Source organism: Pristiophorus japonicus, chromosome 4, assembly GCF_044704955.1.
Source record: "Pristiophorus japonicus isolate sPriJap1 chromosome 4, sPriJap1.hap1, whole genome shotgun sequence".
In the NCBI taxonomy this organism is placed as follows: Eukaryota; Metazoa; Chordata; class Chondrichthyes; family Pristiophoridae; genus Pristiophorus; species Pristiophorus japonicus.
Genome location: NC_091980.1, coordinates 34,898,673 through 35,475,388, shown reverse-complemented (window position 1 = coordinate 35,475,388; position 576,716 = coordinate 34,898,673).

Sequence of the window (576,716 nt, the reverse complement as noted above, 5' to 3'; positions counted from 1 at the left end):
AAGGCATACGGAATTCTTGCCTTTATTGGTCAAGGCATAGAAAAAAGAGCAGGGAGGTTATGCTTAAAGTGTATAATACTTTGGTTAGGCCACAGCTGGAGTACTGCGTGCAGTTCTGGTCGGCATATTTTCGAAAGGACATGATTGCACTAGAGAGGGTGCAGAGGAGATTTATAGGATGCTGCCTGGAATGGAGAATCTTAGTTATGAGGACAGATTGGATAGACTGGGTTTGTTCTCATTGGAACAGAGGAGGTTGAGAGGCAACCTCATTGAGGTGTACAAAATATTTAGGCGCCTGGACATAGTGAATAGTAAAGGTCTATTTCCATTGGTGGAGGGGGTTATTATGAGGAGGCATAGTTTTAAGGTGGTTTGTGGAAGGTTTAGAGTGGATTTGAGGGGGGGCTTCTTTATGCAGAGGGTTGTGGGGATCTGGAACTCGCTGCCTAGAAGAGTGGTAGATGCAGAAACCCTCACCATTTTTAAGAGATTGTTGGATGGTACGGACCTAGAGCTGGTAATTGGGATTAGACTAGATGACCTTTTGTTGGTCGGCGAAGATATAATGGTAAGTACTGCAGGGAATAGAATACGGCCAGGGTGATCTCCTGGACTAGTTTCGATTGCCTGGATGGGTTGGAGAGGAATTTTCCCAGATTTTTTCTCCCTAAATTGTCCTGGGTTTTTATCTGGTTTTTACCTCTCCCAGGAGATCACATGGCTCCGGTTGGGGTGGAGTGTAGATGTTTTTTTAGTATAAGGGGTGTTGCAGTGGTGTGGGGTGGACTGGTTGGGCTGGATGCTCTTTGCCTTTCCGTCATTGTTCATAGGTTTATATGTAACCTTTAGGACTGCTGACGAAGGGCCGTGCGGCTCTTTGTCAGCCGGTGCAGACAAGATGGACAGAAATGGTTTCCTTCTGCGCTGTAAATTTCTATGTTTCTATGTTTCTATGGTGGGCGATTTCAGTGGTGGGTCTCAACCTCACTGCTGGCTCCATCCTGGCCTCTGAAATGAATTTCCTTGACAGGGCTTGTAAAGCCCGCTGGCCCACCCAGTGCATTTGCCAGCCAATTAGAGGAAGGAGGTCTGGTGGCGTCATTTGATGACGCGTCATCAGCCGGTTTCCTTAGTGGGACCATGGCCAACTTTATTTTGACATTTGTGCTGTCAATGTTCTACAGCACTGAGGTGCTGAAAACACTGACAATAACTGCACAGATGTGCAGGTCTGCACCCAGGCTCTCCCATGACTCCCTCCATATGAGAGGTCCTCTTCCTTTCCCATGGGCGGAAAAGACCTCCCCAGGAGATCAACACAGCTTGGTTGCACATTGCAGGGGAGGGCACAAGCGGGGACGTGGTTAGGAGGACCTGGGTGCAGTGCCGCAAACCTTTCAATGATCTCAGTAGATCACGAAGTGTTAGTACAGAGCCACACTCAACCTCATCCTGCTGTGGCTCTCATCACATCCCCATCACTGTCTTCCCTACCCTACTCCCACACATCCTTCACACACCAACTTACCTTGCACCTCCAACCATCCCTCTCTATCTACGTTATCACATTCACATCTCACTAGCTACTCCTCACACTCATCATCATCCTAGTGCAATCTTACCAACTAACAACACACAAAGGTAGGCATTTGGGTGTTTTATGCAATGTCTTATGTAAAGTTTCTGTTAATGTGTTGTCAACCATTGAAATCTTTTTATTTCAACCCTTTGCGGTTTTGGACAGATTTGTGTGCACCCTTAGAAGTTTGTGAATGGAGAGGCACAATGGTACACCTGCAATTGTGATAAGTATGAAAGGAATGGCTTGGGCAATTTACGGGTGTTTTATGGTGTTGGTGTGGGGTGGTGCCAACCTGGCACATCATGTGGCAGCCAGGGTGTGCAGCATCAAGTGAAGTAAATCTGGCCCTGGTGAGACAATCCCTGGCCTCCCGGGCAGCAATGCGGTCGGGTGCTGACGCCCTCTGTCCTGTGCAGTATCAGGTGATTGCGGAGAAGGTTGGTGTCGTTGTTGGTGCTGCTGTTGTGCCTGGTGCTGCTGGTGTTGGGGTTGAGCGTGGTGGGATTTTGAGGACCAAGGTGAGAGAGTATAAAGGGCACCCATACTGAGGGAATAGATCACAGGTGAAGTAGAGATGACAGAAGCGATCTCTCAATGGTGAGAGAGGTAATGATGTCAGGCTGGATGGAGACTTGTGTAAACACTTGCAGGATGGTGAATCTGTCATGAAAATGCAGTTGAGGAAGAGTTTGTGGCTGAGAGAAGATATCTCTAAGGTGGGAGTTTTACTGTATATTTAAAGCTGTCAGCTCAACAGCTAATTCAAAAGCCACTGAACTCCCACCACAGCTTGACAGATATGGTCCATGACCAGTGTAGACCCTGTGGGTGAGCTGTCAAATGCAGGAGGTGAGTTGAAAATCATTCTTAAGTGGCTCTGAACAAGCCACTAATTTCCTGAATTGGGTACCCACCGCTACGTGTTGGGTCTGCTCAGCACTGATCGGCCCAACATCGGGGAAAGGTGTGTGGTGGAAGATTTACAGCAGAGTCCCGACGCACTGGGGAAAAAAACACTTTCCAGCCCAACTCGCCACCGATTGCACCCACTGACACCCTGGAAAATCCAGCCCACAAACTCGGTTTCTCTCTCCACAGATACTGTCTGTACTGCTGAGTATTTCCAGAATTTTCTGTTTTTAAGTCGGGTAATGTCACGGCTGTAGCAAGCTGTCAAGGCCTTGATCTACCATATAAAAGTTTCATGTTTTGCTCTACATGTGACCAAATCAAATAAAGAACCAGGTTTCTTCTAAACATTGGTAAAGATCTTGCATTTCATTGTCACAACAGACTTGGCAAAGTTTTAACTGGCCACAGAATCTGATAGCTATAATGTCCTGGCCATCAGTGGAGCATCAAACTGTTCCTCTCCTTCCCTCTTGCCCAAATCCATTAGGAACACCATAAATTCAAAGAACTAACAAGCCATGTGCTTTTACAGCATGAATGCCATTTTTATTTTAGAAATAAACAGTCTGAGGCACATTATGAAAGCTTTTGTGCCATGGTAGTATTACTGCCTCATTTTATGACCTCTAATCAGTTTTATTTGACAGCCTATCATCCTTAGCTGAGGAAATATAGTGCAATGCCACCAATTTTGAAGCTCTTTCTGTTCAAGATTGGCTCAGTATAGGAGCCATTATGTCTTCAAATTGCAAGTGTACACCAAGCAGCATTTAAGTTAAGTTGTAGATGTCAGTATGTGAAGGTTGCGAGGTTATTAGCTTGATGTTCCTACTTTCATGTTTTGGGTATCGAGGTAACCAACATATCGAAGACCAGACAGTTGGAGAGTGTGACAAACACAGTGAAAATACTTCTGCCAGTGCGTCAAGATATCAGAGGCTGCAGCCATGACACTTCCCCACCAAATTCAACCGAATATTATCCCTTGACCCCAACAGGGCTCAGACGTGTACACGGCTTCATCAGGTTCTTAGAAATAATGGTGGAGAAATGGCAGATAGATCTTGGTGCCGAAATTCAGTCTCCGTAAAAGGCCCACTTCCGCCGTTTAGCGACAGACCTGTGGCAGAATCGAGTGGCCGCCGCGTTGCAGTCCAATGGCCGCCCCAACCCAAATTCAGGTCAGGAATTTTTCGGCCTGTCCCCAATTCCGCCCTGCTGCCGATGACCGCCGCAAGCATGTCATCAAAACATGCACCACCGCTCTCCCTCACCCCCAGAATACTCCGAACGAAATTTAGGTAAAAAGATCGTTGCCCCGCTGCGCGGTGCCCCCGACAGCTTTCTCTATCGGTGCACCTTGTCTGTTCTCTCTCTGCCCTGGTGGTGTGGTAGCCATTAAAGTTGAGGGCCAAATGCCGACCTCCATCTTATTTTTTTTGCTGGCCGACTTCCATGTCGACCGGACTATTGCTCCCCCAAGTTCAGCTGGGGAGCCAACAGGCAGCCTGGCTCCCTCCCTGGTGGCCCAATCTAAAAAATGCCCGATTCTCTCCCCTTTAACGGAGGGGAGAGAGCGTGGTGATGCACATGTGCTGTGATGTCACCACCGCTCTGCCGCTGAATGACAACGGCGGAGTCTCGATCCCACCCTAACTTCCGCCCCTCAGCTTTTCGTACCGCCGAACTTCTGCTTCTTTTATGACCGACTTCCGGTCCAACACTAAAAAAAAATACAAAGTCCTGAAAATCGATGGAAAGGCCACCGCAACGCTCCCGGCAGAAAAAACATCAAAACAGGTAGGTGCGCCAGCTTTCTGATGGCCATGAATTTCGGCCCCCTTGAGTCTTACAGCTGCACAAGACTACAACTTGCCTCCCATACAATAGGTTTTGGCCTACATAAACTTGAGACTCGACAGATCGTGCAGAGACTTGTGGGCCGATATGCAAGCATGGCGCTCAACTGAAGGTTGCAAATTTTAAACTTGCTTTGTGATAAAACTACAGATTTATTTAGTTAGGATATATGTATATGGACTCAATTTTCCCCAAAACTTTTTTTTTGACGTACTTGAAGAGTTACGCCCGTTTTTGGGGGGCACAAGTACGCCAAAAAAAGCTCTTAGTTTCCCGTTGGATATAGAGATATATAAAGATATATGAGCAATACCACAGAACATGCACAAGTATATTTTAAAATCTAGTTCCTGGAATAAATTATTAGTGCCCTCATTTGATTTGATTGCATTATCGGAATGTGTCAATCAGATTTCTGACTTATCCATTGTTCTCTCTGCAAAACCAGATCTTCAAGTTCGTCTCACAAGGCCATTCCACAACCTCAGGCTCCACAATCCTTTTTTTGCTCTTTTTGCTTGTGCGGTTGATAGATCAGGACCCTGACTATTATTTATCTTCTTTTCTGCGTCAAACCCATCTCTCTTTGCTCCTTGCTGAGCCAAGATTTAATGCAATTCCCTTGTAACTGCCTCAACTGAGCCAGTAACTGCTGCATTTGGTATCTGTCTGTTCCATGTCAACTGCAGGCCTGTAATTGCTCCCTGGTATGCACAAATCTCCACCGAAGTCATCTGAAACCCTCAGTTACATTACAGCCCATAAGTCACTCCCATGTGACTATTATCCCACATATAATCGGTTGGTTAACCCTCAGTTACCTTTCTGACTATAACTCACTCTCAGGCGGTCTTTATGTTCTGTACAACAGAGTCCAGTGCATCCATTATTTTTCTCTCTAGTATTGTTTGACTTGCATTTCTTTCTTTGCACTGTCGAAAACATTCTTTACCTCCTCAATTCCTGATTTAGAAGGACTCAATTCTTCACCTGTCACAGCAGTATAAACTTTGGAAGTTACTAATTGTCACAGTATTCTTCAAGTCAAAACTATATTAGACTCCTACTACCCAATATATTTTATCGTTCGAACTCTTCAAGCTGATTAGAATGCCCATGTCAATTAAGTAAAAAGATAATCAAATTAAATGGTTATGTAATTATGTGATAATCATGGTTAGACACGTGACTTTATTCCTAAAAGAAAGCCCTACTACCTGACAACTGGAAACCCCAAGCTGTTAGCTTGAACAGTGGGCAGATCAACAAAGCAGCTTGAAAGAAAGGGAAGACTTGCATTTATATAGCGCCTTTCACGATCACCGGATGTCTCAAAGCGCTTTACAGCCAATAAAGTACTTTTGAAGTGCAGTCACTGTTGTAATGTGGGAAACACAGGAGCCAATTTTCACACAGCAAGATCTAACAACCAGCAATTTGATAATGACCAGATAATCTATTTAAGTGATGTTGATTGAAGGATAAATATTGGCCAGTACACCGAGGATAATTCCCCAGCTCTTCTTCTAAATAGTCCATTTGAGTGAGCAGACAGGGCCTTGGTTTAACATCTCATCCAAAAGACAGCACCGCTGACAGTGCAACACTCCCTCAGCACTGCACTGGAGTGTCAGCCTAGATTTATGTGTTCACGTCCCTGGAGTGGGACTTGAACCCACAACCTTCTGACTCAAATGCTACACATTTTTTTAATATTAATATTTATTGAACATTAACAACATCGTGATCATTCCATTGTATCATATAAAACCATTCCGCCATTCTGCACACCCGTTCCGCCAACATATATTAACATCAAAACCTGAAGTTTAATTCGTCTCCTGTAACATATAATAATCTATTGTATCTTACAATTTGATCATAAAATACTATCTTTAAATTATTTTCTGAATAAAACATCCACAGATCCTTCTAATGATCTTTTAGTTTATATTTAAAATACTCGTTTAGGTTTTTTCTCCTCCCCTTAAAAACAGAGCATTCTTTCTTTGCATAATCACAAACCTAGCCAAACTGAACGTTAAATTAATTGCCGCTCTGCGAGACTTGGAAAGACTCTCCTGCAATTCCCATCTCAAAATTGAGTCCACAGGATTCCCATTCTTGCTCTTCGGTCCTCAACCAGCAAGAAAACCTCACACAGCTTTCGGAATATGCCTGCGTGGCCTATTCCTTCAATAAAAAAGTCTCTCAGTACTTCTCTCCTTAGTTCATCGGAAAACTCACATAAACTAGCCAACCTTCGAAGTTCCGCCACAAAGCCGGGTATGCTCTGGCCCACACAGCATCTGTAGTTGTAGAACCTGTGTCTGGCCATGTGTAGGCTGCTCGCTGGCTTCAGGTGGTCTCTTACTAGTGTGCTCAACTCTTCAAACGACTTGCTTGCTGGTTTCTCGGGTGCCAGCAGGGCCTTCATTAAAGCGTATGTTTTCGAGCCACAGCTGGTCAAGAGATGGGCTCGTCTCTTGTCTGCCTTATCGTCGCCTAACCAGTCTTTGGTTACAAAGCTTTGCTGGAGCCTTTCTATAAAGTCCTCCCAATTGTCTCCAGCATTGTATTTTTCATCTGAGCCGTTGGTCACCATTCTGTGGATTCTGTAATCCCGTAACTCGTCACCACTGTAAAGTCCTGTCCCTGCAGTACAGATTCACACGAGGCACATACTGAAGTCAAGGTCACTCAGGACCTGCACCTTTATTACACAGCTCTCAAATGCCACACTTGACTGAGACCTGTCCTTTTATACCTGTCTGGGACAGGTATCCAGTGTCTCCTGCAAGTGCACCCCTGGTGGTAAGGTAAGCTTGTGGTTACAGGTCATCTCTAGTTACAGTCATGTATAGCAGGGTAAGATACAGTTATGTACAGTAGTGTGAGATACATGACAAAAATGGTCCTCAATTTTTTTTTTAAACAACGCAAAAGCTCACCATCAACTTTAGACAAACTCACTCCAACTCCTGAAGTAATCAACAGCACCTGCTCACTCCTAGCCCCTCCCACCGAGAGAGTGCTACCCACTGAGCCACAGCTGACACTACTAAAGTTAAAGCTGAAATCATGTGGATATGCTCTGGAAGTTTCTCAATAAAATCACATTATAACAAAAATAGAAGCATTGCATTATGAACCTGCTTGCCTATTTTTGTTTTTTTGCAATCAAATTCACAGCACTGCCATATTACTCAGAGATGTGTATTATGAAATGACTTGACTAGGAGGACTATGGCTAAAGAATTCCTCCCTTCCCTTCCCCTCCCCACAAGAATACTGGATAGTTGGATCAGACTCCCAACAATATAGTTGGATGCTGTGCAGCTTAACTTGTTCAAAAAGATTCTTGGAACGGGATTGAAGATCATAGTGATATATTTAGGCTGAGATGACTAACTACTTCATGGGACACAGTGTGCTGCAGAGGCTGGGGATTTTGTCTGTGGAAGGCACCAGGTCAGGGTTGAATAGGCCACATGCACAGATGGATAGGCTTTAATTTCACTTGATTACCTTTGGGGATCAGGGACTATTTGTACATACTTTTCCCACAGTAAATGAAGTAGGCGGGATAGGTTTACGATGGAATAATCTGTACAGAATCTATAGAAGTAATAAGATTCTTGCAGAAGAAATAGTTGTTTATCACTTAATGGTCATTTCTTCTTTCATATTTAAGCTCTTCTTAGATTTTGTGTGTTTAGAGATGCACACGAAGTGGTATACTAGACGAAGTCCTACAGGGATTATGGATGACTCACTGCAATTGCTCCCTGTCAGAAAGCAGCTGACCTCAACTTAACAAATGTCCGCCAAGACAGCATATCTGAGAAATCTCGAAGCCTCCGTCTGGGGAATCATAGCCACATCATTGTGTGGCTACAGCATCATCATCATCATAGGCAATCCCTCGAAATCGAGGAAGACTTGTTTCCACTCTAAAACTGAATTCTTAGGTGGCAGTACAGACCAATGCGGGAATTACAGTCTCTGTCACAGATGGGGCAGACAGTGGTTGAAGGAAAGGGTGGGTGGGGAGCCTGGTTTGCCGCACGCTCCTTCCGCTGTCTGTGCTTGGTTTCTGCATGCTCTCGGTGATGAGACTCAAGGTGCTCAGCGTCCTCCCGGGTGCTCTTCATCCACTTTGGGCGGTCTTGGGCCAGGGATTCCTAGATGCCGGCGGGTATGTTGCACTTTGTCAAGGAGGCTTTGAGGGTGTCCTTGAAACATTTCCTCTGCCCACCTGAGGCTCGCTTGTCGTGTGGGAGTTCAAAGTAGAGCGCTGCTACAGCAAATTGGAGCATCAACATACAGTGAAACCTGGATAAAGGGACAGCCCCAAAAAATGGACACTTATTGAGAGATCCAAATAACTTCCATGGTAAAATATACAAGAGGCACGCTGAAACCACGAATACTTACAAATTGTCAATGCACCAAGCCCTTTTACAACTTAAAACACAGCCACAGCCTGTTGCAAAGCTGCCGCAGCTGGGACTTTTACTGAGTCGGGATCAATAGCAGCAGGGAAACCACTCTATCTCTGGGATTGAATGCTCGCACGGCCCGCTCCCAGGGATGCTGGGTAAAGGACTCCCCATTCGACTGTAAATCGTTACAGTACATACATACGACTATTTTTAAAATAAGTACACCTACAAAAAAAAAGTACAGCTGATGCCAATCCCCAAAGTGTCCGTGATTTACAGATTACACTACACTATCTCCTTTCCCTGCAGCAACTTTGCACACCACAAATCTCCAATGTGGCCCTATCCCAGACAGCAGACATTACCGTGGAGGATGTCAAGTCAATGATGACAGCAGGCTGCAGAACATTCTACGATTCTGTGATAAGAACATGCAGAGGATCTTTGAACATTTAAATAGCAGGCAGCTATCATCCCACAGGAAGAAAGCTTCCCTTCAGTCTCTTTCAACTCTTCACACATGAAGACCTGTGAAAGGGTTTTAATCGATTACATTTTTAAAATTTCAGTCTTTTCCGTCACTGAAAAAAGCTGGGATAAAAAAGAAATATTGGCAAAACACTTATCAGTTGCAGAAAATGCTGCCCCTCAATGAAATTTTTAAGTTGATCCTAGATAGGACTTGTTTAACTTAAACTTCCACCAAAGGCTTCACTGCAGAGTAAGAATAGCTCGTACCAGCTCCTTCCCATAAATCATCAATCGTCACTACAGAGGACATTTATAATTCAGGAGTCTATTACATCTCCTACTTCAACTTTTGTGAAGCCACGGAATGGGGTCAGCTCTTGAACATGTAACTAACTTATTCAAGATTTGTAGCCAGCTTACTTTGACTGATACTTGCTGGAGCTGGCTACAAACCTGAGTAAGTTCGTTACATTCTCTGGAGCTGACCCCATTCCGCAGCCTCACTTTTAAAAGAGCATGGATTTTATCGTGGATGGTCAGTACATACTTAGTGCTGATAGTAAAATATGCCACTTTACTGTATTTTACTGTATGCCTCAAAGATGCAGTAATCGTGACCAACTTTAAAAAAGGGGACAAGTCCGACGGCAACAACTACAGAGGATTCTCCCTGCTGTCGGCCACTGGGAAAGTCATCGCTAGAATCCTCCTCAACCGCCTTCTCCCTGTGGCCGAAGAGCTCCTTCCAGAGTCACAATTTGGATTCCGTCCACTAAGGGGTACAACAGGCATGACTTTCACCGGGTAACAACTACAAGAGAAATGCAGGGAACAGCACCAACCCTTGTATATGGACTTCTTCGACATCACAGAGACCTTTGACACTGCCAACCGTGAGGGACTATGGAGCGTCCTCCTCTGTTTCGGCTGCCCCAAAAGTTTGCTCCCATCCTCCGCCTGCTCCATGACAATATGCAAGCCGTGATCCTGACCAACGGATCCACCATAGACCCAATCCATGTCCAGACCAGGGTCAAGCAGGGCTGCGTCATCGCTCCAACGTTCTTCCCGATCTTCCTTGCTGCAATGCTTCACCTCACACTCAACAAGCTCCCCACTGGAGTGGAACTAAACTACAGAACCAGTGGGAACTTGTTCAACCTTCATCGCTTCCAGGTTAGATCCAAGGCCATCCCATCCTCTGTCATCAAACTACAGTACGCGTTCGACGCTTGCATCTGCGCACATTCAGAGGCTGAACTCGAAGCCATCATCAACATCTTCACTGAGATGTATTAAAGCATAGGCCTTACACTAAACATCCGTAAGACAAAGGTCCTCCACCAACCTGACCCTGCCACACAGCACTGCCCCCACCACCTCCCCTCCCCCGGTTATCAAAATCCATGGCGTGGCCTTGGACACATGGACCATTTTCCATACCTCGGGAGTCGACTATCAGCAAGGACAGACATCGACGAGGTCCAACACTGCCTCCAGTGTGCCAGTGCAGCCTTCGGTCACCTGAGGAAGAGAGTGTTTGAAGACCAGGACCTCAAATCTGGCACCAAGCTTATGGTTTACAGGGCAGCAGTGATATCCACCCTCCTATATGGCTCAGAGACGTGGACCATATACAATAGATACCTCAAAGCGCTGGAGAAATACCACCAGCACTGTCTCCGTAAGATCCTGCAAATCCACTGGGAGGATAGATTCACCAATGTCAGTGTTCTCGATCAGGCTATCATCCCTAGCATCGAAGCACTACCACACTCGACCAGCTCCGTTGGGCGAGCCACGTCTTCTGCATACCCGACTCCCAAAGCAAGCGCTGTACTCGGAACTCCTACACGGCAAGCGAGCCCCAGGTGGGCATAGGAAACGTTTCAAGGACACCCTCAAAACCTCCTTGATTAAGTGCAACATACCCACCGGCACCTCAGAATCCCTGGCCCAAGACCGCCCAAAGTGGAGGAAGAGCATCCGGGAGGGCGTTGAGCACCTCGAGTCTCGTTGCCGAGAGTATGCAGAAATCAAGTGCAGACAGCAGAAGGAGCGTGAGGCAAACCAGACTCCCCACCCACCCTTTCCTTCAACCACTGTCTGTCCCACCTGCAACAGAGACTGTAATTCCCGTATTGGATTGTTCAGTCACCTGAGAACTCACTTTTAGACTGGAAGCAAGTCTTCCTCGATTTTGAGGGACTGTCTATGATGATGAGTGCTGATAGTAAAATATACCACTTTACTGTATTTTCATTGCCTCAAAAAAACCATAAAGTTAAATGCTAATTTATTCCACTCGAAGTATTTAAAAACCAAGGTGCTCTAAAATTTGCTGAACATGAAACCTATTTTTTTCCCCTAATACTCCAAAATGCCAATGGAAATGTTTGGCTGGTGTTCATAAACATTTATTTCAGAAAAAAGATTGAAGACTTAACTCTGATTTTCTTTATCTATGTATTTTTTTTTTAACGTAAAATTACAATACTGATAGCTACAGTGACATAACTGGCTTGAATGATAGTACAAGGGAGATAGATGACCACATCTGCATTTCGATGAGTTCATCTCCTGTTGAAGTGCACGTGGTGAGATCAAGAACAAGCATAGTCCTCAAGTGAAGTGATACTAGAGGGTGAGGAATAATTAGACCAGACCACACAGATATAATCCAGTCACCATTTTAATGCATACATTCCTTCCTTTTGTTTAGATAGTCCAGTTTTAATTCCTATGTCTACATTAATGATAGAAAGTGCCTACTTAAACTTGTCACAGAAGGTGGAACTTTGAACCGGTGGGGGTTTAAAGCAGGTGATGCTGGATTGGCCACCCGGTAACTGGTCTGCCTATTGCCCCCTTTCCGTTGTTGGAAAGGAAAATTAAGATGGCGACCGAACCGACATCACACAGTTCACACTCCCGCCAAAGCGGAAAGTTCCAATGGCAGTAATTACACCTTTCCACCAGTAGAGACACTATAGTGCTTCTACGGGATGGAAAGTGTAATTATAGTATGTTTATATGGGCAGGTTCCATTATAACATTATAAATATGAATTTATAATGGAAAATGTTGACAGAAAGTCCATCCAGACTTAGGATTTACATATAATATATACACACAGACACACACAATGATAGATGATGCACTGGGTGATTCATTCCCAGTCATGATAATTGAACTCCTAAAGACACACCTTAAGACAATAACGCTTCCAAAATAATTGCGGACAATATTTTTCATGAAAAGCAGGTTATTTGACCCTATTTGAGCCTCACTTATCGGTAAAGTGAAGAGAAATTCAAAATCTGGAATCTATTTCCTCCTATGAAGTATTGTTTCAAGTGCAAATCTCCCTGAAGTGAACCTTTTCTTTATAGATGATATCATAACCTGTTTCCTCAGTAATCTTTTCTGGATGCTGCACAATATCTTCGTATTCATCCCTTCCCCCAGAAAATGTCCTTTCTTTTTCTCTCCTTGCTCTTGACACCACAAAATCACAGCTCCACATGGCAGCTGCCCACCAGTTTCTTACTAAATTGGCCATTTATTTTGTACAGAACCGCAGAGAGAGATCTGTCAGCATATTCAACCTTGGGGCATGCTGCAACTGATGCTGCTCCCAGTTCCCCAAGTACATTTTCTTCAACATTTCTGATGGAACTAAGCAAGTTAGCTCAGCATTTGTCTCTGGCTTCATACACTATTAGGCTAGATAAACGAAACAGACATCACTGGAAATTCAAAATAAACAGAGAAAATGCTGGCAATACTCAGAAGACCCGCTGTCATCTGACAATAGAAAAGACACTTTAATATTTCTGGCCAAGCCCATCTATCAGAACTGCTATCAGGTTATCCCCTCAGAACTTAAAGAGCCATTGTCAGCTTCCCCAACTGATGAGCTGGTTAAGGCAATGAGTAGCTGTACCACATTAAAACAGGAAGGTCTAAGGCTTGGTCCCTCGCCGTGCTAAGTTGGCTGAGCACTGTCATAATAGGGAGTACTAAAATGCACCTGTTCTCTCCTAGATTGGAGAGGGGGAACGTTGTTACTGATTGCTATCCACTGACCCCCACTGAAAGTGTGCGCGTGTGTGTGTATGTCAGATGAAGACCAAATCAGACTCAACAGTAATGCCTCCCATGGAAAAACATACTTACGGTCAGGACTCGGGACTGACATGAAGAATGGTCAGGGACTGCCCAACTCACAGGAACTAACCCACGGGAAGTTGTTAATGTCTTTAGAAGAGGGGGTTATGTGGGAGAAAGGTGCCGAAAAATGGCCAAGGGACGGTGAGAAGAAATAAAGCCGGCACCATATTTCCATGCTCTGGGGTGTCATTTGAGTTGGGGGGAGGGGTTAAATAAGTGGAAGAAGCCTGGTGGGAGTAGCAAAAATTGGTCAGGACCCAGCAATGCCAGATGTCTACCAGAGAAACAACAAAGCCAAACTTCCGTTGGGGTTCCACCCACCCAATGATGAAGTCACAAGAAGCCTGGGTTGGGGGAAACGACTACCATCAATGGCTTGCCTGCACCTCATACTCCCTTTGCACCTAGCCACCTGGACACCAGAAAGGAACTGGCGCCCAGGTCCTCGGAGAGGTGCAAGTGGGGCACACAGAAGTCTCTAGGCCTAGGTTCATGGCCTGGTAGATCCCAGGATTAATCCTTAATAATGTTGCCATTGGTCTTTTCATAAAGAGCGGCTGATCACCTGCAAAGCAGCAAAATCCGGTGGTGCATGCAGAAACCGAAAGTGGCCACAAGGCACCACATTTCCTCCCCCCTACTCTGGCAGGCGCTCAAGGTGTGCTCATACTAGCATGGACGCCAGTCAGAAATATTTAAAATAGGTGACGCCACCCTGACTCCACATATTCTGGCAAAGGGTCTGAGAATTTTCAGCCTTGCAGTGTCGTCTACTTGAGCAATATTTTAGTCAAGTTCAGTTGCTACAAAAGGCACCATCAATATTCCCTTTAAGCTGCCTGGCTGCACAGTCCTCTGCAGCTCCCGTACAGCCGGTGAACCGGCTTTTAAATAGGAAAAACCACGCATGCGCGGTATTGTGAATGGGCCGCGAAGCCCCTTAAAGGGGACCTGCACCCAAAAACAAATTAAAGGAACCATTGGGTATCACTGAAAATTTACATTTCCAGTGCAGTCAGAACATCACTTACAGCAGCATTAAATTCTCTAAAACAGGTCTTTTTTTAAAGATAGGAGGTGAAATTGGTGTTTGGTAATAGCTCAAAATGAATGATGATGAATTGGCAGCTCAACTTACACCCTGCCTCATTTTCTTTTCCACTGACTTCAGTCATTGAAAGCAAACATGCAGGTGCAGCAAGCAGTTAGGAAGGGAACTGGTATGTTGGCCTTCATTGCAAGAGGATTTGAGTACAGGAGCAAGGATGTCTTACTACAGTTATACAGGGCCTTGGTGAGACCACACCTGGAGTATTGTGTACAGTTTTGGTCGCCTTACCTAAGAAGGGATATACTTGCCATAGAGGGAGTGCAGCAAAGGTTCACCAGACTGATTCCTGGGATGGCAGGACTGTCGTATGAGGAGAGATTGGGTCGACTAGGCCTGTATTCACTAGAGTTTAGAAGAATGCGAAGGGATCTCCTTGAAATGTATAAAATTCTGACGGGGTTGGACAGACCTGATTCGGGGAGGATGTTTCCCCTGGCTGGGATGTCTAGAACAAGGGGTCACAGTCTCAGGATACAGGGTAGGAAATTTAGGACCAAGATGAGGAGACATTTTTTCAGTCAGAGGGCGGTGAATCTGTGGAATTCTCTACCACAGAAGGCTGTGGAGACCAAGTCACTGAATATATTTAAGAACGAGATAGATAGATTTCTGGACACAAAAGGCAACAAGAGGTATGGGGAGAAAGCGGGAATATGGTGTTGAGATAGAGGATCAGCCATGATCGTACTGAATGATGGTGTAGGCTTGAAGGACCGAATGGCCTACTACTGCTCCTATTTTCTATGTTCCAAAAAGAAAAGTCAAACCGGGTGTAAAATGGGGTTCTGATTCACTATCACCCGTTTTCCTGCGGACAGATTTTAACATTTTCCAGGCCATGTTTCACCAGTGATGCAATGACATAAGACACCAATGATGCAAACATGCTCTGTCTTTCTCAGCATATTACATTGCCTTATAGCATAATATAAGGTTCAAACATCTGTGTGCCTAGTAGTAGATATAAGGCTGTATGAAAATGCCAAACAAAATAACTGAACCTCAGATCAAGTGATTTTCCAGTCTAGGTCAGTCCCTCCGAAGCAATTATACCTCAACCTCTTCCAACTGCAGAATGCGTGCAGCTGAAGTTACTTCGCCAATTTAGTAAAAGCTTCAAGGCAAGTACAAAACAGAAAATTGAATCAGAGATTCAATAGAAATTCAAGCCTTTTGATTGCCAATCTGATATAATCCATGCAAGAATAATTTAGCAAAGAGTTACTGAGAAAGGACATCCACCAGGCACAATTGTTTTTTGATGGTCAGCCTCTAACTGTGGATGGCAAAATAACTTGAATTGTATTTTTGTCGCAAAACTGGAATTGTTCCCTCCCCCACCATTCCTGATACTTACATGCTTATGTTATATTTTGCCATTTTCCTACATTCATCTGGGAGAATTAGGCAATGTTACCTTTTCTGTATACAGACTGATTTAAGAGTATTACATAGCAGCACAAGATTACCACTCAGCGATTGAAAGAGGGGAATAAAAAGCTCATACAGTTTTATATTTCTCACTGGTGTGCAAGATGCAATATCTTATTTATGACTTGCTATTCTGAAAGACCATTGTCAGCCTTGAAAAGTTGTTGAGTGAGCCTTCTACCAATTGTTTAAGATGTGGAAAATGACACCACTTCAGAAAAGTCAATATCTTGCATTTATTAAAGGTTTCTGTAATTGCTTCTCCTCCTCCACCAGATATTGCTGAGGTCTGGTTCGAATGTCACTTGTAGGGAATTGAGAGCTGAATCTGCCTAATATAATGGGGACAAGAACGAGTTCCTGCTAAGTCTGACACAGAGAATAAGAGATCTGGCAGGTCAGTGTCCTGCCTACCTTGCATCATGCCAACCCTTCTTCTGGACTTGTCAGAGATAAGGAAACATTGCACTCATTTTGGCAGTGCACATTTATCACCACAGTCCTGGTGTCACTGGGAATATCGCACCATAGAATGATTGCAGTCCATGCAAACATTTTTACATTGAAAATGCATTGTAGACAAAAAACACTCCTCCCTTAAATGTTCCCCGAGTTGTACGAACACCGAATACATATTATCAATAAGTAATGTTCACAGCTTCAGAACTTGAAAACAATACTTTCTGCTGTGCTGAGGAAAGAACCTGATAAATTAAAGGGCACTGCCATTATGTCAAGAAAGGAAAATAGCCCCTTCATTTTTTTTAATCGTATGTCTGCAACGCAATGGGCTGGATTTTCAGTTGTCCATAGCCTCAATTAGCGGCCAGCGCGGCCGCTATTGCGAGCGTTAGTGCTTAGCAACCAGGCACGCATCTTTTATCGCCCCAATGGAAAATTCATTAGAGGCTCACCGGGGACGCAAAGTGCTGGCGCCTGGCTGCTGACAATCACTCCGATCATGACATCTGTCCTGGTGCAACGCACCGCTTGCGCCCCAGTCGGTAAATTCAACGCGTGCGCCTCATTGAGTGCCTGCCAATAACAACGTCTGGAAAAACAGTCAGTACAGGCTTGCAGAGTCATTAACTGGTGGCTACTTAAAGGGATGAGGAAGCACTTCCCTCGGAGGTCACAGTCAGTGCAACGTTTACACAGAGCCCGGTGCGTGAGCCTCCGAGTTTGCAGCGGCAGACAGACATAACAGTACAGGTTGAAAACAAGTGATTTTGAACATTTTAATGGTTGCATTACAAAGCTGTACCTTTAAGACTCAGCTTTTCCAGGGATCTGATTTGCAGTTCTGTGCATGCGCAATGGATCTGCAAAATGTACCAACCAAACTTTCGTTATCGCCCCCCCAGCTTTGGTGTGCAATGGCTGATTTATCGCCCCTGTCAGCTCTTCGACCAATTCTGATGAATTTCTGGGCGAGAGGCACAAACTTTTTCAAGGCACTAAAAGTACCGCTCCACCTGGATTAACGGCGCAACAAAGGTGCAACCGAATTTCTCCCACTTATTTTGTGAGCCAGTTAGAATTATAGGGCTCAATTTTCCCCAATGGCGTTTTTTGGCGGATTGCAAGAGTTACACCCGTTTTTTTTGGCCCCGACTACTCCAAAAAATAACTAGCAAGTTTCCCCGTTCTATTTTTTGAAATTGACGCCACCCAGTCTGTCCTTTAGCTTTAGGGGGTGGAGCCTAATGTCTGCGCCGAAAAAACGATGCTCCCTTTTGTGAATGCATGAAAAAAAAATGACGTTCTTTGCTTGACTGCTATGGGCACGCATGCCCAGTCCACCTCCCGGTCTGCATTCGGCCATTTTTAAAAAGCCAGTTGATTGTGAGAACTTTAATTCTCAGTGGAAAAATCGGAGCTGCAATACAATGGGCCAGACATTTCTGTAACACCATTCCCGCGGGCAATCTGGTAAAATAAAGAAAAAAAATGCACACTTACCTGCGCCCTCTTGAACTTCCGATTCTGTGATGAAGATTCCCGGGCAGCTTATGATGTCACGCCACCCGGGAACGCAGCGTGCACGAAGCCTGTGGCTTCTTTTGGAGTCCAAAGGAGCTCATTTACATAGGCCACACCCCCGATTTTATTTTACCTTCAGTGCTGCAGCTGCTTTGGAGATCACTACAAGGCTTTGAAAGGTGAGATTTTTCAATGATTTTTTAATCTTTTAGAATAGCTTAAAGATTGTCTAATTTATTTTAAACATTTTAACAGTTTTAAACACTTTAAAAGTTAATTAAAGCAACATAAAGACTGTTAAAAACCTTTCAAATAATCTTTTAATTAAGTTTGTCTAAACTGACCATTGCCTTACTTTTGGGGAGAGGCACTAGTAAATGAGGCCAATTTGCAATGATGTTTGTGAGTGAAAGAAGGTCAGAATGTTTTCTAGGGTTAAAAATAGAAATAAGGAGCTTCCCCTGATGGCTAAGTTGGTGGATGCTGGACCATGCAGACTAGGAAGATCAGAGAATTATACCTGGTCTATGCTGAGTTAGCTGAGGCCAGCAGCAAGCTCGAGACACCAGACCAGTATGTTACAAACCATTACAGAAAACACCAGCTACTTTAACTATTGAAATGTTTCCAGTTAAAGGACAATCTCAAACAATCCTTCTATCCACCATGCTGATGTCAGGCTTTAAAAAGTAAAATTCCCATAATGTACACTAATTATTTGGTTCCTCCAGCACCTCTGCACACAAAATGCAGGCTGTACGCCTGCTTTATCTCACGCAGAAATTCTGTGCCCTAATCCTGGGCAGAAGATCTCTAAAAGTAGAAATTTGCACGAGAACTCATAGTTCTCTAGCACATGGGGAAGACCTGTCAAGCTCCAGCTTGACAGGTCGGGAAAGCCGGTTTTCAGCACATGCGCATTGTGCGCTGAAAACCAGCTTTTCCGATGCCTTCCCGGGTCCGTAGAAACTTCATGCAGACCCGGGACATGGAATTTCTATTTCAATATGCAACGCGGCTCAAGGACCAAGAATTTCTCACAGGATGAAGTGGGCGCACTGGTTACTGTAATTGAGGTCAGATGGCACGAGCTGAACACCAGCAGAAGTCACACAAAAGTTTCACCAAAAGAAATGAAGAAACGCTGGAACAACTTGCAGAAGATTACTATGCAATGGTGACCAGCCCGAGGTCTGGAGGCCAGTGTAAAAAGAAATGGCAGGACCTTGGTTCAAGTAGTTAGTGTAAATAATATTTTCATTTATGCACTGGAATTGCAATTGTAAATGTGATCATCTGTATATATGTCCCACCCAGCAGAAAGACACCCTCTCTAAAAAAGTTATATTTTCATCTTTGCAGAGCAAAGTGGCACATAAGAAAAGGGAAAGAACTTAAACAGGAGGAGGCCCGGCAAATCAGCACCCACTGACACCCTTGGAAGAGAGGGTCACTGCTTTGATGGGTCCTGCCTGGAGAAAAGCAATCACCACTGCACAAGCTGGGCCCAAGTCCTGCAAATTCCACAGTCTGGCTTTGCTAAATGTTAAGTACTGTGCAGGCTAGCCATGCTTTGGTTCATAGGGATGTCTCTTTCAGCTACGCTTCAGTTGATGCAATGTGGTATCATTCATCGTGCTCCTTCAAATGAGCCTGCTGCCTGTGCTGTGTGAACCCACTTATGCCACCCTGCCCCCTCCTCTGCTGCTAACCATTTGTCTGTTCTGTTATATTTTGCAGAACTTGAGGCCAACCCTGCCGAGGCTGAAGCCGATGCAGAAGAAGATTCAGATGAGGACGAGACTGAAGAGGAAAACTTCCAATCCCACCTTTCAGACCAAGAGCATGGGGATGAGGGGGAGGGCGAGGGGATGGATCACTGTTGTACTTACTCTGGAGGAGATGCAGGTTCTGCCCATTGAGGTGCCAGGCCCTTTCCTGAGTGGTACATGTTGGTGGGACATTCCATGGTTTCTCACAGTCCGAGGCTGCGGATTCCAGTGGGATGCAGCAAGGCCCACCCAAGGCCCCACCGTCCGAGGCTGCGGATTCCAGTGGGGTGCAGCAAGGCCCACCCAAGGCCCCACCGTCCGAGGCTGCAGGTCCCAGTGGGGTGCAGCAAGGCCCACCCAAGGCCCCACCGTCCGAGGCTGCGGGTCCGAGTGGGGTGCAGCAAGGCCCACCCAGGGTCCCACCGTCCGAGGCTGCGGGGTTGAGTGGGATGCAGCAAGGCCCACCCAGGGCCCCACCGTCCGAGGCTGCGGGTCCGAGTGGGGTGCAGCAAGGCCCACCCAGGGTCCCACCGTCCGAGGCTGCGGGGTTGAGTGGGATGCAGCAAGGCCCACCCAGGGCCCCACTGTCTCAGGCTGCGGGTCCCAGGGGGATGAAGCGAGGCCCACCCATGGCCCCACCGTCCGAGGCTGCGGGTCCCAGTGGGGTGCAGCAAGGCACACCCAGGGCTCCACTCTCTCAGGCTGCGGGTCCCAATGTGGTGCAGCAAGGCAAACCCAGGGTGAGGAGGGGAAGGAGAGCTCCTGAGGTGCAGGATCTAACAGATGTGGTTCAGATGATGGCAATGAGTGCGGAGAGCATTGACCTTACCACCTCCTGACACCATCAGTGGGGTGGGTGATGAAGTATTGGCACTGTTGGAAGAAGTAACAACACTCTCACGAGAAATGGGAACACTGTCCGGGCACATAAGAGAGGGAATGACGCAGGCAGCTGATACAATGTCGGTTCACATGAGGGAGGAAATGTCGCAGGCAGCTGATACACTGTCAGCGAATATGAGGGAGGAATTGTTGGAGGTAGTTGAGACACTGTCAGGGTACATGAGGGAGGGAACATCAGAGTTAGCTGCTGCAATAAGGGAACACACCCAGAGCCCGCGGCCATTGATAGAATCAACTGCCACTCCCACTCCATTCCTCAGACCAGCCTCTGAAAAGGCCCAAGCCGGGCCCTCGACATTAATGCTTGCCACCGCGCCCACCCCCCGCCCCGACCCCCCATCAAGAATTGAGCATTACTCGAGATGTTCGAAAGAATAAGCTTGGTACCAACCCGAGAAATGCTGCGCCACCGCCTGCGGGCAGGGATGGAGTCAACAAGACCAAGTGCAGCGGGCGGTCATAGAGTAAGGTGGAGGAGAGATGGCTGCAGCCTTTCTCTGCTGCTGATGTTGTTGTTATTATTATTGTTGTCACTGTTCTCAAATTAAAAGTTTTTTGTAAGTTATGTAAATTTACAAGTTTAAAAGTTTGCAAGTGATCTTAAAGTTTTTAAGTGATCTTCGAGTTTGTAAGTGATCTTAAGTGAAAACTTTAACGTTGATACAAGAATATGTTTATTAAAGTTAAGTTAAGTACAAACAAGTGTTAAGCTTTGGAATAAAATATTTTTTAAATTACAACTGAATCATTTCCATTGTTTGTTCCATTAACACAACACAACTTTACGGACAAACAGTAAACATGGTCCATTTGGAATAGTTGCCACTGAGCCTTCAGGCAGCAAAGTGTTCACGGATGAGCTGCTGGTGCAAGGCTCGAGCATCGTTAAAGGGGCATGGTGGCCTGCCCTCCTCCACCGTCATGCTCTGGGTTCAGGTACGTATAAGATTCTGACGGGACTGGACAGGTTAGATGCGGGAAGAATGTTCCCGATGTTGGGGAATTCCAGAACCAGGGGACATAGTCTTAGAATAAGGGGTAGGCCATTTAGGACTGAGATGAGGAGAAACTTCTTCACTCAGGGAGTTGTTAACCTGTGGAATTCCCTGCTGCAGAGAGTTGTTGATACCAGTTCATTGGATATATTCAAGAGGGAGTTAGGTGTGGCCTTACAGCTAAAGGGATCAAAGGGTATGGAGAGAAAGCAGGAAAGGGGTACTGAGGTGAATGATCAGCCATGATCTTATTGAATGGTGGTGCAGGCTTGAAGGGCCGAATGGCCTACTCCTGCACCTATTTTCTATGTTTCTGTTTCCATGTTGCATGGCTTCCTCATCCTCCTCCTCCTCGTCATCTGCATTTTCCTCCTCATCATCAGCCACTATCACCTCAGGTGGGTCTTCTACTACCAGCTGCTGCCGCCTCATGATGACTAAGTTATGCAACATGCAGCACATAACAGTAAACTAACCGACAAGCTCAGGGGAGTATTGCAAGTGGCCTCCGGAATGGGCCAGGCTTCGGAAACGCTGCTTCAAGATGGCAATGATCCTCTCTATCATACTGCACTTCGCAATGTGCGACATGTTTTATTCCCGGTCAGCTACCGTCCGTGTTACACGTAGGGACGTCATGAGCCAAGTGGCGAGGCAGTACCCTTGTCTCCCAGCAGCCAGCTCTGTCCTTCTGGCTGCTACTGAAACATGGCAGATATAGTGCTCGCGCATAGGATGAATGCATCATGTGTGCTCCCAGGGTATCTTGCATCAACTGACATGATGCGATGCATGTCGTCACACATGAGCTGCACATTAGTGGAGTGGAAGTTTTTTCTGTTCCTGTACATCTCGGAATCCTCCAAAGGTGCTCGCAAGGCGATGTGGGTACAATCAATGCAGCCCTGTACCTTTGGGAAGCCAGCAATTCTGGCAAAGCCCACAGCCCTTTCACGCATTGCCTGGGCAGTCATGAGGAACTTTATGTAATCCTTCCTCCAGGCATATGGTGCAGCAGTCATCTGCCGAATGCAGATATGTATTGCATGTTAGGAAATGGAGCACACATCCCCAGTTGTGGCCTGGAACGATCCAGATGCATAAAATGAAAGTGTAGTTGTAACCTTCAGTTCAACTGACAAAGCAATCCTCCTGACGCTTCGAGGTTGCAGGTCTGCTTTTACTAACTCACAGATCTCAGTTACAACTTCTTTGCGGAAATGCAGCCTTCTCACATGGTCTGCATTACTCAGGTGCAGGTATGAATGCCTGTCTCGGTATACCCGATGTGGGTAAGGCCTCCTGCCCATCATCCTACGTGCTCTGAGGTGCCTCATGCGATGACATCGAATCAATTGTCTCCTCCACAGCACCATCATGCAGAAGGCTTGCACGAGATATGGCAGTGTCAATATTACCACTGTCATGTTTGTAATCTTCATATAACTGTAACCTTTATGTAACAACACTGTACACTGTATACACCTGAGTAATGCACACCTTGACCACAGGGGGTGAACTTGTGGGAGACACTCCTCACCTGGTCATCCAGGTATATAAAGGGAGGTCCCATGCAGGGTCAGCACTTCTTGATCCTGGGAATAAAGGTTCAGGTCACAAAGTGACCTTGTCTGCAGTACATGCCTCGTGTGATTCTATAGTAAGGACACTACAGCCCCCATAATTAAATTGTACCTTTGCAAGAAGCTCAAAACATCAGGACAAAGTTAAAGCTTCCCTCGTCTCTCTCCCCAAGGTCGACACCCTAGTCTGAACCACACCCTGGTCTGCGCATGTGCAATAGATTTGCTTTGAACAGGAAGCTAAACATTTAATCAGGACATTTGGGACAATGAAGTCTAATGAAATTCTTTAATTTTAAATTTGTTTCAAAATATCACCCCACCACCAACCGAACGTCTCCTCACCGGGCTCGAGGGTTGGCCAGCAGAGTTGCTCCCTCGCCCGGACACAGGTGCTCGGCAAACAACCCCGCACCGCCCCCCCCCCCCCCCCACGGCTTTTTTTGAAGCTGCTGCATAGCGTAAGGCTTCCAATACATTCAGTTCAGCTTTCACCCCCTCCCCCGCCACTCCACCATCTCCTCCGGCTTCTTGTGAAGCCGAGCCCCGAGCCCCTGTGTCTCGGCGAGGGAGCGATTCTGCCAGCCGCGAGCTCGGTGGTGGCGTGGCACTTTGAAAAAAATCCAAAATTAAAGAATTGCATTAGACTTACATTTTCTCCATTTTAAGTTTGAAAAAATTAAGCTTCCTGATGCATATTTAATGTTTTCTTGGCTCCCTCCAAAATTTCGCATAAAAATAATGGCATTTTTCTGCGCCGATTTTTCAATGTGCGCTGGCTTTTCTTAAGTGCCCACATACGCCGTCCTAGGAAAAATGTAAGTTGGCCAAACTTGCATAAATCTGAAAAATTGCCGCAGACATCAGGTTTTTTGACAATTATTTTAAATCTTTACCTCTGGTTACTGATCCACTTACCAGAGGAAGTAATTTTTTCCCTATTTACTAAACCACCTCATTATTTTGAATATCTCTGTGAGGTCTCCCCTCAACCTTCTCTTCTCCAAGGGGATCAATCCCAGCCTCTCCAATCTCTCCACTGAACTGAACTGCCTCATCCTTGGGATCGTCCTGGTAACCCTCCTCTGCACCCTCTGCAAGGCCTTGACATCCTTCCTAAAGTGTGCAGTCCAGAAATGTACACAAAACTTCAGCTGAGGCCTAACTAATGATCCGTAAAGATTCAGCATGACTTCCTTGTTTTTTTTATTCAATAACCCCATTTAGAAAGCCAAGTAGCCCGTAAACTTTCTTAACCACATGATCAACATACTCTGCCACCTGCAAAGATTTGTGAATATGCACCACTAGGTCTCTCTGCTCTTGAACAACCCTCAAAATAGTTCCATCTCGATTATATGGCTGCTCCTTGACGTTTGCCTCGAAGTGCCATTACTTCACGATTATTTGCATGAAATTGCATCTGCCAGGTATATGTCCATTTCACCAGTCTGTCTGTCTCCTCCTTAGGTCTGCTACTATGCTCCTCATTACTTACTATGTTGCCAAGATTTGTATCATCTGCAAACTTTGAAATTGGACTCCCTATAGACAAGTTCCGGTCATTTATGACAATATATATTTTTTAAAAAGCAATGGTTCTAATACTGACCCCTGGGGGACCCAACTGCACACCTCTCTCCATAGAATCATAGAAATTTACAACACAGAAGGCCATTCGGCCCATTGTGTCCATACCAGCCAACAAAGATTGATACAGCCATTCCCACTTTCCAGCTCTTGGTCATAGCCTTGTAGTTTACAGCACTTAACGTGCATATCCAAGTACTTTTAAAATGTGGTGAGGGTTACTGTTTCTACCGCCCTTTCAGGCAGTGAGTTCCAGACCTCCACCACCCTCTGACTGAAAAAATATCCCCTCATATCCCCTCTAAACCTCCAACCAATTACTTTAAATTTATGCCCCCTGGTTATTGACCTCTCTGCTAAGGGAAGTACATCCTACCTATCTACTCTATCTAGGCCCCTCATAATTTTATACACCTCAATTAGGTCTCCCCTCAGCCTCCTCTATTCCAAAGAAAACAACCCCAGCCTATCCAATCTTTCCTCATAGCTAAAATTCTCCAGTCCAGGCAACATCCTCGTAAATCTCCTCTGTACCCTCTCTGGTGCAATCACATTTTTCCTGTAATGTGGTGACCAGAACTGTATGCATTGCACTTGCTGTGGCCTACCTAGTGTTTTATACAGTTCTAGCATAACCTCCCTGCTCTTATATTCTATGTCTCAGCTAATAAAGGCAAGTATCCCATCTTAACCAGCTTATCTACCTGTCCTGCTACCTTCAGGGATCTGTGACATTCACTCCAAGGTCCCTTTGTTCCTCTACACTTCTCAATGTCCTACATTTAATGTGTATTCCCTTTCCTTGTTAGTCTTCCCCAAATGCATTACCTCAGACTTCTCTGGATTAAATTCCATTTGTTACTGTTCTGCACTCCTGACCAGTCCACTGATATCGAGTCAGAAAAATATTCTTTCACCACTAATCTCTGAGTCAGAAGTTTGTAGGTTCAAGTCCCACTCCAGAGACTTGAGCACAAAATATCAAGGCTGATACTCCCGTGCAGTATTGAGGGAGTGCTGCACTGTCGGAGGTGCCGTCTTTCGGATGAGACGTCAAAACCAAGGCCCCATCTGCTCTCTCAGGTGAATGTAAAAGATCCCATGGCACTATTCCGAAGAAGATCAGGGGAGTTATCCCTGATGACCTGGCTAATACTTATCCCTCAATCAACATCACTAAACAGATTATCCAGTCATTATCACATTGCTGTTTGTGGGTGCTTGCTGTGCGCAAGTTGGCTGGCGTGTTTCCTACATTACAACAGTGAGTACACTTCAATAAGTACTTCATTAGCTGTAAAGCACTTTGGGACATCCGGTGGTCGTGAAAGGCGCTATATAAATGCAAGTCTTTCTTTTGTAAGCCAACTACCTACCTAACTTACCATCGTCCCTTTAATCCCATGTGCTTCTATTTTCTGAATAACTCTGTTATGTGATATTTTATCAAATGCCTTTTGAAAGTCCATATATACAACAGCTACTGCAATATCTTCATCAACCTCCTCTGTTACTTCATCAAAGAACTCAATCAAGTTACTCAGACATGATTTACCTTCATTTTTCACAACTTCAGCAACAGTTGAATAAATCTCATCCAACAATTCTGTCATGGATGACAATAGTGCTTTAAAAAATGTTATCAATAAGATATTACATTTTGAACCCCTGGGGAAAAAGAGGTAGAATTGTATGAATTTTTCAAACTCAAGCAAGAACTGAATTGCTACAATGCTTTACTTTTAATATTTATTCAGCTCGTTTTGATATTCGCTGTTAAAATTCAGTTTCTCTGGGCTCCTGTCCAACCCCTTTGTAATTTTGTTGTTCAGGCTCTCCCTTTGAAGTTTATAATTTATTTATTCCCAACAGGAATTCATGTTGCAATTTTAATAAATTGTGTCAAACACCAACATTTCCTTTGTGCAACAGAATTATTTCTGCATTAACCTTCAAAATGAATAATGCCTTTGCTAAAGTGAATCAATTCAGAGTGATACTTGTTTCACAAAGATTCTAATGCTAATAGAGTAAGAGGAGGAGTGGGAGGTGATACAGATGATCTGTATTATAAAATTAGTTGCAAAATGTATTCCTGCAATAGACATGGAAGTACTTGAAGAAAGCAAAGGGACTATGCCGAGGGTCAGCTCGATATACCATTGGGTTGAAAATAGATTCCCCTTCCTCAATTTGTTATTTCTTTCTTATGTTGTTTCATGATGCAGCCTTTCCTTCCCCACCACACATGCAATCCAATATTCTCCAACCAACCAGGTTGATGACTTTGATATCTGACTTAGATATTGTCATTTGATTTGCTTTGCCACTACCATATGCAAGAAGAAGAAGAATGATTAGGTCAGTAAGAGGAGCCAGAGATATGTTTTCACTCATTCTGGTGAAATGACTTGCTTAAGAAACCTTTCTCTCAAGCCTCCCACTCCCACCATAGCCTAGTTGAGATTGGGAACTTCTACGGCTGAAATCACAGATCCATGGGTTCAATATTCCCCAGTGATTTGCGTTGTTTTTTTTGGCGCCCGCCGCTTTTTTTGGTGTGTTAAAAAATTTAAGTTACCCCAAGGAACCTGCACCAGCGTAACTCAGTTAGTTACGATTTTTTTAGCTTTGTTTTTTTTTGCGACATTATGGAAGTTTGCCCACCTCAAAATTCTCCTTGGTCGGCATATCTGACCACTACTTAAAAACTTTCTGGTTGAGTTAAGAAAAAGCAGCGCACATTGAAAAATCGGCATAGAAAGACGCCATTGTTTCTCAGCGAAGTTTTGGAGGGAGTCAAGGAGACTTAAATATACATACTAAAGATTTTTTTTTAACCTTATAATGCAGTAAATGGAAGTTTGATAGAATTCTGTAATTTTTCATATTCTTTCAACTGACACGCCACCACCGAATGTCTGCAAACAGGTTTCGAGGGTTGGAGCGTCGGCCGGCAGAATCGGTCCTGTGCCCGGACAGAGGGGCTTGGGCTCGGCTGCAAAAGAAGCCCGGGGGAGGGGGGGGGGCTGAGGAAGGCGATTGGAAGGCATCAGAAGCCTGCACTATCCATCAAATCAAGTCCAGCTGGGTGGCAAGCTGTGGAAGGTATCACAAGACTGTACTACGCATCAAATGTAGCATGGGGTTTGAGTAGGGAGGTGTTCCCGATCACTGCGCCTGCTCAGACCTTGGTGTAGTCCATACAGACCTGTGAGAAGAGAGAACAAAGAACCTTGTTTTGCCTGCCTGCTGTTTGTGCTTCTTGCAAAGGTAAAATTTAAGCATGGGGGCAATACTGACAATGCCATACCTTGTGCGAGCCTTCTGCATCATGGTACTGCAGAGGAGACAATTGATACAACTTCATCGCATGAGGAACCTCACCGCCCGTAGGGTAATGGGCAGGAGACCTTATTCACGTCGGGGTTATCGAGACAGGCGTTCATACCTGCACCTGAGTAATGCAGTGTGTGTCAAAAGGCTGCATTTCCGCAAAGAAGTTGTAACTGAGATCTGTGAGTTGGTGAAAGCAGACCTGCAACCGAGAACCATCAGGAGGACTGTTTTGTCAGTTGAAGTGAAGGTTACAGCTGCACTTTTACTCTATGCATCCGGATCCTTCCAAGCTACAACTGGGGATGTGTGCGCCATTTCTCAACATGCAACACATATCTGCATTTGGCAGGTGACTGCTGCACTACATGCCTGGAGGAATGACGACATAAAGTTCCCCATGACCGCCCAGGAATGTGTGACAAGGCTGTGGGCTTCTCCAGGACTGCTGGCTTCCCAAAGGTACAGGGCTGCACTGATTGTACCCACATCGCCTTGTGAGCACCTTTGGAGGATTCCGAGCTGTACAGGAACAGAAAAACCTTCCACTCCATTAATGTGCAGCTCATGTGTGATGACATGCATCGCATCATGTCAGTTGATGCAAGATACCCTGGGAGCACCCATGATGCGTTCAACCTACGCGAGAGCATTATATCCTGCCATGTTTCAGCAGCAGCCAGAAGGGCAGAGCTTGCTTCTGGGAGACAAAGGATATGGCCTCGCAACCTGGCTCATGACGCCCCTACACGTAACCCGAACGGAAGGTGACTGGGAATACAACATGTCACACATTGCGATGTGCAGCATAATAGAGAGGACTATTGGCCTCTTGAAACAGCGCTTCTGATGCCTGGACCATTCCGGAGGCTACTTGCAATACTCCTCTGATATTGTCGGTCAGTTCACTGTTGTGTGCTGCACGCTGCACAACTTAGCCATCATGAGGCAGCAGCACCTGGTAGTAGAAGACCCACCTGAGGTGAAAGTAGCTGATGATAATGAAGAGGAAGATGCAGCTGACGAGGAGGAGGACGAGGAAGCCATGCAACTACCTGAACCCAGAGCACGACGGCGGAGGCGGGCAGGCCGTCATGCCCCTTTAACGATTGCTCGAGCCTTGCACCAGCAGCTCATCCATGAACACTTTGCTGCCTGAAGGCTCAACGACATCTATTCCATATGGACTATGTTTACTGTTTAGAACCTGTTCCGTAATGTTGTGTTGTGTTAATGGACCAAATGATAGAAATTATTCTTGTTTACTTCAAAAGATGTGTTAATAATGGAACAAATAATGTAAATGATTCAGTTATAATTTAAAATATATTTTATTCAACAGTTTAACAAATATTTGTTTATACTTAACTTAACTTTAATAAACATATTCTTGTATTAAACGTTCTAGTTTTCACTTAAGATCACTTGCAAACTTTAAGATCACTTACAAACTCTAAGATCAATTAAAAGCTTTAAGATCACTTACTAACTTTTAAACTTGTAAATTTATATAACTTACAAATAACTTTTAATTTGAGAACAGCAGTTACAACAGTAGCAATAATAATAACAATAATAACAACAGCAAAGAAAGGCTGCACCCATCTCTCCTCCACCTTATTCTAAGACCACCCGCCACGCTTGGTCTTGGTGACTCCACCACCCCAGTGGCACAGTGTTTCTCGGGTTGGTACCAAGCTTATTCTTTCTAACGTCTCGGGTATTGCACACCTGCTGATGGGGGCGGGGGTACAGGCGGCAATGTGGAGGGCCCGGCTTGGGGCTCTTCAAAGGCTGGTCTGGGGATTGGAGTGGGAGTGGCAGTTGATTCTGTGAATGGGCATGGGGTCGGAGCGTGTTCCCTTATTGCAGCAGCTAACTCCAAAATTCCTTCCCTCATGTGCCCTGAAAGTGTCTCAACTACCTGCAACATTCCCTCCCTCATGTTTGCCAACAGTGTCTCACCTACCTGTGACATGCCCTCCGTAATGTTGAGCAAAAGTGTCTCAACTATCTGCAACATTCCCTCCCTCATGTTTGCCAACAGTGTCTCACCTACCTGTGACATGCCCTCCATAATGTTGAGCAAAAGTGTCTCAACTACCTGCAACATTCCCTCCCTCATGTTTGCCAACAGTGTTTCACCTACCTGTGACATGCCCTCCCTAATGTTGAGCAAAAGTGTCTCAACTACCTGAAACATTCCCTCCCTCATGTTCACTGACAGCACACCAGCTACCTGCGACATTCCCTCCCTCATGTGCACCGACATTGTATCAGGTGCTTGCGACATTCCCTCCCTCATGTTCCCGGACAGTGTTTCCATTTCTCGTCAACGTGTTGTTACTTCTCCCGACTTCATCACCAACCCCACTGATGGTGTCAGGGAGTGATCGCGTAAGGTCAATGCTCGCCGCATTCATTGCCATCATGTGAACGACATCTGTTAGATCCTGCACCTCAGGAGAGTGCTGTCAAATTCTCCTCCCCCTCCTCACCCTGGATGTGGCTCATAGCATCCCAGTGCGACCTGCAGCCTCAGACAGTGGGGCCCTGGGTGTGCCTTGCAGCACCCCACCACTGGGACATATACAGATGGTCACATTTACAATTGCAGTTCCATTGAAAAATGAAAATATTACTTACACTAACTACTTGACCAAGGTCCTGCCACATCTTTTTGCACTGGCCTTCAGACCTTGGGGTGGTCACCTTTGCACAGTAATCTTGTGCAAGTTGGTTCCAGCGTTTCTTCATTTCTTTGGGTGAAACTTTTATGTGACCTCTGCTGGTGTCCAGCTCATGCTATCTGACCTCAATCACGGTAACTCGTTCCTCCACTTCATCCTTAAGAAATTCTTGGTCCTGGCGTCATGTTGCATCTTGTATTGTAGCTCCGGTTTTTCGAATGATAATTACAGTTCTCACACAGCATTCAACGTTTTGACACACAAACACACACACAACTGGCTCTTTAAAAATGGCCGACTGCAGACTGAGAGCTGTACTGCTCATGCGCGTCCATAGGAATCACATCATAAACGTCCTTTTTCCTCGCGCATACGCAGAAGGGGCGACATCATTTTTTTGGTGCAGACATTAGGCTCCACCCCCGAGGCTACAGGACAGTCTGCGCGGCACCAATTTTGAACAATACAGCGGGGAAACTTGGCACATTTATTTTTGGAGTAGTTCTGGCCTAGAAAAACGGGCGCAACTCTGGCAATACGCCAAAAAACAGCTTTGGGCAAAATTGAGCCCCATATCTCTGTATCATCTTTAAGATTTTTTGTTGCATATAAATATAACAAAGGAAACTTCAGCTTGAATTTCTAAGTTAAGATCTGCTAAGTAGAAAAATGACTTGCGTAGTTGAATGATGAAAGATCCCATTATCTCTTGGCAGATCACATTCCAGGATAATGGTCCCAGCATGGCGGATAGCAAGTGGTGTGCCTTCTCGGATTCCTTAACACCGGGTTACACTGCTTGCCACCCACAGTGCTTGTTGTGGCGGCTTCTACGCTTCAAGAAGAAATTCATGCACTCAGATGTTGGCATGTCATATGTGAATAGCCATCTTTGACAACGGAGGGAAAACTATTAACAAATTCAAACTGCATTTAGCAAAAAATAAGTTTCATACTGAGTACTTAAATGTCAATTGGCTCAGTTACTTGGAGTCAAAAGGTTGTGAGTTCAAGTCCTACTTCAGAACTTGAGGGCATAATCTCGACCAACATTTATATTGTTGAAAGTGCCATCCTTCAGAGGCGATGTCAAACGAAGGCACCATCAACCTCTTTGGTCAGTCAGACGTTAAAGACCCAATGGCACTATTCAAAGACGAGCAAGGAATTTTCCAGCCAGCAATTTTCTGTCAACAATTGCAACCAGAAACAGATGAACTCATTGCTGTTTATGGGATCCTGCCATGTGAAAAATGGCTACCGTGTTTGCCCACATAACAACATTGTCAGTATGCCAAATTAATTTTTTCTGTGAAACCCTTTGGCTTGTGTGAGAGATGCACTGAATCAGTGTATAAATGAAATGTCTGTTGTTATTAATGATATCCCAGGTATGTTAGATACTGAGCATTGAATTGAATATTCAGTCAATACCAAACGAACTAAACATAAATTTTTTCACACAATTGTTTTTTTTCGTTACGTGAATATTCATATTTTTTTTACAACAGCATCCCAAATGTACAGGTAAGCAAGGAAAGGGGGTCAAAGGAGGACCTAGGAGATTGCTTTCTGCCTTGCAATGGTCATGAAATCGTGGCTGAATTCCAGCAAGCCTGTTGACTGCAACATTAATGTTTCATAATGGGTAAACATTTAAGTGAAAACCTATTCAAAACAGAGAATACTGATGTGAAAAGTGAAGATAAACTTATTTCAAAAATAAATATAGAAGCAAACAAATGTTTGTTAGAGGAACAATCAAACCTATCCATAAAATACGGATGAATCAGTTACCATTCTATCAGCCTCCACCTAATCATTCGTAAAAGTGTGGAAGAAGTCATCAATAATGCCATTAAGCGACATTCAATAACCAAGTAGCTCGCTCTCAGGCCACAGCTATTCTGTTTACATTCTGCCAGAATTACTCTGCTCCAGAATATAGATACAAGACCTTAAAGTCAGAGGAGAGATGAGAGGAGCTGCCTTGACATAAAAGTAGCATTTGAGCAAGTATGGCATCAAGGAGCCCGAGCAAAACTGAGATCAAAGGGAAAAAACCCTTTAGTGGTTGCAGTCATGCGATACAAAGGAACATGATTGTGGTTTTCAGAGTCCATATCATCACAATCTCTCTGAGAAGGTGCATGAGTCCCTCTGGGATGGGTCCTTGACCTAACCATCTTCAGCTGCTTCATCAATGACTGTCCCCTTCATAAGATCAGGAATGGGACTGTTTGCTGATGATTCTAGTGTCCATCTCCATTCACAACTCCTCTGACAATGAAGTAGCCCATGCCAGCTTATAGCAAGACTTGGGACACCTTTCAGGCTTAGGCTGACATTTGATAGCTAACATTCGTACCACAAAAAAGCCAGGCAATGGCCATCTTAATAAGAAAAACACCCAACCACCTCTCTCGGACCTTCAATGGTACCACCATTGCTGAGTCTTCCACTATTTTGGGGATTATCACTGACGAGAAGCTTAACTGAACCAACCATATCAAAACCATGAGCAGGGCAGAGACTGCAAGGAGTGGCTCGCCTCCTGAGCTTTTAACCCCTCTTCATCATCTACAAGGCTCAAGTCATGAGTGTCATGAAATATTTACTATCCATCCAGATGGGTGTAGCCACAACAATGCTCAAGAAGCTCAACATCATCCAGGAGAGCAGTTTGCTTGATGGGTGCCCCTGCAACTCAATTCAACATCCACTTGCTCCATCGCCGATGCACTATGGTTACAGTATATAAAATCTATAAGATGCACTGTAGCAATTCAGCAAGTTTACTTCAACAGGACCTCCTGGCCCCACCAAGAAGGACGTGTGCAGCAATGTAATGCAAGGACCACAAGCTCCAAGTCACACTCCGCTGCCATTCTTACATTGTTATTGAGTCAATATCCAGGAATTTTCAACCTAAAGCTATCATGTGAGCAGAGATTCAAGGAGGCTCGCCACCACCTTCTCAAGGCAAGTGTGGATGGGCAATAAATGCAGTCTTTCTCGTGCCGCCCACATACCGAGAACAAATAAAAAAACTCAAGACTTCTGACTCCACACTAAAGGAGTTTTGCAGCTAAATACTTTTTTAATATTCATCTAGATGGATGAGAATAACATAATCTAATGCTCTCAGTGTTAGTCTTGTTACATTGTTATATAGTACCCACAGCACCAACATTTCATGTGTCAAATTACATCAGATTTGTGCCAATGAGGCAGAACTTGTATACCCTGAAACTCTGCAGAGCTGACCCCTCCATAATTGGTGGGGTCAGCCTATTTAAATATCAATTGGCAGTTCTCTAGTACAAATCCCATATAAACTGAATGTACTATGTAAGAGTTTCTTTTGAAAGATTGAGTGCAGCCTTTAAAATGCTACGAATAACATGAGGTGGACCTTCAAATCTTCCTCAAGGAGATTGCAAAAAGAACCAAGACATGGCTGGGCCTCCAAACAAGTAAGCCACAAAAAAATGTCTCATGCTGTGTGGAAAGAGATGGCACTGCACTGAGCACCACCTCGCTCATCACCAAAACTGCAGACAGGTGCCACATGAAGTTCAATGACCTGACGAGGGCAAGAAACATACCAAGTATGGTCCCTTTTCTTCCTTGGGGACCAGCACACTAACTCTTGCATAACTAACCTTTCACACTGCACTCTGGTTAAAGATGGGGGAGGGCACTGACTCAGGATCTTACAGCATTGACACTACATCTCCTAACAGCAATTGTGGGGAAATTTAAGACTCCTTCCTCCACTTGAACAAAGTGATACTACTAAGTATCTTACATCAGCTGTCAGCTGGTTGACAGCACTCAATTGCTAGTCTTGACCGAACTCATGTTGTGGGAGAAATTTCGGACAAAATTCTCCATGAGCCTCTCCATGGGCCTCCCTCCCTTTGTTGTAGCCTTTCTTCCTCTTTTGGTGCCTTTGCCTCTGTAATTGGCGATGACGTTGTCTTCGGTGATGTCACGTATGTAACCTCTATGTAACACCACTGCAATACTGTATATACTTAAGCAATGCACACCTTGACCACAGGGGGTGAACTTGTGGGAGACACTCTTTACCTGGTCATCCAGGTATATAAAGGGAGGTCCCACGCAGGGTCATCACTTCTTGATCCTGTGAATAAAGGTTCAGGTCATAGAGTGACCTTGTCCATAGTATGTGCCTCGTGTGGGTTTTGTGCCATTGAGTAAGGACTTTACATTGGCGACGAGAAACGGGAATCAACGACCCACGAGAATGGCCACTGGTAGCACAGAGGAACGGTACTGTGTTGGTGAGGACTGGGACGATTTCATTGCGAGGCTCCAGCAAAGCTTTGTCATGAAAGAATGGCTGGGAGATGCAGCGGCCGACAAGCGAAGGGCTCATCTGCTGACCAACTGCGACTTAAGACTTACACGCTCATGAAGGACCTACTAGCACCCGAAAAGCCGCCGGACAAAACTTTTGAGGAGCTCAGCAAGCTAATCGGTGAGCACCTCAAACCGGTGAGCAGCATACACATGGCCCGACACAGATTCTGTACCCACCGACATCGTGATGGACAGAGCATACCGGACTTTGTTGTGGACCTCCGGCATTTGGCCAGCCTCTGTAATTTCACAGACGCCTGCAAGGGGGAGATGTTAAGGGACTTCTTTATTGAGGGCATTGGTCATGCGGGGATTTTCCAAAACACCAAGGATTTGACTTTGGAAGCGGCGGCGTTGATGGCTCAGATTTTCATGGCGGGGGAAGAGGAAACCAAAATAATATACGCGTGCAATTCTGCCTCCAACGCGTCGGGGGATCAGGGAATCAGTATCATAAACATGACTCAGAGCCTCGCAGGCAGGCAAGGGCAGTTCAACACACCCCAGGCAGCAATAGACCCTAGAGTAGGTTTTCAACAGAGACAATGGCAGGTTGAACAGACAATTACGCCATCACAGTCAACAATGCGGTCCAGGATGGGGCCAGTGACAGCCATTAATAGGGTACTCAAGAGCAGTTAAAGGGACAATCAGCGAGGAATGCCGAGTCATAGCTCCTTTGTTCACAACAATGGGAATCTCAGCTCATGCTGGAGGTGTGGGGACAAACACTCTGCCAGGAATTGCAGGTTTCAACAATATGTCTGCATAAATTGCAACCTCAGTGCCATTTAGCTCGAATGTGCAGGAAGCCTGTAACCAGGCTAATTTACAAGGCGGATGGACCAGAGGAGGGACCTGTGAGGCAGAATTCCTCTTGGGGCAAATCAATGGATGCTGAAGTTCAGCGGGTTCATGTGGCAAATATTCACAGCTCATATACCAAAACGCCACCAATGATGATGAAGGTTTTATTAAACGGCATCCCTGTACGCATGGAGCTGGACATGGGGGCCAGCCAGTCACTCATGAGCGTTCAACAATTCGAAAAGCTATGGCCACTCAAAGCCAGTAGACACAAACTAGAACGCATTGAGACACAAATATGGACATATACCAAAGAAATCATTCCAGTACTAGGCAGTGCAATGTTGGCGGTCACACACAATGGATCAGTGAACCGGCTGCCGCTCTGGATTGTCCCAGGCAATGGTCTCGCACTATTGGGGAGGAGCTGGTTAGCTGAGATGAACTGGAAATGGGGAATGTGCACGCAATGTCATCTGTGGAGCGAAGTTCGTGCTCACAAGTCCTACAACAATTTGAGTCACTATTCCAACTTGGCGTTGGGATGTTCAAAGGTACCAAAGTAGTGATACGCATCGCCCCGGACGCCAGACCAGTGCACCACAAAGCCAGAGCGGTGCCGTATGTGATGCGGGAGATAATAGAGAGTGAATTGGACCGTTTGCTGAGAGAGGGCATCATCTCGCCGATTGAATTCAGTGACTGGTGAGCCCCATCGTTCCCGTCCTAAAAGCGGATGGTTCTGTCAGGATCTGTGGCGACACAAGACCACTATCAATCGGGTGTCCCTACAAGACCAATACCCGCTCCCGAGAGCAGAGGATCTTTTCGCCACGCTGGCAGGCGGCAAGCTGTTTACCAAGTTGGATCTCACTTCAGCCTACACGACCCAAGAACTGGCCGACGAATCTAAACTACTGACCACCATCACGATGCACAAGGGACTGTTCATTTACAACAGGTGCCCGTTTGGCATTCGATCAGCGGCCGCGATTTTTCAAAGAAACATGGAAAGCCTGCTCAAATCCATTCCTGGAACAATCGTATTTCAGGACGACATCCTCATCACGGGTCGTGACACTGAGGAACACCTCCACAACTTGGAGGAGGTGCTACGCCGACTGGACCGGGTAGGCCTGTGACTCAAGAAGTCTAAATGTGTGTTTTTGGTTCCTGAGGTTGAGTTCCTGGACAGGAGGATGGCTGCAGATGGGATTCGGCCCACCAAATCCAAAACAGAGGCAATTCGACGAGCGCCCAGGCCCAGCAACACATTGGAGTTGCGTTCGTTTCTGGGACTCTTGAACTATTTCGGGAACTTTCTGCTGAACTTAAGCACGTTGTTGGAGCCGCTTCATGTGCTCCTGCGTAAGGGTTGTGATTGGTTTTGGGGGGACTGTCAAGAACGGTCTTTCAATCGGGCGCGGAACCTACTTTGTTCAAATCAGTTTTTGACCCTGTACGACCCCTGTAAGAAATTGGTTCTGACATGTGATGCATTGTCCAATGGGGTTGGATGCGTGTTGCAGCAGAGTAATGCTGAGGGCCAATTACAACCTGTGGTTTATGCTTCCTGGTCGCTCTCTCAAGCAGAACGGGGATATGGGATGGTTGAGAAGGAGGCACTCGCATGTGTCTATGGTGTAAACAAAATGCATCAGTACTTTTTTGGCAGGTTCGAATTAGAAATGGACCACAAGCCGTTAACATCCCTGTTGTCAGACAGCAAGGCTGTAAATGCCAACGCGTCAGCTCACATACAGCGATGGGCTCTCACGCTGGCTGTTTATGACTCCTCCATCCGGCACCGGCCCTGCACCGAAAATTGCGCTGACGCGCTCAGCAGGCTTCCACTGGCCACCACTGAGGGGGCAGCGGAACAAAGCACTGAGATGGTCATGGCCGTTGATGCCTTTAACAGCGCAGGCTCCCCCATCACAGCCCACCAGATCAAAATCTGCCCCTCCTATCCCTGATTAAGAAATGTGTCCTAACTTCGGATTGGGCACCCGCACAAGGAGCATGCCCTGAGGAGGTCAGACCGTTTCACAGATGGATGGATGAGCTCTCCATCCATGCCGACTGCCTACTATGGGGCAGCTGGGTAGTCATGCCCCAGAGGGGCAGGGAGGCATTCATCAGGGCATCAGAACTCCACAGCGAGCATCCAGGCATCGTGCTGATGAAGGCCATTGCCCGGTCACATGTTTGGTGGCTGGGAATTGATTCAGACCTGGAACACTGTGTTCGCAGGTGCATGACGTGTGCCCAGCTGGGTAATGCCCCCAGGGAGGCACCGCTCAGCCCGTGGCCCTGGCCCACCAGGCCATGGTCACGTATTCACATAGACTACGCAGGCCTATTCATGGGAAAAATGTTTCTCATTGTGGTAGATGCGTACTCGAAATGGATCGAGTGCATCATTTTGAATTCGTGCACGACATCCACCACTGTGGAGAGTCTACGTGCGGTCTTTGCAACCCACGGCTTGCTGGACATCCTTGTTAGTGATAATGGCCCATGTTTCACAAGCTATGAATTCCGGGAGTTCATGTCGGGCAATGGTATCAACCATGTCAGGACAGCACCATTCAAGCCGCCCTCCAATGGCCAGGCGGAACGTGCGGTCCAAATCATTAAACAAGGCATGCTCAGGATTCAAGGACCCTCCCTTCAATGCCACCTATCGCGCCTCCTGCTGGCCTATAGGTCCCGACCGCACTCGCTCACGGGGGTCCCGCCTGCTGAGTTACTTATGAAACGAACACTCAAAACTCGGTTGTCCCTCATTCACCCAGTCCTGACCGACATTGTTGAGGGCAAGCGCCAGTCCCAAAACGAGTACCATGACTGAAAGGGGGAGATGTATCGAAATAAATGACCCCGTATTTGTCCTCAATCACACTGTGGGGCCCAAATGGCTTGAGGGTACTGTAATAGACAAAGAGGGGAACAGGCTCATCGTGGTTAAACTTAACAATGGGCAGATATGCCGTAAGCCTTTGGACCAAGAAAAAAAAAGGTTCAGCTTGGACACTGAGGAACCCAAGGAAGATCATGAGATGGTGCTCACACCACCGCCAGTGAACGAGCAACAAGAACATTCAGCAGCATGCACAGTCCCGGCGGTCAGCCCGAACAGGCCGGAATCACCACATGTGACAGACACTCACGCCAAGGCTCAACAACCGGAGCCCCAACTGCGGCGCTCCACGAGGGAGTGTAGACCATCTGAAAGACTTAACCTATGATCCCAATAAGACTTTGGGGGAGGAGGTGATGTCATGTATGTAACCTCTATGTAATACCACTGCAATACTGTATATACTTAAGCAATGCACACCTTGACCACAGTGGGTGAACTTGTGGGAGACACTCCTTACCTGGTCATCCAGGTATGTAAAGGGAGGTCCCACGCAGGGTCATCACTTCTTGGTCCTGTGAATAAAGGTTCAGGTCATAGAGTGACCTTGTCCATAGAATGTGCCTCGTGTGGGTTTTGTGCCATTGAGTAAGGACTTTACAGGCGAAGCAACCTCTGACGGTGAAGTCGGAGCTGGCGGGCGACTGCCAGCACAGCCCTCATGAAGCAACAGAAATAGTTGAACATCGAAAGTGCTGAGAGTGATACAGGGGGAAAGGTAGGAGCAGAAGAATGTTTCAGCTCTTTGCTCTATCCTCTGGAGACGATGGCGCAGTGCAAACAACAACAACAACAACTTGTATTTATATAGTGCCTTTAACGTAGTGAAACATCACAAGGCGCTTCACAGGAGTATTATGCGATAACAATTTGACACCAAGCCCCATAAGTAGAAATTAGCTAAGTCAAAGAGGTACGTTTTAAGGAGCGTCTTGAAGGAGGAAAGAGAGGTGGAGATTCAGAGAGGTTTAAGCAGGGAGTTCCAGAGATTGGGGCCTAGGCAACAAAAGGCACAGCCACCAATGGTAGGGCGATTATAATCAGGGATGTACAGGAGGGCAAAATTAGAGGAGCACAGACATCTTGGGGGGTTTGTGGGGCTGGAGGAGATTAGAGAGATAGGGAGGGGCGAGGCCATGGAAGGATTCGAAAATAAGGATGAGAATTTTGAAATTGAGGCATTGCTTAACCGGAAGCCAATGTAAGTCAGCGAACACAGGGATGATGGGTGAGCGGGACTTTGTGCGTGTTAGGACACAGGCAGCCATGTTTTGGATGACCTCAAGTTTATGTAGTGTAGAATGTGGGAGGCTAGCCAGGAGTGCATTGGAATAGTCAAGTCGAGAGGTAACACGGTATGGATGAGGGTTTCAGCAGCGTTTGATCCAAGACAAGGGTGGAGACGTGCGATGTTATGGAGGTGGAAATAGGTGGTCTTAGTTAGGCTGCGGATGTGTGGTCGGAAACCAATTTCAGGGTCAAATATGACACCAAGGTTGTGAACAGCCTGAGACAGTAGTTGGAGAGAGGGATGGAGTCAGTATCTAGGGAACACAGTTTGTGGTATGGACCGAAAACAATGGCTTCAGTCTTCCTAATTGGAGAACATTTCTGCTCATCCAGGACTGGATGTCGGACAATTTAGAGACCGTGGAGGGTTCGAGAGAAGTGGGAGTGAGGTAGAGTTGGGTATCATCAGCGTACATGTAAAAATTGATACTGTATTTTCTGATGATGTCGCCAAGGGGCAACATGTAGATGAGAAATAGGAGGGAGCCATGGATAGATCCTTGGGGTACACCAGAGGTAACAATGCCAGGGCAGGAAGAAAAGCTGTTGCAGGTGATTCCCTGGCCACCATTAGATAGATAAGAATGAAACCAGGCAAGTGCAGTCCCTCCCAGCTGGACGACAGTGGAGAGGCGTTGGAGAAGGATAGAGTGGTCAACCATGTCAATGGCTGCAGACAAGTAAAGAAGGACGAGGAGGAATAGTTTGCCTTTGTCACAGTCACAAAGGATGTCATTTGTGACTTTGATGAGAGCCATTTCGGTATTTGGCAGAGGCGGAAACCTGATTGGAGGGATTCAATCATGAAATTGCAGGAAAGATGGGCATGGATTTGGGAGGTGACAACATGTTCAAGGACTTTGGTGAGGAAAGAGAGGTTGAAGATGGGCCGTAGTCTGCAAGGACGGAGGGATCAAGTGTTGTTTTTTTTTAAAAAAGAGTGCACATCTACATAGTCCACCGACACAGTTCTTGTGGCATTTCTGTGAAGCTGCACATAGCATGATTTCACCCCCTTCCTTAACCCCTTAATCCCAAGGGAGATATGTTCATCCATTCACCATATGTACCATCCTTTATTGAAGATCCATCACCGCAATAGGGTCAGGGAGGAGCAAAAGGTAAAGATCAGGATGAGGAGCAGGGAGCAGAGCAGACTCGAGGGGCCGAATGCCCTACTCCTGCGCTTAATTCTTATGAAATCAGCCTCATGGACTATGGTGAGGACAATTCAGAGGAGGAAGATGATCAGGAGAATGATGACGAGGATTTGAAGGTCAAGCCAACCCATGAATCCCTGGATTTAGATCTGCTTCCATCTCACCACTGTGTCACTTGATTTCTCAGTTCCGCACAGCACCTCAGATACTTTCTCAGGAGAAAGTGAGGATATGGCACTAGGTTGTTCACAGAGCATGAGTGGGCCAAAGGAAAATAAATCATTTAAATAGGTGTCCGTCAAGTTCAGAAGAACTTGTTGGGTGGAAGAGCCCAATCATGATTGCGAGTTCAAGCGCATCATTTTTTGGGGCAGAAAACCGAAGGAAGCAGCTTCTACCTCAATTTGCTAGCCAGGAAAGAAAAAACGAAAGAAAGAAAGGCTTGCATTTAAATAGTGCCTTTCACAACCACCGGACGTCTCAAAGCACTTTGGAATGTCGTCACAGTTGCAATGTAGGAATTTGCGCACAAGCAAGCTCCCACAAGCAGCAATGTGATAATGACCAGATAATCTATTTTTTTGTTATGTTGATTGAGGGATAAGTATTGGCCAGGACACCAGGGATAACTCCCCTGCTCTTCTTCGAAATACTGCCATGGGATCTTTTACATCCACCTGAGAGAGCAGACGGAGCCTCGGTTTAACATTTCATCCAAAGCTCTGACAGTGCAGCACTCCCTCACCACTGCACTGGAGTGTCAGCCTAGATTTTTGTGCTCAAGTTCCTGGAGTGGGACTTGAACCCACAACCTTCTGACTCAGGCGAGACAGTGCTACCCACTGAGCCACAGCTGTCACTTAAAGCCCTATTATTGGCCTCAGGTATACCAAACATGACCTGAAATGTTTCCATCCAGATGTTCTTCTAGCACCTTGCAGCACAAAATCTCAAGCGATAACGCAAAAATCTTCAAACTGGTTTAAATACTGCAATTGAGTAACTGAAGAGCAATATTCAAAAATTCCTTATTGCATTCCAGATGCTCCAAATGCAGCCTCCAACACATTTTCCATTTGTACTATTATAGGGCCCAAGTTTCTCCAGGAGTTGCTCCTATTTTTTTGGAGCAACTAGTTTTTTTTTTGGAGTATCTTAAAATTCGCAATTCTCCCCATTTAGTTTGCTCCAGTTTAAGTGAGTTAATTCAGTTTCTTTTTAGTTCAGTTTTTTTTCCAAAATGGGACATTACCAGCTACTTGCGCCTGTTTTGGCCATTTAAGCAAGTTGAGCCAGCGAAAAGTTACTCCAAACTAACTTAGGCCAGAGCATGTGTCCACTTTTGTATGCTCAGAAAAACTTTGTGGAGACTTAAGAAATCAGTGCAGGTAGCCAGAGATGGGGGGGGTGGAGGGTGGAGTTGGCAGGGTGGGGAAGTTAGAGGATTTTCCAAAGCACTAAATACTTTCACAACAACATTAAAGAAGCATAATTACATTTAATGCACTAAGCACTAAAAAAAGCACAAAAATACGCATTCAATAACAAATAAAAAATACAAGGAAGCTGAGAGGACCTGCACCAAGACTTGCAAAGCACTAAACAAAGCAAAAAAAGTAATAAGCAATTAATTAACAAATAAAAAATAGAAGGAACCCTGCACCTAAAGCACCAAGACCAAAGTAATAAGCAATCAATCAATCAATAACAAATAAAAAATAGAAGTCCTACCTTTATTTGAACGGAAGGCAGCAGGCTGCCGATGAGGAAGCCCATTCGGCCAGGGCTAGGGGCGGTAAGATGCACAACGGGAGGCTAGGCTCAACGTGGCATCGGTGAAGGGGGGAGGAGGGGGTGGGAGAGAGAGGAGGAGTGGGGGAGTGGAGGGGGGAGTGGAGGGGGGAGTGGAGGGGGGAGTGGAGGGGGGAGGAGGAGGGGGGGAGGAGGAGGAGGGGGGAAGAGGGAAGATGAGGGGGAGAGGAGGGGGGAGGGGGTAAGAGAAGGGGGAGGAGGAGGGGGAGGGGGGGAGGAGAGAGGGGGGGGAGGAGAGAGGGGGGGAGGAGAGAGGGGGAGGGGGTAGGAGAGAGGGGGAGGGGGGTAGGAGAGAGGGGGAGGGGGGGAGGAGAGAGGGGGAGGAGAGAGGGGGAGGGGGGAGGAGAGAGGGGGAGGGGGGGAGGAGAGAGGGGGAGGGGGGGAGGAGAGAGGGGGAGAGGGGGGAGGAGGAGGAGAGGAGGAGGGGAGAGGAGAGTGAGGAAGGGGGAGAGGCGGGGAGAGAGGGGGTAGAGGAGGGAAGAGGAGGGGGGAAAAGGAGGGGGAAGTGGAAGTACCCTCTTGATCAAATGGTTAAAAGCTCTCTGGAAGGTCTGAAGTCAGCCCCTTGGACTTCAGTATCCTGAGGATCTTGTTCCCAGTAACAAAACGCACCTGGGCAACACCATGGGGATCTGCGATGGGTCAAGCCCTTCTTTGCCAGCTTGTAAATCTGTTCTTTTACATCAGGCACTGTTCCCTTGCAGGTCGCAGCGCGGAGCCCATTCGGCCAAGGCTAGGGGCGGCGTGCTTCGGGCCCCTCCCACACAGCCAGCAGAGATTGTGGGGGGCGAGGAGCTACTGCACATGTGCGCACGCTCTGGCGCGCATGTGCAGAGGTCCCGGCACTGTTTTCAGCAGCGAGACCTGGCTCCGCCCCCTCACTGGATGTGGTGCACTACGCCGAGGCCGAAGACATCCTGAGGAGCGGGGAGAATTCCTAGGTAAGTTTTAGGCGCAGTTTTTGTCCTAAAAAGTCGGCGCACCTCACGTAGTTGCGCCATAATTGTGTATAACAGTATAGATGCTCGCATGTCCCTCATGGCTCCTCAAAAATTTACTACAAACAACTTTTAATTGAATGCAAGACATGGGCACATCAGATAATGGTTTAATCAATACCGTTGATCCTCCCTTATTGCAAGCTTTCAAAACAGAAATGGTGTTTATTATACTTTTTTACAGTCTCAGTGGCCTTTCCAATTACTGCTCCAGCTCTTGCTAATACAAATGCTGATAGTAATTGCATTTTCAGTCACCTTTGATTGATTGCAACCTAAAGTTACAAAAACCAGAACAATTATGTCAAAGCCATTGAAAGGTGCAATCCAATAAGAACTGGCAAAAATTCTGCTGATACATAAAGAAGCCGTGTTAGAGGAATTTTGTCTGGCATGGAGCACAGCTCCCACGTCGTTTATGTATTCTTCATCTCTATATGCCTTCCCTGCTCTGGGCTCTGGTGATTTGTGCATGGTCTGGATGACAAGTGAAAAATATACGTTGCATTCCGTTAAAAGGCTTCTGTGGTGGTGTGACACTGCTTGTTTCATACTAAAGTTCTCACTCTACTGCACCATACAATTTGATGTTTCAACTTGGCAGCCCTTAACAACCAGAATTTCCATCAGCTCTAACTGCCAGCTATCCTTACCTTGTTTAGCCTATCAGTTGAAGCAGTTTCCAGGATGTGGCCATTGCCATTAGTCAACAGTTCTGCATTGTTAAAATTGAGAGTTGGATGTGGTATAGAGACCAATGACATTGGGCTTCTCAGGCTCTGTCAAAGGTGCAACTTCTATAGTATCAAAAACATTACTCCAGCGTAAACGTCTTCCCCAAGTCCTAAATGAAGTGGGAAAGGAAAAAATACACAATCCACATTGCAAAGCGATAGGCATTTCTACAGCCATTCATGTCTGAAGGCCTCTGCTACATTCTATTCCGTATTGTGCTAACCATGTCTTTCTCTCCCTTGCTCACACTAGGAATACATTTTGTCTTGCTGAAGGTCTGGGTGAGATAAGGAACTTGCTGGATGGCAGTGTGGGAAGTAACTGTGGATGTGAACAAACCCTTGCTCTCCCGCGTCATAAGACAATTCAATGGCCCCTATTTCGCTCAGCACTGGGCACCGATTTTTCTGGCGTTGAAGGTCAGTTAAAAGTTTCCCTAGTGTTGGAGCGCCAGTGCCGACTACCAGCACCAGAATGTTTAGCACCATACATTCCGGCACTGGTGTACGTTAAAAAGCAGTTTACGCGCCCTTTCCCCAATAATATTTTTTATTGAATCCACGCACAGACACATGCAACACCGCTGGAAAAAGCTTTACCTACCATAAAGAAATTGGCGCTGGCCCACTCCTATCCCTGGCTGAAGTGTGTCACCGGTTATTTTCTATCAACTTAATGCACTTTGAAAATAATTCAGCTAAAAGAAAACTTACATTTGAGAGAACTGCAGGCAGGCAAATTAAACAGAAATCTTCACCACTCGCCTTTTCCATCGAAGTTCCAAGTGGCTAAAAATTTCCGAAGATACTCCAAAAGTGCAATACGCCATGAAGAAGTCCTCTTGTTGCAAACGGCAGCCAAAATCAGCAGATCAACAAGAGGTATCCTTCAAAAAACACCCTGGGCAGCCTTTTCCAATTCTTCTACAAGCCGACTCGACCTGCTACTATCCCCAGCCGAAGATCCTCCTTTTTTTTTCTGCGCATGCGCGTTTTTAACGCATGCGCAGTGCATTTTAGATGCACACTGTTAGCACAGCCCCCTGAGGTGGACTTGGGTAGCGCCGATGTGACAGTCAGATTTCATTTACCGGAAACTAGTGATTTTTTTTCAGAGTTGGCGGTGCTCAAAGAAACGTGCGTACTGGTGAGTGGATGCCATAATTTTTGATTGGGGGAAATTGGGGCCATTGTTTGTCTGTGCACTCTGCCATCAGGTTGCTTTCCTGCAACCTTAACACTACATTTTAAAATGAGCACACAGTGAATTCAGTATAACACCACAGTAACCTTTTTGTTGAAAATAAAGGGTAAACATTTCAGCAATGTACTTGATGTAAAAAGCCTCAGTTAGTCCAATATCCAAACATTCAGCTAATCCAATTGTTACTTTCTCGACTGGATGATAGTATAAATTAAGTATCTATTTATGCCCAACACTTAAGTGTATGAAAGACTGCATTTAATTTGGAAGAAAGTAACAATTAAAATTAAAAAGTTGGTTGGAAAACAAATAATATGACTGCCAAAGCCATAATACAAAGTAAAGCTCAAACAGGGGAGCTCCATTCCACTCACGGACCCTGGAAAACGAATTGAAGGGAAAATTGCAACCATCACACAAATAAAAACTCATTTGAAATAATTGGGTGGAAGATTGAGGCCACTACTGACTAGGTGAAAATAAACACAAATACAACTGAGGGAGAGAGGGGTGGGAGGAAAATTAGTACTTGTGTGTGAGTCATGGGAGAATCCCAAACTTAGTGCCCAAAGACCATCACATCTTCAAGGTAAGGTAGCCAAATGCATGTAACATGTTAGTCAATTCCTATTAAGAGCAGATTTGATTTGTCAAATCAAAGTGCGCACATTAAAAATTTGACTCATCTACTCGTATTGACAGATAAATAAAAATAGAAATTACTGGAAGTGAACAGTAGGTAAAGTCAGCATTTGAAAAACATTGGTTAATGATTCAGCTGGAAGCTTCATCAGAAGGGGTCTGGTCAGGCTGAAGAAACTCCTTTACAGGATTGACTTTGAGAAAGAGAGGAAAGAACAGGCAGAGGACATGAGTTCAGACACCTCAACAAAGAGACAAAAGATTTAACAGCCTGGAATTGATGTTAAAATGCTTGAAAGAGATGTGAAGTGATGTATATTATACATAGGTTGCCTCAATCATTCATTTGAAATGAGAGGTTATTTGTCCCATTGAACACTTGGCTGACACACTGCAATAACTTGCAAGACAAGCTTCCTCTCAAGACAACTTTAGCCCAAGGTATATGAGAAATGCTATTTGGCTTTTGTCCCACAAGCTTTCCAAAGCTATTGTTCAAAAAAGGAGAGGGGGATAAACCTGGCAATTACAGGCCAGTCAGTTTAATCTTGGTGGTGGAGAAGCTTTTAGAAACAATAATGCAGGAGAAAATTAGCAGCCACTTGGACAAGTATGGGCGAATAAAGTCAGCATGGATTGTTAAGAGAAAATTGTGTTTGACTAACTTGATTGGAATATTTTGATGAAGTAGCAAAGAGGGTGGATGAGGGCAGTGCAGTTGATGTTGTGTATATGGACTTTCAAAAGTCATTTGATAAAGTATCACATGTTAGGCTTGTTAGCAAAATTGAAGTCTATGAGATAAAAGGGGCAGCAGCAGCACGGATACAACATTGGCTAAGGGATAGAAAACAAAGAGTTGTGGTGAATGACTGTTTTTTGGTCTGGAGGGAGGTATAAAGTAAAGTTCCCCAAGGTTCAGTACAAGGAACACTGCTGTTTTTGATATACATTAATGAGTTGGACTTGAGGGTACAGGGCACAATTCCAAAATCTGCAGATGACACGAATCTTGGAAGTGCAGTAAACAGTGAGGAAGATAGTAATAGACTTCACGAGGACATAGACTGGACTGTTCGAATGGGCAGATACATGGCAGATGAAATTCAACTCAGAAAAGTGTGAGGTAATACATTTGCGTCAGAAGAATGAGGAGAGACTGTACATGCTAAATGGTACAATTTTAAAGGGAATGCAAGAAGAGAATGACCCGGAGGTCTCTGTGCACAAATCTTTGATGGTGGCAGCCCAGGTTAACAAAGCAGTTAATAAAACACATGGGGGCCAAAATTGCCCACTGCTGGAAACGGGGCGCAACTACCGTGTGTCATCTGTTTTTACCGGTGCAGTTAATGCGGTGGTCTCTTGAGTGGAATTCCGCTTTTTGGCTTTTTTTCCCCCAGCGGACCAGAAGTCGGTCCTAATGTGGGCAGAAGTGCGGCAGTGAGCGGAAGTTCGCACACTAGAGGGGCGGAAGTTGGGGGCGGGTGTAGTGTCCGCCACTGTCAGTCACCAGCGTAGCGCTGATGACGTCATCACTGTGCCGCGTCACCCAAGAGAGGGTGCCAAGCTGCCTGTTGACCGCCTGGCCGAACCCAGGGGCATAATTGGTGACCCAGCCGAACCCGGGGGCATAACTGTTGGCCCAACATGGCAATCGGCTGACAGAAAAAAACACACAGTGGCCGCGGCTGTTGTGTATGCATGCCTGTTTACTGTGTGATGTCTGTAACATTGTTATGCAACACTGAATGTACCCTTATACTGTACACACCTTACCTGTACACCAGAGGGTGCTGCTGTTGGAGACCTAAGGGTTATCTGCACACTGCAGGTAACCCAGTATATAAAGGAGCTCACAGCTTGGTGTCCTCACTCGAGGAGCTGCAAATAAAGGACTACAGTCTACACAGTTTAAGTATCATACCCTGCCTCGTGGAGTCATTTGCTAAAGGTATCTACATACACTACAACTGGCGAAGAGGATACGAGGTCACGAACTACGTGCTCAACGTGTCTAACCTCAGCAACTTTCAGCAATTTACAGAGGGGTAAGATTGGGACATTTCTGTGGAAAGATTGGAACATTTCTTTATAGTCAACGACCTGGATGGGAATGCATTGGCTACACGACCGAACAAGTGCAGGGCCATCCTGCTTAGCAGTTGTGGGCCCTCCATCCATTGTCTCGTCAGGGATTTGCTAGCCTCAGTGAAGACAACCACCAAAAGATATGAGGAACTTGTAACATTCATACAGGAACAACTAAAACCGAAAGAAAGCATCCTCACAGGATGAGGAATTACAGTTACGTGCATAGACGAGAGAAGCTGGGGATGTTCTCCTTAGAGCACAGACGACAAAGGGATTTTGGAGAGGTGGTTAAAATCAAGAAGAGTTTAGAAAGAGTAAATAAAGAGAAACTGTTTTCAATGGCTGAAGAGTCAACAACAACAACAACTTGTATTTATTTGGGCGACTTTTACGTAGTGAAACGTCCCAAGGTGTTTCACAGGAGTATTTCGAGATAAAAATTTGACACCAAGCCGCAAAAGTGGAAATTACCGCAGGTGACCAAAAACTCAGTCAAAGAAGTATGTTTTAAGGAGTATCTTGAAGGAGTAAAGAGAGGTAGAGCGGTGGCGCGGTTTAGGCAGGAAGTTCCAGAGCTTGGGGCCCGGGCAACAAGAGGCACGGCCACCAATGGTTGAGCGATTATAATCAGGGATGCTCAGGAGGGCAGAATTAGAGGAGCACAGAGGGTTGTGGGACGGACTGGAGGAGATAACAGAGATAGGAAGAGGCGAGGCCATGGAGAGATTTGGAAATAAGTCGAGAGGGCACAGTTTTAAGGTGATTAGCACAAGAACCAGAGGCGCTATGAGGAAAAACTTTTTTATGCAACGAGTGGCTAGGATTTGGAATGCATAGCCTGATAAGAGTGCTGGATACAGATTCAATAGTAGCCTTCAAAACCAAATTGGATAAATACATGGCAGAGAAACAACTGCAGGGATATGGTTAAACATAGCTGGGGGGTGGCTTTAACTGGATTGCTCTTCGAAAGAACCAGTGCAGAATCGATGAGCTGAATGGTCTCCTCTGTGCTCGATTATTCTTAAATTCTATCTGCTGTGTTCGGTCTCAGGAGGCTGAAATTATCGTACTGATAATTTTAGCAAAAAAGTCAGGAGCACAAATAAGAAATCTCCTGAAGTTATCTGCAGAAACAAATTTAGCCGAGAGTGCTTTCCTTGATCAGACTATTATTACTGCGATCAGATTGTATGCTCACTGATATCCAATATCTGTACAGCACTCTTTCAGCAACAGAGGTTTCCCAAGCCTTGGGCAAACATTATGAGCATTCTTCCTGTCATGAATAGTTCCAAGTATTGTACGGTAAAGTCAATGATGTAAATCTGTAATGGGCTGAAATCTAAGAGCCTTGTTATGTAGATCATAATGAAAGAGCAGCTTCCAGCAGTCATACTGGTTAATCCACTGTTAAACATCTTGTCTGATAGACGTTTGGCATTTTTTCTACAGTGAGTGCATCCATCGAAAGCATTCAGTTGCTAATAGGTATTCAATCCCATTCACTTCCACTACATAAAGTTTTAATGCAATATTCACCCTTTCACGTTCCCTCGCACTATATAATTTTGCAGTTAACACAAGTTTCCAGTATACTCCCATTGTAAAGAATTCCAAAAGACCAAACCTTCAGTTCGGGAGACCCATAAAAGGGTGCAGCCTTCGGAGGAGGCCACAGGAGCGGGAGCGGCAGGTCGGGAGACCCATAAAAGGACACAGCCGACGGAGGAGGTGACAGGAGCGGGAGCGGCAGTTCTGGAGACCCATAAAAGGGCGTGGCCATCGGAGGAGGCCAGCTGGTGCAGGGGCAGACAGCAAACAAAGAAGTTAAAAGAAATCAAAGTGTGACTTCACAGCCAAGTGGGTAAGTGATGACTGGTGGATTGGTGAGTATTTAATCTTTTTCTTTTACTTTTCTTATCAGTACGAAACCTTTGGCATTGTTGCCAAATTAAGTTAATCTAAGGGTTAAGTCATGGCAGGAGACCCCAGACCCATGTCATGCTCCTTCTGTGCTATGTGGGAAATCAGGGACCAATGTGTGCAGGAAGTGTATCCAGCTGCAGCTCCTGTCACATTGCATTGCGGCACTGGAGTTGCGCATGGATTCACTCTGGAGCATCCGCGATGCTGAGGATGTCGTTTAGTGAGTTGGTCACACCGCAGGTAACATTGGCAGGTGTGGAATGGGTGACCATCAGGCAGAGCAGGAATAGGAAGGTAGTGCAGGAGTCCTCTGCAGTCATCTCCCTCCAAAACAGATATACCATTTTGAATACTGTTGGGGAAGATAGATCATCAGGGGAAGGCAGCAGCAGCCAAGTTCATGGTACCATGGGTGGCTGTGTTGCACAGGAGGGCAGGAAGAAGAGTGCGAGAGCTATTGTGGTAGGGGATTCTATTGTAAGGGGAATAGATAGGCGTTTCTGCGGCCTCAATCGAGATTCCAGGATGGTATGTTGCCTCCCTGGTGCAAGGGTCAAGGATGTCTCGGAGCGGCTGCAGGGCATTCTGGAGGGGGAAGGTGAACAACCAGTTGTCGTGGTGCATATAGGTACCAACGATATAGGTACAAAATGGGATGAGGTCCTACAAGCTGAATTTAGGGATCTAGGAGTTAAATTAAAAAGTAGGACCTCAAAGGTAGTAATCTCAGGATTGCTACCAGTGCCACGTGCTAGTCAGAGTAGGAATAGCAGGAAAGTTAAGATGAATATGTGGTTTGAGGAATGGTGCAAAAGAGAGGGATTCAAATTCTTGGGACATTGGAACTGGTTCTGGGGGAGGTGGGATCAGTACAAACTGGACGGTCTGCAACTGGGCAGGACCGGAACCAATGTCCTGGGGCGAGTGTTTGCTGGTGCTGTTGGGGAAGGTTTAAACTAATATGGCAGGGGGATGGGAATCTATGCAGGGAGACAGAGGGAAGTAAAATGGGGGCAGAAGCAAAAAGTAGAAAGGAGATAAGGAAAAGTGGAGGGCAGAGAAACCCAAGGCAAACAACAAAAAGGGCCACATCACAACATAACTCTAAAAGGACAAAGAGTGTTTAAAAAAAAGCCTGAAGGCTATGTGTCTCAATGCGAGGAGTGTTCGTAATAAGGTGGATGGAATTAACTCCGCAGATAGCTGTTAACGGATATGATATAATTGGGATTACGGAGACATGGCTCCAGGGTGACCTAGGCTGGGAACTCAATATTCAGGAAGGATAGACAGAAAGGAAAAGGAGGTAGGGTAGCGATGCTGGTAAAAGAGATTAAAGCAATAGTAAGGAAGGACATTAGCTTGGATGATTTGGAATCTGTATGGGTACAGCTGCGGAATAGCAAAGGGCAAAAATGCTGGTGGGAGTTGTGTACAGACCACCAAACAGTAGTAGTGAGGTTGGGGATGGCATCAAATAGGGAATTAGGGATGCATGCAATAAAAGTACAGCAGTTATCATATTTAATCTACATATAGATTGGGCTAACCAAACTGGTTGCAATATTGTGCAGGAGGATTTCCTGGCGTGTATAAGGGATGGTTTTCTAGACCAATATATCAAGGAACCAACTGGAGAGCTGGCCAGCCTGGACAGGGTGTTGGGAAATGAGAGAGGATTAATTATTGTGTACATTCGTGACGAGGTAACTTAAGAACCTTCGCATGCACAATGGGCACCATTGGAATTCTGGAGAGATTCGTGGATGGTGAGTATTGGGCTGATTTTGTCGACCGCCTGGATCAGTATTTCGTGGTCAACAAAATGAAGGAAGCTGGTGAAGCAGTTAGGCACAGGGCGGTTTTCCTCACCGTTTGTGGCCCAAAAATTTATGGCCTCAAAGAATCTTCTCTCGCCTGCACGTCCAACGGACAAAGAGTTTGGGGATTTGTGCGCTCTGGTGCATGAACATCTCAAGCCAAAAGAGGGGATCATCATCTCACGCTATCACTTCTACACACATGTTCGTGCTGAGGGCCAGTATGTGTCGGGATTTGTCGCTGAGCCGTGCAAGTTCGGAAACGCGTTGGAAGACATGCTGCGAGATTTCTTCGCGATAGGCATCAACCGTGATGTGATACTTCAGAAATTATTGGCTGCAGCAATGCTGGATTTAAGCAAGGCCATTGCAACTGCCCAGGCATGCATGACGACATGATAATTTAAGGCAGATATCATCGCAGAGTCAGAGCTTCACGGCAAGTACTGTAAACAAGATTGTTTCGTCATCTGGCAGAGCTGCTTATGGCAGGGTGTACTTGACTGCTTAAGTGAAACCTGTAGTTGCTCAAAGTCCGCCAACTGGTACAAATCCGATTTCACCCTGTTGGCGTTGTGGGGGCAATCATCGGCCTCATCAGTGTCGGTTTAAACAGTACATCTGTAAAGGTTGTTTGAAATGGGGGCATCTTCAGCGAATGTGCCCACAACTGAGCAAGCTGCTGCTCATCACATTGATGATGATGACCAGTCCAATGGTGGCCTGGATATGCAACCCATGATGCCCGAGGGGTAAGTGTACGGCCTGTATTCGTTCCAGACAAAGAGCCAACCGATAATGGTTAATGTGAAGCTGAATGGTGTGTCTGTATCAATGGAGCTGGACACGGGTGCGAGTCAGTTGATAATGAGCCAAAGGACATTTGACAAGCTGTGGGACACTGAGGCTGTGAAGCCTAAGCTGAGTCCAATCAATGCCAAGTTGCGTACTTACACTAAGAAATTCATACCGGTGATTGGCACTGCAGTAGTCAAGGTGTCGTATGATGGTCTGGTTCACGATTTACCATTATGGATTGTCCCAGGCAATGGTCCAATGCTGGTTGGCAGGAATTGGCTCGAGAAAATCAAGAGGAACTGGAATGATAACAAAGCGTTGCCCTCGGTGGATGACACTTCGTGTGCTCAAGTGCTGAAGAAGTTTCCTTCTTTGTTTGAACCGGGCATTGGCAATTTTACTGGACCCATGGTGCAGATTCACCTGGATTCTGATGCAAGACCTGTCTATCATAAAGCTCGATCTGTTCCGTACATGATGAGGGAGAAGGTCGAAATTGAGTTTGACAGACTCCAATGTGAAGGGGTCATATCACCAGTCGAATTTAACAAATGAGCCAGTCCTATCGTTCCTGTGCTAAAGAGTGATGGCATGGTCAGGATCTGTGGAGACTACAAGGTTATGATTAATCAATTTTTGAAACAGGATCAATATCCGCTACTAAAGGCTGATGACCTTTTCGCCATGCTAGCTGGTGGAAAGTCATTCACTAAACTAGATGTGACGTCGGCCTATATGATACAGGAGCTTGACGACACTTTGAAAAAACTCACCTGCATCAACACCCATAAAGGACGGTTTGTCTACGACAGGTGTCCTTTTGGAATTTGTCCGGCTGCAGCCATATTTGAGAGGAACATGGAGAGTCTACTGAAGTCCATTCCTAGAACCGTCGTGTTTCAAGATGACATTCTGGTCACAGGTCACGACACTGCTGAATATCTGAACAATCTTGAAGAAGTCCTACATCTTCTGGACAAAGTGGGACTCAGGCTGAAACATTCGAAGTCTGTCTTCATGGCATCTGAAGTTGAATTCCTGGGGAGGAAGATTGCCGCTGATGGCATCAAGCCCACTGATTCCAAATCCAAGGCCATCAAAAATGCATCCAGACCTCAGAATGTGATGGAGCTGCATTCATTCCTTGGGCTACTCAAGTACTTCGGTAATTTCTTACCCAGATTGAGCACTTTATTAGAGCCACTTCACATGCTGCTCAGAAAAGGCGACAACTAGATCTGGGGTGTATCTCAAGATAGAGCTTTTGAGAAAGCCAAGAATCTTCTCTGTTCAAAAAAATTGCTTGTTCATTATGATCCGTGTAAGCGTCTTGTATTGGCCTGTGATGCTTCATCATATGGGGTTGGCTGTGTACTCCAACAAGCAAATCAGTCTGGTAAGCTACAACCTGTTGCATATGCTTCGAAAAGTTTATCAAAGGTGGAAAGAGCTTACAGCATGGTAGAAAAAGAAGCTTTAGCCTGTGTGTATGGGGTCAAAAAGATGCATCAGTACCTGTTTGGTCTTCATTTTGAACTCGAAACGGATCACAAGCAACTCATTTCATTGTTTTCGGAAAATAAAGGTATTAATACCAATATCCAGAGGTGGACGTTGACATTGTCTGCCTATGATTATATTATTCATCATAGACCTGACACTGAGAATTGTACCAGTGCACCGAGTTGTCTGCAGTTTCCCACACCTGAAGTGGAGACGCCTCAACCTGCAGATCTATTGTTAGTAATGGATGCTTTTGAGAGTGAAGGAACTGCTGTCACAGCTCAACAAGTGAGGCTCTGGACCAGCCATGATCCTAATTTATCGGCCATGAAACGTTGTGTCCTCAGTGATGATTGGTCTGCAATACGTATGGAAATGTGTGATGAGACCAAACCTTACAACCGTCGCAAAGATGAACTATCCATTCAGTCAGATTGTCTACTGTGGGGCAATCATGTTGCTATGCCTAAGAAAGGCAGAGAAAAATTTGTACGTGAACTACATAGCACTCATCCTGATATCGTCGTGATGAAAGCCATTGCCAAGGCTCATGTTTGGTGGCCTGGATTGACTCTGATCTGGAATCATGTGTGCATCAATGCAATACTTGCATGCAGCTAAATAAAGTACCAGCGGAATCTCTGCTGAGTCTTTGGTCATGAGCATCTAAACCATGGTCGAGGATACACTTCGATTTTGCGGGCCCTTTCCTGGAAAAGATGTTTTTTGTTGTGGTGGATGCATATTCAAAGTGGATAGAGTCTATTATTATGTCATCCAGTACATCCACAGCTACTATTGAGCGTCTTTGTGTCATGTTTGCTGTTCATGGTTTGCCTGATATTGTTGTGAGCGATAATGGATCTTGCTTCACAAGTCTTGAGTTTCAGGAGTTCATGAAACTCAATGGTATCAGATATGTAAGGTCTTCTCCATTCAAACCTGCGTCTAATGGTCAAGCAGTGCGTGCGGTTCAAACGATCAAGCAAAGCATGAAACGTGTGACTCAAGGTTCACTGCAGATTCATTTGTCATGTATATGGTCCCGGGATGGTGGGACTGACCTATCAAGAAAGACTGGATCAACTGGGCTTGTATTCACTGGAGTTCAGAAGAATGAGAGGGGACCTCATAGAAACGTTTAAAATTCTGACGGGTTTAGACAGGTTAGATGCAGGAAGAATGTTCCCAATGTTGGGGAAGTCCAGAACCAGGGGTCACAGTCTAAGGATAAGGGCTAAGCCATTTAGGACCGAGATGAGGAGAAACTTCTTCACCCAGAGAGTGGTGAACCTGTGGAATTCTCTACCACAGAAAGTAGTTGAGGCCAATTCACTAAATATATTCAAAAGGGAGTTAGATGAAGTCCTTACTACTCGGGGGATCAAGGGGTATGGCGAGAAAGCAGGAAGGAGGTACTGAAGTTTCATGTTCAGCCATGAACTCATTGAATGGCGGTGCAGGCTGGAAGGGCTGAATGGCCTGCTCCTGCACCTAGTTTCTATGTTTCTATCTATGTTTCCATATTGCTTCATTACAGGACAATAAACCTCACACACTTATCAGGGTCTCCCATGCTGAACTACTGATGAAGAGAAGTCTCAAGACCAAACTTTCTCTTGTCCATCCTGATTTGAATGATCATGTTGAAAACAGACGTCAAAATCGGCAATGGTATCATGATCGTGCTGCTGTGTTATGTGACATCTCTGTCAATGATCCAGTTTATGTGCTGAATTATGGTCAAGGTCCAAAGTGGATTGCCGGTAATATTACGGCCAAGAAGTGTAACAGAGTGTTTATTGTCGTGCTCAAGAATGGGTAAACATACAGGAAACATGTTGATCAGAAAAAACTGCGGCACACGGATGAACTAGAACCGGTTGAAGAAGATGCAGTCAGTGACCAACCAACCAATGTTCATTCATGAGAAGACTCTGCTGTAATTACTGAATCTGGACTTTCAGTCTCTGATAGGGTCATTACCACTCCCATCAGATTGGTTACTCAGCCTCCAGTCAAAACTGACTCAGAACGCTCACCCAGAACTGGAGTTGAATTGAGATGATCAACTCGTGAGCGAAAAGCCCAGACCGTCTTAATTTGTAAAGAGACTGATACTAACATCTTGAAGGGGGATAGTGTTATTTATTGATGCTTGGGGTCACTGGACACCAGGAGGCGCCACTGTCAGAGGTCATCGGGCTGTACGCGTGTGTGCGCGGGCTCTGGTATATAAGAGCGAGTACCATGTCATGTGCGCATTTTGGGCGCGAATAAAGTTGAACCAGGTTTGCACCTGAGTGAGTTTACAGTAACAAGTCTTTTGAGTCATTATGTACATTACAGTTTACATACAGACCACAACACATTTATAGATGTGTAAAACATTGTGTGTTTGGTGTTTCCACCGGAATGAGTTGTGGATCTGACTGTAGTATAAATATTTTCAAGTTGAGAGTCCCAGAAAGATTCCTAGGACACTTAGAGAAGTGAAGGAAGAAATCGCAGAGGTACTGGCCAAAATTTTCCAATGCTCCTTAGAAACGGGGAAGGTGCCAGGGGACTAGAGAATTGCAAATATTACACCTTTGTTCTAAAAAGGGTGTAAAGATAATCCAGCAACTATAGGCCGATCAGTTTAACCTCAGTAGTGGGGAAGCTTTTAGAAACAATGGGCCGAAAATTGCGGCCTCTCCGGGTTATTACGAAGTGCGTATGCAACTGGCGAGGCCTCGCAAAAGCCGTTTTTTGGAGCGCGATGCGTATGTGCAGGAACGACATCCGCGCGGCAGAGATTGGGCTATTTGCCCAACTCATGCCCAGCGAATGTCCTTCAAACAGTTATGCCTGTTAAAAGCAGATGCATAGCTAACTTTTATCCAGCGTAATACTTTTAATTTAATTATTTAAGTTTATAGTAAAAACCCTGTCCATCAAATTTATTTTAACCCTATTAAACATATAAAAAAAATTCAAAAAAATATTTTTTGATGTTAAACATTGAATTAAATTTAATTTCAATTAATTTTAAATATGTGAAGTGTTTTTAAAAATTTATTGTGCTGTGTTTCTTGTTTTAGGGGGTATTCCTATTGTAATGGGAGCTCGTACAAACAGAGTTCCCATTTTTATCAATGAGAATACTGCATAGTGATTGGTGGTCCAGGCCCACTTGATTCCAGCAGTTGCGTTCGTACGTGGAAGACATCTTCCCTTGTGCAGCACAGCAAATGAAGGCCTCAGACCGGAATCCTACGTTCCTCCAGAACCAACAGGTGGTTTCGTAGATTTTTTGGGGTCAGAGGCATTCGTACGATGGAAGCCTCCAACCGCAATTTTAGGCCCAATAATCAGCGACAAAATTAACAGTCATTTGGCAAGTGCGGATTAATTAAGGAGTGCCAGCACAGACTTATTAAAGGCAAATCGTGTTTAACCAACTTTATCCTGTTTTTTGATGAGGTAAAAGAGAGGGTTGATGAGGGCAATGCGGTTGACGGGTGCACGTGGATTTCCAAAAGGCATTCGATAAAGTGCCACATATTAGGCTTGCCAGCAAAGTTGAAGCCTATAGAATAAAAGGGACCATGGCAGCATGGATCCAAAATTGGCTAAGTGACAGGAAACAGAGAGTAGTGGTGAACGGTTGTTTTTCAGACTGGAGGAAAGAACACAGTGGTTCCCCAGGGGTCAGTACAAGGACCACTGCTTTTCTTGATATATATTAATGAATTGGCTGTGTACAGGGCACAATTTCAAAATTTGTAGATGACACAAAACTTGGAAGTATATAGTGAATAATGAGGAGGATAGACTTCAAGAGAGCATAAACAGGCTAGTGGAATGGGTGAACACATGGCAGATGAAGTTCAATGCAGAGAAGTGCGATGTGATATATTTTGGTAGAAAAAATTAGGAAAGAAAATAAAGGGTACAATCCTAAAGTGGGTACATGAACAAAGAGACCTCGGATTATATGTGCACAAATCGTTGAAGGGTTAAAAAAGCTTACGTTATCCTGGGCTTTATGAATAGAGGTATAGAATACAAAAGCATGGAAATTATGATGAACCTGTATACAACACTGGTTCGGCCTCAACTGGAATATTGTGTCCAATTCTGGCACTGCACTCCAGGAAGTACGTGCAGGACTTAGAAGGGGTGCAGAAAAGATTTACAAGAATAGTACTAGGGATGAGGGACTTCAGTTACTTGGATAGACCGGAGAAGCTGGGATTGTTTTTCTTAGAGCAGAGAAGATTGAGAGGAGAGTTGATTGAGGTGTTCAAAATCATGAGGGGGCTGGACAGAGTAGATAGAGAGAAACTGTTCCCCTTGGCAGAAGGGTCGAGAACCAGAGGACACAGATTTAAGGTGACTGGCAAAAGAACCAAAGGCGACGGTAAAAAAAAACTTTTTTACTCAGCGAGTGGTTAGGATGTGGAAAGGAAGTTAGCACCTGAAAGGGTGGTAGAGGCAGACTCAATCACAGCTTTCAGAAGGGAATTGGATAAGTACCTGAAGGAAAAAAAGTTGCAGGGCTACGGGGAAAGGGCGGGGGAGTGGGACTAGCTGAAGTGCTCTTGCAGAGAGCCGGCACGTGCTCAATGGGCCGAATGGTTACAGCACCGAAGAAGCCATTCTATGATTCTATGATTCTATGGTTCTATGAAATCATGACCGTTCCAACATTTCTTGACAACATAGTTAAACATTTATTTGGATTTGACTGAAATCATTAAAGGCAAAACGACTTCAAATAATAAATTTAAGATTGCCAAAGTAGAGGTGTAGACCTTTAAAGGGTTATCATCCATGTTCTGATACTGTACCAATCCAAAAAATGACTGCAAGTAATTCAAAATGAAGATTATTTGTTTATACAGATATCATAGCTTTCAGAAAAACATACATGAGCATCACATTTGTTCATTTTGAGTGTAATTTTATTATTATTTATGTCAGCCTTTGTTCAACTGAAAGAACTCTTGTCTCAGAGTCAGGAGGTCAGGGATTCAAGCCCCATCCAAAGACTTGAGCACATAATCTAAACTAGCACTTCAGTGCAGTACTGAGAGAGTGCTGTACTGTCAGGGTGCTGTTTTTCAGATGAGAAGTTAAACCAAGGCCTCATCTGCCCTATCATTGGGAGTTCATGAAAGGTGCTATATAAACTCAAGTGATTTTTTTTCCTTCTTTAATTTTATTTTTAACTTTCTATCCAGTGTAGCCTCTTTTAGTCAGATTGTTCTTTCTTGTTACATGAGAACATATCATATTGCATTGGGAAAAAATGCACACCTTCCTGTCATACAATGCTATGCCCCACATCATAACTAAAATAGGTCATAGTAGCAGCAGTAATGGGAGTAAATTCTGATGTATAACAATAAAATCAGACAACGCAAGGCCCTGATCCCGAACATGAAGGTAGATGCTTGCTTGCCAACATTATTTGAAGAATTTTTGTGTACTTTAACTACTAGTTTTTTTTAAAGATTGTTTACAAAATGGAATGACTTCAAATTCACAATGAGCTGAATGCTTATTCTTGCCCAATGAACTGGTACTTCTGTGGCAATGACAGGTTCTCATCAGTGATCAGTTGGTAGATTCATTACCTTGTGTGTAACTCAGCCATACAAACTAGACTGAGTTAACTAATATAAACCACAGGAGTGACAGGGGTCATACAACATTCTGTAAAAGGAAAAGCAAAGAATAGTTCAGCCAGCGGAGTGGAGAGTGGCAATTGTGATTCCACTTCTCAAGAAAGGAGACAGGGATAAACTAAGGAATTATAGGCCAGTTAGACTTACTTCAGATGTTGGTAAACTACTATCTATATTTAGGAATGAAATTAAAAATCACTTGGAGAAATTAGCTAATCAGAGTCAGTCGGCATGAATTTCTAAAGGCAGTTCATGCTTAACCAAGCTTAGAGAATTTTTTGAAGAAATGACAGAGAATAGATAAAGGACATACAGTGCATGCAGTGTATATGGATTTTAAAAAATCATTTCATTTCACAAGACACCATTTAAGAAAGGAAGACATCGGTACATGGAATTAAAACCACGGTCTAGAGAAATGGCTGTAAACCAAAAAGAAAAGGATTGAAGTAAAAGGAAACTTCTGAGATTCAAAATATGGCAAGTGCCATTTCTCATGGGGGTCTGTGTTGGAGGCATCTTATTTACCTGTCTTTCGGATACAAGTTAAACTGAGGTCCCATCTGGCCTCAGGTGGATGTAAAGGATCCCATGGCACCAGTTAAAGAACAGCAGGGTAGACCTCCTTGTGTCTTGGCCATGCTGAGAGAAAACAGGGAACTACAGGCTATTTAGCCTGATATCAGTCATAAAGATAATTCTGGAATCCATTGTGATCAGGAAGGCCAATGGAATCTTCGCCTTTATTGCAAAGGGGATGGAGTATAAAAGCAGGGAAGTCTTGCTACAGTTATACAGGGTGTTGATGAGGACACACCTGGAATGCTGCATGCAGTTTTGGTTTCCGTATTTACAAAAGGATATACTTGCTTTGGAGGCAGCTCAGCGAAGGTTCACTAGGTTGATCCCGGGGATGAGGGGGTTGACTTATGAGGAAAGCTTGAGTAGGTTGCGCCTCTACTCATTGGAATCCAGAAGATTGAGAGGTGATCTTATCGAAACGTATAAGATTATGAGGGGGCTTGACAAGGTGGATGCAGAGAGATTGGGCCCAATTTTGGCCATGACTTGCATCAATTTTTGGGGAGTAAATTGTTTTTTCTGGCGTAAGTTAAAAAATGCCATTTTCCCCCAAAAATTTGCTCCAGCGTAAGTCAGTTAGGTACGATTTTTTTTTGTTTTTTTTCAAAAGGCGGCGTTCCCAGACACTTACGCCAGTTTTGGCCATTTATGCCACTTTGGCCAGCTAAATAGACTTAGGTTAGCATATGTGGCCAGCTCTGAAAAACCTTGCGGGCAGTTAAGAAATCAGCGCAGGTTATTACATTTAAAGCACCAAGACTTACAAAGCACGAAACAAAGCACAAAAATAAGCATTCAATAACAAATAAAAAATAGAAGGAAGCTGAGAACCTGCACCAAGGCTTACAAAGCACTAAACAAACCAAAAAAGTAATAAGCAATCAATCAATAACAAATAAAAAATAGAAGTCCTACCTTTATGCCAGAATAAAGTTTTTTTTAAAAGTCCCCCCTCCCCATCAAAACACTCTTTCTCCAACCACCCTCCTCCACCCCCCCACCCCGGTAAAACACTCTTTCTTCCCCCTCCCCCAAAACACTCTTTCTCCCCCCCCCACCCACCCCAAAACTCTCCTTCTCTCCCCCTCCCCCAATCAAAACTCTCAAGCACAATCATCAATAAATAAAAAATAAAACTGAAGAACTGGCGACCCGGGAACTCAGCGGACCGGCCAGCCGGTGCGGGAGGCCATTCGGCCGGGGATAGGGTGCGGTGAGATTGGGGCGTCCCTTCGGCTGGGCATAGGGGCTGCGAGCATTGGGTCCTGCTCACAGCCCGTAGGACACGCTGGAAGGGCAGGAGCATATGCGCAGACTTCACTGCGCATGCATGCAGCTGCCGACAGTGCTTTCTGTGCTGGCTTGTTGCTCCACCCCCCACTTCACAATGCACGCCACATGACCACGATGGGGAGACTTTTTTCTGGCATCCACTGAGAGCACGCAAAGTTGGCACACTTAAGGTAAGTGTGCCGAAAAAAGGGGTTGGGCAAAATTGAGCCCAATGTTTCCACTCATGGGGGAGACTAGAATTAGGGGGCATAATCTTAGAATAAGGGGCTGCCCATTTCAAACTGAGATGAGGAGAACTTTCTTCTCTCAGAGGGTTGTAAATCTGTGAAATTCGCTGCCCCAGAGAGCTGTGGAAGCTGGGACATTGGATAAATTTAAGACAGAGATAGACAGTTTCTTAATCGATAAGGGAATAAGGGGTTATGGGGAGCAGGCAGGGAAGTGGACCAGAGTCCATGATTGAATCAGCCAAGATCGTATTAAATGGCAGAGCAGGCTCGAGGGGCCGTATGGCCTACTCCTGCTCCTATTTCTTATGTTCTTGTGTTATTATTAAGGAAGTGGTAGCAGGGCACTTGGGAAATCATAATGTGATCAGGCAGTGTCAACATGATTTTACAAAAGGGAAATCATGTTCAACAAATTTAATAGAATTTTTTGAGCATGTAACGAGCAGGTTAGATAAAAGGGAGCCAGTGGATGCAATATATTTGGATTTCCAAAAAGCATTTGATAACATGCCACATAAAAGGTTGCTATCGAAGATAAATATAGAAGGTAATACATTAGCATGGATAGAGGACTAGTTAACAGACAGAAAACAGAGAGTAGAGATAAATGGGTCATTTTCCGGTTGGCAGGCTGTAACTAGTGGGGTGCCACAAGGATCACTGCTTGGGTCTCAGCTATTTACAATCTATATTAATGACTTAGACGAAAGGGCCAAGTGTAATGTATCTAAGTTTGCTGATGATACAAAGCTCGGTGGGAAAGTAAACTGTGGGGAGGACATAAAGAGCCTGCAGAGATAGGTTAAGTGAGTGAGCAATAAGGTAGTAGATGGAGTGTAACATGGGAAAATGTGAGGTTATTCACTTTGATAGGAAGAATAGAAATACAGAATATTAATCTAGAGGCCTGGACTAATGATCTGGTGACACAAGTTCAAATCCTACCATGCAGCTGAATTTAAATTCAGTGAATGAAATACAAAATCTGGAATATGCTAATGTCAGTAATGGTGGCCATGAAACTACCGGATTGTTGTAAAAACCCATCTGGTTCACTAATGTCATTTAGGGAAAGAAATCTGCTGTATTACCTGGTCTGGCCGAGAGGAGACTCCAGACCCACAGCAAAGTGGTTGACTCTTAACTGCCTTCTGAAGAGGCCAAGCCGAACCGCTACTGTGGGAATACCTTCACTTCATGGACTGCAGCGATTCAAGAAGGCGGCTCGCCACCACCTACTCAACAGCAATTGGGGATGGGCAATAAATGCTGGTTTGCCAATTACGCCCATATCCCATGAACTAATTTAAAAAAAAATGTGAGACTGAGATGAGGAGGAATTTCTTCACTCAGAGGGTTGTGGATCTTTGAAAGTCTCTACCCCAAAGGGCTGTGGATGCTGAATCGTTGTGTATATTCAAGGTTGAGATAGATAGATGTTTGGACTCTAGGGGACTCAAGGGTTAGGGAGATAGGGCTGGAAAGTCAATGATCAGCCACGGTCTCATTGAATGGCAGAGCAGGCTCGAGGGTCCATATGGCCTACTCCTGCTCCTAATTCTTATGTTCTAATGTTCTTATGATCACTCAACCAACAGCTAAAAAAGCAGATAATCTGGCGATTTACCTCATTGCTGTTGTGGGATCTTACTTGCGCAAAGTGGGATCCACCTTTCCCTACATTACAACAGTGACTATGCTTCAAAAGTTCTTAATTGGCTACAAAGTGCTTTGGGATGTCTTGAGGTAGTGAAAGGCACTGTTTAACTGCACGTCCTTTCTCATTCTTTACTATATTCATAAATGATCTGGACTTTGTAATGGTGGCAATTATATTGAAATTTGCTGAGGACAACAAATTGGGGGTTGTGAAAAATGTTAAAAGATTCTGTCAAGACACAGATAGGCTAAACATATCTGTGGGTAAATGGCAGATGTAGTTCAAGACAGAAAAATGTAAATTTGAAAGTAAGAGTAGGGAAAGCAAAAAAGAATCGGGAAAAGAAACAAACCTCAAATGGTAAGATTTAAAAGGAGTTGAGGAACAGAGTGTGCTTGGTGTACAGATAACGCACATCATTACAAAATGGAACCACAAATAGGCAAGACCATATAATGGCGAATAAAATTCTTGGCCGAGAGCGATCTCTGGAACGGGTAACTCCAAGGCACCCCCAATATTGGGTCGTGGACGACAGTTAAATGAGGTTGGCAGGCTGCAGACACCTGTTGGGCATCCCCAGACAGCTCGCTGACAAAGAAGCTATGAATTTTTTGGTCACCGAATTGCGACAAAGGGATGGGGCAAGAATTGACCGGCAGTGACCCGTGGTCTTAATGTGGAGCCGAAAAGAGTGCTCTTGCACTTGCTCCACAATTCGTGTAAGTATTTAACAACTCACCTTTTTGATGGCGGTCTCCAGCGGTTCTTTTAAGAACTGCCAGTTGGACCGCATGGCCTGGTGCTGACTGCACTCAGGACAACCTAATTTTGTACAGGAGGGGGAAGCCTCCGATAGGAGTTGGGCCTCTTATTTTCATATGCAAAGGACCCAACGCCTGTTTCAAGTGCAGGCTCTGGATGCCTATTATTTCTGCCTACATGGTGGGTGGCATACTTCTTTCTTCTAATAAGCATGCGATTCCTGCCTGCCTTATTGGACGTTTGGTGCCTAAAGAATGGGCACAGCTGTTTTGAATTTCTTGGCCCTGGTTTTGTATTTAGTGGCAGGAAATGTCAATGCAAGGATGTCATGTTGAACTTGTACAAGACCTGAGTATAGTTTTGGGCCTCCGATTAGACTAAGGATATAAAAATAATGGCATAGATGACACATATTTCCATTTTTTGTGTCACCCTACAAAACATATTTTGAGTGCAGCACAAATACTTGGCCTAGATTTTCCTCCTTGGGCACAACCCAGAAGTTAGACCCGAAAATGCGACCAACGTCGCTCCCATTTTGCCGAAATCAAGTTACTCCCAAATACTCTCCCAATTTCATTAGAATACGGCCAAACTTAAAATGGGCGTGAATCAGCGTAAAAAATCAGGGCCCCATGAAAGCATTGAACTCACAGCATACATTTCCTCTTTAAGTATGAAAGTATAAATTTCAACTCTTCACCATCATTTATGCACATCAGGCACAGCATGTTTAAGAAACTGTGATCGGAGAAGCTTATCAATTTTTGATGCAACTTATACTTATGCCATAAAAATGCATTAGAGGGAACAGAAAACACAGAGCCAATCTCAATGAAGATAAATGAATAAAAACGCTCACGAAACAGCAATAAAACACCGAAAGGATGACTTTCATTCCTGCTGCGCCTGACATTAAAGGTTGAGGAGACTTGGGTGGATTGTAGTTTGGCGCGAAACTCACTTGCGCCCACATTTCTGCAATCTTTTAAACCACGGAATTGGTTTGTGCCCAGATTATGCGTCTCTCTGAGCGTAAATGCACAGGAAACTCCAGGCCCTTATAATCGACATATGTATGAACAGAAGTTGGGACATACAGATGGTTATAGTGCGCATTGCAGTATGTCAATCACTACTTTTTTCCTTTAGATATTACAATGTGCATCACAAATTCAGTTGGAGATGTAAATGTTCTGACATGTCAGGTAATAAACTATCAAAACATAATTATTATTTCAGATTTAAGGAGCACGATATGGCACTTACTACTAATAGTTTGTGCTTAACAGATATTTAGCTGACAGTAATTCAGCAATTAACTTTTGTGATTTCTGTTCAAAGTGCATATATGTTCACCAGTGGACTGACGAGGAAAGGCACTTAATTGGCACTTCCACTCTTCAACAGGATTCAGTGTTCCACTGCTATAATCATTGTAAGGGTGAAATACACCTTTTAAAATATAAGAAAGAAAGATATACTTGCATTTCTATAGCACCTGTCACGACCACCGGTTGTTCCAAGGCGCTTTACCGCCAATGAAGTACTTTTGGAGTTAGTCACTGTTTTAATGTGGGAAACGCGACAGCCAATTTGCGCACAAGCAAGCTCCCACAAACATAAATGTGATAATGACCAGATAATATGTTTTTGTCATGTTGATTGATGGATAAATATTGGCCAGGATACCGGGGATAATTCCACTGCTCTTCTTCGAAATAGTGCCATGGGTCTTTAATTTCCACTGAGAGAGCAAACGGGACCTCGGTTTAACGTCGCATCCAAAAGACGGTACCTTCGACAGTGCAGCACTCCTTCAGCACTGCATTGGAGTGTCAGTCCAGATTTATGTGCTCAAAAGCACTAGAGTGGAACTCGAGCCCATAACTTTCTGACTCAGGGGCAAGTGTGCTACCCACTGAGCCCCGACTGACACTGTTACATGTTGCTAATAACAAGACAAGGGGTTAGAACTCGATTTTGTGCAATAGTGTAAAATGGGTGATAGCGAGTTGGAAGCCTGTTTTACATCTCTCCCAATTTTTATTTCAATTATCTTCAATAGAAATGAAAATGGGGAGAGGTGCAAAAAAAAATGTGCTTCCGACTCACTACCACCTGTTTTACACTGTCACACAAAGTCAAGCTCTACCACAAGGTGTGTCGAGGAAAGAAGTTTAATCGGTTTTTGAAAATCATTTCATCTCCCCCCAATATAATTGTATCGAACAGCAGCACCATTTATTATAGTGGTTTTTTGATCATGCTTTCAATCTGCAATATCATTCATGACACTGACTGGATCAATTTGATTATTTGATGGCTCAATTTTGTTCTTTTGTTCTTTTCCACTTCTAATTCTTTCTGGCCCTTCCAAAACACCCCACCTTATCTTACCTGAAACTTTAAAATGTTGATGTTCAGAGAAATGCAGGTGTCCTTGTGCAAGAAACACAGAAAGCTAGCTTGCAGATACAGCAAGCAATAAGAAAGGCAAATGGCATGTTGTCCATTATTGCAAGGGGGTTGGAGTATATGAGTAAGGAGGGCCCAAAATTGTCCTTTACTATAAGGCCTCTGTCTGCCTGAAAGAGGCGGCCACGGACCAATGCGGAATGGGCGGCGAGTCTCCATTGCGGGACCGCCATTTTGAAAATTGTCCTTCCTCAGTTTTGGAGCGGTGTCTGGGACCCCTCCGCCTGTTTTCCCGCTGTGGCGTGCACACGCCGAGTGGCTGAGATCCCTTCCTGAAATTGTCCCTCGGGAGCAACCCCGCCACTGGTCAGTGGCCCCGACAGCTTTTTCTGTCAGTACACTCTGTGTGGCTTGGCGGTGCAGCCGCTCTTAAAGAAGAGGGCGCACTGCCGCAGCCGCCATGTTATTTTCTTTTGTTGGCCGACCGCCATGTCGGGACGACAATTATGACTGCGGGTTCGGCTGGGTCGCTAACAGGCAGCCTGGCACACTCTCTTGGGTGCCAGGCTGCTGGCCCGGTCGATTCTCTCTCTGGTGGGCCAGTGTTTGTCACTAAAGGGGTTGCAGAGTTCGCAGCGGCCCTCCCCTTTAACTGAAGAGGAGAGACGTTGTGATACGCCAGCATGATGATGTCATCAGCTTGACACTGATAACTTGCAGCATCAGTCACTACACCCCTCCCCCACTTCCGCCCCCATCATGAGGCCACTTCCACCCCGCTCGGAAAAACAAAACGAACTGATAAATTTCAACGGTGTGGCCACCCTATGCATTGGGGTGCCCAGGAAACATCGAAAACTGTAGGTGCACCTCCTTTCAGGCGGTGACCAATTTCGGCCCCAGGAAGACTTGCTACAAATGTACAGGGCCTTGGTGAGACCATACCTGGAGTACTGTGCACAGTTTTGGTCTCCTTTTCTAAGGAAGGATATACTTGCCTTGGAGGCAGTGCAACGAAGATTCATTAGATTGGTTGCTGGGATGAGGGGGCTGTCTTACAATGAGAGATTGTGTAGAATGGGCCTATACTCTCTGGAGTTTAGAAGACTGAGAGGTGATCTCATTGAAACTTACAAGATTCTGAAGGGGATTGACAGGGTAGATGCTGAGAGGTTGTTTCCCCTGGCTGGAGTGTCTAGAACTAGGGGGCACAGTCTCAAGATAAGGGATAGGCTGTTTAAGACTGAGATGAGGAGGAATTTCTTCACTCAGTGTTGCGAATCTTTAAAATTATCTACCCCAGAGGGCTGTGGATGCTGAGTCTCTGAATATATTCAAGGCTGAGATAAGTAGACTTTTGGAGTCTCGGGGAATCAAGGGATATGGAGATTGGGCGGGAAAGTGGAGTCGAAGATCAGTTATGATCTTATGAAAGGGGTTGTATGTCCTACTCGTGCTCCTATTTCTTATGTTCTTACGTGTACCATCCCCTACTAAGAGACCAGGCAGTTAGCAATGCTGCTAAGCTTCCCATAGTCCAATTTCCCTGCTGTCCTTGCGAGAAGATGGCATGCCCTCTTGTCTGCTATTGCCAATACCCTCCACTTCAAGAGAGGCCGGGCAAAGATGAGGAACTCATCCATATTCAAAATCATAATTATCAACTTCTTCGTGGAACTGTGAGGAACATCAGACAGCAAATCAGATTGATCATAACCGATACATTTTGGCTTTAAATCATTTTTCATTAACAATTCATTAGAATTTTTCATTTTATACGCACACCTCAAATTTTAAATGATTCAGAGATAAATACAATCAATTTCAGCGGATAATCATATATCATAACAATTAGATTTCATAATGATAAATGTAATAGCTTATAAATTAATAAAGGCAGCTTTGCATGCACACAGTTAATTCTCAATAACAATAAGCAAATGTTAAAATATTTTTATATTAGCTGGGTAACCAGACAGAGTGGAAGTCAGAAGATAGCATGTCCCTGGTGTGAAAATCAACAGAAGTATTCTCTTATTTTATTTACAGCCCCAAATTTAGAAATACTGGGCCAGATTTTGCTAGAGTGGGGCATCTGTTAGTGCCGAGTTAGTTAGATGTTTAGGTTTTTGCCCACAAAGTGGCTCGAAGTACGAGCTAATAATGGCGCAGCAAGGGCAACAGGGAATCTGGAACCTTGGTGAACAATGGGACAAACGGTGCTTCCTCTTAACCAATGAGATTTAAGGATTGAAAACTAAACAGAGGAAGGACTGAAAAGGAGGGTGACTTCAATGTCTAATCAGATACAGAAAGAGAAACAAAAACAGGGAAAGAGAGATTGGATTGAGAAAGAAAGAGAGTAAAAAGCGACAGAGAAGAAAAGTAAGGAAAAATATTGAATTGGCATTTTTAAAATCTAAAGCAATTCACAGCCTGAAGGAATGAGACTCCACACTTAATTGTTTACCGAGCAAGAGAGGTTAATTGGCAGTCGCTAACAATTATCATATTATTAAAAGGATACTTATGCTGCTAATTACAAGACAGGGAGGTTAAGGATGAGATGCCATTTTCACAAAGGTAATGGTGGAACAGTGCAAATCGGGCCAGCAACATGTTGTGGTAATTTGCAATTCACGGAGTATCTCTTCATTGCCACAAGTTGCTGGTTGATTTGCAGGTTAATTAGCGTGAGCATCATTCAGGTACCGTTATTTTTTCTAGCCCAACAAGAAATAAAAATTTGAAAGGCTGAGTCCTGTGAGCGAGATGGGGTAATGGTTTAATTGAGCCTGAAATTCTGACGTACCCGGGCCCGAACGAAGTTTCTACGGACCCAGGAAAGCTTTGGAAAAGCCGGTTTTCAGCCCGCATTGCGCATGCGCTGAAAACCGGCTTTTCCAATCTGTCAAGTTTCTGGCTTGACAGATCTCGCGCAGATCTCGCACATACAAATTTGCGATATTTACGCATGCAAATGTCCTCAAAAATCTTGCACCTGAAAAAGCAGACGCATAGCCTACTTTTACAGGTGCAAGTTTTTTAAAACACACAAAAACATATAAAAATAAAGTTATGAAAACATATTTTATTGTTAAAAACCTTCCCCACAATGGTAAGTTTATTTTAAGGCATAATTTAAAAAAAAATTTTTTTTAAATCGTGAAAATATTTTTTTTTATAAGACATTAATAATTTTAATTTAAATGAATCTTAAATATGTAGTGTATATTTTCTACTTTTTATTAGTGTTTTGAGTGATTGGGGGATTTCTCATTCATAGTAATCGGAGCTTCGGACTTACGAAACTCCTATTAATATGAATGAGAATATACTATACCTGATTGGCTGCCCAGAGCCATGTGACTCCTGCTCCAGGCCTGTGCACGTCCCGACGTGCATGCGCTGCGAATTGCAGCAAGAGGAGGCCTGTGCATCGGAAAGTCGAGCGGGGTCAGCAGCTTCGGATAGGTGCGTATTTTTTCTCTAAAATCTAGTCAAACGCTTGCAGGAAGGAGAAAATGGAATTTCTGGGCCATTAGTTGGCAAACGGGTGTTTTGAAAATAAACGGGATGAGGTTGAAAGATAATGGCTCAGATGTTGCTGCCAAACTAATGGTGAGTTTTGCGGCGTGGCTGCTATTAATGTGTAAACGTCTAGAAACTTGTGGCAAGGAAGAGATACTGCGTGAATTGTGGGAGAAAAGACAAACCATTGAGGGAATAAAAATAAAATAAAAACAGAAAGCTTGTAAATATGGTTGCTCAAAACCGGGATAAATCCCAGGATGCAAACCACTTTCTCCACCCTTGCTCTGAACTGTCATGATAAAATTCCACACACAAAAAAAAAAACTGCCTCCCCTTCCCCAGAGGTTGTTGGAATTGTGAGATGAGACAATTGAATGCATGTAACAGCATTCAATTGTTTAGAATAGCAATGACAGAAATTAGGAGCTTGGGACTGATTAGTAGGGGAAGGAGCAGATAGTTGCACTATTTAAAAAAAATCTCTGAACGAGGACACTGCCCAAGAAACACTGTTCTTGTAACTTCACAGTGAGCACACCCTCCATCGTGTTGTGTGGCACGACCACCGTGCTAAATGGGATAGATTCAGAACAGATCTAGCAGCTCAAAACTGGGCACCCACGAGGCGCTGTGAGTCATCAGCAGCAGCAGAATTATATTCCACCACAATCTGTAACCTCATGGCCTGGCATATCCCTCACTACAACTACCATTCAGTCTCGGAACCAACCCTGGTTCAATAAGGAGTGCAGAAGAGCATGCCAGGAGCAACACGAGGTGTACGTAAAAATGACGTGCAACCTGAGGAAGCTGCAACACTGGACTACATGCATGCTAAACAGTGGAAGCAGCATGCTATAAACAGAGCTAAGCGATCCCACAATCAATAGATCAGATCAAAGCTCTGCAGTCCTACCACCTCCAGTCATGAATGGTGGTGTACTATTGGACAACTAACGGGAGGGGGAGGCTCCATGACCAATAATCTTTGTGTGGAGGCAGAAAATGTTGGTAGAGTTCTTATCGAATACTTTGCATCTATTTTCACAAAGGAAAGGGGTGATGCAGATACTGCTAATGAGGAGGAGTGTGATATTCTGGATGAAATAAATTTAGCGAGAGAAGAAGTATTAAGGGGTTTAGCAGCTTTGAAAGTAGATAAGTCCCCAGGTCCACATGAAATGCATCCCAGGCTGTTGAGCGAAGTAGCAGAGGAAATAGCAGAGGCCTTGACCATCATTTTCCAGTCCTCTTTGGATCTGGGCATGGTGCTGGAGGATTGGAGGACTGCTAATGTAGTACCCTTGTTTAAGAAGGGGAAAAGGGATAGGCCGAGTAATTACAGGTCTGTCAGCCTAACCTCAGTGGTGGGAAAATTATCGGAAAAAATCCTGAAAGACAGGATAAATCTACATTTGGAAAGGCAAGGATTAATTAGGGACAATCAGTGCGGACTTATTAAGGGAAGATCGTGTTTGACTAACCTGATTGAATTTTTTGAGGAGGTAACCAAGAGGGTCGATGAGGGTAGTGTGTACGATGTAGTCTATATAGACTTTAGCAAGACTTTTGATAAGGTCCCACATGGTAGACTGGTCATGAAAGTTAAAGCCCATAGAATACAGGGCAAAGTGCCAAGTTGGATCCAAAATTGGCTTAGAGGTGGGAAGCAAAGGGTAATGATTGATGGATGTTTCCAGTCGGGTTCCGCAGGGCTCAGTACCGGGTCCCTTGCTTTTTGTGGTATATATCAACGAATTAGATTTGAATATAGGGAGTATGATTAAGAAGTTTGCAAACGACACTAAAATTGGCTGTGTTGTTGATAATGAAGAGGAAAGTTATGGGCTGCAGGAGGATATCAATCTACTGGTTAGGTGGGCAGAGCAGTGGCAAATGGAATTTAATTCAGAGAAGTGTGAGGTAATGCACTTTGGGAGGGCTAATAAGGAAAGGGTATACACATCAATCGGTAGGCCACTTAATAGTGTAGATGAACAAAGGGATCTTGGAGTGCTTGTCCACAGATCCCTGAAAGTAGCAGGCCAGATGACTAAGGTGGTTAAGAAGGCATTCGGAATGCTTGCCTTTATTGGCCAAGGCATAAAATATAAGAGCAGGGAGGTTATGCTTAAATTGTATAATACTTTGGTTAGGCCACAGCTGGAGTACTGCGTGCAGTTCTGGTCGCCATATTATAGGACGGATGTGATTGCACTAGAGAGTGTACAGAGGAGATTTACTAGGATGCTGCCTGGAATGGAAAATCTTAGTTATGAGGACAGATTGGATAGTCTGGGTTTGTTCTCATTGGAATAGAGGAGGTTGAGAGGAGACCTCATCGAGGTGTACAAAATATTGAGGGGCCTGGATATAGTGGATAGTAAGGGTCTATTTCCATTGGTGGAGGGGTCTATTATGAGGCATAGTTTTAAGGTGGTTGGTGGATTTGAGGGGGGGGCTTCTTTATGCAGAGGGCTGTGAGGATCTGGAACTTGCTGCCTGGAAGAGTGGTGGATGCAGAAACCCTCATCACTTTTAAGAGATGGTTGGATGGGCACTTAAAGTGCATTAACCTGCAGGGTTAGGGACCTGGAGCTGGTAATTGGGATTAGACTGGATGACCTTTTGTTGGATGGTGCAGATATAATGGTAAGTACTGCAGGGAATAGAATACGGCCTAGCTAGTTTCCTGGACTAGTTTCGATCATCTCGATGGGTCGGAGAGGAATTTTCCCAGACTTTTTCTCCCTAAATTGGCCTGGGTTTTTATCTGGTTTTTGGCTCTCCCAGGAAATCACATGGCTCCGGCTGGGATGGAGTGTAGAATGTTTTCAGTATAAGGGGTATCACAGTTGTGTGAGGTGGACTGGTTGGGCTGGGTGCTCTTTGCCTTTCCATCATTGTTCATAGGTTTATATGTAACCTATTGGGCTGCTGACCAAGGGCCGTGCGTCCCTTTTCGGTCGGCGCGGACAAGATGGGCTGAAATGGCCCCCTTCTACCCTGTAAATTTCTATATTTCTATGTTTCTATGAATATACCCATCCACAATGATGGCAGAGCCCAGCACGTGAGTGCAAAAGACAAGGCTTAAGAGTTTGCAACCATTTTCAGCCAGAAGTGCCAAGTGGATGATTCATATTGCCTCCTGCTGAGGTTCCTACCATCACAGAAACCAGTCTTTAACCAATTCAATTCACTCCAATGATATCAAGAAACGGCTGAGCGCAGTGGATACAGCAAAGGCTATGGGCCCCGACAACATCCCAGTTGTCGTGCTGAAGACTTGTGCTCCAGAACTAACCGTGCCTCTCGCCAAGCTGTTCCAATACAGCTACAACACTGGCATCTATCCAGCAATGTAGAAAAATGTTCTGTCCATAACAAGCAAGACAAATTCAATCGTCCAATTACCGACCAGTTTATGATCAATCATCTGCAAAGTAATGGAAGGTGCCGTTGACTGTGCTATCAAGTGGCACTTACTCAGCAATAACCTGCTCACTGATGCTCAGATTGGGTTCTGCCAGGACCACCCGGCTCCAGACCTCATTACAGCCTTGCTCCAAACATGGACAAAAGAGTTGAATTCCAGAGCTGAGATGAGAGTGATTGCTCTTGATATCAAGGAAGCATTTGATCCAGTGTGGCATCAAGGAGTAAAACTGATGTCAATGGGAATCAGGGGACAAACTTTCCACTGGCTGGAGTCACACCTAGCACAAAGGAAGATAGTTGTGGTTGTTGGAGGTCAATCATCACAGCCGCAGGGCATCACTACAGGAGTTCCTCAGGGCAGTGTCCAAGGTCCAACCATCTTCAGCTGCTTCATCAATGACCATCCTTCCATCATAAAGTCAGAAGTGAAGATGTTCACTGATGACTGCATGGTATTCAGTGCCATTCACAACTCCTCAGATAATGAAGCAGTCCATGCCCGCCTGCAAGATCTGGATGACATTCAGGCATGGGCTGATAAGTGGCAAGTAACATTCGCACCAGGCAATGATTATCTCCAACAAGCGAGAGTCTAACCACCTCTCCTTGGCATTCAACGAATGCCCCACCATCAACATCCTGGTAGCCACCATTGACCAGAAACTTAACTGGACCAGCCACATAAATACTGTGGCAACAGGAGTGGGTCAGAGGCTAGATATTCTGCAGTGAGTGTCTCACATCCTGACTCCCCAAAGCCTTCCCACCATCTACAAGGCACAAGTCAGGAGTGTGATGGAATACTCTCCACTTGCCTAGATGAGTGCAGCTCTAAGAACACTCAAGAAACTCGACATCATCCAGGACAAAGAAGCCCACTTGATTGGCACCCCATCCACCATCTTAAACATTCACTCCCTTCATCAATAGCACACTGTGGCTGCAGTGTGTACCATCACCAAGATGTACTGCACCAACTTACCAAAGCTTCTTCGGCAGGACCTTCCAAACCCGCTATCTTGACCACATAGAAGGACAAGGGCAGCAGGCGCATCATCACCCCCACGTTCCCCTCCCAGTTACACACCATCCTGACTTGGAAATATATCGTCGTTCCTTCATCGTTGCTGGGTCAATATCCAGGAACTCCCTCCCTGGATTTGCAGCGGTTCAAGAAGGCAGCTCACCACCATCTTCTCAAGGGCAAATAGGAATGGGCAATAAATGCTGGCCTTGTCACCGATGCCCACATCACGTGAGCGAATAAAAAAAAACATCCAGATGGTCAGCATAATGATGAGATTTTGTGGTGTGAATATGGAATGAATCCTCCCTCTAGCAGGGGAATGCAGAGCAAGAGAACATAAACTCAAAATGAGAACTAAGCCAGTTAAAAATAAGGCCAGGAAAAATTCTTCACCAAGAGGTTCATGAGAATATGGATCCAGAAAATCGTAGATGAGAAGCAGTTGAGGCATGGACTGGGATATAAATGTAGAGCTCTCATAACTAACAAAATAATGGAGAATGGAGCTCAACGCAAGCTTGAGGAACAGCATTCATCTTTCGTTTAGGCATTTTACAGCCTTCTGGACTCAACATCGAGTTCAACAATTTCAGACCATAACCTCTGCCCATGTTTTGCTCCCCATCCTCTTTTTAAAAATCCCCTACCGCTGCCCCCCCACCCCAACCTGCCTCCGATCTTATGTATTTTTTCTCTCTGTTTCCCATGACAGCTGGTAATTATTTTGCCATTCGCACCCTATCTAGACAAATCTTTTTCCAACTTCTGCCATTACCATCTGAAGTCAGCCCATCATCCCTTTCATATCTCTAATCTCTCCTGTCTTCCACCTTTCCTTTTGTTCTTTCTTCCCATCCCCCTTTCAGTGCTGCTTAAGAATCTGTTCATTTTGAACATTCGCCAGTTCTGACGAAAGGTCATCGACCTCAAAAGTTAACTCTGTTTCTCTCTCGACAGATGTTGCCTGACCCGCTGAGATTTCCAGCATTTTCTGTTTTTATTTAAAATTCCAGCATCTACAGTATTTAACTTTTTTTAAATAATGGAGAAGCTTGGCCATCTCCTGTCCTAATATGTTGGGAGGTTCTCGCCATTAATTAAACAGTTAAACTAATTGTGAATAATCCTCTGATAAATGGCTTGCTTCCGACTCCTATTCCATATGTCACAGCTTAAGGGTGCACAAATAGCATAGCTGACGGATACCATTGTCACATGTTGACCTGTTCCCCATACTAATTAGTACAAGCGGCATGTTTTATTTAATAGGGGACCAGTTTACTTTGTAATTAAAGTCGTTAGCCTTAATCATTTAGCATAATTTGTATCTGTGTTAAATATTGCATCTACAGTTTCATAGATAGTGGGTCAGACTTTGCTAAAACATAATGCCGTCCGAACAACGCATGATGTTATTAATGCAAAAATTGGCAAGCAACTTACCGCGAGGAAGTGATACCCCGTGAATTGTGAATCGCCACATTGCTGGCCAATTTGCATGGCATCTCAAACTCAACAACAACTTGCATTTATATAACAACATAAGAAATAGGAGCAGGAGTAGGCTACCTGGCACCTTGAGCCTGCTCCGCCATTTAATAAGATCATGGGTGATCTGATCATGGCCTCAGCTCCACTTTCCTGCCCGCTCCCTATAAGCTTTTATTTCCTAATCACTCAAAAATCTGTCTATCTCCGTCTTAAACATATTCAGTAACACAGCCTCCACTACTCTCTGGGGCAATGAATTCCATAGATTTACAACCCTCAGAGAAGAAATTTCTCCTCATCTCAGTTTTAAATGGGTGGTGCCTTATTCTGAGACTATGTCCCCTAGTTTTAGTTTCCCCTATGAGTGGAAATATCCTCTCTGCATCCACCTTGTCGAGCCCCCTCATTATCTTATATATTTCGATAAAATCACCTCTCATTCTTCTGAACTCCAATGTGTATAGGCCCAACCTACTCAACCTACCTTCAAATGTCAAACCCCTCATCTCCAGAATCAACCTCGTGAACCTTCTCTGAACAGCTTCCAATGCAAATATATCCTTCCTTAACAAGGAGACCAAACCTGTACGCAGTACTCTAGGTGTGGCCCCACCAATACCCTGTACAGTTGTAGCAGGACTTCTCTGCTTTTATACTCCATCCCCCTTGCATTAAAGGCCAACATTCCATTTGCCTTCCTAATTAATTGCTGTACCTGCATACTCACTTTTTTGTGTTTCATGCACAAGAACCCCCAGGTCCCTCTGAACTGCAGCACTTTGCAATTTTTCTCCATTTAAATTATAATTTTCTTTTCTATTTTTTCTGCCAAAGTGGATAATCACATGTTTTCCCACATTATATTCCATCTGCCAAATTTTTGCCCACTCACTTAGCCTGTCTATATCCCTTTTGTGTCCTCCTTACAATTTGATTTCTCACCCATCTTTGTATCATCAGCAAACTTGGCTACATTACAGTCGGTCCCTTCATCCAAATCATTAATATAGATAGTAAATAGTTGAGGATCCAGCACCAATCCCTGCGGCACCCCACTAGTCACTGTTTGCCAACTGGAAAATTACCCATTTATCCCGACACTCTATTTTCTGTTAATTAGCCAATGCTCTATCCATGCTAATATATTACCTCCAACCCTGTGAACTTTTATCTTGTGCAGTAATCTTTTATTTGGCTTTATATAGTGCCTTTAACCAACTAAAACATCTCACCACACTTATAGGACGAGAATGTTATCAAAGAAAAGTTGACACCGAGCAACATAAGGACTTGTTAGGACAGGTGAGCAAAAGCTTGGCCAAAAAGGGAGGTTTTCAGGAGTGTCTTAAAGGAGAAAAGAGAAGTGAGGCGGAAAGGTATAGAGAGGGAATTCCAGAGCTTAGGGCCTTGGCAGCTGAGAGCACAGCCACCAATAGTTGAGTGAATAAAATCGGGGATGCACAACAGGCCTAAATTAGAGGAGATCTCAGAGGGTTGTAGGGATGGATGAGGTTAGAGAGAGATAGGTGAGGCCATGGAGGGTTTTGAAGAAAAGGATGATAATCTTAAAATTGAGACGTAGCTGGACCAGGAGCCAACATAGGTCAGCGAGCACAGGTGCGATGGGTGAACAGGACAGCAGAGCTTTGGATGAGCTCAAGTTTATGGTGGAAAATGGGAGGCTAGCCAGGACAGCGTTCATAGAATCATAGAAATTTACAGCATGGAAGGAGGCCATTTCGGCCCATCATGTCCGACAAAGAGCTATCTAGTGTAATCACACTTTCCAGCCCTAGGTCTGCAGCCCTTTAGGTTACGACCATTCAAGTGCACATCTAAGCACTTTTTAAATGTGGTGAGGGTTTCTGCCTCTATCACCCTACCTATCAGGCAGTAAGTTCCAGACCCCCAACACCCTCTGGGTGAAACATTTTCCCTTCAAATCCCCTCTAAACCTCCTTTCAATTACTTTAAATCTATGCCCCCTGCTTCTTGACCCCTCTGATAAGGGAAATAGGTCCTTCCTATCCACTCTATCCAGGCTCCTCATAATTTTAGACACTTCAATAAGGTCTTCCTTCATCCTCTTATGATCCATAGAAAACAAACCCAGCCTTTCCTCATAGCTAAAGTTCTCTAGTCCGCGGCAACATCCTTATAAATCTCCTCTGTACCCTCTCTAGTGCAATCACATATTTCCTGTAATGTGGTGACCAGAACTGCACACAGTACTCCAGCTGTGGCCTGATCAGTGTACTATACAGTTCCAGCATAACCTCTCTGCTCTTGTATTCTAGGCTTCGGCTAATATGCATTCTTAACCACCTTATCTACCTGGCCTGCTACCTTCAGAGATCTGTGGATGTAGGGGTTAAAAGAAGATTTCTCTCCTTCAAGGTAGATATAAGGAATTGACACCCCCGCCCGTTCTTATAACGAACACGGAGTCACTCAGACGAAACCTTTGGTTCAACCGGTTAATTCGAGGGTATGTATGGGAAAAGTTCCAATCTGAACCTCCAGAACAATGGTTCTCACCCACAATTATATTTCACCCACAATTATACAACGAACCGAAGTGTGTGCCTCTCCCACAAAAGCACTGGTTGGTTTACTGCTCATCAGCGATGTGACATTGATTTGTCGTCTCTTATCAGACTGGCTCTGAGTGGTGTTTCCCACCTGTCCATCTCCCATCATATGTTAATTGTGTTGTTCAGTGATGTGAACTTTGCCTTAGTTCCCATGACGTGTGAAGTAACTCTGTTCCTAAACATCGGCTTTCTTATCTCTTCCCCGAGAGACTCTAATCAAAATATCATGTATCTTAACTGCTGGCCTCTACTGTCTTTGTTATGTGTTACTAAGGTTAAGGATGGTTCACTAACCATCAGGCTGAAGTGTTATAAGTGTGCTTTACATATATAAGCAAGTGTTATATACAATCTGCCAATAGGCAATTACAAGTCATACCATAAGGTAGAGGAACTTCACCGATTCCTCAGACCCTCCTAATGATGATAAGCCCTATAACCTGGACCATACGTCAGATTAGTTCACTACCTTCAGCATACCTGATAGTGACCACCTATCTGTCTGTTCTTTGCCTGCTGCAACTCTATACCCCTTACAGTGGACATGCACTCCAAGGTCTCTTTGTTCCTCTCCACTTCTCAGTGTCCTACCATTTAATGTGCATTCACTTACCTTTTTAGCCCTCCCCAAATGCACTACATCACATTTATCCAGACTTTATTCCATTTGACACTGTTCTGCCCACCTGACCAGTTCATTGATATCTTCCTGCAGTCTATAGCTTTCTTGCTCATCAACCACAGCCAATGTTTGTATCATCTGCAAACTTCGTAATCGTAGCCCTTTACATTCAGGTCTAAATCATTGATATATAAAAGAAAGGGACCTAGAACTGAGCCCTGTGGGTCCCCACTTGAAACAGCCTTCCATTCACAAAAACACCCATTCCTCTTTGCTTCCTGCCTCTGAGCCAATTTTGAATCCAACTTGCCACTTTGCCATGGATCTCATGGGCTTTTACTTTCATGACTAATCTGCCACATGGGACCTTATCAAAAGCTTTGCTAAAATCTATATACACTACATCAAATGCACTACCCTCATCGACCCTCTTTGTTACCTCATCAAAAAATTCAATCAAGTTAATCAACCACGACCTTCCTTTAACAAATCCATGCTGACTATCCTTGATTAGTCCATGTCTTTCTAAATGAAGATTTATCCTGTCCCAATAATTCTCCCAGCACCGAGGTTAGGCTGACTGGCCTGTAATTACTTGGTGTATCCCTTTCTCCCTTTTTAAACAATGGTACAATGTTAGCAGTTCTCCAGTCCTCGGCACCACACCTGTAGCCAGAGAGAATTGGAAAATGACGGTCAGAGCCTCTGCTATTTCCTCTTTAGCTTCCCTTTATAGCCTGGGATACATTTCATCTGGTCCTGGGGATTTATCCACTTTCAAAGATGCTAAACCCTTTAATACTTTCTCTCTCACTATGTTTACTCCTCCTCCCTGATTGCAATGTCTGCATTGACCCTCTCTTGTGAAAACAGACATGAAGTATTCATTAAGAACCATACCTACATCTTTTGCCTCCACACACAGATTACCTCTCTCATCTCTAATAGGCCCTACTCTTTATTTAGTTATCCTCTTGCTCTTAATGTATTTATAAAACATCTTAGGTTTTTCCTTGATTTTACTTGCCAAAATGTTTTCATGCATTCTCTTTGCTTTCCTAATTTCCTTTTTAATTTCACCCCTGCACATTCTATACTCCTCTAGGCTTTCTGCAGTATTGAGCCCACGGTATTTGTCATAAGCCTCCCTTTTTTGCTTTCTCCTACCCTGTGTGCCCCTTGACATCCAGTGAGCACTAGATTTTTTAGTCTCACCTTTTCTCTTTAAGGGAGCATACTTGCTCTGAATCCTCCAGTTCTCCTCCTTGAATGCCTCCCACTGCTCTGACACTGATTTACCTTCAAATAGCTGTTTCGAGTCCACTTTGGCTAAATCACATCTCAGCTTAGTAAAATTTGCTTTCCCCAATTGAGAACGTTTATTCCTAGTCTATCTTTGTCCTTTTCCATAACTAACCTAACCTAAAATGTAACTGAATTATGATCACTAGCACCAAAATGCTCTCCCACTGGTACCCCTTCCACCTCCCCAGCTTCATTCCCGAAAACTAATCCAGAACTGCCCCTTCCTTTGTTGGGCTCGCTACATACTAGCTAAAAAAAAGTTCTCTTGAATGCATTTCAGGAATTTTGTTCCATCTATACCTTTCACATTAATTCTATCAAAGTTAATATTAGGGTAGTTGAAATCCCCTACTATTTCTGCCCTATAGTTTTTGCACTTCAGAAATGTGCCCACATATTTGCTCTTCTATCTTGGAATAGTCAATCTATAGGTAACAAAGGCATGGATGAGGGTTTCAGCAGCAAATGAGGGGAGTCAGGGGCAAAGTCGGATGGTGTTACCATGGTGGAATAGGTGGTCTTGATAATGGAATAGGTGTGTGGTCGGAAGCTCACCTCGGGGACAAATACGCCTCCAAGATTGCGAACAGTCTGGTTCAGTCTCAGACAGCTGCCAGGGAATAGGATGGAGTTGGTGGCTAGGGAACAGAGGGGACCGAAGGCAATGGCTTTGGTCTTCCAAAATTTACAATATCTCGCCTTTACCCTCCCCATGATTTTTAGTGTGATGTAACTGAATTTGTACATTAATTGCCGATTAAACCTGGGAGTTTGCTGCAATGGGGAAGGGGAGGAGGTGCTATGTAATTTAAACCAAAGGGGAAAATTAAATAAGTAAGTACTTACATTTCTAAAGGGATAAAATGTAAAGTAACTAATTACAGGATAATGCATCAAATAAAAATCTGATATATATAAATAATAAATAAGTTAAATATGTTCTATATTCATAAATAAACAACTAAAAACCGGTACAAGATGAACTGGTTGTTCCTCAACAGGGCTGGGATCAATGTCCTTGCTGGAAGTTGAACTAGTGCTGTAGGGAAGTGTTTAACAAATTTGGCAGTGGAGGGGCACCAGGATGAAGCGTTAGAGAGGAGATAAAAGGTGCACAGAGGGGCACGGCAAAGTGTATAAATGCAGTGGCCATAGAGGATTCGATAGTCAGGGAGATAGATAGGATTCTGCAACCGCTGCCGTGAGTCTCACATGGTGTGTTGCCTCCCTTGTGCTGGGGTGAAGGACAAACAGCAAAAAGGGAGAGACAAACAGCATTAGAATAAAGAGTAGTTCAGAAATAGGAGGGATCAAACAGGGGGACAAATGAGAGGCAGACTAAGATGGAGTTAGAGTGCATGTGAATAAATGCATGAAGCATGGTAGAATGGGCTGTTGAACTGCAGGCACAAGTACATAAGAACATAAGAAATAGGAGCAGGAGAAGGCTATTTGGCCACTCGAGCCTGCTCCGCCATTCAATAAGATCATGGCTGATCTGATCCTGGCCTCAACTCCACTTCCCCGCCCGCTCCCCATAACCCTGGACTCCCTTATCATTAAAAATCTGTCTATCACCACCTTCAATGACCCAGCCTCCACAGCTCTCTGAGGTAGAGAATTCCAAAGACCCTCTGAGAGAAAAAATTCGTCCTAATTTCTATTTTAAATGGGCGACCCCTTATTCTGAAGCTATGCCCTCGAGTTCTAGATTCCCCCACTAGGGGAAACATCCTCTCTGCAGCTACCCTGTCAAGCCCCCTCAGAATCTTATTTGTTTCAGTAAGATCACCTCTCAGTCTTCTGAACTCCAATGAGTATCGGCCCAACCTGCTCAACCTATTTCCATAAGTCAACCCCTTCATCTCAGGAATCAACCTAGCGAACCTTCTCTGAACTGCCTCCGATGCAAGTATATCTTTCTTTAAATAAGGAGACCAAAACTGTACGCAGTACTCCAGGTGTGGTCTTACCAACGCCCTGTACAGTTGTAGCAGGACTTCCCTACTTTTATACTCTGACTCCCTTGCAATAAAGGCCAACATTCCACTTTCCTTCCTAATTACTTGCTGTACCTGCATGCTCACTTTTTGTGTTTCATGTACAAGGACCCCCAGATCCCTCTGTACCACATCATTTTGTAATCTCTCCCCATTTAAATAATAATTTGCTTTTTTATATTTCCTACCAAAGTGGATAACCTCACATGTTCCCACATTATATTCCATCTGCCAAATGTTTGCCCACTCACTTAGTTTATCTATATCTCTTTGTAGCCACATGGGATTATGATATTGTGGCAATAACAGAGACCTGGCTCAAACAAGGGGGGAATGGATATTTAACATTCCTGGCTATGTATTCAGGAAAGATAGGGAAGGAAAGAAAGGAGGGATGGCAGTATTGATCAAAGATACTGTTACAGCACTCGAAAGAGATGATGTACTTGAGGGTTCAAAAACATAATTCTAAAAGGACAAAGAGTGTTAAAAAAACAAGCCTGAAGGCTCTGAGTCTCAATGCGAGGAGCATTTGTAATAAGTTGGATGAATTAACTGCGCAGATAGCTGTTAACGGATATGATGTAATTGGGATTACGGAGACATGGCTCGAGGGTAACCAAGGCTGGGAACTCAACATCCAATAGACAGAAAGGAAAAGGAGATGCGGTAGCGTTACTGGTTAAAGAGGAGATTAACACAACAGTAATGAAAGACATTAGCTTGGATGATGTGGAATCTATATGGGTAGAACTGTGAAATACCAAAGGCAGAAAACATTAGTGGGAGTATATTATAGGCCACCAAATAGTGGAAAGGAGATAGAGGAACAGATTTGTAGGCAAAGTGCAGAAAGATGCAAGAACTTTAGAGTAGTGATAATGCAAGACTTAAATTATTCTAATGTAGAATAGGAAAATAGCAGTATGAAGCGCAGAGAGTGAGGAATTCCTGAAATGAGTGCAAGAGCACTTTCTTGATCAGTATGTTCACAGCCCAATGAGGAAGGAAGCCATTCTGGATCTACTTCTGGGGAATAAATTGGTTCAAATATGAAAATACTCAACTGGAGGAGGGATAATTTCACTGAAAAGAGATCTGGCCCAGGTGGATTGTAATCAAAGATTGACAGGAAAAACAGAAAATGAGCAATGGGAAGCCTTCAAAGAGGAAATACATCAGGTACAGACTAGACACATTCCCACATGGGGAAAGGGAGGGCATCCAAAGCTAGAGCTCCAGAGATACTAAAGATATAGAGATTAAAATGAAACAGAAAAAGGATGCATATGATAAATACCAAGTTCATAATTCAGTGGAGAACCAAGCTGAATACAAAATGTACATGGAAGAAATGAAAAAAGGAAATAAGAGGGGCAAAGATAATGTTTGAAAATAGATTAGTGGGTAATATAAATAGGAATCCAAAAGTATTTTATAAACATATAAATAATTAAAGGGTAGTCAAAGGAAGGGTGGGGCTGATTAGGGACCAAAAAGGAAATATTTTTGTGGAGGCAGTACTAAATGAGTACTTTGTTGAGGTACTAAATGAGTACTTTGTTGAGGTACTAAATGAGTACTTTGCATATGTCATCACAAAAGAAGAGGTGCTGCAAAAATCTCAGTAAAGGAAGAGATAGTAAAGAAATTGGATCAGATAAAAATAGATAAAGAGATCCTAAAAAGGTTGGCAGTTCTTAAAGTAGAAAGGTCACTCGGTCTGGATGGGATGCAGCCTCGGTTGCTGAGTAAGGGTGGAAATTGCGGAACGTCTGGCCACAATATTCCATTCCTCCTTAGCTTTGGGAGTTGTGCCAGAGAACTGGAGGATTGCAAATGTTACACCCCTGTCCAAAAGGGGGGGAGAGGGATAAACTCAGTAATTAAAGGCCAGTCAACCTAATGTCAGTGCTAAGGAAACATTTAGAGCCACTAGTCTAGGACAAAATTAATGGGCACTTGGAAAAAATGTGGCTTAATAAATTAAAGCCAGCATCGATTTGTTAAAGGAAAATCACGTTCGACTAACCTGATTGAGTTCTTAGTTGAAGTAATGGAGAGGTTTGATGAGGGTAATGTGGTTGATGTTGTGTACATGGACTTTCAAAAGGCATTTAGTAAAGTACCACGTAATAGACTCGTTAGCAAAATTGAAGCCCATGCGATTGAAGGGGCAAAAGCAAAATACTGCGGATGATGGAAATCTGAAACAATCATGAAAATGCTGGAAATACTCAGCAAAGCAGGCAGCCTCTATGGAGAGAGAAACAGAGCTAACTTTTCAGGTTGTTTACTTTTCATCAGAATTCTGACGAAGGTCAACAACCTGAAACTTTAATTCTGTTTCTCTGTCCATGGATTTGTAAGAGAAAATTGGCATTAGAGGTATTAGCGAAATAAGGTTTAAAGTACCGGTTTCTAAATTGGCTCAGCAAAAGGGGAAGGTTGGTGGGTGACCTCACATTCTAACATATTCCAGCACCAAGGACCCAGAGGCCTCTGATTCAACATTGATGTACCAAAACACTAGATAACATTAGGGTACGTCCAGTCCGACAAGATAAGACTCTGTGAAAAGACTCGAAACAGACTTTTAGGTGCTACATACGATCAGCAAATTCTAACCCAATGAGGTCATCCAAGTTAAGGTCTAAAGGTTGCCTTGAGATCTTGGTCTGTCAATCCAAAATATTATTAATAAGGTAACCCAATTAGAGATCGAGGGAGGTCGTACTGGGTTGGGGGGGGGACGGCGGGGGGAATGAAGGGATCTATGAAATGTATAAATTATGTACAATTTTGCTATTCAGGGAACATCTCCACTCACAGGCGGCTGTGATGAGAAGTGTTCCCGGACATCTGTAATTAAAGATCGTTATACCTTGCCATCCATCTCCGTCGAATACTTCGAGGGCTGCTACACAGGTTGGGACGAGCGCCGACCCTTTATATCAAAGGGCCCGCTCATGGGAAGAGAAGCCTTCCCATTTTCCCCTTCAATTTGGCGCTGCGAGCAAGGTACACGACTTCTCGAACGGAACAATGATCCAGCTGTTGGGGTATGTTTAATTTACCACCTTCAAGTTAGAACTGTGGCATTGTAAACTGGAAGGGAAGGACACCAGTACAAAGAACCATCTGTAGCAGGTCCCAGAGGGATGGAGACAGAGGACAGGGACAATCTAGGGGTGGGAGGGGGTTAAAAGGCCTACTCTGAGATGCACACATGTAGGAAGCGCAGCAGTGCGAGGGTACGATGCAAGGGAAGACATATGGATGAGACCTATTGATCCAAGCGGTTCAAGCGCACGGTGCAGGGACGAGACATATTGACCTGGAAGCGTGGCAGTATGGGTGTACAACGCAAAAGGAAGACATATAGACGACGTCCCCGCAGAACCGAGACATATTGACCCAGAAGCGTGGCAGTATGAGTGTACGGCGCCAAGGAGAGACATATAGACGATGTTCTGCATCCCAAACATGAATTAAAGGGAATGCCCAAGACCCCTACACCTTCCCCAAAATAAAATGGGTAACCCAGCTAGTAAAAAGGCGAATAAAACCAATGAGGGACAGAAGCCTAGGCCAGCAAAAAAAAGGAGGAAGAATGTAACTGGGGACCAAAAGGGTCTCTACTAAATTTGCTGGGCAAAAAATACGCAACATTAATGGAAGAAATGAAACGGAAAGGGTGGCAGCCCACGGATACCCCCGATAGACAGAAAAAATGGTGGGATAGTCAGACCAACACATGGTTGAAATGGCCCAAGTAATTATCCTTACCTGTCCCCGGGAACAGGTAAAAGAAATAGATACCCACACTGAATTGATTCAGGAATTAAAAACTGAAATAACGGAATTAGGAAAGGCTGTAAAGGAGAACGGACAAACCCTGCTGTGCGCATCAGCAACACCCGACCCAAAAATAACTCCCCCAGTACCCCAAATATACCCCTCCCTGAAAGAGGTACAGGCAGGGGAGCCCCAAGATATTAATGGGGCCCAGGAAGGGCCCCTGGCATATGACAGATACGTACAGGCAGCTCCCGTACGTACTACCACTGTCCCTGCACACGGGCAGCAACCCGCTCATGTCACCATGCAAGAAGTTCCCCTCAACCCGCATGAGAGACAGACACTGCTAAAAGATTTACCCACCCCCAAACCAAATAGCAGAAATACAGAATTCTAGCAAAAGGTTGAGGAAATGTTTGATGCACATAATCTAACCCGAGGAGACATACACAGTCTGGTAAAGGCCAAAACCGGTAATGTAAATTGGCAAAGGGCTACCCAAGCCGTGCAAAACAGCAACTGGATGACGATGAGAAACATGATGCAAATTAAGGCACAGCAGATGCTCAAGCATGGGATGGATGAATATTGGGGACCAATATGAACTAATTGGAGCAGGATATTAAAAGTAATCCAAAAACCGAACGAAACTGTAGGGGAATATGGAGAGCGGAAGTGGCTCGAGTACAAGGACCACTCCGGTGCTAACAACCCTGATAAAGAGGACGCGGCATTTTTAGAAATGTTTAAGGATGGACTGGGGGAGGTGCATCAAAAAATAATTAAGCTGGGATTCAAGATAGGAGATGATTATGATGAAATCTTCGAATGGGCACAAAACGTGGAGGAATTAAAGGCCGAGCAAAAGGAAAAGGTAGCATTAGTGACGGAAGAAAAGGAAGATGGGGGGACCTCCGCGCAGCCCTCATGACATGTTACACACGTCATCAGGACGGGCATTTTAGCAGAGACTGCCTGCAAAGGGAGGCTGAAAAAGGGATGGATAGACCCAGGTACCAGAATTGCAACAAATTGGGACACATAGCAAAAAGATGCTGGGCAACGGGAGGTGGGGCAGCAGGAAACGGTCCCCAGCAAACCAGAAAACAGACAGGGACGCCCATCACACGTGAGGAAGTGATGGAAATTCTCCGACAAACAACATTGCAGCCCCACCCCCTCCGGAGCCACCCTCTAACGAGGAGCTCATCAATTTACCCCCGAGGGAAGGTTGGGACGGCCGCCGCTAGATCCCCGTATGTTTATTAGTGCAGTGTTAGGGGGCCAGCAGTGCAACATGCTAGTGGACACGAGAGCGTCGGTATCCATAACTAGTCTAGACCTCCCTCCTACAGGAACCACGGTTAATATTCAAAGGATAGGAGGAGGATCCAAAAAAGCGTCATTAAGCGAAGTAGTACTATTAGAGATACGGGGAAATCATACCCAGGTGGGGAATGCCACTACAGTTGGACTCAGATCATGGTACACACTTTACAGGAAAAATCATGAAGCAAGCTTGCGCCCTGTTAGGGATTAAACAAAAATTCCACATCCCATGCCATCCCGAATTGGTAGAGCGAATGAATAGGACCTTAGGCAATCGAGGAGACCGGACAGGGGTGGGTTGAGTTACTACCACGAATCCTAATGAAATTAAGAGCTACCCCTAACCGGACTATCGGACTGACCCCCTTTGAACTAATGACAGGAAGAGCCATGAGGCTGCCAGAAGTGCTGTTTACTGGAAGTGATAACGTAGGGCCCTACAAGGATAAGATACGGAGGTTCGTGATGGAACTCTAAACAATCACATGAATTATGAGCACAAGCCAGAGACCAACAAATTATTAGGGATCTAGAAAGGGACACGAAGGAACAAAGGATTCTCACCAAAATGGACCGGACCCCACCAGGTGATTATGGTTAATGACACATGCGCTTGCATAGACTTGGGAGGTGTTGGCAAATGGAAACACTGGACCCAGTTGAAACGATTTGGATCCTAACCAACCAGTGGCCACCGGAAAACGTTGTGTTTTACAGGATTCTATCCCTCCTTGGAGCCGGAACATCCACTGATGAAGAAAATAACGGACCTCAAGGCCTACATTATAAGATGTCGGAAAATGTTAGATGTGATCCCGATTCAAAAACCCTACTGGTGGTAGTCAGCACAATGGTAGATTTAAATTGTAGCATTGGACTAATGGGCATAACACAACTTAACAGGGATTCTAACCGACAGTGGGGGTGGGACAATAACAAGGGCATAACATTAGCAGTAAATGAGACTGCAGTATGCTTCGTGTTAGAAGAACGAGGAAGTTGCACACGTAGGGAGGGGATGCAGATAAGGTGCATGCCGTCTTTACTCAATTCTCGGGAAGGCCACGACAAGGTGATACCAGGTGGAAGATATGTCTGGTCACCCCGTGTGTGGGTACGGACCAGTGGTGTTGGGACATCCTTGTCCGAGATAGACCCCTAGCGCTGCCCGACAACCATTCTGGGGACAACAACTCTTCCCAGCACAAACAAGCAAGCCCCCCCCATATGCCTGCCCATAAAGACTGGAGCCAAAGTGGGGCTAGTAATAAAGGAATCTAAGGAAAGGATATATTTTGGGGTGCATCAGCGACTACTTGTCCTGAACCTAACGGATATCATCCTTCCTAGCTTCTGTGTGAATTAAACTGTAAGTCTATACCAGAATCTGACACAACGAATCCTCGAAGACCCAAAATCCACTACCCTGAGATTTAATGTCAGAAAGGGAACAGAACAAAGTCGAACAAAAGGGGGAATACTGGAAACACTAGGCACAGGTTATGCGGCGGGGTTGCAACGATGAATTCCATAGACCTCAAATCTTAAGGGGTTTGTTGGGGAGGGAAATAGATAGCCAAGCCCTGCAAGTGCAGTTGGGAGATGGCTCAGAAGGGGAACTGTTACAAGTGGCCCACACATTATAGGAACATGCCAAGACCATAAATTTGATCCACGCAATGGGGAACGACCTGAGTAAACGATTACAAGCTGAGATAGTTTGCTCCTAGTATGGGGCCTGGATACTGAGTGAGGTACAACATAACCTGGAGCAACTCCAGAATGGGTACATGCCAGAGTGAATCCCGAACGGCATATTTAATAATTGGACTCCAGACAAAAACGTGAACAACACGTGCGAGGTACGGAAAAATAGTCACGCATGGGTGCCAAAATATATATGTATTACTGGACATGTAAATATGATCGGATTCATGTTATCAATACCACAGTATAACGTAACAAAGGGAGACCCCTTATACCAAACCGACAATATCGGTGAAGTAAGAAACCAAACACGATTGCGTTACCATCAACCCTCCAGACAGGTGATTAAAATTAACAATAGTACCAAAGGCATTGACATAACCGACTGCTATAAAAATAACCAAGTGGTTTTATGTCGAGGTATGCTAAGAATGACGGATGATGATTGCGGATTCCACCAAACAAGCGGATGCTTGCTGAGTATCACTCCTCTCGAACGCGATTCCAAAACAATCGCTGCTCCACAAGGGAATGGAGATTGGTGTGTGAGCACAGGATCAGCCAACCTGACGATTAAGACCAGGAGAGGAGTCACCCCCTGTGTCATCACCAACCCTAACTTCTGTTTCAGGCCCATGGGAAAAATAGACATAAATGGATAACACATACATCCCGAGGCAACGGAAATTATCCACGGAACAGTCATGGATACCTCCGAGAAGGGTACAAGGAGGCGGTATGGGAACTGCAAGGAAAACAGATACCTGAATTAAGTGAGGAACAATTACAATTAGTGCAAGGAATCCGAAACCAAAGACGACAGTATATCCGGCTGATGGAAGAAATAGACAACCTACAAAGAGACACTAACGCGATGCTGGCTGACCAGCCTTGGTACTCAAAACTGTGAAACATTGGACTTAATATTCAGATCCACCCATGGATAAGGATTATATCACATGTACTTGTAGTAATACAGGGCCTGGTCCTGATGGTACTGGTAGGGTTAACCTGTGCACGAATTAAACAGGGCAAACAACACATTAGGGCATTCACTATGATTAAGACAATAAGGAACGAAAATTTAAACAGTCCTGCAGGAAGGACTTACCTTATGTAGCCCTGCGGGAGAAGTCACAGGAGGTACTGAAGTTTGGGAGATGGCCACCCAGGCGAATGGACATATCTGGAACTTGCCCACAGGGAAGTAGTTTCCGGGGAATATGGTCTACTTGACGTATAGCCAAGAGCCAAAGGGGGGGATTGTAAGAGAAAATTGGCATTCGGGGTATAAGTGAAATAAGGTTTAAAGTGCCGGTTTCTACATTGGCTCAGCAAAAGGGGCAGAAGGTCTGTGGCTGACCTCACATTCTAACATATTCCAGCACCAAGGACCCAGAGGCCTCTGATGCAACATTGATGTACCAAAACACTAGATAACATTAAGTTACGTCCAGCCTGACAAGATAAGACTCTGTGAAAAGACTCTAAACAGACTTTTAGGTGTTACGTACGATCAGCAAATTCGAACCCAATGAGGTCATCTCAGTTAAGGTCTAAAGGTTGCCTTGACATCTTGTTCTGTCAATCCAAAATATTACTAATAAGGTAACCCAATTAGAGATCGAGGGAGGTCGTACCGGCGGGGGGGCACGAAGGGATCTATGAAATGTATAAATGATGTACAATTTTGCTATTCAGGGACCATCTCCATTCACAAGCGGCTGTGATGAGAAGTGTTCCCAGACGTCCGTAATTAAAGATCGTTATACCTTGCCATCCGTCTCCATCTAATACTTCGAGGGCTGCTATGCGGGTTGGGACGAGCGTCGACCATTTATATCAAAGGGCCCGATCGTGGGATGAGAAGCCTTCCCATTTTCCCCTTCAGATTCTAGGGGCAATTGGCCAAGGGACATAAAGCAGAGAGTGATGGTGAACAATTGTTTTTCAGACTGAAGGGAAGTGTGCAGTGGTGTCCCGCCCCAAGGGTTGATGTTGGGACCACTGTTCTTTTTGATATACAGGAAACTCTCGTTTATCCGTATCGTTCGGGGATTTGGCAATTCCGGGTAAACGAATTCTCCGATAGGGTGAGTTTACATTTTAAAGCTAATATTTGAAGGTGATAGAACCACCCACGAAGATTTAGTTCTTGTTATCTGAATGTGAACGTAATAAAATAAATGAAAATTGTTTCATAACGTTTCAAAATTAAAAATGATTTTATTCTGTTAAAACTGAGATTGATTTTTAAAATAGCGATCTTATATCTGCTTGTTTAAATGAATTCATTTTCTTCTTAATTAAAATGCTATGGATGATATGAGTTTGCAGAACCTCGAGAGAAGTAAAATGAGAATTCTCCTAAAAAAAAACAACAGATTTCATTGTTTCTTCAGCGCGTGTCCAAATCTTGTTTTTATTTTTCTTCAATTTCATTGACTGAATCGCTCATCTCTTCATCAGATTTGTCTTTATTGGTGACCATGCCAATAAGTTCCTTGTCAGTGTAAGTTTGTGTTACATCTGTTTCGATGTCAACATCTATCCACTTAGCAATGTCGTCTTCTGTTAGGGATTTAAGTGCATTTGTTTCACGTGCACTGCCGACAATCTCCACGATTTCTTTTACAGCCTGTTTTTTATTAGCCGGTACATAAAAACCTTTGAATTCTTCGTCATCAGAAGCATTGTCTTCGAATATGACATTGGGCCACAACTTGCACCAACACCTCTTCAATGAAGCGTTTTTTACTTCTCTCTATGCCAGTGAGCATGCATAGATGGCATATTTAATATTGTATGCTTTCTGGAATTCTGAGACTGATTGATCGCTATTAATCAATTTGCGTGTGAAGTTATTCCTTTTGTGGCATTTGAAGTTTTGTATGACACCCTGATCCATAGGTTGAATGAGCAAGGTCACATTGCGGGGAAAATAGCATGCAAAGATGTTGCCACAACTAGATACTAATTTTGACTCATGCGGGTGTGCTATGTAATTGTCCAGAAGCAGCACACACTTTCCATCAAGTTTGCCTATTTTCTTCATATTTTCTCGAGCTTGGGGTATGAATTCAGCTTCAGACTTCTTTATCATTTCTAATTTCTGCTGAATGCTCAATACTTTTCGTTGCATTTTAGTGCTGTCACAAGACATTGTAAATTGTATACCCGACTCCTTGAACTGCTTTCAATGCGTGTGACAGTTGAAAAGTGAGAAAGAAGTTCACATCTGCATCAATTTATGTGTAATTGAGCAACCTGTTCATGTTTGCGACAGTTGAAGTGAGCGAGATATTCATGTGTGTGAGTTATTTTAAATTCCGTTATGGCGGGTTTTCCATTACATTCGTATCCGGAAAAACGAGAGTTTCCTGTATATTAATGAACTGGATACTAGTGAAGTGCTGCAGGGATCAGTGCTGGGACCCCAACTATTTACAATCTGTATTAACGACTTGGAAGAAGGAACTGTGTGTAACGTAGCCAAGTTTGCTGACGGTACAAAGATGGGAGGAAAAGCAATGTGCGAGGAGGACACAAAAAATCTGCAAAAGGACATATCCAGGCTAAGTGAGTGGGCAAAAATTTGGCAGATGGCAGATGGAGTATAATGTTGGAAAGTGTGAGGTCATGCACTTTGGCAGAAAAAAATCAAAGAGCAAGTTATTATTTAAATAGAGAAAGATTGCAAAGTGCCGCAGTACAGTGGAACTTGCGGGTACTTGTGCATGAAACACAAAAGGATAGTATGCAGGTCCAGCAAGTGATCAGGAAGGCCAATGGTATCTTGGCCTTTATTACAAAGGGGCTGGAATATAAAAGCAGGGAAGTCTTGCTACAGCTATACAAGGTATTGGTGAGGCCATATCTCGAATACAGCATGCAGTTTTGGTTTTCATATTTACTAAAGAATATACTTGCTTTGGAAGCAGTTCAGAGAAGGTTCACTAGGCTGATTCCAGGGATGAGAGGGTTGACTTATGAGGAAAACGTTGAGTAGGTGAGGCCTCTACTCATTGGAGTTTAGAAGAATGAGAGATGATCTTATCGAAACGTATAAGATTATGAGGGGACTTGACAAGGTGGATGCAGAGAGGATGTTTCCACTGATGGGGGAGACTAGAACTAGAGGGCATGATCTTAGAATAAGAGCCGCCCATTTAAAACAGAGATGAGGAGGAATTTCTTCTCTCAGAGAGTTGTAAGTCTGTGGTATTTGCTGCCGTGGAAAGCTGTGGAAGCTGGGACCTTGAATAAATTTAAGTCAGAAATAGACAGTTTCTTGAGCGATAAAGAGAATAAGGGTTTATAGGGAGCAGGCGGGTAATTGGAGCTTAGCCCATGATCCGATCAGCCATGATCTTATTGAATGGTGGAGCAGGCTCGAGGGGCCATATGGCCTACTCCTGATCCTATTTCTGATGTTCTTATGTAGGTATACAGAACATGCTGGAGTCCATTATCAAAGAAATAGTAGCAGGACATTTGGAAAAGCAAAATTTGGCCAGGCAGAGTCAGGATGGATTTATGCTACCAGTGCCACGTGCTAGTCAGAGTAGCAATCGCAGGATAGCGCAGATGAATACATGGCTTGAGCAGTGGGGCAGCAGGGAGGGATTCAAATTCCTGGGGCATTGGAACCGGTTCTGGGGGAGGTGGGACCAGTACAAACCGGACGGTCTGCACCTAGGCAGGACTGGAACCAATGTCCGAGGGGGAGTGTTTGCTTGTGCTGTTGGGGAGGATTCAAACTAATATGGCAGGGGGATGGGAACCAATGCAGGGAGACAGAGGGAAACAAAAAGGAGACAAAAGCAAAAGACAGAAAGGAGATGAGGAAAAGTGGAGGGCAGAGAAACCCAAGGCAAAGAACAAAAACGGCCACTGTACAGCAAAATTCTAAAAGGACAAAGGGTGTTAATAAAACAAGCCTGAAGGCTTTGTGTCTTAATGCAAGGAGTATCCGCAATAAGGTGGATGAATTAATTGTGCAAATAGATGTTAACAAATATGATGTGATTGGGATTACGGAGACGTGGCTCCAGGATGATCAGGGCTGGGAACTCAACATTCAGGGGTATTCAACATTCAGGAAGGATAGAATAAAAGGAAAAGGAGGTGGGGTAGCATTGCTGGTTAAAGAGGAGATTAATGCAATAGTTAGGAAAGACAGTAGCTTGGATGATGTGGAATCTATATGGGTAGAGCTGCAGAACACCAAAGGGCAAAAAACGTTAGTAGGAGTTGTGTACAGACCTCCAAACAGTAATAGGGATGTTGGGGAGGGCATCAAACAGGAAATTAGGGGTGCATGCAATAAAGGTGTAGCAGTTATAATGGGTGACTTTAATATGCACATAGATTGGGCTAGCCAAACTGGAAGCAATACGGTGGAGGAGGATTTCCTGGAGTGCATAAGGGATGGTTTTCTAGACCAATATGTTGAGGAACCAACTAGGGGGGAGGCCATCTTAGACTGGGTGTTGTGTAATGAGAGAGGATTAATTAGCAATCTCATTGTGCGAGGCCCCTTGGGGAAGAGTGACCATAATATGGTGGAATTCTGCATTAGGATGGAGAATGAAACAGTAATTTCAGAGACCATGGTCTAGAACTTAAAGAAGGGTAACTTTGAAGGTATGAGGCGTGAATTGGCTAGGATAGATTGGCGAATGATACTTAGGGGGTTGACTGTGGATGGGCAATGGCAGACATTTAGAGACCGCATGGATGAATTACAACAATTGTACATTCCTGTCTGGCGTAAAAATAAAAAAGGGAAGGTGGCTCAACCGTGGCTATCTAGGGAAATCAGGGATAGTATTAAAGCCAAGGAAGTGGCATACAAATTGGCCAGAAATAGCAGCGAACCTGGGGACTGGGAGAAATTTAGAACTCAGCAGAGGAGGACAAAGGGTTTGATTAGGGCAGGGAAAATGGAGTACGAGAAGAAGCTTGCAGGGAACATTAAGGCGGATTGCAAAAGTTTCTATAGGTATGTAAAGAGAAAAAGGTTGGTGAAGACAAACGTAGGTCCCCTGCAGTCAGAATCAGGGGAAATCATAACGGGGAACAAAGAAATGGCAGACCAATTGAACAAGTACTTTGGTTCGGTATTCACTAAGGAGGATACAAACAACCTTCCGGATATAAAAGGGGTCAGAGGGTCTAGTAAGGAGGGGGAACTGAGGGAAATCTTTATTAGTCGGGAAATTGTGTTGGGGAAATTGATGGGATTGAAGGCCGATAAATCTCCAGGGCCTGATGGACTGCATCCTAGAGTACTTAAGGAGGTGGCCTTGGAAATAGCGGATGCATTGACAGTCATTTTCCAACATTCCATTGACTCTGGATCAGTTCCTATGGAGTGGAGGGTAGCCAATGTAACCCCACTTTTTAAAAAAGGAGGGAGAGAGAAAACAGGGAATTATAGACCGGTCAGCCTGACCTCAGTAGTGGGTAAAATGATGGAATCAATTATTAAGGATGTCATAGCAGTGCATCTGGAAAATGGTGACATGATAGGTCCAAGTCAGCATGGATTTGTGAAAGAGAAAACATGCTTGACAAATCTTCTGGAATTTTTTGAGGATGTTTCCAGTAAAGTGGACAAAGGAGAACCAGTTGATGTGGTATATTTGGACTTTCAGAAGGCTTTCGACAAGGTCCCACACAAGAGATTAATGTGCAAAGTTAAAGCACATGGGATTGGGGGTAGTGTGCTGACGTGGATTGAGAACTGGTTGTCAGACAGGAAGCAAAGAGTAGGAGTAAACGGGTACTTTTCAGAATGGCAGGCAGTGACTAGTGGAGTGCTGCAAGGTTCTGTGCTGGGGCCCCAGCTGTTTACATTGTACATTAATGATTTAGACGAGAGGATTAAATGCAGTATCTCCAAATTTGCGGATGATACTAAGTTGGGTGGCAGTGTGAGCTGCGAGGAGGATGCTATTAGGCTGCAGAGTGACTTGGATAGGTTAGGTGAGTGGGCAAATGCATGGCAGATGAAGTATAATGTGGATAAATGTGAGGTTATCCACTTTGGTGGTAAAAACAGAGAGACAGACTATTATCTGAATGGTGACAGATTAGGAAAAGGGAAGGTGCAACGAGACCTGGGTGTCATGGTACATCAGTCATTGAAGGTTAGCATGCAGGTACAGCAGGCGGTTAAGAAAGCAAATGGCATGTTGGCCTTCATAGCGAGGGGATTTGAATACAGGGGCAGGGAGGTGTTGCTACAGTTGTACAGGGCCTTGGTGAGGCCACACCTGGAGTATTGTGTACAGTTTTGGTCTCCTAACTTGAGGAAGGACATTCTTGCTATTGAGGGAGTGCAGCGAAGGTTCACCAGACTGATTCCCGGGATGGCGGGACTGACCTATCAAGAAAGATTGGATCAACTGGGCTTGTATTCACTGGAGTTCAGAAGAATGAGAGGGGACCTCATAGAAACGTTTAAAATTCTGACGGGTTTAGACAGGTTAGATGCAGAAAGAATGTTCCCAATGTTGGGGAAGTCCAGAACCAGGGGTCACAGTCTGAGGATAAGGGGTAAGCCATTTAGGACCGAGATGAGGAGAAACTTCTTCACCCAAAGAGTGGTGAACCTGTGGAATTCTCTACCACAGAAAGTAGTTGAGGCCAATTCACTAAATATATTCAAAAGGGAGTTAGATGAAGTCCTTACTACTCGGGGGATCAAGGGTTATGGCGAGAAAGCAGGAAGGGGGTACTGAAGTTTCATATTCAGCCATGAACTCATTGAATGGCGGTGCAGGCTAGAAGGGCTGAATGGCCTGCTCCTGTACCTATTTTCTATGTTTCTATGTTTCTATGTTTCTATGAAGGGGAAGTCATGTTTGACAAATTTTCTGGAGTTCTTTGAAGATATAACAAGCAGGGTGGATAAAAGGGAACCAGTAGATGTGGTGCATTTGGACTTCCAGAAGGCATTTGACAAGGTGCCACATAATAGGTTACTGCACAAGATAAAAGTTCACGGGGTTGGAGGTAATATATTAGCATGGATAGAGGATTGGCTAACTAACAGAAAATTGAGTCGGGATAAATGGCTCATTCTTTGGTTGCCAACCAGTAACTAGTGGGGTGCTGCAGGGATCAGTGCTGGGGCCCCACCTATTTATAATCTATATAAACGACTTGGAAGAAGGGACTGAGTATCATGTAGCCAAGTTTGCTGATGATACAAAGATGGGAGGAAAAGCAATGTGTGAGGAGGACACAGAAAATCTGCAAAAGGACATAGACAGGCTAAGTGAGTGGCAGAAATTTGGCAAATGGAGTATAATGTTGGAAAGTGTGAGGTCATGCACTTTGGCAGAAAAAAAATCAAGGGCAAGGTATTATTTATATGGCGAAAGATTGCAAAGTGCCGCAGTACAGCGGGACCTGGGGGTACTTGTGCATGAAACACAAAAGGATAGTATGCAGGTACAGCAAGTGATCAGGAAGGCCAATGGTATCTTGGCCTTTATTGCAAAGGGGATGGAGTATAAAAGCAGGGAAGTCTTGCTACAGCTATACAGGGTATTGGTGAGGCCACACCTGGAATACTGCATGCAGTTTTGGTTTCCATATTTACGAAAGGATATACTTGCTTTGGAGGTAGTTCAGAGAAGGTACACGAGGTTGATTCCGGGGATGAAGGGGTTGACTTATGAGGAAAGGTTGAATAGGTTGGGCCTCTACTCATTGGAATTCAGAAGAATGAGAGGTGATCTTATCGAAACATATAAGATTATGAGGGGGCTTGACAAGTTGGATGCAGAGAGGATGTTTCTACTGATGGGGGAGACTACCACTAGAGGGCATGATCTTAGAAGAAGGGGCCGCCCATTTAAAACAGAGATGAGGAGAAATTTCTTCTCTTAGAGGGTTGTTAATCTGTGGAATTCGCTGCCTCAGATAGCTGTGGAAGCTGGGACATTGAATAAATTTAAGACAGAAATAGACAGTTTCTTAAACGTTAAGGGGATAAGGGGTTATGGAGAGCGGGCGTGGAAGTGGAGCTAAGTCCATGATCAGACCAGCCATGATCTTATTAAATGGCGGAGCACGCTCAAGGGGTCATATGTCCTACTTCCCCTCCTATTTCTTATGATCTTATAACATAATAATTTCAAGGTTTGCAGATGATTCTAAATGAATACTTTGTATCTGTTTTCACAAAAGAGAGGGGCGATGCAAAATTTGCAATGAGAGAGAAGTGTGAATTATTAGACGAGATAAACATAGTGAAAGAGGAAGTATTAAGTGGCTTAGCAGTTTTGAAAGTGGATAAATCCCCAGGCCCAGATGAAATGTATCCCAGGCTGTTAAGAAAAGCAAAAGAGGTAATAGCAAAGAATCTGACCATCATTTTCCAGTCCTCTCTGGTTATAGGAGTGGTGCCAGAGGACTAGAGGACTGCTAATGTTGTACCTTTGTTTAAAAAGGGAGAAAGGGATGGAGCGAGTAATTACAGGCCAGTCAGCCTAACCTCAGTGGTGGGAAAATTATTGGAAAAAGTCCTGAGGGACAGGATAAATCTTCATTTGGAAAGACATGGATTAATCAAGGACAGTCAGCATTAATTTGTTAAAGGAAGGTCGTGCCTGATTAACTTGATTGAATTTTACGAGGAGGTAACCAGGGGGATCGATGAGGGCAGTGCATTTGAAGTAGTGTATATGGACTTCAGCAAAGCTTTTGATAAGGTCCCACATGACAGACTGGTCATGAAAGTAAAAGCCCATGGGATCCAGGGCAAAGTGGCAAGTTGGATCCAAAATTGTGCTCAGAGGCAGGAAGCAAAGGGTTTTGGTTGTTTTTGTGACTGGAAGGTTGTATCCAGTGGGATTCTGCATGGCTCAATGCTGGGTCTCTTGCTTTTTGTGGTATATATCAATGACTTGGACTTGAATGTTGGGGGTATGATTAAGAAGTTTGCAGATGACACTAAAATAGGCTGTGTGGTTGATAATGAAGAAGAAAGTTGCGGACTGCAGGAAGACATCAATCTACTGGTCAGGTGGGCAGAACAGTGGCAAATGGAATTAAATCTGGATAAGTGTGAGGTAATGCATTTGGGGAGGTCTAACAAGACAAGGGAATACACATTAAATGGTACGACACTGAAAAGTGTAGAGGAACAAAGGGACCTTGGAGCTCAGGTCCACAGATCGTTGAAGGTAGCAGGCCAGGTAGATAAGGTGGTTAAGAAGGCATATGGAATACTTGCCTTTATGAGGTGAGGCAAGGCATACAAGAGCACGGACGTTATGCTTGAACTGTGTAAAACACTGGTTAGGCCGCACCTGGCTGTGTGCAGTTCTGGTCATCACTTTACAGGAAAGATGTGATTGCACAGGAAAGGTGTAGAGGAGATTTACAAGAATGTTGCCTGGACTAGAAAATTTTGGCTATGAGGAAAGATTGGAGATGCTGGGTCTGTTTTCTTTGGAACAGAGGGGGCTGAGGGAAGACCTGATTGAGGTGTATAAAATTATGAGATGCCTGGATAGCGTGGATAGGAAGGATTTGTTTCCCTTGGCAGAGGGCTCAACAACCAGGGGGCATAGATTTAAAGTAATTGGGGGGAGGTTTAGAGGAGATATGAAGTGAGATTTCGTTACCCAGAGGATGGTGGGGGTCTGGAACTCATTACCTGAAAGGATGGTAGATGCAGAAAGCCTCACCACATTTCAAAAATACTTGGATGTGCACTTAAAGTGCTGTAACCTACAGGGCTACAGACCAAGAGCTAGAATGGGATTAGGCTGTATAGCTATAAATTTCTATGATTCCTTCTGTGCTGTAAATTTCTATGACGACATGAATCTCAGAAATGTAGTTAACAGTGAGGAGGATAGCAACAGTTGTCAGGTGGACATAGACAGTCTGGTGAAATGGGCAAACATATTGCAGATCAAATTTAACGCACGTAAGTGTGCATTGATTCATTTTGATAGGAAACATGAGGAGAGGCAATATAAACTAAATGGTACAATTTTATCGGTGTTCGGGAACAGAGAGAGCTGGGAGTGTCGTACACAAGTGTTAGCGATGGCAGCACAAGTTAGGAGGCTGTTAAAAAATCTTACAGGGTTTTTGGCTTTATAAATTGTGGCATAGAGTACAATAGCCAGGAAGTTATGCTAAACCTTTAATAAACACTGTTTAGGCCCCAGCTGGAGTATTATGGCCAATTCTGAACACTGCTTTTTCGGAAGGTTGTCAAGGCATTGGAGAGGGTGCAGAGGAGATTTACAAGAATGGTACCAGGGATGAAAGACTTCAGTTATGTAGAGAGATTTGGTAAACTGAGGTTGTTATCCTCAGAGCAGAGAAGGTTGAGAGATTTGATGGAGGTGTTCAAAATCATGAAGGGCTTTGATTGAATAAATAAGGGGAAATTGTTTCCAGTGGCAGCAGGGTTGGTAACCAGATTTAAGTTAATTGACAAAAGAACCAAAGGCAAAGCGAGGAATAAAATGACACTGATAGTTGTTATATCTGGAATGCACTGTCTGAAAGAGAAAGGCAGATTCAATTATAGCTTTCAAAAGGGATTTGGATAAATACTTTGTGGAAAAATTTGCAGGGCTATGGGGAAAGTGTATGGGAGTGGGACTAATTGGGATAGCTCTTTTAAAGAGCTGGTACAGGCACAATAAGCTGAATGGCCTCCTTCCATGCTGTATCATTCTATGATTCTAAGGTTTTTTTCATCTACTTTCTTGCCATCTGCCATTTTACATCAACTCTATACTACTTTACTTTAAACTGCATCTACTATCATTCTGCAAACTCACTTAATCTAAATGCGTTTGCAATTCTCTTCTCTCACCTTTACAGTTCATTATTACTAAGGTTTATGTCATCTACAAACTTGGATATACTCCCTCCATGCTAAAATCCAGGTGAATTATACAGAGAAAAAAGTTAGGGCCCAGTGTCTATCTGAGGGACATTACTTGGTACTTCCCACTTATCCACAAATTTTGCTTTTATCCCAACTGTCTGTCTCCTACCTCCTTGCTGATTCCCTATCCATGCCATTGTTTCCAATTACTTGCACCTCAATTTTAGCCAATACACTCTTGAGCAGAACCTTACCAAATGCCTTCTAAAAATCCTACACAATATTTATTGATCCTCCACTACCAATGCCCATCATTATCAAAAAAAAATTAGGTGACTTAGATAAGACCTAACCAAACCTCAAGGATATTTAATTATAAGTTGATGACTTGTATAAATCACAATTATGAGCAGAATTAGGTAATTGTTTGTAGCTTGTGCCATTATACCTTTTTTTGGAAGTATGGGGGTGAAATTGTTCCTTTTTATGGCCCTGTTAGTGCCTCCGGGGGCCTTTGTGTCCCGAAACAAGCACTCTACTCTGAGCTATGTTTCGGCAGGCAAGCCCCAGGAGGGCAGAGAAAATGCTTCAAGGACACCCTCAAAGCCGCCTTGGAATAATGTAACATCCCCACCGACTCTTGGGAATCCCTGGCCCAAGTGCGCTCTAAGTGGAGGAGAAGCATCCGAGAAGGCACCGAACACCTCGAGTCTCTTCGCCGGGAGCACGTGGAAGTCAAGTACAAACAGCGGATGGAGCGTTCGACAAATCAAGCACCCCACCCAACTGTCCCACCAACCATCATCTGCCCCACCTGTGACAGAGACTGTAGATTCCGCATTAGTCTCATCAGCCACCTGAGAATTCATTTTAGTGTGGAAGCAAGTCATCCTCGACTCCGAGGGATTGCCTAAGAAGAAGAAAACTGCACAAATTGGCTTTGTATTTCCGTACATATACAGTGACAGCACATCAAAAGTACATAATTGGTTGTAAAGCACTTTGGGACATCTTAAGGTTGTGAAAGGCACTATATAAATGCAAGTTATTTCTTTCCTTCAGTAAAAGTTAATTCTTCTTTTATCATAAGTCTTAGCAAATTATTTTTAAAAAGCATTATGAGTGTGCTTCCTCTTCAAGAAGGGTCCCAATGGTAATGCTCTCCTTTTAAAAAGCGGCCTAGATGGTGAGAATATCCCTTATTGAAAGTGCTAATACTGAAGCTCGCTCTTAAATCTATCAAAATACTTTAGGACACCAATTATAAATGATTAAAGAAAACCAATCCACTTAGGTCTTAAAAGGAATATAATTTTTCTTTTTAGCCTGCCAGGCATTATGGGAGACATTAAATAATTTCATAAACTGAATAATGTTCAACCATCTACCACAAGAGCCATTTAACTTAATAGCTCAACTAATGACTAAATGCATGACAATCTAACATCATGCTATTCATGGACAGAGGCACAGAAATTAAATATGAAATTTCAAACTGTGAACTAACACTTACAGAAAGGAAATTAGTGTTTGGAGGCTTCTTTATTTTAAAAAAGATGATTTTTTTCCCCATTGACGGCATAGCATAGTGCTGCATTAAATACCACATGTTTTTCTGTTTTTGTTTGGTAAATTCTTCCCTGGCAATGCAACTAGGGTGGAGTTACAACAAGGAGACTGGCAACATCTCACTGGATCTCATGTCACCAATTCAATTATCCCATTCCTGGGATTGAATTTCCATCTTAATTTTAGGGCATATAAAACTGCAGGTATATGCAAGGGCTTTTCTCATTTAATATTTAATTTTTTTTTACAAATTAAAAAGTATTTTCATTGATTGTAATGTTGAAAGTTGATGATTTCATGTAGCACCACAAGCAATTGTGAGTTTTATAAAGAAAGAAATGTACTTCGGTAGCACCTTCTGACATCTGTCAGAAACACGTAAAAGTACTTCCCATACAATAAATTACTTTTACGTGCTGTGTTTCTACTGTCTGCCAATGTAGCAGCCACTTTGCGAACAGCAAGATCCCTCATAAAATGAATGGCCGTTTGATGGCATTAGTTGAGAGAGGAATATTGCCCAGGACCTCAGACTCACAGATGATAGACTTTGACACCAAACGTCACAGATTCTGCACTTTGCATAGTACAATCAGCTTATTTTAAACAACAGATTACAGAGAGAGAAAAAATGTTTCCTTACGTAAGAAAATTCCCGTCCCCAGGCTAGAACTGAAGCAGTGACATCATTAGCACCACTACTTCATAACTGTGCATGCAGTTATAGGACAATGTTCTCAAATCCCTCCATGGCCTCGCCCCTCCCTATATCTGTAACCTCCTCCAGACGTACAACACCCGAAATCTTTGTGTGCGCTCCTCAAATTCTGGCCTCTTGGGCATCCCCGACTTTAATCGATCCACCATTTGCGGCCATGCCATTAGCTGCCCAGGCTCCAAACTCTAGAATTCCCTTCCTAAACCACTCCGCCCCTCTCTCCACCTTTAAGACACTCCTTAAAACCTCTCTATTTGACCAAAATTTTGGTTACTTGTCCAAATATATCTCCTTAAGCGGCTCGGTGTCAAATTTTGTTTGGTAATGCTCCCGTGAAGCACCCTGGGACATTTTACTACGTTAAAGATGCTATATAAATGCAAATTGTTGTCATTGATGTGGCACACAACAGTCAGAATGCTGCCAACTACAAGTATCATTTATCGGTTACGCCCCTGATCATAGTTGATTTTTAATGCCTATATCCATTCTCTCATATTTACTGATAAGTAATGGCGTTTGCCTTTCATCTTCCCATGTGTTGAGGCCTCACCTTGGCACGGTTAGAATTTAGTATAATCAGCTAACTAAGACATTCTGCTTACAATTCTTTCATCAAGGTCATTAATAAATATTAGAAACAGCAGCGGTTTAAGACTGATCTCTGGGGGACTCCAGCAGTCACTGCTGCCCAGATTCATTATCTTTTTTTCCCTGCAATTTCCCACTTGAAGGTAAATGCTGAAATGTTGTAGAATGTTCTAATCATGGAAGTGTCTGCTAACAGCTATGTTTAATCACTTCCATTTAATCATGATCAGAACCCTATTTTTATTAGGCGATTTCATTAAAAAGTCCTCATATGTTGACATATGTGGTGTTCTATGATTTGCAGGCAGTGGCGGTAAGCAGTGTGACATCATTAACCGACGACAAAAGGCTGCTAATGACCTCCGCAGCGTTCCTAATGGCTGCTTCCGGGCAAGTGGAAAACCTTTGCTTCAAAACTTGTTTCTACTGTGTAAATTAAACTAGAGAAAAAACAAAATCAATCCTCAGGAATTACAAATTGACTGAGTGCCCCGTGTATTAAATTGAACTTGTATGGAGCCGTAATTTCTCTTTAAGGTAATAGCAGTCCATTTCTAAGTTGTTAGATTCAAGTAGTTAGCTGCTTCAATACTGTTTTGCAGCATGAGAACACAGGAACATGGCCAGTCAAGCCATGGGTGGAATTCTGCATTTATTTGTAATGCATGAAGAGAAAGTTTCACTTTATAAACCTTACAATCACTCAGCGAATACATTTGTTTTAAGGGGGGGGACAGTGCTTCAGTAAGATTTGTATATGTCTGACAGTCCATTTTCACTGCATTGTTGATATTGTGAGAGACAGGTCCTTTTGGAAAAGGCACCCAGATGGAAGCATACAGGGCAGCTAATGCATCTATAATCAGCATCCCCTGTCTATCGCTGTAAAGCTGCTTGTAAGAAGTTGGAGGAAGTAAAGCTATAAATATTTCAAGGAGGAGAGAACCTTTGTGAATGTTCGCTAATCCTCAAAAGTAAGGAAGACGCTTGTGTCACTTTGATCCTTGAGGACATCATTCATACTAAGTCTTACAGCTTACAATGCAGCAAGTGACCAAAATCGCCCCATCAACACAAAGGAGATCGCAAATGAAGCCTTACATTATCTGAGGAATGATAGCCTAATCAATGTCATAATCTTTTCAAGAAATATAGTTTCACAAGTGCAACAGTAACTTTATGTGGATTCTTACACTACTGTCATGAATTGGCACAAATCACTATCTGAAAGACTGTTACAAAGAATAAAGCATAAAACGCTATGGAAACACGGAACTGCAGTCTGCTACTAATTGCTAATAAAGAGGCTCTGGTGCTGACAAAAGACATGTTTCCAAATACAAACTGCATAAATTACACACTGGATAAAAGTTTACAGTTCACACAAGTCTGGAATGCTATGGTAAGGATGCTGGGTGCTGCCCTATTCTGCATCAATTCCAGGATTGTTGCAAATACAGAATGGGAGATTTTAGGTCTCACGCAGTGCTATTGAATGCAACACAAAATGAACTGTTTACCCCATGCAGTGTTCAACAACATTGTCCCAACCTATCTGTTGGCGTCTCGTCTTGCCACTATGAAAGACCTATATGTGGACCCCTCATGCAACAGAGGGGGTAGTGGGTAACAGCACAAGTTATCATGAAGATGGGCAGGGGGTGGGCGGACAATGTTCAGGACTACTGATAAACCATATTTGAGTAACAGTGATAATGCAAGGACAGTTTTCATGTTGACATCCTTGGTATATTAAAGAAGGGCATTTAGTTTATAAGCTATTTCTGGACCCAAAGGGGGTTGAGCAACAGCCAAGACTCTTGTGGGGGGGATGGGTAGAAACAAGGATTCGGGGAGAAGTGATGAAAAACAGAGAAGTGTATGCAAGGGAGGTGTGGCTGAAAGTACAGTGATGGACAGTGTACAGTCCGATTTCAAAGCAGCACAAAGCAAAATGGGAAGCAAAAGCTCTTGACTTTCAATCCGATTACGAAACCATTAAAAAGTGACCAGAACAGATAAAAGCAGTCAGAAAAAGAGAGATACAAAAATTGAAATGAAACAATTGCCTTTAACTAAAAATATGCCAACAGCTTTGTGACCCTGGCCAGAAGAAAACATTTAAATGAAATGAAACTGGAAAGGTGTAGAAGCTGCAGCATTGGAAGAAAGCAATTCTAAATAGGAATTAGTGATGAGGTAGGAGGAAAAGCAATTAGATTTTCCAATTTACTCATTACTCTAGTAACCTGGTCACGAAGTAGCCTGATGTGGGCTTTTGTAAAGGTGACAGTCCTGGTCTACTCCTCCATGTGCACAGTTTAGTGCTTATTAAGTTATACAGCTGCTTTAGCAGGAGAACAAATGCTCGAGGACAGAAACTACTGTTTTGGGGTGCAGGAGCTGATGGTGCAAATGCCTCACACAAATGCCACAGTCTGCCTGTTAAGTGTAGTGCATTGTTACCTTGAACAGCACCTGTATAGTACGTTCTGAAACATTTTCCAGGTACTATGTTGATTCATTCCCCACCGAGCAGAGATCAGAGTTCACATCTCTGAATGCTGGTTTCCAGGCTAACGACCTATCTACGTGAAAAGGGACTTTGCTACGGAAGCAACCCAGAGCATAATCTGTCCTTTGTCAAGCAATGGGTGAAATGGATTGTCTCTTGTGCCTCTCGGCAATAAAGAGAAGGGGAAGCTGTTCAATATTTTTTCTCAATTTCAAATGTCAACTATAAAGTTGTATTTGAGATCTATATGGAATCGCATTTCTCAATTTGCACTTTTCTTGAGTAAACAACATTTTTAAACCATACAAGACTGCCTGTGCCAGAACATCAAGGCCACCAATGAGCAGCCGCTGGTTCGGCCTACCACCAACAGGCAGCCTGGCACCCCCTCGGAGTAGGCCTCACAGTGTCCCTCCCGTCCTGTGAGCACCCTGACACCGCCGGCGAGTGCCATCATGATTTTTTTTGTTTCTAAGAGCCTAATTCCAGGGCTCATGTTTCTTCCTGTTGCTGGGCATTAAAACTTCGGATCAATCAAAGTTACCGTCCCAAACCCAACGTGGGGAAATTTCCCTTCCCCCCATCCCTAACATGTCTCAAGGCATTAGATTAAATCTGAAGACAGCTGTTGGAATTTGCAGTGAATGTTTTTTTAGTATATGGGGTGACATTTGATGCTCATGTAGGCACGAGAAGATAGTCTTGAAGAATGAAGTTTTCACACGTTATCAAGCACACCCATATCAAGTAACATTCGTTAGCTGAAGCACAAAGCACCAACCATTCTGTCCCACTGAGTGCCTTCACCATAATACTGCGAAGGATTCATCTTACGACACCAATGTGACATTAGAATTTCCCACACCAGTCATTGTTCGGTCACAAGTGATACTCCCAATGCAATGACAAAATGTGGCCATTGTTCTGCCGTGGCCATATGCCAGTTAAGAAGGACATAGAGAGAGAGGAAGGGCTAGTGTTCTAACCAGTCTTCTGATTTTGCAAGTCTGTAAGGAGTTTAGATGCTTGAGGACAGCCAGTCATTCACTTGACTTCTAATGTGTAATTTCCCAGTTGTCTGATCTTTGGGTTTGGCTGACACTCAGTATTATTTCGTAGACAAGTTTATCTATTATTTGTTTACCGCTCTTGCATATCTTGTCATCAAAGACTACAGAATAACACATTCACTTTGGCTGACCCACTACGTTCTCAGTCAATGCCATCTAGGATTCAGGATTCAGATTAAATGTCTTGTAGATCCACTGTGTACTTTACAATTTTATGCAGCTCTTTCCAACATTCCTCCACTGTCAAAATGAAACATTTGCTGCAGATTTTTGCAAACATTTTTCTGCTGAACTTTATGCTTTTCACAGAAAGGGACAAATTTCACACAAATTGAATTTTTCCCCCACTTCCTTTTTATGCCCATATTAAGCACACCCCTAGTCATATTACAACTGGATGGAATAAAGTTTATTTAATACTGTCCCAGCTGTATCACAGACCTCTGGAAAAAAACAATCCCTGTCGCACCTGTGCAACAATTCATTCCTGCATCAGGCTTATGCTCTCCAAGTAACACTGCCAATAAAGTCCTCATTACTGTCACATTATGAATAGTTATGTAGCATGGACTCATGCCTAACAGGAACTACATTGAGACTGCCCACACTCATTTCATTTAGGATCCTTATGTCCACCAAAGGGAAAAAGCTTTCATCCCATTTGTCAGTGCTGGATTTGAACCCACGAACTGTGGATAAGACAGCATTCTAATTGACGACACTATCTCTGTCCGCCTAACAGATGAGTCCCATAAAGTTGAACAAAAATATTTGGAAAACTTTTAATATAGGAATTTGACAAGTTATTCTTTTATATTAAAAAGCACAAATAATAACTCCTAGAACAGGAAACATCAGGTGAAGTCTAAGTTTCTGCTCTATTCCAAAGCTCTGAAACCACCTCTTCAACAAAAGTATGTTATTTCTTCCAACTTATCACCTTGTCCCTTGCTGCTTATTCCTCATAGTATAAAACCTTTACAAGCCATTTTTATAGTCAATTCATCTTTTCCCATTGCGATTGTCTGAGATCTTGCCACAATGTGCAGGCTTCTTAAATGCCAAACTTAAATTAAGGATACAGACTTCCCCAATTACATCAGGTGCTGCAGAAAATAGCTGTACAGATATAGGGTGAATGCAACACAGTTCTTCTTTCAGTGCTTGACTGCACTGCATGTCAGCACGTCTTGATTACTGTGATGGCTCAAAGATTTGCCCATGTAATGGTTAGCTGGGTGCCCACATACAATCATCTCATACCTATCAATAACAAACCAGAAGTACATTTTCTGAACCAAATTGACTTGTTTAAGAATGAGAAAAAAACAGTATGGAATGAGAAATGTTTTTTTTAGCCCAATAACACGGTTTCCTTCACAAACTGTGATCAATTTTCCCCATTGTGGACTCTTCAAAGCCCAATTGAACGTTTTTATTATTCTATAGAAACTATCACTGAGATAAACAAGCCATACGCATAAACATTTATTTCTTATCCAGTGTTTGTTGTACATGTATGGAAGTCATAGATTATGCACAGGTCAGATAGGAAATTGTTAGTTTCTATCTAGTGTCCACTGCCATCTTTTCACAATGTTCTTTAACTGAACTGACAACCTCTCTCTCCCCAGATATGTATTACTAATCCCACTTTATCATTGCTATTCTCTGGTATAAATTGTGGATTTCCTGTTCTAGATCCAACAGTGAATACAAAAGTAAAGGACTGAGCTAGAATCAGAGCGAGTTTATTTCTCCTTTACTGTCCTGCCACCTGAAGCGGAGCTGTTTATATTAACATTTCCCATGTAGGTCCAATAGCCATAACATGTTAATACAGTCAGGGGTTTATAAGATAGATTACAGAAGATCTCCATATTTACAGGCTTCCTGTCTTCATTCTTGACAAAGAACTGAAATGCAAATAGAGGAGGGGAAGAAGAGAACACAAGGAAGGGGAGGAAAATTGACTAAAGAATGGTAAGGTATTGGCAGACTTCAGGATTGGCTAATATCATTTCTCTTACTGAAATTTAAAAATTATTTAAGCCGGGTCACCAACAGAAAACCATACAGATCGAAGGGGAAAAGTTTAAAGAATAAGATAGTCACTAATAATTCCAATAGGGAATTCAGGAGAAACTTCTTTACCCAAAGAATGGTAAGAATGTGCAGTGCTCTACCACAAGGAGTGGTTGAGGCGAATAGCGTAGATGCATTTAAGGGGAAGTTAGATAAGCACATGAGGGAGAAAGGAATGGAAGGATATACCGAAGGCTAAGATGACGAGGGGTGTGAGGAGGGTCATGTGGAGCATGAATGTCTGCATAGACCAGTTGCACCGAATGGCTGGTTTCTATGCTGGTAACTATGGGCCCAAGTTTCGGCTGGAGTTGCTCCTATATTTTTGGAGCAACTAGTTTAGTTTGGAGTATATTAGAAATCACAATTCTCGGCGATTAGTTTGCTCCAGTTCTAGTGAGTTAGTTTAGTTTCATTTTAGTTCAGTTTTTTTTTCAAAAGGGGGCGTTACCAGCCACTTACGCCTGTTTTGCAAGTTTAGGCAGCGAAAAGTTACTCCAAACTAACTTAGAACGGAGCAAGTGTTGACTTTTATACGCTCATAAAAACCTTGTGTACACGTTAGAAATTAGGCGCAGGTAGCCAGAGATGGGGGGAGGGTGGCGCAGGTGGGGGGGGGGGGGGGGGCGGGGGATGGAAAGAAATTAGAGGTAAGTTTGGGAGTTAGGGGATTTTCCAAAGCATTAAACACTTCACTTTTAGCAATAAAGAACCTTCATCAATAATACATGAAAAATCAATCAATAAATAAATAAATAAATAAAATATATATTTTTTTAATTAATCAATAAATCAATAAATTAAAAATGTAAAGTTTCCACTCAACTACTGCAGCAACTATCCGTTCGGGAGCACCGGGAACCTTCCAACAACACATGCAGCCCTGCCTGCCGAAGAGCTGGTCGGGCGGGCCCCGCTGCTGAGGAGGTGTTCGGGCGGGCCCCGCTGCCGAGGAGATGTTCGGGCGGGCCCCGCTGCTGAGGAGGTGTTCGGGCGGGCCGGCGACGAGGCCTCGAGGCAAGGGCAGTAGCGACGAGGTGAGGTGAGGGACGGTGAGGCAGGCAGGCCAGTTGGCCCGGGATAGGGGCGGCGAACATCGCAACGTCTCTTCGGCCAGATATAGGGTCGCCCGGTGACAGGATGCGCTGGGAGGGCCAGGAGCTACTGCGCACACGCGCAGACTCCACTGCACATGCGCGCAGCTGCTGGCACTCTTTTTGGTGCAGGGCTGTAGCTCCGCCCCCAGCTGCTTCTGCAGCGCTGCGACGACTGCTAAACAGGCCTGCCGAACACCGAGAATTGCGAGGCAAGTTTTAGGCATGCTTTTAATTCTACAAAATAGGCGGGCCTCTCGGAGGTGTGCCGTTCTGCGGGACAGTCGAAACTAGGGCCCTATGTAACCAAATGTTCCCCATTTATTCTCTCTATATATAGATTCCCAGTACAGCAAGTAACTTCTTATTCACTTCCACTATCGAGAGCTTCACAGGATCGAATTATTTTCTGTCTATTGTTATTAATCCCTGACCATAGCAGATGATTTATATAAAATAAAAGCCAAAGAAAATGTTCCCCAATTGCCTATGATTTTTATGTTGTATGCTCGACTTACTGAAGTTAACCTGTTGTCAAACATAACCTAAAGACAGCATGGTAAAGAATTCCAACCACTTCTGCCTGATATATACCTTTTCCATTTGTTTGGCTCAGAATAACTTAGAATGCAAGAGCCTACTCATAAGGTGGAGTACCACGCCCGATTGCTGTTTGTCACAAGTGAAACCAAGCACTGAAACAACCACTGATGTGTTGAAAGTCTCGACATTAACACTCCCATTTATAGTTACCATTACATCTTTCAGTCCTTTTACCATCTGAAAATGTAAAACATAAATCACCACTTTGAAATCTCTAAACTAAGGATGAACAGCTTTCAAACAGATATGCAACTTACAATAAGTGTCGACCTCATTGGTCGCAATAGTTAGTGTAGGGGGCAGACCGAAAGAATTCTCAAATCAAGGTTCTCCGTGAATAGACCAGAGATTTACTAGCACCGTAAGAAGCCATCACAGCATTGAACATAAGAACATAACAGATAGGAACAGGGGTAGGCCATACAGCCCCTCGAGTCTGCTCCGCCATTCAATAAGATCATGGTTGATCTGATCATGGACTCAGCTCCACTTCCCCGCCTGCTCCCCATAACCCCTTATCCCCTTATAGTTTAAGAAACTGTTTATTTCTGTCTTAAATTTATTCCAATGTCCCAGCTTCCACGGCTTTATGAGGCAGCGAATTCCACAGATTTAATACCCTCTGAGAGAAGAAATTTCTCCTCATCTGTTTTAAATGGGCATCCCCTTATTCTAAGATCATGTCTTCAAGTTCTAGTCTCCTCCATTAGAGGAAACATCCTCTCTGCATCCACCTTGTCAAGCCCCCTCATAATCTTATACATTTCGATAAGATCACCTCTTATTCTTCTGAATTCCAATGAGTAGAGGCCCAACCTACTCAACCTTTCCTCATAAGTCAACCCCCTCATCCCCGGGATCAACCTAGTGAACCTTCTCTGAACTGCCTCCAAAGCAAGTATATCCTTTCGTAAATATGGAAATCAAAACTGCACGCAGTATTCCAGGTGTGGCCTCACCAATACCTTATACAGCGGTAGCAAGACTTCCCTGCTTTTATACTCCATCCCCTTTGCAATAAAGGCCAAGATATCATTGGCCTTCCTGATCACTTGCTGTACCTGCATACTATCCTTTTGTGTTTCATGCACAAGTACCCCCAGGTCCCGCTGTACTGTGGCACTTTGCAAGCTTTCTCCATTTAAATAATAACTTGCTCTTTGATTTTTTTCTGCCAAAGTGCATGACCTCACACATTCCGACATTATACTCCATCTGCCAAATTTTTGCCCACTCACTTAGCCTGTCTATGTCCTGTTGCAGATTTTTTGCATCCTCCACACACATTGCTTTTCCTCCCATTTTTGTAACGTCAGCAAATTTGGCTACGTTACACTCAGTCCCTTCTTCCAAGTTGGTAATATAGGGCCCGAGTTTCGGGCCTGGCCTAGAACGGCACAGCCCCGACCTGGACGCCCGTTTTTTGCACTCAAAAGTGCGCATAAAAAAACCTCCGATATTCTCCGGCTCCTCGGAGGTCTTCAGCAGCTTGGCGCGGCGCACACAGAACAGTGGGGTGGGGGGGAGGGGGGCGGTGGAGCCAGACACTCGCGCCGATTCTACAAGCAGTGGAGGGGGGGGGGCGGGTCTAATTTAAATAAGGCAACGTCGTGCCAGCAACCCTGCGCGTGCGCGTTGGAGCGTTTTTAAAGGGACTAGAGGAAAAGTGAAGATTTGTCTCGTGGACCCCTGGAAAGGCTTGTGATTTAATTTTAGTGATATTTTTGTGTGTGAAGGAGTGCTTTTAGCAGCACCTGCTGAAATCAGTGAGTGCAGCTTTTCACTGCTAAACTTACAGAACAGGTGCTGCATTGGTGCATGCAAATTAAGGACTGTGTGCCAATTCAACTTTGCAATGGATCAACGTCCACCAAGAACAAAGAATTTCTTGCATGAGGAAGTGGAGATATTAGTCAACGTAATTGAGTAGAGATGGCAGGAGCTAGATACCAGCAACAGAGGTCACATAAAAGTGCCACCAAAAGAAATGAAGAAACGCTGGAACCAAGTTGCAGAAGATTACTGTGCAGTGGTGCATACCAGGAGATCTGGAAGGCAGTGTAAAAAGAAATGGCACGACCTTGGTCAAGTAGTTAGTGTAAGTAATATTTTCCATTTTTAATGTAATCATAATTGTAACCTGGCTATCTGTATGTCCCACCTTGCAGACTGACACACTCTGTAAAAAGTTATATTTTACTCTTTGCAGAAGAAATTGGCCCACAACAAAAGGGAGGCAACTCAGACAGGAGGAGGCACGCCTAATCTGCATCCACTGACACCCTTGGAACAGAGGGTAGCTGCTATGAAGAGTCGTACATGGAGAAAAGCAATCAGTACAGCACAAGCTGGGCCTGCACGCGAGGAAGAGGGTAAGTCCTGAAAATGCATCGCGGCCCTTTAAATCAACCTGCTGCCTAGCCTGCTATGTGTGAGAGTACTCATGCCACTCATCCGGCCCCCTCCCTTGCTGTTAAACATTTGACTGTTATGATGTATTTTGCAGAACATGATGATGATGATGATGATGATGCTGCTGCTGCTGCTGCCAACCCTGAGGATCCTGAGGATACAGAACAAGAATTTAATCTACATATAAATTGGGCTATCCAAACTGATAGCAATACGGTGGAGGAAGATTTCCTGGAGTGTATTACGGATGGTTTTCTAGACCAACATGTCGAGGAACCAACTAGAGGGCTGGCCAATCTAGACTGGATGATGTGTAATGAGAATGGACTAATTAGCAACCATGTTGTGCGAGGCCCCTTGGGGAAGAGTGACCATAATATGGTAGAATTCTTTATTAAGATGGAGAGTGACACAGTTAATTCAGAGACTAGGGTCCTGAATTTAAGAAAAGGTAACTTCAATGGTATGAGACGTGAATTGGCTAAAATAGACTGGTGAGTGATACTTAAAGGCTTGACAGTGGATAGGCAATGGCAGACATTTAAAGATCACATGGATGAACTTGAACAATTGTACATCCCTGTCTGGAGTAAAAATAAAATGGAGAAGGTGGCTCAACTGTGGCTAACAAGAGAAATTAGGGATAGTGTTAGATCCAAGGAAGAGGCATATAAATTGGCCAGAAAAAGCAGCAAACCTGAGGACTGGGAAAAATTTAGAATTCAGGAGGACAAAGGGTTTAATTAGGAGGGGGAAAATAGAGCATGAAAGGAAACTTGCTGGCAACATAAAAACTGACTGCAAGAGCTTCTATAGATATGTGAAGAGAAAAAGGTTAGTGAAGACTAATGTAGGTCCCTTGCAGTCAGAAACAGGTGAATTTATAATGGGGCACAAAGAAAAGACAGACCAATTGAACAAATACTTTGGTTCTGTCTTCACGAAGGAAGACACAAATAACCTTCTGGAAATACGAGGGGACCGAGGGTCGAGCAAGAAGGAGGAACTGAAGGAAATCCTTATTAGTCAGGAAATTGTATTGAGGAAATTGATGGGATTGAAGGCCGCTAAATCCCAGGAGCCTGATAGTCTGCATCCCAGAGTACTTAAGGAAGTGGCCCTAGAAATAGTGGATGCATTGGTGATCATTTTCCAACAGTCTATCGATTCTGGATCAGTTCCTATGGACTGGAGGGTAGCTAATGTAACACCACTTTTTAAAAAAGGAGGGAGAGAGAAAACGGGGAATTATAGACCGGTTAGCATCAGTAGTGGGGAAAATGTTGGAATCAATTATTAAAGATAAAATAGCAGTGCATTTGGAAAGCAGTGACAGGATCGGTAAAAAGTCAGCATGGATTTATGAAAGGGAAATCATGCTTGACAAATCTTCTAGAATTTTTTGAGGCTGTAACTAGTAGAGTGGACAAGAGAGAACCAGTGGATGTGGTGTATTTGGACTTTCGAAAGGCTTTTGACAAGGTCCCACACAAGAGATTGGTGTGCAAAATTAAAGCATATGGTATTGGGGGTAATGTACTGACGTGGACAGAGAACTGGTTGGCAGACAGGAAGCAGAGAGTCGGGATCAACTGGTCCTTTTCAGAATGGCAGGCAGTGACTAGTGGGATGCCGCAGGGCTCAGTGCTGGGACCCCAGCTATTTACAGTATACATCAATGATTTAGATGAAGGAATTGAGTGTAATATCTTCAAATTTGCAGATGACACTAGGCTGGGTGACAGTGTGAGCTGTGAGGAGGATGCTAAGAGGCTGCAGGGTGATTTGGATAGGTTAGGTGAGTGGGCAAATGCATGGCAAATGCAGTATAATGTGGATAAATGTGAGGTTATCCACTTTGGTGGCAAAAACACGCAGGCAGAATATTATCTGAATGGCGGCAGATTAGGAAAAGGGGAGGTGCAACGAGACCTGGGAAGCATGGTACATCAGTCACTGAAAGTTGGCATGCAGGTACAGCAGGCGGTGAAGAAGGCAAATGGCATGTTGGCCTTCATAGCGAGAGGATTTGAGTATAGGAGCAGGGAGGTCTTACTGCAGTTGTACAGGGCCTTGGTGAGGCCTCACCTGGAATATTGTGTTCAGTTTTGGTCTCCTAATCTTGCTATTGAGGGAGTGCAGCGAATGTTCACCAGGGTGATCCCTGGGGTGGCAGGATTGACATATGAGGAGAGACTGGGCCTGTATTCACTGGAGTTTAGGAGAATGAGAGGGGATCTCATAGAAAGATATAAAATTCTGACAGGACTGGACAGGTTAGATGCAGGAAGAATGTTCCCGATGTTGGGCAAATCCAGAACCCGGGGTCACAGTCTAAGGATAAGGGGTAAGCCATTTAGGACTGAGATGAGGATAAACTTCTTCACTGTTGTGAACCTGTGGAATTCTCTACCGCAGAGAGTTGTTGATGCCAGTTTATTGGATATATTCAAGAGGGAGTTAGATGTGGCCCTTATGGCTAAAGGGATCAAGGGGTATGGAGAGAAAGCAGGAAAGGGGTACTGAGGTGAATAATCAGACATGATCTTATTGAATGGTGGTGCAGGCTCGAAGGACCGAATGGCCTACTCCTGCACTTATTTTCTATGTTTCTATGTTTCTATAAGAACCAGTACAACCAGATGCGGACGAACCAGACTGGATGATGGCTGCGATGATTGAAATGTCTGCAGGGGAGAGCTTCCAAATTAATGTTTATGAGCCCCCATCAAGGGGCATCAGAGTTTCAACCCCTAGCATAGGTTTTGGTTCTACCTTCCATGGTTTGCATTCCGATGTTGCGGGTCCCAGTGGTGCTGGTGGTATAATGCAGCATTCTACAGTCAGTGCACTACCATCTGAGCCTGCGCCTCCCACTCGCTTAGGTTCTGGTTCCACCTTCTATGGTTTTGATTCCGACGTTGTGGGTCCCAGTGCTGCTGCTGATATCATGGAGCAGTTTGCACCCATTCACCCACCATCCCAGCCTGAGCCTCTCTCTCTAGTAGTGCCGTCTGCAACACAGAGCGTCCCACCGTCCCAGCCCGAATCTCTCCCTCTAGTTCTGCCGTCTGGAACACAGAGCGTCCCACAGTCCCAGCCCGCGCCTCCCCGTGTAGTGGTGCCGCTTGCAACACCGAGCGTCCCACCGTCCGTGCCCGCGCCTCCCAGTGTAGTGGTGCCATGAGGCAGACCCAGGCGGAGGAGAAGGAGATTGGAGACACGCTCTCCTGAGATGCAGCGTGCAACAGATGCGGCTCAGGTTGTGGCATTGGGTATGGAGACCAATGAGTTTACCCGATCACTCATCGGTAGTGTCAGTGCAGTGGGTGAAGAGGTGCCGGTCCTGACGGGAGAAATAGCAATAATGACACGGGAACTTAGGGAGGGAATGTCCGAGGGAGTGCAATCAACGGCACAGGCCATCAGGGAGGGCCTGGGTGAGGTAGCTGCTGCAATAATAAGGGCACACAGCTCGGCCAATCAAATTACACCCCCATGAAGAACTGAGCATTCACTGAGATGTGGATGAGACATGGTTGCAGCCTTTCTTTGCTGCTTTTGTTCTTGTTCTTGATGTAGCTGTAGTTGCGTTTTTCACATTGAAATTGTTTTGTAAGTTTTGTAACTTTACAACTTATAAGTGATCTCAGGGTTTTGAAGTGATCTTATAGTGTAAATGCTCTCACATTCTGTAACTTATTTAATTTTGCATCTAAAAGTGATCTTGAAGTTTAAGTGATTTTAAGAGTGTAAGATTTTTCACATTGAGATTGTTTTGTAACTTTTGTAACTTTACAAGTGTATAAGTGATCTTAAAGTTTTTAAGTGATCTTCAAGAGTCATATTAAAAAGTATAGTTTGATACAACAAATATTTTATTGCAGTGACGTTAACTTTTCAATAAAATATTTTTTCATGAAAACTGAATCATGTTCCATTAACACAACACAACGTAGGAACAACTGCAAAGAATAAACATGTCCATGCGCAACAGTGGTCGCAGAGCCCTCAGGCATCAGTAGTTGAAGCATTCACGGATGATCTGCTGGTGCAAGGCTCGAGCAATCGTTAAAGGAGCACGATGGACGGCCCTCCTCCGACCTCGTGCTCCGGCATCAGGCACTTGCATGCTTTCCTGATCGTCGTCATCATCCGCATCCTGCTGTTCCGTAATACTATCATCATGCACTGGGCCCTCACGTAGCTCTTCTGGTTCCACTACCAGCTCCTGCTGCCTCATGATGGCTAAGTTATGGAGCATGCAGCACACAACAGTGAAGTGACCGACAATCTGAGGAGAGTATAGCAAGTGTCCTCCAGAATGGTCCAGGCATCGGAATCGCTGTTTCAATATGCCAATGGTCCTCTCAATGATGCTGCGCGTCACAATGTGCGCCATGTTGTATTGACGGTCAGCTTCTGTCCGTGTCACGCGTAGGGGCGTCATAAGCCAGGTGGCCAGGCCGTACCCTTTGTCTCCCAGTAGCCAGCTCTGCCCTTCTGGCTGCTGCTCAAACATGTCAGATATAACGCTGTCACGTAGGATGAACGCATCGTGGGTGCTGCCAGGGTATCTCGTATCGACTGACATGATGCGCTGCTTGTCGTCACACACGAGCTGCACATTGATAGAGTGGAAACCTTTCCTATTTCGGTACTGCTCAGAATCCTCCACAGGTACTCGCAAGGCGATGTGGGTACAATCAATGCTGCCCTGTACCTTTGGGAAGCTGGCAATCCTGAAGAAGCTCACAGCCCTCTCATGGATCGCTTGTGCGGTCATTGGGAAATTGATGAAGTCATTCCTTCGCGCATACAGTGCAGCCATGACTTGGTAAATGCAGCGATGTATTGCACGTTGAGAGATGGCACACACATCTTCAGTTGTAGCCTGAAATGATCGCGAGGCATAGAAAGAAAGTGCAGTTGTTACCTTCACTGCAACAGACAAGGCAGTTGGCGTTCTGCTTCTGGGCTGCAAATCTGCTCTCAGCATATCACAGATCTCAGCGGCAATTTCTCTGCGGAAACGCAGCCTTTTGACACAATCAGTCTCGCTCATGTCCAGGTACGAGCGCCTGGCTCGATATTGTTGACGTGGATAAGGTCTCCTGCCCATCAACCTACAGGTTATGACGTTCCTGGTGCGGTGAGCTCTAATCAATTCTCTCCTATGCAGTGAATTGATGGCAAACCATTGCATAATCCGTGGTGTTGACAATGCAGCACCCATTCTGCAAATTTAAGTTTAAAAGTGTCTATGTGGCTGCCTCTCCCTGTCCCTGGCCGAATGGCTTCAGTCCCCCTCACAGCTCAAAGGCTGCTTGCTGTATCTTTGCCTGCCGTCGAGCCACCGACGCCGCCCCTATCGCGTGGCCGAATGGCCTCAGTCCCCCTCGCAGCGCGAAGGCTGCTTGTTGTTTCTTCGGCTGCCGTCCAGCCACTGATGGAAGGAAGGCCTGCCTAAAGCATCGCAGCTCAAAGGCTGCTTGCTGCCGCTGTTGGGGCTGCTGTCGAGTCACTGACGCCACCTCTGTCTCCAACATGGAAGGCCTGCCTGAAGCACAGCAGCTCGAAGGCTGCTGCTGCTTCACACAGGTAGGAACATGGAATATTTAATCTTTGCTTTGTTTATAAATTTTTATTCAGGTTGGATCTTTATTTGTATAAGTATGACTGTTGAACGATTGTAGAATTTAATTACATCCCTTCCCCTCCCTTCCCCCCCCTCCCCACCCCTCATTCCCTACGTCTAATTTGTAACCTACGCCTGATTTGTAAAGTGTAGGCAAGGTTTTTTCGAGCATACAAAAATCTTCACTTACTCCATTCTAAGTTAGTTTGTAGTATGTTTTCACTGCCTAAACTTTGAAAACAGGCGTAAGTGGCCGGACCCACCCCCTTTGAAAAAAAATTCTGTTCCAAAGTGAAACTGTTCTAACTGACTAGAACTGGAGCAAACTAAATGCCGAGAATTGCAATTTCTAAGATACTCCAAGCTAAACCAGTTGCTCCAAAAAAAACAGGAGCAACTCAGGCCGAAACTTGGCCCCATAGATTGTAAATAGTTGGTGTCCCAGCACTGATCCCTGCGGCACCCCATTAGTTACTGGTTGCCAACCAGAGAATGAACCATTTATCCCGACTCTCGGTTCTCTGTTCGTTAGTTAACCAATCCTCAATCCATGCTAATATATTACCCCCAATTGTTATTGATCTCACTGTGATCTAATGAATGATTAAAAGGGCAAGGTTACAAAAACTTGCAAGCTGCCTATTTTTATCTGCAGTCTGTAGAAATCCTCATTAAATTTCTAACTAATCATGCACTATTCATAAATGTAAATACACAGCTGAAAAAGTTCTTTTTTTTTCATTTTGAAACTCCATCTTTTGGACATTACACATAAAAGGAAAGAATAATACTGCATGCCTTAGCCACCACAGAATCTAGATAGATTGAAAATGTTAGGATCATCAAATCTGTAATTGAGAGGTATTTCAAACCTAATCTCCTGGTGATCATATACCTTAATATTTTTTTCTATATAATCCTGGAAATAGGTGCTGATTGCCTGAGTCACCTTCATAACAATGCCGAGTATGAAGTCCAGCAGTCTACCAGTTAAAGAGCCACTATATATGGCCACAATATATCTGGAAATTTGCTAAGAATCACAGAAAATTATGACAGAGGCCATTCGGCCCATCGTGTCTGTGCTGTTCAAAAAAGAGTTACCCAGCCTTATCGCATCTTCCTGCACTAGGTCCGTAGCCCTGCAGGTTACGGCTCTTTAAGTGCACATCCAAGTACCTTTTAAATGTGATGAGGGTTTCTGCCTCTACCACCCTTTCAGGCAGTGAGTTCCAGACTCCCACCACCCTCTGGGCGAAGAAATGTTTCCTCATCTCTCCTCTAATCCTTCGATCAACTACTTTAAATCTATGCCCCCTCATTATTGACACCTCTGCTCAGGGAAATAGGTCCTTCCTATTCACTCTATCTAGGCCCCTCATAATTTTATTCACTTCAATTAAATCTCCCCTTAGCGTCCTCTGTTCCAAGGAAAACAACCCCAGTCTATCCAATTTTTCCTCATAGATAAAGTTTTCCAGTCCTGGTAATATCCTCATAAATCTCCTCTGCACCCTTTCTAGTGCAATCACATCCTTCCTGTAATTTGGTGACCAAGAACTACACGCAGTACTCAAGCTGTGGCCTAACTAGTGTTTTATACAGTTCTAGCATAACTTCCCTGCTCTTGTATTCTATGCATCGGCTAATAAAGAAAAGCATCTCTATGCCTTTTTAACTACCTTATTGACCTGTCTGTCTACCTTTACGGATGTGAACATATACTCCAAGGTCCCTCTGTTCCTCCACACCTCTCAGTATCCTCCCATTTATTGTGTATTCCATTGCCTTGTTGCCCCTCCCGAAATGCATTACCTCACACTTTTCCAGATTGAATTCCATAAAGAAGCCATGTTATAATTTTTTCTGGTATGATTTGAGTGACAGTCAATAGCATCGGCAAAAGTATAAGTGCTGACTCCCCTGCTGCTCGTATTTCTTGAATTCTGAAGTTAGTCAGTGAGTTGTTGTCTCTCTCCCTCTGTGTCAAGGTAGTGAAAGGTTGTATATTGTTACCACATGTAATGATGTATAATCCTATGAAGAATTGAGTATTGGACTGATATTACTGTTATATAGAAGAAAAATCTGTATAATTAATTAAAACTCCAAAAAGTGACATCTTTCAGAAGTGTCAAAATGTCTGTTGGCTGTGGTCCGGCTGTGACCAGGGTCCAGCCTAGCTGGTAGCTTTTCAACAGGAAAAGAGAGAAAAATGAGATGTTGCTTCCAGATGTCTCCTAACTGATGAAATCTCGCTGATCAGATACCCTAATGTGCTTTTTCTATATATTCCAACTTAACTAAAAAGTGGTGATGATGTTAAAGTTTTTCAGTATACGTCATGTGTAATTCTTAGGTCCACTTACCGTTTTCGTGAGTCAACAGCCAGATAGGAAGTCCTTCCCCTCAGCCAGGTGGGAAATACTTCCTCTAACTTGGCACCCCCTGTAAAACAAATGATACAATATAGTGAATGCACACATCATCATCATAGGCAGTTCCTGATATGGAGGATGACTTGCTTCCATGCCAAAAAGGGATGAGTTCACAAGTGTTTCATGAAGGACCTAATATTCCAGGTCCTGAACTATGTTGAAGGGTTGAAGACGCCCTGTGCGTGGATTCTTTTAACGTGTGGTGACCGTTGCACACTAGCCACCACATGGACTTGACAGAGTTAGGTCTTGGTACAGTGGCAAGAATTAACCAAGACAACTGGAGACCAGCTCTGCTGCACGGACCTAGTGCACACACATATTGTAGTGTGGATTGGCCTGTGCTGCCACGGTCATTGCTCCTGTGACGTTTCCTCTTTTGTTCCTTGTAAGATACAAATACTTCATCCGGCAGGCTTTTCCTCTTCCCTGCATCTTCACCGTGTTGAACTCAGGATCAATTATACCATCTCCTATTCTCACTCATTTCTTCCCTGGATCTCAAGATTGAAATCTCAAAGTTCTTAGCTCCCCTCAATGATCCCTACCTGCTACAATCTACAGACTTTAAAATGCAAGCTTGGCACCACATGGCCAATACTTGTTGGTTTATCTCAGCATGTGACAAGATGAACTTCTACACCATTGATATGAATGGAAGCAATGAATGTGGGCAGCACTCTTTGCATGTGTTGTCACCAGTGGACTGGGATTGTACAAACATTCTCTGTTCCCAAACCACCCTAAGATAGTATAAAACATGGTTACTGAGAAACAGCATAAACATTGCTCTTTATAACACTTAAAGGGTTGCAGATCATTTTCCCTTTAAGGCCTTTGCAGCTGTATTAAAAGAAAACAATTATATCAGCGTTTTTTGTCTCTCTAGAAACAAAATATGTCTGTTGTATAAATCAGAGTTGGACTGAATTATTTTTACCTTACAGATGGACCAATTAAATGAAGTATCCTTCATCCTAAGAACTAAGAAAAGCTTGAGTTTCTGCAAATGGAATGATTTGTAGCGAACCTCACTCTCAAACCCTTGTAAATGAATTGCAGGTGATTGTGGCTGAAGCTGAGAAGGAGACCTCAGAAGCTCTGAAAGCTGCAATTACCTCACTACTCACTCACATTCAGAACTCACTTCTTCCCTCCCACCCACTCACATTCACTTGATCTATTGGAATATTAGAATTTGGACTTGACCTGCATTAGTGCATGTGCTAAACCATTATTAAAGGCCTTGGGAACTTCAAACTGAAGTGCAATTGGAGCAGAAACTTCCATATTTACAGCCATAAGCTAGTTGAATGGTGTATCAGCTTGGGCACTGGAAACAGGAGCGCAAGTTTGCACTAAAGTTTCCTGTTTAAGCTCATATTTCGAAAAGCAGGGGAGTTCTCCCCTGGTGTCCTGGCCAATACTTATCCCTCAACCTACATCATTAAATAGAGATTATCTGATCATTATATTGCTGTTTGTAGGACGTTGCTGTGCGCCAATTAACTGCTGTGTTTCCCTAGATTACAACAGGGATAACACTTCAAAAGTACTTAATTAGCTGTAACGTGCATTGAGACATCCTGAGGTCATGAAAGGTGCTATATAAGTGCAAAACTTTATTTTTCTTTATATTTTCCAAATAAAAATTTGACCTTCACGTTCTACAATGCTACTTCACACCACATGAATGAAATCAAATAACTGGAACATAAAAGTACCCTATTCACATCACAGGAGCAAAATAATCCATCAGTGAGATATAATACTGCTGTATATACCATACAATGATGTGTTCTGTGTTACTTTCGAGTAACACTCCTATATATATTATGCAATGATACATTCTGTATTAGTGAACTGAGTTTTGACACTCTTCTATTGTATAACATCACATGTACATGTTACCAATTTTTAAAGTCACATTGGGGTTTTACTTCCTTATCATTTTAATTGACTGTGAGTTAGCCCAAACATTCAACTTGTACTGCTAATTAAAACTGTAACACACAAATAATATATTCGAATTTCAGTACAAATGCAGGCACTGATGTTCATCTGGATTTTATTATAAAATAGAAAGTGGGAATTTTTTTCAAAAGTCAAATAGTGATGGGATGTATCAGAATCAGAGCATTTAATCAACAGGATCTTTTATATGGTTTCTTTATTGATAAAAGAACCATAAACAGAAGCAAATGCAGTAATTAACAGCAAGATATAGATGTGTATATATAACAATTAGCTATCTACTTCTCATTGTGTTTCATAAAGTTCCTCAGTTTATAACAACCGTATATAGAGCTCCATCTGAAATTGGTGAAAGGTGATACAGGTTGAACCTCCCTTATCCAGGACTCCCTTATCCAGCACCACCCCTCGTCCGGCATGATTCCGGCGGTCGGGGGCGCATGCACAGATCGTGGCCGACCTCCACTCCGACTTTGGGCCCATTCCCACACTCGGCCCATTGGGGCCGCGCAAACACGCTGCCTGAGGGTCTGCCGACACTCGGCCCGCTGGGGCCGCTCCCACATTCGGCCCGCTGGGGCCACGCGAATACTATGCCCGAGGGTCTGCCGACACTTCCTTCACGGCCCGCCGAGGGCCCGCCGATACTTCGGGCCCGCCCGAGGCGCTGACCTCCTCCCTCCTTCCCCGACCTCGGGCCGCCTCCCCCCAACCCCTCGGGCCACTGACCTCTCCTCATCTGGCAAAGTCCCTTATCTGGCACAGGCCAGGTCCCGAGGGTGCCGGACAAGGGAGGTTCAACCTGTACGATGATTAAGTAGGGAGACTGTATAGAGTTCTCCTAGTTAAGTACCTGCTGCAACTTGAACTGTGCAGTGTATTTAGTCTATTAGAAAAGGATAGATAGTGCAAAATGAATAAGACATTGTCACAAATTTGAAATTAACTGATCAGAAATGGTTAATGATATTTCCCCCCCACCACCCCCTAACTGATCAGTTGCAACAAGCAAATAACCAATAGTAAATTGATTATCATCTTAGCACTTGCCCTGCTAATTTTGAAATCCCTTGTACCCAATCCATGTTGGTTCTTTATTTCAAAAGCTAAATACTGCGAATGCTGTAAATAGAAACAGAAATGCTGGAAACGCTCAGCAGGTCAGGCAGCCTCTGCAGAGAGAAACAGGTTAATGTTTCAGGTCGATGACTTCTGTTTGCAGCATTTTTTGTTTTGGCACTTTGTTTGTCCACATTTTGACACTATGAGCATATATATTTTCAGCCAGAAAGAGAAAAATAAACCCTGCCAATTTTATTTTCTGAACAATGGAAATATGACCCACAAATCAAAGTCTGCATTTGATAACACAAATAAATCAAATGTAACTTTTTTTAAAATAAAAGGCTGGATAGTTCTCCAATTCCGAACTGGAAGACAACAAGAACGGTTATTTATATAGTGCCTTTAACGTGGTAAAACGTCCCAAGGCGCTTCACAGATAAGGTTGCAAGATGATGGGCGAATATCAGCTTGCATCGAATCACAGGGAAGTATAGCATTATCTAATTGTGTTGCATCAATAAAATAAACCAAACTCTGTAAAAGGATCTTTTTTTAAAGAAATAAAACATCTAAAATGAATTAATGGTTGCATCTTTCATTTTTTTTGAAACATTTATGAACACCGAAAGAGTTATTGGGGCACTGATTTGGCCGAGTTGCTGAGTCCTTATGAAGAAGCTGAATTTACATCAGTGGAGCATTATGCTGGAATTGTGTGCTTGGTTGTGTTACCACACACTAACCACACAAAATGCTCTGATTTCACTGATACTAATGCAATGCTTACTGTAATTACTGCAAAGCTGAATTTTCTACATGCAATTCAACTCCTCTGTAACAAATTAGCATACAATTACTAAAACATCAATTAAGCCAATTATTAGGGTGCAGAGCTGCCTAAAATAACAAGGCAGATATAAACATGGTGCTTCAAGTGCCTCATAAGTCACAACTGAAGTAGATTGAAACACCACTGCCAGGCATTCAATATCTTAGCATGTTTATGAGTTCAGAAATGTATCGTAGGTGGTGATGCTTTACAGTGGGAAAGATGGATAGAGAGGGGAATCTAAAAGAGGAAAGACGATCCTCCCATTACTTACAGAACAAGATCCAATTGCCTGGCCTTGATGCAAAAGGATGTGGTTCCATCTCAACAAAGATGGTCTTAGCTACATCTGTTGCATATTGACCAGTGACCTGGGCTTACTCTTACCAACACTAAGATGAACTGCAGCTGTGAACATAACTTCAGTTCTGTATTTTGATTCTACAGCCATCAATGGCTGATCTTACTGACTTTTTTGCAATCAGCAATGTCCAACTGTATCCAGGATGTCACAAATGCTCCCATCATTTAGACTTCCACATATACTCATTTCCAAATGCCTAAGATGCAACAGCTAGCCACAATGCAGCACAAAGTGCACCGGTTCGGAGGCTCATTTATGTGTCCCTGCCACCTCACTTGCAGTTTAAAAACCTGGTTGTGGGAGACCTCACTAAGTTCTTGGCCATGCCGATTTTCAAGTGGATCTCAGCCCACGGGATCAATGCTCCCACTCGGAAACAGGGTTGGAGCCTTGTGTGTATCTGCTAATCAGGGTCAAATGAGAGTGATGACCTCCGATCCTCTCAACAGTTCCTTGCTCATCATACATGGGCAGTACAGGCAAGGAGGAGGCCACTTTCTATTGAAGAGATCCTCAACTGCAGTAATAGAAAGCTGATTACAGGGTGTTTGGCGCACATTTTTAATGCAGTCACTTGTGGGTTTTGAGCCTGAAGGACTTCCACATTTAATGTCGCTGCAACAAAGGTTCAGCAAAGATGTTGGCTGCTGCTCTAAAGGGATGCTTCTGTTCACTCCCAACATCTTTATCCCGCCCCTTTTAAGGTGCTGCTACAGGCCCATGAAATTCTGTTGCCCTGTCCAATTTCTCGCCTCCAGATTGACAAGCTGCTTATTGGGGATATCCATTGGTGCTTGCAGCCCACTGACCACATTATAATGAGGATGCACCACACAAGTGCCAGGCAATGACTATCTCCAACAAAAGAGAGTCTAGCCACCTCCCCTTGACATTCAACAGGATTACCATTGCGAATCCCCCATCATCAACATCCTGGGGGTCATCATTGACCAGAATCTTAACTGGACCAGCCACAGAAATATGGTGGCTACAAGGGCAGGTCAGAGGCTGGGTATACTGCGGTAATTGACTCATCGTCTGACTCCCTTTCCACCATCTACAAGGCATAAGTCAGGAGTGTAATGGAATACTCTCCACTTGCTTAGAGGGGTGCAACTCCAACAACACACAAGAAACTCGGCACCATCCAGGACAAAGCAGCCCGCTTGATTGGCACCTCATCCACCACCTTAAACATTCACTGCCACAACCACCGGTGCACCGTGGCTGCAGTGTGCACCATCTACAAGCTGCACTGCAGCAAGCCACCAAGGCTTCATCAACAGCACCATCCAAACCCGCGACCTCTAACACCTAGACAAGGACAAGGACAGCAGATGCACGGGAACACCATCACCTGTAAGTTCCCCTCCAAGTCACACACCATCCTGACTTGGAAATGCATAACCTATTCTTCACCATTGCTGGGTGAAAATCCTGGAACTCCCTCCTTGACAGCACAGTGGGAGTACGTTAACCTCATGGACTGCAGCGGTTCAAGAAGGTGTTCACCACTGTCTTCTCAAGGGCAATTAGAGATGGGCAATAAATGCTGGACTTGCCAGAGATGCACAAATCCCATGCATGAATAAAAAAAAAATTCTGAATCAAAATGCTCCTGTCCTCCACTGACTCCTCCAGATCCCACATGAAAATCACCCTCATTGCCTTGGATTCCTCTGAAGATATAGAAAACTAACTATTTTAACGGGGAAGGGAAGTGAATATACAAGTGGCATCCAACTCCCAAAATCTCATTCTACAAGTATCTGTCAACTTCCGTAAGCCACCACAATGCATTCACATTGAATTAATTGCTACACTTACATGATTAACTGTAAGACTGGCGCTGGGAAACTATAGCCAGGAATCTCCTTGGAGCTGCTATCAACTCCACGGCCGCAACTCCACTAGAGCATAAACAGCTTGTATTCGCATGTATGGTGCTCACCAGAGAGCCCTCCCCTGCTTGAGCTATTCAAAGTCTAACTGTACTGTGGTTTGAAAAGTCTCCAGGCAGTATCTAACTATTTGAGACCAGACCAACTGCCCTCCTGAATGGCTGATAATCCTTCATGCTGCATATGCTGTAGAGTACGGTAGCATAGTAGCCTGGATCAATGATCCAGAGATACGAGTTCAAATCCCACCACGGCGGCTGGGAAATTTAAATTCAGTTAATTAAATAAATCTAGAATAAAAAGCTAGTGTCAGTAATGGTGACCATGAAACTGTCAGATTGTCATTAAAAAACCCATCTGGTTCACTAATATCCTTGAGAGAAGGAAATCTGCCATCTTTACCCGGTCTGGCCTATATGAGACTCCAGACCCACAGCAATGAGGTTGACTCTTAATTGCCCTCTGAAATGGCCTAGCAAATCACTTAGTTGTACCAAACTGCTACGAAAAACAATAATAAAAATAAAACCAGACGGATCAACCTCAACACTGGCTTCAGACATGGCAATGGCACACCCAGCATTGCCAAGTTTTCCTCCCAGTCACACACCATCCTGACTTGGAAATATATCACCGTCCCTTCACCATTGCTGGGGTCAAAATCCTGGAACTCCCTCCTGTACAGCACTGAGCGAGTGCACGGACTTCAGTGGTTCAAGAAGACGGCTCACCGCCACCTTCAAGGGAAATTAGAGATGGCAATAAATACTGGCCTTGCCAGAGATGCCCACATCCCAGGAACTAATTTTTACAAAAACAACTGAAATCATTGTTAATGTTATAAAAAAAACATACAGATTCAATTCCAGCCCCAGGTTGCACTAATATTTATAGTGGATTGAATTATTGCCAATCAGGATTCGGATACCTCATGCAGGTCAATTGTGGAACCTTGTAAGTCTTGCAACTCTATTTTCATTACCCTTTGCACATTGTAACAACTCCTTAATTAATGATAGTCAGGGAGAATTTAAGATATATGTTTTAAACTAAAGTTTTAACCTAAATCTTGAGGATTACTCCCAATGCCATACACTAGATGAATTTGGAGAAGAAAATTAGTTACATAAGCAGGACTAGGCAGCTGATGTAGAAGGAATGGCTTCAGATTTCTGGGATAGTAGAAGATCTTTGTCTTGTTACAATGAGCAATATAATTCCCTCATAACCCTCAACACAGTGCTCCTCATGCAGATCTGTTAAGTTGTGTTGCTCCTGTCAGGCTGAAAATATTTTACCTTAAGTGAACTAGCCTCCAGGGCACATTAGCACACACCCCCTTAACTCGACACTGCAGCCTGCCCTCATGCCATTAGCACTCATCACCGGTCGACAAATTAATTGTCAAAACCATACCCATCTTGGAGAGGGATAAGAGAAATAGGCAGGGATCTCCATCAGAAGACAATATTTGGACTCTGGATGTACATACCTCAGTGGGCTGTGGATGCTCATTTATGTAGTATATTCAAGACTGAGATCGATAGATTTCTGGGCACTAAGGGAATCAAGAGATATAAGGATCGGGTGGGAAAATGGAGTTGATGCAGAAGATCAGCCATGATTTTATTGAATTGCGAAGCAGGCTTGAGGGGACATATTGCTGATTCCTGCTCCTATTTCTTATGTTCTTACATCAATTCCTATGATAGCTAAATTTCAATGACAATAACAGAGAATGATTTTAGATGTGTAACTATGGCACCTATTTCCACATCTTTGAAACTTCAGTACACCATCATGATGCCTGGCTAAAGGGGAAATATGTCTGGTACGGGATTTAAAGTTAATTCTCACTTAACCAACTGAACCTGTAACCTAAAAAAGTGGTGCAAACATCATCCCACCCTCCTTAGAAAACTCACCTTCAAGTCCTTCTAATGAAGCTTCAACTCATTGGCCCGGATTTTGCAGTGGGCATTTCGGTGTACCCTCAGAGTACGCTGTCATACCACCTTTCAAATCCACTGCAGGTAAATCCCAAAGCTGTAGTCTGTCAACAAATGGCCATGCGCCCCGCTTCTGAAAACTTAATTGCCGGTGCAGAGTTGTGGTATTTCCCCACCAGCTGCCCAGCATTATATACAGAAATTTTATGGAGCAAGGCCTGTTTCCACAACCCAAGGGGATACCCGGTGAAAATAAATGCTTTTTAAAAAAATTAAACAACATAAATCCTTGTGTATGTTAAAGGTGCAAGGTTTTTCTTAAAATAATGATTACATTTCATAATTCTCTGAACAGTGCACATTATTTGTTAGGTGGGAATTATGAGAAATGAATTGGAGTCCCACAATAAAAGTTAAATCTGTATAAATGTTAAAAGCTGTAGTAATTAAGTAATGCAGTAATTTAAATAAATGAAAGACAATCTGTCTTCTAATTGGAGGACCAGGCCCGCGTGATCCCATATACACTTCCAGACAGGCTGCGTCCCTGGGATCCGTGGGCCATTACCCTGCCCTCTTGCACGCAGCGTCAGAGCGCAAGTTTACGCAGGACGGCCGCCATCAGGTAGACGCGTATTCTCGCAGTTCGGAGGTACCCCACCGACCGCAATTTTTGGCCAATTTGGCCAAAAATATTCTATTAAAAAATAATTATCTCCCAGATGATGAACATAAAATAATAAGTGGTCCAAATCACAACAACCACAATTAAAAAGCCAACAAAAGGCTTATATAACAGCAAGGGATCTGGATCAATTGCACTTAAGTCAATTCTTCTTGGACACTGAGACTTTAGCTGAAGTAGCTCTGTGTTTATTATTTCAACAAATAAATATGTTACTGTCAAGCCTACATATTCTGAAACCCAGTAACAGAAGGCAACATTTGTATACAAATCTATCCATGAGGTTTCCTGAATTCCAAATCAAATCGCACCAACTACAATACAATTTCACTAATTTGTAAGCAAGTTGTTTTCATACAAATTCTATTTGTATACAACACAAGAATTCTCTTCCCAAACCCACCCTCAGTGCCTGCATTCCATTGTAGATGGTAGTTTAACATCCCATCCAGAAGACACCACCTCCAAAGTTAACACCAGGACCTTCGGCATGATCAGAAACTTTGCTCTTATGCACTTCATAATTAGTTTCATTCTTTTTGTATGTGCATCTGCAGCCTTATTCCATGAGACTTGGTCCATTTGTCTCATTGAAAGTGATTGAGACTGATTGGGAACTGTTCACTAATTGCTGCTGAAGAGTCAATACATTTATTTGATAGCTGCATGGGATAAATTGCCACTGCTGAGAGCTGGTTCTGCTGAGTTCAGTCTCTTGTGGTAACCTTATCCAGATCCCCAATTGGAGGTCAGAGTGAACCCAATGTCTGCCTAACTCCCATCTTTTGCTGCTGGTGTAAAGTTACCAAAATGCAGACTTTGAACAACTCCAAGCAGTTTGTAGTCTCTGTTCAATGTGAGGAATAATTTGAACGCAATCCAATTTAAAAAGTCACTAGTTCATTAGCCACCAATTTAACAACCTTCAATCAACATCGCCTTTCTCGCAACTTTATTTATATCTTTTTTTTTTAAGTGCATAGAATGGAGCACCAAAAAATATCTCAGATATGAAACCATTCCACTGAAAGACAGTAGTGGAAATTGGGCAACTCCAGTAGATCCACAGAAAATGCAGAAATATGTAATCAGTCCTTCAGCAACTGCAAAGGCTTCTAATTGATCAGAACTGGAAACTAAGGAACATAAGTAAACCTCTTTATAAGACTGAGTGAAACAAGTCGGGGGTGTGGTGGGGTAGTGCAGTGGTTAAGTTACTGAACGAGTATTCAAGAGGCCTGGATTAACAATCCAGAGAACGTAATTTCAAATCCTACCATGGTAGTTTGAGAATTTTACATTGTATTGCATAGTATTTACAGCACAGAAACAGGCCAACAGATCCATGCCAATGTTTATGCTCCACTTCTCCCACCCTTCTTCAATAAACTTCATCAACATATCCTTCTGTTTCTTTCTCCCTCATGTGTTTATCTAGCTTCCCCTTAAATGTATCTGTGCTAGTCACCTCAACCACTCCCTGTGGTAGCAAGTTCCACATTCTAACCACTCTCTGGTAAAGAAGTTTCTCCTAAATTCCCTTACAAAACTTATTAATGATTATCTTATATTTATGGTCCCTAGTTCTGCTCTCCCCCGCAAGTGGAAGCACCTTCTCTACATCTACCTTCTCAAACCCATTGTTAATTGGAAAAAATGGAAGAAAGGGTCTAATGGGCTGAATGGTCCTTCCTCATTACATAATTTTGTGTTTTCAAAAGCAAATTGTCAAAGATTTTTTTCATATGATGTGATAATGCCATGACTTGTGTAAAATATTTTGAGCCCGTGCCCTGTTCTATACAATGGCAGGATATGATTTCAACAGTGATCCTCCATATGCTAAGACACAATAGGAAGATGCCAGGTAGAGGGCATCTCCTTCACTGGTGAGGCATTAAACCGAGGTCCCACCTGTCCTCTCAGGTGGATGTAAAAGATTCCATGCCACTATTCAAAGAAGTACAGGTGAGTTCTCACAAATTGGCCTACCCAATATTTATCTCTCAACCAACACAACCAAAACAGATTATCCGGTCATTTATCTTATTGCTGTCTGTGGGACTTTGCTGTGCATGAATTGCCTGCTGTGTTTCCTTACTTTACAACAGTGACTATATTTCAAAAGAACTTAATTGGCTGTGAAGCCCCTTGGGATTTTTTGAGGGATAAAAGGTGCTATATAAATGCAAGTTATTTTTTGCTTCTTCATGAGAAAGAAATACAAATTGGAGAAAGAAAGCAGGCATACAGGAACTCAGTTTAACATCCCATCCAGAAGACAACACCTCCAACCATGCAGAAATCCATCATTGCTACACTAGTTTGTCAGTCTTGATTATTTATATACATATATTTTGGAGTGGGGCTTAGAGTCCATAACCTTCTGATGCAGAAGTAAGAGTGCTACCTATTGAGGCACACTTCAGTGTATCAGCTTGGCTAAGAATATGTTACCCTGACTCACACCCATGGATTTTTATGTTGATGATGGTGTCAGGGTGCATTTGCAGAGGTCTTGAACCAGGTTTCTGTCATCAACCCAGCTGAAGATTGCGTATGGGAGAAATACTACATTCAGAAAGGAAATTCTTGACAAGCAATGTGGATACATAGCCTGATGCTATGGTTAAGCAATGCCTCGATTTCAAAATTCTCATCCTTATTTTCAAATCCCTCCATGGCCTCGCCCCTCCCTACCTCTGTAATCTCCTCCAGCCCCACAACCTCCCGAGATGCCTGTGTTCCTCTAATTCTGCACTCTTCAACATCCCTGATTATAATCGCTCAACCATTGGTGGCCATGCCTTCTGTTGCCTAGGCCCCAAGCTCTGGCATTCTGCCTAAACCTCACCACCTCCCTTTCCTCCATCAAGATGCTCCTTAAAACATACTTCTTTGACCAAGCTTTTGGTCACCAGTGCTAATCTCTACTTATGTGGCTCGGTGTCAAATTCTTTATCTCATAATACTCCTTGGGACGTTTCACTATGTTAAAGGCGCTATATAAATACAAGTTGTCGTTGGTGCTTGCTCAAATAGTCATTGCATAAATCAGTCAAAATGTTTAAAACGTAAATCCCCCCCTCCCCCCCTTTGTATATTTGGGCAGAATGCAATTTTTTTCTCTCACCTGCAAGTCCGAGGCTAATTTTACATGTAAAGAAAAAATGAAAAATTCATAAATGGAAAAGTTAGCACAATGGTCTTTAACACAACAGAGCAGCAGAATCTATTTAGACCCGCCAGTTTGACACACTTGGATCGAATTGATAAATATATATTAATCTTTAAATTGTCACGTTTTATCCTAATTAGAAAATGTGTTCTTTGCAAGTATCAGAATGTCATTTCAGAGTTTCATTATCCCAGTGTTACTAATGAAGGGAACATTAGCTACAAATGAAGATGCAAGTGCAACTAAGAACAGTTGATACTTCTTACAAAAACAAAACTTAGCAAAGTGATTTTAATATGTTGTAAATCTCAGACATAAAATTAAACATCTATTGGACGGAATTTTTAATGTTCAGCACAAACTATATAAAGCATTGAATAAATATGTATGATAGCGAAGCTGTAACACACTTGTACAGTTTAGCATGTATACAAGGCTGTTCTCTACCTATCTGAAATGTTAGATTAATGAATACTGGCCTTTGCATCACCAAAGCAGCTTATTGCAGTCAGATACTGGTCCTGTGTCATGAGCAATATGCAACTTATCCATTTTAAATTGTGCATGTGCAAAACTCAAAGCTGAGCCACACAGCAGCCTACGTGAGTGAACCGTTCATTTTTACCTGGTGTGTACTGTCCACAGTCTAAGAACTGCCACTCCTGACAAACTCACACGACTCGAGCAGCGCTAAACTCGAGTAAACGGATCAGCTTGTATTCAATGTGTACTCTGCACACATAGTTGACACCGAGACAGACACTTTACCCAGAGTGAATGTTGAGGCTTTCTGCTCAGTGTGCACTGTACCACCCCGTTATAAATCAATCCTGTACAACTCGTGATACATCACGTAGCACGGGATAATAACCGTAGAAGTGAAACATTGCACCGAATATCTGTCTGCAGGAGATTTGGGAAGACGGAAGATTTGCAATTCAACAACTCTATAAATTAAGTGCTTGAAGGAACTAGCCTGCCACCATGGGGTTTAAAGATACTTCATGCTGGAACTGCGAGTGTGACTTGATATAATGTCACCAAACAAACCATTTAAAAAAAACAATGCAACAGAAAGCTGCTGTGATCAAGCATCTGGGCGAGTCGATACACTATAGAAATTAAAGCATGTCCTCCATGAACTGAGATTCTGGCCTGTGCAGTCGATATTAATAGGAAAAGACTGCAATGGGATTTGACAGCTCCCTATGCCAGCAACCATTTAGGAGCCCAGTCTAACCCATTTAAACATCATATTCTATGCATGTGCTGGAACTGTAAAGCGACATCTCGCCATATCAGGGCTGTAACGAGGAGGGGTGTAATTTAAAACACTGTTAAAGAAAAAACATTGCAAGTGTGGGGCAACAGACTGAACTTAAATCAAACACTTCTAATGGAACGAATGTAAAGTCAGCTTATCTTTGCGCGCAAGTACAACCGAACTATTAGTGATAGCAGGGATTGCAAAACATACCCGTGTCCATAGCAACTACACATGTACGATCAACAACTTAAAATAGTCAGACTCAAACTAGTGGAATTCCACAGCATAACACCTACCTCACTGCATCCTTCAGTTTTAGTTCTCAATCTGCAACCGCTGAAATTCTGGTGGAAACGAGAATCTTCAAGATGTGCGTGTATTCTGCACTTCAAGGTTTTGCCATGCCGAAGAATGTGTTAAAACCACAAGTAGTGTTTTCTTTAAAAAAAAGAAAAAGGAATAGGTTGTTCTTCTGTCAGCCAAGAAGCAGCCACTGCCACAGAGGACTGCCTCTCCTGCTGCCAGTGCTCCTTCCACTGGCTGGTGCCTAGTGGAAGAAGAAAAAAAGCCAAGCTGCTCTTAATGTGAACACAGGAGCAAGCTCTTGCCTCTGATATAGTGTTACTGCACAGGGATTCTGCAGGCATCGGGAGGACAGTGTGACAGACAGTTGGGCTGCGCCCTCCTGCCGAGGGACAGGATGTGATGTGAATGCAGACAAATGAGAGGCAGCCCAGAACAGCAGTATCACATCCCTCATTCAAACTGATCAAAGCTTCAGTTCTCTCGGATTCACTTTCAGCCCAATCAGTGGACACTGTCAAAAGAGCAGTCGGCAGCAAGAAGCAAAGTGAAATGGCTCACTTTCACTCTTTTGCTTTCTCAAAGTAGGCTCCAGCGGCCACCTGTTCGGCGGCCACCTTTCCTCTGCTTAATAGGCTGGGAAGCATTCTGTTACGCGAGGAGCGCTGTATAAATGCAACTTGTAGTAATTCGCCCGAATAAAAGGGGTACGCAAAAAAAAATACAATGGTTGTTCGTTTTTGGGCAGGACAGGTTTTGTTGCATTACAACCTTTCTATAGGATTTGGGGAGTGACGTATGTCAGGCTTGCACCATCTTAAGCTGCTTGGGCTATCGTGAAACAACAGTACCTGAGCAGTGCCGTTATAATCTGCTCCCAGTCCAGCTGAAATAACTTTTAGCATAGGCCCAGTACACAAAAACATATATAACAAGGCAATTGTTAAATTAAACGGGAAGAAACATCAAGTTAAGTACTTCCAACACTTGCGGAGTCTCAAAACAGCGGTGATAAAGTGAACATACTGCTTCACACACACAAGTGTGCTGCTCTGTACGTCGCATGTGCCGCTCCAAGTGTGTCACACAAAGTTCTACATTCACAACTACATTATACACCACTCTAGGTTTGGATTTTCGGTTGTCTATAGCCTCAGTTAGTGGCCAGAGGGGCTGTTAATGCGAGCGTTGGAGCTTAGCGACCGGGTGCACAGCTTTTAGCACCCCGACGGAAAATTCATTAGAGGCTCACCAGGGGTGCAAACCATTAGCGCCTGGCTGCTTGACAATCATTCCGATCATGATGTATTCCTGGTGCAATTCGCACGCTTGCACTCCAGTCTCTAAATTCGGTGCGTGTGCCTCATTTACCGCCGCCAATAACAACGTCTGGAAAAACAATCGGTACAGACTTGCAGAGTCATTAACTGGTGGCTACTTAAAGGGATGAGTAACCGTTTCCCTCGGAGGTCACAGTCAGTGCAACGTTTACACAGAGCATGGTGCGTGAGCCTCCGAGTTTGCAGCGGCAGACAGACATACATAACAGTGCAGGTTGAAAACAAGTGATTTTGAAAACTTTAATGGGTGCATTACTATGCTGTACCTTTAGGATTCGGCATTTCCCGGGATATGATTTGGAGTTCCGCGCATGCGCAATGGGCTTGCAAAATGTACCGACCAAACTTTTGGTATTGTCCCCCCGCCTGCACCCCCGCATTCCCCCCCCCCCCCCCCCCAGCTTTGGTGTGCAACAGCTGATTTTTCACCCCTGTCAGCTCTTCGACCGATTTTGAATGATTTCTGGGTGGGAGATGCACATTTTTTTCAAGGCACTAAAAGTACTGCTCCGCCTGGATAACGGCGCAACAGAGGCACGACCGAATTTCTCCCCCTATAAATGTAATGCAATGTTTCAGATATACCAGGCACAGCTCCACAGTGGGCACTGCACATATATATTAATATCCAGTCTACACATACCTCACACTGCTCTGTACAAACCAGCTGCAGCTCTATGTGCATCACAACAGAGAGACCACATGCCACTCCACCTACAGTACACTTCATCTGCACCACATGCACAGTATGCTCCTCCTCATATACACTCATGTACACCCTGCACCACTCTGCATACCAGACTGCTTTATATGCACCAACAGCCACTCCATTGTGTACAAGTGAAGCAACTACACAGGCTACAGCGATTTGGTTCCTCCACCTCCGATCAGTTTACAATCTCAGGTAAACTTCACGAGGAAGTGCTGAGTAAATGCAGAGTAAGTCTCTCCAGGGCTTAATCCTCACTGGTCACTGTGGTATCTCACCAGGTTGTGACAGGTTGGCAGTGGTCTGGACACTTGAATGGGAAGGAGCACGTGGCCAGTAAGAACAAAGGGGATAAAGTTTAATTTTAAAGTCACCTTGTCATAACAGCCATTAAGAAAAACCTTTGCTGTCAGGTGCTGGTTAAGAAGTAGAGTATTGTCTCGTGCAAGAGTTTTTGTCTCCTAAACCCAAGTATGTGAAGCATGTTAAAAGAAGATTGAGCGGGTAGTAAGGCACGTTGCTGATTTACTATTGCCCATTTTGCACTGATGCCCAAAGCTATTTCATCCCATTGTTCTTTCCAAACCATAATGCTCAAATTCCAGCTCATTTCTCTTAAGATGCTTCTTTGATTCTGTTTAGCCTACATGGGTTGAAACAGAGTGGGCATTGATAACTGCCCTTTCTTTTACCTGACAATTTTCTCCCCTTCTCCCTCTCCTGAAGGCATTTACTTTGTGCTGGGATAAGATGCTGGTCACCCTCAGGAACTTTTCCAAGTAACCATCATTCATGTGTGAACCTAGACAGTTAGGCTGTGTTACCTGGCAGGGTACTACAGCCAAGTCTCATCCTGCCCTTACCCAATGTCCACACATGCACAGTTTCACCAAGGGTAGATAAATCCCAATTAGAAGCAAGAACACTGGCTGATTTTCAGCTCCTTAACCCAGAGGCACACAGGCCAATTGTAGAGCCCCTTATCTCCAACCTGGCTAATTTCAGGTAACTCAGACCGAAGATCAATCCTGGGACTTTCTGGTCTCTATGGCTTATTGCAACATCTTCAGACTGTTCCTTGCTACTGGAGATGCAAGGACACCTTGAGTCACATGTTATGGGAGTATTTGTCGGTCAAAAACATGTTGAAGACTAGCATCAGCTCAATGTGCGGTTTCTTTTAAATTATTTGCCAATATTGAGTCATCAAGTTCCCTTCATCAACCGGGACTAAAAAAATGAGACAATCTTGAGTGTCCCTGCCACTGAAAATTGCTGAAACTCGGAAAGCTCCCTCTCCCATCAAATTTAGTTTACGAATTGGAGCAAAGTTAACACTTTGAACTCATGAAATTTAAGGTAAGAAGCGAATGAGAAGTATATATGAAGGAGGTACCCTTGAGAAATGGCTCTTGCTGCAAGAAGTGGTGAGGATGACAACTATTGCTCTGAGTATTTTTAATAGAACTGATGGAACGGGGAGTCTAGTAGTGCTTTGAAATTGTAGCTGCCTGATGGAAGACCGTGTAGACAGTGTCATTTTATTAAACTTCAGGGTCACACGGGTTTTAGTCCCACAGTGCACATTCTGCCATCTAGGCTTGTAGTAAAAGTTGTGCACAGTGACTAATATCAGGAACAATGATTTCAGTTTTCTTTTGATATACCTACGGAACACTGATTCCTTATTTGACAAGAATTTGTAACTGTTCAATCTATTTTACAGCAAAGGGTGTTCTGAGACTGGGGAGGAAATATCCCAGTTATTGCACGTGGTTAATTCCTATATACTAAAACAATGTATACTTTTATTTATTCTTGGGGTGTGGCCGTCGTTGGCAAGGCTGGCATTTATTGCCCTGATGCAGTGTCTCATGATTTTGTTCACATGGTTCTTCCTTTGAAATCTGTCTTATCTCTCTCATCCCTGTCCTCTCAGCTACCATCAGTACAAGGCCTAGTCCTCTACCCTTTCAACTAAAGCAAAGTTTTCTCACTTCAACAGGTCGTTATCTCCTTTATGACCTAGCTAACTTCCTCAACTTCCTTCCATTATCTTCGCAAGCAGTTCTGTTAAGGTAACTTCAATTCCTACCTTAGCGTTATGCATAAACAAGGTTCAAGTCTTAACTTAAAACAACAGATAATTGCTTAGCAACAGGGAGATTGTATATAGTACGTAATTCTATACCCTCCGCAGGAAACCAAAACATTAGCACTTGTAAGCACCTATCTAGTCTGAGGAGACTTTCCGTCTCCAGTTGGAACATAACCATTTCAACACAGCATTCTTTGCATCACAGTTTTAGTCGCATAACCATATACATTTTTAGGTATCTTTAGTTTCTAACAGGCGGGTTGATACTGCTGGGCCACATCAAATGGCAGTTAAGAGTCAACCGTGTTGGTGTGGGACTAGAGTCAGATATAGGGCAGAGCCGGTAAGGATGGCTAGTTTCCTCACCTAAAGGACACTTTTACTGATAGCAAGATTGGCACTTTCCTGCACCAGCAGTATTGGCAACAAACACCATACGTTACACTCGTGAGCATCACGTTCCTCCAGTGGAGATTTGGCACCAAAATTTACTGGAAAAATAATTAGAATACACTGCAGCAAAAATAGCAGTGAAACAGAAGCGTTGAAGCCCACAGCCAATTCTGGGACAGCGGCAATAATAGGAGATGGCTTTTCATCTCTCTTTATGTTTCTTGTGTACGACATAACTTTATTTAAGTGCATCCCGGTCACTATAAAGAAAATAGTTATATTAAGTGAAATAAAAACAGAAAATGCTGAAAATACTCAGCAGGTGAGGTAGCATCTGTGGAGAGAGAAACAGAGTTAATGTTTTTGTTCGATATATCCTTTGTTAGAACTGGAAAAAGTTAGAGATGTAACAGATTTTTAAGCAAGTGTAGGGACAGGGAAAGGTGGGAGGGGAGAAAACAACAGGGAAGGTCTATGATAGGTTGGAAGGCAGGAGAGATTAAGAGACAAAAGGGATGATGGTGCAAGGCAAAAGGAGATGGTAATGGGGCAAGTTAAAAAACAAAAGATGAGTCTAGATAGGGTGTAAATGGAAATGGCAGAATCATCAACAGCTGACATGGGAAAAAAATTAGGGGCAGAGGTTATGGTCTGAAATTGTTAAACTCAATGTTGAGTCCAGACGCAACTCCGACAAAAGGTCATCGACCAGAAATGTTAACTCTGTTTCTCTCTCCACAGATGCTGTCTGACCCGCTGAGTATTTCCAGCATTTACTATTTTTAGTTCAGATTTCATACATTACAGGAAGGATGTGATTGCACCAGAGAGGCTACAGAGGAGATTTATAAGGATGTTGCCTGGACTGGAGAATTTTAGCTATGAGCAAAGATTGGATAGACTGGGGTTGTTTTATTTGGAACAGAGGAGGCTGAGGGGAGACCTATGTGAGGTGTATAAAATTATGAGGGAACTCGATAGAGTGGATAGGAAGGACCTATTCCCTTTAGCAGAGGGGTCAACAACCAGGGGGCATAGATTTAAAGTAAGTGATAGGAGGTTTAGAGGGGATTTGAGGAGAATTCTTTTTCACCCAGTGCGTGGTGGGGGTCTGGAACTCACTGGCTGAAAGGGTGGTAGAGGCAGAAACCCTCAAAGCATTTAAAAAGTATTTGGATGTGCACTTGAAGTGCCATAACCTGCAAGGCTATGGACCAAGAGCTGGAAAGTCGGATAAGGCTGGATAGCTTTTTGCCGGCTAGCACGGACACGATGGGCCAAATGGCCTCCTTCTGTGCTGTAAATTTCTATGATTGTACGATTTCAGCATCCAAAGTATTTTGCTTCTGTATTAGAGTTACATTAAGCGATGTGCTTTAAAGAGGAGCTTAAAATGGCAATTTATTTTTAAAAATCACCAAAGTAATATTAGCTCCTCCGTGTACTTGTGACGTATGCTGGAATTAAGGCCGAATGAATGTTGTTCAAACAAGTAGCGAGACCGATCATTTTCTTGCTATAGATATAAAGGATACACAGCTCCCATCTTTTAAAATCAGCAAACTGTTAAGCATCATTAATATGATTGAATGTTGTTAAGTTCCACAAAAAGAGGTTTGCAACAATTTTCAGTTATTAAAATAATATAAAATAATAGCCCTTTATTGTCAGTGGTTTATTTATTTCATTGTTCAGTATTGAATGTTGTTATTTCTGAATTTGGCTTATGCCTTGTATACATTATTCTTACTTTCCTGTGAAATGCTGCAAGATATATCTACATCCCAATAAAATATCAATTTAAATGTACCATTTTCATTCAGGCCAAAAGAAAATTTTACAAATCTTCGAACTGCACCGTTGAACAATGACAACTGTTTGGGGAATTCGACAAAACCATTTAATGTGAGAATTGTCTGATTCATTGCGCAGTGTGTTATTAAATATTACTCCATCTTGGTGTATTTCCAAGGTAGCAGTTGAGCAACAGTCATTCACCTGCCAAAGCACTCACCAGCAAAGCTCTAACTCAAAGGTCTGTTGATTTGTTGCATGTACAGTACAAGAAGATGTGCTCTGAGATTATTGTTCTATAAAACTTCAGCATTTTTACATGTTTAAATTCGATCATTGTGTTGAATAATTAATACAATCTTGATGAACCCAAATGTACTGAGCTCCCCAGCTCCATTCTGTAATGGTCTAAAAGACAGCAGCGATAAAAATAATTCAGCAAATTTGCAATCGGCATTCAATTTAATTGTGGGCGGAGCTATTATTATTAACAATTAACTGATTCGGCGAGGGTCACAGTAGAGCACGCAAAAGTCCCAAGACATTATGGTGGGCATTAAGTCACTTATACCATAATGTCCTGGGACATTTGCATTATGAATCCAACCCTATGAAGCAGATGCGACCTTACAATCATGCGGTGTCAACTGTGGCTCAGTCAGAAGGTTGTGGGTTCAAGACGTACTCCAGAGACTTGAGCATTAAATCTTGTACTGCACTGTTGGAGGTGCCGTCTTTGAGATGAAATGTTAAACCGAGGCTCCGTCTGTCCTCTCAAGTGGACATAAAAGATCCCATGTCACTATTTTGAAGAAGAGCAGGGGGGCGGGGGGGGGGGAGGTTATCCCCGGTGTCCTGGCCAATATTTATTCCTCAACCAACATCACTATAACAGATTATCTGGTGATTATCACATTGTTGTTTGTGGGAGCTTGCTGTGCGCAGATTGGCTTCCATGTTTCCCACATTACAACAGTGACTACACTTCGAAAGTACTTCATTGGCTGTAAAGCGCTTTGGCACCTCTTTCTTTTACAATGGCGCAAATCTGCAGGAAACTCTGGGCCAAGCTTTTTAGTTCCAGATTTTTAAAAACTGAATTCAAATTCACAAACTGCCACCGTGGGGATTTAAACTCACGCTCACTGGATTATTAGTCTGGGCCTCTGAACTGCTCATCCAGCAACTACTCAGCAGCCACCAAAATATACAGTCACTTTACGGAGACTATATTTACAACACCCAAGTAAAGAAATGGATAAACTCAATTCTTTATGACAACCCTATCATATCTGTCTTGCAATCTAGCAGGCAAGGTAGATTTTCTTCTGTGCTCAATGGAATGGATTGTAAATGGAAATAAATTTATCCACCGCCCAAATTGGAAAACAAAAAATTGGTCTCCAAGGATAAGTATTTGCCATTTACAGTGCACTGAATTGCGGCCATAAACTGCGATTCTCATTCGGAGAAGTCACAATGCTGACCTATGTCAGATATAAGTGTCAAACTGATGCATTGGTGGGTATAGTTTTAAGTCTGAGGTTCACACACGTTGCTGAGACAGAATAGAGGGAGTTTTACTCTACATCAAGCTTATACTACACAAATTGTGAATGCGATTGATGGTAACCGGGTGCCAAAAGATGTCGTTCCATTTACCAGCATTGATATCCCTCAGTCTGATGAGAACAAAATCATTTCAACATTTAGGCAGCTCATTAAATCCATTATAAAAACAAGGAAATACAAGTGAAAGGTGTAATGAGTAGGCAAGAGATTCATTAAATGCAAGAATGCTCAGCACTTTTCAATTAATAATAAACAGTTTTTCCAATTACACATACAGTAAACAAAAGAAAGTATTTATTCATTGATGTTAGTGGGAAGCTGAAATCTCGGGAGATAGTAGACAGTTATGACGAGATCACCTTAATCAAGGAAGAGAAAAGAATGCCCAAATCAAATTTTCAGGAACTGCCGAGGAGCAGCTGGATAGTTTGCAAATGCAATGGTCTGAATTGGGCATGGACTTTTGAGTGGAAACATACAGTTACTAGAGACCCTTTTCAGCACACTGGCCTGTAGAGTGGTTCTGTGGCATATGTGAGCAGGTCAAGTAACAGCATGCCTCTTCAACCAATAGATTGAAGAATCCTCACGCAGCAACTTGAGAGACATGCAGAGTCTAAACCAGGAAGTATAAATTAGAATATTTAATTCATTGTAAAATCATGTACAGAGAGAGGGATTAAGAGAGAGAGATAAGAGACAGAAAGGAAAGGTTAAAAAAAATACGTAGTTAATTTTAATTTTTTTTAAACTCCACAATAATGACATTCTGAAAGAATGAGACTCCACACTTGTAAAATTACATTCTCAGTGCCAGAGAGGTTGTTTGGCAGTAAATAAGACTTATTATGCCATTAAAAATTCACTCACACCTGAATGCATCAGCCCTAACTTTTTCTGGCATGTTTAGTGGGTAACTAATGGGGAAGTACCGCAACTTCACGTCCTTCATGTATTTGACTGCCGAATTTATCGAAAAGGTACCAGTGCAGCAAAGCTTGTGGAGGAGCAGGGTAAATTGGGCAGCAATCTCTGGATTTCTGCGTTTAACGACACACGTGCGGATGCTGGACATTGCTATTGGATTTACTCCATAATAACGGTAAGTGCTGAAGCTTCAGTGATATTCCTACTGCAAAATCTGTCCCATTAATTATTTTAAAATGTTAGAGGTGCTTAAAATAGGTAAAATATACGGCACAGCCAAGTTGCACACACAAGCTTTGAAGGAAATGGAGAATAAATTTCATGAAGCAATTGCCCTGGTTTTAACTCAGGCTGAGAGATGTGCAGACGTGGGCCTAGGCAGATGGCAAACCAAGGCAGATGGCAAACCCTCCACATCTCCACAGTATGAGATGCTAACTCCAGGGCCTCATCTGGATAGGCCGTCAGTCTCCCGCTGGCAAGTAGGAGAGGAATGTCTGGTTGTGGAGGACCCAAAGGAACGGTCCCTGGCTCCCGGGAAAGTGGTTGGCCGGGGGGGGGGTGCGAGGAGCAGCGTGGGGGGTTGGGAGAGCTGGACAAAGGAGGTGGAGTGGGGAGGGAAGGAAGAGTCTGGGACAGGGAAGGCCCAAGGTTTCCTTGTGGAGCCTGGAGGAACACTTATCCTCCACCTGACTCACAAGAAAACTAAAAAAAAATCTTACCTTTCTGTGTCTTGTAATGTATCTGCTTTCTGGGTTCTTTGCTTAAGAACACATATCTATTAAGAACTAGTTAGTTTATTAAAAAGGTTTAACAATCACACTACACATTACCAGTTCATCCAGATTAATAAACAATCTCCCAGTAAAGGATCCCCTTGGAATGAGTGATCATAGCATGGTTGAATTTCAAATTCAGATAGAGGGTGGAAAAGTTGGATCTCTAACCAGCGTACTAAGCTTAAATAAAGGAAACTATGAAGGTATGAGAGCAGAGTTGGGTCAAGTGGACTGGGAAAATAGATTAAAGTGTCGGACGGTTGATGGACAGTGGTGTACATTTAAGGAGATATTTCACAACTCTCAAGAAAAATATATTCCAGTGAGGAGGAAAGGGTGTAAAAGAAAAGATAGCCATCTGTGGTTAACTAAAGAAATAAAGGACGGTATCCAATTAAAAACAAGGGCATACAAAGTGGCCAGAACTAGTGGGAGGACAGAAAATTGGGAAGCTTTTAAAAGCCAGCAAAGAATGATTAAAAAAATGATTAAGAAAGGGAAGATAGACTATGAAAGTAAACTAGCATGAAATATAAAAACAGATAGCAAGAGTTTCTACAGGTATATAAAAAGTAAAAGAGTAGCTAAAGTAAATGTTGGTCCCTTAGAGGACGAGACCGGGGAATTAGTAATGGGGAACATGGAGATGGCAGAAACTCTGAACAAATATTTTGCATCAGTCTTTACGGTAGAAGACACAAACAATATCCCAACAGTGGATAGTCAAGGGGCTATAGGGGGGGAGGAACTTAACACAATCACAATCACTAAGGAGGTGGTACTCAGTAAGATAATGGGACTAAAGATGGATAAATCCCCTGGACCTGATGGCTTGCATTCTAGAGTCTTAAGAGAAGTAGCGGCAGGGATTGTGGATGCATTGGTTGTAATTTACCAAAATTCCCTTGATTCTGGGGAGGTCCTAGCAGATTGCAAAACTGCAAATGTAACACCCCTATTTAAAAAAGGAGGCAGACAAAAAGTAGGAAACTTTAGACCAGTCAGCCTAACATCTGTGGTTGGGAAAATGTTGGAGTCCATTATTAAAGAAGCAATAGCAGGACATTTGGAAAAGCATAATTTGGTCAGGCAGAGTCAGCATGAATTTATGAAGGGGCTGTCATGTTTGACAAATTTGCTGGAATTCTTTGAGGATGTAACGAGCAGGGTGGATAAAGGGGAACCAGTGGTTATGGTGTATTTGGAAGGCATTTGACAAGGTGCCACATAAAAGGTTATTGCACAAGATAAAAGTTCATGGGGTTGGGGGTATAGGATTGGCTAACTAACAGAAAACAGAGAGTCGAGATAAATGGTTCATTCTCGGGTTGGTAATCAGTAAATAGTGGGGTGCTGCAGGGATAAGTGCTGGGACTCCAACTATTTACAATCTATATTAACGACTTGGAAGAAGGGACCGAGTGTAATGTAGCCAAGTTTGCTGACGATACAAAAATGGGAGGAAAAGCAAAGTGTGAGGAGGACACGAAAAATCTGCAAAAGGACATAGACAGGCTAAGTGAGTGGGCAAAAATATGGCAGATGGAGTATAATGTTGGAAAGTGTGAGGTCATGCACTTTGGCAGAAAAAAATCAAAGAGCAAATTATTATTTAAATGGAGAAAAATTGTAAAGTGCTGCAGTACAACGGGACCTGGGGGTACTTGTGCATGAAACACAAAAGATTAGTATGCAGGTACAGCAAGTGATCAGGAAGGCCAATGGAATCTTGGTCTTTATTGCAAAGGGGATGGCTTATAAAAGCAGGGAAGTCTTGCTACAGTTATACAGGTTATTGGTGAGGCCGCATCTGGAAAACCCCATACAGTTTTGGTTTCCATATTTACTAAAGGATATACTTGCTTTGGAGACAGTTCAGAGAAGGTTCACTTCATTGATTCCGGAGATGAGGGGATTGACTTATGAGGAAAGGTTGAGGAGGTTGTGCCTCTACTCGCTGGAATTCAGAAGAATGAGAGGTGATCTTATCGAAACGTATAAGAGGATGAGGGAGCTTGACAGGGTGGATGTAGAGAGGATGTTTCCACTGATAAGGGAGACTAGAACTAGGGGGCATAATCTTAGAATAAGGGGCTGCCCATTTAAAACTGAGATGAGGAGGAATTTCTTCTCTCAGAGGGTTGTAAATCTGTGGAATTCGCTGCCTCAGAGAGCTGTGGAAGCTGGGACATTGAATAAGTTTAAGACAGAGGTAGACAGCTCCTCAACCGATAAGGGATTTGGACCTGAGTCCATGATCGGATCAGCCATGATCGTATTAAATGGTGGAGCAGGCTCGAGGGGCCATATGGCCTACTCCTGCTCCTATTTCTTATTATGTTCTTATGTTCTTATCCACTAGGCTCACAACTGCATACCTCATCGTGGATGACCTAGACCCAACTGACTGGTGTTTTATTGGGTCTTGTGAACATCACGTGACTGGCTAATCCACTCACAATGCAACTGCTCTACAACTCTTTTGGTGGGGGGGAGGAACAAAATAAACAATAGATCAAGTGCCCTCCCCCCCGATCTGGGGGACACTCCAGACACTTTTAACTGCCCTCCTTTTAAATATTTTTTGTTCTTTTGTTTTTTTTGTGTGTTTTTTTTTGTGATTTTTTTTTTGGGGCAATAAAATTATATATTTTACAAGTGCCCCCTATAAAAGGGGAGGGGGACACTAAAAACCCAGCAATTAAAACAAATTAAACTTTAAAACATGTAAAATCAAATTAAAATTTGGTTGCCGGTGGTGATAATGCACTCCAGTCCCTCCGGTGCCCACCTCTCGCGGAAGGCCGCGAGCGTACGGGTGGACACCGCGTGCTCCATCTCTAGGGACACCCTGGCCCGAATGTAGCAACCGCTCTGCAAACCTTTGAGCATACTCACAGGTGCATATATTACAGGTCTTTTCTGGCCCCACCTCCCCTTGCTGCCATTTTGGTCCAGTCAGGAAGCTACAATGGCTTCACTCCTCAGACCTCCAGTTAAAATTGCAGTCCGGCCCAAAAATGTCATATTTAAAATGAGGAGCCTACTGTCCATCACCTACTCAGAAGAGCAGGTTAAGGTCACAATCCGCTGGAAGGTAGTGCGATCAACGCGACTAAGCTGCACAAGATATTTTAACTGCCGCCTGCCCAGTATCCACTAGTGGGCTGGGTTAAAATTGGACCCAACGTTTATGTTCTTTTGCTGAATTTAGGTGAGATTCCTGAGGCGTAGAAAGATTTTCAAATGATTTTGTAATATCTAGTGAGTGAGTACTTGGAAAAGCATAACTGGTTAAAGGAGATTTGGTCTGGATTTAGGAAAGAAGGTCAAGTTTAACGAATCGGATGTAGAATTTTTTTTTAAAGATAATAATAACATGGCAGACAAAGGATATATAGTTGACATCATATATTGTGCCTAGCAGTCATTTTAATACTGATACAGCACCATGCAGCAAGTTATTTACAATGATTTGCAAAGTCCAAATTGGGTTTAACATGGTGGTCAGTCCTTAATGCTAAAAACATCAAGGCGATTTCTAACAGTTAGCTTGAGCCATGCAGCAAATTCTAAATATTTATGTGCTGCCCACTAAGTAAATACATTCAGTTGTTGAATGAAGAACTGACTATTTGAGGTAAGGTGTTTTGCAAGCAAAATCAGTCGTATCTTTTGTGTGTGAAAGGCCCCAAATGAACTCCCGTGCTCCCCCCAGAAGAACAACTATATTTGATCCTAAAACTCTGATGGTTTCACCTTTAAACTACAATCCTCTAGATTTACTCTTCAGCTATTACTGCTCAAAACACTTACATTATCCCTGTATTTAAGAAAAGCATTAATTTAAGAAAAGTCAAGGACAAGCAAAGGTTGTTTGGTCTATCAAAGCTTATCCCTCTGGTACTTCAGTACTTCAAAGACAGCACCTATACCATTATAACTGCTGTGCAATACTAACAAGACAGAGGAACTTTGATGAATTCTAATCAATTATTTAACTGATGTAAATACCCTGAATTTAAAAAATCATTAAGTGATTAAAAAGATACATCTATAAGATCGGCAGTTACTGTCCACCTGGGAACTAAACAATTAAACCTCACACAGCTGAGTCTGTAATTATGTCAGTTTGAAGGAATTTTTATAAGTTATTCATCATCATAATGAGAACAATATTAATTACTCATTACAGTTTATTTAGAGAATACACTAAACCTTATTTATAAAGCTGCTTTTGGAAACAATATTTTAAACTATGTATCAGCATGAGTTGCAATATAAAGTAAGTGTCTTGTGACTTTTATGTTCAGAGAGCAAATCATAATTAATTTGGAGTTACTGTAAGTCATGCAGTATGTCAAGGTTTTACAGTGCGAGGAGTGCACAATATAAGGTGATAGGAGTGTGGTACATCAAAGAGATTTATAGAGGTGGGCATATTGTATATCAGCGAGTGTCATGCGAGGTATATGACAGTTCAGTGTATATGTAATATAGTGGAGGTTGTTACAGGGGGACTAAGGCACATCAGAATATCAGTACTATATCAGAAGTACTTTTGAAATGCAATCACGGTTGTAATGTAGGAAATGCAGCAGCCAATTTATGCACAGCAAGGGTCCACAAACACTCACGTGAGGATGACCAAATAACCTGTTTTAGTGATGTCAATTGATGGATAAATATTAGAGCTGACACCAGAGAGAACTCCTTTACTCTTCTTCCAAATAGTGCCATTGGATCTTTTACATCCATCTGAGAGGGTAGACGGGGCCTCAGTTTAACGTCTCATCCAAAAGAAGGCACCTCTGACAGTGCAGCACTCCCTCAGCACTGCACTGGAGTGTCAGCCTAAATTCTGTGCTCAAGTCTCTGGAGTGGAGCTAGAACCCAGAACATTCTGAATCAGAGGTGCAAGTGCTACCACTGAGCCGCAGCCAATACCATTATCAAAATGTGATGTATATTAGAGCTGTAAATGGAAAGGTTTCTGACATATCAGAGTATTAAAATGAGGTGTATTCGAATTTTGTATCACTGGCTGCAGTATTTCAGAGTGTAGCACAGTGGACTGGATAGGAAAAATAAACTTAAGATACGTGCAAGAAAATAAGCACTGATATAAACTGCTATGTTTTTAAATGTGAAAAAATAATAACAGGTGATATAGACAATACTTAGCCAGGAAATCATAAAATCCCATTTAGATTTCATGAGTGAAGAAGACCATCATAAATCACTTGTGTCCTCATCCCTCAGGAGTTATTGGGTCATCTTCTCTGGTGGAATATAAATGGGATTTTATGATTCTCTCGCAAGTGTTCTCTGCAACTACAACTTTCTACTGTCTGGGAGAAAATAGGTAAACAAGAATCTGAAACAACACACACACACACACACACACACACACACACATAAGCTGAAACATTATTGTAAACTCCTTAAGATAGTCTTCACATAATCCCTAGAATCCTCATTCAAAAAGCTGTCAAATTTTAGGCTATAGCCATCTCGACACATTCGATCAAGCCCAATCTTCGATCGACTCACCGATTTAAACTGTTTCTGTCATCTGGTATTTTCTTAGCCAAGTGAAAAGGAGCAAAGCTCACACCCATCCATTGTATTCTTGGAATACAATGATGTATTCATTGTACATCCATTGCAAAGAATTACAAAAGCAAAATACTGCGAATGCTGGAATCTGAAATAAAAACAGAAAATGCTGGGAATATCAGTGGGTCAGGCAGCATCTGTGGAGAGAAATTCAGAGTTAACATTTCAGGTCGATGACCCTTCGTCAGAACTGTCGAATGTTCGAAATTAACAGATTGTTAAGGAGTACTGAAAGAGGGAGCAGAGGAAAGAACAAAAGGGAAGGTCTGTGATAGGTTGGAAGAAGGAGAGATTTGAGAGACGAAAGGGATGATGGGCCGACTTGAGATGTTAATGGCAGAAGTTTGAATAATATAAGTCAAGATAGGGTGTGAATGGTGGAATAATTACCAGCTGCCATGGGAAACAGAGAGAAAAAATACATAAGATCAAGGGGCGGGTGGGGGCGGGTTAAAAGAAATGGAGGGAAGGGAGCAAAATATGGTCTAAATTGATGAACTTGATGTTGCCAAGCTCTCATATCTGTAGACCAGCATCCTTCAAACTACCATGAATAAAAAGCTATTCACCCAACAATTAGTGACCTTCAGTGCTGAAAAGATCAGAGTGTGGAAATTGTCAGTGATGGTATTGTGCAAAGATTATTTATGCTTCCTGTCACTGCAAGCAACATTTGTGCATTACGAAGCCTACCTATGCCTATTTATGGAATAGTAAAACTGTTTTGACAGGCTGCGGAGAAAACCATCTCTTACTCCTCCACTCAGCACAGTCGAACGCCTTGTAACATGGTTGCCAGAGCACTACAATATCAAGAACAGAGCAACACTCAAGATTTGCTGCTACCTAAGCCAGACCTCCTTGTTTTGACACTTCAACGTTCTATGTCAATCCAAGAATACCAGTTGTAAGGCTTCACACATCACTTACCATATTTCTGAAACTCTCCCATGAGTACAGTGACATAGAATTCTACTCCTTGTACACAGAAGTTCAAATGCAGAGTTCACCATTACTTGCCGAATCAAAGTTGATGGAGCATGCACTGGGCGTTGGGAAATCTGTGACCGGTCAGTTGGCAGTCCAGTGCAACTTCTCCAAATCTCTCCCAGCTACTGAGCTCAAATTCATGTGACTTCCATCGGATTGTACCCTATTAAAACTAAAATATTAATTATTTCAGGCAGGTTTCAGTCCCTTGACATAAAGACGAGGGGCTAGAGCCTCCACTTTTGTGATTATCACCCAAAAATGGGCGATATTTACGGTGTGGGCAGTAAAAAAGGGTTTTCAGATCGCTGGCTTCTCGCCCATTCTCAAAGCACCTAGTCTCCACTTTTGAAAATGGGCGTTACCACGAGCGACATAAAATGGGCGGTAGCGTAAAATTTTTTTGACCTTCTGCCGTAAAGTGCGGCCATCCTTAGCAATGGCATGGCAACGCTTGATTCCCGCGATTCTGGAGATCAAGGGTCACCATGACATGTGCAGAAGAGGAGACAGAGAGAGAGGGAGCTCAGAGGGACTGAAGGCGTGGCTGGGTGTGGTGTGGCTGTTTTGGGAGGAAGGAGGGAGACTTTAGAGCTTCACAGCAAGTAGGCAAACAAAAAGTAGGTGTTACCAGCCATGTATTTGACCGAACTTGGCCTGTAATGGAGAGAGAGGAGGTGACATCACAGCATGCTGTGGAGACTGACACTGGAGAGAGCAGTGAGCTGGGAGAGGAGCACCTTGGAGGGCACAAAAGAGACAGGAGGTTCTCAGACAAGGCAAATGCCTCCCTCCTGCAGGAGGTTGAGTTACGCGGGGGTGCTTTGACACAGGGAGGGCATGGGAAGCCCACACCAAAGTCATACCAGAAGATATGAACCGAGATAGCAGAGGTGGTCTCGTCGGCGACCAACGAGGTGCGTGAGGGCAACCAATGCCGCAAACGATGGAACGATCTTGTGGGATCCGCAAGAGTAAGTATTACATTTATTTACATGTATTTATGTATTTATATAATTTGATTTGTAACAGTCATGAGTGACTATCAGCAGATGTGAGGTCTTGCACTTTTACCGGGAATGTTTTACTCAAAGCCTGCGGTCACGGTGTACGTCTTTAGGTAAAGAATGATAATTATCATAATAATCATGATTACATCTGTCGGTTATGTGTAGTATCAGTGTCTGTGACAGTACCTAGCAATGATATCACGCAATGATCTCATGCCATGTCGTCCTGTCACCTTTTACAGAAGAAGCTATCGACAATGAGGTCCGTGCAGAGGTGAACGGGTGGGGGGGCCATCAGTCCCCAGCAACATCACTGATATGGAGGAGCGTGTGCTCGCACTCATGGGGAAGCACCCCCGGACAGTCACCGATGCATCTGCAGATCCTGAAGTGATGCCACGTGAGTAAAGCTTACACCATTGCATCATGTAAAGTCTATAGATGCCACACCCACTCATATCCGAACAATGATATATGATAGATGATTTCTAAAATTGTCATAGAAATAATACTGGCCTAATGAAAATCATTGCAATGCACAATGTGGTGATGGTCATGAAATATGATGTCTGTGATGATTTTGATAGCGGTGGTGCTTTTGTCGTGCATATGCTGTGTGTAGCGCTGGACTCACCTTGACACCCTAGCACCCCTTCTTCTTTAATAACCTCATTTGTGTTTTGCAGCTCAGCCAGCAGCATGGCTCCAGGCAAGACCACAGAGGCCAGAAGGTGGGAGCGCGGGGCAGGATGATCCTACTACATCTGGTGCTGAAGAGGTCCAATTCTCGCCCATCAATCCGCTGGGTCTGTTCTCCACGGATGAGAGCGCGGACTTCGAAGAACCTGCATCGCTCCGCTCCAGAAGCTATTCCACCCCAAGGCCATCTAGTGGTCCTCCGGTCATTCCCACTTCTACTCTGGAGGTACTGGCCCCAAGCACCTCGCCACAAGGCACCCCATTTGTCCCCAGGACAGCGCTGACCCCGCAGAGGCTACGGGCGCAACATGAGAGCGGAGAGATGGTACAATTGTCCAGGAGGACTGTAGACATTGGTGACTAGCTACTCAAAGCATTGAGGGGTATAGCCAAACAGCTGGCCACCACGATCGAGTACATTCCATGCATGGCGGAGGCCCTGGATGCGATAGTCAGGTACACTGCTGGCACAGGTCTCCCATTGGTCCCCGAGTGTTGCACTCCACCCCTAGGTTCCGTACCATCACTGCGAATGACAGATGAGAGGCAGGACCAAGATCCTGCTTCTGCATCAGAGAATGTTGCCCCCTCGGCACCCCCCGCTTCCGTACCCGTGCAATAACCGCATCTGCCTTCATCCCCCCCAATGAGGCACCGCCTGAGGAGCTCCTCAGCCAGGCGCCATGGAGCGAGGAGGGGAAGGGGTAGAGGTGGGGGGAATAAGGGGAGGGTGAACGGAACATGAGGTGCATGTGCGCAGGTGATGGCTGTGTTATATCTCCATCTGGGTGTATGCAATTTGTTGCAATGTATGGGGGCTGGAGACCACGCTCCTGCTTTGCCTTTGTATTCTGTGTTGCTGGACATGTTGAACATGTGAGTTATGTCAAAGGTGGAAAAAGTGGGGTGTGGGCGGGGGTTGTGTGTTATTGGCTGCGATATTTATGATTTCAGACTAATGTTGGTATTACATTTTTGTAATTGAACATAACCTTGTTGCGCATTGTCTCAGATAGCTGGACAGTTACACACTGGTGATTCCTCACCATAAAAGGGTTAAATACAACTTAATATCAATCAACATAAACTTTAACTGGCACCAAGGTGATGGGCACCATCGATGTCTGCGTGTGTCAGCGTTGTCACTCACATCAGTGCTATTGCAGGCAAATCTTTCAGATATCAGCTCCACACGTAAGAGTGGGATTTAACAAATGCCAGCCACACTGCTGGCGTTCGTTCCGGTTAGTTCCACTTTTTGTGGGTGGTTTTTTGGGCGAGCGATATTGTAGGCGATATGTGTGCGAGGTGGTGAAATTGACGCTGGGCGATCTCATGGCCGCTAGTTTGGGTAAATATGCTCTTTACAACCAAAAACAATGGGTAGGCGTTAATATTGAATCTCGGCGTTAATTCCGTGCGGAAAGTAACGCTGGGCGATATTATGGGCGTTGATTTCGCCCATTCTGCTGATTCCGCCCCAAAAAAGTGGGCGGGTGGTAATATTTTTTCCTGCCGTTAAGCACATGGGGAAAGTAACGCTCGGTGATAAGTTTCCGAAAAATGCCCATCAGTTTCCATTTTGTGCCAAAATGGACGATATATCGGCATTATATGTCATTTCAGCAGTAAAATGGACGTTAAGTGGGCGTTAAGCATGCAAATAAAATGAAGGTTCTAGCCCTAGAAGTTGCTTTACTTCTCACCAATGCTACTATTATTTTCTTTATTCATTCTTGGCATGTGGCGATACTGGTATGGCTGGCATTTATTGTGGTAGTGAGCCTTCTTCCTGATCCACTGCAGTCTGTGTGCTGAAGGTACTTCCACAGTGCTGCTTTTATTCTGACAATTGGAAAGAAACGCTCTGACAAAGGTCAAATAAAGTAGCAACAATTTTATTTTCCTACTTTGTGCTATGGGAACATGTCTTTACTGGGTTTTTTGTTGTTGCCTGATTGCTTCCCCTTGGTGCTAATGTTTTGTAAGCACCTTTTGTGGCTTCCTTCAAGCAGCTCCAGTCATGTACCTGTTGCTGGGTGTTCCATCAGTGTGACCAATAAACTGTGTGAGAAAATACTCGAGGTCCATAAAGCCCAACCACATGTTATAGCTGGACAAAGGAGCCTGTAACAGATTGGAGTCCAAAAATTGAGTTTTCATGAGAGATACTCTAACTTTGTATGAGAGGTGTTGGAGAGGCGTGCAGGATGGTGGCAGGGGGGGTGGGAGCGGTGGATGGCGAGTGTGATGGCTCCACAACATATGCCCTGGAGTTCTCACATGCTTCATGGTAGATTGATGCAGAGAGACAACAGTATACATGTGCCTAATGGACAGCTCCCTGTACTTGGTCATAACTGTGCTTTGTGCAGAATGGAATAACATCAGTAAATGATCGTGCTCAGACCCAGAGCAAGACCTGTATGATCTCAATCCCGAAGCTCCACAGCTGGAGAAGAAAGTGAGCAGGGGCTTCTGCCAGCATGTTATTTCTCCTCTTCACGCAGGCATTTTGACGCACCCCAGAGTTGCCTCTAGGGTGGATGTAAGTGTGCTGGAGCTTGCCTTAGGGAAGAGTGACCATAATATGGTAGAATTCTTTATTAAGATGGATAGTGACACAGTTAACTCAGAGACTAGGGTCCTGAACTTGGGGAAAGGTAACTTCGATGGTATGAGACGTGAATTGGCTAGAATAGACTGGTGAGTGATACTTAAAGGGTTGACGGTGGATATGCAATGGCAAATATTTAAAGATCACATGGATGAACTTCAACAATTGTACATTCCTGCCTGGAGTAAAAATAAAACAGGGAAGGTGGCTCGACCGTGACTAACAAGGGAAATTAAGGATAGTGTTAAATCCAAGGAAGAGGCATATAAATTGGTCAGAAAAAGCAGCAAAACTGAGGACTGGGAGAATTTTGTGATACAGAGGAGGACAAAGGATTTAATTACGAGGGGTAAATAGAGTATGAGAGGAAGCTTGCTGAAAACATAAAAACTGACTGCAAATACTTCGAAAGATGTGTGAAGAGAAAAAGATTAGTGAAAACAAACGTAGGTCCTTTGCAGTCAGATTTAGGTGAATTTATAATGGGGAACAAAGAAATGGCAGACTAGTTAAACAAATACTTTATTTCTGTTTTCATGAAGGAAGACACAAATAACCTTCTGGAAATACTAGGGGACCGAGGGTCTAGTGAGAAGGAGGAACTGAAGGATATCCTTATAAAGCAGGAAATTGTGTTAGAGAAATTGATGGGATTGAAGGCTGATAAATCCCCAGGGCCTGATAGTCTGCATCCCAGAGTACTTAAGGAAGTGGCCATAGAAATAGTGGATACATTGCTGATCATTTTTCAACAGTCTATCGACTCTAGATCAGTTCCTTTGGACCAGAGGGTAGCTAATGTAACAGCACTGTTTAAAAAAGGAGGGAGAAAGAAAACAGGTAATTATAGACTGGTTAGCCTGACATCAGTAGTGGGGAAAATGTTGGAATCAATTATTAAAGATGAAATAGCAGTGCATTTGGAAAGCAGTGACAGGATCGGTCCAAGTCAGCATGGATTTATGAAAGGGAAATCATGCTTGACAAATTTTCTAGAATTTTTTGAGGATGTAATTAGTAGAGTGGACAAGGGAGTGATGTGGTGTATTTGAACTTTCAAAAGGCTTTTGACAAAGTCCCACACAAGAGATTGGTGTGCAAAATCAAAGCACATGGTATTGGGGGTAATGTACTGACGTGGATAGAGAACTGGTTGGCAGACAGGAAGCAGAGAGTTGGGATAAACGGGTCCTTTTCAGAATGGCAGGCAGTGACTAGTGGAGTGCCACAGGGCTCAGTGCTGGGAACCCAGCTCTTTACAATATACATCAATGATTTAGATGAAGCAATAGAGTGTAATATCTCCAAGTTTGCAGATGACACTAAACTGGGTGGCGGTGTGAGCTGTGAGGAGGATGCTAAAAAGCTGCAGGGTGACTTGGACAGGTTAGGTGAGTGGGCAAATGCATGGCAGATGCAGTATAATATGGATAAATGTGAGGTTATCCACTTTGGTGGCACAAACAGGAAGGCAGAATATTATCTGAATGGTGGCAGATTAGGAAAGGGGGAGGTGCAACGAGACCTGGATGTCATGGTTCATCAGCCATTGAAAGTTGGCATGCAGGTACAGCAGGCGGTGAATAAGGCAAATGGTATGTTGGCCTTCATAGCTAGGGGATTTGAGTATCGGAGCAGGGAGGTCTTACTGCAGTTGTACAGGGCCTTGGTGAGGCCTCACTTGGAATATTGTATTCAGTTTTAGTCTCCTAATCTGAGGAACGACGTTCTTGCTATTTGAGGGGGTATAGCGAAGGTTCACCAGACTGATTCCCGGAATGGCTGGACTGACATATGAGGAGAGATTGGTTCGACTGGGACTGGCGTTTAGAAGGATGAGAGGGGATCTCATAGAAACTTATAACATTCTGATGGGACTGGACAGGTTAGATGCGGGAAGAATGTTCTCAATGATGGGGAAGTCCAGAACCTGGGGACACAGTCTTAGGATAAGGACTGAGATGAGGAGAAACTTCTTCACTCAGAGAGTTGTTAACCTGTGGAATTCCCTACCGCAGAGAGTTGTTGATGCCAGTTCATTGGATATATTCAAGAGGGAGTTAGATATGACCCTTATGGCTAAAGGGATCAAGAGGTATGGAGAGAAAGCAGGAAAGGGGTACTGAGGGAATGATCAGCCATGAACTTATTGAATGGTGGTGCAGGCTCGAAGGGTCGAATGGCCTACTCCTGCAACTTTTTTCTATGTTTCTATGTTTCTATGTCTGTAATAGATGATGTGAGGTGCGACTTGCTTTTGTGATTTTAGATTGCTCGGTGGCTCTTGTCACAAACCTATAAAAATGGAAAAGAACATGTTACGATGCTAAATGCAAGAAACCACTTCAAACATCGCTTATATTTTGCATTCTGGTGTAGCTATATGCCTGTATGAGAGAGAGTGAGCAGAGGGAGAAGATTTAACAGGAAAATAGTATTAGTACTTGGAAAGTGCCTCTGCTTTCACCCTTCCCCACACTCTCTATGTTTTTAGTGCCATATTGGCCAGTGTGGCATCCTCGAAAGCTGCCAGAGCCTGAAATTTGGGCGCCAACCCTCCAGACATGTTTGTTCTCTCCTGTCCCTTGTCCTGCAAGCGGAAAATACAGTGGTGCTGGGATGTTGGAAGTTTCAAGAGCTCTGACAATAACTCTCAAGTATTATTTCTGTATCACTGTGTGAGTAAATAAACATTCATCATGCAGCTAAGTTCTGTTAGAAGGATTTATGGTATGAAGCATTTCTAGATGTCAGTGTGACAAGAATTTCGGTAGTAAATCGCACCTTGAATGTTGGCCCATTGTAGTATAGGCTTCGCATTCTAAGCGTTCAAAGATCTGTAAGGTTGTCTGATTGATTTGCAAGGGACATCAGTAAATATGTAACAAGTAACTCTGCGGTATGCGTACTTGGACCATTTACCTGATATATGACACTATTGGGTAACCTTACCTTAGTAGTGTGCTCAGGTCTGTCACCTTATTATTTGCTTCCAGATCCTGGGGATCCTGGAGACAGGATAGACAGAATTATCTTTGACCACTGTCTTCTCCCAGGCATGCTGCATTGCAATCCTCAGGGGAGCCAAATAGGACATTCATCCTTGCACCAACCCCATGCAGCAGTATTTCCATCAGTACATTTGTAAATCAAGGATTGTCCTGCTGGGATGCTACCCTAGATGTTCAGGTTGCTGTTATAGGCGTTGTAATTCAATTGCCTGCACTGCCTTTAAATGGTTACTGCAGCCAATTAAACAGTCACAGGGGAATTCTAAATCCTCGGTCTCCTCACGTGAGCTTTCAAAGGCAGCTTGTTTCATCGACAGGAACTTACAATGAACAGTTAATTAGGGGTGAACCAATAAGTGTGCAATAAATCAGGTAGGTGCTCAACTGTGTACTGTTCCTACCCCAGGGTGTCTGTAACAGAAATTCTATCCTAGAATATCAGGGGCTGAAATTGAGCCCCGCCCCAAATGGGGCGCAATTACTGTTTTTAAAGTTTTTGTCTGCTCCAATCCATGGGGCGGAGAATCTGGAGGAATTCACGATTTTGAATTTTATTTTCGGTCGGGGTGGATGTCGTGTCATCAGCGGGGCGGAAGTGAGGGCGGGTCGGAATGGCCGTCGCTCCGAATCATGTGCTCAGGGCATCGCTGATGATGTCACGTGCAACGTGAATGTGCCACATCGCGTTGACGCATCACCACGTGCCTCCCCTTCAGTTAAAGGGCAGGGCCTTTCTGCAAAGTTTTTAATTAGGCCCACTGGGCCACCAGGGAGGGTTTCGGCCGGGCCAGCGGCTTGGCAACCAAGTGGGGGTGCCAGGCGGCCCTGCTGAACCCGTGGGCATAATTATCAGCCCGACCTGGCATAAAAAATAAAATGGAGTCGCTGGCAACGCGACAACCCCTTTAAGGGTGGACACGCCGCCCAGCACAGACAGCTCCCCGCTGGGTAAAGCTGTCAGTGGCACTGACAGGCAGTGGTGCCACTCCTGCGGGGAAATTCCACACAGGGCAATTTCCCGTGGGACAATACTGTGCGAAGGGCATAAAAGGTGTCGCTGTCGGTCGATAACGGGTCGCCGTGTGCCTGACGTGGTGGGAAAATGGGCAGAGCAGAAACCCGTTCCGGCCCAGTGTCAATTTCGGACGGGTTGGCCCACCCGTCCGCCCTGGTTGGTAAGGCCTCTCCGGTAATGGAACTTATGGTGGGGGCAATTTCGGCCCCTCAATGTTTACAAAGGATTACATAGGATATACAACACAGAAACAGGCCATACGACCCAACCAGTCCATGCCGGAGCTTATGCTCCACTTGAGCCTCCTCCCATCTTTCCTCATCTAAATCTATCTGCATTACCCTCTGTTCCCTTCTCCCTCGTTTGCTTGTCCAGCCTCCCCTTAAATGCATCGATACTATTCGCTTCAACCACTCCCTGTGGCAGCGAGTTCCACATTCTCACCATTCTTTGGGTAAAGAAGTTTCTTCTATTAGATTTCTTGGTGACTATCTTATATTGATGGCCTCTAGTTATGCTCTTCCCCACAAGTGGAAACATTTTCTCTGTATCCACTCTATCAAAATCTGTCTTCCTTTTAAAGACCTCTATTAGGTCACCCCTCACCTTTCTTTTTCAAGAGAAAAGAGACCCAGCATGTTTGTCCTTTCCTGATATGAATACCCTCACATTTCTGGTATCATCTTTGTAAATCTTCTCTGCATTCTTTCCAGTGCCACTATATCATTTTTATAATATGACAACCATAACTGTACGCAGTACTCTAAGTGTGGTCTAACCAAGGCATGATACAGGCTTAGCATAACTTCCCTACTTTTCAATTCTATACCTCGAGAAATAATCCCGAGTGCTTGGTTTGCTTTTTTTATGGCCTTGCTAACCAGTGTCACAACATTTAGTGATTTGCGGATTTGTATTCCGAGATCCCTTTGTTCCTCTACCCCACCGAGATTCGCACCTCCAAGTAATAAGTGACCTCCCTATTCTTCCTACCAAAATGTAATACTTCACATGTATCTGTGTTCAACTTCATTTGCCAATTACATGCTCATTCTGCAAATTTCTTAATGTCCTCCTGTAAATTGTTGTAGTCCTCCTCAGTATTGGTGTCATCTGCAAATTTTGAAATTGTGTTTCTGATTCCAAAGTTTAAGTCGTTAATATAAATTGTGAACAACAGTGGTCCCAGCACTGATCCTTGTGGAACACCACCACCCACCTTCTGCCACTGTGAGTAGCTACCCTTTACCCCCACTCTCTTTTTTCTGTCTAAGCCAGCTAGCTATCCATTCTACTACTTGTCCCCTGACTCCACATTCTCTGACCTTGTTCATCAGTCTATTCTGGGTTACCTCATTGAAGACCTTTTGAAAATCTAGATAAATTACATCTACTGCATTACCATTGTTTACTCTCTGTTCAAAAAATTCAGTCAGTTGGTCAAGCAAGACTTTCCCTTTTGAAATCCATGCTGACAATTCATTATTATATTTTTGGTTGCTAGCTGTTCTTCTATTTTCTCCTTTAGTAGGCATTTCATTATCTTTCCTTTCACTGATGTTAAACTGACTAATCTATAATTCCCTGGACATGTTCAACCCCCTTGATATAGGTATCATATTAGCTATCCACCAGTCCTCTGGCACTATTCCTTTTTCCGAACAAATTATTAAATATGTGTACCAATACCTCTGCTATCTCTTCCCTAGATTCTTTTAAAATGCGTGGAGACAAGCCATCTGGACCAGGGGTCTTATCCTCTGAGTTTGATTCATTTATTTAATATATCCCCACTTTATAAAAACAAAATTCACTAATCTCATTACTAATCTCATCATCCAATGTCATGTCCAACTTGTAAGATTTCTAAATCTCTGGCATTAAATTTGACAGTGAGACAATTCTTCTAAAACAATTGGAACCGTTTATTAAAAAAACACACACACATGCACATCCACCTTAGTTACAACTGATACAATGAGGTTATAATAAAGAGTGATATACGTTACTTCCCTTTGGCTGGCTGGTTCAGAAGAGAGAGAAAAGTCTTTGGCTGAGTTCTTTATACCTCTCAAAGCCATTGTCCCTCCGAAAGCCTCACGATTGGACCTTGGTTCCGGGGCAGTTCCTTATTGGCTCTCCTCATACATGTGGCTGTCTGGCCTGGCTCAGACATCTCTTGATTAGGTTAAATGCCTTTCCAATACACAAAACCCATGCGGCAACCTGTGGGGGCTTTCATTTTGTTTCTTTTGTTTCAAAACTCAGCTCATGCTGGCAACCTGTGGGCTTTCATTTTGTTTCAACACAAACAGGCCTTTCTGTATAATCTCCACTTTTAACATTTATACATACACAGAATCAATTTTAATCATTTATTAACACTTTTATTCTTACAACCTGTTCTATCTCTCTGAAGCAAAATAATTATTTAATATTTTTGCCATCTCTATCGTTGCCTGTGGTATTATCCTATCTATTCCTTAATGGCCCAATTCCCATCCCAACCTGTCTTTTTTCATTAATGTGCCTGTAAAATATTTTATTATTTTGTTTTATGTTCCTTGATTGGTTTTGGGGAATGAAGTGGGGCAGGTGGAAGGGGCATCAGTGAGAGAGCATTTTGGTGCTAGTGATCATAATTCAGTAAGATTTAGAGTAGTTATGGAAAAGGACAAAGGGGGACCAGGAATAAAAGTTCTCAATTGGGTTAAAGCAAATTTTACTGAGATGAGATGGGATTTGGCCAAAGTGGATTGGAAACGGCTACTTGATGGTAAATCAGTGTTAGAGCTGTGGGAGTCATTCAAGGAGGAGATCCTGAGGGTACAGAGCAAATATGTTCCCTTAAAAAAAAGGGTGGGGCTAACAAATCTAGAGGCCCCTGGATGTCAAGGGATATACAGGGTAAGATAAAATAAAGAAGGGAAGCTTATGACAGATACCGAGAACTCAACAGTGCAGAAACTCGAGAGGAGTATAAGAAGTGCACGGGTGCAATTAAAAAAGATATCAGGAAAGCAAAGAGAGAGCATGAAAGAATGTTGGCAAGTAAAATCAGGGAAAACCCAAAGATGTTTTATAAGTACATTAAAAGCAAGTGGATAACTACAGAAAGAGTGGGGCCTATTAGAGACCATAAAGGAAATCTGTGTGTGGAGGCAGAAGATGTGGGTAGGATTCTTAATAAATACTTTGCATCTGTTTTCACAAAAGAGAGGGGCAATGCAGACTTTGCAATGAGGGAGGATGAGTGTGAAATATTAGATGACATAAATATAGTGAGAGAGGAAGTACTAAGGGGCTTAGCAGCTTTGAAAGTGGATAAATATCCAGGCACAGATGAAATGTATCCCAGGCTGTTAGGAGGAGCAAATGAAGAAATAACAAAGGCTCTGACCATCATTTTCCAATCCTCTCTGGCTACAGGTGTGGTGCCAGAGGACTGGAGGACTGCTAATGTTGTACCTTTGTTGCAAAAGGGAGATAGGAATAGACCGAGTAATTAGAGGCCAGTCAGCCTAACCTCGGTGGTGGGAAAATTATTGGAAAAAATCCTGAAGGACAGGATACATCTTCATTTGGAAAGATATGGATTAATCAAGGACAGTCAGCATAGATTTGTCAAGGAAAGGTCATGTCTGACTAACTTGATTAAATTTTTCGAGGAGGTAACCAGGAGGGTCGATAAGGGCAGCGCGTATGATGTAGTGTATATGGATTTTAGCAAAGCTTTTGATAAGGTCCCACATGGCAGACTGGTCACGAAAGTAATAGCCCATGGGATCCAGGGCAAAATAGCAGGTTGGATCCAAAATTGACTTGGAGGCAGAAAACAAAGGGTTATGGTTGATGGGTGTTTTTGTGACTGGAAGGCTGTATCCAGTGGGATTCCGCAGGGCTCACTGCTGGGTCCCTTGCTTTTTGTGGTATATATCAATGACTTGGACTTGAATGTTGGGGTATGATTAAAAAGTTTGCAGATGACACTCAAATAGGCCGTGTGGTTGATAATGAAGAAGAAAGTTGCGGACTGCAGGAAGATATCAATGTACTGGTCAGGTGGGCAGAACAGTGGCAAATGGAATTCAATCTGGATAAGTGTGAGGTAATGCATTTGGGGAGGTCTAACAAGGCAAGGGAAGATACATTAAATGGTACGACACTGAAAAGTGTAGAGGAACAAAGGGACCTGAGAGTGCAGGTCCACAGATCCCTGAAGGTAGCAGGCAGGATAAATAAGGTGGTTAAGAAGGCATATGGAATACTTGCCTTTATTAGTCGAGGCATGGAATACAAGAGCACGGACCTTATGCTTGAACTGTATAAAAAACTGGTTAGGCCTCAGCTGGAGTACTGTGTGCAGTTCTGGTCATCACATTAAAGGAACAATGTGATTGCACTAGAAAGGGTGCAGAGGAGATTTACAAGAACGGTGCCTGGACTAGAGAATTTTGGCTATGAGGAAAGATTTGAGATGCTGGGTCTGTTTTCTTTAGAACAGAGGGGGCTAAGAGGAGACCTGATTGAGGTATATAAAATTATGAGGAGCCTGGATAGAGTGGATAGGAAGGACCTGTTTCCCTTGGCAGAGGGGTCAACAACCAGGAGGCATAGATTTAAAATAACTGAGGGGAGGTTTAGAGGAGATTTGAGGGGAGATTTCTTCACCCAGAGAGTAGTGGGGTCTGGAACTCACTGCCTGAAAGGGTGGTAGAGGCAGGAACCCTCACTAAGATACTTGGATGTGCACTTAAAGTGCCATAACCTACAGGGCTATGGGCCAAGAGCTGGAAAGTGGGATTAGGCTGGATAGCTCTTGGTCGGCCGGCGCGGACACGAAGGGTTGAATTGGCCTCCTTCCATGCTGTTAATTTCTATGATTCTCTCATTTAATTTCATAGTTCCTCTTTGCTTTCCAATTGTTTTTTTGACTTCTCTCCTAAGCTTTTTGTATTCTCCCTTATCTTGCACTTCCCTATGGGCCCAAATTTCCCCAGCCGGCCAGAGTGGCATAGTTAGGGGTGGGAAGCTGACTTTTTGGGGCAAAAAAAGCAGCAAAAATGTACCTGGTAATTTGGCCGCTCCCTCGTCGTCCGGATCCATCGGCGTGGCGCTGCAGAGCCTGCGGGGGACAGAGCTTCGGCCGTGCTTGTTCAGCGCGGCCGGCAGGGGTCGGGGCTTGGACCCAGCGTCTTGTGGAGTGCCAGCATGGGGGACGCATGTCTGTTTGAGAGTGCGCGTCTGCGCAATGGATGTTTCAGCCTGTGCGCATGTGCAACAGGAAGCTTGGCAATCGGCCAATTAAAGGGAGAGCGTCCTCAGTATCATTGGTAATGGAGCATATATAAAAGTAAGGTTTAAATATTGATTTTTGTGTGGCTGAGGGAGTGGAAAGGAGTGCTGGATAGGTGGAAGAAAGGTGTGGTGCGACTTTTGAACATTATTTGATTGTGAGTCCAATACATGAATGACGCAAGAGCGTGCAACAAGAACAAAGAATTTCCTCCATTTGGAAGTGGAGAAACAAGTGACTGTAATTGAGGAGAAATGGCTGGAGCTGGATATCATCAAGAGTGGTCCATCAAAAGTTTCACCCAAGGAAATGAGAAGAAGATGGAACCTGATTGCAGAAGAATACTCCGCAGGGATCAACACTGCAAGATCTGGAAGCCAATGCAAGAAGAAATGGCAGGATATTGGTCAAGTAGTGAGTGTAAGTAATATCTTCATTTTTAAATTGAATTGCAATTGAAAATGTGACCATCTGTATGTGTCCCACCCATCAGAAGCGCACCATGTCTGAAAATTCATATTTTCATCTTTGCAGAAGAAATTGGCCCACAACAAAAGGGAAAGACTTAGAATAGGAGGAGGTCCGCCAAATCTGCACCAAGTGTCAGCCCTAGAACAGAGGGTTGCTGCCTTGCTGAGTTGCATGGGCAGAAAAAGAATCAGCTCTGCACAAGCTGAATCCACACGCAAGGGTGAGGGTGAGTCATTAAAATGCATAGTCGCCCTTCAAGTCAACCTGCTGACTGGCCTGCTACACGTCAGACTACTCATGCCACCCATCCTGTCCCCTCCTGTGCTGCTAACCATTTGACTGTTCTGTTGTAGTTTACAGAAGAAGAAGACACTCCTCAACATCCTGAAGATCCATCAGAGGATCCAGATGCGTGCGCTCCAGACCAAGGCGGGTGGAGGGGAGGAGGGGTCCATGGAAATGTGTTAACAGGAGAATACTGACCGCGATATGGATCAGTCCACAGTACAGGGCATCACACTGCCAGAAACTTCCATGAGCTCCTTGGCAACATTCCATGGGTTCACACCTTCCGAGGTCACGGGTCCCAGTGGCGGTCGTGAAATGCATCTTGGAGCATCCAGTCCCCCACCATCCCAGCCTGCGCCTCACACGTGGCAGACCCACGGCGAGGGGAAGGAGAAGCCGACCAGTCTCTCCTGAGATGCAGCCCTCAGCAGAGGTTAATCAGGTTGTGTCATTGGGTGAGGAGACCAATGTCCTCACAAGATCACTCGTGGTGGTCGTCAGTGGGGTGCGTGATAAGGTAGCGACACTGTCGGTGAAATCTCAGCACTGAGATGGGAAGTGAGGGCGGGCATTTCAGAGGGTGTGCAAATTATGGCAGATGCCATGAGGGAGTTAGCTTCTGCAATAAGGGCACAAAGGCCGGATACTCAAATGTCACTCCCACTTCAATCCACGCACCAGCCACTGGTGAGACCCAAGCTGGGCTCCCAACTCCCCCCCCCCCCCCACCATCATCACCGACCCTATGAGGAAATGTACCTTCCCTGAGATGTGGGTGAGGGATGGGTGCAGCCTTTCTTTGCTGTTGTTGCTACTGTTGTTGTTGTTGTCGTTGAAGTGCACTGTAAAATATCCAATAAAAGATATTTTGCATTAAAACTGAATCATACTCCATTAGGACCATGCAACATTTAGGGACAACTGTAAAAAGTAAAAATCCCTCACCCCTACAGTCATGGGTGCCTGTTGCCCCTAGCCCTGGTGTGAGGGCTAGCCAGTGCGTTCTGCAGTCGCCATGGTAGGACTGCTCTATTTTCAGTAGCTGATTTATCTTTCATTTATTTTTGATAATGTTGTGAAGCTGTTGTGCTGAATATGTTGTGATGTTGTGCTGATGTTGTGAAGGTCTTTAGTGCTTTATTATCCTCTGACTCACCTTGCTGCCTGCCCCCCCCCCCATCTTTGGCTTGGCTACCTGTGCTGATTTCTTAAATGTAGATAAGGTTTTTCTGTGCCTACAAAAGTGACCACATACACTGGCCTAAGTTAGTTTGGAGTAACTTTCAGCTGACCAAATTTGCTTCTATGGCCAGCAGAGGCATAGGTTGCTTGTCACACCCCCTTTTGGAGAGAACAAACTAAACTAGAAAAAAACCTAACTAACTGACTTACACTGGAGCAAGTTAAATGGAAAACTTTACGATTTTTAAGTTACTCCAAAAAAAAGCTACTTACTCCAAAAAAAACGGGGCAACTGTTGGGGAAATTTGAGCCCTATGTACTTAATGTATGTCTCTTTCATTTCTCTCAATTATTCCCTTGTGGCTTTATTCATCCATGGATTCTCATTAGGGTTTAGTATGTTCTTTCCTTTTAGTGGAATATATCATTCCTGCACTCTGTTGAATGTCGTTTTAAATGTTTCCCATTGCTGTTCTGCTTAGTTTTTTGCCAATATTGTTGCCCATTTTATTTTCCCAAGTTTTATTCTCAGCCCCTCAAAATCAGCTTTTCTCCAATGTATTACCCCGGTTTTCATCATACTTATGTCCTTCTCAATGATCATCTTAAAGTGTATATACTTTGGTCACTTTTGCCTAAATATTCCCCTACTTTTACTTCTCTTATCTGCTCTGGTTCATTCCCCAGGACTAGATCTAATAACGAATCCTCCTGTGTTAGTCTTTATACATATTGTATTAGAAAGGAGTCCTGTACGCTTCGTAAGAACTCTACTGCCTAACCTCTTTATCTACATCCTCTGTCCAATTAATATCGGGGTAGTTGAAATCGCCCATGAATATTATTCTATGTTTTTTTACTCATTTCCCTAATTTGTCTGCATATTTCTTCCTCCACCTCCCTTCCACTATTAGGTGTTCTGTAGACTACACCTATTAGTGTGATTGATCCTTTATTATCTTTTATCTCTATCCATATGGATTCTATTTTAGTCTTGCTGATAGCTGCATCACTTTATTTCTACTGTGTTTACTCCACCTTGCCTTTTTCCCTCTCTATCTTTTCTAAATATGTTATACCCTGCAATGTTTAATTCCCAAATTTTTCTGTAGCCATGTCTCAGTAATCCCTACTATGTCTGGCTCCTCATAATGCACGATTGCCTTCAGCTCCCATTTTATTACGGACACTGCATGCATTGCTGTACAGACCGATTAACTCATTTTTAATAGGATTTCTTCTCACTTTATGTTTAACCATCTTTTTAGACTCCTGTTCTCTAACTCTATTTATTCCCTAGCCATCAATGTCCTCCCTTAATTTATTCTTTCCTTTGCTCGCTTTTCCTATTTCATTTCTATTTAGACTGGTTACGTTTCTTGTAGATCTCTACCCCCATCTTACTAGTTTAAAGTCTTTGTCACCTTCCTTTCTGCTAGGACATGGGTCCTATCTCAGTTCAGGTGGAGCCCGTTCCATTGGTACAGCTTCTTCCTGTCCCAGAACTGGTGCCAGTATCCCATGTAAAGGAAATCCTCTTTCCCACACCAGCCCTTTAGCCATGTGTTAATTCTCCTGATCTGGCTGCTTCTATGCCAATTTACACGTGGCTCGGGCAATAATCCAGAGATTATTTCCCTTGAGGTCCTGCTTTTTAATTTAGAGTCTAACTCCTGATACTCTTTCTGCAGAACCTTCTTCCTGTTCCTGCCTATGTCATTTGTTCCAATGTGGACCAATGTGGAGGAAACAAAATTGTTCCAACATAGATCAATATGGAGGAAACAAAATGGTGAAAGAATTATGTTTTATCTTGCATATCATTATCATGTTTTCCAGATACAATGAGACTGATTTAGTGTTCCTGTCGCTATGGCGCCATCACAATGCACATCACTAGCACACCGAGTTGACCTTGTCCAAGTTAATCAGGTCAGGTCATTTAAATAATTACAATACACTTCCTGTGCACAATGGCCAGGCATTGGGTATACACTGATGGAGGGAGTGGAATATTCAGCAGTGCCAGTTAAAGGATGGTCGTCACAAGGAAAAATTGTTCCAGCCCTTTAGAAAGGCTGAAAATCACTTAAACTATTTGTCAACCTTTCCAAAGACTGTACGGGCTGAGAAACAGCCCCAGGCAGGCAAAAAACAGGGAAGATGAATCCTATGTCAAGATATTAAACAGCCTATTGGCGAACCAAAGATCAGTGCAGCACCCCAACGATGTGGCTGGGAAAATGCACGTACTGCTGCATGAAGTGAAAGCACGAAGGGTTTTTGCACGATTAATAAGTATTTCAAAACTATGAAAAATATTGAATAAAAACAATGCAGTATTAAAAAGGTACTGTGAACATTGCAAAAAATAAATGTAAAACACCAGTTCTTCCTTAAGAGCTTCATTGACCATACATCTTACTTTGCTCCCATTCCAAATGAATGCTGAATAACAAAAGGACAGATCAGGAGCAAATTGTGTAGAATTGCGCTAAGTGCTCATATCAATATTTATGCTTGTACAATTCTTCATTCTGTTCTGATCATCGTGCAACTGCTCTCCAGGCACACAGCAACACAGAATCAGCTCCAATATATTGTTAGTAAAATCTAGTTGCTACTCTAATCTTAGTTTTTTTAAATTTCACGCTGTTCAGTTGGGAACTTTTGTTCATTTCTAAGATGTCTGCGTCAAGTGTCCATTAAATACACTTGCATATCTTCAATGATGTAACACTTGACCCTGCTTTCTCAATGCAGGAATTAGAGATAAGAATCCGATTAGTACATGTAGTGACACTGCATGGAACTGATTACTTACATAATGCAATGCACTGGATTGTGCTAATTGACTACATGTTGGAGAGATCAGCATCATTACCAACGAAAATTTTAAAGTGCAGATTTGGCCCAAAGCCAGTAGAGCCTGGGCTTCAATCTGTATCTATGAGCTGGCATTCCAACACAAAATAAATGTTTCAACCTTTAGAGACAGCACAGAACTCAACTCAGCCAATACTTTAAAAAAAAGACTTGCGTGTATAGAGTTCCTCATCACATCTCTGAAGAAAGGTATCCAAACGACATATTACTTTTTGAGGTGCATTGACTAATGCAGGTAAACAGAGCAGCTATTATTGTACAAATTAGGATTCTATATACAGCAACGAGAGAAAAGACCAGTTAATATCTTTTGGACAATATTGGACAATAAATTTGCTTTTAAAGTTTCATCCAAAGTACACTGCAGTCCTGAATTTGAAGACTTCACTCCTGGCGTGGATTTTTGCTTGATGACAATCAGGTGGGCTGACCTTTGCACCCGATCTGGAGCTTACATTGCTTATGGACTGCCCTTTCTGTGTCTGCCTTGGCTAACTGGTAGCATTCTTCCCTCTGAGCTAGAAGGTCATGGGTTCTAGACCCCCAGGACTTGAGGACACTAGGCTGACACTTCAGTGCAAAACTGAGGGAGTGCTGTATTGTCAGAGGTGCCATCTTCAGGATGGGATGTTAAACTGTGGTCTTGTCTGCCGTTTCAAATGGACATAAAGATCCTTTAGCACTATTCGAAGAGGAACTGGGAGTTCTTTCATTGTCTGGGCCAACATTTATCCCACAACCAACACAATTAATACAGATTATTGTGCTATTTATCTCATTGCTGACTGTGAGACTTTGCTGTGTGCAGATTGGTTGTTGTGTTCCACTATATTACAGCATTGAATACTCTTCAAAAAATCGTAGTCCATTGATTGTGAAATGCTTGGGGATGTGTTGAGGTCATGAAAGGCACTCTATATACAAGTTATTTTCTTTTCTCTCATTATTTCACTGGACTGTCTCTCTAGGCTTAGGCCTGGGAGTGGGTCCTGAACCATTCTAACTCAGTGTTGAAATGATATCAACTGAGCCAAGCTGACACACTTGACTCAAATGCAACTACATCATGCCACATTTCAATTATTCTACAAATGAAAGTAACTATTTCATCATCTCTGTGCCTGCACCACTCCAGACTTCCAACTATGCTGCACTGAGCCAGTCAATGCAGGATGAATAAAGAACAACATGGGCTGACTCCAATAATGATGCTGTATCTCACTCCCTGATGGGCAAGCTCCTTGCATCAGTTCCAGTGATTTCCTTAAGATGGACTGCGGCTAGTTAGGGACGTCTTGTGTGATGAATTACACTGCTCAGAATTCGTGTTCCATTCCTAACACTTTGAAGTACAAACCTGATATTAATGAAGTAACCCACTGAGGGTAATGCCTCAAAATATCCAATAGACATTTCTACAAAGATTGGTTGCAATTTACATCTAAATGAAATGCTGGCTTATGAATGGCATGTTGTCACTGGCATTCCTAGAATAACCACATTGCAATGTGAAAAATACTGTAACATTTTATATAAAAAGTTTGAAAAATGTGTCAGGAATGATTTTTATGCCCATGAATGAAGAAATGAAGATGGTATCACGGTAAAATGTGATTTTGAGTGAACCTTTTTTCCTCTTCCCAGCCTGTCACTTAAATGCCAAGAATGAAAAACAAATATTGTGTGTATCCCAAAGTGGCATAAATTAGCAGTAATGAAAAAAATATGTACATGCACACACACAGAAAATATTTAAATGGTCTTCGTTAAGCTGCCTGAAATCCTGCTGTGGTTAGAAACTATTGCTGGGTTTTAAATGTCAAATCTGAATACACTATAGTTACACACATATACATACAGCTGACTTCTGATCAATGCATAAACTAGTTGCCCAAGAAACGTTATGTTTGGATCAGGCAGGATTTGCATTAACTGCAGATAAAAATCCGTTTCTAAATCTCTGCTATGCAGCCCATTGAAGCATTCAGCCAGCGACTCAATTTAAATAAAAATACAAAATATTTATTTTGTACAATGGTTTCAGTCTTAAAATGCATTACAGTGTTGATACAAAATTTAACAGTCTATCGAGTGTATCTGGTGTACTGTACATTAGAGGAACAGAAAACCGTGAAATCTATTATACGTTAGCAGCAACTGTTTTCAAAACTTCGTGACCATACTTTTGAATTTGTGGTGTTATGTTTTAGCTAGATTATTTATAAATGTGAGTGAATGGGAAGGAGTTTAGTCATAAACTATGCAATTGGAGTCAAAGTAAATAGATTTTGTCAATTGAAATGCAGTAACATAGGAGTCAATAGGGTTTAGTTGATTAGAAATCACCAAAACACGACTCAGGGTTTTGGTACCTTGGCATTCACCACAAGAGAAGTCAATAAGAACGGACTAAGTACATTGGAATTCAATATAACAGGAGTCAGTGAGAAGTATTTTGGAATTCAGGATGGGTACTGCATAAAATATCAGGGCCAGATAATCCTGGATTCGTTTTGATCACTTCAGGAAGTAGGAGAGGAATTTCCCAAATTGTTTTTCTCCCAAATTGGCCTGGGTTTTTTAAACCGTATTTGCACGTCTCCCAGGAGACCACATAGTTTTGGGTGGGTTCGGGGGTGTATCTATTGTGATGCACAAGATATCACAATTGTGTGGGACAGGCTGGATGGAGTGAATGGAAGGGCTGGATGGAGCGGAGGGCCTTTTTCTGTCTGCCAATGTTTGTAACTCTGAATTTCAATACAACAGGAGTCAAATGGAAAGGATTGAGTGCATTGAAATTCACTTTAACAAGACTCAGTTGGTCAGGTTTGGCCCATTGGAATTCAATATAACAGAAACCAATGGGAGAGGCTTGGTAAAATAGGAAAGGGTGAATTTTTTTTCCAGTGATAACTAAAACTGCCTATTTCCACCTCGTACCATCGCCCGTCTTCGCCCTTGCCTCAGCTCATCTGCTGCTGAAACCCTCATCCATGACTTTCTTACCTCTAGACTTGACTATTCCAATGCACTCCTGGCTGGCCTCCCACATTCTACCCTACGTAAACTTGAGGTGATGCAAAACTTGGCTGCCCATGTCCTAACTCACACCAAGTCCCACTCACCCATCACTCTTGTGCTTGCTGACCAACATTGGATCCTGGTTAAGCAATGCCTCGATTTCAAAATTCTCATCCTTGTTAGAAATCTCTCCACGGCCTCGCCCCTCCCTATCTGTGTAATCTCCTCGAGCCCCACAAGGCCCCCCCCCCAGCCCCCAAGATATTTGCGCTCCTCTAATTCTGCCCTCTTGAGCATCCCTGATTATAATTGCTCATTCATTGGCGGCCGTGCCTTCTGTTGCTGAGGCCCCAAGCTCTGGAACTCCCTGCCTAAACCTCTCCGCCTCTCTACCTCGCTTTCCTCCATTAGTATGCTCTTTAAAATCTACCTCTGACCAAGCTTTTGGTCACCTGTCCTAATTTCTCTTTACATGGTTCGGTCTCATAATACTCATGTGAAGTGCCTTAGCTTATAAACATATATAGAAACATAGAAAATAGGTGCAGGACTAGGCCATTCGACCCTTCGAGCCTGCACCACCATTCAATAAGATCATGGCTGATCATTCACCTCAGTACCCCTTTCCTGCTTTCTCTCCATACCCCTTGATCCCTTTAGCCATAAGGGCCATATCTAACTCCCTCTTGACTATATCTAATGAACTGGCATCAATAACTCTCTGCGGTAGAGAATTCCACAGGTTAACAACTCTCTGAGTGAAGAAGTTTCTCCTCATCTCGGTCCTAAATGGCTTACCCCTTATCCTTAGACTGTGTCTCCTGGTTCTGGACTTCCCCAACATCGGGAACATTCTTCCTGCAACTAACCTGTCCAGTCCCATCAGAATTTTATATGTTTCTATGAGATCCCCTCTCATCCTTCTAAACTCCAGTGAATACAGGCCCAGTCGATCCAGTCTTTCCTCATATGTCAGTCCTGCCATCCCGGGAATCAGTCTGGTGAACCTTCGCTGCCCTCCCTCAATAGCAAGAACGTCCTTCCTCAGATTAGGAGACCAAACTGAACACAATATTCCAGGTGAGGCCTCACCAAGGCCCTGTACAACTGCAGTAAGACCTCCCTGCTCCTATACTCAAATCCCCTAGCTGTGAAGGCACGTTAAAGGCACTATATAAATACAAGTTGTTGTTGTTGATAAAATGAGTTTTGGTTCTACTTTTGCCATGGTGGAAATGGAGAATCTCTTGCCCAGGATGTAAAAACATCCATAGACCAAAATTTGTTTTTGCTTTGTGTGTGTTTAAACAGATAAATATTCTACAACTGTGAGTGAATGGGAAGGAGTTTGGTTAATAGTCTACACAATCGAGTCAATGCAAACCGATTGTGTCAATTAGAATGTAGTACAATAGGAATCAGTGCAAGGGTTTTCGTTTATTGGAATTCACCAAAATAGGAATCAGCGGAGTCATCCCTCCGATTTGAAAAAGAATAGTAACTTTTATATGACTCCAGAGACAATGGACATCCAAAACCTTTGGGAGTGAGAACCAATCACAATTCTTTTTAATGTTTCGAAGTGTTTGGGGAAAGTGAACTACTTCGTTATTATATAGATAAGGTTGAAGGCCATGGAAAGGGTGCAGAAGACATTCACTAAGATAATACCAGTGATGAGAAGCTTTGGTAATGAGGATAAACTTGAGAAACTGTTAATGTTATGAGGAGACCTGATAGAGGTGTTCAAAACCAGGAAGGGTTTGGGCAAACTATTTCCACTGATCAGTGAGTCAACAACTGGAATGCATACATTTACGTACCAAACAAACAAAGGGCGAGATTAGGATTTAAAAAAAATACAGTGGGTTACTAGTAATGCCTTACCAGAAACAATGGTGAAAACAGAATCCATAATAGCTTTTCTAATTGAAGTGGACACATTTTTGAAAAATAAACATATAATAAGGTTTGGGGAAAGCTTAGAGCAATGTGACTGAGGGAATAGCTATTTCAGAGTACACATATGATGGGCTGAATGGCCTCCTTCTGTGCTGTAAATGTCTATAGCCACTCACTAGTTCTTACTTGCTGATATACCGTTATCCACATCTATGATCAAGCACAAAGAATTAATTTCAAATTAAAACAAAAATAGCTAATCATGGGATAATCACAACACTAACAAGAATCAGTAGATCCAGGAAATAAAGTTTATACAAGTGAAAATTGAGCAACGCAGAGCACTATCTTGCCCCAAGGTCTGCAATTCTTAAAATGAGATAGTACAATAAAGCTCACAATCTACCAGAAGTATAAGGATGCATGGGTGTGCCGGTTAAAGGTGACACAACTGATCTGACCCCTTTCTTCAAGCCATGCATTTTCTTGAGAATTGAGAAACTCTCTGCATGCTTACATCACTCCAGCTGCAGTCACTACAGCTGACTTGCATATTTTCAAATGCTTTCTCAGGGCATCCAACAATTCAGCTCCTTTTGGTTCCTTGGGGAGGAATGTGTAATCTATTTCCAATAGTAAACTAAATGACTTGGTTAATGGCTCATTTTAGCACTCTCCGAGATTCACATTAGCTTTCACTTTCCCACTTGTGCTAGAATGCTAATACATCATAAACACACCACTGTCCGCTTCTCGCCCTTCAGTAATTGGATTTAGTTTGCTCAAATTACTTTGTTTCTTTAACTGCTGGTGAATTGTTCATTGAGGGACACTCAGAGTGAACAGTTTCTCTTGTATTATCCCTTGGCAAAGAAACCCTTGCTGCCAGCGTCACTAGCTTGATGTATGGAGGACACCACATGTGTGCCAGGCAGTACAGGATTTATACAATGTGGAATGCAGTTGAGGGTTATGCAAATTACCCAGAATAAGCTTGTTAGATCCTAAATAAATAGGTTGCAATAAAGTCAAAGATTTATTTAGAATTGATTGCTCTGCAGTATTCTAAATTACCTACACAAACTCCACTGCATTACAATCCTATCTAAAAAATATCTGTGTAGACATAGGCTGTGACATACCGAATATAGACTTCCATTATTTCACTCAATGCAGGTGTGATGTCTTTTTACCTGCTGGCATTTGATCGAATTATTAATTCAGCAAGGATCAACCACACATAATTTGGAGTACTACTAACTCTGTGAACCTTGATTCCACTTCATCCAGTGTTTCATGGCATGTTTGCTGCAGTTCAAGGGGCAATGTGGAGATCAGTCTCTTGGGTTTGCTGATTTGTGAGGTACTTCGCAGTACAAAGGCAATCATGAAAAGCCCTTCTCATCGTTGTCATTTTAAGGGAACTCCAGTAGACTCCTGCAGTTTTAATGATGCACAGCCTGTTGTCAGACAACTGAGAATGCCAGGCAGTCCAAACGGACCCTCAAACCACTCACCACATTACTTCCAACTTTAAGGCAGCCATGAAGATGTCACCTCTTTCCCAAAATCAATTCTGACTGGTTTGGCTTCGCTTGGAAATTCATACAATCTGCAAGACCTTCTAAACAATGCAGCTGTAACATTTTATTTACACTGGCCTGCACACATTCGAGGGATGCTTCTGGGAGAAGGCACAGAGCGCTGCATTGAGCTGCAATGTTTGTTATGAATGATGGGAGATCAATTTTCTTCAAGTCAGAGACGGTGAGGATAATTGTACTTTAGCATGGCCCAGACATTAAACATGGCATCTTTCTAATCCACATGGCTCAGTACTACAAAACAAATAGTACATCCATCGACCAAGGCATTTGGACAGTTTAAGCCATAACTCCGATTTTGAAAGGCCTCTCGAGCTTGCTCTGCCATTCAATAAGATCATGGTTGATCTGATCCTGGCCTCAACTCCACTCCCCCCTACCCCCTGCACCCCCCATCCCACCCTGTCCTGCTCCCCATAACCTTTGACTCCCTTATCTTTCAAAAATCTGTCTATCTCCATCTTAAATACATTCAATGAATTCTGTCCCTGTTTTGCAAAATCGGATGCCCATCCTCGTGTGAGATGCCCAATTTCTTTTTACAACCCACTATTTGGGGTCAGAAAATGAGGTGCTTCAACCAGGATATGCAACCTCATTAAAAGATACAAGTAGACATTTAAATACAGTAGGCCCAACTTTGCAACTTCAAGTGAGGTTCCACTCACAGCAGGAACCTTGCCTGTAAAAACTGAGCACACGGGACTGCTGGTAAGCTTGACAGAGAATGAGGCCATTTAAAGGGAGGTGGTAAGAGTTAAAACATAACTTCTATTTTCTTTGCCCTTGGCTGCATTTTGCTCCATGCATTAGCTGGTTTTGCTTGGTAGGCCCCCGTTTTTCTATTTATGTGGATTTGTCTCTGCTAATACTTTTTCTCCATTATTATTGGATTCTGCAAGATTAAACATGGCAATTTACAAAAGATGTGAGGACGCATATACCGTTGAGGGTTCCAAACATGTAGCCTAATTGCAATAGGGAAAAAAAGAGATTGTGAGGGCCTAACAAATGCAGGTGCAATGATCCCTGCGGCATCCCAGGAATAGCCAACACAGCCTGCGGGCCTGCACCAAGACATGTCAGAAGAGTCCTGACTCCCCCCGCCCCGGCCCCCTCTGCTTCACGGGATTGGCTGTCACAGAGCTATACCATCTGCTGCTCAATGATCTGCGCACAACCTATGAATGAGGGACGGCTCTTACCATTTTTTCCTTCACTGAATGGATTTGGGAATGAGTTATGTTTAAGTGCTGTTTTTTTTAAATAAAGTGAATTCACACAGGTTTAAAAGGCCACTGGCTGCACGCACCGAGACAAGCGCTATTGATATCCATGGGGTTTCACCCAAACATTTGCCATGACTTCAGCGGAACATCCAGAGAAACCCCAGAAACTGGCTTGTCATAGGTTCATGTCCCACTCCAGGACTTGAGCACATAATCTAGGCATGGTTACAAACAAAACTTTCTTGTCAGTGGGCACCCTTTATTCAGGCCTACCTTGCCACTCTTCTTCAGTCCTGAGGACTTTCTGCACAATTACTCCCATGACCTGTGGAGGTGGGAAACTGCACTCACTCTGTTAGCCGCCCCAGCACTGCCCCCAACCCCACCCCGCCCCTCCCATGCCTGTTGCATATTTACTTTATCGAATCTTGACGAAAGCTTGTTTACACATGAGCCATTTAATCCAATTCATACTCTCCCATCACTCCTATATTGCTCAACATAGGCCATGGAATACCAGATATGCGATGAATTTTATAATTTAGCTTTCCAGCTGCAGAGCTTCGTACAAATGGAAATACTCATCAGGAATCACTGCTGGTGTGTTTTTCCATCCATTAATTTTAGTCTAAAAACACAAAACTGTAAAAAAGTATTCCTGTATACACAGAAGCCAAAACTGAGACAAGTTACACATCACTAGATGGTGAAGAAATCATTTCAGCCAAGCCATTAACAACAAGTATTGAGCAAGACTTCCCAAGTGGGACAAAGCGAAAAACATTTGAAGACTATTTTGTTTCTGTAATTCAATGTTGTTCACAGAAACTATGCAAATTCTTTCACAACAGAGATGCTTCCAATTAACATTGCACCTCTGAGGGATGACAGATTAAATTTACTTAGGTTTGTCAATGAATAGACAGTGCAATATCTAATCATGAGTACTGGAACCTGCAAATGACATAGGATACAACTAGAATTATACAGTTGACAATCACATTGATATCTATAGATAATATGTTTTCTGGTTTCTAAGATAGATTAGGCCATTACTTCCGTTGCAAATAGTTAAGTACTCCTTGCAGTTTGGATCGAATATATGGTTTTCTATCAAATTTCACAGAGCTTATTTCTCTCCCTCACTATTGTCCATTGGGTTTTAGGACTTGATAAGCATAGACTTCTACTCGAGTGCTCAGCTGTAATCTTTTTAGATAGTTAGCTGTTCACAGAATAAATACCCTCCTTAAACACATTCTGGAGAGTTATTGCTACTTAAATGGTTTCCAATCCACTTCGCAAGCTTCAAATGTCTCGAGTACGTGTGATGCGGTTTACTTCACATATGAGAAGACAACCTCGACTCAGACCTTTCCCAACATGACAACTTCCCCATGACCGACTGGTAGTTCACAAATAGAAGCAGGTGTGTGTCTACTCATTCCATTGGCAGGTACCTGATATAACCATGACACACCCATTGTCTGACCCTAATCATTTCTAAATATAAGTTTTACAAAAATAAGTGATTGGCAGTACACAGCAGATACACAAAATAAGAAAAATGCTGGCAAATGCAACCAGTCCATCAGCATCTGAAAATAGAAAAGATAAGGCAGCAGAACTAGGAATTGGAAGATAAGAGATCTCCTTGCACTTCCAGTTCTGAGGAAGGGTCTACACCCAAAACATTAACCTATCTTTTCTCTTTCCAGATGCTGTCAAACCTGCTATATATTTCCACAATTTTCTATTTTTATTTCATATTTCCAGCATTTGCAATTTAAAATAATAAATACATTTTGATCCACAAAAAATGAATCACAATTCAACAAATAGAATGGCCCAGCTAGCGCATGTTCTAAAGACCAGTGTATATTCTGCTATTGCAGATGGCAAATTTATACCACATGTATTATGCTAAATGCCCTTAAGTATGCCAAGGTACTACCACATACTACTCCAACTCCATCAATATCATGCAAAGGCAAACACAAAAGAGTTAGGCACAAACACCTGATGTAATTTTCCAGCCCACACAACATGGCAACACACATTGGAAGTCCAGGTGTTCATTGCCCATGATTGTTTAGCCATTAAAATGAATAGTGGCAAAATTATAGGCAGCGTGCACTCATATTTCTAGTTTATATGCTGGTGGGCAAGGATCTCTGCTGGCAATGTGGATTCATAAAATTACCCCCACCGTATAAACAGGATATTGCACACAAAGTCATTGAATGCCATGTACATTCCATTTGTGAAGGGGACCTCTGTAACCTATGAGACCCCGTTACAAATGTCCTACAATAGTTAATAACGCATCCTAAACTGTAGCCTTTCAATGTAGAAAGAAAAGGAAAGGAAAGGGAAAGAACAAGAAAAAAGAAAGAAAAGAAAGAAAAGAAAGACTTGGATTTATATAGCGTCTATACGACCATCGGACGTCTAAAGTGCTTTACAGCCAATGAAGTACTTTTTCAAGTGTAGCCACTGGTGTAATGTGGGAAACATGGCAGCTTATTTGCGCACTGCAAGCTCCCACAAACAGCAGTGTGATAATGACCAGAAATCTGTTTTTGTTATGTTGATTGAGGAATAAATATTGGCCAGGACACCGGGGTAACTCCCTTGATTTTCTTCGAAATAGTGCCATGGGATCCTTTACATCCACCTGGGAGAGCAGATGGGGCCTCAAATTAACGTCTCATCTGAAAGAAGGCACCTCCAACAATGCAGCACCCCTTCAGCACTGCACTGCAGTGTCAGCCTACATCACTGTTTCATCTTCCTGGCTTAACCAAAAACTTATCGTGTTCTATGCTGCCACTCTCAAGTTTTATCTTCTTCCAAATCCTACATTACAACAAGTGACTCTACTTCAAGAGTACTTCATTGGTTGTAAAGCACCTTGGGACATCCTTAGGGCATCAAAGATGTTATATCAATGCAAGTCTTTTCTTTAATGATCTTGGTGCCACTGCTTATGCTTATGGAGGGAGTCAGAGCATGCAGGGAGGTTCTCTTCCCTTCCGATGGGCAGATGAGACATCCACAGGATACCAAGACAGCCTGGTTGCACATTGAAGAGCAGGTCACAAGCAGAGATATCATCAGGAGCACAGGGTGTAGTGGCACAAACCTTTCAATTATCCCATTATATCAGGAAACATGAGTGCAAAGCCACATTCATCATCATCCTGCTGTGCTTCTCATCACATCCCCATCACTCTGCCTTCTCTATCCTCCTCCTGCACGTCCTTACTCACACCAACTTAGCTTGTACCTCCAACCATCCCTATCTCATTTTCTACATTATCACATCTCCATCTCACTAGCCACCCCTCACACTCACCCTCATCCTCATGCAATCATACCGACCAACAACACACAGGGGTAGCCATTTGTTTTTTTTATCCAATGTTCATGCAACATTTCTGTTAATGGGCTGTCAAATATTGAAACCCTTATTTTCAACACTTTGTGTTCTTAGACAGATTTGTGTGCACTTTTGGAAGTAGCTTAGTGAGTTGCAGTGAATGATGAGACATAATAGTACCTCCTGCAATGGTAATAAGTGAAAGGAATGGCTTGGGCATTGTAGCAATGCTTTATGGTGTTGGTGTGGGGTGGTGCCAAACTGGTGCATCATCTGGCAGCCAGGGTGTACAGCATCAAGTAGAGTAAATCTGGCCATGGTGTGGCCATCCCTGGCCGCCCAAGCAGCAATGGGAAAAAATTTGGCAGATGGAGTATAATGTTGGAAATTGTGAGGTTATGCACTTTGGCAGAAAAAAAATCAAAGAGCAAGTTATTATTTAAATGGAGAAAAATTGCAAAGTGCTGCTGTACAGCAGGACCTGGGGGTATTGGTGCATGAAACACAAAAGGTTAGTATGCAGGTACAGCAAGTGTTCAGGCAGACCAATGGAATCTTGGCCTTTATTGCAAAGGGGATGGAGTATAATATTGAAACCTTTATTTTCAACACTTTGCGTTCTTGGCCAGATTTGTGTGCACTTTTGGAAGTAGCTTAGTGAGCTGCAGTGAATGATGAGACATAATAGTACCTCCAGTGAAAAAGAAGGGCGGTAAGAGAAGGGATAACCAGCCGTGGATAACCAAGGAAATAAAGGAGAGTATCAAATTAAAAACCAATGCATATAAGATGGCCAAGATTAGTGGGAAACTAGAAGACTGGGAAAATTTTAAACGACAGCAAAGAATGACTACGAAAGCAATAAAGAAAGGAAAGATAGATTACGAAAGTAAACTTGCGCAAAACATAAAAACAGATAGTAAAAGCTTTTACAGATATATAAAACGGAAAAGAGTGACTAAAGTAAATGTTGGTCTCTTAGAAGATGAGAAGGGGGATTTAATAATGGGAAACATGGAAATAGCTGAGACCTTAAACAATTATTTTGCTTCAGTCTTCACAGTGGAAGACACAAAAACCATGCCAAAAATTGCTGGTCACGGGAATGTGGGAAGGGAGGACCTTGAGACAATCACTATCACTATGAGGTAGTGCTGGACAGGCTAATGGGACTCAAGGTAGACAAGTCCCCTGGTCCTGATGAAATGCATCCTAGGGTATTAAAAGAGATGTCGGAAGTTACAGCAGATGCATTCGTTATAATCTACCAACATTCTCTGGACTCTGGGGAGGTACCAGCAGATTGGAAAGCAGCTAATGTAATGCCTCTATTTAAAAAAGGGAGCAGACAAAAGGCAGGTAACTATAGGCCAGTTAGTTTAACATCTGTAGTGGGGAAAATGCTTGAAACTATCATTAAGGAAGAAATAGCGGGACATCTAGATAGGAATAGTGCAATCAAGCAGACGCAACATGGATTCATGAAGGGGAAATCATGTTTAACTAATTTACTGGAATTCTTTGAGGATATAACGAGCATGGTGGATAGAGGTGTACCGTTGGATGTGGTGTATTTAGATTTCCAAAAGGCATTCGATAAGGTGCCACACAAAAGGTTACTGCAGAAGATAATGGTACGCGGAGTCAGAGAAAATGTATTAGCATGGATCGAGAATTGGCTGGCTAACAGAAAGCAGAGAGTCGGGATAAATGGGTCCTTTTCGGGTTGGAAATCGGTGGTTAGTGGTTTGCCACAGGGATCGGTGCTGGGACCACAACTGTTTATAATATACATAGATGACCTGGAAGAGGGGACAGAGTGTAGTGTAACAAAATTTGCAGATGGCACAAAGATTAGTGGGAAAGCAGGTTGTGTAGAGAACACAGGGAGGCTGCAAAGAGATTTAGATAGGTTATGCAAATGGGCTAAGGTTTGGCAGATGCAATACAATGTCGGAAAATGTGAGGTCATCCACCTTGGGAAAAAAAACAGTAAAAGGGAATATTATTTGAATGGGGAGAAATTACAACATGCTGCGGTGCAGAAGGACCTGGGGGTCTTTGTGCATGAATCCAAAAAAGTTAGTTTGCAGGTAATCAGGAAGGTCTTCATTGCGAGAAGTATGGAGTACAAAAGCTGGGAGGTCCTGCTGCAAGTGTAAAGAGTATTGGTGAGGCCGCACCTGGAGTATTGCGTGCAGTTTTGGTCACCTTACTTAAGGAAGGATATATTAGCTTTGGAGGGGGTACAGAGACGATTCACTCGGCTGATTCCGGAGATGAGGGGGTTACCTGATGATGATAGATTGAGTAGACAGGGTTTTTACTCGTTGGAGTTCAGAAGGATGAGGGATGATCTTATAGAAACATTTAAAATAATGAAAAGGATAGACAAGATAGAGGCAGAGAGGTTGTTTCCACTGGTCGGGGAGACTAGAACTAGGGGGTACAGCCTCAAAATTGGGGGCAGCCAATTTAAAACCGAGTTGCGAAGGAATTTCTTCTCCCAGAGGGTTGTGAATCTGTGGAATTCTCTGCCCAAGGAAGCAGTTGAGGCTAGCTCATTGAATGTATTCAAATCACAGATAGATAGATTTTTAACTAATAAGGGAATTAAGGGTTATGGGGAGCGGGCGGGTAAGTGGAGCTGAGTCCACAGCCAGATCAGCCATGATCTTGTTGAATGGTGGAGCAGGCTCAAGGGGCTAGATGGCCTACTCCTGTTCCTAATTCATATGTTCTTATATGTTCTTATAACAGCAGGGAAATCTTGCTACAGTCATATAAGGTATTGGTGAGGCCACACCTGGAATACTGCATACAGTTTTCGTTTCCATATTTACGAAAGGATTTAATTGCTTTGGAGGCAGTTCAGAAAAGGTTCACTAGTTGATGCCGGAGAGGAGGGGGTTAACTGAAGAGGAAAGGATGAGTAGATTGGGCCTCTACTCAGTCAGAAGAATGAGAGGTTATCGAAACATATAAGATTATGAGGGGGTTGGGTATTGTGTTCCAAACACAGATGAGGCTGCACACAGGAAGGTTGAAGTAACTGTGACCTCAGTCTTTAATAAGAAATTCCAGAGTGAGGAACAGGCCTGCTGGGATCCCTTGGGACTTCAGGGGATGAGCTCGCTGGTGGCGGAACATGGGAGTGCATGCTTTACAGATACACAACATCACTCCCCCCTCAAAGTCAAAGTGAAAACTATTTACAAGGTGAGGCGGTCGGGAGTCTTTCTTTCCCTGGTGGACCGCCTCAGTACAAATGTCTGTTCTAGTGTGTTGGATGTGCCCTCGCTGGGCTGGCGTGTTGTTGGCCCTGCAAGCCTGCTAGGTGCGTCTGGCCTTGCTGGGCTGTTGGGTGCAATGGGTTTGATTTCCTGGTCCGGCGTGGTGTCGTTGATCCTTTGGGTGTGTCTTGTGGGCTCGAAAAAGGTGGTGTCTGCTGTGGGTTGTTCAAGGCAGTCTGTGAACCACAGCCTCATTTGGTCCAGGTGCTTTCTGCAAATTTGTCTATTGTCTAGTTTGACTACAAACACTCTATTGCCTTCTTTAGCTATCACCGTGCCCGTGATCCACTTGGGACCATATCCATAGTTTAGCACATACACAGGGTCATTCAGATCAATTTCCCGAGACACAGTGACACGACCATCTTGTTTACATTTTGTTGCCACCGCCTGCTCCCCACCTGATCGTGCAGGTTGGGGTGAACCAGCTAGAGTCTGGTTTTAAGTGTCCTTTTCATGAGTAGCTCAGCCGGGGGCACCCCTGTGAGTGAGTGGGGTCTCGAGCGGTAGTTGAGCCTTACCCCGGTACAGGCAGGTTTGGACTGAGCCTTCTGTGACTCATTTGAGGCTCTGTTTGATTGTTTGTACTGCCCGCTCTGCCTGCCCATTGGAGGCTGGTTTAAACAGGGCCGAGGTGACATGTTTGATTCCATTGCGGGTCATGAATTCTTTAAATTTGGCACTGGTGAAACATGGCCTGTTGTCACTGACCAATATGTCAGGCAGGCCGTGGGTGGCAAACATGGCCCTCAGGCTTTCAATGGTGGCGGTGGCGGTGCTTCCTGACATTATTTCACATTCACTCCATTTTGAAAAAGCATCCACCACCACCAGGAACATTGTACCAAGAAACGGGCCCGCATAGTCGACATGGATCCTCGACCATGGTCTGGAGGGCCAGGACCACAAACTCAGTGGTGCCTCTCTGGGCGCGTTGCTCAACTGAGCACATACGCTGCATTGCCATACATGGGACTCGAAGTCAGAGTCGATACCAGGCCACCATACGTGAGATCTGGCTATCGCTTTCATCATTACTATACCCAGGTGTGTGCTGTGGAGATCCGAGATGAACGTCTCCCTGCCCTTTTTTGGTAGCACTACACGGTTACCCAACAACAGGCAGTCTGCCTGAATGGACAGCTCGTCCTTTCGCCGCTGGAACGGCTTGATTGGCTCTTGCATTTCAACGGGGATGCTGACCCAGCTCCCATGCTGTACACAGTTTTTTTTACTAGGGACAGCAGAGGATTTTGGCTGGTCCAAATCCTTATCTGGTAGTGACAGATGATTTATCATTTTCAAACGATTCCATGACCATCAACAAGTCTGCGGGCTGCTCCACCATCAACAAGTTTGCAGGCTGCGCCATTTCCACCCCTTTGGTGGGCAATGGTAGCCGACTGAGAGCATCCGCACAGTTCTCGGTGCCTGGCCTGTGGCGTATGGTATAGTTATACGCTGATGGTGCGAGTGCCCACCTTTGTATGCAGGCTGAGGCATTCGTATTTATCCCCTTGTTTTCAGTGAACAGGGATGTGAGGGGCTTGTGATCGGTTTCCAACTCAAATTTGAGGCCAAACAGGTACTGATGCATTTTCTTTACCCCGAACACACATGCTAATGCCTCTTTCTCAATCATACTGTTGGCCCTCTCGGCCTCAGAGAAGCTCCTGGAGGTATAAGCGACAGGTTGCAACTTCCCCGCAACGTTAGCTTGTTGTAATACACACCTGACTCCGTACAACGACGCATCACATGCTAGCACAAGTCTTTTACACGGGTTATACAATACAAGCAGCTTGTTGGAGCATAAAATGTTTCTGGCTTTCTCAAAAGCAATTACTTGTTTTTTTTTCCCCATACCCAGTTCTCACCTTTGCGCAATAACACATGTCGGGGCTCTAAAAGGGTGCTTAACCCCGGTAGGAAGTTACCAAAATAGTTGAGGAGTCCCAGGAACGACCGCAGCTCCATGACGTTCTGTGGCCTTGGTGTTCCTGATAGCCTCTGTCTTGGTGTCTGTGGGCCGAATGCCGTCCGCCGCGATCTTTCTCCCCAAAAACTCCACTTCTGTTGCCATGAAGATGCATTTCGACCTCTTCAGCCGCAGCCCTATGCGATCCAGTCGCTGGAGGACCTCCTCCAGGTTTTGTCGGTGCTTGGCGGTGCCCCGAACCGTGACCAATATGTCGTCCTGAAAGACCACCGTGTGTGATACCGACTTAAGTAGGCTCTCCATGTTTCTCTGGAAGATTGCTGCAACCGACCGAATTCCAAACGGGCATCTGTTGTAGATGAACAGTCCCTTGTGCATGTTGATGCAGGTGAGGCCCTTCGAAGATTCCTCCAGCTCCTGCGTCATGTAGGCCGAAGTCAGGTCGAGCTTGGTGAATGTCTTGCCTCCTGCCAGCGTCGCAAATAGGTCGTCTGCCTTAGTTAGCGGGTATTGGTCCTGTAGCGAGAAACGATTAATAGTTACTTTATAATCGCCGCAAATCCTGACTGTGTCATCACTTTTGAGTACTGGAACAATCGGGCTGGCCCACTCGCTAAATTCCACTGGGGAGATGATGCCCTCGCGTTGCAGCATGTCCAGCTCGATTTCCACTCTCTCCCTCATCATGTGAGGTACCGCTCGCGCCTTGTGGTGAATGGGTCGTGCCTCTGGGACCAAGTGGATCCGCACCTTCACCCCGGAAAAGTTTCCAATGCATGGCTCAAAAAGGGAAGGAAATTTGTTAAGAACCTGGGTACATGAGGCCTCGTTGACATGTGATAGCGCTCGGATGTCATCACAGTTCCAGTGGATTTTGCCAGGGCCAGCTCCTTCCAAGCTGTGTGGGGCCATTCCCCGGGACAATCCAGAGTGGCAGTTCGTGCACCGTGCCTTCGTAGGTGTACGTTCTCAGTTTTGTGTGGATGGGGCTCAGGGCTGGTCTGAGTGCCTTGTTGCACCACAGTCTCTCAAACATCTTTTTACTCATGATGGATTGGCTAGCGCCGGTGTCCAGTTCCATGGCTACGGGTAAGCCATTCAATTTTAAGTTTCGCATTATAGCTGGACATTTCGTCAAAAATGTGTGCACCCCATGTACTTCAGCAGCTGCCTCCTCTCTCTGAGGCTCGAAATTGCTTTGATCCCCATGGACCGATCTTCCTCTACCATGTGGGGGTTAGCAGGTTTTGCAGAGCTTGCAGCTTATTTGCAAGCTCGTTGGAGGTGCCCCATTGTTCCACAGCTCTTGCAAACATACCCTTTGAAGCGGCATGAAGAGGCTGAATGAAAGCCTTCACAACGCCAACAACGTGTGAATTGCCTTGCATTCATCCTTTGTTGGGGACTCTGAGTCATCTGGGTCACCTGAGGCCTGCTGGCAGTTGCAGACTCATGGGTTCTGCCCTGTACATTTCTGCTCGCAAAGACAGTTCCAGTTATTTTATGAACATTGCTAGCACTTGTGTGCTGAGAGATTTGTTTGGTGTTATCACTGGTGGACATTAACGCCTGTGCTATCACAATGGCATTACTGAGGGTCGGTGTCTCTACAGTCAAAAGTTTTCATGGGATGGTCTGGTGGCCAATGCCCAGTACAAAAAGTCTCTGAGCATTTGCTCCAGGTAGCCATCAAACTCACATTGTCTTACAAGTCGCCTTAGCTCGGCACTTCCTGACCTTCAGATCGCTGGCACATGTAGAATCGATACCTCACCATCAGCACGCTCTCCCTCGGGTTAAGATAATACCAAACCAGTGTACACAGCTCCTCATACAACTTATCTGTGGTTTTCACTGGAGCCAGTAGATTCTTCATGAGGCTGTAGGTCGGTGCCCCGCAGACTGTGAGGAGGACCGCTCTCCTTTTTGTAGCGCTTCCTTCTCCGTCCAGCTCGTTGGCTACAAAGTACTGGTCTAGCCGTTGGACATCGGCTTCCCAGTCCTCACCCTCTGAGAACTTCTCCAGTTTGCTGAATCTTTGCATTGGATTCATATTCTCGTCACCAGTTATTGTGTTCCGAACACAGATGAGGTTGCACACAGGGAGGTTAAAGTAACAGTGACCTCACTCTTTAAAAAGACACTCCAGAGTGAGGAACAGGCCTTTGGGGCCGGCTTCCATACAGTGCTCCCAACGGATGCTGTGATCCCTTGGGACTTCAGGGGATAAGCTCCCTGGTGGCGGAACATGGGAATGCGTGCTTTACAGATGCACAACACTGGGCAAGGTGGATGCAGAGAGGATGCTTCTACTGATAGGTGAGACTAGAACTAGAGGGCATGATCTTAGAATAAGGGGCCGCCCATTTAAAACTGAGATGAGGAGGAATTTCTTCCCTCAGAGGTTGCAAATGTGTGCAATTCGCTGCCTGAGAGCTGTGGAAGCTGGGTCATTGAATAAATTTAAGACCGAGGTAGACATTTTCTAAACCGATAAGGGAATAAAGGGTTATGGGGAGTGGGCAGAGAAGTGGACCTGAGTCCATGATCAGATCAGCCATGATCATTGTAGAAGGTGGAGCAGGCTTGAGGGTTCGTATGGCCTACTCCTGCTCCTATTTCTTATGTTCTTATGTTAATGTGCTCATATGTTGTTGTCGTGTGTCCTGTGCAGCATCAAGTGATTGCGGAGAAGGTTGGTGGTGTTGTTGGTGCTACTGGTGTGCCTGGTTCTACTGGTTCTGGGGTTGATTGTGGTCAGATTCTGAGGACCAAGGTGAAACTGTACAATCGGAACCCATACTGATGGAATAGATGGCAGGTGAAGCTGAGATGACAAAAGCAATTGGTCAATGGTGAGAGAGGTTGTTCCAATGAGGTGCCACTGAGTTCGCGGATGACACCTGCGTCTGTGCACACACAGAGGTTGAACTCCAGGACATAGTTGACGTATTTACCGAGGTGTATGAAAGCATGGGCCTTACGCTAAACATTAGTAAAACAAAGGTCCTCCACCAACCTGTCCTCGCCGCACAGCACTGCCCCCCAAACATCAAGATCCACGGCATGGCCCTGGACAACATGAACCACTTCCCCTATCTCGGGAGCCTCCTATCAACAAGAGCAGGCATTGATGATGAGATCCAACACCGCCTCCAGTGCGCCAGTGCAGACTTCGGCCGCCTGAGGAAAAGAGTGTTTGAAGATAATCCCTCAAAACTGACACCAAGCTCATGGTCTACAGGGCCGTAGTAATACCCGCCCTCCTGTATAGCTCAGAGTCGTGGACCATGTATAGTAGACACCTCAAGTCGCTGGAGAAATACCACCAGCGATGTCTCCGCAAGATCCTGCAAATCCCCTGGGAGGACAGACGCACAAACATTAGCGTCCTCGTCCAGGCCAACATCCCCAGCATTGAAGCACTGACCACACTTGATCAGCTCCGCTGGGCGGGCCACATTGTCCGCATGCCAGATACGAGACTCCCAAAGCAAGCACTCTACTCGGAACTCGTCCACGGCAAACGAGCCAAAAGCGGGCAGAGGAAACGTTACAAGGACACCCTCTAAGCCTCCCTGATAAAGTGCGACATCCCCACTGACACCTGGGAGTCCTTGGCCAAAGACCGCCCTAAGTGGAGGAAGTGCATTCGGGAGGGCACTGAGCTCCTCGAGTATCTTCGCCGAGAGTATGCAGAAATCAAGCGCAGGCAGTGGAAGGAGTGTACGGCAAACCAGGCTCCCTGCCCACCCTTTCCCTCAACGACTATCTGTCCCACCTGTGACAGAGACTGTGATTCTCGTATTGGACTGTACAGCCACCTAAGAACTCATGCTAAGAGTGGAAGCAAGTCTTCCTCGATTCCGTGGGAATGCCTATGATGATGATGCTGGATGGAGTGTTTGCTCCAAAATACTTGCAGCCTGCATAGAACTCAATCTGTATTCCAATTAGAGCAAGCATCAGCTTCTGCGCCTGGAAAGTGAACAGCTATGAGGTGGGGGCTTTTGCAGTACATTTCAAGCTGACAACTAATCAGCTGATTCAATGGCCATTCAGCTCCTGCCCCAGGTTAATAGAAATGCTCCCCGAGCAGCATGGGCCCTCTGGGCGAGCAGTTAAAGTTAAAAGGTAATGTTAAAACCATTATTAAGGGTCTGTCAATAACTGCTTTAATTGGGTCACCTGCCACTGTGGGTCGGGTTCGATCTGAGATCACAGTTCCTGACCCACTGTCAAAAAAAATCTAATTTTCCACCCGATCTGCCACCGATCCCACCCGCTACCCCCCCGGAAAATTCTGGCCTCAGTGTCAAATGAATGCCTGCTATGCCAATAATAAGTTCTTTATTCGAAACACAATTATGCTACAGCACTATGGATAAGATTAAGTTCTCCTGCAGTCAAGCGGCTTAAGTTGACACTGAAAAATTATAGCAAAACTGACTTGAAAAATAAATAGGAAAGAATTTGCATTTATATAGTGCCTTTCACAATTTTCAGACGTCCCAACACCTTTACAATAATGAAATACTTTTGAAATGTCGTTACTGTTATGATCAAATCACTCTTTACATTCCTGGGCTTTGATTGGTCTAGGGAAAAAAACAGCTTTTTAGTCCATTTTCAGCCAATCACAAGCCAACTTTGTGAATATTGCCATCATCTTCAAAATGGATAGTAGATATAGTGAGGCAGAAGTGAACAACATTGGGAAGATTTAAAAAGGAGAAAAAAAGCACGGAATAAATAGATTAGATTGAATTGAAAGAAAAAGAAGATCAAAATAATAAAAATAGATAGGAGACAAAATGGCGATGAAGAGAAAATGGGATAAAAGCAAGACTGGGTGACTAAAAGTATAATCTTAAAAATGTTTAGTTCAGTTAAAATCAAGTACTTTTTGTAGTATAGATAAATATTACACAATAAAGCTGTTTCTGTTGCTATCATATTTTAGTTAATTTTATTTATTTCTAAGTCAGCTACAGAAGGTGGCTCTGGTCTTCCAAATGTTTAGAGGACACCCAGCTACAGAATGTGTAAGTATATCTTTTGGTGTTTCTGTACATATAGTATATATTTCTTTCTTAAAATTTGGGAAATTTTAATTAATGTCAAAAAGAGATACAGTGAATTGCTGAAGAAATTGTACAACACGTGCATGACAGTTAAATCCCCGATTATCTATACTTGAAATAAATTACTGTCCAGTACTGTCAGACAGTAATTAATACACTAATGAGTCATTTAATTAAAATTCTCGTGATGAAGTGTATGAATATCAATAGCTATAGATAATATTCAGAGTTCAAAATAATCTGTCCTTAATTCCAGCTTTCACATCCAGACAGATGAATCATCCACATCCAAGAACACTTCAGATGACACCTATGAGACAACCAAAGGAGGAGAAAGTATGGTATCACTGATACCTTCGGCAGCCACCCGAAGATCTCAGCATAAACCTGAAGGAAATAAATTGGGTGACATCTCATCACCTGGAACCGGACCAGTCCTCGAAAAAAAGAATGAGATCATCTTGGTATTCATCTCCATCGAGAGTGCCTGCAGATTTAGTGACCATGTAAAAGAACTTGCCACTATGTATTTTGTTTTCAACAAATTCTTGATGTCCTTGCAGTGTTGCATCGCAGTATACATAGCGACAATTGACTGAGTAGGTTGGCATTCTTGTCAGTCTGTCAATTCAATCAAGTCAGGAAAGCTTAACATTTTCTCACAAGCACAGTAAACCTTTAATGAGCCAAAATTGATGGATCCCAGCAAAAGGAGACCTACAAACAATCTTCATAGAGCAGCTAATGACATCTCTAGTTAATGAGAAACCTATGTCTTAATACCGACTTTGTTCCTGTATAGGTGAAATTGTAGATATTAATTATTGTGGTAAATTAGGTATTAAGAATAGAATAATTGAAGGTTGAGAGTGAGCAGCAAGTCTGGAATTTAAAGCAAATGTTTTGGAGATGTTCTAAACTTTCAGAGCAAATCACGAGAGGTTATGAAGGTCATTGGAACCCTGAGATTAAACTGCAGATTTGTGCTCATTAATGGGAAAAATACATTCTGCTGATTTGCTCCATAATCTAATATTCTATAAAGCAAGATGCTTGTACACTTGCCAGTGCCACTCAATCAATCTTAGCTACTATGTTTATGCTCTAGAACTACTGATTAGGTGAGACAGTCTAGTCACGGACATTTCGCTGGAATTTTTACCTTCCAGACGGGTTGGTGGGTGCGGGCTACGTAACGGGTAAGGAGCCCGAAGATGTGAACAGTGCGTTTTCCACTTGAGTTAATGGTCCCTGTTAAATTAGGTATGCGCGTTTGATGGCCCTATTAAATGATGCAGATCTGATAACATCATCGATGACTCATTTCCAGCGTGGATATTATTCATCTTTCATATGGTAGCAGCAAAGCAAATCAAATGTCAATATCCAAGTCAGATATCCAGTCCAAAGCTTCCAGTGTAACAGTGTGGATATCTTGTAGGCTGTCTGCGAACTTCCTCTGAGAGCAGTTCTCAATGATGTGCCCCAGGGTCCAGCACGATGGAGATGCTTTAATCTTCCATCTATGGAAAAGGTGGCAGCATCTACCATGACCAGTTCTGAGGAGGTTGATGGTTGTCCACTTCCGACTTGCGCTCCACGCCGCTTCTGACCTCCGCTCCTCGTCGCTTGGAGCAGAGGTCGGAATGGGGGAAGAGTGGAGGTCGGAAGCAGCATGTAGTGGAGGTCAGAATCGGGGCGGAGCGGAGGAGGGACCGACGAGGAGCTGAGGTCGAGACCGGCGAGGTCCGGAGATCGGAAGCAGAGAGGCGAGGATGGACGAGGCACAGAGGAGTGGAGAGGTCAGAGCCCAGAGATGGAACAGCGTGAACAAGTCCAAGGGAAGGCGCAGCACTGGCCAATAGCGAGGCTGTGAGGTCGTGAGGCTCACATTGCGTACTATGAATTCCACGTTGGGAGAGGTCCTGTGGGAAGTAGGAAGGAAGGAGGACAGTAGGAGTATGTTTGAGTTTGTGTGTATGTATTGGCACATGCGGCAGAGCCTGGTCTCCAGCCGTCTTGGATCCCTTTGTCACTGGACCAAGACCTTGCTCCGTCAGAGCCCGTGTGGTGGCTGGTGTGCAATGGCCACCCCATGTTAAAAGAATCCATGTAAAGGCACCTTCCACCATTTAAAATGAGTTCATCAGTCACCTGAGTACTCATTTTTAGTGTGACAGCAAGTCATCCTCGACCCCGAGGGACTGCCTATGAGGATGATGATGATGATGGTTGTCCACTGTTTGCGAGGAAGGTTTGATCCTTTGATCCTTGAAAAATGTTCTGTGATATTCTATTTCTATGAAGGGGTGGATGATGACAGCCTTCTCGCGGCCCACCCTCTTACATGTCTCAAAGGACACCAAACTTGTTGTTAAAATCGACCTCCCGGTGACAGTCGAATCAAGGGAGGATATTTAAAGCAGCCCTGGCCACATCGCATTTGAAGGTTGATGTAGGAGTGTGGATAAAGTATTGTAAAGAATCAAGTTATTGCTGCAAGTTTTTAAAATGAGTTACCAAAGACAGAGGGCTCCACCCCACTACATATTCTGAAGTCAGAGCACGGAGGGACATCCTCTTCTCTGCTGATGGGCGGAAGAGATCAAAAGGACATGGCTGAAGTTGCTAAGGAGGTTAGCTGCAGGGATGTCATCAAGAAGACATGGGTACTGTGCAGGACGCGATTCAATGATCTGAGGAGATCAGGAAAGGTGAGTGCAAAGCCACACTCATCTTCATTCTGATGTGCATGTCACTACATCCCCAACACTCCTCTGCCTTCCCAAATCTACTACTGCACATCATTACTCACAGCAACATACCTTGCACGTTATGTTCATCATGTGCATAATGGTATTGTTATCCATTCTTAATATCGCATTTCTAAATCATCTCTTTACTCTCCCACAGGTCCATGAAGAGCCACCCTCCCCAGCCACACTGTCTAGCCGGAGGAGGAAGACGACTCCTCAGAGGAGCCCCCAGACTCAAGCGTAACCAGCACCAGCGCAGATACGCACACCTCGCTGGGTCCTGAGCGTCACAGACTAGAGTTGTCACCTGGTGTCTCACACTTCACAAGTGGGCAACGGGAGCTGGTGTTGACAGGGACAGCAGTAAAGACTCCTCGCGCAGGACGCTCCAAGCTCTGCTCAGCTATATACAAATGCTGAGCCTCGGTGTCCATCAATAAAGAGATCGATCCTGGAGGGGCAGCAAGAAGTGCAGGAGGCTCTGGCAGGTTTTGCAGCTCTGATGTCTGCAAATGTGCAGAGAATGGAGGAGTCCATCTCCAACATCAGCACCACCATGAATCATAGAATCACAGAATCATAGAATGGTTGCAGCACAGAAGGAGGCCATTCGGCCCAGCGCACCCGTCCTGGCTCTCTGCAAGAGCATTTTAGCTAGTCCCACTCCCCCGCCCATTCCCTGTAGCCTTCCATTACTTTTCCTGCAGGTACTTATCCAATTCCCTTTTGAAAGCCACAATTGAATCTGCCTCCACCACCCATTCAGGCAGTGAATTCCAGATCATAACCACTCGCTGTGAAAAAAGTTTTTCCTCATGTCGTCTTTGGTTCTTCTGCCAATCACCTTAAATCTGTGTCCTCTGGTTCTCGATCCTTCTGCCAATGGTAATAGTTTCTCTCCATCTACTCTGTCTAGACCCCTCATGATTTTGAACACCTCTCTCAAATTTCCTCTCAACTTCTCTGCTCTAAGGAGAACAGCCCCAGCTTCTCCAGTCTATCCGTGTAACTGAAGTCCCTCATCCCTGGGACCATTCTTGTAAATCATTTCTGCACCTTCTCTAAAGCCTTCAGATGCTTCCTTAAGTACTGTATCCAGAATTGGACAATACTTCAGTTGAGACCGGACTAGTGTTTTATAAAGGATCATCATAACTTTCTTAGTGACGATATGCTCTTGCATGGAAAGGATGGCCACCTGCATGGAGCAGCTAATGTACCACTCACATGAGCACATGCTAGCTGTGGACAACAGATGACAGAGGCTCATAGACCTCCTCTCTAGGAGGGATCTAAAAGTACACTTGGTTCCTAATGCCCCACTGCTGTGCAGCAAAAGTGTTCTCCCGCTCCTTGCTAGCAAGGAAGTATGGGCAGCCAATGAGATGGATGATGGTGAGAGGGGACATAGGCATCTTCTCCAAGTGCTCCCACTTCTCCCTCATTGCTTCCCTCTCAGTCAGAGCCCCAGATGTTTCCTCAGATCGCGATGGCCGAGTCTGTCCCTGCACAGTCGCAGGAGGAGCAGTTTTCAGCGGGGCCCTCACAGGTTCCAAAATCCAGAGGACTTCCGCCAAAAGTGTCTACAAACTTGCAATGGAGAAGTGAGCAGCCTGCCTGTACCCCTGATGAAGCCCAGGAGTTTCACCTCATAGCAGCACATGTAAAATAAAAATAACACAATCCTAAATGCATAAGTGTAGACACATGGGTGTATAAAGAAACATTATTGTGAAGGTTCTGTGATTGATATTACACATATAAAACCATTTATTTTTACCATGTCCATTTTTGTCTGCTACCTTGAAGTGGTTTTGTGAGTTGGAGTGAATGGTGAGACATTATGTCATGTATTTAATTATCATTGTAACCATGTATAAATTGACCTAAGTTGTACACCGTGAGAACATTGACCACGAGGTGATGAAGGACCTTCTAGCGCCAGAGAAGCCGGAGGACACGACTTTTGAAGAGCTCAGTAAATTGATCGGGGAACACCTTAAACCGGCGAGCAGCATGCACACGGTGAGACACCGGTTTTACACGCACTGGCGGCGAGAAGGGAAAAGCGCTCCAGACTTTGTGGCAGATGTCCGGCGACTGGCGAGCCGATGTAAGTTCCCAGATGCATGCAGAGCGGAGATGCTGCGAGACTTTTTTTCTCCTAACCTGGACTTTCAGGTATGAAAGGGGAAGCTCCACCCACCTTCATCACTTCAGTGCTGACTAATAAAGGTTGCTGATCACAGAGTGACCTTCTCTCAAGTATGGGCCTCGTGTGCATTTATACAGTATAGTAAGGACATATTATTGGCGACGAGAAACTGGGATTTAAACCACGTGAGCATGGCTACTAGCAGCACAGACGAGAGGTACTGTGTTGGTGATGATTGGGACGATTTTATTGAGAGACTACAGCAAAGTTTCATCACTAAGGAATGGCTGGGACAGGATTCAGCCGACAAACGCAGGGCTAATCTCCTGACGGATTCTGGATCCAGAACGTACTCCCTGATGAAGGACCTTCTAGTGCCAGAGAAGCCAGCGGACAAGACTTTTGAAGAGCTCAGTAAATTGATCGAGGAACACCTTAAACTGGCAAGCAGCATGCACACGGTGAGACACCGGTTTTACACGCACCGGCGGCGAGAAGGGCAAAGCGCTCCAGACTTTGTGGCAGACCTCCGGTGACTGGCGAGCCTATGTAAGTTCCCAGATGCAAGCAGAACGGAGATGCTGTGAGACTTTTTTATTTAAGGCATTGGGCACGCTGGGGTTTTCAGGAAACTGATTGAGACCAAAGACTTGACCCTGGAAACGGTGGCTTTGATGGCCCAGACATTTATCACAGGGGAGGAAGAGACCAGAATGATGTTTGACAAAAATCTTGGTTTAAATGCAGCAAATGGACAGGGAGTCAACATTGTTAACGCGGCACACAGTTCTCCAGGTAGACAGGGGCAATGGGAAATGCCCGAGCATGTAGTCGAACCCAAAGGGAGAATTTAACAGAGACAATGGTTAGCTGAACGGCGATTCATGCCATCGCAAGGGACAATGCGGCTAGTAATGGGGCCATCAACACCTGTGTGCTTAAGGACAGTTACAGAGACAGTCAGAGACAATTGACTGGTAATGGACCTTTTGTTTCCAACAACAGCTCATGTTGGAGGTGTGGAGGCAAACACACAGTCAGAGCTTGCAGGTATCAGCAATATACCTGCAGAAACTACAATGTAGGCGGTCACTTGGCGCGTATGTGCAGGAAGCCTGCAGCCAGGTTGATGTACGAGGCGGACGGGAATGATGTAAGCCCTACGAGGCCAAATAGACACTGGGGGAAATCGCTGGAAGCTGAAGTTCAGCGAGTTCATGTGGAGCACATATACAGTTCATACACCAGGACGCCACCGATAATGATGAAAGTGCTCCTCAATGGCATCCCAGTATCAATGGAGCTAGACACAGGGGCCAGCCAGTCCCTGATGAGTATCAAACAGTTCAACAAGTTGTGGGCGTCCAAGGCCAGGAGGCCAAAATTATTGCCAATTGACGCACAGCTACGGACATATACAAAGGAGATCATTGTGGTGCTAGGCAGCGCCACGGTAGTCATGACCCACAAAGATTCAGAGAACAGGTTGCCACTCTGGATTGTCCTGGGGGACGGTCCCACACTACTGGGGAGGAGTTGGCTTGCTGTCATAAACTGCAAAAGGGGCGATGTCAATACAATTTCCTCTGTGGAGCGAATATCATGCTCACAGGTCCTGGACAAATTTGGCTCACTATTTCAACCCAGCATTGGCACTTTCATGGGGACCAAGGTAGTGATTCACATAAACCCGAACACGAGGCCAGTACACCACAAGGCCAGAGCGGTGACGTACGTGATGCGGGAAAAAATAGAAGGCGAATTGGACCGTCTGCTGAGGGAAGGCATCATTCCGCCAGTCGAATTCAGTGACTGGGCGAGCCCGATTGTGTCGGTGCTCAAGGCGGATGGGTCAGTCAGGATATGTGGTGATTACAAGGCCACCATCAATCGGGTGTCACTCCAAGACCAGTACTCGCTACCGAGAGCGGAGGACTTTCTTTGCGACGCTATCCGGTGGCAAACTTTTTTCAAAATTGGACCTGAATTCAGCTTACATGAACCAGGAGCTGGCGAGTGAGTCGAAGAAGCTGACCACCATCACGACACACAAGGGGTTGTTTGAGTACAACAGATGTCCATTTGGGATTCGCTTGGCCGCCGCGATCTTTCAACGAAATATGGAAAGCCTCCTCAAGTCGATTCCAAGGACAGTAGTTTTTCAAGACGACATCCTCATCATGGGTTGTGATATTGAAGAACACCTCCACAACCTGGAGGAGATGCTACGCAGACTGGACCAGGTAGGTCTGCGACTGAAAAAGGCGAAGTGCGTCTTCCTAGCTCCAGAGGTAGAATTCCTGGGGCTGAGGGTAGCAGCAGATGGGATCAGACCTACTGCGTCCAAAACGGAAGCGATCCAGAGAGCACCTAGACCCTGTAACACGATGGAGCTGCGTTCGTTCCTGGGGCTCCTGAACTATTTTGGTAATTTTCTTCCCAAATTGAGCATGCTGTTAGAGCCGCTACACGTGCTCCTACGCAAAGGTCGCGAATGGGTCTAGGGGGACAGCCAGGAAAGGGCTTTTGATAGAGCACGCAATTTGTTATGCTCCAACAATCTGTTAATGCTATATGACCCATGTAAAAAAACTCGTTTTAACGTGCGACGCGTCATCCTATGGGGTCGGGTGTGTGTTGCAGCATGTTAATTCCAAGGGTCAGTTACAGTCGGTAGCTTATGCCTCCAGAAGTCTGTCCCAGGCAGAATGGGGCTACGGGATGGTAGAAAAGGAAGCGCTTGCATGTGTATATGCTGAAAGAAAATTGCACCAGTACCTGTTTTGGAGGAAATTTGAGCTGGAGACAGATCACAAACCCCAAACATCCCTTTTGGCCAACAACAAGGCAATAAAGGCAAATGCATCGGCCCGCATACAGAGGTGGGCACTTACGTTAGCCGCCTATGACTATACAATTCGGCACAGACCGGGCACTGAAAACTGCGCCAATGCACTCAGCAGGCTCCCACTAGCCACCACCGAGGGGGCAACCGAGCATGCTGCTGAGATGGCCATGGCTGTTGAAGCTTTTGAAAGCGAAGGCTCACCCGTGACAGCCCGTCAGATTAAAGTCTGGACAAATAGTGACCCGCTACTGTCTTTAGTCAAGAAATGTGTCCTGAATGGGGACTGGGCAGCCACGTACGAGGCATGCCCTGAGGAATTCAAACCATTTCACGGGCGCAAGGATGAACTCTCGATTCAGGCCGATTGCCTACTATGGGGAAACCGAGTAGGCGTGCCCCAGATGGGCAGAGAGGTGTTCATCAGAGAACTCCACAATGAGCACCCGGGCATTGTCATGATGAAGGCAATTGCCAGGTCACACGTTTGGTGCAGACCTGGAGCTTTGTGTTCGCAGGTGCAACACATGTGCCCAGCTGGGCAATGTGCCGAGGGAAGCTCCCCTTAGCCCCTGGTCCTGGCCCACCAAGCTATGGTCACGCATCCTGTCATGGGAAAAATGTTTTTGGTTGTAGTAGACGCCTACTCCAAATGGATCGAGTGTGACATTCTCAATTCAAGCACATCCTCTGCCACGGTAGAAAGTCTACGGGCAATGTTCGCTGCCCATAATCTACCGGACGTCTTGGTCAGCGACAATGATCCGTGCTTTTCAAGCATTTAATTCCAGGACTTCATGGCAGGAAATGGTATCAACCATGTCAGAACGGCACCGTTCAAGCCGGCCTCAAATGGTAAAGGCGGAACAAGCAATGCAGCTAACAAAACAGGGGATGCTTAGAATCCAAGGGGGTTCCCTACAAAGCCGCTTATCACGTCTCCTGTTGGCCAATCGATCCCGACCACACTTGCTCACAGGGGTCGAACCTGCAGGGGTCGAATCTACAAGGGAGCGTAAACCACCAGAGAGACTTAACCTGTGATCCCAATAAGACTTTGGGGGAGAGGTGATGTCATGTATTTAACTGTCATTGTAACCCATGTATAAACTGACCTAAGTTGTACACCATGAGAACATTGACCACTCGGTGGTGAACTTGTGGAAGACACTCCTAATCTGGACTTGCAGGTATAAAAGGGGATGCTCCACCCACCTTCATCACTTCAGTGCTGACTAATAAAGGTTACTGGTCACAGAGTGACCTTCTCTCAAGTATGGGCCTCGTGTGCATTTATGCTGGAAAGTAAGGACATATTACATTATGTAACCTCCAATATGGGGGTTAGTGTAAAAGGAAAAGCTTGGTCATTGTTGGGATGCTTTATAGCGTTGTTGGTAGGGGAATAGGGGGGGTGTGGGTGGTCTCGGCACAGCATGCAGCAGCTTTTGGGTGGATTGCAGGAAGTTAAGTAAATCTGACCATGATGAGGCCATCCCTGGTCTCCCGGGCAGCGACGTGATCTACCGCTGGTGCCATCTGGACCTCCGGTTCCTCCTGATCCACCTCCTCATCTTCCAGGTGTTGCTCCTCCTTAGAGGCTATGGGATGTGCGCCTTGTTCCTCGTACAGCTCTAATCTTGCTGAAGCGCTGCGTTGTGCAGCGCCCAGCATATGACGACAGTTCTGGAGACCCTGGCTGGAGCGTATTGAAGAGCTCCTCCAGATCTGTCAACTCATCTGAAGCGCATCTTAAGCATGCCTATTGTTTGCTTTATGACATAACTGGTAGACATGTGGCTTTCATTAAAACGCTCCTCAGCCTCATTGCTTGGCCTCAAGGAGCTATGTCTTTAGTGGATAGCCCTTGTTTTCAAGCAAACAGCCGGTAAGAACATAAGAACGTAAGAAATAGGAGCAGGAGTAGGCCATACGGCCCCTCGAGCCTGCTCCACCATTCAATAAGATCATGGCTGATCATCGACCTCAACGCCACTTTCCCGCCGGATCTCCACATCCTTTGATTCCCTGAAACTGCAAAAATCTATCGATCTCAGCCTTGAACATTTTCAGAGACGCAACATCCACAGCCCTCTGGGGCAGAGAATTCCAAAGATTCACAACCCTCTGAGTGAAGTAATTCCTCCTCATCTCTGTCTTAAATGGCCGACCCTTTATCCTGAGACTGTGCTCTCTAGTTCTAGACAGTCCAGCTAGGGGAAACAACCTCTCAGCATCTACCCTGTCAATCCCCTTCAGAATCATGTTTCAATGAGATCACCTCTCATTCACCTAAACTCCAGAGAGTATAGGCCCATTCGACATAATCTCTCATCATAAGACAGCTGACTAAAAAATGATAAAGAGAGGGAAGATAGATTATAAAAGTAAACGAGCACAAATTATAAAAACAGATATAAGAGTTTCTACAGGTACATAAAAGTAAACGAGTGGCTAAAGTAAATGTTGGTCCCCTAGAGGATGTGACTGGGGAATTAATAATGGAGAACAGGGAAATGGCAGAGACTTTGAACAAATATTTTGTATCGGTCTTCATGGTAGAAGACACGAAAAACATCCCAATAGTGGATAATCAAGGGGCTAAGGGGAGGGAGGAACTTAATAAAATCACTGTCACTAATGAAGCAGTACTCGGTAAAATAATGGGATTAAAGGCGGCCAAGTCCTCTGGACCCGATGGCTTACATCGTAGAGTCTTAAAAGAAGTGGTTGCAGAAATAGAAGTGACTGCATAGATAGTGGATGCATTGGTTGTAATCTTCCAGAATTCTCTGGATTCTGCGGCAGTCCCAGTGAATTGGAAAACCGCAAATGTAATGCCCCTATTTAAAAAAGGAGGCTGACAAAAAGCAGAAAACTATAGACCAGTTAGCCTAACATCTGTCGTTGGGAAAATGCAGGTGTCCATTATTCAGGAAGCAGTAGTGGGACATTTGGAAAAGCATAATTCAATCAATCAGAGTCAGCATTGTTTTATGAAAGAGAAATCATGTTTGACAAATTTGCTAGAGTTCTTTGAGGATGTAACGAGCAGAGTGGATAAGGGGGAACCAGTGGATGTGGAGTATTTGGATTTCTTGAAGGCATTCAATAAGGTGCCACATAAAAGGTCATTGCACAAGATGAAAGTTCACAGGATTGGGGTAATATATAGCATGGATAGAGGATTGGCTAACTAACAGAAAACAGAGAGAAACATAGAAACAGAGAAACATAGAAAATGGGTGCAGGAGTAGGCCATTCGGCCCTTCGAGCCTGCACCACCATTCAATAAGATCATGGCTGATCATTCACCTCAGTACCCCTTTCTTGCTTTCTCTCCATAACCTCTTGATCCCTTTAGCCGTAAGGGCCATATCCAACTCCCTGTTGAATATATCCAATGAACTGGCATCTACAAATCTCTGTGGTAGGGAATTCCACAGGTTAACAATTCTCTGAGTGAAGAAGTTGTTCCTCATCTCAGTCCTTACCCCTTATCCTTAGACTATGTCCCCTGGTTCTGGACTTCCCCAACATCGGGAACATTCTTCCTGCATCTAACCTGTCCAGTCCCATCAGAATTTTATATGTTTCTATGCGACCCCCTCTCATCCTTCTAAACTCCAGTGAATAAAGGCCCAGTCGATCCAGTCTCTCCTCATATGTCAGTCCTGCCATCCCTGGAATCAGTCTGGTGAGCCTTCGCTGCACTCCCTCAATAGCAAGAACATCCTTCCTCAGATTAGGAGACCAAAACTGAACACAATATTCCAGGTGAGGCCTCATTAAGGCCTTGTACAACTGCAGTAAGACCTCCCTGCTCCTATACTCAAATCCCCTAGCTATGAAGGCCAACATACCATTTGCCTTCTTCACCGCCTGCTGAACCTGCATGCCAACTTTCAATGACTGATGTACCATGACACCCAGGTCTCGCTGCACCTCCCCTTTTCTTAATCTGCCACCATTCAGATAATATTCTGTCTTCATGTTTTTGCCACCAAAGACATTATACTGCATCTGCCACACGTTTGCCCACTCACCTAACCTGTCCTGCGACAGTTGGAATTGGTGTTCTCCACTCTCCCGTCCTGCGACAGTTGGAAGTGGTGCTCTCCACTCTCCCGTCCTGCGACAGTTGGAAGTGGTGCTCTCCACTCTCCCGTCCTGCGACAGTTGGAGCTGGTGCTCTCCACTCTCCCGTCCTGCGACAGTTGGAACTGGTGCTCTCCACTCTCCCGTCCTGCGACTGTTGGAACTGGTGCTCTCCACTCTCCTGTCCTGCGACAGTTGGAACTGGTGCTCTCCACTCTCCCGTCGTGCGACAGTTGGAACTGGTGCTCTCCACTCTCTCTCCTGTGACAGTTGGAACTGATGCTCTCCACTCTCTCTCCTGTGACAGTTGGAACTGATGCTCTCCACTCTCTCTCCTGCGACAGTTGGAACTGATGCTCTCCACTCTCCCGTCCTTATATATATCAGTAATTAACTTTTAGCATTGTTATGCCAATTTAAGTGTATCTAAGGGTTAAGTCATGGCAGGAGAGCTCGGACACGTGTTATGCACCTCCTGTACTACGTGGGAAGTCAGGAACACTTCAGGTGTCCCTGACGATGACGTGTGCGGGAAGTGTGTCCGCCTCCAGCTCCTGACAGACCGTGTTGCGGAGCTGGAGCGGCGGGTGGATTCACTCTGGAGCATGCACGATGCTGAGAATGACGTGAATAGCATGTTTAGCGAGTTGGTCTTACCACAGCTAAAGGGTCCACAGCCAGAGAGGGAATGGAAGACCAACAAGAAGAGCAGTGCAGGGAAAGTAGTGCAGGGGTCTGCTGCAGTCATCCCCCTGCAAAACAGATACACTGCTTTGGGTACTGCTGAGGGGGATGACTCATCAGGGGAGAGCAGCAGCAGCCAAGTTCATGGCACCGTGGCTGGCTCTGCTGCACAGGAGGGCAGAAAAAAGAGCGGGAGAGCGATAGTGATAGGGAATTCAATTGTAAGGGGAATAGTTAGGCGTTTCTGCGGCCGCAACCGAGACTCCAGGATGGTATGTTGCCTCCCTGGTGCAAGGGTCAAGGATGTCTTGGAGCGGGTGCAGGACATTCTGAAAAGGGAGGGTGAACAGCCTGTTGTCGTGGTGTATATAGGTACCAACGATATAGGTAAAAAACGGGATGAGGTCCTACGAGACGAATTTAGGGAGCTAGGAGTTAAATTAAAAAGTAGGACCTCAAAAGTAGTAATCTCAAGATTGCTACCAGTGCCACGTGCTAGTCAGAGTAGGAATCGCAGGATAGCTCAGATGAATACGTGGCTTGAGAAATGGTGCAGAAGGGAGGGATTCAAATACCTGGGACATTGGAACCGGTTCTGGGGGAGGTGGGACCAGTACAAACCGGACGGTCTGCACCTGGGCAGGATTGGAACCAATGTCCTAGGGGGAGTGTTTGCTAGTGCTGTTGGGGAAGAGTTAAACTAATATGGCAGGGGGATGGGAATCTTTGCAGGGAGACAGAGGGAAATAGAAGGGAGGCAGAAGCAAAAGATAGAAAGGAGAATAGTAAAAGTGGAGGGCAGAGAAATCCAAGGCAAAAAGCAAAAAGGGCAACATTACAGCAAGATTCAAAAGGGGCAAAGTGTGTTAAAAAGACAAGCCTGAAGGCTCTGTGCTTCAATGCGAGAAGTATTCAGAATAAGGTGGATGAATTAACTGGGCAGATAGCAGTTAACGGATACAATGTGATTGGCATCATGGAGACATGACTCCAGGGTGACCAAGGCTGGGAACTCAACATCCAAGGGTATTCAGCATTTAGGAAGGATAGACAGAAAGGAAAAGGAGGAGGGGTGGCTCTGCTGGTTAAAGAGGAAATTAATGCAATAGTAAGGAGGGACATTAGCCTGGATGATGTAGAATCGGTATGGGTGGAACTGCGGAATTCAAAAGGGCAGAAAACTCTCGTGGGAATTGTGTGTAGACCACCAAATAGTAGTAGTGAGGTTAGGGACAGCATCAAACAAGAAATAAGGGATGTGTGCAATAAAGGTACAGCAGTAATCATGGGCAACTTTAATCTACATATAGATTGGGCTAACCTAACTGGTAGTAATGCGGTGGTGGAGGATTTCCTGGAGTGTATTCGGGATGGTTTTCTAGACCAATATGTCGAGGAACCAACCAGGGAGCTGGTCATCCTAGACTGGGTGATGTGTCATGAGAAGGGACTAATAGCAATCTTGTTGTGCGAGGCCCTTTGGGGAAAAGTGACCATAATTTGGTAGAATTCCTTATTAAGATGGAGAGTGACAAAGTTAATTCGGAAACTAGTGTCCTGAAATTAAAGAATGGTAACTTTGATGGTCTGAGGTGTGAATTGGCTAGAATAGACTGGCAGAGGATACTTAAAGGGTTGACGGTGGATAAGCAATGGCAAACATTTAAAGGTCACATGGATGAACTTCAGCAATTGTACATCCCTGTCTGGAGTAAAAATAAAACTGGGAAGGTGGCTCAACCATGGCTAACAAGGGAAAATAAGGATAGTGTTAAAACCAAGGAAGAGGCATAAAAATTGGCTAGAAAAAGCAACAAACCTGAGGACTGGGAAAAATTTAGAATTCAAAAGAGGAGGACTAAGGGTTTAATTAAGAGGGGGAAAATAGAGTACGAGAGGAAGCTTGCTGAGAACATAAAAACTGACTGCAATAGCATCTATAAATATGTGAAGAGAAAAATATTAGTAAAGACAAATGTAGGTCCCTTGCAGTCAGATTCAGGTGAATTTATAATGGGGAACAAAGAAATGGCAGACCAATTGAACCAATACTTCGGTTCTGTCTTCACAAAGGAAGATACAAATAACCTTCCGAATGTACTGGGGACAGTGGGTCTAGTGAGAATGAGGAACTGAAAGATATCCTTATTTGGCGGGAAATTGTGTTCGGGAAATTGATGGGATTAAAGGCTGATAAATCCCTGGGTCCTGATAGTCTGCATCCCAGAGTACTTAAGGAAGTGGCCCTAGAAATAGTGGATGCATTGGTGATCATTTTCCAACAACCTATCGACTCTGGATCAGTTCTTATGGACTGGACGGTAGCTAATGTAATGCCACTTTTTAAAAAAGGAGGGAGAGAGAAAGCGGGTAAGTATAGACCAGTTAGCCTGACATCAATAGTGGGGAAAATGTTGGAATCAATCATTAAGGATGAAATAGCAGCCCATTTGGAAAGCAGTGACAGGATCGGACCGAGTCAGCATGGATTTATGAAAGGGAAATCATGCTTAATGAATCTTCTGGAATTTTTTGAGGATGTAACTGGTAGAGTGGACAAGGGAGAACCAGTAGATGTGGTGTATTTGAACTTTCAAAAGGCTTTTGACAAGTCCCGTACAAGAGATTGATGTACAACATCAAAGCGCATGGTATTGGGGGTAAAGTACTGATGTGGATAGAGAACTGGTTGGCAGACAGGAAGCAGAGAGTCGGGATAAACGGGTCCTTTTCAGAATGGCAGGCAGTTCTAGTAGGGTGCCGCAGGCCTCAGTGCTGGGATCCCAGCTCTTTACAATATACATTAACAATTTGAGTGAAGGAATAGAGTGTAATATCTCCAAGTTTGCAGATGACACTAAACTGGGTGGCGGTGTGAGCTGTGAGGAGGACGCTAAGAGGCTGCAGGTGAGTGGGCAAATACATGGCAGATGCAGCATAATGTGGATAAATGTGAGGTTATCCATTTTGGGGGCAAAAACACGAAGGCAGAATATTATCTGAATGGCGGCAGACTAGAAAAAGGGGTGGTGCATCGAGACCTGGATGTCATGGTTCATCAGTCACTGAAAGTGGGCACGCAGGTACAGCAGGCGGTAAAGAAGGCAAATGGTATGTTGGCCTTCATAGCTAGGGGATTTGAATATAGGAGCAGGGAGGTCTTACTTCAGTTGTACAGGGCCTTATTCAGGCCTCACCTGGAATATTATGTTCAGTTTTGGTCTCCTCGTCTGAGGAAGGACGTTCTTGCTATTGAGGGAGTGCAGCGAAGGTTCACCAGACTGATTCCAGGGATGGCTGGGCTGTCATATGAAGAGAGACTGGATCAATTGGGCCTTTATTCACTGGCGTTTAGAAGGATGAGAGGGGATCTCATAGAAACATATAAGATTCTGACGGGACTGGACAGGTTAGATGCGGGAAGAATGTTCTCGATGTTGGGGAAGTCCAGAACCAGGGAACGTAGTCTTAGGATAAGGGGTACGCCATTTAGGATTGAGATGAGAGAAACTTCTTCACTCAGAGAGTTGTTAACCTGTGGAATTCCCTGCCACAGAGAGTTGTTGATGCCAGTCCATTGGATATATTCAAGAGGGAGTTAGATATGGCCCTTACAGCTAAAGGGATCAAGGGGTGTGGAGAGAAAGCAGGAAAGGGGTACTGAGGTGAATGATCAGCCATGATATTATTGAATGGTGGTGCAGCCTCGAAGGGCCGAATGGCCTACTCCTTCACCTATTTTCTATGTTTCTATGTTTCTATGTCTAAGTCACCCTGCAGCCTTTTAGCGTCCTCCTCTCAGCTCACACTGCCACCCAGCTTAGTGTCATCTGCAAACTTGGAGATATTACACTCAATTCCCTCATCCAAATCATGAATGTATATTGTAAATATCCGGGGTCCCAGCACTGAGCCCTGCAGTACCCCACTAGTCACTGCCTGCCATTCTGAAAAGGACCCGTTTATCCTGACTCTCTGCTTCCTGTCTGCCAGCCAGTTCTCTATCCACGCCAGTACATTACCCCCAATACCATGCGCTTTAATTTTGCACACCAATCTCTAATGTGGGACCTTGTCAAAAGCCTTTTGAAAGACAAATAAACCACATCCACTGATTCTCTCTTGTCCACTCTACCAGTTACATCCTCAAAAAATTCGAGAAGATTTGTCAAGCAGAATTTCACTTTCATAAATCCATGCTCTCTTGGACTGATCCCGTCACTGCTTTCCAAATGTGCTGCTATTTCATTTTTAACAGTTGATTCCAACATTTTCCCCATTACGGATGTCAGGCTAACCAGTCTATAATTACCCATTTTCTCTCTCCTTCCTTTTTTAAAAAGTAGTTTTACATTAGCTACTCTCCAGTCCATAGGAACTGATCCCGAGTTGATAGACTGTTGAAAAATGATCACCAATGCATCCACTATTTCTAGGGCTACCTCCTTAAATACTCTGGGATGCAGACTATCAGGCCCCTGGGATTTATCGGCCTTCAATCCCATCAATTTCCTCAACACAATTTCCTGACTAATCAGGATTTCCTTCACTTAATCCTTTTCGCTAGACCCTCGGCCCCCGACTATTTCCATAAGGTTATTTGTGTCTTCCTTCGTGAAGATAGAACCAAAGTATTTGTTCAATTGGTCTGCCATTTCTTTGTTCCCTATTATAAATTCATCTGAATCTGACTGCAAGGGACCTACGTTTGTCTTCGCTAATCTTTTTCTCTTCACATATCTATAGAAGCTTTTTGCAGTCAGTTTTTATGTTCCCTGCAAGCTTCCGCTCGTACTCTATTTTCCCCCTCCTAATTAAACCCTTTGTCCTCCTCTGCTGAATTCTAAATTTCTCCCAGTCCTCAGGGTTGCTGCTTTTTCTGGCCAATTTATATGCCTCTTCCTTGGATCGAACACTATCCTTAATTTCCCTTGTTAGCCACAGTTGAGCCACCTTCCCCGTTTTATTTTTACTCCAGACAAGGATTTACAATTGCTGAAGTTCATCCATGTGATCTTTAAATGTTTGCCATTGCCTATCCACCATCATCCCTTTAAGTATCATTCGCCAGTCTATTCTAGCCAATTCACGTCTCATATCATCGAAGTTACCTTTCCTTAAGTTCAGGACCCTAGTCTCTGAATTAACTGTGTCACTCTCCATCTTAATAAAGAATTCTACCATATTATGGTCACTCTTCCCCAAGGGGCCTCGCACAACAAGGTTGCTAATTAGTCCTTTCTCATTACACATCAACTCCAACGACTTCCAGAGTATATCCAAACTCCCCTGCGGTTGAAACACAGCAGCCTTTTAAAGGATGCGAGATGTGATGTAGAACATGGCGTCCATAACTCTGTGATTTGTTCCAGTTTGCTCCATTTTTTCTGGGCGTTTTTTTAGGCGAGCAATATTGTGGTCGATATGTGTGCGAGGTGGTGAAAGTGACGCTGGGCAATCTCATGGCCACTAGTCTCAGTAAATATGCTCTTTACAAAAAAAAGTGGGCGGGCAATATTATTGAATTTCAGCATTAAATCTGTGCGGAAATTAATGCTGTGCAATATTATGGGTGTTGATTTCACCCATTCTGATGATTCCACCCAAAAAAAGTGGGCGGGCGGTATTATTTTTTCCCGGCGTTAAGCACATGGGAAAAGTAACGCTTGCCGATAAGTTTCCGAAAAATGGGCGTCAGTTTACATTTTGTGGCTAAATGAGCGATATATGGGTGTTAAACATCATTTCAGCAGTAAAATGCCGTTAACTGGGCGTTAAGCATGCAAAAAAAGTGGATGTTCTAGCCCTGGGGAAATTAATGGTACTGAAAGCCAATAAATCCCCTGGAACTAATGGCCTACATAAGAGGTGGCTATAGAGATAGTGGATGCATTGGTTGTCATCTTCCAAAATTCCATCAATTCTCGACTTGTTCCCGCAGATTGGAAGGTAACAAGTATAACCCCACTATTTAAGAAAGAAGGGAGAGAGAAACCGGGGAACTACAGACTGGTTCGCCTGACATCAGCAGTAAGGAAAGTGCTATAATCTATTATTAAGGACATGGTACAGGGCACTTAGAAAATAATAATAGTATTGGGCAGAGTCAACATGGATTTATGAAAGGGAAATCATGTTTGACAAATCTATTAGAGTTTTTTGAGGTTGTAACTAGCAGAATAGATAAGGGGGAACCAGTGGATGTGGTGTATTTGGATTTTCAGAAGGCATTCGATAAGTTGCCACACAAGAAGTTAGTAAACAAAATTAAGGCTCGTGGGATTGGAGGTAATATGCTAGCATGGATTGAGGATTGGTTAACAGACAGAAAACGGAGAGTAGGAATAAATAGATCATTTTCAAGTTGGCAGGCTGTAACTAGTGGGGTACCGCAAGGATCAGTGCTTGGGCCCCAGCTATTCACAATGTATATCAATGATTTGGATGAGGGGATAAAATGTAATATATCCAAGTTTGCTGATGATCAAAGCTAGGTGGGAAAGTAAGTTGTGAAGAGGATGCAAAGAGACTTCAAGTGGATATTGACAGGCTAAGTGAGTGGGCAAGTACATGGCAAATGGAATATAATGTATAGAAATGTAAAGTTATCCACTTTGGTCGGAAAAATAGAAAAGCAGAGTGTGTTTTAAATGGTGAGATATTGGGAAATGTTGGTGTTCAGAGGGAGCTGGGTGTCCTTGTACACAAATCATTTAAATTTAACATGCAGATATAGCAAGCAATTAAGAGAGCAAATGGTATGTTGGCCTTTATTACAAGATAATTTGAGTATAAGAGTAAAGACGCATTTTACTGCAATTATATAGGGCCCTGGTGAGACCACACCTGGATGATTGTGTACAGTTTTGGTCTCCTTACCTAAGGAAGGATACACTTGCCATCGAGGGAATGCAATGAAGGTTCACCAAACTGATTCCTGGGATGGGGGTATTGTCCTATGAGGAGAGATTGAGTAGACTAGGCCTATATTCTCTAGAGTTTAGAAGAATCAGAGGTGGTCTCATTGAAACATACAAAATTCTTACAGGGCTTGACAGGGTTGATGCAGGGAGGATGTTTCCCCTGGCTGGGAAGTCTAGAATCAGGTGTCACAGTCTCAGAATAAGGGGTCGGCCATTTAGGACTGAGATGAGGAGAAACTTCTTCACTCAGAAGGTGGTGAATCTTTGGAATTCTCTACCCCGGAGGGCTGTGGAAGCCCAGTCGTTGATTATATTCAAGACAGAGATCTATAGATTTTTAAATATTAAGGGAATCAAGGGATATGGGGATTGTGCATGCAAGTGGAGTTGAGGTAGAAGATCAGCCATGATCTCACTGCATGGCGGAGCAGGCTTGAGGATCCAAATTATCTATTCCTGCTCCTATTTCTTATGTTCTTATGCTTTCCTGTGGTTGGGTACAAAGCACATTGATGAGCAGAGCAGAGGAAGCTTTACCCTGCATCTGGCCATGCTGTAGCGAACCTCGGAATGCTCAATGTGACAAAGTGGGAAAAAAGTGCGGCATTCCCCAGCATTGAGATTTCCCACTGTGCTGAGAGCAAAAATTCACTGGAAAGTATAGATTAATTATAATTTTGACCCTGCAATTGTCCTTTATCTCATCTTGCCATATGCAGAGGTAATCACACCTTTATTCACATAGAGCTTGCAGTTATCGCTCAAATCTGACCTTATCTTACACGTAGAAACCCTTATCTGCCAATCAAATCCCAACTGAATTCACCAGGGTTAATTTTGACTTTGAGCAATAATGCCATTGGAAATGAAAATCGGGAGAGATGTATAACGGGCAGCTGATCTGATATTACCCGTTTTACTTTATTGCCCGAAATCAAAATTATACCTCTCCTTTTTGGCATTGTTTATAGCCACAGTCTCGCACAAAAGCAATTTTTGAGGCTCTTAAGATGTATTTTAATTTACTTAATCATATATTACATTTACACAGGTTTATACAGTCAATACTCAAATACTGATATGTGGTTCTTGAAGATTTGAAGCAGACAATGTTTAAAGTGACAGATTTGCTTTGGTCCTTCAGTCTGGTGACATGTAGCACTTATTCAAATTCCACTGTCCGGTCCGAAGTTTAATACAGGGCAACTGAGTAGTGTAGTCGTTTGGTATTAACCTTTCACCTCTTGGATATGGGTTTTAATTCAGCCCTAACTGATGGAGCAAAGTCATTCCTGTCAGATGGCTGTGAAGGTGAAATAGGATTGGGCAGTCTCAATCCAGTTCCTCGGAGGCATGGGCCTGCAACAGAAACCTGCCTGTAATTTGGCACTATTGGGTCATCTGACTCAGAGAGACCATATGTTGGTGAGTGTCGGAAATGGAGTTTGGAGCTGAGAAATAAAAAGACAAGGTTAAAAAAAAAGTTTTGCTGCTGAAGAATATGTAACAGGATTACTTGGCCCATAGCTTCCTAATCTTCTTGTCCAGCAGCTCCTTGCATGCCATATTAAAAACATATAGAGTGCCATTTAAGTTTCCTGCAAACATTTATAATATCAAAAGAAGTCAAGGTTCATTAAAAATAATTGCTCTATTGGCACACTCAAGCAGTGAATGAGATACAAATCAGTTTAACAGTATTGAAACACTGCAGACTTTTAATACAGATTAAACAGCTGAATGAAATCATACAACAACAAATCCCAAACATTACTATTTGAACATTTTTAATGTAATCTCTATGGATGGGATTGTCTGAAAAATTATTAATATCGAAAATTTCAATCAGATTCAATATTAACTTTCAAAAGGGAATTGTATATCTGCTTGAAGAGGAAAAATGTGCAGGGCTATGGGGAAATATAGAAGCATAGAAACATAGAAAATAGGTGCAGGAGTAGGCCATTCGGCCCTTCGAGGCTGCACCACCAAACAATAATATCATGGCTGATCATTGACCTCAGTACCCCTTTCCTGCTTTCTCTCCACACCCCTTGATCCCTTTAGCTGTAAGGGCCATATCTAACTCCCTCTTGAATATATCCAATGGACTGGCATTAACAACTCTCTGCGGCAGGGAATTCCACAGGTTAACAACTCTCTGAGTGAAGAAGTTTCTCCTCATCTCAGTCCTAAATGGCGTACTCCTTATCCTAAGACTACGTCCCCTGGTTCTGGACTTCCCCAACATCAAGAACATTCTTCCCGCATCTAACCTGTCCAGTCCCGTCAGAATCTTATATGTTTCTATGAGATCCCCTCTCATCCTTCTAAACGCCAGTGAATAAAGGCCCAATTGATCCAGTCTCTCCTCATATGACAGCCCAGCCATCCCTGGAATCAGTCTGGTGAACCTTCGCTGCACTCCCTCAATAGCAAGAACGTCCTTCCTCAGACGAGGAGACCAAAACTGAACATAATATTCCAGGTGAGGCCTGAATAAGGCCCTGTACAACTGAAGTAAGACCTCCCTGCTCCTATATTCAAATCCCCTAGCTATGAAGGCCAACATACCATTTGCCTTCTTTACCGCCTGCTGTACCTGCGTGCCCACTTTCAGTGACTGATGAACCATGACATCCAGGTCTCGATACACCACCCCTTTTTCTAGTCTGCCGCCATTCAGATAATATTCTGCCTTCGTGTTTTTGCCCCCAAAATGGATAACCTCACATTTATCCACATTATGCTGCATCTGCCATGTATTTGCCCACTCACCTGCAGCCTCTTAGCATCCTCCTCACAGCTCACACCGCCACCCAGTTTAGTGTCATCTGCAAACTTGGAGATGTTACACTCTATTCCTTCACCCAAATTGTTAATGTATATTGTAAAGAGCTGGGGTCCCAGCAATGAGGCCTGCGGCACCCTACTAGAACTGCCTGCCATTCTGAAAAGGACCCGTTTATCCCGACTCTCTGCTTCCTGTCTGCCAACCAGTTCTCTATCCATGGCAGTACTTTACCCCCAATACCATGCGCTTTGATGTTGTACATCAATCTCTTGTGCGGGACTTGTCAAAAGCCTTTTAAAAGTCCAAATACACCACATCTACTGGTTCTCCCTTGTCCACTCTACCAGTTACATCCTCAAAAAATTCCAGAAGATTCATTAAGCATGATTTCCCTTTCATAAATCCATGCTGACTCGGTCCGATCCTGTCACTGCTTTCCAAATGGGCTGCTATTTCATCCTTAATGATTGATTCCAACATTTTCCCCACTATTGATGTCAGGCTAACTGGTCTATACTTACCCGCTTTCTCTCTCCCTCCTTTTTTAAAAAGTGGCATTACATTAGCTACCCTCCAGTCCATAAGAACTGACCCAGAGTCGATAGATTGTTGGAAAATGATCACCAATGCATCCATTATTTCTAGGGCCACTTCCTTAAGTACTCTGGGATGCAGACTATCAGGCCCTGCAGATTTATCGGCCTTCAATCCCATCAATTTCCCCAACACAATTTCCCGCCTAATCAGGATATCCTTCAGTTCCTCCTTCTCACTAGACCCTCGCTCCCCTAGTACATCTGGAAGGTTATTTCTGTCTTCCTTCGTGAAGACAGAACCAAAGTATTTGTTCAATTGGTCTGCCATTTCTTTGTTCCCCATTATAAATTCGCCTAAGTCCGACTGCAAGGGACCTATATTTGTCTTCACTAATCTTTTTCTCTTCACATGTCTATAGAAGCTTTTGCAGTCAGTTTTTATGTTCCCGGCAAGCTTCTTCTCGTACTCTATTTTCCCCCTCCGAATTAAACCCTTAGTCCTCCTCTGTTGAATTCTAAATTTCTCCCAGTCCTCAGGTTTGCTGCTTTTTCTGGCCAATTTATATGCCTCTTCCTTGGATTTAACACTATACCTAATTAAGGATAGTGTTAAATCACGGTCGAGTCACCTTCAACATTTTATTTTTTACTCCAGACAGGGATGTACAACTGTTGAAGTTGATCCATGTGATCGATAAATGTTTGCCATTGCCTATCCACCATCAGCCCTTTAATTATCATTTGCCAGTCTATTCTAGCCAATTCACGTCTCATACCATCGTAGTTATCTTTCCTTAAGTTCAGGACCCAAGTCTCTGAATTGACTGTATCACTCTCCATGTTAATAAAGAATTCTACCATATTATGGTCACTCTTCCCCAAGGGGCCTTGCATAACAAGATTGCTAATTAGTCCCTTCTCATTGCACATCACCCAGTCTAGGATGGCCAGCTCTCTAGTTGGTCAAAAAAAACATCCCAAATACACTCCAGGAAATCCTCCTCAACCGTATTGCTACCAGTTTGGTTAGTCCAGTCAATATGTAGATTACAGTCGCCCATGATAACTGCTGTACCTTTATTGCACACATCCCTTATTTCTTATTTGATGCTGTCTCCAACCTCACTACTACTGTTTGGTGGCCTGTACACAACTCCCCCCAACATTTTCTGCCCTTTGGTATTCTGTAGCTCCACCCATACCGATTCTACATCATCCAGGCTAATGTCCCTCCTTACTATTGCATTAATTTCCTCTTTAACCAGCAGAGCCACCCCTCCTCCTTTTCCTTTCTGTCTATCCTTCCTAATTGTTGAATACCCCTGAATGTTGAGTTCCCAACCTTGATCACCCTGGAACCATGTCTCTGTGATGCCAATTATATCATATCCGTTAACTGCTATCTGTGCAGTTAATTCTTCCACCTTATTCCGAATACTCCTCGCATTGAGGCACAGAGCCTTCAGGCTTGTCTTTTTAACACACTTTGCCCCTTTAGAATTTGGCTGTAATGTGGCCCTTTTTGTTTTTTGCCTTGGGTTTCTCTGCCCTCCATTTTTACTATTCTCCTTTCTATATTTTGCCTCTGTCTCCCTTTTATTTCCCTCTGCCTCCCTGCATAGGTTCCCATCCCCCTGCCATATTAGTTTAACTCCTCCCCAACAGCACTAGCAAACACTCCCCCGAGGACATTGGTCCCGGTCCTGCCCAGGTGCAGACCATCCAGTTTGTACTGGTCCCACCTCCCCCAGAACCAGTTCCAATGCCCCAGGAATTTGAATCCCTCCCTTCTGCACCACTCCTCAAGCCACGTATTCATTTGAGCTATCCTGCGATTCCTACTCTGACTAGCACGTGGCACTGGTAGCAATTCTGAGATTACTACTTTTGAGGTCCTACTTTTTAATTTCGCTCCTAGCTCCCTAAATTCGTCTCGTAGGACCTCATCCCGTTTTTTACCTATATCGTTGGAAAGAACAGGGAAGTGGGACTTATTGTATAACTCTTTGAAAGAGCCAGCACAGGAATAATGGGCCAAGTGGCTTTTTTCTGTGCTCAAAGATTCTATGAAATGACTGGAAGTAGGTTGTAGGAACAGGAAGTTGAGTCAAATGGAGCTGGAGGCAATTAACTGTGTACCGACACATTATGGACTAGATGTTCCTTTACTTTACACGTGGGTCTTCACCTCCTTTACATTAGATTGGATCTGGGCATCGCATGAGTGAGGGAGGGATGGGGCAGAATGCTTCAGGCACAATTGTCAGGTACCCATAGAACTGAGGCGGAAAAAGTTTAAGGAAGGCTTCTGTCTCATTTTCCTCCAATGGTGCCAGGTGAATAGCCATGTGAATCTGCTCCTAAATAATTTGGTAGTACCCCTTGCACTTGCCGCCACCACACCGCGCCCCAACCCCCCCCGCCTCCCGCCCCCCACCCCCCCGCCTCCCGCCACCCCCCCCCCTCCCAGCCCTCAGGCTGGAAGGTTTGAGTGAGGCAGGCAACAAGGGCAGGGGGTCTTCGTAAACTCATTGAAAACATTTTTTCACGTTTCCAATGAATCCCCAGTGTTGGTGATCTTCTGGCTACTGTGTTTGGACAGCAGACAGATGGACTTCCAGCCAACAGCCATTACTGCTGCTGAAAGCCTCTCAAGTCTACAGTATTGGCTGGATTTCCAGCCTCAACTCTGGCAGGCCCCAGTTAAGGGGTGGGCCTTCACTTGGGGAACATTGGGCCTGAATAAATGACCTGAAGCCAGAAAGCCATGTGAGTTAGGTCAAGTCAGGCAGAGTACACTTTTGGTGCACCCAAGCACAGATGAGCCAGGAAAATTTAGGCCTGTAACTCATGCTCTCTGAAAGTCTAAAATGAACTGGAACTTGCAGTTGCAATTGTAAGGCCAACCATATGGGAAGTGAATTTTAAAATGTTTATTTTAGTTGTGGTCTCTCAAAACAACATTAAATATGTGGCTGCATCAACATATTAAGGGAATATTGAATATTAAGAGAATCAAGGGATGATTAGGAAAGTGCTATAATTTATTATTAAGGACATGGTACAGGGCACTTAGAAAATAATAATAGTATCAGGCAAATAGAGTTGAGATAGAAGATCAGCCACGATCCCATTGAATGGCGGAGCAGGCTCGAGGGGCCAAATGGCCTACTCCTGCTCCTATTTCTTGTGTAACATTGCAGAAACTAGAGGATGAAGCTTTATCAAAAGGAATTTTATTTTTGTAATTTGCCCATCACCAATTTTGTTCCTTCTCCTCGTTCTCTCCTGAAGACTAGGACTCCTCGTTTCTTCATGTGCGAAACTAAACAGTGACATTCAGCAAGATATTTAACCAAGGGAGAGGAAAGATGGAGATGGCACAGTCGAGCCTTGTTCTGTCCTCAGCTGACATCCACATATGCATTTTCAGGGTTGCATGTTAATTATCAGGGCCAATATTTTGTTTCTCCCCTAACCCAAGGCTGCTCAGCACAGTTTAAGGATTCAAACCTGCAACCTTCCTGGACTTTTTTGTTTACAGCTGAGGTACTCACTGAGTTTTTGGGGCAAGCCCAGTATATTTTGAATTGCTTGTACAAATGATTCAACCTTCCCATTTTGATTTGTGATTAGTCTCCTACGACAAAGGACAAGCTTCTAGGGTGAGGAAATAACAATAATGGGAAATCCAGTCGTAAAAGCAGACAGTTGCCTTGGGAGACGACACATTGCCCGGTCTTGGCATTGCATCAAACCATATCATTCAGCCATTTCACCAGGCGTTAATCCTACTTATCCATCAACACTATGTACATTATTCAGAATATTACAGAAATCCGTCAAAAAGAAAAGCAGATTTGTAGTCCAAAATATACAATAAATGTTTTCCAGTGCATTGAAAAGTTATAAGGCTTATGTTTGTTTTTATTTGTTCAAAGAATGTGGGCATCACTGGCAAGGCCGACATTTGTTGCTCAGCCCTAATTGCCCTTGAGAAAGTTATGCTGAGATGCCTTATACAACTGAGTGGCTTGCTTGGCCATTTCAGAGGGCAATTAAGAGTCAACCACAATGCTGTGGGTCTGGAGTCACATGTAGGCCAGACCAGGTAAGGACGGCAGATTTATTTCCCTGAAGAACATTAGAGAACCAAAAGGGTTTTTACAACAATTGGTAGTTTCATAGTCACCGTTTGATGCTACTTTTTTTTTAAATTCCAGATTTATTTAATTAACTGAATTTAAATTCCCCAGCGGCCGTGGTGGGATTTGAACTCTTGTTCAGGCCTCTGGATAACATTACCATTATTCTACCGCCCCCGATATATGATGTAATGACACTGAAATTATTTTTTTCCCCTGAAACAGACTATGTGGCCAAATCATTAATATTTTACACCGCTACAACACTGAACTTTGTGACATTTAATTAATTGAGGGTGGGATCGCCACTTAAAGTAAATACGTGCTGATGGTCCTTTTCCCTCGAAATGTCACTATGTGTTGTCCAAACCATTTCCATTGAAGTTTATAATTCAGGCACTCTGACTGAGAAGAGAAATTATCTTCCTGTAGAATTCAATATTTAAATTAAATAGGGTCACAAGGTGAAAGAGAAATCATGCACAATACAAGTTTTCTTTCTATGTAGAGTAAGTGTATCATTTGCTGATATTAAAGGGAATTCCTCCCCCGCGTCCCCCCCCCCACCCCAACCACCGCCATTTATGCAGTAGCCGTTACTTAGTGCATGTTTTTTTAATGCATTTTGGAGAGTTTACATTTGCAAATATATTTTTTGAAGACGGCTGTGCACGTTGATTGCATGCAGCTTGTAGCTGGAACAATTGTTTGGCACAATTGCCATTGAGCAAAGGAATGATGCAGATTTAAGGTTTGAAGCAACTCGTCTTCTCTTGGTCACTCATCTTCAGAACAAAAGGATCCTACCTGCTCTTGGGGCCAGTCAGTCGAGATTGCTGTCCTGATCTTCCTGTAGATGGGCTGCTGTTGCTGGCTTATGTATGGTGATTTGAGTTCCTATTGTGATGCACTTTTTCTTTCAGGTAGATGATTTTTATGTTTGGGGTTATGGTTGGGGTTGTGCTAACTGGGCCTTCAAGGGAACAATATTGGTGTTAAAATACAAAGGTGGATGTCTATCCTAGAATTTCAAGGTCATAGGAGTAGAAATTGGACTTGCACCTGAAATGGATGGCAAGACAGTGGCACAAGGCCCATGCCAAATTCAATTAAATTTAACCAGCGAGCTGTGGGCACCAAGTGGCCAGCTGGAAGCAGCTCCCTTGCACCAACGGCATCAATCCAGGCTGGCTCCAATGCGGAAACTGCGCTCGGACAGGTCCTGCAAGTTGGGTGGAAGCAATGTTGAAAGGAGGAGAGCCTTGACCAGCAGCGGCCCATAGTTGCTTATTTCCTTCCTTAAAAATACAAAAATGAACAACGTTTTTAGGCCTAGAGTGGCTTAACCACAGCTGTCCCTTTAAGAACCGCTGTGGTTAAGCCACTCTCGGCACGGAAGAACTAACCAGAGCTTGCAAGTGCAAGGCTAGTTGCTGTCCAATTTCACTTTGGGGTCCTACAACTGGCGTAGGAACCCAATTTGAATAACCAAATCAGTCTGACGCCTGTTTCAGGTGGACACCCTGGGTGACTAAAAATGACCCGATTCAAAGTAGCCTGAGGTTTCCATTCTGTGTTCAATTAGGCGCAGGAGATCATGGTGGGATTTGTCTATTTCACTTCCAGAAAACGGGCACATCGATGGCCAATTTTTCCCCCGTAGAATTTTACAGCACAGAAGGACTCATCTGGGCCTTTGCATCTGTGAACTCTAAAAGCTATCTGCTTTGTCCCATTCCCTTGCCCTTTCCCCATAACTTCATAATTTTTCAAATATTTATTCAATTCCAGTTTAAAAATTATTATGGATTCTAATATTAACGATGGAGTTATTGGGACATAAAATGCCCTATCATAAAAAATTCTCGTGAGCTCTTCCTTCTTTCTTTTAGCAATGCTAATTTATTATCCAGTGGAAATAGTTTTACTCTATATAATTTATCAAAACCATTATTTTGAATCGTTCCATCGGATCTCTTCATAATCTTCTCTGCTTGAATGAAAAGAGCCTCCCATCTCTCCTCATAACTAAAGGCTTTCATCTCTGCAATCATCTTATTGTATCTCTCCTGAACCTTCTCTATAGCCTTGACATGCTTCCTAAAATAGAGTTCTCAAAACCAGGCACAATATTCTAACTGCAGCCTAACCAATGATTTGTATAGGTTTGCTTTTGTGCTCATTGCTCCCATCTGTGAAACCTCGATTCCCGCAAGCTTTTTTATAAAACAACTTTATCAACTTTCATCCCATTTTTATGGATTGGTCTATCGGAACCCCTGTCTTCCTGCTCCCCTACTCTTTTGAAATGTTACCATCTAGGTGTAGATTTCCTCTTCTTTTCCTTCCTCCCAAAATGCAGCACTTCACATTTCGCCACATTAATTTTTTATCTGACGTCCATGTGCCCAATCTACTAACTTATCCATGTCTTCGTCATAGTTAACCACTTCCATATATTTGTGTCAACTTCACATTTTGTTAGTGTGCCCCATCTACCCAAGTGCAGATCAGTTATGTCTTGAAAAGAAAAATGAACCAAACAGCGACCACTGGGGGACATCACTTTCATTCAGAAAAATATTCATTAACCAGTATTGTGTGTTCTGTCCTTTCACCAACTTCCTAGTCATGTTGTGACACTCCCTTCAATATTATGTGCCTTATTTTTATCAATTAGCATGCTAGGCAGCATCTTATCAAGAGCCTTTTCAAATATTATGCACAATATCCACCAACTTGCCTTTATCAATGCAACTTGGTTATTTCCTTAAAGAATTCATTAAATTTGTCAGACATTACATGCCTTTTACAAATCTGTGCTGCATGAAAGTGACTCATATTTCAGTGATTAATAATCTTATCCCAGATTATGTCCTCTAAAAGCTTATACACTACCAATGTTAGGCCTCCTGGTCTAAAATTATCATTCCCTTTTTGAACAGAGGTGACAGATTAACAACCCTCCAGTCCTCTTCCATATTCAAGGATGTTTGAAAGATTGTGGTCAGGGCCCCTGCTATTTCCTGTCCGACTTCCCTCAGTATTCTAGAATATGTGCCATCAGCGTGAGGTGCCTATTCCACCAATTTTTTTGTTGCATGTACTACTTCCTTATCTGTGGTGATCCTATCCAAGTGCTCTAACTCCTTCTCTTGTAGCCATTCAATCCGATTACTAAAATCTGAAATGTACAAAGGTGTTGAAGTCCCCAATGATTTTAGAGCACTGCTTGTACCCACAATTATGTAAATAGTGGGCTTACAAATTCAACCAGGGATCCATGCAGAGGAAATATCAATCGGTAAAGTTTCTGCTGGGCTCTGTCGGTGGCAGGCGATCAGCCTTCCTACTTTATGGTTTTAAAATGGTGCATGCATAGGGTGGCTCATGAAATAGCAGTAAAGTAATTATTATTAACAAATGTGTGAAATAAGAGAAAAAAAATAACCCAGTGAAACAGCATATTATTTTCCAACAATTGTCATAACCCCTATCATCTTATAATAAAAAGGAAAACACACATAAATATAAAGCAAGATCAGCATGATTACACTGGTGGAAATTAAAGTTAAAATCTCCAGCAATATCACTTAAAACAGAAAAAATGAAATTGAAAGTTCTCTCTGTTGAATTGGGTAGAATAGTCTGTTAGAACGCTTCACCTTGGGGAACCTAAGTTTGACTCAAGTCTAGACTGATGGGATGGAAATCTACTAATTTCCAACAGTTAGAAGGTTCCTCACTGAAATGTATTTGGGACAGAATCAGTCCAGTTCTTGGTGAGAAATGATTCAACAGCAATGTGTTGCTGATAATTCCACATCAATTGACAACCTTCCTCAGAGAGGCAACAAAATGTGTGGTGGTGGGAAATGGAAATATTACATTGCTGCACAGAGGATGCAATTCTGAGATTGAATTAAAAAAACACTATCACTCCAGTATCTTTTTAGATCTGTACAGTCACCAGAGAAAGGAGAGTTTCACCAGATCAGTCCAAATGGGATTCAAGCACAGCTCCCAGAAGTGAAGAGATAATATTCGAGTGAGCTTGGTTCTTGCTTCTAAGTTTTATGACTATAGCTTCAAGCTCCATTCCAGGACCTGAATACATGAATTAGGTAGATTATCCAGTGCATTACTGAGGGGAGTGCTGTATTAGCAGAAGAGCCGACCTTCAGATGTGATGTTGATCCAAAGTCCTTTGTGTTCTGGCAGTTCATGATCCCGGTGAATTATACAACGAAAAGCAGGAAGCTCCCTCACTGTCCTGACCAATATATTTTCTTCAATTCCTCCAAACAAAAAAAAGGCAGAGTGACCACTCATCCATCCAATTGCTACTTTGGGATCTTGCTGTGTGGAAAATGGCTGCTGTGCTGCCCAGCTTGTCCCCCTCCACCCCACCTCCGAGCAGTCACTGCACTTCAAAACATCAATTACGTATGAAAATCCTGCTGCCCTTAAAACCCTACAACCTTCCCTGGGGGATTTTCATGGACTTTGTATTCTGCTCACAACCACATTGGCCGTAGCTGAGGATGTTGCTCTGCTGTATATTGTGCGAGGTTTTTTCTCTCCATTTATATATTTCCCTTTACACTGGTGTGTTTTTTTTTCTTGACATGTTGTAGTTATTGCGCTATAATTCAAAAACAATAAAAGAATTAAAGAAATAATCAGTGATCCGAGCCTCTTTTCATGATCCTCCTGGTAAGCAGTTGTAAAATAACATCAGCAGAGACTCGGTAGGAGCTGATTTACCCTTCCTTTCATTTGGAGAACAATGTATAGGCAAGAGAGGAACTAAAATAGAGGGGAAAAATAAGGACTAAAAATCACCTCACTACAAAAAAAAACCCAGTTAAACATGTCTCTGTTATATTTGTCACATTTTCATTCCTTCTGGAGTTCCCTGCACTCCGTGCCATTCCCCAACGCAAGATGGGAAGCAGCCTATCCTTTCCCTGGTTGATCTCGAATGATGCTGTACAAAAGAGCCATTCAGTTCAAGGGTAGAATGACTTATTTCACCTTCTCAGCGGGAAGGAGGCAAAAGGACAAATCAAAGCGTTTTGCCTTCCCTCGGACTTTTGGCTGAAAGCAAAAATCTCTCGTGACGGGAGTGAAGAGAATCTTTACTGCACCACCTTGACTTTCAAACTGGCAGGAGATCAAAACAAAGTGAGTGAACAATCTCACGACTCTGAAAATATTCTTGTGCTAAACGCACAGTTCTGCGATGAAGCGAGTTATATATATATATTTTTTATAGGTGCAGGATACTTTATATGCTGCTGGCACTTGCAGATAAATTATGGGCCACACAGAGGTTGCAGCAACCAAATGGAGTGGAACAAATTACTCAGTGTGGAACTTTCCCTTCCTCCTCCCCAGTCTAACATGAGAAACTTTTGTAATCACAAGACAGACATCCAAATGGAAATGAGGCTAGCGTGGGGCGTACATTTAGTGACAGAGATGGATGATAAGGGATTTGGACAAAGTATAGGTTACTTCGGCTCTGCTCCAAGCCGATTGTTGTGTTGCATCCAGAAGAACCTGGACAGACACCAGACGAAGCTTGATTTATTCCAATAATTTTTAAATGAGATTTTATTGAAAAGAAATCAATGATTCAGCCAAGTCTAGAGGAGGTAAATGAAAATGAGCATAATGGAATTACAAAGTGAAAAGCAAAATGGCTACAAGGCCTGAAGATAGAATATTTATCAAATCTCATACGTGCATGGTTGTTTTACATTGGCACAGAAACAACAAAGCCATTTGTTTCTGTTTTTAAATGATTGGATATTATGTCATCTCTTTTAGTCGTACCATTTCATGATCGAATTTCAAGGATGAATGGCTGTGAAGAACAGTTTGATTCATCGTATTGCTATGCTGTCCTTCATGACATATCATTGTGATTTTTTTTTTGCATCCTGTGCTCATCAAGGTGAATGATGTCACTGTTGGGAATGGGAGTATTTTCCAAGTTTTCTTTTCAATCTAATGTTGTGGCCCTAAGTGGGACCTACACACCCTGCAAAAGTAGCTTTCCCTGTCGAAGCCCAAATTACAGACTTATCCCTTTGCGATCAATCTTAAACACGCCCAGGTTAGGTAGAGTATGAGAGAGATTCAGAATAGAATTTGTTCACACTGCCTCATCACATAATCATGTATTCCTTGTTAAGTTAGCTTAGAGCACAATTTAATTCTACCAAAAACAATTTTGCTCCATCTTCAGACACGTAAATTCCCATTGTTTGGTACCCAGCAGAAGTGATGTCAGAAGATTGAGCCCAGTACAAATGTGGGGATCTGCAAGGATGACAGTCTGCCCAGATTTCTCCGCGCACCCATCTACATTGTACAAGAAAACTGTAAAGTCCTTACACAATACCACAAATCCACACGAGGCACATTCTATGGACAAGGTCACTCTGTGACCTGCACCTTTATTCACAGGGCCAAGAAGCGATGACCCTGCGTGGAACCTCCCGTTATATACCTGGATGACCAGGTGAGGAGTGTCTCCCACAAGTTCACCCCCTGTGATCAATGTGTGCATTTCTCAAGTATATACAGTATTGCAGTGTTGTTACATGAAGGTTACATACATGACATCACCTCCCCCCCAACATCTTATTGGGATCACAGGTTAAGTCTTTCGGGTGGTCTGCGCTCCCTCGTGGAGCGCCGCAGTTGGGGCTCTGGCTGTTGATCCTTGGTCTGCGTGTCTGTTCCCTGTGGTGATTCCGGCCTGTCCGGGCTGACCGCAGGCACTGTGCATGCTGCTGAATGTCCTTGTTGCTCGTTCACTGGCGGTGGTGTGAATACCATCTCATGATCTTCTTCAGGTTCCTCAGAGTCCATGCTGAACCTTTTTTTTACTTGGTCCAGATGCTTGCGGCATATCTGCCCATTGTTAAGTTTAATCACAATGACCCTATTCCCCTCTTTGTCTATTATAGTACCTTCAAGCCATTTGGGCCCCAAAGCGTGATTGAGAAAAAAATACGGAGTCATCAATTTCTATACATCTCCCTCTTGAATTACGGTCATGGTACTCATTTTGGGACTGGCGCTTGCCTTCAGCAATGTCGGAGAAGACAGGATGAATGAGGGACAGCCGAGTTTTGAGTGTACGTTTCATAAGGAGCTCCGTGTGCGGGACCCCCATGAGCGAGTGCGGTCGGGACCTATAGGCCAGCTGGAGGCGCGATAGGCGGCATTGAAGGGAGGGACCTTGAATCCTGAGCATGCCTTGTTTTATGATTTGGACTGCATATTCCGCCTGGCCATTGGAGGCCAGCTTGAACGGTGCTGTCCTGACATGGTTGATGCCATTACCCGACATGAACTCCCGGAATTCGTAGCTAGTGAAACATGGGCCACTATCGCTAACAAGGATGTCCGGCAAACCGTGGGTCGCAAAGACTGCACATAGACTCTCCACAGTGGTGGATGTTGTGAACGGATTCAAAATGATGCACTCGATCCATTTTGAGTACGCATCAACCACGATGAGAAACATTTTCCCCATGAACAGACCAGCGTAGTCTATGTGAATGCGTGACTATGGCCTGGTGGGCCAGGGCCACGGGCTGAGTGGGGCCTCCCTGGGGGCATTTCCCAGTTGAGCACACGTCGTGCACCTGCGAACACAGTGTTCCAGGTCTGAATCAATTCCCAGCTACCAAACGTGTGACCGGGCAATGGCCTTCATCAGCACGATGCCTGGGTGCTCGCTGTGGAGTTCCCTGATGAAAGCTTCCCTGCTCCTCTGGGGCATGACTACTCGGCTGCCCCATAGTAGGCAGTCGGCTTGGACGGAGAGCTCATCCATCCGCCTGTGAAATGGTCTGACCTCCTCAGAGCATGCTCCGTGTGCGAGCACCCAATCCCCAGTCACGACACATTTCTGAATCAAAGATAGGAGGGGATCTCTGTTGGTCCAGATTTTGATTTGGTGGGCTGTGATGGGGGAGCCTGCGCTGTCAAAGGCATCAATGGCCATGACCATCTCAGCGCTTTGCTCCGCTGCCCCCTCAGTGGTGGCCAGTGGAAGCCTGCTGAGCGCGTCAGCGCAATTTTCAGTGCCGGGCCGATGCCGGATGGTGTAGTCATACGCAGCCAGCGTGAGAGCCCATCGCTGTATGCGAGCTGATGCATTGGCATTGACAGCCTTGTTGTCTGACAACAGGGATGTTAACGGCTTGTGGTCCATATCTAATTCGAACCTCCTGTCTAAAAGGTACTGGTGCATCTTTTTTACCCCATAGACACATGCGAGTGCTTCGTTCTCAATCATCCCACATCCACGTTCTGCTTGAGAGAGCGACCTGGAGGCATAAGCCACAGGTTGGAGTTTCCCCTTAGCATTGTACTGCTGCAACATGCACCCAACCCCATAGGATGATGCATCGCATGTCAGAACCAATTTCTTACAGGGGATGGACAGGGTCAACAACTTATTTGAACACGCCCGATTGAAAACCCGTTCTTGACAGTCCCCCCAAAACCAATCGCAACCCTTATGCAGGAGCACGTGTAGCGGCTCCAACAATGTGCTTAAGTTCGGCAGAAAGTTCGCAAAATAGTTCAAGAGTCCCAGAAATGAATGCAACTCCGGTGTGTTGCAGGGGCTGGGCGCTCGTCGAATCGCCTCTGTTTTGGATTCGGTAGGCCGAATCCCATCTGCAGCAACCCTCCTGCCCAGAAACTCGACTTCGGGAGCCAAAAACACACACTTAGGTTTCCTGAGTCGCAGGCCTACCCGGTCCAGTCGGCGTAGCACCTCTTCCAGGTTATGGAGGTGTTGCTTGGTGTCCCGACCTGTGATGAGGATGTCGTCCTGGAATACGATTGTTCCAGGAATGGATTTGAGCAGGCTTTCCATGTTTCTTTGAAAGATCGCAGCCCATGATCGAATGCCAAACGGGCACCTGTTGTAAACAAACAGACCCTTGTGCGTGGTGATTGTGGCCAGCAGTTTGGATTCGTCGGCCAGTTCTTGGGTCATGTAGGCTGAAGTGAGGTCCAACTTGGTGACCAGCTTGCTGCCTGCCAGCGTGGCAAAAAGATCCTCCGCTCTCGAAAGCAGGTATTGGTCTTGTAGGGACACCCGGTTGATAGTGGCCTTGTAGTCGCCACAGATCCTGACCAAGCCATCCGCTTTTAGGACAGGAACAATGGGGTTCGCTCAGTCACTAAATTCAACAGGAGAGATGATGCCCTCCCTCAGCAAATGGTCCAATTCGCTTTCAATTTTCTCCAGGATCACATACAACACAGCTCTGGCTTTGTGGTGCACTGGTCTGGCATCCGTGGTGATGCGTATCGCTACTTTGGTACCTTTGAACGTCCCGATGCCAGGTTGGAATAGCGACTCAAATTGCTGTAGAACCTGTGAGCATGAACTTCGCTCCACAGATGACACTGCGTGCACATCCTCCCCATTTCAAGTTCATCTCAGCTAACCAGCTCCTCCCCAACATTGCGGGACCATTGCCTAGGACAATCCAGAGCGGCAGCCGGTTCACTGATCCATTGTGTGTGACAGCTAACGTTGCACTGCCTAGCACTGGAATGATTTCTTTGGTGTATGTCCGTAATTGAGTCTCAATGCATTCTAGTTTGTGTCTGCTGGCTTTGAGTGGCCATAGCTTTTCGAATTGTTGAACGCTCATGAGTGACTGGTTGGCCACTGTGTCCAGCTCCATGCATATCGGGATGCCGTTTAATCGGACCTTCATCATCATAGGGGACGTTTTGGTATATGAGCTGTGAATGTTTGCCACAAGAACCCGCTGAACTTCAACGTCCATTGATTTGCCCCACGTGTCATCCTGCTTCGCAGACCCCTCTTCTGGTCCATCCGCCTCGTAAATTAGCCTGATTGCAGGCTTCCTGCACATTCTGGCTAAATGGCCAGTGAGGTTACAATTTCTGCAGGCAAACTGTTGAAACCTGCAAGTCCTAGCAACAGGTCTGCCCCCACACCTCCAGCATGAATTGAGATTCCTATTTTTGTGAACAAAAGAGCTGTTACCAGGCATTCCTCGCTGATTGTCCCTTTGACTGCTTTTGAGCACCCTGTTAGTGGTGTCAATGGCCCATCCCAGAATGCATTGTCCACTGGGATGGCGTAAATGCCCATTTAGCCTGCCATTGTCTGTGTTGAAATCCTGTTCTGGGGTCATAAGAACATAAGAACATAAGAATTAGGAACAGGAGTAGGCCATCTAGCCCCTCGAGCCTGCTCCGTCATTCAACAAGATCATGGCTGATCTGGCCGTGGACTCAGCTCCATTTACCTGCCCGCTCCCCGTAACCCTTAAGTCCCTTATTTGTTAAAAATCTATCTATCTGTGTCTATTGCTGCCTGGGGTGTGTCGAACTGCCCTTGCCTGCCTGCTGGGCTCTGAGTCGCGTTTATGATATTGACCCCCTGATCCATCGCCACATTGGAGTCAGGGTTGCGCGCGTATATTATCTTGGTTTCCTCCTCCCCCGCCATAAAAGTCCGAGCCAGCAACGCCGCCGCTTCCAAGGTCAAGTCCTTGGTCTCGATTAACTTTCTGAAAATCCCGGCATGACCGATGCCCTCAATAAAGAAATCCCTTAACATTTCCCCCCCGTAGGCGTCTGTGAACTTACAGAGGCTGGCCAAGCGCCAGAGGCCTGCAACGAAGTCCGGTATGCTCTGTCCTTCCCGACGTCGGTGGGTATAAAATCTGTGTCGGGCCATGTGTATCCTGCTCGCCGCTTTGAGGTGCTCACTGATTAGCTTGCTGAGCTCTTCAAAGGTTTTGTCTGCCGGCTTCTCGGGTGCTAGCAGGTCTTTCATGAGCGCGTAAGTCTTAGGTCCACAGCTGGTCAGCAGATGAGCCCTTCGCTTGTCGGCCGCTGCATCTCCCAGCCAGTCCTTCGTGAGAAAGCTCTGCTGAAGCCTCTCAATGAAATCGTCCCAGTCCTCACCAACACAGTACCATTCCTCTGTGCTACAGGTGGCCATTCTCGTGGGTCGTTGATTCCCGTTTCTCGTCACCACTGTAAAGTCCTTACACAATACCACAAATCCACACGAGGCACATTCTATGGACAAGGTCACTCTGTGACCTGCACCTTTATTCACAGGGCCAAGAAGTGATGACCCTGCATGGGACCTCGCTTTATATACCTGGATGACCAGGTGAGGAGTGTCTCCCACAAGTTCACCCCCTGTGGTCAATGTGTGCATTTCTCAAGTATATACAGTATTGCAGTGTTGTTACATGAAGGTAACATACGTGACAAAAAACAAGTTCACTTCAGAGCAAAGTCTTCGCTAATGTGCTCCAGCACTGGTGCAAAGGAGATGTCCTTGCATAGAATCCCTCCCCTTTGCACTCATCTTTTGAATACAAGAACCCAAATGGGCCTGTATTCTCGTCTCCAGAATCCAGCTTGGACGTCTCTGAACTGTGCTCCTCAGAGAGAGCTAATAGTAATGGGGGAGAGCTTGCTGCTGGCACTCATTCCATCATCAACGAATACAGTGACCTAGAAATTGGATTGGGTGGAAAAACCTGTGCCCAAATGTCCAAACGGATGGCAGCATTCACACGTTCGCCCCACACCTGGAGAGCGCCGCGTGTCAAATTGGTTGGGCCTAATATAGCCAAGCCATCAGTCCTTAAAGGGAGCACAGCAACCGTCCCAAAAATGTAAGTAAAAAAGACTCGGCTTACCTGAATCTGAAACCAAAAGGAGCAGGAGTGCTCCTCCTAACTGCACATTGAAATTGATGGGTGCTGCCGGCCACAGCTCAATCCCCCTTTCCCATCCCTCCATCCGACCTCCACCCTGAAATCACTGTGGGCCCTGTACCGGTGACCCTGCTGGATGACTTCTGTCCTCATCAGGACTAGCATACTGCTTCTTGGGGCAGAAATACTGTGTCCAGCACCATGGCCGCATACTGGCGCACCAATGTCAATGTTCTTGATCTAATCAAGCATCGAAGCACTGATCACAATTGACCAGCTCTGTTGGGCGGGCCACGTTGTTCGCATACCCAACACGAGACTCCCAAAGCAAGCGCTCTACTTGGAACTCCTACACGGTAAGTGAGCTGCAGGTGGGCAGAGGAAACATTTCAAGGAGACCCTCAAAGCCTCATTGATAAAGTGCAACATCCACACCGACACCTGGGAGTCCCTGGCCAAAGACCGCCCTAAGTGGAGGAAAAGCATCCGGGAGGGCGCTGAGCACCTCGAGTCTCATCGATGAGAGCATGCAGAAATCAAGCACAGGCAGCGGAAAGGCATGCAGTAAACCAGACTCCCCACTCACCCTTTCCTTCAACGACTGTCTGTCCCACCTGTGACAGAGACTGTACTTCCTGTATTTGACTGTTCAGTCACCTGAGAACTCACTTTTGGAGTGGAAGCAATTTCGAGGAACTGCCTATAAGAACAGAAGAAATAGGAGCACGAGTAGGCCGTACCGCCCCTCGAGCTTGCTCCGCCATTTAATACTGTTGTGTATCTGTAAAGTATGCACTCCCATGTTCCACCACCAGGGAGCTCATCCCCTGAAGTCCCAAGGGATCACAGCATCCCTTGGGAGCACTGTATATAAGCTGGCCCCTAAGGCCTGTTCCTCACAGTGGAGTGTCTTATTAAAGACTGAGGTCACTGTTACTTTAACCTCCCTGTGTGCAGCCTCATCTGTGTTAAGAACACAATAACTGGCGACGAGAATATGAATCCAACGCAAAGATACAGCAAACTGTGGGCATTCTGGAGAAGTTCTTGGAGGGTGAGGACTGGGAAGCCTATGTCCAACGGCTAGACCAGTACTTTGTAGCCAACGAGCTGGACGGAGAAGGAAGTGCTGCAAAAAGAAGAGCGGTCCTCCTCACAGTCTGCAGGGCACCGACCTACAGCCTCATGAAGAATCTTCTGGCTCCAGTGAAACCCATAGATAAGTCATATGAGGAGCTGTGTACACTGGTTCGGGAGCACCTTAACCCGAGGGAGAGTGTGCTGATGGCGAGGTATCGGTTCTACACGTGCCAGTGATCTGAAGGTCAGGAAGTGGCGAGCTACGTCGCCGAGCTAAGGCAACTTGCAGGACAATGTGAGTTTGATGGCTACCTGGAGCAAATGTTCAGAGACTTTTTTGTACTGGGCATTGGCCACGAGACCATCCTCCGAAAACTTTTGACTGTAGAGACACCGACCCTCATTAAGGCCATTGCGATAGCACAGGCGTTTATGTCCACCAGTGATAATACCAAACATGTTGATGAGGCCTCATGTACACAGGTTCTTAACAAATTTCCTTCCCTTTTTGAGCCAGGCATTGGAAACTTTTCCGGGGCGAAGGTGCGGATCCACTTGGTCCCAGAGGCACGACCCATTCACCACAAGGCGCGAGTGGTACCTCACATGATGAGGGAGAGAGTGGAAGTCGAGCTGGACAGGCTGCCATGCGAGGGCATCATCTCCCCAGTGGAATTCAGCGAGTGGGCCAGCCCGATTGTTCCAGTACTCAAAAATGATGGCACGGTCAGGATTTGCGGCGATTATAAAGTAACTATTAATCGTTTCTCGCTACAGGACCAATACCTGCTAACTAAGGCAGACCCATTTGCGATGCTGGCAGGAGGCAAGACGTTCACCAAGCTCGACCTGACTTCGGCCTACATGACGCAGGAGCTGGAGGAGTCTTCGAAGGGCCTCACCTGCATCAACACGCACAAGGGACTGTTCATCTACAACAGATGCCCGTTTGGAATTCGGTCGGCTGCAGCGATCTTCCAGAGAAACATGAAGAGCCTACTCAAGTCGATACCACACACGGTGGTCTTTCAGGACATCATATTGGTCATGGGTCGGGACACCGTCAAGCACCTACAAAACCTGGAGGAGGTCCTCCAGTGACTGGATCGTGTAGGGCTGCGGCTGAAGAGGTCGAAATGCGTCTTCATTGCAACAGAAGTTGAGTTTTTGGGGAGAAAGATCGCGGCAGATGGCATTCGGCCCACAGACACCAAGACAGAGGCTATCAGGAACGCGCCCAGGCCACAGAACGTCACGGAGCTGCGGTCGTTCCTGGGACTCCTCAACTATTTTGGTAACTTCCTACCGGGGTTGAGCACCCTTTTAGAGCCCCAACATGTGTTATTGCGCAAAGGTGAGAATAACTGGGTATGGGGAAAAAAACAAGTAATTGCTTTTGAGAAAGCTAGAAACATTGTATGCTCCAACAAGCTGCTTGTATTGTATAAGACTTGTGCTAGCATGTGATGCGTCGCCGTACGGAGTCGGGTGTGTATTACAACAAGCTAACGTTGCGGGGAAGTTGCAACCTGTCACCTATGCTTCCAGGAGCTTGTCTAAGGCCAAGAGAGCCCACAGCATGATTGATAAAGAGGCATTAGCATGTGTGTTCGGGGCAAAGAAAATGCATCAGTACCTGTTTGTCCTCAAAGCGAGTTAGATGAAGTCCTTACTACTTGGGGGATCAAGGGGTATGGCGAGAAAGCAGGAAGGGGGTACTGAATTTGCATGTTCAGCCATGAACTCATTGAATGGCGGTGCAGGCTAGAAGGGCCGAATGGCCTACTTCTGCACCTATTTTTCTATGTTTCTATGTTTCTAAATTTGAGCTGGAAACCAATCACAAGCCCCTCACATCCCTATTCGCTGAAAACAAGGGGATAAATACGAATGCCTCAGCCCACATACAAAGGTGGGCACTCGCGCTATCAGCGTATAACTATACCATCCGCCACAGGCCAGGCACCGAGAACTGTGCGGATGCTCTCAGTCGGCTACAATTGCTCACCACGGGGGTGGAAACGGCGCAGCCTGCAAACTTGTTGATGGTGGCGCAGCCCGCAGACTTGTTGATGGTCATGGAAGCGTTTGAAAATGATAAATCACCTGTCACGACCCGCCAGATTGGGACTTGAACCAGCCAAGATCCTCTGCTGTCCCGAGTAAAAAACTGTGTACTGCAGGGGAGCTGGGCCACCATCCCTGTTGAAATGTAAGAGCCAATCAAGCCGTTCCAATGGCGAAAGGACGAGCTGTCCATTCAGGCAGACTGCCTGTTGTGGGGTAAGCGCGTATTGCTACCAAAAAAGGGCAGGGAGACGTTCATCTCAGATCTCCACAGCACACACCTGGGTATAGTAATGATGAAAGCGATAGCCAGATCCCACGTGTGGTGGCCCGGTATCGACTCTGACTTAGAGTCCTGTGTACGGCAATGAAGCGTATGTGCTCAGTTGAGCAACGCGCCCAGAGAGGCACCACTAAGTGTGGTCCTGGCCATCCAGACCATGGTCGAGGATCCATGTCGACTATGTGGGCCTGTTTCGTGGTTAAATGTTCCTGGTGGTGGTGGATGCTTTTTCAAAATGGATTGAATGTGAAATAATTTCGGGAAGCACCGCCACCGCCACCATTGAAAGCCTGAGGGCCATATTTACCACCCACGACCTGCCTGACATACTGGTCAGTGACAACGGGCCATGTTTCACCAATGCCGAATTTAAAGAATTCATGACCCGCAATGGGATCAAACATGTCACCTCGGCCCCGTTTAAATCAGCCTCCAATGGGCAGGCAGAGCGGGCAGTACAAACCATCAAACAGAGCCTTAAACAAGTCACAGAAGGCTCACTCCAAACCTGCCTGTCCCGAGTACTGCTCAGCTACTGCACGAGACCCCACTCACACACAGGGGTGCCCCTGGCTGTGCTACTCATCAAAAGGACACTTAAAACCAGACTCTCGCTGGTTCACCCCAACCTGCATGATCAGGTAGAGAGCAGGCGGCAGCAACAAAATGTAAACGATGGTCGCTCCACTGTGTCACGGGAAATTGATCTGAATGACCCTGTGTCTGTGCTAAACTATGGACATGGTCCCAAGTGGATCGCGGGCACGGTGATAGCTAAAGAAGGGAGTAGGGTGTTTGTAGTCAAACTAGACAATGGACAAATTTGCAGAAGCACCTGGACCAAGCGAGGTTGCAATTCACAGACTGCCCTGAACAACCCACAGTGAACACCACCTTTTTCGAGCCAACAACACACACCCAAAGGATCAACGACACCATGCCGGACCAGGAAATCGAACCCATCACACCCAACAGCCCGGCAAGGCCAAACTCACCCAGCAGCCCTGCAGGGCCAACAACACGCCAGCCCAGCGAAGGCACAGCCAACACACCAGAACAGACATTTGTACCGAGGCAGTCCACCAGGGAAAGAAAGGCTCCTGACCTCCTCACCTTGTAAATAGTTTTCACTTTGACTTTGACGGGGGAGTGATGTTGTGTATCTGTAAAGCATGCACTCCCATGTTCCGCCACTAGGGAGCGCATCCCCTGAAGTTCCAAGGGATCCCAGCATCCCTTGGGAGCACTGTATATAAGCCGGCCCCTAAGGCCTGTTCCTCACTCTGGAGTGTCTTATTAAAGACTGAGTTCACTGTTACTTTAACCTTCCTGTGTGCAGCCTCATCTGTGTTAGGAACACAATAAATACGATCATGGCTGATCCGATCATGGATTCAGGTCCATTTCCCTGCCCACTCTCCATAACCCCTTATTCCCTTATCGTTTAAGAAACTGTCTATTTCCTTCTTAAATTTATTCAATATCCCAGCTTCCACAGCTCTCTGATGCTACGAATTCCACAGATCCACAAGCCTCTGAGAGAAGAAATGTCTCCTCATCTCAGTTTTAAACAGGCAGCCCCTTATTCTAGGATTATGCCCTCTAGTTCTCGTCTCTCCTATCAGTGGACGCGTCCTCTCTGTATCTACGTTGTCAAACCCCCTCAAAATCTTATACGTTTCGATAAGATCACCTCTCATTCTTCTGAATTCCAGTGAATAGAAGCACAACTTACTCAACCTTTCCTCATAAGTCAACCCCCTCATCTCTGGAATCAATCTAGTGAACCTTCTCTGAACTGCCTCCAAAGCAAGTATATCCTTTCGTAACTATGGAAACCAAAACTGCATACAGTATTCCAGGTGTGGCCTCACCAATACCCTGTACAACTGTAGCAAGACTTCGCTGCTTTTATACTTCATCCCCTTTGCAATAAAGGCCAAGACTCCATTGGCCTTCCTGATCACTTGTTGTACCTGCATACTAACCTTTTGTGTTTCATGCACAAGTACCCCCAGCTCCCGCTGTACTGCAGCACTTTGCAACGTTTCTCCATTTAAATAAGAACTTGCTCTTTGATTTTTTTTCTGCCAAAGTGCATGACCTCACACTTTTCAACATTATATTCCATCTGCCAAATTTTTGTCCACTCACTTCGCCTGTCTCTGTCCTTTTGCAGATTTTTTTGATGATGATGATGGCCGCATACTGATGACGCAAGCGGACCAATTTCATGCGGTCCTCTTGCACATCAGTTTTGGTGAGGTGGTCGTTGCTGCCACTGACTGATTTTGGGCATGAAACAATTTCCAGCCAGAGTTTCTTGGGTGGAGGAAAAGAAAAGAAAATTGGGCGTGGGAACAGGGAAGTGGGTGATGAAGTCAGTAAGTCACCTTTGAGGCTTAGGTTTAAAACTAGCCCACACTAGAAATGAATGTCAACTCGCTCAACCAGCTGTAATGGCCTTAAGTAAATCAACTTAATTCTGAGTAGCTATACATAGCCAGACTACCCGTAATTGTGCATAAACTGACAGTCTCACAAAAAAGGCACAATGCTTCCTGAGGTGGGAATTGGAATTTGTGTTTATCTTGGGCAGGGATGAACGCCCATGTTGCTTTATTCTGCATTTGGACCATATTAAACCCAAATTGAGTTCTGTCTGTGAACATACATTAACGCATCCGTCTGAAATACTGTGAGCTATTTTACTGAAGGCAGCTACCCATTTAAAATAGAATGGGTTCATTACTAATAATTGTGCAGTTTCAACCCGACAGAGATCCGAAAGAAAGTGATTAATAACAGAAGTGGCTTACAGAAATGGAGAGATTAAACTTGGAACCCCAAAATTAGCATAGACGTGATGGGCTGAATTATCATCTTCTGTGCTGCAACTTCTATTCTACATTTGAGAACTTGCCAACTCAGTGATGCTGACTCTCACCCCACTTCTAAAATAAACCCAACACAAACAATTTGGTTTTAAATTTCAAATAGAGCAGATTTATTTTTAAAGTAAAAAAGATTAAGGGACGCTTTAGGTTCGAAAGCACATCAATCTAATGCATATAACAGCCCTCTGTTATCTACTACCCAGCACTAATTTATTTTTATCAATTTAACTGCATGCGAAAAAAAACACACTAGCTTCAACATGAAATTTTGACACATTCTAAGGCAGCCATTTATAGCTTTGGAGAGACAGTTAGCAGCCTCTCGTCACCAGATGAATTTGTCACACAGGCTAAATCACTGAGGCAAACAATTAATGTCAACACAAGAGGCCTTTTAAAGTTGAGATTTCATAACAAAAAAAAAAGATTTTACTTGTCATTAGACTGAAGAGGAGTCTTCTGTGTGTTAATAGCCATTGTGCACTCTCGTAAAAAGGAAAAATAAAAGTGAACTTCGAACTACCGAACTCCTAAATTTCAGCCAGTTGCAAGCACTTTGACACCATTATTCGGTGACAAAAGGTTACTATAATGATGTTGCCATCGCATCCAACAACACTCAAGATGTTCAACACCATCGAGGATAAAGCTGTTGATTGGCATCCCATCCAACACCTTAAACATTCACCCCCTCCAGCTCCGGTGCACCGTGGCCGCAGTGTGTACCATCTTCAAGATGCACTGCAACAACTCGCCAAGGCTTCTTCGGCAGCATCTCCTAAACCCGCGACCTCTACCACCGAGAAGGACAAGGGCATCTTCATCATCATAGGCAGTCCCTCGGAATCAAGGAAGACTTGCTTCCACTCTAAAATGAGTTCTTAGGTGACTGAACAGTCCAATACAAGAACCAAAGTCCCTGCCACAGGTGGGACAGAGAGTCGTTGAGGGAAAGGGTGGGTGGGACTGGTTTGCTCTCGGCATTGAGACTCGAAGTACTCAGCACCCTTCCTCCACTTAGGGCGGTCTTTGGCCAGGGACTCCCAGGTGTCAGTGGGGATGTTGCACTTTATCAGGGAAGCTTTTGGGTGTCCTTATAACGTTTCCTCTGCTCACCTTTGGCTCATTTACCGTGAAGGAGTTCCGAGTAGAGCGCTTGCTTTGGGAGTCTCGTGTCGGGCATGCCGACAATGTGGCCTGCCCAGCGGAGCTGATCGAGTGTGGTCAGTGCTTCAATGATGAGGATGTTGGTCTACGAGGGTGCTAATGTTGGTGCCTCTGTCCTCCCAGAGGATTTGCAGGATCTTACGGAGACATCGTTGGTGGTATTTCTCCTGCGACTTGTGGTGTCCACTGTACATGATCCATGTCTCTGAGCCATACAGGGTATTACTACACCCCTGTAGACGATGAGCTTGGTGGCAGATTTGAGGGCTGGGTCTTTTCCTCAGGCGGCCGAAGGCTGCACTGGCGTACTGGAGGTGGTGTTGAATCGCATCGACAATGTCTGCCCTTGTTGATAAGAGGCTCCAGAGGTATGGGAAATGATCCACGTTGTCCAGGGTTGCGCCGTGGATCTTGATGACGAAGGGACAGTGCTGTGCGGTGGCGACAGGTTGGTGGAAGACCTTTGTCTTCCGGATGTTTAGCATAAGGCCCATGCTTTCGTATGTCTCAGTGAAAGTGTTGACTATGACTTGGAGCTCAGCCTCTGCATGTGCACAGACGAAGGCATCGTCCACGTACTGTAGCTCGATGACAGAGGTTGGGGTGGTCTTGGGTCTGGTCTGGAGACGCCAAAGGTTGAACAGGTTCCCACTGGTTCTGTAGTTTAGTTCCACTCCAATGGGGAGCTTGTTGAGTGTAAGCTGGAGCATGGCAGCGAGGAAGATTGAGAAGAGGGCTAGCGCGATGATGCAGCCTTGCTTGACCCCAGTCCAGATGTGGATTGGGTCTGTAATGGATCTGTTGGTAAGGATCATGGCCTGCATGTCGTCGTGGAGCAGGTAGAGGCTGGTGATGAACTTTTGGGTGCAGCCAAAATGGAGGAGGACGCTCCATAGACCCTCGTGGTTGACAGTGTCAAAGGCCTTTGTAAAGTCAAAGAAGGCCATGTACAAGGATTGGTGCTGTTCCCTGTATTTTTCTTGCAGCTGTCACGCTGTAAAAATTGTGTCCGTTTTGCCCCATAGGGGACGAAATCCGCATTGTGACTCCGGGAGGAGCTCCTCGGCCACAGGGAGAAGACAGTTGAGGAGGACTCTAGCGATGACTTTCCTAGTGACTGGTAGCAGGGAGATTCCACTGTAGTTGCCGCCGTTGGACTAATCCTCTTTTTTAAAGATGGTCATGATCACTGCATCTCTGAGATCTCCCGGCATGCTCTCCTCCCTCCAGATGAGAGAGATGAGTTCATGCATTCGCACCAACAGTGCCTCTCCGCCATACTTCAGTGCCTCAGTGGGGATTCCATCCGCTCACATAGCCCTGTTGTTCTTAAGCTGTCTTATGGCTTTTTCTACCTTGTACAAGGGCAGCAGGTGCATGGGAACACCATCATCTGCAAATTCCCCTCCAAGTTACACATCATCCTGACTTGGAAGTATATCGCCGTTCCTTCATCGTCGCTGTGTCAAAATCCTGGAACTCAGTCCCTAACAGAGCAGTGGTAGTACCTTCACCTCATGGACTGCAGCAGTTCAAGAAGGCAGCTCAAGTGTATTTAGGGATGGGCAATAAATGCTGACCTTGCCATTGACGTCCCATGAACTAATAATAATTTTTTAAAATTACAAATAAAAATTATAACATGATCAAACATTTGCCATTCATTGTAGTATAAGAAAATTATTATGATCTGGGGAAAAATTATAATACACCCTAACTGAAGCATAATCATGATAAATACATGACTCATTTGCCAAGAAGAGTTACATTTAGAACAGGATTTCTACAAATCACTGACAGAGAGTTTGAAATCTTAGTACGACAGCTATTTAATTATTCATCCAGCAAAGGTAGATCATCTGAATGATTGTTATGTTTATCAAGTGTCTGGAGCTTGGATAAGGGACCCACAGATAAACAGCCTTATCCTTTGTTTTGGTGTTTGTAGCACTTGCTGGCATTCAAATTTGATTGGCAAGATTGAACTCTACCTCACCACCACCTCTCGACCCCTCCATTGCCGTCGCACTGCTTGTCTGATATCCAGTACTCGTTGAGCAAAATTTCCTCCAATAAAATATTGGGAAGACGGAACCCATTGTTTCTGGCCCCTGCACCACAAACTTCGTTTTCCTAGGCACCGATTCCTGCCCTCTATCTGGCTGCTGTTTGAGGCTGAAGCAGACTGTTCGCAACCTTGACATCCTATTTGGCCACAAGCTTTGGGAGTCTCGTGTCAGGCATGCGAACTATGTGGCCTGCCCAGCGGAGCTGATCGAGTGTGGTCAGTGCTTCGATGCTGGGGATGTTGGCCTGGTCGAGGACGCTAATGTTGGTACGTCTGTCCTCCCAGGGGATTTGTACGATCTTGCGGAGACATCGTTGGTGATATTTCTCCAGCGACTTGAGGTGTCTACTGTACATTGTCCATGCTTCTGAGCCATACAGGAGGATGGGTATTACTACAGCCCTGTAGATCATGAGCTTGGTAGCAGTTTTGAGGGCCTGGTCGTCAAACACTCTTTTCCTCAGGCGGCTGAAGGCTGCACTGGTGCACTGGGGGCGGTGTTATATCTCGTCGTCAATGCCTGCTCTTGTTGATCGGAGGCTCCCGAGATATGGAAAGTGGTCCACATTGTCCAGGGTTGCGCCGTGGATCTTGATGGCTGGGGTCAGTGTTGTGCGGTAAGGACAGGCTGATGGAGGACCTTTGTCTTACTGATGTTTAGCATAAGGCCCATGCTTTCGTACGCCTCAGTAAATACGTCGACTATGTCCTGGAGTTCAGCCTCTCTATGTGTGCAGACGCAGGCGTCGTCCGCGTACTATAGCTCGACAACAGAGGTTGGGGTGGTCTTGGACCTGGCCTGGAGACGGTGTAGGTTGAACAGCTTCCCACTGATTCTGTAGTTTAGTTCCACTCCAGCGGGGAGCTTGTCGACTGTGAGGTGGAGCATGGCAGCGAGGAAGATTGAGAAGAGAGTTGGGGCAATGATGCAGCCCTGTTTGACCCCGGTCCGGACATGGATTGGGTCTGTAATGAATCCATTGTTAAGGATCATGGCCTGCATGTCGTCGTGGAGCAGACGGAGAATGGTTACGAACTTTTGGGGCTTCCAAAACAGAGGAGGACTCTCCATAGACCCTCGCGGATGACAGTGTCAAAGGCCTTTGTAAGGTCGAAGAAGACCATGTATAAGGGCTGGTGCTGTTCCCTGCATTTTTCCTGCAGCTGTCGCGCCGCAAAAATCATGTCCGTTGTGCCCCGTAGGGGACGAAATCTGCACTGTGACTCCAGGAGGAGCTCCTCAGCTACAGGGAGAAGATGGTTGAGGTGGACTCTAACGACGACCTTTCCAGTGGCTGATAACAGGGAGATTCCTCTGTCGTTGCCACAGTCGGACTTGTTCCTTTTTTTAAAGGTAGTCACGATCACTGCATCTCTGAGATCTCCCAGCATGCTCTCCTCCCTCCAGATGAGAGAGATGAGGTCATGTATTCACACCAGTAATACCTCTCTGCCATACTTCAGTGCCTCAGCAGGGATTCGATGCGCTCCCGAAGCCTTGTTGTTCTTAAGCTGTCTTATGGCTTTTTCTACCTCGTGCAGTTTTGGGGTTTTACTGAGGTGGTGGCGAGGTGATGTAATTGTATACAGCTAGCGTGACTGTCAAGTCATTTGGCATTCATAATTGGAGTAAGTAGAAAGTGTTAATTTCATAAGAATTCTATAGAGCAAATAGAACGTGGCTTGGAATTATCTTCTAAGGTCAGGTATCAGTTTATTTGGAATGTTTGTACAGTGAGCTGTAACATTCCATAATTCTATAAAATCAAGAGATAAATTGACTGATCAGTCTAGAAGGCATTGTATTATTGTATTACTCGGTGGTTAATTATTCCAGCACAACATTTGGGTTTCCTTACCTACCTCAGACTTCCTATCTTACAACAAGCTATAGGTTTTTGCAACCCCTTGGCATCCTTGACCATTACTTCTTGATGTACCCTGCCATCTCCACGACCTTTTCCAACCTTAATTAGCATCCAGCACTATGAGCCTTGGCCCTTAACCAAATTCTCCCTTAAAAGGGCAACTTTTTAATTTGCTCATGATCCCAATATTCTTTTCAATGCGCTGAGCTGTGGGGCATTGTACTGTGGAAGAAATCCAAGTTATGACATTATCTTAATTCAACACTAGAAAAATAGAGCCATTGTTTCTTTTTTGATCAATTCATGCTGGCGAACAGCACCTGATATCATAACTAGTAGTTTTGCAACATCCCACATGAACACATTTTTTTCAATTTTCTTTTTTCTCAAAAATTGGAGACTACAAAAGAAATACACATTTTTTTCATGCAAAACGAAGTTTCTGAGCTAAAATCAATGGACACCATTTTCAAATAGAACTGCTGTCGACTTAATACTTGTCAAATATCAACTTACTTTCTCCTGCCGCATTCTTCAAGTGCTTCTCTGACTTTCTGTCTAATCCCAGGTTACTTGGCTCATGCATCTGATTTGTTTCTATTCTTTCACAATGATTAAAGTTTCAGGGGAAGTGCCCTGTTTGCTATGCTTGTGGAGTGGCAAAAAAAGACCTCAGATGGGAGATATCAGGCAAATTACTGAACTGTCACATGCTAAGATAAAGCAGCAGAAAGTTAGTGGCTCTCAGGTAATTTATATAATGTCTCTGATCTATACCCTTTTCATTACCTAGCCTATCAGAGAAGATAAAGAGAAGAGCTGAACTTAAGGGTAATGATAAAAGTTTTTATTCAAAGAAATCTTATTTTTACCGTAAAATGTCAGTAAGTAAAATTAGTTGAATAGGACCCTCAGAGTCTACTTGCTTAATTCATTCTATTCCATGTATTTCTTTCCTCAGTCCTCTTACACTTTGTTGTTCTCCCTCCAACTACACCATTATCATCTTCCTTCCCTGGAAAAAAGATCTAATGCCCTCTCAAACTCGAAATTTCCCTTCATTTTGCCTATCACCCATGAAGATGTGAACGTTTCACTCAATGCATTACAATTGTTTTCCTGAAACATTTGGCTCTGATTTCAGCACCACAGCCCAGACAGTCATGAGCATCCACCTTTTCCCCTTGCTGACCACAGATCTGTGGGCTTCAGACTTGAATATGACCGTCATTTTAGTATACCAGATCTGCCTTGACCCCTTAAGCAGTCTCTTCTTTGCAACCAAACGTTTCGCCATTATTTCAGGAGCAGTCTAGAAAGCAAAAATAACCTAAAACGGTCGTCTTCACTGCTAACCACATCCACAAGTCTCCCTCGTCCACATCCTCAATCTCACATTTAAACCTGGATGTGAGGCATGAGATCTCCTGGATTTATTTTCCTATGTGGACATCTGCCGGAAGAGACGTTAAACTGAGGCACCTCTCAGGTAAAATATCCCATGTCACTATTTCGAAGAAGAGCAGGAGAGTGCTTTGCAAAGTCCTGGCCAATATTTATCTCTCAGCCAAAACAGACTATCTGGCCATCAGGTTGCTGTTTAGGGAGCTTGTTGTGCGCAAATTAGCTGCCTCATTTCCGACAACAGTGACTACGCCCTTAGCTGTAAAGTGCTTTGGGACATACAGAAGTAAGTGCTTCCTTTCTTTCTTTTCTTTACATTGCAACAGTAACTACACTTCAAAAGTACTCCATTGGCTGTAAAGCGCTGTGAGATGTCCTGAGGCCATGAAAGGCGCTATATAAATCCAAGTCTTTAATTTGCATTCAAATTCTAGGACATCCTTGAGCCAGCCTCTATGATCAGGGATCACACCCCCAAGATCCGAACCGCCCCCACCCCATCCACACTTCCACTAACGTAGATTCATGCTCCTGACATGCTCCTGGGACTGCGTTCTCCACTGGAGCATTCCCTGCCCGACAGGGAGCCAAGCCTGTCAATCAAACTGGCTTCCAGACAGGGAACCTGCTTGGAAAAAGAGAAGCATGCCATGGAAATGCGGCGAGGGAAACCCGGACTTCTTCCCCTCCGCTCACGGAGCCTAACCCAGTCAATATTGGGGCCTCTGACTCTGACTCCTGTCCACTATTCTGCTCGAGCCGACTTGAATGAACTTTTTCAGCTTTCTAAATCCAGGCTACTATTAGTTCTCTGAACCTTTGCTCCAATATCATTAGTCAATCTTTCAGTTACTTTGCCCCTGGAATTCTCCAAAAACCACTTTGTCTCAGTCCCTCCAGTCCTGCCTTCAAAAGGCTCCTATTAACGCATTTCTTCAACAGTGCACTTGATCTCTTCCCCCTAAATTACTGGTATGGAAGCTACCGCTTTTCTTCCTTGTTAAATACTGTGAGATGTTATTGATATACGAGGAACCCCATACAGATGGAAGTTGTTGTTATGTGGCTTAAGCCATAGAAACTGAAAAAGTGTCATGCCTTTGCTGAGTCAGCAGATCTCCGTTGAGGGAGTAATGGAGCAAATATAATGGGCCTCAGCACTTCTGAGCTAGGGGAAATTAGCCTGATCACTATTGTAATGTATTTGCTTCATGGGTTCTTTGCTTAAGAATTCATAGCAACACATTGCAATTAAGAACTAGTTGGTTTATTAACAAAGGTATAACAATCACACTACACGTTAACAGTTCATCCACTAGGCTCATCCACTAGGATGACCTAGTCTCAACTGACTGGGGTTTTATTGAGTCTTGTGAACATCACATTGTACAATTACATTGTACATTAATGATTTAGACGAGGGGATTAAATGTAGTATCTCCAAATTTGCAGTTGACACTAAGTTGGGTGGCAGTGTGAGCTGCGAGGAGGATGCTATGAGGCTGCAGAGTGACTTGGATAGGTTAGGTGAGTGGCTAAATGCATGGCTGATGAAGTATAATGTGGATCAATTTAACTTTATCCACTTTGGTGGTAAAAACAGAGAGACAGACTATTATCTGAATGGTGACAGATTAGGAAAAGGGGAGGTGCAACGAGACCTGGGTGTCATGGTACATCAGTCATTGAATGTTGGCATGCAGGTACAGCAGGCGGTTAAGAAAGCAATGGCATGTTGGCCTTCATAGCGAGGGAATTTGAGTACAGGGGCAGGGAGGTGTTACTACAGTTGTACAGGGCCTTGGTGAGGCCACACCTGGAGTATTGTGTACAGTTTTGGTCTCCTAACTTGAGGAAGAACATTCTTGCTATTGAGGGAGTGCAGCGAAGGTTCACCAGATTGATTCCCGGGATGGCGGCACTGACATATCAAGAAAGACTGGATCAACTGGGCTTGTATTCACTGGAGTTCAGAAGAATGAGAGGGGATCTCATAGAAACGTTTAAAATTCTGATGGGTTTAGACAGGTTAGATGCAGGAAGAATGTTCCCAATGTTGGGGAAGTCCAGAATCAGGAGGCACAGTCTAAGGATAAGGGGTAAGCCATTTAGGACCGAGATGAGGAGAAACTTCTTCACCCAGAGAGTGGTAAACCTGTGGAATTCTCTACCACAGGAAGTTGTTGAGGCCAATTCACTAAATATATTCAAAAAGGAGTTAGATGTAGTCCTTACTACTAGGGGGATCAAGGGGTATGGCGAGAAAGCAGGAATGGGGTACTGAAATTGCATGTTCAGCCATGAACTCATTGAATGGCGGTGCAGGCTCAAAGGGCCGAATGGCCTACTCCTGCATCTATTTTCTATGTTTCTATGTTTCCATCACGTAACTGGCTAAATCACTCACAACGCAACAGCTCTGCAACTATTTTAATAAAACTATAAAGCCAAGTGCCCCCTTATTAAAGTGGCACTAGAAGCGACAAATTAACAAATATCTTTTTGAACATTAAACGGTCAAATTAAAATTTGGTTGCCGGGGGTGATGATGCACTTCAGTCCCTCCGGTGCCCACCTCTCGCGGAAGGTCACGAGCGTACCATTGGACACCGCGTGTTCCATCTCCAGGGACACTCTGGCTCAGGTGTAACTGCGGAAGAGAGATGCAGGCAGTCAGGCTGAATGACCCCCTCATCCGCCCGCTGCTTGAACCGGTTCTGGCTAAGCCACTCAAAATGCAACAGTTCTACAACTATTTTAAATAAACAGCAAAAGCTCAACAAACCTGTGAGCATAATCACAGGTGCATAAATTACACCTATCAGGTGACTTCTGTTGGAACTCAGTGAAGGAAGGGTGAGGCTTGGTTGTGATGGTCACCACTGCTGAAAAGCCTGAAACATTCATTGTCCAAACTGACATGTGAAGAATGGCCATTTGGTAGAGAGGAGTCTTGATACCGTTGGAACAAAACCTCAGCAAATGTCTCAAAACTCGAGAGAATATGAAACAAACATTAATTATTGATATTAATTTCTGTTTTACTTGGATATAATGCATTGGTAACTAATCAGTTGACTGTAATGATATAAATCTGGACAAAGTCCTGCTCCAAGCTAACTTTTTCCATTTCTTGCATTTCAGCTCTGCAATAAATTATCAAAACAATGTAGCTACCGTACTCTCCACCTTCACTGCTATAATTTTTCTAAACACGTCAAAATAATTTCCTTTGGAACTACAAAAGTGTTTTCATTTTTCTTGCCGTGCGTCTTGCTGCAATCTTCTTTGAAAGTTATCTTGAGCCCTGATTAATAGTTACTGAAACTGTTACACCAGCGATTGCTGTGAAAATGATGTGTGATGCACTGTTTAAAAGATTTATGTTCTGGTTATCAGAATTTTGATTGGATTTGGGAATGGAAAATTGTTTTACAAGGCAACACATGAGCCTCAAATCCCTTGATCTCAATGCGATTATCCAATAGCTCTGTGGAAGTAGGCATGGTCAAGCGAAGGGTACAAAGAGCAGTTAATCATTAACAGCAATAAAAAGATCTCACTTGGAAAGAAAGGGGTCATGATTGAATTTCTTTTAAAAATCCATTGCTGGCCAGAAGTTGAAATGATGTTCTTCATTTTCTTTTATCCACCTGTGCGAAACTTTAAAGCAATTACACGTCTGATATGCACGACACACCTTTTGATGCACTTTTAGCATGAAAGTTTCACTGATCACATATTGCTTTGTAGCACTGCTGTCAACATTATCAGCTAAATCCAAAACTGGAAGCTTAGAAATTGCAGCATAGACGGAGGCCACTCAGTTCATTGTGCCTATTTCGGTGCTGGATCACCAGGGATAATCACCATTAAGACTCCATTTGAACATGAAGCCTCCAATTATTACACTGTCACCTTTAGGATCTAGATTTAATCCAACCCTGACTGATGGTTTTAAATTCGCTCTCTGTTAGAGTAAAGGTCCTATTGACGTGAGCATTCCCTGGCAAGAGACCAAGCAAGGGGCCGTCCATTTAAAACTGAGATGAGGAGAAATTTCTTCTCTCAGAGAGTTGTAAATCTGTGGAATTCGCTGCCTCAGAGAACTGTGGAAGCTGGGACATTGAAAAAATTTAAGACAGAAATAGACAGTTTCTTAAACGATAAGGGGAGCGGGCAGGGAAGTGGAGCTGAATCCATGACCAGATCAGCCATTGAATGGCGGAGCAGGCTCGAGGGGCATATAGACTACTCCTGTTCCTATTTCTTATGTTCTTATTATGTTCTTATGTTCTAAGGCAGCTGTTCCTTGACCTCTGTCAATGGCCTATAAGAGATTCACAAGAGTGGTCAGGGAGAGACTCACTTATATGAACCAAATTGAAAACTAATATGTGAGAAATCAAAAGATGGTTATTCAGCACTTTTGCAAAATGAAATGCAGGGGCTCGGCCTGACTGACAAACACCAATCACTATGCATACTGAATATGTGTCCCTCTGAGCCTAAGGCACTATCAAATCAGCACTGTAGAACAGTAAATATATTCAGTTGGTAACTATTCAAGCTAATCTCTTTGCACCTTATCTTTAATATTTTAATTGTGCAGAGAGCAAAATTCACCAGAACCACCGCACCACCCCCCCCCCCCCCCCCCCCCCCCGCCCCCACCACTGTGTTTGGGCTCATTCGAAAGGAAATTTAATTTGGGGCTAGCTACCAAAAAGTTTGGAACTCTAAAGTGCTTAAGGAAGAAACTACAAACTTTAATAGAATTATGAACTTTTACAAGACAAATTCAAGCCTGTGGGCGGACCTAGGGAACAAAAGAAGCTCACTTGATTATTGGAACTGTCTGGGTGAGGACTGGAAGAATGAGTATTTGGAAATCTTCCTCCACAAGAGACATTACCATCACAGTATCACCCAGAGATGGCTCCCCATCAACATGGGTCTGGACAAACCATTTCAGCATATACATCACAAAGAGGCCCATTCCAGCCTGTATGCGAAAGACTAAGCACAAAAGGACATTGCAATTACCAAACTAATATTTCCATCAGGAAACAGTTTTCGAACATCCACCCACCCAGGACATATCAACTTTAATGAGCCCGACAAAATATTACAAAGAAGAACCAAGCCCACCAAAATTATACAAAGGATTGTGAACAGATTGGGCGGCAAGATTCGTACACTGAAATCGTATAACTGGCCACTGTTTTCAACAGAGGATAGAGAGAGGAGAGAGAGAGAGGAGAGTGAGAGAGAGAGAGAGAGGAGAGAGAGAGAGGAGAGAGAGAGAGGAGAGAGAGGGGAGAGACTCTCCAGCCTTGAAGTCGAAGTCCTGAAGGAAGGAAGAACATCACCATCTACCATTAACTATCAAAAGGATTGGTAAGCATAAGTCCCTGCCTGCCCTGGAGTCTAACCTAGCTAGAATTAGGTATTGGGAGGTGGGAGGTATAATTTTACTGTAACCCCCTTTGAATGAGTAGTGTATGGTACTTTATTTGGGTGATTATAAGTTTGACCTAGTACCTTTCCTTGTACTGTTCTTTATAAAGGTGATTTTTAAGTTTGACCTTGTATCTTTCCTTGTATTGTTCTTTATTAGTGAGATTGTAAGTTTGGCCGTGTATTTTCTTACGAGAGTAGTAAGCCTATATTACCCTGACTGTAATAAAAACAAAGTTCTTTGCATCAAACCAGTTTCATCTGCACTTTTGTCACACCCCCCAAATAAATCCAGAGTGCAGAAACCAAGGGAGGGGGAGCGATTCGAAACCACTCAAGTTAATCAGAAGGGAACCTGACCCCCTCATAGAGACCAAACACACACCCCCACCCCTTACAAAATGGCGACCGTGGCAGGACCCTGGTACACGGGGTGTGATGTGGAGAGTGCTGGTTTGGGGCAACGAACCAAAATGGAAGAGAGGATTTCCTCCTATGTGTTTAAGAAGGTCAATGTAACTAAAGAATGGATGCTTAGTCTATTGCGCGCTGAGCGTCCAGCTGACGCTGCAGCCCAGTGGACAGAAAGCAAAGATCACAAAGAAGCAGTAGAGAAGGCAATCTGGTTGGTCTGTCTACAGCGACAGGTCCAGCTCCTAGACAGAATGAATGAAACATTACAGGCAGAGTTATGGGAATGCGCAGAGAACTATCAGGAAAGGGTTATGTCAGAAGAAAGATTATCAGGAGAACTCTGTAAGCTAAAACAGGAAAGGACCCAAATAATGGAAAGGTTTAAAAACAGTCAGGATTATTTTCAATGTCAGGTTACCAAGGCCAAAAGTAATGAAAAGTCACTGAGGGAGGAAAGCACTCGCCTCACCCTACAAGTATAAAAGCTCCAGGAAAAATTAAAAGATGTGCAAGCAGTGTATAAAGTAGCTAGCACTAATGGGTTTGAATCGGGAGATCACGGTCCCTGCCAGCAACAAATTAAAAGTTTAAACCTTGCTCTGTCCAAGGCAAAAGGCATGGTATGCCTAATAAGCCCGGGTACGCCCCAGGTAAACCTGGAAGAGAAGGAAGAAACTACCCGGCCACCACCTGTGGCACCGGTGACTACACCTGCAGCAGGAGGGGCAAATCAGTTGCGGGGCGGACAGGGATAGTGAACCACCACCACCTGTAGCACCGAGTTTCAGCTCAGCTTGGCCGCAGGGAAGAGAGGGAGGTGAGCCAGAACAGGGAGAGCCAGAACCAGGGCCAATGTGCCCGGTCCGGCAACAGAAGTTTGGCCTGCCCAACCTGAACGAGGGTCCAGGGCCCCTGGAAAGTCAGTTTGTGGTCCCCCACACACCCCACCAGTTTAGGGCTATGATAAGCCACCTGGGAAAGCTAACTCCAAAGGGAGACCCCTCGGTTCACTTTGTGGAAGTGGAACAGGCAGGGGATATTAATGGATGCGATGATGCAGAAATGGCAAAGATGCTTCTCCTATTTCTAGACTGCAAACTGTACCAGTGCCTCTCTACTGAGAGCAACAGAGAACAGAAAACACTTGCTGCCGTCCAGAAAGACATTTTAGAAGCTATGGGCTACAATGACGGGAGTCCCTTCTCTAGAGCAGAGAAAACGGTGCAGCTCACAGGAGAAACCCCACAGGCTTTCACAGACCGACTGTGGCCGGTGTAGAAAAGCACCTGTAGTGGGGACATGGACAGATATCACTTAAACCCGGACGAATTAGCAAACTGGCTCCGAAGCCTAGTAGCTAACAGTTTACCCAGAATAAGGACCAAGGCTGAGGCCTGGTTCAACCCCAGAGATCCGCAAGCCACAGAACAGGGAGTGCTTAGACAGCTGACCCTAGCTTACAGAAACGGCAGAGGGACAGAAGAGCACCCACAAAAGGGAAGGGTTCATGAAATCCGACCTAACCAAGACACGAGGGGGGCAACTCCTCCGATACAAAACGTATCTGCTTTGGGTGTGGAAAGAGTGGGCACTGGAGAAGGGATTGTAAAAATCCTTTGAGGAACAGCACAGGAAAAACTGAGACAGATAAGCCAGTACCGCCCAAAAGATCGAGACAGATAAGACAGTCCCTCCCCACTCGTTTGAGACCTTTTTAATTGCTTGCGAGCCACTGGTACCGAAATTCCATCTGCCCCCTCCCAACCAAAACCGTGACTAGGACAGGCATAGCCTGTCCACCTGTGCGCCCTCGAGTATGATGCATGGGGGAGACCGACCGTACAGACGGAAGTCGAAAAGGTGAAAGGAACTTACCTGCTGGACACCGGTGCCTCAAGCCACCCTTGTCTATGCAGCTAACCCCGCCGCCTCACCTCTGTCTAACAGGATCCCTTACAGCTTGGTGGGTTTAACAGGCACTGAACAGACTGGCTCATTCTCTGTTCCGCTCTCCATTCATTTAGGTACACTCCACACTAAGTGGACTTGTGTCCTGATGAAGTGGGAGCAGGAAGGGAGAGGGATCCTGCGGGCTGACTTCATCCTAGGCCATGGGATCCTAATGGATTTAAGAAACCTCTGTCTTTGGGGGTCAGTCTGTGCGGGACAGGAGAGTGAGGTGATGGTTATCCCGGGAAAACAGGGAAAAGGGACGGTGTGCACCATGAAACCAAAGGAGGGTTACGACCTTGAATCACTGGTCAGTAACACCCCTGTAGAATATCAAGAATATGTGAGGAAAAACCTTGCAGCTTTTGCCACTCACAAACACGACTGTGGGAGAATAAATGAGGTCGAGGTTAGCATAGTTGGGGACCACATGACCCGACCACAGAAACAGTACAACTTCCCCAGGGAGACAGAGGCAGACATGGAAACGCCCTTGGGTTCACTAGTTAAACAGGGGGTATTGAGACGGTCATGTATGTAACCTTTATGTAACAACACTGCAATACTGTATATATGTAAGAAATGCACACCTTGACCACAGGGGGTGAACTTGTGGGAGACACTCCCCACCTGGTCATCCAGGTATATAAAGGGAGGTCCCACGCAGGGTCATCACTTCTTGGTCCTGTGAATAAAGGTTCAGGTCATGGAGTGACCTTGTCCATAGAATGTGCCTCGTGTGGATTTGTGGTATTGTGTAAGGACTTTACATTGGCGGCGAGAAACGGGAATCAACGTCCCACGAGAATGGCCACTGGCAGCACAGATGAACGGTACTATGTTGATGAGGACTGGGACGATTTCACTGAGAGGCTCCAGCAGAGTTTTGTCATGAAGGACTGGCTGGGAGATGCAGTGGCCGACAAGCAAAGGGCTCATCTGCTGACCAGCTGTGGACCTAAGACTTACGCGCTCATGAAAGACCTGCTAGCACCCGAGAAGCTGGTGGACAAAACCTTTGAAGAGCTCAGCAAACTAATCGGTGAGCACCTCAAACCGGTGAGCAGCGTACTCATGGCCCGACACAGATTCTATACCCATCGACGTCGGGAAGGACAGAGCATACCGGACTTCGTTGCGGATCTCCGGCACTTGGCCAGCCTCTGTAAGTTCACAGACACCTGCAGGGGGGAGATGTTAAGGGATTTCTTTATTGAGGGCATCGGTCATGCCGAGATTTTCAGAAAACTAATTGAGACCAAGGACTTGACCTTGGAAGCAGCGGCGTTGATGGCTCAGACTTTATGGCGGGGGAGGAGGAAACCAATATAATATATGTGCGCAATTCTGCCTCCAACGTGGCGATGGATCAGGGGGTCAATATCATAAACGCGACACAGAGCCCTGCAGGAAGGCAAGGGCAGTTCAACACATCCCAGGCAGCAATAGACCCAAGAGTAAGTCTCCAACAGAAACAATGGCAGGCTGAACGGACATTTACGCCTCCCCCAGTGGACAATGCGGCGTGGGATGGGGCCATTGACACCCACTAATAGGGTGCTCTAGAGCAGTCAAAGGGACAATCAGCACGGAATGCCTTGTAACAGCTCTTTTGTTCACAACAATGGGAATCTCAGTTCATGCTGGAGGTTTGGGGGCAGACATGCTGCCAGGACTTGCAGGTTTCAACAGTTGGTCTGCAGAAATTGTAATCTCAGTGGCCATTTAGCCAGAATGTGCAGAAAGCCTATAACCAGGCTAATATACGAGGCGGATGAACCAGATGAGGGGTCTGCGAGGCAGGATGACACATGGGGCAAATCAATGGATGCTGAAGTTCAGCGGGTTCATGTGGCAAACATTCACAGCTCATATACCAAAACACCACCTATGATGATGAAAGTTCTATTAAACGGCATCCCAATATGCATGGAGCTGGACACAGGGGCCAGCCAGTCACTCATGTGTGTTCAACAATTTGAAAAGCTGTGGCCACTCAAAGCCAGCAAACCCAAACTAGAACGCATTGAACACAATTACAGACGTACACCAAATAAATCATTCCAGTGCTAGGCAGTGCAATGTTGGCAGTCACACACAATGGATTGGTGATCCAGTTGCCGCTCTGGATTGTCCCGGGCAATGGTCCCGCACTGTTGGGGAGGAACTGGTTAGCTGAGATGAACTTGAAATGGGGGGATGTGCACGCCATGTCATCTGTGGAGCGAAGTTCATGCTCACAGGTCCTACAGCAATTTGAATCACTATTCCAACCTGGCGTCAGGATGTTCAAAGGTACCAAAGTAGTGATACGCATCACCCTGGACGCCAGACCAGAGCACCACAAAGCCAGAGCTGTGTCGTATGTGATGCGAGAGAAAATTGAGAGCGAGTTGGGCCGGTAGCTGAGAGAGGGCATCATCTCGCCCATTGAATTCAGTGACTGGGCAAGCCCCATCACTCCCGTCCTAAAAGCGAATGGCTCGGTCAGGATCTGTGGCGACTACAAAGCCACCATCAACCGGGTGTCCCTACAAGACCAATACCTGCTCCTGAGAGCGGAGGAGCTTTTCACCACGCTGGCAGGCAGCAAGCTGTTCACCAAGTTGGACCTCACTTCAGCCTACATGACCCAAGAACTGGCCGACGAATCTAAACTACTGACCACCATCACCATGCACAAGGGACTGTTTGTTTATTTGTCCATTTGTCCATTTGGCATTCGATCAGCGGCCGCTATTTTTCAAAGAAACATAGAAATCCTGCTCAAATCCATTCCCAGAATGATCGTATTTCAGGACGACATCCTCATCACGGGTCGTGACACTGAGGAACACCTCCACAACCTGGAGGATACGCTACGCCGACTGGACCAGGTAGGCCTGCGACTCAAGAAGTCTAAGTGTGTGTTTTTGGCTCCCGAGGTCGAGTTTCTGGGCAGGAGGGTTGTTGCAGATGGGATTTGGCCTACCGAATCCAGAACAGAGGCGATTCGATGAACACCCAGGCCCTGCAACACATCAGAGTTGCATTCATATCTGAGACTCTTGAACTATTTCAGGAACTTTCTGCCAAACTTAAGCACATTGTTGGAGCCACTAAACATGCTCCTGTGTAGGAGTTGTGATTGGTTTTGGGGGGACTGTCAGAAACGGGCTTTCAATCGGGCGCGGAACCTACTTTGTTCAAATAAGTTGTTGACCCTGTATGACTCCCAGAAGAAATTGGTTCTGACATGTGATACATCGTCCTATGGGGTTGGGTGCATGTTGCAGCTGGGTAACGCGGAGGGCCAACTACAACCTGTGGCTTATGCCTCCAGGTCGCTCTCTCAAGCTGAATGGGGATATGGGATGGTTGAGAAGGAAGCACTCACATGTGTCTATGGGGTGAAAAAGATGCAACAGTACCTTTTTGGCAGGAGGTTCGAATTAGAAATGGACTACAAGCCGTTAACATCCCTGCTGTCAGACAGCAAAGCTGTCAATGCCAATGCGTCAGCTCGCATACAGCGATGGGCTCTCACGCTGGCTGCGTATGACTACACCATCCGGCACCGGCCCGGCACCGAAAACTGCACTGACGCGCTCAGCAGGCTTCCACTGGCCACCACTGAGGGGGCAGCGGAGCAAAGCGCTGAGATGGTCATGGCAGTTGATGCTTTTGACAGCGCAGACTCACCCATCACAGCCCGCCAGATCAAAATCTGGGCCAACAGAGATCCCCTCCTATCCTGATTAAGAAATGTGTCCTGACTGAGGATTGGGCGCCCGCACACGGAGCATGCCCTGAGGAGGTCAGACCGTTTCACAGACGGATGGATGAGCTCTCCATCCAAGCCGACTGCCTATTATGGGGCAGCCGGGTAGTCATGCCCCAGAGGGGCAGGGAAGCATTCATCAGGGAACTCCACAGCGAGCACCCAGGCATCTTGCTGATGAAGGCCATTGCCCGGTCACATGTGTGGTGGCCGGGAATTGATTCAGACCTGGAACACTGTGTTCCATGACGTGTGCCCAGCTAGGTAATGCCCCCAGGGAGGCCCCGCTCAGCCCGTGGCCCTGGCCCACCAGGCCATGGTCACGTATTCACGTAGACTACGCGGGTTCATGGGAAAAATGTTTCTCATTGTTGTTGATGCATATTTGAAATGGATCGAGTGCATAATTTTGAATTCGTGCACGACATCCACCACCGTGGAGAGTCTGCGCATGGTCTTTGCGACCCACGGCTTGCTGGACATCCTTGTTAGCGATAATGGCCCATCTTTCACAAGCTATGAATTCCAGGAGTTCATGTTGGGTAATGGCATCAACCATGTCAGGACAGCACCGTTCAAGCCGGCCTCCGATGGCCAGGTGGAATGTGCAGTCCAAATCATAAAACAAGGCATGCTCCGGATTCAATGCCCCCTCTCGCGCCTCCTGCTGGCCTATAGGTCCCAACAGCACTTGCTTACGGGGGTCCCGCCCGCGGAGCTACTCATGAAACGAACACTCTGTCCCTCATTCATCCAGTCCTGTCCGACATTGTTGAGGGCAAGCGCCAGTCCAAAAACGAGTATCATGACCGAAATTCAAGGGAGAGATGTATAGAAATTGATGACCCCGTATTTGTTCTCAATCATGCTTTGGGTCCCAAATGGCTTGAGGGTACTGTAATAGACAAAGAGGCGAATAGGGTCATAGTGGTTAAACTTAACAATGGGCAGATGCCGCAAGCATCTGGACCAAGTAAAAAAAAGGTTCAGCATGGACACTGAGGAACCTGAGGAAGATCATGAGATGGTATTCACACCACCGCCAGTGAACGAGCAACAAGAACATTCAGCAGCATGCACAGTCCCTGCGGTCAGCCCGGACAGGCTGGAATCACCACAGGTGACAGACACGCATACCAAGGCTCAACAACCAGAGCCCCAACTGCGGTGCTCCACGAGAGAGCGCAGACCACCCGAGAGACTTAACCTATGATTCCCAATAAGATGTTGAGGGGGAGGTGATGTCATGTATGTAACCTTTATGTAACAACACTGCAATACTGTATATATGTAAGAAATGCGCACGTTGACAGAGGGTGAATTTGTGCGAGACACTCCTCACCTGGTCATCCAAGTATATAAAGGGAGGTCCCATGCATGGTCATCTCTTCTTGGTCCTGTGAATAAAGGTTCAGGTCATGGAGTGACCTTGTCCATCGAATGTGCCTCGTGTGGATTTGTGGTATTGTGTAAGGACTTTACAAAGACCAATAGCTACCCATGTGAACTCTCCATTGTGGCCGGTTAAGAAACCGGACAACTCCTGGAGAGCCACGGTGGACTATCGAGTATTCAACCGTAACATCCCCGCCTGTGCACCCACTGTTGCTGCTGTCGCCGACCTCATTGGAAGTATCCCAGCCTCTGTGACCACCTTCACTGTGCTGGATATTTCCAACGGGTTCTGGTCCATACCTTTAAGAAGGGAAGACCAGTACAAGTTTGCTTTTACCTTTAAAGGACAGCAATATACTTGGAACTGTCTCCCTCAGGGCCTCCACAACAGCCCCAGTATTTTCCATCCGTGTATGGCTAACTGTTTAAAGAGTTTCAGCAGACCCCAGCAATTAGTACAGTATGTAGATGACCTGCTCCTGTTCACCGATGAGGGGGAGGAGCATGGCCCACTGCTGGCTGAACTGCTGGAGCTGCTGAAAGAAGAAGGATTTAAAGTAAACCCCAAGAAGGCACAGATCGGCCTGAAGGAAGTAAAATTCCTGGGACTGGCTGTGCGCGCTGGGGAGAGAGCCATTGACAAAGTAGAAGGGAAGCAGTGCAGAAGTTACCCCCCCCACTCCACAACACAGTAACAGGAGTAAGACCTTTTCTAGGGCTAACCGGGTACTGCAGAGATTTCATTGAGGATTATGCAGCCACAGCAGTCCCTCTGCTCCGACTCCTACACAAGGGAGTGGCGTGGGAATGGGACAAAGGTTGCGAGGCAGCATTTATCCAACTGAAGAAAGACCTGCAGACCACGCCAGCTCTAGGAGCCATAGATGGGGGTAAAGAGTTCTTCCTGGAGGTAGCAGCCAGTGGGGACAGCCTGAGTGCAGTACTGCTACAAGAGCGGCACGGCCGGCTGAGACCAGTGGTCTACTACTCCAGGATACTCACGGATGTGGAGAAGGGTTACTCCAACTGTGAGCGGCACCTCCTAGCCACTCACTGGGCTGTGAAAAGATCACTGATCTTCACAGGGGGGGGTCCCCTACCACACTCCTTACCCACCATACGCCCACCCAAATGCTCCTGGATGGGAGCATCATGGACGGGACAGTGAGCAGTACCCGCATTGCTCACTGGGCCCTGCTCCTATCTCAAATGGACCTATGGGTAAAGGGTCTCTGCGAGCCAAGGCTTGCAGCCAACATGATTTATCCAGGGACAGCCCACTGGTGTTCCGTAGAAGTAGTATGGGAAATTGACATAGACTTTCAGGCTGGGTTGCACCCCACAGGCCGAGAGATCTATGTGGACGGTTCAAGCACGGTATCTGCAGGTGAACGACTCACAGGTTGCGGAGTTTGTGACCCCGAGGCAGGCATTGCCCTGGCGATTAAACTCCCCAGTACTATGAGCGCCCAGCACGCTGAACTGTACTGTATGTAGTCACACGCCCCAAAGAATTCCCTACCCCATACACGATTTGCTCGGACAGTATGTTCTCATGCAATGCGTGTATGGAGTACCTGGCTATTTGGTCCCGCCGTGATACACATCCGCAGACGGGAGACCCCTGGCAATTAAGCCCCTACTGGAAAAGATCATGAAAGCTGTAGGGGAGGAAGGGAATATCTACATACATGAGGTGAAGGCACATTCCACCACAGAACCCCGTAGCGAGGGAAACTAGCAGGCTGACATGTGAGCCAAGCAAGGGGCCCGCACGGGCAAGCTCTGGTATCCGTACAACGCAGGACCCATCGCAGCAGTCAGGGGCAGGATAGGAACGGCAGGGAAGGCAGGGATTGCTTTTCCCACAGACTTAAAAATGGTCCAGACCCAAGTCCCCGTGCTCAAAACTGTCCTGAACACACTAGCTATAGGGGAAAGGGTAGACGGCCCATACGGCACTGCAGTAATTGCCATTAAAGAAGGCATGCTGTTCAGCGGGAAGCAATGGGTAGTACCACAACAACACCGGAGGGAATTTCTCCAGCTGGCCCACGAGGGTCCAGTAGCAGGACACCCCGGACCTGAGACCACTTGGCAACGAGTGGAACAGGCAGGGTGGTGGCCAGGACTCAGGGAAGACGTCCGCGAGTTCTGTGCTAGTTGTCTGGTGTGCGCGGCCAACAACCCCAACCCCCAGAAAAGAAAGGTGTCTATGGGACATATCAGGTGGGTAGAGGGACCCTGGTAATCGATCCAAATCGATTACATCGGGCCCCTAACCACCGCCCAGGGAGGTTACAAGTAGTACCTAGTCTTGGTGGTTGTATTCACCAAATGGATGGAAGCCTTCCCATGCCGAACAGCCACTCCCTTGGGAACAGCTAGGATCCTGGTCAGAGAAGTGTTCTCTCGATGGGGACTACCACAATACGTGGAGTACGACCAGGGGAGCCACTTCACTGGGCAGGTGATGCAGGAGACCCTTAAGGTACTCGGCATCAAAGGAAAAAGACATGTCGCCCATAACCTGCAGTGATCCGGGCCTGTTGAGCGTTTAAACCGTACCATCAAAGAAAGGCTACGCAAAGAGACAGGAGACTCACCCAAAGGGTGGGTAGAGGTTCTACCACTGGTCCTCATGGGGATCTGGGCCAGCCAGTCAAAGAGCACGGGGTACTCCCCGTACGAGCTCATGACCGGCAAAGCCATGTTTTAACCCCGGGACTCACGGAAGGTGAAGCGAACCTGTAAAGTCCTGTCCCCTCAGTACAGATTCACACGAGGCATGTAGTGAAGTCAAGGTCACTCTGGAGCTGCACCTTTATTTCACAGATCTGGAATGCTGCACTTGCCTGAGACCTGTCCTTATATACCTGTCTCTTGCAAGTGCACCCCTGGTGGTAAGGTGTGCTGGTGGTTACAGGTCATATCTTACTACAGTCATGTATAGCATGTTAGGATACAGTTATATATAATAATGTAAGATACATGACATCACCCTCCCCCAAGGTCTAATTGTCTTTATAGGTTCAGTCTCTCAGGTGGTCTACGCCCTCGCTTGGAGCGTTTGAGTTGTGGTTCAGTTGTTTGCCTTGGTGTCTGTTTTTCTTTGGGTGTGGTTGCTGGTATCTCACCTGGGCTGTCTGTTTTGATTCGTCTGATTGTTGTTGACTCGCCTGGGCTGTCTGTTGGGATTGCCCTTTCCTCAGGTTGTTCCCTCTGTCTGTCCACCAGGTGTGGTGCGAGTTCCACATTGTAGTCACACTCTGGTTCCGCAGTTTTGTTGGTAAATTTGCTTTTGACTTGGTCTACATGCCTCCGGCAGGTTTTGCCATTGTCCATTTGTACTACCAGTATCCTGTTTCCTTCCTTGCCCGTTACTGTCCCTGCAAGCCATTTGGGACTCCTGCCATAGTTTAGTACAAATACTTTGTCCCCTATCTCATTCCATCTCCCCCTCGACTTTCTGTCATGGTACTCAGTCAGCTTACGGCGCTTTGCCTCAACGATTTCGTGCATGTCTGGAGCGGGTGGAGGACATTCTAAAAAGGGAGGGAGAACAGCCAGTTGTCGTGGTGCACGTTGGTACCAATTACATAGGTAAAAAAAGGGATGAGTTCCTACGAAATGAATTTAAGGAGCTAGGAGCTAAATTAAAAAGTAGGACCTCAAAAGTAGTAATCTCGGGATTGCTACCAGTGCCACGTGCTAGTCAGAGTAGGAATCGCAGGATAGCTCAGATGAATACGTGGCTTGAGCAATGGTGCAGCAGGGAGGGATTCAAATTCCTGGGGCATTGGAACCGGTTCTGGGGGAGGTGGGACCAGTACAATCCGGACGGTCTGCACCTGGGCAGAATCGGAACCAATGTCCTCGGGGGAGTGTTTGCTAGTGCTGTTGGGGAGGAGTTAAACTAATATGGCAGGGGGATGGGAACCAATGCAGGGAGATAGAGGGAAACAAAAAGGAGGCAAAAACAAAAGACAGAAAGGAGATGAGGAAAAGTGGAGGGCAGAGAAACCCAAGGCAAAGAACAAAAAGGGCCATTGTACAGCAAAATTCTAAAAGGACAGAGGGTGTTAAAAAAACAAGCCTAAAGGCTTTGTGTCTTAATGCAAGGAGTATCCGCAATAAGGTGGATGAATTAACTGTGCAAATAGATGTTAACAAATATGATGTGATTGGGATTACGGAGACGTGGCTCCAGGATGAGCAGGGCTGGGAACTCAACATCCAGGGGTATTCAACATTCAGGAAGGATAGAATAAAAGGAAAAGGAGGTGGGGTAGCATTGCTGGTTAAGGAGGAGATTAAGGCAATAGTTAGGAAGGACATTAGCTTGGATGATGTGGAATCTATATGGGTAGAGCTGCAGAACACCAAAGGGCAAAAAACGTTAGTGGGAGTTGTGTACAGACCTCCAAACAGTAGTAGTGATGTTGGGGAGGGCATCAAACAGGAAATTAGGGGTGCGTGCAATAAAGGTGCAGCAGTTATAATGGGTGACTTTAATATGCACATAGATTGGGCTAACCAAACTGGAAGCAATATGGTGGAGGAGGATTTTCTGGAGTGCATAAGGGATGGTTTTTTAGACCAATATGTCGAGGAACCAACTAGGGGGGAGGCCATCTTAGACTGGGTGTTATGTAATGAGAAAGGATTAATTAGCAATCTCGTTGTGCGAGGCCCCTTGGGGAAGAGTGACCATAATATGGTGGAATTCTGCATTAGGATGGAGAATGAAACAGTTAATTCAGAGACCATGGTCCAGAACTTAAAGAAGGCTAACTTTGAAGGTATGAGGCGTGAATTGGCTGGGATGGATTGGCGAATGATACTTAAGGGGTTGACTGTGGATGGGCAATGGCAGACATTTAGAGACCGCATGGATGAACTACAACAATTGTACATTCCTGTCTGGCATAGAAATAAAAAAGGGAAGGTGGCTCAACCGTGGCTATCAAGGGAAATCAGGGATAGTATTAAAGCCAAGGAAGTGGCATACAAATTGGCCAGAAATAGCAGCGAACCTGGGGACTGGGAGAAATTTAGAACTCAGCAGAGGAGGACAAAGGGTTTGATTAGGGCAGGGAAAATGGAGTATGAGAAGAAGCTTGCAGGGAACATTAAGACGGATTGCAAAAGTTTCTATAGATATGTAAAGAGAAAAAGGTTAGTAAAGACAAATGTAGGTCCCCTGCAGTCAGAATCAGGGAAGTCATAACGGGGAACAAAGAAATGGCGGACCAATTGAACAAGTACTTTGGTTCGGTATTCACGAAGGAGGACACGAACAACCTTCCGGTTATAAAAGGGGTCGGGGGGTCTAGTAAGGAGGAGGAACTGAGGGAAATCCTTATTAGCCGGGAAATTGTGTTGGGGAAATTGATGGGATTGAAGGCCGATAAATCCCCAGGGCCTGATGGACTGCATCCCAGAGTACTTAAGGAGGTGGCCTTGGAAATAGTGGATGCGTTGACAGTCATTTTCCAACATTCCATTGACTCTGGATCAGTTCCTATGGAGTGGAGGGTAGCCAATGTAACCCCACTTTTTAAAAAAGGAGGGAGAGAGAAAACAGGGAATTATAGACCGGTCAGCCTGACATCGGTAGTGGGTAAAATGATGGAATCAATTATTAAGGATGTCATAGCAGTGCATTTGGAAAGAGGTGACATGATAGGTCCAAGTCAGCATGGATTTGTGAAAGGGAAATCATGCTTGACAAATCTTCTGGAATTTTTTGAGGATGTTTCCAGTAGAGTGGATAAGGGAGAACCAGTTGATGTGGTATATTTGGACTTTCAGAAGGCGTTCGACAAGGTCCCACACAAGAGATTGATGTGCAAAGTTAGAGCACATGGGATTGGGGGTAGTGTACTGACATGGATTGAGAACTGGTTGTCAGACAGGAAGCAAAGAGTAGGAGTAAATGGGTACTTTTCAGAATGGCAGGCAGTGACTAGTGGGGTACCGCAAGGTTCTGTGCTGGGGCCCCAGCTGTTTACACTGTACATTAATGATTTAGATGAGGGGATTAAATGTAGTATCTCCAAATTTGCGGATGACACTAAGTTGGGTGGCAGTGTGAGCTGCGAGGAGGATGCTGTGAGGCTGCAGAGCGACTTGGATAGGTTAGGTGAGTGGGCAAATGCATGGCAGATGAAGTATAATGTGGATAAATGTGAGGTTATCCACTTTGGTGGTAAAAACAGAGAGACAGACTATTATCTGAATGGTGACAGATTAGGAAAAGGGGAGGTGCAAAGAGACCTGGGTGTCATGGTACATCAGTCATTGAAGGTTGGCATGCAGGTGCAGCAGGCGGTTAAGAAAGCAAATGGCATGTTGGCCTTCATAGCAAGGGGATTTGAGTACAGGGGCAGGGAGGTGTTGCTACAGTTGTACAGGGCATTGGTGAGGCCACACCTGGAGTATTGTGTACAGTTTTGGTCTCCTAACCTGAGGAAGGACATTCTTGCTATTGAGGGAGTGCAGCGAAGGTTCACCAGACTGATTCCCGGGATGGCGGGACTGACCTATCAAGAAAGACTGGATCAACTGGGCTTGTATTCACTGGAGTTCAGAAGAATGAGAGGGGACCTCATAGAAACATATAAAATTCTGACGGGGTTAGACAGGTTAGATGCAGGAAGAATGTTCCCAATGTTGGGGAAGTCCAGAACCAGGGGTCACAGTCTAAGGATAAGGGGTAAGCCATTTAGGACCGAGATGCGGAGGAACTTCTTCACCCAGAGAGTGGTGAACCTGTGGAATTCTCTACCACAGAAAGTTGTTGAGGCCAATTCACTAAATATATTCAAAAAGGAGTTAGATGAGGTCCTTACTGCTAGGGGGATCAAGGGGTATGGCGAGAAAGCAGGAATGGGGTACTGAATTTGAATGTTCAGCCATGAACTCATTGAATGGCGGTGCAGGCTAGAAGGGCCGAATGGCCTACTCCTGCACCTATTTTCTATGTTTCTATGTTTCTATGATTAATGAGAGCCTTGTTTTTAAAGTCCTTTTCATTAACAGGTGCGTGGGGGGGATCCCAGTCAATGAGGGCGGACGAGATCTGTATTCCAGCAGCAGTCGCGACAGGCGACCCTGCAGCATGGGAACTTGGATTTTAAGCATGCCTTGTTTAATGATTTGCACTGCTCTGTCCGCCTGGCCGTTAGAGGGCGGCTTGAACGGTGCCGTCTTTATGCTGTGGTCAATTATAAAGTCTTGGAATTCTGCGCTGGTGAAGCACGGACCATTGTCACTGACCAATATGGCAGGGATTCCGTGCGTTGCAAACATGGTTGCGAGGCTCTCCACAGTGGTGGAGGTTGTGCTCGAGTTTAAAATGGTGCATTCGATCCACTTTGAAAATGCATCTACAACTACGAGGAACATTTTACCCATGAATGGGCCCGCATAGTCTATGTGCACCCGCGACCACGGTTTGGTAGGCCAGGGCCAGGGGCTCAGGGGAGCCTCCCTGGGGGCTTTGCTGAGTTAGGCACAAATGGTGCACCTTCGGAATCAGAGCTCCAAGTCCGCGTGAATACCAAGCCACCAGACGTGGGATCTGGCTATCGCCTTCATGAGAACGATCCCCGGGTGCTCGCGGTGGAGCTCCCGGACAAATGCCTCTCTGCCTCGCAGAGGCATGACTACTCGGCTGCCCCACATCAGGCAGTCTGCTTGTAGTGATAGCTCATGCATGCGCCTGTGAAAGAGTTTTAATTTCTCGGGGCAGGCATCGCGAGCCTCTGCCCAGTCACCGGTTAGGACACATTTTTATCTCAGGATAACATGGGATCACTGGCCATCCAGGCTCTGATTTGGCGAGCCCTCATGGGCGAACCTGTGGATTCAAAGGCATTGATTGCCATGAATATCTCACAGTCCTGTTTGTCAGACCCTTTCGTGGTCGCCAGAGGTAGCCTGCTGAGCGTGTCGGCACAGTTGTCTGTGCCTGGTCTGTGCCTTATGGTATAGTCGTAGGACGCCAGCATGAGTGCCCACCATTGAATTCGCACCGAGGCGTTGCCGTTTATTGCCTTGCTCTCAGATAGGAGGGACGTGAGGGGCTTGTGGTCGGTTTCTAACGCGAACTTGGCCCCGAAAATGTATTGGTGCATCTTTTTGACACCGTACACGCATGCGACCGCCTCCTTCTCTACCATTCCGTACCCGCGCTCCGCCCGTGAAAGTGACCTGGAGGCATAAGCTATGGGTTGTAATTTGCCCGCACTATTGACATGTTGTAAAACGCACCCGACCCCAAACGCTGACGCATCGCATGTGAGAACTAGCTTTTTACCTGGATCAAAGAAAGTCAAAACACTGTTGGAACACAGAAGGTTGCGTGCCTTATTGAAGGCGCGTTCCTGGGCATCCCCCCAAAACCAATTGCACCCCTTCCTGAGTAGCACGTGGAGAGGCTCCAGCAGCGTGCTTAAGTTCTGCATAAAGTTCCCAAAGTAAATGAATAGCCCGAGAAAGGAGCGCAGTTCTGAGACATTCCGGAGCCTGGGTGCCAGGCGAATTGCTTCGGTTTTGGACTCTGTTGGGCGGATTCCATCAGTGGCAATCCTTCTGCTCAAAAATTCAACCTTGGTTGCGAGAAACAGGCACTTGGATTTCTTGACTTGTAGGCCTACCCGATCCAACTGCTTTAGTACTTCCTCCAAATTACGGAGATGGGAGTCAGTGTCCCTGCCCGTGATAAGTATGTCGTCTTGAAATACAACCGTCCCCGGGATGGACTTGAGCAGACTCTCCATGTTGCGCTGGAATATGGTAGCTGCCGACCTGATGCTGAATGGGCATCGATTGTACATGAAAAGGTCTCGATATGTGTTGATGGTGATGAGTAGCTTGGATTCCTCGGTCAATTCTTGCGTCATATACGCAGATGTGAGGTCTAGTTTTGAGAAAAGTTTACCTCCAGCCAATGTGGCAAATAAGTCCTCTGCTCTGGGCAGCGGGTACTGGTCCTGTAGGGAGACTCTGTTTATGGTAGATTTGTCGTCCTCACAGATTCGTACTGATCCATCAGGCTTCATGACTGGGATGATGGGACTTGCCCAGTCGCTAAATTCCACAGGTGATATATTGCCTTCCTGCAGAAGCCTGTCTAGTTCGTGTTCAATCTCTTCCCTCATCACATAGGGTACAGCTCTGGCCTTGTGATGGACTGGTCTAGCATCCTGTGTGATGTAGATTTTGACTTTGGCCCCTTTGAAAGTGCCCACACCTGGCTGAAAGAGATGTTCAAATCGCTTTATAACTGTTGAGCAGGAGGTCCATTCCTCTAATGACATGGCATGGACATCATCCCATTTCCAGTTTAGTTTTGCCAGCCAGCTTCTCCCCAGCAGTGCTGGGGGGTCTCCGGGGACAATCCACAGTGGAAGTCAGTTCACTGTCCCTTTGTGTGCGACAGAGAGCATGGCGCTGCCGAGGACTGGTACGATTTCTTTGGTATCGGTCCTTAGTTTGGTGTCAACCCTTGTGAGTTTTGGTCTGTCTCTTTTATGCGGCCACAGTTGTTCAAATTGTTGAGCGCCCATGAGAGATTGACTTGCTCCCATATCCAGCTCCATGTTGACAGGTATCCCGTTGAGTAGGACCCTCATCATTATAGGTGGCATCCTGTTGTAGGAGCAGCTGCCATTGATCGCGTTGACCTGCTATACATCGGTGTCCCGGGTACTGTCCCCACCGTCTTCTGGTCCGCTTTCCGACCCATCCGATTCGTATACCAGCTGAGCTGCCGTTTGTTTGCACATGCGGGCCAAATGCCCTGTATATTCACAGTTCCTGCAAACAGCCTGCTGAAATCGACATCCCCTTGACGAGTGCCCACCCCCACACCTCCAGCACAGACCAGTTCCATTGTTCAAAGTGTTCCCAAAGAATGAGCTGCGTCTGGCTGATCTCTCTTGAGCTTCTCTCAGTTTGTAGTTGATTGCTCGCATTGTGGGTTGATGAGGTGTGACCGGCCGTTCCTGTGGCCCTTGATGGCTTCTGGCGCCACTGCCTGCTGTCGAGAGCCTGTTCTCCCGGTTTTGTCTGTGTGTGGGGGTAGCAGCTTGTTTAGTGCCATGAAATTCTTGTTCCGATATTTCGTTAGTTGTCGTACCTGCATTGTAAATCAACCTCGTTTCTTCTTCCCCTCCCAAGAATGTCTGTGCAACCAGTGCTGCTGCCTCTAAGGTCAAGTTCTTAGTCTCTATGAGCTTTCAGAATATGCCTGTGTGGCTTATTCCTTCAATGAAAAAGTCTCTCAGCATTTCTCTCCTCAGTTCATCGGAGAACTCACATAAACTAGACAACCTCCGAAGTTCCGCCACGAAGTCGGGTATGCTGGTGGTTACAGGTCATATCTTCTTACAGTCATGTATAGCATGTTAGGATACAGTTATATATAATAATATAAGATGCATGACAGAACCGGTACAGCTTTGTCAGGAATCTGTTTGAACACCTTAAACAGATTCACTGGCAGGCTGCTAACAACATGGGAAAACAGCATCGGAGCAACCGACTGCTGCTAGAACCCCGCAAGCACCATGAGTGGGAGATAGGGGACCAGGTTATGGTGAGAAACTACGCTCGAGTAGGGATCTTTGAGGCACTGTACATGGGACCATACCACATTGTCGGTAAGGCAAGCCCCATGGTCTATGCCATAAAATTGCCCCGCCGAACAAAGTGGTTCCACATAAATCAGTGCAAACTTTTCAACCCAGGGGCAGCAGCTAAACGTAAGGGTCAGCCAAAACCTGTAAACCGCATTAAAGACAGGGACCCCCAGCCAACAACCCCCGACTGTGGAAATCCCAAGGGGACGTGGCAGACCCACAGACTGCACCTAGAGGAGCGGTGGACTGTGTTACTGGAGGAGCTGTCCCACCAATCATTTGGGATTCGGACGCACCCCCAGCAGCCGGAGCCTTAAGAAGGACTCCCCGCACAGCACGGTCAAAGACACCGTGGTCACCAGCGCTCCAATTTAAATGGTTCAGCCCCGGGAAAGGGACCAGCCACAAAAGGGCACCCAAGATCAGAGACCAGCCCGCGAGCAGGGACACCCAGCCGGTAGCCTCGGGCAACAAGGGACCCCCAGAAGAGATAGCGGTGTAACAGCCACCAAGTGAGAGTCCCCAGCCTGTAGCCCTCAGCCAGGCAGAACCCCCAGAGGAAGAAACTAACCAGGCAGCCACCCGCAAAGGAGCGGTGTGCTGCAGCACCGGAGGGGACGTTCCCCCGATAGTGTGGGACTCAAACCCACGTCCAGTCAGGGTATTTAGGGTTAGACGCTGCAGACCGACCTATTACCGACCTCATTGGACACCCAGCGGGAGAAGAAGAAAGAGAGAAAGCAAGAATTAACCTGGCCATCTGGAGATGGGTGGCAGATGTACATATATAGCCATGTGAATTTAAGGATGTTGAGCGATGTGAATTTAAGTATGTTTAGTGAATAAGTTTAGAATAGTGTAACATTATGTATAATGATAAGTATGTATCCATTAGTTAACTGGGTAAGGAAAAGAATTTACCTGTGCAGCTGTTAAAAGAAGCACAGGCCGGTAACACTCGGGAGTAAGAAGAATCTACTGGTATAGCTATTAAGGAAGCACCGGTAAGATAACAAGCAGAACGACTGTGAGATAAAAGTTAAAGGCAATCAGTCCACAAGGAACTGAATAAGACAGCCAGTCAATTAAAGACTATGAGCCCAACTTGGAACTCGGTCACCTTTGTCAAGCCAGAGAACTTTCTCAGGGCTAGACAATCTGTTTCATGTGCCCCTACAGGAAAGAGGTCAGTATGAGAAGGATCCTGTTCCTGCTCACCCTGATAAGGATGAGCAACAGCGATCGAGGAGACGTGGAAGAATCCCTCATTTATGGGTGTTCAGGAGGGAGAGCACCGATCGTAACTGCCAGGGGTGGCCCCCGAGATGTGGAAGAACTCACCGTTTACGCCCACGAGGGATGATGACCAGGGTGGCTGGGATCTAATTCGACCCGCTACTCCAGCCAGGAAGGTTTTACCTACGGGGAGGCCTCACTTCCATGCCCCTGGATGCGGATCATCGCTGCCCGAGTCAGTGTTACAGAGGGAAAGCGTGTGTGTTTGACTTGCAAAGGGAACATTCCCCTGGGAAGATGGTGGTGGCTCAGAAAACTCAGCAAGGACGCATGGGACCAGGAATCAGACTGGGAAAGACTCGGTAATGATACGTACCGCACCATCACGGGGACACGGGGAGGAGTAAAAGTGTGTTTGATCAAATGGTGGGAGTCCGAACAAGGAATTTTTGTTTGCATGTGGGGATCAGAGAGTATTTGTCCCATAGGCATATCGATCGCCTTCGCCAGGCAATGGCAAGATGAAGGGGAAGGGATGGGGTGGGATTCTTGCCTACACGGGTGCGCGGTCCCACACTCCCCACTCCCAATTAACGACACCGAACTAAGAGCACACATTAAGAAACCCCTGCCCACAACCCTGCCAATACGCACAGTAATAGAAAGATGTCCTATCACCACCAAGGGACCTGGGAACGGATTAGTATTGGTACCGGCCGAAAAGGTGTTATATCAGGGGTTACATTATGCAGTAGCTTCAGTAATATTAAACCTTACCGATGTACACCTGCCTGCATGGTTCCCGAAGGAAACAGAGCTGCTATACCAGGCCCTAATAGAGACATGTTTAATAAATTTTATGAGTTAGACTTTGGTAATGTAGACAAAGCAGACTTATACTCCCTAAATGTTAGGGACACCATGGGCTCAGGGAGACCTAGAAGGGGAATCATAATCGACGTTTTCACTACCTACAATACAGCATCCTCTGTAATAAATAGCCAATTGAGAAAAATCCTGAAACAGGAGAATGCCGTAGTAGGATCAGCACTACACGAGGACCAGGCTATGACTGTCCATTTAAAATAAATAGTGGCTGAGATGGTGAATGCACTTATACGGGAGGATAGAAACACTTCTGACCAGGCTGCACAGAACGAGGTGTGCATATTATATGGGGCATGGTTGTTGGGCGAGGGCCGCAACAACCTGGAGAATTTGAAACAAGGTGTAGTCCCCTCTTGGATCAAGAACAAGCACCTCGCATCTCTCTACCCGTACAGCAATTCACTAAGCCCATGCCAGCTCCGCCTAACCTCTGAAGCCTACCCTGTCCCAGTAGACTGTGGGAAATCTAACCACATTATTATGGGAATAGTATTAAGGATGTCAGCCATGGGTGGGACAGCCCGACCCGCACCAGTATACCAGGTGGAAAACATTGGAGTTATTCAGGGAGGTGCACACATTCGTTTCGCAGCGGTCCCACCCTATGTCATAAAGTGAGAGCACGCTGTAACGGGTACTGACCTCTCCGGGTGCCGGAACCGGGGTGCACACGTAATATTGTGTCCCCAGTGCTTGAGTGCCCATTCAAAGTCACAGTGTGTGTTTCAAGCTGCAGGCGCACAGCCCATTAACTGCACCATGGAGGTAATGGCACAAGATCATGTCCCTCCACAGGTAGCATACATAGGGGCTGGGACATATTGTGTCACCACCAGTGCGCCCCACTACCAACATGGACACTTTTGGTGTCCAATAAGTGACAGCAGTTTTTGCTTCAAACCTGAGGCATCAGTTCAAGTGGCCCAGGAATGAATTGTCCCCATTCCTGAACCCTCCACTGTCCACCTCATTGTGAAGGAAAACGTTACAAACCTGCAGGATTATGTTGTACATTTTGTCTATGCAATTCCCTCTCTACCCGAACATCTTACCGCTCTGCTAAAAGCTGTAATTATCTCACAAAAACACTTCTACACTCGAGAACAGAAAACCATTGAGATAGGGAAAAAGATTCTTGAGATCACCATTCCACCTTGGTGGGACCTTTTCAGAAATATAGAGATCCCAGTCTGGATCCGAATCGCTTCCCACACTTTAGTTATCTGTCAACTTGCGATTATACTTACTTATGGTGTCTCACTTGCCGAGTGAAACGCAGAGGCCGTCAGGTCAGGCACCAAAGGGTGCTATACCCTCCTTGGCCGAACTTGGGAATCGCGCAGGGAGGGGTGACACCATACTACCATGTTTAATTTGTGGTTGATTTTACCTGCTGTAAACCACAACATTGTGACTGCTGCAAGAGTGTTACTTGAGAATGTGTTTTGACTATGTGCTTTGTTTTAATTTACTTAAAGTTGTGTGATTGTATACCGTCATTTTACTGTGAAAACCGAGTAAAAGAGGGACATCATACCCTGTCTATGCTATAACCGAATTATAATGACTGTATTCGCCTGTATATTGCATTGCATTGCAACAGAGGATGCAGGGTAATATTTAGATAGTATAAACGCAGGGAAGGTTGACTCTCGGGAGCAGGAATTTTGCTTCCCTTGATTGACACTCAAGGAGTGTAGAGTGTCAACAGGGGGGACTGCAGAGCGCAAAATTCACAAGAAACCCCTCCCTGTGTTTGAGCTCATTCGAAAGGAAATTTAATTTGGGACTATCTACCGAAAAGTTTGGAACTCTAAAGTGCTGATGGAAGAAACTATGAACTTTAATAGAATTAGGAACTTTTACAAGACAAATTCAAGCCTGTGGTCGGACCTAGGGAACAAAAGAAGCTCACTTGATTATTGGAACTGTCTGGGTGTGAGGACTGGAAGAATGAGTATTTGGAAATCTTCCTCCACAAGAGACATTACCATCACAGTATCACCCAGAGATGGCTCCCCATCAACATGGGTCTGGACAAACCATTTCATCATATACATCACAAAGAGGCCCAATCCAGCCTGTATGCGAAAGACTAAGCACAAAAGGACATTGCAATTACCAAACTAATATTTCCATCAGGAAACAGTTTTCAAACATCAACCTACCCAAGACATATCAACTTTAATGAGCCCGATAAAATATTACAAAGAAGAACCAAGCCCGCCAAAATTATACAAAGGATTGTGAACAGATTGGGCGGCAAGATTAGAACACTGAAATCGTATAACTGGCCACTGTTTTCAACAGAGGTTAGAGAGAGGAGGGAGAGAGAGGAGAGAGAGAGAGAGAAGAGAGAGAGAGGAGAGAGAGAGGAGAGAGAGAGGAGAGAGAGGGAAGAGAGAGGCAAGAGAGAGGGGAGAGACTCTCCAACCTCGAAGTCTTGAAGTCCTGAAGGAAGGAATAACATCACCAGCTACCATTAACTTTCAAAATGATTGGTAAGCATAAGTTCCTGCCTGCCCTGGAGTTTAACCTGGCTAGAATTCGGTATTGGGAGGCGGGAGGTATAATTTTACTGCAACCCCCTTTGAATGTGTGGTATATGGTACTTTATTAGAGTGATTTTTAAGTTTGACCTTGTACCTTTCCTTGTATTGTTCTTGATTTGAGTGATTGTAAGTTTGGCCGTGTATTTTCTTACGAGAGTAGTAAGCCTGTATTTCCCTGACTGTAATAAAAACAAAGTTCTCTGCATCAAACCAGTGTCCTCTGCACTTTTGTCACACCCCTCAAATAAATCAAGAGTACAGAACCCAAGGGAGGAGGAGCGATTCAAAACCGCTCAAGTTGGTCAGAAGGGAACCTGACCCCCTCATAGAGACCAAACACATCCCCCTCTTACAATTGTTAATAAGTCATGTGACCCCAAGATGAGCTTCTGAAAACATATCCACCCTATCACTAAGACCACCCACTTCCACCTCCATGACAGCGCCCGACTCCACTGCTGCCTCAGCTCATCTGCTGCTGAAACCCTCATTCATGCCTTTGTTACCTCTAGACTTGACTATTCTAAATAATCTCTACAGACTCCCATCTTCCACCCTTCATAAATTTAAGCCAGTCCAAAACTCTGCTGTGCATTTGCTAACTCACACCATGTGCTGTTCACCCATCTTCCCTGTGCTCGCTGACCTACATTGAGCAACGCCTCAATTTTAAAATTCTCATCCTTGTTTTCAAATCCCTCCAAGGCCTCGCCCATCCTTATCTCTGTAACTACCTCCAGTCCTACAAACCCTACAAGATATTTCCAATTCTGACTTCTTGCACATTCCCATTTTGAATCGCCCCACCATTTGAATGGCAGCCGTGCCTTCAGCTGACGAGCTCCTAATCTCTGGAATTCTCTACCTAAGCCTCTCCACCTCTCAACCTGTCCTTTAAGATGATCCTTAAAACCTACCTCCTTGAACAAGCTTTTGGTCATCTGCGCTAATTTCTCCTTATGTAGCTTGGTGTCAAATTTTGTTTGATAACGCTCCTGTGAAGTGTGTTGGGGCATTTTTCTACGTTAAAGGTCCTTTCAATGTAAGTTGTTGTAACAGATTTTTTAAACACCAGTTTTCATCTTATTGATCTAAAGATGAAAAACAACTATACTGATGAACCTGGCATGAGGCTAACTTAATGAGATGCTAAATTATGCATTGTGAAATGAACCTGGGACCTTTAGTTCATACTCACTTCCAAATTAATTAAGTAAAATCTTCTGCATGCCTCTGCAGATTCTTCCATATCTAAGTCTTCAGGGTCATTGTAACAAGAAGCCATCTACATTTTCGGGTGAGAGAGAGGAAGTATCAGACAAGAAGAACAAAGCTGTTTACTGTTAACAAAGATAATGAGAAGCAAAACTGGGAACCATGTGCATGCAGAGAACGGAGTCCTCACTACACTGTTGGACCAGGAGATGCCCATCTCATGTCTGGAAGTATCCTTTAAGTGGCCATCATCAGATAGAAGAAGCAATCAGCCAAAGTGGACTTCTTTCTCCTTCCACCACAATTATGCAGCACACAATAGATATATAGGTCCCGGTTTTCATGAGCTGCGAGGCCCGCCCCTTTGTCACCCAAAGGACCGCCGATGGCCGCTGAGAGACCGAGCAGTACTTTGCCTGAAAGATTCCTCTAAAAGAGGTGGCAGTATCGCCCGGTGGCAAAATAACGGTTTATGCCGTCAATCTGGGCGGCAGCTCTCAATCTCAGCGGCAAATGAGCTTGCTGCCCAAGTGCCGCCGAGGATGGAGTCAGGCTCAGGGAGGGTGGAAGATCTGAAAAGTAAAAACATTACCAAAAAAAAAATTCACTGGAACACCTTCAGGGGATGTCACCTCGGCAAGTCGCTGTAAAAAAAAATGTTTTTTTAAATGTTCACTAACCTTTTCTTGCAGGTCTTTGTAAGATTTCTAAATATCTGGCATTAAATTTACAGTGAGACTGATTCTTTAAAAACAATTCGGAACAATTTATTAAAACATACACACATGCACATTTATCAGCAGTCGTCGGCTATCCTACGGATCTTACTTAGTTACAACAGATACAATGTTATAATAATGATTTATAAAAAGGTATACGTCACTTTCCTGGCTGGCTGGCTGAACACACGGCTTGCTGTTTCGGCTGGTCTTCAGCAGGAGGTCTGCCATGTGCTCAGGAAAGAAGGAGAGATAGAGCAGTCTGTGCTTGGGTTTTTATATCCCTTAAGTCCATTGTTCCTCTGAAAGTCTCAGGATTGGACCTTGGTTCCAGGGCAGTTCCTTATTGGCTCTCCTCACTCATGTGACTGCTGGACTAGCGCAGCCATCCCTTGATTTGGTTAATGGCTTTCCAATTAAGACAATACCCAAACATCATGCGGGAAGTCTGTGAACTTCCGTTTTGAATCTTTCAAAACTGTCTTTTTGTGTAGTCTACACGTTCTACATTTATACATACACAGAATCAATTTTATTACTGAAAACTTTTATTCTTACATCTTTATACCTAGCATCAGGGTCAGAACAGCCTCCACACAGCGGTCCTTCCCCCCTGCTGGCTCCGACTCCCACCCACACCAATCTGGCATCTTGGCGGGTGGGAGGCCACTTAAGTGACTTGGCCACGAGAGGACGTCAGCGGATGGTTCCCGGCGGTATTCCCCCCTACCCGCTCCAGCCCAAGCGGAAAATGTCGAGGAGAGGAAAAACGTCAGGAAAACACGGCGGCAGAGGGCGGTAAGGCCACCAATATCGGGGCCATAGTCTCACATCAAAATGACGAGATAAACTTGGGGAAAATGTGCAATGTTGATTTGATCACATTCAATGGGGAAAAGAATGTCAATGCTTACTGTTGTAAAGGCATCTCTATTTCACAGTTAGACATGGAAGTCAGCCAACTGTGAGTCGATCAAATAATGTTACTCAACTACACACATCAAGGCCAGCCCATTACTACCAGCTACAATATCAAATCATAAATAGTCACAGCTATAATATAAAAATCTATACAAACAAAAGAACATGAATTCATTTATGGCTTCCAGCTTTAACTAACAGTTTTTCAAAACACAGCTTCAAGCATTAACATTTGACCTTATGGTTCCTTCTCGGTTTTCTTGATAGTTAGGGGTATAAAATACAATTTTCGGAGTAGACATAATACAAACTAAAACACTTTTCACAATGAAGCCCTACCTGCTGTATTAAATAGATAGGCTTCCCCAATGTTTAGGGTGCAAGTTACTACAGTGAGAATCAAGATATATAAAATTGAAGACAAGTTTCTAATAATTTGCATCTTCTCTTTTCCACATATCTCTGCCATTGTATTTAGTCTTAGACTTGAATAATGACACAATCCTTCGAGAAGTTGTTATTCTTTCTGGGTTTTTTTACACTATGGTGTTGCTTTAATTAACATGATAACATAACAGTTATAGTGGATTGTATTATTTCACAAATATTAATGAATCATTACTTCACCGTAATCATGTAGGCTGAATTTTGGAAAAGCTTAGAATCGTAGGAATTGAATGATCAAGCTGTATTTATTGTATGTAGTTTCACAATTATATAATTTCCCTTAGAAACTTAGAATAGATTCAAATAAGTTATTATAATGTTAAATATGGTGCATTATAGCTTAATTTACAATCTATTAAATTGTCCTAAAGTATAACAAAAATTTACACATTAATGAGCTGTGCAGAATTAAAACCAATAATGTTAGAACGCTTAAGGTCGATCAGAGAAATAGAATTGGTGTGTAAATTAGATTGCACATGCAATAAATAAGTGGAAACACAGGAGGTATTAGACATTACAAAAATAAGCTTGAGAACTGAGACCAGTGGAAAACTGTCCAGAATTTCCTACCAACATAGTGAAAAAAGATTGATCCCTGCGACCCCTATCAGAGCGATAGATATAGTTCTCTGCTGCCGTGACTGGAAGTTGCAAAGGTTGTGTTGCCTGTCAGAGTTAAAGACATCTCCTCGCGGCTGGAGAAAAACTTGGAATGGGAAAGGGAGGATCCAGTTGTCGTAGTCCATGTAGAAACCAACAACGTAGGTAGAACTAGGAATAAGGTTCTGCTGAAAGAGTTTGAGGAGTTGGGGTCCAAATTAAAAAGCAGAACCTCAAAGGTAATAATCTCTGGATTGTTACCTGAGCCATGCACCAATTAGTTTGGGAACAAGCAGATTAAAAAGTTAAATGTGTGGCTCAAAGGGTGGTGTGGGAGGCCGGGGTTTTGCTTCACGGAGCACTGGCACCAGTACTGGGGAAAGAGGGAGCTGTTTTGTTGGAACGGACTCCACTTGAACTGGGCTGGAACCAGTGTCCTGGCAAATCGAATAACTTGGGCAGTCGACAGGGCTTTATGTCATATATGCACACTCTGTATATACTATGCTGGTACCACTAGAGGGTGCAACTATGGGATGCCCAGGCAGGAGCTGTATAAAAGGCTGGTCACCACATTGCTGCCTCATTCTGGAGTTTGAATAAAAAGACTAAGGTCACAGCCGTTCAAGCACAGCAGTAGGCCTCGTGGAGTTATTCTACAGATAAGGAGAGACATATTAACTGGCGACGAGAACAGATCACGGACTTACACGCAGAGATGGCTGCCGTAGGTAGTTTAGAAAAGTTCACAGAGGGTGAAGCCTTTATTTGGGTTTCACTGGCCAGGTATCGCTTCTACACACACCGCCGCACCGAGGGCCAGGATTTAGCGGAATATGTCGCAGACCTACGAAGGCTCGCGGAACCGTGCAAATTTTGCAAACTCCTCAACAATGTGTTGCGGGACGTTTTCACGACGGGACAGGACGTGAAGCGGACCATCACCTTAAGCCAGGCGTTCACGACCTCAACGTTGAGATTCTTGCAGAATCAAAACTCAGTGGCAAGCACTGTGCAGAAAATAACTGTTGATCAAAGAATTAGTCCGACTCAGAGTCCACCAAGGAGTGTAAATATGAATCGTTTAACATGCTGGCATTGCAGGGGTAACCATTGGGCCCATCTGTGTCGATTCAGACACTGCATGTGCAAAGGCTGCGGCCAAAAGGGCCACCCACAGCGAATGTGCAGAAGAAATGCGACTCAAAACGTGGCAGAGGAGTCGGCAGGAGGTTTCCGATCCAGCGAGGATCATAAAGTACAAGCTAGAGAGGCGACTCAGTCCAAGGAAGCAGTGCATGGGTGCACACCTTCACTACCAAAAGTCCCCTCATGATGATGAAAGTCAAGATAAATGGCATTCTTGTTTCCATGGAGTTGGACATGGGGGCGAGTCAGTCACTTATGAGCCAGAAAGCATTTGAGAGGCTGTGGGGCAACAAAGAACAAAGACCCAAGCTGAGCCCGATTCAGACAAAGCTGCGCACTTATACTAAGGAACTGATCCCAGTTATTGGCAGTGCAAACGTAAAAGTATCCTATGATAGAGGGATACACGAATTGCCACTGCGGGTTGTACCAGGTGACGGGCCAACGCTGCTTGGCAGAAGCTGGATGGGGAAGATTCAGTGGAACTGGGAAGACGTCAAAGCACTACCTTCAGTGGACGATGCTTCCTGTGCTCAAGTCTGAGCAAGTTCCCATCCCTATTTGAACCAGGCATCGGCAACTTCACAGGCGCCAAAGTGCAGATCCACTTGGTCCCCGAGGCACGGCCTGTTCATCACAAGGCTCGAGCTTGTCCTTTACATAATGAAAGTGGAGATCGAATTGGACAGACTTCAATGCAAGGGAATCATATCACCAGTCGAATTCAATGTGTGGGCCAGTCCAATTGTTCCGGTACTTAAGAGCGATGACACGGTCAGAATCTGAGGCGACTACAAGGTAACGATCAACCGAGTTTCATTACAGGACCAGTACCCGCTACCCAAAGCCGATGATCTCTTTGCGACATTAGCAGGGGGAAAGGCGTTCACCAAGCTGGATCTAACCTCCGCTTACATGACCCAGGAACTGGCTGAGTCGTCGAAAAAATTAACGTACATTAACACACACAAGGGACTGTTTTTGTATCACAGGTGCCCGTTCAGGATCCGCTCAGCTGCAGCCATCTTCCAAAGGAACATGGAGAGTCTGTTGAAATCGGTTCCACGCACCATTGTATTTCAGGATGACATCCTAATCACTGGTCGCGACACCACCGAACACCTGCACAACCTGTAAGAGGTTTTAAGTCGACTAAACAGAGTCGGACTCCGGTTGAAATGATCCAAGTGTGTCTTCCTGGAGCCAGAGGTAGAATTCCTGGGGAGGAAGATTGCAGCAGACGGAATCAGGCCCATGGACTCGAAGACAGAGGCCATCAAGAATGCACCCAAACCACAGAATGTAACGGAGCTGCGCTCATTCCGGGGACTCCTCAACTATTTTGGTAACTTTCTTCCAGGGTTGAGCACCTTACTCAAACCATTGCCCAAGCTGTTACGCAAGGGGGACAACTGGGTTTGGGGTCAAAATCAAGAGGCCACCTTCAAAAAGGCCAGAAACTTGCTGTGTTCGAACAAGTTGCTTGTATCGTATGACCCAGGCATAGTCATGATGAAGGCTATCGCCAGGTCCCACGTCTGGTGGCCCGGCATTGACTCGGACTTGGAATCGTGTGTACGCCAGTAAAACACTTGCTCACAATTGAGCAAAGACCCCAGGGAGGCTCCACTTAGTCTGTGGTCCTGGCCCTCAAAACCATGGTCCAGGATCCACGTAGATTATGCGGGCCCCTTTCTAGGAAAAATGTTCTTCGGTGTAGTGGACGCCTACTCTAAGTGGATCGAATGTGTAATAATGGCATCCAGCACATCCACCATCACCATTGAAAGCCTCAGGGTCATTTTCACCACCCATGGCTTGCCCGACATTCTGGTCAGCGACAATGGTCCGTGTTTCACCAGCTCGGATATCAATGAATTCATGAACCGCAATGGCATCAAGCATGTCAGGTCTGTCCCGTTCAAGCCCGCATCCAATGGCCAAGCGGAGCGGGCAGTCCAAACCATAAAGCAGAGCTTGAAACGCATCACGGAAAGCACCTTACAAACCCGTCTATCCTGGGTGCTGATCAATTACAGGACACGACCCCACTCGCTTACCGGGGTCTCGCCTGCAGTGTTAATAAAATGTGCACTCAAAACCAGGCTCTCCTTAGTCCACCCTGACCTCAACGATCAGGTGGAAACCAGGCATTATCGGCAAAACATGCAGCATGATCACATGGCTGTATCATGTGACATCACTGTAAACGACCCGATGTTTGTGCTGAATCATGGTCATGGCCCCAAATGGGTCGCTGGCACTGTTTTAGCCAAGGAGGGGACTAGGATGTTTGTTGTCAAACTGTTTAACGGACAAACGTGCAGAAAGCATTTGGACCAGACAAAATTGCGATTTACAGGTAACCAGGAACTACCGGGAGAGGACCTTACATTCAGCGATCCACCTACACACACCCAATCAGCAAAAGACCTAGCTGCCAACCATGAGGATGATCCCACCATCTCCAACAGTCCAGTCAGACCAACAGCGCTTCAAGACAGCAGTGGCCCAACCAACTCACCCATGCCAGAAGTGACACTCAGACAATCAACCAGGGAGCGCAGAGTTCCGGATCGCCTCAACCTGTAACTAACTCGCATCAAAGACTTTGCGGGGGAATGTTGTCATATATGTATACTCTGTCTATACTATGCTGGTGCCACTAGAGGGTGCAACTGTGGGAGGCCCAGGCAGGAGATATATAAAAGGCTGGTCACTACATTGCTGCCTCACTCTGGAGTTTGAATAAAGAGACTAAGGTCACAGCAGTTCAAGCATAGCACTCGGTCTCGTGGAGTTATTCTACAGATAAGTAGAGACATATTACTTTAAACGAGTGACGTGGGGGTGGGAGGATTCAGAAAAGAGCAAATTTCAAAGCAACAAGAGAAATGTCAAGGCTCTGGAGCAGAGCAGAGTTTTGGATAAATAAAAGCAGAATGGGTCAGGAAGGGACAGAGAGAGTAACAAAGGTAATAGGGCATCACTGACTAAGGTGACATCAAAGAAAAATAGAAAAAAGTTAAAGCTAAAGGCACTATATCTGAATGCATGAAGCTTTTGCAACAAAATAGATGAATTAATAGCGCAGATAGAAATTAATAGGCTTGATCCAGTAGCCATTACAGAGACGTGGTTGCAAAGGTTGGGAACTAAATATTCCAAGATACTTAACTTTTAGAAGAGATAGGCAAAATGGAAAAGGAGGAGGGGTAGCCCATATAATAAAGGATGGGATAAAGACAATAGAGAGAAAGGATCTTCACTCTGAAAATCAAGAAGTAGAATCAGTTTGGGTGGAGTTCAGAAACAGCAAAGGGCAGAAAACATTTGTGGGAGTTGTTTATAGGCTCCCAAACAGTAGTGGTAACGTAAGGCACAGTGTAAATCAGGAAATTAGAGGTGCATGCAACAAGGGTAATACAGTAATCATGGGGGACTTTTAGTTTCACTGATCCACTACATTGTTTTTAAAAAAAAGTCTGTTTTTCAGGTTTGATGAAAGGCATTTCTGCCTTGGTCCTTGATGTTAATTCACTGAGGTCACAAAACCGTATGTCAGTAATGCAGTCAAATAACATTACAGTACCACAATTATACACAAATTAGCTGTTACGTAACTTTCTCACACCACCAACTATTGGTGCCAAATTAATCGATTATTGTGACTCACCTATGTATTTTAACATAAATGATTAATTACCAGCTCTTTCTTTTCTACCTGCTATTACATTGCTTTTCCAAATCTATTTGTTTCATTCATCTACCAACTTGTTTTCCATTGATTTACTTATTTTCATGCTAACGCATCCCATTTCCTACTGCCCAAGAAGCTTATATTCCAGAGACAACAATTTGATTACCCCTGTTTGAGAAGTCCAGAAGCTGCGAATTAATCCCACTGTCAGAGAAGCCCTAATTTAATTGATTCCCTTTTTTCCCCCATTTCCCCAACTGCATCATTCCCAGCTGCTGGGTAAGCCATCATTATTGACATGGCCTCCAGCTGTGCCTTCCCCTACTGTTGCCAACAAGAACAAAAACCCCACTCGCCGATATATTTGCAGATATATTTGCATCATTTTCTATACCCAGAAACCAGTAGCTGTCTTTATTTAGTCTGAACATCTTCCTCGCAAGCTTTCCTTATTTAGTACCTCTCAGTCCGCAATGCCAGATTGCATTTCCTCCTCACTCATTTTGCCAATTTATTTTCTTTCTCTCCAATTTCACCACTGAGTTTATGAAGTTTGAGTTTGTCTGACCTGCAGAGCGTCAGGCTGTGAGGAGCTACTGCACATGCGCGCACACTCTAGCGCACATGTGCAGAGGTCCCGGCACTGTTTACAGCACCGGGACCTGGCTCCGCCCCCCCCCACCCGCCTTGTGCTGCGCTGTGCCGAGCTAGAAGACGTCCTGAGGAACTCGGAGAATTACAAGGTAAGTTTTCGGCGCTGTTTTTTTTCTAGAAGGTGTGCTGTTTTTACAGGGGATGGAAACTTGGGCCCATAGTCTCAGAGTAAGGGGGTTGGGCATTTAGGACTGAGATGAGGAGAAACTTCTTCACTCAGAGGGTGGTGAATCTTTGGAATTCTTTACCCCAGAGGATTACGGAGGCTCAGTCTTTGAGTATTTTCAAGACAGAGATCGATAGATTATTGGATATTAAGGGAATCAAGGGGTATGGGGATAGTGCAGGAAAGTGGTGTTGAGGTAGAAGATCAACCATGACCTTATTGAATGGCGGAGCAGGCTCGAGCGGCTGAATGACCTCCTCCTGCTCCAATTCTTATGTTCTTATGTACAGATGTGGGGGTTGTCCTATGAGGAAAGATTAAGTAGATTGGGTCTATACTCTCTGTAGTTTAGAGGAATGAGAGGAGATCTCATTAAAACATACAAGATTCTGAGGGGCATTGATATGGTAGATGCCAAGAGGTTGTTTACCCTGGCTTGAGAGTCTAGAATTAGGGGTCTCAGGATAAGGGGTCGGCCATTTAAGACTGACATAAGGAGCAATTTCTTCACTCAGAGAGTTATGAATCTTTGGAATTCTTTACCCCAAGGGGCTATGGATGCTGAGTCATTGAGTATATTTAACAAAGGTCCTCCACCAGCCTGTCCTCGCCGCACAACACTGCCCCCCAGTCATCAAGATCTACGGAGCGGCCCTGGACAACGTGGACCACTTCCCATATCTCAGGAGCCTCCTATCAACAAGAGCAGGCATTGACAACGAGATCCAATATTCCATCCAGTGCGCCAGTGCAGCCTTCGGCCGCCTGAGGAAAAGAGTTTGAAGACCAGGCCCTCAAAATTGCCACCAAGCTCATGGTCTGCAGGACTGCAGTAATACCCGCCCTCCTATATGGCTCAGAGACATGGACCATGTACAGTAGACACCTCAAGTTGCTGGAAAAATATCACCAACGATGTCTCCGCAAGATCCTACAAATCCCCTGGGAGGACAGACGACACAACATCAGCTTCCTCGTCCAGGCTAACATCCCCAGCATTGAAGCACTGACAACACTCGATTAGCTCCACTGGGCAGGCCACATAGTTCGCATGCCAGACACGAGACTCCCAAAGCAAGTGCTCTACTCGGAGCTCCTTCACGGCAAATGAGCCAAAGATGGGCAGTGGAAACGTTACAAGGACACCCTCAAAACCTCCCTGATAAAGTACGACATCCCCACTGACACCTGGGAGTCCCTGGCCCAAGACCACCCTAAGTGGAGGAAATGCATCCAGGAGGGCGCTGAGCACCTTGAGTCTCAATGCCGAGAGCATGAAGAAATCAAGCGCAGGCAGCGGAAAGAGCGTGCAGCAAACCAGTCCCACCCACCCCTTCCTTGAACGACTATCTGTCCCACCCGTGACAAAGTCTGTGCCTCTCGTATTGGACTGTTCAGCCACCAAAGAACTCACTTCAGGAGTGGAAGCAAGTCTTCCTCGATTCCGAGGGACTGCCTATGATGATGATATTTGAGGTTGAGATCGATAGATTTTTGGACTCTAGGGGAATCAAGGGATATGGAGATCGGGCAGGAAAATGAAGTCGAAGATTAGCCATGATCTTATTGAATGGCGGAGCAGGCTCGAAGGGCCATCTAGTCTACTCCTGCTCCTAATTCTTATGTTCATATGTTCTTCTAAAAATCAGGCAGACAATTTCCCACTTAATAGAAGTTAATCACCAAAATATCCTGTCAGACATTTTGTTACATGGGGGGATAAATTCCGTTGTGCCCCATTTGGGGCGGTGACACTCGCGAGGTGCATACGCCAGGCACGAGAAATTGGGGTTACCATCCCTGAAAGGAAGTGGAGCGCTAAATAACATGCTCCATTTCCTTTCTGGACCGATAATGAGGCAGAGGCGTTGGGAGCGGGGCATGCGGCTATGCACAGGGCCACGTGGCACTGCCGCGTAGGAGGGGCTCTTCCCTTCATTAAAGGAAGGGCCCAAACTCTGTATTAGTGAAAGGCTCCTATCTGGACCGCCGGGGAACGGGGTGTCATGCCGAACACAGCACAGACTCCATGGTCAAATCGCGACAAAATCGGAAGAACTTTTTGTTTGAAAGCCCCACAACTCCCCATTAACTTGTAGCCCACAAGCGGCCCACATCCCCCGAAGCTGTCATTGTCATCGCCGGCGCAGCTTCAGGGGGTGATACCCAATTTAGGGTCTGGGGCACTAACGGGGCACTGTGCACAGTGATGGCGTTGTCATCGCCAGCGCTGCAGAATGGGGCGCTACGGGTCACCGCCATCACTGTACTCCCAGCAAATATAGCAGGAGTTGTTAGCAGCGGCGAGCCTGGACAAAAAGCCGTTTGCCCCCGGGGATGCTAATGGGAGGCACAAACAACCTGAATTTTTAGGCCATGGTTTCTAATTATTTGGATTGGTTTAAAATATGCAAAGTATAATAAGCTAAATTTATTTCCCGATGAAAACTGCAAGTTTACATTTTACAGGGCGATAGTATGATACGTTATTCCCAAAGAGATTCCTAACTTAATGTTAATATCTTAATGTGCAAACCTCCTGGGTTCGGTGCTGAATCATTAACTAGTCAAGTAACTGCCTTTACTCTCTTCATAAATATATAATTTTTCTACACGGTGAGTTCTTGATCTGAGTTAAACTTGTTCAGGAGGGGAAAGAATCTGATGGGAATCAGGTCTCATTATTGTACACATCACATCCTTTTACAACAGGTACAAAATAGGAGCTACCTCAGTCACCTTTTAGTACTTAAGTAATAAACACTACACTGCTATTAATCAGTTCTGTTCATGGTATTCACATCTATTCATGGTATTCATGTTACCGCTGTGGCTCAGTGGGTAGCACACTCGCCTCTGGGTTAGAAGATTGTGACTTTAAGTCCCACTCCAAAGACATGAGCATAAATATCTAGGCTGACAGTCCAGGCTGAGGTGTGCTGCACTGTGCTGCATTTCAGATGAGGGGTTAAACTGAGGCCCCGTCTGCTCTCTCAGGTGGGCGTAAAAGATCCCATCGCACTTTTTCGAAGAAAAGCAAGGGAGTTATCCCCAGTGTCCTGACCAATATTTATCTCTCAATCAACATAACAAAAAAACTGTTTATCTGGTCATTATCACATTTGTGGGAGCTTGCGGTGTGCAAATTGGCTGCAGCATTTCCCACAATACAACAATGACTGTACTCCAAAAGTACTTCATTGGCTGCAAAGTGCTTTGAGATGTTCGGTGGTTGTGAAAGATGCTATGTAAATATAAGTCTTTCTTTTTTCTATCGGGTTAGTCAGCATCCTGTGCCAGATTAACAACTATTATGGAATTAAGTTACTGAATGTAGTTCTTTTTAGAGATAATTGGTCTAGCATGCCCCTAGCTGTATTCATACAAAGCCTTCTCACGGCCCAGAGCATAGCCTCCGGTACACGAGTACAGCTTGGCACACTCTGTACAGATAGTACCTCACTCTTCTTTGTGAATAAAGCAGCCAAGTCTCTGGCCCTCTATCATTTCTTTCTACAGTCTATCTCCCAGTACGGTTTTGGATTAAAAGATTAATTGGAACTGTGAAGAAGCAAATGCCCTTCACTAATACCATGTCATATTTCTCCTTCATCTTCTCCTTTGATCCAATTCCAGGTCAATTTGCATTTAGCTTGTTTTGTTTTTTCCCTCATGTTAACATTATGTTCACCATCTCTCAGGCTCCTCCTGACTCCTCCCCCTCACTTTTCAATGAGTGGCAGGGCAGGCTGTAGAATTAGACACTGGATGACTCAAAAAATCGTCCCTTCCAATTTTATTCTCTTCCTTCCGCACAGAGAAGTGCCTGATGTACATTAACCACTTCCGTTCAACTGCACAGTCAAAGTCAACAACTCACTGTGTGGAATTATAGACAGAATCCACATCCTAACCCTTGATGCCATATCATATTGGCACACAAATGTGAAATGTGCAATATCATCACACCTCTCAACTGCCCCGTCTTTGCGAATACTGTTTTGATTCACTTAATTTGTTTCGTGATCAGTAAATATTGCCAGGATGAAATTCCTCTCTTTCATTTTAATGTTTCTGTACCTATTTCAGCAAGATTTCAGATGGGAATTGTTAATAGTGTTAAAACAAAAAGTCAAAAAAGCTAGCGATGTAAATTTGCTGTATAGGATATTTGTGAATTACATTTAGCTCTTCATTGTCTAAAGGATCAAGCAGTCAGATTTAAAAGATCTTGGTGGAAATGGCAAAGTCAGAGGGGGCGAAATTTTGTATCGTCCCGGTTGGGGGCAATAACAGCCGTGAGGCGGGACCTCCTATGCCAGGACACCGGGGATAACTCCCCTGTTCTTCTTCGAAATAGTGCTATGGGATCTTTTACGTCCACTTGAGAGAGCAGACGGGGCCTCGGTTTAACGTCTCATCTGAAAGACAGCACCTCCAACAGTGCAGCATTCCCTCTGTACTGCATTGGGGTGTCAGCCTAGATTCTAGTGCTCCAGTTGGAGGAGTGGGACTTGCACCCACAACCTCTGACTCAGAGGTGAGGGTGCTTCCCACTGAGCCACAGATGATACAAAAGGGAAAAATTTAATGCCTACAACCACTATTGAAGTGCATTATTATGGATGCTGTGTAAGGATAGGATTAGGCTTGTTGTGATAGTACCCATTGTTGAATTGGCTGTTAATCCTCACCGGCAGGGCTCACCATGAATAATAATTTATTGAGTGAAATAGAGGAAGCCAAATGGTGTCTATAGGAAAAACACCTTCAAAAGAGAAGGGAAGGGGGGAGAAAAAATCATGACAAAGTGAAAGAAAATCACAGGCTTGTTAAGTAGGAAACTGCAGGCACTTTTATCTGGTACTTCTTTCCACTCCAAATGATACCCTCATTTGCCTTATCACCTTCTTGCCATTATCCTGACCTTCCACAGTTTAATGGGCGGCTGCATTCAGAATAGATTGGTGGCTTTTACTTACTATCATTTTGAAAACATTTTTTTTAAGTAGAAGATCTAGAACGCAATTTTATGAGTATCCTGCAAGCTGTATTGTGAGCGAGGGAGGCGGAATATGAAAAAGGAGCCAACGTCAGTGATGAGAAATAGATATGTCTTCCTTCCTCATTATTCTTCTTCATTATCTCTAGAATGTCATTGAATACATAAAAGCAGTTGTATAGAGGATATTTTCCATTGATGTCCTATTTGGCATTGTGCTCTTTGTGCAAACCACACAATGTAATTTAATTTTGGTAAATCAAATATTAATTTTAAATTCTAAAATGTCTTTGAAATTGCATCATTGTTTTTAACGTATTGGCAACGCACGACTAAATATTACTCTTAAAAAGTAGTGAGTCCTGCTTCAATCTGACTAAATCCACATAGTTAGCAGACATGAAAACTGTAGAAAATGAATCTTTGCTTCGTACCCCTTTGGAATAATTGGCCTAATTGGTGTGCTGGTCATCGTTCACTAATGCTTCATGTCTAGGTTCAATCCAGAAAATACAGACTGTCAATTATTCTAGAAGCAGCATTAGAATCAAAATGTGCAGCCACAAACTCGTATTTCTGAAAGAAAATCACAAATGTATGGGCATGACGTATTAATAAGTAATTCATAATATTTACATCGAGTTACTTTCTCTCTTAAAAGATTGTCTCTGAGATAAGCATGAGGTAAATGCTTATAGTGACCTGGTATTTCTCCCAGCTTACCTACGTAGTTATGCCATTTTACAGTGTAAGAGATCGAGGAAATTCGGGCGTAGCATAAAAATGCGCGTAAGTCACCTAGGCCTGAATTTCCTCGATATTGGCACTGATTCAGTGAAACCACTGCCGAATCCTTGCTACTCAGGAATATAGTCGCTGTCCATTCAGAAGACTAGAGAATGGCGATTTCCTGCATTTATGCCAGTTTTGAACAGATTTAAACATATGCCCAAAATATTAGGTGCAACAGGACCCAAAATCCTATTTCTGGTGCATTATTTGTGATGTTTTAAACAATTTTTTTGTTTCGCCTCACTGAAACCTGCACCATATTTTTTGTGCCCTTTGAAAATAATTTTATAGTCTCGGAATTAGTTACATTAAAAATTGAAAAGAGTTCATGATTGCATTTTCTTCAACGTGCTGTGCTTGGATTAGAAATTCCATAATTAGCACTATGACCGTTTTTTGAGTGATAATCGCTGTTCTTGATTTTTTTTTTAGCATCTGAATACTGCTATGGTTGGAGGCCGCAAAATTTGGCAAACGGTGACCAGCGCTAGTGGTAACAATAAAATCCGGCCTTGCACAACTGCATTTGCGCGACGGAGCCGAATTGAGCGATCTGAAAAAAAAACGGACCTTCTGCGCATGCGCAAATTTTTTTTTGATGATTTTTAAATTCCCATTTTTTTCCCCTCACGATTCTGGTCAGTGTCAGGGTGCGTCCACGCATGTGCAGTGCACCAGGTCTCAATTTGTCATTTTTCACGACAAGAGAAGATGCTGCAGGGTGATCAGAGCAGGCAGAGGGCCAGGAAATTTAGTTCCGATGCCAATGAGGCACTGATAACAGCAATTGAGAGTAGATGGGGAGAGTTTAATAGGAGGGGTCAAAGTAAACCCCCCCAGCCATTGTAAGGAGATTTTGGACCGCTGTTGCTGAGGCGGTCTCCTCAGTTGATGACATTCCCAGGGACCACCATCAATGCAGAAAAATGTGGAATAACCATTGCAGGGTCGTGAGTGTAAGTAATATTTTTATTCATGCACTCCTTGTTTACTTAAGTTGTAAATCTAACACATGTTGCTGTAGGTAGGCTTAGTGTTGAGCTTATTTGCCATGAATGATCATTACACATTATTAAGACTGCTTTTTGACATCTTAAAAGATGTTTCTGCACATTGATATCTTCCTCATGAACCACTTGCAACTTCCAGGGCCATTAAACAGATGGCTGTATTAAATGCACACAGTATGGTATAAGTGCTCTGATCCCTATCTGTGGGTGGCACAAGAACAGAAGGGCCCTCTGGTAACCATTCCTCGCATCATTTTTGCAGGAAAAGTTGTCCCACAATCGCCTCGAGCAGCGACGAACAGGTGGCAGTCCGCTCCAATCACATCCATTAACAGAACTGGAGGAGAGAGTGGCTGGTCTAATTGGTGCCTCTGGGAGGTCAACTACCCATGCGGGTATTGAGCCCATGTTCTGAACTGACGGTAAGTCCTGCAGTATCCCCGGGCTGAGCTGGGGCAATGTGATGCAGTGTCTGTGGACTCGGGTTTGGGTAATGTGATGCAGTGTCTCTCAACGACATATAATGCAGTAGTGGTGGTTCTTCAAATAAGCCTGCACTATGTGATCTAACTCATGTCACCCTGACCCCTCCCCTGCTGCTAACCACTCATCTGTTGTTTTCTATTTTACAGATGAGGATTCTGAGGCGCCATATCATCCGATGGAAGCCTCCACCTCAGCCCATAGTGTGTGGGTCGAGGAGGAAGATGAGGGCCATGTTCAGGACCCTCCATGGGAAGAACAACATCATGAAGCTGTTGTGGGGTTGGGGGGGCGGCGGGTGGTGGTGAGGGTGGAATGGGTGCTGGGGGTGGAGGGGGTGCTGGGGGTGCTGGAGGGGGTGGAGAGGATGGTGGGGATGCTGGGGGTGGAGAGGATGGTGGGGGTTCTGAGGGCGGAGGGGGTGGAGAGGATGGTGGGGGTGCAGGGGATGGAGGGGGTAGTGGGGGTGGTGGGGGTGGAGAGGATGGTGGGGGTTCTGAGGGCGGAGGGGGTGGAGAGGATGGTGGGGGTGCAGGGGATGGAGGGGGTAGTGGGGGTGGTGGGGGTGGAGAGGATGGTGGGGATGCTGGGGGTGGAGAGGATGGTGGGGGTTCTGAGGGCGGAGGGGGTGCAGGGGATGGAGGGGGTAGTGGGGGTGGTGGGGGTGGAGAGGATGGTGGGGGTGCAGGGGGTGGAGGGGGTGGAGAGGATGGTGGGGGTGCAGGGGATGGAGGGGGTAGTGGGGGTGGAGAGGATGGTGGGGGTGCAGGGGATGGTGGGGGTGGAGGGGGTGGAGAGGATGGTGGGGGTGCTGGGGATGGAGAGGATGGTGGGGGTGCTGGGGGTGTAGGAGGCGATGCAGTCAGCATGGCTTTTAGCTGCGACCACAAATTCCTCGGAGGAAGCCACATTCACAGGCTTTGTCCCATCCGAGGCAGCGGGTCCAAGTCGTGTGCAGCAACGAAATCCCAGGGTTGAACCCCGTATGCCGTCTCTTTGGAGATTGTCGGCAAAGCCAGTCTGCTGAAAGACAGGCAGACAAACACCTGGATATGGTGACACTATCAAGGGAGAACGTCGAACTTGGTCGAGAGCTCCTCCAGGCCCTGGGTGGCATTTCTGGCAACATCGCGGCACAATCTATGACACAATCTGTGGACATGAGGGAGGGCATGTCACAGATGGTTGCTGCGATCCGGGAGAACACCGAAGCTGTCAATGCCCTGCGGCAATTGATGGTTTTGACTTTTGGCACTGCAGTCCCCAGTGTCATACCACCCAGACCGACAGCCGCTGTGAGTGGTGAGGCCGAGCAAGAGCCTTCCGACTCAGAGGCCGGGGCCTTCCATACCCCGAGCTTCTCCAGGGGGCCAATGGCATCTCCATTGCCTCTCCCCAACCACAACACAACGTCTTGGTCCCAACGCGGGTAGGGGTAGGGGCAAGAAGCGAGGGCGGGGTGGGGGAGGGGGTGCGATTAAGATCAAGGAGAGTGAAGTGGCCACGGTTAAAAGCTGTTTTGCTATAATTTCCCTGTTTACGTTATTTTATAAAAGTTTTAAAAGTTTTACAAATTGTGTTCAAGTTCAAAATTTATTTAAGTTTCAAAATTAAAGTTTACAAAGTTTCAAGAATGTACAAATGTTTCATGAACTTACAAAAGTTTTATAAATTATTTTGTTCACCTTAACCATTCTTGTGCGGTGTCTTATTTGCAGAATAAGAGGGGGAGTCATCAACATGGGGGATAGAGTGGGCAGGAAACGGTGAAACTTGCCTTTCACTGTTCAAGCAAAGTGTTGAATTATGAACTGCTGACGTAAAACTTTTGCAGTGGTGCAAGCTCCCCGAGGCCTCCCCTGTGGTGGTGGTAGGGTTGGTGACGTGGGTTAATCGCCAGGCTCCTCTTCCTCCTCTTCCTCCTCCTCGTCGTTCTACTCATCCTCATCCTCCTCTCCCTACTCCCCTCTCTTGTGAGGTAATCCTGCAGTCCCCAGTGGAAAATCCTGTCCCCTCATGATAGCTAAGTTGTGTAGCATGCAGCACATCACAATGAACTCAGCGACCTGTTGAGGGGAGTATTGCAGGGAGCCTCCAGAGTGGTCCAGGCATCGAAAGCGCTGCTTGAGCACTCCAATTGTCTTTTCGACGCTGTTGCGTGTGGCTATATGGCTGTCATTATAGCGATGCTCGGCTTGTATTTGAGGATTTCGGAGGGGGGTCATGAGTCAGATGGCGAGGCCCCCAGCATCCAGCTCTGGCCTTGTGGCTGATGTTCAAACAAGTATGAGACATTGCTCTTACACAAAATGAAAACAGCATGGATGCTCCCTGGAAACTGGGCATTTACTGTCATGATGTGCTGAGTAAGATCGCAAATGATCTGTACGTTCAGGGAGTGAAATTCTTTTTGGTTTCAGTAAAACTCTGGTTCCTCTAAAGTTGCTCGCAGGGCAATGTATGTACAGTCAATGGCACCCTGAACCTTGGAAAGCCAGAAATTTGTGCAATACCCACAGCCCTCTCATTCTGTGTCTCCTTGGTCATTGCGGACTTTATAAAGTCCATCCTGCCTGCCTACAGTGCAGTAGTCACCTGGCAAATGCAGCTATGTGTAGTGAACTGTGAGATGCAGCATTTGTCCCCTACTGAAGCCTGAAATGAGCCAGAGGCATAGAAGGCAAGTGTTGCAGTCACGTTCACCTCGACGGGCAGTGCAGTCCTGTTCCCGCTGGTAGGCTGTTGGTTTGCCGTTATGAGCTGGCATAGCTCTGTGACCACCTCTTTTTGGAAGCACAGCCTTCGAACGCACTGTACCTCAGACAGCTGCAGGTATGAGCGATGTTCCCTGTCAACTCATGGGGGGTAAAGCCTCCTCCCCATAAGTCTGCGAGCTCTTTGATTATGCTCAAAATGCTCTTGAATAAGCCTTCTTCCAGCTTGATGCTGCATAGAAAAAGCAGCCAGCAATTATAGTCCTCATTCTTTTAAATGCCCTCAAAAGTCCTCAAATAGCCTTAAAAACTGTTACATATGCAGACTAGAGATACTCTCTGTATCATCACTGTATAGTTGCATAAGATGGAGACTTGTTTACCTGATGTACTATCAATAAGACTTAAACTGTGTGTATATTATGCTGGCACCACGAGAGGGTGCAACTGGTGGAGACCAGGGTATCCTGTCCTGGTAGCAGAGGCTGTATAAAAGGACAGCCACCATGCAGCTGTCTGACTCTGGAGTTACGAATAAAGGACCGAGGTACTTTGAGTACAACACATTGCTTCGTGGAGTCAAAGTACATTACAGACATAACAACTGGCGACGAGAATAAGGACTTTCACGCGATTATGGCTATCTTTGGCACACTAAAAGACTTCGCAAAGGGTGATGATTGGGATGCCTTCACAGAAAGGCTCGAGCTATATTTTGTGGCAAATGACCTGGCAGGGGAGATGGACACATTGGCGGAGAAGCGCAAGGCTATACTGCTGACCAGTTGTGGGCCCGAGGTCTACCGCCTCGTCAGGGACTTGCTGGCACCCTCGAAGGCCAAAGATAAGACATACGATGAGCTGACTGAACTAAGTCGCGCCAACTAAAACCAAAAGAGAGCATCCTCACGGCCAGGCACAGATTCTACACTCACCGCAGACCTGAGGGCCAGGAGATTACAAAATATGCTGCGACCTTAAGAGACTTGCGGCAGCGTGTGATTTTGGCACGCACCTCAATGAAGCATTGCAAGACAGCTTCGTTATAGGAATTGGCCACAAGGGCATCTTTCACAAGCTATTAACTGCCGACACCACAGTCAAACTGCAGAAGGCCATCAGCAACAGTCAGGCGTTCATGACCTCGACCTGCAGCACCAAGCAAATCATTCATCCTGTGGACTCAAACCCGGTAAGTACTGTACACAGAATGGTGCCTTTCACAGGCAAGACTGTAGAATGTGGCTCAGCCCAGGGCAGAGAGAACAGACCTCAGGGTTCGAGAACTCAGAGTCCGCCGAGGGGTGCTAATCGAGTAGCACCATGCTGGCGTTGCGGAGGAAACCAGAGGCTCACCAGTGTCGGTTTGCTGAGTACGTATGCAAAGCCTGCAACACGAAGGGCCACCTCCAGTGTATGTGTAAAATAAATACGAATCACCATCTAGCAGAGGAGTCATTAGATGACTTTGAATCCAGCAGGGAGTATGATGATTTGGCCAGAGAGGCAGCTCAGCCCCAAGAAGAAGTGTATGGAGTGTATACCTGCACCACCGATTGTCCTCCAGTGATGATGGAAGTTGAGATAAATGGCATTCCAGTCTTCATGGAAGTGGACACGGGAGTGAGCCAGTAAGTGATGAGCCAGGATGCCTTTGAGAGGTTATGGAACGAAAAACGACCCGAGCTGGTACCAGTACAGGAAAAGTTGTGCATCTACACCAAGGAGCTGTTCCCAGTCCTTGGTAGTGCAGATGTAAGTGTAATCCATAATGGTGTGATGCATAAGTTACCTCTGTGGATTGTTGCAACGCTGGTCCAATGCTACTCGGAAGAAGATGGGGAAGATCCAGTAGAAATGGGAAGACCTCCTCACTCCAGCAATCAATGTCCCCCGTTCTCAGAGGCAGAGCAAAACCTCACCTTCGTTTGGGCCAGGCACCAGAGAACAGACCAATGCAGCACCTGAGGCATAGACCGTCCATCATGACTGCGTGGCAATGATCCGACTGGAATGACCTAAAAGTACCTTCCCGGCTCTAGTAGCAGGACTCCTGGGGAGGAAGATCGAATTCACAGGCACTCTTCCAGTTTTTGTGGCAGAATCACGGGAGAGAAGAATCAAGGAAGTCAACCTCGAGGACAGAGGCTGAAAAAAAAATGGCCGCGGCCAAACCATGAGGTGCAATGCTGAGGGACCAACACGTGGTGTCTAACAAAGGATTTGATTGGGGTAAAGCCAACAGGGTTCTCTCAAAAGAGACCTGCAACCAACTGAACTGAAAGAGACATTATATGCCTGGCAATCAATGTAACGAACCAATTAAGATTGTGAACAAAATGTTGTTGCGAGATGTCGGGAATAAAGTGTTCCCAAAAGTAGCAAGCGAGCGAATTCAGGAAGGTAAAGGCGCTGATCCTGGTGCCCTGCACCAGATGTCCCCACAAGTTATAGGCCAGTGACCTCAGGAGGGTGAAGGCACTGATCCTGATACCCTGCCCCAGGTCTATCCCACGCTGCAGGCACCCGATGGCACTATTTGCCACAGACCTGGAAATGAAAATGGCACAAATACGTGCAGTCGGCCGCCGTTGCCCACCACCCTGGTGGAGACGGCGCAGCCCCCAGACCCAGTCACTACCTCGGCCATGTCCGGGAGCGAAAAGTCAGAACCAACGAGTTCCCCAAATGGAACCTGGAACAGCCAGGTTCCCAACACCGTTACAGAGCAGGCAGAAGACTCTGCAGCCCTCAAAGGAGGACAGGGAGGCCACACACATCTGTGGTTCTGCTCACCACTAGGCAACGGCAAGGGCCCTGAGTCCTGGCTAGGTGATGGAACCATTCCCACCCCACTAGCAGGGGGTGCAGCGCCGCCATCAGATGACTAGGACCCCGTCCAGTTGCTCTGGAACTAGCGTCCTCGCACACCTGTACTGCTACCTCAGTATTGACCATGACTGAACTAATCATGCAATCTACCCAATCTTGGCAATGGCCGTAAAATGGAACAAATGTAAATCACTGAACCAAGGTGTCACGATACAAATTTTTTTTTTTTTTCCTTACCTTATACTTGCACCGTGTCTGATCCTGTATGTTAATGTAATGGGCCAGCTGCATGATCTCACTGTGGGGGTGGGGGGGGGGGCGGCAGGGAATGGATGTATGTAGCCATAGACACACACATGGATCACACCCAGAAACCACTGGAACCGCCACTGCATCATCGAACCATCCAAACTGGTAACCACTACTCAACGTTGTGGCAAACGGATTTGGGGGTTAACAGGGAGAGAGCCAAGCTAATGCACAGCCAAGGTGCAAGGGCTATTGCCACTTAAGTCTTGGGAGAGCTAAGCCAGAGTGCATAGTGCAAAGGTAATTGGCACAAAGGACTTGGGGGAGAGTGATTTTATATATGCAGCCGATAGATGTACTCACTGTGTAGTCACTGTATAGTTGCATAAGATGGAGATGTGTTTACCTGATGTACGATCAATAAGTTTTAAACTGTGTATATACTATGCTGGCACCACTAGAGGGTGCAACTGGTGGAGACCGGGTTTCCTGTCCTGGTGGCAGGGGCTGTATAAAAGGGTAGCCACCATGCGGCTGCCTGACTCTGGAGTAACGAATAAAAGACCAAGGTCACTACAGTTTGAGTACAACACATTGCCTTGTGGAGTCATTCATAAGTACATTACAGACATAACAAAAATGAACTATAAACTCACAAAAACCTAAATCTGTAAAATGCAGCATTCCCTCCAAATCCTTTGATGCACTGAACTTCTGCTCCGTTTTTCATGATGGCGTCGTTAGCGCCGGATGCGTCGTGGGTCAGAGCAGGTAAGATTTGATTTTTTCCGGCGTGTTTTTGGGCAGGCAGTAAAAATGGCAGTATTGGCAAATTTCCTGCTCGCGGCAATAGCGGAGCATTGCACGCAAATTGACATCATAGAAATGGTGAAAAAAAACGGCGGGCGGTATTTTTTAACGTCGGCGCAAAACTGCTGCCGAATTTTCCGCGTCCCCAAAAAAAAATCACTTTTTCTGCCCCGCCACGGCAGTAAAATAGGCGCACACCTGCCGAATTTCTAGTCGGTGTATAAATGATGGTTTCATGTTTGAAAATGGTTTGCAATTTACTTTTCTTAGCTAATTGGGGTGCTTTAAGGAACAAACTCGCTTTCCTCCGGCTCTGATTGTTCATGCTGATTTCTGCTTGCTTAGACTGTTTTTATGTCGTAGCATATGCTAATGAGACTGGCAGGAAATGTCATTGTAAGTACCTGCTCGCATCCCAGATTTCGGAACAGCAATGAAAAACAAAGTCATACACTGACACAAAACGATGCGCTCAAAAGCCCCAACTGAAGAATGGAGATTGGGTCAGAATTAAGCGCCCAAACCATAGTCATAAGCTCGCATCTTCACTTTCGCCTCCAAAACAGATCGGGCGAAAGTTCAGCCATCACACTTATGAGCTCAGTGATATAAAAGCACAGTTAAGTTAAGTTACATTTCCCCTGGTTCAGTTTGTCAGTTATTTACGTATACACAACATAACTTCATGATGAGGCTGACTCAAATTAACCTTCCTACCGCCCCCACATTTCCCCTCCACACCCAGGGACTCTCCAAATCCGTGGCCGAAATGGATAAAACGTTTTTCTACATACATCGCAGCGAGTGGGTTAGACGGCAACAATGTAACTCGCCGCCGTACAGTACTTATCCACTGCCTTGGCACGGAAGGCCAACGCATCTTTGGCCAAATTGAAGATACGGAATCCTACGACAAAATGGTAAGCGCCCTAGAGAACTATTTTGGGCCAAAGAAATGTATCGTGATGGAGAGATACCAATTCCTTCAAAGGAGGTAAGGGAACGGTGAACCAATCAAACAGTACATCATTACGTTAACTGAACTGGCCCCTACGTGTAACTTTGGAGCACTCACAGAGGAAATGATCAGGGATCAAATTATTGAGCAAACAACGATCCCCCGCATTCGGGAACGTGTGCTAATGGAGGATGATAAATTGACATTAGACAAAGCAACTAATTTGGCCATCCAAATCGAATCAGCGCTTTCCGATTCAAAAGCGATCAGATCCCCAGATCCCCTGCTCCCCCTGTGCAGCAGACTGCAGTTACAGCCCATGTGCAAGACGTTCGTCCAAAGCGGAAATCACAGCAGAGACCCAGGGCTAGTAATAAGCCACCCACTATGGATAGTGGGCATAACTTCCACTGCTTTAACTGGGTGGACAAATCACATTCAGCAAAGAATCCTAACTGCCCTGCGCGTGGGAAGAAATGTTCTGCATGTGGTAAAATGAACCATTTTGCTAGTGTCTGTCGCTCATTGCAGTATATTTGACATGTGGACAACCCCCGATAGTGAGGAACCCAGTATGATTTACAACATTAGTGACATTTCGCACATCAGTTCAGGCAAATTCAAGGACTGTGAGGTAAACTTTGATGGCATGCCTTGTTGCCTCCTCATTGACCTTGGAGCCAAAGTCTCCATATTGAGCGAGGTTGTGTACAAAACCCACTTCACACACTGTCAACTGCAGCCCGCAACTTCCACTCTGCATGCATACTCTGACTCCAAAATTGAGGTACTTGGGGTCATATCTGTCCCAATATACTACAAAGACATAACATTGGAGAACTTTTCCTTTTATGTCGCGAAGGGACGAAGCCTCATGGGTGTTGACCTTTTTGACAAGCTTGGGTTCAAAGCTTACGACCCAACCGGCACACCTGTGTACACAGTGGACTTTGAGAAGCAGTATCCCGCAATCTTCACAGGGTTTAGATTGACTACAAAATTCTGCCATCGTCCCCGTGTTGACCCTTCTGTCAAACCGGTTACGCAGCGACTACACCGTCTCCCATTCGAGTTTCGCGACCAAGTATCCGCAGAATTAACGCGACTCGAATCTCAGGGAATCATTGAGAGCATCGACTCCTCACACTGGATATCGAACTTAGTCATTGCTTAGAGTAAAAATGGGGAGATCCGCCTATGCATCGACTTGAAAGAGGTCAACAAGGCCATCATCCCCAACAAGTACCCTCTTCCTACCATCGACAAACTGTCTTCAGAATTCCACGGCTTAACAGTTATTACGAAACTCGACATGCGCCGCAGTTACCTGCAAATATCCCTAGCGGAGGACAGCACACCGCTCATGGCATTCACGACGCATGATGGTCTGTATTAGTATCAACACATGACCTGCGGACTATCTTCTGCACCAAGTACATTTCAGAAGATTGTCACTACTATGCTGGCAGGTATAGAGGGAGCCCTCAATCTGCTTGACGATATCGTCGTCCATGGACAGGCAATGGAAGAACATGACCAGCGACTTCACGCAGTTATGGCTAGACTTGCTATACATAACATTATACTTAATGTCGATAAGTGTACATTTGCTGCTGGAGAAATAAACTTTCTGGGCTACAGAGTCACAGCAGAAGGCGTTGACAACATTGACGCGATCCATTGAGGCTACCAATGTCAAAAGAACTTTCATCATTCCTCGGCACTTGCAACTTCTATCTAAAGTTCATCCCGCAGTACGCGCACATGGCCGAACCACTTCGTAAGTTGCTGCACAAGGACATCCCTTGGGAATGGACAGATTCCCAGGCTCAGGCATTCACCATGCTTAAGGAGAAAATCACATCTCTCCTATTCTCGCGCACTTTGATCCCAATGCCACTACGTACATCACCACAGATGCATCAGACACCACCATTCGTGCTGTGCTCTCACAATGGATCGATGGCCTGGAACGTCCAGTAGCCTTCGCCTCTCGCATACTCTCATCTGCAAAACTTAAATACTCTATGGGGGAATGGAAAGCATTCACTTTCATCTACGCATGTGAATGCTGGCACATCTAACTTTATGGCAGGAAATTTACCCTCCGTATAGATCACCAAGCGCTAACTGCGCTACTCACTACAACTGGATCTGGGCACAGACCATGACGAATCAGCCAATGGCCAGATCGCTTTCATCAGTATAATTTGATGTACAGTAAATCGCTGGCAGTCGCAACCACATAGCTTGATATGTCCTTACTTTTCAGTAAAAATGCACACGAGGCCCATACTTGAGAGAAGGCCACTCTGTGACCAGTTACCTTTATTACCAGGACCTCAAGTGATGAAGGTGGCTGGAGCTTCCCCTTTTATACCTGACTGTCCAGGTTAGGAGTGATTCCCACAAGTTCACCCCCTTGTGGTCAATGTTCTCAAGGTGTACAACTTAGGTCAGTTTATACATGGGTTACAATGATAGTTGAATACATGACATCACCTCCCCCCCAAAGTCTTATTGGAATCACAGGTTTAGTCTCTCTGGTGGTTTACGCTCCCTTGTAGAGCGCCTGAGTTGGGGCTCCGGTTGTTGGGTGCTGGCCTTAGTGTCTGCTGTTTGCGGTGCCTCAGGCCTGTCCGGACTGCCCACAGTGACTGGGCTCTCCTTCACTTGGTTCCGGTGTTCGGTCACCTGTGGTGGAGTAAACTCTACGTCGTGTTCTTCCTCTACTTCTTCTATGGGGTTGCTGAACCTCCTTTTAGTTTGATCCCCGTGTTTATGGCAAATTTGTCCATTGGTAAGTTTAACTACCAAAACCCTATTCCCCTCTTTGGCAATCACAGTGCCTGCAAGCCATTTGGGTCCTGCAGCATAATTAAGGACAAAAACAGGATCATTGACATCAATACATCGCGCCCTCGCATTCCTGTCATGGTAGTCACATTGTGACTGACGCCTGCTCTCAACAATTTCTTTCATAGTGGGGTGTATAAGGGATAACCTGGTTTTGGGCATCCTTTCCATTAGCAGCTCTGCAGGTGGAACCCCTGTGAGCGAGTGTGGTTGGGATCTATTGGCCAACAGGAGGCATGATAAGCGGCTTTGGAGGGAACCCCCTTGGATTCTGAGCATCCCCTGTTTGATTATCTGCACTGCTCGTTCCGCCTGGCCGTTTGAGGCCGGCTTGAACGGTGCCATTCTGACATGGTTGATTCCATTGCCTGCCATGAAGTCCTGGAATTCAGTGCTTGTGAAGCACGGGCCATTGTCGCTGACCAAAACATCCGGTAGACCATGGGCGGCAAACATTGCCCGTAGACTTTCTACCGTGGCAGAGGATGTGCTTGAATTTAAAATGCCACACTCAATCCATTTGGAGTAGGCGTCTACTACAACCAAAAACATTTTTCCCATGAAAAGACCTGCTAGTCCACATGGATGCGTGACCATGGCTTGGCGGACCAGGACCAGGGGCTAAGGGGAGCTTCCCTGGGTGCGTTGTCCAGCTGAGCACACTTGTTGCACCTGCGAACACAAAGTTCCAGGTCTGCATCTATCCCTGGCCACCAAACGTGTGACCTGGCAATTACCTTCATCATGACAATGACCGGGTGCTCATTGTGAAGTTCTCTGATAAACACCTCTCTGCCCATCTGGGGCATGACTACTCGGTTTCCCCACAGTAAGCAATCGGCCTAAATCGAGAGTTCATCCTTGCGCCTATGAAACGGTTTAAACTCCTCAGGGCATGCCCCGTACATGGCTGTCCAGTCCCCATTCAGGACACATTCTTAACTAAAGACAGTAGCGGGTCTTTATTTGTCCAGACTTTCATCTGACGGGCTGTCACTGGTGAGCCTTCGCTTTTGAAAGCTTCAACAGCCATGACCGTCTCAGCATCATGCTCAGTTGGGCCCTCAGTGGTGGCTAGTGGGAGCCTGCTGAGTGCATCGGCGCAGTTTTCAGTGCCCGGTCTGTGCTGAATTGTGTAGTCATAGGCGGCTAATGTGAGTGCCCACCTCTGTATGCGGGCCGATGCATTCTCATTTATGGCCTTGTTGTCAGCCAAAAGGGACGTTAGCGGTTTGTGATCTGTCTCCAGCTCAAATTTCCCGCCAAACAGGTACTGGTGCATTTTTTTTTACTGCATATACACAAGTGAGCGCTTCCTTTTCTACCATCCCGTAGCCCCTTTCTGCCTCGGACAGACTTTTGGAGGCATAAGCTACCGGCTGTAACTGATCATTGGCATTCACATGCTGCAACACACACCCGACCCCATAGGACGACGCGTCGCATGTTAAAACGAGTTTCTTACATGGGTTATATAGCGTTAACAGATTGTTGGAGCATAACAAATTGCGTGCTCTAGCAAAAGCCCATTCGTGGCTGTCCCCCCAGACCCAATCGCGACCTTTGCGTAGGAGCACGTGTAGCGGCTCTAACAGCGTGCTCAATTTGGGAAGAAAGTTATCAAAATAGTTCAGGAGCCGCAGGAACAAATGCAGCTCCATCGTGTTGCGGGGTCTGGGTGCTTTCTGGATCGCTTCCATTTTGGACGCAGTAGGTCTGATCCCGTCTGCTGCTACCCTCCTCCCCAGGAATTCTACCTCTGGAGCTAAGAAGAGGCACTTCGCCTTTTTCAGTCGCAGCTCCACCCGGTCCAGTCTGCATAGCATCTCCTCCAGCTTGTGGAGGTGTTCTTCAGTATCGCGACCCGTGATGAGGATGTTGTCTTGAAAAACCACCGTCCTTGGAATCGACTTGAGGAGGCTTTCCATATTTCACTGAAAGATCGCGGCGGCCGAACGAATCCCGAACGGACATCTGTTATACTCAAACAACCCCTTGTGTGTCATGATGGTGGTCAGCTTCTTCGACTCACTCGCCAGCTCCTGGGTCATGTAAGCTGAGGTTAGGTCCAATTTTGAAAAAAGTTTGCCACCGGATACGTCGCAAAGAGGTCTTCCGCTCTCAGTAGCGGGTACTGGTCTTGGAGTGACACCCGATTGATGGTGGCCTTGTAATCGCCACATATCCTGACCGACCCATCTGCCTTGAGCACCGGCACAATTGGGCTCTCCCAGTCACTGAATTCGACTGGCGAGATGATGTCTTCCCTCAGCAGGCGGTCCAATTCGCCTTCTATTTTTTCCCGCATCACGTACGGCACCACTCTGGCCTTGTGGTGTACTGGCCTGGCGTCCGAGTTTATGTGAATCACTACCTTGACCCCCATGAAAGTGCCAATGCCGGTTTGAAATAATGAGTCAAATTTGTCCAGGACCTGTGAGCATGATACTCGCTCCACAGAAGAAATTGCATTGACATCGCCCATTTCCAGTTCATGACAACAAGCCAACGCCTCCCCAGTAGTGCGGGACCATCCCCCGGGACAATCGAGAGTGACAACCTGTTCTCCGAATCTTTGTGGGTCACGACTACCGTGGCGCTGGCTAGCACCGGAATGATCTACTTTGTATATGTCCATAGCTGTGCATCAATCGGCAATAATTTTGGCCTCCTGGCCTTGGACACCCACAACCATTTGAACTGTTTGATACTCATCCGCAACTGGCTGGCCCCCGTGTCTAGCTCCATTGATATTGGGATGCCATTGAGGAGCACTTTCATCATTATCGGTGGTATCCTGGTATATGAACTGTATATGTGCTCCACATGAACTCGCTGAACTTCAGCTTCCAGCGATTTGCCCCAGTATTCATTTGGCCTTGTAGGGCTTACATCGGGCCCGTCCTCCTCGTACATCAACCTGGCTGCAGGCTTCCTGCACATACGTGCCAAGTGACCGCTGACGTTGCAGTTTCTGCAGGTATATTGCTGATACCTGCAAGCTCTGGCTGGGTATTTGCCCCCACATCTCCAGCATGAGCTGGAGGCCCCGTTGTTGGAAACAAAAGGTCCATTACAAGTCGATCGTCTCTAACTGTCTCTGTAACTGTCCTTAAGCGCACCATTAACAGGTGTTGATGGCCCCATTACTGGCCGCATTGTCCATTGCGATGGCATGAATCGCCGTTCAGCTAGCCATTGTCTCTGTTGAATTCCCCCTTTGGGTTCGACTACATGCTGGGGCATGTCCGATTGCCCTTGCCTGCCTAGAGAACTGTGTGCCGCGTTAACAATGTTGACTCCCTGGTCGTTTGCCGCATTTGAGCCAAGATTTTTGTCATACATCATTCTGGTCTCTTCCTCCCCTGAGATAAATGTCTGGGCTATCAGAGCCGCCGCTTCCAAGGTCAAGTTTTTGGTCTCAATCAGTTTCCTGAAAACCCCAGCATGCCCGATGCCCTCAATAAAAAAGTCTCGCAGCATCTCCACTCTGCATACATCTGGTAACTTACATAGGCTCGCCAGTCGCCGGAGATCTGCCACGAAGTCTGGAACACTTTGCCCTTCTCACCGCCGGTGCGTATAAAACCGGTTTCTCGCCATGTGCATGCTGCTCGCTGGTTTAAGGTGTTCCCTGATCAACTTACTGAGCTCTTCGAACGTCATGTCCGTCGTCTTCTCTGGCGCTAAAAGGTCCTTCATCAGGGAGTACATTCTGGATCCACAAACCGTCAGGAGATGAGCCCCGCGTTTGTCGGCCGAATCCTGTCCCAACCATTCCTTAGTGACTAAACTTTGCTGTAGTCTCTCAATAAAGTCATTCCAATCATCACCAACACAGTACCTCTCTTCTGTGCTACTGGTGGCCATGCTCACGTGGTTTAAATCCCAGTTTTTCATCACCAATGATATGTCCTTACTATGCAGTATAAATGCACACAAGGCCCATACTTGAGAGAAGGTCACTCTGTGACCAGTTACCTTTATTACCAAGACCTCAAGTGATGAAGGTGGGTGGAGCTTCCCCTTTTATACCAGAAAGTCCAGGTTAGGAGTGTCTCCCACAAGTTCACCCCTTGTGGTCAATATTCTCAAGGTGTACAACTTAGGTCAGCTTATACATGGGTTACAATGATAGTTGAATACATGACATAGCTCACATGCCCAGCCACTCGAAATCTGTTTTGGAATCTGGTGCTGACTTGTTCACAGATGTCAACACATATGTCATGTCGATCATCACTCAGTCCATCAGAAACCTTGCCTCCTGCGATGAACTCAAAACCGAATCACAGCATAATGCAGCTCTCCAGCACATGTGCCACTTCCTCCAGACTGAGTGGACTAAGCAATTTCCGGAAGAGCTGAAAACATTCCACAGACTTTGCGATGAATTTTACATTTGGAATGATGGCTGCCAAGCTAGTGGTGACAAAGCAGTAATTCCCAAGTCACTTCAACAGTACGTTTTCTCATTGGCACACAATGGACATCCTGGCATTGTCCGCATGAAGCAGAGATGTCACGATTCAGTATGGGGGCCTGGGATTGAAACTTGCATCGAGGAGTTTGTCGCACACTGCGAAGCATGCAGTCTGAGCAAAAAGGCCACAAATATCTGACCAGTGCCAATGAAGCCCATTCCATGGCCACAAAGACCATGACAACAACTTCAGTTGAATTTGTTCGGTCCAGTTGACGCAGCTCCACAGCCCCAGCATTTCCTTGCTGATCTATATGACCTGCATTCCAAATGGCCAAAAATCGCTACGACAAGTTCAGTGACCTCATCAACGATTGTCACTACTCTGCAGTGTATGTTCATGAAGTGGGGCCTCCCAGAGGTCATAATCACTGACAATGGACCACAGTTTCTGTCCGACCAGTTCGCCATACAATCGAGCATCGCCTTACAATCCTCAAAGCAACGGAGGTGCTGAGCGATTTAACCATGTCATCAAAGAGGTTTTGAAAGACAACCTCGCAGCAGGACAAACATTCGACAAAGCAGTTCAAACCGTTCTCCGCAAATACTGTTCGATAAAGCACCCGATGACAAGGAAGACACCCGCTGAGTTCATAATTGGGTGGGATCTTCGCTGGCTACTGGACATTCTCAAACCCCCAGCCAAACCTAGAAGAGACCAGCATGGTGGAACAGAGGCACCGTTCTGTTTCCCAACCAAAACCTAGAGCAAACACTGCAAGCTCCATGCTGGTCTCAGCGTATCAGAATACGACCTGGCTATCTTAAGGGCTTTGTCTGTACATAAACTGTGGTTTTAAAAAGTGGGGAAATATGTTGTGTTCATACTCTATTTGTTTGTTACAGATCGCAGGACGAGCATTAGGACCCTGCAGGAGCTATTCACAGTTGCTGTACTCATGCTGGTTCATGCCGGTTTGGGAACTCCATTTTGGGTTGTATAAACGCACAGTTAAGTTAAGTTACATTTCTCCTGGCTCAGTTTTTCAGTTATTTGCACATACAGAACACTTGCTGACAATATTGGCATAAGAATGGGCGTAAATTGCGCATAAGGTGTCAGTTACGCTGTTTGCGTAAGTTCCGAGCCAGTATACTGAAATCAAATTACACACATTTAAAAAAACACTATGGTTGAACTTTTAAATGTACTTATATTTTTACAGGACATAGTCATTTATATTAGCATCTGCAACATTTAAAAAAAACTCTTTCTCAGGATATGGGCGTCACTAGCAAGGTCAACATTGAGAAGGTGATGGTGAGCCGCCTTCTTGAACCGCTGCAATCTGTGTGGTGAAGGGATTCCCTCATGTGTTGAAGAAGCCTTGGTGCATTACTGCAATGTATCCTGTGGATAGGACTTATTGCAGCCATGGTACACTGGCGGTGGAGGGAATGGTTCAATTTGACAGTAATTCCACAATGAAGTGTCATTTGGTCAAGGTCATTGTCCCCGAAGGTTCACATGCATTCTGATCAGTTTTATCACTAATTTCAGTTTAGCTAAGGTATACACTCTACTCTGGCTGAATTATTGCAAGGAGCAAGTCTAGTATCAAGTTGTCCTTCCCCAGATTTTTAATCTTAATATTTGTATGATCTGCAAATCTAAGAATCTTGTTCATCAGTACTGACTGCGATAGCAAATAGCACCAATTAAATATGAATATACCCTTGGCTTTGATGCAAATAATGTCATTGGGTCGGGAACTGACAACATTAATTGAAAATAAATGACTTATTACCTTTAGAAAAATATTTTATTACCCCAACTCCCCATATCAGTCTAGTTTATAGATTATAAACCTAATGAATAAAAAGCAGATAACATAAATAATAATGATCTATGGGAAATATCCAAACTTAAAAATCCAATGCAATAAAAGGAGGAAATGGTCGTCCTTGGACTGACCATGAAAGCCTCAATAAAATGAAAGATCATGATTATATTTACACAGTACTATGACTATCAGCATCATTATCCCTGACTTTGTGTCATTTCCTCTGTTCTCGGGAGTGATGAATGTTCATTTCTTGGTCCATGAGAGGTTGATTTGCTGTCCTCCTGCACTTGACCCAATCAGATTTGTGCATCGAAATGGAAGGGCGTTACACCTATGAAACAAATGACCTTGCACTGCCACTAGGTTTTCAGTGGGGGTGGTGATTGGTTGTGTTCTTGTTCTGGTGCATGCAGAGCTGTGAAAAGAGAGGAACGGTATAGAGAGAGAGGGCACCCAGTGTTTTTGTGGAATACACACAGTTGTACAGAGTCCACACTCTAATAGAGGAGGTACATTGATGGATTTCAATATGCAAAGAGTTAGAGTTGGCAGAAGTTGTCCAACAAGGTTACTGAAAATAACTCCTCTGTGCCTGTCTTTTGTACAAATCCTGACTTTTTGACAGGACCACGAGAGCTATTTATCACTTTCAGAATAAATTCCTGAACTCCTGTTTTCAGAAAAGATTGTTCTAGACAGCAAAATGTGCGCAGTATAAAGAAAAAACATACAAATTAATTTCCAGTTTCTGTGTGTGTATCTGCTACAGCATTCCCTCTCTATTGTGTGGTACAATTTTCCCTCTCTGAATGTCTGGCATGTAGCTCCCTCTCCATGGGCTCAATTTTCCCCAAAGCATTTTTTTGGCGTACTTGAAGAGTTACGCCCAATTTATTGTGGCCCAAGTACCCTCCCAAAAAAGTGTTGCAAGTTTCCCCGTTGAATCTCTTCATTTTAGTGTGGCCTAACCCGAGGGGGGTGGAGCCTTGAACTGCGCCAAAAAGATCAGGCTGCCATGGTAACCAGGGACACAATGTGAGCTGAGGCTGCAAAATGAAGCATATAGCCTCCTCCCAACACATTAAAAGAATTGAAAAACACATAGCACCACCTTACCTTCAACTCTCTCTCTCTCTCTCTCTCTCTCTTTTCTCCCCCCCAACCCCCGTCCCCAGGACAGCCTTCCTGTTTGTGTGAACCGGGGACCGAGAATGAGACCGGACAGACTTCGGGCGGGGTTGGAGGTAAGTTGCTGCTATGTGTTTTTCAATTCTTTCAGTGTGTGCGGGCATCTGCTGCACCGCTTTCCTTACCTGCGCCGATTTCCTTAACTCTAGGGAAGGTTTTTCAGGACAGGCCACAAACGCTGGCCTAATCAGAACTGGAGTAACTCTCAGCTGGCCAAACTTCCCTAAATGGCCAGAAGTGGCGTAGGTGGCTGGTTACGCCCCCTTCGGCTGAAAAAAAACGGACTTAAAAAATTTGTAACTAACTGAGTTACACTGGTGCAAATTGATTGGGGAAACTGGGGATTTTTAAGTTAGGCCAGAAAAAGCAGCCTGCTCCAAAAATAATGGCGCAAATACTGGGGAAAGTTGAGCCCGATGAGTGTGCGCTACTGTGTTGCTGTGTGAATGGGGGGGAATGGCGAGGGGGAGATGGCAGGGGAAGCAATACTTCATCCAACACAGCTGGGATACAAATTGCACTGAGAATATCTTTCTCCTTCTTCCATCATAGGCATATATTAACTACGTACATGAGGATGTCCTTTGAATTGATCATCCTACTTTGTAGATGCAAGAGACTAATATTGCATTTTACTGGACAATAACAACAACAACCACTTGTATTTATATAGCACCTTTAAAGTAGTCAAATGTCCCAAGGCGCTGTAAGGAATCGTGGATTGCAAGAAATAACTTAAGACCAAAAAGCCTCTTCAGACTAGTGTTAGAATTGAAGGATTGATTCCATGGTTCAATAGCGAAAGCAACTTGAACAGTGTGAACACCAATAACTGATAACAGGCAGCTCCAAACATCTGAAGGCCACGAATGGCATGTCTGACTCCAACCTTGGGAGGATGTGAAGAGGCGGGTTGCACCCAAGAGTTGAGACAAACAACCCAACATATCATAGGTTAAATGGTCCTGCCAATATCCTACTCCAGGCCCACCCATAAAAAGAGAATAAAAGAAAGACCCAGAAGGCGTTTCAGGGCAGACGGTGAAGATAAGAACTGTTCGTACCACCAGCCGTCTGTCTGATCGGCACTAATAACAGCTATTTGTCATGGTCGTATGTCTATTAAATTTATCCTGATTGTGCATTGTGTTTGACTATATTTGAACTATTGGTCCCTTAATAAATTGCCTTATAACTCCTAAGACTCTTTGGGTATCTGTGAGTGGCCTGTGATGCTGAATCTTACAGCTTCACAGGAGTGTTAGAAGATAAAACAAATAAAATTGACACTGAGCCACATAAGAAGAAATTACGGCAGATGACCAAAAGCTTGGTCAAAGAGTTAGGTTTTAAGGAGCATCTTAAAGAAGGAAAGAGAGATACGGAGGCAGAGGTTTGGGGAGGGAGTTCCAGAGCTTAGGGCCCAGGCAGCTGAAGGTACAGCCACCAATGGTTGAGCAGTTATAATCAGGGATACTCAAGAGGGCAGAATTAGAGGAGCACAGATATCTCAGGGGGGTAGTGAGGCTGAAGGAGATTACAGAGATAGGGAGGGGCGAGACCATGGAGGGATTTGTAAAGAAGGATGAGAATTTTGAAATCGAGGCATTGCTTAACTGGGAGACAATGTGGTCAGGGAGCGCAGGGCTGATGGGTGATCATGACTTGGTGTGAGTTAGAACACGGCTGCTGAGTTTTCTAAGACCTCAAGTTTACATAGTGTAGAATGTGGGAGGCCAGCCAGGACTGCAGAGTAGTCAAATCTAGAGGTAACAAAAGCATGGATGAGGGTTTCAGCAGCAGATGAGCTGAGGCAGGGGCGGAGACGGGCGATGTTAATGAGGTAGAAATAGACGGTTTTACTTATGCTGCGGATATGTAGTCGGAAGCTAATTTTAGGGTCAAATATGACACCTAGGACAAAGCAATCGTTTACCTTACAGAGCTAGGAGATCTTCTGTCATACCAAATGATGTCAGTATGAGTGGATTGGAAACATTGATAATGTGGTATTGTGCAGGATATTTATCCATCTGTTCGGGAGATAATCATCTCGGTAAAGCAGATGTATCTCACTTGTACAGGTGCTGCAACTGGACAGCTAAATACCAGCTGCGGTGCCACCAACATAATTCAGCCTACTCTCAGACTCAGCTCATCTGATGATGGCTCTGCAGCTCACCCACCTCACAACATGTAGGTACAGTAGTTGACATTGTGTCAAAGCCTCTGTCATGATTGAATTCTCCTCTTTTATTCAATGCCCACAAGTCACATGAGTGCAATACAATAGTGAATTGCTACGCAAGACCACAATTGTTTTTAGTCAAAGATACTTCAAGACTGTGGGCGAGACTTTCCACTATGATCGCTATTGCCCAAAAATGGGCGATATTTCCGGCCTTAGTGATTTTTTTATTTTTCAGGATCGCTGGAATATCACCCATTTTAAAAACTGCTACTTTCACCTTTCTAATTTGAACGATAGCCTTAACGATGTGAAATGGGCCTTAGCGGTGTATTCAGTTAGGCAAGGCTGACATCCATAGCAAAGGCCATTCTGTGCATGCACATTTTTTTTTCAGGCAAAGAACTTTTCAAGCGATTCGGGAGATCGGGGTCATCAGTGCATACTCAGGGGGCAAAAGGAGAGAGAGAGAGAAGGAGGCTTTTCAACGAGGGTGGATTTTGAAGGAGTGCTGAACCTAAAATGATGGCGATGTCCCACGAGGATTCAGGAGAACGTCTACAGGAGGTTGCAGGGAGAAGGAGGGCAAAAGTCTTTTCAAATGAGGCTAATGAGGCCTTAGGCAACGAGGTGGAGACTTGGTGGGGCCAATTAACCCTGGGTGGGCATGGGAAACCTCCACCCCAGATTTATCAAACATATGGGTGGATATCGCTGCTCTCATTTCATCGGTGGCCCACAATAGGCGTGAGGCAGACCAATGCCTCAAGCGCTGGAACAGTCTTATCGCATCGGCAAGAGTAAGTATTAAATGATTAAATTAAAAATTGTAATTAATTAGAATGTAAATCTGCTGGATTATAATTTAGCTGGGTAATCTTGGGTAGCTTCCCTGATAATATTTGGACTGGGTCAGAACCTGCGCCCTTTAACTCTAATTTTGCAGAAATGCCTTAAATTTAATCGACAGTATTCATTATTATTTAAAGGCTTTGATCGAAAATTGTGGCCAAAGGAATAACTGGAAACAGACAGACTGCAAACACTTGGCATTTCTACCACTTTAGTTTAGAGGGAGAATTATTAAATTATATCGCTGCTTGTGTGCTGTGAGCAACTCTTTAACTTGGGCACCGTCTCCTTTTTGGTTAGGTTGGTGGATGAGGCATGACTGAGCAGTGAGGGGTCTAGTCAGCTTTGCCCAGACTGTGTGAGCCTCTCTAGCTGCTGTCAATCACACAGTGACCCTGCCTGGACTGGGGGAGAGCTGCCCTGGCTCACTGTCTGCCCTGGGACACTTTGGGACATTAGCGCTGGCAACACGGAGGTCACTGAGCACAGCCCAGGGACCCAGTGTTCCCTCCCATTATGGTCCTGTCATTGCCGAGCTCACCAGCAGTCCTGATTGCTCCCGACCCCTCAGGGGCCTCCATCGATTCCAATAAACCGCTTCCCTCCCCTCAGGCGCCGAATGCCACAGCCCGTGAATGGGGACTTTCCTGGAGATTGTACATGAGATGTTTGGTGTCAAGCATGAGTTCCTAAACACGATCTTATTAAATATTTTCTCTAAACGTAGATGTTATAACCATGCATCCATTGGATACAAACCGTATTAGCATATAATGTTAACGTTAACGATGAATAGCATGTGGGGTGACTAATTGTGGATTTCAATATCAGTTGTGTTTCCGTAATAGTACCTAGTCAATTAGCTTATGCCATGCTCTTGTCACGTTTGCAGAGGAAGATATCTAAGAATCAGGCGAAGCAGAGGTGGACCAGATGAAGTAGCGTGGCCAAGCGGCTTGTAACAGAGCACTGCGAGCCATCCAGTGCCCACGCCGACCCCGCGGAGATTGAGTCGGCAAGGTAGGCACATGCTGCGATGGGCAGATATCAATGAGGACATGGTGTCACCGTCGAGGGTGAGCATCGACTTAGGTCGAGAGTTCCTCCAGGCGCTTGATGGGTTGACCGGCAACATTGCTACACTGTCTGCCGGAATAATGGAGGGCATGGGGCAGATAGTTGCAGCAATGAGGCGAACAACCGACTCTGTTGAGGCCGTGCAGCACGCGATAGTTTCGGGATATGGCACTGCACCCAAGGTGCTGTACCACCCTCCCAGCACAACAGATGCGAGACAGGAGGAAGAACTTGTCAAATGTCTTCTCCTCAATCCACTGAGGTCATTTTGCCGACGTCACCCCCCCACCCCCACAGCAGCAGCCCTTGAAGTGCTCTGCTGCAAGGCGTCTTGGTCCCGTTACTCGGGGATTAAGTGGGAAACTGGGGGTTACAACAAGGGGGGGGTCAAGTTAGAAGAGGCAAGCGTGGCTACAGGTGCGGGGGGGGGTGCGTATATTATTGTTTTGTTCTTATTTTTAAAAATTGTTGATTGTTGACTGTTGGGGATGGTGGGATAGTGTTCTTGTTATATTGTTGTGTTAAAAGTTTTGTTCACTGTTGGGGGTTGGGCGGGAGGGGTGTTTATATATGTTTGTTAAAAAAAATTTAAAGCAGCTGATAAATTATTAACATTTTTTATTTAACCTTACAATTGTTGTGAAGTGTCTTCTAATAACATAAGGTAAAACATCAATACAAGGGTTGCAAACAATGGCCATGGCCAGGCCAGGACAGGATGAAACATAATGCAACTGTAACTGTTACCAACGTAACTTCACGCAAAGCGTTCATTGATGAGCTACTGATGCAAGAGTTTTGCAGCTGCATAACTACCACAGGGCTTTTCGAGTGGTGTGGGGAGTGGGGGCATGGGGACATGTGTTCATCGCCAGGCTGATTGTCCTCCCTGAGGTCCTCATCCTCCTCATCATCCTCCTGTTCCACCTCCTCTCTCTCCTGAGGTGGACTGGCAGTCCTATCTGGCAATTGTTGTCCTCTCCTGATAGCTAGGTTATGCAACATGCAGCACATCATAATGAACTCAGCGATCTGCTCAGGGTGGTATTGAAGCTTGCCTCCAGAGTGGTCCAGGTATCTGAAGCGCTGCTGCAGAACTTCAATTGTCTTTTTGACGATATTGCATGTGGCTATATGGCTTTTGTTGTAGTGCTTCTCAGCTTCCGTCTGAGGCTTATGCAGGGGGGTCACGAGCCAGCTGGCAAGGCCATATCTTTTATCCCCTAGCATCCAACCGTGACCTTGTGGCTGACTCTTAAACAGGTCAGAGACAGTGCTCTCACGCAAAATGTGCGCATCATGGATGCTCCCTGGAAAATTTGCATTTACTGCAATTATTATTTTGTTGTGGTCGACAATGAGCTGCACATTCAGGGAGTGGAATCCCTTTCGGTCCCGAAACACCTCTGTATCCTCTAAGGGTGCTCGCAGGGCGATGTACATACAAGCTATTGCTCCCTGCACCTTGGAGAGGTTTGCTATTCGCGAGAAACCCAAAGCACTCTCACTCTGCGCCTCCCTGGTCATAGGTAAGTTTATAAAGTCTATCCTGCGTGTGTAAAGAGCTTCAGTCACCTATCGAATGCAGCAATGTGTGACGTGCTGAGAGATACAGCAAATATTGCCAGCTGAGAACTGAAAGGAGCCCGATGTGTAGAAGGACAGTGCCGCAGTAACCTTAACCTCAACGGGAAGTGCAGTCCTGATGGTGCTGGTAGGCTGCAGATCTCCCTTAATTAGCTGGCATTTCTCACTGATGACCTCCTTTTGGAATCACAGCCTTCTAACACACGTGTTATCAGACAAGTCCAGATATAATCGCTTATCCCTGCAACTGCATTGGCTGTAACGTTTCCTCCGCCTCAGCAGTCTGCCACCTCTTTGATTGGGCACATAATGGTCTTCAATGAACCTTTTCCCATCTCTATTCTGCAGCATGTGAGTAGTCATCAATACTGGTTGAGAGATTATAGGCCCCATCAATATAAATCACTACAAATGCCCTAACCTGTCTTTTTAAATTGTCTTCAACAAATACAATATAAACTGGAACTTAACCACAATGTGATTAGATGATTGGCAAGATTCTAAAACTCCCTTAAAATCACTCACAAATTGTTTCTCCTCCCAACCACTTCAAGCAGCCGTTTACTAAAGATCCTCCGAGTTACAAAATGGCGACGTGCTAAAGTCAGGTGAGTGCAGCTTTTCTTGAGCGTCTTTTTGGGCGAGCAATCATTTGGGCGAATTATGGGTGAAATGCCGAAAGTAGCACCATTGCTGCGCTGGATGCTAGAGAAGTCTATTCATTCCTGCCAGTCTTAAATCTCCCTTTCAGCAGACCCCTACGTGGAGGCCAGCGAGCCCCCACTCCTTTAAAGTTAACAATGACTCGAACCATGGAAAAGCAGCTGAGGTCTGCCTGCATCCCTGTAGCAGGCAGAAGTCCTCCTTGCCAAGGATGTGCCGGGATTGTGCTATAGTGGATAATCCAAGCCATTATTTCCTGCACATTATTTCTCAATAAACATCCATGGACGGCATCACACTTGTTCATCCTCTAGACTGGATATCACCACATATCTAGGGCATGCTGCCCACAGGCAGCTAGTAACAGCAACGAGTACTGCTGGTGCACAAACCAAATGAATTGCTTCCCTGCAGGAGCAGCTTATTGTGAAACAGCCTCTGTCAAGCGCATGACACGATGATCTGGGACGCAGACCTCTAATCAATAGCTGGCAGTGAGGCAGAAGTTCTGTAGCATCTACTACCTGAGGCGACCTCTGGAAGAATATAATTCTCCGAACACACTCAAAGTATTTGCCAGCTCTCCACAATGACCGAGCAATATCTGCAAGATGCATTTCCCATGCAACAATAAAACACTTTATCCTGTGACCCTCGGCATTTAATCAGTTTGGGAACCACTTACTGCTTCATTCACTTGATATCATCTAAAGTTATTATTGGCTAATTAGGTCTTTGAGGGCAAAGACAACATTACTGTACTACTGCACAAATAAAAATGTAACAACAACATCATCAAATTGCAACATATCATTCTGCTTAGTGAGTACATCGAGCCCACCACACTCATAAGAACATAACAACATTAGAAATAGGAACAGGAATGGGCCATACAGCCCCTCGAGTCTGCTCCGCCATTCAATAAGATCATGGCTGATCCGATGGACTCAGCTCCACTTCCCCGCCTGCTCCCAATATCCCCTTATCTCCTTATTGTTTAAGAAACTGTCTATTTCTGTCTTAAATTTATTCAATGCCCCGGCTTCCACAGCTCTCTGGGGCAGCAAATTCCACAGATTTACAACCCTTTGAGAGAAGAAATTTCTCCTCATCTCTGTTTTAAATGGGTGGCCCCTTATTCTAAGATCATGCTAGTTCTAGTTTCGAGTTCTAGTTTCCTCCATCAGTGGAAACATCCTCTCTGCATCCACCTTGTCAAGCCCCCTCATAATCTTGTATGTTTCGATAAGATCACCTCTCATTCTTTTGAATTTCCAATGAGTAGAGGCCCAACCTACTCAACTTTTCCTCATAAGTCAACCCCCTCATCCCTGGAATCAACCTAGTGAACCTTCTCTGAACCGCCTCCAAAGCAAGTATATCCTTTCGTAAATATGGAAACCAAAACTGCACGCAGTATTCGAGGTGTGGCCTCACCAATACCTTGTATAGCTGTAGCAAGACTTCCCTACTTTTATACTCCATCCCCTTTGCAATAAAGGCCAAGATATCATTGGCCTTCTTGATCACTTGCTGTACCTGCATACTATCCTTTTGTGTTTCATGCACAAGTACCCCCAGGTCCCGCTGTACTGTGGAACTTTGCAATCTTTCTCCATTTAAATAATAATTTGCTCTTTGATTTTTTCCTGCTAAAGTGCATTATACTCCATCTGCCATATTTTTGCCCACTCACTTAGCCTGTCCTTTTGCAGTTTTTTTGTGTCCTCCTTACACATTGCTTTTCCTCCCATCTTTGTATCATCAGCAAAATTGGCTACATTACACTCAGTCCCTTCTTCGAAGTCGTTAATATAGATAGTAAATAGTTGGCTCCATGGGAACAGAAGTAGGCCATTCAGCCCCTCAAACCAGTTCTGCCATTCAATTTATTTCATGGCTGGTCTGCATCTGAACTCCATCTACCTGGCTTGGTTTATTAATCTCAGTTTTGAAATTTTCAGTTGACTAATCCTCAACAGCTTTTTGGGGGAATAGAGGTCCAGATTTCCATGAGCCTTTGTATGAAGAAGTGCTTCTTGACATTATCTCTAGGCTTCTTGAGCCTAGCTCTAATTTTAAGGTTATACCTACTATTCTGGACTTCCCCACCAGAGGAAATAGTTACTCTCTATCTACCATTTCAATTTCATTAATCAACTTAAACACCTCTATTGGATCACCCCATAATCTTCTCTACTCAAGGGAATATAAGCCTAGTTTATGCAATCTGTCCTCATAATTTAACCCTTTTAGCACATGAACTCACAGACCAGGCCACTAAGTACATTCAAAATTTGATCACGGATGAGTGAGCTGCCCTCAGCCAGGATGGCAGGAGGAGGAAGGGAACGGGTGCTACAGTTGGTCTCAGCACCCTCTGGGACAGAGAAAAGCAGCCAGGCTTTCCACTCCTGATTACTAACCGGTCCTTGAAAGTGGACAAGTGTGGACATCAGGCAAGCATTGGGTTGTGCACAGCTGTGATAAAGAAAGAAAGACTTACATTTATGTAGCACCTTTCACATCCACCGGACATCTCAAAGTGCTTTACAGCCAATGAAGTACTTTTGAAATGTAGTCACTTTTGAAGTGAAGTGTTGTAATGTAGGAAGCGCGGCAGCGAATTTGCACACAGCAAGCTCCCACAAACAGCAATGTGATAATGACCAGATAATCTGTTTTTGCTATGTTGACTGAGGGATAAATATTGGTCTGGTCACTGGGGATAACTCCCCTGCTCTTCGTTGAAATAGTGCCATGGGATCTTTTACAACCACCCCTGAGAGAGCAGACGGAGCCTCAGTTTAACATTTCATCTTAAAGACGACACCTCCGACAGTGCAGCACTCACTCAGTACTGCACTGTAGTGTCAGCCTAGATTTTTGTGCTCAAGTTTCTCCCCATGATTCATTGGCATTCCAACTGGCACTTGTCGAACTGTTCCATTACAGTGCCTTAAGTAGGGGAGGAAAGGAGAGAAAGAAAAGAGCCCAGAAGAATCCCAATTTACCGGACGACAAGTATCTTTAAAAACATCTATCCAGCAGCAGACGAAAGACTTTGCACAATGGCAATCTCAGCTTGTCATGCTGGTACCCTTCAACTATCATATTTATACACTGACATTGCAAGAAATGTTAACATATTGTGTACCCTTGAGCCATCAATGTATCCATCTGATATCTACTTTATGCAGTGATAGTGTGAGAAATGTCACTGCCACCCATGAGCTATCTGTTTATTCAGTGACATTGTGATTGCCTGCTGCTATTGCATTCACTGACAACTGGCACCCCAACAGAGTTAGGTACGATATGAACAAAAGAAAGTGATTGGGAGATGGGAGTCATCAACATCATCAGGAAAAACAGACGTAGATAGCTGGGGCACACATAGAAACATAGAAACATAGAAAATAGGTGTAGGAGTAGGCCATTCGGCCCTTCTAGCCTGCACCGCCATTCAATGAGTTCATGACTGAACATGCAACTTCAGTACCCCATTCCTGCTTTCTCGCCATACCCCTTGATCCCCCGAGTAGTAAGGACTACATCTAACTCCTTTTTGAATATATTTAGTGAATTGGCCTCAACAACTTTCTGTGGTAGAGAATTCCACAGGTTCAGCTTCTCTGGGTGAAGAAGTTTCTCCTCATCTCGGTCCGAAATGGCTTACCCCTTATCCTTAGACTGTGACCCCTGGTTCTGGACTTCCCCAACATTGGGAACATTCTTCCTGCATCTAACCTATCTAAACCCATCATAATTTTAAACGTTTCTATGAGGTCCCCTCTCATTCTTCTGAACTCCAGTGAATACAGGCCCAGTTGATCCAGTCTTTCTTGATAGGTCAGTCCCGCCATCCCGGGAATCAGTCTGGTGAACCTTCGCTGCACTCCCTCAATAGCAAGAATGTCCTTCCTCAGGTTAGGAGACCAAAACTGTACACAATACTCCAGGTGTGGCCTCACCAAGGCCCTGCACAACTGTAGTAACACCTCCCTGCCCCTGTACTCAAATCCCCTCGCTATGAAGGCCATCATGCCATTTGCTTTCTTAACTGCCTGCTGTACCTGCATGCCAACCTTCAATGACTGATGTACCATGACACCCAGGTCTCGTTGCACCTCCCCTTTTCCTAATCTGTCACCATTCAGATAATAGTCTGTCTCTCTTCATCTGCCATGCATTTGCCCACTCACCTAACCTTTACAAGTCACTCTGCAATCCCCTCAACCAAATCATTAATGTACAATGTAAACAGCTGGGGCTTCAGCACAGAACCTTGCGGTACCCCACTAGTCACCGCCTGCCATTCTGAAAGTACCCATTTACTCCTACTCTTTGCTTCCTGTCTGACAACCAGTTCTCAATCCATGTCAGCACACTACCCCCAATCCCATGTGCTTTTTCTTTGCACATTAATCTCTTGTGTGGGACCTTGTCGAAAGCCTTCTGAAAGTCCAAATATACCACATCAACTGGTTCTCCTTGTCCACTCTACTGGAAACATACTCAAAAAATTCCAGAAGATTTGTCAAGCATGATTTCCCTTTTACAAATCCATGCTGACTTGGACCTATCATGTCACCTCTTTCCAAATGCGCTGCTATGACATCCTTAATAATTGATTCCATCATTTTACCCACTACTGATGTCAGGCTGACCGGTCTATAATTCCCTGTTTTCTCTCTCCCTCCTTTTTTAAAAAGTGGGGTTACATTGGCTATCCTCCACTCGATAGGAACTGATCCAGAGTCAATGGAATGTTTGGAAAATGATTGTCAATGCATCCGCTATTTCCAAGGCCACCTCCTTAAGTACTCTGGGATGCAGTCCATCAGGCCCTGGGGATTTATCGGCCTTCAATCCCATCAATTTCCCCAACACAATTTCCCGACTAATAAGGATTTCCCTCAGTTCCTCCTCCTTACTAGACCCTCTGACCCCTTTTATATCCGGAAGATTGTTAGTGTCCTCCTTAGTGAATACCGACCAAAGTATTTGTTCAATTGGTCTGCCATTTCTTTGTTCCCCATTATGACTTCCCCTGATTCTGACTGCAGGGGACCTACGTTTGTCTTTACTAACCTTTTTCTCTTTACATATCGATAGAAACTTTTGCAAACCGTCTTAATGTTCCCTGTAAGCTTCTTCTCGTACTCCATTTTCAAACCCTGTGTCCTTCTCTGTTGAGTTCTAAATTTCTCTCAGTCTCCGGGTTCGCTGATATTTCTGGCCAATTTGTATGCCACTTCCTTGGCTTTAATACTATCCCTGGTTTCCCTTGATAGCCACGGTTGAGCCACCTTCCCTTTTTTATTTTTACGCCAGACAGGAATGTACAATTGTTCTAGTTCATCCATGCGGTCTCTAAATGTCTGCCATTGCCCATCCACAGTCAACCCCTTAAGTATCATTCACCAATCTATCCTAGCCAATTCACGCCTTATACCTTCAAAGTTACCCTTCTTTAAGTTCTGGACTATGGTCTCTGAATTAACTGTTTCATTCTCCATCCTAATGCAGAATTCCACCATATTATGGTCACTCTTCCCCAAGGGGCCTCGCACAACGAGATTGCTAATTAATCCTCTCTCATTACACAACACCCAGTCTAAGATGGCCTCTCCCCTAGTTGGTTCCTCGACATATTAGTCTGGAAAACCATCCCTTATGCACTCCAGGAAATCCTCCTCCACCGTATTGCTTCCAGTTTGGTTAGCCCAATCTATGTGCATATTAAAGTCACCCATTATAAGTGCTGCACCCTTATTGCATGCACCCCTAATTTCCTGTTTGATGCCCTCCCCAACATCACTACTACTGTTTGGAGGTCTGTACACAACTCCCACTAACGTTTTTTGCCCTTTGGTGTTCTGCAGCTCTACCCATATAGATTCCACATCATCCAAGCTAATATCCTTCCTAACTATTGCATTAATCTCCTCCTTAACCAGCAATGCTATCCCACCTCCTTTTCCTTTTATTCTATCCTTCCTGAATGTTGAATACCCCTAGATGTTGAGTTCCCAGCTCTGATCATCCTGGAGCCATGTCTCTGTAATCCCAATCACATCATATTTGTTAACATCTATTTGCACAGTCAATTCTTCCACCTTATTACGGATACTCCTTGCATTAAGACACAAAGCCTTCAGGCTTGTTTTTTTAACACCCTTTGTCCTTTTAGAATTTTGCTGTACAGTGGCCCTTTTTGTTCTTTGCCTTGGCTTTCTCTGCCCTCCACTTTTCCTCATCTCCTTTCTGTCTTTTGCTTTTGTCTCCTTTTTGTTTCCCTCTGTCTCCCTGCATTGGTTCCCATCCCCCTGCCATATTAGTTTAACTCCTCCCCAACAGCACAAGCAAACACTCCTCCTTGGACATTGGTTCCGGTCCTGCCCGTCTGGTTTGTACTGGTCCCACCTCCCCCAGAACCTGTTCCAATGCCCCAGGAATTTGAATCCCTCCCTGCTGCACCACTGCTCAAGCCACGTATTCATCTGCGCTATCCTGCAATTCCTACTCTGACTAGCACGTGGCACTGGTAGCAATCTCGAGATTACTACTTTTGAGGTCCTACTTTTTAATTTAGCTCCTAGCTTCTTAAATTCGTTTCGTAGCACCTCATCCCGTTTTTTTACCTATGTCATTGGTACCAATGTGCACCACGACAACTGGCTGTTCTCCCTCCCTTTTTAGAATGGCCTGCACCCGCTCCGAGACATCTTTGACCCTTGCACCAGGGAGGCAACATACCATCCTGGAGTCTCGGTTGCGGCCGCAGAAACGCTATCTATTCCCCTTACAATTGAATCCCCTATCACTATCGCTCTCCCACTCTTTTCCCTGCCCTCCTGTGCAACAGAGCCAGCCACGGTGCCATGAACTTGGCTGCTGCTGCCCTCCCCTGATGAGTCATCCCCCTCAACAGTACTCAAAGCAGTGTATCTGTTTTGCAGGGGGATGACCACAGAGAACCCCTGCACTACCTTCCTTGCACTGCTCTTCCTGCTGGTCTTCCATTCCTTATCTGGCTGTGGACCATTCACCTGTGATAAGACCAACTCGCTACATGTGCTACTCACGTCATTCTCAGCATTGTGGATGCTCCAGAGTGAATCCACCCTCAGTTCCAACTCTGCAACGCGGTCCGTCAGGAGCTGGAGGCGGATACACTTTCCGCACACATAGTCGTCAGGGACACTGGAGTCGTCCCTGAGTTCCCACATGGTACAGGAGGAGCATAACATGTGACCGAGCTGTCCTGCCATGACTTAACCCTTAGATAGGCAACAAAATGCTAAAGTTTACTCACTGTTATAGAAGAGAAAAAAGAAAAGCTACTCACCAATCACCAGCCAATCACTTACCCCGTTGGCTGTGACGTCACCTTTCTGTTTCTCTCTATTTCTTTTTTGCCTTCTCCCTGTAGCTGCACAAGTACACCTTTTATAGGCCTCACCAACGGACTCCCGACGCCTCTCCACGCACCTCTCGCCGACTCGCCGACTCACACCACAAGGAAGCCAAAGGGTTAGAGATGGCAAGGATGTAAAAAGGAAAAATTCAGGCTTATAGAATCACAGAATAGAAGGAGCCATTTGGCCCATCAAGTCTGCAGCAGCTCTTTTGAAGAGCAATCCAGTTAGTCCCACTCCCCCGCTCTTTCCCCATATCCCTGCAATTTTTTCTCCTTCAAGTATTTAGCTAATTTCCTTTCGAAAGCTACAATTTAATCTGTTTCCACCACTCTATCAATTGATGGAAATCAGCTTGTTGGGGTAAAAGGAAGACTTCTCTTCCTCAAGGTGGACTCCCTGATATAAGGAATCGACAACTGCCCGTACTGTATAGCAACCACGGAACCACGCAGACGAAATCTCGGTTTACCAGTTTTATTTTTCGAACACGCTCGGGAAATGTTCCGATGAACACTTTCCAGAACAAAGGTTTTACAATTACAATTATACAATTTTCCGAGGTGTGTGACCCTCCTACAAAACCACCGATTGGCCTACTGTTCAGACTGGCTCTGAGTGGTTTGCCCCACCTGTCCCTCTCCCATGGTCTCACCCTTGTGGAATGTGTTCAACTTTGCCTCAGTTTCTCATGTCGTGTTGATTGACCTTGCTTCCCAGGGTATGTTATCTTTCTAGGATGTTGACTCTCCACTGCCCTTGTTATTCAAGACTGAGTATGTTTTCATCTTCTAACAGTCTGTGCTCAAGGTTATTGCAGTGTTGGCTTCTTATGATGGTTCATTAACCATCAGGCATTGCTGCCACTCTCTTCTTAGCCCAATGTAAGCGAGTGTATAAGCGTGCTTTACATATATAAGCGAGGTTTACCTAATCGGTCAATATTACAATCCATACTGTAAGACAGAGGAACTCCCGATTCCTCGGAACCTCCTAATTCCCTTATGATTCTTCCTCAAGTGTACTTTTTACCCCCTTACACAGCTGAAATGGGTTTAACAGCCTGGTGGCAAACAGGGACATTTCACAGAATCCTGCAAATTTATGGCACAGAAGGAAGTTATTCAGCCATCGTGTCTGTACCGGCCAAAAAAGAGCTATCCAGCCTAACCCCACCTTCCAGCTCCTGGTTCGTAACATTGTAGGTTACGGCACTTCAAGTGCATATCCAAGTACTTTTTTAAATACAATGAGCGTTTCTGCCTCTACCACCCTTTCAGGCAGTGAGTTCCAGACCCATACCACCCTCTGGGTGAAACAATGTTTCCTCAACTCCCTGCTAATCCTTTTACCAATTACTTTAAATCTATGCCCCTGGTTATTGACCTCTCTGCTAAGGGAAATATGACCTTTCTATCCACGATATCTCGGCTCCTCATAATTTTATACACCTCAATTAAATCTTCCCTCAGCCTGCTCTGTTCCAAAGAAAACAACCTCAGCCTATCCAATCTTTCCTCGTAGCTAAAATTCTCCAATCCTGGTAACATTCTCGTAAATCTTCTCTGTACCCTCTCTGGTGCAATCACATCTTTCCTGTAATTTGGTGACCAGAACTGAACACAGTAATCTAACTGTGGCCTAACTAGTGTTTTATACAGTTCAAGCATAACCTCCCTGCTCTTGTATTCTGTACCTCAGCTAATAAAGGAAAGTATCCCTTATGCCTCCTTAATTACCTTATATACCTGTCCTGCTAGCTTCAGGAATCTGTGGACATGCACACAAAGGTCCCTCTGTTCGACTACACTTCTCAGTATCCTACCATTTATTGTATATTCCCTTGCCATGTTTGCCCTCCCCAAATGCATTACCTCACACTTCTTCGGATTGAATTCCATTTGCCAATTTCTGCCTACCTGATCAGTCCATTGATACCTTCCTGCAGTCTACAGCTTTCAACCTCAGTATCAAACACATAGCCAATTTTTGTATCATCTGCAAACTTCTTAATCATGTCCCCAACATTTAAGTCTAAATCATTGATCTATACCACAAAAAGCAAGGGATCCAGTACTGAGCCCTGCGAAACCCCACTGGAAATAGCCTTCCAGTCACAAAAGCACCCGTCGACCATTAATCTTTGCTTCCTACCTCTGAGCCAATTTTGGATTCAACTTGCCATTTTCCCTTGGATCCCACGGGCTTTTATTTTTCTGAACAGTCTGCCATGATCCTGAATGCCTTCCACTGCTCTGACACCAATTTACCTTCAAATAGTTGCTTCCAGTCCACTGTTGCTAAATCACATCTCAGCTTAGTAAAATTGGCCTTTCCCCAATTAAGAACTTTTACTCCTGGTCCATCTTTGTCCTTTTCCATTAACACACTAAATCTAACTGAATTATGATCATATCACCAAAATGCTTCCCACTGATACCCCTTCCACCTGCCCAGCTTCATTCCCTAAAACTACATCCAGAACTACCCCTCTCTTGCTGGGCTTTCCACTTACTGCCTAAAAAAGTTCTCCTGAGTGCATTTTAAGAATTCTGTGCCCTCTATTGCTTTTACAATGATTCTATCTCAGTTAATACTGAGGTCGTTTAAATCCCCTACTATTACTGCCCTATTGTTTTTGAACTTCTCAGAAATTTGTCTACATATTTGTTCTTCTATCTCCCTCTGACTGTTTGGGGGTCTATAGTCAACTCCCAGCAGTGTGATCACCCCTTTTTTGTTCTTCAATTCAACCCATATGGCTTCATTTGGTGGTCTTTTTAACATATTGTCCCTCCTCACAGATATAATTGTTTCTTTTACCAATATTTCAAACCCCCCCCCACTCCGGATCTTTTTTAATACACCTCTCTATCTCATCTGAATTCCATGCACTCAACTGGAATAAGGTGCCCTGCCATGCCTCTATTTATTAGACAACTAACTAAACTTCTTAGTTTAATGCAATGCCCCAACTTAGAGAGGAAAAAGACAATGGTAATATGCACCAACCAATCACCTAGCTGCTGTCCTGTGAAGTCACTTTTTAGTTTTTAAACTAATGACTCGATCTGGTTTAAGTTATCGGTAGGTTAACTTAAATGTTTACCTGTAAACATTCCTACGCCACCCCTCCTTGTGCTGTGATGTCACTTTGCGATTTATTTTTATTTTATTTTCTCCTGTGCCATTCACTCTCCTTGCTGCTGCTCTGCCGCTATTCGCGTTAAATTCTCGGGGCCAGTCCTGTGCTACTCCTCGCTCTCCCGACTCTCGATTTGGCGCATGTGAGCTGCCCACATGCTCTGTATGATGATATCTGCGTCTAAACCAAGGCAGTCAATGTTTGAATTGTACGAGGCTTGCTTGCTGCTCCCCACACCAGAAGGGAGAAAGGCCTTTAGGGCCCCTCACCATTTTCAGGGACTGCTGCTAGTGCCAGCTGCCGGCAGGATCCATCAATTCCCAATGACCACTGCCGGTTGGGAAGTTCTTCCACTTTCACAATAAATTAGAATCATCATAGAATCATATGGCACAGAATGAGGCTATTCGATCCATCATGCCTGTGCTGGCGCTTTCAAAGAGCTATCCCAGTTTTCCAACTCGTTCCCCATAGCCCTGCAAATTCCCCTGATTGTATCTCGCTCTCCAACCAGTATTCTGTTCTGAATACTGGTGATGGTGCCTCTGGGAAGTGCAGGCAGAGCCAAGACATGGCACCAAAGATGGCTCAGCTGCACAGGGCGGGAGGAAGAAGAATGGAAGAGCAACAGTGGTAGGGGATTCGATAGTCAGGGGAGCAGACAGGCATTTCTGCGGCCGCAGATGTGACTCCAGCATGGTATGTTGCCTCCCTGGTGCCAGGGTCAAGGATGTCACTGAGCGGCTGCAAGACATTCTGGGGGGAGAGGGTGAACAGCCGGAGGTTGTGATCCTTATCGGTATCAATGACATCGGTAGAAAGAAGGACGAGGTCCTGTAGGCAGAGTTTAGGGAGATATAGAAACATAGAAACATAGAAAATAGGTGCAGGAGTAGGTCATTCGGCCCTTCTAGCCTGCACCGCCATTCAATGAGTTCATGGCTGAACATGCAAATTCAGTACCCCCTTCCTGCTTTCTCGCCATACCCCTTGATCCCCCTAGTAGTAAGGACTTCATCTACCTCCCTTTTGAATATATTTAGTGAATTGGCCTCAACTACTTTCTGTGGTAGAGAATTCCACAGGTTCACCACTCTCTGGGTGAAGAAGTTTCTCCTCATCTCGGTCCTAAATGGCTTACCCCTTATCCTTAGACTGTGACCCCTGGTTCTGGACTTCCCCAACATTGGGAACATTCTTCCTGCATCCAACCTGTCTAAACCCATCAGAATTTTAAACGTTTCTATGAGGTCCCCTCTCATTCTTCTGAACTCCAGTGAATACAAGCCCAGTTGATCCAGTCTTTCTTGATAGGTCAGTCCCACCATCCCGGGAATCAGTCTGGTGAACCTTCGCTGCACTCCCTCAATAGCAAGAATGTCCTTCCTCAAGATAGGAGACCAAAACTGTACACAATACTCCAGGTGTGGCCTCACCAAGGCCCTGTACAACTGTAGCAACACCTCTCTGCCCCTTACTCAAATCCCCTCGCTATGAAGGCCAACATGCCATTTGCTTTCTTAACCGCCTGTTGTACCTGCATGCCAACCTTCAATGACTGATGTACCATGACACCCAGGTCTCGTTGCACCTCTCCTTTTCCTAATCTGTCACCATTCAGATAATAGTCTGTCTCTCTGTTTTTACCACCAAAGTGGATAACCTCACATTTATCCACATTATACTTCATCTGCCATGCATTTGCCCACTCATCTAACCTATCCAAGTCACTCTGCAGCCTCATAGCATCCTCCTCGCAGCTCACACTGCCACCCAACTTAGTGTCATCCGCAAATTTGGAGATACCACATTTAATCCCCTCGTCTAAATCATTAATGTACAGTGTAAACAGCTGAGGCCCCAGCACAGAACCTTGCGGTACCCCACTAGTCACTGCCTGCCATTCTGAAAAGTACCCATTTACTCCAACTCTTTGTTTCCTGTCTGACAACCAGTTCTCAATCCATGTCAGCACACTACCCCCAATCCCATGTGCTTTAACTTTGCACATAGCTAGGAGAGAGATTAAAAAGCAGGACCTCAACGGTAGTAATCTCCGGGTTACTGCCGGTGCCACGTCCTAACGAGTACAGAAATACGAGGATAAGGAAGATGAATGTGTGGCTGGAGAGATGGTGCAGGAGGATGAGCTTTAGATTCCTGAGGCATAGGGACCGTTTCTATGGGAGGTGGGACCTGTACATGCCGGACAGGTTGCACGTCAACAGAGCCGAGACCAGTATCCTCGCGGGAGGTTTTGCTAGTGCTGTTGAGGAGGGTTTACATTAGCTTGGCAGAGGGATGGGAACTGGAGAATAGATTCAGTGAGGAGAGAAACAAAACTGGAATTGGGCAGCAGGAAAGTAGAAAGTGACAGAGGAAACAAGGGCTGCAAAATAGACAACAAGGGAGTTTGGCACTACTAAATGGTATATACTTCAAAGCTAAGGGGTATAGGGAATAAGGTAGAAGAGCTGAGAGCACAAATAGACACTTGGCAGTATGATATTATAGCCATTACTGAGACATTGCTAAAAGAAGGGCAGGTATGGCAGCTCAACATTCCTGGTTACAGGGTTTTCAGACGGGATAGAGAGGGGGGTAAAAGAGGAGGGGTGTCGCAATATTAAATAAAGAAACAATTACAGCTGTGAGAAGTGATGCAAAATTAAAGCACATAGGATTGGGGGTAATGTATTGGCATCGATTGAAAATTGGTTAACTGAGAGGAAACAGAGAGTAGGAATAAACGGGTCTTTTTTGGGGTGGCGGGCAGTGACTAGTGGGGTACCACAGGGATCAGTGTTTGGGCCCCAGCTATTCACAATATATATAAATGATTTGGATGAGGGAACCAAATGTAATGTTTCCAAGTTTGTTGATCACACAAAACTAGGTGGGATTGTGAGTTGTGAGGAGGATGCAAAGATGCTGCAAGGCGATTTAGATAGGTTGAGTGAGTGGGCAAACACATGGCAGATGCAGTATAACGTGGAAGACATAAGGACAAAGTATTATTTAAATGGTGATGGCTTGGGAAGTGTCGATGTACAGAGGGATCTGGGTATCCTTGTGCAGCAGTCATTGAAAGCACACATGCAGGTGCAGCAAGTAGTTCGGAAGACAAATGGTATGTTGGTCTTCATTGCAAGAGGATTTGAGTACAGGAGCAAGGATGTCTTACTACAGTTATACAGGGCCTTGGTGAAATATAGAAACATAGATACATAGAAAATAGGTGCGGGAGCAGGTCATTCGGCCTTTCGAGCCTGTACCGCCATTCAATATGATCATGGCTGATCATGCAACCTCAGTACCCCACCCCTGCCTTCTCTCCATACCCCCTGATTACTTTAGCCATTTGAATATGTCTTTTGAATATGTCCAATGAACTGGACTCAACAACTTTCTGTGGCAGAGAATTCTACAGGTTCACAAATCTCTGGGCGAAAAGATTTCTCCTCATCTCGGTCCTATATGGCTTAGACTGTGACCCCTGGTTCTGGACTTCCCCTACATCGGGAACATTCCACCTGCATCTAACCTGTCCAGTCCTGTCAGAGTTTTATAAGTTTCTGTGAGATCCTTTTTATTCTTCTAAATTCCAGTGAGTATAAGCATAGCCGATCCAGTCTTTCCTCATATGTCAGTCCTGCCATCCTGGGAATCAGTCTGGTGAACCTACACTGCACTCCCTCAATAGCAAGCATGTCCTTCCTCAGATTTGGAGACAAAAACTCCACACAATACTCAAGGTGTGGTCTCACCAAGGCCCTGTACAACTGCAGTAAGACCTCCCGGCTCCTATACTCAAATCCCTTCGCTATGCCATTTGCTTTCTTTATTGCCTGCTGTACCTGCATGTCTACCTTCAATGACTGATGTATCATGACACCCAGGTCTCTTTGCACCTACCTTTTTATTAATCTGTCACCATTCAGATAATAATCTGCCTTCCTGTTTTTGCCACCAAAGTGGATAACCTAATATTTATCCACATTATACTGCATCTGCCATGCATTTGCCCATTCACCTAACCTATCCAAGTCTGCCTGCAGCCTCTTAGCATCCTCCCCGCAGCTCACACTGCCACCCAGCTTAGTGTCATCTGCAAACTTGGAGAATCCAGTCAATACCAAGTTGCGTACGTTCACGAAAGAACTCATAACGGTGATTGGCAGTGCAGTAATCAAGGTGTCATATAAAGGTGCAGTTCACGATTGGATAGATAGGGCTCGGATGCAAGACCCATCCATCATAAAGCTTGGGCAGTTCCGTATATGATGAGGGAAAAGGTTGAAATCGAACTGGACAGACTCCAGTGTGAAGGGATCATATCACCGGTCGAATTTAACGAATGGGCCAGCCTCATTGTTGGATGTTATGGATTGTTCCAGGAAATGGTCTAATGCTGTTCAGCAGGAACTGGTTAGAAAAAGTCAAATGGAACTGGAACGAGATCAAAGCGTTGTTGTCGGAGGACGATACTCCATGTGCTCAAGTGCTGAGCAAGTTCCCCTCGCTGTTTGAACCAGGCATTGGCAATTTCACAGGAGCCAAGGTACAGATCCACGTGGACTCGAATGCAAGACCTGTCCATCATAAAGCTCGGGCAGTTCTGTACATGATGAGGGAGATGGCCGAAATCGAACTGGACAGACTCCAGCGTGAAGGGATCATATCACCAGTCAAATTTAACAAATGGGCCAGCCCCATTGTTCCTGTGTTGAAAAGTGATGGCGCTGTCAGGATTTGTGGAGACTACAAGGTTACGATCAACCGAGTTTTGAAACAGGATCAATACCCATTACCGGAGGCTGATGACCTGTTTGCAATGCTAGCCGGGGGCAAGTCATTCACAAAACTGGATCTGACGGCAGCCTACATGACAAAGGAGCTGGTCGAGACGGCGAAGAAACTTACGTGCATCAACACTCATAATGGATTGTTTATCTGCAACAGGTGCCCTTTTGGAATTCGCTCGGCTGCAGCCATATATCAGAGGAACATGGAGAGTCTACTGAAGTCTGTCCCCAGTACTGTCATGTTCCAAGATGACATACTGGTCACAGGTCATGACTCTGCCAAACATCTGAACAACCTGGAAGAGGTTCTACATCGTCTGGACAAAGTGGGACTCGATTTCATGGCACCGGAAGTCAAATTCCTGGGGAGAAACATCGCTGCTAATGATATCAGGACTATGGATTCAAAAACCAAGGCCATCAAAAATGCACCCAAGCCTCAGAATGTAACGGAGCTGCGTTCGTTCCTGGGTCTACTCAACTACTTAGGTAATTTCTTACCTAGATTGAGCACCTTATTAGAGCCACTGCACATGCTGCTAAGAAAAGGCGACAACTAGGTTTGGGGTGTGTCTCAAGATAGAGCTTTTGAGAAAGCTACTAATCTGCTTTGCTCTAACAAGCTGCTGGTACATTATGATCCATGTAAGTATCTAATATTGGCCTGTGATGCTTCGTCATATGGAGTTGGTTGCGTGCTCCAACAAGCTAATGCTTCAAAAAGTTTGTCAAAGGCGGAAATAGCCTACAGCATGGGAGAGAAAGAAGCCCTATGGGGTTAAAAAGATGTATCAGTACCTGTTTGGTCTTCGGTTTGAACTGGAAACAGATCACAAGCCACTCATTTCATTGTTTTCGGAAAACAAAGGTCTCAATACCAATGCATCGTCCCACATCCAGAGGTGGGCGCTGACATTATCTGCCTATGACTATGTCATTCGCCATAGACCTGGCACTGAGAATTGTGCCGATGCATTGAGCCATCTGCCGTTGCCCACACCGGAGGTGGAAATGCCACAACCAGCAGACCTACTGTTAGTTATGGATGCTTTTGAAAGTGAAGGAACCCCTGTCACGGCACAACAAGTTAAGACCTGGATCAGCCAGGACCCGATATTATCGGTTGCGAAATGTTATATCCTTAGTGGTGATTAGTCTGCCATACCCAAGCAAATGTGTGAGGAGCCCAAACCTTACATCTGTCGCAAAGACAAAATATCCATTCAATCAGATTGTATACTGTGGGGTAATCGTGTTGTTATGCCCAAGAAAGGCAGAGAGAAATTTTGCATGATCTACACAGCACATATCCTGGTATTGTCATGATAAAGCCATTGCCAGGTCTCATGTATGGTGGCATGGAATTGACTCTGATCTAGAATCATGTGTGCATCAGTGCAACACTTGCATGCAGCTGAGTAAAGCACCATCGGAATCGCCGTTGAGTCTGTGGTCGTGGCCATCTAAACCATGGTCCAGAATCCACATCGACTTTGCAGGTCCCTTCCTGGGAAAGATGTTCTCAGTGGTGGTGGATGCTTATTCCAAGTGGATAGAGTGAACAATCATGTCATCCAGCACATCCACAGCTCCCATTGAGAGCCTTCGAGTCATGTTTGCTACGCATAGTCTGCCTGACATCGTTGTAAGAGACAACTGATCTTGCTTCACCACTATGGAGTTTCAAGAGTTCATGAAACTCAATGGTATCAAACATGTGAGGTCAGCACCATTCAAACCCGCATCCAATGTACAAGCAGAACGTGCGGTCCAAACCATCAAGCACAGTATGAAACATGTAACTCAAGGTTCACTGCAAACTCGCTTGTCACGCATATTGCTTAGTTACAGGACAAGACCCCATACACTTACCGGGGTCTCCCCTGCTGAAATATTGATGAAGATACGTCTCAAGACCAAGCTCTCTCTTGTCCACCCTGACTTGAATAATCGTGTCGAATGCAGACGTCAAAATCAGCAAGGGTATCATGATCGCGCTACTGTGTCACGCGACATTTCTACCAATGATCCTGTGTATTTACTGAATTATGGTCAAGATCCCAAATGGATCGGCGGTACTGTTACGGCCAAGGAGGGTAACAGAGTGTTTATCGTTAAGCTCAAGAATGGGCAGACATGCAGGAAACATGTCAATCAGATAAAGCTGCGGCACACGGATGAACCAGAACAGTCTGAGGAAGACACAATCAGTGACCAATCAACCTACTCTCAGTCATCAGAGGACCCCGCTGTTATCAATTAATCTGGACTTTCAATCACTGACATGGTCAATGAATCTGGACTTTCAATCCCTGATGTGGTCATTGCCACTCCCATCAGATCGGCTACCCAGCCCCCAGTCATAACAGACTCTGAACGCTCCCCCAAGGCTGGAGTTGAACTGAGACATTCAACTTGGGATCGCAAAGCCCCGGACCATTTCAGTTTGCAAAAAGACCGTAACTAATATCTTAGGGGATAGTGTCATGTATGTATGCTTGGATTTACTCATCATCATAGGCAGTCCCTCGGAATCGAGGAAGACTTGCTTCCACTCCTAAAGTGAGTTCTCTGGTGGCTGAACAATCCAATATGAGAGCCACAGACTCTGTCACAGGTGGGTCAGATATTTGTCGAGGGAAGGGGTGGGTGAGGCTGGTTTGTCCTTTGAGGGTGTCCTTTTAACACTTCCGCTGCCCACCTTTTGCTCGTTTACCATAAAGGAGCTTCACATAAAGCATTTGCTTCGGGAGGCTTGTGTCTGGCATACGAACTATGAGGCCTGCCCAGCAAAGCTGATCGAGTATGCTTCAATACTGGGGATGTTAGCCTGGAAGAGGACACTGATGTTGATGCGCCTGTCCTCCCTGGGGATTTGCAGGATCTTATGGAGACATCGTTGGTGATATATCTCCAGCGACTTGAGGTGCCTTCTGTACATCGTCCATGCCTCAGATCCATACAGGAGGGTGGCGACACTGTCGGAGGTCATTGGGCTGTGCACACGTGTGTGCGGCCCAGGTATAAAAGGCCAGCCATCTTGTAATGTAATCACTTTAGGCCCTAATAAAGTAGAGCCAGGTTTGTACCTGTTCGGAGTTTACAGTATTCAGTCTATTGAGTTATTGCATACACAACAGAAAACCTCTTTAGCCAGTTTGTAACAAGCCCAACAAGGGAGGGGGCAGTTCTGGACTTGGTTGTGGGTAACAAAGAGGGGCAGGTGGGAGGGGTATCAGTGGGAGAGCATTTTGGTGCTAGTGATCATAATTCAGTAAGATTTAGGGTATTTATGGAAAAGGACAAAGGTGGACCAGGAAAAAAGTTCTCAATTGGGGTAAAGTCAATTTTGCTGAGCAGAGATGTGATTTGGCAAAAGTGGACTGGAAACAGCTATTTGATGGTAAATCAGTGTTAGAGCAGTGGGAAGAATTCAAGGAGGAGATCCTGAGGATACAGAGCAAGTATGTTCGCTTAAAAAAATTGGTGGGAGCAATAAATTTGGAGCCCCCTGGATGTCAAGGGACTTACAGGGTAAGATAAAGAAAAAAAAGGAAGCTTATGACAGATTCCAATAACTCAATACTGCAGGGGCTCTAGAGGAGTATAATAAATGCAAGGGTGCAATTAAAAAATATATCAGGACAGCAAAGAGAGAGCATGAAAGAATATTGGCAAGTAAAATCAGGGAAAACCCCAAAGGTGTTTTATAAATATATTAAGAACAAGTGGATAACTAGAGAACGAGTGGGGCCTATTAGAGATCACAAAGGAAATCTGTGTGTGGTGGTAGAAGATTTGGGTATGATTCTTAATGAATACTTTTGCATCTGCCTGGCGTAATAATAAAATGGGGAAGTTGGCTCAACTGTGGCTAACAAGGGAAATTAGGGATAGTATTAAATCCAAGGACGAGACATATAAATTGGCCAGAAAAAGCAGCAAATCTGAGGACTGGGAGAAATTTAGAATTCAGCAGAGGAGGACAAAGTGTTTAATTAGGAGGGGAAGAATAGAATATGAGAGTAAGCTTGCCGGGAACATAAAAACTGACTGCAAAAGCTTCTATAGATATGTGAAGAGAAAAAGATTAGTGAAGACAAATGTAGGTCCCTTGCAGTCAGAATCAGGTGAATTTATAATGAGGAACAAAGAAATGGCAGACCAATTGAACAAATACTTTGGTTCTGTCTTCACGAAGGAAGACACAAATAACCTTCCGGAAATACTAGGGGACCGAGAGTTTAGCGAGAAGGAGGAACTGAAGGAAATCCTGATTAGTCAGGAAATTGTGTTAGGGAAATTGATGGGATTGAAGGCCAATAAATCGCCAGGGCGTGATAGTCTGCATCCAAGAGTACTTAAGGAAGTGGCCCTAGAAATAGTGGATGCATTGATGGTCATTTTCCAACATTCTATAAACTCTGGATCAGTTCCTATAGATTGGAGGGTAGCAAATGTAACCCCTCTTTTTAAAAAAGGAGGGAGAGAGAAAACAGAGAATTATAGACCGGTTAGCCTGACATCGGTGGTGGGGAAAATGTTGGAATCAATTATTAAAGATGTAATAGCAGTGCATTTGGAAAGCAGTGGCAAGATCGGTCCAAGTAAGCATGGATTTATGAAAGGGAAATCATGCTTGACAAATCTTCAGGAATTTTTTGAGAATGTATCTATTAGAGTGGACAAGGGAGAATCAGTGGATGTGGTGTATTTGGAATTTCAAAAAGCTTTTGACAAGGTCCCACACAAGAGATTAATATGCAAAATTAAAGCACAAGGTATTGGGGGTAATGTATTGCCGTGGATAGAGAACTGGTTGGCAGATAGTAGCAAAGAGCAGGAATAAACAGATCCTTTTCAGAATGGCAGGCAGTGACTCGTGGGATACCATAAGGTTCAGTGCTGGAACCCCAGCTATTTACAATATACATCAATGATTTAGATGAAGGAATTGAGAGTAATATCTCCAAGTTTGCAGCTGACACTAAGCTGGGTGGCAGTGTGAGCTATGAGGAGGATGCTAAGCGGCTGCAGGGTGACTTGGACAGGTTAGGTGAGTGGGCAAATGCATAGCAGATGCAGTATAATGTAGATAAATGTGAGGTTATCCAATTTGGTGGCAAAAACGCGAAGACAGAATATTATTGAATGGTGACAGATTAGGAAAAGGGGAGGTGCAATGAGACCAGGGGGTAAGTGATTGGCTGGTGATTGGTGTGTAGTTTTTCTTCTTTTTCTTTTCCTTTATCAGTAGGTAATTTTTATCCTTGTTGCCAAATTAAGTTAATCTAAGGGTTAAGTCATGGCAGGAGAGCTTGGACACATGTCATGCTCCTCCTGTGCTATGTAGGAACTCAGGGTCCCTGACAACTACATGTGCAGGAAGTGTATACTGTTGCAGCACCTGACAGGCCACATTGCGGCACTGGAGCTGCGCATGGATTCACTCTGGAGCATCCGCAATGCTGAGGATGTCGTGAATAGCACGTTTAGTGAGTTGGTCTTACCGCAGCTAATGGGTGACCAGCAGGAAGAGCAGTGGAAGGAAGGTAGTGCAGGAGCCCCCTGCGGTCAGCCCCCTCCAAAACAGATATACCATTTGGGGTACTGTTGGGGGCAAATGACTCATCAGGGGAGGGCGGCAGCAGCCAAGTTCATAGTACCGTGGATGGCTCTGCTGCACAGGAGGACAGGAAAAAGAGTGGGAGAGCTATAGTGGTAGGGGATTCTATTGTAAGGGGAATAGATAGACGTTTCTGCAGCCGCAAACGAGACTCCAGGATGGCATGTTGCCTCCCCGGTGCAAGGGTCAAGGATATCTCGGAGCGACTGCAGGACATTTTGGAGGGAGAGGATGAACGGCCAGTTGTCGTGGAGCATATAGGTACCAACGATATCGGTAAAAAACGGGATGAGGTCCTCCAAGCTGAATTTAGGGAGCTAGGAGTTAAATTAAAAAGTAAGACCTCAAAGGCAGTAATCTCAGGATTGCTACCAGTGCCATGTGCTCGTCAGAGTAGGAATTGCAGGATAGCTAAGATGAATACCTGGCTTTAAGAGTGGTGCAGAAGGGAGGGATTCAAATTCCTGGGACATTGGAACCGGTTCTGGGAGAGGTGGGACAAGTACAAACCGAACAGTCTGCACCTGGACAAGACCAGAACCAATGTCCTCGGGGAAGTGTTAGCTAGTGCTGTTGGGGAGGGGTTAAACTCTTATGGCAGGGGGCTGGAACCTATGCAGGGAGACAGAGGGAAGTAGAATGGGGGCAGAAGCAAAAGATAGAAAGAAGAAAAGTAAAATTGAAGGACAGAGAAACTCACTGCAAAAATCAAAAAGGGCCACATTACAGCGAAATTCTAAGGGGGTAAGGAGTGTTCAAAAGACAAGCCTGATGACTCTGTGCCTCAATGCGAGGAGTATTCATAATAAGGTGGACAAATTAACTGCACAGGCAGCAATTAACGAATATGATACAATTGGGATTACGTAGACATGGCTCCAGGGTGACCAAGGCCAGGAACTCAACATCCAGGGGTATTCAACATTCAGGAAGGATAGACAGAAAGGAAAAGGAGTTGGGGTGGCGTTGCTGGTTAAAGAGGAAATTAACGCAATAGTAAGGAAAGACATTAGCTTGGAGGAGGTGGAATCTGTATGGGTGGAGCTGCGGAATATCAAAGGGCAGAAAACGCGAGTGGGAGTTGTGTACAGACAACCAAACAGTAGTAGTGAGGTTGGGGACAGCATCAAACAAAAAATTAGTGATATGTGCAATAAAGGTACAGCAGTTATCATGGGCGACTTCAATCTACATATAGATTGGGCTAACCAAACTTGTAGCAATAAGGTGGAGGAGGATTTCCTGGAGTGTATTAGGGATGGTTTTCTCGACCAATATGTCGAGGAACCAACTAGCGGGCTGGCCATCCTCGATTGGGTGATGTGTAATGAGAAAGGACAAATTAGCAATCTTGTTGTGCAAGGCCCCTTGGGGGAGAGTGACCATAATATGGTCGAACTCTTTATTAAGATGGAGAGTGACACAGTTAATTCAGAGACTAGCGTTCTGAACTTAAACAAAGGTAACTTCGATGGTATGAGACGTGAATTGGCTAGAATAGACTGGCGGATGATACTTAAAGGGTTGACGGTGGATAGGCAATGGCAAACATTTAAAGATCACATGGATGAACTTCAACAATTGTACATCCCTGTCTGGAGTAAAAATAAAATGGGGAAGGTGGCTCAATCGTGGCTAACAAGGAAAATTAAGGATAGTGTTAAATCCAAGAAAGAGACATATAAATTGGCTAGAAAAAGTAGAAAACCTGAGGACTGGGAGAAATTTAGAATTCAGCAGAGGAGGACAAAGGGTTTAATTAGTTGGGGGAAAATAGAGTATGAGAGGAAACTTGCTGGGAACATAAAAACTGACTGCAAAAGCTTCGAAAGATATGTGAAGAGAAAAGATTAGTGAAGTCAAATGTAGGTCCCTTGCAGTCAGAATCAGGTGAATTTATAATGGAGAACAAAGAAATGGCAGACCAGTTGAACAAATTCTTTGGTTCTGTCTTTACGAAGGAAGACACAAATATCCTTCCGGAAATACCTGGTACCAAGGGTCTAGTGAGAAGGAGGAACTGAAGGAAATCCTTATTAGGCGGGAAATTGTGTTAGGGAAATTGATGAGATTGAAGGCCGATAAATCCCCAGGGTTTGATAGTCTGCATCCCAGAGTAATTAAGGAAGTGGCCCTAGAAATAGTGGATGCATTGGTGATCATTTTCCAACAGTCTATCGATCCGGATCAGTTCCTATGGACTGGAGGGTAGCTAATGTAATACTACTTTTAAAAAAGGAGGGAGAGAGAAAACGGGTAATTATAGATTGGTTAGCCTGACATCAGTAATGGGGAAAATGTTGGAATCAATTATTAAAAATGAAATAGCAGCACATTTGGAAAGCAGTGACAGGATCGGTCCAAGTTAGCATGGATTTATGAAAGGGAACTCATGCTTGACAAATCTTGTAGAATTTTTTGAGAATGTAACTAGTAGAATGGATAAGGGAGAACCAGTAGATGTGGTGTATTTGGACTTTCAAAAGGCTTTTGACAAGGTCCCACACAAGAGATTGGTGTGCAAAATTAAAGCACACGATACTTGGGGTAATGTACTGACGTGGTTAGAGAACTGGTTGGCAGACAGGAAGCAGAAAGTCGGGATAAACGGGTCCTTTTCAGAATCGCAGGCAGTGACTAGTGCGGTGCCGCAGGGCTCAGTGCTGGGACCCCAGCTATTTACAATATACATCAATGATTTAGTTGAATGAATTGAGTGTAATATCTCCAAGTTTGCAGATGATACTAAGCTGGGTGACGATGTGAGCTGTGAGGAGGATGCTAAGAGGCTGCAGGTTGACTTGGATAGGTTAGGTGATTGGGCAAATGCATGGCAGATGCAGTATAATGTGGATAAATGTGAGGCTATCCACTTTGGTGGCAAAATCACGAAGGCAGAATATTATCTGAATGGCAGCAGATTAGGAAAGGGGGAGGTGCAATGAGACCTGGGTGTCATGGTACATCCGTCATTGAAAGTTGGCATGCAGGTACAGCAGGCAGTGAAGAAGGCAAATGGTATGTTGGCTTTCATAGCTAGGGGATTTGAGTCTAGGGGCAGGGAGGGCTTACTGCAGTTGTACAGGGCCTTGGTGAGGCCTCACCTGGAATATTGTGTTCAGTTTTGATCTAATCTTAGGAAGGACGTTCTTGCTATTGAGGGAGTGCAGCGAAGATTCACCAGACTCGTTCCTGGGATGACATATGAAGAAAGACTGGATCGACTAGGCTTATATTCACTGGAAGTTAGAAGAATGAGAGGGGATCTCATAGAAACATATAAAATTCTGACAGGATTGGGCAGGATAGATGCAGGAAGAATGTTCCCAATGTTGGGGAAGTCCAGAACCAGGGGTTACAGTCTAAGGATAAGGGGTAAACCATTTAGGACTGAGATAAGGAGAAACTTCTTCACTCAGAGAATTATGAACCTGTGGAATTCTCTACCCCAGCAAATTGTTGAGGCCAGTTCATTCGATATATTCAAAAGGGAGTTCAATGTGGCCCTTACAGCTAAAGGGATCAAGGGGTATGGAGAGAAAGCAGGAATGGGGTACTAAAGTTGCATGATCAGCCATTATCCTATTGAATGGTGGGACAGGCTCGAAGGGCTAAATGGCCTACTCCTACACCTATTTTCTATGTTTCTATGTTTGTTTTCACAAAAGAGAGGGGCGATGCAAACTTTGCAATGAGGGAGGAGGAATGTGAAATGTTAGACAAGATAAACATTGTGGGAGAGGAAGTATTAAGGGGCTTAGCAGCTTTGAAAGTGGATAAATCCTCAGGCCCAGATGAAATGTATCCCAGGCTGTTAAGAGAAGCAAAAGAGGAAATAGCAGAGGCTTTGACAAGCATTTTCCAATCCTCTCTGGCTATAGGTGTGGTGCCAGAGGACTGGAGGACTGCTAATGTTGTACCTTTGTTTAAAAAGGGAGAAAGGGATTGAGCGAGTAATTACAGGCCAGTCAGCCTAACCTCAGCGGTCGAAAAATTATTGGAAACAATCCTGAGGGGACAGGAAAAATCTGCAGGAAGATATCAATGTACTGATAGTGTGGGCAGAACAGTGGCAAATGGAATTCAATCCAAATAAATGTGAGGTAATGCAATTGGGGAGGTCTAACAAGGCAAGTGAATACACATTAAATGGTTTGACACTGAAAAGTGTAGAGGAACAAAGGGACCTTGTAGTGCAGGTCCACAGATCCGTAAAGGTAGTATGCCAGGTAGTTAAGGTTTTTAAGAAGGCATATGGAATACGTTCCCCTTTATTAGTCGAGGCATGGAATACAAGAGCAAGGAGGTTATGTTTGAACTGTATAAAACACTGGTTAGGCCGCAGCTGGAGTACTGTGTGCAGTTCTGGTTACCACATTACATAGAAACATAGAAAATAGGTGCAGGAGTAGGCTATTCGGCCCTTCGAGCCTGCACCACCATTCAATAAGATCATGGTTGATCATTCACCTCAGTACCCCTTTCCTGCTTTCTCTCCATACCCCTTGATCTCTTTAGCCGTAAGGGCCATATCTAACTCTCTCTTGAATATATCCAATGAGCTGGCATCAACAACTCTCTGCGGTAGGGAATTCCACAGGTTAACAACTCTCTGAGTGAAGAAGCTTTTCCTCATCTCAGTCCTAAATGGCTTCCCCCTTATCCTAAGACTGTGTCCCCTGGTTCTGGACTTCCCCAACATCGGGAACATTTTTCCTGCATCTAACCTGTCCAGTCCTGTCAGAATGTTATATGTTTCTCTGAGATCCCCTCTCATCCTTCTAAACTCCAGTGAATACAGGCCCAGTCGATCCAGTCTCTCCTCATATGTCAGTCGTGCCATCCCGGAAATCAGTCTGGTGAACCTTCGCTGCACTCCCTCAATAGCAAGAACGTCCTTCCTCAGATTAGGAGACCAAAACTGGACACAATATTCCAGGTGAGACCTCATCAAGGCCCTTTACAACTGCAGTAAGACCTCCCTGCTCCAATGCTCAAATTCCCTAGCTATGAAGGCCAACATACCATTTGCCTTCTTCACCACCTGCTGTACATTCTTGCCAACTTTCAATGACTGATGTACCATGACAGCCAGGTCTCGTTGCACCTCCCCTTTTCCTAATCTGCCACCATTCAGATAATAGTCTGTCTCTCTGTTTTTACCACCAAAGTGGATAACCTCACATTTATCCACATTATACTTCATCTGCCATGCATTTGCCCACTCACCTAACCTATCCAAGTCACTCTGCAGCCTCATAGCATCCTCCTCGTAGCTCACACTGCCACCCAACTTAGTGTCATCCGCAAATTTGGAGATACTACATTTAATCCCCTCGTCTAAATCATTAATGTACAATGTAAACAGCTGGGGCCCCAGCACAGAACCTTGCAGTACCCCACTAGTCACTGCCTGCCATTCTGAAAAGTACCCATTTACTCCTACTCTTTGCTTCCTGTCTGCCAACCAGTTCTCAATTCACGTCAGCACATTACCCCCAATCCCATGTGCTTTAACTTTGCACATTAATCTCTTGTGTGGGACCTTGTCGAAAGCCTTCTGAAAGTCCAAATACACCACATCAACTGGTTCTCCCTTGTCCACTCTACTGGAAACATCCTCAAAAAATTCCAGAAGATTTGTCAAGCATGATTTCCCTTTCACAAATCCATGCTGACTTGGACCTATCATGTCACCTCTTTCCAAATGCGCAGCTATGACATCCTTAATAATTGATTCCATCATTTTACCCACTACCGATGTCAGGCTGACCGGTCTATAATTTCCTGTTTTCTCTCTCCCTCCTTTTTTAAAAAGTGGAGTTACATTGGCTACCCTCCACTCCGTAGGAACTGATCCAGAGTCTATGGAATGTTGGAAAATGACTATCAATGCATCCGCTATTTCCAAGGCCACCTCCTTAAGTTTCCCTATCTAAACAAGTCTATTGCACATGCCCAGCCCTGGGTGTGGTCCATACTAGGCCTTTCGACCTTGGGGAGAGAGACAACTAATGTTATGTGTGAATAGAGTCTGATTGGATACTGTGAGCTCAAAGTAAATTGTGACCTTAGTCTTTTATTGCAGGTCTCCAGAGTGCCTCTCCAGCCTGTGAGGCCTCCTTAAGTATCTGTGTTCCCAAGGGATTGTGGGATCCCTTGGGACTCCAGGGGTTGAGCCCTCTGATGGCTGTACAAGGTATATACAAGTTTACATATATAACAACACTCCCCCACAAAGTCAACAGTGTAACTATTTACAAGGTGAGTCAATCTGGGGCCTTTCTTTCCCTGGTTGATAGTCTAGATGCAAATGTTGGTTTTGGTGAATCGTTTGTTCGTCCCTCACTGAGCTGCTGTGCAGCTGGCCTTGCTGGGCTGCCTGGTGTGGTGAGTCCTGCTGGGCTGCTGCGGGTTTTGGGTTCTGCTTCGTGGCCAACAACGGTGTCGGTTGCCACTGGTGTGTATGTTGGGGGGGTCAAAGAAGGTAGGGTCCAAAGTGGGTTGCTCAGGATAGTCTGTGAATCTTAGTTTGATTTGGTCCAAGTATTTCCGGTGAATGAGTCCATTTGAAGGTTTGACCCGAAACACCCTGCTCCGTTCTTTGGCCACGACAATGCCGGGAAGCCACTTGGGACCTTATCCATAATTCAATACAAATACAGGATCATTGATTTCAATTTTGCGTGACACATTTGCGCTATCATAATATGTACTTTGTTGAAGTCGCCTGCTCTCTACCTGTTCATGTAGATCAGGGTGAACTAACGAGAGCCTTGTCTTTAGTGTCCTTTTCATGAGCAGTTCAGCAGGTGGAATCCCAGTGAGCGAGTGGGGTCTCGTGCGGTAACTAAGCAGGACTTGGGATAGGCGAGTCTGCAGTGAGCCTTCAGTTACCCTCTTCAAGCCCTGCTTGTTGGTTTGCACTGCTCTCTCTGCCTGATCATTGGATGCTGGTTTGAACGAGCAGATGTAACATGTTTGATCCCGTTACGAGTCATGAACTCTTTGAACTCGGCACGGGTAATACATGGCCCGTTGTCGCTCACAAGGACATCAGGTAGTCCCTGCATGGCAAACATGGCCCGCAGGCTTTCAGTGGTGGCAGCGGGCGTGCTTGCCGACATTATCTCACATTTAATCCGTTTGGAGTACGCATCTACAACCACAAGGAACATTTTACCCAAAAACGGGCCTGCATAGTCGACATGGACCTTGGACCATGGTTTGGAGGTATTGTGTTCCTAACGCAGATGAGACTGCATACAGGGAGGTTAAAGTAACAGTGACCTCAGTCTTTATTAAGACATTCCAGAGTGAGGAACAGGCCTTTGGGGCCAGCTTATATACAGTGCTCCCAAGGGATGGCCAAGACCATCAACTTAGTGGTGCCTCCTTGGGTGTATTGCTTAACTGCGAGCATGTGTTACATCTGTGCACGCAGGACTGTATGTCCGCATCGATAGCGGGCCACCACACGTGGGATCTGGCGATCGATTTCATCATTACGATGCCTGGGTGGGTACTGTGGAGGTCACTGATGAAAGTGTCTCTGCCCTTCTTGGGGACCACTACCCGATTGCCCCACAGAAGGCAGTCTGCCTGTATAGACATTTCATCTTTGCGCTGCTGGAACGGCTTTATCTCTTCCTGCATTTCCACTGGGACACTGGACCAGCTCCCGTGAAGCACACAGTTTTTGACTAGGGACAATAAGGGGTCCTGGCTCGTCCAGGTTTTGATCTGCCGGGCAGTGACGAGTGATTGCTCACTCTCAAATGCTTCCATAACCATGGCTAAATCTGCGAGCTGTGCCATTTCCACCCCCGTGGTGGGCAATGGCAGCCTACTGAGAGCATCGGCGAAGTTTTCTGTGCCTGTCCTGTGGTGGATGGCGTAGTTGTATGCGGACATCTCTGGATGCGGGCCGATGCATTGGAATTTATCCCCTTACTCTCGGAAAACAGGGATAGAAGTGGCTTCTGGTCAGTTTCTAAGTTGAATTTTAGCCCAAACACATATTGATGCATTTTCTTTACCCCATAGACACACGCTAACGCTTCTTTTTCAAGCATGCTGCAGGCTCTCTCAACCTTAGGCAGACTCCTGGATACATAAGCAACCGGTCGCAATTTCCCAAAATCATTAGCTTGTTGCAATACACACCCGACGCCTTATGACGACGCATCACATGCTAGTACCAAATGCTTACATGGATCATACAACACAAACAATTTATTTGAGCACAGCAATTTTCTAGCTTTTACAAAGGCATTTTCTTGGCTTTTGCCCCATTCCCATTCATCCTCTTTATGCAGTAAGACATGCAGTGGTTCTAACAGTGTGCTGAGACTCGGTAAGAAGTTGCCAAAGTAGTTCAGGAGTCCTAGAAACGACCGCAGCTCCGTCACATTCTGTGGCCTCGGCCTCGATTGCCTCTGTCTTTGAATCGGTGGGCCTGATGCTGTCCGCTGCGATCCTCCTCCCCAGGAACTCCACTTCAGGCACCAAGAAAACACACTTCGAGCGTTTTAACCTGAGCCCCACTCGGTTGAGTCGACTAAGAACTTCCTCCAAGTTCTGCAAATGCTCGACTGTGTCCCGACCTGTAACCAAGATGTCATCCTGGAAGACCACGGTGTGCAGGACCAACTTCAGTAAGCTTTCCATGTTTCTCTGGAATATCACCGTGGCTGATCAAATTCCAAACGGGCATCTGTTATAAATGAAGAGACCTTTGTGCGTGTTGATGCAGGTGAGACCCTTCGATGATTCCTCCAGCTCCTGCGTCATGTAGGCTGAGGTCAAGTCCAGCTTCGTGAACGTTTTTCCTCCCTCCAGCATAGCAAAAAGGTCGTCAGCCTTTGTTAGTGACTATTGATCTTGCCGGGAGAAACGCTTGATAGTTACTTTGTAATCACCACAGATTATGACGGTGCCGTCTCCCTTGAGGACTGGAACAATCAGACTGGCCCACTCATTGAATTTGATCGGCGAAATGACGCCCTCTCTTTGCAGCCGGTCTAGCTTTATCTCTACCCTTTCTCTCATCATGTTACTGCTCTCGCCTTGTGATTGATGGGTCGCGTCCCCGGAATTAGGTGGATCTGCACTTTTGTTCCTTGGAACTTGCCGATGCCTGGTTCGAACAGCGAAGGGAACTTCTTTAAGACCTGGGCACACAAGTGTCGTCAGTGGACGAGAGCGCTCGGATGTCGTCCCAGTTCCAGCGTGTCTTTCCCAGCCAGCTCCTGCTGAGCAGCGTGGGACCATCGCTCGGTTCCACCAAGAGTGGTAGCTTGTACACCGCTCCATCGTAGTAGACCTTTACAGTAGCACTGCCGATTACAAGAATCAGTTTGTTTGTGTTAGTTCTCAGTTTCGTGCGAATGGGAGTCAAGACTGCCCTTGAGGCCTTGCTGCACCACAACTTTTGAAAGTCTTTTTGCTCATAATGGATTGGCTCACGCCCGTGTCCAGCTCCATTGACACCGGGAGTCCATTTAATTCAACCTTCAGCATTATCAGGGGACACTTTGTGGTAAATGTGTGCACCCCATATGCCTCTGCCTCCTCGGTCTGAGGCTCTGGTTTGTCGCGATCCGCCGTGGATCTGTCCTCCTCTGCAACATGGTAGTTTGCAGGATTAACAAGGTTTGCAGCTCACCTGCACATATGTTGGAGGTGTCCAATTGTTCCACAACCCATGCAAACATACCCTTTGAAGTGGAATGAATGGAGATGATGATCACCCCCGCAGCGCCAACAAGGTGTTAATTACCTTGCATTCATCACCCTTGATGTTGGACTCTGAGACATCTGCTGACGTGCAGCTGCAGGTATGTGGGGCCTGCCTTGTACGTTGCATTTTGAAAACAACATCACTTTGTTCATAGTACTTGTAGCAGCACTCGTGTGCTGAGAGATTTGCTTAGTATTGTCACAGGTGGCAATGAACGCCTGGGCTATCGCTATGGACTTACTCAAGGTTGGGGTCTCTACAGTCAAAAGTTTGTGAAGTATCATTTATTGGCCAATGCAAGTACGAAAAATTCTCCGAGCATGTGCTCCAAATTCGCAATGTCCTGCAAGGCATCTTAGCTCGTCGACATAACTCGCCACTTCCTGGTCTTCAGACCTTTTGTGGGTGTAGAATCGATATCTCGCCATCAGAACGCTTTCCTTCGGGTTCAGATGCTCGGGACCAGTGTGCACAAATCATCGTATGATTTCTCTGTGGGTTTCACTGGAGCAAGCAGATTTTTCATCAGGCCATACGTTGGTGCCCCGCAGATGTGAGGAGAATCGCCCTTTGTTTGGTAGCATTCGCTTCTCCTTCCAGCTCGTTGGCCACAAAGTATTGGTCGAGTCGCTCCACGAAGGCTTCCCAATCTTCTCCCTCCGAGAATTTTTCCAGGATGCCCATTGTTCTCTGCATCGTTGGGTCTGTCAACTGTATCTCATCACCAGTTGTTATGTATGAACTGGATACTGTGAGCTCAAAGTAAAGTATTTTATTGTAGGTCTCCAGAGTGCCTCTCCAGCCTGTGAGGCCTCCTTAGGTACCTGTGCTCCCAAGGGATTATGGGATACCTTGGGACTCCAGGGGATGAGCCAGGTGGCTGTACAAGGTATAAACAAGCTCACATATATAACAACTAAGAAGCTTGTCCTGCTGTTTTGAGCTTCTTGCAAAGGTACAATTTAATCATGGGGGCAATACTGACAATGCTATACCTCGTGCAAGCCTTCTGCATGATGGTGCTGCGGAGGAGACAACTGATTCGACGTCATCGCATGAGGAATCTCAGAGCATGTAGGGTGATGGGCAGGAGGCCTTACCCATGTCGGGTATATCGAGACAGGCATTCATACCTGCACCTGAGTGATGCAGACTATGTGAGAAGGCTGCGTTTCCTCAAAGAAGCTGTAACCGAAATCTGTGAATTAGTAAAAGCAGACCGGCAACGTAGAAGCATCTGGAGGACTGTTTTGTAGGTTGAAGTGAATGTTACAGCTGCACTTTCATTCTATGCATCTGGATCGTTCCAGGCCACAACTGGGGATGTGTGCACCATTTCACAACATAAAGCACATATATGCATTCGGCAGGTGACTGCTGCACTTTCTGCCTTGAGGAATGACCGCCCAGGCATTGCGTGAAAGCGCTGTGGGCTTCGCCAGGATTGCTGGCTTCCCAAATGTACAGGGCTGCATTGATTGTACCCACATTTCCTTGTGAGCAACTTTGGAGGATTCCGAGATGTACAGGAACAGAAAACGCTTCTACTCTGTTAATGTGTAGCTCGTGTGTGACGACATGCGTCGCATCATGTCAGTTGATGCAAGATACCCTGAGAGCATCCATGATGTGCTAATCCTACATGAGTGCGCTATATCTGCCATGTTTCAGCAGCAGCCAGAAGGGCAGAGCTGGCTACTGGGAGACAAAGGGTACGGCCTGGCCACCTGGCTCATGACGCCCCTATGCGTAACCCTAACGGAAGCTGACTGGGAATACATATCATACATTGCAACATAGAGCATATTAGAGAGGACCATTGGCATCTTGAAACAACATTTCCGACGCCTGGACCATTCTGGAGACTACATGCAATACTCCCCTGAGATTGTCAGTCAGTTCACTGTTGTGTGCTGCATGCTCCATAACTTAGCCATCATGAGGCAGCAGCAGCTGGGAGTAGAAAACCCACCTGCGGTGAGAGTGGCTGATGATGAGGAGGAAGATGCAGATGATGAGAAGGAGGACGAGGAAGCCATGCAACTACCTGAACCCGGAGCACGACAGCGGAGAAGGGCGGGCCGTCATGCCCCTTTAACGATTGCTCGAGCCTTGCGCCAGCAGCTCATCCGTGAATGCTTTGTTGCCTGAAGGCTCAGCGACAACTATTCCACATGGACCATGTTTATTTGGACCTGTTCCGTAATGTTGTGTTGTGTTAATGGAACAAATAAAGGAAATGATTCAGTTATAATTTAAAATATATTTTATTCAAAAGTTTAACAAACATTCATTTGTACTTAACTTAACTTTAATAAGCATATTCTTGTATCAAGCCTTAAGCTTTGTGGGTGGAGCTTAAGGCCTGCGCCAAAAACTGATGTTGCTAGGGTAACAAGGGACGCTCAGAAGGTCTGAGGTTATAAATTGAAAAAGTGCTGAAGCTGGGCTGGAAACTGAAGCCGCTGCCATCCCAGGCTGAAAGGACCCCGCACCGGCAGTGGGCCAGTGTGGAGTCCTTCCGGCTCGGGATGGCAGTGGGCCAGTGTGGAGTCCTTCCGGCTCGGGATGGCAGCGGGCCGGTGCAGGGTCCTTTCAGCTTGGGATGGCAGTGGGCCGGTGTGGGGTCCTTACGGCTCGGGAAGGCTGCGGGCCGGTCCGCACCTATCCCAGGCCAAAATGACCCACCCCCCCACTTACCTGCCCTGTCTTCAGCCTCCTGGTCTGCTCTGCCACCCCTTGCCCTGGCCAAAGAACTTGCTGGTGCGTATTCCCGCCGCTAGCCCAGGTCGAGTGGCCTCCCGGTCCGCTCCCCTGCCCCTAGCCCAGGCCGAGTGGTCTCCTCTCTCCCGGTCCCTGCACCTAACTACGCCCGAAAGGCTTACCCCCCCAACCTCTCTCCCTCCCCCACCTCTCTCTTCCTCCTCCACCTCTCTCTCCCCCTCTCTCTTACCTCTCCTGCTGCTGCTGTCCGGGCAACTGCTGCACTTACCTGCGCTGATTTCCTTACCTGCGCCGATTTCTTTAACTCTCCGCAAGGGTTTTCTTGAGTGGCCACATACGCTGGCCTAGGTAGAAATGGAGTAACTATTAGCTGGCGAAAGTTGCCTAAATGGCCAGAATTGGCGTAGGTGGCTGGTAACGCCCCCTATTGAGCAAAAAAAACTTACCTAAAAAAAACGTAACTAAGTCAGTTAAGCTGGTGCAAATTGATTGGGAAAACTGGGGATTTTTAAGTTAGGCCAGAAAAAGCAGCCTACTCCAAAAAAAATACTGGGGAAATTTGAGCCCAAAACGATCACTTACAAACTCTAAGGTCACTTACAAACTTTAAGATCAATTACTAACTTTTACTAACTTGTAAATTTAAATAACTTATAAAAAACTTTTAACTTGAGAACAGTTACAACAGTAACAACAATAATAATAACAACATCATCATCATCAGAGGCAGTCCCTCGGAGTTGAGGATGACTTGCTTCCACACTAGAAATGTGTTCTCAGCTGACTGAAGAGTCCAATGAAGGACCTAAAGTCTCTGTCACAGGTGGGGCAGACAGACGGTGGTTGAACGAACAGGTGGTGCCTGGGGTACTACCGGCTCCTTCTGCTTTCGACACTTGGCTTCAGTTTGCTCTCGGCAAAGAGACTCGAGGTGTTCAGCGCCTTCCCAAATGCTTTTCCTCCACTTTGAGTGGTCTTTGGCCAGAGATTCCCAGGTGTCGGTGGAGATGTTGTGTGGCGCAGGCAGCTAGGTGGAGGACCTTTGTCTTATGGATGTTTAGTGTAAAGCCCATGCTATCGTAGGTGAAGGTGTTGACGATGGCTTGGAGTTTGGCTTCCGTGTGTGCGCAGATGCAGGCGTCATCTGCATACTGTAGCTCAATGATGGAGGATGGGATGACATTGGGTCTGGCCTGGAGGTGGCATAGGTTGAACAGATTCCCTTTTGTCCTGTAATTTAGCTCCACTCCAGCAGGGAGCTTGCCAAGAGTGAGATGGAGCATTGCAGCAAGAAAGATTGGGAAGAGTGTTGGTGCGAAGACACAGCCTTGCTTGACCCCGGTCCGAATGTGGAATGGGTCTGTGGTGGATCCATTGGTCAGGATCATGGCTTGCATGTCATCATGGAGCAGGCGGAGAATGGTGACAAACTTTTGAGGGCAGCCGAATCTGAGGAGGACGTTCCATAATCTCTCACGGTTGACAGTGTCGAAAGCTTTTGTGAGCTTGAAGAAGGCCATGTACAGGGATTGGTGCTGTTCCCTGCATTTCTCTTGTATCTGCCGTGCAGTGAAGATCATGTCTATTGTGCCCCTTAGTGAGTGGAATCAGCATTGCGACACTGGGAGGAGTTCTTCAGCCACCGGAAGAAGGTGATTGAGAAGGATTCTTGCGATGACTTTCTCGGTGGCCGACAGCAGGGAGATGCCCCTGTAGTTACTGTAGTCAGATGTCACCTTTCTTGAAGATGGTCACGATTCCACAATCTCTGAGATCTCCTGGCAACATAATAACAACAACAACAACAGCAGCAAAGAAAGGCTGTACCCATCTCTCCTCCACCTTATTCTAAGACCGCCCGCTGCGCTTGGTCTTGTTGACTCCACCCCTCCCTGAAGGCAGTGCGCAACGTTTCTCGGGTTGGTACCAAGCTTATTCTTTCCAACATCTCGGGTAATGCACACTTCTTGATGATGGGGGGGGGGGGAGGGGGGTGGGGTGGGGTGGGGGGGGAGGGACAGGTGGTAATGTGGAAGGCACAGCTTGGTCCGGGGGTGGGAATGGCAGTTGATTCTGTCAATGGCCGTGGGGTCTGGATATGTTCCCTTATTGCAGCAGCTAACTTCAATATTCCCTCCCTCATGTGCCCTGACAGTGTCTCAACTACCTCCAACATTCCCTCCCTCATGTTCACTGAGAGCGCATCAGCTACCTGTGACATTCCCTACCCCTCATATGCACCGACATGGTTTCAGCTGACTGAGATATTCCCTCCCTCATGTTGCCGGACAGTATTGCCATTTCTCGTGAGAGTGTTGTTACTTCTCCCGACAGTCTCGATACCTCATCACCCACCCCACTGATGGTGTCCAGGAGTGATCATGTAAGACCAATGCTCTCCACACTCATTGCTATAATCTGAAACACATCTGTTACATCCTGCACCTCAGGATAGCGCTGTCGAGTTCTCCTTCCCCTCCTCATCCTGGGTGTGGCTCGCTGCATCCCACTGGGACCCACAGCCTCTGATGGTGGGGCCCTGGGTGTGCCTTGCTGCATCCCACTGGAATCACCAGCCTCAGACTGTGCGAAACCATAGAATGCCCCAACACTCATACCACTCAGGTAAGGGGCTGGCACCTCAATGGGCGGAACCTGCATCTCCTCCAGAGTGAGTACAATAGTGCGGGCTTCATCCATCACCTCCACCTCCCCCTCCCTCTCACCCCCATGCTCTTAGTTTTGAAGGTGGGATTGGAAGATGTTCTCCTCTTCAGGCTCGTCTGTGTCTGAATCTTCTTCTGCATCGGCTTCAGCCTTGGCAGGGTTGGCCTCAAATTTTGCAAAATATAACAGAAAAGACAAATGGTTAGCAGCAGAGGAGGGAGCAGAGTGGCATGAGTAGTTTCACACAGCGCAAGCAGCAGGCTCATTTGAAGGACCACCATGAATGATAGCACATTGCATCTGTTATATATGCAGACTATAGTTATACTCTCTGTGGAGTCACTGTATAGTTGCATAAGATGGAGACTTGTTACCTGATGTACTGTCAATAAGGTTTACACTGTGTATATACTATGCTGGCACCACTAGAGGGTGCAACTGGTGGAGACCGAGGTTTCCTGCCCCTGTGGCAGAGGCTGTCCACCAGAGGGCACTGTGGTGGGAGATCTGAGGGTCACCTGCATAGGTGTGCAGGGCCCAGTATAAAAGGCTGCCCACCATGCTTGTGCCTCATTCTGGACTTACAAGTAAAGGACCAAGGTCACTACAGTTTGAGTACAACACATTGCCTCGTGGAGTCATTCATAAGTACATTACAGACATAACAGCATCAACCGAAGCGTAGTTGATGAAGACATTCCCATGAACCGAAGCATGGTTAGCCCGCGCAGTACTTAACATTTAGCAAAGCCAGACTGTGGGATTTGCAGACTTACCCTCTCCCTCGAGTGTGGGCCCAGATTGTGCAGTGGTAGTTGCTTTTCTCCAGGCAGGACCCATCAAAGCATCGACCCTCTCTTCCAAGGTGGTGCAGATTTGCCGGGCCTTCTCCTGTTCGAGTTCTTTCCCTTGTGTTGTGTGCCACCTTTCTCTGCAAAGATGAAAATATAACGTTTTAGAGAGGGTGTCTTTCTGCTGGGTGGGATTTATACAGATGGTCACATTTACAATTACAATTCCAGTGAATAAATGAAAATATTACTTAAACTGTCTACTTGACCACGGTCCTGCCACTTCTTTTTGCGCTGGCCTCCAGACCTCGGGATGGTCACCATTGCACAGTAATCTTCTGCAAGTTGGTCCCAGCGTTTCTTCATTTCTTTTGGTGAAACTTTTATGTGACATCTGCTGATGTCCAGCTCGTATCATCTGGCTTCAATTACAGTAACCAGTGCCTCCACTTCATCCTGTAAGAAATTCATGGTCCTTGAGCAGCATTGCATCTTGTATTGCAGCTCCGATTTTTCCAATGAGATTTAAAGTTCTTACACACAACTGGCTCTTTAAAAATGGCCAAATGCTGGGCATGCGCGCCCATAGCAATCACATTCAAAAACTTCATTTTTTTTTTGCGCATGCACAGCATTGTTTTTTCGGCGGAGACATTAGGCTCCACCCCCCAAAGCCAAAGGGCAGGCTGCAGGCACCAATTTCAAAAAATAGAATGGGGAAACTTGCTCGTTATTTTTTTCGTGTAGTCGTGGCCAAAAAAAATGGGCGTAACTTTTGCAGTACGCCAAAAAACGGCATTGGGGAAAATTGAGCCCATGGTCACCAGAGCTTTTATTCCACAACTTTACAAATTTTAACAATTTGAAAGATGATATTTTGCACAATATTAACATTTACAATATTTTATCCAAAGTGTAGGTAATTGTGTTAGGATGTTTAGAAAATGTAGGGAAGGCAGATATTAAAGTAACAGCACCAGTGGACACTCTTAGACCGTAACCAAACTCAGTAGAATCTTTTGACAACAACAACAACTTTTAGTTATATAGTGCCTTCAACATAGTAAAACATACCAAGGCGCTTCACAGGAGCATTATCAAAGAACATTTAGTATCAAGCCACACAAGGAGCTATTAGGGCAGATGAGGTAGGTTTTAAGGAGTGTCTTAAATGAGGAAAGAGAGGTAGAGAGGCAAAGAGGTTTAGGGGAGGAATTCCACAGCTTGGAGCCTTGGTAGCTGAAGGCACAGCCGCCAATGGTGGAATGATTAAAATCGGGGTGCTCAAGAGGCCAGAATTGGAGGAGTGCAGACATTTTGAGGGGTTGTGGGGCTGGAGGAGATTACAGAGATAGTGAGGGCCGAGGCCATGGAGAGATTTGAAAGCAAGGATGAGAATTTTAAAATTGAGGCATTGCTTAACCTGGAGCCAATATAGGTCAGCGAGCACAGGAGTGAAAGGTGAACGGGACTTGGTGTGAGTTAGGACACGGGCAGCCTCAAGTTTACAGAGGGTGGAAGATGGGAGGCCGGCCAGGAATGTGTTGTAACAATCAAATCTAGAGGTAAAAAAGGCATGGATGAGAGTTTCAGCAGCTGATACGCTGAGGCAGGGGTTGTATCGAGCGCTGTTATGTAGGTGGATATACCTGGTCTGGCTGTGTCCAAATGAAATCCACCCTCCATAACTAATAATGAGGAACAAAGAAATGGCAGACCAATTGAATAAATACTTTGGTTCTGTCTTCACGAAGGAAGACATAACCTTCCAGAAGTACTAGGGGACCGAGGGTCTCGTGAGAAGGAGGAACTGAAGAAAATCCTTATTAGGTGGGAAATTGTGTTAGGGAAATTGATGGGATTGAAGGCCTGATAGTCTGCAGCCCTGAATACTTAAGGAAATGGCGCTAGAAATAGTGGATGCATTGCTGATCATTTTCCAACAGTCTATCAACTCTGGATTAGTTCCTATGGACTGGAGGGTAGCTAATGTAACACCACTTTTTAAAAAGGGAGGGAGAGAGAAAGCGGGTAATTATAGACCAGTTAGCCTGACATCAGTAGTGGGGAAATGTTGGGATCAATTATTAAGGATGAAATAGCGACGCATTTGGAAAGCAATGACAGGATCGGCCCAAGTCAGCATGGATTTATGAAGGAGAAATCATGCTTGACAAATCTTCTGGAATTTTTTGAGGATGTAACCAGTAGAATGGACAAGGGAGAACCAGTGGATGTGATGTATTTGGACTTTCAAAAGGCATTTGACAAGGTCCCACACAAGAGATTGGTGTGCAAAATCAAGGCACATGGTATTGGGGGTAATATACTGACGTGGATAGAGAACTGGTTGGCAGACAGGAAGCAGAGAGTTGGGATAAACGGGTCCTTTTCAGAATGGCAGGTGGTGACTAGTGGAGTGCCGCAGGGCTCAGTGCTGGGATCCCAGCTCTTTACCATATAAATTAATGATTTAGATGAAGGAATTGAGTTTAATATCTTCAAGTTTGCAGATGACACAAAACTGGGTGGCGGTGTGAGCTGTGAGGGGGATGCTAAGAGGCTGCAGGATGATTTGGACAGGTTAGGTGAGTGGGCAAATGCATGGCAGATGCAGTATAATGTGGATAAATGTGAGGTTATCCACTTTGGTGGCAAAAACGCGAAGACAGAATATTATCTGAATGGCGGCAGATTAGGAAAAGGGGAAGTGCAACGAGACCTGGGTGACATGGTTCATCAGTCATTGAAAGTTGGCATGCAGGTTCAGCAGGTGGTGAAGAAGGCAAATGGTATGTTGGTCTTCATAGCTAGGGGATTTGAGTACAGAAGCAGGGAGGTCTTACTGCAGTTGTACAGGGCCTTGGTGAGGCCTCACCTGGAATATTGTGTTCAGTTTTCGTCTCCTAATCTGAGGAAGGATGTTCTTGCTATTGAGGGAGTGCAGCGAAGGTTCACCAGACTGATTCCCGGGATGGCTGGACTGACATATGAGGAGAGACTGGATCAACTGGGCCTTTATACATTGGTGTTTAGAAAGATGAGAGGGGATCTCATAGAAACATATAAGATTCTGAAGGGACAGGACAGGTTAGATGTTGGGAAAGTCCAGAACAGGGGACACAGTCTTCGGATAAGGGGTTGGCCATTTAGGACTGAGATGAGGAGAAACTTCTTCACTCAGAGAGAATTGTTAACCTGTGAAATTCTCTACCACAGAGTGTTGTTGATGCCAGTTCATTGGATATATTCAAGAGGGAGCCTTACGGCTAGGATCAAGGGGTATGGAGAGAAAGCAGGAAAGGGGTACTGAGGGAATGATCAGCCATGATCTTAATGAATGGAGGTGCAGGCTCGAAGGGCCGAATGGCCTACTCCTGCACCTATTTTCTATGTTTCTATGTTTCTATAAGTCAGATGTTAAAGCTGTCGATATTATCTTGGCATAGTAGTTTTATAAGGTTTTTTGATTTCTGATAAAGGGTCATAACCATAATCTTACCCAAATCTTTTGTCCTCTTTCAGATGATGATCAACTTGCTCTGCATTTCCAGCATATTCTATTTTTATTTCAGATACTCAGCATTCATTGTACCTCTGAATAAAACACTTATCTTTGTAATAAAGGTTTTGTATGAATGGAAATTTCACTTTTTCAATTTTAAATAACACAAGGATTACTTTTGTTAAGAATATTTATATCTGATTTTAACTAATTGTTCTACACCTTTTTTTCAGGTTGCTATTTCTTCTTTGGTTCATCAAGATCAGGGATATTAGTATGGAGAAATGGAAAATATTCCCATCTTGTGGTACCTAAAGGAGAAATGTTCCAATTCACACTGCAGAGCAAAGATGTGAGATTTCACCAAGCTCTCCTTGGTTCTGTACAGCACAATTAGATGAAGGGTAAAACTCTGTCTCTCTGCCCCTCTAATTTACCTCAGTCCTATCTTCAGAAATGTGTGACATTTTCCATTCCCACACCCGCCATTTCTTGGGTCCTTTCTGAGTAATGATATCAATCAAGTACTCCTTCGAGCTGAAGTGAGGTCGTTTTGGATGGAGCTAATATGTGCTTTGGAGAGCTGAGTCTTCATGAATGCACTTCCTGTATGGAACCTCACTCACTGGGTGTGCACATCAGGAAATTACAGCCACGTTCTCCATGATATTGCATTCATAGATTCCAGCAGGCACAGGTCCATGCCAGAGAATCAGCCCTTGTGTGTGTGCTTGCAATACATAGGAGTGTGAACCCCGTTGGTTAGTTTGTGCATTTCATCCCAAATTCAAACTATGTGACATGGAACAGAGAGCCAGCCATCAATGAAAAAGAACACAGGCAGAGAAATAGACACTGACACCTGTAGGTTAATACTTTACATGATCAACATTTTATCAGTAATTCTCCTGCTTAGCCTGAATTGACAAAGATAAGCGAGTCATGGACTTACCAAGAAATTACCCCAGGCATCCATGATGACAATCTTGACAATACACACCACACGTACATTAATAAAATGGAAGCCTTCCTAAAATACCACATCTGCACATTTTTAACAAGTGTACGGAAAGACATGTGTTTATCACCAATAGGGACCAGGAAATTTATAAAGTGTATCTATTTGATTGTCTGTTTCGTCTATTACAGGAATATTTGCAACTCTGCTGCCCGTGTCCTAAGTCCCACTCGCCCATCACCCCTGTGCTCGCTGACCTACATTGGCTTCCGGTTAAGTAATGCCTCGATTTCAAAATTCTCCTCCTTATTTTCAAATCCCTACCTTCCCTAACTCTGAGCATCCCTGATTATAATCGCTCAACCATTGGTGGCCGTGCCTTCTGTTGCCTATGCCCCAAGCTCTGGAACTCTCTGCCTAAATCTCTCTGCCTCTCTACCTCTCTTTCCTCCTTCTTTAAAACCTACCTCTTTGACTAAGTTTTTGGTCATCTATGCTAATTTCTACTTATGCAGCTCGGTATCAATTTTTTTTAAAATCTCATAATACAAAATGTGAAGTGCCTTGGGAAGTTTCACTACCTCAATAAATATAAGATATTGTTGTTATTGTTGATATAAGAAAGAATTTAGAACAGAGGGCAGGAGAAACTTCATTACACTGTGAGGCTGTGGAATTCACATTCTGGATTAGTGGCTCAGGCAGAAACTACATAAATTAAGACAGTCTTTCCTGGGCATCTGTTCAGTCCGTCTGCTTCACAAAGAGGTCACCACAAAGAGATGTCATCTCCTAAGGGCGCCCTTAACTGAGACTATAAGCTGGGAGCAAAATTTCGCAAAATCAGTCGCAGATTTTTCTTATTTCTGTTGCCTCAGAAGCAACCCTGCTTCTCCCCTGCTCCATCCCATTATTGTGATGAATTTTGGAGGAGCAGTTGTGGAGAAAGTGAGGAGTTGTATCACTCTGAGGACTGCCCTGAAGAGCTTGACTGGCAACTTTGGAGCTGGCCTTCAGAGAAGAAATGATATGAGAGGATAACATTTTAAGAATTGCTCTCTGTTTCTAATCCAGATGCTGAGTTGCCGGGCCCTCTTGTCCCTCTTTCTCTATTTCCCACGTTGTATGAAAGGTTCAACATGCTGGGAAAGTGCAATGATTTGATGCCTGACACCTAATTGCCGGCCAGCTTCCTCAGTTGTGGGTCTCTCGTTTTCTCTCTCCACCCTCCATCTTCAATGATCTCTGGACTATCTGGGGGTGAAATTGGTATTGTACAGTGGTAAATAATGGGCATAGGCAATAGAAAGGAAAATTGGGCTCAGTCACCTTCATTTTTCTCAGTATCTTCCCACTCACCATTACTGTAAACGGGTGGTCCACGCTAACTTATGTCTCCCTACTTGGGTATGGCTTTTAATGAATATTTTGTGTTTGTTTTCACAAAAGAGAGGGATGATGCAGGGAGGGGGTGGACACATAAGAATAAAAATTAACACAAAAAAACCCACTTGAACATCTTCAGGGAACCCTATCCCCCTGATTTGCTGAAAATAAAATAACAGAAGTTTACTAACCTTTTTTTGCAGGCCTTCATACTTACCGTTGGGGTTAGACCTGCCTTCACACAGCGGTCCTTCTCCCTGCTACCACCGACTCCCGCCCACACCAATATGGTAGCTCGGTGGGTGGGAGATCACTTACGCGACTAGCTCGCCAGCAGCCATCAGCGGGCGGTTCCCAGCGGTCCTCCCCTCCCCGCCGGCGGGAGACCTCCACAAAAATGGCACCGAGGGGAGACCGCCCAGAAAATTCGGTGGCAGCCGGCGGCAGTGAGCGGTAAGGCCTCCAAATTCGAGCCCATAGTTTAAGAATAAGGTGTTACCCATTTAAAGCAGAAATGAGGACGAATTTCTTCTCTCAGAGGGTCATGAATCTTTGGAATTCTCTATCCCAGAGAGCTGTAGAGGCTGGATCTTTGAATATATTTAAGATAGAGATAGACAGATTTTTGAATGATAAGGGAGTCAAGGGTTATGGGGAGTGGGCGGGGAAGTAGAGTTGAGACCAGGATCAGATCTGCCATGATCTTATTGAAAGGCGGAGCAGGCTCCTTTTCCTGCTCCAATTTCTTATGTTCTTATGTTCTTATTGGATAGGATGGGTTTATTTTCGGCACAGAGGAGGCTGAGGGGAGGCCTAACTGAGGTGTATAAAATTATGAGGAACCTAGATAGAGTGGATATTTTCCTTCAATAGAGTAGTCAAGAAACAGGAGGCATAGATTTAAAGTAATTTGTAGGAGGTTTAGAGGGGATTTGAAGGGAAATGTTTCACCCAGAGGGTAATGGGGGTCTGGAACTCACTACCTGAAAAGTTGATAAAGGCAGTAACCCTCGCCACATTTAAAAAGTACTTGGATGTGCACTTGAAGTGCCATAACCTACAAGGCTACGGACCAAGAACTGGAAAGTGGGATTAGGCTGGGTAGCTCTTTGTTGGCCGGCGTGGACACGATAGGCCGAATGGCCTCCTTCCGTGCTGTAAATTTCTATGATTCTATGATTCTATGATTTGAGCTTAGACTAGTTTGTGTCTCACTTTAACCCCTCACTTTTACTCTGGCCCTCAGCTTTGGCCGGTACATCCCTCCTGCATTCGCTTGTTAGTTGCACGAGTGCTTTCTGACAATACACCAATGACTTCATTTCAAAAGTACTTTATTGTCTGTAAAGCACTTGGGACATCCTGAGGTCTAGAAAAGCGTGATATAAATGCAAGCCTTTTTTTCCCTCTGCCTTTGCATTGCCTGTCTGCCTCCACTCCTGCTAGAGTAGAGCCGCAGTAAATAATTTTGTGGTCCAAAAGACGCTGCAAGGAGATATTGATACATAGAAACATAGAAACATAGAAAATAGGTGCAGGAGTAGGCCATTCGGCCCTTCTAGCCTGCACCGCCATTCAATGAGTTCATGGCTGAACATTCAACTTCAGTACCCCATTCCTGTGGTGAAATGGGCAGAACAGTGGCAGATGGAATGCAATGCCAGTAAATGTGGGGAGGTATATTTTGATAAATAAAAAGGAACAATTATAATTGGAATGGGGGAAGGTTGGGTGAAAATGGGAGAGCGATAAAATGTGGGTTTTGGGAATAATGGGCGAGAAATTCGTTATCGCCCGCTTCGAAGTGGTGATGCCGCTGGGGCACTACCTTTAACGCCGGGCGATGTCTACCACCTCAAAGTGAGATATTCAGTTGTATTGCCCCAAGAGGAGAGTGGAGCGCTAAGTGAAGCGTTCCACAATCCTCTTAGGGCGCTAAATGCCCATCACCGGGCGGAAGCGCTACTCAAGTTGAGGCGCTAGGATACCAGCATCCTCGTGCCTAAAGAGAAGGTGAGGTCGACCATCTGAAACCTACAAAATAATGGAAGTGACGCTATCGACAGTCTTCCACAGGTAAGAGAGGTAAGTAATTGTTAAAAATTTGACTCTCAACAGTTACCTCTTCATCCCCTGTGATATCGCCCCGGGATCCTCTGAGCACCATCTGCTTCCTCCCGTCGGGAGTAGCACCAGGCACTATGGCAGGCGAAAGCAATCAATTTCGGAAACACGTCACAAAGGGGGCGTTGCACACTCTTGACGTCACTAAGTGGGTGGCGCTAGAGTGCACAGCGCTAAATGACAGTACCGCCACTAAACCACCAATGAAGTTCGCGGCAGGCTGTCACAGTGCAGTGCTCGGGCAGTGGGCATTTAGTGACCCCTTAGTGCCCCTTTCTGATGTGAATGGTAGAGCTAAACAACCCAATTTCTCCCCCATTGGGTTTTATGGCAACAGGCACAGAATATAAATGTCAAGAGCTTAGAAATTTGTCTCGGGCGGTGGTGCAAAATAGAAACATGGAAACATAGAAAATAGGAGCAGTAGTAGGCCATTCAGCCCTTCGAGTCTGCACCGCCATTCAATATGATCATGGCTGATCCTCTATCTCAACACATATTCCCACTTTCTCCCTATATCTCTTGATGCCTTTTATTTTTGAGAAATCTATCTGCCTCTTAAATATATTCAGTGACTTGGTCTCCACAGCCTTCTGTGGTAGAGAATTCCACATGTTCACCACCCTCTGGGCAAAAAAATTTCTCCTCATCCCGGTCCTAAATGTCCTACCCCATATCCTGAGTCTGTGATCCCTTGTTCTTGACTTCCCCGCATCCAGTCTTTCTAACCCAGTCAGAATTTTATACGTTTCAATGAGATCCCCTCTCATTCTTCTAAACTCTAGTGAATACAAGCCTAGTCGACCCAATCTCTCCTCATGCGACAGTCCTGCCATCCCAGGAATCAGTCTGGTGAACCTTTGTTGCACTCCCTCTATGGCAAGTATATCCTTTCTTAGGTAAGGAGACCAAAACTGCACACAATACTCCAGGTGCAGTCTCACCAAGGCCCTTTATAACTGTAGTAAGACATCCTTGCTCCTGTACTCAAATCCTCTTGCAATGAAGGCCAACATACCATTTGCCTTCCTAACTGCTTGCTGCACCTGCATGTTTTCAATGACTGGTGTACAAGGACACCCAGGTCCCTCTGTACATCGACACTTCCCAAGCCATCGCCATTTAAATAAAACTTTGTCCTTATGTTTTTCCTACCAAAGTGGACAACTTCACATTTATCCACGTTATACTGCATCTGCCATGTGTTTGCCCACTCACTCAACCTATCTAAATTGCTTTGCAGCGTCTTTGCATCCTCCTCACAACTCACAATCCCACCTAGTTTTGTGTCGTCAGCAAACTTGGAAATATTACATTTGGTTCCCTCATCCAAATCATTTATATATATTGTAATAGCTGGGGCACAAGCACTGATCCCTGTGGTACCCCACTAGTCATTGCCTGCCGCCCCGAAAAAGACCCATTTATTCCTACTCTCTGTTTCCTGTCAGTTAACCAATTTTCAATCCATTATCCCCAATCCTAACTGCTTTAATTTTGCACACTAACCTCTTATGTGGGACTTTATCAAAGGTCTTCTGAAAATCCAAATACACTACATCCACTGGTTCTCCCGTATCTATTTTATCAGTTACATCCTCAAAAAACTCCAGTAGGATGGTCAAACATGATTTTCCTTTCATAAATCCATGTTGACTTTGTTTAATCCCGTTGATATTATCTAAGTGGGCCGTTATCACATTCTTTATAATAGACTCCAGCATTTTCTCTGCTATTGATGTCAGGCTAACTGGTCTGTAGTTCCCCGTTTTCTCTCTCCCTCCTTTTTTAAATAGTGGGGTTACATTTGCCACCCTCCAATCTGCAGGAACTGTTCCATAATCTGTAGAATTTTGGAAGATGACAACCAATACATCTACTATTTCCATGGCTACCTCTTTTAATACTCTGGGATGCAGTTCATCAGGCCCTGGGGATTTATCTGCCTTCAGTCCCATTAGTTTCTTCAGCACTATTTTCTTACTAATTATAATTTCCTTTGATTCCAGTTGCTAACTAGACCCTTGGTTTTCTAGCATTTCTGTGATGTTATTTGTGTCCTCTTCTGTGAAGACAGAACCGAAGTATTTATTTAATTGTTCTGCCATTTCCTTGTTCCCCATTATAAATTCTCCTGTTTCTGTCTGTAAAGGACCTATATTTGTCTTCACTAATCTTTTTCTTTTTACATACTTGTAGAAATTTTTGCAGTCAGTTTTTATGTTCCTTGCAAGTTTACTCTCATACTCTATTTTTCTCCTCTTAATCAATCCCTTGGTCCTTTTTTGCTGAATTCTAAACTGCTCCCAATCCTCAGGCTTGCTACTTTTTCTGGCAACTTTGTATTACTCCTCTTTGGATCTAATACTATCATTAATTTCTTTCGTTAGCCATGGTTGGGCCACTTTTCCTTTTGTGTTTTTACGCCAGAAAGGAATATATAACTGTTGCAATTCATGCATTTGTTCCTTAAATATTATCCACCATCATGCATTTTAATGAATCTTCTCAATCTATCATAGCCAATTCATTCCTCATACCTTCGTAGTTTCCTTTGTTTAGATTTAGGACCCTAGTTTCCGATTAGATTACTTCACTTTCCATCTTAATAACAAATTCAATCATGTTATAGTCACTCTTCTCTAAAGGAACCCGCAAACAAGACTGTTAATTAACCACTTCTCAATACACAATACCCAATCTAGGATAGCCTGTTCCCTAGTCGGCTCCTCAACATATTGGACTAAAAAACCATCTCGTACATACTCCAGGAATTCATCTGCCACAGTATTATTACAAATTTGGTTTGGCCAGGCTATATGTAGATTAAAGTCACCTACGATTACTGTAGTACCCTTGCTACATACATCTCTAATTTCCTGTTTGATGCCGTCCCCTACATTACCACTACTGTTTGGGCAGTATCGGATCAATGCCCGTTACACGCAATGCCTAATACTCAGTTCCATTGCTCAATGGAAAGAAAGAAAGACTTGCCTTTATATAGTGCCTTTCACGACCACCGAACGTCCCAAAGCATTTTACTGATGTACTTTTGTTTTTAATCACTGTTGTAATACAATGTTGTAATGGAACTGAATATCAGGCACTGCATATAACGGACAGCTGATCCGATACCACCCATTTTGCGCCATCACCCAGGATGAATTTCTAGGCCAAGATATAATGATGAATCCATATAGACCCTTACATAGGATTACATAGGATATACAGCACAGAAATAGGCCAATCGGCTCAACTGGCATTTAGGCTCCACTCGAACCTTCTCCTGTCTTCCCTCATGTCAATATATCAGCAGAACCCACTGTTCCCTTTTCCCTCATATGCTTGTCCAGCCTCCCCTTAAATGCATCTATACTATTTGCTTCAAACATTTCCCATGGTTCCCACATTCTCACCACTCTTTGGGTAAAGACGTTTCTTCTGAATTCCCGATTGGATTTCTTGGTGACTATCTTATATTGATGGCCTCAGTTATGCTCCTCCCCACAAGTGGAAACATTCTCTCTGTAGCTACTCTATCAAAACCTTTCATAATTTTAAAGACCTCTATTTGATCATCCCTCACCCCTTAATAAGACCGATGTCAGAGCACTGTTGAGACAATAGAGGCGAGACAGCAGAAATACACTAGGATGCTGCCTGGTATGAGAAAATACAAATTCAAAGAAAGATTTGGAAAATTGTGGCTTTTTTCATTAAAACTGAATAGATTACTGGGGTGATTTGATTTGGAGGTGTTTTAAACTATGAAGGGATAGAATCAAACTATTTTGAGTGATTGAGGGGTCTAGATCAAGGGGACATAGATAGAAGATGAAATGCAAGAGATTTAAGACAGAGTGTATGAGAAACATTTTAATAGAGGGTTGCGAGGCTGTGGAATGCATTGCCATAGTTATTGATTGAAGCAGAGAGCTTGTCAACATTTGAATAGGTCAGATAGGCGTGTGAAGGGAAGGGGGAATAAGGGAACAGAGTGGGCACAAGTGATCAGCATGACTGCATATGTGGAGTACAACACTAACAAGGACTGCTTGGGTTGAACGGCCGGTTTCCATGGTGCAATTTATATGTACGATCGTTCTCATGCAATCCGATCAGCTGTTGCTCTGCTCCTCCAGCAATGGGACGGCTTTCGCTCACAACTCCCGAATTCAGTCCAGATCTCACTGTTGATTTAAAGTCTGAGGCAATCCAGTGGCATTTAGGGAGAGAGGTTTTAATATAAGCAATGGGAGCCAGGCGCTGAGGGTTCAGGAGGGAGATTATATAATTTAAATGAACCAGTCCTCCAGGAGCAAAACAACATCTGGTAGGAACACAACAGCTGAAATGAGAAAGAACAGGGAAAATGTATTTGTAGATGCCAGCTGGCAGAAAGGATGAGAATTTTAATAATTTGAATTTGTAATACTGACTCTTTCTTATATGAATGGCATGATTTTTTTTGAGGGGGAATGGGCTGGTTGCCTTCGAAGTGAATTGCCTTACATGCTGGTATACCAGGTAATACACAAGGCACTTCCATGCTCACAGGCAGTAGGACTCCACTGGTGATCTATAATTGCACACTGAAAAGAAAGAAAGACTTGCATTTATACAAGTGGACATGCCACTGCCCTTTACAGCCAATGAAGTGCTTTTGAAGTATAGTCACTGTTGTAATATAGGAAACACAGCAGCCAATTTATGCACAGCAATATGATAATGAACGAATAATTAATTTTAGTGGTGTTGATTGAGGGATGAACATTGACCACAGAGAACTCCCTTGCTCTTCTTTGAAATAGTGCCATGGGATTATTTATATCCACAGGAGAGGGCAGATGGAGTCACGGTTTAGTCCGAAAGACAGCACCTCCGACAGTGCAGCACTCCTTCAGTACCTACAGCCGAGGTTTTGTGTGTCAGCCGAGGTTTTGTGCTCAAGTTCCTGCTGTGGGACATACACCCACAGTCTTTTGGCTCAGAGGTGAGAGTGATACTAACTGAGCCTGGAGTCTGGAGAGGTCCCAGCAAATTGGAAATCTGCAAATGTAACACCCCTATTTAAAAAAGGAGGAGACTGAAAGCAGGAAACTATAGACCATAGAAACATAGAAACATAGAAAATAGGTGCAGGAGTAGGCCATTCGGCCCTTCTAGCCTGCACCGCCATTCAATGAGTTCATGGCTGAACATTCAACTTCAGTACCCCATTCCTGCTTTCTCGCCATACCCCTTGATCCCCCTAGCAGTAAGGACCTCATCTAACTCCTTTTTGAATATATTTAGTGAATTGGCCTCAACAACTTTCTGTGGTAGAGAATTCCACAGGTTCACCACTCTCTGGGTGAAGAAGTTCCTCCGCATCTCGGTCCTAAATGGCTTACCCCTTATCCTTAGACTGTGACCCCTGGTTCTGGACTTCCCCAACATTGGGAACATTCTTCCTGCATCTAACCTGTCTAACCCCGTCAGAATTTTATATGTTTCTATGAGGTCCCCTCTCATTCTTCTGAACTCCAGTGAATACAAGCCCAGTTGATCCAGTCTTTCTTGATAGGTCAGTCCCGCCATCCCGGGAATCAGTCTGGTGAACCTTCGCTGCACTCCCTCAATAGCAAGAATGTCCTTCCTCAGGTTAGGAGACCAAAACTGTACACAATACTCCAGGTGTGGCCTCACCAATGCCCTGTACAACTGTAGCAACACCTCCCTGCCCCTGTACTCAAATCCCCTTGCTATGAAGGCCAACATGCCATTTGCTTTCTTAACCGCCTGCTGCACCTGCATGCCAACCTTCAATGACTGATGTACCATGACACCCAGGTCTCTTTGCACCTCCCCTTTTCCTAATCTGTCACCATTCAGATAATAGTCTGTCGTTGGGAAAATGCTGGAGTCCATTATTAAGGAAGCAGTAGCAGGACATTTAGAAAATCATAATGCAGTCAAGCAGAGTCAGCATGGTTTTATGAAAGGGAAGTCATGTCTGACAAATTTGCTGGAGCTCTTTGAGGATGTAACAAGCAGGGTGGATAAGGGGGAAACTGTAAATGTGGTGTATTTGGATTTCCAGAAGGCATTCAATAAGGCATTCAATAAAAGGTTCCTGCCCAAGATAAGAGCTCACGGGGTTGGGGGTAATATATTATTATGGATAGAGGATTGGCTAACTAACAGAAAACAGAGCGTCAGGATAAATGTGTCATTTTCCAATTGGCAAACAGTAACTAGTGGGGTGCCGCAGGGATCGGTGCTGGGCCTTAACTATTTATAATCTATACTAATAGCTTGGATGAAGGGACCGAGTGTAATGTAGCAAAGTTTGCTGATGATACAAAGATGGGTGGGAAAGCAAGTTGTGAGGAGGACACAAAGAATCTGCAAAGGATTATAGACAGGCTAAGTGAGTGGGCAAACATTTGGCAGATGGTGTACAATGTGGGAAAGTGTGAGGTTATCCACATTGTCAGGAAAAATAAAAAACAAATTATTATTTAAATGGAGAGAGATTATAAAATGCTGAGATATAGAGGGACCTGGAGGTCCTTGTGCATGAAACAAAAATAGTTATTATGCAGGTACAGCAAGTAATCAGGAAGGCAAATGAAATGTTGGCCTTTATTGCAAAGGGGATGGAGTATAAAAGCAGAGAAGTCCTGCTACAACTGCGTACAGTTTTGGTCTCCTTATTTAAGGAGGGATATACATGCATTGGAGGCAATTCAGAGAAGTTCACTAGGTTGATTCCTGAGGTAAAAGGGTTGTACACCATAGAACTCATATTGGTATATTGTAATGATTTAAGCAAATGGCTCAGCTACCCAGCTGAAGGCTCCAGGAAAAACAGCAGCGGAGTGGGAACAGAGCAATAAGTTCACCGCTGCCATTTTAACTCCGTTGTTGCTCCACTTAGGTTGGGCCGAGGGAGTTAAAATCTTAAAGCTTGTCTTTAAAAGTGACTTTTTTGTCAGGTTGAAAATGCAACAAGACTTTGCCCAAATAATTGTTACAAACAGGAGGTTGAAGAACCCAACTTCACACAGAATGATCCAATCAGTGAATTATCGCTATAATTTTCCATTTATGAGAATTGAAAGCATAAGACATCTAATTACCCAGAAACTAAGAACGTAATAACAGAAGTAATCAGACTGCCGCCAAAACTAGTTTCGCTGCAGGGTCAAAAATTGATTTCTTTCAACTGATTTTTCACAGGAGATGTCCTTAACTGTTAGAAATCTAAAACTTAGCACCGTGTTGTGTCTCAGATAAAAGAGACCCTAACAAATGCCTGCTGTATGTCTGAATTAATGTGAAAGGGCCAAGGCTTGAGCAGTTTGAAATGCACTTTCATGCTGTATCTGTGGTTAAGCAGGGAGCTTTGAATCGATTTAATAGTCATTAGGTCCCTATTCTGCTATAAATGACATCTAATCATCATTTGTTCTTTTGTTGAATTACATTCTCAACATATGGCTTGCTGCCCTCGCTTTTTTCAAAAGGCAATACCATATCACTGAAAACGTGTTTGCTTTACTTACTGCTGTTTAGTATATAATAATATTGAGCGCAGTGTCCAGCTACCACATACATCCTTCAGAACTGTCCGCCTCTGGATATTATAGCACAGATGCAAAGGGAACAGTGGCATAATTAAACCTCAACATACTGAAATCAAGGGATGTAGATTGCCCTTTGAATTCCCCGAAGAGACAAGAGACAGCACATTCATCAAAAACAAATTCATTTGTATTTTCCCAGAACTTGATTTATCGGTGCATCCTCTGAAAGGCTGCATCAGTATCCAATGTAGAAACGATTGATTAGCTTCAATAATTGAACACCTTGCCACTATCACTATCTTTCAAGCAAATGTGCCATCCTGACTAGTGTAAACGGCATTGTGTTGCTCAGTTTGATAGATTGCACAAGGTTGGGCGTATTTTTTAGCCCCTCCGAAAAGGCCTTCTACAGAAACAAGAATAATCCAACAACAGGGGAATAAACTGTGCTGGTTTGCTTGTTATTGGCAAAATGCATCAGTTACAACATCGGAAGAAAAACTGCCAAGAAATGATGCCATACAGGTGAGAAAGAGAGAAAGAAATAGAGGATAGAGGGAGGTATATAAACATGGAAAGGAAAAATGTAAAAGGGTAAGAAAAGAAAGAGGGCAGGGAAAGAGAGGAGGAGAAAGAGGACAGGATAAGAGGGAATACAAGAGAAGAGATGGAGAACAGGGAAAGGAGGAAGGGAAGACCGAGAGAACACAAAAAAAGCGAAGAGGTTGAGGTGGCCAGACTATGCAACTAAGTTTGACTCACCTTACTTTGGCATTTCAGTAAAATATTTCAGAACTCTTTTTCCAGGTGTGACGCAAAAGGAAGTAGAGTTGGAGGGGGTAGGGAAATGTGAGGGATACAAGGAAGTGGTCAGAGATGACCGTGCCAGTGATCGAGACCATGGGAGTAGAGAGGCCACAGTAGATGACGAGGCGAAGGTGGTGGCTGTGAATATAGGTGGGAGAGTTTCTATGGAGGGAAAGGTTTAAGGAGGACAGGAGGGCAGTGAACTCAGAGGAGAGAGAGAAAGGTGAGCTGACTCAGAGATTAAAATCACAAATGATGAGGAATCACTCAGTGAAGAAGCACGGGAGAAAAGGAAGGTGGATGTCTCAGGGAGAATATCAGGGTGAAGGTTGGGTGAACAGTAGACAATGAATATTTTTAAATAGAGGTGAGGGAAGTGGCCAAAAGAGAATAGGTGCCAGAAAAGAAGGGGAGAGAATGATATATGACTTGGTAATAAAGGCCATACCACCACCTGATTTTGGTGGGCTACATGATGGAAAGTACAGCTCAATGAGGAGGCTTTGGTGAAAGGCAAGTTCTTTCCATCTTTCAGCCAAGTTCCAGTCAAAGCCATGATGTCAATGCAATCATCCACAATAATGTTGTGGATGACAAGGGCCTTTATCATGAGTGAATGAATATTCTGGAGGTGAATGCAAAGCCGGACGGTGATTGTTGTTCTGCTATCTGAGTCCAAGGGGATATTTATGGGTGGTGTGAGCTGGATAGGAAGAAGGATGGTGAGGCTAGCCCCCAGTGGCCATGCTGGATGGGAAAGCCAGCAAGAGAGGAGGATGGGCAAAAGTTACACCATTTCTGAATTTCTACGAATATTTAGTTCTTAGCAAACTGTGTGTTAGATTAGAAGTGAATGGACCAATCATGTAAGATCAGGAAAAGGCAATTCATCGCCTCGAACCTGTTCTGCCATTCAATTTGATTATAGCTGATGTGTATTTTAACTCCGTCTACCTTCCTTGGTTCCGTAGCCATTATTATCCTTACCTATCAAAAATCTATCAATCTCAGTTTTTAAAATTTCAATTGACCTTGCCTCAACAGCGTTTTCGGGGTGAGAGTTCCAGTATTCCATTGTATGTGAGGAAGTTCTTCCTGAAATCACCCCTGAGTGACCTAGCTCTATTTTAAGGTTAAGTCCCCTTGTTCTGGACTCCCCCTCCAGAGCAAATCGCTCCTATCTAGCTACACTACCAAAGGATTAGCGACGCAACCAGTAGAAGCATTTCTCCTCTGTCTGAATATGAATGTCAAAGTTACAGGGGTAGAAATTTGGTTGCTACCGCCAGCTAATACCGCCTGAGTGAGGCGGCAATGGGGTGTGAACTGCTGACTGGTGGTGTTAGGCAGGGTTGCCGCCTGATGGGAAACTTGGTTGTCCTTTTTATAGGGCGTAAAAATTTGCCACCACGCTGATTACCGCCATAGAAATTCTGACGTCGGTATGAGTGCAATGCCTCCCTGGCATTGGTCGCGCCAAATTCACTTTGGCCGCCTCACTTAGCGACTGGCGGTGATGACGCCTGAAAAAGTTGCTGTGCACAAGACGGGGAAACGAATCTGGGGTGTTATTTAAAGGGAGTTGCAGCCAGCCCAGAGAGCTTGCGCTCCATGGTTGGTTGCTCGCACAGTTCGAATGTGCTGGCGTCCTGTGGTTACTAACTCCTGAACATCAGAACTAGCATCTTGGAGACATTGTTGGGGTCAAGCTTGGATATATTTGGAACTAGTATATTGTTGTTACCCCTGCAAAGTTATGGGGGCAGTGATAGCACATGATGTCCTCCTACGGCGAAGACTTCAAAGACACGGCTGCAGAAACGGCTTATGGCGAATGTGGATGCTCGCCAGAGGAGAGGCTAGAGACGGCGGGGCAGGAGGCCGTACAGTCGCAGGGTTTACCATGCGCATTCCTCTTACCTTGCGATGTCCGAGGACCAGTGTCTAAGAAGGCTAAGGAGATGTGCCATGTTATGCTGGCAGACCTGGCAGCTGACATCGGTACTAGGACCTTACTGTCAGTGCCAGTGAAAGTGACTGTAGAGCTCAACTTCTATGCTCCTTCCAGTCTCCTGTAGGCAATATATACAATGGGGCCTGTTATATATGTAAACTTGTATATACTCTGTACAGCCACTGATCACCCAGAGTTCAAAGAGATCCCACAATCCCTTAGGAGCACAGGTATTTAAGGAGGCTTCACAGGTTGGAGAGGCACTCTGGAGATCTGCAATAAAAGACTAAAATCACACTTTACTTTGAGCTCACAGTGTTCAGTCTGACTCTTTCTCCATACATAACAACTGGAGATACAGATAGCGAACCCAAAGATGCAGAGAACAGTGGGCATCCTGGAGAAATTCTCAGAGGGAGATGATTGGGAAACCTTTGTGGAGCGACTCGACCAATACTTCGTAGCCAACGAGCTGGATGGAGAAGAGAATGCTGCCAAATGAAGGGCGATCCTCCTCACCGTCTGTGGGGCACCAACGTATGGCCTCATGAAAAATCTGCTTACTCCAGCGAAACCCACGGAGAAATCATACGATGATTTGTGTACACTGGTCCGGGAGCATTTGAACCTGAAGGAAAGCATTCTGATGGCGAGGTACTGGTTCTACACCTACAAAAGGTCTGAAGGCCAGGAAGTGGCGAGTTATGTCACCGAGCTAAGACGCCTTGCAGGACATTGCGAATTTGAAGGACATTTGGAGCACATGCTCAGAGACTTTTTCGTACTTGGCATTGGCCATGAAACCATACTTTACAAACTTCTGACTGTAGAGACCCCAACCTTGAGTAAGGGCATAGTGATAGTAAGGGCAGGTGTTCATTGCCACCAGTGACAATAGTAAGCAAATCTCTCAGCACACAAGTGCTGCTGCAAGTACTGTGAACAAAGTGATGTTGTTTCAAATTGCAATGTCAGGGCAGGTCACACATGCCTGCAGCTGCACATCCACAGATGTTTCAGAGTCCACCATCAAGGGTGATGAATGCAAGGCCATTGCCACCTTGTTGGCGGTGCAGGGGTGATCATCGTTTCCATTCATGCTGCTTCAAAGGGTATGTTTGCAAGGGCTGTAGAACAATGGGACACCTCCAACATATGTGCAGGCGAGCTGCAAATCCTGTTAAATCTGCAAATCATCATGTTGCAGAGGAGGACAGATCCACGGCGGATCGTGACAAACCAGAGCCTGAGACCTAGGAGGCAGAGGCATATGGGGTGCACACATTTACCACAAATTGTCCCCCTATAAAGCTGAATGTTGAACTAAATGGACTCCCGGTGTCAATGGAGCTAGACACGGGCGCGAGCCAGTCCATCATGGACAAAAAGACTTTCAAAAGATTGTGGTGCAGCAAGGCCTCAAGGCCAGTCTTAACTCCACTTTGTACGAAACTAAGACATTACACAAAAGAACTGATTCCTGTAATCGGCAGTGCTACCGTAAAGGTCTCCTACGATGGAGCGGTGCACAAGCTACCACTCTGGGTGGTACCGGGTGATGGTCCCACGTTGCTCGGCAGGAGCTGGCTGGGAAAGTTACGCTAGAACTGGGACGACATCCGAGTGCTATCGCCCGCTGACGACACTTCGTGTGCCCAGGTCTTAAACAAGTTCCCTTCACTGTTTGAACCAGGCATCAGAAAATTCCAAGGAGCAAAAGTGCAGATCCACCTAATTCCGGGGGCGCGACCCATCCATCGCAAGGCGAGAGCAGTACCGTACATTATGAGAGAAAGGGTAGAGATCGAGCTAGACCAGCTGCAACGAGAGGGCATCATTTCAATGATCAAGTTCAATGAGTGGGCCAGTCCTATTGTCCCAGTCCTCAACGGAGACGGCACCGTCAGAATCTGTGGCGATTACAAAGTAACTATCAATCGTTTCTCCCTGCAGGACCAATATCCACTACCAAAGGCCGACGACCTCTTTGCAATGCTGGCGGGAGGAAAGACGTTCACAAAGCTGGATTTGACTTCAGCCTGCATGATGCAGGAACTGGAGGAATCATCGAAGGTCCTCACCAGCATCATCACGCACAGAGGTCTCTTCATTTATAACAGATGCCCGTTTGGAATTCGATCAGCGGCGGCGATTTTCCAAAGAAGCATGGAAAGTTTACTGAAGTCAGTCCCACGCACCGTGGTCTTCCAGGACAACATCTTGGTCACAGGTTGGGACACAGTCGAGCATCTGCAGAACCTGGAGGAGGTTCTTAGTCGACTCAACCCCGTGGGGTTCAGGTTAAAACACTCGAAGTGCGTTTTCCTGGCGCCTGAAGTGGAGTTCCTGGGAAGGAGAATCGCGGCAGACAGCATCAGGCCCACCGATTCGAAGACGGAGGCAATCAAGAACGCACCGAGGCCACAGAACGTGACGGAGCTGCGGTCGTTTCTAGGACTCCTGCACTACTTTGGTAACTTCTTACCGGGTCTCAGCACACTGTTAGAACCACTGCATGTCTTACTGTGTAAAGGGAATGAATGGGCATGGGGCAAAAGCCAAGAAAATGCCTTTGTGAAAGCTAGAAAATTGCTTTGCTCAAATAAATTGCTTGTGTTGTATGATCTATGTAAGCGTTTGGTACTAGCAGGTAATGCATCGTCATATGGCGTCGGGTGTGTATTGCAACAAGCTAATGATTTTGAAAAATTGCGAACGGTTGCTTATGCATCCAGAAGTCTGTCTAAGGCTGAGAGAGCCTGCAACATGATTGAAAAAGAAGCGTTAGCGTGTGTCTATGGGTAAAGAAAATGCATCAATATCTGTTTGGGCTAAAATTCAAATTAGAAACTGACCATAAGCCACTTATATCCCTGTTTTCCGAGAGTATGTAGATAAATACCAATGCATCGGCCCGCATCCAGAGATGGGTGCTCACGTTGTCCGCATACAACTACGCCATCCACCACAGGACAGGCACAGAAAACTTCGCCGATGCTCTCACTAGGCTGCCATTGCCCACCGCCGGGGTGGAAATGGCACAGCTCACAGATTTAGCCATGGTTATGGAAGCATTTGAGAGTGAGCAATCACTTGTCACTGCCCGGCAGATCAAAACCTGGACGAGCCAGGACCCCTTATTGTCCCTAGTCAAAAACTGTGTGCTTCACGGGAGTTGGTCCAGTGTTCCAGTGGAAATGCAGGAAGATATAAAGCCGTTCCAGCGGTGCAAAGATGAAATGTCTATACAGGCAGACTGCCTTCTGTGGGGAAATCGTGTCGTGGTTCCCAAGAAGGGCGGAGACACCTTCATCAATGACCTCCACAGTACCCACCCAGGCATCGTAATGATGAAAGCAATAGCCAAATCCCACGTGTGGTGGCCCGGTATCGATGCGTGCACAGATGTAATACATGCTCGCAGTTAAGCAATGCACCCAGGGAGGCGCCGCTAAGTTTATGGTCTTGGCCCTCCAAACCGTGTCTTGGGTACATGTCGACTATGCAGGCCCGGTCTAGGGCAAAATGTTCCTTGTGGTTGTAGATGTGTACTCCAAATAGATTGAATGTGATATAATGTCGGCTAGCACGTCCGCTGCCACTACTGAAAGCCTGCGGGCCATGTTTGCCACACGTGGCCTACGCGATGTCCTGGTGAGCGACAACAGGCCATGTTTTGCCAGTGCTCAGTATAAAGAATTCATGACCCGCAACGGGATCAAACATGTCACTTCTGCCTCATTTAAACCAGCGTCCAATGGTCAGGCAGAGAGAGCAGTGCAAACCATCAAGCGGGGCTTGAAGAGGGTAACTGAAGGCTCACTGCAGACTCGCCTATCCCGAGTCCTGCTTAGCTACCGCACAAGACCCCACTCACCCACTGGGATCCCACCTGCTGAACTGCTCATGAAAAGAGCACTGAAGACAAGGCTATCATTAGTTCACCCCAATCTACATGAACAGGTAGAGAGCAGGCGGCTTCAACAAAGTACATACCACGATAGCGCAAATGTGTCACGCGAGATTGAAATCAATTATCCTGTATTTGTATTGAATTATGGACAAAGTCCCAAGTGGCTTCCCGGCACTGTCATGGCCAAAGAGGGGAGCAGGGTGTTTCAGGTCAAACTTTCAAATGGACTCATTCACCGGAAATACTTGGACCAAATCAACTTAGATTCACGGACTATCCTGAGCAATGAACCTTGGACCCTACCTTTTTTGATCCCCCACCATACACACCAGTGGCAACCGGCACCACGGTTGACCATGAAGCAGAAGCCATCATCCTCAGCAGCCCAGCGAGGGCCCAACAATTGACTCACCAATACCAGCTTTCACACCGAGATGATCAACCAGGGCAAGAAGGGCCCAAGATCGACTCACATTGTAAATAGTTACACTATTGACTTTGGCGAGGGGGGGGAGTGTTGTTATATATGTAAACTTGTATATACTCTGTACAGCCACCAGAGGGCTGATCCCCTGGAGTCCCAAGGGATCCCACAATCCCTTGGGAGCACAGGTATTTAAGGAGCCCTCACAGGTTGGAGAGGCACTCTGGAGACCTGCAAATAAAGAATATGGTCACACTTTACTTTGAGCTCACAATGTTCAGTTTGACTCTTTCTCCATACATAACAGGGCCCAAATTCAGGATCTCACAGAACCCGTTAATGCCCAGCTGCAGCGGCCATTCCTAAAAATCGAATGGCCGCTGCTTTGGGGTCAACAGGCCGACTTAAATTCAGGTCGAGGATTTTTCAGCCTGGACTCCACCCCGCCCAAGTAGATGCACTGCAAATTTAAAATAAAATAAATACTTACTTATCCATTTTCAGCTCGATCGGTGATCCCACCGCCCCCCCCTCCCCCCCCCGCGCGATGCCCCCGGCAGGTTCTGTTGGTGCACCATCTCAGCACTGAGGGCGGCTCAGTAACACGGCGGCCCTTAAAGGCGAGGGCCCACTGGCGCGTCTGCGATGGGAGCATTTTTGCCAGCCGGCAAAATATTGGCCCCGGGTTCTACTGAGCCGCCAACGGGGAGCCTGGCACCCCGTCTTCGATGCCAGGCCACTGGCCTGGCCGAAACTCTCCCTGCTGGCCCAGTGGGAAAATTTTAAAAATGATCAAATCTCTCCCCTTTAACGGGGGGAGAGAGTGTGGTGATGCACACGTGCTGTGATGTCACCACATTGATTGATAGCGGCAGGTGGCCTAACCAACCCATTTTCAGCCAGTCAGCCTGGCTTTGATTCGAAGGCCTGCCCCATTATGATCCATTTCCTGCAGGACTTTGAAAAAACTTCCAAGTCCTGAAAATGGATCGACTCACCAGCGGTGAGTACCAGTTAAAAACTCATAGATGTGCCAGCTTTCTGGCCCGCCTGAATTTCAGCCACAACATCTTACAGTTTGCAGTACATTGCTGCATTTGCCATGTAACCGACGCTCTCTACTCAACCAACAGCACTAAAATAGAAACACAGATTGTCTGGTCATCATCACATTGCTGTCGATGGGAGCTTGCTGTGCCCAAATTGGCATTTCCAACATTGCCACGTTGACTACACTTCAAAAATATTTCATTGGGGAACATCTTGAGGTCCTGAAGGCATATGGGGTTGGCCATTTAAGACAGAGATGAGGAGGAATTTTTTCACTGAGGGTTGTGAATCTTTGGAATTCTCTGCCCCAGAGGGCTGTGGATGCCAAGTCTCTGAGTATATTCAAGGCTGAGATAGATAGATTTTTGAAGTCTAGAAGCATCAAGGGATAGGGAGATCGGGCGGAAAGTGGAGTTGAGGTCTATGATCAGCCATGATCTTACTGAATGGCGGAGCAGGTTTGAGGGGCCGTATGGCCTACTCCTGCTCCTATTTCTTCCGTTCTTATGTACAGCAAATGAATGCATTCTATCAAGTTTAGCATGTCCAGGGAAGACCTGGATGAGCACTCCCGTGGCTTCGCCAGGATAGCAGGCTTCCCCATGGTTCAGAGGGCCATTGATTGGACGCCAGTGGTATTGCGGGCCCCGCCTCACCTGGCCAGCCTATTCACCTGGCCATCTGCTGAAGACATCGCGCCCCAGCCTCCATGCATATAAATGGTAAGACAAGATTGTGACAAATTAAATACATTTTTATTTACAACAAAAACCCATAGTGTGCTGTAAAGAAGCATTAAAGGACACCATCATCCACAGCAAACAATAATTGAAACCACTGTATCTAACCCTAACCCTTGAAACATTATCACCCACATCCACGTCCATCTATTCACATTAGTTCATAATGGAACAAGGACAGTATCTCGAGCCAGCATCACACAATTCTTTAATGGCTCATGCAACTGGAACTATTGACGTGAGTTCAGATTTGTGCAAGGTCACCATCTCTGGTTACTACCAGACAATTCTTTATTGGCTCATCCAAGTGCAACTATTTGCATGGGTTCATATTTGAGCAAAGTCACCATTTCTGGCCACTAGCACACACATATTTAGCAGCTCTTTCTCAGTGCTTTCCCAATCTTTCCCTTCTACCACCTCCCCGGCCTACTGCTGCTCCTCAATGGAGTCTCAGTGCCTGCAGCAAGGCTGGTAGAAGGTCACTGTGTTGACACCGCTGCCACAGCTGATGGCCTAGCAGGACGTTCTGCACCAGCTCGGGTGCTGGAAGGCCTGGCTGCTGACTGCATCACCTCTGCTTCGGCGGCAGCACTCTGTGATGGATGGGTTGCAGGGAGCGGCGGGGCAAGGGAGGAATGATGTCATCCTGACGTTCCAAGAGGCCTGACACACTACTCCCCCAGGGCAGAGCCTCAGTATCTGGAGCTATCTGGATGAGCACAGGTTCCTGCCATGCTTCGCCAACGTTAGTTCCCTGTGCAACTTATGGGGCCCCAGACACGATGTCAGCGGTCAGTGCTTGTGTGGATTCAAGTTGGCTCTGCATTGGGGCAGACTGCGACTGCAGCACACCACGGAGCTGATTGATGCCATCACACACTGATGACATGACAGTCTGCAGGCCGACTGTAGCATCGGCCCGCTGCTCAAAGGCTACTGCCCCAACAGCCACAGCCCATGCCACCATGTCTGGGACCCCACGATCATTTGAAGCATCCAACATTCGTTGTTATCTACCAAGGATGGACTCGATGGATTGCTGAGACACAAATGCAAAAGTTGAGGCAGCCTACACCACACTCAAAGCAAGTGCATCGACATTCTCGGGCATCCTTGACAAAACACCCAGCAGATCGCTGTACATCTGCAATGACTATCTGGCAATATCCTCTCATCATCAGTGCGCGACTGAGCATCACTCAGGTGCGCACTCACCCTCTGGGGAGCTGGCCCCCTGATCTCCCCTCCCCCGTGGCATTGCTACAGGCCACTGGATCCCTGGGCATCACCCACCTCCATCTCTCTGACCACACCTTCCCCAATAAACATGCTGGCCCCGCTCTGTGAGGATGCTGGATCCCGTGTTTGGTCCAGAGAGGTGTCCTCCGCCTCCTCGTCCTCTCCACCGTTAGCCGCAGTAGAAGGCTGATGTGCAGGCCCCTGACCGTCTGAGTCATCTTCTGAAAGCACAAAGCCAGAGATGATTGGTTAGCTGCAGGGGATGGGGCCAGGAGCAGGAAACGCATTCGAGAATGCCAGTCTCATGGAAAGAACTGAAGGATTGTGGTGTCAGGCCTAAGTGGCCTGCCAGAAGTTACAAAGGAACTCAACGTAACGCCACTGTTCCCAGGGGAGTCGGCCTCACCCGCTGCCATGGCACCAACTTGAACGCCCATCAGGGCCGAGACACATTCCTCCAATGGAGTCAGGTCCTTGGGTTCAGAGTCCCCTCCTCCGGTCCTCATCTGCTCCCTGCGGTTGTGGGCATGCTTCGCCTGCAAGATTAAAGAGAACATCTGAGTTAGAGCCCTTCTATCAGTGTGTCCCAAGTGCCTATGTAGTTTAGCACATTTAACTGTATGAAAGTCATCACAGTTCAATGTAACTTCCATTCGCTGCGTGGACTTGTTGTGGCAATGGTTGAATTGGGGGAACAGGACCTAACAATAATGGGGAGGCTACTGTCTTCGAGAGGCATATGAAGACTGAGGAGTTAAGAACATGAGGGGTGGGTCTGCAAACCGAGTAGCAAAGTTAACAGTGCATGCAGGCCCTTGCAGTGGATGAGGCTGCAAATGGGAACCTTGCATCTGGCCTCCCCCACTTAGAGCATGGATTCCCAAAAACGACATTGAGCAGAAAGTGTACATTGAGCTCAGAGCATAGCATGTTGCCGATTCAAATTTAAGATACTCACCCTCACCAGGCACGTCTATCATTCCACTTTTTTCGGCATTGACACTCATTCTGCGATTTCCCTCCATGGCTCTCTGTCAGTTTGAGGTTGTGATCTCTTCCCAGCCTTTGTCCTTAGCAACTCCCACCGCCTCTCCAGGGCATCAAGGAGTGCATCCACAGTTGCATCCGAGAACCGGTGGGCATGCTGGTGAGCTGCTGCTGCTAGGTCTGCCAACCCCACCGTCTGAGTGTGGAGGAAGCGAATATACCCACAAGGTATTGAGGCACCCAATCAACGCCTCAATGGAATGTAGGTGGCACCACTCTGTCTGTGGCACAGATCTAAATATTGCCTAATGCCCGGATGCTGAGGCCCCGCTTAACGGCCCAATTAACGCCGCTTACCTCCTCCAGGTAAGTGTGCAATGCCATGATTTAACCCTGCAATCCAGTTTTCAGGTGGCAAAACTGTGGCATTGCCCTCACAATCTTCTCATGCATGATCATAATTGCTTTTTCCTCTATCTCCTGATTCTCTTCTCAAACCATGGGCTAGAACCTTCACATTTTTGCATGCTTAACGCCCACTTAACGCCCATTTTACCGCTGAAATGACATACAATGCCCATATATCGCCCATTTAGCCACAAAATGGAAACTGCCGGGCATTGTTCAGAAACGTATCGATGAGTGTTACTTTCCCCATGTGCTTAACGCTGGGAAAAAATAATACCGCCCGCCCACTTTTTTTGGGCGGAATCTTCAGAATGGGCAAAATCAACGCCCATAATATCACCCAGCGTTAATTTCCGCACTGATTTAATGCCGAGATTCAATATCACCGCCCACCCACTTTTTTTTGTCGTACAGAGCATATTTACTGAAATTGGGGCCATGAGATCACCCAGCGTCACTTTCACCACCTCGCACACATATCTCCCACAATATCGCTCGCCCAAAAAAACGCCCAGAGAAAGTGCAACTAACCGGAACTAATCACAGCGTTATGAATGCCATGTTCCAGATCACATGTTGCATCCTTTAAAAGGTTGCTGTGCTTCAACCTTGGGGTCGTTTGGATGTACTCTGGAGGTCATTGGAGTTGATGTGAACATCTCTACAAACATCTTGACCATATTGTGACTGATTGGAATTTAATAGTTGTCTTCGTCGGGACATTCATTGTTTTTGACCAATCGGTGGAAAGCAGAGAGCTACTGCAATGGGGCCTGTCCTTTTTCATCCTCTCTTGATGACCAATTACATGCAGCAGACTTGAGATCGCCGAAGGTATGCTCACAGCACTATGTTCCCAAAGTAAGATATGCCAGACGGATAAGGAGGACCAGACGTTACACCCTCCGCAAGTACAGGGAGAAGCAGTCTTACCTCGACTTGCCCAACACCACCTGCCTTCAGAGACTACGCTTCCACAAAGAGGTTATCACTGAGCTATGCCAGCTGATAAGGGGAGATCTGCAGCCTGCCAGCACCATCAGTATTCACTGTCTGTCGAGGTCAAAGTCACCACGGCACTGTCATTCTACGCCTCAGGTTCTTTTCAGACCACAGCTGGAGACATTTGCAGACTTTCTCAGCATGCCACACATTGCTGCATTAGACAGGTCACTGAAGACCTGTACACATGCAGGGGGGACTTTATCAGCTTCCCTATGACCAGGGAGGCACAGAGTACGAGGGCTCCAAGATTCTCCAGAATTGCAAACTTCCCCAGGTGCAGGGAGCAATAGACTGTACGCACATCGTGATGGGGGCACCTTTTCAGGATGCAGAGGCTTTCAGGAACCACAAGGGATTCCACTCCCTGAATGTCCAACTGGTTGTCGACCACCAGCAAATGATACTGGCAGTGAATGCTCAATTTCCGGGCAGCATCCTTGATGCTCACATCCTGCGTGAGAGCACTGTATCTGACTTGTTTAACAATCAGCCACAATGTCAAAGCTGAATGCTTGGGGACAAAGGATATGGCCTCGCCACCTGGCTGATGACCCCCACTGTGAGACACCCACACTGAAGTCGAGAGGCGATAGAACGAAAGCCACAGAGCCACTCACAATATCATGGAGAAAACCATTGAAGTGCTTAAGCAGCACTTTAGATGCCTGGACCACTCAGGAGGCAACCTCCAATACCAGCCTGAGCAGATAGCTCAATTTGTGGTGGTGTGCTCCATGTTGCACAACTGAGCTATCAGGAGGGGCAAGAATTGCCTGACAGTCCACCTCACCAGAGAGAGGAAGAGGAGGACGAGGAGGAGGATGCTGACATCGGCCTAGACAATCAGGCTGATGCTGAAGCCATGCCCCCGCCCCCCTGTAGACCGCATGAAAGGCCCTGTGGTGGCATGATAGCTGCAAGAGCCTTACGTCAGGAGCTCATCAATGAGTGCTTTGCCTGAAAGAACGTTGGCGTTATTTACAAGGCTGACACACTGCTGGGGGTGCAGGTGATACATCAATGGTGAGTATCACCTTGGTGACAGTTAAAGTTTAAGTTGATTGAAGTTAAGTGTCATTATACCCTTTGATGTTAAAGAATCACCAGCATGTAACGATGCAGCTATCTGAGCCAATGCGCAACAAGGTTTTGTTAAATAAAAACATTTAAACCGAACATTTGTCTGAAATCATAAGTATTTCTGTAAAAACCAACCCTTCCACCACCCCCCCCCACCGCTTCTCCTTCCCACCTACCCCTTCCCCTTCCCCTCCTGACTCCAAGCCGCCTTGCCAAGGAGCTCCTCAGCTCCTTCATTTGGGGGGGTGGGTGACGGCCAAAACACTGCTTGGACGGATAAGGGAGATGATGGTCCCAAGGTGGGAACGTGCTCCGAGCCAGAAGCAAGCTGTTGCTGCTGGCTCTCATGTGTCATTGGCAGTGGAGGTGCAGCACCTTGGGGTGCAGTGCTACGCTCTGGGACCACTGGGAGCCCTCTGCCACCAGTGTTCCTGGCTACCAGCTGCAGGGCCTCCACCATCCCTTCCATGTTATATCTTATTTGTTGGACAAAAACTCGGTGCCAACTATGTCCTTGGTGCTTAGTAGGCTTTTTGCTGCTGATGAATCTCCCTCGTGCCTCCCACAACAGCCAAACAAGCTCACACCACAGCCACACACGCCTTCAGTCCCTCTCAGCTCCCTCTCTCTCTGTCCCCTCTTCTGTGCATTTCATGATGACCCTTGACCTCCTGAATCGTAGGAATCGAGCGTTGCCATGCCGTTGCTAAGGACGGGGACACTTTACAGCAGAAGGTCAGCGAGATTTAACACTACCGCCCATTTCATATCGCTCGCAGTATTGCCCATTTTAAAAAATGGAGACTAGGTGCTTTGAGAAGCTGGCGATCTGAAAACCTTTGTTTACCGCCCACGCCGGAAATAATCCCCATTTTTGGGTGATAAGAACAAAAGTGGAAAATCTAGCCGATCATCCCTCACTACTGCTTCCAGCAACCAACCTGAAATTACCTCATATAATACATCTTTCACATGTATAATACCAGTTTTTATAAAAGCTTGATTAAATATTACCTCTCCTTCAATGTTGAGAGGGCTTTAAACTAATTAGTGGGGGTGGGGGTTTAGGTGAGCAAAAATGTAACAAGTCAAAGAATAAGGATAAGGCAGTAGAGCAGAGTAGCACTGGGGGAAATGAAACCAGAGCGTGACAGCAAGGCACAGAAGGTATAAACTTAAAAGTGAATCAAAAAGTGAGGTCAAAGCAGGAAAAAATAGTAGAGAAAACAAATTTAAAAGCTCTTTATTAGAATGCACACAGCATTCGTAACAAAACAGATGAGTTGACTGCACAAACAGATACAAATGGGTATGATCTGGCCATATTGTATGCCCTTGGCCACTACAGAGATGTGGTTGCAAGATGACCTAGGCTGGGAACTAAATATTCAGGGGTATTTGACAATTTGAAAGGACAGACAGAAAGGAAAAGGAGGTCTGTGAATAAAGGATGAGATCAGTGCATTAGTGAGAAGCAATATTGGTTCAGAAGATCAAGATGTTGCATCAGTTTGGGTGGAGATAAGGAATAATAAGGGGAAAAAGTTGCTGGTGGGCGTAGTTTATAGGGCCCCTAACAGTAGCTATACTGTTGGATGGAGTAGAAATCAAGGGCTAGACTTTCCACTTCACATCGCCCATCTTAGACCCATCTATGGCCCAAAATGGACCTCTATCACCCATTTTGAGCAAAAAGTGGAAACTAGGCCCAAAATATCGCCGGAAAAATAGGCCCCCAAGTTTCCACTTTGATCGCTGAGATGATCGCCCAAATAAGGCCCATCCCAAGTTTCAGCACTTAGCATGCACTTTGCTGGGCCGATGCAAGGCCCAAAAGAGTGCTCAAAAATAGTTGCTTTTTCAGGGCCTTTGAGAGGGAAATAGGCACTATGGACGCCATTTTTAGCCTCTGAGGAAGGGTGGAGAATTGTTATGAGTTATTTAGAGAGTAAAATTGACGCAAATTGTACTCAGAGATTTGGGACAGGCAATATAAAGTATCACCTTATTTATGCATATATTGGAATTATTTATTAAATAGCTTTTACATAGTGAAGTTATTTAATAATATTCCGTGGGGAAACAGAATAAACAAACAAATCTGCATGAAGAACTGTATGTTGTAAAACTTCTGTAAGTAAGAGAGAAGGTTCAAAAGTTGTAGAATTTTTTTTTTATTAACAAAGAACTAATGATCAACACCCTCCCTCCAACACCCCCCCCCCAACCCCCCACCCCCGCACCAACCCACCCTTCCCTCAAAATCCCCAAAATGTAACAAGAAGAAGAAATGAACATTTTACAGAACAAGTGGCCATTTAAGTAATGATAACAAGTGACCATTTCAGTCACGCTAACAAGTGACCATTTCAGTCATGATAACAAGTGACCATTTCAGTCATAACAACAAGTGACCATTTCAGTCATGACAACAAGTGACTATCTCAGTGATGACAAGTGACCATTTCAGTGATGACAAGTGACCATTTCAGTCATGATAACATATGACCATTTCAGTCATGCTAACAAGTGACCATTTCAGTCATGTTAACATGTAACCATTTCAGTCATGACAACAAGTCATTTCAGAAAGAATGGAAAGGGAACAGTTAAGTAATGATAACAAGTGAACAAGTGAACATTTAACTATTGAATACATTGGCCAATTTAGTAACAATCACAATAACAATAACAATAGTATAATAAATTGGTAATAACAAGTGAACATTTTAAAACAGGTGAACTATAGAGAAGCACTCTCCCCCTCCCTACCTGCGGCCACATTTCCCTCCAGATCCTATCCCACCCCGTGTTTGCACCCCACCCGCCCATTTTGGTCTACGCAAATCGACACCAAGGCGTCATGCAGAGTGGGATGTCAAGACTTCCTGCCGTGGTGGAGGTGACAGAGAGGAAGCGGAAATCTGAGGCGCCACTTCCGAGTCCGGAGGAACTGTGTCCTCCGTACTTGCTTGCGTGCTAGGGGTCTCGCTGCGAGCAGACACGACACCTTGGGGTGCAGCGCCGTGTCCAGCCAGCAATGCATGCCATAGGGCATTGGTTTCGGCTGTCTGCTGCCGAATCGCCTCCAACGTCTCCCGAGCAGTCTGTGACTGCTCAGAAGACCAGTTCGAGAAGTTCTGGCAGAACTCGCTCCAGGATGCTGGAAACTGGCTCCAGTTCGCAGAGAACTGGCTCCAGTTCGCAGAGAATCTCGCGAACCCCTGGATGAGGTCGCGACCAATCATGACCGTCTCCCTGCACAGGGAAATTAAGCTCTCTGTCTGGCCCTCCAAGGCAGGCGATTGCTCGCCACGCTGACCGGACCTCCGTGGGGTTGGCGTTTGCAATGTGACGCCCCTTGGCGTCACCAACTGCACACCGCTAGGTCCCGGTGCTTCTTCCATCTCAACTGAGATGGCCGCAGGTTGTTCCCCCCCAGAAAAATCTCTTCCTCTTCTTCCATCTCGTCAATCTCCTCCTCCTCCTGCTGATATACCACAGCAGCAGGAGTCTGCAGTGGCTCCCCTTCCTCCTCAGTCTCCTGCGATCTCGGCAAAGTTTCAGTGGTGGTGGCAGTAGTGGATTCCACCGACTCGACGACCACTTGGCCTTTAATTTGATAAGCAACGTTTAACAATTCAAATCATTACATTACAATTTTTCTCCAACTGAAAACATTGCAATGCTTTCCATTACCCCACATGCACAAGTGATCACAAGGTTTAACATGACCTAACATGATCTCATTCGAAGATCTATAGTACATCACAATTATACATCAGATTATATTATAATTGCATAACCTTACATGCGTAACTACGATATTTTCAATATTTACTAATGATTCACACATTGAACAATGCATATTTTTCATTACTCACAATGCACATTTTTCATTACTCACATATCTCAAGGGTGGGTTCGGACACACCACGGGATGTCACAGAAAGGCTTTCTGGCCCCACCAAGGACACCGCGAGCTCCTCGTACTGGCTTAGTGTGTGCATCATGGCAGCAACCCCACCTGTCCTCTGTCGCTCCCGATTAATCATTGAAATCTTCTTCTGTAAATGATACGATAATATTGCATGCCATAAGCAAATAGATCAGGCAATTTAAGACATTGAAGACATTTAAGACTGACAGATTTAAATGCTCTATTACAAATTAGCATTACATTGCATATTTCGCACTACAACATTTAACTTTATGCTGGGCTGCGTAAAATTTAGTTATGTTTAAATGTAACCCAATAACATTGCAGATTCTATTTACTATTTAGATCATTAAATAATACATAAATATAAATTTCAACTTACTCTCGCAGCTGCCAGTAGGCTGTTCCACCGTTTGCGGCACTGGTCCGGTGTGTGCGTTTCATTAGAGGCCGATGTGACTACGTCGACTATTTCGGACCAAATCCTGCAATATGCCTGGGGTGGAGGTTTCCTCTGCCCACCCCGTGTCAGATCCTCCCACCTGGAGCTGACAGCATTTACGAGAGCCTCATTTGCCTCTTCGCTGAAGGTATTAGCCCTTCTCTTTCCTGCACCTCCCTCCATTCTTTAAATTTATCTGTAATTTGGATAAGGCTTTCTGACCAGCTCCCTTTCTCCTCTCTCTCTCTCTCTTTCCCAGACCCACCCAGAGCTTCTGAGCATGTGTGAAGACCCTTGACCTCTCAAAACACGGGAAGAAACATCTACCTGAAAAAAAAAATCAACCTGCACATGCGCAGTAATGCATTGCAAGGGAAGCTTTTTTTTTCATTCACTTCTGTTTTCTTTGGGCGATCAGGAGATCGGCGAGAAATGACATCACCCATTTGACATCGCTGGGCTAAGGCCGAGTGGAAAATTTCAAAAAAAATGGGCCTTGAGCCGGCGATCAGCACGGGCGATAGGTCCCGCATCACTGGAACAAGGCCCATTTTTTTCGGCCTTAGCCAGAAAATGGAAAGTCCATCCCCAAGAAATAATGGAGGCTTGTAAAAAAGGAACATCAATAATGATGGGAGATTTTATCCTTCATATTGATTGGACAAAGCAGATTGGTCAGGGTAGCCTTGAGGAAGAGTTCATAGAGTGCATCTGGGATAGTTTCCTTGAACAGTACATTGCGGAATCAACCAGGGAGCAGGCTATCTTAGATCTGGTACTGTGTAATGAGACAGGATTAATACACAATCTCCTAGTAAAGGATCCTCCAGGAATGAGTGACCATAACATGATTGAATTTCAAATTCAGTTGGAGTGTGAGTAAGTTGGATCCCAAGCCAGTGTCCTAAGCTTAAACAAAGGAGACTACAAAGGTATGAATGCAGAGTTGGCTAAAATGGACTGGGAAAATAAACTAAAGTGTGGGATGGTTGATGAGCAGTGGCAGACATTTAAGGAGATATTTCATAATTCTCAACAAAGATATATCCCAATGAGAAGGAAAGACTGTAAGAGAAGGAATAACCAGCTGTGGCTAACTTAGGCAATGGGAGGGCATACAATATGGCCAAGACTAGTGGGAGGCCAGAGGATTGGGAAACTTTTAAAAGCCAGCAAAGAACGATTAAAAAAATAATACAGGGAAGATAGATTATGAAAGTAAACTAGCACAAAATATAACAACAGATCGCAAGAGTTTCTACAGATACATAAAAAGGAAAAGAGTGGCTAAAGTAAATGTTGGTCCCCTAGAGGATGAGACTGGGGAATTAATAATGGGGAACAAGAAAATGACAGAGATTTTGAACAAATATTTTGTATCGGTTTTCACGGCAGGAGACACTAAAAACATCACAATAGAGGATAATCAAGGGACTATAGGGAGGGAGGAAGTTAATATAATCACTATCACTAAAGAAGTAGTTCTTGGTAAATAATGGAACTAAAGGCGGGTAATTCTCCTGGACCTGATAGTTTGCATCCTAGGGTCCTAGTAGAAGTGGCTGCAGAGATAGTGGATGCATCGGTTATAATTTACCAAAATTCCCTAGATTCTGGGGAGGTCCCAGCGGATTGGAAAACTGCAAATATAACACACCTATTTAAAAAAAGGAGACAGACAGAAAGCTAGAAACTATAGACCGGTTAGCCTAACATCTGTTATTGGGAAAATGCTGGAGTCATTATTAAGGAAGCAATAGCAGGACATTTGGAAAAGCATAATTCAATCAAGCAGAGTCAGCATGGTGTTACGAAAAGGGAAATCATGTTTGACAAATTTGCTGGAGTTCTTTGAGGATGTAACGAGCAGGGTGGATAAGGGGGAGCCAGTGGATGTGGTGTATTTGGATTTCCAGAAGGCATTCGATAAGGTGCCACATAACAGGTTACTGCACAAGATAAAATTTGTCACGAGATTGGGGGTAATATAGAGGATTGGCTAACTAACAGAAAACAGAGAGATGGGATAAATGGGTCATATTCTGGTTGGTAAACAGTAACATGTGGGGTACCGCAGGGATCGGTGCTGGGGCTTCAACTATTTATTATCTATATTATTGACTTGGATGAAGGGACCGAGTGTAATGTAGCCAAGTTTGCTGATGATACAAAGATGGGTGGGAAAGCAAATTGTGAGGAGGACACAAAAAATCTGCAAAGAGATATAGGCAGGCTAAGTGAGTGGACAAAAATTTGGCAGATGGAGTACAATGTGGGAAAATGTGATGTTATCTACTTTGGCAGAAAAATAGAAACACAAATTATAATTTAAATGGAGACCAATTGCAAAGTGCTTCAGTACAGAGGGACCTAGGGGTCCTTGTGCATGAAACACAAAAAGTGTGTATGCAGGTACAGCAAGTAATCAGGAAGGCAACTGGAAAGTTGGCCTTTATTGCAAGGGGGATACAGTATAAAAGCAGAGAAGTTCTGCTACAACTGTACAGGGTATTGGTGAGGCCACACCTGGAATACTGCATGCAGTTTTGATCTCCGTATTAAGGAAGGATATACTTGCATTGGAGACTGTTCAGAGAATGTTCACTAGGTTGATTCCGGAGATGAGGGGGTTGACTTATGAAGATAGGTCGAGTAAGTTGGGTCTATACTCATTGGAGTTCAGAAAAATGAGAGGTGATCTTATCGAAACATATAAGATAATGAGGGGGTTCGACAAGGTGGATGCAGAGAGCATGTTTCCACTCATAGGGGAAACTAAAACTAGGGGGCATTGTCTCAGAATAAAGGGGCCAAGTTTCGGCCTGAGTTGCTCCTGTTTTTTTGGAGCAACTGGTTTAGAATGGAGTATCTTTAGAAATTGCAATTCTCGGCATTTAGTTTGCTCCAGTTCGAGTCAGTTAGAACAGTTTCACTTTGGAACAGATTTTTTTTTTCAAAAGGGGGCGTGTCCGTCCACCTACGCCTGATTTGAAAATTTATAAAGAAAGCAAAGATTAAATATTCCATGTTCCTACATGTGTGAAGGGTACGGCCTGATCACATGGCTCATGAAGCCCCTACGCGAGACACGGACAGAAGCTGACCGTCAATACAAATGGTGCACATTGCGACGCGCAGCATCATTGAGAGGACCAGTGGCACATTGAAACAGCGATTCCGATGCCTGGACCATTCTGGAGGCCACTTGCAATACTCTCCTCAGATTGTCAGTCACTTCACTGTTGTGTGCTGCATGCTCCATAACTTAGCCATCATGAGGCAGCAGGAGCTGGTAGTGGAACCAGAAGACCTACATGAGGGTCCAGTGCATGATGATAGTATTATGGAACATCAGGATGTGGATGATGACGACGATCAGGAAAGCATGCAAGTGCCTGATGCAGGAGCACGAGGTCGGAGGAGGGCCATCCATCGTGCTCCTTTAACGATTGCTCAAGCCTTGCGCCAGCAGCTCATCCGTGAATGCTTCACTGTAATAACATCACTGTAATAATATCACTGTAATAAAATATTTGTTGTATCAAACTTTACTTTTTAAAATGACTCTTGAAGATCACTTAAAGACTTTAAGATCACTTATAAACTTGTAAAGTTACAAAAGTTACAAAACAATCTCAATGTGAAAAATCTTACACTCTTAAGATCACTTAAACTTCAAGATCACTTTTTAGATGCAAAATTAAGTAAGTTACAGAATGTGAGAGCATTTACACTATACGGTCACTTAAAAACCCTGAGATCACTTATAAGTTGTAAAGTTACAAAACTTACAAAACAGTTTCAATTTGAAAAATCTTACACTCTGAAGGACACTTAAACTTCAGGATCACTTTTTTGGTGCAAAATTAAATAAATAAGATAGAAAATGTGAGAGCATTTACACTATAAGATCACTTAAAAACCCTAAGATCACTTATAAGTTGTAAAGTTACAAAACTTTAAGTACAATTTCAATGTGAAAAACGCTACTACAGCTACATCAAGACCAAAAAACAAAAGCAGCAAAGAAAGGCTGCAACCATGTCTCATCCACATCTCAGTTCACTTCACTTCTTCATGGGGGTGTCATTTGATTAGCGGGGCTGTGTGCCCTTATTGTAGCAGCTACCTCTATGACGGCCTGTGCTGCCACTTGCATGCCCTCCCTGATGGCCTGTGCCGTTGATTGCACTCCCTCGGACATTCCCTCCCTAAGTTCCCGTGTCATTACTGCTATTTCTCCCGTCAGGACCGTCACCTCTTCACCCACTGCACTGACGACACCGATGAGTGATCGGGTAAGCTCATTGGTCTCCATACCCAATGCCACAACCTGAGCCGCATCTGTTGCACGCTGCATCTCAGGAGAGCGTGTTTCCAATCTCCATCTCCTCTGCCTGGGTCTGCCTCGTGGCACCACTACACTGGGAGGCGCGGGCACGGATGGTGGGACGCTCAGTGTTCCAGACGGCAGTACTAGAGAGCCAGGCACGGGCTGGGAAGGTGGGGCGCTCGGTGTTCTAGACGACAGCACTCGAGTGCGAGCCGTGGGCTGGGACAGTGGGTGAATGGGTGTAAACTGCTCCATGATATCACCAGCAGCACTGGGACCCCCAAAGTCGGAATCAAAACTATAGAAGGTGGAACCAGAACCTATGCGACTGGGAGGCGCAGGCTCGGACGGTAGTGCACTGTCTGTAGACTGCTGCATTACACCAGCAGCACCACTGGGACCCACAACATCGGAATGCAAACCATGGAATGTAGAACCAAAACCTATGCTAGGGGTTGAAACTCTGATGCCCCTTTGATGGGGGCTCATAAACATTAATTTGGAAGCTCTCCCCTGCAGACATTTCAGTCATCGCTGCCATCATCCAGTCTGGTTCGTCCGCATCTGGTTGCACTGGTTCTTGTTCTGTATCTTCAGGATCCTCAGGGTTGGCAGCAGCAGCATCATCATCATCATCATCATGTTCTGCAAAATACATCAGAACAGTCAAATGTTTAACAGCAAGGGAGGGGGCAAGATGGGTGGCCTGAGTACTCTCACACATAGCAGGCCAGGCAGGAGGTTGATTTGAAGGGCCACGGTGCATTTTCAGGACTTACCCTCTTCGGGCCCAGCTTGTGCTGTACTGATTGCTTTTCTCCATGCACGACACATCATAGCAACTGCCCTCTGTTCAAAGAGTGTCAGTAGATGCAGATTGGACGTGCCTCCTCCTGTCCAAGTTGCTTCCCTTTTGATGTGGGCCAATTTCTTCTGCAAAGAGAAAAATATAACTTTTTGCAGAGTGCGTCTTTCTGCAAGGTGGGACATACAGATAGTCACGTTACATTAAAAATGGAAAATATTACTTACACTAACTACTTGACCAAGGTCGTGCCATTTCTTTTTACACTGGCTTCCAGATCTAATGGTATGCACCACTGCGCAGTAATCTTCTGCAACTTAGTTCCAGCGTTTCTTCATTTCTTTTGGTGGCACTTTTATGCGACCTCTGTTGCTGGTATCTTGCTCCTGCCATCTCTGCTCAATGACGTTGACTAATATCTCCACTTCCTCATGCAAGAAATTCTTTGTTCTTGGTGGACGTTGTTCCATTGCAAAGTTGAATTGACACTCTTATTTTTCAAACACACAGTCCTTAATTTGCATGCACCAATGCAGCACCTGTTCTGCAAGTTTAGCAGCGAAAAGCTGCACTCACTGATTTCAGCTGTTGATTTATTCAACTGTGCTGCTAAAAGCACTCCTTCAGACACAAAAAAATCACTAAAATTAAATCACAAGCCTTTCCAGGGGTCCACGAGACAAATCTTCACTTTTCCTCTAGTCCCTTTAAAAATGGCCGAGTGCCAATGTTTATGTGCCACTGCGCGGCACGCGCAGGGTTGCCGGCATGACGTTGCCTTATTTAAATTAGCCCCCCCCCCCTCACTACTTGTCAAATCGGCACGAGTCTGTTGCTCCGTCCCCCGCTGTTCTGTGTGCGCCCCGCCAAGCTGCTGAAGACCTCCAGGGAGCCGCAGAATATGCAAGTATTTTTTTGACGCACTTTACAGCGGGAAAAACGGGCGTCCAGGTCGGGGCTGCGTCGTTCTAGACGTGGCCCCAAACTTGGGCCCAAACGGCTGCCCTTTTAAAATTGAGATGAGGAGGCATTTCCTCTCTCTGAGGATTGTAAATCTGTGGAATTATCTGCCCCAGAGAGCTGTGGAGGCTGGGTCACTGAATATATTTAAGGCAGAGATAGACAGATTTTTGAGCAATAAGAGAATCAAGGGTTATGGGAAGCAGGCAGTGAAGTGGAGCTGAGTTCATGATCAGTTCAGTCATGATCTTATTAAATGGCGGTGCAGGCTCGAGGAGTCAAATGGCCTACTCCTGCTCCTATTTCTTATGTTCTTATGTTCTTCTTATGTTCTTGACCCACCTGTTCAAAAATAAGGGCTGCTCTAATTATTCCTCAGCACCTTTGTCATAAACTGTACACTTTTTAAAACTTGGGCCCAAGTCCCTACAATTGCCTTATAAAATTTAGGAGAGGTTTAATTGATTTCAAAAACATATTATTGTATTCCATATAAAATATCCCCTGTCCTGCCATTCCACTCTTCCAAAAACTTGTATTTGATTCTGAAGAAATCTCTTCACCCATTTGATTCTAAAGGATTTTTTCTTCAAATCAATATCTGGGGAATTGAGTTCTCCCTGATCTCTCTATCCAGTGATGGTATTGTAAGCAACTAAGGCTGGTTCCCCTTCCCATAAAAACCTCACACAAGCCTCTCGGATGGACCTTTCTGCCCACTCAGGAATATCTTCCACCATCAATAAGTACCATAGCTGACACCACTGGCTGTCTTCCTTGCACTTTCAACCACCTTCTTTCCCATCTTCCCAAAATCTTTTTAATTTTCATAACCTTCAGTTCCCAATTTAATCAATCCACTTGATCCCGATCCTTCTTACATCCCATATGCACCCCCAAGAACTTCCAAAATCTCCCCCACCTTAAAAGGGCTTTCCTCCAACCACACGTCCCCCCTACTTCTTCCCACAACTAGGCTTTGGGACTTACTATAATTCACTCTGGCCCCTTAAGCTCTATGATGACAATACTCCTCCACTACTTCCATAGCTTTCCTCACTGACTCTCCATCTCTCAACGTTAAGGTTGTGTCACCGACACCCACCCAGAACTGGGAAACGCAATCCCGACTATGCCTTGTTCTTTTAGCATCATGTAACCTAATGGTTCTGCTACCAATGAGTACAACAATGGGTACAGGAGACAATCCTGTCTCATTCACCTCTGTATCAGAAAGTACTTGGATACAAAACCATTACATTTAACACAGCTAAAGCTACATTTAACAGTTTGAATAAAAAAATCATTATCCACTCAATTAAATTTTACCTGAAACCAAATGCTTCCAAAACCATCAATAAAAACTCATGAGAGACTCTATCAAAGGATTTCTCTTGATCTATCTTTAGCACATCAGCTTCCCTCCCACTCTCTTCCATGAGCTCTATCACATCTCGGATTGAGACCACAGAGTCAGCGATGTCCTGGCCTAGCACTCCATGGGACTGAGAGGGCAAAACTATCTGCGGCACGGCCTCCTTCATACGATTTGCCATAACCCTCACCAAGATCTTATAATCTACATTTAATAGTATGATAGGCCTCCAATTCTTCAGTTCTCTGCTATCCCCTTTATTTTTATAAGCTAAGCTTAGGATACCTCACCTCATAGATGGGGCTTGGCTTCCTTCAATTTTAATCTCCTTAAAAACCTCTAAGAGTAATGGACTTAAAATCTCCAAAAATTGTTTATAAAATTCTGCACTTAGTCTATCAGACCCTGGTCTTTCTCTTCCTTCATTCCACTTATTGCTACTTTTATTTCCTCCAATCCTACTTCTTTGTCACACATGCTGTTCTCATCCTCCTTTAAACCTTCTTCAATAAAAGCACTAACTTTCTCCATCACCAATTTGGAAATGTCTTCTTTTGTATATAACTCTTGAGAAAAGCAACTAGCCGCCTCCATAATCTCCCCACTTTCGTTAATGTTCTTCTCCCCAACCTTCAACTCTCCAATTAATGATAACCTTTGTCGCAACATCTCTTACTCTCGAAAATATCTAGTGCATCTTTCTCCCTCCAATGCATATTTAGCCTTTGCATGGAAAATGGCCCCCTTGAATTTTTCAGCTTGCAATATTCCCTTTAAAACCACCCAATTTTTTTCTGCTCCCTTATCCCCTCCGTCAACCACTTTACAGACATCCGTAAGCCTTCTGTTTATATTCTCTTCTCAACGACGGTTAGCTGATGTTCTCTCTTTCCCATAACGCATCGGAAAAACTTTGACCTCATATTTGAAATTGTCCCACGAAACTCTTCTTTCTGTCAGGAATAAAGAATAAAAGCATTCTTTATTATATTTAAAATCCCTTCTTCAAAAGCAATTTCTTTCAGGTATTGATTGTTTAAAATCCACACCACTCTGCTGTTCCTAATTCTAAGAACCAAAGCCAAGTAGTCACTAAAAATACCTTTTTATAATAGATCTCAGAATTTAACCTTTCCCGCATTAACACAAAATCTATTTGGCTCTGTTTTGATACATCACCTACCCAACCTCTTCAGGCGAACTCCCTTTTTATGGGGTTCTGATCCCTCCATAAGACTCTCAAATTTAAATTTACCATCATTTTTACAATCATCCCTCTGGAGTTATCATCCTTAAAAGTCATCTGGGCTGAATTGTCCATCCGAGATAAAAAAAAATACATGAAAATCCCCCACTATACAAGGGTTTTCCACCTCTGCCACTTCTGTGAATAACCACTGAAAAAACTCGCAACGTTTGTGTTGTGTATCTGTAAAGCATGCACTCCCATGTTCCGCCACCAGGGAGCATCCCCTGAAGTCCCAGCATCCCTTGGGAGCATTGTATATAAGCTGGCCCCTAAGGCCTGTTCCTCACTCTGGAGTGTCTTATTAAAGACTGAGGTCACTGTTACTTTAACCTCCCTGTGTGCAGTCTCATCTGTGTTAAGAACACAATAACTGCCGATGAGTATACGAATCCAACGCAAGGATGCAGCAAACTGTGGGCATCCTGGAGAAGTTCTCGGAGGGTGAGGACTGTGAAGCCTATGTCGAACGGCTAGACCAGTACTTTGTAGCCAACGAGCTGGATGGAGAAGGAAGCACTGCAAAAAGGAGAGCAGTCCTCCTCACGGTCTTGCGGGGCACTTACAGCCTCATGAAGGATCTTCTGGCTCCAGTGAAACCCACAGATAAGTCGTATGAGGAGCTGTGTACAGTGGTTCGGGAGCATCTTAACCCGAGGGAGAGCGTGCTGATGGCGAACTATCGGTTCTACACGTGCCAGCGATCTGAAGGTCAGGAAGTGGCGAGCTATGTTGCCGAACTAAGGCAACTTGCAGGAAAATGTGAGTTTGATGGCTACCTGGAGCAGATGCTCAGAGACTTTTTTGCACTGGGCATTGGCCACGAGACCATCCTACGAAAACTTTTGACTGTAGAGACACCGACCCTCAGTAAGGCCATTGCGATAGCACAGGCATTTATGTCCACCAGTGATAACACCAAACAAATCTCTCAGCACACAAGTGCTCGCAATGTTCATAAATTAACTGGAACTGTGTTTGCGAGCAGAAATGTACAGGGCAGAAACCATGAGTCTGCAACTGCCAGCAGGCTCAGGTGACCCAGATGACTCAGAGTCCGCAACAAAGGATGAATGCAAGGCAATTCACACCTTGTTGGCGTTGTGGAGGCTTCCATTCAGCCTATTCATGCCGCTTCAAAGGGTATGTTTGCAAGAGCTGTGGAACAATGGGGCACCTCCAACGAGCTTGCAGACGAGCTGCAAGCTCTGCAAAACTTGCTAACCACCACGTGGCAGAGGAAGATCGGTCCATGGTGGATCAAAGCAATTTCGAGCCTCAGAGAGAGGAGGCAGATGCTGAAGTACACGGGGTGCACACATTTTCGACGAAATGTCCACCTATAATGCGAAATGTAAAATTGAATGGCTTACCCGTAGCCATGGAACTGGACACTAGCGCTAGCCAATTCATCATGAGTAAAAAGATGTTTGAGAGACTGTGGTGCAACAAGGCATACAGACCAGCCCTGAGCCCCAACTGAGAACATGCACCAAAGAGCTCATCACTGTCCTGGGCAGCGCCATGGTCAAGGTCACTTACGAGGGCACGGTGCACAAGCTGCCACTCTGGATTGTCCCGGACGATGGCCCCACACTGCTTGGAAGGAGCTGGCTGGGCAAAATCCACTGAAACTGGGATGACATCCAAGCGCTATCACATGTCGATGAGGCCTCATGTACCCAGGTTCTGAACAAATTTCCTTCCCTTTTTGAGCCAGGCATTGGAAACTTTTCCGGGGCAAAGGTGCGGATCCACTTGGTCCCAGAGGCACGACCCATTCACCACAAGCGCGAGCGGTACCTCACATGATGAGGGAGAGAGTGGAAATCGAGCTGCAACGCGAGGGCATCATCTCCCCAGTGGAATTCAGCGAGTGGGTCAGCCCGATTGTTTAAGTACTCAAAAGTGATGGCACAGTCAGGATTTGCGGCGATTATAAAGTAATTATTAATCGTTTCTCGCTATAGGATCAATACCCGCTACCTAAGGCAGACGACCTATTTGCGACGCTGGCAGGAGGCAAGACGTTCACCAAGCTCGACCTGACTTCGGCCTACATGATGCAAGAGCTGGAGGAGTCTTCGAAGGGCCTCACCTGCATCAACACACACAAGGGACTGTTCATCTACAACAGATACCCATTTGGAATTCGGTCGGCTGCAGCGATCTTCCAGAGAAACATGGAGAGCCTACTCAAGTCGGTACCATGCACGGTGGTTTTTCAGAATGACATATTGGTCACGGGTCGGGACACTGTCGAGCACCTACAAAACCTGGAGGAGGTCCTCCAGCGACTGGATTGCGTAGGGCTGCGGCTGAAGAGGTTGAAATGCATCTTCATTGCAACAGAAGTGGAGTTTTTGGGGAGAATGATCACGGCGGATGGCATTCGGCCCACAGACGCCAAGACAGAGGCTATCAGGAACGCGTCCAGGCCATAGAACGTCACGGAGCTGCGGTCGTTCCTGGGACTCCTCAACTATTTTGGTAACTTCCTACTGGGGTTAAGCACCTTTTTAGAGCCCCTACATGTGTTATTGTGTAAAGGTGAGAACTGGGTATGGGGAAAAAAATCAAATAATTGCTTTTGAGAAAGCCAGAAACATTTTATGCTCCAACAAGCTGCTTGAATTGTATAACCTGTGTAAAAGACTTGTGCTAGCATGTGATGCGTCGTCGTATGGAGTCAGGTGTGTATTACAACAAGCTAACGTGTGGGGAAGTTGCAACCTGTCACCTGTGCCTCCAGGAGCTTGTCTAAGGCAAAGAGGGCCGACAGCATGATTGAGAAAAAAGCATTAGCGTGTGTGTTCGGGCTAAAGAAAATGTAATGTCTGTAAGCTTGTAATGTTTGTAGCTCCGTACTATGGATGTGGACGTATTGTGTGCTGCAGGGTTAATAATAAACAGAACCAGGCAGATTACAGAGGCTTCCGAGAGAGCTGCCTGCCATGTTAGGAGCTGTGTGTGCTGTGTTCTGTGAATATATCACAATCAGTACCTGTTTGGCCTCAAATTTGATCTGGAAACCGATCACAAGCCCGTCATATCCCTGTTCGCAGAAAACAAGGGGATAAATACTAATGCCTCAGCCCGCATACAAAGGTGGGCACTCGCGCTATCAGCGTATAACTATACCATCCGCCACAGGCCAGGCACCATGAACTATGCGGATGCTCTCAGTCGGCTACCATTGCCGACCATGAGGATGGAAATGGCGCAGCCTACCAACTTGTTGATGGTGGCGCAGCCTGCAGACTTGTTGATGGTCATGGAAGCATTTGAAAATTATAAATCACCTGTCACGGCCCGCCAGATTAAGACTTGGACCAGCCAAGATCCTCTGCTGTCCCTAGTAAAAAACTGTGTACTGCATGGGAGCTGGGCCAGCATCCCTGTTGAAATGCAAGAGCTAATCAAGCCATTCCAGCAGCGAAAGGATGAGCTGTCCTTTCAGGCAGACTGCCTGTTGTGGGGTAACTGTGTAATGCTACCCAAAAAGGGCAGGGAGACGTTCATCTTGGATCTCCACAGCACACACCTGGGTATAGTAATGATGAAAGCAATTGCCAGGTCCCACGTGTGGTGGCCCGGTATCGACTCTGACTTAGAGTCCTGTGTATGGCAATGCAGCATGTGTGCTCAGTTGAGCAATGCGCCCAGAGAGGCACCACTAAGTTTGTGGTCTTGGCGCTCCAGACCGTGGTCGAGGATCCATGTCGACTCTGCGGGCCCGTTTCTTGGTAAAATGTTCCTGGTGGTGGTGGATGCTTTTTCAAAATGGATTGAATGTGAAATAATGTCAGGAAGCACCGCCACCGCCACCATTGAAAGCCTAAGGGCCATGTTTGTCACCCATGGCCTGCCTGACATACTGGTCAGTGACAACAGGCCATGTTTCACCAGTGCCGAATTAAAAAAATTCATGACCCGCAATGGGATCAAACATGTCACCTCGGCCCGTTTAAACCAGCCTCCAATGGGCAGGCAGAACGGGCAGTACAAACAATCAAACAGAGCCTTAAACGAGTCACAGAAGGCTCACTCCAAACCCGCCTGTCCCGAGTACTGCTCAGCTACCGCACGAGACCCCACTCGCTCATGGGGGTGCCCCCAGCTGAGTTACTCATGAAAAGGACACTTAAAACCAGACTCTCGCTGGTTCACCCCAACCTGCATGATCAGGTGGAGAGCAGGCGGCAGCAACAAAATGTAAACGATGGTCGCGCCACTGTGTCACGGGAAAATGATCTGAATGACCCTGTGTATGTGCTAAACTATGGACATGGTCCCAAGTGGATCGCAGGCATGGTGATAGCTAAAGAAGGGAGTAGGATGTTTGTAGTCAAACTAGACAATGGACAAATTTGCAGAAAACACCTGGACCAAACGAGGCTGCGGTTCACAGACTGCCCTTAACAACCCACAGCAGACATCACCTTTTTCAAGCCCACAACACACACCCAAAGGATCAACGACACCACCCCGGACAAGAAAATCGAACCCATCACGCCCAACAGCCCAGCAAGGCCAGGCTCACCTAGCAGCCCTGCAGGGCTAACAACACACCACCCCAGCGAGGGCACAGCCAACACACCAGAACAGACATTTGTACCAAGGCGGGCCACCAGGGAAAGAAAGTCTCCCGACCGCCTCACCTTGTAAATAGTTTTCGCTTTGACTTTTGGTGGGGGGAGTGATGTTGTGTATCTGTAAAGCATGCACTCCCATGTTCCGCCACCAGAGAGCGCATCCCCTGAAGTCCCAAGGGATTCCAGCATCCCTTGGGGGCACTGTATATAAGCCGGCCCCTAAGGCCTGTTCCTCACTCTGGAGTGTCTTAATAAAGACTGAGGTCACTGTTACATAGAAACATAGAAACATAGAAAATAGGTGCAGGAGTAGGCCATTCGGCCCTTCGAGCCTGCACCACCATTCAATAAGATCATAGCTGATCGCTCCTTCAGTAGCCCTTTCCTGCTTTGTCTCCATACCCCTTGATCCCTTTAGCCGTAAGGGTCATATCTAACTCCCTCTTGAATATATCCAGTGAACTGGCATCAACAACTCTCTGCGGCAGGGAATTCCACAGGTTAACAACTCTCTGAGTGAAGAAGTTTCTCCTCATCTCAGTCTTAAATGTCCTGCCCTTTATCCTAAGACTGTGTCCCCTGGTTCTGGACTTCCGCAACATCAGGAACATTCTTCTCGCATCTAACCTGTGCAGTCCTGTCAGAATTTTATATGTTTCGATGAGATCCCCTCTCATTCTTCTAAACTCCAGAGTATAAAGGCCCAGTTGCTCCAGTCTCTCCTCATATGTCAGTACTGCCATCCCTGGAATCAGTCTGGTGAACCTTCGCTGTACTCCCTCAATAGCAAGAACTTCCTTCCTCAGGTTAGGAGATCAAAACTGAACACAACATTCCAGGTGGGGCCTCACCAAGGCCCTGTACATCTGCAGTAAGACTTCCCTGCTCCTATACTCAAATCCCCTTGCTATGAAGGCCAACATACCATTTGCCTTCTTCACCGCCTGCTGTACCTGCATGCCAACTTTCAAGGACTGATGAACCATGACACCCAGGTCCCACTGCACCTCCCCTTTTCCTAATCTGCTGCCATTCAGATAATATTCTGCCTTCGTGTTTTTGCCACCAAAGTGGATAACCTCACATTTATTCACATTATACTGCATCTGCTATGTATTTGCCCATTCGCCTAACCTGTCTAAGTCACCCTGCAGCCTCATAGCATCCTCCTCACAGCTCACACCGCCACCCAGTTTAGTGTCATCTGCAAACTTGGAGATATTACATTCAATTCCATCATCTAAATCATTAATATATATTGTAAAGAGCTGGGGTCCCAGCACCGAGCCCTGAGGCACTCCACTAGTCACTGCCTGCCATTCTGAAAAGGACCCGTTTATCCTGACTCTCTGGTTCCTGTCTGCCAGCCAGTTCTCTATCCACATCAATATATTACCCCCAATACCATGTGCTTTGATTTTGCACACCAATCTCCTGTGTGGGATCTTGTCAAAAGCCTTTTGAAAGTCCAAATACACCACATCCACTGGTTCTCCCTTGTCCACTCTACTAGTTACATCCTCAAAAAATTCCAGAAGATTTGTCAAGCATGATTTCCCTTTCATAAATCCATGCTGATTGGAACGATCCTATCACTGCTTTCCAAATGCGCTGCTATTTCAACCTCCCTGTGTGCAGCCTCATCTGTGTTAGGAACACAATAGTTTGCAATGATCGTTCGGCGCATAGATATTTAAGAGATCACAAATAAATTCCTCCATTTTTGCCTTTAGCTATAAAATCTCCCGTCCGTGTCCTTGACCACCAAGGCAACATTCTTTTTTATGGACAGACTCAACAAAACAGCAACCCCTCCCTTCCAAACCTTCCGAACACTTTCTAGGGTATCCTTATCCGAAAAGGTATCTTGCAGACACAACAGGTCAGTGCCTTTAAAACACTGCAACAAGTACTGCAATTTCTTCTCCCCCTCAGTCCGTTCACATTAATCAAGACCAATGTAATCATGGCTCCTAATAAAAGAAGTGTGTTTGATAATCCTCCCAAAAAGTAATCTCCGGTCCTTCCCTCCTCCCATGCCCAGAGTCAGGATAAGTGGGTCCTTTTCGGGTTGGAAATCAGTGGTTAGTGGTGTGCCACAGGGATCGGTGCTGGGACCACAACTGTTTATAATATACATAGTTGACCAGGAAGAAGGGACAGAGTGTAGTGTAACAAAATTTGCAGATGACACAAAGATTAGTGGGAAAGCGGGTTGTGTAGAGGACACAGAGAGGCTGCAAAGAGATTTAGATAGGTTAAGTGAATGGGCTAAGGTTTGACAGATGGAATACAATGTCGGAAAATGTGAGGTCATCCACCTTGGGAAAAAAAAACAGTAAAAGGGAATATTATTTGAATGGGGAGAAATTACAACATGCTGCAGTGCAGAGAGACCTGGGGGTCCTTGTGCATGAATTCCAAAAAGTTAGTTTGCAGGTGCAGCAGGTAATCAGGAAGGCGAATGGAATGTTGGCCTTCATTGCGAGAGGGATGGAGTACAAAAGCAGGGAGGTCCTGCTGCAACTGTATAGGGTATTAGTGAGGCCGCACCTGGAGTACTGCGTGCAGTTTTGGTCACCTAACTTAAGGAAGGATATACTAGCTTTGGAGGGGGTACAGAGACGATTCACTAGGCTGATTCCGGAGATGAGGGGGTTACCTTATGATGATAGATTGAGTAGACTGGGTCTTTACTCGTTGGAGTTCAGAAGGATGAGGGGTGATCTTATAGAAACATTTAAAATAATGAAAGGGATAGACAAGATAGAGGCAGAGAGGTTGTTTCCACTGGTCGGGGAGACTAGAACTAGGGGGCACAGCCTCAAAATACGGGAGAGCCAATTTAAAACCGAGTTGAGAAGGAATTTCTTCCCCCAGAGGGTTGTGAATCTGTGGAATTCTCTGCCCAAGGAAGCAGTTGAGGCTAGCTCATTGAATGTATTCAAATCACAGATAGATAGATTTTTAACCAATAAGGGAATTAAGGGTTATGGGGAGAGGGCGGGTAAGTGGAGCTGAGTCCACGGCCAGATCAGCCATGATCTTGTTGAATGGCGGAGCAGGCTCGAGGGGCTAGATGGCCTACTTCCGATCCTAATTCTTATGTTCCTTCCCAATTTTTCAGGTAGCTGTTGCTTTCTCCTGCAGCCACCGGCTCTTTTTCACCTCCTCTTTGAACCTTGCAGTTTCAGCCTCTTCCTTACATTGGCTTTAGGCCGAGGTGCCGCCCCTTCTCCCTCCTTCTGCCCCTCACTAAACTTTCCCTTTCCAGATGATGCCACCCCATCCTCCATTTGTATGCCTCCACCCCCCTCTGACTCCTCACTCTCGAGCTCTTCTGTAATCTCTCGACCCTGTTCCCCATCAGATACTTCGGGGCCGAAATTGTCCCTTTGTACAGGGCCAGTTATCGCTACCGGGTGCAGCAGACACATCGGCCACTGGAATTGCCCTCAGCGTCATGCTCTGTTTGCGCAAGAAACATTTTTTTCCCTCCAAGATGCTAATTCTTCTCCGGGACCTGCGCTTCTTGCACCGGTGCAAACAAAACATCCGATTCGAATTATGCTCTCCAAACCCAGCGCGGGCCTATTTTCAGCCGCATAATTTCCCCTTGGAGAGTCTTCCTGCTATCCTGGTTTCTCCAATAATGCTGCTCCCTTCAGCCACATTTCCACTGCTGACCCTTGCTCTCCGTTTCTTCTCTCTCTCTGGGACAATGGCACATCTTCACCCATCTTGCTCCCTTTTGGCATCTTTGTCTCCCCGCTGCAGTCTTGCTGCCTCTTTAAGGCTCCTGCCTCTTGCACCCTCTCCTTGTCTTGCCCCCTCCTGCTCCCCGAGATGTACGACTCCCCGTCTTTCTTTGGAGTATTTACACTTACCCTGCACCCCGCTCTTCATCATCATAGGCAGTCCCTCAGAATCAAAGAAGACTTGCTTCCACTCTTAAAATTAATCCTTAGGTGGCTGAATAGTCCAATATGAGAACCACAGTCCCTGTCACAGGTGGGACAGATAGTCGTTGAGGGAAAGGGTGGGTGGGACAGGTTTTCCGCACTCGCCCCACTCCCGCCTCTACTCCCCTCACAGACACCCGATTCTTCAGGGAAAGCCGAGCCGTATTATGGCTCGACTCTGCCCTCGACCCGTGCTGCCCTCTGCTGTCTTTGTCCTTTTCCACCGTACTTGGTGTGTTTTCCACCATCTCCATCTTGTTTTCTGCTCCACAATTTTCCACCTCTTCTTCAACTCTTTTCTCATTCCGTTCGCTGTTTTCTTGGTTCAGTATAAAGAACTCTGTCACATCCACCCCATCAGTTCTCTTAATGAGATAAATGTTTGGGTGAGACTCTTCAATCTTCTATTGTTTTTGTACTGAGAATAAGTTTAGCTCCTTCAGCTTCACAAAACATTCATTTGCAACCCAACACCATGCTGAGCCCTCAGGCCAACAACGATTGTGTTGGGATGGACAGTCACAATTTGGGTGAAAAAGAACCCAGCAAAGTTATTTCAGTTCCCTCCTTCTGAAAAACTTATATATTTGTTTATTAAATTGTCTCGCTCCAAAAACTCAGAAATTACTTTCCAAATTATTTTCAGAGTACCCTGTCAAAAAAAATCCATGCATTTGTACTTTTGCCTGGCCCCAATGTTCTTTTGAGCACCGGGCCGATTTCCTTAAGTGCACAGAAGGTATTTTTGGGGGGGCTTTTGGGCAGTGTGCGCCGTGCTGAAAAAAATTGTGGACGGCCAAAATCGGCTAGCTGCACAAAAACGGCGCCCGAGCCCGTTTTCACTCGTGTCTGCGTCAAAAATGTTTAAACTGGCGCACATGGTCCGCGCCGGCATACAAACGTTGGCAAAATTTGGAAATTGAGAATTTGGCACCAAAAAATATTTGGATACCAAGAAAAGGTGCACAAACGTGTAGCGAAAATAGGGGCTATGTTTTTTTTTAAAGCGGCCAGTAATAGCTCTAAATCTGTTAACATGCATTAACATACACTTTATTACTATGCATTGTGTTGGAGCTGTTGGTTCAACTAGCAAGTCCAGTTTTTTCTTGCTTTTGCCAATGGTTTGCCTATATAACTAGAGTAACTGCAAAAGGATTGGTTGTCAAACATTTTAGGGTGTCCTGAGGATGTGAAAGGCACCATCGAAATTGATTTTATTTTCTTTCTTCCGCTTTCTTCTATACCTGTATTTGATAGTTTTATGCATTATTTACATTTCTCAATATCAAATGATATTTACAGTTACTACCTCATTGTTAACTGACTCAGTCATGTTGCCACTGTTAGCCTGCCCATATACTTATCTCCACCATTCTTAAAGGACCCAAATTGTTCTTTAATACTTGGCCTGCTGGAAATATGCTTAAAGAATTTACATCAATTTCTCTGAACATCATTTAAGACTTCCACTTCTACTTTTCTTTTGTCACACTGCCTATTGCTTTTATATATTTTACTGTATTTTGGTTTTATATATCTTTACAGTTCCTTACCTTCCTGTTTTCTTCACCTCATGCTACAACTGAATCTTCGTCTTAAGTCAGGTGATAACGGTTAAGCTACAACTCAGTATTCAGGTTGCTTTCCCTCTATTCCATGTCTGATGTCCAGTGTGACCTATTGTCCCATTTCACTCAGCAAGCCTCAATATTAATACTTCCTGTTGGCTTGTGAAGGGGGGAGGGAGAGAGGCAGAATTTACCATATTAACTATGACTCATAATGTTGCAAATTTAACATGTCAGCAATTTGGATCTGGAACATGTAATATGAAAGCTTGGCAGTAGGGGATATTAGAGGAACTAAGCTTAGCGGATAAACTCTAAAGGAAATCATAAGCACACTCTCTTTTAAGTTTGAAATTATTCTTGCTGTTCTTAATGAAAACTATTCCCACCGCCAACAAAAAAGAATCACTTTCACTATAGTGAAATCTAAGTTGCTCATTTCAGATGAAATTGAAAATAGAATGTGAATAATTTACTAAATTTCAAAAAAAGGCCCATTGCACCTTATGAACCGGTGCTGTTGAGAAATAACATAGAGCATTATGCCATCTTTCACACTAATTACATGCTTAGAAACATCAAAGCTCTACGAGGAAACAGGATTATCAAACTGAAACGTATCAGTGAGAATTGAGCTCGGGGAACTAAATTGTGTTTTTCTTTCCATGCCAGCAAGCTATCAAAGCACTACTTAGAAAGTTGTTCCATCATTAACAGACCCAAACCAGCAAATTGAAGATTGCAAGATGTAATGAGTATCGACAGAGAGAAATGCTTCCTTCTCTGCTGCAGCTGTGGTAATTTAAATAATAGTTATTTTTTTTTCCAAAGTGAGTTTTAGGAGAAACCGCAATTCGGTAAAAAAAACTTGAAGAAAAATGATGCCTAGGTGCCTAGTTGGAAACAATTCTGATAAAATCCAAAAATTGTATTTGTGCTGATAATGTTTTAAACAAATTCTTGAGAAGACCAAGAAAAAGATTTTGGAGTAATTTTAGGGAAACACAGCAGCCAATTTGCACACTTCAATGTCCACAAACAACTCATCATCATCATCATAAGCAGTCCCTTGAAATCAAGGAAGTCATGCTTCCACTCTAAAAGTGAGTTCTTAGGTGGCTGAACAGTCCAATACAAGAACCACAGTCACAGGTGGGGCAGACAGTGGTTGAAGGAAAGGGTGGGTGGGGAGCCTCGTTTGCCGCATGCTGCTTCCGCTGCCTGCGCTTGTTCTCTGCATGCTTTCAGTGACGAGACTCGAGGTGCTCAGCGCCCTCCCGGATGCTCTTCTTCCACTTAAGGCGGTCTTGGGCCAGGGACTCCCAGGTGCCAATAGGGATGTTACACTTTATCAAGGAGGCTTTGAGGGTGTCCTTGAAATGTTTCCTCTGCCCACCTGGGGCTCACTTGCCGTGCAGGAGTTCCAAGTAGAGCACTTGCTTAGGAAGTCTCGTGTCGGGCATGCGGACGATGTAGGGAACAGCACCAATCCTTGTACATGGCCTTCTTTGACCTCACAAAGGCCTTTGACACTGACACTGACACAAACAACTATGAGATAAACGGCCAACTTGTCTATTTTAGTGGTGTTGAATGAGGGATAAATGTTGTCCAGGACACAGGGAAAACTCTCATTCTCTTTTTCAAATCATGCCATGAGATTTCTTATGTCCAACTGAGAGGGCAGACATTGGATTAATGTCTCATCTAAAAGTCTCTCTGAGTGCTGCACTGAAGTGTCAGCTGGATTATGTGCTCATGTCTCTAGAGTGGAGCTTGAACCAGCAACCTTCCATCTCAGAATCAACTATGCTACTACTGAGCAAAGAACTACACAGGATATAAGGAACAGAAACAGACCATTCGGCCCAACCAGTCCATGACGATGTTTATGCTCCACTCGAGCCCTCTCCGACTTTCCTTATCTAACTCTATCAGCAGAGGCCTCTATTCCTTTCTCCCTCATATGCTTACCTAGCCTCTCCTTAAATGCATCTATACTATTTGCTTCAACCACTCCCTGTGGTAGAGAGTCCCACATTCTCACCACTCTCTAGGTAAAGAAGTTCCTTCTCAATTCCTTTTTGATTTCTTGGTGACTATCTTAAATTGATGGCCTTTAATTTTGCTCTTCCCCACAAGTGGAAACACTGTCTCTGTATCTACTCTATCAAAACTTTTCCTAATTTTAAAGACTTCTATTAGGTCACCACTCAGCTTCTCTTTTCAAGAGAAAAGAGATACGGCCTGTTCATCCTTTCCTCATAGATATACCCTCAGATTTCTGGTATCATCCCTCTAAATCCCTCGCCAGTGCTTCTATACTCTTTTAATAATATGGCAACCAAAATTGAACACAATACACCAAGGGCCCAAAATTGAAGAACTTACCGCCCACTGCCACTGACTGCCGCCTACTAACGCCAACATTCCTCTCGTCGAACTGCACAGTGCCACTTTCGGCATGGCCTGGAGCATGCTGCGGCGGGCGACACGGGAGAAACGCCAGGAAGCGCCCGCCGACGTCAGTGGACGGCCGAATCGCGCAACTGACCTCCTGCCCGCCGAGCTGCGATATTGATACGAACGGGAGTCGGCGGCAGAACGGGGATGGACTGCTGGCTGGAGGCTGGTCTGTCCTCGATGGTAGGTACGAAGATGGTGAAAAAAACGTTAGTACACTTTTTGTAATTTTTTTCTTTACATGTACTTACCTGGATGGGGTCCCCTGAAGGTCGTCAGTGGTTTTTAACATTTTTTTTTAAAGCTTTTGCTTTTCAACTCTTCAACACTCCGTGGGCCCGACTCCATCGTCGGGGCACTTGGGTGGCAAACGCCTTTGCCGCCGGGAATGAGAGCTCCCGCTGGCTGCCTCCCAGATTGGCAGCGTAAGTCGTTCATTTGCCGCCTGCCGACCTTCAAGGGACCTCGCCGATGAAAACCCCGCTCAAAGTACCATCAGATACCTCAGCGGCCATCAGCGGTCCTTTGGGCGGCACTTGAGCGGGTGGAGGCCTTCATCAAAGTCGGGCCTCAAGGTCCGAATCAAGTTTAGCATAACTTCTCTATTTTTCAATTCAATCCTCTAGATATAAACCCTAATGCAAGGTTTGCTTTTTTATATCCTTGTTAACCTGTGTCACTACTTTCAGTGATTTGTATATTTTCACTCCGAGATCCCATTGCTCTTCTAACCCATTTCGATTGGTATTTTTAAAAAGTAATGTGTAACCTCACTATTTTTCTAACCAAAATGTAATACCTCACATTTATCTGTGTTGAAATTAATTTGCCAAATATATGCCCATTCTTGAAGTTTATTGAAGTCTTGTAATTTGTTGCAGTCCTCCTCAGTATTGAGTATCTTCCCCCCACCCCAATCTGGTGACATCTGCAAATTTAGAAATTATGTTTTTGATTCCAAAGCCTAAATTGTTAATATAAATTGTGAACATCCATCATCATCATAGGCAGTCCCTCGGAATCAAGGAAGACTTGCTTCCACTCGAAAAGTGAGTTCTTTGGTGGCTGTACAGTCCAAAGTGGGAATTACAGTCTCTGTCACAGGTGGGGCAGACAGTGGTTGAAGTGGGTGGGGAGTCTGGTTTGCCGCACACTCCTGCTGTCTGCGCTTGGTTTCTGCATGCTTTCGACGACGAGACTCGAGGTGCTCAGCGCCCTCCCAGATACTCTTCCTCCACTTTGGGCAGTCTTGGGCCAGAGATTCCAAGGTGCCGGTGGGCATGTTACACTTTATCAAGGAGGCTTTGAGGGTGGCCTTGAAGCATTTCCTCTGCCCACCTGAGGCTCGCTTGCTGTGTCGGAGTTTCGAGTAGGGCACTTGCTTAGGGAGGCTTGTGTTGGGCATGCAGACGATGTAGCTCATGCAACGGAGCTGGTCGAGTGTGGTCAGCACTTCGATGCTGAGGATGTTGGCCTTAGTGACGACATTGACATTGGTGCTTCTATCCTCCCAGGGGATTTGCAGGATCTTGCGGAGAGTGTACTGATGGTACTTCTCCAGCACTTTGAAGTGTCTGATGTATATAGTCCATGTCTCTGAGCCATGTAGGAGGGCATGTATCACTACTTCCCTACAGACCATAAGCTTGGTGCCTGATTTGAGGCCCTGGTCTTCAAACACTCTCTTCCTCAGGCAACCGAAGACTGCGCTGGCACTCTGGAGGCGGTGTTGGACCTCGTCATCGGTGTCTGTCCTTGCTGACAGTAGGCTCCCGAGGGATGGAAAATGGTCCACATTGTCCAAGGCCGAGCCGTGGATTTTGATGACCGGGGAGGAGGCAGTGCTGTGTGGTGGGGTCAGGTTGGTGGAGCATCTTTGTCTTACGGATGTTTAGCGTAAGGCCTATGCTTTTGTATGCCTTGGTGAAGATGTTGACGACGGCTTGGAATTCAGCCTCTGAGTGTGCGCAGACGCAAGCGCGGTCCGTGGACTGCAGTTCGATGACAGAGGATGGAATGACCTTGGATCTAGCCTGGAGCGACGTAGGTTGAACGGGTTTGTCATGCATCTTACATTATTATATATAACTGTATCCTAACATGCTATACATGACTGTAATAAGATATGACCTGTAACCACCAGCATATCTTACCACCAGGGGTGCACTTGCAAGAGACAGGTATATAAGGACAGGTCTCAGGCAAGTGCAGCATTCCAGAGCTGTGAAATAAAGGTGCAGGTCCAGAGTGACCTTGACTTCACTACATGCCTCGAGTGAATCTGTACTGAGGGGACAGGACTTTACAGTGGCGACGAGTTACGGGATTACAGAATCCACAGAATGGCGAATAACGGATCAGATGAAAAGTACAATGCTGGAGACAATTGGGAGGGCTTTATAGAAAGGCTCCAGCAAAGCTTTGTAACCAAAGACTGGTTAGGAGACGACAAAGCAGACAAGAGAAGAGCCCATCCCTTGACCAACTGTGGCTCGAAAACATATGCTTTAATGAAGGACCTGCTGGCACCCGAGAAACCAGCAAGCAAGTCGTTGGAAGAATTGAGCTCACTGGTAAGAGACCACCTGAAGCCAGCGAGCAGCCTACACATGGCCAGACACAGGTTCTACAACTACAGACGCTGTGTGGGCCAGAGCATATCCGACTTCATGGCGGAACTTCAGAGGTTGGCTAGTTTATGTGATTTCTCCGATGAACTGAGGAGAGAAATGCTGAGAGACTTTTTCATTGAAGGAATAGGCCACACAGGCATATTCCGAAAGCTCATAGAGACCAAGAACCTGACCTTCGAGGCAGCAGCACTGGTTGCACAGACATTCTTGGGAGGGGAAGAAGAAACGAGGTTGATTTACAATGCAGGTACGACAACTAACGAAATAATGGAACAAGGAGTTCACAGCATTAGACAAGCTGCTACCCCCACACACAGACAAAACCGGGAGAACAGGCTCTCGACAGCAGGCAGTGGCGCAAGAAGCCATCAAGGGCCACAGGAACGGCCGTTCACACCTCATCAACCCACCATGCGAGCAATCAACTACAAACTGAGAGAAGCTCAAGAGAGAACAGCCAGACGCAGCTCATTCTTTGGGAACAATGAAAGCAGTCTGTGCTGGAGGTGTGGGGGTGGGCACTCATCAAGAGGATGTCGATTTCAGCAGGCTGTTTGCGGGAACTGTGAATATACAGGGCATTTGGCCCGCATGTGCGAAAAAACAGCAGCTCGGCTGGTATACGAATCAGATGGGTCGGAAAGCGAACCAGAAGACGGTGGGGACAGTACCCGATGTATAGCGGGTCAACACGATCAATGGCCGCTGCTCTTACAACAGGACGCCTCCTATAATGATGAGGGTCCTACTCAACAGGATACCTGTCAACATGGAGCTGGATACGGGAGCGAGTCAATCTCTCATGGGTGCTCAACAATTTGAACAACTGTGGCCACATAAAAGAGGCAGACCAAAACTCACAAGGGTTGACACCAAACTAAGGACCTATACCAAAGAAATTGTACCAGTCCTCGGCAGCGCCATGCTCTCTGTCAAACACAAAGGGACAGTGAACCGACTTCCAGTGTGGATTGCCCGGAGACCCCCCAGCACTGCTGGGGAGAAGCTTGCTGGCAATATTAAACTGGAAATGGGATGATGTCCATGTCATGTCATTAGAGGAACAGACCTCCTGCTCAACAGTTATAAAGCGATTTGAACATCTCTTTCAGCCAGGTGTGGGCACTTTCAAAGGGGCCAAAGTCAAAATCTACATCACACAGGATGCTAGACCGGTCCATCACAAGGCCAGAGCTGTACCCTATGTGATGAGGGAAAAGATTGAACACGAACTAGACAGGCTTCTGCGGGAAGGCATTATATCACCTGTGGAATTTAGCGACTGGGCAAGTCCCATCATCCCAGTCATGAAGCCTGATGGATCCGTACGAATCTGTGGGGACTACAAATCTACCATAAACAGAGTCTCCCGACAGGACCAGTACCCGCTGCCCAGAGCGGAGGACTTATTTGCCACATTGGCTGGAGGTAAACTTTTCTCAAAACTAGACCTCACATCTGCGTATATGACGCAAGAATTGACCGAGGAATCCAAGCTACTCACCACCATCAACACACATCGAGGCCTTTTCATGTACAATCGATGCCCATTCGGCATCAGGTCGACAGCTGCCATATTCCAGCGCAACATGGAGAGTCTGCTCAAGTCCATCCCGGGGACGATTGTATTTCAAGACGACATATCACGGGCAGGGACACCGACTCCCATCTCCGTAATTTGGAATAAGTACTAAAGCGGTTGGATCAGGTAGGCCTACGAATCAAGAAATCCAAGTGTCTGTTTCTCGCACTCAAGGTTGAATTTTTGGGCAGAAGGATTGCCGCTGATGGAATCCGCCCAACAGAGTCCAAAACAGAAGCAATTCGCAGGCTACCCCTAGCGACCACGGAAGGGTCTGACGAACAGGACTGTGAGATAATCATGGCAATCAATGCCTTTGAGTCCACAGGTTCGCCCATGACGGCTCGCCTAATCAGAGCCTGGACGGCCAGCGACCCCATGTTATCCTTAGTAAACAGATGTGTCCTAACCGGTGACTGGGCAGAGGTTCGCGATGCCTGCCCCAAGGAATTAAAACCCTTTCACAGGCGCATGCATGAGCTATCACCACAAGCAGACTGCCTGATGTGAGACAGCCAAGTAGTCATGCCTATGTGAGGCAGAGAGGCATTTGTCCGGGAGCTCCACCGCGAGCACCCGGGGATCATTCTCATGAAGGCGATAGCCAGATCCCACGTCTGGTGGCCTGGTATTGATGCGGACTTGGAGCTCTGCGTCCGAAGGTGCACCATTTGTGCCCAACTCAGCAATGCCCCCAGGGAGGCTCCCCTGAGCCACTGGCCCTGGCCTACCAAACCGTGGTCGCGGGTGCACGTAGACTATGCGGGCCCATTCATGGGCAAAATGTTCCTCGTAGTTGTAGATGCATTTTCAAAGTGGATCGAATGCACCATTTTAAACTCGAGCACAACCTTCACCACTGTGGAGAGCCTCGCAACCATGTTTGCAACGCACGGAATCCCTGACATATTGGTCAGTGACAATGGTCCGTGCTTCACCAGCGCAGAATTCCAAGACTTTATAATTGACCACAGCATAAATCACGTCAAGACGGCACCATTCAAGCCGGCCTCCAACGGCCAGGCGGACAGAGCAGATCATTAAACAATGCATGCTTAAAATCCAAGGTCCCACGCTGCAGGGTCGCCTGTCGCGACTGCTGCTGGCATACAGATCTCGTCCGCACTCTTTGACTGGGATCCCCCCCACGCAACTGTTGATGAAAAGGACTTTAAAAACAAGGCTCTCATTAATCCTCCCAGACATGCACGAAATCGTTGAGGCAAAGCGCCGTAAGCTGACTGAGTACCATGACAGAAATTCGAGGGGGAGATGGAATGAGATAGGGAAAAAAGTGTTTGTACTAAACTATGGCAGGGGTCCCAAATGGCTTGCAGGGACAGTAACAGGCAAGGAAGGAAACAGGCTACTGGTAGTACAAATGGACAATGGCAAAACCTGCATGTAGACCAAGTCAAAAGCAGATTTACCAACAACACTGCGGAACCAGAGGCAGACTACAATGTGGAACTCGCACCACACTTGGTGGACAGACAGAGGGAACAACCTGAGGAAAGGGCAATCCCAACAGACAGCCCAGGCGAGTCAACAACAATCACACCAATTGAAGCAGACAGCCCAGGTGAGATACCAGCAACTACACCCAAAGAAAAACAGACACCAAGGCAAATAACTGAACCACAACTCAGACGCTCCACGCAAGAGCGTAGACCACCTGAGAGACTGAACCTATAAAGACAATAAGACCTTGGGGGAGGGTGATGTCATGTATCTTACATTATTATATATAACTGTATCCTAACATGCTATACATGACTGTAATAAGATATGACCTGTAACCACCAGCATACCTTACCACCAGGGGTGCACTTGCAAGAGACAGGTATATAAGGACAGGTCTCAGGCAAGTGCAGCATTCCAGAGCTGTGAAATAAAGGTGCAGGTCCAGAGTGACCTTGACTTCACTACATGCCTCGAGTGAATCTGTACTGAGGGGACAGGACTTTACAGGGCTCCCATTGGTTCTATAGTTTAGTTCCACACCAGCGGGAAGCTTGTTGAGAGTAAGATGTAGCATTGCAACAAAAAAGATCGAGAAGAGCGTTGGTGCGATGACACAGCTCTGTTTCACCCTGGTCCGGACATGGATTGGGTCTGTGGTGGATCCATTGGTCAGGATGGACTGGAGGGTAGCTAACGTAACACCACTTTTTAAAAAAAGAGGGAGAGAGAAAATGGGTAATCATAGACGGGTTATCCTGACATCAGTAGTGGGAAAAATGTTGGAATCAATTATTAATAATGAAATAGCAGCACATTTGGAAAGTAGTGACAGGATCGGTCCAAGTCAGCATGGATTTGTGAAAGGGAAATCATGCTTGACAAATCTTCTGGAATTTTTTGAGGATGTAACTAGTCGAGTGGACAAGGGAGAAACAATGGATGTGGTGTATTTGGACTTTCAAAAGGCCTTTGACAAGGTCCCACATAAGAGATTGGTGTGCAAAATCAAAGCACATGGTATTGGGGGTACTGTACTGGCGTGGATAGAGAATTGGTTGGCAGACAGGAAGCAGAGAGTCGGGATAAATGGGTCCTTTTCGGAATGGGAGGCAGTGACTAGTGGAGTGCCGCAGGGCTCAGTGCTGGGACCCCAGCTCTTTACAATATACATTAACGATTTGGATGAAGGAATTGAGTGTAATATCTCCAAGTTTGCAGATGACACTAAACTGGGTGGCGATGTGAGCTGTGAGGAGGTTGCTAAGAGGTTGCGGGGTGATTTGGACAGGCTACGTGAGTGGGCAAATACATGGCAGATGCAGTATAATGTGGATAAATGTAAGGTTATCCACTTTGGTGGCAAAAACACAAAGGCAGAATATTATCTGAATGGTGGCAGATTAGGAAAAGGGGAGGTGCAACGAGACCTGGGTGTCATGGTTCATCAGTCATTGAAAGTTGGCATGCAGGTACAGCAGGCGGTGAAGAAGGCAAATGATATGTTGGCCTTCATAGCTAGGGGATTAGAGTATAGGAGCAAGGAGGTCTTACTGCAATTGTACAGGGCCTTGGTGAGGCCTCACCTGGAATATTGTGTTCAGTTTTGTTCTCCTAATCTGAGGAAGGACGTTCTTGCTATTGAGGGAGTGCAGCGAAGGTTCACCAGACTGATTCCAGGGATGGCTGGACTGACATGTGAGGAGAGACTGGATCCACTGGGCCTTTATACACTGGAGTTTAGAAGGATGAGAGGGGATCTCATTGGAACTTATAAGATTCTGAAGGGATGGGACATGTTAGATGCGGGAAGAATGTTCCCGATGTTGGGGAAGTCCAGAACCAGGGGACACAGTCTTAGGATAAGGGGTAGGCCATTTAGGACTGAGATGAGGAGAAACTTCTTACTCAGAGAGTTGTTAACCTGTGGAATTCCCTGCCGCAGAGAGTTGTTGATGCCAGTTATTGGATATATTCAAGAGGGATTTAGATATGGCCCTTACGGCTAAAGGGATCAAGAGGTATGGAGAGAAAGCGGGAAAGGGGTACTGAGGTGAATGATCAGCTATGATCATATTGAATGGTGGTGCAGGCTCGAAGGGCCTATTTTCTATGTTTTCTATGATTACGGCTTGCATGTCATCGTGGAATTGGCAGAGGATGGTGACAAACTTTTGTGGGCAGCCGAATCGGAGTAGGATGCTCCATAGTCCCTCACGGTTGACAATGTTGAAGACCTTTGTGAGGTCAAAGAAGGTCATATTCAAGGGTTGGTGCTGTTCCCTGCATTTCTCTTGTAGTTGTCGCACGATGAAGATCATGTCCGTTGTACCCATTAGTGGACAGAATCCGCATTGTGACTCTGGGAGGAGCTCTTCAGCCACAGGGAGAAGACAGCTGAGGAAAATTCTTGCGATTACTTTTCCAGTGGCCGAAGCAGCGAGATTCCTCTGTAGTTGCCGCAGTCGGACTTGTCCCCTTTTTTGAAAATGGTCACGATTACAGCATTTCTGAGATCTCCTGGCATGCTCTCCTCCTTCCAGATAAGAGAGATGAGGTCATGCATTCGTGCCAATAGTGCTTCTCCATCATACTTTCGTGTCTCAACGGGAATTCCATCTGCTCCTGATGTCTTGTGTTCTTGAGCTGACGGATGGCCTTTTCTACCTCGTGTAGGGCTGGATTTTTGCTGAGATGTTGGTGAGTAGCATGCTTCAGGATGGAGTCGAGGGCACTCGTGTCGAAGGCAGAGTCTTGATTAAGGATATCTTCGAAGTGCTCCTTGCAGCTGGCTCGGTGTCCTTAATGAGTGCCTCTCTGTTCTTGGCCAGCAGTGGGGTAGGGCCTTGGGTGCTTGGGCTGTAGGTGGTCTTGACTGCGCTGAAGAATCCTCACATCTCATGGTTGTCAGCCAGCTGATGGATCTCCTGCGCTTTCTCCACCCACCATATATTCTTTAGGTCATGGAAGTACTTCCAAGATGGCGGATAGGATGGCAGCTCCCTAGGGAGCTCACCCTGAAAAAATGTCCCCCCGGCCATCCGCTACCATCCACTCTTTCTCTCCCAATCTCCCCCCAGGGGGTACTAACGGAAGGCGCGAATGCACCCAATTTCTAGCCCGATATTTTTGGTTTATAGATGTTCTTCTGTTTTTTCCATTTGTAAGATTCCATTATTTTTCCAACCACCGATGTTAAGTTGACTGGTAAATACTGAAGCAAAGTAATTATTTAATATCTCTGCCATCTCTCTATTGCTGCCTGTGATATTATTATGTCCATATTGGCCCTCTTCCCATCCCAACCTTTTTTTTTTAATTTATGTGCCTTTAAAATATTTTATTATTTTGTGTTATGTTTCTTGATAATTTAATTTCATTGATCCTTTTTCCCTTTCCAATATTTTTTGGACTTCTTTCCTAATCTCTTCGTATTCTCTCTTGTCATGCTCTCCCTGCTGTCCATGTACTTAGTGTATGCCTCTTTCCTTCCCCTCAATTTTTCCCTTAAGTTTTTATTCATTCATGGTGTCTTATTAGTGTTTTGCTTGTTCTTGTTTTTTAGTGGAATATATTTTTCCCGGACTCTGTTGAACATCATTTTAAATATTTCCCACTGCTGTTCTATATCATTGTTTGATTGTTTGCCAATAGTGCTGTCCATTTTATTTTCCCACACAATCAGACCCGCAAATCAGCTTTTCTCCAATTTATTACCCTGGTCTTTGTCATTCTTATTCCTTCTGAATTATTATCTTAAATGTTGGCGATGTTATTCAACTTGTTATCTCGTGAAAAGAAAACATTTTATAACACTTTCAAATGTTTCTAAGAGAATACATTATTTTATAAATCTCTCAAATGTTAATTCTCCATTAACTATTTATACAAACTCTTTTATTTATATGTAGATTCGTTTGTAGGCTGCTTGTGTTGATGTTTTTGTGATTAAAAATATAAATGTTATTTTAATGGAGTACAAGATCCATTTTTGCTGAGATTACAATGGCCCAGAATTTGCGGTCGGAGGCTTCCTGTGGGCAGGTGCCTCCGACCACAAATATTTCTACAAAAGTACCTGATGGTCCCGGAGGTTCGGAGGCTTGTAGTTCTGGGGCTCTATGCGAAGGCTTTTGTAGAGGCCACCCCTATCCCAGGAGCATATGAGTTTCTTACTCATCACTGGGATCACGTGGGCCGGCCCAACCTATCAGAGTAGGGGTATTCCCATTCATACTTCTGGTGAGCTCCCTATATCCAGAACCACCATCAGTATGAATGCGAACACCCCGAAAAACACAGAAACACTGACAATAAATTTTACAAACTCATCACATATTTCAAATTAATAAAAATAGAATGTAATTAAATATTTAAAACAAAAATGTAATTATTTGAAAAATACATTTACATATTTTAAAGAGTCTAAAAATAAACGAACCTTATTTAAGAGAATTTTAAATGTTTAAATTATTTTTAAATTGCATTTTTCTGAACTTTAAAAGACTTGCGCTGATAAAAGCAGAACTTATGCCTGCTTTTTTCAGTCGTAAGAATTTGCAGGACATTCGCTTGGCAGGAGCTGGGCAAATAGCGCAACTCTCCACTCTTTAGTTTTGGATGTGGTGGATCTGTCAAGACAATTCTTGATAGATCGTAAATTCTGGGTTTGGGCGCATGCGCTTCGCATACCTAAACACAGAACTTGTGGGGATCCCACGGACACGTGCACACCACATACACGCCCGTAGAGAGCGCGAATTCAAGCCCGTTGTCACCTAATGGAACCACTTATAAAGTCTTGGGTGGTATGGGATATGGTAGGTTTGTGCAATGGTGAATGGAGTGTGGCAAAGGTTGACATCGCTCCTTCATAGGTTTGAATAATTATGTGCTCTTGAAAGCTTACAGCATTTACCACAATAATGCTTTGTTTTTTCAATAACAATTTGCATTTGTATTGTACCTTTAACATAGTAAACCATCCTAATGTGCTTCACAGAAGCGTTAGCAAGCAAAATTGGACACTGTGCCACATAAGGAGATATTAGGGCGGCTGAGCAAAAACTTGGTTAAAGAGTTAGGTTTTAAGGAGCGCCTTAAAGGAGTAAAGAGAGGTAGAGAGGCAAAGAGGTTTAGGGAGGGAGTTCCAGAGCTTGGGGCTTCAGCAGCTGAAGGCACGGTCACCAATGGTGAGCAATTATAATCAGGGATGCGCAAGAGGGCAGAATTGGAGGAGCACAGACATCTCGGGGGGAGATTACAGAGATAGGGAGGGGTGAGGCCATGGAGGGATTTGAAAAGAAGGGTGAGAATTTTTAAATCAAGGCATTGCTTAACTGGGGGCCAATGTAAGTCAGCGAATGCAGGGGTGATGTGTAAATGGGACTTGGTGCAAGTTAGGATACATGCAGCAGATTTTTGGATGAGCCTGAGTTTATGGAGGCTGGAAGAAAGGAGGCTGGCCAGGTGTGCGCTGGAATAGTCAAGTCTAAAAGTAACAAAGGCATGGATGAGGGTTTCAATAGCAGATGAGCTGAGGCAAGAGCAGAGTTGGGTGATGTTACGGAGGTGGAACTAGGCTGTCATAGTGAAGGTGTGGATTTGTGGTCGGAAACTCATCTCTGGGTCAAATACCACACCAAGGTTGCTAACAGTTTGATTCAGCCTCAGATAATTGCCAGCGAGAGGGATGAAGTTTGTGGTGGAGTTTGTGGTTTTACCTAAACACAACTACATCGAGGTCCTTTCCAATCGATCCTGACTCACATTCCAGTTATAGTTCAATGGTCAAAGTGAAGTTGATGAACTAATTGGTAACTCCACAGCAACTTTTATTATGAGTTTCAGTCCTTCAACATCTTGAGCCAAGGGTGTCTTTGCGTCAAGTAACTGGTCAGCAAGATAATAAAGTCCACTGGAATAAGAGGAATTGTAGTTTCTGTATTCATTATCTAGTCAACAATATGGATGCTGATTTTTAGAAAGGCACCAGTAGACAAAACACTACTGAAGCAAATAATCTTTGTGCTGGAACACGCTCTGGCCACCAAAGCTAGTTACTGCAAGCTTTGCTGCTGAGGCCTGGTAGATTTTTCTTACAGTATTTGTAACATAAATGACTCATTTTACACTGGCCTTTTTCTGCCCTTTGAGGCTTCTTAGATGCTTTATCAGCAACCACAGCAACTGGCCGCATAAGTTTTTTCCAATTTTTCAGTCAATTGTTGTGGTTTATGCCTCATGTGGGATTAAAATCTTTATTCAGAGTAACAGTAAATGAAATTCAGCTGCTAGCATATCATATTCAATGATTTTTGCTCGACTAAACAATGCTCTGTGAAGTCAGGTGGCTTGTGCTGTGATCTCCTTATCACAAAATTTGGTTGCTAGCGCCTGCTGATAACGTCGGTGCTAGGTGTTATCTGGGAGTTAGGCAGTTGGGAATGGCGCTGGGTGCTGTTCACGCCTGACATGAAATTCGGTGGGCATTTTTAGGGGCGTTAAAACATAATGTACCGCCGGCTAACCCCATGGAAATTATGACATCAGTACGCGTAACACATTCACCGGTTAGCGGCTGGCGTCAATGATGCCTGACAAAGTTGAACTGCACAATGCGAAAAATCTAATCCAGGGCGTTATTTAAAGGGAGTTGCAGCCAGGGATCAGAGGTCTCAGTCAGTGCTGCGTTTGATGCTTGCACTGCACAGACAGTAGGGTGTTGCTGTCGTACTGCTGTTGACTCATCAGATTGATTATTAATATCTGGAACACATTGTTGGGTTCGATATCGGAAAAATGTGAAAGTTGGATTTCGCTGTGACCTCTGAAAAGTGATGGAGTCAGTGATCGCACATCACATCGTCCTGCGGCAATGACTTGAAAGGTGCCAGCTTCAGAGACAGTTAAGGAAAATGTGGATCCTCCCCAGAGGAGACACCCCAGATAGCGGGGCAGCAGGCCGTACAGACGCAGGCTTTACCATGCACATTACTCTTATCCTAAGATGTCCGAGGAGCACTGCTTAAGAAGGCTGAGGGTCCTCAAGGAGGTGGTCACGGACCTTTTCAACCTTCTGCAGACACACTTGGCAGGAGACATTGGCACCAGGACCTCGCTGTCAGAGGCAGTGAAAGTGACAGCAGCTCACAACTTTTATGGTACCGGCTCCTTCCAGTCTCCTGTCGGCGATATATGCAACATCACGCAGTTTGCAGTACATTGCTGCATTCGCCAGGTGACCGACGCTCTCTACAGCAAACGAATGGACTAGATCAAGAGATCAAGTTCAGCATGTCCAGGGAAGACGTGGATGAGCGCACCCATGGCTTTGCCAGGAAAGCGGGCTTCCCCAGGGTTCAGGGAGACATCGATTGCACTCATCAGGCATTGCGGGCCCCGCCTCACCTGGCCAGCTTCTTCACCTGGCCATTGAAGACATCGCAGCCCACCCTCCAAGCCTCCATGCATACAAATGGCAACACAAGATTATGACAAATGTAACACATTTTTATTGGCACAAAACACCATGGTGTGCTGTAAAGAAGCACTAAAGGATGCCATCATCCACAGCAAACAATATTTGAAACCAGTCCCCTTGAAACATTATTACCCACATGCACGTGTAACTATTCACATTTCTTCATCATGGAACAAGGACAGCATCTCTGGGTAGCATCACACAATTCTTTATTGGCTCATCCAACTGCAACTATTTACATTAGTTCACATTCGAGCAAAGTGACTGTCATGTATTCAACCAGCATTGTAACCCATGTATAAACTGACCTAAGTTGTACACCGTGAGAACACTGACCACTAGGTGGGAGACACTCCTAACCTAGTGCTTCAGATATAAAAGGGGATGCTCCACCCACTTCCATCACTTGAGTTTGATGGAATAAAGGACAGGTCACAGACTGATCTTCTCTCAAGCATGGGCCTCATGTGCATTTATATTGTGTAGTAAGGACGTATCAATGGCGACAAGAAACTGGGATTTAAACCACGTGAGCATGGCCACTAGCAGAACAGACGAGAGGTACTGTGTTAAGGAATGGTTGGGACAGAGATTCACCATTATTAAAGCAGCACACAGTTCTCCAGGCAGACAAGGGCAGTCAGGCATGCCCCAACATGTAGTCGAACCCAGAGGGGGAGTTCGACAGAGACAATGGCAAGCTGAACAGCGATTCACGCCATTGCAAGGGACAATGCGGCCAGTAATGGGGCCATCAACACCTGTTAATGGTGCACTCAAGGACAATAACAGGGGCAGTCAGGGACGATCGACTGGCAAGGGACCTTTTGTTTCAAACCGCAACTCATGCTGGAGGCGTGGAGGCATACATTCAGCCGGAGTTTGCAGAGATGAGCAAAATAGCTGCAGAAATTGCAGAAATGGACACTGGGGGAAATCGCTGGAAGCTGAAGTTCAGCGAGTTCATGTGGAGCACGTATACAGTTCATACACCAGGACACCACCGATAATGATGAAAGTGCTCCTCAATGGCATCCCAGTATCAATGGAGTTAGACACGGGTGCCAGCCAGTCCCTGATGGGTATCAAACAGTTCGAAAAGTTGTGGGCATCCCAGGCCAGGAGGCCAAAATTATCGGCGATTGATGCACAGCTATGGACTTACACAAAGCAGATCATTCCGGTGCTAGGCAGCGCCACGGTAGTCGTGACCCACAAAGATTCGGAGAACAGGTTGCCACTCTGGATTGTCCCAGGGGACGGTCCCGCACTACTGGGGAGGAGTTGGCTTGCTGTCATGAACTGGAAATGGGGCGATGTCAATGCAATTTCCTCTGTGGAGCGAGTATCATGCTCACAGGTCCTGGACAAATTTGACTCATTATTTCAACCCGGCATTGGCACTTTCATGGTGGCCAAGGTAGTGATTCACATAAACCCGGACGCCAGACCAGTACACCACAAGGCCAGAGCGGTGCCGTACGTGATGCGGGAAAAGATAGAAGGCGAATTGGACCGCCTGTTGAGGGAAGGCATCATCTCGCCAGTCGAATTCAGTGACTGGGCGAGGCCGATTGTGCCGGTGCTCAAGGCGGATGGGTCGGTCAGGATATGTGGTGATTACAAGGCCACCATCAATCGGGTGTCACTCCAAGACCAGTACTCGCTACCGAGAGCGGAGGACCTCTTTGCGACGCTATCCGGTGGCAAACTTTTTTCAAAATTGGACCTGACCTCAGCTTATATGACCCAGGAGCTGGCGAGTGAGTCAAAGAAGCTGACCACCATCACGACACACAAGGGGTTGTTTGAGTACAACAGATGTCCGTTCGGGATTCGCTCGGCCGCCGCGATCTTCCAACGAAATATGGAAAGCCTCCTCAAGTCGATTCCAGGGACGGTGGTTTTTCAGGATGACATCCTCATTATGGGTTACGATACTGAAGAACACCTCCACAACCTGGAGGAGGTGCTACGCAGACTGGACCGGGTAGGTCTGCGACTGAAAAAGGCGAAGTGCGTCTTCCTAGCTCCAGAGGTAGAATTCCTGGGGATGAGGGTAGCAGCAGACGGGATCAGCCCTACTGCATCCAAGATGGAAGCGTTCCAGAGAGCACCCAGACCCCGTAACATGACGGAGCTGCGTTCGTTCCTGGGGCTCCTGAACTATTTTGGTAACTTTCTTCCCAAATTGAGCACGCTGCTAGAGCCACTACACGTGCTCCTACGCAAAGGTCGCGAATGGATCTGGGGGACAGCCAGGAAAGGGCTTTTAATAGAGCACGCAATTTGTTATGTTCCAACAATCTGTTGACGCTATATGACCCATGTAAGAAACTTGCGCTAACGTGCGATGCGTCGTCCTATGGTGTCGGGTGTGTGTTGCAGCATGTCAATGCCAAGGGTCAAAGCTTATGCCTCCAGGAGTCTGTCCCAGGCAGTAAGGGGCTACGGGATGGTAGAAAAGGAGGCGCTCGCATGTGTATATGCGGTAAGGAAAATGCACCAGTACCTGTTTGGCAGGAAATTTGAGCTGGAGACAGATCACAAACTCCTAACGTCCCTTTTGGCCGACAGCAAGGCCATAAATACAAATGCATCGGCCCGCATACAGAGGTGGGCACTCATGTTAGCTGCCTATGACTACACAATTCGGCACAGACCGGGCACCAAAAACTGCGCCGATGCACTCAGCAGGCTCCCACTAGCCACCACTGAGGGGGCTACCAAGCATGGTGCTGAGATGGTCATGGCTGTTGAAGCTTTCAGAAGCGAAGGCTCACCCGTGGCAGCCCGTCAGATTAAAGTCTGGACAAATAGAGACCCGCTATTGTCTCTAGTCAAGAAATGTGTCCTGAATGGGGACTGGGCAGCCATGTACAGAGCATGCCCTGAGAAATTTAAACCATTTCACAGGCTCTCGATTCAGGCCGATTGCCTACTGTGGGGAAACCGTGTAGTCATGCCCCAGATGGGCAGAGAGGTGTTCATCAGAGAACTCCACAATGGGCACCCGGGCATTGTCACGATGAAGGCAATTGCCAGGTCACACGTTTGGTGGCCAGGGATAGACGCAGATCTGGAACTTTGTGTTCGCAGGTGCAACACGTGTGCCCAGCTGGGCCATGTGCCCAGGGAAGCCCCCCTTAGCCCCTGGCCAAGGCCCGCCAAGCCTTGGTCACGCATCCATGTGGACTACGCAGGTCCTTTCATGGGGAAAATGTTTTTGGTTGTAGTAGACGCCTACTCCAAATGGATCGAGTGTGACATTTTAAATTCAAGCACATCCTCTGCCACGGTAGAAAGTCTACGGGCAATGTTCGCCGCCCACGGTCTACCGGACATCTTGGTCAGCGACAATGGCCCGTGCTTCATAAGCACTGAATTCCAGGACTTCATGGCAGGCAATGGAATTAACCATGTTAGAACGGCACCGTTCAAGCCGGCCTCAAACAGCCAGGCAGAACGAGCAGTGCAGATAATCAAACAGGGGATGCTCAGATTCCAAGGGGGTTCCCTACAAACCCGCTTATCACGCCTCCTGTTGGCCTACAGATCCCGACCACACTCGCTCACAGGGGTTCCACCCACAGAGCTACTAATGAAAAGGACGCTCAAAACCCGATTATCCCTTATACACCCCACCATGAAAGAAATTGTCGAGAGCAGGCGCCAGTCACAATATCATTACCATGACAGGAATGCGAGGGCGCGATGTATTGATGTAAATGATCCTGTTTTTGTCCTCAACTACGCTGCAGGGCCCAAATGGCTCGCAGGCACTGTGGTTGCCAAAGAGGGAAATAGGATTCTGGTAGTTAAACTTACCAATGGACAAATCTGCCGCAAATATGTGGATCAATCAAAAAGGAGGTTCAGCAACCCCATAGAAGAAGCAGAGGAAGAACACGATATAGAGTTCACTCCACCACAGGTGACCGAACACTGGAACCAAAGGGAGGAGAGCCCAGTCACTGTGGGCAGTCCGGACAGGCCTGAGGCACTGCAAACAGCAGACACTCAGGCCAGCGCCCAACAACCGGAGCCCCAACTCAGGCGCTCTACAAGGGAGCGTAAACCACCAGAGAGACTCAACCTGTGATCCCAATAAGACTTTGGCGGGGGAGGTGATGTCATGTATTCAACCAGCATTGTAACCCATGTATAAATTGACCTAAGTTGTACACCGTGAGAACACTGACCACTAGGTGGGAGACACTCCTAACCTGGACCTTCAGGTATAAAAGGGGAAGCTCCACCCACCTTCATCACTTGAGTGCTGAGGAATAAAGGACAGGTCACAGACTGACCTTCTCTCAAGCATGGGCCTCATGTGCATTTATACTGTGTAGTAAGGACGTATCAGTGACCATTTCTGGCCACTAGCGCACACATCTTTACTGGCTCTTTCTCAGTGCTTTCCCATCCCTTCCCTTCTCCCGCCTCCCAGGCTACTGCTCCTCCTTAATGGGGTCCCAGTGTTGGTAGAAGGTCGCTGCGTTGGTGGCGCTGCCACAGATGATGGCCGAGCAGTACGTTCCACACACCTCGTCCATGGAAAGGCCGGCTGCGGACTGCATCACCTCAGCATGGGCAGCAGCACTCTGTGGTGGATGGGTTGCAGAGAGCAACAGGGGCAAGGGCGGAATGATGTCATCCTGAGAGAGGACATCACCTTCCAACAGGCCCGACACACTGCTACACCCCGCGGCAGAGCCTCAGCATCTGGAACTGTCTGGCTGAGCACAGGTTGCTGCCGTGCTTTCGCCAACGTTAGTTACCCGTGCAACTGATGGGACCCCAGACACGATGGCAGTGGTCAGTGCCTGCGTGGATTCAAGTTGGCTCTACATCAGGGCAGACTGCGACTGAAGCACACCATGGAGCTGAATGATGCCACCATGCACTGACGACATGACAGTCTGCAGGCCTACCATAGCGTCGGCCTGGTGCTCAATGGCTACTGCCACATCAGCCACAGCTCATGCCACCATGTCGGGGACCCCATGGTCACTTGAAGCATCAAACATCCATTGGGCTCGATGGGTTGCTGAGACACAAATGCAACAGTTGAGGCAGCCTCCACCATACTCAAAGCAAGTGCATCGACATTCTCGGGCACCCTTGACAAAACACCCAGAAGATCACATTGCATTTGCAATGACTGTCTGGCGAGATCCTCAAAGTCGACCTCATCATCTTAGAATCATAGAAATTTACAGCACGGAAGGAGGCCATTTCACCCCATCATGTCCGCGCCGGCCGCCCAAGAGCTCTCCAGCCTAATCCCACTTTCCAGCTCTTGGTCCATAATCCTGTAGGTTACGACACTTTAAGTGCACATCCAAGTATTTTTTAAATGTGGTGAGGCTTTCTGCCTCTACCACCCTTTCAGGCAATGAGTTCCAGACCCCACTACCCTCTGCATAAATATATTTCCCCTCATATCTCCTCTATACCTCCCCCAAATTACTTTAAATCTATGCCCTCAGGTTGCTGACCACTCTGCCAAGGGAGGTAGGTCCTTCCTATCAACTCTATCCAGGCCCCTCATAATTTTATACACCTCAATCAGGTCTCCCCTCAGCCTCCTCTGTTCCAAAGAAAACAGACCCAGCATCTCCAATCTTTCCTCATAGCAAAATTCTCCAGTCCAGGCAACATTCTTGTAAATCTCCTCTGCAACCTTTCCAGTGCAATCACACCTTTCCTGTAATGTGGTGACCAGAACTGCACACAGTACTCCAGCTGTGGCCGAACCAGTGTTTTATACAGTTCAAGCATAAACTCCTTGCTCTTGTATTCCATGCCTTGACTTATTAAGGCAAGTATTCCATATGCCTTCTTAACCACCTTATCTACTTGGCCTGCTACCTTCAGGGATCTGTGAACCTGCACTCTAAGGTCCCTTTGTTCCTCTACACTTTTCAGTGTCATATCATTTAATGTTTATTCCCTTGTCTTGTTAGACCTCCCCAAATGCATTACCTCACACTTATCCAGATTGAATTCCATTTGCCACCGTTCTGCCCACCTGACCAGTACATTAATATCTTCCTGCAGTCTGCAGCTTTCTTCTTCATTATTAACCACACGGCCTATTTTCGTATCATCTTCAAACTTCTTAATCATATCCCCAACATTCAAGTCCAAGTCATTGACATATACTACAAAAAACAAGGGACCCAGCACTGAGCCCAGCAGAACTCCATTAGATACAGCCTCCCAGTCACAAAAACACCCATCAACCATTACCCTTTGCTTCCTGCCTCTGAGCCAATTTTGGATCCAACTTGCCATTTTGCCCTGGATTCCATGGGCTGTTACTTTCATAGTGCTGCTGAGTATCACTCAGGCGTGCACTCACCCTCCGGGGAGCTGGCCTCCTAATCTCCCCTCCCCCATGGCATTGTTGCAGGCCACTGGATCCCGGAGCATCACCCACCTTCATCTCCCCGACCACGCCTTCTGACAAAAGGCTGCTGGCCCCGCTCTGTGAGGACATTGGATCGTCGGTCATGTCTCGTGAGGTGTCCTCCACCTCCTCACCCTCTCCACCATCACCCACAGTAGAAGGCTGATGTGCAGGCCCCTGGTCGTCGGAGTCATCATCTGAAAGCAGAAAGCCAGAGAAGAGTGGTTCGCTGCAGGGGAGGGGGCCAGGAGCATCAAAGGCATTCGAGAATGCTAGTCTCATGGAAAGAGCTGAAGGATTGTGGTGTCAGGCCTAAGTGGCCTGCCGGACATTACAAAGGAACTCATATTACCGTCACTGTTCCCAGGGGGGTCGGCCTCACCCATCGCCATGGCACCAACTTGAACGCCCAACAGGGCCGAGACACGTTCTTCGAACGGAGTCAGGACCTGCAGGTCAGAGTCCCCTCCTCTAGTCCTCATCTGCACCCTGCCGTTGTGGTTGAGCTTGTCCTGTGAAATTAAAAAGAACGTCTGAGTTAGAGGTCTTCTATCAGTGTGTCCCAAGTGCCTTACATAGTTTAGTACATGTAACTGTATGAGAATCATCACAGTTTGATGTAACTTCCATTCACTGCATGGTCTTGCTGTGGCAATGCTTGAATTTGGGGGCCAGGACCTAACAGTAATGGGGAGGTTACTGTCTTCAAGACGCATATGAAGACTGAGGAGTCAACAACATGAGGGGTGTGTCTGCAGAACTGAGTAGCAAGGTTAACAGGCCCTTGCAGTGGGTGAGGCTTCAAATGGGAACCTGGCATCTGGCCTCACCCACGTAGAGCATGGATTCCCAAACATTACATTGAGCAGAGAGTGCGCAGTGAGATCAGAGCTTAGCATCTTGATGGCTCAAATGTAAGATACTCACCTTCACCAGCCGCATCATATCGTTCCACTTTTCTATGCATTCAGTGGCTGTCCTGGCCAACATGTCAATCCCAGAAACTTCTTGGGAAATTTCCCTCCATAGGCCTCTGTGAGTTGGTGGCCGCCGCCTCTCCAGTGCATCAAGGAGTGCATCCAGGTCAGCGTCCGAGAACCGATGAGGACGCTGACGAGCTGCTGCTGGGTCTGCCATGCTCACGGTCTGAGTGAGTGAGTCGGAAGCGAATATACCCACGAAATGTTGAGGCCACAATCAATGCCTCAATGGAATGCAAGTGGCGCCACTATGTCTGTGGCGCAGCTCCAAGTGCTGCCTGACGCCCGGATGTTGAGCTCACGCGTACAGCATTTCGGTAAGTGTGCAACGCCATGATTTTACGCTGCTATCAATTCTTTAGGTGTCAACACTGAATTTTGCGTTTGGGGACCGCACCTGAAACGAGGTGCTAAAGATTTCTCTCATGCGGTGACAACGCCTCAAAAATGGCGGAACCGAATTTGGGCCCTTTATTCTTCAGTTTGAAGAATCACTTGACTCAGAAGGGGCACTTCATCACAAACACATGCTAGTGCCTCTCCTCAAACTATGCCATGTCCCAAGTACAAGTCTTCCTCTGAGTCTCAGTTTGTCAAGGTCAGTCCTGTTTTAGACATCTCCAGCAACCCTTTCAATCTTTTCCCAATTCAACACCAAGAGACTGTTTTATGCAGCAAGATGCATACATCCTAATCACTAGTCTCTGTGTATAATTGAAACTAAGAAAACCAATTGGAAAATAGAAACATAGAAACATAGAAACATAGAAAATAGAGAATGTTTTGAAATCATTACAGCCTTGAAAGCTGGTTGATCTGAGTCACGTCACTAGATGTAATCTCTATGCCTAAGCTGTCAACTTGAAACTATGTTATTATATAATAACACAATTACACAGAAATAGTACGAGTTTATGCACAATTATTCAGACATCAAAGGCCAGCATTTGAAAATACACCGTCTGATTTAAGGCTGATTGAAATTGGAAATCTTCAGGTGGTCATTGTGAGGATCATTTCTATTTTTTTTACAATAACAACTTCCATAAATTTTTCACATGATGGAATCTTTTTATGATGCCAATAACATGCTTCTAATGGATCTTCAAAAATATGCTAATACTGTTGACAGATATTTATCCCAAACTTCTTTCGATGGCTTGATCAGAACCAGCTCACTCTAAATATAATAATAATAACTTTTATTTATATAGCACCTTTAATGTCGTAAAATGTCCCAAGATGCTTCACAGCAGTGTTACAAGACGAAACAGATAAATTTGACACTGAGCCACAAAAGAAGACAGATGACAAAAGTTTGGTTAAAGAGGTAGGTTTTAAGGAGTGTCTTAAAAAGGAAAGACAGGTAGAGAGGCAGAGAGGTTTAGGGAAGGAGTTCCAGAGCTTGGGCCCAAGCAGCTGAAGGCACGACCACCGATGGTTGAGCAGTTATAATCAGGGATGCTCAAGAGGGCAGAATTTGAGGAGCGCAGACATCTTGTGGGGTTGTGAAAAAGATTACAGAGATAGGGAGGGGCAAGGCCATGGATTGATTTGTAAACAAGGATGAAAATTTTGAAATCGAGGCAGTGTTTAACCGGGAGCCAATGTAGCCTAGATCTATTCTGTTTAGTTCATCTCAATGTCTTCTTGAAGAATGCTCCTTAGCATCAAATATAAATAGTACAGGTTGAATCTCCCTTATCCAGAACGCTCAGGACCTGGCCTGTTCTGGATAAGGGATATTTCCGAACAAGGGGCGGTCACTTTAAATTATATAGTACAGGTACTGAGCAAGGGGATATCTGGCTTTTGGCTGAGAGTACGGCAGAGAGATCATGGGGGTGTCGGTGGATCGCGGGGTCACGCCAGTGATTGCGGGAGTCGGCAGCAAGGAAGGACTTCAATCTGTTCATGTCGGAGTTCTGTGCATACGCCACCCAGTGGCCGGGAATCGTTCTGGACGAGGGGTGGTTCTGGATAACGGAGTTCTGGATAAGGGAGGTTCAACCAGTACAAACCTTTGAGATTATTAACTCCATGGGCGAGCAATTAATTATAGCACATAAATGGGCAGTATCAGTAGTAAAGATTGAGAATTAGCGCCAGGCCCTAATGCTTTCAATTGCATGCAAAATTCAATCTCACTGCTCAAGGAAATTATTGTGGCACTAATTCAAGTCTTAAAGGCCGAGCACATTGGCGTTACATTTAAAGGGTGGACCAATATTGGGTGCAGTCTAAACTCAACTCATCGTTGCCAAATACTTTTCCCTGTACTTCATTGATACTACAGAACTTCAGTCTCAGCACTGCTGGCTGTACAGCTGTCTCACAAGGAGAAGCACAACAAGGAGAAGGAGCCGGAGGACTGAAGCAGGTGTGCTCATGGCAGATCCACCTCAGTTGGATGGTCAGGGTGATTGAATGTTTCAACAAATGCTACCTACCACCATCTGTACCTCAAGCTTCACACACTGCCCAAAACACTAGGCCCCCAGCACTCAGCCACCAACAATCTCTACCTACAAACACTCACACCTTGCACACAATGACAGCTATTCAACTATAGCAGGCACAAGCATCATTCGTTAGTAGAATGAATGTGATATGTTTATGCTTACATTTATTAATGTAGTTTGCAATTTTTTATGATCTCTCTCATTTCATCTTTGTGCCAGCAGGAAGTTGTGATTTGGCATGACACAGGGAAGATATGATGGGGATGTGCTGAGAAAAAGGGATCTGGGGTTTAAGTCATCTGGTGAGAGGCTGGAGGAGGTGGCAGAGTTCTGTGACCAGCACCTTGGTGATGCAGAGCTGTCTACTACACTGCTCATCACTTAATTAAAGGTAGGAGAAGTGGTGTCGGAATACCCTCAGAGGGTAAGGCCTCCTGGTGTCCCTCCTCATCCCTCTGTGCACATGTTCCCGTATTTCTCACTGCCTATGCTCCCTCTGCCATAGATCTTGGAGGGTGAGGTGGCATGCCAGTAAAGCCCCCATTAATGTTGCTAAGTGTAGCAGTTTGAAACTTTGAACAATAAATGTACCTACTCTGCAGTATAAATGTAGCTACTTTGTAGTTGCCAGAAGGCTGCTGATACAAAGGAAGTTTAAAATTATGCATAGGAACTGCTCTAGTGGGTGAAACTGACAACAAACCACTGAAACTAAGCTGCCCTGACAGCTGGGAATGATTAATGCTGATGCCTTTAAATAAGTCGCTGGAGTTGGCTTCCTGGAGCTGCACGCCAGCTCTCCCTTTCGCTGTCTGGTCGAGGTGTTAAGGTAAGTGGCGACAACGAATGTTCCAGATTGAGTGCTGTACGCTCAATGACGTCATGATCTGCCTGCCATGGAAGTCCCCGGCGGTACCTCGTACCAGTGGTGCAACGGCGGGGCCGGATTTGCTGTGCGTCGCTGGATTCGCCTCACCCCGGAAATACTGCATCAGCGCCCCATTAGCGCTATCTGCTGGTGCTAACAGAAGGTGCTAAGGTACTGCATTTTTCCCCCTGTATGTAGTAAGATCACAATATTATGCTTCAAGGTTTATAATATTGCTCAAGTAATCAGTGGGTTATTAGCTAAAATACAATCTTACTTCACGTAGAGTGCCCGGCACAATTTCTACACAATTTCTCCTGTGTTCTCAACAACTATCAAGATGAAGTGTGTGAAGAAACTGTCCTTTTCACACTTGTTCCTTTTATGTTACATCCCCATGGCATGAAAAAACAACAGGAGCGCTCTAATGCCTCAGCTGGGAAATGCACCCCTGGTGTGGTACTGGACCATACAGACTGCAAAAGTCCCTAAACTATGCTGAGATAACTACTCTTAGTCAAGTTAACAATGGGGTGCTACGATTGTCTTTGATACTTCCACGCAATAAAAGGAAATAGATCAGCCTGGTTTCTCATTCCTGACTCTTAGTTTGGCTCAATAACTATCACTCTGGCTTATGAGTGCAAAGGTTGTCATTTTAGTCCCATTCCAGGATTCCTGGACATAATCCAGACCAATAGTGTTATATAGTACTGAAGGTGCGTGGCATTGCTGGAGCTACTGCCTTTGGATTACATGAATTCAAGGCCCCATCTGCATGATCAGGTGTACGCTAAACATTGCACAGCACTATTTGAAGAAGAGCAGAGTTTTTCTGGTTTCCTGACTAACATTCCTCCTTCGACTAGCATCTCCAAAAATAAAATAACTGGTCATTCTTACCATCGTTTGTGGCATCTTGATATCTGTAAAATGTTAGTCTACATAACAATAGTGGCTGCACTTCAAAGTAACTTATTCTTTGTGAAGCACTTTGAGACAGTTCTGAGAGATCTGATGAAGTACTCTATTTCTTTGATTGTTTTCCAATGACCTCTGATGGAAAGCATTTCTGTGTGGAGATTGGGTGATGTTAGAATCTGGCTTGGCTGTGATCCCATTCATAATTGAATTACTCATTGTCTAAGTTGACAGACAAAAATGGATCATTTGGCAAGGTACCACAGGGTTGCGGAAGCCTGTGGAAAGGAATACTTCAGCATAAGTCATTGCCTTTAAAGGAGGAAGAGAGATAGGAGGTTGAAAAAGCAGTGAATGCAATTTCAATTCAGTGATGTAGTCGACAGACAGTCAACTGCTGAGAAAAAAATTACAAATCAATTAGTGTTATGTTAAATTTCAGCATCAGAGACTCCATTGGAATAGTCATCAGATGCTAAAGTGGCTTCCACTGATCATTAAAAAGTTACCTTGATTTTGTTTAAATTCAGATCAATTCCCTTCAGATCAAATCCCTTCATCTTTAATATGTTTCAATTCCCCATCATATTTAGCTCTCCCCATACTGTTTCCCAGCCAAGAAGATAGATGGACATCTAGTGGCTTGGCACTCTGCCAACACTACTCCTAGCGCCAGAGTTACCCTCTCATCTCCCTACCCTCATCTCCTACTCTCCCTCTCTCTTACCCTCACTTTCTCACTTTCTCTGCAGTGTCAGCTGTGGCTCAGTGGATAGCACACTCACTGTGGAGTCAGAAGGTTGTGGGTTCAAGTTCCACTCCAGGGACTTGAGTACAAATAAAATCTCAGCTGACACTCCAGTGCAGTGCTGAGGGAGTTTTGCACTGTTGGAGGTGCTGTCTTTTGGATGAGACGTTAAACCGAGGCCCTATCTGCTCTCTCAGGTGGACGTAAATGATCCCATGGCACTATTGCGAAGAAGAGCAGGGGAGTTATCACCGGTGTCCTGGCCAATATTTAGCCCTCAATCAACATAACAAAAAAACAGATTATCTGGTCATTATCACATTGCTGTTTGTGGGAGCTTGCTGTGTGCAAGCTGGCTTCCGCGTTTCCCACATTACAACAGTGACTACACTCCAAAAGTACTACAGTGGCTGTAAAGCACTTTGAGACGTCCAGTGGTCGTGAAAGGCGCTATATAAATCCAAGTCTTTCTTTTTTTTTTTACCCTTGCTTTAGAGGAAGCACCTAACTTCCGTTCAGTACCTGCCCCTCCCAGTGCCACAGTGGTGAACTTGAACCATACTCTCTACCGCACTATGCAACTAGTAAAGTGATGCTCTGAAGCGCCACAGACTAGGAGGTGTATCGAGGATCAGTACATTACAGTAGCAGGCTGCTTAGGTCCTATTCACTGCACAGCAAAATGATGGCCAGTGAGATCAGTCTATACGCATAATACCTAAAGGTGAAGGAAAAGATTATCTGCATGATCCTACAGTGATAAACCCGCAAATCATTTTTCATTTGGCGGGGATAATATTATGCATTTTCCCCCAGCTGGTATCTGGCTAACAGCTTTATAAATATAAAGTAATAAAAAACAAATAACATTTACTGAAATAAGCAGTCAGAAATATAAAAGATTACAGCTTCTTTTATCTCCCCTGCCGTGTTGTTACAGTGTTATTTGCCCTTGGCTGGGAATCCGTTTATGGCTACATTCGCAAGCAAGCTTTATTCAATGTTATCCAAATCCCGTGTTTTTCCAGAAATGGATGGTTTTGCCTTGATGCTGACATTTGGTACAAAATGTTGGAAAAAAATGTTCGCTATGCCTCACCATTGGTTGGTATGCTGGATGGTCCTCGACCTCTACATGCTATCCCCAGAAGAAAGGAAGATCCTCGCCCTGCGGTCGTGGAGTTTACTTTAAAAAAATCATGTCCGTTATACCCCGTAGAGGACGAAATCCGCACCATGACTCTGGGAAGAGCTCCTCAGCCACAGGGAGAAGATGGTTGAGGAGGATTCTAATGACGACTTTCCCAGTGGCTGATAACAGGGAGATTCCTCTATAGCTGCCGCAGTTGGACTTGTCCCCTTTTTAAAAGAGTCACGATTACTGAATCTCTGAGATCTCCCGGCATGCTCTCCTCCTTCCAGACGAGAGAGATGAGGTCATGCATTCGTGCCAATAGTGCTTCTCCGCCATACTTTAGTGCCTCAGCAGGGATTCCATCCGCTCCCGTTGCCTTGTTGTTCTTAAGCTGCCGGTTGGCCTTTTTCTACCTCGTGCAGGGCTGAGTTCTGATGGCGAGTAGCATGCGCGGGATGGAGTCGAGGACACTCGGGCCAAAGGCAGAATCTCAGTTAAGGAGATCGTCGAAGTGCTCCTTCCAATGTGACCTGACTGTTTCGGTGTCCTTGATGAGTATCTCCCTGTTCTTGGCCAGCAGTGGGGTCTTGGGTGCTTGGGCCATAGGTGGCCTTGACTGAGATGAAGAATCCTAGCACATCATGGCTGTCGGCCAGCTGCTGAATCTCCTGTGATTTCTCCACCCACCATCTATTCTTTAGGTCGTGGGTTTTTGCTGGACCTCGGCCTTAAGCCGTCTGTAATGCTGTTTCGCTGCTCCTAAGTTGGGTTGTTGTTTTAGGCTCAGAAAGGGCAGACATTAACAGCGAGATTCAACACCGCCTCCAGTGCGCCAGCGCAGCCTTCAGCTGCCTGCGGGAAAGAGTGTTCTAAGATCAGGCCCTCAAATCTGCCACCAAGCTCATAGTCTACAGGGCTGTAGTGATTCTCGTCCTCCTGTATGGCTCAGAGACATGGACCATGTACAGTAGGCACCTCAAATCGCTGGAGAAATACCACCAACGATGTCTCCGCTAGATCCTGCAAATCTCCCGGGAGGATAGACGCACCAACGTTCGCGTCCTCGACCAGGCCAACATCCCCAGCATCGAAGCACTGACCACACTTGACCAGCTCCACTGGGCGGGCCACATTGTTCACATTCCTGACACAAGACTCCCAAAACAAGCGCTCTACTTGGAACTCCTGCACGACAAGCGAGCCCAAGGTGGGCAGAGGAAATATTTAAAGGGCACCCTCAAAGCCTCCTTGATAAAATGCAACATTCCCACCAACACCTGGAAGTCCCTGGCCAAAGACCGCCCTAAGTGGAGGCAGTGCATCCGGGAGGATGCTGAGCACCTCGAGTCTCATCACCGAGAGCATGCAGAAATCAAGTGCAGGCAGCAGAAGGAGCGTGCGGCAAACCGGTCCCACCCACCCTTTCCTTCAACGACTGTCTGTCCCACCTGTGACAGGGACTGTAATTCCCGTATTGGACTGTTCAGTCACCTGAGAACTCACTTTTAGAGTGGAAGCAAGTCTTCCTCGATTTTGAGGGACTGCCTATGATGATGATTACTTTTACTCTATTGGCACTAATAGAGTAAGTAAGTTGTTCCTCCACTTAACACTCACTGGATAGTCCCTTATCATCAAATGGGCAGGCACATCATTTATTGTATCTGCTATCTCGTTTGGATTTGTTACTTTAGGTACAACTTTTCCAAGAGAACATCTTAGATCCATGAGTTTGTGAATCCCCTGTCCCACCCACTGGTCAAAATGACTCCAAGTGACCTCCCCACACCCTGCCCTCTAATTTCCTTTTTGAAGACCACACATGGCCCAGATAAATGTTATGTGCTGCAATGTTGAGCAGCACAGTTTGCCCATGCACAAAACGAAAGCCATCATATTTTTCCAAAATGAACAGTAGCAGGTTAATTTTAAGCAGGTTAACATTTCCATTACAAAAAAATATAGACAGAGGAATTGAATATGAATCTGCAAAGTATTAATGTCACACAGTCACAGCTTATCAATTGGCTTTAATCCACAAGTGAGGATGAGCTCAATAATTTATTTGTGCAATAATATCGTGTAACGTCCTTCACAGTATCTACTATACAGAATATATACAACTGCAGCATGTTTATAACAAATACTTTTTCACTAAATTCTGCAGCACTTATATTTTCATAAAACAGTCCCTTTACAATATAGCTCCATCACTTTGAGTAAACCGTTGAGATGGCACTCTCATACTTATTCAGCATGAAGCCTGTTTATTGCTTCTTATTTTCATGTTGAATATATATTGTTGCACAGATTTCTTTTCCCCAAACAAACAGGCACCAGGTGCATCATGCAAACGCCAGAAAGGTTATTTTCTTAGAAAGCTGTCGATGTCAATATACTTATCTTGCCAAGTGTAAACAAATGCTAGAAAGAGCCCTTTGCATAAGAACATAAGAAACAGGAGCAGGAGTAGGCCTTTTGGCCCCTCGAGCCTGCTGCACCATTTAATATGGTCATGGCTGATCTTCTACCTCACCTCCACTTTCCTGCAGTATCCCCATATCCCTTAATATCTAAACATCGATCACTGACACTCTCATACTTATTCCGCAGGAAACGTGGTTATTCTCAATGACTGATCCTCCACAGCCCTCTGGGGTAGAGAATTCCAAAGATTCACCACCTTCTGGGTTCAAGTTTCGGCCTGAGTTGCTCCTATTTTTTTGGAGCAACTAGTTTAGAATGGAGCATCTTAGAAATTGCAATTCTCGGCAGTTAGTTTACTCCAGTTCTAATGAGTTAGAATAGTTTCATTTTAGAACAGATTTTTTTTGAAAAGGAGGCGTATCCAGCCACTTGCACCTGTTTTGCACGTTTAGGCAGCGAATACTTACTCCAAATTAACTTAGAATGGAGTAAGTGTAGATTTTTGTATGCTCAGAAAAACCTTGCCTGTACTTATAAATCAGACGTAGGGAACGAGAGATGGGGGGGTGGGGGGGGCTTACAAACATTAAACACTTCACTTTTACAAATAAAGAGCCATCATTAATAATAAATGATAAATAAATCAATAAATCAACCAATAAATCAATCAAAAAAATTAAAAATTAAAAAAATAATAAAAAATCAATCAATAAATAAAAAAATTAAGTTTCTACACACCTACTGCAGCACCAGGAGCCCTCCAACAGCGTGCTGGGATGGGCCCCCCCCCCCCAGTGTGTCTCTCTCTGTCTCTGTCAGTGTCTCTCTCTTTGTCAGTGTCTCTCTCTCTCTTTGTCAGTGTCTCTCTCTCTCTCTGTCAGCGTCTCTCTCTCTCGGTCAGTGTCTTTCTCTCTCTGTCAGTGTCTCTCTCTCTCTCGGTCAGTGTCTCTCTCCCTTGGTCAGTGTCTCTCGGTGTTTCTGACAGCGAGGGGTAGGGGGAGAGAGGGGGGAGGGGGAGGAGGGAGAGGGAGGGAGGAGGGAGAGGAGGGAGAGGAGGAGGGAGGGAGGGAGAGAAGGGAGGGAGAGAGGGAGGGGGAGAGGAGGGCGAGGGAGAGAGAAGGAGGAGAGGAGAGGGGAGGGAGAGAGAGGGGGGAGGGAGAGAGAGGGGGGGAGAGGAGAGGGGGGAGAGGAGAGGGGGGAGAGGAGAGAGAGGGGGGGAGAGGAGAGGGAGAGAGGAGAGTGGGGAGAGGAGAGGGGGGAGAGGAGAGAGGGAGGCTGAATGGGCCCCACCGCCGCCGCCGACGCAGATGCCTGGCTATCGCTGAAGGCTTCGGGCAGGGCCCGCCCCCAGCGAGATGCCGGGGGCCGGGGGTGGGGGGCGGGTGGGCCCTGCCGACGACGTGGAGGGAAGGGGGGAGGGGAAGAGGAGGGGGAACGGCTGAAAGGGAAGGAGGGAGGAAGGAGAGCAGGAGCTAAACGGGAGGGAGGGAGGGGGGGGAGCGGGAGCTGAATGTGAGGGAGGGAGGGGGGGGGTGAGTGGGAGCTGAACGGGAGGGAGGGAGGCCCGAGTCCGATCTTCGTCCGGGGAGCCCATTCGGCCAGGGCTAGGGGCGGCATGCTTCGGGCCCCTCTCACGCAGCCTCGGGGGCGAGGAGCTACAGCACATGCGCGCACACTGTAGCGCGCATGTGCAGAGGTCCTGGCACTGTTTTCAGCGCAGGGACCTGGCTCCGCCCCCGACCTCTTGTGCTGCGCCACGCCGAGCACGAAAACGTCCTGAGGAGCTCGTAGAATCACAAGGCAAGTTTTGGCGCCCTTTTTATTCCAGAAAGTCGCCGTACCTTATGGAGGTGCGCCCTTCTTACAGAGGGCAGAAACTTGGGCCCTCTGAGTGAAGAAATTTCTCCTCATCTCAGTCCTAAATGGCCGACCCCTTATTCTGAGGCTGTGACCCCTGATTCTGGACTCCCCAGCCAGGGAAAACATCCACCCTGTCAAGCCCTGAAAGAAATTTGTATGTTTCAATGAGATCACCTCTCATTCGTCTAAACTCTAGATTATATAATCGTAGTCTACTCAATCTGTCCTCATAGGACAATCCCCGCACTGCTCCCACCCCACCCCTACCCCGGCCCAATCCCAGGAAGCAGTCTGTTGAATCTTGGTTGCATTCTCTCCATGGCAAGTATATCCTTCCTTAGGAAAGAAACCAAAACTGTACACAATAATCCAGGTGTGGTTTCACCAGGGCCCTATATAATTGCAGAAAGACATTATGGGCCGGATTTTCGGCTTTGGGATTTTTCGGCGAAAACGGTAGCGACATGTGAAACTTATCATTTTCGCGGCGCTACCGTTTTTAGGCTGAACTTTCGGGTTTAAGTTTGCGAGTTTCGCCAAATTTAGTCCGGAGCCAGGAGTGCTGCGAGAGAGGCCTTGGGACGATGGGGGCGAGAAATTCCAAAAAACATTCAAAAAACATTTACAAGAAACTTATCTATCGAACTGTTGAAAAAAATTTTAAATTAAAAACTTTAACTTCCCTTTTTTGCAAGTTTTCATACTTACCACTGCTGACAGAGCTGCACCAACAGGTTTGACCTGTCTGTATTCTGGGCGTGTCGGGAGAGAGCCAAAAGTCCAACGGTAATGAAATCCATGGCATTGCACGTCGGCGCACCTCTCCCCGGCGGTACGTCCCTTCGCCGCCGCAAACAACGAGCTGAGGATCCCGCCCGGGCTTTGCGGCTTGGTTTTCACCGTGGAGGGTCAAATCGCAGCAAAAACCCAGTCGCAAACTTCTCAAAAATCCGGCCCATTTACTCTGATACTAAAATCCTTTTGTAATAAAGGCCAACATACCAGTGGCTTTCTTAATTGTGTTTTGTGCCTAAAAGTTAACTTTCAGTGATTCATGTACTAGGGCACCCAGGTCCCTTTGAACACCAACATTTCCCAATTTCTTGCCATTTAAAAAATGCTCTGCTTTTCTATTTTTCCTATCAAAGTGGATAAATTCAAATTGCTTTCTGCAATTTCTTGCATTTTGTGCATCTTTGCCATGATGTAATATTGCTGAATCCTGCAAAATGCACAACTCCTTTGCGGAGATGTTTTATGATTGTGTCAAGTTTTCTGTAATTCACAGGCAAGGAGGCTTATTTACAAGCCTCTGTGCCCCATTGAATTATTTATGGAGCAATTTAATCTGAATCAAAATAACAGAATGTAGCTTACAGAAACATACGTTGGTGCCTGCTTTTGACATTTGACTAAGGGTTACTGAACTGACCTGAAAGAATTGATCATTTGCGAAATACTTTTTTGTTCAGATCTACATACATGCCCTTCACCTGTGGCACTTAGCACTTCCATGTGCTTTTGTATCTCTATTCATAGGCTGCCTAGTTATAGGATAATGATGTATTCTTTGCTATTTCTCTTCTACTTTTGCTCTTCAGCAAAGAACTCAAAGAAATAAGACTGGAGGCAGTATTATATCAGGTTCCATAAAACAAATAAAAATATCCTATTAAAATTGAATTAGTTAATAGAACTTCTGGTCCCAAATTTCCTTTTCTCATCCTGCAGGCAAGTGTTTGGCTTCCACAGTATACATGACTGAAATCAGGAACTCATTTTGCTGGAAATTGTAGCACAAATACAAATCCCATTCCCTTGAGGCAGCCTGTTGCAGCATTCCCGAAATGGCCATCAAGAAAAAGTAGAAAATAACATTGAAAAGGCAGAGTTGAGCTACTAGCTCTCAACAAACCACTGACTAGAATGTAACAGATCTTGTTGCCAACTATACCCAAACCCTCAGGGAAGGCACTGACCCCTATTTCTCGTCACCGAGTTTAGATAAGATGCTAGATGCAGCTAGATAAAGTAAAAGGAATTTATTCGAAAATAGAAATAATTACAGTGGGTACAACGGTGGCAGATGGATTCCAACGCAGGTAAGCGTGAGGTCATCCATTTTGGAACAAAGAAGGTCAGATCGAGTACTTTTTTAAATGGTGTAAAGCTAGGAACAGTGGAGGTCCAAAGAAATTTAGGGGTCTGTTGTAGGCATTAGGCACCTGCTGAATATATCAAAACACGAGGCATTAGGCACCTGCTGAATATATCAAAACACTAGGTATTAGGCACCTGCTGAATATATCTAAACTCATATAAGTTTAAAGTGGCCACACATAAAATGGCTGCCCAGGTTTGATGGGAAATCAGGTAGTCTGTGAACTATTGACTGAGGCTGACCGAGCAATAACCTGTGAGGCCCACTGCCAGGAATGCCTTGGATACAAGATAACTATAACAAACCATTATAACTCCACACAGCAGAGCCCCGAGAAATAGAGATAAGAGGGGCCTACATCACATAACGAGGGCATGAATCAGCCCGAGCTGACAAGAACCGAATATGTAACTCTAATAAGGAGGCTACCCAAAGACAGCACCCAAGATAAAGGGGCCTGGACAATGTTACAAGATACATGAGTAATTCCTAGCAACACATCCCTTAGCAACACATCTCTTGGCAACACATGAGCCACTTTACGTTTAGAGACTAACTCTATCTATTGGTCTAATTGAATCTATAATCAGTATGATTGGATAGTATCCAGCCGAAATGGGCTGATGTAACTGTAGTAAAGAACTATTGTCAAACATATAAATATCGATGAGTTTCTTTGTTCGTCGGAGAGAAGCCTGGATCCAGGCCTGAGGCTTTCTCCCTGCTGGCGTCAATAAAGGCCACACTGGCGTTGGAACCAACTCTGAGTGTTGAGTGATTCTTCTGATAACACTAACACTAACACTAACAGTGGCGTAGTCGGCAGGATTTCCCGGAGTCGCTGGACGCCCTTGGAAAAACCCGGGTGAGTATAAAAAACTATTTTTAATTATAAAGGGTGTGGAAGGTGGAAGCTGGTTGATCGACATGAGGGGATGGTCCAATATCTCAAACGCCTAGCCTGAGCCTGAATTAAGAGGACTTTTGTCCCACGTGACGGCCAGGAACCAAATAGGCGTAGGGAACACACTTAGACCGTGGGATCGTGATACTGAAAGGCATCTTCTGGACCCAGCAGAGTAATTTGAAATATACCCCGGGGTAGAACCAAGCGATGTACAGTGGCTAACGGAATCCAAACCTGTGAACAGGGTCGGACCAACGGGCAGAGCGGTGGTAGGTAGTCGTTAAGGATACGTAGAGCGCTGCGGGAATTGCTTAAACGCGTTTTAAGAATTGTATAAGTTTGTGTAACAGCAGACTTGTGACCTGACAGCAGCCCAGAGATGGTCTACGACAAGTTGTGCGAGGTAAAAGGCAATCCTCTGAGAGTAGATTCCTAATGGTTCTAGTCCTACCCAGGAATGGCCATGAAAGCAAGTAAACTCGAGTGGGGATCAGAAGGGTCCATTACCTGACATCTGGCGGAAAAGCAAAAGAAACTAATCGAGAAAATGATTAGAGCAGGGTGGGATACTCAGGACCTGCCAGCAACCCAACGGGAATGGTGGGAGAAGGAACGGAAAGTCAAAAAGGAAAAAAAGGCTGTGGTCTTGATACTGCGAGCCCATGTAAATTAACATAGGAAGTTAATCAATAAAAGAAACTGATGGTGATTGTCTTAAGTGAAGTATGGAAGAGGAATAGAGTCGGCCAAAACAATTAATAGGAAAGAAGAGAGACTTTTGTGAACGTCTGTTTTAAATGAGAAGTGCCTGTGTGATTTTTGACTGCGGAATGAATTTTTTATGTTTTCATGTTCCAAAATCCTGGTTGGAAGAGGAATGCAAGTGTCTGTTTATTTTAGAAACAGAGTGAAAGTCTTTTTTAACCCTTTGTAGTGTTGTCCTGTATGTGGGAAGTTTTAAGACATTTAAGTTAGAAACGCAGGTGTGGATTTATTCGGATGATTCGGATGATAAGTTACGGAGCTAGGAAATGTACAAAGGATAGGTTTGTTGAGCAAAAGATAAAAAATACATGGTCCCGGTGGTTAAAAAAAAAAGAATTTATTTGTCGAAAGAAAACATGCAATGATTGATTACATTGGATTGAAAGACATAAATTTAGTCTCGGAATGAGACAAAGAATGCCTTTTAAGAAAGCTTCCAGCTCAAAACAAAAAAAAAAGGTTTTAAATAAAGATTGAAATTACAAAGTTTGAATTGGGATTTTGAGATATTCAGAGAAGGCACAGAAAATACTGAGGTGGATTCAAAAAAGAAAAGGATTAAATTAAATCTGATCAGGTCAAACTCCTGGGCGAGTGGCGAGCTATCTGCGAAGGTGTAAAAGGAATTTTTGGAAAATTTTGAGATAACGAAAAGCAGCCCTCAAACCCTCAAAGCTGGACTCCATTCCAGTAATGGAGAACAAGAAAAAGATAAAGGCGCCACTTTGAAAGTAAACAAATGATTTTAAATGAACAACTTTATGGAGTTACGAACCCTCCCTGTAAAATACAAAACCTAATTTGAAGAAAGAAAAAAAAAGATGTAACAGACTAAATAAGTGCTGAAAAAAAAAATGTGTTTGTGATGGAAAAAGACATAACTTACTAAATACTAGTTGATGTTTGCTGTGAAAAAGATATTGGTTTAATTAAAAGAAAAAAAAATTGGAAGAGGTAAAAAAACACTCTACATGGATTCGAATTTTAAATTATGAGAAAGTTTCAATGCAGTTTGAAAAGATTTCCAAAATGGACAGTGTTTATCAAGAAAAGTCCCGAACAGTCTAAACAAGCAGGAGGGTTTTGATGATAACGAGGAGAAAGAGAGAAATTTAAAAAAAAACAAAATTGAATTTCAGTAAACAATATTGCTATTAAAAATGTGTGGTCTCGTTTTATATCAATTTAAAAAAAAAGATTTCTTTGGCAAGTACTTGAATTAGAAGTTAAGAAAACATTGGAGTTTTAACGGATTCCTAATTTCTAAGCAAGTTTGAAGACTTTTTTTCAGATGATTACGTGAAGTCACATAATGACATCAGGTCTTCTTACAAACCTGGAAAGGAGTTAACCTTTTCCATTGACAGCCGTTTGACACTGAACATTCTTAATAGAAAAAAAAAAGACTCACCTAACAGAGGAAACAAAAATAAAAACAGAACTAGCTTATGTAATAATACTTGCCTGATACAATAAAGAAATAGATACTCAATAAAACAAATTGAAGAGTTAAAAGCTAAGATAAACAGGCTGGAAGAGATAATGGGACTAGACAGATAGTGCAGTGCGCAGCCATAGCACCATCACCTATGGCAATAGAGCCAATGTACCCCACGGTGGGTAGGTGTAGTCCACAAACCCAACCTAACGGTAAAGCAGACAGTGATGTTCGGAGGAATAGCTTTGGCCTTGGTCATAATAGGAGTTTGGGTAATATTTAAGTGGGTAAAGACATGGGCGCACGCCCCACAGATTCAACTCGAAATGGTTCGATTATAACCTTGTGCTTCTGATTTCGCAGGGTGACAGGGATACTCGTAGAGCAAAACCTAACCCCTGGTGACGACCAGGCCGTCTGTTTAAAATTACAGATAATACCTACCAGAATGGGAATACGAACGGCGCTACACGTAATATGGATAGCCCTGCGACATGCACGTACCCTGGACAACACCGACGGACAGCAGAGCACGCTGGAAATAAACAATCACATGAACTATGGAGTTTTATTCAATTTGACGGACGGAGTATGTGTCCCAGCGACTAAAGATTGGAGCAAGGACAGGACTTATTTTAATGCATGGTTACAAGTAAATCCTAATAAGGACCGGGTATGTGTACAGTGCTCCACGGGTATAAGGAGCAGTTGCATTAAACGGAGGGATGTCAAAGGGCCCGATGAATATACTTTTGGCGTAATTTGCGCGCCTCCGGGACAGTCCCAGCAATCAATCATCCGCAAAAAGGGAGTGGGGCTGTGTGGGTACTACGAGGAGGTGGGGGCGGCTGCAATATCATTGTATGTATGCTTCTCACCCCCTCCGACACCGCGCCCCATAAGAACCACCACATTGCCCGAGGAACTGTCTTGTCCCATAACTACTAAGGGACCAGAAAATGGGATTGTAATATACAACGAAGGGGAATTATTGTATGATAATGTTAAACATGAAATTGTGCCTGTCCTGATCAATATTTCAGGCATCCAGATGCCGGAATACTGTACGGAACAGTCAAGGAAAATGTACAATGTATTAAGTAAAGTTGTAATGCAGCAGGCTGCCGATGCAATGGATGCCAGTAGATTCCGAGGACAGGGGTAAGCCCCCAGGATAAAGAGGGGAATAGTTAATGATGTTGCTACCGGTTTCAATACAGGGACCTCCGTAGTAAACTCGATAGATATACAAGGGTTAAATGAGAGGGTGGAACAGCTTAGAGGGTTGATGAAGGTGTTATTAGAGAGGGTGGAGCAAAACCAGGAAGACCAAGCCAACCTAGGAAAGGAGGGTGCCGAAATCCAGTTGGATGGCATCTCAGTCTTGGAGGCTCACACCAAAACTATCAACCACCTCATTGATAGAGAAAAAGAAGATACGGGAAAGCAAAGACAGGGGCAACTCTGTCACGCTTATGGTCTGTGGATGGTGGGACAGATCCGCCACAATCTCGACCAGATCCAACGCGGGGAAGTATCCGATTGGATGGACAGTTCACATTTAGCTCAGTTGGCTAACCAGAGGGGGACACTGGATAATTGTACTCTGAAGGGACTGACCCGAGTATACCCAGCAATTCCAGATTGCCAGATAGGTAGGACTACTGGGATAGGGATAGTCCTGATGATCCCATAGCCACGCCGGACTCAGGGCCGTTCCCCCTATACCAACTAGAGAATATCGGAGTAATACGGGAAAATGTCTCCATACGTTACTATCTGACCACCACCTCCGCCGTTCGTCAAAACAACATACTTACCGGGATTTCCCTAACAGAATGCAAGAAAAGGGGGGAGATCACAGTATGCCCTCACTCGGTAGGCCGAGGTGAGCTAGACGAGTGCGGGTTTAACCGAACCGACGGGTGTGTACTAGAAATAGTGCCCGCACACATGCGCTTCGCAAGGGCAGGCTACGGAGGGAAGGGAAGATACTGCGTCTCTACCACAGAGCGTTCATACCAGTATAATGACCTGCAGTGCCCTATACCACAGCCAAACTTTTGCTTTACGCCACTACGGCCTGTCACGATCAGGCAAGCGCATATCACCCAGGTTATTACGAGAGTTGAGGCTCAGAGTGGGTCAATCCGTAAAGCTCTACCACCAACTGCAAACTAAAATCAAAGTACTGGAAGAAGATATCGATGTAAACTTACAAAGTCAGAGTTGGTGGAGAAAGGTCTGGGACTGGGGAATAAATGTGAACATCCATCCTTGGATTCAAATAATTTCACACACACTGGTCGGGATACAATTGATCTTAGCGATAACATGGGGCATAATGGCCTGCCAGGCATGTAGGCACCAAGCACAATGAAGAGGGACCCATGACCGGTCCCCAAATACTAAACAAGCCTGTCTAATAAAGGGGCAGGAGGATTTGGCCTTTGTCAATTTGATTTAAGCAACCGGGACTCCTGAAACCGCGTGACTGGCCAGCACGTTGAGGCAGGGAGTACCGGGCCGTGCACAGAATCTAATAAAAGTAGGGCGGTCAGTTAAAGGGGGACTAGGACTAGTCCCTTTACCAAAAGGAGGGAGTTGTTGTAGGCATTAGGCACCTGCTGAATATATCAAAACACTAGGCATTAGGCACTTGCTGAATATATCTAAACTCATAGAAGTTTAAAGTGGTCACACATAAAATGGCTGCCCAGGCATGATGGGAAATCAGGTAGTCAAGCTGTGAACTATTGACTGAGGCTGACCGAGCAATAACCTGTGAGGCCCACTGCCAGGAATGCCTTGGATACAAGATAACTATAACAAACCATTATAACTCCACACAGCAGAGCCCCGAGAAATAGAGATAAGAGGGGCCTACATCACATAACGAGGGCATGAATCAGCCCGAGCTGACAAGAACTGAATATGTAACTCTAATAAGGAGGCTACCCAAAGACAGCACCCAAGATAAAGGGGCCTGGACAATGTTACAAGATACATGAGTAACTCCTAGCAACACACCCCTTAGCAACACATCTCTTGGCAACACATGAGCCACTTTACGTTTAGAGACTAACTCTATCTATTGGTCGAATTGAATCTATAATCAGTATGATTGGATAGTATCCAGCCGAAATGGGCTGATGTAACTGTAGTAAAGAACTATTGTAAAACATATAAATATCGATGAGTTTCTTTGTTCGTCGGAGAGAAGCCTGGATCCAGTCCTGTGACTTCCTCCCCGCTGGCGTTAATAAAGGCCACACTGGCATTGGAACTGACTCTGAGTGTTGAGTGATTCTTCTGATAAACACTAACACTATCAGTAGTCTGGCACAAAAATAATCAAAAAGGCTAATGGAATGTTAGCTTTTATAACTAGAGGGCTAGAATAGAAAGAGGAGGAAGTTTTGCTGTAGCTGTACAAAGCCCTGGTTAGACCATATCAGGAGTACTGTGTACAGGTCTGGGCACGGCACCTTTGAAAGGATATATTGCACTTGAAGTGAGTGCCACTCAAATTTACCACAATACAGGTTGAGCGTCCGAAATCTGGAACTCTCGAGACCAAGGCCGTTCTGGATTTTGGGTTTTTCCGGATTTTCGATTTGTTTTCTGACGACACGAATCCAGAAACACCCGAACCCAGGTTGGGGTATTTCCAGATTTCGGACCGTCAGAAAGCCGGCGGGAATTCCCACCGAAGAACTGTTCGGACCGTCTGGCCCGGCCAAGGAGGTCATCGCCGGGCGGGCCCCCGTCGAGGAGATTGTCGGGCTAGCCCTGCCGAGAATGTCTTCGTCGGGTGGGGCCCCACCAAGGAGGTGTTCAGGCGGGCTGGCGAGGAGGCCCCGAGGCAAGGGCGGCGAGGCAAATGGCGGCAAGGCAAGGCCCAAGGTCGGGCAGTGTCGAGGCCCCGAGGCCGGGCAGCAGCGAGGCCCCGAGGTCGGCAGGGTCATGCGGTCTGGATTCCAGAACATTTTATGGATTCTGGACGACCTTGCCACGGATCGTTCCGGAGTCTGGGTTCCGGAACTCCGGATTTTGGATGCTACACCTGTATTATCAAGGTGTGATATATTCCTCATGACCTCACAACACACACAGGGGCCGAAAGTCAGTGCAGCCAGAAAGCTGGTGGTGTTAAGGCCTTTTTTCCCCCATTAGCACCGCAAAGTTTGTGGCGGCCATTGGATCTAAATTCAGCTTTTTGACCACACAAAAGTGTCCCAGTTTTATTAGCCCTGAGGGTGATGTGGCTGCTGCCATTGCAGCACAGGCGTGAGGGAACGAGCGTATTAGTGCGGCTTTGGAAAGGATGGCTACGGCCCTGCAAGAGTTGACGGAGCGTCTAAATGCTGTCATATCTGGTGGCTTTCCGACTGTGGCTGTTCTCATGCAGTCTCAGCTGGATGCCCGCCCCCCCACCCTCCAGAGATTTCAGTGTTGCTTTTGCGGCTGGGTCCACCATGGGCCACAGGGGACCTTCTGGTGTGGAGCCACAGCACCGACCTGAGCTCCCTCAGATTGGTGGTGGTGGCATTGTGCCATCCCCAATGACTTATTCAAGCTCCTCGGGCCTGGATACGGATGATGCGCTCCCTCCGGCTCGCAGCATTCCTAGCCCCAGAACTATCACTCCGCCAGTGCTTCCACGCATGGCCTCGCCTGAGCCAAGCCAGACTGAACCCTCCCAGGAGGGCGTTGACCAGTCTCCAGCCAGCCCTTCCAAGCCCAAAGTTGCTCAAGGGTGCAGCTTCCACACAGGGAACACAGCAGCCTTCCCAGACCCATGAGGCAGCCACAGGGGAGACACTGAAGTGAAGTCGCAGGTTGAGCATGCATAAGGTCATCATAGGCAGCCCCTTGAAGTTGAGGATGACTTGCTTTCACTCTAAAAGTGAGTTTTCAGGTGGCTGAACAGTCCAATGCAGGACCTACAGTCTCTGTCACAGTGGTTGAAGGAAAGGGTGGGTGGGGAGTCTGTTTTGCCGCACGCTCCTTCCGCTGTCTGTGCTTGGTTGCTGCATGCTCTCGGCGACGAGACTCGAGGTGCTCAGTGCCCTCCCGGATGCTCTTCCTCCACTTTGGGCGGTCTTGGGCCAGGGATTCCCAAGAGCTGTTGGGGATGTTGCACTTTATCAAGGAGGCTTTGAGGGTGTCCTTGAAGCATTTCCTCTGCCCACCTGGGGCTCGCTTGCCATGTCGAGGCTCCAAGAAGAGCGCTTGCTTTGGGAGTCTCGTGTCATGCATGCGGACGAGGTGGCCCGCCCATCGGAGCTGATCGAGCGTGGTCATTGGTTTCGACGCAGGGGATGTTGGCCTGAACGAGAACACTGACACTGGTGCGCCTATCCTCCCAATGGATTTACAGGATCCTGCGGAGGTAGCGTTGGTGGGACTCCTCCAGTGCTTTGAGGTGTCTGCTGTATATAGTCCACATCCCTGAGACATATTGGAGGGTGGGTATCACTGTAGACCATAAGCTTGGTGCCAGATTTGAGGTGCTGGTCTTCAAAAACTCTCTTCCTCAGGCGATGGAAGGCTGCCCTGGAACATTGAAGGCGATGTTGGACGTCGTCATCATGTCTGCCCTTGCTGACAGTAGGCTCCCGAGGTATGGAAAACGGTCCATATTGTCTAAGGCCTCACAGTGGATTTTGATCACTGGGGGGCAGTGCTGTGTGGCGGGATCAGGTTGGTGGAGGACCTTTGCCTTACGGATGTTTAGTGTAAGGCCCATGCTTTCGTATGCCTCAGTGAAGGTGTTGACGGTGGCTTGGAGTTTGGCCTCCGAGTGTGCGCAGATGTAAGCGTCATCTGCGTACTGTAGTTCAATGACAGAGGGAATGATGTTGGATCTAGCCTGGAGACAGCGGAAGTGGAACAGATTCCCATTTGTTACCGCTCGGAATGCTGAGCTGGGGCGATTTCAGTTTTCTCTCTGTGAATCTCGGGATCTCGATTTCTCTCTCTCTCTCTAGTTTTTTTTTCCCTTTTCTCTTTCTCTATTCCTATTTCTCGATCTCCCAATTAAATTTTCTCATTCCCTTTCCTCACTTCTATCTTTCTCATTTCTCTTTTGCTCTCTCTCTTTCTCTCTCCCTCCCTTGCTCTCTCACCATCTCTCACTCTCTCTCACCCTCTATCATTCCCTCTCCCTCTCTCTCTTCCTCTCTCCCTCCCACCCTCTCTCTCTCTTCCCTTCTCCCTCCCTCTCTCTCTCTCTTTCACAGAAACATAGAAACAGAGAAAGTAGGTGCAGGAGTAGGTCATTCGGCCCTTCGAGCCTGCACCACCATTCAATATGATCATGGCTGATCATGCAACTTCAGTATCCCATTCCTGCTTTCTCTCCAGACCCTTTGATCCCTTTAGCCGTAAGGGCGACATCTAACTCCATTTTGAACATATCTAATGAACTGGCCTCAAAAACGTTCTGTGGTAGAGAATTCCACAGGTTCACAATTCTCTGAGTGAAGAAGTTTCTCCTCATCTCAGTCCTAAATGGCTTACCCCTTATCCTTCGACTGTGAGCCCTGGTTCTGGACTTCCCCAAAACGGAAAAAATTTTCCTGCTTCTAACCTGTCCAATCTCATCAGAATATTATATGTTTCTATGAGATCCCCTCTCATTCTTCGAAATTCCAGTGAATATAAGCCGAATTGATCCAGTCTTTCTTTATAGCTCAGTCCTGTCATCCCGGGAATCAGTCTGGTGAACCCTCGCAGCACTCCCTCAATAGCAAGAATGTCCTTCCTAAGATTCGGAGACCAAAAGTATACACAATACTCAAGGTGTGGCCTCACCAAGGACCTGTACAACTGTAGTAACACCTCCCTGCTCCTATACTCAAATCCTCTCGCTATGAAGGCCAACATGCCATTTGCCTTCTTCACCGCCTGTTGTACCTACATGCCAACTTTCAATTACTGATGTACCATGACACCCAGGTCTCGTTGCACCTCCCCTTTTCCTAATCTGTCTCCATTCAGAGAATATTCTGCCTCCCGGTTTTGGCCACCAAAGTGGATAACCTCACATTTATCTATATTATACTGCATCTGCCATGCATTTGCCCACTCACCTAACCTGTCCAAGTCACCCTGTAGCCTCTTAGCATCCTCCTCACAGCTCACACTGCCACCCAGTTTAGTGTCATCTGCAAACTTGGAGATATTACATTCAATTCCTTTGTCCAAATCATTAATGTATATTGTAAATAGCTGGGGGCCCAGCACTGAACCTTGCGGTACCCCTCTAGTCACTGCCTGCCATTCTAAAAAGGACCGGTTTATTCCTACTCTTTGCTTCCTGTCTGCCAACCAGTTCTCTATCCACGTAAATACATTACCCCCAAAGTCCACGTGCTTTAATTTTGCACACTAATCTCTTGTATGGGACCTTGTCAAAAGCTTTTTGAAAGTCCAAATACACCACATCCACTGGTTCTCCCTTGTCCACTCTACTAGTTACATCTTCAAAAAATTCTGGAAGATTTGTCAAGCATGATTTCCTTTTCATAAATCCATGCTGACTTGGACCGATCCTGTCACTGCTTTCCAAATGCGCTGCTATTACGTCTTTAATAACTGATTCCAACATTTTCCCCACTACCGATGTCAGGTTAAGCAGTCTATAATTCCCTGTTTTCTCTCTCCCTCCTTTTTTAAAAAAAAGTGGGATTACATTAGCTACCCTCCAATCCATAGCAGCTGATCCAAAGTCTATAGAATGTTGGAAAATGATCACCAATGCATCCACTATTTCTAGGGCCACTTCCTTAAGTACTCTGGGATGCAGATTATCAGGCCCTGGGGATTTATTGGCCTTCAATCCCATCAATTTCCTTAACACAATTTCCTGACGAATAAGGATTTCTTTCAGTTCCTCCTTCTCGCTAGACCCTCGGTCCCCTAGTATTTCCGGAAGGATATTTGTGTCTTGCTCAGTGAAGACAGAACCAAAGTATTTGTTCAATTGGTCTGCCATTTCTTTGTTCCCCATTATAAATTCACCTGATTCTGACTGCAAGGAACCTACATTTAACCTCACTAATCGTTTTCTCTTCACATACCTATGGAAGCTTTTGCAGTCAGTTTTTATTTTCTCTGCAAGCTTACTCTCATACTCTATTTTCCCCCTCCTAATTAATCCCTATGTCCTCCTCTGCTGAAATCTAAATTTCTCCCAGTCCTCAGGTTTGTTGCTTTTTCTGGCCACTTTATATCCCTCTTCCTTGGATTTACTATCCCCAATTTCCCTTGTTAGCCATGGTTGAGCCACCTTCCCCGTTTTATTTTTACGCCAGACAGGGATGTACAATTGTTGAAGTTCATCCATGTGATCTTTAAATGTCTGCCATTGCCTATCCACTGTCAACCCTTTTAGTATAATTTACCAGTCTATCCTAGCCAATATACGTCTCAGACCATCGAAGTTACCTTTCTTTAAATTCAGGACCCTAGCCTCTGAATTAACTGTGTCACTCTCCATCTTCATGAAGAATTCGACCATATTATGGTCACTCTTCCCCAAGGGGCCTCGCATAACAAGATTGCCAATTAATCCTCTCTCATTACACAAGACCCAATCTAAGATGGCTTGCTCTCCAGTTGGTTCCTCGACATATTGGTCAAGAAAACCATCCCTTATACACTCCAGGAAATCCTCCTCCACAGTATTGCTACCAGTTTGGTTAGCCCAATCTATATGTAGATTAATGTCACCCATGATAACTGCTGTACCTTTATTGCATGCATCCCTAATTTCCTATTTGATGCCATCCTCAACCTCACTACCACTGTTTGGAGGTCTGTACACAACTCCCACTAGCGTTTTCTGCCCTTTGGCATTCCGCAGCTCTACCCATACAGATTCCACATCATCCAAGCTAATGTCCTTCCTTACTATTGCTTCATCTCCTCTTTAACCAGCAACGCTACCCCACCTCCTCTTCCTTTCTGTCTATCTTTCCTGAATATTGAATACCCCTGGATGTTGAATTCCCAGCCTTGGTCACCCTGGAGCCATGTCTACGTAATCCCAATTACATCATATCCATTAACAGCTATCTGCGCAATTAATTCATCCAACTGATTATGAATGCTCCTCGCATTGAGACAGAGAGCCTTCAGGCTTGTTTTTTTAACACGCTTTGTCCTTTTAGAATTATGATGTCATATGGCCCTTTTTGATTTTTGCCTCTGCTCTCCAACTTTCCTTATCTCCTTTCTACTTTTTGCTTCTGCCCCCATTCTACTTCCATCTATCTCCCTGCATAGATTCCCAACCCCTTGCCGTATTAGTTTAACCCCTCTCCAACAGCACTAGCAAACATTCCCCACAGGATATTGGTTCCGGTCCTGCCCAAGTGTCCAGACCGTCCAGTTTGTACTGGTCCCACCTTCCCCAGAACCGGTTCCAATGTCCTAGGAATTTGAATACCTCCCTCTTGCACCATTCCTCAACTATCCTGCTATTTCTACTCTGACTAGCACGTGGCACTGGTAGCAATCCTGAGATTACTACCTTTGAGGTCCTACTTTTTAATTTAACTCCGAGCTCCCTAAATTCAGCTTGTAGGACCTCATCCTGTTTTTTACCTATATCGTTGGTACCTATATGCACCACGACAACTGGCTGATCACCCTCCCCCTCCAAAATGCCCTGTAATCACTCTGAGACATCCTTGACCCTTGCACCAGGGAGGCAACATACCATCTTGGACTCTCGATTGTGGCTGCAGAAACACCTATCTATTCCCCTTACAATAGAATCACCTACCACGATAGCTCTCCCACTCTTTTTCCTTCTGTCCTGTGCAGCAGAGCCACCCATGGTGCCATGAACTTGGCTGCTGCTGCCTTCCCCTGATGAGTCATCCCTCCCAACAGGACCCAAAACAGTGTATCTGTTTTGGAGGGGGATGACCGCAGGCGACCCCTGCACTACCTTCCTTCCACTGCTCTGCCTGCTGGTCACTCATTCTCTATCTGCCTGAGTAACCTTTACCTGCGGTGTGACCAACTCACTAAATGTGCTATTCACGACATCCTCAGCTTTGCGGATGCTCCAGAGTAAATCCATGCGTAGCTCCAGTGCTGCAATGTGGTCTGTCAGGAGCTGCAGCTGGATGCACTTCCTGCAGACATAGCAGCCAGGGACACTGGGAGCGTCCTACACATAGCACAGGAGGAGCATGACATGGGTCTGAGCTCTCCTGCCATGACTTAACCCTTAAATTAACTTAATTTGGCAACAATGCCAAAGGTGACCTACTGATAAGGAAATAAAAAGAAAAAGAAAAAGATTAAATACTCACCAATCCACCAGCCAATCACTTACCTGCTTGGCTGTGACATCACATTTCGATTTCTTTATTTTACCTTCGGCCTCGATCTCTCGAACAGCTGCTCCTCCTCCCGAGCTCCGCGCCCTTTTATCAGGGTCTTGATCTCCCGAACTGCTGCTTCTCCTCCTGAGCTCCGCGCCCTTTTATCAGGGCCTCGATCTCCCTCGCCCTCTCCCTCTCTCCTTCTCTCTCTCGCCCTCTCCTCTCCCTCCCTGAGTACAGATTCTGTGTTGAACTCCTCCAGTCTATTGAAGAAGCTCCTGGACTTGTTGCTGAGCAATACGGAGCTGGTTCCGGGATCTTGCCCCGTCCGGAGCTCGCTGATCTCCCCCAGATGATCTCTCACTGGATTTCTCTGTGAGACCGACTCAGCTGTTATAACATCTAGGACTCCGGCGAGCTTCTGACCCATCCTCAGATTTGGATCTTATCTTCTTGTCTCTCTCCACTCCCACAGCTCCAAGATCTCTGCCATTCTGCACCAGCCCTAACAGCTGGTGGGGGCACCGTCAGATAAAGGCTGGCTTTTTTCACACTGAAAATGGGTCCGGGGGTGGAGTGGTAGTGGCAGCACTGTGCACTTTTAGCGCATCACTACTGCTGCAAGCCCCACACTGCCACAAAAGTCGGCGGTGGCCCACAAGGCTGCAAGACCTCCCGGGCCAAATCTATGCCGGGGCGGCCAGTTGAGCCCAAAGTGGCGGCCATTCGATTTTGACGAATGACCGATACAACTGGGCAGTAACAGTCCTTCCCAGGACATGAAATTCAGGGCCACAGGTTCCAAAAATGGCTGTTAACTTTAGAAACTTGTCAGGTGACCTGTCACCTGATGCTTTATTCTTGTAAACAACAATGGCTGCATTACCACAGTAGTCCACTAGGTGGAGTGGTAGTCCACTAGGTGTAACTGTATTACACTACTCCCTCCTTAATAAAGAAGTAATTATAACAACAATCATCATACATAACATGCATGGTTATACATAACAAAAGATATGGACTTATTTTGCTATATTTACAAATCAAACTTAACCACAGGTTTTCTGTTTCAAAGAGGATACCTTTGCTCTCAAACAGAACCTTCCAAACATGGTGTCGAACTTAGACGCATTCTAGGCTGATCCTGAGGAAAATTTGTCTCCAAGGGATGCCCTTGATCTACATTTCAACTCTCTATAACTTCAGACTGTTTGTCTGCCTGACTTGGACTCAGACTTAAATTTCTGACTTTCTCTTGGATTTGTTTCATACATTTGATGTAGTATATGCTACTGGTACTGTATTTGTAATAAGACTATCTGATGAGTCAGAAATAATCGAATTATTCCAACTTTTAACTCCTTCCACATCTGTCAGTAAAATATGATCAATGTGAACAAAACTAACCTGTTCATGATCAAACATCTTGACCAAATATGTGCGAGGGGCATATATTTTCACTCCTCTTCCTGGTAACTACTTTAACTACATTTATGGTGATGGTTCTTCACTCTCACCTTCTGATTTAATTTCACACCTCTCTCTTACTCTACCTCTATCATGATTCTCTTTAGATATGTCAAAGTGAACTAACATGGTGCTCTCTACCAATTGGCTTTTACAGTCCTTGAATGCTGCATCACATTCTTCTGACCACTTAAAAATGGACCTGTTTTTTCAACAGCTCATTCAGTGGATGTAACACTGTAGCCAAATTTGGAAGGAACTCCCCATGATAGTTCAAAAGACTCAAAAATTATCGAAGTTCAGTGACATTCTTAGGAGTGGGTGCATTTCGAATTGCATCCAGCTTTCCCTTGGTTGGATGTAAACCATCTTTGTCAACGCTGTGCCTTAAGTACTCCACTAAGTTTTGAAATAACTCTCACTTGCGAGCAGACACTTGTCCTCTGTGTTTCTCTATCCATTTGAGCACTTCATTTAATATGTTATTATGGATTTGCCTGTTTCGTGCTGAAATTAGTATGTCATCGAAATAACATACTACCCCTTCAATGCCTTGCAATAAGGTAATAAGGTGGATGAATTAACTGTGCAAATACATGTTAACAGATATGATGTGATTGGGATTACAGAGACGTGGCTCCAGGATGATCAGGGCTGGGAACTCAACATCCAAGGGTAATCAACATTCAGGAAGGATAGAATAAAAGGAAAAGGAGGTGGGGTAGCATTGCTGGTTAAAGAGGAGATTAATGCAATAGTTAGGAAGGACATTAGCTTGGATGATGTGGAATCTATATTGGTAGAGCTGCAGAACACCAAAGGGCAAAAAACGTTCGTGGGAGTTGTGTACAGACCTCCAAACAGTATTAGTGATGTTGGGGAGGGCATCAAACAGGAAATTAGGATTGCATGCAATAAAGGTGCAGCAGTTATCATGGGTGACTTTAATATGCATATAGATTGGGCTAAGCAAATTGGAAGCAATACGGTGGAGGAGGATTTCCTGGAGTGCATAAGGGATGGTTTTCCAGACCAATATGTCGAGGAACCAACTCGGGGGGAGGCCATTACGGGTGTTGTGTAATGAGAGAGGATTAATTAGCAATCTCGTTGTGCAAGGCCCCTTGGGGAAGAGTGATCATAATATGGTGGAATTCTACATTAGGATGGAGAATGAAACAGTTAATTCAGAGACCATGGTCCAGAACTTAAAGAAGGGTACCTTTGAAGGTATGAGGCGTGAATTGGCTAGGATAGATTGGTGAATGATATTTAAGGGATTGACTGCGGATGGGCAATGGCAGACATTTAGAGACCGTATGGATGAGCTACAACAATTGTACATCCCTGTCTGGCGTAAAAATAAAAAAGGGAAGGTGGCTCAACCATGGCTATCAAGGGAAATCAGGGATAGTATTAAAGCCAAGGAAATGGCATACACATTGGCTAGAAATAGCAGTGAACCCGGGGACTGGGAGAAATTTAGAACTCAGCAGAGGAGGACAAAGAGTTTGATTAGGGCAGGGAAAATAGAGTACCAGAGGAAGCTTGCAGGGAACATTAAGACAGACTGCAAAAGCTTCTATAGATATGTAAAGAGAAAAAGGTTAGTAAAGACAAACGTAGGTACCCTGCAGTCAGAATCAGGGGAAGTCATAACGGGGAACAAAGAAATGGCAGACCAATTGAACAAGTACTTTGGTTCGGTATTCACTAAAGAGGACACAAACAACCTTCCTGATATAAAAGGGGTCAGAGGGTCTAATAAGAAGGAGGAACTGAGGGAAATCCTTATTAGTCGGGAAATTGTGTTGGGGAAATTGATGAGATTGAAGGCCGATAAATCCCCAGGGCCTGATGGTCTGCATCCCAGAGTATTAAGGAGGTGGCCTTAGAAATAGCGGATGCATTGACGGTCATTTTCCAACATTCCATAGACACTGGATCAGTTCCTATGGAGTGGAGGGTAGCCAATGTAACCCCACTTTTTAAAAAAGGAGGGAGAGAGAAAACAGGGAATTATAGACCAGTCAGCCTGACATCGGTAGTGGGTAAAATGATGGAATCAATTATTAAGGATGTCATAGCAGCGCATTTGGAAAGAGGTGACATGATAGGTCCAAGTCAGCATGGATTTGTGAAAGGGAAATCATGCTTGACAAATCTTCTGAAATTTTTTGAGGATGTTTCCAGTAGAGTGGACAAGGGAGAACCAGTTGATGTGATATATTTGGACTTTCAGAAGGCTTTCGACAAGTTCCACACAAGAGATTAATGTGCAAAGTTAAAGCACATGGGATTAGGGATAGTGTGCTGACGTGGATTGAGAACTGTTTGGCAGACAGGAAGAAAAGAGTAGGAGTAAATGGGTACTTTTCAGAATGGCAGGCAGTGACTAGTTGGGTACCGCAAGGTTCTGTGCTGGGGCCCCAGCTGTTTACATTGTACCTTGATGAGTTAGACGAGGGGATTAAATATAGTATCTCCAAATTTGCGGATGACACTAAGTTGGGTGGCAGTGTGAGTTGCGAGGAGGATGCTATGAGGCTGCAGAGTGATTTGGATAGGTTAGGTGAGTGGGAAAATGCATGGTAGATGAAGTATAATGTGGATAAATGTGAGGTTATCCACTTTGGTGGTAAAAACAGTGAGACAGACTATTATCTGAATGGTGACAGATTAGGAAAAGGGGAGGTGCAACGAGACCTGGGAGTCATGGTACATCAATCATTGAAGGTTAGCATGCAGGTACGGCAGGCGGTTAAGAAAGCAAATGGCATGTTGGCCTTCATAGCATGAGTACAGGGGCAGGGAGGTGTTACTACAGTTGTACAGGGCCTTGATGAGGCCACACCTGGAGTATTGTGTATAGTTTTGGTCTCCTAACTTGAGGAAGGACATTCTTGCTATTGAGGGAATGCAGCGAAGGTTCACCAGACTGATTCCCGGGATGGCGGAACTGACATATCAAGAAAGATTGGATCAACTGCGCTTGTATTCACTGGAGTTCAGAAGAATGAGAGGGGATCTCAGAGAAACGTTTAAAATTCTGATGGTTTTCGTCAAGTTAGACGCAGGAAGAGTGTGCCCACTGATGGGGAAGCCCAGAACCAGGGATCACAGTCTAAGGATAAGGGGTAACCCATTTAGGACCGAGATGAGGAGAAACTTCTTCACCCAGAGAGTGGTGAACCTTTGGAATTCTCGACCACAGCAAGTTGTTCAGGTCAATTCACTAAATATATTAAAAAAGAGTTAGATGTAGTCCTTACTACTAGGGGGATCAAGGGGTATGGCGAGAAAGCATGAATGGGGTACTGAAGTTGCATGTTCAACCATGAACTCATTGAATGACATTGCAGGCTCGAAGGGCCGAATGGCCTACTCCTGCGCCTATTTTCTATGTTTCTATGTAAAATCTGTTTCATCATTCCTTGGAATATGGCGGGGGCGGAAGACACTCAAAAGGGTAGCCAATTAAATTGATATAAGCCTTGATGAGTATTTATAGGCAAGCATGACTTGGACTCATCTAGTTCAAGTTGTAAGTCGACATTTGTGATGATCTGACTATCTGTCAGTGTTGCGAACAAATCTTCTACATTCGGCAATGTATTGGGGAGATTACCCTCTCGAACCTGGTTTACGGTTACTTTATAATCACCACACAATCTTATCTTACTGTCGGACTTAGGTACAACAACAATAGGTGTAACCCAATTGCATACATCTATCTTACAGATAATGTTAGTCTCTAATCTTTTGAGTTCTTGCTCAACTTTCTCCTTGACTGCATATTGTACGGGACATGGCTTGCAGTAAACTGGTCTCGCATCCTTCTGTATCCTCTGCGTCCTGTTGCTTTCATTCCCTGCTATGTAGTCTCTGGGGATTTCTACTTAGAGCCTTGAAAGTTAGTTTATTCTTCTGTCGGCATGCCTTCGCTAGATGCCCAGTTTTCCTTTAGATGAAACACTCTGCCTTCATATATGGACAACTTTAGCAATGTGTTGTCCCAGGCATCAATAGCATGACTTCAATGTACTTTTACCATGGACAGTCGCTGAGGCCTTGGGGCCCAACTGCCTTTTTCTTTTAACCTGCAGGCGATTCACCTCGGTTGTCTGATGACTAGAAAAGGTACGAAATTCTCGGGAATATTGATCGGCCATATCCATTGATATAGCTGTCTGACAAGCTAAATCAAAAGTCAAATTAGGAGTTGTCAATAACTTTCTTCTGATCGCTTCATTTTCCATCCCACAAGCAAAGTGGTCACACAATGTTCAGTCCTGAAAGTTTCCAAAATGACCGTGAATAGATAGTTTTTTTTAATGCTACAATGTACTCACAGATACTTTTGTCAGGAAATTGATTTTTTATTTCAAAACAATAACGTTCAGCAATTTCCAGGGACTCTGGACGGTAGTGCTGTTCTAACTTGCTTAGAATTTCTGTCAGTGGCGTGTCCTTTGGCTTGACAGGAACAAGCACAGTTTTCAGGGTTTCATATACCTCAGGCCTGCTTCAGTCAGGAAAATAGCCCGTTTTCTTTCCAACATCACCCGGTTACGGTTTTCATCATCGGGGACTTCATCATCGGAGACTTCAATGACACTATTCATGGTGAAAAACATCTCTAGCCACTCCACATACACTCCAAAAGTCTCACGGCCATGATGGAATTCACCCAAGCACCCTATTATTCCCATAGGTGCAGCCATCTGGACTCTGGCAGTTCAGCCAAGTGTGTTTGTAATTTCCCTTGGATTTTTAGCAGTTCTGCAAATATAGGACCTCTCTCATCTCTCTGTTGTTTGGCTGGAATCATCCACCAACAAAAATTTCAGCTAAGGAATCCAATTATCCTATCCTTCATCACCAATGTGATATATTCCTCATGATCTCACAACACACACAGACTCCAAAGATGGCTGTTAACTCCAGGAACTTGTCAGGTGGCCTGTCACCTGATGCTTTATTCTTGTAAACAGCATGGCTGCATTAGCACAGTAGTCCACTTGGTGGAACTATATTACACAAGGCTCCAAGGGTTAGATTATGAGGAGAGAGTACATAAACTCGGCCTGTATTGCCTAGAATATAAAATGTTAAGGAGTGATTTGATTGAGGTTTTTCGGATTTTGAAAGGTTTTGATAGGGTAGATAGAGAGAAACATTTTCCGCTGGTGGGAGAGTCTAGGACAAAGGGACAATTACTATCGGTGCCAAGTCATTCAGGAGAGAAGTTACGAAGCACTTCTCCATGCAAAGGGTGGTAGAAGTGTGGAGCTCTCTCCCGCAAAAAGAAGTAGATACTAGCTCAATTAATAATTTTAAATCTGAGATCGCTAGATTTTTATAGACAAGGGAATTGAGGGATATGGAGCCAAGTGGATGGATAAAGTTAGGATACAGATCAGCCATTACCTTATTGAATGGAGAACAGGCTTGAGGGGCTGAATGGCCTATTCCTGTTCCTAAGTTCCTATTATAGCTGGGGTATATGGCTTGCTGGAACCAGACTGTACAAATAAGATAATTAGGCCTGTTTGATCAGGCTCCCCTCTTGGTAAAGCTGAGGAAGACAACCCGAACGACATGAAAAAACTTCAGTTCCATTCCTACCGAGGGTGACGGATGAAGTTTTCATTTAGTTGCTATGTGTTAACAACACCATAAGCACAGCAGTAGGTTTCCTCTTTTTGAGCACAGTTGCACTTGCTTTGGAGATAGCAAACAAAGAACATCTTCACACCATGTGTATGATGTTGCTACAACACAGCAACCAGAGAAATGTTCCCCACTGACATATGGGAATGCGAGAGAGCAAAACACAGCTTGGGACTGCAAGAACGGAAAAGGAACTTCTTTAAACTTAATCTGGTTATATTAGCTGCAACATGCCAATTGCAAAGAAAATGTTTATTATGTGGCTCTTACTTTAAAAATCCATTGCTGCCATAATCAAGAGAGTCAGGATTGGAACAGCTAATAGTTCAGATATCTCTCCAGTTGGTTTCTTGTCCCTGTGGGAGTGAAAGACCGTATTTCCGAAATGCCTCGCTTTCAGCGCGGTCTGAGATGACACATGCTGGGTTAAAAGTTGAAGCAGCTTTCTGATGAACATGGAGTGTATTGAAATTTGGATCAAAGCAGAGGATGTTTCACAGAAACAGGATGCTAGACGATGTGGAGTCATTCAGCCATTCAAGTGTGTCAATCTGATCACCTGTGTGTTTACAGCAATTCATGGCAAGGGTCGATTGCGGCAATAAGACCTGATTTCAGGACAATGGGCAGCTGGTCGTTTAGTCTACATTGTCTGTTTGTTAATTATTTGTATATATGTTGATGTACCATTGATAGTATGTCATTATCATCATAGGCAGCCCCTTGAAATCGAGGAAGAGTTGCTTCCACTCTAAAAGTGAGTTCTCAGGTGACTGTACAGTCCAATACGGGAATTACAGTCTCTGTCACATGTGGGACAGACAGTGGTTGAAGGAAAGGGTGGGTGGGGAGTCTGGTTTGCTGCACGCTCCTTCCACTGTCTGCGCTTACTTTCTGCATGCTCTCGGCGACGAGACTCGAGGTGCTCAGCGTCTTCCCGGATGCTCTTCCTGCAATTAGGGCAGTCATGGGCCAGGGATTCCTAGGTGCCGGTGGGGATGTTGCACTTTATCAAGGAGTCTTTGAGGGTGTCCGTGAAACGTTTCCTCTGCCCACCTGGGGCTCGCTTGCCGTGTAGGAGTTCCGAGTAGAGTGAGTAGAGTAGTATGTATGGAATGTAGAGAATCATTCAGCCATTCAAGACCTGATGCTGTATAAGATATGTGAGAGAAGACTGTTTGGGCAGAGGCACTAGATTTGGAGTGTGTTTCTCAGAGAGCATACACTGGATTTGTGAAGTGTATGTGCCAGTAACTTTCATATTGGTTTTTGTGTAGTATGAAGGTTTAAATAAAGACCTGATCCTGCCATTACTGCAACTGAGTGTGTGTGTAATCTGACATTTAAAGCAACAAAATGAAAAAGAGCAAGAAAGGAGTCAAACAGTCCCCACCACTGGTTGTTTTGCTTGCTCTGAGTTACTGGAATCACATGTTCTCTTTTAGTAGAGATTAGCTTGAATTTTTAAAACCTCTTAGCCTGTTTACATTTCACTATTTGTTTCCTAAACCCTTATAGTTGCAGTATGTCTAAGACAAGTTAGACATTGTTTGAGCCAGGCATCCACAAGAACTGCTGCATTCTATTTTAATCAAAAATGTTGGCATAGAATACCAGTGAAAAGATGTTGGGGCCTAAATTGCCCCCCGACTAAGAGTAGGCTCACTCACCGTTTGTGAAGATTTTCTCTGCCTCTAATCCACGGGGCGGAGACGCAAGTGATTTTTCAGCTCTTGTTTTTTTTGTGGTCAGGGTGGATCGTCAGTTGGATCAGGTCGGCCGTCGCTCCGAGTCATCAGCATCGGGCTGACACGTCACAATATCGCTCCCCTTCAGTTAAAGGTGTGGAAATGTATTTTTATCTAAGCTGATACCATACGGTATTTGTGTGCCCTTTGCAATATATATATAACAAAATGGAGTCCTGGCCCTTCCAGAACTTTCTGCATTTTAGCAGTCAGCTTGCATAAACAGCTAAACCTGGTTTGAGATGGCTGATGGCCATCAGACAGCTAGGAGACAAGTCATGCTGAGACAAGTACCCACCCATGGTGCTCTCCTATTGTCTACACGACAAGAGTTCCATGTCACCCCACCCTTATCTTCTAGACTCAAACCACCAGCCATTATCTCTTGTACAGACCTCATCCATTTGATGCAAACAGATAAACTGACTAGGAAACTGAACAATGCAAGACAGGTAATAGCTCATTACCTCACTCTCATGGAGTAATGGCCGGTTGGCCAACTAATAACCCTGACAAAAGGAAATATCTGGAAACCATTTCAGGACAAGGATGTAGTAATTAACTCTTTATCTGTATTCACTGACTACGAGACAGAGCCAATACACAGGGAGAGGCCATAACTTGGGTTTTACTGTATAAATATCTTGTGAAACTGTACCATTTCGGAGGTGTTCACTTAGCCCTTGACTGAGTCTAACCTGCCCCTTGCTAGCAAGTAAATTAAAGAAACTTCTGCCAGAGCTGTAAGTGTCGGAGTCATTCTTTTCGGAGGTCGAGATTTCGACAGTTACTTCTTGGAGGTTCCACCGAGATTGCATACTCTCTGTCCTGTGAGTAAAACGGATACAGGCATAGTGCCTCTCCAGTGAAAGGCTTCAGTGGCCAAACAAGGTAAGCCTTTTGCTCACAAGAAGGTTTCTTCACTGTTGAATTGCATATGTAATCTGTTGTCCACAGGGGAGGTACTGCAATCTACAAGACTTAACATTTAAAAGCTAAAGTTATTTTTTATAACCACTTCTTTCTCAGCTCGCAAGCAGAAGAGAACGGGTTCTGAAAAAAATATCGAAACAGCCCGGGGAAGGTTTCAGTAGGTAAGGGAGTGCTAGTCGATCGAAAAAGGTTCCTGAAGGTTCTTATGTGATAAGATTAGAAAACAAAAAGCGCTAATCGATCGAAGGTTCTTATGTGATAAGATTTTTATTGTTTTTAATTAGGAAAATGTTCTTATGTGATAAGAGTAGGGAAAAAAGAGAAGCACAATTGATCAAAGGTTCTTATGTGATAAGAGTTAGGGTATGGAACCATAAGTTTTATCAGTTTTATAAGTTTTATTAGGATATGTTAGTGGCGTACAACGCAGACTGAGAATTGATTATTTGTTTAGATAGATTGCAAGGTTATGATTTGTGTACTCGCGTGAATATTGTTTGTCCTAGTTATCCTTGTTATATTGTTGTGTGCAATACCTTTGTGCGACATTGCCATTAGAGAAACGGGAAGAGTCACGAGGAAAAATTGTGATTTGAAAAAAAAACAAGGATTGATTAAGAAAAGAAACAGTAACTGATTGATCAACTACGGTTGGTTCATGCCAACATATCTCACACACCCAGACTGAGCCCGAATTAAGAGCCTTTTCAGGCCACGTAACGGCAAGGAGAAGTGGGCGTAGAGAACTCGGTTGGCCGAAAGGATTGTGAGATCAGAAACTGTGGAAAATCTTAATTATCCAGAATGGGTGCCGGAGCAAATTAAAACACCACAAAAGGCACATCAGCCTATGTCATGCTCCAGAATTGTGGTCAGTCTTCAATTGACCAAAGAAAAAAAAACGGTAAAGTGGACTAAGGGTGAAAACAGGCCATTTCCACCCGATGGTTCATTTAATTTAGAGAGAACAACATGTCTAGAGGAGTGTCTTATAAACAGAGATCCAGGTAGAAGAGGAAAAAAAAAAGGAAAGTATAAGAAAAGGCCTGGGTTCCGATTCTTCAAGCCCATGTAAAATTAACAGAGGAAGTAAATCAAATGTAAAATTAAAAAAAAAGAGAACCTGAAAGTGACTTATGGATTAAAAAAAAAATAAAGCTAGCAAAAAAAAAGCTTTATTGAATGGAGAGAGACTTTTGTGAATGTCTTGTCTTTGAATGAGAGTGCGTGAATGTCTTGTCTTTGAATGAGAGTGCTTCTGTGTTTTTTCCTTGTGTCTGGAAACCTGTTTGGAAAGGTTGTGGAGCTGCCTGTTTGTTTTAGCTCCACCCACTTTTTTAAACAAAGTGAAGTTTTTAACCCTTCATAGTGTTGTCCTGTATGTGGGAAGTTTAAGACATTTTAAGTTAGAAGCGCAGGTGTGGATTTATTCGGATGAGAAGTTACGGAGCTAGGAAATGCACAAAGGATAGGTTTGTTGAGACATGGTCCCGGTGGTTAAAAGTTGTAATGCCTTGGGAAGTTGTAGTGCCTTTTTTTAAAAAAAGCCTTTGTGGGTCTCTCGAGGTGCAGGCTGGGGGAGTACACTCTCATTGTCCTTGGTGTAAAATCTTGGTACAAAAGCTTCTTGTTCAGTGAGAGGATTTTTTTAGATAAAGAGTGGCAGTACAATATTTGAATTGGGATTTTGAGATATTTCAGGTGATCTCCTTGATCAACATTTTGGGTGTATTTGAAAAATCTTGGGTTTGGAAGCTTTTTAATAAAATTATAAAACAAGTACTTTACATTCTGTGATCTGGGAATCACTATAAGCATAAATGAGAAGTCCGTGTAACACACCGATTCTTCCGGTTCAGAAGCCCAATAGTGACAAATGGAGGTTTGTCAATGACCTACAAGCTGTGAATGTATCTACTATATTCTCACAATGCTTAAAGAAGGATGTGGAATGAAGTATCCCGGAATGCTTTCCAGAGTCTTAAGCAGTCCCTCACTTCAGCACCAGCCTTGGGATTACCAGATTACACTAAGCTATTCAACTTATTTGTGCATCACAAGTCGGGTTTTGCACAATCTGTTTTAACTCAGTTACATGGGGACAGGCAGTGGCCGGTAGCGTATTTCAGTACCCAACTAGACCCAGTGGCACACGGACTACCAGGATGTCTTCCTTCGTTGGCAGCAGCTTATTATGCTATGCAACAGGCTCAGACAATAACTCTAAATCATCAGACCATTTTGTATATCCCACACTCTGTCAAGATTTTACTTACTAAATGTGCCACCCAACACCTAACCTCTGCAAGAACCACTAAATCTGAAGTTGAACTGTTATCAAATCCGAACCTTATCATCAAAAGATGCACTACCTTAAATCCAGCCACTCTACTCCCCACGGAAGAAGATGGCGAACCCCATTCATGTGAAACGATAACCGAATTAGTGACTAAACCACGTATCAATCTAACAGATGTACCAATGTGTAACCCTGATTTAGTGTACTATGTTGAGGGATCAGCCCTACGAAATGATAGGGGCCAACCTAGAGCGGCTTATGCAATTGTAACTCAGTTTAATGTTGTCGAAACAGCCTCTCTTCCAGACTCCTTTTCAGCCCAACAAGCCGAATTGTTTGCGTTAACTCGAGTCTGTATTCTGGCTGAAGGACAAACAGTTAATATCTACACTGACTCCAGGTATGCTTTTGGGGTATCACATGACTATGGACAAATTTGCGGGTACCTGACTTCTTCAGGAACCCCTATCAAAAATGCAGAACAAGTGGAAAATCTTCTGCGAGCCATTCAATGCCCCTTGAAACTTGCCATTATCAAATGCCAAGCACATAAAGGCCAGTCGAATGAGATGGCACTTGGGAATGCCAGAGCTGATAATGCAGCTAAGTCAGCAGCTCTGTCAAAAGGGGGGATGCAGGTGTCATTGTTCCCACTCGCAGGTGTCATTGTTCCCACTAAGGAAAAATAATTGCTCAGACCCGCCACCCACTATTAATGATGTGCTGACCTTTCAGACACAGGCCAGTACGGAGGAGGTGGTGACCTGGACGAAGGATCCATGTTATAAAAATCCAGAAGGAATATGGGTTCACCACGACGGCCGCTTGGTGGCGCCCAGATCCTTACTTCCATGGATTGCCCGATGTGTTCATACATTCACACGTGCGGGCAAAGGGGGATTGGCAGATTATATTTTGGCAACTTGGTATGCACCAGGTATTTCGGCAATTGCAAAACAAATCTGTGAAAATTGTGTTACCTGTCAGACAATGAATCCGGGTAAGACGGAAAAAGTAGAATCTGCCTCCCACCCAAATCCAGTCGGGCTTTTTGTACATTTACAAATGGATTTTATTGAATTACCTATGTGTATGGGATTCAAGTATGTATTAGTTATTGTAGATGTGTTCTCTAGATGGATTGAAGCCTTTCCATGTAAAAAGGCCGATGCCACTACTGTTGCTAAATGTTTGTTAAAGGAAATCGTACCGCGCTTCGGAATCCCTGCTAAGCTTTCTAGTGATAACAGGTCACATTTCGCGGGAACTGTTAAAAGAGAAATGTGTAAAGCTTTGCAGATTAATCAACGTTTTCATTGCAGTTATCATCCACAATCAGCTGGACTTGTTGAAAGATATAATGGAATGCTTAAAAATAAGCTGGCTAAATTATGCAATGACACTGGACTGAAATGAACAGAACTACTGCCCTTAGCTTTGATGGTAATGCGATCTGCAACCAACAGAACAACAGGCCTGTCACCACATGATAGTTATGGGACGTCCCCAACGACTACCTTTTACAGCACCATTTACTGCAAAACAAACGGACATCCACAAAATGGAGGAAAATATGTTGAAGTATTGTATTGCACTAACCAAATGTATTTCCAGCTTTCATTCACAGGTAAAGGAAGCTCAAGTCAAGCCAGCGGAAGGGAAGTGTCATAACCTGGAACATCAAGATTTTTAAAAGAAATCTGGCGGCCAATACTGCAATCAAGGTAAAGGAAAGACCAACATGGATCCATGCATCCCATTGCAAACGGGCACCCGACCAGGAGGAAGAGAAGAAGGAACCAGAGGAACAGAAAAAGGAAGACTGAATAAAGAACTGTATGGACTATGGGGACTGATGGTGCTGGGCTTGACAGGGTTTTACTTTGCATTATTGATTACACCAGGGGTACAGACCCGCCACCGAAGGGAACTGCAAGTAAACTTATTTATGGCACTGAGTCATAAGTATGCTCAAGAAAGAAACTTGTCGAGTTGTTGGATATGTTCCCATGTACCTGTCCACTCCGAAGGGGGTATTCCCCTGAGATCTGTCCCCTTTAACGAATCAGAAATGGTAGAATGGTTGACAGTGCAAAATAGGACAAACCTAACTAAGGGGCCAGAAACGAAGGAGCAAAGAGAATGGAGGTCGGCAGGGTATAAACTTACAGCCTTCCAGGGATGGTACCAGCCCAATTATGATAATAACCATCAGCCTTCCTTCCTAAGCATTACTCCCAGAATAGTAAATCCCGAAGGTATAATATGCCTAGTGAGTAATGAAACTAAAGGACCAGAAATGGGACGCAGCAAGTGTTCCCAAATGACTAAATGGCAAGCCACAACTAATCCCACTGAGAGAAAGATAGCAACCGTTGGCTGGACAATGGTCCATAACAAAGCCCCAGGTGAAGGGTGGGAAGGTGAGACCACTCGAGTAGGGATGGCGCAAAAGGACCAGGAGCTGACGTCCTATAATTGCACCTACTTTATTTGTGGCCATAAAGCCTACCCATGGTTACCAGCCAACTGGACAGGGTCCTGTTACTTAGGATATGTGGTACCCTTTATCAGATCAATAAAGACTCTAAGGGATGCCTATGGAAGTCATAGATTTAAACGGGATTTGACATGGCTAAACGGAATATTCAAGGTAATGGTGCCACCCTATGGAATAGCATCGACCGAATGACAGTTACGGGAACTGGCTAACTTAGTCGAATCAGTAGCCAACGCAACTTCCCAAGCCTTTGAAGGGGTAAATGATGAAATGGTAGCAATTTGAACAGTGGCTCTCCAAAATCGTATGGCCTTAGATTATCTCCTAGCCAAGGAGGGAGGGACATGCGCATTAATAGATGAAGAATGCTGTACGGATATCCCAGATAAATCAGAAGAAATCGGCAGTCTAGCTGAATACATCAGGAAAAAGGTAATAGAGTATAAAGAGACAGTTGGCCAGGAAGGTATCACCTTGTGGAGTTGGGCATCGGGATGGTTGGGATCCCTAGGGAAATCTGTGGTACAGGGTTTGATCATATTCCTGCTGATAGTCTTCGCCCTGTATCTATTATTTGTCATCGTTAAGTGTTGCTGTGCCAGGGTGGGAGAAACTATGTTACCTACCGAGACCACGGCTAGAGTTATGGTAGCAGCAACTGCTGAAGGCTCTTGTGTGGAAATGGAAATGGAGAGACTGTACAAGATCAGAATGGATTGAGTTGTCCTTGTGAAGGACAAAATGGGGGAATGTGGAAATGTATTTTTATCTAAGCTGATACCATACGGTATTTGTGTGCCCTTTGCAATATATATATATAACAAAATGGAGTCCTGGCCCTTCCAGAACTTTCTGCATTTTAGCAGTCAGCTTGCATCAACAGCTAAACCTGGTTTGAGATGGCTGATGGCCATCAGACAGCTAGGAGACAAGTCCTGCTGAGACAAGTACCCCCCCATGGTGCTCTCCTATTGTCTACACGACAAGAGTTCCATGTCACCCCACCCTTATCTTCTAGACTCAAACCACCAGCCATTATCTCTTGTACAGACCTCATCAATTTGATGCAAACAGATAAACTGACTAGGAAACTGAACAATGCAAGACAGGTAATAGCTCATTACCTCACTCTCATGGAGTAATGGCCAGCTGGCCAACTAATAACCTTGACAAAAGGAAATATCTGGAAATCATTTCAGGACAAGGATTTAGTAATTAACTCTTTATCTGTATTCACTGACTACGAGACAGAGCCAATACACAGGGAGAGGCCATAACTTGGGTTTTACTGTATAAATATCTTGTGAAATTATACCATTGCAGAGGTGTTCACTTAGCCCTTGACTGAGTGTAACCTGCCCCTTGCTAGCAAGTAAATTAAAGAAACTTCTGCCGGAGCTGTAAGTGTCGGAGTCATTCTTTTCGGAGGTCGAGATTTCAACAAAGGGGAGGGTCACTGCGAAATCTTCATTGAGTTTAATTTGGCCCACTGGGCCACCAGGGAGGGTTTCAGTCAGGACAGCGGCTTGGCACCCAAGAGAGGGTGCCGGGCTGCCTGTTGGCTGCCCGGCCGAACCTGTGGCCACCACTGTTGGGCCGATCTCGGAGTCGGCTGACAACTAAAATAAAACGGTATCCATGGCAGTGTGCCCTGCCCTGTAAGGGCGGACGTGCCACCCAGGGGAAACCTGTCAGTGCCACCGACCGGCGGATGCTGTGCTCCGGCGGGGCAATTTCCTGGCGGGCAATTTGTCACGTGGGACGGAAAGGGGGCAATTTGGGATGGGTCGGCCCATCCGTCTGCACCCGATCGGTGAGCCCTATCCACTCCATTACCGCCTCTTAGCTGCTTTAAAGGGCCTTAAGGAGGGGGGCAATTTCGGTCCCATTGTGTGCTACTTCGCCTGCCTATGGAGCTCTCCCGGCAGAATTTGAACTGTAGAGTTGACCAGGATTCAGGATAGTGCAGGGAAAGATATAAGTACATAAGAACATAAGAACATAAGAAATAGGAGCAGGTGTAGTCCATACGGCCCCTCGAGCCTGTTCCGCCATTTAATACGATCATAGCTGATCTGATCATGGACTCAGGTCTACTTCCCTGCCCGCTCTCCATAACCCCTTATTCCCTTATCGTTTAAGAAACTGTCTACTTCTGTCTTAAATTTATTCAATGTCCCAGCTTCCACAGCTCTCTGAGGCAGCAAATTCCACAGATCCACAACCCTCTGAGAGAAGAAATTTCTCCTCATTTCAGTCTTAAATGGGCGGCCGCTTATTCTAAGATTATGCCCTCTAGTTCTAGACTCGCCTATCAGTGGAAACATCCTCTCTGCACCCACTTTGTCAAGTCCCCTCATAATCTTATACGTTTCGATAAGATCACCTCTCATTCTTCTGAATTCCAATGAGTAAAGGCCCAACCTACTCAACCTTTCCCCATAAGTCAATCCCCTCATCTCTGGAATCAACCTTGCGAACCTTCTTTGAACTGCCTCCAAAGCAAGTATTTCCTTTCGTAAATATGGAAACCAAAATTGCATACAGTATTCCAGGTTTGGCCTCACCAATACCCTGTACAACTGTAGCAAGACTTCCCTGCTTTTATACTCCATCCCCTTTGCAATAAAGGCCAAGATTCCATTGGCCTTCCTGATTACTTGCTATACCTGCATACTAACGTTTTGTGTTTCATGCACAAGTACCCTCAGGTCCCGCTGTACTGCAACACTTTGCAATCTTTCTCCATTTAAATAATAACTTGCCCTTTGATTTTTTTTCTGCGAAAGTGCATGACCTCACACTTTCCAACATTATACTCCATCTGCCAAATTTTTGCCCACTCACTCAGCCTATCTATGTCCTTTTGCAGATTTTTTGCGTCCTCCTAACACATTGCTTTTCCTCCCATCTTTGTATCGTCGCCAAACTTGGCTACATTACACTTGGTCCCTTTGTCCAAGTCGTTAATATAAATTGTAAATAGTTGGGGTCCCAGCACTGATCCATGCGGCACCCCACTGGTTACTGATTGCCAACCCGAGAATGAACCATTTATCCCTAATCTCTGTTTTCTATTCGGTAGCCAATCCTCTATCCATGCTAATATATTATCCCCACCCTGTGAACTTTTATCTTGTGCAGTAACCTTTTATGTGGCACCTTGTCAAATACCTTCTGGAAGTCCAAATACAACACATCCACTGGTTAATACACTTTAGTTCATGAAAAATAAATTATAATTTCTGCAACTCTTGCTGTGCATCTACTTACCCGCTAGGTCAATTTTGTGATACCTCTGTCCTTATGCAGTTCCTTTGTGGTGAAATTCCTTTCACAAAATATAATAAAATGCCCGTTTGCTCTACAATTAACAATCATCTAATTAAACCTCAGTCACAAAGTCATACCTTCCTCCAATGTTGTTAACGATCCAATAATTATGGAAAAGAACAGGCATTCTTTCATTTAACATAAGAACATAAGAAATAGGAGCAGGATTAGGCCATTTGGCCCCTCGAGCCTGCTCCGCCATTCATTAAGATCATGGCTGATCTGATGATGGACTCAGCTCCATTTCCCTGCCCGCTCCCCATAACGCTTTACTCCCTTATCGCTCAAAAATCTGTCTATCTCCGCCTTAAATATATTCAATGACCTAGCCTCCACAGCTCTCTGGGGCATAGATTTACAACCCTCAGAGAAGAAATTTCTCTTCATCTCAGTTTTAAATGGGCAGCCCCGTATTCTAAGACTATGTCCCCTAGTTTTAGTTTCCTCTATGAGTGGAAATATCCTTTCTGCATCCACCTTGTCGAGCACCCTCATTATCTTATAAGTTTCAATAAAATCACCTCATTCTTCTGAACTCCAATGTGTATAGGCACAACCTACTCAACCTATCTTCATAATTTAACCGCCTCATCTCCGGAATCAACCTAGTAAACCGTCTCTGAATAGCCTCCAATGCAAATATATCCTTCCTTAAATACGGAGACCAAAACTGTACGCAGTACTGCAGGTGTGGCCTCACCAATACCCTGTACAGTTGTAGCAGGACTTCTCTGCTTTTATACTCTGTCCCCCTTGCAATAAAAGACAACATTCCATTTGCCTTCCTAATTATTTGCTGAAAGGACATTTTGGCCTACTTGCATCTGGCTGCATCCTGTAGTCAGGTACTTGAAATAAACATATCAAGGAAAACCAAACAGAATATGCTTTAATGATGTTTCAACACAATCTCTTTAAAGTAAAGATAGCACTGTGATGCTTACTTGTACTGTACTTCAGGAGCCGCATCGCTTGTGTCAAACAACTTCATAAATCATACTTTTGAATAAAAATTCAAGGTTTAGAGGGATTTGACAATTGTATTTCAGGGGAAGTTGATGCAATTAAGTGGAAGCTAGATAATCAGAAGAGGGAGAAAATATATGCTGATAGGCTTAGACAAAGAGGGAGGAGGCTCGTGTGGAGCATAAACGCTGACATAGACCAGTTGGAATAAAACTTCAGTCCTGAAGATATTAAGAAGCTCTCAGGTCAATAACATTGATTTCTAAAAGAACTCGTATAAGAAGAAAAAGCACCGATTGTACAGGCGGGTTAGGCATCAAATAAATAAAGGTTAGAAGATTTGGCTCATTATAATTGATCAAAGTAACGGCAAAATAATCAACTGAATTGATTGAAGTAAAAGATATTACTAAATTAATGGTAATTCTTTCTAACTGATTAATTATTTAAAAGGGCCTCTGGTGTGGCATTAGCTGCTTAAGACCTTAAACTAAATATTCCTCCGGTTTCAGCCTCAGTGAGCCCATGATTTTATGGGACTAGGGATATATCAGACTATGTGTATATACTTCACAGTATGAAGGCAATGTATGAAAAGATATTGAAACCAAAGAGCCATTGCAATAATATTAATTTAGTAAAGTTTGTCTTTAATTACAAAATAGATATGATAGAGGTGAATAAATATTGTATTGAAAAAGAGCAAACATAATGAAAAGAAAGAAAGGCAAAAGATGAAGATACTCCAAAAATAGAAACAGATACTTCATTCAAATAAATGACGTAGCCTATACACAAGTCTGAGACCTATTTGCAGGTCTGAGATAAATTCATTCCACGTTGAAAAATTCACTTCACTCAAACACAGCCCAGACTCCCTCAGGTATTGCTGTGGTTCTCAATTCCTGATACATTTAACAGGTAGCAAAAAACCATTCAGATGCAGAGGCAGAAAGAAAGATAGCAGAGCTCACAGTGCTATTGTTGATTAAAAATAAATATTCAAGCACGTTGAAAATCAATTTTTGTGCAAGCTGCCACCCTCTTGCTCAGTGCAGGTGAGAAAGATCAGGGAATGAGTGCAATAAGGCTACACCAATTTAGAAAAGCGGATTTGTATCAGAGAATCATCCTGAATTGTCAAACCCTAATTCGACCATCTTTTGTGGAGGAAACAGTGAAAGATATGTTATGTAGCTAAATACTGGTGTCCTGGCCAATATTTATCCCTCAATTACCATAACAAAAAAACAGATTATCTGGTCATTATCATATTGCTGTTTGTGGGAACTTGCTTGTGCGCAAATTGGCTGTCGCGTTTCCTACATTACAACAGTGACTACACTCCAAAAGTACTTCATTGGCTGTAAAATGCTTTAAGACGTACGGTGGTCATGAAAGGCGCTACATAAATCCAAGTCTTTCTTTTTTGCTCACATGAAGGTAAGTTCTACTGGAATATATCTACTGTTCTGTATGTTCACCTTACTGTGAAATGACACAATTTCTCAATTCTTATCAAGCTTTGTCTCACTATGTATTGACCTGGTCCAATCTTGGAAGAAGCACGCATGCAAGAGAAATGGCTATCCAATTCAGATTACAAGGGTACAGGACTGTTGCGTTATGCCATCATACAAGTAGATATAGGGTAGTGTGAGCCAGTTCCCAGAAAATGAGACACTCAAACCACTTATGGGAGCAATGGACGCTACTGAATCTGAGAAGATATCGAGAGCAGACACAAATTTGTAACAGAGACACATCAATTAACTTGAGAGGTATTCGAAGGTTCATTGATTAATTGAGGATTCAGAGCCACTAACAATTCGTGGAGAACCTCTCAGTACGTGGCATCAGTGGGACAGTGGTTTAATGAATTCCAGGATTCAAATGCTGACTTCTAATACTCATCATCATAGACAGTCCCTCGGAATCGAGGAAGACATGCTTCCACTCTTAAAATAAGTCCTTGGGTGGCTGAATAGTCCAATACGGGAACCACAGATCCTGTCACAAGTGGGACAGATAGTCGTTGAGGGAACGGGTGTGTGGGACAGGTTTGCCGCACGCTCCTTCCGCTGCCTGCGCTTGATTTCTGCATGCTGACGGCGATGAGATTCGAGGTGCTCAGCGCCCTCCCGGATGCACTTCCTTCACTTAGGGCAGTCTTTGGCCGGGGACTCCCAGGTGTCGGTGGGGATGTTGCACTTTATTGGGGAGGCTTTGTGGGTGTCCTTGTAATGTTTCCTCAGCCCACCTTTGGCTCGCTTGCCGTGAAGGAGTTCCGAGTAGAGCACTTGCTTTGGGAGTCCCGTGTCTGGCATGCGGACAATGTGGTCTGCCCAGTGGAGCTGATCAAGTGTGGTCAGTGCTTCAATGCTGGGGATGTTGGCCTGGTCGAGGACGCTAATGTTGGTGCATTTGTCCTCCCAGGGGATTTGTAGGATTTTGCGGAGACATTGTTGGTGGCATTTCTCCAGTGACTTGAGGTGTCTACTGTACATGGTACATGTCTCTGAGCTATACAGAAGGATAGGTGTAGACCATAATTTGAAGGACTGGTCTTCGAACACTCTTTTCCTCAGGCGGCCGAAGGCTGCACTGGCGCACTGCAGGCAGTGTTGAATCTCGTCATCAATGTCTGCTCTTGTTGATAAGAGGCTCCCGAGGTATGGGAAATGATCCAGGGCGCCGTGGATCTTGATGACTGGGGAGCAGTGCTGTGCTGCGAGGACAGGCTGGTGGAGGACTTGGTCTTACGGATGTTTAGCAGAAGGCCCATGCGTTCGTATACCTCAGTAAATACGTCGACTATGTCCTGGAGTTGAGCCTCTGTATGTGTGCAGAGACAGGCATCGACGACAGAGGTTGGGATGGTCTTGCACCTGGCCTGGAGTTACATTCACTTTCTTATACACATAGGAGGAAATCCTCTCTTCCATTTTGGTTCTTTGTCCCAAATCAACATTCTTCACATCACACCCCGTGTACCAGAGTCCTGCCACGGTCGCCATTTTGCAACGGGTGTGTGTATTCTCCATGAGGGGGTCAGGTTCCCTTCCGACCAACTTGAGTGCTTTCGAATCGCTCCTACCCCCTTAGGTTCTGTACTCTGGATTTATTTGTGGGGTGTGACAAAATTGCAAAGGACACTGGTTTGGTGCAAAGAACTTTGTTTTTATTACAGTCAAGTTAATACAGGCTTAGTAAGAAAATACAAGGCCAAACTTACAATCGCTCTAATAAAGAACAGTACAAGGAAAGATACAAGGTCAAACTTAAAATCACTCTAATAAAGAACAATACAAGGAAAGGTACAAGGTCAAACTTATAATCACTCTAATAAAGTACCATACACTACACATTCAAAAGGGGTTGCAGTAAAATTATACCTCCCACCTCCCAATACCTAATTCTAGCTAGGTTAGACTCCAGGCAGGCAGGGACTTATGCTTACCAATCCTTTTGATAGTTAATGGTAGATGGTGATATTCTTCCTTCCTTCAGGACTGCAAGACTTCAAGGCTGGAGAAGTTAGTTTACAACTGTCGCATTGGTTTCTCTCCTTGTCTTGATGAGGAAGTAGCAACCACCTCTCTCTCCTCCTAACCTCTGTTGAAAACAGTGGCCAGTTATACGATTTCAGTGTTCTAATCTTGCCACCAAATCTATTCAAAATCCTTTGTATAATTTTGGCGGGCTGGGTTCTTCTTTGTAATATTTTGTCGGGCTCGTTAAAAATTGATATGTCCTGGGTGGGTTGATGTTCGAAAACTGTTTCCTGATGGAAATATTAGTTTGATAATTGCAATGTCCTTTTGTGCTTAGTCTTTCGCATACAGGCTGGATTGGGCCCCTTTGTGATGTATATGCTGAAATGTCCAGACCCATGTTGATGGGGAGCCATCTCTGGGTGATACTGTGATGGTAATGTCTCTTGTGGAGGAAGATTTCCAAATACTCATTCTTCCAGTCCTCACACCCAGACAGTTCCAATAATCAAGTGGGCTTCTTTTGTTCCCGAGGTCCGCCCACAGGCTTGATTTTGTCTTGTAAAAGTTCATAATTCTATTAAAGTTTGTAGTTTCTTCCATAAGCACTTTAGAGTTCCAAACTCTTTGGTAGATAGTCCCAAATTAAATTTCCTTTCGAATGAGATCAAACACGGGGGGCGGGGGAGTTCTGGTGAATTTTGCGCTCTGCAGTCCCCCTTGTTGACACTCTACACTCATTGAGTGTCAATCAAGGTAAGCAAAATTCCTGCTCCTGAGATTCAACCTTCCCTGCATTTATACTAGCTAAACATTACCCTGGATCCCCCATTGAAATGCAATGTAATATACAGGCGAATACAGTCATTACAATTCAGTTATAGCATAGAGGGGGTATGATGTCCCTCTTTTCCTCGGTTTTCCAATTTGAGCCATCTTCCCCATTTTATTTTTACTCCAGACAGGGATGTGTAATTGTTGAAGTTCACCCATGTGATCTTTAAATGTTTGCCATTGCCTATCCACCAGCAACCCTTTAAGTATCACTCGCCAGTCTATTCTAGCCAATTCACGTCTCATACCATCAAAGTTATCTTTCCTTAAGTTCAGGACCCTAGTCTCTGAATTAACTGTGTTGCTCTCCATCTTAATAAAGAATTCTACCATATTATGATCACTCTTCCCCAAGTGGCCTCGCACAACAAGATTGCGAATTAGCTCTTTCTCATTGCACATCACCCAGTCTAGGATGGCTAGCCCTCTCGTTGGTTCCTCAACATATTGGTCCAGAAAACCATCCCTAATACACTCCAGGAAATCCACCTCCACCGCATTGCTAGCAGTTTGGTCAGCCCAATCAATATGTAGATTAAAGTCGCCCATGATAACTGCTGTATCTTTATTGCACGCATCCCTTATTTCTTGTTTGATGCTGTCCCCAATCTCACGACTACTGTTTGGTGGTCTGTACACAACTCCCACTCGCGTTTTCTGCCCTTTGGTATTCCGTAGCTCCACCCAAACTGATTCCACATCATCCAAGCTAATGTCCTTCCTTACTATTGCATTCATTTCGTCTTTAACCAGCAATGCCACCCCCATCTCCTTTTCCTTTCTGTCTATCCTTCCTAAATGTTGAATACCCCTCGATATTGAGTTCCCAGCCTTGGTCACCCTGGAGCCATGTCTCCGTGATGCCAATTACATCACACCCGTTAACTGCTATCTGCGTAGTTAATTCATCCACCTTATTCCGAGTAGTCCTCGCTGGGCGTAACGCCATGATATCCACTATCTCACGGGATTGGTGGTGGCTGGGAATTGGGTGCGACATTGCTAAATATTGTCAGCACTGTGTTACGTGCGCCCAACATAATCTGGAAAAAGCGATAAAAATAAGGATGGCGCACCAACCCCGCCCATGGGAACCATGGGAAAACATACAGATTGATTTTACTGGGCCCCTAATAAACTCCAGGGAAAGGATGTACGGCTTGGTGATTATTGACCAGTTTACACACTGTGAAGGAATGCAAAATTCACAAGAAACCCCTCCCTGTGTGTGGGGCTCAGTCGAAAGAAAATTTAATTTGGGACTATCTACCAAAAAGTTTGGAACTCTAAAGTGCTTATGGAAGAAACTACGAACTTTAATAGAATTATGAACTTTTACAAGACAAATTCAAGCCTGTGGGCGAACCTAGGGAACAAAAGAAGCTCACTTGATTATTGGAACTGTCTGGGTGTGAGGACTGAGTTAACCTGTCTGGAAGAATGAGTATTTGAAAATCCTTCTCCACAAGAGACATTACCATCACAAAATCACCCAGAGGTCTGGACAAACCATTTCAGCATATACATCATAAAGAGGCCCAATCCAGCCTGTATGTGAAAGACTAAGCAGAAAAGGACATTGCAATAACCAAACTAATATTTCCATCAGGAAACGGTTTTTGAACATCAACCCACGCAGGACATATCAACTTTTAACAAGCCCGACAAAATATTACAAAGTAGAACCAAGCCCGTCAAAATTATACAAAGGATTTTGAATAGATTTGGTGGCAAGATTGGAACACTGAAATCGTATAACTGGCCACTGTTTTCAACAGAGGTTAGGAGGAGAGAGAGGTGGTTGCTACTACCTCATCAAGACAAGGAGAGAAACCAACGCGACAGTTGTAAACTAACTTCTCCAGCCTTGAAGTCTTGCAGTCCTGAAGGAAGGAAGAACATCACCGTCTACCATTAACTATCAAAAGGATTGGTAAGCATAAGTCCGCGCCTGCCCTGGAGTCTAACCTAGCTAGAATTAGGTATTGGGAGGTGGGAGGTATAATTTTACTGCAACCCCCTTTGAATGTGCAGTGTATGGTACTTTATTAGAGTGATTATAAGTTTGACCTTGTATTGCTCTTTATTAGAGTGATTTTAAGTTTGACCTTGTACCTTTCCTTGCATTGTTCTTTATTTTAGAGCGATTGTAGGTTTCGCCTTGTATTTCCTTACTAGAGTAGTAAGCCTGTATTACCTTAACTGTAATAAAAACAAAGTTCTTTGCATCAAATCAGTGTCCTTTGCACTATTGTCACACCTCCCAAATAAATCCAGAGTACAGAACCTAAGGGGGTGGGAGCGATTCGAAACCACTCAAGTTGGTCAGAAGGGAACATGACCTCCTCATAGAGAACATACATACCCCGTTACAAAATGGCGACCGCGGCAGGACTTTGGTACACGGGGTGTGATGTGGAGAGTGCTGGTTTGGGGCAAAGAACCAAAATGGAAGAGAGGATTTCCACCTATGTGTATAAGAAAGTGAATGTAACTAAGGAATGCGTGCTTAGTCTATTGTGCGCTGAGCATCCAGCTGACGCTGCAGCCCAGTGGACAGCAATTAAAGATCACAAAGAAGCAGTAGAGAAGGCAATCTGGTTGGTCTGTCTACAGTGACAGGTTCAACTCCTAGACAGAATGAATGAAACATTACAGGCAGAGTTATGGGAATGCGCAGAGAACTATCAGGAAAGGGTTATGTCAGAAGAAAGATTATCAGGAGAACTCCGTAAGCTAAAACAGGAAAGGACCCAAATAATGGAAAGGTTTAAAAACAGTCAGGACTATTTTCAATGTCAGGTTACCGAGGCCAAAAGTAATGAAAAGTCACTGTGGGAGGAAAGCACTCGCCTCACCCTACAAGTAAAAGAGCTCCAGGAAAGATTAAAAGATGTGCAAGCAGCGTATAAAATAGCTAGCACTAATGGGTTTGAATCGGGAGACCACGGTCCCTGCCAGCAACAAATTAAAAGTTTAAACCTTGCTCTGTCCAAGGCAAAAGGCATGGTATGCCTAATAAGCCCGGGTACGCCCCAGGTAAACCTGGAAGCGAAGGAAGAACCTATTTGGCCAATACCTGTGGCACCGGTGACTACACCGGTTTAGCAGCAGGAGGGGCAAATCAGTTGTGGGGCGAACAGGGCTAGTGAACCACCACCTGTAGCACCAAGTTTCAGCTCAGCTTGGCCGCAGGGAGGCGAGCAGAACAGGGAGAGCCAGAACCAGGGCCAATGTGCCCGGTCCGGCAACAGAAGTTTGGCCCGCCCACCCTTAACGGGGTTCCAAGGCCCCTGGAAAGTCAGTTTGTGGCCCCCCACACACCCCACCAGTTTAGGGCTATGATAAGCCACCTGGGAAAGCTAACTCCAAAGGGAGACCCCTCGGTTCACTTTATGGAAGTGGAACAGGCAGGGGATATTAATGGGTGTGATGATGCAGAAATGGCAAAGATGCTTCTCCTATCTCTAGACTGCAAACTGTACCAGTGCCTCTCTACTGAGAGCAAAAGAGGACAGAAAACACTTGCTGCCACCCAGAAAGACATTTTAGAAGCTATGGGCTACAATGACGGGAGTCCCTTCTCTGGAGTAGAGAAAACGGTGCAGCTCATAGAAGAAACCCCACAGGCTTTCGCAGACCGACTGTGGCCGGTGTACAAAAGCACCTGTAGTGGGGACATAGACAGGGATCACTTAAACCCGGATGAGTTAGCACACTGGCTCCAAAGCCTAGTAGCTAACAGTTTACCCAGAATAAGAACCAAGGCTGAGGCTTGGTTCGACCTCAGAGATCCCCAAGCCACAGAACAGGGCGTGCTTAGGCAGCTGACCCGAGCTTACAGAAACGGCAGAGAGACAGAAGAGCACCACCAAAGGGAAGGGTTCACGAAATCTGACCTAGCCAAGATAAGAGGGAATGGCGCCACGAGGGGGGCAACTCCTCCGATACAAAACGTACCTGCTTTGGGTGCAGAAAGAGTGGGCACTGGAGAAAGGATTGTAAAAATCCTTGGAAGAATAGCGCAGGAAAGAATTCTCCAGCCCCTGCCCAAAAGACCGAGACAGATAAGCCAGTCCCTCCCCACTCATTTGAGACCTTTTTAACTGCGCTCCGAGCCATGTTAGATGGCCCTGGAAAGGTAGCCACCGCTACCAGTACCGAAATCTCATCTGCCCCCTCCCAACCAAAACCGTGACTAGGACAGGCACAGCCTGTCCACCTGTGTGCCCTCGAGTATGATGTGTGGGGGAGATCGACTGTACAGATGAAAGTGGAAAAGGTGAAAGGAACTTACCTGCTGCACACCGGTGCCTCAAGCACCCTTGTCTATGCAGCTAACCCCGCCACCTCACCTCTATCTAACGGGGTCCCCTACAGCTTGGTGGGTTTCACAGGCACTGAACAGACTGGCTCATTCTCCGTTCCACTCTCCATTCATTTAGGTACACTCCACACTCAGTGGACTTGTGTCCTGATGAAGTGGGAGCAGGAAGGGAGAGGGATCCTGGGGGTTGACTTCATCCTAGGCCATGGGATCCTAATGGATTTAAGAAACCTCTGTTCTTTGGGGGTCAGTCTGTACGGGACAGGAGAGTGAGGTGATGGTTATCCCGGGAAAACAAGGAAAAGGGACGGTGTGCAGCATGAAACCAAAGGAGGGTTATGACCTTGAATCACTGGTCAGTAACACCCCTGTAGAATATCAAGAGTATGTGAGGAAAAACCTTGCAGCTTTTGCCACTCACAAACACGACTGTGGGAGAATAAACGGGGTCGAGGTTAGCACAGATGGGGACGTCATGACCCAACCACAGAAACAGTATAACTTCCCCAGGGAGGAGGAGGCAGACATGGAAACAGCCTTGGATTCGCTGGTTAAACAGCGGGTATTGAGACCAATAGCTACCCATGTGAACTCTCCATTATGGCTGGTTAAGAAACCGGACAACTCCTCGAGAGCCACGGTGAACTATCGAGTACTCAACTGTAACATCCCCGCCAGTGCACCCACTGTTGCTGCTGTCGCCGCCTTCATTGGAAGTATCCCAGCCTCCGCGACCACCTTCACAGTGCTGGATATTTCCAACAGGTTCTGGTCCATACCTTTAAGAAGGGAAGATCAGAACAAGTTTGCTTTTACCTTTAAAGGTCAGCAATATACTTGGAACTGTCTCCCTCAGGGCTTCCACAACAGCCTCAGTATTTTCCATCAGTGTATGGTCAACTGTTTAAATTGTTTCAGCAGACCCCAGCAGTTAGTACAGTATGTAAATGACCTGCTCCTGTTCACCGATGAGGGAGAGGAGCATGGCCCACTGCTGGCTGAACTGTTGGAGCTGCTGAAAGAAGAAGGATTTAAAGTAAATCCCAAAAAGGCACAGATCGGTCTGAAGGAAGTAAAATTCCTGGGACTGGCTGTGTGCACTGAGGAAAGAACCATTGACAAAGCGAGAAGGGAAGCAGTGAAGAAGTTACCCGCCCCCAACACAGTGACAGTAGTAAGATCTTTTCTAGGGCTAACCGGGTACTGCAGAGATTTCCTTGAGGATTATGCAGCCACCACAGCCCCTCTGCTCCGACACCTACACAAGGGAGTGGAGTGGGAATGGGACAAAGGTTGCGAGGCAGCATTTATCCAACTCAAGAAAGATCTGCAGACCGCGCCAGCTCTCGGGGCCATAGATGAGGGTAAAGAGTTTTTCCTGGAGGTAGCAGCCAGTGGGGACAGCCTGAGCACAGTACTGCTCCAAGAGTGGCACGGCCGGCTGAGACCAGTGGTCTACTCCTCCAGGATACTCACGGACGTGGAGAAGGGATACTCCATCTGTGAGCGGACTTCCTAGCCACTCACTGGGCTGTGAAAAGATCACTGATCTTCACGGGGGATCCCCTATCACACGCTCTCCCCACCAAACGCCTATCCAAATGCTGCTGTACGGGAGAATCAAGGATGGGACAGTGAGTCGTGCCCGCATTGTTCGCTGGACCCTGCTCCTCTCTCAAATGGACCTAAGGGTAAAGGGTCTCTGCGAGCCAAGACTCGCAGCCAACATGATTTATCCAGGGACAGCCCACTGGTGTTCCATAGAAGGTGTATGGGAAATTAGCATAGGCTTTCGGGCTGGGTTACACCCCACAGGCCAAGAGATCCATGTGGACGGTTCAAGCACGGTATCTGCAGGTGAACGACTCACAGACTGCGGAGTTTATGACCTCGACGCAGGCATTGTCCTGGCGATTAAACTCCCCAGTCACATCCAATTCATGTACAGAGTATCTGGCTATCTGGTCCTGCCATGGATACACCTGGCAATTAAGCCCCTACTGGAAAAGATCATGAAAGCCATAGGGGAGGAAGAGAATATCTACATACATAAGGTGAAGGCACATTCCACCACAGAACCCCATAGTGAGGGAAACCAGCAGGCTGATATGTTAGCCAAGCAAGGGGCCTGCACGGGCAAGCTCTGGAATCCGTACAACTCAGGACCAGGACCCATAGCAGCAGTCAGGGGCAGGATGGGACGGCAAGGAAGGCAGGGATAGCTTTGCCCCCGGACCTAAAAATGGTTCAGACTGAAGATCCCGTCCTGAAACCTGTCCTGAACTAAAGGGGAAAGGATAGACGGCCCATACAGCAGCGCACCAATTGCCATTAAAGAAAGCATGCTGTTTAGGGGGTAGCAATGGTTAGTACCGCAACAACACCGGAGGGAATTCCTCCAGCTGGCCCACGAGGGTCCAGGAGCAGGACACCCCGGACCTGAGACCACTTGGCAACGAGTGGAACAGGCAGGGTGGTGGCCAGGACTCAGGGAAGACGTCCACGAGTTCTGTGCTAGCTGTCTGGTGTGCGCGGCCAACAATCACGATCCCCAGAAAAGAAAGGTGTCTATGGGACATATCATGAGGCTAGAGGTACCCTGGCAGTCGATCCAAATCGATTACATCGGGCCCCTACCCACTGCCTAGTCTTGGTGGATGTATTCACCAAATGGGTGGAAGCCTTCCCATGCCGAACAGCCACTGCCCTGGAAACAGCTAGGATCCTGGTCAGAGAAATGTTCTCCCAATGGGAACTACCACAATACATGGAGTCCGATCAAGGGAGTCACTTCACCGGGCAGGTGATGCAGGAGACCCTTAAGGTTCTCGGCATCAAAGGGAAATGACATGCTGCCCACAATCCGCAGTCATCCGGGCCTGTGGAGCATTTAAACCGCACCATCAAAGAAAGGCTGCGCAAAGAGACAGGGGACTTACCCAAAGGGTGGGTAGAGGTTCTACCACTGGTCCTCATGGGGATCCGGGCCAGCCAGTCAAAGAGCACAGGGTACTCCCCGTACGAGCTCATGACCGGCAGAGCCATGCGAACTCCCACCCATGTGTTAGTCCCGCTACTCACGGAAGGTCAGCTTAGGGAAGCAAACTGGGACAGCTTTGTCAGGAATCTGTTTGATCACCTTAAACAGATTCACTGGCAGGCTGCTAACAACATGGGAAAACAGCATCGGAGCAACCGACTGCTGCTCGAACCCCGCAAACACCATGAGTGGGAGATAGGGGACCAGGTCATGGTGAGGAACTACGCTAGAGTAGGGGTCTTTGAGGCACTGCACATGGGACCGTACCACATTGTCGACAAGGCAAGCCCCATGGTCTATGCCATAAAATTGCCCCGCCGAACAAAGTGGTTCCACATAAATCAGTGCAAACTTTTCAACCCAGGGGCAGCAGCTAAACCTAAGAGACAGCCAAAGCCTGTAAACCGCACTAAAGACAGGGACCCCCAGCCAACAACCCCCGACTGTGGAAATCCCACAGGGGATGTGGCAGACCCACAGACTGTACCTAGAGGGGCGGTGGACTGTGTTACTGGAGGAGCTGTCCCCCCAATCATTTGGGACTCGGACGTACCTCCAGCAGCCGAAGCCTTAAGAAGGACTTCCCGCACACCACGGTCAAAGACACCGTGGTCACCAGCGCTCCAATTTGAATGGTTCAGCCCGGGGAAAGGGGCCAGCCGCAAAAGGGCACCTGAGGTCAGAGACCAGCCCGCGAGCAGGGACACCCAGCCGGTAGCCTCGGGCAACAAGGGACCCCCAGAAGAGATAGCGGTGTAACAGCCACCAAGTGAGAGTCCCCAGCCTGTAGCCCTCAGCCAGGCAGAACCCCCAGGGGAAGAAACTAACCAGGCAGCCACCCGCAAAGGAGCGGTGTGCTGCAGCACCGGAGGGGACGTTCCCCCGATAGTGTGGGACACAAACCCACGTCCAGTCAGGGTACTTAGGGTTAGGCGGTGCAGACCGACTTATCACCTACCTCACTGGATTATGTTGTACATTTTGGCTATGCAATTCCCCCTCTACCTGAATATCTTACCGCTCTGCTAAAAGCTGTAATTATCTCACAAAAACACTTCTACACTCTAGAACAGAAAACCATTGAGATAGGGAAAAAGATTGTCAAGATCACCATTCCGCCTTGGTGGGACCTTTTCAGAAATATAGAAGTTTTAGTCTGGATCCGAATCGCTTCCCACACTTTAGATATTTGTCAACTCGCGATTTTCTTTACTTATGGTGTCTCATTTGCCGAGTGAAAAGCAGAGGCCGTCAGGTCAGGCACCAAAGGGTGCTATACGCTCCTTGGCCGAACTTGGGAATCGCGCAGGGAGTGACACCATACTACCATGTTTAATTTGTGTTTGATTTTACCTGCTGTAAACCGAGTGTTGTAAGAGTGTTACTTAAATGTTTTGACTATGTACCTTTATTTTACTGAATTTAAAACATGTTTGACTATGGACCTTTATGCTATTTGAGAATGTGTTACTATGTGTTTTCATTTTACTTTACTTAAAGTTGTGTATGATGTATATTTTACTGTGAAAACCGAGTAAAAGAGGGACATCATACCCTCTCTATGCTGTAACTGAATTGTAATGACTGTATTCGCCTGTATATTGCATTGCATTTCAACGGGGGATGCAGGGTAATGTTTAGCTAGTATAAACGTAGGGAAGGTTGAATCTCGGGAGCAGGAATTTTGTTTACCTTGATTGACACTCAAGAGTGTGGAGTGTCATCAGGGGGGAATGAAGGAATGCAAAATTCACAAGAAACCCCTCCCTGTGTTTGGGCTCATTTGAAAGGAAATTTAATTTGGGACTATCTAGCGAAAAGTTTGGAACTCTAAAGTGCTTATGGAAGAAACTACGAACTTTCATAGAGTTATGAACTTTTACAAGATAATTTCAAGCTTGTGGGCGGACCTAGGGAACAAAATAAGTTCTGGAACTGTCTGGGTGTGAGGACTGAGTTAACCTGTCTGGAAGAATGAGTATTTGAAAATCCTTCTCCACAAGAGACATTACCATCACAAAATTACCCAGAGGTAGCTCCCCATCAATATAGGTCTGGACAAACCATTTCAGCATATACATCATAAAGAGGCCCAATTCAGCCTGTAAGTGAAAGACTAAGCACAAAAGGACATTGCAATTACCAAACTAATATTTCCATCAGGAAACAGTTTTCGAACATCAACCCATCCAGGATATTTTAACCCAGCCCGACAAAATATTACAAAGAAGAACCAAGCCCGCCAAAATTATACAAAGGGTTTTGAACAGATTTGGTGGCAAGATTAGAACACTGGAATCGGATATGGCCACTGTTTTCAACAGAGGTTAGGAGGAGAGAGAGGTGGTTGCTACTACCTCATCAAGACAAGGAGAGAAACCAACGTGACAGTTGTAAACTAACTTCTCCAGCCTCGAAGTCTTGCAGTCCTGAAGGAAGGAAGAATATCACCATCTACCATTAACTATCAAAAGGATTGGTAAGCATAAGTCCCTGCCTGCCCTGGAGTCTAATCTAGCTAGAATTAGGGATTGGGAGGTGGGAGGTATAATTTTATTGCAACCCCCTTTGAATGTGTAGTATATGGTACTTTATTAGAGTGATTTTAAGTTTGACCTTGTACTTTACCTTGTTTGGTTCTTTATTAGAGCGATTGTAAGTTTGGCCTTATATTTTCTCACGAGAGTAGTAAGCCTGTATTACCTTGACTGTAATAAAAACAAAGTTCTTTGCATCAAACCAGTGTCCTTTGCACTTTTGTCACACCCCCCCCAAATAAATCCAGAGTACAGAACCTAAGGGAGTGGGAGCGATTCAAAACCACTCAAGTTGCTCAGAAGGGAACCTGATCCCTCCTAGAGAACACACACAAACCCCCCTTACAGATGGGTGGAAGCATTCGCCACCCGCAACCACAGTAGCCCGTATATTAGCGGAAGAGTCATTCCTAGATGGGGAAATTCCCATTCAGATAGATTCAGACCAACGGACTCATTTCACAGGAAAGGTAATGAAGGAAACTTGTAAAATACTGAACATTATGCAGATATTCCACATCCCCTACCATCCTCAGAGTTCAGGAATGGTAGAAAGAATGAATAGAACCCTCAAAACCTCCCTGAGTAAAGCAATCCAGAGAACTGGAAAGACCTGGCTGGAACTCCTGCCCACCATATTGATGAGACTAGGTGCCACACTGAACCGCACAACAGGACTCATCCCGTACGAACTAATGACTGGACGAGCAATTAAACTCCCTGAGGGAATAGTTACAGGAGGAGTAGGATTAGGACCTATACACGATAGAATTAGGAAGTATGTGATGGAAATGAGTAGGCCGTGGAAAGGTATGCGACAGGAAGTGCGAGATAAGCAGGACGAGGAAGACGAGGATAAAGGAACAAAACCCCCGACGGTTGTACCCGAGATGGGGGCAAGAGTAATGATTAGGATGTTACCAGAAACACCTGGATTCGCCCTTCGATGGAGCAGACCCTATGAGGTACTGATTAGTGGAGACACGTGTGCATGCGTAAATATGAAAAGTGGGGCCCGATGGAAACATTGGTCGCAGCTGAAAGAATATAAGGAGTGGAGGGATGCATTGATAGATGGAATTTTCAGGGAACTAGGATTAATATTTGCAATACTATAATTTGCCATAATAAAATAGATCTGGGAAAGATCACATGCCCGGAGAAAAGGTACAAACAATCCGGTAGGAGTAGAAATGGTAAGAATCTAACTAAAAACCTGGAATATCCAGGATGTGTTTTATCAACAGATTGTATATCAACATTGTTATATATGTAAACCTGTAAATACCTTGTGTAGCCACCAGAGGGCTCATCCCCTGGAGTCCCAAGGGATCCCACAATCCCTTGGGAGCACCCGTACTTAAGGAGGCCTCACAGGCTGGAGAGGCACTCTGGAGACCTGCAATAAAAGACTACGGTCACATTTTACTTTGAGCTCACAGTATCTAGTCAGACTCTTTATTCATACATAACAAACATGATCACCACCACCCTTATAATTCTACAAAGACAAGGAAGAAACTAGTAGCCCATCACCCGCCGCAGAGGGAAGTACAAATTGTGACAATCATACAGGAGGGGGAACGATGTTCCTGTGTAAGAGGAGAACTCCAAGGTGCCCTCACGTAACAAAAGGGGGCCAAAGAGGTGTTAGTAATGGAATATGCCAGAAGATAATCATGATATTTCTAAATCTGACCGATCTAACGATCACCAGTTTCTGCGGGTCAAAAACAACAAGCATGTATAAAAATCTGACACTGCAGGCCTTAGATGGACCTGAGTCTAAGACCCCGAGGTTTATCACATTAAAAGGGAAGGTTAGATGAAAAAGGGGGACATTAAAAATGATGAGCGTGGGATATGTGGTGGGCATAGCAATGGTAAACGCTATAGATCTCCAGATGGTAGAAGAGCAGGTTGACACACTGGGCCCAAGTTTCCACATGATTCGCGCCTGATTTTTAGGAGCAACAGGTGGAGAACGGACTATTTTAGAAATCGCAATTCTCCACATTTTTTTTTCTGCAGTTCGAGTCAGGGAGAACAGTTCTAGTTTAGAACAGAATTTTTTCTTCAAAAGTGGGCATGTCCGGCCACTGACGCCTGATTTGAAAGTTTCCACAGTGAAAATGTACTCCAAACTAAAGTAGAATGGAGCCAGTGAAGATTTTTGTAGAACTGAAAAAACCTGTTCTACACATTAAAAAAATCAGGCGCAGGTTACAAATTAGGCGTCCAGAACGAGGTGGGGGGGGAGGGGGGGAAGGGAAGTCATTAAATTCGACAATAAATCCTTATTTATACTTCTACAAATATTATACAAATAAATCCAACCTGAATAAACATTTATAAGCCAAGAAAAGATTAAATAAACCATCTTCCTACCTTTGTGAAAGTGCTTCAGTCAGGGAGAATTCTGCAGCCGTTCGTGTCGCTGAGCGGGAGGGGGAGGGGGAGAGAGAGAGAGAGAGAGGGAGGGAGGGAGAGAGAGAGAGAGGGGGGGAGGGAGAGAGAGAGAGGGGAGGGAGGGAGGGAGAGAGAGAGAGAGGGGAGGGAGGGAGGGAGAGAGAGAGGGGAGGGAGGGAGGGAGAGAGGAGGGAGGGAGGGAGAGAGAAGGGAGGGAGGGAGGGAGGGAGAGAGAGAGCAGGGGGTGGGGGGGTCTCGGGTCGGGGCGGGGTGGGGGGGGAGCGGGTGTCAGGGGGGGGAGCGGGTGTCGGGTCTCGGGTCTCGGGTCGGGGCGGAGGGGGGGAGCGGGTGTCGGGGCGGGGGGGGGGGGGTAGCGGGTGTCGGGTCTCGGGTCGGGGGAGCGGGTGTCGGGTCGGGTCTGGTCGGCGGGGGGAGGGGGGAGCGGGTGTCGGGTCGGGTCTGGTCGGCGGGGGGGGCGGGGAGCGGGTGTCGGGTCTTGTCGGGGGCAGGGAGCAGGAGCTGGCCGTGGGAGGAGCCTTATTCACGCAGCCCCAGTGAGGCCATTCAGCCAGGGCTAGGGGCTGCGTGCTTCGGGCCCCTCCCACACAGTTCGGGCGCCTGGAGCTACTGCACTTGCGTGCCGACTGTAGCGCGCATGTGCAGAGGTCCCGGCACTGTTTTCAGCGCCGGGACCTGGCTCCGCCCCCCCCACAGCTCGTGCTGGCTGCGCCGAGGGCCAGAGGACCTGTAAATAGGTGGAGAATACCGAGGATTTTTTTAGGCGCCGTTTTAGCCGCGAAAAACGGGCGCCCAGCTCAGAGGGGCGCCCGTTTTTTTTCTTGTGGAAACTTGGGCCCACTCACCCAAACCCTAAGTGGGTTGCTGGAAAGGGGAAATGATAATGAGAAGATGCAGACCCAATTGGGAGATGGGGCTAAATAACAATTGTTACAAGTGGCCCACACACTAAGGGATCATGCCAAGAGAATTAACTTAATAAACGCGAACCAAAAGTACAATAGCGAAAGGGGACGAAACGCCACGGTATGCATCGGGTATGGAGCATGGAGGATAAGTACAGTAGAACATAACTTAGAACAGCTACAAAATGGGGAGGTCCCAGATTGGAAAACCAATGATTTATTCAGGGAATGGACCTTGAAAAAAAGGGAAACAGATGCCAGTGATATCAGGCGAAACAGCCATGCATGGGTTCATAAAACTAAATGTGTAACTGGTCATCAGAATATAATCGGATTTGTACTGTTAATACCACAATATGATGTGACAAAGAGAAACCTCCTGTATAAAGTTGATAATATAGGAGAAATAAGAAAGCAAACTCAGGTCAGATACCATAAACTGCACCAATACTTTATTAAGAAGGGAGATGACACCAAGGGTGTGTGCATTAAAGATTGTTTTGAGAATAACCAGGTTGTTTTGAACTGAGAACTTGATCAAGATGACTGTGGATACGGCTGCACAGAAGGATGCATCCTGAGCATAACCCCGCTGATACTGGATTGCAAGACAATAGCAGCACCACGAAGTAACGAGCAATGGTGTGTCAGCACCACAGCCACTAACATGACGCACTGCCCCATCACTACCACCGACTTTTGCTTCACAACCTGAGACGAAGTTAATATTCAGGGGCATATTATATACCCCGAATTAAAAGAAGAAACTCTCAATGGACCGGTGGCAGAAACATAGGGTCCAAGTTTCGGGCTGCCCGTTTTTCGCGCCAGAAAGTGCGCCTGAAAAAAACACACCTATTCTCCGGCTCCCTGCAGGCCCTCTGGAGCTGGGTGCGGCGCAGCACGAGCTGTAGGGGGCGGAGCCAGGTCCCTGTGCTGAAAACAGTGCCGGGACCTCTGCACAGGCGCGCTACAGTGCTATTGAAGGCAAGAACGTCCTTCCTCAGATTAGGAGACCAAAACTGAACACAATATTCCAGGTGAGGCCTCACCAAGGCCCTGTACAACTGCAGTAAGACCTCCCTGCTCCTATACTCAAAACCCCTAGCTATGAAGGCTAACATACCATTTGCCTTCATCACCGCCTGGTGTACCTGCATGCCAACTTTCAATGACTGATGTACCATGACACCCAGGCCTCATTGCACCTCCCCTTTTCCTAATCTGCCACCATTCAGATAATATTCTGCCTTTGTGTTTTTGGCCCCAAAGTGGATGCATCTGCCATGCATTTGCCCACTCACCTAACCTGTCCAAGTCACCCTACAGCCTCTTAGCGTTCTCGTCGCAGCTCACAACGCCACCCAGTTTAGTGTCATCTGCAAACTTGGAGATATTACACTCAATTCCTTCATCTAAATCATTAATGTATATTGTAAATAGCTGGGGTCCCAGCACTGAACTCTGCGGCACCCCACTAATCACTACCTGCCATTCTGAAAAGGACCCATTTATCCCAACTCTCTGCTTCCTGTCTGCCAACCAGTTCTCTATCCACGTCAATACATTACCCCCAATATCTTCATGTGCTTTAATTTTGCACACCAATCTCTTGTGTGGGACCTTGTCAAAAGCCTTTTGAATGTCCAAATACACCACATCCACTCGTTCTCCCCTGTCCACTCTACTAGTTACATCCTCAAAAAATTCCAGAAGATTTGTTAAGCATGATTGCCCTTTCTTAAGTCCATGTTGACTTGGACCGATCCTGTCACTGCTTTCCAAATGCGCTGTTATTTCATCTTTAATAATCAATTCCAACATTTTCCCCACTACTGATGTCAGGCTAACCGGTCTATAATTACCCGTTTTCTCTCTCCCTCCTTTTTTAAAGAGTGGTGTTACATTAGCTACCCTTCCATAGGAACTGATCCAGAGTTGATAGACTGTTGGAAAATGATCACCAATGCATCCACTATTTCTAGGGCCACTTCCTTAAGTACTCTGGGATGCAGACTATTAGGCCCCGGGTAGACACCATAAAGGCGGGGTACGAAGGCTTCGAAGAGCCTCAGGGAAAACCTATTCTCAAACTAAGTGAGGAACAGACAGCATTGGAGAACAGTGTCCGTGAGCAACGACAAAATGCATCATCCTGATGAAAGAGATTGTTAAGCTGCAAAAGGACACAAAGAAAGTTTTGGCCAATGGAACTTTGGACAATGTTCATGTACACCCTTGGATAAGAAGTACATCACATGTATTAGTGATAGTGCAGATGTTGATTGGACTTATGTTACTGTTTGAATGGTGCTTTAGTTCCCCCTCCTACAATCTACAGACCTTGAAAATGCTGGCTTGGATCAACCTATTATTTTTTAATTAATATTTTCTTCCCTCATACCCTTCACAAGCTTGTCGGTGTCCTGCACTATAAGCCTTGGCTCTTCAGCTAGGTTTCCTCATTTTTAAAAACTCGGACATGTGAAAAAGTTCTCCTCACTATCCAGGCTGGTTCCTCTCACAGATTTTCATTCCCTCTTAGACAGCATCTGACTTTCTGTTGGTGTCATTCCACTGAGGCCTAGCTGCAACTGGGAACTTCTCATCGGAGAGTCATGGCTGAGAAATATCAACATAAGACAGGTTCATGTGAAGAAGGGAAGTCAGCTCAATAGTTATCCTCCTTTAAGAAAACCAACCCTGCTACTTTCTCATTGCAACACCTCACTTGCATACATGAGTCCAGCGTCCTAACCTCAACCACCATTTCTGTCAACCCATTCAAGACAAAATACATGACACAACAATCTACTTTGTTCTCTAACTTCAACAAAATAAATTGCAGAAATATTTAACCAATCACTCCTTCGAATATGAAAACAATCACTCCATAAAGGTTTAACTTGGTTTTTCTTCATTTATTGTTGTCAAATTGAACAGATAGAAGATACAGAGGGGCCAAAATTCAGACAAGCCAGAATGCTGGCGCACCTATGATGTTTTACCTTTTCTTTCCGCCGGGAGCGATGTGGTGGCCGTCCGATCAATTTTCAGGACTTAGAACTGTTTTTAACGTTGGACCAGAAGTTGGTCATTAAGGGGGCGGAAATGCGGCGGCAAGTCAGGCTGAGGGGGGCAGGAAGTGGGGGCAGGATCGAGACTTTGCCGCTGTCACTCAGCGGCGGGGCGGTGGTGATGTCACAGCTTGTGTGCGTCACCACGCTCTCCCCCCTCCGTTAAAGGGGAGAGAATCAAGGATTGTTTAGATTTGGCCACTGGGCCACCAGGGAGGGTTTAGACTGGGTAGCAGCCTGGTACCCAAGAGGGGGCCGAACACGAGGGAAGAATAGTCTGGCCAACATGGAAGTTGGCGGCATTCGGCCCTCGCCTTTAATGGCCACCGCACCACCAGGGCAGAGAGAGCAGACAAGGTGCATCAACAGAAAAAGCACCATTCAGCGGCTCGTGGATTTCTTTCAGCAAATTTGGGGTGGTTTAAAATGGAAGTGCGGGATAGCACTGATGTACACTTTGATGACGCGCTTTCGACGGTCGGCAGCAGTGGGGTGGAAGTGAAGACAGCAGAAAAATCCTCGAGGTGAATTTGGATCGGGACGGCCAATGGACTGGAACTTGGTGGCCACTCAATTCCGCCACATGGCCTCTGCAAAACGATGGTGATGGGCCTTATACTGACCCTGAATTTCGGCCCCAGAATGTATTCAGAGCTATTTTTATTTGTCAAAACTGCAGTGCGCTTATATTTCTGGAGATTCTTAGGTTTTATGCCACTCTCATCTCCCTGCGAATTCCTGCATTTTGGAGAAATCCTGCCAAATACAGCTATTAGAAATGATTTTAAACTCTGACTATTCGGTAGCTTTAACCTCAGCCAGTGAGATTCTAAAGTAGTAGCCAAGAAAAGGAGTGGATATTTTTCTAACAGAGTGCGGCACTCTGTTGCAGTGGAGGGGCTGGAGAGAGATTCGACGAATGGGAGAGAAGTAAAGAGTAACAATAAAAGAGAACAGAAGCAAAAGAACAAACAAGAAACAGGAACAAAATAGGAGACTGATAATAAGCAAATAGAACAATACATGGAGGTGAAGCAACGCAGGGATTTGAAGGGGAGGATAAAAATCTTCAAGTTGATTCTCTAGGTCATTGGGAGCTCATGGACCTTAGCCAGGACTGCTCATATTTTGTTCCCTTTCCTCCCTTTTTTATTACAAAAACTTCCCCTGTTTTTATGTTTATTTTGTTTCTCTCTGTTTCCCATGGCAGCTCGTAATTATTCTGCCATTCACATCCTATCTAGATGCATCTTTTGTTTCCTAACTTGTGCTATTACCATCTCAATTTGGCCCCTCATCCCTTTTGTCTCTCAAATCTCTTCTGCCTTCCACCCTATCACATCCTTCCCTTTTGTTCTTTCCTCCCCTCCCACCCTCCCCCTTTCAGGGCCCCAGCACTTCCTTAATAATCTGTCACATTTCTAAATATTGCCGGTTCTGATGAAGGATCATCGACCTGAAATGTTAACTCTGTTTCTTACCATAGATGCTACCTGACCCGTTGAGATTTCCAGCATTTTCTGTTTTTATTTCAGATTCCAGCATCCGCAGTCTTTTGCTTTTGCATTGGTCATGGGGATGCAAACCTTAGTGCACAGAATAAAGAGCACAGGTTAATTCCATAATGTTGTTTTAATGTGTTCACACCCCTGTATAAACAACAAGCTATACAGGAAAGTTGATGGAAAACCAGTATTACTAATTGGAAATCACAGGTTTTCTCGTAATCTGGATTGCACAGATTTGTTTAATATAAACGTATGGGCGGGAATGGCGGGGGTGGGTGTTGATGGGGACCGGAGTTAAAGCATCAGCGTTGCCATGACAATATGTCACACAAGACATGTTTGTATATCGAAGATGACATGATCCAAGACAGAAAGAGGCCATTGTATTGCTGAATAAGCCTGGCACCACAATTTTTTTTTAAAGAATCATAGGTTTAGCAAAATTAAGATTTTGATTTATAATCTGACTTGCTGTTTTGCCCAAGTCTTCATTGTCGCATAACTTTTCCCAGGAAGCCAACACAATGCAATTCTCAGAGCAATCTATTACTGTCTATTCCAGAAGCTGCCTAAAAGCTCCACGATACAGTGTCTCTGTTCCTTTAAGAGCAAAATTCAACAGCTGAACTTTCATACAGTGAATTGTATAGTGCTGGACAGCAGAAAGCAGTTTCCACTTGCATGCATTATGCTGCACGTCTGGTCATTGGCTTTGTTGTCAGATACAATTTAAAATGATGTAATTGTATGGACAAAACTGTTTGTAATTTATCATTAGCAGGCACTAAGTTGGCAGTCTCGCTCAGACAGGGCACACGTATGGGGCTGATGTGGAAAGTGAAAATGTCATCTTGGTGCAGTGGGACGTGTTCTGTTGAAGTTTGGGTTAAGGCATGTTGGAGGAATACTTCGTCTGGTTGATGTGTATTGGAGATGTTGTAAACATATCACAGAGATTTCTTCTGTATGGCATTTTTGGCAAAAGCGTAAATGAGTTCGTACATCTCCCAACTGCAGAAACGAATTATTTTTAATTATCGTGTAATATATATAATATATATAATAATTGTATTAAATTGCTTCATGTTATATGGCAATCAAGGTAAAAAACAGCACTTCGTTGGGATCACAGAAAATATTAGGGATGTAATGCACTTAGATTTTCAGTTGGTACTTGATAAAGTTCTTCACCTAAAACTTGCAATAAGACAAAACAGCAGGAAATAATGCCAAATTAGCTGGCTAGATTGGCTATTGGCTTGGCAATAAAACCCAGAGAGTGCTCGTAGCGAACAATGCACAGCAGAAATGTGTCTGGATCCTCTATTGTCTATATGATTGACAAACAACATCAAACAGGACATTTCCAGTCACATTATCAATGTGCTGACAACATCAAACGATACGGTCAATGTAGCCGTTCTGTTGTTGGACTAATAATCCACAGAATGTGAGTACAAATCCCACCATGGCAGATGGTGAATTTGAATTCCGTTTAAAATAAATCTTGAAATTAAAAGCTGGTTACAGTAAAAGTGTCCATGAAGCTGTCGAATCATCATAAAATATCAACTGGTTCCCCAATGCTCTTTAGGGAAGGAAACCTGCTGTCATTACCTGGTCTGTTGACTCCGGTTCCACACCAACGTGGTTGATTATTAAATGCCCTCTGAAGTGGACTATCAAGCCACTTAAGAAGAAGTCCCACCACCACCTTCTCAAGGCAAATGAGGCAATAAATGCTGTCCTTGATGGCATTGCGCACATTCTGAGAATGAACTTAAAAAATGGTGACTAGTATCAGGGGTTTTGCTTTCTTCAAAGGATCTAAACAAATGAAAGATCCATCAGATGGAATCGGATGTTGAAAAATATAAAAATATAAGGAAATGCACACTAACATATGAAACAGACAGAAGGAAAATGTTTAGCTCCTTATCACAATTCTCAGAAAAACTCAAAACAATTCACACACCAGTGATGTTATGTAGGCAAATGTGGTAAGTTTTTTTACACATCTAGATCCCACAAACAGCAATATTACAAATGACCGCTTAATTTATTTTGCTGCGTGGTAGTTACAAAAACAAATGTTGGCTAAGAAACCAGGAGAACCAGGAGTCCATCTGAACCACCGAAGCAGCAAACTTGGACTTCATTTTAACATTTCATCTGAGGGATGCCATCTCCAAAATAAAGTACTGTCTCATTATCCCACTGGGGTGTCAACAAGTTTATCTGTTCAGATTCTAGAGTTAGGCTTGACCCCACAAGCTTCTGACTCAAAGGCAAGAGTGCTACTAACTTAGCTAAACTAACATTTGTAAGGTTTACACATTACACGATCGAGGCACAGCAAGAGGCCACAGATTAAAATGGTTTAAAAGAAAACCTTTGGGCTGGAAAAAGGGTGCCAGCCCGAGGCAGGTGGTGACTCATAACTAATTAATGCAATTTCTAGGGTCAGAAGTGAGCCAACTAACATCGAGACAAAGGGTTTTGATACAATCAAGCAAAGGAGGCCATGGATTAATTGGCCGGAGGGGAAAAACCAGTTTCCTATGGAGACTACAAATCTGCGAAAACCCAGGACAACAAAGGATCCCACAAGGCGTGCATTTTTGGATAACAGGGCACAAAAGATAAGGAGTTATCTTTTGCCCTGACAATTCCGTGTGTAAATTGTGGCCATCCAAACAGATCCAGACCCATCATCACAGCCATCAAGACTCATCCAGACACATTAACTGAAAGCAGCCCCACAGGAGATGTGTATAATCAAATGGATATATATGTAAGAGCTAAGAACAACAGCTCAGAAGAACAACAGGAAGAAGGAAGAAACAACAGCTCAGGGGAGCAGGTCAAAGGAACAACGACCATGAAGCAATCAGTTTCCCTAGCTCCACGTGCCTACAATTGACAATAGCAGCAACTGGCTGGATGGGTGATTGTATGTCTTCAATCAATCTCTAAGAAGTCTTGTTCTGTAATTTTTAGTTGTTTTTTGTATAATAAACCAACAGTTGGGTTTAAGCCTAAACTTTGCAATATGTACAGTCCTTCCTGAAATTCCTGAGGTCTATGAATCAAAGTAGAGTGTAAAACGAACACCCTACATATTCCACACTGACAAAATGGATGAACATTAACTGACAAAAGTGGAAGAGGAAAAAAGATTAGGTGTGGGGCGAAACAAGTCACTGCGGCTATTAACAACAAAGCTAATCAAGTACCAGAATGATTTTCAGGAAACATAGTTACAGGTGAAAGTAGGTTCATTTATTTTTTATAACTCACTACTCCAATGGCTTATTGGGTAAGTATGCCGTGTGGTGTAGCTTTAAACCATACAGATCAGGAGCATCCCAGGTTGAATGTTGTTTGTGTTGAGCCTGTTGCTCTCAGTCAAGATGGCTGCTATAATTGCCTTCAATGTCATAGGAAGGGAAGAAGTCTCCCATCTGACTGCTATCTAGTGACACTGCCAGAAAGTGCTTGTGTGAAGGACATAGGGCAAGGATATTTTCAGGGTCAGCTGTGAAACATCACATGTTAATAGCAGGCTGACACTCATTGTTGTGCTCACACAAGAAGAATGGTCATTATTGGGGGGATATTAGAGAGTTGCCAGCACCCATGGAGCTGCATTCCTCAGTGAAGAGGGGGGAAGAGGGCAAAACACTGGGAAAATTATCATTCATTGTTTGCTGGCAAGTAAAATGTGAGCAATTTCTGGCAGCTTACCTTTAACACATTATGCTGCATTCGAGAGGTTGTAAAGGAGAGTTGTATAGATAATGTTCTAACCTTAAATGCTAAGTTGTTAAGACAGACCTAATAGAATTGGATCTTTTCTCATTGACATAAAGATTGAGCGTGGACACAATCAAGATCTTTAAGCTGCCGAAAGACTCAGATAATGTAGATGAAAATAAACTAACAACGTAAACTCTCATCGATGGATTTGGGAAGTAGTTACAACAGTGAATCTTACCAAAAGGAGATGGGCATGTTTATTTTCGTTACAGAGAGGTAAATATGCAGAGTAGACTCCCATTCAAAACAATTAATGCTACATTACTTAACACTTGGCGAAGAATGGGAGCGATAGTTATAAAGATAAGTACACAGATGATCAAATTGCCAGTGATACAAGAAGGTCCTTGTGCTGCTAGAAACGTGGAAATTCCATTTGTGAAATACAACCTGTGAAGGCTGAATAATGTGGCTTTAATGTCAGAATGATATCTTGGAGACTGATTGATTAGCACTTAATCACTCCCACATGGTAGCCAGATGGATATCTAAGTTTTAGTCTGCTTGGAATTTTGACCTGAAGTTAATCACCTTGTTCTGAACATTAAAAAATAATAAACGGGGCGGGAGGAGTGGGGGGGTTTGGGGGTCATCATCAATAATTTTGGTTTGCAAAAATGTTGTTTCGATGCAATGTAACCTGATTATAAATTTACATCGAAACATAAGCAAAATGGAAGCCTTTTGAAGGCAGCAGGAATGTCACCGATTTTACTGCTTTTTCATTATTTTCTATTTTATTCGGCAGATCACTGGTGCGAGAATTGAGACAATAGCAACTTCAGAAGCCAAAGGAATTTGTACACATTCTTCATGGAAAGAACAAGTGCTCGTCAGTGAGGTGGTTAAATGGATTCCAGTATGACACAGCTGCCTGATGGACAGCAGCAGATAGAAAAATAACACTATTATCGCAAAGACTTTTAAAAGTCTAGAACCTATCGGATAATAGCAAGAACCTCTGGAGCCCTTGAGGGCACAAAGCAAAAGGGTTTGTGTGATTTGATTAAATCCCTCACCCTTCAGCCTTGGCATTTAATCAGTATTGGAGCTGATGATTACTGATGCATTCAACACCAACACAAGTTGCCAGTAAATGAGAGTCTGATCCTCATGTGAATTTTGATTGCTTGTTAGAAATGTGAAAGATGGCGGTCTAACGTTAAACCTCACTAACCGTAATGCAGCTCCCGTTACTCACAGAACATCTTTTCCACACCTATAAAGGGAAAAGAAAGAATCAGAAAATGATTCTTCTGCAAATCTGAGGGGATAACAACCTTCACCGTAATCTGATGGAAAAGTTCATTAAAGAAAAATATCGCGTCCAGCTCTTTTTATTGCTATTGCTCTTTAATACCAGTTTCAGTGTACAGTGTTTCAAAGTCCTCAACAACTGCTATAGCTTTGCACTTTCTGCTCCCTATTAAGTTAAGGCCCTAAACTCCACAACATGCTGCAAATGATGACAGTTGGAAAAAATAGCACAGCCCCTGATCAAGCAGATCAATTCACCCTTCACAAAATGGCTCCAGTGTTTAAGTGCACCTCAGGGTTGTTGTGCTTTACTGTTATTCGGCCTTGTGAACATAATTATTAAAGACAGAAAATCCTTTCTGATGCCTGAAATAGGGCTCAATTTTGCCCAAGCCTGTTTTCTGGTGTATTGCCAGAGTTACGCCCGTTTTTCTAGGCCAGAAATGCAGCAGAAATATTTTGCCAAAGTTTCCCTGATGTATAATTCAAATTTGGCCTGCGCAGCGTGTCCAGTCACCTCAGGGGATGGAGCCTGGTGTCTGCACCAAAAAAAACGATACCGAACCTTCTGCGCATGCACAACAAAAAAAGTTAAGTTTTTGACGTTATTTCAATGGACGCACATGCGCAGTACAGCTCCGGATTGGCAATCATCCATTTTTAAAGAGCCAGTTGTGTGAGAAGGAGTGCTGTGTGATAGCTTTGGAAAAATTGAATCTGCAGCAATACATGATGCAACGCGGTGCAAGGACCAATAATTTCTTACGATGAAATGGAGCCACTAGTTACTATGATTGAGACCAGATGGCAGGAGTTGGACACCAGCAGTGGTCACATAAAAGTTCCACCCAAAGAAATGAAGAAACGCTGGAACCAAGTTGCAGAAGATTACTGTGCAATGGTGACCACCCCGAGATCTGGAGGCCAGTGTAAAAAGAAGTGGCAGGACCTTGGTCATGTAGTTAGTGTAAGTAATATTTTCATTTATTCATTGGAATTACAATTGTAAATGTGACCAGCTGTATATGTCCCACCCAGCAGAAAGACATCGTCTGTAAAAAGTTGCATTTTCATCTTTGCAGAGGAAGGTGACACATAATAAAAGGGAAAAAACTTGAACAAGAGGAGGCCCAGCAAATCTGCAGCCACTGCCACATTTGGAAGACAGGGTCGCTGCTTTGATGGGTCCAGCCTGGAGAAAAGCAACCACCACTGCACAAGTTGGGCCCACTCTCGAGGGAGAGGATATGTCCTTCAAATTCCACAGTCTGACTTTGCAAAATGTTAAGTACTGCGCAGGCTAGCCATGCTTCGGTTCATGGGGATGTCTCCAACAGCTACGCTTCGGTTGATGCAATGTGCTATCATTCATCATGGTCCTTCAAATCAGCCTGCTGCCTGTTCTGTGTGAGCCTACTCATGCCACCCACCCTGCCCCCTCCTCTGCTGCTAACGATTTGTCTGTGTTCTGTTATATTTTGCAGCATTTGAGGCCGACCCTGATAATGCAGAAGAAGAATCAGGCAAGGACAAGCCTGAAGAGGAGAAAAACTTCCAATTCCATCCTCCAGGCCAAGAGGGGATGGAGATGGATGAAGCCCCCACTGTTTTACTCACTTTGGTGGAGGTGCAGGTGCCAGCCCCTTCCGTGACTAGTAGTTTGAGTCTTGGTGGGACATTCCATGGTGTCCTAACGTCCGAGGCTGCGGGTCCCAGTGGTGTGGTGCAGCGAGGCACACACAGGGCCGACCTTCCGAGGCTGCAGGTCCCAGTGGTGGGGTGTGAGCCACACCCATGGGGACGAGGGGAAGGAGAGCTTGACCGCGCTCTCCTGGGGTGCAGGATCTAATAGATGTGGTTCAGATGATGGCAATGATTGAGGAGAGCATTGACCTTACATGATCACTCCTGGACACCATCAGTGGGGTGGGTGATGAGGTAACGGGACTGTTGAGAGAAGTAACAGCAATCTCACAAGAAATAGCAACGGTGTCCGGGACTATGAGTGAGGGAATATCTCAGTCAGCTGAAACCATGTCAGTGTCCATGAGGGAGGGAATGTCACAGGTAGCTGATGCGCTGTCAGTGAATGTCAGAGATGGTACAAACACTATCACTGAACATGAGCGAGGGAATGTCGCAGGTAGGTGAGACAATTTTGCTCAACATGAGGGAGGCAATGTTGCAGGTCGTTGAGACACTGTCAGGGTGCATGAGGGACGGCATGTTGGAGTTGGCTGCTGCAATAAGGGAACACGCTCAGACCCCGCGCCCATTGACAGAATCAACTGCCACTCCCACTTCAATCCCCACAGCAGCCTCTAGAGAGCCCCAAGCCGAGCCCTCCACATTATCGCCTGTGCCCTCCACATTACCGCCTGTGCCCTCCACATTGTCGCCTGGGCCCTCCACATTACCGCCTGTGCCCTCCACATTGCCGCCTGGACCCTCCCATTACCGCCTGTGCCCTCCACATTGCCACCTGTGCCCTCCACATTGCCGCCTGTGCCCTCCACATTGCCGCCTGTGCCCACCACATTGCCGCCTGAGACCTCCACATTACCGCCTGGGCCCTCCACATTGCCGCCTGGGCCCTGCACATTACCGCCTGGGCCCTCCACATTACCGCCTGGGCCCTCCACATTACCGCCTGGGCCCTCCACATTACCGCCTGGGCCCTCCATATTACCGCCTGGGCCCTCCACATTACCGCCTGTGCCCTCCACATTGCTGCCTGTGCCCTCCACATTACCGCCTGGGCCCTCCACATTACCGCTCCCACCGCGCCCCCCCCCCCCCCACCACCTGCCTCCCCCCCACTCAACAGGTACACACTACCCAAGATCTTAGAAAGAATATGTTTGGTACCAACCCCTGAGGGCAGGAGCGGTGGAGTCATCAAGAACAAGCGCGGTGGGTGGTCTTAGAATAAAGTAGAGGAAAGATGGGTGCAGACTTTCTCTGCTGCTGTTGTTATTTTTGTTATTATTATTGTTACTGTTTAACTGTTGTTCTCAAATTAAAAGATTTTTGTAAGGTATTGTTAGCGTGAATGTTTTCTCAGAAGAATCACTCAACACTCAGAGTCAGTTCCAACACCAATGCGGCCTTTATTAATGCTCAGCGGGGAGGAAGTCTCAGGACTGTATCCAGGCTTCTCTCCACTGAATAAAGGGTTTCATGGATCTTTATATGTTTTACAACAGTTTACTACAGTTACATACAACAGTTTACTACAGTTACATTAGACCAATAGCGTTAGTCTCTAAACGTAAAGTGGCTCATGTGTTGCCAAGAGATGTGTTGCTAAGGGGTGTGTTGCTAGGGATGACTCATGTGTCTTGTAACATGGCCTGGGCCTCTCTTATCTTACTATCCTTGGATGCTGTCATTGGGTAGCCTCCTTATTAGAGTTATATATTCAGTTCTTGTCAGCTCGAGCTGATTCATGCCCTCGTTATGTGATGTAGGCCCCTCTTATCTCTATTTCTCGGGGCTCTGCTGTGTGGAGTTATAATGGTTTGTTATGGTTATCTTGCATCCAAGGCATTCCTGGCAGTGGGCCTCACAGGGTTATTGCTCAGTCAATAGTTCACAGCTTGACTACCTGATTTCCCATCATGCCTGGGCAGCCATTTTATGTGTGGCCACTTTAAACTTATATGAGTTTAGATATATTTAGCAGGTGCCTAATGCCTAGTATTTTGATATATTCTGCAGGTGCCTACTTCCTACAACAATATGAAAATTCACAAGTTTAAAAGTTAGTAAGTGAACTTAAGGTTTTTAAGTGATCTTAGAGTTTGTAAGTGATCTTAAAGTTTGTAAGTGATCGTAACAGAAAACTTTAAAGTTTGATACAAGAATAATTTTATTAACGTTAAGTACAAAGAACTGTTTGTTAAACTTTTGAATAAAATATATTTTACATTAAATCTGAATCATTTTCATTATTTGGTCCATTATTAACACAACTTTTGGAGCTCAAGAAGAATAATTTCCATTATTTGTTCGGTTATTAACACAACTTTTGAAGTAAACAAGAATCATTTCCATCATTTGTTCCATTAACACAACACGACATTACGGAACAGGTCCAAACAGTAAACATGGTCCATGTGGAATAGTTGTCACTGAGCCTTCAGGCAGCAAAGAGTTCACGGATGAATTCCTGGCACAAGGCTCGAGCAATCATTAAAGGGGCACGACGGCCTGCCCTCCTCCGCCGTTATGCTTCGGTTCAGGTACTTGCATGGCTTCCTCGTCCTCATCCTCCTCCTCGTCATCTGCATCTTCCTCATCATTATCATCAGTCACTCTCACCGCAGGTGCGTCTTCTCCTACCAGCTGCTGCTGCCTCATGATGGCTAAGTTTTACATCATCATCATAGGCAGTCCCTTGAAATCAAGGAGGACTTGGTTCTACTCGAAAAGTGTGCTCTAAGGTGACTGAACAGTCCAATACGGGAATTACAGTCTCTGTCGCAGGTGGGACAGACAGTCGTTGGAGGAAAAGGTGGGTGGGGAATCTGGTTTGCCGCACGCTCCTTCTGCTGTCTGCGCTTGTTTCCTGCATGCTCTCGATGACAAGACTCGAGGTGCTCAGTGTCCTCCCGGATGCTCTTCCTCCATTTAGGGCGGTCTTTGACCGAGGACTCCTAGGTGTTGGTGGGGATGTTTCACTTTATCAGGGAGGCTTTGAGGGTGTCCTTGAAACAGTTCCACCGCCCACCTGGGGCTCGCTTGCCGCGTAGGCGTTCCGAGTAGAGCGCTTGCTTTGGGAGTCTTGTGTCCGGCATGCAGACAATGTGGCTCTCCCAGCGGAGCTGGTCGAGTGTGGTCCGTGCTTCGATGCTGGGGATGTTGGCCTGATCGAGAACACTGACTTTGGTGCATCTATCCTCCTACGGGATTTGCAGGATCTTGCGGAGGCATCGCTGGCACGCTGGAGGCTGTGTTGTACCTTGTCGTCGATGTCTACCCTTGACGCAGTTGGATTTGTCCCCTTTTTTAAAGATGGTCACGATTACTGCATCTCTCAGATCTCCCGGCATGCTCTCCTCCTTCCAGATGAGAGAGATGAGGTCATGCATTTGTGCCAATAGTGTATCTCCGCCATACTTTAGTGCCTCAGCAGGATTCCACCTGCTCCCGGTGCCTTGATGTTCTTGAGCTGATGGATGGCCTTTTCTACCTCGTGCATGTAACTGAAAATTTGAAAATCATTACCCATTTCATAAGCAGCATGGAGGCTGCCTACACTCATAAAGTGTGGCACGCCTGAAGGCAGCAAAACTCTGAGCTAATTTCAACAGGATTCCCCGGCAGAACATGTCTCTGTTATTCAAAGGCCCAAAGATTGTCGAGGGTTATAGGTGATTCTCTGTGAGAATCACAGTCACGGCCCTGGCACAACCTCTGCTCGGCAGATTTTACAAACGAATGCCGTTTGTTGCTGTGATCCTAAGTTATACAGCATGCAGCACACAACAGTGAACTGACCGACAATCTCAGGGGAGTACAGCAAGTAGCCTTCGGAATGGTCCAGACATCGGAAACGCTGTTTCAAGATGCCAGTGGTCCTTTCTATTATGCTGCACATTGCAATGTGCGACATGTTGTATTGATGCGTCGAGGCATCATGAGCCAGGTAGCGAGGCCATAAACTTTGGCTCCCAGTAGCCAGCTCTGCCCTTCTGGCTGCTACTGAAACATGGCAGATATAACGCTCGCGCGTAGGATGAACGCATCATGGGTGCTCCCAGGGTATCTTGCATTGACTGACATGATGCAATGCATGTCGTCACACACGAGCTGCACATTAATGGATTGGAAGCCATTTCTGTTCCTGTACATCTCGGAATCCTCCAAAGGTGCTCGCAAGGCGATGTGGGTACAATCAATGCAGCCCTGTACCTTTGGGAAGCCAGCAATCCTGGAAACGCTCACAGCCCTGTCATGCATTGCTTGGGCAGTCTTGGGGAACTTTATGTAGTCATTCCTCCATGCATATACTGCAGCTGTTACCTGCCGAATGCAGACATGTGTGGCATGATGAGAGATGGTGCACACATCTTCAGTTGTAGCTTGAAATGATCCGGAGGCATAGAATGAAAGTGCAGCTATAACCTTCACTTCAACTGACAAAGCTGTCCTCCTGACGCTCCTAGGTTGTAGGTCTGCTTTCACCAACTCACAGATCTCAGTTACAACCATTTGCGGAAATGCAACCTCTGACACAGTCTGCATCACTCAAGAGCAGATACGAACGCTTGTCTCGATATACCCGGCATGTGTAAGGCCTCCTGCCCAGCACCCTCTGATGTTCCTCATGTAATGACATTGAATAAATTGTCACCTATGTAGCACCATCATGCAGAAGGCTCGCACAAGGTGTGGCATTGTCAGTATTGCTCCCACAGTTAAATTTTACCTTTGCAAGAAGCTGAAAATGGCAGGAAGGCAGGCAGGACAGGTTCTTTGTTCTCTCTCCCCAAGATCTGTATGGATGGACCACACCCAGGTCTTGTGACTTCTCCTCCCCCGCCACCCCCCAAAACTCATTGCAGTCTTGTGACTTCTCCCCTCTGCCCCCCTCCCAACTCATTGCAGTCTTGTGATTTCTCCCCTTCTCTCCCCCCCCCACCCCACAACTCATTGCAGTCTTGTGACTTCTCCCTTTCTCTCCCCCCTACCACAATCTCATTGCAGACTTGTGCCTGGTGCAGAAACCTTCCGCTCGCCACCTCTCCCCCCTCCCGGGCTTGTTTTCCAGCTGAGCCCCGAGCCCTTAGTCTGATTCTGACGGCCGACATTACGACCCCCCTCCAGCCCTGCTTGAAGACGTTCGGTGGTGGCATGTGAGTAAAAAAAAATGAAAATTTCAGAAATCCAAGAAACTCCCATGTACTCCATTGAAAGGTAGAAACAGTTGAACTTTATGAAGGAGACTCCCTCCAAAAACTTCGATGAGAAACAATGGCGTCTTTCAGCGCAATTTTTCAATGTGCATTGCTTTCTGTTAACTCGGGAGTGGCCAGATACACCGACCTAGGATAAAACATTTTTGGCCAAACTGCGAAAAGTGCTGAACACTGGCGCAGACATGAGGGAACACCCCCTAAAATGTCAAAAAACCCTAATGTAGAAAAATCGTACCCAAAGCAGTTACGCAGGCGCAGATTCCAGGGGGAAACTTTGAATGAAATTCTTACACCAGAAAAAACGGCACGCGCAAAAAAAATGGCGCGAATGACCCAGGAAAATTGAGCCCAGATGCTAGGTTTAAACCATCTATCAAACATAAATCCTCCTTCTCGCTCTGCAGCTCCCAGCATTACAATAGTGCGTTAGGAACGTTTACAGTAATGGTGGAGATGGAAAATAAAGACAGCATGGCACAGATCAGCTGCTTAAGCAATGTACAGCTTCATAAAAATAGCATTACTGTATTTAAAACCAAACTCAAAAAATAAATTGAACAGGTTAGAACATTTCATAAACACTTGTAGTAGGTAACACATCCCTTGCAATGTTATCTAAATGAGAGAATCAGCTGATTTATGTATCAAATAATGGATACCTATGAAAAGTCATAAGGTGTAATCTAACAAAGGAATTAATTTGATTTATGTATGAAATAATGGAACTGGTGAGTGAGTTATAGGTTGCAATCTAGTTGAGGATTTGAAATCGTTTATATACATACAAAATAATGGATACCTGCAAGAGAGTTACAAGTTGTAATCAAATGGAAGGGTTCAGGATAGATATTATATAAAATAGGACATTTGGGGTGATTTACAAGCTATAACCTAATTATGGGCTCTGATGAATTGGACATAAAATAACGCATTACTGGGTGTAAGTCAGAGGCTATAAACTCTCTGATTAAAAGAATCCGGTAGGATTTCAGAGAAAAACTTAACCAAGCCAAGAAGTTTGTGGTGTAGAAAATTGAGCTCTGCCATAAAGCTTGAGTGACTGTGGGCCCAAATTTCCCCATGAGTTGCACCGTTTTCTTGGTGTAACTTGATTTTTCTGGTGTATCTTTATCGTTGCAAATATGGCCATTTAATTTGCGCCAATGTAAGTGAGTTTTTTTGTTAGATCAGTTTTTTTTCAAAAGGGGGCGTTTCCAGCCACTTACACCATTTATGCCAATTTGGCCAGAAAAAAGTTGTACTAAACTAACTTAAGGCAGCGTATGTGTCCACTTTTGTTCGCACAGAAAGACCTTACTTACAGTTAAGGAATCGGCGCAAGTAATTACATTTAAAGCACCACCAAGCACCAAACAGAGCACAAAAAGTAATAAGCAATTAATTAACAAATAAAATAGAAGCAACTCTGCACCTAAAGCACCAAGACCAAAGTAATAAGCAATCAATAAATAACAAATAAAAAAATAGAAGGAACCCTGCACCTAAAGCACCAAAATCAATCAGTAAATAACAATTAAAAAATAGAACACCTACCTTAGGGAACGCAGTGGGCCACCGATGTGGGAGCCCATTCGGCCAGGGCTAGGGACGGCGTGCTTTGGCCCCTCCCACACAGCCTGCAGCACATGTTTGCCAAAATGACCTGACAAGAGCTACTGCACATGCGCGCAGAGTCTAGCGTGCATGTGCAGAGGTCCCGGCACTGAAAACAGCTCCGCCGCCCCCCCTCTTTCTTCTGCGCCACGCCAGCTCCACAGACAGCCCGAGAATTGGCCATGATCGCACAAATTTTTTTTGCCGCTGCTTCTGAGGTAAAATATCAGCGGGCAGGCTCAGTGGTGTGCCGAAAAAACCGGAGGGCCAAATTTGGGCCCAATGTACTGAGGACCTGATGTCCCTGAGACCCCACCCCCAGAAAGGCCCAATAAGTAAAAAGATAGCACACATAACCATTTCTCAAATCATCGCGCTTTCTAGCATTGACTAGAAGTGACTTAGAATCATAGAATAATAGAGTGCTTACAGCACAAAAGGGAGCCATTCAGCCCGTCGAGCCCATGCTGGCTCTCTGCAAGAGCACTTCAGCTCGTCCCGCTCCCCCGCCCTTTCCCCATAGCCCTGCAAATTATTTTTAGGAACAGAAATAAGGAGAAATGGCTTTAATAAGTGATCAGTAAAAAGATAGAAAAACAACATTTGGACTTTTGCATGTAAAAAGAAAAGAGTAGCAGTTAATGGATGAAAGTGCCATGACATTTCTTCCATGGAATCTTTGGATTGAATTTGTAGCTACAAGATTTGGTGTAATAGTACAGATTCTAGTAAGCTATTTTTAAATATGGTTTTGATAGAGTTAATAAGGAGAAACTGTTTCCAGTAGCAGAAGGGTCAGTAGCCAATGGACACAGATTTAAGGTGATTGAAAAGAACCAGAGGTGGCATGAAAAAACATTTTTTTTACTCAACGACTTTCTGTTAATCTGGAACACACTGTCTGAAAGGGTGGTGGAAACATATTCAATAATATTCAAAAGAGAATTGGATAAATATTTAAAGTAAAAATATTTACAGGACTATTAGGAAAGAGCAGGGGACTGGACTTAATTGGATAGCTCTAACAACGAGCTGGCATGATGGATTGAATGACATCCTTCTATGCTTTATCATTCTATGATTCTATGATCATATATTTATCATATCATTCATTGATTTATCAATCATGTAATTTAGACCAATAATGCAGCCTTTACCAGCACAGTGTCCACGTTTATCGTTATGTCATAATTTTTGTCAAGCAAACATAATATTTATTGTCCAATAGCAGTCCCTGACTAAAATGAAACTCCAAGATAATAGTTAACTACTTCAATGTGAAAAGTTGAGTATATCATAAATCGGTGTTGATTCCTCAGAGAAGGCAGCATCACCTTGTCTAAATAGGAGGAGGAAGTGATGAAACAGGAAACAATGAGCACCACTGATACTATGGAATGTCATGTAGCATCTGAAGGGTATGACACAACCAACAGAAGGGCAGGCCTAAAGTCCAACACCTCAGTTTAAGAACCTTCAAGAAGAAGACAGCAACAACTGATGTCACAAAATACCCTCTCACAGTTTGTGGCACAAAGGGCCAATTTTACCAGCCGAGCTTGTTTCGGAGTGTGTGTCCGTTTCACTCACCAAAATACGTTCCGTTGCAGCTGTATTGAGAGGCAATGACGCCCCATCTTCAAAAGACATCGAGAAGATTCTTGACAGTGCTGGTATTGAAGCTGATGATGAGCGACTGAATAAGGTTATCAGTGAGCTGAAAGGCAAGAATGTGGATGAAGTCATCACTGCTGGCAATGCCAAGCTTGCGAGTGTCCCAGCTGGAGGTGCTGTAACTGCTGGTGCTGCAGAATGTGCTGCTCCAGCTGCTGTCGCTGTTGCTGAAGAAAAGAAAGAGGAGAGGAAAGAAGAGTCTGAAGAATCAGATGATGGCATGGGCTTTGGTCTCTTTGACTAAATGCAAAACTGTCTTAAAATAAACCATGCCATGTCCTAAAAAAACAAAGGACCAATTACCCGTCTGGGCGTTCCTGGCACGGAGCCTTGCCCATTGGAAGCTCATGTCAGAAAATTGCGGGAATGATCTCCACAATTTTCCTGATATAAGCTCCTGTTTGGTGAGGCTTTGAATCTAGATACACATTGGGAAACCCAGTCCTGTAGGGATCAACAATGCAATTCACTGAGGCAGTCAATCAAAAGTTGCCCTTTTACTTTACCAGGAAAAAATATAAATTTATCTTTTTATTGAGCCTCTCAGAGTTTATTTTCATAACTCTGTTCCCAAATCATTTTTACTCCAAAAAAGAACGATCATTTGAAAGAATGATTGTATATCTTAAATCTTCACTTTTGGAGCATTTGGAAACTGGGTTATCCATGATCCTCTTAATCCTCTCTTTTTGACTATGCATGTCAAAGGTGGCTTGCCTTGTGGCAGGTAATACTTGGGCTGATTAAAACAACAAAAATGATTTGGATTTATATAGTGCCTTTAACGTCCCATGTGCTTAAAGATTAGTCTCCATCTATGTGTCAGACACTGAGGTGGATGTGCCAGTCCTTTCACTGGTTGAGCCTTCTAGTACTGTTGCTGTTGTTTTGAATACTGCAAATAGAATGCTTCAATCATCGTCCAAGTTCTACATTATGTTCACATTCTAAAACTCCTCTGCAAATCTATCCCAGTTAAGGATGATGAATTCTAATACTATATAATATTATGAGTATATATGATAGATTTGTAACAAATCCTTTCCATGAGGATGGGAGATATTATTATACCTATCACATATTTTGTTTACAATGAGCAAGTCATGCAAAATCACAACTGAGTTTATTTAATTCACTCCAGCCTGACTATTAGTTAATTGGTGATGTTTTGCTCAGGAGGTAAGGCTCAAGATATGTAATTAATTCATTGTTAAAACTTCAACCTTCCAGCAAGTATCTTGAAACTCAAAATAGATTGCACCTTGTGGTAATAGGGCTAAAACATAACCTCAAATGGGGCAATTCCATCCATGGCATGTTAGTAATCAGAATTTGTAGTTAAACTGGAATTTATTATAAATAGTGTTTCAATCTATACTCTTCCAATTTCTACAGGTACGGGATAGTGGTGCAGAGAGTCTGTTACTTCTTCTCAATACTGTATGTGAATTTTAAGCAAAAGAAAGATAAGTGCAAAGATGTATTATCAACAAGGTCAAAACAACATTTCTTGTATAAAACCAAAAGATTTGTCTATATCAAAGAGCAACGTGCCTATGGGAAGGGGAAGTACTTCACATCATAAAGTAATTGTTTCTTTCAAATATCTTATGGGTTATGGATTTTAACTCACATTAACCTTTGAAGAATAATTGTTTACTGAATGACTACTCCACACCCCGTTCCCCTTGGCATAGAGACATTTCAGGAGAATAAATGCATTCCCTTACAGCAGTTTATGGTATTGTTAATGAACATCTTCGAACAGGCACAACGGGGAACTACTCACACTAACAATACAAGCGAGTTGCATTAACACCAGTAGAACTGCAATCATAGGATATACAGCACAGAAACAGGCCATTCGGCCCAACCAGTCCATGCTCCACTCAAGCCTCCTCCCATCTTTCCTCATCTAACTCTATCAACAAAACCCCGCTATTCCCTTCTCCCTCATATGGTTATCTAGCCTCCCTTTAAATGCAACTATACTATTTGCCTCAACTACTCCCTGTGGTAACGCGTTTCACATTCTCACCACTCTCTGGGTAAAGAAGTTTCTTCTGAATTCCTTATTTGATTTCTTGGTAACTATCTTATATTGATGGCCTCTAGTTATGCTCTTCCCCACAAGTGGAAACATGCTTTCTGTATCAACTCTATCACAATCTTAAAGACCTCTATTAGGTCACCCCTCAGCCTTCTTTTTTCAAGAGAAAAGAGACCCAGCCTATTCAGCCTTTCTTGATAGGTATACCCTTGCATTTCTGGCATCATCCTTGTCAATCTTCTCTGTACCTTCTCCAGTGCCTCTCTACTTTTTTAATAATATGGCGACCACAATTGTACGCAGTACTCGAAGTGTGGTCTATCTAAGGTTCATACAAGTTTAGCATAACTTAACTACTTTTCAATTCTGTCACTCTAAAATCAACTCAAGTGCTTGGTTTGCTATTTGTTTTGTCTTGTGTTGCTACTTTTAGTGATTTGTATATTTGAACTCCGAGATCCCTTTGCTCCTCCTCCTCACCGAGATTTGCACCTTCCAAGTAATAGGCGATCTCCCTATTGCTATTACCAAAATGTAATACCTCACATTTATCTGTGTTGAAATTCATTTGCCAATTATATGTCCATTCTGCAAGTTTATTAATATCCTCCTGCAAATTGTTGCAGTCCTCCTTAGTATTGACTATCTTCCCTCCGCCCCAATTTGGTGTCATCTGCAACTTTAGAAATTGTGTTTTTGATTTCAAAGTCCAAATCGTTGATATAATTTGTGAACAACAGTGGTCCCAGCTTGTGGAACGCCACTACCCACCTAGAAACGTAGAATGATGGGCGGGAGTAATTACTGAGCCTGCCAATGTGAGGGAACTGGATTAACACCAGTAGAGATACAATTGCTATCATAATGTATTGACTGTGGGAGGAGTTACTGGGCCCAATAATGCAAAGGAGCTCAGTTAACATGAGTAGATTTGTATCCCTGAATGCCAATCAGGTGTCGAAATAAAATGTATAATGTTAAAGGTAAAATGCAATAATGGTTTGTAACTTAACTTTAAAATATTTGCTTTTCGTCTTGGGTTTTTGCTCTGCCCAATTACAGGGGTCTTTGGTGGCCTCTCTGTCCCTTCTAGGGGACGGTCCAGCAGCTTATGGCTCGCTGACCACGAAACTGGCGGTTTTCAAAGCACCCTAGCACCCCTATATGGTTCTAACCTCAGAATTTTGGTGGATTATGAGCTTCCACAAGGGAAAACAAAACACTCAGAGACAAGTGGTCCTTGGAACGAAAAAAACGGGTAAGTCCAATTTATTAACCACGGTAAGTTTCCAACAAGGTCAAACTTCATCAAAACACATATCTGATACACACTTATAAACTATGAAAGTTTATGGGAAGAAACGGACACAACGAAAACCTTACACAAGTTTATCTTTACAAGACATTTCCGACACCACCCCCACCCCCCTTTTTACCTGATTGACCTCGGCTGACAGTTGGGAAAAGAAACCCCAGGATAATACTTATGATCCCTTTTGACAGTTATTTTTTTTTTAGCCTTAGGATGGTTGGTTTACGGGATAGCTGGAGTGAATGTTGCCTCTCCCAGTTACTTCGGTCTCTGGTTCTTCAGCTGGCTGGCCTCGGAGCGTTGTTCGGTGTGCGGCTCGGCTTCTTGAGACGATGTTGGGCCTCTCGGTAGTTGGGTTGTGTATTCTGCACACAAGTCAAGTCCAGGGCCCGTTTGATGGTAGGTTTCCCAGCCGGTAACAGTCCGTCTCTGTTCTCCCTCGGTTTCTGTCTGTCTGTGACTGCTACTGCTCCTCAACTCCTTCTCCTACTGCTTGAGCTGCTTCTCCCCTCTCGGTGGTTCCGTAGGTCCTATATTTGTATCCAATTTAGTTCTGGCCTTTTCACACCCAAACTCAGTTTGTGGTCCATTGTGTAAGTTTGGGCGGGGAGATAGCTTTGAATATTTAATCAGAAGATGTCACAGGTACAGGTAGGTGTGAGGACAGGGTTATTGTTTCAGTGCACATTGGTGCCTCAAAGTCTGCTGGTCCATTGTAACAGTCCTGGGAGTCAATCGGTTTGGGCCTCCCCTTTGATGGGCCATCACCGCAGTGATCTCAGGACTATTGTCCACTGTCCATATTAATTAGGGAGATGATGGTCCACATTCATAATTTGATTAAGGGTGAGTCATATTTTTGAACTGGGCCGGGTAGTCGCCATTGGTTGAGGATTTCCCCGCTTCAGGCCCGACTCGATCCTTGATTGGCCTGCCAAAATGCACTTTTCCCCCCATTGGCCAGTGCCTCTGTCTTGCTTGTGAGCCAGACGCCACAATGTCTGTATCTGCCCACACGTTTCACAGCCTGCCTGGTCTGAGGATTTTACTTGGCCAAAAATGTTCATTTAAAATGAATAGAACGATCCCATTCTTAGTATTCTTGTCCTTGGGGTGTTCCAATAAAATGCGGCCGTGGATTTTTGAACCTTACACTCCCCCATCTTGACACACCCAGATATAGACGGAATGTGTCAAAAGGTTTGCAAGAAAATCCTAGAGCTCCCCAAGTGCCAGCCATCCCCATAATTACTCTAAACTATAGACCTGCATAAACCAATGTGCACAAACAATATTTCTATCCATAATTTGTGCACCACCCATGCTCCTTTACAGGTAAACTACAATAAAGGTACTATTTTTACTTTTAGTTATGTAGAGTTAAGTACATAATTATAACACATCATGTCGCGTGTTCCTTGTGTTCCTTGAAAGATTTTTCCGCCATCATAGCATATCGAACAGATGTATTTACACTGTACAAATGCATATCTGTGATAAATAAGTCCGTATTGTGTTCTGTCATGGATAGTTTTAACAACTTACATAGTTGACAGTGCCAGTCAGTTTCCAGGTACGGGCTTGCGTGGTGCGACGGTAAACCAGAATGTTCCCTTTTGTTTAAAACCACCTGGAAACAAAATGGCATTCTTGTGTGTTAGACTGGGCTGTCCTTCTGTTGTTTCTGGAATATTTTAAGATGACCCCGTGCTACTCAGGCTCTTTTGGATCTGCAGGCATTGATGATGAGACATAAGACAATGACCAGTGGGAGGCTATGCGAAGCCAGACCGGGATATCTACTCTCGTACCTCATTCCCACCACGCTGGTGACTGTATGTCCGTGATTTCGAGGGCTATGTCTTCGGTCTTTTGATGTAGGGTGTAATAATGTTTTTGGCTGAGATCTACTACCTTCAACAGGGCAGTGAGTTTCTCAGGTAGTAAGGGTATGGGGTACCCAAAATGGGCAACATAGTTCTGCAGATCACTTGCATTATACTGTACCGTGAGGTGGACCGTGGAGGGTTCCGGGATTGGGATGATCCCTTCCTGGGCCACTTGAACTTCTGCCCTAGGTTTAAAGCAAAAACTGCTGACCGGAATATCACACCACTTACTCGGGCCGTGTCCATACCGGTGGGCAGTCGTGGCGACACAATACGTCCCACCACCTACATATGCTATCTGTGGAGCTACATGGCCAGGTGCCATCACCTCCATCGTGCAATTTATAGGTTCTGACCCAGCAGTGCTAAACCCGCACTGTGGCCACCTGAAGGCGTTCAAGTGCTGGAGAATCAGGATGACCTGTGCTCCCCGGCTACGGCAGCCAGATAGGTCTGTATCCCTCATTGCGCGCTCCCACACAATGACATAGGGTGGGACCGTTGCGAAACGGATGTGTACCCCCCCCATGAATGACTCCAATGTTCTCCACATGGTACAGGGGTGCTGGCTTGGCGGATGGCCCCACCACTGGCATTCGCACAACTACACCCATAATAGTAAGGTTGAATTTCCCACAGTCAACAGGGACAGGATAGGCTTCCGACGCCATGCGGAGTTGGCAGGGACTGAGGGTGCTGCTGTATGGGTGTAGTGCCTCCAGGTGCTGGTTGCTGATCCAGGAGGGGACCCGACCTTGCCTAAGGTCTTCCAAATTGCTCCGTCCCTCTCCCAGCAACCAGGCCCCATAGAGTACGCACACCTCGTTCTGTGCAGCCTGATCCGAGGCCAGCCGGTCCTCCTTGATCAAGGTGTTTATTGTCCGGGCGTGAGCCTCTAGCTGGGCAATAATTTCTTTCAGATGCAGAGTCATAGCCACCTCCTCATGAAGCGTGGAACCCAACACATTATTCTCTTTCCCTAGGATGCTGTGCAGCTGTGACTTTAACCCATTGATCTGTAGGGCCAGCTGCACATCGTCCAGGCTGTTCATGACGGATGCCCCAGCGTTAAATCTGGTAAAAACGTCATTCATGACCCCCCTGCATTGTCTGCCCCGCTCGGTTGTATCTTCTTGTCTGTACAGGTCCGCCACATTGACATCCTCAAAGTCCAGCTCGTAGAAGCTCCTGAACATTTCCTTCAGTAGAGCTTGGTACAACAACTTGGTTTCTCTGGGGCAGAAAACAGGTCGGCGAACTTCTGTCAGGTTTAGAATGACTGAAGCAACAGCATAATGTACTCCCTGGTATACTAACTTATCTGTCGGTACTAACACTAACCCATTCCCAGGTCCCCCAGTGGTGGGCGGACATCCATGACTGGCAATGGGCTTGGGCGTGGACAGGGGTTTCTTCACCTGAGCCAGCAGCTCGGTGGCGTTGACTGGTACCTGAAAGCGAGGGAGCACACAGTCTTCCCTGCTGCGATCCCATTCCGTCCCCTTCCCCGAGTCCTTCCACCATCTGGCAAAGGCAATGGACAAACCTGCTGGGCACACCTGGGCCAACCCCCATAGGCATGTATAGATCCCCTGATCATAGGCCCACCATTTCTCCCAACACACAGTGACCCCCCCCCCGGTGACCCCGTGATCGTCTGGTAGGCGTCATTGCTCAGACGTTCCCAGTCTGAGCTGCTGTCCTCGACGTCCGCGCTCAGTTTCCTGAGCCACCACCAGCGTCCCAAAGGTATGTCCCCAACACACGTTAAACACACTCTCCTTCCCTCTGTCACCCTAACCATGGACGTGGCCACCTCGATTTTGGGGCAAGGGATGGAGGCCTCCCCATAGGTAAAACTCTCGTGGCTCGAAAACTGGGTGGAATTCAAACCCAACCACCCAGGCCATCTCCCCTTGTGGAAGTAGGTGGCCTGGCCTTCTGCCTCCATGATCCCTTCTCCTGTGGTCACGATTGGCGCCCTGCCCCCGGAGCACTCATATGTCAAAGACATCTCGCTGTAGAGTTTCTGCCCGGTGCAGGTCCCCAGGTCGGTAAATAACATCGCGACGGTCCGGAGCATCTTCTGGAACACATGATTGAACACAGTCTTGCCTGAGACTTCTTCAGGCTCGACTGGAGTAACATCACAAAATAAAAACACCATCACCTCACTTTAAAATCTCCTTAAACTATATACAGAACACCGGGCTATATACAATGCCACTCGTCTCTGGGTGGCCAGGTCAGTCTCTGATACTGACTTGGCTTTGTCGGCCATCTGGTTGACCTTGCCCCAGGAGCCGGACTGTCCCCTTTTGTAGGGCTTGCAGGAGGACTTCTTTTAAATGTCCTGCTTCCATTTCTATGAGCCCTTCGGTGTCTGGGATCTTTTCCCGGGTCTTTCGGTGACGTCCCTTTTACTGCACAGAGTCTACCACTCTTATGCTTCTTTTCTCGTTTGACTCTGGGACGGGCGGGAAGGGGGACCAAGCATCCTAGGCTGCCTCACTGTGGATCTACGCCTAACCAGGGATGCGGAGTCCCATGTGACGGGCTGCACCTTTTGGTCCTACCACTTGGCCCTTCCTCTATCTGCCTGTCGCTATATCTTTTGGTCCACCCTTCTCCTGTGCGAAGTCCCTTTCCTGCCTATCAGGCTGTGCCACTTCACTCTGCTGTGTGATGGTCCTACTGTGGCAGTGGACTATTCCGTGTTGTGGGGCTTCGGGGCCGGAGTTGACCTCTGTTACAGCCTCCACATCCACCGGAATGTCCTCTACCTCCCGTGAGGTTTCTTTACCTGTGGGAGCCTTCCTTTTTCCTGCCCTAGTAGGGTCGAACCGCTTGCATTAGTTTATGTGGTACCACTTTACCCGGTGGGGTAATTGGACTACATAAACCATAGGGCTTGCCTTGTCCACTATACTGTAGGGCCCCATGTACAGTGGCTCGACCACCCCCACCCTGGCAAAGCTGCGTACCATGACCTGGTTGCCTATTTTCCAGTCATGATGGCTACGGGGTTCCAGCAGCAGCTTGTTACTAAAGTGCTGTCTTTCCATGTTGGTGGCTGCCTGCCAGTGAATCTGCTGCTGCTGTTCCAGCAGATTCCTAGCAAAACGGTCTCGGTTAGCTTCCTGAAGCTGTCCTTCGGTGAGACCCGGCACCAATGTGTGTACTGGAGTCCTCATGGGTCTCCCAGTCATCAGCTCGTGGCGTGAATATCCTGTGCTTTTCGACTGACTGGCCCGGATCCCCATCAGGACCAGTGGCAAGACCTCTACCCATCTGTTGGGTGAATTCCCTGTCTCCTTGCGGAGCCTTTCCTTGATGGTGCGGTTGAGACACTCTACAGGGCCTGAGGACTGGGGGTTGTACGTCACATGCCACCGTGCTTTAATCTCCAGTACCTTTAAGGCGGCCTGCATCACCTGGCCGGTGAAGTGACTTCCCTGGTCGGACTCCACAAACTGCGGTAGACCCCACCTTGAGAACACTTCCCTGACCAGGATCTTGGACGTCCCCAATGCAGTTGCTGTTCAGCAAAGGAAGGCTTCCACCCATTTGGAGAATACATCCACCAGCACTAGACAGTACTTGTACCCCCCCTGGGCGGTTGGTAGGGGCCCTATGTAGTCGATTTGGATCGACTGCCATGGTCCCTCTACCCGCCTGATGTGTCTCATGGATGCCTTTCTCTTCTGGGGGTCTGGGTTGTTACCAGCACAGACCAGACAGGCTGCGCAGAAATCACGGACGTCGTTCCGGAGATCTGGCCACCATGCTGCTTGTTCCACCTTCTGCCAGGTGGACTCTGGCCCGGGGTGTCCCGCACCTGTACCCTCATGGGCCAGTTGTAGGAACTCCCGCTGGTGTTGTGCTGGAAACACCCACTTATCCCCTTTAAACAGCATCCCTTCCTTGACAGCTATATCTGTGGCACTGTATGGGTTCTCTGCCTCTCCTCCACTTAGGATGGTTGCTATGGCAGCCTTGAGGACGGGGCCCTGCACCTGAACCGTTCTCAGGTCCGGGGCCACTGCTACCCCTGCGCTCCCTTGTTTCCCTGGCTTGCCTCTAGATGCTATCACCCTGCCTTATTCATACAGGTCCCAGAAGCGACCTGTCTTAGCTCCTTCTCTGGCCAGGAGGTCTGTCCGCTGGTTACCCTCTGCCCTGGGCTCTGTCTTAGAATATGCCTTAACCTTGTGGATGTAGACGTCCCTATTGTTCCCTAGGGCTGCCACTATCCTTACTAGCAGATGTTTGGTTACCAGGGGCTTCCCATCTGCGGATGTGTACCCCCTGCGTGACCAAATAGCCAGATACTCTGTACACGAATTGCAAGTAAACATACTGTCCGAACAAATCGTGTACGGTGTGGGGAATTCCTCGGGGTGTGTCACCACGTACATCACCACTGACAGTTCAGCCTGCTGGGTGCTCTGGGTGCTGGGGAGTTTAAGTGCCAAGGCTATGCCTGCCTCGGGGTCCCAAACTCCGCAGCCCGTGAGTCTTGTACCGGCGGACACCGAACTGGATCCATCGCCGTAGATCTTGCAGCCTGTGGGATGTACCCCTGCCCGAAATCCAAAGTCAGTGTCCCAAACCCCTTCTACTGAGCATTTGTGTGGCTCCCCTGCATAAATGAGGTTAGCTACTAGCCTGGGCTTGCAGAGGCCCCTGACCCTGATGGCCATTTGGGAGAGGAGGAGGGTCCAGCGAGTGATCCTGGCACTGCTGACTGATCCATCCTTTATTCTCCCATCTAACAACATCTGGGTCGGTGTGTGATGGGTGAGGAGTGTGATAGGGGATACTCCTGTGAAAACCTGTGCTCTTTTCACAGCCCAGTGAGTGGCTAACAGATGCCTTTCACAGTTGGAGTACCCCTTCTCCACCTCTGCAAGGACTCTAGAGGAGTACACCACCGGTCTCAGCTGTCCGTGCCTTTCCTGTAAAAGCACTACACTCAGACTGTCCCCGCTGGCTGCTACTTCTAAATAGAAATCCTTTCCCTCATCAATAGCCCCCAGTGCAGGTGCTTTCTGCAGGTTCTGCTTCAATTGAAGAAATGCAGCTTGGCAGCCTTGATCCCACTCCCACTCGACCCCTTTGTGTAGGAGCCTGAGTAGAGGGGCTGCAGTTGCTGCATAATCTTCGATGAAATCTCTACAGTAGCCTGTGATCCCGAAAAAAGATCTGACTCCGGATACGGTGGTCGGTACCGGGAGTTCCTGCACGGCTTGCCTTCGGGCCTCATCAAAACTCATTCCCCTGCGCTGAGTGTTAGACCCAGGAATTTTACTTCCTTTAACCCTATCTGGGCCTTCTTGGGGTTGACCTTAAAACCCCCCTCCTTGAGCAGGGGACCATGCTCTTTACTGTTGTCAGTGAAAAGGAGCAGGTCATCCACATACTGCACCAACTGTTGCGGCTGGCTGAAGCTCTTTAAACAGTTCGCCATGCACTGGGACTGTTGTGAAATCCCTGAGGGAGGCAGCTCCAAGTATATTGCTGTTCCTTAAAGGTGAAAGCAAACTTGTACTGGTCCTCTCTCCTCACAGGGATAGACCAGAAGCCATTTGAAATGTCTAGGACTGTGAAGGTGGTTGCAGACGCAGGGATTTCCCTGATCAGGTCTGCCACTGCTGCCACTGTAGGAGCACAAGCCGGGATGTTTCTGTTGAGCACCCAGTAGTCCACGGTGGCCCTCCACAAGTTGTCCGGTTTTCTGACCGGCCACAGGGGAGAGTTCATGTGCATGGCTATGGGTCTCAATACACCCTGCTCCACCAGTGAGCTCAGTGCTACTTCCAAGTCGGCTTCTGCCTCTCTCGGGAAGTTATACTGCCTCTGAGGTCGGGACATGGGATCCCCATCTATCCTGACCTCTACTCCGGTGACTCTCCCACAGTCATGTTTGTGGGTGGCAAATGCTGCGAGACTGGCTCACACATAGGCCCTGTACTCTGCCGGGGTGTCCTGACCAGAAGCTCTAAGTCATAACCCCCTTTTGGCTTCACAGTACACAGAGCCCCTTTGTCTTGTATTCGTTCTATAAGCATGACCTCGTTGTTTGTACCTGGGTCCACTGTTCCCCATAAACAGTGATTTCGCAGATCCACCAGGATCTGGTGGGCTATAATGAAGTCTGCTCCCAATATACCTTTGTTAGCCTGCTCCCACCTTATCAGGACGCACTTCCATTTGGTGGTCAGTGCTCCCAACTTAAGGGTCAGTGGGATCGAAAAATACCCTGTTCTTTCGTTCCCCGTGAAGCCGACTAGCTTGTAGGGCACACCACTGGACAGGGGCGAGGAGGCCGGGTCCTCTGTGTGGACAAGGGTGCTTGAAGCCCCCGTGTCCAACAAGTAAGTTCCCTGATTCCCATCCACCTCCATTTTCACCCACGGTCTTCCCCACGAGTGTTAGTCCAGCGGACACAGGTAGGCAGGCTTGGTGGGTGCTAGTCATGGTTCCTGCCGTATGGGAGCTGTGGGGATCTCTCTACCCACCGCTACATTGATACGGCCGGGACCTGTCAGCAGCTGCCTGAGAGTTTCAAACACTGTTGTGGCACCCGCTTTCTCATTACCCGGTTTCACCTCTGTGGGTGTTTTTACTTCTTTCACGCGGTAGGGGTTGGCCCTGCAGTTGTTGCGGTAGTGGCCAGGCTTACCGCACCCGTAACACACCCCCCTTCTCTCGGGAGGATGTCTACCATCCTGATGCCACTCTTGGGGGTTTGGTTGGGTTGTACTGCATGCACCCGGCCTTTTACTGTTTTCTCTGGCTTCCCCTCTTCCTCCCCATCCCGCCGCCGTGTGGCAGCCAGTCTGCCTATCATGATGGTTTCGGTGAGATTGGGATCTCCCGGGATGAACCAGAGATCTGCCCTTTCCTTGACACTGGGCAGGCTGTTCACAATTATGGTGCGAAACCATACTTCCCTTTGTTCCGCTGTAAGGTTGCTTCTGACAAACAGGCCACCACATGCTGTGCTGTAGACCAGCCATAACCTTTCCACGTATATCTGTGGGGCCTCTCCTGTTAACTGGCGTGTTTTCGCTATCCTTTCAAAGGGACTCCCTTTGTTCCACCCCATGGCCTCTAGGATAGCACTTTGTAGTGCTGCGAGGATGCTTTGTCCCCCGCAACAATCTGGGGGAAGAGCCTGGTAGATCTTCCCGTCAATGGAAAAAAGGAGCACTTTAACTGCTTCCGCGTTATCGCATGTGTTCATGTCCACTGCCTGCGCTATCTCCAGGAAGTGAGCATACAGATCTCCCAGTCTAGTGAGCTTTGGGATATGTGACACCATGGCCTTTAATGAGCAACTGAATGCGGAATGATAAACTCGCTGTCCAGTGGTCCTTGGGGTTGTGCACCTTGTGGGGGACCGTACTTCCTCTTCACAGCCGGGCACATCGGTCCCGCGGCAGACACCACCACTGGCTCCCCGCTTTCCTCAGCCTCAACTGCCTCTGAATTTAAATCTGCAGACTCGACCCTTTCTGCGGGTGTCCCATACCCCTTTGGCTGGACCGGCTCTACCTGGCCGATCCCATGCCTTGTGGGTTTCTTGGGCTGCACCCTCTGATCCTCCGTAAGGCCTGCCGGACACACTACCAGCGCCTCAGGAGGTGGTCGACTGTCCTCTGCCGCCGGATCCTCTTCCACTCCGCAATATCCTGACTCATTGGTTGCCTCCCTGAGCCCCAACAGACAGACTGCCCCCTTTACCTGGGACAGAGCCTGGAGGAGGGATTGGATCCGCTTATGGCAGGATGCATGATCTGCCTTCTCATGGCTTATTTCGGTGTTAACTTTATAGGCTGTGCGCAAATCCCTTAATTGGACCTGAAGCTCTTGGACCTGCTGGGCAGAAGCTGCACTCTGCTCCCTGTACTTCTGTTCCGTAGCCCGTGACACCGTAACCTGACTCTGTAGGTACTCCTGATGGTTGCGGAACGTTTCCCCTAACCGTGCCCTTCTATTCCTTTCCTCTATTAACTCTTCCGTGACCTTAGTATCCGAGGCCCCCCTGGCCGCTGAGGTGATTACGGCATCCTTTAATTCCTCCTGTAATTTTCCTACCTGGAGGTCTAACTCCCGAACCTGCCTAGTTGAACATATCAGCCAAATTGCCTTTTCTACCCTTTTGTTATGTGTAGGCCCTTCTGTCCACTGGGCTGCCGCGTCCGCTGGACATGGCGCCCTGGTCAGGGTCTGAATCCATGTTTTGGCAAAATTGACCTTGGAGAAAACATTCCGTGATTCTCTCCTCCATTTTAGATTTTTCCAGTACCACCCTCTCTGAGGTAGTAAGCTCATTCTCCCACTGAGCTCCAACCTGGCTTGCCATGAGTGTAGGGGGTTTTTGCTCTGCCCAATTACGGGGGTCTTTGGTGGCTGTTGATGTATTGTGCCTCTCTGTCCCTTCTAGGGGACGGTCCAGCAGCTTATGGCTCGCTGACCACGAAACTGGCGGTTTCGAAGCACCCTAGCACCCCTATATGGTTCTAACCTCAGAATTTTGGTGGATTATGAGCTTCCACAAGGGAAAACAAAACACTCAGAGACAAGTAGTCCTTGGAACGAAAAAAACGGGTATGTCCAATTTATTAACCACGGTAAGTTTCCAACAAGGTCAAACTTCATCAAAACACATATCTGACACACACTTAGAAACTATGAAAATCTATGGGAAGAAACGGACACAACGAAAACCTTACACAATTTTATCTTTACAAGACATTTCCAACACCACCCCCACCCCCCTTTTTACCTGACTGACCTCGGCTGACAGTTGGGAAAAGAAACCCCAGGATAATACTTACGATCCCTTTTGACAGTTATTTTTTTTTAGCCTTAGGATGGTTGGTTTATGGGGTAGCTGGAGTGAATGTTGCCTCTCCCCGTTACTTCGGTCTCCGGTTCTTCAGCTGGTTGGCCTCGGGACGTTGTTCGGTGTGCGGCTCGGCTTCTTGAGATGATGTTGGGCCTCTCGGTAGTTGGGTTGTATATTCTGCACACAAGTCAAGTCCAGGGCCCATTCGATGGTAGGTTTCCCAGCCGTTAACAGTCCATCTCCGTTCTCTCTCTGTTTCTGTCTGTCTGTGACTGCTACTGCTCCTCGACTCCTTCTCCTACTGCTCCAGCTGCTTCTCCCCTCTCAGTGGTTCCGTAGGTCCTATATTTGTATCCAATTTAGTTCTGGCCTTTTCACGCCCAAACTCAGTTGGTGGCTCATTGTGTAAGTTTGGGCAGGGAGATAGCTTTGAATATTTAATCAGAAGATGTCACAGGTACAGGTAGGTGTGAGGACAGGGTTATTGTTTCAGTGCACATTGGTGCCTCAAAGTCTGCTGGTCCATTGTAACAGTCCTGGGAGTCAATCGGTTTGGGCCTCCCCTTTGATGGGCCATCACCGCAGTGATCTCAGGACTATTGTCCACTGTCCATATTAATTAGGGAGATGATGGTCCACATTCATAATTTGATTAGGGGTGAGTCATATTTTTGAACTGGGCCAGGTAGTCGCCATTGGTTGAAGATTTCCCCGCTTCAGGCCCGACTCGACCCCTGATTGGCCTGACAGAATGCACTTTTCCCCCCATTGGCCAGTGCCTCTGTCTCGCTTGTGAGCCAGACGCCACAATGTCTGTATCCGCCCACACGTTTCACAGCCTGCCTGGTCTGAGGATTTTACTTGGCCAAAAATGTTCATTTAAAATGTAATGGACGATCCCATTCTTAGTTTTCTTGTCCTTAGGGTGTTCCAATAAAAAGCGGCCGTGAATTTTTGAACCATACAATCTGCATGTATTTTTTTGATTTACGTGTGTTATGTACATATCATACTGCAATGGAAATAGCAGGCAAGAGATGAACTCTTATGCTTCTACCAATGTTGTTGTTTTGGATCTGGTCATCAGGAGTCATGTACATGTAGGTGCATCTCCAGTCGTCCTTCTCTCTCTGTGGAGAAGAACCTGGCACCTCCCTCTGAAAGTCTAGCGGAGATCAGAAACTCAAGCTGATTACTTCACACTTATTACTCGAATAACATCAGCAGCACAGATCAGACAATTCCATCAAGACAACTGCATTTTAATAGTGAACAACAGTAACACTTCAAAAACTAGCTGAGTATATTAATGTAAGGGAGTTTTTATTATATTGTGCGACTTAAAAATCAGAGATTTAATTGGGTTTATAATTTGATTACAGATAATGTACATTGGAAATCTTCCCCTACCATGTTTTAACTGTGTGTTAATTCACAGTTAATTACGCAGTCCTTTTCAGTACTTCCTCGCCCAAACTAACTGCCAGATGATGTCCTCAGCTCCTACTATTTAAACAAAAAAAGATTCCAACACAAAAAAGGATAGAAAACACAGAAGCATGTTAAAACTAATTAAAACCAGACAAGCGGTGACTGAATCACTGGAGGCGGATTATAGACAAAATTGACCAGTGGACTGATAAATGGTGTGCAATCTTCCACACTTGAAGAACAAGTCAATAATTCTGTTGAGAAAGCTTAATTGTGATGTTGCCCAACCATCCCTTTTTGAGAAGAGTAACAAGCTCTCTTTAGATACAAACGTTCAGCCTCTTGGCTTGGTGATCACTTAAGTGAATAGATGGTGAAAATGGCTGAACAGCTGGAATGATGCTGGAAACTGTCATGAAAGCTTAACACTCTTTGAAACACCAGTGCTCTGCAAAGCCTAGCTGACTATAGAGAAAATCCATTACCTGCACCTGGGTTCATTATAGGACAAAGCCATTGGACTGGATGTGGTTACTGATTCCATTCCAGAGTCCAATTAAATTGAATTGGCTGAAAACTGATATCTGTAATGACCGAGAAGGATCATCCAATTGACAATCCACTGATTTTCTGGGCAGTGCCATCATTGAAGATGGGGATGTTCATGAAGCGTCCGCCTGCCATTAGTTGCTTAATTATCCACCCTTGTTTGTGAATGGATGTGGTAGGACTGCAAAGCTTTGATCTGATCCGTTCAGATGTGGGATTGCTTAGCTCTGTCTGCAGCATGCTGCTCCTGCTGTTTAGAATGCATTTAGTCCCGTGCTGTAGCTCCATCAGGTTGGCACCTCATTTTCAGGTATGCCTAGTGCTGCTCCTTGCATGCTCTTTGTGGTGTCCCTGCACCTGACTACAAATTCACACGAGGCATGTACTGCAGACACGTGACCTTAACCTTTATTCCCAGGACCAAGGAGTGCTAACCCTGGGTGGGACCTCCGCTTTTCTACCTGGAAACCCAGGTGAGGAGTGTCTCCCACAAGTTCATCCCCTGTGGTCAGGGTATGCATTTCTAGGGTATAAGTACAGTGTATAGGAGTTGCATGAAGGTTACAGTTACATGAAGATTACTGTTGCATGATGGTTACATACGTGACATTCTTCTTTATTCCTTATTGAACAGGGATGGTAATTTGGCTTGATGGTGATATAGGAATGAGGCTTATACTGGACCATTACATTCCAGTTTGTGGTGGAATACAATTCTGCTCCTGCAGAATTGTGAGGAGACTTTGCCCTATTTGACAGTCCAGACCATCATTGCCATTAAATGATACTGCACTACGCCTGACAGGATCTGGCACCCAGGAATAACACTGTGTACAGTCTCTACTGCACCCAGGAACAGGTGCATGAGATGATGGTTTACTTTAAGGAACTTGGCAAGATAAAATACCCAACAATATCATGTATCAAGTAGATGCATATGATTCCATGCCTATCGTGTTCCACAGTTACTGCTTACCCAAGCCAAACCCTCAATAACCTCACAACTATTTCATTCCATCCTATACATACATATACTTGAACAGTGCACACATTCAAGAGCAAGATCTTCACAGAGTGAAGCTCTTTCAAAGAGCCAGCACAGGCATGATGGACCGAATGGGCTCCTTCAATGCTGTAAGATTCTATGATTCATATTTTCAATGTACTTCACACATCAAACTATTGAAACACAAACATGGTCATTTACTGATACCTAGGATGAGCTTCAGACCGAGTATATGGCAGCCCTCAGTGATCCTCTATACTTCAGGTCAATTGAATAATTTGGTTATATTGGACATTCATACCATGCTATTCAGTGGGAAAGGAGATCTAGGTGCTGCCAATGATAATTGACTCATTCGTTGTCTTTCTGATTCATGTTCATTCATGTTGCATTGTTAGCTGGCAACAAGCCATAAGCATAACATTAGCAGGTGGTGGTGACCTTGCTGCCCACTGACAGTGTCCCCTCTATGTTGCAAGTTGGCAAAGGATGCCCCTTCTGTCGATGGCAAAGTTCTACAATGGGCTGATCTAAAGCAAGCTGAGGCAGTTATCCCCAGTCACTGGCAGGTACATGCACCGAGCTCTGAAAACATGATCTGGTTTGTATCATCTCAACCATGAAATATTGTATTTGAGACACTTTAACAATAAGCTTACCTGAAGGAATGAAAATGCAATGGCCCCACCAAAAGAATTCTCCAAAAATAATTATTAGTTGATAATCGTTCCAGAAATATGGAAAAAATATTTAATAAAAGCAACAGTGTACTAAAAACCTGTGGGAAACATTGCAAAATACAACATGAAAAGCAGGTGGCATTTTAAGAACTTCCTCATCCCACAGGAGCAAAATGGAACAAACACCGGGACAAGTCCTGCAGAACTGTGCTCGGTGTTCATTTGAATAATTATGCATTAAACCTGCGGCCTTAAGTGAGGCAATCAAATAGGTGCAAGCAATCCAGCACACAAGCAGCAGCAGATTGCAGAATTACAACCCAGTATGATACAGGCATGGGGCTTGCCCTCCCAGTTCTGCAATTCCCACTACGTCTGCAAAGCAATTGCTCTCCTGATCTTCAGCATTGCAGAGTCTAGCCAAATATTTGAAACTGTAAATGACAAGGGATATTTTACAATATGTGTGTAGGAGGGGCAGTGGGGGAGGGAAGTGGCGTGGGGGGTAAGAAAGCACTCCTAGAATGTGAAGAGTTTGTGGTTCTGGCATCCTCCTTCATGTGAGTGTTAAGTTTGAACCTTCATCTTCTGAGAGGTCCGCTATTTCTTTAGTGTTGTTTACGAGTCATTGAAACTAAGGAATACGATTATGTTATGTTGATAAAATGAGATATTGAGGACGTTATTTAAATTTTACTCATTCATGGGATGCGGGTGTCACTGGCAAGGCCAGCATTTATTGCCCATCCCTTATTGCCCTTCAGAAGGTGATGGCGAGCCGCCTTCTTGAAGCGCTGCATTCCGTGAGGTGCTGTTAGGGAGGGAGTTCCAGGATTTTGACTCAGCGACGATGAAGGAACGGCAATATACTTTCCAGTCAGGATGATGTGTGACTTGGAGGTTAACTTGGAGGTGATGGAAGTGCCTGCTGCTGTTGTCCATCCAGGTGGTAGAGGCCACGTGTCCGGGAGGTCATGTCGAAGAAGCATTGGTGAGTTGTTGCAGCACATCTTGTAGATTTAGTGCATTCTGTAAGAAAGCCTGGTATTAGAGAATCATATATATATTCAATTTGTAGTCATTAACCAAACTAATCTTACCCATGATTCTCTGTGGACATTAGAAATGTTAGAAGCTCCTCGAATAACAAACTAACACGAGTTGCAAACCAAGGTTACATTATTACAATAACAAAGTAGAAATTGGAGTCAGCTTAATCAAATCTAACAGTTAGAATACAGTAGCATAAATAAGAGGTTCCAAGGAGAGGAAGGAATTTGTAAACAAGATAACATGGACAAGTAGGCATTGATGGAAAATTACTGGAGTTAGGAGTAACCAGGAAGCTTGATATTAAAAGAGATGGCGGAAGTTATAGCAGATGCATTCGTTATAATCTACCAAAATTCTCTGGACTTTGGGGAGGTACCAGCGGATTGGAAAGCAGCTAATGTAAAGCCTCTGTTTAAAAAAGGAGGCAGACAAAAGGCAGGTAACTATAGGCCGGTTAGTTTAACATCTGTAGTGGGGAAAATGCTTGAAACTATCATTAAGGAAGAAATAGCGGAACATCTAGATAGGAATAGTGCAATCAAGCAGACGCAGCATGGATTCATGAAGGGGAAATCATGTTTAACTAATTTACTGGAATTCTTTGAGGATATAATGAGCATGGTGGATAGAGGTGTACTGATAAATGTGGTGTACTTAGATTTTCAAAAGGCATTCGATAAGGTGCCACACAAAAAGTTACTGCAGAAGATAAAGGTACGCGGGGTCAGTGGAAATTTATTTAGCATGGATAGAGAATTGGCTGGCTAACAGAAAGCAGAGAGTCGGGATAAATGGGTCCTTTTCGGGTTGGAAATCGGTGGTTAGTGGTGTGCCACAGGGATCAGTGCTGGGACCACAACTGTTTACAATATACATAGATGACCTGGAAGAGGGGACAGAATGTAGTGTAACAAAATTTGCAGATGACACAAAGATTAGTGGGAAAGCGGGTTGCGTAGAGGACACAGAGAGGCTGCAAAGAGATTTAGATAGGTTAAGCGAATGGGCTAAGGTTTGGCGGATGGAATACAATGTCGGAAAGTGTGAGGTCATCCACCTTGGGAAAAAAAACAAAGAAAGGGAATACTATTTGAATGCGGAGAAATTACAACATGCTGCGGTGCAGAGGGACCTGGGGGTCCTTGTGCATGAATCCCAAAAAGTTAGTTTGCGGGTGCAGCAGATAATCAGGAAGGCAAATGGAATGTTGGCCTTCATTGCGAGAGGGATGGAGTACAAAAGCAGGGAGGTCCTTCTGCAACTGTATAAGGTATTGATGAGGCCGCACTTGGAGTACTGCGTGCAGTTTTGGTCACCTTCCATAAGGAAGGATATACTGGCTTTGGAGGAGGTACAGAGACGATTCACTAGGCTGATTCCGGAGATGAGGGGGTTACCTTATGATGATAGATTGAGTAGAATGGGTCTTTGCTCGTTGGAGTTCAGAAGGATGAGGGGTGATCTTACAGAAACATTTAAAATAATGAAAAGGATAGACAAGATAGAGGCAGAGAGGTTGTTTCCACTGGTCGGGGAGACTAGAACTAGGGGGCACAGCCTCAAAATATGGGGGAGCCAATTTAAAACCGAGTTGAGAAGAAATTTCTTCCCCCAGAGGGTTGTGAATCTGTGGAATTCACTGCCCAAGGAAGCAGTTGAGGCTAGTTCATTGAATGTATTCAAGTCACAGATAGATAGATTTTTAACTAATAAGGGAATTAAGGGTTATGGGGAGCGGACGGGTAAGTGGAGCTGAGTCCACGGCCAGATCAGCCATGATCTTGTTGAATGGCGGAGCAGGCTCGAGGGGCTAGATGGCCTACTCCTGTTCCTAATTCTTATGTTCTTATGTTCTTATGTTGGTCTGTTTTGAGTGACAATGCTATTTTGACCATTAGAACCAATTAACAAGGTGATTTTGTTAAAGACCATATATGGGCACTGGCCAAATGAACTTTTGATAAAAAATTGGTTAAAACATCGATACTCAAAGAATGCCTCAGCACAGAAACGGCTGGAATAGCAACATACAGATTTAGGACAACATCGACCTGTGCACGGAAGTTTCCAGGGATCTGGGCCTGCGAGCTTTCGTCAACTATTGCTTTTTGTTAAGTATACTATTGCTGTAAGCTTAATAAATCTAATCTATTGTAAAAACCATACTGACTGCTGCCTATTAGGATTGTCTTGTCAAAGAACCCTTAAAAGTTCTACAAACTGGCGCCCCAGATGGGACAAAGACAAGCAGTCAGTATTATGTGGTCGGTTAGACTTTGAGAGTGGCCTCATGATCAAGTTGCCACACTCAAAGAAGGATTAAACCAAGGGAAGTGGAGAGTGATCGCAAATTGCTTGCCGATAGTTTTGATGTTGGAGATCTGTAAAGAAAATGGCTGATAAGTGTTTGTGCAAATGTGCAACCAAATGTGCAACCGAATCCCCTTTGAAGAAGTGATAAACATTATACAGGAACGTGCGAGTCTAAAAAAAGTTAAAAGTGATGTTTGCCGTAAGAAACAAAGTAAAGAGATGACAAGGGGAGGGGCGGGGGAACAAAACTCTTCTGAGAAGCAAAAAGAGTGGGAGTTGCAGAGGCAAAAAGATCAAAGAGAAACATATAAGTTAAAACTGACACTTAAGCTGCCGAGGAAAAAAATACATAACATTTATTGAGTGAAAGGATGTTGCTTAAAAGTTTTCAGTTTGTGTGAAAGTGTGTGTGTTTGTGTGGAAATTTTCCTGACTGTGGAATGTTTGGGGTGGGAGTTAATGAATTTTTCATTTGTCCGAAAGCCTGTTTTATAAAAGAAAAATGGTTGTCTGTATGTTTGTTTTAGCTCTCCCATTTTTCGGACATGGAGCTGAAAGCTTTTTTAACCCTTTGTAATGTTGTACTGGATCTGGGAAAGTATGAATAAATTGAGTGTTAAAATATTCATTGTGTACCTAGAATTGAATTAGATTTTAAGTTAGAAAGGCAGGTGTGGATTTATTTTGATTATGATTTATAGAGCCATGAAATGCACAAAAGACGGGCTGTTTAACAAAAGATAAAACTTCAGCCTTGAAGTTACAGTTGCTAAAAAAATGAATTGAACTGTTTAATTGGATTACAGAAAAAATTACGATTGACTCATGTAGTTTAAATTAAAAATGTATGGTCTTGTTGTAAATCAATTTGAATCGTAACAAAGCACTGTTGTTTCAATTTGGTTATTGCAAGCAAATCAATTTGAACGTTTAAAATGCATCATCTTCTTTCGTGTCCTTTTTTTGAAAAAAGCCTGCATAAATTTCTTGGAGCTACAAGCTAAGGGAAACTCCCCTCTCTTTTTGCTTTTGTGTAGAATGTTTGTTAAATACAACATTTCTCCAGTTATATTCAATATTTTTCCAGTAATCTGAAAAGGCATGTGAAGAATTAAGGATATGAAAAGTGTGCAATTTTGTTTTATTTTATCTGCTCTGTATTGTGTTCAGTTATGAACATATTGACTATGAGAAAAAAAGATATTGGTCTGAATTTAATTGGGATTATAAAAGACACCCGATGTTGATAATGAATTTTGCTTGGAAAATAAAAGTTGCCATTTGTTTGTTTGGAATATTTTATTTTAAATTACATGGAAGTTTCTAGTTCAGTAAAAGAGATTTAAATTAAAAATTGGTAGTATTTGAATTGGAATTTTGAGATGTTTCAGATGATTTCGGGTTTGAAAACCTTTTTAAAATGGATGATACTTTGGAAATGACAATTTGGAAATAATGCTGGAAACATAAGAACATAAGAAATAGGAGCAGCAGTAGGCCATCTGGCCCTTTGAGCCTGCTCCACCATTTAATTAGATCATGGCTGATCTGATCCTGGACTAAGCTCCACGTCTCTGCCCCCTCTCCATAACCCTTTATTCCCCTATCGTTCAAAAATCTGCCTATCTCCGCCTTAAATATGTTCAATGACCCAGCCTCCACAGCGATCTGGGGCAGAGAATTCCATTGATTTACAACCCTCTGAGAGAAGAAATTCCTCCTCATCTCGGTTTTAAATGGGCAGTCACTTATTCTGAGTAGGTCCCCTAGTTTTAGTTCCCCTATGAGTGGAAGTATCCTCTCTGCATCCACCTTGTCGAGCTCCCTCATTATCTTATATGTTTCGATAAGATCACCTCTCATTCTTCTGAACTCCAATGAGTTTAGATCCAACCTACTCATAAATCAACCCCCTCCTCTCCAGAATTAACCTAATGAACCTTCTATGAACAGCCTCCAATGCAAGTATATCCTTCCTTAAATACGGAGACCAAAACTGTACGCAGTACTCCAGGTGTGGCCTCACCAATACTCTGTACAGTTGCAGCAGGACTTCTCTGCTTTTATACTCTATCCCCCTTGCAATAAAGGCCAACATTCCATTTGCCTTCCTGATTACTTGCTCTACCTGCATAGGCAATTTTTGTTTTTCATGCACAAGAACCCACGGATGCCTCTGTACTGCAGCACTTTGCAATTTTTCTCCATTTAAAATATAATTTGCTTTTCAATTTTTTCTGCAAAAGCGGATAACCACACATTTTCCCACATTATAAGAACATAAGAACATAAGAAATAGTTACAGGGGTAGACCATATGGCCCCTCGAGCCTGCTCCGCCTTTCAATAAGATCATGGCTGATCTGATCATGGACTCAGGTCCATTTCCCCGCCTACTCCCCATAACCTCTTATCCCCTTATCGTTTAAGAAACTGTATATCTGTCTTAAATTTATTCAATGTCCCAGCAACCACAGCTCTCTGAGGCAGTGAATTCCACAGATTTACAACTCTCTGGAAGAAAAAATTTCTCCTCATCTCTGTTTTTAATGGGCGGCCCCTTATTCTAAGATCGTGACCTCTAGTTCCAGTCTCCCCAGTCAGTGGAAACATCCGCTCTGCATCCACCTTCTCAAGCCCCCTCATAATCTTATATGTTTCGGTAAGATCACCTCTTATTCTTCTGAATTCCAATGAGTAGAGGCCCAACCTACTCAACCTTTCCTAATAAGTCAACCCCCTCATCCCCGAATCAACCTCGTGAACTTTCTCTGAACTGCCTCCAAAGCAAGTATATCCTTTCGTAAATATCGAAACCAAAACTGCACGCAGTATTCCATCTCTATACTCCATCTGCCAAATTTTTCCCCACTCACTTAGCCTATCTATATCCCTTTGCAGATTTTGTGTGTCCTCCTCACAATTTTCTTTCCCACCCATTTCTATAGGTATCTAAAAAGGAAAAGGGTGGCTAAAGTAAATGTTGGTTCCTTAGAGGACGAGACCGAGGAATTAGTAATGGGGAACATGGAGATGGCAGAAGTTCTGAACAAATATTTTGTATCAGTCTTTATGGTAGAGGACACTAACAATATTCCAACAGTGGATAGTCAAGGGGCTATAGGGGGGAGGAGCTTAACACAATCACAATCACAAAGGAGGTGAGATAATGGGACTAAAGGCAGATAAATTCCCTGGAACTGATGGCTTGCATCCTAGGGTCTTAAGAGAAGAAGCGGCAGGGATTGTGGATGCATTGGTTGTAATTTACCAAAATTCCCTGGATTCTGCGGAGGTCGCAGCAGATTGGAAAACTGCAAATGTAACACTCCTATTTAAAAAAGGAGGCAGACAAAAAGCGGGAAACTATAGACCAGTTAGCTTAACATCTGTAGTTGGGAAAATGTTGGAGTCTATTATTAAAGAAGCAGTAGCAGGACATTTGGAAAATCATAATGCAGTCAGGCAGAGTCAGCATGGATTTATGAAGGGGAAGTCATGTTTGACAAATTTGCTGGAGTTCTTTGAGCATGTAATGAACAGGGTGAATAAAGGGGAACCAGTGGATATGGTGTATTTGGACTTCCAGAAGGCATTTGACAAGGTGCCACATAAAAGTACAGTATAGCAGAACCTGGGGGTACTTGTGCATGAAACACAAGAGGACAGTATGCAGGTACAGCAAGTGATCAGGAAGGACAATAGTATCTTGGCCTTTATTGCAAAGGGGATGGAGTGTACTGCGGCACTTTGCAATCTTTCTCCATTTAAATAATAACTTGCTCTTTGATTTTTTTCTGCCAAAGTGCATGACCTCACACTTTCCAACATTATACTCCATCTGCCAAATTTTTGCCCACTCACTTAGCCTGTCTATGTCCTTTTGCAGATTTTGTGTGTCCTCCTCACACATTGCTTTTCTGCCCAGCTTTGTATCGTCGGCAAACTTGGCTACATTACACTCAGTCCCTTCCTCCAAGTCGTTAATATAGATTGTAAATAGTTGGGGTCCCAGCACTGATCCCTGCGGCACCCCACTAGTTACTGATTGCAAACCAGAGAATGAATCATTTATCCCAACTCTCTGTATTCTGTTTGTTAGCCAATCCTCTATCCATGCTAAAATATTGCCCCCAACCCCGTGAAATTTATTTTATGCACTAACGTTTTATGTGGCACCTTGTCAAATGCCTTCTGGAAATCCAAATACACCACATCTACTGGTTCCCCTTTATCCACCCTGTTCGTTACATCCTCAAAGAATTCCAGCAGTTTTGTCAATCATGACTTCCCCTTCATAAATCCTGACTCTGCCGGACCGAATTTTGCTTTTCCAAATGTCCTGCTACTGCTTCTTTAATAATGGACTCCAACATTTTCCCAACCACAGATGTTAGGCTAACTGGTCTATAGTTTCCTGCTTTTTGTCTGCCTCCTTTTTTAAATAGGGGCGTTATATTTGCAGTTTTCCAATCTGCTGGGACCTTCCCAGAATCCAGGGAATTTTGGTAAATTACAACCAATGCATCCACAATTCCCGCTGTTACTTCTCTTAAGACCCTAGGATGCAAGCCATCAGGTCTAGGGGATTTATCTGCCTTTACTGAGTACCACCTCCTTAGTGATTGTGATTGTGTTAAGTTCCTCTCCCCCTATAGCCCCTTGACTATCCACTGTTGAAATATTGTTAGTGCCCTCTACCATAAAGACTGATACAAAATATTGGTTCAGAGTTTCTGCCATCGCCATGTTCCCCATTACTAATTCCCCGGTCTCGTTGTCTAAGGGACCAACATTTACTTTAGCCACTCTTTTCCTTTTTATATACCTGTAGAAACTCTTGCTATCTGTTTTTATATTTTGTGCTAGTTTACTTTCATAGCCTATCTTCCCTGTCTTAATCATTTTTTTAGTCATTCTTTGCTGGCTTTTAAAAGCTTCCCAATCTTCTGTCCTCCCACTAGTTTTGGCCACTTTGTATGCCCTTATTTTTAATTGGATACCGTCCTTTATTTCTTTAGTTAGCCACGGATGGCTATCTTTTTTCTTACACCCTTTCCTCCTCACTGGAATATATTTTTCTTGAGTTGTGAGATATCTCCTTAAATGTACACCACTGTTCATCAACCGTCCTACACTTTAATCTATTTTCCCAGTCCATTTTAGCCAACTCCACCCTCATACCTTCATAGTCTCCTTTATTTAAGCTTGGTATGCTGGTTAGAGATCCAACTTTCTCTGAATTTGAAATCCAATCATACTATGATCACTCATTCCAAGGTGATCCTTTACTAGAACATTGTCGATTAATTCTGTCTCATTACACAGGACCAGATCTAAGATAGCCTGTCCCCTGATTAGTTCCGTTACATACTGCTCAAGGAACCCATCCCTTATGCACTCTATGAACTCCTCCTCAAGGCTACCCTGACCAATTTGATTTGTCCAATGAATATGGAAGTTAAAGTCATCCATGATTATTGCTGTTCCCTTTTTACAAGCCTCCACTATTTCCTGGTTTATGCTCTGACCAACAGAGTTGCTACTGTTAGGGAACCTATAGACTACGCCCACCGGTGACTTTTCCCCTTATTATTCCTTATTCCTCCAACCAAACTGTTACAACATCCTGATCATTTGAGCCAATATCGTTTCTCACTATTGCAATAATCCCATCTGCGCATGTATTGATAACCCCTGACCTCCTGAAATGCGGGAAATGACTATGGCCATGGCGTTGCTATGGACGTCGACAGTTTACAGCAGAAGGTTAAAAAATGTAACGCTCACGCCCATTTCAGATCGCTCGCGGTAATGACAATTTTATAAAATGGAAAGTTGGGGTTTTGAAAATGGGCGATAAACTGGCAATCTGAAAACGCATATTTACCGCCAACGCTGGAAATAACGCCCATTTTTGGGTGATCTGCACAAAAGTGAAAAGTCTGGCCCATAAACTTTAAGTTCACTTACAAACTTTTCAACTTGTAAATTTACATAATTTTCAAAAAATGTTTAATTTGAGAACAGTTTCAACGGTAACAACAATAATAATAACAACCACAACAACAGCAGCAAAGAAAGGCTGCACCCATCACTCTCTTCCATCTTATTCTTAGACCACCAGCTGTGCTTGGTCTTCTTGACTCCACGCCTGCCCGCAGGCAATGGCGCAGCAATTCTCGGGTTGGTACCAAGCTTATTCTTTCGAGCATCTCGAGTAATGCGTACCTCTTGATGGGGGACATGGGGGCATGGACAACCGGTAATATGGACGGCTCAGCTTGGGCCTCTTCAGAGGCTGGTCTGGGGCTTGGAGTGGGATTGGCAGTTGATTCTGTCAATGGCCGTGGAGTCTGGGCATGTTCCCTTATTGTAACAGCTAACTCCGACATTCCCTCCCTCACTTGCCCTGACAGTGTCTCAACTACCTGCAACATTCCCTCCTTCATGTTCGCCGACAGTGTATCAGCTACCTACGACATTCCTTCCCTAATGTGCACCGACATTGTATCTGCTGCCTGCGACATTCCCTCCCTCATATGCCCAGACAGCGTTCCCATTTCTCGTGAGAGTGTTGTTTCTTCTCCCGACAGTCCCGATACCTCATCACGCACCCCACTGATGATGTCTAGGAGTGATTGTGTAAGGTTAATGCTCTCCGCATTCATTGCTATCATCTGAACCACATCTGTTAGATCCTGCACCTCAGGAGAGCGCTGTCAAGCTCTCCTTCCCCTACTCACCCTGGGTGTGGCTCACTTCATTCCACTGGGAGTCGCAGCCTCGGACGGTGGGGCCCTGGGTGTGCCTCACTGCATCCCAGTGGGACCCGCAGCCTTGGACTGTGAGAAACCATAGAATGTCCCAACACTCGAACCACTCGGCAAAGGGCCTGGCAACTCAATGGGTGGCACCTGCACCTCCTCCAGAGTGACAGAGTGAGTACAATAGTGGGGGCTTCATCCATCCCCTCCCCCAGCCCTCCCCCTCACTCCCATGCTCTTGGTCTGGAAGGTGGGATTGGAAGATGTTCTCCTCTTCAGGCTGGTCCACGTCTGAACTTTCTTCTGCATCGGCTTCAGCCTTGTCAGGGTTGGCCTCAAGTTCTGCAAAATATAACAGAACAGCCAAATGGTTAGCAGCAGAGGAGGGAGCAGAGTGGCATGAGTAGGCTCACACAGCATCGGCAGCAGGCTCATTTGAAGGACCACGATGAATGATAGCACATTGCATCAACTGAAGCTTAACTGACAAAGACATCCCCATGAACCGAAGCATGGCTAGCCCGCGCAGTACTTAACATTTAGCAAAGCCAGGCAGGTAATTTTATCGCCTTTAAAAGTTTGTGCCCTCTGCCCAGAAATTCGTCAGAGCTGACAGAGGCGTAAAATCAGCCAATGCATACCAGAGCTGGAGGGGCGGGGGCGGCGATAACAAATGTAAGTTTAGCGGACCCATTGCGCATGCGCCGAACTCCGATTCAGATCCTGGGAACAGCCGAGTCTTAAAGGCATGGCAAGGTAAGTTAACGCATGAGCAGCTCCAGCCCACAGTGTCTTCAGAGTGCCAAAACAGAGGAGGAAGGAGGATGTCAGCTATGTGCCCGCTTCTCATCGCCCTTGATGCCTTGCTGGAGGCAGTGGAGAGTCGCTGGAATGACCTCCAGCTTGGAGGGAGACGAAGGCCACTGCCTCGGGTTTTGGTGAGGCTGTGGAGGGAGATGACACATCAAGTTTCAGCTCAGAACACGGTGGCCAGAACAGTGACGCAATGTCGCGATGAATTCAAAGACCTTACGAGGATCGACAGGGAGTGTACCCGTTCCATTCACCTTCCAATGCCTTCATGTGAACCTGACTGTCTCACACAATGTAAAGACTTTGCAGTGCTTACCCCTTCTCTATGTCTACCAGGCCATGCTACTCCTTGCTGAAGCCAGCTGAGACCTCTCCATCACCTCACTAGACATGCCCTGCCCATCCAAGCCCCTCTCACCTTCTAGCTCCTCACTCAGCCTGAGCCCACCTGGCAGCACCTTGCAACTCTTCATATGTGGTCACAGGCCTCAGCCTCATACTCACTGGTAGTTGCTAGTGCCCCGGACCCACCGATCACAAATCCACTGTGAGATGCCATGCAGGATAAAATGCAGATATGCACACTTCCTCATATTACTCGCGAGTACCCTACTGCAGACACATGTGCCACACCAGCACATACACAGCCACAAACAAATTTTTGATTTTGTCAATGCAGATCAAACTTGCGCACAACATGTGCAAGTTGCATTGTCGGGGAGAGGGCCTTACCGAGGTGGAAGAGTGAGTGTCCGCCCCCATGGGCGCTGCAGGGCGGTGGTGGAGGGCGGAGAGGCAGAGCCCCTGCTCGACAGTGACGGTATGTGAATGTGATGGGCATTTGTGTGAGTCCCCTTAGCCTTGAGATCGCATGGCTTACAACATGTTGCAACCAAAATAACGATGCCCCCCCCCGATGCCTTCCTGCCCCCTCTCCAGCTGATAACCGCACTTTTGTTGTTTTGTGCTTACAGATGATGAGCAAGAAGAGCAGCAGCCTGCCCGTCAGCGGACGTCAGCAGACGACAGGGAAGATGAGGATAAGGAGGTGGAGAGTAGTGTTCCAGGACAGGATGAGACATCCTCATTGGGAGCGAGTGGGGAGAGCACCTCGGTGGAAGAGACCATCTTCCCGGGGTTACATGAAGCTGAGGCTCCTGGCCCCAGTGGCCTGCAGCAACGCCCATCGCGAGGAGGTGCGAGGGGGCCAGCTCTCCGGAGGGTAAGTCGGCCCATGAGTCCTGCTCACAGACAGGTAGATGAGCACCTGGGCCTGGAGGCTATGTCCAGGGAGTCAATGCAAATGCAACGCGAGCTCATGGGTGCATTGGCGAGGATCCCACAGAACGTGGATGCACTTGCTTTGAGTGTGGTGGAGCCCGCCTCAACCTTTGCATTTGCGTCTCAGGAGCCCATCGAGCCCATCCTTGGTAGATACGAATGGATGATGGACGCCACAAGAGACCATGGGGTCCCAGACATGATGGGGTGGGCCATGGCTGACGCGGCAGTAGCCATTGAACGGCATGCCAAGAATATGGCACACCTGTATTCTGCCATGTCGTTGGTGCGTGGGGGCATCAATGTGCTGTGTGCTCTGATGCAGGCTCAAATTGATGCCACGCAAGCACTGACTGCTGCCATCGTGTCTGGGTCCCCCTCAGTTCAATGGGGAGCCAATGGTCCCGAAGTAGGCCAGCAGCCTGCGCTCCAACAGATCGCTCTGGATACTGAGGCTGTGCCCCGTGGGAGTGGCAGCCAGTCAGCCGAGATGGAACCTGATGCCCTCTCTCAGGAGCACATCATTCCGGCTTCCGCCACTACCATTCCGCCTTTGCACCTGTCGCGGTCTGCACCCCAGCCATCCCACACTGTTGCTGCCCAATCTCAGGTGGTGCTGTCAGCAGCCAGCCCTTCCAGGCCCAGAGCTGGTCCAGGGCATCCTGCTAGACCATCTGTCCTGTCTCTCTCAGACACACAGCAGCCCTCAAGCGGCCTTGCTACAAAGACTGAGGTCCCATTGAGGAGGAGCAGTAGGCAAGGGAGGGAGTTGAGGCAGATGGATGGGCAATGTCAGCGGAAGATGCACTGTGTATCCCCATGGGACCTATGTATATATGTTGGGAAGTTTCAGCATCTGTTGTGTTTTTTGAAGGGTGGCTGCTCCATGTTGTTTTATTGGAGGATGTGGGTTTTTGGGGTTGTTTGAGGCATGTTTGCCAAATAAAATGTTAGTTGAACCATTTCCTTCAGCGTCTGGTGTCTGACACTCCAGAGCAATGCCGAGGGAGTGCTACACTGTCGGAGGTGCCATCTTGCACAGTGAAATGATAAACCTCTGCTCTCCCAGATGGATGTAAAAGAACCCATGGCACTATTTCGAACTAAAACAAATTATCTGGTTATTATCATATTGCTGTATGTGGGAGCTCGCTGTGCGCAAATTGGCTACCGTGTTCCCCACTGTACAACAGTGACTACTATTCAAAAAATAGTTCATTGGCTGTAAAGCGCTTTGAGATGTCCGGTGGTCATGAAAGGCACTCTATAAATGCAAGTCTTTCTTTTTAACAACAGTGGGACCAGTTCTCCTGTTGATGTGATCTTACAATAGTGGCTGCCACATTCATGCATCCAGTGTTGGAATAATCACATGGAACTGAGCTAGAGAGAATTAACAACAAAAACAACAACAACTTGTGTTTATATCGTGCCTTTAGAACATAAGAACATAAGAATTAGGAACAGGAGTAGGCCATCTAGCCCCTCGAGCCTGCTCCGCCATTCAATAAGATCATGGCTGATCTGGTCGTGGACTCATCTCCACTTACCCGCCCTCTCCCCGTAACCCTTAATTCCCTTATTGGTTAAAAATCTATCTATCTTTGACTTGAAAACATTCAATGAGCCAGCCTCAACTGCTTCCTTGGGCAGAGAATTCCACAGATTCACAACCCTCTGGGAGAAGAAATTCTTTCTCAACTCGGTTTTAAATTGGCTCCTCTGTATTTTGAGGCTGTGCCCCCTAGTTCTAGTCTCCCCTACCAGTGGAAACAATCTCTCTGCCTCTATCTTGTCTATCCCTCTCATCATTTTAAATGTTTCTATAAGATCACCCCTCATCCTTCTGAACTCCAAGGAGTAAAGAGCCAGTCTACTCAATCTATCATCATAAGGTAACCCCCTCATTTCTAGAATCAGCCGAGTGAATCGTCTTTGTACCCCTTCTAAAGCTAGTATATCCTTCCTTAAGTAAGGTGACCAAAACTGCACGCAGTACTCCAGGTGCGGCCTTACCAATACCTTATACAGTTGCAGCAAGACCTCCCTGCTTTTGTACTCCATCCCTTTCGCAATGAAGGCCAACATTCCACTTGCCTTCCTGATTACCTGCTGCACCTGCAAACTAACCTTTTGGGATTCATGCACAAGGACCCCCAGGTCCCTCTGCACCACAGCATGTTGTAATTTCTCCCCATTCAAATAATAATCCCTTTTACTGTTTTTTTTCCCCAAGGTGGATGACCTCACACTTTCCGACATTGTATTCCATCTGCCAAACCTTAGCCCATTCGCTTAACATATCCAAATCTCCTTGCAGCCTCTCTGAGTCCTCTACACAACCCGCTTTCCCACTAATCTTAGTGTCATCTGCAAATTTTGTTGCACAAACTCTGTCCCCTCTTCTAGGTCATCTATGTATATTGTAAACAGTTGTGGTCCCAGCACTGATCCCTGTGGCACACCACTAACCACTGATTTCCAACCGGAAAAGGACCTATTTATTGCGACTCTTTGCTTTCTGTTCGCCAGCCAATTCTCTATCCATGCTAATACATTTCCTCTGACTCCGCGTACCTTTATCTTCTGCAATAACCTTTTGTGTGGCACCTTATCGAATGCCTTTTGGAAATCTAAATACACCACATCCATCGGTACACCTCTATCCACCATGCTCGTTATATCCTCAAAGAATTCCAGTAAGTTAGTTAAACATGATTTCCCCTTCATGAATCCATGCTGCGTCTGCTTGATTGCACTATTCCTATCCAGATGTCCCGCTATTTCTTCCTTAATGATAGTTTCAAGCATTTTCCCCACTACAGATGTTAAACTAACCGGCCTATATTTACCTGCCTTTTGCCTGCCCCCTTTTTTAAACAGAGGCATTACATTAGCTGCTCTCCAATCCGCTGGTACCTCCCCAGAGTCCAGAGAATTTTGGTAGATGATAACGAATGCATCTGCTATAACTTTAACGTAGTGAAACATCCCAAGGTGCTTCACAGGAGTATTATGAGACACAAAATTTGACACTGAGCCACCTAAGGAGAAATTAGGGCAGGTAATCAAAACCTTGGTCAAAGAGGTAGGTTTTAAGGAGCGTCTTGAAGGAGGAAAGAGAGGTAGAGGGGCGGACAGGTTTAGGCAGGGAATTCCAGAGGTTAGGGCCTAGGCAACAGAAGGCACGGCCACCAATGTTGAGCGATTTATAATCAGGGATGCTCAAGAGGGCAGAATTAGAGGAGCACAAACATCTCAGGGCGGGGTGTGGGGGAGCGGGGGGGAGGTTGAAGGAGATTACAGAGATAGGGAGGGGCGAGGCAATGGAGGAATTTGAAAACAAGGATGAGAATTTTGATGTTGAGGTGTTGCTTAACCGGGAGCCAATGTAGGTCAGCGAGCACAGGGGTGATGGGTGAGCGGGACTTGCTGCGAGTTAGGACACAAGCAATTAATGACATTTCTGTCATAGAGATAAGCCTGACATCAGGCATGAGTTCAGCTTATTAGATAAAAAGAGTAAATAGAACTCGTAGTCAGGTCTCTCGATTGACTGGTCGTTCTTCAGCTTTGAATATGAAAGACAGAGATAATAAGACCCACAGAGACATGCTACTAGTTTCTAACTTCATTTTCTGGTTCACCCCTCTACCCTTTATCTTTCTTCACGAAAGGTAATAATCTCTGGAATTTTACATGAGCCACATGCAAATTGGCATATGGACAAACAGATTAGAGGTTTAAATGCGTAGCTCAAAGAGTGGTGTGAGAGGAAGTGGTTTCAGTTCATAGGGCACTGGCACCAGTGCAGGGTAGAGAGGGAGCTGTTCCGTTGGGCTCCACTTAAACCACACTGGGCAGTGTCCGGGTGAACCAAATAACTAGGGCAGTAGGCAGGGTTTTAAACTGATGAACTGGGAGGAGGGGTGGGGGTGGGAGGTTTCAGGAAAGAGTAAATTTAAAAGCAGTGAGAAATGTCAAGGCTATAGAGCAGAGTAGAGTTTTGAGTAAAAATAAGCAGAGGGGGTCAGAAAGTTACAGAGAAAGTAATAAAGGTAATAAGACATCAGTGCCTAAAGGGACATCAGGGAAAAATAGAAAAAAGTCAAAGCTAAAGGCACTATATCTGAATGTACGGAGCATTTGCAACAAAATAATGAATTAATAGCGCAGATAGAAAGTAATGGGCTGGAAATTCCAGCCACGCTGGCTCCATACCTGGTGAGGCCTCGCAAAAGCCGGTTTTCGGGGTGCAATGCGCATATGCCAAAAAACAGCTTTTCCGATCTGTCAAGATTTTTCACTACAGATCCTCTGCATCCCTGGGATGGAAGCAGAACTCAGGGGAGTTATCCCCATCTTCCTGGCCAACATCACTGAAAAACAGATTATCTGGTCATTATCACATTGCTGTTTGTGGGAGCTTGCTATGTGCAAATTAGCTGCCGTGTTTCCTGCATTGCAACAGTGACTACACTTCAAAAAGTACGTCATTGGTTGTAGAGCATTTTGGGACGTCCAGTGGTCGTGAAAGACGTTATATAAATGCAAGTCTTTCTTTCTTCTAAATCAAAATACTTTCTTTCTTTCTTTATTCAAACTGTAAAATTTCTGCTTTACATCCATTTCATATGAAACTTTGATAAGAGTAAAATATTGCAAATATAAAACTTCTGTTTCGATCATTTTGAAAGACTTCATTTGTTGTGTGAGAGAAATAAGGCATTACACAATTCTGTCTGGAGTTAACTATTATTGTCAAGGAAAGACAGCCAGCTGTTTGCCTGAGGAAGTCATTACATATACTCAAGACAATTGCATCAGAAATCCACTGTGACTTTGAAAGCTTAAATGCATACAAAACTGCTGATGCCTGTTGGATACTCTAGGGTTGTTCTCATAACCAAACAATTAATAGGTGAATCATGCATCAAAATAAATCTGAACCTACAAATAGGCAAGGAGCTGCTGCTTGTACCCCATCTAATTGTATGGTAAAAATGATTAATAACATGTTTGCATGTTTAATGGGACATTATTACATTGACAAAGGTGTTGTTCAACGAGGTCAGCCTCCATGTCAAAGAGTATAGCAATCTTGGGGTGTTCAGTTTCTAGCTAATTTGCTTTTATCTAAATCGTTCCAGTGAGAGGGGCTCAGTTAAGTAAAAGCACTCAAATTGTATTCATTTAGGCCGTGATTTCACCTACCTCGGTGGGTCCGTTGCAACCGGGGTTGGTGGTGGGTCCCAGCCTCACTGCTGGCTCCAGCCCACTGTGTAGAATGATTTTATGTCGATTGGGCTTGCTAAGCCTGCTCAGAGCATTTGCTAGCCAATTGAAGGAAGCGGCTCTGATGACGTCATTTGAGATGTGTCATTAGCTGGTTTCCTTAAAGGGACCTTAGAATCATAGAAATTTATAGCACGGCGATAGACCATCACAGCCCATTGTGTCCGCGCCGGCCGACCAAGCATATTTCACCTGCCATAATTTCTCCTTATGTGGCTGAGTGTCAAATTTTTTGTCCCACAATACTTCTATTATTGGGACATTTCACTACATTAAAGGCGCTATATAAATACAAGTTGTTGTTGTTATCTCAGTAGATCACGAAACGTTACTGCAAAGCCACATTCAACCTCATCTTGCTGTGCCACTCATCACATCCCCATCACTCTGCAATCCCTATCCTACACCTGCACATCATTACTCACACCAACTTACCTTGCACCTCCACCCATTCCTCATTATCCACATTATTACATCCCCATCTCACTAGCCATCCCTCACACCCATCCTCATCCTAGTGCAATCATACCAACTAACAACACACAAGGATAGGCACTTGGACAGGTTTGGAAGTGGCTTTGGAAGTAGCTTAGAGAGTTGCAATGAATGGTGGGACATAACAGTACCCTCCGCAATGGTGATAAGTGTGAAAGGAAATGCTTGGGCATTGTTGGGATGTTTTATGGTGTTGGTGTGGGGTGGTGCTAACCTGGCGCATCCTGTGTACAACATCAACTGAAGAAACCCTGGCCTCCCGTGCTTGTATGCTGATGCTCTGTGTCCTGTGCAGCATCAGTTGATTGCGGAGAAAGTTGGTATTGTTGGTGCTGTTGGTGTGCCTGGCGCTGCTCGTGTTGGGAATGATCGTGGTGGGTTTCTGAGGACCAAGGTGAGATAGTTTCAAGGATACCGATGCTAATGTAATAGACGGCAGGTAAACTTGAGATGACAGAAGCGATCCGTCAATGGTGAGAGAGGTTGTTCCAATAAGGTGACACTGGATAGAGAGATTGCTCCAAATACCTGCAAGATGCATGAAGCTCAATCTGTCTTCCAAATGCAGCAAGCAACAGCTTTTGATCTTGGAAAGTGAACAGCTGGGAGATGGGAGTTTTTATAGCACAATTGCAGCTGTCAAATGAAGAAATGAATTCATGGTCACACTGTTATGTATGTTAATGTGTGTATTGTAACATGAGACCACTGAATGTATCTTCGCACTGTATACACCATACCTGTACCACCAGAGGGTGCTACCGGTGGAGACCTAAGGGTCACCTGCACACTGCAGGTAACCAAGTATAAAAGGGAGCTCACCTCTTGGTGTCCTCACTCAAGGAGTTGCAATAAATGGACTAAGGTCACTACAGTTCAAGTACTATACCCTTACCTCATGGAGTAGTTATTAGAGTGCTTACATATACTACAACTGCCGACGAGATTATGAATTTCCACACACAATATGTCTAACCTCAGCAACTTCCAACAATTCGCTGATAGGGAAGATTGGGATGCCTTTGTGGAAAGGCTCGAATACTTTTGCATCGCGAACGACCTGGCTGGGGACTTGCCAACCTCTCTGGCGGACAAGCGCAGAGCCATCTTGCTCAGCAGTTGGGGCCCAACAACCACGGCCTCGTCAGGGACCTGCTAGCCCCAGCGAAGATGACAACCAAGACTTAATACAAGAACAACTCAAACCTAAAGAGAGCATCCTCACAGTCAGACCACGGATCTACACTCACTGGTGGCCCGAAGGCCAAGAAATTGCTAAATATGCTGCAGACCTGAGAAGATTGGCTGCACCATATGATTTTGGCGACCACATCACTGAAGCACTAAGGGACATCTTCATTATTGGAATCAGTTACGAGGGCCTCCTCCATAAACTGCTCTCTGCGGACACTACGGTCATCCTGCAAAAGGTAATCAAAGTGAGCCAAACATTCATGACTTCGGTCTGTGACTCCAAGAGGATGATGACTCACCCCCAGGAATCTAACCTGACAAGTACAGTGAACCGAATGGCGCCTTTCAGAGGCAAGGCTGCTGCCCCGAGTCCCGCAATCCTGAGTCCGCCACATGGGGCCAACTGGCTAGCCCTGTGCTGGCGCTGTGAAAGAAACCACAGGGCCCACCAGTGCCGATACAAACACTATACCTGCAAAGGCTGTAACACCAAGGATCATCTACAATGGATGTGTCGAAGAAATTTTACTCACCAGGTCGCTAATAAGTTGGCTGATCACCCGGGCTCCAGCGCTGATGAAGACAAAGCTGCTCAGCCCCTGGAAGAGGTGTACGGAGTGCATACCTGCTCCACTGAGAGTTCCTCGTGGAAAATGGAATTAGAAATCAACGGTGTTCTAGTCTCGATGGAGATCGACACGGGTGAGTCAATCGCTGATGAATCAGACGGCCTTCAAGAAACTCTGGGACAATTCCGTCAAATGACCCAAAATATTCCTTATCCAGGTAAAGCTGCTCACTTACACAAAAAAACACCATCCCAGTCGTTGGCAGCATGGATGTCCAGGTGTCTCATGGCGGGGAAATGTACAAGATTCCTTTGTGGATCACTGCCGGTGATGGTCCAACGCTGCTGGGAAGAAGATGGATGAAGCAAATCCAAATCTGTTGGAGCGGGGAAAGTCTCCAGGCCCTGGCGATCGACATCCTATGCGGCCCCAAACTTGGATCCATCGCAGCACCTGAAAATCCTACCATCCAGCTCGACTGTGTGGCGACGACACAGACTGCACAACTCAACGGTGCAATGATCCAACCTGAATGACCAGACCTCACCTTCCGGGCTCCAGTGGCAGGACTCCGAGGGAAGATCGGTACAGAAGGTAGATTCCCGGCTTCCGTGGCAGAACCTGGGGAGAAAAGGATCACTGCAGCCTACCTCATGGAGAGAAAGAAGATGGTGCCCACACCACGAGGTGAAGCACCTGAAATCAAGATGGCCGCGACCAGACCACGAGGGGCAGCATTGAGGGAGCAACATGTGATGCCGAGCAGCGAACCGGATTGGGATAAAGATTGCAAGGCCCTTTTAAAGGAGACTGGTAACCCAAAACAATTAAAGGGACAGTTCCATTCGATGCTGGGGACACGAATGATAAAGGTGTAATTAATGAATGCAAGTATATAAATGTACTGTTGAACGGAGATGCCAGTAATGCTATTGAGACAAATGTAACTAACAAAGGCAGGTATCCAAATGTAACCTTACACAGAGATACTTAAGGAGGTAGCCTTGGAAATAGCGGATGCATTGACAGTCATTTTCCAACATTCCATAGACTCTGGATCAGTTCCTATGGAGTGGAGGGTAGCCAATGTAACCCCACTTTTTAAAAAAGGAGGGAGAGAGAAAACAGGGAATTATAGACCGGTCAGCCTGACATCAGTAGTGGGTAAAATGATGGAATCAATTATTAAGGATGTCATAACAGAACATTTGGAAAGAGGTGACATGATAGGTCCAAGTCAGCATGGATTTGTGAAAGGGAAATCATGCTTGACAAATCTTCTGGAATTTTTTGAGGATGTTTCCAGTAGAGTGGACAAGGGAGAACCAGTCGATGTGGTGTATTTGGACTTTCAGAAGGCTTTCGACAAGGTCCCACACAAGAGATTAATGTGCAAAGTTAAAGCACATGGGATTGGGGGTGGTGTGCTGACGTGGATTGAGAACTGGTTGGCAGACAGGAAGCAAAGACGAGGAGTAAATGGGTACTTTTCAGAATGGCAGGCAGTGACTAGTGGGGTACCGCAAGGTTCTGTGCTGGGGCCCCAGCTGTTTACACTGTACATTAATGATTTAGACAAGGGGGTTAAATGTAGTATCTCCAAATTTGTGGATGACACTAAGTTGGGTGGCAGTGTGAGCTGCGAGGAGGATGCTATGAGGCTGCAGAGTGACTTGGATAGGTTAGGTGAGTGGGCAAATGCATGGCAGATGAAGTATAATGTGGATAAATGTGAGGTTATCCACTTTGGTGGTAAAAACAGAGAGACAGACTATTATCTGAATGGTGACAGATTAGGAAAAGGGGAGGTGCAACGAGACCTGGGTGTCATGGTACATCAGTCATTGAAGGTTGGCATGCAGGTACAGCAGGCAGTTAAGAAAGCAAATGGCATGTTGGCCTTCATAGCGAGGGGATTTGAGTACAGGGGCAGGGAGGTGTTACTACAGTTGTACAGGGCCTTGGTGAGGCCACACCTGGAGTACTGTGTACAGTTTTGGTCTCCTAACTTGACGAAGGACATTCTTGCTATTGAGGGAGTGCAGCGAAGGTTCACCAGACTGATTCCCGGGATGGCGGGACTGACAAATCAAGAAAGACTGGATCAACTGTGCTTGTATTCACTGGAGTTCAGAAGAATGAGAGGGGATCTCATAGAAACGTTTAAAATTCTGATGGGTTTAAACAGGTTAGATGCAGGAAGAATGTTCCCAATGTTGGGGAAGTCCAGAACCAGGGGTCACAGTCTAAGGATAAGGGGTAAGCCATTTAGGACCGAGCTGAGGAGAAACTTCTTCACCCAGAGAGTGGTGAACCTGTGGAATTCTCTACCACAGAAAGTTGTTGAGGCCAATTCACTAAATATATTCAAAAAGGAGTTAGATGAAGTCCTTACTACTAGGGGGATCAAGGGGTATAGCGAGAAAGCAGAATGGGGTACTGAAGTTGCATGTTCAGCCATGAACTCATTGAATGGCGGTGCAGGCTCGAAGGGCCGAATGGCCTACTCCTGCACCTATTTTCTATGTTTCTATGTTTCTATACTGATAGTACATAGGAAAGCGTTGTAATGGACAAATGTGAAAGTGTAAAAACAAATAACAATGTTGAGTCGGCTGGTTGCGGTCGGAGCCAATGTATCATGTATACTAATGATAAAACGAGAAATGATGCTGGGTTCTACATGCATGCCGACAATGCCAAAGGCAACCCCCTGTGGGAAACAGGGGAAGTGGTCCACGGTGTCCAGGGCCATGCCATGGATCTTGATGTCTGGGGGCAGTGCTGTGCGGTGAGGACAGGCTGGTGGAGGACCTTTATCTTACTAATGTTTAGCGTAAGACCCATGCTTTCATATGCCTCGGTAAATACGTCGACAATGTCCTGGAGTTCAGCCCCTGTGCATGCACAGATGTAGGCATCGTCCATGTACTGTAGCTCGACGACAGAGGTTGGAGTGGTCTTGGACCTGGCCTGGAGACGGCGAAGGTTGAACAGATTCCCATTAGTTCTGTAGTTTAGTTCCACTCCAGCGGGGAGTTTATCAACTGTGAGTGGACCATGGCAGCAAGGAAGATTGAGAAGAGGGTTGGGGCGATGATGCAGCCCTGTTTGACCCCGGTCCGGATGTCAATTGGCTCTGTGATGGATCCATTGGTAAGGATAATGGCTTGCATGTCGTCGTGGAACAGGCGGAGGATGGTGACGTACTTTTGGGGCATCCGAAATGGAGGAGGACGGTCCATAGACCCTCGCTCCATCGACAGTGTCAAAGGCCTTTGTAAGGTCAAAGAAAGCCATGTATAAGGGCTGGCGCTGTCCCCTGCATTTTTCCTGCAGCTGTCGCGCTGTAAAAATCATGTCCGTTATGCCCCGGAGGGAACGAAATCCGCACCGCTCTTCAGCCACGGGGAGAAGATGGTTGAGGAGGACTCTAGCAATTACTTTTCCAGTGGTTGATAGCCGGGAGATTCCTCTGTAGTTGCCGCAGTCAGACTTGTCCCCTTTTTTAAAGATGGTCACAATCACTGCATCTCTAAGATCTCCTGGCATGCTCTCCTCCCTCCAGATGAGAGAGATGAGGTTGTGTATTTGTGCCAGTAGTGCCTCTCCGCCATACTTCAGTGCCTCAGCAGGGGTTCCATCCGCTCCCATCGCCTTGTTGTTTTTTTAGCTGTCTTATGGCCTTTTCTACCTCATGCAGTTTTGGGGTCTCACTGAGGTGGTGGCGGGTAGCATGTTGCAGAATGGAGTCGAAAACACTTGAGTCAAAGGCAGAGTCTTGATTGAGGAGATCCTCGAAGTAGCTGCATTGTATAAAGGCACATCAGCAATGACCACTCCAATGGATGCCTGGAATGTTGGAGTAGTTCCATATTGTGCCATCACAGCAGAGGAGGCCTGAGAAAAGCCTCCCAGTAAGGCAGCTACATGCTCTTTAGTTCCCAAAGGAGCTACTGGGTCATCTCTGCAAGGTAATTGATCCCATTTGGGATCGATTGTCTTTTTCCTCAGGTATTTTGTCAGCCCATAACAAAACCTCTCAACAGGTGAGGGTTCCATTGTGGCTATTAGCTGGCAGACTGAGCAGAATTTCCCAGGGAAGCCCAGAAACCTCCATAGACACACCCCCTTGAGCACAAGATCCTTCCATGGTGCCCCACTAGCATTTGTAATCCTGTGATACCTCATCCCATTTATGACATGCACAAGGATGTGGATTTCATATATTAAGAAATGCATGCCTGCTTATGGAAATTGTTTCTTTCTCCTGTGAACACAAATAGAAAATGTAACAGGCTTAATACCTCTGTTAAATTAGTGGACATTGGAATTTCATACAAACAAGACAGAATTCTGCTTCCACCAGAAACCTGTGTATTTTAAATGGGTCAATGCCTCAGTTTAAATTGCAGACAGAGGAATGTTATATGAATGTGTTCAGCCTTTCTCTGATAAGTAATTTATAGGCTCAAGTAACCTAGGGCTCAGCTATGGTTCTGTGGGCATAAAGGCTCCTTTTGCATTAAGCATTCATTCACTGATATCAGAAATTCTCAGCCTTTAAGGACCACGTTTGCCCTGATTCGCTTCTTCAGAAGCCTGTGTAGCACGAAGTGTACAACAGCATCGGACTTTCAGTTCAAATACATCAGTTCCAGTCTACATTGACATAGCAATTGTTCTAATTGGTTGCCTTCTCTGGCTTTCAGCTCCATAGCCATGCATACTAACCCAGGTTCAATTTAAGGGTGACAATTTACAACATATTTTATAAATAATTATATGATTTTAGCAAGTACAAAATGTTCCTAAACTGTCCTAGTTATTCTGGCATTTAATGCAGCAACATCTCTCTCTCACACACAATTGGAGCAATTATAAGAGTTCATAGAAAGGGGAGCCCCTCAGAGAATCAGTGTGTTGGATCTTCATTACAAGATGCTTGTTTATACTTGCAAGTCCTCAACTGATGAATTTCGATTTCAAACATTCTGCCTCGGGAAGGTACAAAACAAAGGCAAAGCCATACCTCAGACCATATCTTATTGAGGCGTATATGATTCTGAGAGGGCTTGACAGGGTAGATGCAGAGAGGATGTTTCCTCTCATCGGGGAATCTAGAACTAGGGGGCATAGCCTCAGAATAAAGGGTTGCCCATTTAAAACAGAAATGAGGAGGAATTTCTTCTCTCAGAGGGTCGTGAATCTTTGGCATTCTCTACCCCAGAGAGCTGTGGAGGCTGGGTCATTGAATATATTTAAGGTGGAGATAGACTGAGTTTTGAAAGATAAAGGAGTCAAGGGTTATGATGAGAGGGCAGGGAAGTTGATTTGAGGCCAAGATCAGATCAGCCATGTACTTATTGAATGATGGAACAGGCTTGAGGGGTCGAATAGAAACATAGAAACATAGAAAATAGGTGCAGGAGCAGGCCATTCAGCCCTTCTAGCCTGCACCGCCATTCAATGAGTTCATGGCTGAACATGAAACTTCAGTACCCCCTTCCTGCTTTCTCGCCATAACCCTTGATCCCCCGAGTAGTAAGGACTTCATCTAACTCCCTTTTGAATATATTTAGTGAATTGGCCTCAACTACTTTCTGTGGTAGAGAATTCCACAGGTTCACCACTCTCTGGGTGAAGAAGTTTCTCCTCATCTCGGTCCTAAATGGCTTACCCCTTATCCTCAGACTGTGACCCCTGGTTCTGGACTTCCCCAACATTGGGAACATTCTTTCTGCATCTAACCTGTCTAAACCCGTCAGAATTTTAAACGTTTCTATGAGGTCCCCTCTCATTCTTCTGAACTCCAGTGAATACAAGCCCAATTGATCCAATCTTTCTTGATAGGTCAGTCCCGCCATCCCGGGAATCAGTCTGGTGAACCTTCGCTGCACTCCCTCAATAGCAAGAATGTCCTTCCTCAAGTTAGGAGACCAAAACTGTACACAATACTCCAGGTGTGGCCTCACCAAGGCCCTGTACAACTGTAGCAACACCTCCCTGCCCCTGTATTCAAATCCCCTCGCTATGAAGGCCAACATGCCATTTGCTTTCTTAACCGCCTGCTGTACCTGCATGCCAACCTTCAATGACTGATGTACCATGACACCCAGGTCTCGTTGCACCTTCCCTTTTCCTAATCTGTCACCATTCAGATAATAGTCTGTCTCTCTGTTTTTACCACCAAAGTGGATAACCTCACATTTATCCACATTATACTTCATCTGCCATGCATTTGCCCACTCACCTAACCTATCCAAGTCACTCTGCAGCCTAATAGCATCCTCCTCGCAGCTCACACTGCCACCCAACTTAGTATCATCCGCAAATTTGGAGATACTGCATTTAATCCCCTCGTCTAAATCATTAATGTACAATGTAAACAGCTGGGGCCCCAGCACAGAACCTTGCGGCACTCCACTAGTCACTGCCTGCCATTCTGAAAAGTACCCGTTTACTCCTACTCTTTGCTTCCTGTCTGACAACCAGTTCTCAATCCACGTCAGCACACTACCCCCAATCCCATGTGCTTTAACTTTGCACATTAATCTCTTGTGTGGGACCTTGTCGAAAGCCTTCTGAAAGTCCAAATATACCACATCAACTGGTTCTCCTTTGTCCACTTTACTGGAAACATCCTCAAAAAATTCCAGAAGATTTGTCAAGCATGATTTCCCTTTCACAAATCCATGCTGACTTGGACCTATCATGTCACCATTTTCCAGATGCACTGCTATGACATCCTTAATAATTGATTCCATCATTTTACCCACTACTGAGGTCAGGCTGACCGGTCTATAATTCCCTGTTTTCTCTCTCCCTCCTTTTTTAAAAAGTGGGGTTACATTGGCTACCCTCCACTCCATAGGAACTGATCCAGAGTCAATGGAATGTTGGAAAATGACTGTCAATGCATCCGCTATTTCCAAGGCCACCTCCTTAAGTACTCTAGGATGCAGGCCATCAGGCCCTGGGGATTTATCTGCCTTCAATCCCATCAATTTCCCCAACACAATTTCCCGACTAATAAAGATTTCCCTCAGTTCCTCTTCCTTACTAGACCCTCTGACCCCTTTTATATCCGGAAGGTTGTTTGTATCCTCCTTAGTGAATACCGAACCAAAGTACTTGTTCAATTGATCCGCCATTTCTTTGTTCCCCGTTATGACTTCCCCTGATTCTGACTGCAGGGGACCTACGTTTGTCTTCACCAACCTTTTTCTCTTTACATACCTATAGAAACTTTTGCAATCCGCCTTAATGTTCCCTGCAAGCTTCTTCTCGTACTCCATTTTCCCTGTCCTAATCAAACCCTTTGTCCTCCTCTGCTGAGTTCTAAATTTCTCCCAGTCCCCAGGTTCGCTGCTATTTCTGGCCAATTTGTATGCCACTTCCTTGGCTTTAATACTATCCCTGATTTCCCTAGATAGCCACGGTTGAGCCACCTTCCCCTTTTTATTTTTACGCCAGACAGGAATGTACAATTGTTGTACTTCATCCATGCGGTCTCTAAATGTCTGCCATTGCCCATCCACAGTCAACCCCCTAAGTATCATTCGCCAATCTATCCTAGCCAATTCTCGCCTCATACCTTCAAAGTTACCCTTCTTTAAGTTCTGGACCATGGTCTCTGAATTTACTGTTTCATTCTCCATCCTAATGCAGAATTCCACCATATTATGGTCACTCTTCCCCAAGGGGCCTCGCACAATGAGATTGCTAATTAATCCTCTCTCATTACACAACACCCAGTCCAAGATGGCCTCCCCCCTAGTTGGTTCCTCAACATATTGGTCTAGAAAACCATCCCTTATGCACTCCAGGAAATCCTCCTCCACCGTATTGCTTCCAGTTTGGCTAGCCCAATCTATGTGCATATTAAAGTCACCCATTATAACTGCTACACCTTTATTGCATGCACCCCTAATTTCCTGTTTGATGCCCTCCCCAACATCCCTATTACTGTTTGGAGGTCTGTACACAACTCCTACTAACGTTTTTTGCCCTTTGGTGTTCTGCAGCTCTACCCATATAGATTCCACATCATCCAAGCTAATGTCTTTCCTAACTATTGCATTAATCTCCTCTTTAACCAGCAATGCTACCCCACCTCCTTTTCCTTTTATTCTATCCTTCCTGAATGTTGAATACCCCTGAATGTTGAGTTCCCAGCCCTGATCATCCTGGAGCCACGTCTCCGTAATCCCAATCACATCATATTTGTTAACATCTATTTGCACAATTAATTCATCCACCTTATTGCGGATACTCCTTGCATTAAGACACAAAGCCTTCAGGCTTGTTTTATTAACACCCTTTGTCCTTTTAGAATTTTGCTGTACAGTGGCCCTTTTTGTTCTTTGCCTTGGGTTTCTCTGCCCTACACTTTTCCTCATCTCCTTTCTGTCTTTTGCTTTTGGCTCCTTTTTGTTTCCCTCTGTCTCCCTGCATTGGTTCCCATCCCCCTGCCATATTAGTTTAAATCCTCCCCAACAGCACTAGCAAACACTCCCCCGAGGACATTGGTTCCAGTCCTGCCCAGGTGCAGACCGTCCGGTTTGTACTGGTCCCACCTCCCCCAGAACCGGTCCCAATGGCCTACTTCTGCTCCTATTTCTTATGTTTTTATGTACCCCATCAGAAAGACGAGACACAATCTAAAGGAAAGCTGCCAATTGGCCATTCTTGTGCCTTTCCTCATGGTCAGTTGTAGAGTGGCATTGCCAAAGGCTTGAGAGCAAGTCATCAGCCTCCCTATTTTATCAGCGGGAGAGGCCTATAAAAGGCCCAGCGGGAGCTCGAGAGCCAGCGGCAGTTGGTGAGAGGCGGGAGCGGCCTATAAAAGGCCCAGCGGGAGCTCGAGAGCCAGCGGCAGTTGGTGAGAGGTGGGAGCGGCCTATAAAAGGCCCAGCGGGAGCTCGAGAGCCAGCGGCAGTTGGTGAGATGCGGGAGCAGCCTATAAAAGACGCAGCGGGAGCTCGAGAGCTAGCGGCAGTTGGTGAGAGGTGGGAGCGGCCTATAAAAGGCCCAGCGGGAGCTCGAGAGCCAGCGGCAGTTGGTGAGAGGCGGGAGCGGCCTATAAAAGGCGTACCGGTGCAGCTACAGTGGGAGAGAAAGCAAAAAAGAAGTAGAAAGGAATCAAAAGGTGACGTCACAGCCAATGGGGTAAGTGATTGGCTGGTGATTGGTGAGTAGCTTTTCTTTTTATTTTTATATCAGTAAGTAAACTGTAACATTGTTATTACCAATTTAAGGGTATCTAAGGGTTAAGGCATGGCAGGAGAGATCGGTCACATGATATGCTCCTCCTGTGCCATGTGGGAACTCAGGGACGCTTCCGGTGTCCCTGACGACTACGTGTGTAAGAAGTGTATCCGCCTCCATCTCCTGATCGACCGCGTTGCGGAATTGGAGCTGAGGATGGATTCACTCTGGAGCATCCACGATGCTGAGAATGACATAAGTGGCACGTGTAGTGAGTTGGTCTTACCGCATGAGAAGGATCCACAGCCAGCTAGGGAATGGAAGACCAGCAGGAAGAGTAGTACAAAGAAGGTAGTGCAGGGGTCCCCTGTGGTCATCCCCCTTCAAAACAGATACACTGTTTTGAGTGCTGTTGAGGGGAATGACTCATTAGGGGAGAGCAACAGCAGCCAAGTTCATGGCACCGTGGCTGGCTCTGTTGTATAGGAGGGCATAAAAAAGAGTGGGAGAGCGATAGTGATAGGGGATTCAATCATAAGGGGAATAGATAGGCGTTTCTGCGGCCGCAATCGAGAGTCCAGGATGGTATGTTGCCTCCCTGGTGCAAGGGTCAAGGATGTCTCCGAGTGAGTGCAGGACATTCTGAAAAGGGAGGGAGAACAGCCAGTTGTCGTGGTGCACATTGGTACCAACGACATAGGTAAAAAAAGGGATAAGGTCCTACGAGACGAATTTAAGGAGCTAGGAGTTAAATTAAAAAGTAGGACCTCAAAAGTAGTAATCTCGGGATTGCTACCAGTGCCACGTGCTAGTCAGAATGGGAATCGCAGGATAGCACAGATGAATACGTGGCTTGAGCAGTGGTGCAGCAGGGAGGGATTCAAATTCGTGGGGCATTGGAACAGGTCCTGGGGGAGGTGGGACCAGTACAAACCGGACGGTCTGCACTTGGGCAGGAACGGAACCAATGTCCTAGGGGGAGTGTTTGCTCGTGCTGTTGGTGAGGAGTTAAACTAATATGGCAGGGGGATGGGAACCAATACAGGGAGACAGAGGGAAACAAAAAGGAGACAAAAACAAAAGACAGAAAGGAGATGAGTAAAAGTGGAGGGCAGAGAAACCAAAGGCAAGAAACAAAAAGGACCACTGAATATAAAAGGGCTGCAGGAGGGGTAAAAACAAAAATCATGGTTTAAAAACTAGGATGAAAACACTCTACCTAAATGCACGCAGCATTAGAAATAAAGTAAATGAGTTGACGGCACAAATCATTACAATTGGGTATGATTTGGTGGCCATTACAGAGACATGGTTGCAAGGTGGCCAGGACTGGGAATTAAACGTACAGGGGTATCTGACGATTCGGAAAGATAGGCAGGAAGGGAAGGGAGGTGGGGTAGCTCTGTTAATAAGGGATGATATCAGGGCAGTTGTGAGGGATGATATTGGCTCCAATGAACAAAATGTTGAATCATTGTGGGTGGAGATTAGAGATAGTAAGGGGAAAAAGTCACTGGTCGGCGTAGTTTATAGGCCCCCAAATAATAACTTCATGGTGGGGCGGGCAATAATCAAGGGAATAATGGGGCATGTGAAAAAGGAACGGCAGTAGTTATGGGGGATTTTAACCTACATATCGATTGGTCAAATCAAATCGCAGGGGGTAGCCTGGAGGAGGAATTCATAGAATGCATATGGGATTGTTTCTTAGAACAGTATGTAACAGAGCCTACAAGGGAGCAAGCCATTTTGGATCTGGTCCTGTGTAACGAGACAGGAAAAATAAATGATCTCCTCGTAAAAGATCCTCTCGGAAAGAGTGATCACAATATGGTTGAATGTGTAATACAGATTGAGGATGAGGAAGTTGTGTCAGAAACGAGAGTACTATGCTTAAACAAAGGGGACTGCAGTGGGATGAGGGCAGAGTTGGCTAAAGTAGACTGGAAACAAGGACTAAACGGTGGCACAATTGAGGAACAGTGGAGGACTTTTAAGGAGCTCTTTCATAATGCGCAACAAAAATATATTCCAGTGAAAAAGAAGGGCGGCAAGAGAAGAGATAACCAGCCATGGATAACCAAGGAAATAAAGGAAAGTATCAAATCAAAGACCAATGCATATAAGGTGGCCAAGGTTAGTGGGAAACTAGAGGATTGGGAAGATTTTAAGCAACAGCAAAGAATGACTAAAAAAGCAATAAAGAAAGGGAAGATAGACTACGAAGGTAAACTTGCGCAAAACATAAAAACAGATAGTAAAAGCTTTTACAGATATATAAAACGGAAAAGAGTGACTAAAGTAAATGTTGGTCCCTTAGAAGATGAAAAGGGGGATTTAATAATGGGAAATGTGGAAATGGCTGAGACCTTAAACAATTATTTTGCTTCCATCTTCACAGTGGAAGACACAAAAACCATGCCAAAAATTGCTGGACATAGGAATGTGGGAAGGGAGGACCTTGAGATGAACACTATCACTAGGGAGGTAGTGCTGGACAGACTAATGGGATTGAAGGTAGACAGGTCCCCTGGTCCTGATGAAATGCATCCCAGGGTATTAAAAGAGATGGCGGAAGTTATAGCAGATGCATTTGTTATAATCTACCAAAATTCTCTGGACTCTGGGGAGGTACCAGCAGATTGGAGAGCAGCTAATGTAACGCCTCTGTTTAAAAAAGGGGGCAGGCAAAAGGCAGGTAACTATAGGCCGGTTAGTTTAACATCTGTAGTGGGAAAAATGCTTGAAACTATCATTAAGGAAGAAATAGCGGGACATCTGGATAGGAATAGTGCAATCAAGCAGACGCAGCATGGATTCATGAAAGGGAAATCATGTTTAACTAACTTACTGGAATTCTTTGAGGATATAACGAGCATGGTGGATAGAGGTGTACCGATGGATGTGGTGTATTTAGATTTCCAAAAGACATTCGATAAGGTGCCACACAAAAGGTTACTGCAGAAGATAAAGGTACGCGGAGTCAGAGGAAATGTATTAGCATGGATAGAGAATTGGCTGGCGAACAGAAAGCAGAGTGTCAGGATAAATGGGTCCTTTTCCGGTTGGAAATCAGTGGTTAGTGGTGTGCCACAGGGATCAGTGCTGGGACCACAACTGTTTACAATATACATAGATGACCTAGAGGAGGGGACAGAGTGTAGTGCAACAAAATTTGCAGATGACACTAAGATTAGTGGGAAAGCGGGTTGTGTAGAGGACTCAGAGAGGCTACAAGGAGATTTGGATAGGTTAAGCGAAGGGGCTAAGCTTTGGCAGATGGAATACAATGTCGGAAAGTGTGAGGTCATCCACCTTGGGAAAAAAAACAGTAAAAGGGATTATTATTTGAATATGGAGAAATTACAACATGCTGTGGTGCAGAGGGACCTGGGGGTCCTTGTGCATGAAACTCTTTTAGGAATCCCAAAAGGTTAGTTTGCAGGTGCAGCAGGTAATCAGGAAGGCAAATGGAATGTTGGCCTTCATTGCGAAAGGGATGGAGTACAAAAGCAGGGAGGTGTTGCTGCAACTGTATAAGGTATTGGTAAGGCCGCACCTGGAGTACTGCGTGCAGTTTTGGTCACCTTACTTAAGGAAGGATATACTAGCTTTGGAAGGGGTACAGAGACGATTCACTAGGCTGATTCGAGAAATGAGGGGGTTAACTTATGATGATAGATTGAGTAGACTGGGTCTTTACTCCTTGGAGTTCAGAAGGATGAGGGGTGATCTGATAGAAACATTTAAAATGATGAAAGGGATAGACAAGATAGAGGCAGAGAGGTTGTTTCCATTGGTGGGGGAGACTAGAACTAGGGGGCACAGCCTCAAAATACGGAGGAGCCAATTTAAAACCGAGTTGAGAAAGAATTTCTTCTCCCAGAGGGTTGTGAATCTGTGGAATTCTCTGCACAAGGAAGCAGTTGAGGCTAGCTCATTGAATGTTTTCAAGTCACAGAATGATAGATTTTTAACCAATAAGGGAATTAAGGGTTACGGGGAGCGGGCGGGTAGGTGGAGCTGAGTCCACGACCAGATCAGCCATGATCTTATTGAATGGCGGAGCAGGCTCGAGGGGCTAGATGGCCTACTCCTGTTCCTAATTCTTATGTTTTTATGTTCTTCTGTTCTATTCCATTGGGAAGAGGCAGGATGTGAGGGCACTTTAATAAAGGAAAAACTGAATTGAACCAACCCTCAAAAAGAACAGGGTGGAAATTTGGTCGCGCCTCTGCTGCGGCGTTAATCCAGGCGGAGCAGTAAATTATGCACCAGGAAATGGTTTGAGTCTCCAGTCACAAAATTCACCAGCTGGGCCCTGACTGTGGTGTGGAGCGCCATGGGAGGCGCCCACCAAAAACATTCCAAATACATGATGCCACATCAACATTAATCAAAAAAACTAAAACAATCACACTTACTTACCTCAGGTCAACATTACTTCACTCACTGCGACCGGTACAGCTCGGACCGCCAGCTTTCGCAGGCAGTCCAACTAGGGCCTACTCCGGGGCGCTATGGATCGGACACGAAACAAATATTGAGACAGTGTCACAACCAGGGGCGTTGCACATCGGTTTGCCTCTTCCAGACGGCACTGCTCCATGCACCTGCAAAACCGGCACCGAATGTCCCGGCAGGGCGCTGGAAGCTGGCCGTCCATCTGGAAATGCTTTCCACCGCCATTACCGCCCCTCTGGGCCGCGAACAGAGACGACAACAGACCGAAAATCCAGCCCAAAATGTTTACAGCAATGTTAACTGTTGTGTCTGTGACAGAAAGTCATCATGTTTATCACAAATATTTTATTGCACGTACCAAAATAGCGGGTAGTTATGTTGCTAATGAGGAACAATTTGACAGATGTTGTTGATGGTATTTCAGATTATGGATAATGATAGTGTTTGCAATGGTAAGAAGTCTTTACAGAGTAATTCTCCCGACAATGTTCCTAACGGAATGCATGTTAGATGTGTTTATATGAGGCGAGGAGCTTGATATTAAAAATAAACATGCCGAGGGGTGATGCCTTGAAAGCAGGAAAGGGGTACTGAGGCGAATGATCAGCCATGGTCTTATTGAATGGTGGTGCAGGCTAGAAGGGCCGAATGGCCTACTCCCGCACCTATTTTCTATGTTTCGATGTAAGAATGTTTGAAAAGAAGTGATAAGGAAGGAGACAGAGAGAGAAAGGAAGGAACAGAACAAAGAAAGACCAAAAGGGAAGAAAAATAGAAGAGACAAAGAAAGAGTAATCACGTGTGAGGAGTTTTATTTCTTGTGATAACTATATCGAACCTTATGACCCTTTGCTGGGGTGATGTGCACCCTGATAAACAAAGTTGACAGTTATTTACAATAATAATTTAACACAAGGTGAGGATGGTCACAGCTCCTGGATTTTTTCTGAGGTCTTTTTCTGTAGGGGTGAATGAGATTTGTCATTTGGGAAAGAAAAACATACTGCCACACAGAATCTTTTTAAAATGCTGGAGCACCGATTTGAAATATTCGTACAGGAACTGTGGTTAATAATAGCTCGAGGGCCATCATAAATTTTCATCAAAAATACAAAGAGCATTCTTTCACTTAGCCTCAAAAGGCTGCTGTAATAAAAATGCTCATTTTCACTGGATGCCACATTCCTCTTGTAAAGTACCGCAAAAACAGCAACACCTGTGAGGCTGGGATGGCCATTAATAGTCAACCCAGCTCAGTCTGCCCAGTAGAAATTTTTCAGTTCTTTCGGACAAACTGCAACCCTTCAATAGAGCACCACAGTACATAGCCATTTCACCCCACCCCTTCCCCGAATCTGCCCCGACCTTTGAGATCATTTGTTCGGCCTGGGATTTCTGGAGCTGTTGGATATTCTGCAGAGATTCGGGCATTTCAGAAAGCTGGTAGTGAGAGAAAAATAAGCTTTTAAGGAGCATGAACAAACCATTGCCACTTCACACAAAAACCATAGTCGTAATATTTGATTGTAATTTTAGAATCTATAGCGGAGGGGTGGGGGGAAGTGATGCCGTGTTTTAACTTGAGTTTGGGCATGAGCTAGTTTCAGTCATAGCTGTAAGGTTATTTGTCCGGTGCCGCTGAAGAATAATTAAAGTCTTTGAAAAGAAAATGTAATCCATCGCCATATATAAACACACAGAGGAAATCTTGCTGACATAGTCATAGCTATTGAAATGCATCCATGGATAATGCAAAGACAATTGAACACTTAATTCAAGAACATGGCAAATATCTCAATTAATTAAATTATGATAATTACATGTAATGAAGGGCAGGCAGAGAATGAATAATTTATGTGAAAACATTTCACCTTTTACCTTCACCAATGATATTTCTAGTAATAAGCAAATAAAGCGATCTGGTTAAAATTACATTATCTCCCAAAATGTATACTATGCTCTTATGTCCTGCACTGCCCAGTTTCCAGTGTCGTAATGCAATCTGTAATATGCTACACTCCTCCCCTCCAGGCTCTCTTACTCACTTCAATCAATACACACTGAGCTTTGTCATACACTTCAACCTATTCACACACACTGCAATCCCTGACACACCTCAACTGTCTGCACTAGCATAGGCGGTCCCTCGAACGAGGATGACCTGCTTCCACACCAAAAGGGATGAGTTCACAGATGTTTCAATGAAGGACCCGATATTCCAGTCCTGAATGTGGATTTTTTTAATGTGTGGTGACTGTTGCATACCAGCCACCACACGAGCTAGATCTTTATCCAGTGGCAAGGGTTTACCAGGACGACTGGAGACCTGCTCTGCTGCACGGACCTAGTGTGCACACATATCGCAGTGTGGGCTGGCCCCTGCTGCCCTTGGGCCCTCGGCTCTTCTGGGCCCCATACCCTAATTTGCCGCACCTCCACCACGATCTCTCGTCGCTCCTCTGCCACAAACATTCACCGTACCTCTGCCACGATCTCTCATCGCTCCTCCGCCACAAAACACTCGCCGCACCTCCGCTATGATCACCCACCGAATCTTAGCCATGATCTCTCATCTCACCTCCTCACCAAACATTCACCAAACCTCCGCCACAATCACTTGCCGAATTTCAGCCGTGATCTCTCATCACTCCTCCACCTCAATCACTCGATACACCTCCACCACGATCTCTCACTGCTCATCCGCCCTGACCTTCCCAGTCCTCTGCTGTACCTGGGCCCTGCCAATGTTCCTGCCCATGCCCCAAATGGCGACCTGGGTTTTGATGACGCCATCCAATTGTCCTCCTTGAAGCCGTCACACACTTATAGCACACTTGGAACATCATGGGCCACCCCGACCTGCGAGGGGACACCACCGCAGGTCGGGAGGATAAAAGAGCACTATAACCATCCACACAATCATCTGTATACCGCAGCCATTCACATAACATAACCATCTGTTACCTCACAATCCTTAACATACAGCAATCACCTGTACACCAGAACCATCCACATACTGCAACCACCTCTACACCATGTAAGATTTAGGATCACAGGTCACACATAGATACCCAAAGGGTCTTAGGAGATACAAGGGATTTTGTTAAGGGAGCGATAGTTCAAATATAGTCAAATACAACACACAATCAGGATAGAGGATCGATATAGTAGACATACGACCGTGACAAGTAACTGTTATTAGTCCCGATCGGACAGACGGCTGGTGGTACGAACAGTTCTTATCTTCACCTTCTGCCCTGAAATGCCTTCTGGGTCTTTCTTTTATTCTCGTTTTATGGGTGGGCCTGGCGTAAGATATTGGCAGGACCATTTAACCTATGATATGTTGGGTTCTTTGTCTCAACTCTTGGGTGAAACACTCCTCTTCACATCCTCCCAAGTTTGGAATCAGACATGCCATACTTGTCCTTCAGAGGTTTGGAGCTGCCTGGTATCAGTTATTGATGTTCACGGTGTTCAAGTTGCTTTAGCTATTGTACCATGGAATCAATCCTTCAATTCTAACACCAGTCTGAAGAGTCCTTTTGGTCTCAAGTTATTTCTTCCAATTCATGAACTCTTACAACCAGAACCATCCACATACTGCAACCACCTGTACATTCACAAACTGCGACCACCCACACACCAGAACTGTCCACATATTGCAACCACCTACATACCAGAACCGTCCATGAACCACGACCACCTACATACTAGAACCATTCACAAACTGCAACCACTCGCATACCAGGACTAGCCACAAACCTCTTCCATATTGGAACCAATGACATAGGTCAGAAAAGGGCTGAGGTCTTACAGGAAAAGTTTCATGAGCTAGGTAAAATATTAAAGAACAGGACCTCAAAGGTGGTAATCTGCGGATTACTCCCAGTGCCACGTGCTAGTGAATACAGAAACAGGATATGAGTGTAGTGAATGCATGGCTGGAGAAGTGGTGCAGGAGGGAGGGCTTCAGATTCATGAGCCATTTGGACCAGTTCTGGGGCAGGAGCGACCTGGACACCCCGGAAGGGTTGCACCTGAATACGGTTGGGTCCAATGACCTCGCAGGGAGGTTAACTAGTGCTACGAGGGAGGGTTTAAACCAATTTGGGAAATAAGGGTCACCGGGATGCAGCAGCAGAGAGGAGAGACAAGATGCATAGAAAACTAGGAGGGACAAACAGCAGCAGAACAAAGAGCAGGAAGTTGTAATGTATTTGCATCATGGGTTCTTTTGCTTAAGAATTCATTGCAACACATTGCTATTAAGAAGTAGTTGCGTTATTAATCAAGGTTTAACAATCACACTTCATGTTTGCAGTTCATCCACCAGGCTCACTATTACATGCCTCATCGCCGATCCCCTGAACCTAACTGAGCCACTGACAACTCAACAGCTCTACAAACCTGTGAGCGTACTCACAGGTGAATACATTACAGAAGCAAATGGAGAAAAATAGAAAAGCAGACTAGCATGGTATTGGAATGCATGTGTGTTGCAAAGGGGACAGAGTATAAAAGCAGAGAAGTCCTGCTACAACTGTACAGGGTATGGTGAGGCTACACCTGGAATACTGCGTTTAGTTTTGGTCTCCGTATTTAAGGAAGGATATACTTGCATTGGAGGCTGTTCAGAGAAGGTTCATTAGGTTGATTCCGGAGATGAGGGGGTTGACTTATGAGGATAGGTTGAGTAGGTTGGGCTTATACACAATGGAGTTAGAAGATTGAGAGGTGATCATATTAAAACGTATAAGATAATGAGGGGCCTCAACAAGGTGGATGCAGAGAGGATATTTCACTTGTAGGGGAAACTAAAACTAGGGGACATAGTCTTAGAATAAGGGGCCGCCCATTTAAAACTGAGATGAGGAGAAATTTCTTCTCTTAGAGGGTTGTAAATCTATGGAATTCTCTGCCCCAGAGAGCTGTGGAGGCTGGGTCATTGAATATATTTAAGGTGGAGATAGACAGATTTTTGCGTGATAAGGGAGTAAAGGGTTATGGGGAGCGGGCAGGAAAGTGGAGCTGAGTCCATGATCAGATCAGCCATAATTGTTGTGCCGAATTCACTAGATGTTTGAAAGATCAAACAAATAGGTTTGCAATTTTCCTTTTAGGGTTCCCACAGTAAGTTTAACCTGAACAAAAGACTATGCCATTAGATTCACAAGCCAACTTATCTTTAATAAATGCTTTAACAAACACTGCTCATTAGTTACTACAGAATATAGGACTCACAAGCTATATGGATTACAGAATATAGGACTCAAAACCTATATAGATATTACCTGATTCGGTCCGAGGTGATCAGAACCCGTCCGACTTCAGCTTAGGGATTCTACCCCAGGTTCCTGCTCCTACTGTCAAGTGTTGCTTCTAGGTTCTCGCTAACTTCCTTCAAAATCTTGTGTCTAGTTATACCCTTTCTTCTCTCAGCTAAACACGTGTCGGTTTCGACAGATTCTGCTGACATTTCATCTTTTTACATATACATCCTACAGTTATCGTAACCCTGTCTTGCCTCCATGAGTTATTACCAAATTGGTGTCTTTGTTACTGTGTATGTCCCATATCTTGATCAGTTAGGCCTTTTCATCTCTTCCCATACCGTGCTGTTTCCTACAGCGTGTTTCTGCTAAGGTAACTTTCCCCTGCCATTTGGCCTACATCTATTATTCCTGCAACTGACCATTTGTTTGTTCACTAGCGTTTGTAGGGACCCTGTTAACTGACATTCCTTATTCACACACACTCTCTTACACATGGTGACTCCTTTGCATTTGGCTTTACTATTCGACAGCTTTTATCCTCATCTCCTTTGAAGTGCCTGTTGTTTTCAGTTCAAGAATCGCTGAGTCCACTGGTTTAACCCTCAAGCATGAATTAAATTCTTATTAATCGTGAATTCTTTCTGATATTTCCACATTCCTCCCTTTGATCATTATCATTTGATCAAATGATTTGATCACCATGGTTTTGGGTCTGGCCGAATTCTTCAGGTTAGCGAGTCTTCGTAATTCATATCGGATCATCGCACTACCTCTATACCATCTGCATCTTTCCCTTTTCCTGTTACAGACCCTTCTTCCTCTTTACACCCTCATACCATCGTATTCATCGTCCATTTCCTTCGTTGTTGGCCTATGTTTTGACTGCCATTTCTGTTGAGACTGTCTCAATGCTTGATACACTTCCACTGACTCGACTCGAACTTTAATCTTTTCATAGAAACATAGAAACATAGAAAATATGTGCAGGAGTCGGCCATTCGGCCCTTCGAGCCTGCACCGCCATTCGATAAGATCATGGCTGATCATTTCCTCAGTACCCCATAGAAACATAAAAAAAAGAACGCTAGCTCTTTCGAGCCGGAATTGAACCAGCGACCCAAGGATCATTTTGGTTTGTATTGCACTACAGTTCTCTTGCTCTACCAACTGAGCTATTGAAGGGGAGTCGTATTATGCTAACCCAGGTAATACATAGGCATACGAACACCAAAACGATCATGATTACAGTCAGGTGCGATACGAGTCTCACCCAAGGGTGTATGTTCACATTTTCGCCCCAATTCCAAAGATCGTCCCACCAAGTATTGATTTTGATTAGTTTAATCTTTGGGTCAATGTCCTGAGTATTCATTTCCACTCTTTCATAGATTTTATGAACAAGATCAAGCTTATATCTAATTTCCGTTAAATGTTCTTTTTCTAACTGGATATCAATGTCGATTTTTGTGAAATATTCTGTCAAGCGATTATTCAGATCTATTGATACATTAAAATTGACAGTTGCATGCCTCTGGATGTTGATCATTTCCTCATTCCCTATTCTCATTGGTATCAAGGGGTGTGTACAGAAGGTTGGGTTTTGGATAGCGCAGTCCTTATTTCCATAATGGTAACTAGTTTCGGTGGTGGTTAAACAATATGTTCCGTCTGCCATTTGGCGCTTCGAGTGATAGGTTTGTGAATCGCATTCTCCATAACCAAGAAGCAATTTACGGCCATGCTTCCCTTAAAGCCGCATCGCGCGGTGTGGGTCAGGTAAATTTTGTATGGGCATACTACTGTCCTTTCCATAGTGGCACATTGTCCCAATGCAGTTCCCACGAAAGTACCATCCTGCTTCATAGCATATGGCATCATTCCTGCCAGGCCACCTATGCTCCTTTTTGTATAGTGACTATGGTTTGGACATCAAATAACGGCATCCCTTCCTGGTGTCCTATCATGGGGACACCTATCACCACCCCTACAGCAGTACTTCCACGGGGGCCGGTGCATTCCTCATTGAACCATACCCTGCTGTGTTTTCATAGTTCACAGTCACTGATAGCAGCAGGAACATTCTGCTATATCAGACCCCGGATTTGAGTATTGTTGATCCAAGTGGGCACTTCCTCGCGTTTTGCCAACATTATGTTTTCTTTCAACTGGTCCAACATCCAATTGCCATATGTCACGCACAGTGTTTGTTGTTGGGTTTCGCTCGCCGTCTTTTTGGCCATGTTAATAAGTTGATTAATAGTTCGGGCATGTCCTTCTAAGACCGTCATCTGTTGTGTTTGAATCGCTATCCTTTCCTGTGCTACCTGTGACTCCTGTCTTTGGTTATTATTCAGTTCCTCCAATAACGTTTTGACTTGCTGGGTTAAGGTTACAATCTTGGAGTTCAAATTAGTTATATCTAGAGTATTTACATTGGCCATTCCTGCTCCATAGACTGTCCCTACATCATTCAATAACTCTCTCTTACTCCTTTTCCTAGCTGTCTTTGTTTCATTTCCCTGATTTCCTCCTATCTCTTCCTTGATCAACATCGATACAATCTTTTAGTTCCCTCCGGACACCAATCGGGCAATTGTACATTAGTTATATTCAGCACTATAGGTATTAATTCATTATGTACATTATTATAAACAACTTTAGTCGTGTTTCTTAATATTACTCCTCCCTTGGGTCCCAGCTCGTGTTTGGGGCAATCACAAACCTTGGATGTGGGTGTGGGTGTAACCGGGGCCAGAGTGGTAGTTGCCGGGGGGGTTGCATATTTCTATTTTCCTTTTTCCCAGGTCCGTGCAACCTATTGGTGGAGGTATTCTACGATTATCGTAATTGAAAATTCTATAACAGGACACGTTTGCACAGTCTTTCACCCTTTCACACAGCACCGTCACTGGTTGTGCTAAAGTGTTGGTGGTGAAGTTGTGACACAAATGTGTCTGGTTCCATGACAGTAGGCCTGAGGGGTCGCTTGATCCTTGTTGGTTACTAATGTCCTGAATGCTCTTGTGTAACTGTAGGGTACTTGGCTCTTCTAGGCAAGTGAAGCATATTGGTCGTTGGCTACCTTCTATGATCACCTTCCGACCATCATGGCTGTTTAGCTTGTTGGAACATAGGTTGACTGGCCTGCTATTTCGAGTAGGATGAGGATCAGGATCTCCTTCATGTTCTATTTCCTCTGCGCCTTTCGGATTCTTGCAACGTTCTGACTTTTGGATCCAGGGTCTAACCTTTAACAAAAAGAAAATCAAGGGTACTATATGCTCCTATTTACAGTTCTATCTTATTCGGATAACCAACGCAACCATTTGATTGGCCCTGGACTGGACGGGTGTAGAGGATGGTGTCTAGTCCAGGCGACAGGTCGGATTAAAAACGGAATTCGGGGAGCCATCTTGGGAGGTTCCAAAAACAACTTCTGTAATTCCTGGGCAAGATCTTCAGTTGATTCGTCAGAGTCGGATCCCAATTCAGTGCTGGGCCCTGCCCCTGCTTTGTGACCCTTCTGGGTCTGAGCCAGGCCTATTCATTCCCAGGGATGGGCCTTCCCATCAAAGTAGGCCTTGCTCTTTTGATGCCTATTTCCCATGTTTACTGCAGCCGTCATTTTGACGGCCTCCAAGTGTTTTACCAAATTGGACATGTATTTCTCAGAGGACAAGGAGGTTTTCTGGATTTCATTTAGGTCTAATCCCACGAAGGCGTCAACCTTCAACCCCTCTCATAATTCTCCCAGTCATTAATTCATGTGGTGGATAGCTGGTAGATGCGGATACCGTATTATGGAGAGCCATTAATACATAGGGGAGTGCCCGATTCCAGGAGGTGTGTTGGACCATTTTCTGCATCATAGTTTTTAAGGTTCTGTTCATTCTCTCCACTATTCCACTGGATTCTGGGTGGTATGTGACATGGAATTTCTGTTTTACCCCAGCTAACTGCATGACCTTTTGCATAACCTTTCCTGTAAAGTGGGTCCCCTGATCTGAATCGATACCTTCCAGCAATCCCCATCGGGAGAAGATTTCTTCCATTCGGATTTTTGCGGTGGTGGCAGCCGAATTGTTATTAGTCGGAAAGGCCTCAATCCATTTTGAAAACACATCTACAATTACCAGGATGTATTTCTTTCCTCCCGAGCAAGGGGGCAATGGCCCTATGTAATCTATCTGGAGTTGAGTCAAAGGGCCCTTCCCTTGTCGAGTGTGGCCCTACTTGGTCTGCTTTTGTACTTCCCCGGATTATTTTGCGCACAGATTAAACAATTCTTGACATACTTCTCTACATCTGGTTGTATCCCTGGCCACCAACACACGTCCCTTATTTTGGCCACAGTTCTGTTTGTTCCCTGGTGCCCTCCCACATCATGGAATTGGTAAATCATTTTGGCCCTCTCTATGGGCTCAAGTTTCAGCCTGAGTTGCTCCTATTTTTTTGGAGCAACTAGTTTAGACTGGAGCATCTTAGAAATTACAATTTTCGGCATTTAGTTTGCTCCAGTTCTAGTCAGTTAGAATAGTTTCATTTTAGAACAGATTTTTTTTTAAAGGGAGCGTGTCCAGCCTCTTACGCCTGTTTTGCAGGTTTAGGCAGCGAAAACTTACTCCAAACTAACTTAGAATAGAGCAAGTGTAGATTTTTGTACGCTCAGAAAAACCTTGCCTACACTTATGAATCAGGCGTAGGGAATGAAAGATTGGGGGGGAGGGAAGTTTACAAACAATATACACTTTACTTTTACAAATAAAGAGCCATCATCAATAATAAATGGTAAATAAATCAAAAAATCAACCAATAAATCAATCCAAAAAAAATAAAAAATTAAAATATAAAAAAATAAAAAATCAATCAATAAATAAATAAATTATTTCTACTCACCCACTGCAGCACCGGGAGCCCGCCAACAGCTCTTCCCCTCCCCCGCCCCAGTGTCTCTCTCTCTCTGTCTCTGTCAGTTTCTTTGTGTTTCTGACAACGAGGGGTGGGGAGAGAGAGGGGGGGAGGGGGTTGGGGGGAGAGGGAGGGAGGGGGAGAGGAGGGGGGAGAGGGGGCAGGAGAGGGAGGGAGGGAGAGGAGGGGGAGGAGGAGAGAGGGAGGGGAGAGGAGGGGGAGAGAGGAGGGAGGAGGGAGGGGAGAGGAGGGGGAGGAGAGGGGGAGGAGGGGGGAGGAGAGTAAGGGAGGAGAGGGAGAGGAGAGGAAGGGAGGGAGAGGAGGGGGTGGGAGGGAGGGAGAGAGAGGAGGGAGGATGAGTGAGGAGGGAGGGAGGGAGAGAGAGGAGGGAGGGAGGATGAGAGAGGCGGGAGAGAGAGGAGGGAGGGAGAGGCTGAACGGGCCTGGTCGGTCCGCCGCCGCTGCCGACACTTCGGGCGGGGCCCGCCCCCAGCGTGATGCCGGGCGGGTCCCGCCGACGACATGGAGGGAGGGAGGGGGGAAGAAGAGGGAGGAGAAGGGGAGGGAGAGAAGGGGGGGGAGGAGAGAGAAGGGGGGGGAGAAGAGGGAGGGTCGGGAGAAGCTGAATGGGAGGGGGGAGAGAGGCTGAATGGGAGGGGGGTGGAGAGGCTGAATGGGAGGGGGGAGAGAGGCTGAATGGGAGGGGGGTGGAGAGGCTGAATGGGAGGGAGGGAGAGGCTGAATGGGAGGAACGTTGGGGAGAGGCTGAACGGGCTGGGCCGCCGCCGCTGCCGACACTTCAGGCGGGGCCCGGCCCCAGCGAGATGCCAGGCAGGTGGTCCCTGCCGATGATGGGCGGGCGGGGGGAAGAAGAGGGTGGGGATGAGAAGAGGGGGGGAGAGAAGAGGGGGTAGGGAGCGGGGGAAGGCTGAACGGGAGGGAGGCAACTGAACGGGAGGGAGGTCCGAGTCCTGATCTTCGCCCGGTGAGCCTATTCGGCCAGGACTAGGGTCAGGCCCCTCCCACGCAGCCTCGGGGGCCTGGAACTACTGCACATGCGCGCACACTGTAGCGCGCATGTGCAGAGGTCCCGGCACCGTTTTCAGCGCCGGGACCTGGCTCCGCCCCCGACCCATTGTGCTGCACTACGCCGAGCACGAAGACATCCTGAGGAGCTCATAGAATCACAAGGTAAGTTTTCGGTGCCCTTTTTCTTCCAGAAAGTCTACACACCTTATCGAGATGTGCCGTTTTTCCAGAGGGCGGAAACTTGGGCCCAATCTTTGGGACGACATATTTTCATAATTTCCCTCTTTCAGCACCACACCTTGATGCAAGGTTAGACCTGTTCTATGGTGACTGTAGGGGTCAGGATAGGGTTTTCCCAACTGAATAGCCTTTAAGTCTGGATCTGTACCTTGACTTTCCTTTAAACCTATAACTGTTTTGGAGCATACCTTGACAGCCGAGAGAATTTCTGTTGGTATATTCGTGCTCCCTGGCAAGGGGTCCCATGGGTAGCCATTGATGGCTCCTTGCTTTGCTGTCCCGTCAGCTAACTGGTTCCCTAGCGGAGTGCTTTTTGTGTGAGCTTTGACCTTTTTGATTATATACTGTCCTCGGTTCTTGGTGGCTGCGTCAAAGATAACCTTGAGGAGCGGGCCGGTTGTTAGTGGTTTTCCTTCTGCCGAGGTAAAACCCCTAGCTTGTCAAATGGGCAAAAAGTTTGTCAAACTTTTGCAGGTGTAACGAACTGTCTGAATGGATTACCACCGGTGGAGGAAATGATTCGGGGTGCATTACTACATAGGCAATGGCATTTAATTCGGCTATTTGCGCTCCCTTGTGTCCATCCAATTTTATAGGGGTCTGTTCTATAACTCTTTTCCCATCCTCAGTCATAATTACCACCCCAAATCCAGAACATGGTTGTCCGTTAACCACAGCTGATGAACCATCCACATGGAGGTGTGTTTTTATTTTCTGGTCGCTGTCACTAATATGTCCTTACTATACAGTACAAATACACACGAGGCCCATACTAGAGAGAAGGTCACTCTGTGAACAGTAACCTTTATTCGCCAGCACTGAAGTGGAGAAGATGGGTGGCGCTTCCCCTTTTATACCTGAAAGTCCAGGTTAGGTTTGTCTCCCACAAGTTCATCACCTAGTTGTCAGTGTTCTCATGGTGTACAACTTAGGTCAGTTTATACATGGATTACAATGACAGTAGAATAAATACATGACATCACCTCCCCCCCAAAGTCTTATTGGGGTCACAGTTAAGTCTCTCTGGTGATTTACGCTCCCTTGTAGAGCGCCTGAGTTGGGGCTCCGGTTGTTGGGCGCTGGCCTGAGTGTCTGCTGTTTGCGGTGCCTCAGGCCTGTCCGGACTGCCCACAGTGACTGGGCTCTCCTCCACTTGGTTCCGGTGTCCGGTCACCTGTGGTGGAGTAAACTCTACATTGTGTTCTTCCTCTGCTTCTTCTATGTGGTTGCTGAATCTCCTTTTTGTTTGATCCACGTGTTTGCGGCAGATTTGTCCATTGGTAAGTTTAACTACCAGAATCCTATTCCCCTCTTTGGCAATCACAGTGCCTGCGAGCCATTTGGGCCCTGCAGCGTAGTTGAGGACAAAGACAGAGTCATTGACATCAATACATCGCGCCCTCGCATTCCAGTCATAGTAGTCACATTGTGACCGGCGCCTGCTCTCAACAATTTCTTTCATGGTGGGGTGTATAAGGGATAACCTGGTTTTGAGCGTCCTTTTCATTAGCAACTCTGTGGGTGGAACCCCAGTGAGCGAGTGTGGCCGGGATCTATTGGACAACAGGAGGCGTGATAAGCGGCTTTGTAGGGAACCCCCTTGGATTCTGAGCATCCCCTGTTTAATTATCTGCACTGCTCGTTCCGCCTGCTCGTTTGAGGCCGGCTTGAATGGTGCCGTTCTGACATGGTTGATACCATTTCCTGCCACGAAGTCCTGGAATTAAATGCTTGTAAAGCACGGGCCATTGTCGCTGACCAAGACGTCCGGTAGACCATGGGTGTCAAACATTGCCCGTAGACTTTCTACCATGGCAGAGGATGTGCTTGAATTGAGAATGTCACACTCGATCCATTTGGAGTGAGCATCTACTACAACCAAAAACATTTTTCCCATGAAAGGACCTGCGTAGTCCACATGGATGCGTGACCATGGCTTGGCGAGCCAGGACCAGGGGCTAAGGGGGGCTTCCCTGGGCACACGTGTTGCACCTGCGAACACAAAGTTCCAGGTCTGCATCTATCCCTGGCCACCAAACGTGTGACCTGGCAATTGCCTTCATTATGACACTGCCCGGGTGCTCATTGTGGAGTTCTCGGATGAAGGCCTCTCTGCCCATCTGGGGCATGACTACTCGGTTTCCCCATAGTCGGCAATCGGCCTGAATCGAGAGTTCATCCTTGCGCCTGTTTAAATTCCTCAGGGCATACCCCATACATGGCTGCCCAGTCTCCATTCAGGACACATTTCTTGACTAAAGACAGTAGCGGGTATCTATTTGTCCAGACTTTGATCTGACGGGCTGTCACAGATGAGCCTTCGCTTTTGAAAGCTTCAACAGCCATGACCATCTCAGCAGCATGCTCGGTTGCCCCCTCGGTGGTGGCTAGTGGGAGCCTGCTGAGTGCATCGGCGCAGTTTTCAGTGCCCGGTCTGTGCCGAATTGTATAGTCATAGGCGGCTAATGTGAGTGCCCACCTCTGTATGCGGGCCAACGCATTTGCATTTATGGCCTTGTTATCAGCCAAAAGGGACGTTAGGCGTTTGTGATCTGTTTCCAGCTCAAATTTCCTGCCAAACAAGTACTGGTTCATTTTTTTTACTGCATGCAAGCACTTCCTTTTCTACCATCCCGTAGCCCCTTTCTGCCTGGGACAGACTTCTGGAGACATAAGCTACCGGCTGTAACTGACCCTTGGCATTAACATGCTGCAACACACACCCGACCCCATAGGACGACGCATCGCACGTTAAAACAATTTTCTTACATGGGTCATATAGCATTAACAGATTGTTGGAGCATAACAAATTGCGTGCTCTGTCAAAAGCCCTTTCCTGGCTGTCCCCCCAGACCCATTCATGACCTTTGCGTAGGAGCACGTGTAACGGCTCTAACAGCGTGCTCAATTTGGGAAGAAAATTACCAAAATAGTTCAGGAGTCCCAGGAACAAACTCAGCTCCGTCTGGATCGCTTCCGTTTTGGACGCAGTAGGTCTGATCCCGTCTGCTGCTACCCTCCTCCCCAGGAATTCTACCTCTGGAGCTAGGAAGGCGCACTTCACCTTTTTCAGTCGCAGACCGACCCGGTCCAGTCTGCGTAGCACCTCCTCCAGGTTGTGGAGGTGTTCTTCAGTATCGTAACCCGTGATGAGAATGTCGTCTTGAAAAACCACCGTCCTTGGAATCGACTTGAGGAGACTTTCCATGTTTCGTTGAAAGATCGCGGCGGCCGAGCGAATCCAGAACGGACATCTGTTGTACTCAAACAACCCCTTGTGTGTCATGATGGTGGTCAGCTTCTTCGACTCACTCGCCAGCTCCTGGGTCATGCAAACTGAGGTCAAGTCCAATTTTGAAAAAAGATAGCATCGCAAAGAGGTCCTCTGCTCTCGGTAGCAGGTACTGGTCTTGGAGTGACACCTGATTGATGGTGGCTTTGTAATCACCACACATCCTGACCGACCCATCCGCCTTGAGCACCGGCACAATCAGACTTGCCCAGTCACTGAATTCGACTGGCGAGATGATGCCTTCCCTCAGCAGGAGGTCCAATTCGCCTTCTATCTTTTCCTGCATCACGTACGGCACCTTGGTGTACTGGTCTGGCGTCCGGGTTTATGTGAATCACTACCTTGGTCCCCATGAAAGTGCCAATGCCTGGTTAAAATAGTGAGTCAAATTTGTCCAGGACCTGTGAGCATGATATCCGCTCCACAGAAGAAATTGCATTGACATCGCCCCATTTCCAGTTCATGACAGCAAGCCAACTGCTCCCCAGCAGTACGGGACCATCCCCCGGGACAATCCAGAGTGGCAACCTGTGCTCCGAATCTTTGTGGGTCACAACTACCATGGCGCTGCCAAGCACCGGAATGATCTCCTTTATATATGTCCATAGCTGTGCGTCAATTGGCAATCATTTTGGCCTCCTGGCCTTGGACGCCTACAACTTGTCGAACTTTTTAATACTCATCAGGGACTGGCTGGCCCCTGTGTCTAGCTCCATTGATACTGGGATGCTATTGAGGAGCACTTTCATCATTATCAGTGGCATCCAGGTGTATGAACTGTATATGTGCTCCACATGAACTCGCTGAACTTCAGCTTCCAACGATTTCCCCCAGTGTCCATTTGGCCTCATAGGGCTTACATCGGGCCCGTCCTCCTCGTACATCAACCTGGCTGTAGGCTTCCTGCACATATGCGCCAAGTGACCGCTGACGTTGCAATTTCTGCAGGTATATTGTTGATACCTGCAAGCTCTAGCTGTCTGTTAGCATCCACACCTCCAACATGAGCCGTTGTTGGAAACAAAAGGTCCATTAACAGTCGATTGTCTCTGACTGTCTCTGTAACTGTCCTTAAGCACACCATTGACAGGTGTTGATGGCCCCATTACTGGCTGCATTGTTCCTTGCAATGCCTTGAATCGCCGTTCAGCTAGCCATTGTCCCTGTTGAATTCCTCCTTTGGGTTCGACTACATGCTCGGGCATGTCCGATTGCCCCTGTCTGCCTGGAGAACTGTGTGTCGCGTTAACAATGTTGACTCCCTGTCCATTTGCTGCATTTAAACCAAGATTTTTGTCAAACATCATTCTGGTCTCTTCCTCCCCTGAGATAAATGTCAGGGCTATCAGAGCCGCAGTTTACAGGTTCAAGTCTTTGGTCTCAATCAGTTTCCTGAAAACCCCAGCGTGCCCAATGCCTTAAATAAAAAAGTCTCACAGCATCTCCGCTCTAGTACTTCTGGGAACTTACATAGGTTCACCAGTCGCCGGAGGTCTGCCACAAAGTCTGGAACGCTTTGCCCTTCTCGCATGTAAAACCGGTGTCTCGTCATGAGGGAAATAAAATGGAGGCAGAAGCAAAAGATAGAAAGGAGAATATTAAAAGTGGAGGTAAGAGAAACCCAAGGCAAAAAACAAAAAGGGCCGCATTACAGCAAAATTCTAAAGGGGCAAAGTCTGTTAAAAAGACAAGCCTGAAGGCTCTGTGCCTCAATGCGAGGAGTATTCGGAATAAGGTGGACGAATTAACTGCGCAGACAGCAGTTAATGGATAAGATGTAATTGGCATCACGGAGACATGGCTCCAGGATGACCAAGGCTGGGAACTCAACATCCAGGGGTATTCAACATTTAGGAAGGATAGGCAGAGAGAAAAAGGATGCGGGATGGCGTTGCTGGTTAAAGAAGAAATTAATGCAATAGTAAGGAGGGACATTAGCCTGAATGATGTGGTATCGATATATGTGAAGCTGCGAAATACCAAAGGGCAGAAAAGGCTAGTGGGAGTTGTGTACAGACCACCAAACAGTAGTAGTGAGGTTGGGGACAGCATAAAACAAGAAATAAAGGTACTGCAGTTATCATGGGTGACTTTAATCAACATATTGATTGGGTTAACCAAACTGGTACTAATGCGGTGGAGGAAGATTTCCTGGAGTGTATTAGGGATGGTTTTCTCGACCAATATGTCGAGGAACCGACTAGAGAGCTGGCTATCCTAGACTGGGTGATGTGTAATGAGAAGGGACTAATTAGCAATCTTGTTGTGCGAGGCCCCTTGGGGAAGAGTGACCATAATATGGTACAATTCTTTATTAAGATGGAGAGTGACGCAGTTAATTCGGAAACTCGGTCCTGAACTTAAGGAAAGGTAACTTCGCCGGTAGG